The 478,804-nt window shown below is 43.5% G+C and overlaps 7 protein-coding genes and 5 long non-coding RNA genes across 31 annotated transcripts; 7 read left to right on the forward strand and 5 right to left on the reverse strand.

Annotated features, from left to right (window-relative positions):
• Positions 1–13,787: 13,787 nt before the first annotated feature.
• Positions 13,788–37,737, forward strand: LOC310687298 (overexpressed in colon carcinoma 1 protein). 2 transcript variants are annotated; one of them, XR_014516365.1, is made up of 5 exons: positions 13,788–13,998; positions 27,334–27,358; positions 28,762–28,870; positions 32,872–32,907; positions 35,404–35,498. XR_014516365.1 is itself a non-coding variant. In XM_083462257.1 (5 exons), the coding sequence occupies exons 1-5, from the start codon at positions 13,956–13,958 to the stop codon at positions 37,004–37,006; spliced, it is 237 nt and encodes a 78-aa protein (XP_083318383.1). In that variant the 5' UTR covers positions 13,788–13,955; the 3' UTR covers positions 37,007–37,737. The 2 variants fall into 2 exon arrangements, 1 of the variants encoding a protein (XP_083318383.1); XM_083462257.1 differs by lacking the exon at positions 28,762–28,870 and adding an exon at positions 36,954–37,737 and having other exon boundaries at positions 35,404–35,483.
• Positions 37,738–83,684: 45,947 nt separating this feature from the next.
• LOC310687310 lies at positions 83,685–458,415 on the reverse strand. The gene is made up of 2 exons (XR_014516379.1): positions 457,704–458,415; positions 83,685–83,735 (listed from the first exon to the last, which is right to left on the reverse strand). It is a non-coding gene; the product is annotated as an uncharacterized lncRNA (long non-coding RNA).
• Positions 139,889–146,225, forward strand: LOC310687303. Its single transcript, XR_014516370.1, has 3 exons — positions 139,889–140,473; positions 142,931–143,098; positions 144,643–146,225. It is a non-coding gene; the product is annotated as an uncharacterized lncRNA (long non-coding RNA).
• On the forward strand, positions 160,079–197,532 carry LOC310687299. Its single transcript, XR_014516366.1, has 7 exons — positions 160,079–160,111; positions 165,539–165,728; positions 182,568–182,694; positions 184,121–184,209; positions 190,672–192,052; positions 192,679–193,618; positions 196,966–197,532. It is a non-coding gene; the product is annotated as an uncharacterized lncRNA (long non-coding RNA).
• Positions 198,223–247,247, reverse strand: NUAK1 (NUAK family kinase 1). The gene is made up of 7 exons (XM_083462160.1): positions 246,156–247,247; positions 223,655–223,775; positions 211,886–212,037; positions 211,235–211,300; positions 206,282–206,401; positions 205,794–205,926; positions 198,223–202,583 (listed from the first exon to the last, which is right to left on the reverse strand). Exons 1-7 carry the CDS (start codon positions 246,555–246,557, stop codon positions 201,439–201,441), a joined length of 2,139 nt encoding a protein of 712 aa, XP_083318286.1. The 5' UTR covers positions 246,558–247,247; the 3' UTR covers positions 198,223–201,438.
• On the reverse strand, positions 264,986–273,927 carry CKAP4 (cytoskeleton associated protein 4). Its single transcript, XM_083462161.1, has 2 exons — positions 272,825–273,927; positions 264,986–267,797 (listed from the first exon to the last, which is right to left on the reverse strand). The coding sequence occupies exons 1-2, from the start codon at positions 273,611–273,613 to the stop codon at positions 266,472–266,474; spliced, it is 2,115 nt and encodes a 704-aa protein (XP_083318287.1). The 5' UTR covers positions 273,614–273,927; the 3' UTR covers positions 264,986–266,471.
• Positions 277,289–300,055, forward strand: TCP11L2 (t-complex 11 like 2). 12 transcript variants are annotated; one of them, XR_014516355.1, is made up of 14 exons: positions 277,730–277,808; positions 279,504–279,817; positions 281,870–281,972; positions 287,624–287,687; positions 288,478–288,651; positions 289,806–289,941; positions 290,766–290,886; positions 291,082–291,302; positions 292,500–292,636; positions 293,960–294,150; positions 295,399–295,580; positions 295,707–295,879; positions 297,494–299,238; positions 299,283–300,055. XR_014516355.1 is itself a non-coding variant. In XM_083462186.1 (12 exons), the coding sequence occupies exons 4-12, from the start codon at positions 288,513–288,515 to the stop codon at positions 297,730–297,732; spliced, it is 1,539 nt and encodes a 512-aa protein (XP_083318312.1). In that variant the 5' UTR covers positions 277,425–277,569; positions 281,870–281,972; positions 287,624–287,687; positions 288,478–288,512; the 3' UTR covers positions 297,733–300,055. The 12 variants fall into 12 exon arrangements, 6 of the variants coding, with proteins under 6 accessions (XP_083318312.1, XP_083318314.1, XP_083318311.1 ...); XR_014516351.1 differs by lacking the exons at positions 277,730–277,808; positions 279,504–279,817 and adding an exon at positions 277,289–277,569; XR_014516352.1 differs by lacking the exons at positions 277,730–277,808; positions 279,504–279,817 and adding an exon at positions 277,425–277,569 and having other exon boundaries at positions 287,624–287,683.
• POLR3B (RNA polymerase III subunit B) lies at positions 283,135–364,923 on the forward strand. 2 transcript variants are annotated; one of them, XM_083462152.1, is made up of 29 exons: positions 283,135–283,139; positions 301,798–301,874; positions 303,144–303,176; positions 303,535–303,591; positions 303,694–303,758; positions 304,539–304,614; positions 307,834–307,934; positions 308,099–308,190; positions 308,761–308,878; positions 310,028–310,136; positions 318,212–318,334; positions 319,613–319,729; positions 320,684–320,818; positions 325,549–325,710; positions 326,322–326,522; positions 327,201–327,363; positions 327,688–327,841; positions 329,565–329,639; positions 330,136–330,234; positions 331,280–331,407; positions 337,605–337,814; positions 340,081–340,239; positions 341,427–341,544; positions 342,232–342,374; positions 354,089–354,192; positions 355,094–355,260; positions 356,649–356,762; positions 357,983–358,156; positions 364,311–364,923. In XM_083462152.1, exons 2-29 carry the CDS (start codon positions 301,803–301,805, stop codon positions 364,438–364,440), a joined length of 3,399 nt encoding a protein of 1,132 aa, XP_083318278.1. In that variant the 5' UTR covers positions 283,135–283,139; positions 301,798–301,802; the 3' UTR covers positions 364,441–364,923. The 2 variants fall into 2 exon arrangements, with proteins under 2 accessions (XP_083318278.1, XP_083318277.1); XM_083462151.1 differs by lacking the exon at positions 283,135–283,139 and having other exon boundaries at positions 301,518–301,874.
• LOC310687300 lies at positions 290,671–301,618 on the reverse strand. The gene is made up of 2 exons (XR_014516367.1): positions 301,491–301,618; positions 290,671–290,865 (listed from the first exon to the last, which is right to left on the reverse strand). It is a non-coding gene; the product is annotated as an uncharacterized lncRNA (long non-coding RNA).
• LOC310687301 lies at positions 365,413–377,042 on the reverse strand. The gene is made up of 2 exons (XR_014516368.1): positions 376,111–377,042; positions 365,413–370,537 (listed from the first exon to the last, which is right to left on the reverse strand). It is a non-coding gene; the product is annotated as an uncharacterized lncRNA (long non-coding RNA).
• RFX4 (regulatory factor X4) lies at positions 374,272–438,412 on the forward strand. 4 transcript variants are annotated; one of them, XM_083462158.1, is made up of 18 exons: positions 374,272–374,907; positions 398,971–399,057; positions 402,758–402,818; positions 407,925–408,048; positions 412,150–412,211; positions 415,066–415,279; positions 416,870–416,947; positions 418,384–418,547; positions 419,854–419,954; positions 422,399–422,457; positions 423,953–424,097; positions 425,378–425,472; positions 426,432–426,549; positions 428,119–428,238; positions 429,769–429,930; positions 432,411–432,525; positions 433,970–434,108; positions 438,081–438,412. In XM_083462158.1, exons 1-18 carry the CDS (start codon positions 374,865–374,867, stop codon positions 438,351–438,353), a joined length of 2,160 nt encoding a protein of 719 aa, XP_083318284.1. In that variant the 5' UTR covers positions 374,272–374,864; the 3' UTR covers positions 438,354–438,412. The 4 variants fall into 4 exon arrangements, with proteins under 4 accessions (XP_083318284.1, XP_083318282.1, XP_083318285.1 ...); XM_083462156.1 differs by having other exon boundaries at positions 374,401–374,907; positions 432,363–432,525; XM_083462159.1 differs by lacking the exons at positions 374,272–374,907; positions 398,971–399,057 and adding an exon at positions 400,868–401,076.
• Positions 445,929–477,449, forward strand: RIC8B (RIC8 guanine nucleotide exchange factor B). 4 transcript variants are annotated; one of them, XR_014516347.1, is made up of 11 exons: positions 445,929–446,166; positions 448,608–448,655; positions 453,530–454,138; positions 455,495–455,589; positions 464,702–464,864; positions 466,381–466,476; positions 467,124–467,268; positions 467,975–468,119; positions 468,968–469,087; positions 476,221–476,983; positions 477,108–477,449. XR_014516347.1 is itself a non-coding variant. In XM_083462176.1 (10 exons), the coding sequence occupies exons 1-10, from the start codon at positions 446,086–446,088 to the stop codon at positions 476,330–476,332; spliced, it is 1,614 nt and encodes a 537-aa protein (XP_083318302.1). In that variant the 5' UTR covers positions 445,929–446,085; the 3' UTR covers positions 476,333–477,449. The 4 variants fall into 4 exon arrangements, 2 of the variants coding, with proteins under 2 accessions (XP_083318302.1, XP_083318303.1); XR_014516348.1 differs by having other exon boundaries at positions 445,980–446,166; positions 448,613–448,655; XM_083462176.1 differs by having other exon boundaries at positions 476,221–477,449.
• Positions 477,450–478,804: the final 1,355 nt, after the last annotated feature.

Below are 478,804 nucleotides of genomic sequence, written 5' to 3' on the forward strand. Positions count from 1 at the left end.
GGAAAACTGTTGAATCTCTTCCACATATAATGTTCAACTGCCCCCTACATAGCATAGCCAGGACTAAATTCCTAGGTCCTGCTCTACTGTGCTTGGTGGGCCGGCCTGTTGAGTCACACGCCGCACTACTTTTGCAGGATACAGATCCCTCGGTAACTCTGCAGGTGGCGAGATTCCTGAACGCGGTTATCTCACACACAAAAACAACTAAAAAACAACAACAACACCAAAACTAATCGGACAGTTACGATGAGAGTGCATGTCGGACCTCGTCTTCAGTTTCTTTTTCTGTGATCCGTCCCTTGGAGCTCTCTGGGCCCCAAGCTGTTATTTGGCTCTGCTCATTGACCCACCCTAGTACCGTGATGTTCACCCTTTGGTGTCGAATATATCGGTCCTTATGCCTCTGTGTTTTTATGTTTGTACATATTTTATGGGCTAATAGCCGTAAATAAATAAATAAATAAATAAAATAAAATAAATTTAAGGCTCCCAGAGAAATAAAATGAAACATAGCTGGCATGAAGGCCTATTTCAGAAAGAGCATCGTTTGATTCTGTTGTTAATATTGTTTAAGGCTTATCTGGCCTTGTAAAATCGTGTGTGATCAGTCTGATGACAGCCAAAGAGCTCGTAAAAAACTTAGGGCTGGCAGAAATAGATACATGGACCGATGAGAGAAATAGCGCAATATGAACTGGACCTGGTAGATAAAGCATGTCATGAATTAAAGCAATTTGTACTATGTATATGAAAGCAGAGGTTGGTTTTTTAAATGGTATTAATGATTTTGCTGATCAGTTCTAAAAGAAACTAGAATTCTAATGGCTGCTACGAAAACACTTTGCTAAACACCCAACAGGAGGTGGTTCAAAAGCTTGCAACCCTAAATCCATTCAGAAGGTACAAATAAAATATTCAGATTAAAATATTGGGGCGTTTAGGTGGAATGGAATGATCTAGGATGCAAGGATTGTAGGTTAGTGTTAGAGCACCTGTCTTGCATGCAGATGGGCCAGGTCTCCAGCATCCTGTCTGAAATCCTGGAGAGCTGCTGCCGTTCAGTGTGGCCAGCGCTGGGCTACATGGACTGGCTCAGCTTCCTTTGTTCCTATGATACCTGAGGGACCACCTCCTCTCATACGCTTAACCACTACAGTGGTACCTCGCGTTAAGTACCGTATTTTTCGCACCATAGGGCGCACCGGACCATAGGGCGCACCCAGTTTTTAGGGGGGGAATTCAAGAAAAAAAATCTCCCCCCCCCCGCAACCCCAAAGAGCAGCGTACAGGCTGCACACAACCTCTCCCTGCCGGAGGGGTTGCGTGCAGCTATGGAACAAGCCAAGGCAGCGAGCGGGATGGATCCCACTCACTGTTTTGGCTTCCCCTTTAGCCCCGTGCAGCCTCTCCTTGGCGGAGGGGTTGCGCGCAGCTATGGATCAAGCCAAGGCAGCGAGCGGGATGGATTCTGCTCGCTGTTTTGGCTTCCCCTTTAGCCCTGTGCAGCCTCTCCTTGGCGGAGGGGTTGCGCAGGCCTTTCCTGGCTTTACTGGGAGGTGGGGGGATTCCCCCACCTCCCGCAAAACCGGCAGAAGCCGCGCACACTTTAAAAGGGCTGCACGGCTTCTCCTGGCTTTCCTGGCAGGTGGGGGGGATTCCCCCACCTCCTGCAAAACCGGCAGAAGCCGCGCACACTTTAAAAGGGCTGCACGGCTTCTCCTGGCTTTCCTGGGAGGTGGGGGGATTCCCTCACCTCTCGCAAAAGCCCGCAGAAGCCGCGCAATCCCTTTAAAGAGATCGCGGCTTCTCCTGGCTTTTCTGGGAGGTGGGAGAAGGGACTGATGCCGCCAGTCAGTCCCTTCTCCCTCCTGTGGAAAAGCCCGCAAGAGCGCACGGAGCTTGTGTGCGGCTCTTGGGGGCTTTTCCCGCCTGCCTCCCCCCTGCATTCGTTCCATAGGACGCACACACATTTTCCCTTGCTTTTTAGGAGGGAAAAAGTGCGTCCTATGGTGCGAAAAATACGGTACTTAACTCGTTCCGGAGGTCCGTTCTTAACCTGAAACTGTTCTTAACCTGAAGCACCACTTTAGCTAATGGGGCCTCCTGCTGTTGCCGCACCGCCGCGGCGCGATTTCTGTTCTCATCCTGAAGCAAAGTTCTTAACCTGACGTACTATTTCTGGGTTAGCGGAGTCTGTAACCTGAAGCTTATGTAACCCGAGGTACCACTGTACATCACACTGGCTCTATCTCCCCCCCCCCTTTTTTTTAAATTCCAGGACACATGAAGTAGCAATAAAGTCAAATGGACAGGTTTAGAAAGCCTTGCCCACATTACTGAGTAAATACAGCAACTCTCACATGGATTTAGATACCTGGGCATCCAGATCAGAGGCAGGCTAGTGTCCCAGAGCCTCTCCATAGGAACTGAGTGATGTCTTAACCTCTTTGAACAGCCATGTTGTGACTGGCACCCTCAAAGCTGGCAGCTTCCTCATACAGCAACAGAAACTCAAAGCCTTCAGCAGCTGCTTGATGGACAGCTTTCTTGACAGACAGCTGCTTGATGGCAGCTTCTTCACTACAGAAACACAACAATGATTAAAACACCGGATGAATTTCGGCTTTCTGCGCAGCTCTTAAAGGTGCAGTGTCGGGGGGGGGGCAGTGGATGATGACAGGTGACAATCTTCTTTACCAAGGTGTTTTTAAATTGATTTTTGTCTCTCTTCATGAATGACTGTGGTAATATTCTAATCATTAATGATTACTGGGTGTGAGAATAATTGAAAATTCGAACTAATTAAAGTGATATGATACTGATCCAGGCAAGGATTCTGTATATTTTTATTGAGTATAATACATCTTCCAAACTTAGCTGCTTTCTCGCTGCTTTCATGATGGCTACTGCTTTGTTGCTGTTGCTAAAATCATGTATAGAATTTGTTTATAATAACAATAATCAGCAGCAGATTACCAGAGAAGAGAAAGACAGAAAAATGCAACGAGAAAGGATCAACATAAATGAGTTTGCCATTGAAAGGTAAAGAGTAAATTAAAGTGGAAGAGGAGAGAAGTATTGCAGCTGCTCTTAAGCAAAAAAAATTCTGCAGGTATTCTGGAGAATTAGATTTCTTCCACCAGTGTAGGCAGATTTGCTGCATCTAGTACAGTACTTTGTTATTCCATAATCAAATGTGTGCCATTACTCTATAAATGTGTTGTTTTCCCTCTCTGACTCTTACCGTATTTGTCAGCTTCATAATGTATGCTTTTGTAGTGAAAGCATACTGAGTGTGTGCCTGTAATAATAATAATAATAATAATAATAATAATAATAATAATAATAATAATAATAATAATAATTATTATTATTTATATCCCGCCCATCTGGCTGGGTTTCCCCAGCCACTCTGGACGACTCCCAACAGCATAATAAATATCACAGGGTGTGTCTGCCAGTTGCACTTACCTGCTGCTACAAATCTGGCTTTCCTATTCTAGAGCAAAGTATAACAGCTCAGGTAGCCAGATGCAAAGGAAGAGAAGCATACCTTCTGAAATCCCCCTTTCTGCATAACTAAGGTGCCCCTCCCCCTTTTTAATCTGGCCACTCTAACAGCAGTGTTGCTGTTAAACTCCAAATTGTGAAATAATGAAAATTCTGTTTCCTTTTAAGTAGGCTCTAAAGCATTTAAGAAATCAAATTGCTTTTAGCTAAAAAGGGTAAGTAAATGTTTCGACTTTTTTGAATTTTGCGTTCAGCTGCTTTTAGAACTTGTGTTAGGATGCTGCTCTGAAATGCTTTAGTCTGTGGTTTTTATACTTTAAATGTTTTTATTACTGAATTGTTTTTATAAAGATTTTATGTTGCCTTGGGAAATTGATAATTTGTAACAATTTATATTTATAGTCGGAAGGCAGCACATGAATCTTTGAAATGTGTTTTGAGCTGTTTCCCCCCTGAAATAAACAGGGAACACAAGTTTAGAAGTGGAAGCTCTTTTTTTTCATAAGCAGAGATGTGTGTGAGCTCAAGACTTACACACGTTATGCAAAACCATAGTTTAGTGTTATGTCAAAAAAGACCTGTCATTCGCCAGAACAACCCTGTGACTAATATGACGATCCTTTGCATACGTACTTTAAAGTATGATATTATTGAACTCCATGAGCCATTTCTGAGGAAATATGCAAAGGATGGGTGGATGAGTGAGGTGTGTTGCTATTACTATTATGGTTTAGCAGCTGAGGCTGGCAGGAGGTAAGATAATTACTTAAAGACTTCTCAAATTCAAATCTGTTTCCCAGCAGACTGGCATAAACTGCAGCATGTCATATTAAAATAAATAGGAACAAAGCTATTACAAAGAATATTCAGTAAAATCATGGGAAATAAAGTATAAAATATAGTGATATACAATACATCTAAAAATTAAAACTCAGTTAAAAATAAAAACATATCACCACTAGACATGTATTACTGTACTATTAGCATTATCAGACATTAGAGTGGATATATTTGGAACAATTTTGCAACTGCTCCAGCCTAAGTAGCAACTCCTAATGTAATTCTGCTGGATTTTGCCTTCCCAGAAGTAGAAAATATTTTGTCCAAAGCTGCCCACACAGAAGCTTTTATCTGCCCCTAAGGTACAACCCATGCAAATGTATCATGCTTAAAAAGGCTGAGGGATCACAAACTCCATTCCATGGACCCAAGGTTGTCTCTCAACTGGGATTTGAAGTTGGCCAGCAAACCTCAGTTGAAAGGAACTCTTGGTTCAAATCAACCATGGTTAACATCTGTGTTGATACACTGTAATGTGATGGTGGAGACTCTTGAGAGTCCTATGGACTGCAAGAAGATCAAACCTCTCCATTCTTAAGGAAATCAGCCCTGAGTGCTCACTGGAAGGACAGATCGTGAAGCTGAGGCTCCAATACTTTGGCCACCTCATGAGAAGAGAAGACTCCCTGGAAAAGACCCTGATGTTGGGAAAGATGGAGGGCACAAGGAGAAGGGGATGACAGAGGATGAGATGGTTGGACAGTGTCCTCAAAGCTACCAGCATGAGTTTGACCAGGCTGCGGGAGGAAGTGGAAGACAGGAGTGCCTGGCGTGCTCTGGTCCATGGGGTCACGAAGAGTCGGACACGACTAAACGACTAAACAACAACAATGTTTAACTGTGGCTGAGGCCAACGGGAGGAATGAGAGTGGGGAGTGCATGGTAGGGGAGAGGCCATGGAGAGAAAGAATGCATGTACAGATGCATTTAAGGAGCTAGGGGACCATAAATGATGAGACAGATCTTCAACACTTGAGCCATAGAGCTGGGAAAGCTAGTCAGGGATTGCTTGTTTGAAGTGAAGGTCACTAATTATAGCCAGTCCTTGGGGTTTACATAGCTTTGACATTGATAAATATTGCATATACAGTTTGGGATGTGACCCTTTAACCCAGTGTCCTAAGCCTAGCTTGGCATGAGTCTTCTCTGCCAGTGTGGTTCCTGTCCCTTGATTAAGACCCATAAACAGGATTATTGCCCTCTCTTTGCTTTGCCAGTGTGGTGTAGTGGTTAAGAGCGGTAGTCACGTAATCTGGGTAACCGGGTTCGCGTCTCCGCTCCTCCACATGCAGCTGCTGGGTGACCTTGGGCCAGTCACACTTCTCTGAAGTCTCTCAGCCCCACTCACCTCACAGAATATTTGTTGTGGGGGAGGAAGGGAAAGGAGATTGTTAGCCGCTTTGAGACTCCTGAAGGGGAGTGAAAGGCGGGATATCAAATCCAAACTCTTCTTCCTCTTCTTCTTCTTCTTGCCGGTCTGAACGAAAGAAAGTCGGCTAGTCTCCCACCAGACATCAGCTCTGACACTCAGTTTTAGTCGGTTGAAAACGACAACACTAAAATGGATTTTTAATGTTAGCAATTGCATTTTCCGAGCTGGGTTAGGAAAAGGCAAGGTTTCTGAGAAAGGAACAACTGAATCAACACTACATTTCTGAATATTGCCACCGTTGTGGTTGGTGGCAGTGGTGCAATGTGGTAATCGCACTCTAATTCATTAACAATCATGGCTTCCCCCAAAGAATTCTGGGAACTGTAGTTTATCCCTCGCAGAGGTACAATTCCCACCACCCTGTAGTTAACAAACTACAGTTCCCAGGATTCTTTGGAGGGAAGCCATGACTATGACATTAAAGACTTTAGACTTATGATGTGGATGCGAGGCTACATACTATGTTGAATGGTCTTACAGCTTGCTTGCTTGCTTGCATACACACACTAACCATAGATGGTAATGTTTATTACCTCACTTACATCAAAATGTGGTGAAGTGGCTCAGCTGCCTTTGGCCACTTCTGCTGAGTGGGGCCCTGGGCTTCTGCCTCAAAGCCCTGCCCTGATGGTACCACTTGCTGGTGGTGTCTGTGTTACAAAGTGAGTTTTTTTGGATCAAAGCCACGACCGCAGGAGGAGCCCACCTGAACTGACAGATTAGAGGCATGTGTACTCAGTGACCCTGTATTCACAACATGCACAGTGGTACATGTGCACAGCTGTTCACATGTCACAATAATTCTGCCTTACTAATTTGTGCACTACTTATATGCAGAAATGGCTTCTAGACATTTTACAACTGTAAAATCAATGCACAATAAAAATATACAATAACAGTTACATCGGGGCATTGAAACCACCTTAATTAAAATAGACAGCAAAGCGACCAGTTGAAAAGCAAAAGAATTTTATTATTATTATTATTATTATTATTATTATTATTATTATTATTATTATACCCCGCCATCTGGCTGAGTTTCCCCAGTCACTCTGGGCGGCTTCCAATCGTTAAAAACAACACAGCATTAAATATTAAAAACTACCCAAACACGTGAAACAATGAAATCAGAAATTCAATTCAGGGGAAAGCTATCTATTATTATTGTAGCGTGGTGGGTAGAGTCTGTGTCCCTGAATACACAATAGTTGTACAAACCAGCAAGTGTGCACTCCTTCACACAGACACTTCGGTTTCATGCGTACCATGCATTTAAAGCACATGACTTCCTTCAAAGAACTCTGGGAACTGTAGTTAGTTAAGAGTACTAGGAATTGTAGTTCAGTCAGTGAGCAGTCAGCTACAGTCTCCAGGATCCTTTGGGGGAAATCATGTGCTTTAAATCTATGGTGTGTACGCAGCCTAGCACACATGTAGCGACAGCCTGTGTTCAGTGCCAACGTGTGAACAAGGTTTTTAACTCCTATGATAGGGAGACTTCTAAGTTAACTCCCTTTTCTGGCCCCAGGATGAGTCTCTTAAGCTGAAAGATGCCCACTGCCAAGTAGGAAGGGGCAGTAGTTGGTGGAGTACATCAGAGGCAGCATTGCAGGGCATAATGCCTTCACTCATCCCTTTCAGCAGCAGTTTCAGAATTTGCATGCGCTGAAAGCGACAGGTACAATGAGCAGTTGCCACAGACCCCACCCTCACACACACAGCTGTCCCTGAAGCCAGTCATCTCATAGGTAGTTGACTAGCTCAGCATAGCAGTTGCCTGCTGCTGTTCCTCACAACAAAGAGGATTTCGATTCCACAGCACTTTGCAAACTAAGCCAACACCCATGAATTTCCTTTCTCAGCTTAAGAACTCCGCACTTGAGCTGCCTGAAAGGTCCTTGGAGAGAGAGGAAGGGAGGGAAAAAGAGAGAGGCATTGTTTAGTCTATGATTCAAGCCTGGGAGCCTATTATGCCAACTATAATCTATCCCGTGATTTTATTTGATCTGACTGGTTCTACTAGTTTTGGAGGAACTGCATTCAACACACTTTACCATTCCAATGGGAACTTAAAGGGAAATCAGGGTTGTTTCCTAGTCAGGCACAAAATCTATATTTTTAGCATGAAGACCAGTGAAAGAGGGAATGAGCTGTGTAAAAATTAAAAGAGGCAAATGTTTCATAGCTGGTATAGTATACAGTGGTACCTCAGGTTACATACGCTTCAGGTTACAGACTCCACTAACTCAGAAATAGCACCTCGGGTTAAGAACTTTGTTTCAGGATGAGAACAGAAAGCATGCTCTGGGGGCGCGGCAGCAGCGGGAGGCCCCATTAGCTAAAGTGGTGCTTCAAGTTAAGAACAGTTTCAGGTTAAGAACGGACCTCTGGAACGAATTAAGTACTTAGCCCGAGGTACCACTGTAGTAGCTGGGGACTGGCTCAGATGATGATCTAAACTAAATACACCTCAAAGTGGTCCACAAAAATAATAAAACAATAAAAGTATTGGTAAAAGCAGTTTTAAAAGCTGCTTGAAACATTTTTAAAAATTAAAATCACCAATGAACTAAAAGCAGATTAAACCACATACCAACATTCTACATAACTGGGTAGGTTGGTCTAAACAAAACTGTTTTTAAGCAGCACTGGAAACAGCTTAGTGCAGGCACCTGCCTGATGTTAATAAGCTGGGAGCTCCAAAGTTGATTTCTTACAAATGTGGAAGATATACTGTGTGGCACCTGAAACAGTGTTCAGGGTTCAGCTCCTTGCCCACAGTGCTTAGAATGTAACATTTCTGAGGAGGAGATGGAAGCACCTTAACTCCAGCACATATGCCAAGAAATAAATGTGCATGAACACTAAGGCATCATGTAGTGCACAGCTTATTAATCTACTTTTCCCCCTTATTGTTTACTTTGCTCTGGCTAGAAAATGCTCACACTTAACAATGATCAGTCAAACATTTACTCCTTTGCAGATGCTGAGATATACTTTATGGGGCACAGATTCACATATGCTAATTTATATGTATAGGTGCAATTTTTGAAGCAATTGCAATAATTTAAATAGAAATACAATGCACGTCACCATAATGGAAAAACAATGCCCTTGTGACTTGTGTCCTTGCTTGGTCTGCTGTTCAGGTGCTGATGTGCAACTTCAAGGCCTCTGCTTCTGTCCCTTCTTGCTGATTTTCTTTTACCCTTTAAACCAGATTTGGACCTGTTAGCCCTTCAAATAGAGGACTGTCGTCTGCAAAGTAGGACATCCAGGCAAAAGACGGGGCTGCCCATTGTGGGTTTAGGCCAGTGATGTGATAGCAGAGACTGCATACTATGAAAAGGTACACATTACATTCATTGCTCCACCATTCATTTTGCCTCTGACCTTGCCCATCTCTGGCATGTGGCCCCCTAAGAAGGGACTGTGGCCCTCAGGCTGAAGGAGTTTCCTCACCTCCACCAACACCCTTCCTGCACTTAGTGATGCCCTGAAATAATCACAGACACTCCCTGCTCCCTCTCTCAGGTGGCAGTGCATCCTCATTCAAATGTCAGCTCTGCTCTTAAGTCACCTGGGTATCTTAAGCTGCTGCTGAGGTACAGTCTCAGGTGGTTATTGTCTCCATCAGTCAACTCAGCTGAACAATCTGAGTGGCTCACCAGAAGCACAGATCACTGGGCAGCCACTTTTGAGGAGAATATTTGAAGGAGTCTCTTGGCTACTTAGACGTGTTTTGATTTTGGGGCAAGTTTCCCAACTTGTCTTTTATCTGCATTGGACACCGTCTCCCAGCTTAGAAGTGCAAATTTAAGCAAACAAGTACTGTGATTTGGTAAAATACATTAAAAAACCCCATATTCATAAATATTAATAAAAAACATATCTGTCCTTATGCCACAAGATTAGACTGTGATGAACATGTCTTCTCAGATTAGCTGAATGTGTAAACAAACCACTCACTCTTTTGGGGGTGCTTCATTGTGTTTTTGAATATCGTATTTTTATTTTTTTAAATTATGGCCAGGGGTCTCAAAAGCTGGAAGCGGCCCAGGTCTCTCTGGGCCATTGGGAGGGCCTGATGGGAGTGGTCCATATTTAGAGGGATGACCACCTGGGAATGACACATCTGCTGTTTTGGGTTCCATCATGATGAAAGAAATGTGGGATACAAATATATATATATAAATGAACAAATTCTCCCAATGCTGTTTTAAAAACAAATAATAACAACAGACTTGACTCTGGAAGCTGTGTGGCAAAGTGATCGGAAGGTCAGACTAGGACTAGGGAGACCAGGTTTCAAAGCCTCACTTAGCTGTGAAATTTCCTGGGCGGCCTTGGGCTAATCACTGTCCCTCAGCTTTGACCTACCTCACAGGGTTGTGGTGAGGATAACATGGGGGAGGGGGAAGTAAATAAACTTGCTAATTGTCAAATTGCATCACCTTGGGGGCTGGCGGTTGAAGCTGAGAGACTGTTCAGTTCAGACTCAAACAGCTGACACCCACCAGAAAAGGGGCTCCTTAAAAAATAAAAAAAGCCTTAGAAATAGGAGTAAATGGATTAAACAGAGGTAGGAATAAATTTATGGATCTTCTGGAGTACCAAGAAACTTTGATGTCTTCAAATGTAAACATCATCATATGGCACTTAGGAACGCACTTGCTTTGTGGGGGGGGGGACATAACATTAGATAAATAGCAATTTTCTTCAAGTGGTTTTTCTAAGAAACTTCTATTATGCAATAATGTGAACAGCACAACATTCTGTAAAAGAGTAAAATGACAGGCTTTTTGCTGTTCTGCCATTCCACAGTACAGCGCTCTCTCTCTCATATATATATATATATATATATATATATGAGATGTCATTTAAAAATTTTAAAATTCTAGGAAATGATTCTGAGTCAATAGATATGAGATGAACTTTGGCTTAGCATGCCTATGCATAGTTTCAATAAATCAAAGTAACTAGCTTTCTCCCCCCACCCTTTTTGAAAGTCAGGAAATACACATAGATTCATAGAATTACAGAGTTGGAAGTGATCTCAAGGATCATCTAGTCCAATCCCACTGCAGTGCAGGAAGTTAGATGCCATTGCACCAAGCAAATGTTTCCCAGTGCATTTTACCATCTTTCCTTATTGCAAAATGGTTGGGGTGGTGTGTCTTTTGGTTTTTTTGTAAGGTTGGGGCTCCAAATCTTTCATTGTGCAACCTGAATTTGCTGGTATGTGATTGAATCCCTCTGAAAAATAGCAACAGATTGGAGGCAACCTTAGTTTAATGGGACTTATTCCCAGGTAAGTGGGTATAGAATTGCAGCCTAATCCATTCACTTTGAGTATAATTTAGTTGCATGCTGAAATGCTGGTCCCCTTTATCATATCATTCTATGTCTCTTCGTACACAAAGAGAGATTTTCCTGTAATGGCTTAAACATGCTAATATGATGGTAAATAAATTGATCTTTGGGCACCAGCTCAATAAAGCAGTTAAAGCTGTGTAAATCAAAATCAATAGGGCTGAAATACCTGCCCGTGATTAAGAAAGTGATTAAGTAAAAGGTAAAGGTAAAGGGATCCCTAACCGTTAAGTCCAGTCGCGGACAACTCTGGGGTTGCAGTGCTCATCTCGCTTTACTGGCCGAGGGAGCCAGTGTTTGTCTGCTGACAGCTTCTAGGTCATGTGGCCAGCATGACTAAGCCGCTTCTGGCAAACCAGAGCAGCACACGGAAACACCATTTACCTTCCCACTGGAGTGGTACATATTTATCTACTTGCACTTTGACATGCTTTTGAACTGCTAGGTGGGCAGGAGCAGGGACTGAGCAATGGGAGCTCACCCCGTCATGGGGATTCAAACCGTGACCTTCTGATTGGCAAGTCCTAGGCTCTGTGGTTTAACCCACAGCGCCACCCGCATCCCGCAATTAAGTACCTTCCCCAATAGAAAAAGACTGCTGATTAAGGGTCTTGATAACATGCCAGTTTATTAACCTTGCTGCTGTTTGTTAAGTGAAAGTGGCAGAGGGTAGGGTTGTGGGGTTTTTTGACTTTTCATTTGCAGTATATAATTAAGTCAAAGAGAATCTTATCCTAACCAGAGGTTGTTAAATTCCAAGAGATTCCCAAGAAACCATAACAGCTGGCTGATGCCACTTTGAGCATCTTTAGATGCCTGTGACCAGAGCAGGGACGGGGAACCTATGTTTCCCCCCAGGTGTTATTGGACTACAGTTCCCATCATTCCTCACCATTTACCATACTGGCTAGTGCTGATAGGAGTTGGAAGTACAACAACATCTGGAGAGCCTCAGGTTCCCTAAAACAGAGGGACAGAGAAAGCAAGTAGACTGTGTTTCCTGTTATTGCTGCATGCAATAATAGGAGGCTTAGGTCTAATAGGGGCAGTTTCAATAAAGATAAAGAAATCAGCACAATAGCCCCTTTCCCACCCAGGATCACCAGCAACTGGTGTCCAAGGCATACTGGAGGTAGTATGTAGCCATCACATTGCTGGTGGCCATGAAAGTCCTTCTTCGCACCTCGACATGCAATAGCTATGGAATCTGCAGCTATAGTGGTGAGTGATGATGCAGCTACACTTGGCTGAAAGGGGTATTAGGTAAATTCATGGAGGAAAGGACCATTCATGGCCATTACACTCACCATACATTCAAAGCACATTTCTTCCCTCCAAAGAACCCGTGGGCACTGTAGTTTTATCCCCACCCCACCCCCACAAATGCACAGTTTGCTGAACCATTAGCAAACGACCATTCCCAGGATTCTTTGGGAGAAGTCGGTCACGTGCTTTAAAAGTGTGTTTTGCCAAGGAATACTAGATGGGGTGGGGCTTGGGTAAGAATAACAGGAGAAGCGGGAAGTTCATGGCCTGTTTCCCCCCAGGCATCTAGTTGCAAACAAGACCCTGGGTGGACTCTGGCGGGCCATTGGTCTGAGCCAACAGCAGGACCCTCCTGTGGTGGAATAGGTCAGTGTGCCTGGCTGTTAACCAGAAGGTTGGTGGTCCAGGGCCACTCAGGGATGTCTGTGGGCTATATATATTGTCTACCAACTTTTTTAAAAAAAAAACCTCTCACTTTAGAGCAGTTCCTTGAGAATTTGCTGGAGAACCTACAGGTAAATGACTGTAGGTCAAAGGCTTTACTGCATTTTCATTTGCTGCATGCAAAGATACAATAGAATTACTGTTTTATAAACTGTTCTTTCCATTACAATGTTGTATTTCATATTAGACTAAAGCAGTAATCAGGAGATTCCATCATCTAAAGCAGGGTAAACATTAATAAAGAGAAGGTCAGTTCCCATGTCCTAAAGAAGCAGAAATAAGGGAAACGTTATGGATTTGTGTTTCCATTTCCATGCTTGATTGAACCTGGACTGTGGGGTTTAAGCTTCACATAGGCATTCATAATTTAAGTTATTTATTTACAATGTTATATAGAGCTCCCTGGCCTGGGTAGAGATTCTCTTAAGATGCGATACAGAGAAAGGCTAGATTTTAGGGAGCAGGCAGGTCAGCATGGAAGATGACAGCCTTTTAGATGGTAGGAGAAGAAGTGTTTGTTACTCATGCATCTTCTGTCACTCCTTCAGACTATCTGAAGTGGCCAAGAAAAGCAAGAAAGCAAATGACAGCAAAAGAGACAATGGGTTGTCATTCCAATCTTGCAAGAGACTTCTGCTTCTCCAATGACACTTCGCCCTCCTCTCCTCTCCTGGCTGTGGGCAGAATTCCTACATTGCAGGGGCTCCTTCCAACTCTACACTTCTATGATTCTGTGCAATTCTTCGGATGTTCACGCACAGCCTTGAGGTGATGCTCAGCATCCTCATTCCTTCTCCGTTCGAAACACCGCTCGCCTCCGCTCAGGCCAATAGGAGGCGGCCGCTGGAGATGCAGGCGGCCGTGATTGGCTGCCGCTGTTGCCCGGGCGACGGAGGAGGAGGAGGCGGGGTCCCCTCGGCGTTGCTTTCGGTCCTCCTCCTGCTTCTCGTCCGCTGGCAGCAACGAGGGCGCCCTGGGAGGCGGCATCCTTTCCGGAGGCGGAGCGGCGAGACGGAGGGAGACAGGGGCTTGCCTCTCGGCTGCGCGACCCCCGCTCACTCCAGAGAGCCCCCAGCGCTGCAGGGAGATGGGCTGCGGCAACTCCACCGCCACCAGCGCCGGCAGCAGAGGTGAGGGGCAAAGAGAGAGGCTGGTGGGGCTGGAGGTGGGGGCTTGGCAGCAGCGCCAGGGAGGATGCCCTGAAGGGTCTTGCGGGGAAGGAGCCCCGAGGCAGGTAATGGGAGGGCTGGAGGGCAGCAAGGGAAAGAGGGCTGAGTTGTTGCAAGAGGAAAGTGCCTGGGAAAGGACAGAGCAGCGAGGAGGCAGAGGAGAAGGCACGGTCTGTTCTAGAAGAAAAGGAAGATTCCCTTTGTGTGACTGTGTGTCCGGCAGGCGTCGAGGAGAGGCAGCCGCACACTTCTAGAAGTGGCTAGAAACTTCATGCCGCGCTCAAGCAACGCTGTTCTCAGGCAAGGGATGCAATGCTTGATAGGGGCGTGCAGGCACAATTCACTCCTGCCTGCCTCTACCCACTACTACTACTACTACTACTACTTATTATTATTATTATTAATTGACGGAAATGAACCAAAAATGTGTGAGGTTCCCCCCACTCACTCCCTCAGTGGAAACAGCTGAAGCTGGGAAGGAAAAGGGGGACACACACACCAAGTCCGCTGCTGGAATGCCATTCCTGAAGCTGCTTTGCAAAAGCAGGCAAAGAAAAGGTGTCCTGCAAAGCGATGCAGCCTGATTTTTTGGTGTGACAAGTGCAGGGCTGGACTGCTGCGTGTCTATTTACTAGGCGTGTGAATAATGTTAGGAGTGCAAAGAGGCTGACTGGAAAGAGTTATGGTAGCTGTCTGCAGCTGACCTTTCAGCATGACTTATCCTTTATTTCAAGCTCTTTTTTGTACTTGGCGGCTGATATTCCCTTCCTGAAAGGATTTGTCCTCTCTCCCCCCCCCCCCGCCCCCCAATAATACAAAAGGCCTTTTCTTTTCATCCACTTAAAATGCACATAACTCAGGGCGGGAACAATTGCATTCATGCATTTGTTTGGGCACCACATCCTTGCCTCTCTGATGACGATGCTTCGGGTTTTCTGTCTGTGAATGGTTCTGCTTTAAATCCGTGGATGTTAAATCATGGGAAAGTTTTTTTCTGCGTCAACATTTGACAAAAATGTGACCAGCATTCACCCCTTAGACGTTTTTGCAGCCCAGTGTCGCTTGGAGTGGTTTCCAACAGTGGCATAGCGTGGGGGGTGCAGGGGGGGCCGGCCGCACCGGCCGCAACATCTGGGGTTAGGGTTAGGGGGCGCAAATCCACGGGTTAGGGGGCGCAAATCCACGGGTTAGGGGGCGCAAATTACTTGCCTTGCCCCGGGTGCTGACAACCCACGCTACGCCACTGGTTTCCAAGAGTTGTCATCTCATTGCAGCTTGCTGGATTACCAGTGACAAACTTCTTTTATGTTTCATGGCTGTAGAGCATTTTGTAGAGCAGCCCTATAATCAGTCCAGGAAGCACCACAAGAATGCAGAAAGTTATGCTGCCCTACGGACCCTAAGATTAGAGTACTGTTTCTTAGCCATTGGATGCTCATACTGCTTCTTCTCTGCATATAATTTTCATTAGGTTTTCTGTTTTACAATTTAAGATACTCATTTTACATCCCTAATATATCAACGACTTCCCTTCTTCTCTTTCTGTGGTTCATTTTACATATCATAAATCCCTGCATATTTTACAAAACCTATACCATTCAGTATTCCATTATTGCATCCATCAAAACTTGTTTACACTGTTGAATTTATCTTAACCCTGCCAGCATTTTCAGCTGTACACAATTATTTCCCATATATTCAATGTTTTCCAATCATCTTTAAATGTATGTTGTTCTTGTTTTCTTAGCTCATACCGCTTCTTAGTGGTCCCGAAAAACAATGCATTCAGGTGTAATTACATCATTACTACTTTCATTACATTATTATGTTTATTTCCATTGCTTTGCAAATGCTTGCAGCTGTCCAATGTTATGGATGTTTGCTAGTATCTAAGTTCCACTGAGGTCAGTGGAATTAGCTCTTAAATGCACTTCCAGTGTTGTAACACTAAGGCTGCAATCCTGCACACATTTCCTAGGAGTCTGCCACATTGAACTCAATGGAGCTTAACTTTTGTGTAGACACATTTAAGACTGTGCTCCTGGGGGAGTTGGGATGTGCCTTTGATAGTCTCTAGCCCTTAGCTTCTTGGATATACAGTGGTACCTCAGGTTAAGTACTTAATTCGTTCCGGAGGTCTGTTCTTAACCTGAAACTGTTCTTAATCTGAAGCACCACTTTAGCTAATGGGGCCTCCCGCTGCTGCCACGCCGCCGGAGCACAATTTCTGTTCTCATCCTGAAGCAAAGTTCTTAACCCGAGGTAATATTTCTGGGTTAGCGGAGTCTGCAACCTGAAGCGTATGTAACCTGAAGCGTATGTAACCCAAGGTACCACTGTACGATGTTTTCCAGTGGATAGCAATGCACATCCTAAGCACGAGTTCCAAGTAACTTCTGCCACTGTAAGATGGCCCTGGAACATAAGCATTAATAGCAAGCTGTTCTTATAAGAAGGGTTTTGCTTTGCATTCCTCAACAGTTTGAGGTGCATCCAAGAAATGTAATGTTGCAAGGTTATGAGTGAACTTATTTGAAGTTACGCAGACTGGTAGAGGACCACTGGTCTAGGTCAGCTTTTCCCAACCTGATGTCCTCCAGATGTTTTGGGCTCCAACTTCCATTGCCCCAGCCAGCATTGACCATGGAGCTGACAAGTGTATGTACTCAGACGTAGACCCATTGGTGCTGACTCCCATGCATAGAATTGGAAACAGGAAGGCTCTAGTACTATTCATACAGTAGGGTTTACTTTCAAGTCATTATGCATAGGCTTGCACTGAATGACTATATTCTCATGAGCAAAGGTGGAGATTCTTGTGTACTCCTGCAGGAAAGCATATTTAGAATCACGCTTCTTTAGTGTTCATGCCTGCCATATATACTCAACTCCCTTTATCCAGAAGAAAATGATTTTGTCTATTGAAAATATGTGAGAAGAAATTCTGAGAGTTCTCTCTTGCTTAGACTGCGTATCGCTTGTTGCTGTCTAAGCAAATATTTTTCCATATCCTCAGTGGAAAAAGTATTAAAAATCAGTTTGTTTTTCAAAAGGTATTTGCACCAGATGCCTAAGATTCACGCTACAGTTAGCTACTTTCACCTGAACACTCTATTCTGGGCTCACTCATTTTGTGATATCAGGTAGCATGGGCTTTGAAGTAAATAAAAATTAAAACTGAAATTAAAACTAACTGGTGCTGGGGGGCGGGTTGTAATTCCATATTTCTCTACTTGTCATCCCATTCAAGATTGCTTGTTCAGAGTACATCCACAACAATTTCATGGCAGCGCTTTTCATTTCAAATCCTTTCTGGAGAAGAGGTATGGAGTTGTGCCTCTTGAAGGATCAAATGGTGCAAGTCTTATCTCCAGCAAAGAGTCTTGTGGCATCTTCATAACTTAACAAATTTTCTAGGGCTGTATGATTCAGGGCCTGATCTGATACTTTGTAGCAGCCCCAATCTGACCCCAGGTAATCCAGAGCTGATCCAAACTGGATCCAGGTAGACCCAGAGCAATCCAGGGCAGCTTCAACCTGCTGTGGCCGCACGCACACTGGGCTGACCTGAATCATCCCGAGTTGGTTTGGGATTTGGCCAGAGCTAGAGCACAGCCCTAGGACTTGCTATGGCATAGTGACTCAAAGTCTACATCATGAGATGCATGAAGTGCAGTGGGACTGGGGAGTGTCGAGGAAGTGTGCCATTTGAGAGGCATTTTTGCAAAAGTCATATGACCTTCCCCTTCCAACAGGGCAACTATGGGAAGGAGTAAAGTGGTGGTGAGCCCCATTGGCACGATCTTTTGCATATTTTCATCTTGAAGTGATATACTTCAGCTTTGTAAAGAGGGTTGTCCAGAGCTGGAGGGCAGTAAAAGGGGGAGGGAAATAAGGAAGCCCAATTTCACTTTCAGACAAAATCCTGCTCTAATGCAAGCCCAAATACTTCTGAGGCTGGCTGAGCCAAAAACCTCCATATCCCAATCCAGATCTTAGATGACTCAAACTCTGCTTCTGGGTCCATTGATCCTACGAAGGACAGGCTGGAGTGTAAGCACCTTAGTTTTGATAAGTGTCTCCCCTACAATGACCTGGATGGTACATTGTTGATGGAACAATGTGACTCAGATCATCATCTACTTGGCTGAGTTGGCATTATGATCCTCATTTGGAGAGAGAGCAAGGAGCACCATTAGAACATGGACTCTGACCCCATTAGAAGAGTGACTGAAGCAGACGGAAGTACTTTTTGCAAATATAAACTTGCAGTTCATTGATGTTAAATAGAGATTTTTATATATATAAAAAAAATTACTTAGGTACACTGGCTGTTAAATGAGCCACAGTTCCAGGGAACATAAAGCATTATTAACCTTAGGAAAATGCTCATGAAGCTTGCAGGTTTGCATTTGCAAACATGTTATACAATTTGCACTAATTAGCTAACAGTTAGCAGCAAGATTGAATATTCTCATCTGGCACAAACACAAGAGGGTGGTGATTTTTGCTACAGTGATTTGTTTATTAAATCTCAGCTGGTTTATGTATATATCAGACAAAGTAAACCACTGTTAAATTAGTGGTGCAATGGAGAACATATTGAAATTCTCATGTAATTTGCTAGCCTTTCTCTCTCACAATCATATTTAACCAGCTAGTGGCCTGAAGAACAGGGACGCGGGTGGCTCTATGCTCTAAACCCCTGAGCCTAGGGCTTGCTGATCAGAAGGTTGGCAGTTCAAATCCCTGCGAGAGGGTGAGCTCCCATTGCTCAGTCCCAACTCCTGCCAACCTAGCAGTTCAAAAGCATGTCAAAGTGCAAGTAGATAAATATGTATCGCTTCAGTGGGAAGGTAAACGGTGTTTCCATGCGCTGCTCTGGTTCACCAGAAGCGGCTTATTCATGCTGGCCACATGACCCGGAAGCTGTCTGCGAACAAACACAGGCTCCCTCGGCCTATAGAGCAAGATGAGCGCGCAACCCCAGAGTCATCCACGACTGGACCTAACGGTCAGGGGTACCTTTACCTTTACTAGTGGCCTGAAGGCCAGATCTGACCCCTGAAGCAAATTAGCCTTATCCCCTGGCAGGCTTACAAAATTTTAATTAAGGTGTGTTAAAAGTTTGCCCAAGTTTCCTAAAGAAACATTTCTTTTCAAGCTGTAAAACAATAGAGATTTCCCACACTTTCCTATTACACTTCTGCTTAGATCCTTCACGTGTAATGTCCCACCTCTGCCTGAATGCTTGTGGTCCATATCACTGAAAGTCGTGTTTCTAGAGATGGAGTCATTCTTTGGTGAAAGCCCAACCATTTGTGAAGTAAGGGACATTTAACTTATAGAATAAGTTGACTCCCTGGGAAAAAGAAGTTGGCTACCCCTGCTTAAAAATCAGCTTATGCATTTTATTTTAAATGTGATTAATGGTGCAAATTCTCCAGAAGGCAATCATTCTGATTGCTTAAACTGGAATATTATAGGAAGCTTATATGATAAGTTTGACCAGACTCATCAGTGGCTGTCACTTGCAATTTTTCAGCTGCTTTAGATATGCTGCCCACATACAGAGCACCATGTGCCCATATATGAGGTAAATGGTTGAGATCATGCTGGAGAGTTTGAAATTCCTTGTCATTCTCCTCCTTTCTTTTTGATAGAAGGAGAAAGACAAAGAGGAGGGCTGAAATCCCCGTTCCTAGGATCCTGATGAGATGAAGCTGTTCCTCTTCCAGCTCCTGCTTTCTTCTGCAGGGTTTGGTAGGAAAGCAGAGATGTTTGCATCTGACTCTGCTTTGGAACTTTCTGCTTTTGGTACTGTAAACAAACAGTGGTGCAACTGAGTGCAATTCTCTGGCAATGGATGGAACATGTTGGAGCCTACACAGTGTGTGGTATCCAACTGAGTTTTAAGCAGAGTGGACCTCTTGACAGTAATGGTTGTAACTGAATCATGCTCATTAATTTCAATGTCTCTACTCTGAGCAAAACTTAGTTAAACCCACCCACTGATTCCTTCTTTAGGGTGGCCAACTCTGCTTTGCACACACGAAAAAAAAGGACAAAGGTATGCATAAAATTGCATATGGTAATTTAAATGTATTGTTTGGGAATTGTTAGCAAGGTTGCAGGTTCAATCCTAAAGGTAATGGTAAAGGGACCCCTGACCATTAGGTCCAGTCGTGGCCGACTCTGGGGTTGCGGCGCTCATCTCGCTTTATTGGCCGAGGGAGCCGGCGTACAGCTTCCAGGTCATGTGGCCAGCATGACTAAGCCGCTTCTGGCGAACTAGAGCAGCGCACGGAAACGCTGTTCACCTTCCCGCTGGAGCGGTACCTATTTATCTACTTGCACTTTGATGTGCTTTCAAACTGCTAGGTTGGCAGAAGCAGGGACTGAGCAACGGGAGCTCACCCCATCACGGGGATTCAAACCGCCGACCTTCTGAATGGCAAGTCCTAGGCTCTGTGGTTTAACCCACAGCGCCACCCGTGTCCCAGTTTAAATGTATTGTTTGGGAATTGTTAGCAAGGTTGCAGGTTCAATCATAGAAGACAGCTGCATATTCCTGCACTGTAGGGGGTTGGACTAGATGATCCTCAGGATCCCTTCCAATTCTATGATAACAACTCTCAGCACCCTTAACAAAAAACAGCTTCCAGAATTATTTGGGGAAAGCCGTGGCTGCTTAAAGTGGCATCATAGTGCTTTAAATGTATGGTGTGAATGTGGCTTTAGAAGAGGGATTAAAATAAAGGGCTTTCCTACTCATGACCACATCAATCCTTTTTAAAACAAGCTTCTTAAGGATTGCCACTTTTTTTCTTTTTCTTTGCTGGCTCATGTATCTTCCTAGAATGCAGCTTGAGCTCTAAACATTAGCAAGTGATAATGGTTATCTCCATAGAGGTATAAAGCTCCACCTGCTGATTTTTGCAGATAAAGTGCTGTTAAAGGCAGATGATTAGCTCTTTCTGTGAGTGCTTGCCTGCCTGATGTCATCATGAATTTTGCTTAGGAAAGAACTCTCTGCAATTTAAAGCATCTGCTTAGTAAGTGTAATAATAGCTCCTGCAGGTACTCTAGGTAAAATTGTGCTGCAAAGTGTTATCGATCTTCATGGATCAAGGGATAAACTATTACGCTTCCATCCCCACTAAAGCTTTGAGCAATATCCCAACTTTCAGCCTTGGTCTTCTGCTAGAAAAAGCAAACTGAACCTTGAAGATTAGGAGGACACAACAGACAGGGGAGGGAATTGTGTGTTTACACTTTGAGCTGAAGGTTACATGCTGGCACAATAAGAAACCCTTTTAGTTCCAAGAAAAAATGCATTATGTATTTACTTATTGCTGAAAACCTAAGCAGAGGAAGTTATCTAGCGAATAAAGTATGCCAATACAATTGCATTACCCTGTTATGCTTACCTCGCCTTGTAAATAAACAAGAACCACTATTACGAATAAACTAATTGAAACAAAACTAAATTCCACCAATGGGCCCTTTGGTTTCAAGTGTCATAAGCAGTGCTTTTTTTTTTCCATTAAAAATGTTTAGGGGTACTCTCATTTTGAATCAAGAAAATCATCATTTTATAGTTCAAATCGGGAAAAATAAATACAGTAGATGGACAAAAGTACAAAGATTCACAAAATGTTTAGGGGTATGCGTACCCCTGCGTTCCCCCAGGAAAAAAAAGCACAGGTCATAAGAATGTCCTATTATTTATTTATTTTATTTATAAAATTGATTACATTTGTATATCACATTTACCTTCCAAGGATCTCAAGGGGGGTATACATGTTTCTCCCCCTCCCCATTTCATCATCACAACAACCTTGTGACATTGGGTCAGGCTAAGAGATGGTCTGCAGGTATGTGGAGCAAAGAAACAGCAATTCACATGGAAAATCATAACACCCCCCAAAAAACATATTAAATAGAAATTTAAAATTCTAAATTATGCAAGTTGACTACATCTGCATATATTTACTGGAGACTTCATTCAGCTTGCAGCACTTATGGAGAAGGGATTGAAGGCAAGAAATGAGAAGAGTGAAACTCATGGGTGGTGCACGGACCAAGAGGAGGTTGGCAGTTGTTGTCATTACAAAATATGAGGCACATCAGGCTTATTTTGAGCTGAGTTGTGCTTCAGAAACCTGTTTTTAATGACAGGCTTTAGTTCTGGAACACAGGGCATATGCAGAGCTCATCCCTACCGAACAACTCTTCCCAGATCCCACATACAGTAATGTAGTGGCAAATTTGGAAGTGCCGGGTCCCAAGAGTCACACACAACGAGGGGCAAACAGCTGGTTGCGGAGCCTTGGGTGTAGAGAGCTTGTGAGTAAGTCTCCAGCTGGACGCTTCAAGCAGAGCATATAAGAGCAAGAATTGCAACCTTTCCCCAGAACAGCCCGTCTCCACCTTTCTGCATGAGTCATTGAGAGATGCCTCCTAAGAAGGCAGGTAATTCTGCTGTACCAGGAGCAATGGGATGGAGTGGACCACAGGAGGCAGAGTGAAAGAAGACAGGGGCAGAACGGTGAATCATGATGTAGAGATGCAGCTAGTAGCTACTCCAGTTGGTACAAACTTCCCCAGCCTGATGCCCTCTAGATGTTCTGGACTACAGCTCCCATCAGCCTCAGCCAGCATGGCACGGGTAACAGTGAAGCAGCTATTTAGGTTGCAGTCAAGCAAGGCAGTGGAAGTTGCAGAGCTCACATTTTTCATGGGAACCATTTTTGAGGGGGCAGTGGATGGGGCAGTGGCGTAGCGTGGGTTGTCAGCACCCGGGGCAAGGCAAGTAATTTGCGCCCCCTAACCCCCAGATGTTGCGCCCGGTGCGGCCGGCCCCCCCTGCACCCCCCACGCTACGCCACTGGGATGGGGTAGCCAATGCTATGCCTTTTAGGTGTTTCTGGACTTCAGCTCCCAGGGAGCATGGGCAATGATCAGGGATGATGGGAACTGCACTCCAGTAATAACCGGAGGGCGCCATGTTGGCTACCCTGGTCTTGGAGGACTCCCTATCCCAGCTGGTCTCTACTCTCACGCCTCTTTTATCTCTCTGAGTGTTTTTTCACCTGGCTAGAATATCTTTTCTTGGCTAGAGAGGGCTTTGTGTGCAGTAAGTTGCCTACTGCAGTATGGTAGAATTCACATTTGTTGCTCTGTCCACATTGGCCTCTGTTTTCACCCATTACTGACATGTGGCCCCTAGAAAGTTGCCCAAAGGGGGATGTGCCCCTCAGGCTGAAAAATATACTAGAATGTTGGTGTCAGTACACAAGGTCCCATAGCTCAGCAAACAAAGTTCAATTTAAATTGCAGATACCGTTTGCTTTCTCCTGGCTGGAGGTGGGGCAGGTATTTGTTGAAAAACTTGGCCTATCTCCTGGCAAACCACCGGACACCGAAATCCCTACTGATAAGGATTCATTAGGAGTGAGGGGGGAAGGCGCGTCTCAACTTTTGAACTCAGTTTTAATTTGGAATTTGGAAATGATTTGGACAACATGGGATGTGCCTGTTTCAATCCAGAGCTTTTGCTAGAAATTGTTCTTAGAGCTGATAGTTTCCTGCGAGCTGATGAAACCTACAGCTGACTCATATACTCCAAACTAAGATATAATCTGGTGTCAGAAGCATGGAAAACCATTCACTATTTTCCTGTGCAATTAGTCACTTCGATTTAAGCTGACCAAGCTTTATCTGAACCACCCAGAGTCTCTGTCTGCATGTTAGAATGGCTGTGTGTGTCCTATTTCTCCATAGGACAGGCCTCTCTTTAAAGGGCTGTCTGGTTCAGAACTGGTTCAGAGATAAACAGCTATATTGAGGGAGTGCAGAGACCTTGGGGTTGCCCATCAATGCAATTAGCACCTGGAGAGTAGACTGAACAGGCAGGGACACAGGTCACTTGATTTTCCTTGCTGTTTTGACATGTATTGCGTTTCTCTGTAAGTTATAGTAATTATTTCTAATTCTGCATCAATACATATAAATTAGCATGTGGAAATCTTAGGCAAATCTGTGAACCTTTTGTCCTCTGTTTTGGTAATGCGTTTCCTGTGTGATGGAGGGGGTGGTGATGGTGATGGTGATGTAAGATGGGCAGTCCAAAGGCCCTAGACTACAAGAAAATGGTGACCGACCCCTTATATTGCCTCCTCCTCTTCTTATTTCCCCTCTGTCCGCTTCTTCTGTACAATGAAGTGGTTGTTTCTAGCATCTGAAGCCAGTCAGGATGAGGAAACTGACCGAGAGCCCATCAAGGGGGGGGGGCAGATTTGTCTTGCTTTGCTTTCCAGGACCAGCCCTATCATTTGGAAGGGTGATAGAGCTGCTTCAGGTGGGGGGTTCAGTGTGGGTGGAAAGTGGCAGCTAGATGTTGGCACACAAAGCTGTGCGTGTCATGCAGCAGCACCCCACCCCTCAGCAAAACTATTGCCCTCTGGTGTAGCAGGTAATGCTTCCCCATTGACAATGCTGAGGTAAATTTGACCTGCTAGTTCAGTCAGCTGCTGTGCATGGAATGCAAGGGGGTTCCATTGTATCTTTTTGTCATCTAAGTAACCAAAGCCCAGGTCACAAATTCAAACCTAAGTTCTTACAAGATGAACTCAGTGCTGGTTATCTGTGGTTTCTGACTGTTTGGAATTGACCTGCTCTTGCTATCTTCTCCTTATTTATTTAATATTTTTTCCCTGTTTACCTCTGATATATTTTAAATCTGATGCCGCTTAGCTGCTGAATTCATTTCAACTCAAAGTGGGGACACTTTAATGAGCAGTGTAGGACAAATCTCTGGTTAATGCCACTTTAGAGTGGAATTTTTTTTTTTTGGTCTCTTTAGAATAGCTACCAACAATTCACGGGCAGCTTACCCTGCACAAAGCTGATTCATTTCAATGGAGCTAATGCAGGAGTTGTCATACTCCAGGTCAGACTCTTTGTCTATCTAATCTGTTTTTTTAAAAAAACAACAAAACACAACTCAAACAATTTAGTATCATCAGCAAACTTGCCTGTTCACTCCTAGCTCTACATAGTTTACAAACAAGTTAAAAAGCACAGGTCCCGATTCAGATCCCCAAATGACCCTGTACTCCACTTTCTACATCTCCCCATTTGGAGAACTGTCCATTTGTCCTTACTGCCTGCTTCCTGCTACTTAACCAAGTCCTAATCCGTCAGAGGACCTCTCCTCTTATTCCATGACTGCTAAACTTACTCAGGAGTCTTTGCCGAGGTGCCTTGTCAATAGTTTTTTGAAACTCCCAAGTATACTATGTCAATCGGATCACTTCTCTCTATTGTTGTTTATACTCTCAAAGAACTCAGACATGCTGTCTCTGCTTCAGCAAGGCTTGTACTCCTTAGGATGCTTCATATTTAAGAATATTTTCCACTAGTTTTGCCAGGAGAGATGTGAAGCTAGCTGGCTTGCAATTTCCATCATCCACCCTGGATTCCTTTTTATAAATTGGTGACTACTTTCCAGTCTTCAGGGAATCCCCAGGCATAGAATATCCCCCCCTCAACTTTTGTGCACTCCAGTTATTTTGAACTACAACTCCCATCATCCCTCACCATTGGCCATTTTGACTGGGGCTGATGGGAGTTGTAGTCTAAAATATCTGGAGGGCACCAGGCTGGGAACACATTATATGTAGGGCTGCCTCTGAAGAAAGTTCAGAAACTTCAGCTGGTGCAAAATTCGGTGACCGGGTTACTTACTGGGGAAGAAGGTTTGAGCATATTACATCAATCCGGGTCCGACTCCACTGGCTGCCAGTTAGTTTCTGGGCCCAGTTCAAAGTGCTGGTTTTGACCTATAAAGCCTTAAATGGATCAGGACCACAATACCTCAAGGACTGCCTCTTCCCATATAAACTGACCCAGACTTCATCATCTGAGGCCCTTCTTCGTGTGCCTCCCCTGTGAGAAGTCTGGACGGTGGGAACACAAGAATGGGTCTTTTCTGCAGTGGCTCCCCATTTGTGTGGAATGCTCTCCACAGGGAGGCTTGCCTGGCACCTTCATTATACACCTTTAGGTGCCACACAAAGACATTTCTCTTCAAACAGGCCTTTGGCTGATTGACATCCAATGCCCTTTTAAATGTGTTGTGGGAGGGGGGAAATTGTTGGTTTTGGGTTTTTTCTTATTTTTCTTATGTATTTTGCATTTTTTATACTGTAATTTTATGTTGTGAACCACCTACAGATGAAGGGTGATATACAATTAAATGATGATAGGTAGATAGATAGATAGATAGATAGATAGATAGATAGATAGATAGATGATACATAGCTACCAAAACATTCAAGTTCACATTAAGCCTTAAATTGTAAGGTTTAACATTATTTTAAAAAAGTGTCCAATGTCTAGCAGCACCATTCTACCCACGTCTACTCAGAAGTAAGCCCTACTGAAGTCAGTGGAGCTTACTGTCAAGTGAACAGGGTTAGGACTGCAGCAGAAGCTATCTGTGGGCTGCTTCCCTGCAGGCTTCATTGAATGACATTTCAGCAGCAATAAAACAGCCTTTCATAACAGGGGAGGAAGAAGGAGGTCATCCTTAATTGATTCCTGCCTTCTGTGCATTTAGTGGCTGAGTGAGTCATGAACAGGGAGCTGCTGATATGATGGGGAATAAAGTGTGGTGTTTGTTGTTGCCTTCCATTCTGCTTTTTTTGGATTTTTCGTATATTTTTATATGCCTGCCTTTCGAAGGGTGTATTAATAACAGATGTTTTCTAACTAATTGGCAATAAAAAATGTTACAATATTTAAAATGGTTCCAAGTTCAATCCTGGAGGGGATCGATGTCACTATGATAATCAACCTGATCTTTAAATGCAGTGGCTAAGAAAGATACGTCTTAGTGGAATAAGCTTGGAGATTCACATTTGGGTTAGGGCCTGCTGTTGCTGGCACCAGTTTAACAGCCCTGCTGTCACCCAGCTCTTTAGCACGCCTGACACCAATATCTTAGAAATGATGGAAGTGGAAATATAAGGGGTGCATTTCTGTTCATTAGTGGTCTCTTCATGATTTATGTGGATTCCCCCCCCCCCATTTGGTTGTGTACTTTTTGATGTTTTGTTTATGGTTTATGACTAGTTTTGTGACGTTTGTAGTTATGTAATTTTTTTATGTGTTGTAAGCCGCTTTGCACGTGGTTTGACCTTTGGAAAAGTGGCATACAAATAAATGACAGATTGAACAAGTGACACCAAATTTCTACACCCAACCTTCATTTTGCTCTTTCCATTCTAGAAACTGCAGGAACAGCAATAGATGTGTAAGTATATATCTTTTGCATTGTCTATAAAATATTTTGAATTATCCAATGATTACCAGAGCCAGTAACCATCTCATGATAGCTTCTAACCAGGGTTGACAGGTTTTAAGTAAAGCTTCCGTTGTAACCTTCTTACTTGGGAGCAGGCTCCATTGAATTCAAGAAATCTTGAAGTCTCTGGGCAGATGGGGATATGATAGGGCACAGCATTTGAACCAGGCTGTCATCAACCGTGGATTGTTGTGCAGCTGGTGAAAAAGTTGTCCATGCTTGGAGGTCCACAGGACCCCTCCCCACACAGGCTCACCACGATGCACTCCATAAGGGGGACATGACTGGCCCCCTTCCTGCACTGACCAAACAAGGATGCAGCTGTGGCATGCATCAGTTGTGGGGGTGGGGCTAGCCTCGGTGTGTGCCCCCCACCACAATTATTTCAGCATGTGGAAGGTGTGTGTTGAATAAACCTGCCTTCTGTTTTTCTGCTCCTGAAGAAAAACCCAGCCTGCCTTATTTTATTAATGCTAGCATTAAATCACCGAAGCAAATTTGTTCGTATCTGTTTGAAAGGCTTTTCTGTCTTGCTGGGCATGAGTAGAGTGCTTGCAAAAGAAATCACATTGCATTGGGCTGTGTTTCTGCTTTCGCCTGCCTGCTGCCTGAACCTCAGTATTCCTAGCTGGTGATTCAGGATTATTTGTTTGTTTGCTGCATTTATGTCCCATTTTTTCTGCAAAGAGCTTAAGGCGGCATGTATTTTTTGTGCCTCTCTTGTTTCATCCCCACAACGACTCTGCGAGGTAGGTTAGGCTGAGAGTGAGTGGCAGGCCCAAGGTCACTCAGTGAGTTTCATAGCTGAGGGGGGAGGGAATTTGAACCCTCCCAGTATGACACCCTACACTGCACTGGCTGCATCATTTTCATCACCTCTATCACCGCATACGCAACCACTTCGGAACCTGGAAATTATTCTCTGTGTGGGTGGCCAAGTGAGAAAGCAGAAGGGATCCTTGCGCCTTTCACAGTTGTCCACATAAGGGAATTTCAGTGGCTTGCATGTCCAGATACACCTGTTGAAATCTCATTTTCTACACAACCGTGAAATGTTCAGGTGCCAAATGCATAAACAACTCCTGCTGAAATTCCCTCTCTGCCTGCTGTGCTTTCTCTTGGGGCTCCTTAATTAATAGAGCAGATGTTAAGTGGATGATGAAAGCAGTGGGGTGGTTAAGGAGGAGCAGCTGGACTGCAATAAAACCACAAGTCCCGGGTAGCTAATTATAGCAGTAATGAACGTCCTATATCCATCATTCTAGGAGCTTTTTCTAAGAGTCAGTCACCAGGCAGGAAGGAACGATGAAGTATGTAGATGTATAAAATACTAGTTTGCCACCTTTTTGTAGACGGGAGCTTTCCATAGCTGCACAACAATAGGTGAAGCCTTTGCTGATGTGGAAATGCAGTGAAGGGAAGATGGCCTGCACCTGTTGAATTCTACCTGTTGTGTTAAAGGTACAGAGCCTCTTTTCTTTTTTCTGTTGAAGAAACAAAGCGTCAACGCCATTTAAAAAAAAATGCATTAAAGAAATTGTGTCAATAGTAGCTTTCCAGGTCCATCAACTTACTTACAAATACACTTACATTTAAGCATCATGGTAGCTGACAACCTTATAGATTTGGATGAGATCATTCAGATTTGCAACTTTGAGGGGTTTGAATGTATTGAGTTGTATCCTATGTAGCCTTACTGAGAATAGACCTATTGAAATCAATGGACATGATTAACTTTCGTCTATTGCATATGTAAGTACTTTAATATAAGACTTAATTTTAAAGTGTTTTAATAGACGATTGATTGATTGATTGATTGATTGATTTAGTACCCCACTCATCTCATTCTGTTGCCTCAACTACTTGGGATGGCTTCCAGCATGAAAACACAATAAAACATTAAACATTATAAACCTCCCTATACAGGAGTGCATTTAGATGTCTTCTGAAGGTTGCAAACTTATCTCCTTGACATCTGATGGGAGGGTGTTCCACAAGGCAGGTGCCACTACTGAGAAGGCCCTTTGCCTGGTTCTCTCTAACCTCACCTCTTGCAGTGAGGGAACTGCCAGAAGGTCCTCGGAGTTGAACTCTCAGTGTCCGGGCTGAACCATGTGGGTAGAGACGCTCCTTCAGGTATACTGGGCTGAGGCCGTTTAGGGCTTTAAAGGTCAGCATTAACACTTTGAACTGTGCTTGGAAACGTACTGGGAGCCAATGTAGGTCTTTCAGGACCGGTGTTATATGGTCCCAACAGAAGCTAGAGATCTTGGGGGTGGTACTGCAATCTCCCACATAGTTCCTTGCCATTGCATAATTTCCAGAAGCAACATAAATAATGGAGCATAAGCGAATATAAAAAAAATGCATGACCTATGCAGGTGTCAAAATTTACTACTGTGTGGTACAAAAACATTCATTGTACAGTGTATGCATAGCTCTCTTTCTGTGCTATGCTGTGCATACTAGATTATTAACGCTTGATGTTTAGCTGTGTTTTTATACTATGTTGGAAGACACCCAGAGTGGAGAAAACCTGTCAGATGTTGGGGTATAAATTATTATTATTATTATTAAATTTCCAAAAATGTTTGACAACCAAGGCACGACTTCGGATTGGCTGCAGGAGCTTCCTGCACTCAATCCACGTTGGACGTTCTGCTTCCAAAGAACATTTGCAGACTGGAACACTAACTTCCAGGTTTGCGGCGTTTGGAAACCAAAATGTTTGAGTTGCAAGGCGTTCAGGATCCAAGGTACGACTGTATTTGAAACTAAAAACAAGAAGCTTTAACACCACCATTGAATTGTTTCTATTTCTGAAGGGCTCTGGACTGAGAATTTTTGGACTGAATCAAAGAAAGGCACATTTGTGGAATGCACCAAGGGATATTTAATGACCTCATAAAGTAGATGGGACCTCAAAGCTTGCCAGAGACAACAGAGCTTGAAATATTAGAGGGAAAACAGAAAAGCCCTGATTGTTAACTTCTTCCTTCTCAGTGGAGACTGGCAGAGATGGCAGAGATGCCAACAGGTAGTGGAGCCAGAGCAGATGGCTGGTTGAACTAGAGCCAGCATGTCCAGTGGTTAGGGGTGATGGTTATTTTAGTCTAGCAACATTTTAAATTCCAGAAATAGCCTGTGACCAGAAATGGCAGTAATAAACTTTTGAGGAGGGGTGTCTTTCCCGATATAGAGATAGTGATGTGGGTGGCAGTTCTGCTTCCAGAAATGTTGTACATGGATATTGCATGTAAGCTAATGGAACTTTGAAAGTTAATAGCAGCCAACTTGTTTTTTGTAATTTTAATTTGCTTTAAGCTTCTTAAAATATTGTGTTTAATATTACTGTGTTTTAATTGTTGTAACACACCCTGGGACCTTAGGGGGAAGGGCAGATAATAAATTGTAGTAGTAGTAATTATTAATGTGTGTGGTGATGATAATAACAATAACAATAACAACTTTATTATTTGTACCCCACCCATCTGACTGCTTTGCCCCAGCCACTCCGGGCAGCTTCCAACAAATATAAAAGCATAATAAAACGTCAAACATTAAAAACTTCCCCATACAATGCTGCCTTGAGATGTCTTCTAAAAGTTGTATAGTTATTTATCTCTTTGACATCTGATGTGAGGGTGCTCCAATAGCCGCACATCATAGCAACCAGAGTTGTGATTTTGTTAAAGTAGTCTTTACAGTCGAGAGCTTTCAACTTTGCATTTAGGAATTCATGAGAATGCTTTGCCTTCTGCTGGGAACAAATAGATCAGCCCTGCCAGATGTTTTGGACGGCAACTCCCATTACCCCCAGCCCACACAAGCTATCAGTATTCGCTAAGGTATTTCTTGAGTGTTTAAAAGGTAAAGGTAAAGGTAAAGGTAAAGGTAAAGGTAAAGGTACCCCTGCCCGTACGGGCCAGTCTTGACAGACTCTAGGGTTGTGCGCTCATCTCACTCTAGAGGCCGGGAGCCAGCGCTGTCTGCAGACACTTCTGGGTCACGTGGCCAGGGTGACGAAGCTGCTCTGGCGAGCCAGAGCCACACACGGAAACGCTGTTTACCTTCCCGCTAGTAAGCGGTCCCTATTTATCTACTTGCACCCGGGGGTGCTTTCGAACTGCTAGGTTGGCAGGCGCTGGGACCGAGCAACGGGAGCGCATCCCGCCGCGGGGATTCAAACCGCCGACCATGCGATCGGCATTCCTAGGCGCTGAGGTTTTACCCACAGCGCCACCCGCATCCCATTTACATTCACAAAATCTTTAGACATTTCACAAAGTGTTTAGACATTCACAAAATCTGACTGGGATTGTTGACGGACGCATGTGAATACTGACCTTCCCCAAAGTTTGGAGATTGGCTGCCACAGTAATAATTCCTACAATATTTATCTCTGGAGAGGAGAATGCTATGCAGAAATGTTCCCCAAGGACTCATGTTCACAAACCTCCCCTTTTTGTCCTTCATTCAGTGCTTCTCTGCAGGCCTTGAGGCCCCTGGCAAAGTTATGGTGGGGTTCATGTGTCCTGTTTCACCATGGACAGTCCTCTATTTGAAGGGCTGCCTGAGAAAGCAAAGCAGGGGCACTGAAGTTACCCATCGAAAGTATAACCTCCACTGTATTGAAAAGTACTACATTTCTATTTAAATTACAGTCCTCATTTCTGGGGTACAAGCCTGGGCAGCGTGTGGAGATTCTGGGCCTCCCAGATGGACAAAACCCCCTTCTCGGTCTCACTGATGTGGTCCAAAGGAAAACAGAGCAGTACATTCAATGTCCTCTTGGCTGCAGGAGTTGCTGGAAGGAGGTTACAGTTCCCCTTTTTTGGCGAGGCATATGCGACACCCCCCTCATAAAGTGCCCTCTAGTGAGCTCCTTCCTCTGTTGGTAAACCCGCTTGGCTCGCTTCGCTGCAGCTGTAGTTGCACTCTGAGCAACACTCCCAAGGACTACCAGATGTTTGAGAGCCTCATTACGTTTCAACGTCCACAATAGTCCAGAGTCATACTGCATCAGGGGCCTTGTGGGAAATGCCTGGAGCTGCTTGGGGCAGCTATGACTTTTTCCTCTTTCTGTCAGCAGAAGGCTCAAGGAAGTAGGAGAATGAGTCATTGGCAAATACAGTCAAGCCTTGGTTGTCGAACGTAATCCGTTCTGGAAGACCGTTCGACTTCTGAAACGTTCGACAGCAGAGGCGCAGCTTCCGATTGGTTGGAAGAACTTCTTGCACATAAGCAAAAAAACCTGCGTCGGACATTCAGGTTTCGAGAAATGTTCAAAAACCGGAGCATTTACTTCCGGGTTTTCGGCATTTGGGAGCTGAAACGTACAATAATGGAGGTGCTCGGGAACCGAGGTTTGACTGTAGAAGTTTAGCTATCGACAGAAAGGGTTGGGTGGGGAATTTAAAACCGAGTTTCAACAATCTATTTTGTCATTTATGTCATTGCAGTACAGAAGAGTCAGTGTCAGAAGATGACAAGAGGAGGTATGTTGCTGTGGATTGGGGTGAAGTTGTACGATCCAAAATGGATTTCCGTTTCATGAGGAAAGAACACAGGGAAAGGGGTGGTTTTTAGGTTATTATCCCAAACCAACAACTGTATTTTGGTTTAGTTGCATGAGCAGAGATTCCTAGGAAGTTTAGCTGCACGCCCCCCCCCCCAATATATTGTTGTCATCTCAACCTCTACTTTACCCCCTGATGCTGGGAAACAGTCATAGCACAGAAGCAAATTAAGGACCTTTCTTAGAGTAAACTGATGCAAAGAAGGCCTGTGAGAGGCCACATTCTTTAAACAGAATGTTTGATGGAAAACTGCTGTAGGTTATTCAAAGAGACACTTAAGAGGGGAGGCTACAGGGTTAGAGCCCTTCCTCCAATTAGCTGAGCCTCCCTCCACATGTTGATCAGGCAAACAAGATGGCTGTGCTAGTGAACCGTCAATTGGTAATAGTCAATTGATCGGTTGGTGCAGTCCGTTTTCTATGACCACCTGCACAATCTGGCTTGCTATGCCTTGAGAGCTGAAGTCTGCTGTGGATGGAGAAACTGAGCTACTTTCTTGAGAGGGAGAGTTGAGGCTGAGAAGAAAGAGGCTGAGCCTTAAATAGTGAGCTTCTGCCATTCTGTATAACATTCAAGAACTGTGTCTTATCTGTGTTGTTGGGATCCATTTGAATAATAATAATAATAATAATAATATCTGTGTTGGCTTTTTGCAGTATGGCTTTTTGCAGTATGGTAGCGCTGCAGAGAGCTTGCTGGGGAGATCATGCATTAAAAAGAAGGGACTCAAAAATAACTTAAAGAAGGTTTTAATAAGAAAAACAAAAACTCCATTTACACTAAGTATATTAACAAACAAACATGACCCAACCACCAACCCATCCCCCAGGGTAATGGGAGAGCTAGGTGCTGCTCCTTATATACTCTACCCAAATGCTGACACGCCTTAATCAAATACAACTCAGCAGCACCTGCTATGTTTCACAGCTGTAAAGCTGGGTCTCGTTCTCTTGCTCTGGCCCCTTAAAGACATACACACGGAGTGGAACAATGATGAACCTTTACATTTAAAGAAACCATTCAACAGCAAATTAAGGACCTTTCTTAGAGTAAACTGATGCAAAGAAGGCCTGTGAGAGGCCACATTCTTTAAACAGAATGTTTGATGGAAAACTGCTGTAGGTTATTCAAAGAGACACTTAAGAGGGGAGGCTACAGGGTTAGAGCCCTTCCTCCAATTAGCTGAGCCTCCCTCCACATGTTGATCAGGCAAACAAGATGGCTGTGCTAGTGAACCGTCAATTGGTAATAGTCAATTGATCGGTTGGTGCAGTCCGTTTTCTATGACCACCTGCACAATCTGGCTTGCTATGCCTTGAGAGCTGAAGTCTGCTGTGGATGGAGAAACTGAGCTACTTTCTTGAGAGGGAGAGTTGAGGCTGAGAAGAAAGAGGCTGAGCCTTAAATAGTGAGCTTCTGCCATTCTGTATAACATTCAAGAACTGTGTCTTATCTGTGTTGTTGGGATCCATTTTGAATAATAATAATAATAATAATAATAATAATAATAATAATAATAATAATAATAATAATAGATCTTATTTATTTATACCTCGCCCATCTGGCTGGGTTCCCCCAGCCACTCTGGGCGGCTTCCAACCGAATATTAAAAACAATACAGTGTCAGACATTAAAAACTTCCCTAAACAGGGCCACCTTCAGTTGTCTTTTAGAAGTAAAATAGTTGTTTAATTTTTAATTTAATTTAATTTTTAATGCAATACTGGATCACCTTGAGCAAGGGGTTGATCCCAAACAGCCAAAACAGAGACTGGAGGAGGCAGATTGCTTAGAATCATAGAATCATGGAAATTGGAAGGGACCCCAGATATCAGCTAGTCCAACCCTCAGCTAAAGAATCCTTGGCAGATGGCCACCTAACCTCTGCTTACAAACCTCCAATGAAGGAGAATCCACCACCTTCTGAGGGAGTCTCTTCCACTTTCAAACAGCTCTTACCGCCAGAAAGTTCCTCCTAATGTTTAGTTGGAATCTTCTTGTAATTTGAATCCATTGGTTTGGGTCCTACCCTCCAGAGCAGGAGAAAACAAGCTTGCTCCGTCTTCCATGTTGCAGCCCTTCAGATACTTGAAGACTGCTATCATATCTCTTCCAAAAAGCTGCATGATCTAGCATATTGAATTTTACCTCTGCAATGAACACACAAGGTCACCTAAAGCAAGCTACTCCCTTCCACTCTCTGTCTCCCCCCTCTTACATGATGGATGGTAATAATGCTAACTTAGGTTATTGGGTTGTTGTGCCGATTGCAACCAGCTAACACGTGTGAAATGCTTTCAACACTTGAAAAGTCCTATACAAACGTTAAAGTATTTAATTTTGCTGCTATTAGTATTAGGTATACTCTCAGTTTAAGTTATGGTTTTCATGTCGGTGTTTTTCCATTCCATTAAGGAACTATGGAGGTGTTTATGTGGGTCTCCCAGCTGATGCGGCTACCAAGATTTCCACCCAGTCAAAGACGGCGTCTCAAGGTACTTCTTAAAAAGGTGTGTGCTTTTAGTGTTTCCAGTGTGCTAGCATCTCTAATTTATCATAGCGCTAAGATAGTTGTTTTGGTGTTTGAAACTGTTAACCAGTTAGAAGCCATTTGGTATATAACCAACCAACCAACAAACAAATAAGGCAGCTATGTTCACTGCTTAGATTGTATTAGATCAGTCTGGTGAAGGCTGTATTAGATGATCACTTTTGTTCAATGACTACCAAGCACTGTAGCATCTGCGAGGGTCCTTTCCAAAGCCTAGTTAGTGCTCTCCCAGCTTTCGGAAGGAGGGCTCTAGGATCCTGCCAGAGCCTCACACCTCCTTCCCAAAGCCCAGTGCCCACTTAGCCAGCTTTGAGAAAGCAGTGTGAGGGCTGGGGGAGGGCATCAAATTTTGGCCTCACTCCCCCCATCCCACATGACAAGGGTTCCACATCAAAGTATTCTCTGAAAAGTTGGGCCGCGCTAATATAGTTTTAACACCATTTGAGATGCTGGAGCAGGGGTGAGGAACCTCTTTCAGCCTGAGGGCTGCATTCCAACATGGACAACCTTTGGGGGGGGCACAGTGGGCAGGGCCAGAGGCAAGAGTGAGCAGAGCAACAGATGTGCCTTTTATCTTTGTGCAGTAGTCCACATTTGTTCTATGCAAAATTCAGAGATTTCTAAACACACACACATACATCCATTCTCCATCAAAGTCAGCAGGAGCCATTAATCACAGTTCAAGGACATATTCCAGCCAGGCAAAAACACTTGTGGACTAGCACAGAGTAGGGCTGGTGAGGTGTGTAGCCTGAGGAAAGTCCTGAGGGCTGGACAGAGATGCTTGAAGGGTCTGGGCCTGAGGTTTCCCATCTCTGCTCTTGAATGCCTATGACCTCATTGTAATTGCCCCATGTACAGTATATGCATGCTTCCTACATCACCACTGTGAGTCTTCAATCTGCTTTCTTTAATTTATATCTGGTTTAAGTTTTACATATGGGTGGCCGTGACAAATGGGGGTTGCGAAATTTCCCCTAGCAGAGTTTGCCAGCTGGAAAAGCATGATGTAAATAAAACAAATAAACTACTAAATGGGTTAGGGCTGTACAGTGGTACCTCGGTTTTCAAATGTCCTGGAAGCTGAACGTTTTGGTTTTTGAATGCCAAACACCCGGAAGTAAATGCTTCCATTTTCGAACGTGCCTCAGAAGTTGAATGGCTTCCGCTGCGTGGACATGTTATTTCCCCCCGTTTTCTGTAGACCGCCCTTTGCGACTCAGTTTTCAAACGTTTCGGAAGTTGAGCAGTCTTCCGGAAGGGTTTATGTTCAAAAACCAAGGTACCATTGTAACTGTATCAAATGTGAATCTTCAGGGCATTGCTACTTCAATCACAACTGGCCCACTTGAAAGTTCTTTCACCCCCTGGATTATGGTCCCTATTACTCATGCGACATTTCCCTCCCAATCAGTTATCTGCGTAGACCATTCTTCGCAATGGAATTCAGAGCTGCCTTTCGGCTGAAGATTTGCATAGCCAGAAGCATGAAGCCACCAAAAAGCTTCTTGGCAGTGAAAGTTACAACGGCAGATCAAGAAGCTGGATGCTCAAAATGGAACTGAAGCATAGGACTGTGATTTATGGATCTTTTTGATGTCCTCCGGTCAGCGTTAATTAACAGATGGGTATTTCTGCACAAAAAGCTGACGCTGTTGATCGCCAGCACTTTGGCCGTACTACAGAGTCTACGGATGACAATAGATCTGTTTTTTCATTTGGCTACTTTTGATAGCTTTTATATAACAAGACCAATACTGCTGTTCACACAAGTGTTCCTAGGCTAAGGTTAGTGCAAATGAACTATTGATTTACTCCAGAGTAATATATTTGAGTAATATATGCAGGCTACTGCTGTGGGAAATAGGAGTTAGGTACCAATAGGCATTGTCAGCTATTTCTAATTACAACCTACTTTTATACTGTTAACCTGCCACTGATGTTGACATGTCACTTTTTAGAAGTGTAGGAATTGTTCAGGAAAAATTATTTTGCCAGAAATATATTCAATGAGTTGCCAGTCTACTTACTACCTACTAACGAACTGTCATTTATTTCAGTGAGATGCTAACTTGCCTGCCTACCTTTCTTTATTTTGTTTTAGTGGCTGAAAATAACCTCTACTTTTACCAAACAATCATGTGCTGTGTCTTTCATTTTACATACAGATAATAATGATATATGTAAATTATTATTTATATACCATCCCGTTCAATGTTTTCAAACACAGTTAACTTCATACTGGTGATCTTTCAGTGTAGCACCACTCAGTGTTTCTGCATGGCTGAATATGATGCATTAAATTATTGAAGCATTTTTGCATAACTCTTGTGCTGTCCTTTCTGTTTTGAAGATGGTACCTGCCCCACCAACTCACTCCCATCGTACTCATGATGATTCTGAAATGATCTGATGGACTGCAGTGCTGTGGACCACTTAGTGAATCATGAGCACATACACAGGGCAGGAGTCTAAAGAGATTTAGCTGTAGGGCCACTGTATGATGCTAATAGGTGTTGCACATTATAGGCAACTGCCTTAAACCAAGCCATCTATTCCAGTGTTGTCTATTCTGACTGGCAACAGCTTTCCAGGCTCTCAGGGAATTAAGTCTTCCATGTGGCAGTTTATTGTGGACTCAGTTCTGCTCATGCATACAATTTTCCCCCATAGCATTCACACGACATCCTCATGAAAATGCCACCCCATATCCCTCCCCAGTCAGGAGCGATTGTTTCAACAGCCTGAGCCATTTGGATGTTCCAGAGGTCGGCCAGGGCTTTGACAGGAGCGCCAGTCATATTAACACCCTTAGCAAACCACAATTCCCAGGGTTATTTTGAGGAAGCCATGACTGTTTCAAGTGGCATGGCACTGTTTTAAATGTATTATACAGATGGGGCCTTATTAATTGTAAGTGCAGTCTGGTCATAAATTGCCAGGATGAAATAACTTTTGCTGTTTTGTGGAAAAGGCTGCTGTGGAATGTCAGGCGAAAGGAAGCCTTTAACCAGGGGCTTTTCTTTTAAAGGGGAGATTCTCTCACACCAGGGAGCAGAACATGCCAGTCATAAATCCTGCATTTCCAGTGTTGTGGAGAATTTGTCTTCTGCACTTTCCCATACATTTTTACTATCTAGATAACACTTGCTTTTAGGGAGACACCAAAGAAGATCTCAGTGTACAAAGAATATATGATTTACAGAAATACAGAAGCAATGTCATATTTTAAGTAGTAAAGTGCTTTACAAGGGAGGCCAAACTCTCTAAGGCAGACAGTCCTTTGTCTCCCAGTCATACTTTCTGTGGTGCAAAGAGGAAGTTTAATCCTAGTTATAGGTTCTGGAACAAGGATTATGTTAGAAATGCCAGAATATGCAATGTTCTTTGAAGGCTTATGGTCTAAAATGCCACCCCTAATGCAACTCTCTGTCTCTTGTTAACCACTGTTCACTTTCAATGTTGTCTTTGAATTTCTGTCAAATAAGGAATCCTTTTTTTCCTGCTCTTGAAGTCTCCATTACTGGTTTTCCTAATCTTGAAGATATGGATATTTTGAAGTTCAATTCTGGGGAAGAAGGGGGGCAGAGATGAGGGGAAATCATATTGCATGTAGAAATGGGTACTGTCTACATTCTCTGGATCAGTCTCAAACCCATCATGTCTCTACTTGCAGCCTTTTTCTGCTCCAGGCTCTGCTTCCTAGTCCTTGTGACAAACAGATCCTAGTAATGATAATGGTAAACATCAACAATTCTGGAAATGGAGTGTAGTGCCACATGTGCAGTCTCTTCCTGTCACGCCCACTTGCCCAGGAAGGATGCACACCTCATGCACAAAACCAATGGACATTAAATTTTTTATTTTTGGAACCATGCTCAACAGGGCAGCAGGAGAATCACTCACACAAAGCCAGTCATACCTGTTAAAAACTATGAAATTAGCAAGCCTAAATATGAAGCTACTGAACAAGAAACAATCATAAGAAGGGACCATTGGGTGACAGATATTAGCAGCCTGAATATATTAATTCAAATTTGGTGTGAACAACCCACCTTGCTTTGGAGGAGGGGTCCACCAGCCATGGTCTGTACACCTGATTCAAGTGGTCCATAGCATTTCCACATTGCATATTCCTATTGATTGTATTTTTATTGCTTCTTTTCTTTCTTATGCTGCATTTTATTGTATTGCAATTCGAAAATGAAATGCAGTAGAATAAAATATAATTTAAGAAATAAAAGAAGCAATAAAATTACAATTATAGATCATACAATGTCCAGCAACAGCAGATTATGATTGCTGCAGCAACAAACAGAAGAAAAAAAACCATCACCAATTTTCAAGTGGTCCATGGGAGCGGGGAGGGGGGTGAGTTTGGGAACCACTGCTGTAGATAACTTGTTCACATCTAGCAGGATTTGTGAAAATCTAGTACTGTAACTTCTGAAATGCATTATTTGCACTTTCCCAGCAGAGGGCGGAAGAGCTCCAGCAACAGCAGTAAAACTGGCTTCAGTTGGTCGCCAGGAACACACGCTGAGGTGTATGTGTGTCTGCTTTGGAAAACTTGACGGAATATGACTTTTGATTTATTCTAGGTGTGTTATTCCACCCCACCCTTCTCAAAATTATTTTAACCAGGGGCTCTACAGGATCATCAAGTGTGGGAAGCCTGTAGCCCTCCAGATGTTTTCTCCTGCTCCAGAGGGTGGGACTCGATCCAGTGGATTCAAATTAAAAGAAAGGCGATTCTGACTAAACACAAGGAAGAACTTTCTGACAGCAAGAGCTGCTTGACAGTGCAACGGACTCCATCGGGAGGCTGTGGACTCGCATTCAATGGAGGATTTGAAGCAGAGGTTGGATGGTCATCTGTCATGAGAGTCCTGCTTTGCAGGACATTGGACTCGATGACTCCTGGGGTCCCATCTAACTCTAAGATTCTGTGTTGTTGGCCTTTAACTTGCATCAGCCTCAGTGAGTGCAATGAATGGTCAGAGTTGAGGGGAGCTGTGGTCCAGCAACATCTGGAGGGCACCAGGTTCCACACCCTCTTTTGCCTTGGTCTTTAACTCAAAGCGGGGACGCGGGTGGTGCTGTGGGTTAAACCACAGAGCCTAGGACTTGCCGATCAGAAGGTTGGCAGTTTGAATCCCCGCGACGGGGTGAGCTCCCGTTGCTCGGTCCCTGCTCCTGCCAACCTAGCAGTTCAAAAGCACGTCAAAGTGCAAGTAGATAAATAGGTACCACTTCGGCGGGAAGGTAAACGGCGTTTCTGTGCACTGCTCTGGTTCGCCAGAAGCGGCTTAGTCATGCTGGCCACATGACCCGGAAGCTGTACGCTGGCTCCCTTGGCCAATAAAGCGAGATGAGCACCGCAACCCCAGAGTCGGCCACGACCGGACCTGATGGTCAGGGTTCCCTTTACTTTTACCTTTATAACTCAAAGCATGGGAAAAAGACAAACAAGCTCATCAGCAATCTTTTTATATTCATCTGTTCACAGGTCATGCTTATGAGCTATTTGTTAAATCTACACTTCAGTGACCCTAAACTCCAATTTTATTCCACAGAGCAATAAATGTTGCAAAGCACACATATTTTCCTGTATTAACTGAGTATGTATGGCTGGATTTGGTTGCATAATTTATCTCACACTCTCACCCCCTCCCTGCTTTTCCAGAATTTTGGGTGTTTTTCAGAGGCAGCCTGACTCCTTTCGTCACCTAAGGAGAAGCGATTCAGGCTTTTGGCATTCCAGATGTTGATGGACTACAACCCCCATTATCCCTGACCATTGGCCATGCTGGCAAGGGCTGCTGGGAGCTAAGAGTCCAACAACATCTGGAGGCTCACAGTTCAGTTGCCACATGGACCTTATCATGTTGAAAACCATATCCGTGTTGTGTCTGTTTAGCAGTACAGGTGCAATGCAGCAGCTATTGAGCATTAGCGGTGAAGTCCATTCGAATTTCACACTAAGCACAAATTCCTCTCAGGCAAGCCACATTCCCTCATCCTCAGTTCTTCATCAGTGATGAGGATGAGGATACTACACGATCCAAATGGGCTGTCATAGCATTACTAAGATAATGTATGAGTAGCAATAAATGAACTATAATAGGTTTTTCCCCCAGGCTTTACTTTCCAGTCATGACTCATGATTCTCCCTACCGCTGATGGGAGAGAGAGACAGAGGAGAGTGACAGAGAAGAGTGACACAGCTGGCCTCCAACCTCACACTGTGGGTTAGGTCTAATGGCTATCTGCTACATCATCCTGGGATGCCCTGCCTCTGGACAAGAAACAAGTGTGAAGATAATGTTACTTCGGTGCTGAACTGCTTCTCTCCGGCACTGCCAAAGTGGAAGGGGCCCACCATAGTTAAGGTGGAAGGGACAGCACAGTTTCAAATTACCTGATAAATGTCTCATGTACTGCAGATATTAATACTGCTCAGCTTGAAGTGACTGGATGCATAAAAACTGACTCCTTTTGGAATAAAATGTTGTCCAGATTCAAAGCTTTACATGCAGAACTTAAATCAAAACAGAACAAAAAATGGTAAATGATCCGTCCAAACAGCTCCATAAGATCATGTGCATGTCCAGCATAAGCTCAGCATCTTATATTATGTGTCAGGGGTTCAGGGACAGAGGCACAGGGGAGGCAGGAGATGGAGAGCGATGGGGATGAATCCCAGGACAGCGAGGAAGAGGATGACAGTGACTCAAGGGATTCCATGAGTCTTTCCAGCAAATCAGAGGATTCCCAGAAGGGGGCGCCAGTGGTCAGGGCCAGGGGAACCCCAGGGGGGACGTATCAGGAGCAGGGGCCCAGCGGGGGATCCCAAAGTGGCAGCTGGGCGTCAGGACCAGCCACCCCGCCAGAGCGCAGCGAAGGGGGTGGAGATTCCAGTGTATCAGGGGAAGCAGCTCCGGCAGCAGAGAAAGAAGGGAGGTCGGAGCAAGCCACCCTCCCGGAAGGGGAGGGGAGTAGTGAAGGGAGTAGTGTAACTGTCAAAAGGAAGGTTAGAGGTTGGGCGCGCGCGCCAAGTTCAAATGTGGAGGCGCGCGGAAGTACAGGGAGCCCGGAGGAGGAGCCAGGTCCCAAAGCCCACAGGAGGGGGGAAGAGCAGTCTGGGGATTCCGCGTCAGGCGAATCCAGGAGGGGCGAAACCCCAGCGGGCAGGAAGACCCTGCGGAAAAGGAAAGAAAGGAAGAGGTGGAGCAGCGTAAGCCTCTTAAACTGGTGCAGGGGAGGGACTGATTCAGAGGGGACTTCAACGGTCTAAGCGTAACAGACGTGGGGCTGCGCGCCTCGGTTGTGAAGCAAACAATGAACTGCAATAAACACCTTTGTATATAAGAAGAACTTGGCGTTGGTCTTTTGTGAGCTGAGACCTGAGGCAGCCCTGACATTATGTATTAGCCTTCATCCTGCCTAAGGCTATGTAGCTCCTGGAGAGCCGTTATCACATCTTACTGCCGCTCTGGCTGGGAACAAAAGGCCAGGGCAACTCCCTTCAAAATGGTGAGTTGCAATTCAGTAGCCTCGCATGTGATCTAAGGTTAAACACTCACATGTGATCTAGCAGAGAACAATAGTGCTTAGAGAGCTCTTCTTGAACTTCAATGGAATCTTCCATTTAAACCCTTTCTGCAACATAGGCATTCTCCATTTCAGTGTGAATTAAGCAATTATACATAACAACATGCCGGTTAATGCATTTTTATCCCACTCTTCCTCTACTCTTCCCTTAATAGTGTGCATACATGATTCTCTTTCCCCTTCCACTTTAACTTCATGACAGTCCTGTGAGGTGAGCTAGGTGACTGATGCAGAGGGAGTTTCATGGCTCAATTTGAATCGGCTCTTCCCAGCCCAGAACAATAACCATCTACTACACCAGGTTGGCTGTATTCATAGTCAAAGCAATCTGCAGTTTCAGTACTAGAGGCCATCATAGTCCAAAATTTGGGATAAGACCATGCACATTCTGGCATTTAAATTCAAAGTTGCATTTAGTAGAGTTTGCAGCTTACAAAGTCCACAAGTTGGTGGAGAAGCAAGACCACCCTGAATTTCAATAACAGCTTGCAATAAAATCTTGGCTTTTAAACAATGCCTTGGCTGCTCTTCAGCTTTATGGGTGTTTTTTTTTTTTTTTAAGTTAAAAAGAATACTTCCACTGTCTTTAAATCATAAAGCGTGCCCTGTATTTTATTTCTCTGCAAAGAAGTCTTTAAAATCTGAAATATGCTGAATAGGAGAGAGGCAGGGTCACAAAAGCATTTAGAATGAAAGAAAGCTGAGGAAATTAATATATTATTGTTCCAGTTGCGATTTGCGCTCTTAAACTATGCCGGGATTGCTGGTCTATGTACATGACTGTGTTTCCCCTAAGTATAATTCAAGCAGAGAGGGCAAGCATTGGAATCTCGAGAGTACAATAATGTAAGATCTCCCTCTTTTTTCTATCCAGCCCCCATTTTGTTCAATGTACACCTTCGCAGCCATTTTAGGGCCAAACTAGATGTGAGGAACCTTCTCCTTATGTGTGGGTTTGACTCAAACGTCAATAAAGTAGGGGGTGGGTGCATGGGGTGGTCTGCTGGATTCCCTCCACCTCCCACTCCCAGTTTATCCCCCTACAGGTCACTTTACCCTCAGCCAGAAGTGAACCTGGCCAGGAGGAAAATGTCTCATCATGAGAAAGTCTGTAGGAGGTCCAAATGGGCATGCAGAGGGCTCAGAATCCCATCACATGCCCTTTTTGCTCTTTAAATCAAGCTGCATCCCCTATCCCCCACATTATATGCATGTATACATTTCTTAAATGTGTTCCCCACCCTTCAGCTGGAGCACAGGTTGAGCTGCATTTACGAACGGGTGAATCTGTCCATTTCAGTTTCACATTTTCCACCACCTTAAGTTCAGTGCACTACATCAGCAAGTGGTTTTTCTTAAGTCCTTATAACAGCTGACCAGCATTTTAGGGTGGAATTCAACATCACACAGTGACAAACCCCCCTCCACTGTTTTGGGGGTTCTCCTGACCCTCCAGAGTGGATTTGGGGGAGGTGTGGGGAGCAGGGAGTTTGGGGGCAGGAGACACAGGGAGAAAGAATGCTCACTGTTGTGCTCATGGAAGTCCTTGCATTGGCTTTCACCAGCTCACCAGGATAGTGGATTCTGGCCTCTTGGTCAAATTCTCCAAATACATCCATATTTGCTTGCAAAGTTGCTCAATACACATATTTTTGCAAGGCAATTTCCCCTAATAAAAGGCATTTTTGTATGTTATTTTCATGAATATATGCATTCTCATGCACACTTTAGCATACACATTGCTGGGCAACTGCATTGCAAAATTCAGAGAAGTGCAGATTTTGAGGAATGGCTGGCTGCATTCGGTTTGCATGTTGTTTTGGAAAGAGTTAAGTAGGTAGTTTCATTCTGTATATGCAGACTGGATCACAATTCTCACCCATACCTAGTGACATGCAATTAAAACTAGATCATACAACACTTAAAACTACAGTAAAAGTTATTCATTTATTATTCCATATTTATAGCTGTTAAAGCCTGCAGCGGTTACACCCAGGCAATCCCAGCTCAAGACATTTTGCTACCTGAGGCAGATGAGTTCTGAGTCAAAGTGTGTGATAGTAGGGCAGAGTTATTTTGGCACCTGAAGCAGAAAATCCCACAAGCTCTTCTTCCCCTCCCCAGCAGTAATGAGCAAAACAACAACTTGGTGCCCTTTTATAATACCCAAAATTCAACTTCCTGAGGTGCCTGCATCTCACTCTGTCTAATGCAGGGGTCAGCAAACTTTTTTAGCAGGGGCTGGTCCACTGTCCCTCAGACCTTGTGAGGGGCTGGACTATATTTTGCAAAAAATAAATGAATGAATGAATTCCTATGCCCCACAAATAACCCAGAGATGCATTTTAAATAAAAGGACACATTCTACTCATGTAAAAACATGCTGATTCCCGGACCATCTGTGGGCCGGATTTAGAAGGCGATTGGGCCAGATCTGGCCCCCGGGCCTTAGTTTGTCTACCCATGGTCTAATGGTAGGGCTGGCCACCTTGTGGGGAGCTGGGCCTGTTGTACAGTAGAGGAAATCCTACCTCTGAATGGAAGCAACTCTAGAGATTCCTAATGCTAGGTGATTCCCATGTCAAAAAGGAAGAAGAAGAAGAAGAAGAAGAAGAAGAAGAAGAAGAAGAAGAAGAAGAAGAAGAAGAAGAAGAAGAAGAAGAAGGAGAGTAGTAGTAGTAGTAGTAGTAGTAGTAGTTTGGATTCAATATCCCGCTTTATCACTACCAGAAGGAGTCTCAAAGTGGCAAACATTCTCTTTTCCCTTCCTCCCCCACAAAAAACACTGTGAGTTGAGTGGGGCTGAGAGACTTCAGAGAAGTGTGACTGGCCCAAGGTCACCCAGCAGCTGCATGTGGAGGAGCGGAGACACGAACCCGGTTCACCAGATTACGAGTCTACCACTCTTAACCACTACACCACACTGGCTCTCTACATATCTCTGTGTTGCTTATTGAACCCTGAAGGTGGAATTCTGGCTCTGCAGAGGTTAAGAGGACCTATGCAGCCCCCTGCAAGAGTTTGAAACACAGGCCTGCAGCAAGGCTTCTCCCAGGCTGAGGAAAGAGCTAAAGGGTGCCGGGTGCTATGTTCTCCTTAACAGTTAGCCCACTCCACCTGGGTATAATACAGAGACCAGACTTTGAGAACCGCTGGTTTAAAGAGTTGATTCAAACCCCTGTGGAAATAGCTGGTGCCCAATTGGCTGCACCTCTTTCATTTCATTTCTTTTTGCATTTCCCCCCTTGTATTGTTCACTTCCATCTGAGAACAACTGCTATGTGTTTTGAACAACAGTCTGAGTAATTAGAGCCAGTCAACTTTGCTGTGCATAAATTGCCGGCCCGAATGTGCTGATGTCACCTGGGGTGTTTGTTTTCCCCGGGACTAATTAAGGGGCCTAATTTGATGGCGCACTGAAAACAGATCGGCCTTTTGTGCTCCAACATGAGTTATACGCGAGTCCCTCCCAAAGGTGTGTGCAATTGTAATCCTAATTAACTTTGCCACTCAGAGTACTTTTGGTATATGCAAATGCAAGGCATCTGGCTCCAGGCACAATTACATGTAAATTTGCCCTGCCTGCTGTTTCAATAAAAAAATTGAAAACTTAATCAGCCCATATGTTTTCTGCTAGATGTTTTGCGTGCAGCCTGTTGGTAAAAGAAAGGGGGGGGGATTCTTCCTGGCTCACCCAGGGGTGAAGCTCAGTAATTTTAGACATTGAACTTAATGTCCTTACGGAGAACCCTTTTTAGATGGCTAAGATTTAAAGCACGCAATTTACATCTCACCCCTCCCTGTCTCCATGCTTTACAACCCTGATACATTAAAACAAAAAACATTTCCCCCTCTTTTGTCTTTGGCATCTATAACAATTACGTAGGCCTATTTTGTGTGTGTGTGTGTGTGTGTTACTTGGTGTGTGTGACTTGGTGTGCAGAAACAGCCCATAGACTCCCGAGGGATGATCATATTTGACCTGAAACATGCAGGGAGGGGTTGGTAGGTTGATTCACCCGCTGCTAAATGGCATCACTTTTCAGAGTGCTGTGCTTGGCAATGAAATCTTTCGTGGCCTTTTTATAATCATATCTCACACTCCGAATTTTGGAGACCAAGGAACTGGCATAACTTCATGATCCATGCACACATTCAGGACTAGATGTCATGAACTGAAACTCAGCAGCTTCTGTTTAGTTTACCCTTTTCAGGATAGTGAGCTTGCATACCTTCCAACATTTCTCCCATGACAATAGGGATGTCCCCTTCCACAATGATGATTTTACTATTTATACCCCACACATTTTACTTGTTGGCCTAGCCACCCTGGGCAGCTTCCAACATGTGTAAAACCATAATAAAACATTAAACCTTTTAAAAATAAAAAACAACAATAACTTCTCTATACAGTGGTACCTCGGGTTACAGACTCCACTAACCCAGAAATAGTACCTCGGGTTAATAACTTTGCTTCAGGATGAGAACAGATATCATGCTCCGGCGGCACAGCAGCAGCGGGAGGCCCCATTAGCTAAAGTGGTGCTTCAGGTTAAGAACAGTTTCAGGTTAAGGATGGACCTCCGGAACGAATTAAGTTCTTAACCCGAGGTACCACTGTACAGGATTGCCTTCAGTTGGCTCGGCGGTCGGATAACTCCATACCCTCCAACATTTCTCCAATGAAAATAGGGACATCCTAAGGAAAAGTGGGACATTCTGAGATCAAATAAAAAATTGGGACGGCTTCTCTAAATCAGGGATGTCCCTGGAAAATAGGGACACATGGAGGGTCTGGGCTTGCCACGCCCTTTTAAAATAGGTTACCCCTGGCAACATAGGGAGTGTTAAAAATGGAACCTGGAGCACCTTAATACTGTGCAAAGCAATGCACTTTTGAATCAAAAACCGTATTTTTTAAAAAATGGGTGAGCAGCCATTGTTGTTTCTGTGTCTCAAACCCCCAGTAGCCTGGGAACTTGAAATACGTTTTGCACGTAGTACTGTCTAATCTAAGTTTATAAAACTGTTCCATTGTAAGACTGTTAGGGCTCTTCATAAAATAAAATAAAAAACCCCCTGCTACTGTGTCTTCTCCTGGGTGTCTCCACACTCAGTTCCTGGAATAGCTGAATGTGACTTCCAGCATTCTCCAGAGCAGACACGCCAACTCTAGGGGACTGAAGTGCCTTCAGCCCCCTCAATATTTGTTGGAAGGGGGCTGGGGCCTCTCAACATTGAGGGGGCCCAGCATGTGGCATGTGGCGTGACTGTGTGATGTCACACATGTGACATGTGTTGCGCATCACAGCTTCCCTGCGTGCTGTGCACCGGGGCCCCTCAATTTTGGGGGAAACTGGCGCCTCTGCTCCAGAGTGTGCCCTCAGGGCCCACGACCCCAGTTCCAGCGGGTATAAACTCTGCCTACAACCTTTGTGGGTCCAGCTGAAATTTTCCCCACGACTGGGAGCTCTTGATATTACAGAGTTGTCCCTTGTTGGGAGGTGAATGAGCGTAAACATTCAAACCATCTAGGACCTGCTGCCACCAACATTATTTAGATACCACAATATTGGAAACAGCCTTGTTACATACGCTGCAACTGTCCCATTTTAAGTAGGGCATCACAGAAGCAGAAGGGTGGGGGGGGATGTGTCCCCCCCAAAAAAAATCTTGCAGGATGTCCTGTTAGGTCATGTGAGGATATATATGGGAAAGTATTTTTCTATCAATTTACAAATGCATATATTTCTGCCTAAGTAATTCCCCCTCCCTGCAAGTATGTAGAAATCACTGTCTTCTTTTTGGGTTGCTGCAATTTCTCATCGAAACAGATAGACACTATTGAATTTGCTTTTAGAGGGGATTTCTCTGCCCCCTCCCCCATAACTTCAGGTAGCAGGAATCCTCTCCTTTCATTCACCAGGACAGATTGTGAATATTCATTGGATTCCAGATGACCTTGAAAACTTGGTCCAGCCCCTATACCTGGTAATAATAAGGTAAAGCTCGAGTTATTCTTACTAGCATCTTTTTATTGTGATAGTTGTTCAGTGAGTGCCAATGGTTCCCAGTTCTTTGATTAAGAATCTGATGCATTCTAGAGAGACATTCAGAGAAAACTAGCTGTCTTTATATCACACTGAAGCCAGTGGGACAAGTTAGTTGTGACTAATTTAAGCCCCATAGACTGCAACAGGACTTAAGCGTGACTAACATTCTCTGGAATGGTGCCATTTTGCTCAGACCAAACACAAGGGATGGAATTTGCTTTGTGAGTCTGGAGGGGGTATTCAAGCGACAGGCTATACCCAGGAGCTCCATGGTTGCTGAGTGCGAAAGAAAGAGGATATTATAAAGTAAATTCTTAAGCCATCTTTGGCACAGAGTTGGATTAAGTTGTAACTGGAATGCTTCTGAAGCTAGGTGTGGTCTTCAAGGTATGTGTATCTCCTTCTAATAACATATAAAACAAGATTTCAAGAAAACCATCTGTGAACACTTAAAGCAGGTAAAACAATGTGAGGAAATATGTCCAGAATGTTATCTTTTTCGTCTGCCAACTCTGTCTTCCAGATAAATGGCAAACGCCAGTTCCTTGTTGCAGGGAAGAAGCCGAGAAAATAAAGCAGTGGGTGTTTTTATTTTGCCTTTGGGAGAGAGGCTTAAATTCAAAAAACATTCTGATGATTATTCCATTTGACAACATGATGGAGGAGGGAAAAACAAAGTCAGGCCGTCGGAGGCGCAGTCAAAGAAAATAAAAATGGCTTATTATTAGCGTGGTTTTGTGTCCGGTGCCAGATTCTTTCAACTCAAGTAAATCAACTTGAGCTGTGTTGAATGCAGTGAGAATGGCATTACTTTAAAAATGGGACACTTGCTTCAATCTTTTAACACCTCTTCAATATATTAAAGGAGCCCACTCTACAAACCAAGCTGGACTGCACTAGGGTCACACTGACACCTCACACTTAAAGCCCTGTGATTCCACTTTAAACAGCCATGGCTTACCCCAAAGAATTCTGGGAGTGATTGACTGTTAAAACACTCTGAGAATTGCACTCCTGTGTGAAGAACAGTGGCCTCCTAACATCTCTCAACGCCTTAACAAAATGCAGCTCCCAGAATTCTTTTGGAGAAGATATACTGTTTAAAGTGGCACCATAGTGCTCTGAAAGCATGGTGTGAATGTGGCCAAGGCTACACGTCTTCATTAGCCCTCCATGCGCATGATAAACACTCGAAGTGGGTGGCAGGACAGTACTCACTGAACCCAGGCCTACCTCCATGCGTCTGTCACACCATTATCCACATACGATGAAATTATAACCAGACTACAGGAAGCCCCCCGCCCCCTAGACAGCGAAACTTCTTGAAACTAATAAATGCAAAGAGTTGGGGACACATACATTAAAAAGTTGTTAAGTATGACAGAGTTACATTACCTTATAATATCGCCTTGTCTCCTGGCAAGAGTGACTTCAGAAACATTTCTGTAAAGCAAGGAATCGAAGTCATTAGGTTCATAGGTAAGTGAATGCTCAGGGCAGCGAGAGGCTGTGATCTACACTGTTCACAAGATAAATAAAATCTGTCAAACCAGATTCAAAAGTGTCATGTTTCTTTTGTTCCCTGACTACTCTGAGTTAACATTTTTTTTTGGGGGGGGGAGTGACTTACCACACTTTATGATTCCACAGCTCTAAATCTACCCTGGCAAAGTCTTTCTATTGATGGGCAATTATTGACTGTAGTCACTGACAAGCGGCTGGTCAGTTCCTTCCATTTGCCAATATCCACATTTCAGCTGCATAGGCACTACTTCCATATAGTCTACTGAACACATAGTCATTTGTGGACAAGGCAAATGTGTGGAGTCCTCCTCATCTTTGCTAAATATACAAATAAACAATCTATGCTATATGTATGGAGGTGAAATGGCAGAAGAACAGTTATTTACATAACTGAAGTGACATAATGCATTCCATTGTCACTTGTGCTATGAGTGAATCAACAGGAGGTGACTTCTCATCTTAGGGTACTTCCCCACAACGTGTTTACTGAGTGTTCTGATTTGTTAGCAAGGAGATTAGATGATGTTGGCTATTTAATGAGCATTCATCCTGTTCGGTTTGCAAGGAGATTAGATGGTGTTAAATGTTTAATGGAAAGTCATCCTTTATTTGTTTGCAGAGATATTAGATGACGTTGCGTCAAAGAAAGTGTTAGTTCACACTTTCCGGTGTGATTCCCCATCACTTTCCTTATTGCAAAAAGCCCAATCTTTGGGGGAAGTCGGTTTATTGTACAATACCTCCCATTCAACTATAATTGGGTAACCCTCAATTTGCCAGTAGGTGATTGAACCCCCACTTGGAAACAACGGCAATCTGGAAGTGCCCTTACATTTTTAGAATATGGAGTAATACCTAACATGAATCATACTCAAAGAAAATACACTGATTTCAATGTGAGTATGAGTGGGGATGCTCGTGAAAGTTGCTTAGAATATGGTGAAATGCTTCCAAAGCACAGTCAACAAAGGGGAGGATGACTGGGGCATCTTTGACCTGGTTTTGTCCAGGGAGTCTTCCTAGCTAGTTCCAGTCTATACCAAGAATTACATAAGAGCTAAGCTCATGATTCTACATGGAGCAGCCTTGTCACATTTCATTACAGTTCCCACGAGAAGGAATTCTTCCCCTCCCCTTCATCTGCAGCTAGCTTTGCAACAGTCACTGACTTTAATTCTTCCTGAGACTGTAACCATTCAAGTCAAATTTAAGTCAGCTGGGCTGTTGTCTTAAAGGTTTACAAGGTTAACAACTGTTAGCTTGCTTTAGTGGTCAGTATGATTTTCATGCTCATCTGGATTTCCCCCATTTCACAGCTCCTGACTTGACAGTGCAATGCCCCCAGTGACACGAGAAGTCTGGATGTGCCTTGATTTCTCGCTTGGCTTCCTCTTCAAAATTGACTTTAAGGGAAAGCAAGCGCGAGCTGACAGCTTGGCCTCTTAGTGATCTTGCTTTTCAATTAAATAAGGTTTTTTTAAAAACACACACACACACAGAGAGAGAGAGAGACGACAGAGGTACACAGGCCAAGTCTACCAATTCTTGTTTCCACCACAAACTAATGCTACGAAAAAGTGAGTATCAAACGTTTAGAAAACGGGGCATGACAAGGATAAGACGAAAGCAACATTTCCCTCATAGCTCCCATGTTCAGTCCCTCAAAATGGACAAGATGTAACTAATTAGCAGGAAAGCAGTTTTTGAGAGAATTTAGAACAAGCCATTTATGGCTGTATCAGGTGGCTATTGACAATAAGGTTCATTTCCCAGGGGGAATTGTTTCAGTAGCCCTTGATTTAGCCAGGGATATTCATTTGTGGAAGCAGTACTCTCTTTCTCTGTGAGTGTGTGTGCACATGCATCCATAGCTGAATGAGGAACTTCATACAAAATAAATGTCGCATTTAAGGCCCTCATCAAAAATCACATTCAGTTACATTCGTTCTGGGGGTTGGATGAATCTTTGAATTTTGCTTCCTTTCAGCTTCTTATATTTCCCCATCTTAAATTCAGTTCCCCACATTTCTATGATGATGTGCGATCCTCATGAAAATTCACCAGCATTTTATTTTATTTAATTATTCAGAGCGTTTGTACCCTGCTCTTCAGCCAAAAAGCTCCCTTAGAGACTTAACTTAAAATAAATTAAAACAGGACAGCCCCACCTGCAGGCTTACATTTATTTTTTTTAAGAATGACACACAAAGGAGAATAAGGAGAAGGGACAGGGACCAATTCTTAAACAGTTGTTCTTGTTGTATAATATACATACATACATACATACATACATACATACATACAGGGCTTTTTTCATCTGGAACTTGACAGATTTGGAGTTGCCACTGTCTGAAATATGGCAACCCTACCCTTGCTAAATTCATGAATTTAGGAGTTTGCTCAAATTCCAACCCTACACTGAATGCAGAGAGGTGGGGAGTGGTGTCTGCTCACTACACTACATTTTACCATATCACTGGCAGCCTTAAAATGACGTATTACAGCGGAAAAGATGGCTTCCTCCAGAAGTACATCAGGGCAGCCATCTTCTTCTCAGTAAAGTTACTGTGATAGGAATTTTATGGTCTTAGATATATGGCAATGTTCATAACCGCACGTACATAGATTGGCACAGGAAGGCCAACCTGGAACCATTTTGATTCCTAAACTGAGCAAATGTTTCTCCGCATGGTCAAAGTGGAAAAGCCTCCCCATTTTCTTTTCCTTCACAAATCCTGTCTTAAGGGTGTTTGAATAAGTATTTATCACTCCAAAAGAATGGCCAGGCTCCTCAGGCAATCCAATCAAGTAACCTGCCAGACAGGAAATAAACAAGGATAAGAGAAAAACAATATTGAAATTTCTGTTTTAAGACCGCCTTTTCTGTGATGTATCTGAGGGGTGGTCTTAGGTTACACCCCTTCTGTGACGTATGTATCATGTTTCTGGGGGTGGTCTTGGTCTACAGGATGGGAATTTCAAAAGTCTTTATAAGCCCTTGGACAGCATTTTTGTGGGTCCTCCTCCTCTCCTGCGTGTGAGGGGAGCACCCTGTTGCAACAGATCAATAAAGATCAAGCTTACTAGCTGCTTTGCTTCCCAATATTCTCTGGTTGGCCTCTGTTATTTTCTCCTACCAATAGGGAACCTATGTAAGGACTCTATATGGGCTCTTGGATACCCCATAAGGGAAAAGGGCATATTTTTATTTACAACATTACCCAGCCACCATTAATGCATTGCTGTTTCTGGAGGCTTTTTACTGAAAAGCACAGAAATGGCCGTAATTTCTAGCTGCTATAGGCATCTGGAAACAGTTGTCTAAAAAGAATGAACAAACCAGGGAGGTCATTGGTCTTCCAAAACAATCTAAATTGGTTGGAAGTTTGTGGATTTTAGGATTTTGTTTTTTTAAAAAATTATTCTCATGGACTTGGGACAGAATGGGCTTGCTGGCCTACTCATGTGCAAGGGACATGGGCCACATCTGGACTGTTTCTTCTGTTCCTACCATGCTGTCAGTGTGACTTATGGTGCCCCCTTGCAGCACTGCTTTCAGCCTTCACTACAGAGTGCATGGCACTGTGGTCTAAACCACTGAGCCTCTTGGGCTTGCTGATCAGAAGGTGGGTGGCTTGAATCCCCGCGACAGGGTGAGCTCCCATTGTTCTGTCCCTGTTCCTGCCAACCTAGCAGTTCGAAAGCATGCCAGTGCAAGTAGATAAATACCGTATTTTTCGCTCTATAACACGCACCCGACCATAACACGCACGTAGTTTCTAGAGGAGGAAAATCCGTAGGCATGCCACCCGTAGGCATTCCCTCCATAACACGCACAGACATTTCCCCTTACTTTTTAGGAGGAAAAAAGTGAATGTTATGGTGCAAAAAATACAGTAGGTACTGCTGCGGCGGGAAGGTAAATGGCGTTTCTGTGCGCTCTGATTTCCGTCATGGTGTTCTGTTGTGCCAGAAGCAGTTTAGTCATGCTGTCCACATGACCAGAAAGCTGTCTGTGGACAAACGCCGGCTCCCTCGGCCTGAAAGTGAGATGAGCACCACAACCCCATAGTCGCCTTTGATTGGACTTAACCACCTAGGGGTCCTTTACCTTACCTTTTTACCTTACAATGTGTGTACCATAATGGTTCCCCCAGCACTGGCTTATTTGTTCTTAGCTGTTTCTGTCTGTGGACTTTAGCATTGCTACTGCTTTGGCGTGAAGGAGAAAATGTTCACTTCTGTTGACTGTCCTGCTGTAGAACAATATACATTCTGGTTTATGCCTTCCTGTTGTCTATGCATTTGGTATGGGGTGGCGGTGCGGAGGGCAGAAATCCCCTTTTCAGATTGCAGTTGTGTGCCACAGCTCTGGCAGGTTCAGATAATGCATTCTAAATACGTTGTACAAAAATCAGAGAAACTGATAGTATTGTAAGCTTTGTCACACTTGAAGGGGAAGAGTGGGCTTACAATGCTTACATTTACTTCAAGAACAATGCAGCAAGGAATGTCTTCAAAGACCCATTCCAGGAGTTTCTGGTTTTATCAGGGAATTTGGTCTCTCCAGTTCACTGCCTAGTAAAAATAGTTCAGATTTAATAAAGCACAGATGTTGACATACACACACACCTTCATCATTGCATGGATGCATTTCATACTAAATTTCACCTAAGGAATTTTAGACTTTCAAGATAATAATCAAAAACACTTCTTGCTTCCCATTGGGATTATTCCTTGTTTGAGATCACAGATGCCCCCAACAAGATCTTTTATGGAACATTTAATTCCAAAAAATAATCATCAATACATGCTACAATGCCTTACCTGCGGTTGTTTTAGCATCTCGCTTACTACTTCAGCTCTTAGGAAAGTATTATTTCATCAACATCTTTCTCTTATTTCTGCTATCAGCAAAAGTAGCCATGTATAATAAAATTAGGGTCCCATTTCAATATAATTAAATATAGTTCCTTGCTGACTACATTCCAGGAATTCTTTTGGGGGGGGGCATACTGCTCTTTTTAACAAAGGAAGGAGTCTGCTATGTTTAAATTTCAGCCAATGCAACACAGTTTCCCTGCTTTACTTGCAATTCCACATCAGAGTGGGGAATTTCTCATCCAGTTCAGCAAGACTTACATCTGAATCCTAAACACACTTAGGTAGAAGTAAGTATTCTTAGGACTGTATCTGCAAATGGCAAACCTAAGAATGCTTAGCAGAATGTCAGCTCCATCTCTGAACTCAGATTTTTAGGACTGGACTATGAAGGGCAGACTGCTGTACAGGAGAAAACCTTTTGCTTTCTCCCAGGTTCAGTCTCTGGCCTGGGGAGCTGGGGATTGAGGAATCTGTCAATTTCTGTTGGTTCTCCATGTTTCTGCAGCAATTTGCAACCTTTTTTTTTAAAAAAAAAATCCTTATAAAAACTGTCAGCATTTTAGTGATGATTTCTCCTAAAATACACGTTTTATATGCAGTTTTGACTAATAGGCACATTTTGTAAGCAATTCTCCCTAATATAATGCAGTTTTGCATCTCATATTCACTAGCATATGTATTTTAGTGAATACTTTTTACACCAATATATGCATTTTTGTTCATATTAGAGCAAATTCTGAAGGATATTGTTTTGGTAAATGCAAATTTGTCAAATCACTTTTAAATGCTGACTAATGTCTCCGCCATTCCTATCTCCAGATATGTTTGGGAATGTTCTGACTTGAAATCTTGGAGAACCGCTTCCAGTCACTATAGACAATATTAGGCTAGAAGAACCAACGGTCTGACAAAACACCTTGATATGTTAAGGACTCCATTTGTTAAATCAGAGAAACTGGTCTGGAAAGCTCCGGTAAACCATGCTTGCTCAAGAGTCAGAGACTTTTTCAGGGCAGAAGGCATTAAAGGTGTACAACATCAATTCCTATGACTGGTAATGGTGGCGGAGCTTCATGCTCCGGCACCGGGGGGGGGTCGGAGAGCAGGCGGGGGCGGGGCTGGTGTGTGCCCTGGGGGCGTGGTGCCCAGCTCAGGGGGGTCAGCCATGATGGCACTCCACCGGGATCATGCTGCGGGGGGCAGTGCGCTCCCCCCTCACTCCTCTTCCTCTGCCAGTGACTGGTAGGCAACAGGAAGCCTGTGGGTTGGCCTGCCTGGTATAGATCTTTGTACCAGAGATCTCCAGCTTCCAGTTCATTGGGACCCTAAATTGTGTGTTTAAAATACACGAGTGGACACCCTATTTGAATCAGTTCATGGGCAGAGGCTAAGACTGGTCTGAGACATTACCCCACTTGCATCAGGCTTCTGTACTACAGGCTCAGGCCGTAAGAACATGATACTTTTAAGATCTATAAAACCCTATTCAGGACTCATCTTTCCTGGAGAATGGTCCTGAAGAGGACTTGGGAGGTATTAGGCCAGGTTCCCATTATTGCTTCTAGCATCGCCTGCAGGAAAGCCCATTTGCGCCAACATCTCTCTAATGAAAATACAGATGCCCTATTCAATAATCATAATCATAATATATTTACAACCCACCCATCTGACTGGGTTGCCACAGCCATCCTGGGCAGCTTCCAACATATATAAAAACATAATAAAATATGAAACATTTTAAAACTTCCCTATACAGGGATGCCTTCAGATGTCTTCTAAAGGTTGTATAGTTGCTTATCTCCTTGGCTCAGGGACTGCATAACTCCATACCCTCCAACATTTCTCCGATGAAAATAGGGATGCCCTAAGGAAAAGTGGGACATTCCGGGATCAAATCAGAAACCAGGACAGCTTTGTGAATCTGAGACTGTCCCTGGAAAATAAGGACAATTGGAGGGTTTGAACATTCTGTTTGGCAGCTGGTCCTCAAAGGGGGAGAGGTATTTTGCGCAATGGCCATCAATTGCAGTGTAATAAACACTGTGTGAAATTCTTCTAAACTCAAAGTGAAACTGAAGCTAATAACGAGAAAGCAGTTTACAATGTGCTTTCCTTCTAAGAAAAATAAGAAGAGTTTTGTTTTTAAAAAGTCAGATCCCTTTGTTTTGCTCTCCAAGGAAAACCCCATCTCTCATCCCATAGTGGCCCCTGCTTTGGAACGAAGCTTGCGCTAGCTTCTCTTTGATCGTGCTCTATGTGTACAAGATGATCCCGCCAATCTGTCACTTGTGTCTTTAAAACACTGGGTGTAATAAATAAGTGCCATGCAAGCTGCCAGCCAAATGGCATGGGGGGTCACATTAAGATGATTAAGAGAAAGCGGGGTGTCAGTCCAACTATAATAAAGCCAGTATCAGTTCAGTCTGCTGTAATTTAAAACAGCTGCCTGCTGGCCATGGGTTGTGGTAGAGCAGGCCAAATTCTTGGACACTGAGTTATTCTTAGAAGAATGCACACAGGCATTGGCAAGCTTTGTTGAGCGCTGCCTGCTGCCAGCGCCCTGTCAAAAGCGTGTGCCAATGGATCTCAGAACTATTGTTCAAGTTTATGAAAAATATATAACTTTTTTTAATAAAAAATGTCAAATTACCCAAAGGCCACGGAGATGTAATAGCCAGCATGCTTGAAAATTGGCTTCGCGGCAGCAAATAGTAATGTTGACAATACTGCCATTTAATGAAGACAAAGGATGTCATTCACTTCATTCAACACTGCTTATACCATCACATTAAACACGGTGGGAAATTTCTCTAAGCAGACTAGGGTGTTGGCTAGATGGCTCAGTGTCAGGAGATGCTGGATCTGCATGCAACTCCCCATGTGGTAACAGAGATGGCTGAAGAAGTTTGGCGCCATATTGGATTGATCTAGCATAGAATACTCCTGTGGTTTACTTCCAATTGGACTTGTCAAACTCAAAGCAGGACGTTGAGGTTATAATGTAGGTGCTGTTCCAGAGACAAAGGACTTTTTAGTACAGGCTAAAGGCAGGCCTAACCTTACCATGAGTTGACCAGAAACCATTTGGTTTGGCCACAGGTTCCAGTGGGGCTTCATTTTCTAGCCTCCATTATCCTTCTCTGCATGTGATTAAAAATGAATCCTAGCCCAGAACAGGGAGGTGTTCTTTAGACATTTGGCTTCAGGTGTCAAAATGCCTAAGGCTTTTCCTCTCTTTTATTCACGTCTCATCATGTTTAGTGCACATATAATTATGTACTTTTCGAACTTTCAATAAAGATGTCTGGAGAGAAGGGGGGGAGATAATATTTGTGATTGGGTTTTGCAGTTCTATACAGCAGTCTAAGACTAGACTAAAGTGCTGGGATGGGCATGATAGAGATGTATAAAATTATGCATGGAGAAAGTAGATATGGAGAAGTTTTTCTCCTTACCTCATAATACTAGATCCTGGAGGGATCCAATGAAGTTGGACAGACAAAAGGAAGAACTCACACAGCACATAGCTAAAACGATGGACTAGGCTCCTACAAGATATAGTCACCAGCTTGGATATCTTAAAAAGAGGATTAAACCTATTCATGGAGGATAAATCCATCAATAGTCACAGGAGCTATGTTCTCCTTCCATTGCAGGTAGGGAGAGTGTTGTTGTCACATGTCCTGTTTGTGGACTTCACACAGGCATCTGTTAGGCCACTGTGAGAACAGGATGCTGAACTAGATGGGCCATTGGCCGGATCCAGCAGGGCTCTTCTTACGTTCTTGTAAGATGCAATTCAATGTTGGCCTGAGATGTGTGCAAAATAACCAAGAACCCTGTCATGCGTTTTTTGCATTCACTAGGCCTTCAGGCTGGCCAGTTGGTTAAAGCCCACAGACCCAAGGAACCCAGGTCCAACTCCTGAAGTAAACAGGATTGTATAGACTTTTCTTTTTAAACCTTGATGAATATGAAAAAGTAATTTTCATAGAAATTAAACTTTAGGGGGGAGAAATAGTCTGCCCTCTTACTTAAGCGGGTTCATTTTCATATGTTCCCGCTGTCACCTGTGGAAACCCAGCTGCTGCTCGTCATGCATTGCAACATCAGCTCTGGGTGTGAGCCCAGTCTGGCGAGGGATTTGGCTCCATCCCTCTCTCACCTGTGGTGGTGCTACTGACCATGCCCGGCAGCACTTAAACGCCTCAGTTAAGCCAATGCTAGCTTCGTGAGTGTTACTGTGTTTCTGCAATTACATCTGGCCGCCATATTTCCCCTCAGTCTTGTCATCTCTGAGCAATTCTAAACAACGCCGGTTACTACACTTTTCTTCTGTCACATCACAGTTTTTGTTAAATCGCTGGTTTCCCCTTAGATCTTTTTTCTCTCACACTTCCATCCCCTCCCAACGGTGTTTTCACTTGGTTCCTTTGGCTTTCGTTTTGCCTCTCTCAGCCTTCCCACCTCACAACTTTTGCTTTTCACCATGTTTCTTTAAAATAAAAACCACTGTTTTCTTAGCTGTTTTTAACAATAATATCAGTCCTCTTGGTCTTTTTAACTGCTTCTAGTAAAATCATAAAACATGTTGAACTCTTTATTTTCCCCTGTTTAATTTTTCTTTCAAAATGTTCTTTCTTTTATTTGCTAATTCCCCCCGCCCCCTTTTTCACCAAGGCCTGTAGTCTGGACCCTTAGCAACACTTTGTGCCACTTCTATAGCTCTTTCGTAGCTAGAAAGCTTTTCTTGATTTTAAATGTGTACTGATCTTCCTGCAGTTAAACTATAGCTCACCTCTAAAAATATTAGCTTGCAACAAAAAATCAATAGAAACATTGAATCATCACAACACAATGATAAAAACAAAGCACAACATGATCTTTTAGAAAAAGAAGCAACAGGGAAAATAAAACCAGCAAGCAATTTCCCCAAATATAATGCACTCTTGTATTCTACTTGCACTACTATATTCATATTTAGGCACGTATGAATTTTTGTTAACATTGAATGTTTGGAGAACATCACAATATTCAGAGAAGGGCGAGTTTAAAAGGCTAATAGTATTTTGGTTTGCATATTATTTAGGGAAGTGCAGATCTGGAAGTTTGGGCTTTAAATGGGAACTGAGTTGAATTACCCCTTATCCCTAGTCAGGGCAATTATGACTCCCATCCCCATCCCCTTGGCTAGATAGATACACAGTTGGGGAACACCCTGCTTTCATAGCTAGGACCCATAGGTGACTGTCGAGTGCTGAATCCTGAAAATATTAACAGTTAAATGAGACCAGGATATATATGAGACTTTAATCCCTTTAAACTAAAGGCTACATTTTATTCCTGCATTCTGTCCCGGCCTGATCTCTAGTCTCTGTGCAACCAATGAATTCATCTGTCAGATATAATCACGGTATCTGCCTGCCAAGTTTGCTTAGCAATCAGCTTTATTGAGTTGAGGGAAAACTGACTGCAAACCCACAGGAAAACTCTTTTTCCTGTCTCTCCAAGAGGTTAACTCCAATTGAGAGGGCAACACCCTTATCCTGACACAGCTAGGATCTTGGCCCCTGGTGACATGCGCCACTATTTAGTTTGCTAAGTGAAAACAGTTTGGAAAAAGCTGGGTTGAAACTGCGGTTCACCCACGCCAGTGAAAAGACTGACTCTGGACAGAGTCTTCCCTTAACTGTATCAGGTCGAGATACCATTTAGTGACGTTGTCAGCAGTTTTTCAACATGAACCTTTAATAAGCATGTTGGCGAACCAAGCTTTGTGCAGATATCTCAAGAGCCCCTTCACTGAACCTCTGGGGGGGGGGTATCAAGACTTAATCATGGTCTGTCTCCTGGATGCTTAAAGGTTGGTTGCAAATAAGCCATTTCCCCCTCCCTCTCACCCCTTTCCATCTGACTAAATGGACCAGAGAGAGATGTCAAGCAGTTTTCTTGAACAGAAGGCAAACTATTCATCAGCTTGTCATTAATAGTAACTGCCCAAGCCACTTTGGCGAGCATACATTTATTATACTCCATTACGTGTCTTTATGGCTGGCTAAACTTCGTGGCCAAGCAGTGGATATTTGAACTGTGAAAGGAAGCTCCTAAATCAACGAGAGCCTTCGTAAACTCCAGCTGCCCCCCTTCTCCAAGGCTTGCTATGTGCTGCTGTCACAAAGACCCTTTCTGAGCATGTGCTCAACTATTTATTTTCCTAGCCTATGCAGCTCATCTTTTTAACGAGTTCACATGGTAGAATACATGGTTTTTATATGTTATCAAGGGACTGAGTTAAATAAGCAATACTGAGCATGTTGACTCATAAGTAATTCCAGGGAACGCAGTGGCTCTGATATCCTAGTGCATATATTTAGGATTCCATTTTTAAGGATGCAAGCTTATGCCTGGCTACTGGGAAGCAAGCCCTATTGGTTTCAGTCAGACAATACTCCAGGGGTAATATATAGGATTGCTGCCCATGTCACTTCAATTTCAACAAGGGTACAGTCATACCTTGGGTTAAAGATGCTTCGGGTTAAATCTTTTCAGGTTGCGTCCCACGGCGACCTGGAAGTACCAGAAGGGGTTACTTCTGGGTTTCGCCGCTCGCGCATGTGCAGACGCTCAACATGACGTCACGTGCACATGCAGACACTCAGAGGCGGGTTGCATTCTGCTCATGTTGCGAATGGGGCTCCGGAATGGATCCTGTTCACAACCAGAGGTACCACTGTACTTTCCACTGGGTTTCATATTAAAATGTCATTAGATCTTTAACATACTCATATTGACCAGTTATGCATATGCATATGGTGTTCGCACAGAGCCCCCAGTTGTTCCACGGACTATTGACCCAGCACCAACCAGGTTTCCCTGGTGATGTATTCAGACTCAGTCAGGTTGTAATGTATTAACAAAGATTCCACTTTATTGTGAACGCAAACAAGTTTTAAAGACTTTGAAACACTGTAATCCGATTCACCCTCCCTGTTTCCCCTCTGTCTCTAACTCACTCTGACTCCTATGCCTCCCACCCACAAGATACCAACCAAACTAACTGCCAAAACCCCTGTGTTGAGCCTTAAACACAGTTAGGCTCCTCCCCTGGGCTTTCTTATTGGTCAGCCTATTAACCCTTTCTCTCTCTCCCCCAGTACAACATCTCCATAATGAGTGGGCAAATGCCACACAAGCCCTATTGACTTCAGTCGGACGGTACTCCAGGGGTGATATATAGGATTGCTGCCCATGTCACTTCGATTTCAACAAGAGTATTTTCCACTGGGTTTCATATTAAAACGTCATTAGATCTTTAACATACTCATACTGACCAGTTATGCATATGCTTTGAAACTGAATGGGCTAAAAATGGTCAATAAATAAATGCTAGGATAAGTTGCAATATATAAATATAAATAAAGTATGGGATGATATTGAAGTTAATGCAGGAGGCAGTAAAACATGCCTCGGGAAGCTTTTAATACCTGATATTTTGTTGTATTTTTACATTCTGTTAGAAGCCATCCAGAGTGGGTGGGTCAACCCAATCAAATGGGAGAGGTACAAATAAATTATTATTATTATTAAATCATTTGACAATGGCATTTCCTAGATTTTTGCAGTTCTGTTGACTTGCTTGGTTCTTATTGGCCTCGACTAAACGCTGAATGGCGGTGGGGGCTGGTGGGGGGAATCACCAAATACTTTCTTATTAACCTTCCTGCCTTGCCTTATATAAACAGCAGAAAGGAAAATGCCCTAGGTGCGAGGGGAGGGGGGCATCATAGTGATTAACTGTGGAATATCTTGTGAGTGTCCTTGAAAGCATACTAACTGGGGTTCTGTATGATTTTTGACAGCATTTATAAAGCAAACTATTTATTTGCTGAGGAAAGCCAGGCTCACTTTGTCCTTGACAAACAGTCTGCAAGGAGGTAAAAGATTGAGGAATGTTACACCAGCTGGCAAAAAAAGAGAGAGGAAAAAGATACATAAGGAGTAGTTTTTAGATGACTGGACCATAGTTGTGTGGACCACTTATCTTTTGATTTATTTGTTTATGTATCACATTTAAATCCTACCTTCTCCCCCCCCCCAGCCCCCAGGAACTCAAGGTGGTGTACATGGCTTCCTGTCCCTTCCCAGTGAATCTCCACAAGGTCAGCCAATGAGCTTCATGGGGATTTGAATCTCACACTCTGGCCACCACATCTCACTGTCTCTCTTCAAAATGTGCAGCATTAGAAGTAAAGGAGGCTGGACATTTACCTGTCGCTATTTGCCACTAATCAAACAGTCTGAGCATGACCAGCCTCTTTCAGGAGGTCTGTAGGAGCAGTAGGGGGTGGTCCATTGGGGTGAGTGGGGTACTGCCCCACCAACTTTCAGTGTGCCCTCAATCAGCTGCCACCTGCCTGCCATCTTCCTTACAAGTGGTCCAGGAGGTGGCAATGCTTGCCAGCTTCCTCCTTATAGAACGAAGCAGGGAAGAGGATGGGGACAGAACTGCCTGTCATTGGCTCTGGCTCCACCTACTGCTGCTCTCCCTAGCAGTCCCAAAGACCACCAGCTACCACTATACAGAAGAAACAACCAGCCTCCATGTGGCTTTGTTCTCACTGATGATCTACTGCAGGGACTGAACTTGCACTTTCAAATTTCAGTGATGTCCTGTGTGAGACCAAAATTTGGCACCTCTCAGCTTCCATTCTGCTCCATTCACTACATCATAGCTGCAACGACCTGTGGCGCCCCCTAGGCACAGCACCCAGTGTGGCGGAATTGCACCTCCTTTGCGCATCACATCATGGAGCTGCCATAATATTAAGATACCCTTCTACCACAGCGAAGTGGGTGGAGACTACAAAAACGGTCTTTTCAGTGGTGGCTTCCCATCTGTGGAACTTTCTCCCCAGATAATCTTACCTTACACCAACCCTTATGTAAATATCTTTTGCCGAATTATGGCACATACTACTGCATGTTTCCCTGATGTGTTGTTTTTGTTTGTGTGGAATACTACCGTATATTTTTTTTTTTAAAAAGCAGAAATAAACACAGACCAAAGGTGTAGTCCAGCAGTAGCCAATATGGTGCCTTCCTGATATTGTTGGACTACAGTCTTCATCATGCCTGAACATTGCCCATGATGGCTGGGGTTGATGGGTGTTGGAGTTCATCAACAACTGGAAGGGCACCATGTTGGCCAAAGTGGTAGAAATCTGGGTGCGAACACACTGAGTGATTGCCTTTCTGCAAAGTGCCTCTTTGAAAAATTGCTGTTCCACCCAACATTCTTTCCTTTCTCCAATACAATGTGGGATTACTACTGGACTCCAAATCCCATCAGCCTCAGCTCAGGTTCAGAGGGCATTGCCATCCTCATGTTATCAGCCTTGTTCTCCCAATGATTGCACCATGTTTTCTCCTGCCTCAGAAAATCTGCTGTAAACAAACAGAATGGAACAGGATCAGAAACTACACAGGTGTGAATGTTCCTTTTTTGGTATTTTCCCTTTCCTGTTTCTAAGGCCCCTGCTGCTGGTCTCTACCTGATTAATTGCTTCCTTTTTCCATCACTGCTAATCTGATTGGCCCCCTAATTCAAAAGTTCTCATTGCCTGGTGTGTGCGTTTAATTACTCTGGCTGCAAAGAGGGAAAGAACTGCAGTTTCTCAGGACGGGCAGAATGCTACCCTTTTTCCACACAAAGAATGCACAGTTAGAGGGAAAGCCACTCTTCATAAACTCCTTTGCTGTCTAATACTTGGAAAAGGTAACAACTTCCGGATACGATTAAGCAACAGTTGGGAGGAAATTGAGGTGATTCGTGCCCAAAGCATTAGCAGAAATCTCATTTTTTAAAGATCAGCCAATGTACCCTGGTGTATGTACCCAGTAGTGATGTGTGGAAGTGAGAGCTGGACCATAAAGAAGGCTGATCACTGAAGAATTGATGTTTTTGAATTATGGTGCTCTTGAGAGTCCCATCCCCTTCATGGATCACTGCCTTGCCGTGGCGAAGGGGCTTGAATAACTCAGGGAAGCTATGAGCTATGCCGTGCAGGGCCACCCAAGATGGACAGGTCATAGTGGAGAGTTTTGACCAAACGTGATCCACCTGGAGCAGGAACCGGCAAGCCACTCCAGTATCCCTGCCAAGAAAACTCCATGGACAAAGACAATAGGCATATGAAAGTTATGACGCTGGAAGATGAGCCCCTCAGGTCGGAAGGCGTCCAACATGCTACTGGGGAAGAGCGGAGGACAAGTACAAGTAGATCCAGAGCTGATGAAGCAGCTGGGCCAAAGCCGAAAGGACGCTCAGTTGCGGATATGCCTGGAAGCAAAAGGAAAGTCCAATGCTGTAAAGAAAAATATTGCATAGGAACCTGGAATGTAAGAACAATGAACCTGGGTAAGTTGGATGTGGTCAAAAGTGAGATGGCAAGAATAAATATTGACATCCTGGGCATCAGTGAACTAAAATGGACGGGAATGGGCGAATTCAGCTCGGATGACCATCACATCTACTACTGTGGGCAAGAATCCCGTAAAAGAAATGGAGTGGCCCTCATAGTCAACAAAAGAGTGTCAAAAGCTGTACTGGGATGCAATCTCAAAAATGATAGAATGATCTCGATACGAATCCAAGGCAGACCTTTTAACATCACAGTAATCCAAGTTCATGCACCAACTACTGGTGCTGAAGAAACTGAAATTGACCAATTCTATGAAGACTTACAACACCTTATAGAAATGACACCAAAGAAGGATGTTCTTCTCATTATAGGGGATTGGAATGCTAAAGTAGGGAGTCAAGAGATAAAAGGAACAACTGGCAAGTTTGGCCTTGGAGTTCAAAACGAAGCAGGGCAAAGGCTAATAGAGTTCTGCCAAGAGAACAAGCTGGTCATCACAAACACTATTTTCCAACAACACAAGAGACGACTCTACACATGGACATCACCAGATGGGCAGCATCGAAATCAGACTGATTATATTCTCTGCAGCCATAGATGGAGAAGCTCTATACAGTCAGCAAAAACAAGACCTGGAGCTGACTGTGGCTCAGATCACCAGCTTCTTATAGCAAAATTCAAGCTTAAACTGAAGAAAGTAGGAAAAACCACTGGGCCGGTAAGATACAATCTAAGTCAAATCCCTTATGAATACACAGTGGAAGTGAGGAACAGGTTTAAGGATTTAGATTTGGTGGACAGAGTGCCTGAATAACTATGGATGGAGGCTTGTAACATTATACAGGAGGCAGCAACTAAAACCATCCCAATGAAAAGGAAATGCAAGAAAGCAAAGTGGCTGTCCAACGAGGCCTTACAAATAGCGGGGGAGAGAAGGCAAGCAAAATGTGAGGGAGATAGTGAAAGATACAGGAAATTGAATGCAGATTTCCAAAAAATAGCAAGGAGAGACAAGAAGGCCTTCTTAAACGAGCAATGCAAAGAAATAGAGGAAAACAATAGAATGGGAAAAACCAGAGATCTGTTCAAGAAAATTGGAGATATGAAAGGAGCATTTCGTACAAAGTTTTCCATAATAAAAGACAAAAGTGGAAAGGACCTAACAGAAGCAGAAGACATCAAGAAGAGGTGGCAAAAATACACAGAGGAACTATACCAGAAAGAAATGGATGTCTCGTATACCCCAGGCAGTGTGGTTGCTGACCTTGAGCCAGACATCCTGGAGAGTGAAGTCAAATGGGCCTTAGAAAGCACTGCTAATAACAAGGCCAGTGGAAGTGATGGTATTCCAGCTGAACTATTTAAAATTTTAAAAGATGATGCTGTTAAAGTGCTACACTCAATATGCCAGCAAATTTGGAAAACTCAGCAGTGGCCAGAGGATTGGAGAAGATCAGTCTACATCCCAATCCCAAAGAAGGGAAGTGCCAAATAATGCTCCAACTACCGCACAATTGCACTCATTTCACACGCTAGCAAGGTTATGCTTAAAATTGTTTCCTGCTTGGCAGGGGGCTGGACTCGATGGCCCTTGTGGTCTCTTCCAACTCTATGATTCTATGATTCTAATTCTACAAGGCAGGCTTAAGCAGTGTGTGGACTGAGAACTCCCAGAAGTGCAAGCTGGATTTCGAAGGGGCAGAGGAACCAGAGACCAAATTGCAAACATGCGCTGGATTATGGAGAAAGCTAGAGAGTTCCAGAAAGACATCTACTTCTGCTTCATTGACTATGCAGAAGCCTTTGACTGTGTCAACCACAGCAAACTATGGCAAGTTCTTAAAGAAATGGGAGTGCCTGATCACCTCATCTGTCTCCTGAGAAATCTCTATGTGGGACAAGAAGCTACAGTTAGAACTGGATATGGAACAACTGATTGGTTCAAAATTGGGAAAGGAGTACGGCAGGGCTGTATATTGTCTCCCTGCTTATTTAACTTATATGCAGAATTCATCATGCGAAAGGCTGGGCTGGATGAATCCCAAGCCGGAATTAAGATTGCCGGAAGAAATATCACCAACCTCAGATATGCAGATGACACAACCTTGATGGCAGAAAGTGAGGAGGAATTAAAAAACCTTTTAATGAAGGTGAAAGAGGAGAGCGCAAAATATGGTCTGAAGCTCAACATCAAAAAAACGAAGATCATGGCCACTGGGCCCATTACCTCCTGGCAAATAGAAGGGGAAGAAATGGAGGCAGTGAGAGATTTTACTTTCTTGGGCTCCATGATCACTGCAGATGGTGACAGCAGTCACGAAATTAAAAGACGCCTGCTCCTTGGGAGAAAGGCGATGGCAAACCTAGACAACATCTTAAAAAGCAGAGACATCACCTTGCCAACAAAGGTCCATATAGTAAAAGCCATGGTTTTCCCAGTAGTGATGTATGGAAGTGAGAGCTGGACCATAAAGAAGGCTGATCGCCGAAGAATTGATGCTTTTGAATTGTGGTGCTGGAGGAGACTCTTGAGAGTCCCATGGACTGCAAGAAGATCAAACGTATCCATTCTTAAGGAAATCAGCCCTGAGTGCTCACTGGAAGGACAGGCTCACTGGCCACCTCATGAGAAGAGAAGACTCTCTGGAAAAGACCCTGATGTTGGGAAGGAGAAGGGGACGACAGAACAAGATGGTTAGACAGCGTTCTCGAAGCTACAAACATGAGTCTGACCAAACTGCGGGAGGCAGTGGAAGATAGGAGTGCCTGGCGTGTTCTGGTCCATGGGGTCACGAAGAGTCGGACACGACTAAACGACTAAACAACAATGAGAGTCCCATGGACTGCAAGAAGATCAAACCTCTCCATTCTGAAGGAAATCAGCCCTGAGTGCTCTGACAGCAACAATTAAAGAGCAATAAGAGCCTGCCATCTTGAAGCACCCATGTTGAAAGATTCAGCATTCACACATTCATTCCCCTTCGCAGGCACAACCCAGCAACAGATACCTGTCATGGTCCAGTTCACGGGTGATCAAAGTCCCGGCAGGGGAGGTCAGGACTGAGGGCAAGATGGCGGGGTGGGAGCAGGAACGGGGGTCCAGAAGCCAGGAGTCAGGAAGCCAAGAGTCTGAGGGTCAGAGAGCTGGGAGTCAAGAAGCCAAGGGTCCGAGGGTCAGGAAACAAGGAGTCACGAAGTCAAGGGTCCGAGGATCAAGAAGCAAGGAGTCACGAAGCCAGGGGTCCGAGGAGCAAGAAGCAAGGAGTCAAGAAGTCAAGGGTCTGAGGATCAAGAAGCCGAGGCTCAAATGCAGGAAGCATATTGCTCTGGCAAAGAGCCGAAGGGAAATGCTGACCTTATATTGCAGGAAGGCCCCCAGTCCTGCAAAGTCCTATTGGTCACAGGGCCTGGCTCCTGCATGCACACATGTCAATATCTCATAGGGGGCTCTATGATCTTCTGTTTTAGCTGTCAGCTAGAGGTCATCTCAATCAGATGATGAGAAATTTATTTAATTTCAGCATTGTGAGCCAAGCTCGGGAGCAGCAAGAACCCACGAAAAGTTTAGCCCGATGAGGCTGCAGTTTTGAACAAGTCTGCGACAACGCCCTCAAGTTCCCACATTACAACTGCAAACATATTTATCTCAGCTTTACTTCCTGAGACAATATGTGGACTGAAATACAGCTGTCTTTCGAATTCACACCTCTGAATTTTGCGGTGTGGAAAATGTGTACAGAAAAGGGCGTAAGTGTGATAAAATTGCATACATTAAGAAGACAATGCACAAATATGCAGCATATTGGGGGAAACTGTGTGCAAAACTATATTAGGCAAAACCACGTACAGAAATGTGTACATTAAGGAAAATGCACTGTTAATGGCTGGTGTTTTTCACACAGACTTTAAAAAAAAATCACATAAATGTGATGCAGATTGGAAAATGAAAAACCAAGAAAGACCAAAATGGACAAATTCATCCATCTGTAGTGGTATTTCAGTCAGTTCTGCCTTGCATATTATACAGCTCATGTGAGGGACCCCTCTGATGAGCTGGGGTTGCGAGGAGATAAAATAAGTGCCTGACTGCAGCATCATGTTGGAGTACATGTGTTATTTATGGAAAAAAGATCAACATTCTTTGCCTTTATCAGTAGTGCTAGTGAGTAGCAACAGTGTGAGGTAATGCTCAGCCCAATGGCTATGGTGTTACCAGATAGAGAAGTGTGCCTGGCAGCCTGACCTGTTATTGTTGTCGTTCTTGCAGTGCTGCGTCATGATCCTCATTCCAAAGCCAGCTATTTATAATCTTCCCGCACTGTGTAAATAAAGCTGCAGCTCTTTCCTCCTGATAGATGCGATGAAACCCAGCTCCATTTAAGAGGGGGGCGGGCGGGAAATGGGGCAGGAAATGGTTGCTAGTGTTTACTATTAGCCCTTCATAGTTTGTTATGCAAGAAAAACGGGGATTTCTAAAGGCCATTGTTTTTTAATCTGTGTGCATCCCTTTGTTCTTTCTCTGTATCCAGCTCCTCCTTCATCTGCCAAGTAGTTCCTTGGAACCTCCTCTCCTGTGGCTTGTAACTGCGCTCTCGGTTCTTGGCCTAAGCTGTGCAATGTTTCTGTACTTCAGTGAACCTGGGTTGCGGTTCAGCGATGCAAAGTATCCTTTCTCTTCCTCTCACTCCACTCCCATCTCCCTCCCTCCCTCTCTCTCTCTCTCTCTCTTTGTAGTTCTGGAAATGTGATTCCATTTTCTGGCCTCATGGGCCTTGAAATTAACTTCCAGATTTCTGTGAGAAGCTATCACTGAAGCATGGCTCATCTGCTGTGTGCATAAACAAAGTTTAAAGAGACACGGGCACAGCCACAATCTCGTCGGAACCCAGGCACCACCACCAACCCAGTGCGCACGTCGAGGGCTCCTTCTTGCAACATGCTCCATTGATTTCGATAGAGGGAGCCAATCCATGTGCATATAACTTTGCATGCATGGGTTAGATACTCTTCCGCTGAGATGAACAGGGGAGCTGGAGAAATAAAAGAGTGTTGTCTTTAAGAACACACAGGGTTCCCTGGACGAATGAGACTGGCTGAAACTCTGACATCCAGTGACACCAGTGGCAAGATTCCCCAGGATTTCAGCAGAGCTGAAGTTACACTCTGTTTGTAAGGTTTTGCATAGCTTCTTTTAATAAATCAAACTCATTGGCTGTGTACACACCATGAGCCAAATTCAGTTTAATGGTTGGACTAGCTGGAGCAAGCACAAGAAACCCTAATAGTGCAACAGGGATCCCTCTTGCACACACCCCAAATTGGGGGTTTTTTTGGGGGGGGTCAGGAGAAACTCCAGAGTAGGGCACAGCCTAGGGAAACCATTCCAACAGGCAAGCAGAAATGGCTTTTGCTGATTAAATTATCACCTTAGTCCAATGTTGAATTCCACCCCATACATTAAAAGTCAGCCCCCTCCCCAAAAATCTTGGGAACTGTAGTTTGTTAAAGGTGCTAGGAATGGTTCTGTGAATGGTAAACAACTGCAGTTCCCAGATCAGTTTTGAGGATGGGAATGTGCCTTAAATGTGCTTTAAATGTATGGTGTGTACTCAGCCATTGACCTTTAGGAGAAACTGGTTTTTAAGGCATTTTTTTTAAAAAGAAAGGTCATACAGTGGTGCCCCGCAAGACAAATGCCTTGCAAGACAAAAAACTCGCTAGACGAAAGGTTTTTTCATTCGCGATTTGCCTCGCAAGACGAATTCCCCTATGGGCTTGCTTCGCAAGACGAAAACGTCTTGCGACTTTGTTAAACCGTTTAAACCGTGCTTCGCAAGAAGAAAAATTCGTTAGACGGCAAAAATTGCGGAACGAATTAATTTCGTCTTGCGGGGCACCACTGTATTTGTCTTCAGTTTTCATGCTAGTTTGGGATTTCTCTCTGTGTGGTCTAGATGTTTTGCAATTTGGTTTTGTCTAATGCAGATTTCTCCCACTGTTGTACATTTAAATCATGCTGAATAATACACACTAGGCTACCCCGTTCTCTTATTCTAAACCTCTGTATTGTTTATAATTTACCAACTGAAATGATAGAAGACATTGGACCCCGTTTTGAATTCCTCTTCACTCTTTGGAGGTCTGATGATAGAATACAGTCTGGTCTTTTTGAATAAACCAGCTTCTCAAGAGGAAAAGAAAGGGGTTTTTTTGGGGGGGGGAGCAGAGGGAGAATGTGCAGATAATCATTCATAATGGTTGAACTTCGCAGCTGGGAAAACTATTACATTGCTTTGGAAAGTTTATATAAGAGCACTCGGAAAATGTGTTGTTTCTGTTCAAGGATCCCATTCATCTCTTCAAATCTTTTAGTCTGCATGCTATTTTACCTAATTCAAGCTAAAAAAATATATCCATCTTTGATACACAGTGGGTGGCTACAAAGGAACATTTTATCCCATGACTGGCTTCAAATGTGCTTTAGTTAGTGCACATGGAACTATGTAGGAAACCAATTGCTTACTGTTACACGACAAGGAGAATTTTGCAATGTCTGGTTTTCTACATTTTTCCATGTACTCTATCTCATGGATGGAGGTCATATAAGATGTGCAGGTAATCCCCTTATTATGATGAATGCATGCTAAGGCAAGAAGGCAAGTAACTATCACAGAGTTCGTGGTTATTTGCAGCTTCTCAAGAATCAGAGCAATGCAGCGTGTAAGTGAGAGGAGCTATCGTGACTTTTCATGTGATAGATTTTGCATTTATCTCTGGGCTGCCCTTCATTATCCCAATACAGGGTTAGCCAACATGATGTGCCCACCAGATGGATAACAGTTGCATGGAAGTTTTAATGGAGTGGATATTGGCCAATAAACTGAGGCTAAACCTTGAAACAGCAAAGGTATCAGTGCCCCAAGTTCTCACATCTGGGAGGTGAGGAAACAGCCTGTTTTCAAAGGAGCAGGTCTGCAGTCTGTGGGTACTCAACACTGTTGCTGGAGGTTCAGGTGGCTGGGAGTGCCTTTTTCCAGATCTGGCCTCATTTGGCTTGCCTCAGCCCTAACCACTATCAACCATAGCTTAAGTGGGCTTTGAAAGCTGTGTTCCCCACATCAAAAACCCTCCATTTTTGCTGTGGCCCCACAGTGGGTGCCATACAGCTTTTCAATACAGTCTTATTTATTTATTCGTTGATATCCCACAGTTTTCTCCACAGAGCTTAAGGTAGCATGCACGGTGCCCCCCATCTCTTCATTTAATATCCACAAGAACCCTGTGAGGTAAGTTAGGGTGAGAGGCCCAAGGTCACCCATGTGAGCTTCATGGCCATGTAAGGATTTGAACCCTGATCTCCCAGGTCCTAGTCTAACAGGCTAAACACTACACTACAATGGGTACCTCAGGTTACATACGCTTCAGGTTACAGACTCCGCTAACCCAGAAATAGTACCTCAGGTTAAGAACTTTGCTTCAGGATGAGAACAGGAACTGTGCTCCGGCGGCGCAGAAGCAGTGGGAGGCCCCATTAGCTAAAGTGGTGCTTCAGGTTAAGAACAGTTTCAGCTTAAGAACGGACCTACGGAACGAATTAAGTACTTAACCCGAGGTACCACTGTATACTGTAACAGAGGTGTGGAATCTGTGGCCTTCCAGACACTCCAACCCCCATCAGTCCCAGGCTGCCTGGTCAATGGACATGGATGATGGAAGTTGTAATTCAGCAATGCCGCATGTTCCACACCCTGGCCATACAACAATGTTTGAAAACCTTAGCTAGCAGTGAGTATATCAAAGCTTTTTAACACACAGCCATTTAAATTTCTGCCAGAATATGAAAGTGGACATTTCCTTCCAGCTACAGATGCTGCTGAAGAATACATCAAGGAAAACTATAAAAAAGGTCACAGCTGTCAACCTCACACCATTTATCTCCCCGCTTTTGGTTTATTTGCAGTTGGATATTTTATTTCCTTCTCTGTCATCCATTAGGTAGTTAAGCACTTTAGGATGCTCGCACACTGTTTACATAAAGCTCAGCCTAGCTGCAACTTAGGGTACTGTTAAAAAAACCTCCTCTGATTTAACACCCCTAACAAAGAAACCAGCTTTACATTTTTCGCCTCTGACTGAAACTGTTTAAAACAGAATAATGCTATATCATCCCTGGCAATGTGTGAATTTATTCAGCTGTCAAAATGCTCCCATAAAACTGTTGGTGAGTGAAAATCTTTTCTATTTTATATATCATGTAAGGCTAAATATTTCAGTAGAATGTCAGACAGATCTTCATTTTTTAAAGGTCCATTTTAAGCTTCAGGTCTTTTACATGATAATATACTTTTTGCTGATCACCCCAACTTTGTGGTCAGAGACATCACCAGAATATTTTCTTCTAATGCACAGAGGTTGTTAGGAAGTGTCCGAGGGGGAATTTGAGGTCCCAATCCTGATTGCCTGCATTGTACAATTTGTGCATTGTCTATGTACAAAACAGAACGCATACAGCAATCAAAAGAATCTCAAGCCAATATATAAAACAGAAATGAAATACAATACAATGGGTTGTATTCCAACTAAATCACTTTTGACTGTGGGATGGAACTTCCCTTCCCTTTTCTCTACAAATAAGTAGGTTCCTTCAGGGGGTGTGCAGACCACCTGAGAACAGGTTGTACATCTAATTCCTGGAACCACCTCCTATAGCATCTCCATCTTATCAGAATTCTGTACCCTGTACACATTACTTGGCAGGAGAATGGCATTGCAAAATTCAGAGAAATGGGAATTTTGAAGGATGGCTGGGTTTCAGACTGCATATTGTTTCTGCAGATTTGTTAGGTTTGCCTTTAGATGTGAACTGAATCAAATCACTCTCCCATCCCTACATAGAAAACCAGTAGATTAGGGAGAAAGCTAGGTGAGAACATTTCTCCCTGAAAGCTAATTGTCTTATTTGCTTTTATTCATAGTGGGGATCATTCTATGCAGCCATCAGAAGCCGTACAAGCCGTACAAATGTTAGGATGATGACCTGCTTGTCTAGAGAGCCTCTGAGATATCAATATTACAGATTCATCATGTTCACCATGTCACTGTCACTCTGTGGGCATAATTCTTCTTTGTACCATAATGTGCAACCAAGGGTGCTGTTGGGCTTCTGTCAGTGACTCCCGGCTGGTTGCCCAGGAATGTACAAAGACAAGGGAATGTTTCTTACCGTCCGCGTTTTAGTCAGTATTTACAGAGAGGGGCTATAGAACCCAGCTTGTCCTGAGTGAATCTCCACACACCCCATCTCCCCTACGGGTGCTGCTATGCACCCTCTGTCTTTGAGATCTTTGCTCTCCTACTTTCAAGGCTCACTGGGTTCTGGGTGGGTGGGGGTCTGGAATGCTTTCTAAAGACACTGTGCCCATCAGTTGTTGCCCCCTGGTGCTTCCTCCTCCTCTTCCCAATATTTCCCAACCTTCCCCCTCATCTGCCTGTGACCTCCCTCAAACCCCTGTTGTAAATCTAAACTGTCTTCCTCTTCCTCCTCCCTGGAAGGGTCAAGCTGGGAAAGTGGTCTCCACCATTCCTTCTCTGCCCAGTCCCTGACAGGTGCCATTCTCACCCTCAGGATTGTGGGTGCCTGTCACTGTAACGCAGATTTGCAACGTCCCACACACATGGCTGCATGTACATCGTACGCACGATGCACAACGTTGTGTTGCGTTTTTTTGGGGGGGGGCTCCACTGAGAGCCAGTGTGGTGTAGTGGTTAAGAGCGGTAGACTCATAATCTGGTGAACTGGGTTCGCGTCTCCGCTCCTCCACATGCAGCTGCTGGGTGACCTTGGGCCAGTCACAAGTCTTTGAAGTCTCTCAGCCCTACTCACCTCACAGAGTGTTTGTTGTGGGGGAGAAAGGGAAAGGAGAATGTTAGCCGCTTTGAGACTCCTTTGGGTAGTGATAAAGCGGGATATCAAATCCAAACTCCTCCTCCTCCACCCCTTCCTCTCTGCAGCCAGCAAGTCACCCTTTTCTGTGGGGAGGGGCTTGGACTCAGAGACAGAGAGATTCTGCCTCCACATCTGAGAGTGCCTCACTGGCTGGATGCCTCTCTCCAATTTTGCTCATTGACTTTGCGTGTGCCCGGTCCCCAAAATTATATTATTGTGCCAACCTAGCAGTTTGAAAGCACATCAAAGTGCAAGTAGATAAATAGGTACCACTCCGGCAGGAAGGTAAACGGCGTTTTCGTGCGCTGCTCTGGTTCGCCAGAAGCAGCTCAGTCATGCTGGCCACATGACCTGGAAGCTGTCTGCGGACAAACGCCGGCTCCCGGCCTATAAAGTGAGATGAGCGCCGCAACCCCAGAGTCGGTCACGACTGGACCTAATGGTCAGGGGCCCCTTTACCTTTACCTTTAAGCACCCACGGCCCCCTGGAGTTGGCTCCTATGTGTGCAACTGTATTAGATGTTTCCCCAGCACTTTGGATAGATGAGCTTGCGCAGGGTTTATTTTTCTGTAATTGATTCCATACGTGCGAGATGGGAATTGCATCTGTCATATTTATTCTAGTTCTTAATACATGTGTGTACTGTGACTAGCCAAAAGCCTCATATATTACAGTTTAGAGATTATTACATTTCCCCTGAGCCACCATCAAGAAGTGTAGCACTGCCTCATTTTCCTGTTTTGGTGTTTTTATTTGTCCAAGCACTGATCTCCTAAGCACGCACATGACTTTCCTTTCCCAAATCTAAAGCTAGGCATTTACTGTTTATGTATGATGCACGCAGACTTCATTCCTATTGTGACTTTAAAAAATCAAAAATCTCTGTGATGGGAAAGTCAGGATGAAACTTGATTCATAGAATGCAGAAATCATAATCCCCTGGATGATGTCAAGTCCTGCATATAAATGAGGCTTTGAGAAATTTTAAATGAGACTTACAGCTAGGTGCATCATAGTTCCAAATATATTTCTTTATGCAATTCTAAAGGAATATATAGGTGCATAGGAAACTGCCTTATACTGACTCTGTTGATGGCATGGAAAAAGTAGGTATAAAAAAAGAATTCCCTGGATGCCAAGATCCAGGTTTGGGGCAAGTAATCTTTGGTGAGTGAACCCACAAAATTTGCAGCAATGTGGAAATACAGGCTGCTAGACCTTTAAAATATGTACTTTTGAGTTCCAAAGTTCCCCTCTTCCCCTAGCATGGAAAAAGGCCACACATTTGGTAGGTTAAAAATGGTTTACTTACAAACTCTCCAAAGGTCAGGTTCATGTGGTTTTCCATAAAGCATAGTTATGCTTCTGTGCCAGGGAAAAACCTGTGTCCTCTTGCATGCAAACAGATGCTCCTCCACTGGGCTACAGTCTTTCTCCATAGAGTGGCAAAGCTTATGGTAGACTTCAAAGTTTGGTGAATGACACCATTTCAAGAACTAGGACTGGCAGTTGTGGTGTGATCAGCAGCAGAACAGCTTAGGGTTTCTCCCTTGTGCCCTATGGCTCATGCAGATGTGCAATTGGAGGCTTTTAAATGGCTGCATCTCCAACAGATGAGAGAAGTGTTGAAATACGTGACATCTGCTATATATTTCTTCTTTGTTTTTATTTTCTGGAGAAATTGATCTCTTGAAAATTGTCTTACGCAATCAATTGGTGTAGTTGGCTATTGGTTTTCATTTCAGACCAATATAAATGCAAGCGAATAACTGATAATGGAGAGTTCTTTATTTCATTCTCCAAAGGCATAAATGGTTCCAGTTAGTAGAAGGAAAAGTAATTAAAAAAGAAATTAACTTTTGAAACCAGTTATAAGGGTCTTTGGGGTGTGGGGGGGTAGGGATACTTTATTTAAGGGAACTTTGAAATAACCTCACAAATTCCTTTCTAAAAGATGTAGCACCATCAATTACTGGAGGAGAATCTCATGGCATGCCATTCAAGTTACAAAACAATTGCTGTTATTATTATTAATTACATTTTTATCCTTCCCCCCCTCCCAAATGAACCCAAACCAACATCTTTTGTGTGCCCAGTTTGCATCTTCTGCATCATAACTCTACAATTCTATGTTTCTATAATCTGCTGTACACTACTGTGGATAGCTCCAGGCATGGGCATAGCCAGGATTTTTGTTGGAAGGCCAGGCCTTTTGTTAGGGGGGCAGGCCCTTTGTTGGGGGGGCAGAACCTCAATTAGCTACGTATTTTTATTGATTTTTATTGATTTAGGAGGGCAGCTGCATCTCCCGCCCCCCTTGGCTTCTACCATGGTTCCAGGTCCATCATGCTCTTGGATGAGGGGTGGGGAATCTCAGACCTTGTAATGATCTCAGGCAGGCAAGAGAGCCCCGATAAGAATTATTTACAAATTACATCCAGAGCGCGGCTCCGAGCCTGCCACTCTTTTGCTATGAGTTGGTCACTCTTGAGTCTCTGCCCCTGTCGCAACACGTAGGGCGCCAAAGTCCAGTCCTTCCTCTCTTGCACTCCCGTAGCATCTTAACCCTTTCAGTCCTTCTGGTTTGGGGAGAAGGGGGTAAACTTCCACCCGCTTTCAAACGACACTTCCTCTGAACGCTGTCTCCCTCCTGGTTGCCTAGCAACCCCCTCAATGTCTTCTGTCTTCTCCCCTCCCTCTGCCTGTGAGCTCTCCAAGTCTGGGAACTCTTGATAAAGGGGATCAACACTCCTGTCCTGTCTGTGGCTGTGATCTCTTGCTTCCAGGGTCAGACTCTGGCTCTCGTTTTTCTGGCAATCCTTCATCTCCAGTCTTAGACTCTTCCCAGGCATTCGATTCAGTCACGTCCCCGACAGGCCTCCAGAACTCTCAATCTGGCCCTCAAAACTCTCCCCAGGCCACCACCCTCTCATCAGCCACACCTTTGCTGACCCTGTTCTGTCCACCCTTGCCTCCTCTGAGTGGTTTTGCCAGGCTGGACTCTGCCCTTGAACTGTGATAAAAGTGTTGCTGCCATTGCTCCACCCACTTTAGCTGCTGGCTACACCTAATCCTTCCTATGGAATTCTGGGAATTGTAGCTCCATGAGGCAAACAGGGGTCTCCTAACAACTCACAGCACCTTTAACAAACTATAGACCCCAGGATTCTTTGGAGGAAGCCAAGACTGCTGAAAGTGGTACGATACTGCTTTCGACATATAGCACAGATGGGGCCTTAGAATGTCATTTTTTTGCACACTTACCCAAAAGGGAGAAGGAGAACATTTCCAACCAACCTCTCTATAGTCAATGCCGCAGAGCCTCATCTTGTAAGAAAAAGGGGATGGGTGAGGAAGAGCAGAAAGCAAACATTCTAAAGAAAAATCCAGGCAGATGCCGCCATGACTGAACAGCTCCAAAACAGGCACAGGTGGAAGATAAGAAATAGTGTTTGTATTCTGGGCTCTTTGGTGAACAGATGCTAGGAAGTCACAAGACAAAAATGAGCTTGTATGAGTCATCCACCCTCCTGACTAGAAGCTGAAGCCAGAAGCAGCAGAGCAGATAAACTCCAGAATTTTTGCACCATGAGAAAATATACACTAGGGGAGAACTGAATTTTTAATTGAGTTTGGATTTCAGGTCTAACCATGGAATTTTGATGGAGAGATTGTTGTTCAAAACACGGAGTATGTTGCCAAAAATGTTCCAAATAGTTTTTTAAACTATGCCCCACTTCAGCTCAAGTTAGTTTTAATAAACATTTATTGGGAATGAGTTATGACTTCCTTAAGTTGGGGTGGAACCTTCTTTAAACTGTTGGTGGCTGTCTTGCCCTTCCCCTCAGTTTTATTCTTTGGAAGATGGGACACATACTTATAATAATATATTGGTATATATGTGTATATAATACATGACAGAATTTTTGTAATGGTGCTAGAACTAAGAATTGCAAGCATTACCATTAATATGGCAAAAGAAAAAGGATGGTAATGATTTCATGTAACTTTAAATACTGTTTTATAGGTTAGGTACACACTACTCATTTAAAACCGCATGGCTTCTGTGGCAATCACACAGGGTCCCCGGACGTTTCACCATCTATTGATCCCTGTGCCACCATTTTATTTCTCGCTGCCAACACCCAGGCCCTACCTGGGACAATACTGAGTCCAGTCAGGGTTAAATTGAAACAAACTTTTGTTTGTTTATTGCAGTTTAACAAGCGTGTGGTTTCATAAATGGTATCAGTCAATTACAATCATGGGGTGCCTATCCAGACCTATAACTTCCGCTACCTGCTCTCACTCACTAAACCACCTGTCAGATATTTACTTGTCTTCCTAGCTCCTAACTGTTCCTGACTCAGCTTATTTCACTACACTAACTCACCTTACCCACAGACTCTATCCCCATTCACTCCCACTCCAACCAACCACGAACTCCCAACGAACTCCTCCCTTTGCCCCTCCCAGAGCTGGTTTTATAGTCCCTCTGACTCCACCCCCCTGGGTCCTGATTGGGTAACCTGTTCAACTATTTCACCTCCAGCACTCTCATATGTCAACGTCACAGCTTGCCCCAAGGAATCCTGGACTGCAGCTGGTTCTGGAATAGCTCAGTTGGTTAGAGCATGGTACTGAAAACACCAAGATTGCAGGTTTGATCCTCATGAAGGACAGCTGCACATTCCTGCCTTGCAAGGAGTTATACTAGATGATCCTCAGGGTCCCTTCCCATTCTATGATTCTGATCAATTGATTCTTTTTTTAAAAAAAAATGTTTTCATTTTTAACTATTATCATCATACTTAAATCATAATCATTTTACAAACAGGATTCTCAGAATCCCAAGACTTCCCTCCACCTGTCCATGGCTTCTCTAAATATTCTTTTCAAACTGCATCATATCATATCCTCTACATTTTCTTAAAACTCAGTTGTAACCATAATTCTCGCTTCGTTGCAAGTGTTTTTTTTACAATCCTGCCAATGTTTTTAATTGTTTACAGTGTTCTTTCAAGTAACTTATAAAATTTCCCCATTCTTTATTAAATTTATTGTCCTCTTGATCTCTGATTTTCTCAGTCATTTTCGCCATTTCGGCATAGTCCATCACCTTTATCAACCATTCTTCTTCTGTAGGTAATTTATTCTCCTTCCATCTTTGGGCAAGTAGCATCCGCGCAAATGTTGTAGCATACATAAATAGTCTCTTCTGATCCTTTGGTATTTCTGGACCTAGAATTCCTAGTAAGAAAGCTTCAGGTTTTTTCACAAAAGTAATTTGAAACATTTTTTTCAACTTGTTATAGATCATTTCCCAATATACCTTTGTTTTCTTGTCTGTCCACCACATGTGGAAAAATGTGCCTTCTTTCTCCTCTGATGGATTGATTCAAGGGTTCTGGGATCTATAAAATGGTGAGGGAGAAGCTAAAGTCCCCAGGACTGTAGGGGATGGGGAAGCCATTTGCTGCGTTTTGGGTTGTGTATTGTTTCCGGGAGGGCGAATTAGGTAGGTTCACCATTCACTGGGAACTAGTGGTGCTGGCTTGGTCCCACGAATGTGGGTGCCCCAGGCCCTGCACCATCAACGGGGCACATGCGCACTGCATGGGGCATGCTTGCTACATCATCATGCCCCGCCCGGCATGTGCGTGCTACAATGCATATGATGATGGGACAATGAGCAAGTGGTGATCCTACAGCAGTGAAGGAACACCCAGTGATTGTTCCGGCACTAAACCATCAGCAAAATGCTAGCACAAACACCCTCCGAGACGTTTCTTTCAAGTCATTTGTATGACACACGCAGGCTGGTCTCTTACTGTCTTATTTATTTTTCGCTTTTATCAACGATGTTTGTTCTGTAACATCTGTTTTCTGCAGTAAATGAATGCTTGGAAGTTGCACAACACTCAGAGGCCAAACTCCCACCCTGTCCTTCAAGGCAAGATTTCATGCACCTGCTGGAGAAAGTTCAAACAAACAGAATCTTGTGGGAGGGCAGAAATCTCTAACTTTGAATGAATTCCACTGCCGATGAGTCAGGAGCAACAGACTTGCGATGCAGCCTCAAGGATCTTGTACTTTTCTTTGGCCATTAACTGAAGAGAGATAAGACACACAGCAAGAAGCTGATGTAAAATAACCATCATATGAAGGGGATTTTCTTCAAGCTGCAGCTGTAATTGCTTTTGCTAAGGGAGTGGCTGGTTATTTGTCAGAGAGAACACCCAGAATTTTCCTTCCTGGAATCATAGAAATGGAAGGAACCACAAAGATCATCCAGCCCAACTCCCTTGTCAGTGCAGGAAACCTACTACTACAGGATCTCTGATAAGTAGACTTCCAACCTCTGCTGATTTACCTGCAATGAAGGCGAGTCCATCACCTTGAGTTAGGCCCATCTGCATGACACATTTAAAGCTGTACCATTGTCAGCAGCTGGACTGAGGAGAAATGGTGGGAGCTGCCCCCACTTTCTTCTGAACCTTCCCAAGAACAGGAGGACAGTATAGATTTAGAACAGTGGTTTGCAGAAGGCCATAGTTCAGAGGCTGCAGAGCTGCAAAGCTGGAAAATATTGGGAAAGGAACAGCAGAAAGAAGAAACACCGGGGAGAGATAGCTGACAGACTCAGTGTCTTTGGAGAGCATTCCTGACCCTCCCTCTCCCAGGACCAGGCGAGCATTGAGGGTAATAGAACAGAAGGCTCAGAGGCAGAAAGCTCAGATTAGCTGACGCAAGGGTGATGTAGAATAGGAGAGATGGAGGGGGTTGGACTTTATTCGGAGCAACGCCATTATCTTAGGGAGGCTGCATTCCTTCGTCTCTCTCTTTGAACTATGGAATAAATTACTTGGTAAGAACTCCTCTTGTTTATCTGCTTATTGTCTGCCACCGTGGGAGGGATTCCCTGAAGCCTGGCAAACATACCACTCTGAACAACTATTGCTTCCCACAAAGAATCCTGAGAATTGTAGTTTGGGAAGGGTTCTGAAAGTTGTTCAGAGAGTTCCCTTCATAGACCAATAATTTCCAGAGTGGTTTAATACCTCCAACTAAGTGGCTGCATTTTAACCATTGATAAGCACTAATGGTTGCCCTGATCTGAGTGGACCCATAAGGGCAGGGGTCTTGAGGCTATCCATTGACAACTAGGAGCCAGACAACAGAATGATCCTGTTGCCAGGCCACCTGGTCACTGTCTTTGCCACTAAGGTGAAATGTATTGTCTTTCAAGATACAGCAATTATTTTGAAATGCAAATGGATATGTATAAATTAGCATGTGCAGATTTTGTGCAAATAGGTACCCTCTTTTGGATGGATGCATTTCACGGTTGTTGGTGAGATGCAAGTGGGCGGCCTACTGATCATTCATTATTATTATTTTTACAATAATTTTTAAAATTAATTTTCTATTACAATGATCCAATGGTAGGCTCATTATAACAATGCCAAATTAGAATACAATTACTAATCCCAATCATTCAGATGCCAAATTATATAATTTAGGTGGCCTCCTACATGCTAGACTTGATGGTTTTATGATTTACTTTGTTTCTGTGTTCCAAAATATTATTCATCTCAATTACAATCCAGTCAAAAGTACAATCCCTTATACAACAACTGCAATATTAATGACATCCATTCGTCTTGACACATTAAATGATTTATAAACCCATAGGTGAAGCATTCAAACTGCCGTATTTTTCGCTCCATAAGACACACCTGACCATAAGACGCTAGATCTAGTTTTTAGAGGAGGAAAACAAGAAAGAAAATATTTTGAATGAAACAGTGTATGATTTTTGTGGTTCATGCTGTGGCCACAGACATGATATGTGATTTGATGGTGAGTTTGGGGTAGCCCAATGCTAAAATCCTGAGAATCCATGTGGATCCGTGCTTTGTAACCACGTTTTTGCGCCATTGCGGCCCCATGAAACAATCGATGCATAATTTTTTGGTGCAGGCTGTAGCCATGGACATGCTATGTGATCTGATGGCGAATTTGGGGTGATCCAGTGCAAAAATCCTGAGGATCCATATGCTTTTAACTCCCCCCTCCCAGGCAGCCCCCTTTATCTCTAGAGTCCCTTATCTCCCTCCCGATCCCTTGCCGATCAGCTGCTCAGCAGCTTTGTTTCAACACCCCCTTCTCTCTTGTTTGCGTTAGTGTCTTTTCCTTAGCTGGAGCAGTTTTTTGCTTCTCCTTTTCTTCTAATTTCTCTCCTTGTTGCTTTAATCTTCCTGTCTCCTCTCCTTGCAAGTTCACTGTCTTTACCTCCCCCCTCCCAGGCAGCCTCCTTTATCGCTAGAGTCCCTTATTCTGATTGCTTGCTGATCAGCTGATCAGTGGCTTTGTTTCAATACCCCCTTCCCTCTTTCTAAAAAAAAAAAAAAAGCACGACCTGCTTTTTGGCCCTGGGCAATTCAGCTCCAGGGACCACGCATTCGCTCCATTAGACGCACAGACATTTCCCCTTACTTTTTAGGAAGAAAAAAATGCATCTTACGGTATATTGGTATATTGTTAATTCCTTCTGTGTGTTTACAGTATATTGTTAATCCTTCTGTGTGTGACAATTATTCTGTCCGTGGTGTTCCTTCCTGTCCCTACGGATCATTCATTTGTTCCTTTGACTCCTTGAACCACCCACCTGTATGCACACATTATTTATTATAATTATATTTATTATTCATTTATATTATTTATTAAATTTGTACGCCATCCTTCATCCAAAGATCACAGGGTGGTTCACAACATAAAATTACAAAATGAGAACACATCATAAAAATCGTAAAATGTATAGATATCGAAACATAAAACCAAAAAAATGGTTGGAGAGGAATACTGACAGCAAGATTTGAATTTCAGACATTTAGAAAACTGGAGAGTTAAAGATGAACAGTAAACATAGGAGTAAATCATCTGAAAAGGGTTAGTGCAAACATTCTCCAGTGCTGAGTAACAGCAATGCTGAACCCCAGCTCAGATTAAACACTTGATTGGAGGTAGCCCCCCCTCCCCTTCCTGCCCAACTCAATATGCTTTTATTTGACTGAAAGAAGCACAGTATGGCTGAGAGTTCAAGTTAAATTATTCCCTCATCTTCTTTCTTTCCATCGATAACACAATGATGGTAAAAAATTAATCCATCTTCCATCATGTCAAAGTCTCCTCCTCGTATTTGAGGAACCCATTGAGTTTCTGACACACTGATTTAATAATGTTAAAAGAATGAAACGAGACAAAGAGAAACCTGACTAATTGGCATTTCCAACAGATTTTCGCAATCAACCAGTGGGAATTCTTTAAGATATGAAGTATTTGCTTTCACGTCCTCGTCTCCCACATTCTCAGTCTAATGTTTGCTTGGTAAACCTGGTGGAATAAAGATCACATCTGCCTCATTGTGAGTTGTGTTCTTGGGAGGCAACTGCGTACGGTTTTTGTTAGGAGTTGTGTGTACGTAATTATATAGATATAATTAGATATATGTATCTGTGAGCATGCTATCCCAGTTTCTCCACTTCATTGATTGGAATGAATCCCACTCAGGATTGGTTTCCATTTTTAATGGACAGAAGGTCTCTCCCAAAGGGAAAAAGATGTCTGGCATTGCATTTAATAAAGTTTACTATGCAAGTTAAATCTCTGCAAGACAGGATTTGGGGGGGGGGGGAATAAGCAGTTCTTAAAATAATCCCACTGCTCTTCTGCGAAGCTTAATAGATATTACTCTCTGCAGGGACTGTAAAAGGCAGGCAATTAATCTCTATTTTGTAAATATGGAATGGTTACGTGATGGTTTAATGGAGCTTTGGTAAAATAATTATATAGCTTTAAAAGTTACTGATGCTGTCCCATTGCACTCAGTGCTAATGGAAGATTTTAGACAGATAAGTTCCCTACGGCAAGATGAAAATAAAATGTCACAATAATCTTTATTCCATTTCAGAGCTTAGGAGGCTACTGAAATACAACAGTGTGATCAAGAGTTCATCCCAAGAAATGTAAAGCATGACTAGTTTGTAGAATGGGGAATAGAACTAGGAAGTGGCTTTATAAGCCATTGGGTCCATCCATCAAACTGAGACAGAAGACCAACTTTATCCCATGAAGATAAAATATATACACTTAAAATGTGTTCAATCTGTTAATTGAGGACAGAGACCCCCCCCTCCCCATTTTATGCCAAATTCCTTTATTACTAGGTAAAATGCTGAAGTAATTTATTTGTTCACCGTGTGTGTGTGTGTGTGTGTGTGTGTGTGTGTGGTTTAGGCTTTGTTCAGAAACAACCATTAGCAGAAACTGAATTTTGCAGGCGAAAAAAAATAATAATAAAATTTGGATGGTTGTTATTTACTAAGGAACTAGCAATTAGATATCATAGGCAAAAACCTTTAATGGACAAAGCATTTCAGGTTCGATCCAAAGCTTCTATTCCATACCTCCCAAGTTTCCCAGAGAAAATAGGACATCCCATATTTTTTGCTTGAGACCTCGGCAGCCATTTTGGGAGCCACAATTGCTCACGCCTCGCTCTCTCCCTGAAGAAAGCGCTTTTGGGGGGGGGGCGAAAGTGAGGAGTGGATCACTCAGATGTGCATCCCAGATTGGGGCTTGACAACGTTGGGTGGTATGCTTATTCTTCCAGCAGAAAGTGCTTCCTCCAGTGTGTAGGGGTAAGGCCTTCCTACTGATACCAGGGTTTCTACAGCTAACCTGAACAGGCCTAGGTTGAGGTTGTGGCTGCACAGATGCACCAGCAGATGCCATCCAGCACTCCTGCTGGTGCACCCAGGTAAGTTCAACCTTGCCCCCAACGTTGCTGCCACCGTGCCCTGCCCCAACCCTCACCAGGTAAGAAGAGAGGAAGAGTTTGGATTTGATATCCTGCTTTATCACTACCTGAAGGAGTCTCAAAGCGGCTAACATTCTCCTTTCCCTTCCTCCCCCACAACAAACACTCTGTGAGGTGAGTGGGGCTGAGAGACTTCAGAGAAGTGTGACTGGCCCAAGGTCACCCAGCAGCTGCATGTGGAGGAGCGGAGACGCGAACCCGGTTCACCAGATTACGAGTCTACTGCTCTTAACCACTACACCACACTATTTCCAGCCCAAATGCCACATTTTTTTCTGGGCACATTTCCTACCTACAACAGGGACACATGCTAGGGCAGAAGCAGAAGTGTACAGAACAATGGATGCAATATTTTACCTTTGTATAATAGCTGTAGTTTCTACCGACATTCATAGAATGACAGAGTTGGAAGGGACCCTGAGTCCTGCAATGTAGGAATCTCAACTAAAGCACCCATGGCAGATGGCTCAAGTGAGAAAATAGGATGCGCCACCTCTAGTTGGACTCCAGCACCCATCAGTTGCAGCCAGCATTGCCAAGGAACAGTGATAATAATATTTATTTATACATGCATACATACATACCTACCCCACCCATCTGGCAGAATATTAAAACACAATCAAACATCAAACATTAAAAACGTCCCTAAACAGGACTGCCTTCAGATGTCTTCTAAAAGTTAGGTAGTTGTTTATTTCCTTGACATCCAAAGGGAGGGCATTCCACAGGGCGGGGGCCACTACTGAGAAGGCCCTCTGCCTGGTTCCCTGTCACTTCACTTCTCGCAGTGAGTGAACCACCAGAAGGCCATCGGCGCTGGACCTCAGTGTCTGGGCTGAATGATGGGGGTGGAGATGCTCCTTCAGGTATACAGGGCCAAGGCTGTTTAGGGCTTTAAAGGTCAGCATCAACACTTTGAATTGCGCTCAGAAACGTACTGGGAACCAATGTAGGTCTTTCAAGACCGGTGATATATGGTCTCAGCGGCCACTCCCAGTCACCAGTCTAGCTGCCGCATTCTGGATTAGATGTAGTTTCCGGGTCACCTTCAAAGGTAGCCCCACGTAGAGCGCATTGCAGTAGTCCAAGTGGGAGATAACCAGAGCTAGGGTGTGGGGGCAGAAGCAGAAGTGGACAGAACAATGGATGCAATTTTTACATTTGTATAATAGTTGTAGTTTCTACAGACATTCATAGAGTTGGAAGGGACCCTGAGTCCTGCACTGTAGGAATGTCAACTAAAGCATCTATGAGAGATGGCTCAAATGGCAAAATAGGATACACCACCCCCGGCTGGACTCCAGCACCCATCAGCCAGCCAAGGGGCAGGGATGATGCGAGTTGTCTCTCGAGAACAACTGGAGAGCCCCAGGTTCTCCATTCCTGTTGTGGAGACTTGAATATCTGCCTGTTGGGATGGAATCTCCATTAGCAAGGGATGGGCCCTCCATTAACTGCTTGAAATAACAGGCTTGTAAAGGGCTGCAGCAGATCTGCCAGCTAGGTATCATTCCCAGCTCAACTTTCCAGGTATGGCATGAACAAGGAGTTATAGATGGCCTCCAAAAAACAACACCACGGCGCACTCACAATGTTGTGCACTGGTAGTAGATAGGTAGCCGTGTTGGTCTGCCATAGTCAAAATAAAAAATTCCTTCCAGTAGCACCTTAAAGACCAACTAAGTTAGTTCTTGGTATGAGCTTTCGTGTGCATGCACACTTCTTCAGATACACTGAAATAGAAGTTGCCAGATCCTTCTATATAGTGAGAAGGTGGGGAGGGGTGTTACTCAGAAGGATGGTGGGAATGGGAGATAGGCAGATAGCTGGGAGAGCCTGTTGACGACTCTTAACGACTGTAATAGGTCTTACAGGAAAAGGCAAGGGGTGGGAAGGTGAGAAATGGTTTAGTTATGTATAGTGAGATAAGAATCCAATGTCTTTGTTAAGCCCAGGTCTTTTCATGGTTTTAAGTTTGGTAATGAGTTGTAATTCAGCAGCTTCTCTTTCCAGTCTATTTCTGAAATTCCTTTGTAGTAAAACAGCTACTTTGAGATCTTGTATAGAATGCCCTGGGAGATTGAAGTGTTCTCCTACTGGTTTCTCTGTTCTGTGATTCTTGATGTCAGATTTATGTCCGTTTATTCTTTGGCGTAAGGTTTGGCCTGTTTGTCCAATATAGAGAGCTGAAGGACACTGTTGGCATTTGATGGCATACACAATGTTAGACGATGAGCAATTAAATAGTCCCGAGATGGTATGTGTGATGTTGTTGGGGCCAGTAATGGTGTTGTCCGGGTGTATGTGGCAGCAAAGTTGGCATCTGGGTTTATTGCAGGCTCTGGTGCCAGTGTCTGTGTTAAGTCTGGTTGTAGTATTATTGTGGGTTAGGAGTTGTTTAAGATTGGGTGGCTGTCTGTAGGCAATGAAAGGTCTTCCTCCCAGAGCTTGAGAAAGAGAACTGTCATTGTCCAGGAGAGGTTGTAGATCTCTGATGATGCGTTGTACTGTTTTAACTTGGGAGCTGTATGTGATGACTAGAGGTGTTCTGTTATTTTCTTTTTTGGGTCTGTCTTGCAGCAAGTTCTCTCTGGGTATCAGTCTGGCTCTGTTGATCTGTTGTCTAACTTCATCTGCTGGGTATTTTAGTTCTGAGAAGGTTTGCTGTAGATCCCTTAGGTGAGAGTCTCTGTCTGTAGAATTGGAACAGATGCGGCTGTAACGTAGTGCCTGGCTATATACAATGGACTGTTTGGTATGTTTGGGATGGTAGCTAGAGGCATGTAGATATGTTTGTCGGTCAGTTGGTTTGCGGTATAAGGTGGTGTCTATGCGCCCATCCTGTATTTTTATAGTAGTGTCCAAAAAATGTATTTCTTGCATAGATTGATTCATTGTAAGGTTGATTGTGGGGTGAAAATCATTAAATTTCTGGTGAAAGGTGTCCAGGGTCTGTTGACCATGTGTCCAGATGATAAAAATATCATCAATGTATCACAGGTACAAGAGAGGTTTGAGTGGGTAGGAGTTCAGGAAACGTTGTTCTAAATCTGCCATGAAGATGTTGGCATACTGTGGGGCCATGCGGGTGCCCATTGCTGTGCCGCTGATCTGAAGAAACAGGTCATCACCGAATTTGAAGTTGTTGTGGGTAAGGACAAATTGGCAGAGTTTGGTGGCAAGGTCCGCTGTGGTTTTATCTGATATGGTGTTCCTTATGGCTTGTAAACCATCGTTGTGTGCAAAACCAATGTTGTGCACGTGAAAGCTTACCCATGGGCCTCTTGTCACTCCTTTGTGCTGTAGAACTCAGAGAAGCCTTTTGACACTCTATAAATGTAAGATCATAATAAAATAATAATAATAATAATTTAATAATAACAGCAGCATAGTCACTAAAATAGATGTTCGAACTTAAGATCCCTGCTCTTAAAAGGCGTTTACTAGTCTGGGCAGACAGTCAAAATAACTACAGTGTGCTGCGGATTTTCAAAAAGAGAAAATAACAGTGGAGCCCAAAAGTCTCGCTGCCTTAATGGCAAGATATTCCAAAATGCAACATGGTATGCGATAGGGACTCAAATATATATCTTAAGAAATGGCAATAATGCTTTAAATGGTTTTTAAAAATTGTTCTTGCCCTGGAAATGGCCCAAGGCTCTCATAACATGTCCACCCGGCAAACATCTACCTCTGAAGGATGCTGGCACCTAACAAATTATCCAATGGGGTTGTCAAACATCTTTTGTTGGAGAGAGAAAAATAAATGTGACAAATGTAAATATCTAAAGAGTAGGACCTGCACCATAAGGACTGGTGCAGTCAAACCTGATAAAGGCTGATTGTACATTCCTTTGCCCTTAGTCAGACAGCTGCTTTCTTTAATAGATCATGGCTTTTTGGACCAGTTGTTCATTCCTGGGCTATATAATCTTTCATTTCTACCTTTTAGGCATGCTGGGGGTGTAAGGTTCCCATTAGCTAATTACAACCAACTCTTCTTTTTTTTTTAATCCCTTGCTCCCCCTTTGGTGCTAGTTCACACAGGCTAAAGAACACATCAAAACAGGCCAAAAATTATTGTTCCACATAATAGGATGCAAATCTGATTCCTTTCTGTGCCCCCATTCGTACAAAAGAACCATCTGGTTCAGATGTTAGGGAACTGTGCTTTCAATTACAAACTCCTGGATGTGCAAGCTTTCCTTAGGCGTGACTGGAACAGAAAGTACATTTACAAGACGAGAAATCCTAAAAGTTGAGCTGCAACCCTTGAGTGGGAAATCAACCAACAAAAGTGATACCTGACTAACTGGTACAGGTCACTTATGCCTGTGAATTAAGTATACAGATTTTTATTGTTTAAGACCCATGGGCACATTTGCAAATCGAAGAAACACGCAGAGGGATAGTCAGCTAAGCGAGTAGACTCACTGAAACTGATGTACAGTACCTAACTTAGTAATGTTCATTCATTTCAGCAGGTCTGCTGTGAGTGAAATTTAGTTGAATACCACCCACATACTGCCACCCAACAGAATGCTTATTTCAAGTCTAATTTCAGAGTGCCTCTGAGGGTGCCAGGAGTCATGCTCAAAGAGCAATTGGGATCACAGAGAGAAGGATAAGAGAACAAACCAGGAGTCAGGAGCAAAGAGCAAAGAGAAATACAAGTAATTCTGGAGATCAGGTAAGCTCTGTTGTTCAAGCCTAAGGCAAAATACAAGGTGGCACCCCCCATATCACATGACTAGTTGACTTGAATGATTGCCTTATGCCATATGTGCCCTGGCAACCATTTCAGCCTGAGGAACTGTCACTTTTGCAACTGCCATATAATATTAGTTCCGCTCTTGTGAGGAATCAGTATTTTAGGGTGGCAGCCCCCGAACTCCCTGTCTGTTACTATCAGGCAGGCACCCTCTGTTTTTGACACCAGCTAAAATCGTTTTTTGTTTAGGCAAGCCTACCCAGACATATAATTATATCATGTATATTTCTTCTTGAGCTCTGTTGATTTTATCTATATTTTGATAATTTTATCATGTCTGCTTGTATTGAAGTATGCTGATCTTATCAGTATTTTCTTGGGTATATTTTATATTACTGTAGTTAGATATTTTATATAACACAATCCATAAATCTCATTGAATAACAATAAAATAAATCAGGGTTTCCGAACTTTTCAGAGCAACCGCCCTCATGGTTCCATAAACCCATCTACAGTGCCCCCTACCCTATGGTTTGCACAACTCACTAAGGAAGATAGTAATACAATAAAATTGAGAACACCCCCATCGTTCAGCTCAGACAGTGAGGTCCAGCACCAAGGGCCTTCTGGCAGTTCCCTCACCATGATAAGTGAGGTTACAGCGAACCAGGCAGAGGGCCTTTTGGGTGGTAGCGCCCGCCCTGTGGAACACCCTCCCATCAGATGCCAAGGAAATAAACAACTATCTGACTTTTAGATGACATTTGAAGGCAGCCCTGTTTAGGGAAGTTATAAACGTTTGAGTCTATTTTTAATATATCTGTTGGGAACTGCCCAGAGTGGCTGGGGAAACCCAGCCAGATGTGCAGTGTATAAATAAATTGTTGTTGTTGTTGTTGTTGTTGTTTGCACCTTTATTCAAAATCCAGTTAAAAAGATTTAGTTTAATTAATTCAACCAAGTTGATGAACTTGATCCAGTGATACTAGCTTTTCAAAGTCTGATAGCCATTTACTCCAGCACCCCTGTCTCTCCCCCCTTGCCTTTTAGCACCCCCAAGTAATCCCACTGCCAGGGGGCATGACCTCTCACTTTGGGGACCTGTGGGGCACACTGTGCACCAACATCGTTCCACCACCACTTTTCCAACAGTTTACTAGCACCCAAGAGCAGCTGTAAAACAAAGCAAAGTTTGGAGAAGCAAACAATGTTTTTTCAATAATCTCTGAGAGAGCTCATGGTTAACTTATGGTTTATTCAACCAACCATAGCTTAAACAAACCATGGTTAGGGTTAGGTGCAAACCAGGGCTAACAAGAGGGCCTTTTTTCTCCACCTTGCTGGTGTTTGACTCTAGGCTTGTTGGTTAGCACTATAATGAAAGCCAAATGTGAAACTTTCTGGTAAAAGCTGACAAACTCTAGTTGTTAATTGCACACACATATTCCAGAATTCATTCACCTTCAATTTAATTCTTTCTCCCCCATACTCATGTTTCTAATCTTAAATGATGTCAGTGTACTTGTTTCCCAGTGTACTGGGATGTTGCCAGAGTCAACCAAGGCTATTATGCTAACAGCATCCCTGGCATGGCTGAGATAGAAAACGCCATATCCTAAATTAGATCACTTGAAGTCGTTGACTTGATTAAGAGTGCTCTCCTGCAACACTGCACATTTCTGAGCTTTCTACAGCACTCTGACAGCTCAATCCATAACCAGGAGCTGAAGTATTAAATGCAGAGCATGTATAGCGACAGTGGAATGCAATAGAAATCAACCTTAAGCACAGATCTCACCTACAACCGTCTTTCCCAAACTGGTGCTCTTTGGGGCTGATGGGAGTTGTAGTTGAAAACAGATGGAGAGCACCAGGTTGGAGAAAGCTGACTTACAGGTTTCTTGGTCAAGTTTAAATGAAATAGAACTGAAATTGTATTTGCCAGTACATATATATCCTTCGGAATCTGAATAAAAAATATTCATACATGCCCTATTCATGTAAAAATGAGAGAGGTGGGGTTGATGTTCATGTCTTGAACAACAAGAGATGAACCTACACAGCCTCTTCCATTGAACAGGGAGATACATGAATAAATGCACATGACAGCTATTTCACATCTTCTCTGGCCCCTTCTGTGTGGATCAGAATGTGAATCTCAAATCAGAAAACTCTTCTGATTTTCAGTGTAGTCACTTTAGACTTGGATTGGTCTAATGGTGCAATTTTGCCTTTGAAGTTTCTGTCCACATACTTGGCAAGCAATGCCAATTTCTTGGGGAGTTTTTGTCTCCAGCATTTGAGATGAGCAATAGTCTAGCCTGTGCAGCAGGGAGGGGTTTACAAGCCAAAACCTCTTTGTTGTGGCCAAAGCACTTCCTTCAAGAGCACAGCGAAGCTCTCAATAGTGTCCCAAAATAGAGCAGCTTCAGAAACTTCAAGACTTTTGGACGTCCAAGAATATGCAAGGCCAGTTATTCTGGAGATGCTTAACTAAGGCTCATGTCACAACACGAGTTCTCAATTCCCAGAATGCCCAAGGATGCAATTAGATATTAAATCGCGTATTGTTTTGCGCTGCTCTTCGCCTGAGCAGGGGGGAAATGGCAGACTTGACAAAATAAGACCACAATTATATGCACACTTACTCTCAAGTAAGCCCCATTTAACTTAGTGGAAGTGACTTCTGAGATAGCATGCATAGGGTTGCACTGCACATTTCCTTGGGGGGGGAGAGTACTGAGATACACGAGACCTTTGTGATAATTTTCTAAACATTACAAATGTACAGTTTGAGCATGTGCACAGGTGGACATGGAATTGCCAGTTCTAAAGCAGCATTAGCAGCCTGGAATATAGAGCATCAGCCACACCTCTGGTCCAATCCAGAAACTCTGCCATATCAAACCAGCTCGATTCAGTTGTGGTTTCTCACCCTTTTTCCAGTGTTAAGTTTGGTTCACATTTCCACATCAATTTCTGATTTAGTTATTACTTAAAAGTCCTCAAGAAATAATCAGCATCTCAGCGTAGATTTCTCTTAATTGTGCAATTTTCTCCAATGCACACATTTTTGCAAAGCAATTTCCCCCCTAATTAATACATGTTTGTATGTTATTTTCATCAATATATGCATTTATGCCCAGACTTTACCCTAGTATATGCATTTTTGTACATGTTACTTGGCTGGAGAGCTGCACTACAAAATTCAGAGAAGTGCAAAGGCTGTGTTTTCAGTTTACAGATAGTTTGGGAAAGTGTGAAATAGGTTGAGCTTGCCTTTACATGTGAACTGAATAAAATTCCCCACCTCCACCCCTAAATGTGACGCAGGAAGGTATGGCAACTACCCACAAACTTCCATTACTGCCATTAAAAACCAGGCAATATTAAACCTTAAACAAAGAACCATCTGTTTCACTTTGCAAAACACAAAATATGACTAGCAGTATATTCGAAAAGTACCATAGCAGTATAACATCTAGAAGCTTGCTGCTCTTCAACTTTTCAGTGAAAGGATCCAAAGACTATGGATATATAAGATTGGGGGTTTAAATAGGAGAGGAGTAGTGGGTAAGTTGGTCAAAGGTGCTGGCCAGGTTCATCTGCATCAGGAGTGAAGAACCTTTGATTCTCCAGATGTTGTTAGCCTTCTATTTCCATTAATCCAAACATGGGTCTTAGAGGGCATCCCAGCAGATCTTGGGGTGTGTGTGTATGTTCTGCTGTGGCCCTGGAATTCCTGTTCAAGTGCTGTGTTGGAGAGTAACTGGCCACATGCCATCTTGATTTGCCCCAAGGCAAATAAAATGACAAGTGTCTGGGGTTCTGCTAGGTCTGTGTATTTGAAGGGCGGGAGGATACAGACTGCAGTTAGAATTTTCAGGAGAGGCAGAGAGATTGCCAACCTCAGGATTTTGGAATCTCCATGTCAGATGGCAGAGGTGGTTGCTCACGAGTAACCAGGCAGGAATCTGACCTGTCTTTTACAGGTTTCATTTAGGTGCAAAAACTATTTACGGTGCAGAACCCCAAAGTTCATGTCTGCCTCAATTGCTAGCAGAATCCGGGAGTGCTTGTTTCCTGGACCTCCCCCAACATAAAAGTCTCATTACGCCCAGCCTTTTCCTTCCCTCTTTGCGCTTTAGATTTCTGTGCAGGGTGGGCGACGGAGGGGGCATGCTTCCCTCCTGGCTGGCTGTGCCAGAAGTGGTGTTGAGGCTCCCACAGCAGCCTCTGGTCCTTTCACCTCTTCCCCACTGGAGGTGGGGATTCCTCATCACCGGAAGAGGAACTGCTTTGCAAGATTTTCGGAGGCTCCCTGTAACACAACTGCCCCTCTGTTTCCCGCCCCTGTTCTGATGGCAGTTCCCTGACACTCCATCTCACTCTAGATGATTGGAATCTATGCTACTGAAAATTTTAGCCTCGGTGTCATAAGAGACCAGCATGTTCTTCTGAAATCTGGGAGAGACTTGGGGAGCGTGGGTTGCCTTGGCACTCTGAGTAAACGATAAGATGTTTCAGTATTTTATCTCCTGTGCCTCAACCATGGATGTTGGACTTAGATGAGTGTTTTTGAAAAGCTGAGTTACCGGTGTATCTGTGGATGGGATGTCAGGCTGCCTTTAGCTCAAGAGGGAAGACGGAGCGTGAGGATGTATTGCGGCTGGGATTGAAAAATGAATGTCAAACGGATATTTGGAGTGCCTGCTTTGAAAGGCATTTACCGATGCTATATGTATGACTTAGGACTTGCTTGGCTCAGGTTGAATTTCTTTGAGCCCGCCTTGTAATTCTCAGAGGCTTGTTGAAATTAGAGCAAGAGGATAATACTAATTAGAGATCACTCCGTGATGTTTGGCATAGGAGGAGAAAGAAGAGGCTCAAGTGGTCAGATGCAAGCCTTGTAATGAAGGGCTTTCGTTTCCTCAGATATACTGATACCCTTTTGATCTCTATAAAACAGACATGGAGCAACGCTCATGTTTCATCTCTATTTTTAATCTCCTTGAAGCAGCAACCCTCTGCATAGAGTTCAAAGAAACAGGAAGCCAGAGAGAGAGAGAGAGAGAGAGAGAGAGAGATTTGCAGGTTCAGTAGCATTGCACAGAGAAAAAAGGGAACAGGGCAAGGAGCAGGGACCTATCTGGCTGGCCTGCAGTCTCTCAGACCAGTCCTTAGGATCCTTAATTGAAATGGGTGGATGCAGTTTGAACTGACGAACAATTTCCAGAAGGTTTCATCTGTTGTAGCAAAAACGATGATCATACTTGAATGTTGGGCCAAGCCATAGTTCAGCGTAATGAGGAGAAGTCAGAGCAAGCCTTGGGCTTCCACGTTCTTCCACCCTTCCTCTTCTCTTGCAGTGCAGCCACAAGGAGAAGTTTGGAAGCTTTCACTAGTTTCCTGTTAACCACAGATTGGCATTTATTCTGAATCCTACGTTATGCTTAATGTTAAAGTACGGTTTGTTTAAACAAGCCAGATTCATAACCCATAGTTTCAAGCTGGCTCATTTCAAACAAGCCATAGTTAACACTGGCCATGTTTGCATGTAATGCTACACCATCGTTTAACACTAGATGAACCTGAGTGAAGTATCTGACTTACATGCTCACTCCTACTCACGAGGAAGACATCAGCAGCGTCTTGTTTCACTTTCACACAATCCTGGCTTAGCATAATGGTAAAAAAACCTGGAATTCTGATTTAAAACAGTTTTCGGGAAAGTTTAATTTCCTAATTAATTTAATTAATTTCCAGCTTCAAACCGTGGTTTATGAATCTGGCTTGTTAAACCACCTGAAATCATGAAAGTGCTTAAACCCTCAAATGGAAACAACTGACACTGTTTATGCTCTCAAAGGAAGCATATTTGGATCTTAAACTATTTTTGAAAGTATTGTTTCCTCTGAAGCAAGCTAGGTCCCAGATGAATTTAAAAAGAGAGGGAGAGGAGATAAATCCGGTAAGATCTATTTAGAGAAACTTTGAAGGTGTTATTGTGAAAAGGGCTATTTTCTAAAACTGTTCCCCGCCCGCCCCGCCCCCCCGCCCCCCGAACAGGAACTACGCTGAATATGTGGAACTTCCAAAACCATTAAAGCATTCTTTGGAACTGTGCTCAGGGGCAAACACAGGTATGATTATCAGTGTTTGTCAAACAAGGGAGCCCTTTTAGTATTTTAGTGTTATCTCTTTTCCTTAGGCAATTATATCTTAGGCAATACTTAGGAATACTACGAAGTCAGGTTCTCAGTGCACTTGTGATGGAAGCTGTCCTGTCCCCATGCCCTCCAAAAGATGCCTTTAAATGGTTGCCTTAATTAAATATGGAGCTTTTCATCTTCTTTCTTAAACAGAAGGATCTGAGCAGTTCTCAGACCATTGTTAGAAATAATGAAAAGGAAGCTTTTTAATTCAGGAAACGTTCCAGCCGTGAACTCCCACCACCACCACCTTTGCTCCACTGCCCCTTTGCTTAGCTGGAGGGGGGGAAACTCCTCTCTAACTACTAATTATGTCCATTTTCAAAGGGCACAAACCCCATGCAATGCTGGCAGATTAATAGCCTGATATGAGCTGCAGAAAGAGGGCAATGTCTTCACTTGAAAAATATTTGTCAGCTTTTAAGAGAGAAAAAGGAATAGCCTACCCCGTGCATCACGCTAATCTGTTGTATTTCATTTATGGATCACTCCCCAAAACAATTAACAATGAAAACATAGAAACCAATACAGAAGCAGACTGGGACAAGAATCTCCCCTAAAAAGCTGGTTGAGGAAGGAAGGCCTTGTTAGGTATAATTGTTTAATGGCACACTGAAATGAAGAATGCCTGTATGTATATTACAGAATGGGTTTAACATTGGAAAATTCCATGGAAGCATATTGAAGGCCTCTCTGAGCTTCTAACTGAGTTGATAATTAACTGTTGAAGTTCTCTGCTGTTGACTTCCGAGGATTGATGCAAAGAGTGGGAAGAGCCCATGCTGGTTACTGTCAATGCTCTGTGGCAGTAGTATGGAAGTCCCCAAACATTTTGGTTCAAAGAAAGGCCATTCTTAACTTGTCATGTGAACTGCAACTATTATTTATAAATTTACCATATACCGATACTTCTGACATATGTGTGAAAGTGCCGTTGATTTATTAGGCCATTCGTTATGTTTGCGAGACGCTTTGGGGGCCTGGTCTGGGGCCAGAAAACGGCTTCTGTTTTTATAACTTTATTAATTAGTGATTTAATCAAAGCTTATGCACATCATAGCTTTTAGGTCAATGTATGCTACTTCTTCTAATCACTTCTGGGTAACAGCATAATGTGCTAAATATATTGCATTTATTATAGAAATGCTTTATTTGTGCTGGCAGTCCAAAAGGAAAGGAGAAGCTTGCAAATTCCATGTTTGCAGCCAGTTCAGCCTAAAAAAGATAAGGCATAATGTGCTGCATGCTGTCAGTGGATGAGAAATGAAGGCTGATAAATGTTGAAGTAATGGTTCAGTTTGTTATTTTTGGTTTATTACACTGACACAAATGTGCTATATGAAGAATGCTTGGCTCCCTGTTTCCTCTGACTTGCATAGCTAGAATAATTGTGTTCAATATACACTAGAGCTGTGTTCTTCAACCCTGGGTCCCCATATTATGTTGGACTACAACTCCCATCATCCACAGCCAGTTCACCCAGTGACCAAGGATGATGGATGTTGTAGTCCAGCATCATCTGGGGACCCAAGGTTGAAGAGCACTGTTCTAGAGTATTGGGTGCCCCAAACAGTGCTGAGCTGAAATGGTGCACATTTCTGCATGGCCACTACAAAATCCCAGAGTGCATGATATAGATTGTCCCTTTTGCTCAAAGTAGTCATTATTTCAAAATTGGCATTTCCCAGGATTAACCATTTCAGACTCTACATCAGTAAGACGGGTTTTGGTGATGTCACAACCAAGGACTGCCCAGTTAGCACTGACCCATGACATGGCTTTTTCAGCAGTGTTTCCCTGTTTGTAGAATGCCCTCCCTGGTCAGGTGTGTCTGTCTCAATCATTATTGACTTTCAGGGGGAATTTGAAAACATTCCCAATTACCCAAGCATTTGATAGCAGAAGGGCACTGTTGCCAGCGACCCTGAAATCACTGGACGAGAGAATGCTTTAAACAGTTTTTAGAATGTTTTATCTGTTTTATAGAATACTTAAAGAAAAATAAAATTATTTCATCCTGTAGTTGAAAGCTCTGCTTATAACTAGGCTCTATATTCCTTAAATTCATCTAGGAAAGCCAAGACACTGTGGCCTTGTCATTATAAACACAAAGACACACACACGCCTCTGTCTTTCAGATCAAGTTGCAGCAGGTGACAATGAAATCTGTGAAGCCGAGTCAAGCAGAATCACATATGAGTGCAAGGAAAGAAGCTTATTCCCCTTTGCCAAGGGAACATAATCCCCGGCAGACCAGAACAGCATGTCGGATGATCCCTCACGTGTGGTAAACACAAACAAGACAGTGGGTACACACTGTTCTGTTGCAGAAAATGCCTGGCTTGTACAAGAGGCAGCCCCAGAGAAGAGAAAAGGAGTGGATTGTGTATCTCATCGATGGCACTCGGCCTAGTTTGTTAAGTAAACTGCCTCCACTCAAGAGTCCATCTCCATTAACATAAAGAGAAAGAAAGCCGAAAACAGGGACTCTCTCTGCGTTTCTTTAGCTGTTGTTGCCTTTTCCTTGAGGCGCTGTCAGTTGCAGGCTGACAACTTTTCTGAACTGCCCAAAAGTTTCTCCCAGAATTAGGGTGGGGATTTGAACCCTGGCCTCCTGGGTCCCAGTCTGATGCTGTAACCACTATACCACACTGACTCCACACGTAAATTATAAATGCATTCCGATGTAAAAGCTGCATGATCATGAAACTAGCCAGAGGGCAGCCATGCTTCCTGCTTTCACACCAGAGGATACTGGGAAGAAAAGATGGTGTCTATTAGCCACTGAGAGTTGAAGGAGTGCTGTAATTGCTGCTGTCAGGTGGTGCTGTGGGGGTAGTGAGTTTGAGGGTGAGGGCAGATTCATGAACCTTCTTACCAGAACCCACCAAACCCTCCAAAAACATTCTTGGAAGAACTTTCAGGTCAGCTCTAGTAAATTATGCCACAATGAAACATCCCCAAGTATATCACAATCAATTTGTTCGTTCTTGGGGACAGGGAATGTAGTCTGTGGAGATAACCCTGGGCATGGGGAGTTGAGTTTTTGCCACACCTTAAAAACATGATAACCAAAGATGAGATTCATTACTATCACAATATTCCTGTCATGCAATACTCTCCGTTTTAACAAAAAAATTAACTTATCTTGTTCAGTCCCAGTAACAATGTCCCAGAAACTTCACATCAGGAAAGAATCTGCCCCTGACAGTCCTCAGCACCTCACCCCACATTGTCCAGGAGCCCTGCTCCCCTGACCCTCTGTAGAGCCTTTTGGGGGAGCACACAGGTGGCTGTAGGATGAAGGGATAGAAAACGTTCTTGTTAATTTATGTTAGGATCCAAACCAATATCTGCATGAGATCAACCTGAGTTGCTGCCAACTTCACATACTTAATAATATTGCTTGAGAAATGCTTTTATGTAATGTTCTAGCCAAGTCTCTTGCTGGTTTCACATCCCAAATACTGACTCTCCCCCCCCCTTTAATCTAGTATTGTTTTGTCCACTTCATAGGAATATTCAGATAGGCCATAACTCAGAGCTAGAGCATCAGCTTTGCATGCAGAAGGTTCCAAGTTCAGCCTCTGGAATTCCCAGGTAGGGCTGGGAAGGTCTGAAATCCTGGAGAGCTGCTTGTAGTCATTGGAGACTGATGGTCATTGGAGAAGACATGTGTATTCAACTGCTTAACAGTGCCTGTGTCATCCAGGAGACTGCAGCCTCAGAGATAAGAAAAGAAGAGTTGTTCCATTGTCTGGAGAGGTCACTTCCTGGTTTTCATATAGAAGCCATTTTCCAACGGAGGTCAGCAATGGAAGCATGCAGCTGTATCAGGGACCAGGTGTCAAAATTTTGTGCCCCTAACAATTTTGCACCTGGGGCAACCACCCCTGTGCCACGCTATCCGTCACTGGAAGCCAAATGCTTCTGAACACCAGTTACTGAGAATCACAAGTGGGGAGAGTGTTGTTGTACTCAGGTCCTGCTTGCAGGCTTCCCATAACCATCTGACTGGCCACTGTGAGAACAGGATGCTGGACGCGGTGGGCAGTTGGCCTGAGCCAGCAGAACTCTTATTTTGTTCTTAATTTTGTGATGAACGGGAGTCTTTGGAACATGTGCAATAATGAGGCCTAGAAGCCAGTTCAGAATCCCTCAGATTCCAGAATGTGAACCAGAAAATTCTGTGAGAGCCACACAAGAAAAGCAGCCCCAGCAAAATGGAACCCAGATATATTACAGGTCTCTGAAGTCAGTATTCAGCCTCATTCTCCTCTCCTCTCCTCTCCTCTCCTCTCCTCTCCTCTCCTCTCCTCTCCTCTCCTGCCCTGCAATTATCCTTCAGATTTTTTCCCTTAGCTTTAACAGCACAGCAGCCATTCAGTTGAATTGCTTCGATATTTTGCATCCGCCTTCTCTGCGGGTCACACATTCTTTCCACCCTTCAAAACAAGCACAAAAGTTTAGGAGATGGAAATCGCCTCATATGCTTCCTGTGGTTTCCAGTCAGTGTAGAGCATGCTTTTAACAACTGATAAGTAGTAGGTATATTCAAAAGTAAAGCTATATTAAGCTCCTTTGTTAACCATGGGCCGCAACTCTCTGAAAGAGCACAATGAAAAATGAGTGGGCATATCAGAACCACATGAAGAACAAATGTGGCAAGGTAAGCATGTGCCTTTGCTATACGGACAACCTCAGAAGCAGATTTCGACATAAGTGGTATCACATGGCAAATTTTAGTACTTGGGGGAAATCTACTAGTACCATTCGGTCTGCATTTTGTGGAATGAAATCCTTCATTCCAAGTGACCACAAAATACTTCATCTCTGTACCTGTCACAACTGAGATGGTTGATCATTCTGGAAGTTCACCTTTTTCTTAAAAAACCTCCACATACTGACATGTGCATCAAAAAACATTGAAAATTCCTCTTATAGAAATCCATCCATCATTGTTTGGTAAAGACAAGAGATGTGTTGTCAGGCTGAGTCCATAAAACTGGGTTGGTTTTCAGACTTCTATACAAAGTTAGTTGGCGTAGCTATCTGGCTGATAATATACCAGACAAAACATCCCAGTGGTAGCCACCTGCCTGCTCCTTGCTTCCTGTGCTGAGCATTGACCAGAAGGCCATTTTGCCAGGAAAGGACAGATAGCACAGTAGAACTGCCGAGCAACCACAGATGTACTTCCATTGTCTGTTTTCCAGACCTTGCAAAGCAGCCTATTGGAAATTACTGGTGTGCTGAGACCAATAGCTGATGATGCCGTGGGGTCGTACCACTCACCTGAGTTCCTGTTGCATACTGGGCTGGAGCAAGGCTGGCACGGTGCAAATGCACCAGCGGAGCCAATCTGGTATTCCTGCTGGCAAGTTTGCACCTCACTGATATGTTGCCCCTCCCCTTCTCCATCCCACTACGCAGCTGCAACTCAGCAGGAGGGAGGTTGGGTGACTGGTGTGATCCAATCATGCCATTGGCCACTGGGCAAATCCCTGAGGGTCAGAACTAGGGCTGGTTTAATTTGTCCATTTTAGTTTATCTCAGTTTCTCTTTTGTCCAATCTTCAGTTCAGTTCATCCCATTTCTATATTGGTTTATTTTAAAAGTCTAAAACAAAACCGGTATGCATTTTCATGTGTTTTTTTCCTAAAATACGCATTTGTGTACACAGTTGTGTCCAGCAATTTCCTCTAATATATATAAAGAAATGTATGTTATTTTCATCAATATATGCATTTTGTGTGGACTTTCCCCTAATGGGTGAATTTGAAGAACCGCATCGCAAAATTCAGAAAAGGATAGCTGCGTTCTAGTTCACACATTATTTCAAAAAGTGCACACCTTTGGTAGGTTCACATTGTGAACTGAACAATTTTCTCACCATCCTCAAAATCCTCAGGAAGGAGCCATTAGATAACACCAGACAATGACTATTGTTACCATGTGGTAGTTTATCTGTCTGTGATATCCATCACACAACCAAACAAAAATGAAATGTTCTTTATTCTCACCTAAATCACTGCATCAACAGTGTCAGCAAATCTAGTATAAGATATGCGCGTATCATATCTTTGACACCATTTTCAACTGAATGTGTGAACTGGTTACATCAACTGCAGAGAATGATCTTAACATGTTTCTGTTGAAGATTTCCTGTTGGTAATTTTACAGTAAGTGGTGGTGTTCAGATGTCTTGAGTTCAAGCTTTTGAATACCATTTAGGTCTTGTCATATATTTAGCTGTGCCAGGAAGTCCTAATTTTATGGCAGTGATGTCAGGGCTGATTATTACCAACATGATAAAGAATCCACTCGTTGAATATCCTAACCTAACTTGCCGGAGATAGTTCTGTGGTGTTTCCTTCTCTGGGCACAGAGGGAGGAGAATGTCTATTGTGCGAGATGACATTCTAACTTGCCGGTTCTATTCCAGAAAAGAGACACCAGCAAAACAACTCAGCAACTTGGGGGCTTTGCTAAGCAGATAGACTAACATACTCTGAACAGCCAGTTCTCATTGGATCACGTAGAGGAGGGGCAATCTAGACATTCCTCTTAAAGAGACAGATTATACAACATATGAGGAAATGATGACCTTGGCTAGAGAACAAATATTTGCCTGACAAACACATTTCTCTGATATCTAGGTAAACAAACATCAGTGACATGGGGCTGAAGATGAAACTTGAATGTTTCCTCTCATTGAAAATATGCATTTTTAAGGATAAGAAGTGTTTAGGGAGAAGTTCAGGAACAATTTAAACACAGTATCTAACATATAACATCCAGAAAAGAAGGAATTTCAGTCTACATGGTTTCATGTTATAATGTATAAAGCAACAAAAGAAAATGGGTACAGACTTCCTACTACACATGGGGAATTATGGAATTACACTTTCATATGATTTTTGGAAATATCTACAAGATACCAAATGTCTTTGAATTGGGACTGTGCCTGCGGTAGGGTGGAATTTCCATTTTTGTGTGTCTTCTTCATTGTCTAATCTGAAAATTCAAATACTTTTAAACACAAAATCCACTGATTGTATTAACTAGACCATTTAAAGAGTTCATGATACAATTAATATTGTTATATAATTGTGCATTATGGAATTAAATGGCGTGGTTTTGAGACATTTTATCGGAATGGGCCATGCACACCACTGGTTCAGATACTGCAAATACTTATTGCTGCCTTGTATATGAAAGGCTTTCTTTGAGCCTCCCATTTTCTTCTCGAGTATTCCCAAATTACTACATGCCTACAGACATCGGCCTCTGGTGAAAGAACGCTGCCCTTGTTTCAGTCCCCATCTCTGTACCCACATTTTCAATTATTTTTTTCAGAATGAAGTTGCACAAGACCTCTGAACTCCCATCAGTGATTCCAGCAGATAAAAAGCACATAAATCCAATCTTTTATGGAAATGCTGAAATGTCTTTGGGACCCTGCCTTTTGTATATAGGATATAGATATGTTTTTATGTAATTTCCTGTGTTTTATTGGTCCACAGATATTAAGGTCAATAGAGATAGCTGTTGTCATCCAGTGCAATAAGGCAGAAGTTTATCATTTAATTCTTGAAATAGAAGGGTGTTATGAATAGGTGAATACTAAAACGTTTTGGTCATAAATTACTCTTAACAGCAGGTCAACACATTTGTGAGTGGCAAAGATGACCTTTGAGTAACTCATCCCACATGGCTGGTTTAATGGGGAAACTGGCTTCATGAATCTCCTCTCATAGTTAGAATATGAGTCTGCCTTATACCGTGTAAGACTATTGGTTCATCTAGCCTAGTACTGTTAATTCTAATTGGTAGCCAATGATGGAAGGCAGGGTGGTAGTGGTGCTCACCTAACCTCTGGTTGCCTGCATTGCTGCTGCATACCGGGACAGAGAGGTAAGAAGCTGGCAAGGTTGGTGCAGTGCGAACGCATTAGCAGGAGTGCCAGATTAGTGGGCTGTCCTTGCCATGCTGACTTCACTGCCACGCCTCCTTTTTTCATCCCAGTATGCAGCAGCAATGCATGCAACTGGAGGTCAGGTGAGCTGATAGAAGTTGTAGTCCGAAACTTGGGGGAGGGGGCATCGGCTCAACAAAACTATTCTGGCATGTACAGTCTGATCACATGAAGTGCTAAACAGAAGGTGGTTGAATGCCACCATTGCCCAATGGTAGAACAGTTGAACATTGCAGGGGAAGATAAGCGTTGATAGGCATGCCATCATTAAGGGGGCTTGGCCAGCATTCCAACCTTCTCGTTAAACCCTCATGAGTTTCTGAGGAACCCCAAGTTTCCCCAGCATACATTCTGAAAGCCACTGGCTTATAGTAGTCAGGTGGAAACATTGAAAGATATGCACCGACGGCTACTATGGACTATATATATATTTATTATTACATTTATATCCCACCTTTTCTCTAAGGAGTTCAACGAGGTGTACACACCTCCCCTCTCCGTTTTAGCCTCACAACAACCCTGTGAGGTAGGTTAGGCTGAGACAGTGACTGGCCCAAGGTCACCCACTGAGCTTCACGGTTGAGTGTGGATTTGAACTATGGTCTCTTGGATCCTAGCCCAACACTCAAACCATGGCCCCAATATGCTGCTGCAACTGTGGTATTCTCTGCGCTGTTGTGCTCTCCCTATGGCTGAAACAGAACAATTACAGCAAGTAGTATCATTTCTAAATAATAATAATAATAATAATAATAATAATAATAATAATAATACTATCAGGGTGCTGGCTGATTGCCTGGGAAAGCAGGGAGACAGAGAAAACACAGGCGTTTTAGTCCTTTTTATTATTAGTCCGGATGCCAAGGCAAAGCAACCAAGCAACTTTCAGTATCTAACGTTGCTCTGAGTGAAGCTCCATGTCTTCCTTCTCCGTAGTTCCCTATTCATCAGACTCCTCTCCTCTCCTACGGTGGTTCTTAAGGGCCACTTGCCTTCAAGCCCTCTGCTCTCCTATTCTCAGTGAATGCCTGGTTTGGGGGGAGGAAACAGGTTCTGGGAGACTCTCCGGCAACAGTGGGTCAGTCAGCTGCTGCTTTGGCTTTGCGTGCTCAATGCTACCTGGCTCCTCATCTCCCATTATTTCCCAACTTCTTCTCTTTTCTTCTTCCTCTAGGGCAGCGGTTCTCAACCTGTGTGTCCCCAGAAGTTGTTGGACTACAACTCCCATCATCCCTGAGCTCTGGCCTTGCTAGCTAGGGATGATGGGAGTTGTGGTTCAACAACATCTGGGGACCCACAGGTTGAGAAAGGCTGCTCTAGGGTGTGCCCTGTGTTAAACCAGTCCTGTGGATCTATACTATCTGCCCCTTCCTCCTCTCTGGAAAGCTCCTGGGGAGGTGGTCTCCATCACTCCTCTTCATCTGCCCAGTCCCTGACAGGTACTCAGATTCCACGAATGCCTGTTGACTGACAATGCTGCGAATTATGCAGATGATTAGAGAACTCAGTAACCGTGTCTTCAAATACTTCACCTGGCTTCAATCTTTCCTAATAATTGCTGTTTGTAATGTCTTAAGTAAGAAAAGGGGGAGGCAGGCAGGAAGAGATCCCCTCACTTTAAATTTCAGGCTATATTTTCATAATGTCAAAACAGTCAACTTAAGCATTGCAAGGTGTTCAAATGCTCTGTTTTTATTGTCATGGGAAAGAAAGAAAAAACATAATGAATCCAGACACAGAATCCAGTTACATATGCTTGTTTTTAACATTTGCTGAAATTTTTCTGTTTTATATTGTTTTATGTACACTAGAGGTAGGTTTGATTGTTTTTGATTAAGCAGTTTATTCACTTTTCTAGATAAATAAATTGATGCTGTTTGACTCCAACTCTCATCAGCCCCAGGAAGCATGGCTCATGGTTAGAGACGTTGGAATCCAACACTCTCTGGAAGGCCACAGGTCTATCACCTTGTCCGTAATCTGCTGCGACTCCATCAACTGATATAATTTACTGAGTCACTGAGCTGATATTGCTTTCTCAGCTGATGTCTGAGGATGAAACAAAATGAATGGTTTGGGCCTCACTGCATTCATATTCCAGACCTTCCAAGCATCCCTATTTTTCCAGGAACAGCCCCAGATCTACAGAAGCCATCCTGGTTTCTGATTTGATCCCAGAATGTCCCACTTTTCCTTAGGACATCACTGTTTTCATAGGAGAAATGTTGGAGGGTATGGAGTTATGCAACCCCTGAGCTAAGGAAATAAATAATTATACAAACTTTAGAAGACACCTGAAGGCAGCCCTGTATAGGGAAGTTTTTATTAAAAACGTTTAATGTTTTATTATGTTTTATATATGTTGGAAGCCATGCAAAGTGGCTGGGGCAACCCTGTCAGATGGGCAGGTATAAATAATAAAATTTTCACCATTATTATTAGTTTTGAATAGGACACCCCTATTTTCACCAGAAAAATGTTGAAGGGTATGTTATTCAGGCAAAATAAAAAGAAGGGCAAAGGTGCTGTCTATGGACCTTTTTGTGGCACAAGATGCTGTGCTGGGAATGGTCACCCACTCTGAAAATTCAGACATTTTAAAGGCAACAGAAGCTGTGACGCTAATATAGTTTGAGGGTCTTTGTAACTCAAACTATGGACTTAAACCTTCTATTAAAAAACAAAATCTCCTATTGCCACTCTATAAACCCACACTGCACTTTAACTTAAATATCGAGCATAGTTCCAGCCTCTTTTCCCATTTTAAGAAAAAGCAACAAAATGCTTCCATATGAGAAAAGATAGACTAGAACTATGGCTTAGAGCTTAGAACTATGGCTTATGGCTTAGAGAAAGAGCTAATTTGGAAGAGTTAAGTTGGAATGATATACAGTTATAGCTAGTGTATACAAAATGATTTACAGCTCATCCCAAGCCACATGCAGGCTGATGCACGGAAAAGGCCAGTGTATCACTACAGAATTATGTATTGCAAGTATCTCATGTTAGCAAAAAAGAAAAAGTACCAGTGCACCTTGAAGAAACGGGCAACTTTCCTTACTTTTCCTTAAGAATCAGTTACTTACTTTACTATTTTATTTTATTTTTTATGAGAGCAAGGACATCATAGAGCATATGCAGTAGTTAAGCATAATTCAACTTTCATAATACTAAAACCCAGAGTCATTCAATGAAGCTGGACTTTGGAGAAGATTCAGGGCATACAAAAGGAAGCACTTCTTCACACCCTGGATGGATAAACTATGAAACCCAGTGCCACAGAGTGTAGTGGCACCAACTGCATGGCCACCAGCTTGGATGACTTGAAAAGGAGTTTACACAGGTGCCTCTGAATAGGCCTGGGGAGATGCTCTTGTGCTCAAGTCTTGCATGTGGCCTCTGAGAAAAGGATGCTAGGTGGGCCTTGGGTCTAATCCAACAAGACACTTCTTACGCTTTCAAGCCACTCCCATATTATCACCTGCAGGTGCCAAATTCTACAGCCAGCCTCATCAGCATCAGAAGGAGGACCTCCAGAGCAGAGAGGCCTGGGCCTTATTGACTGGGTTATTCAGCGGAGGCTGGTCCATTAGGGTAAATGGGGCACTGCCCCACCAACCTTACTCTGCTGTCAGCCAAGCCCCACCCACCTACCTTCTTACTTGTAACCGGTCCAGGGGGTGGCACTGATGGTGAGCATCATCTTCCTTAGTCTCAGTGTTGCCCTTGAAGATCTCAGCTGGGAGGAGTATAGGGACAAAGTTGAAATTAATTGATTCTGGCTCTGCCTACCATTGTATCCCCTGCCTTCCACCCGACCAGTCCTGGTGGGCACCGGTGTGGGAATGTTCAGGGATGCAGGAGAGGATATAATGTTTGATGATATCCTTTCCAACTTGTGTTAACAAGTTCCACAATTTAGCAGAGTAACATTTCCCTTTTAAAACTTACAGCGGATACGTTTGCTCAGGCTCACTAAAGCCTCTATAATACATTTTAAAGGTAATTCCCCTTTAGTCCCTCATAAAAAGATAAGACATGACACAGCCTTCTATAAAAGTATGAAAAGAGTTTACTCACTCACATTCTGTTCACAACTGGATCCCAGAAGGCAGGCTTAGCTTAGAAAAGTAATGTACACCTGGAAACTATCCCATAAGGAGACAGTCACTTTGTCCTCTCTTGGCTGTAGGCATCTTAGGCTAAGCAGATGTTGCTTCTTCGACAAAAGTAGTCAGAGAGAGAGAGATGGCTGACCAGTCCTGCTCTTTTGTTACCTGGGCAGGTGAGGTCACGCCCACCTCTAGTCACATGCAGAGGAAGTCTGTCCCAGACAGGAGAAACAGGAAGTTCCAACTGGCTGGTCCAGGCATCCCCTTTTATGTCCACTCTAGGGATGTTGTACTTGACAGCTTTTGTGTTTCACATCGCACAACTGGGCACTAGCCAGCACTGCTGCTAATTTGTCTGTAGGCTGCAGCTGCAAGTGAGCAAAGCACAGGTACCCAGTGCCAGTAAGAGGAGCCGCAAAGAGGCCATGCCTGCATTATCGCATCTCAGCTTGGTAAGTCCAAGAGGACCACAAGCTTTGGGCACTGGCACACAGCCACTTGGTTCCCCCTTCCTTTTTAAGGAAAAGACTAGGGATGAGGTGTTGGAAGGGGTGCTGTGCATTCCAACACTTCCACTAGTGTGTGCACACTGAGGAACACCCCCTGTCTTAGTCTACACCTCCTAGTAAGCGGCAGTGATGCACTTGCTGGGAAGCTTACACTGCGCTAACATTAATGTGAGAGAAATTCAGTTCAGTTCACATTTTAATACCAAATTCATGCTTCCAGAAGCAATTCATGACCTAAAACATAACCATGTTCAAGAATTGCAGTTCTCTGGATTTTGAGTTCCAGGTCTCCAACAGCAGCAACAACAAAGTATTCCAGAAATGCATATTTTAGAGGAAAGTATGCATAAAAATGTATTTATTGGTATAAAGAACACACAGAAATGCTTCATACCAGGGGAAATTGCTTGCAAAAATGTGTACGTTAGGACAAATGCATGCTAAAATGCTGGGGAATTTTCCTGAGGATCTTAAAAACATTGCAAACAAATGTGGAAATGTGGCAAACTGAACCTATGACTAGAAAAATGAGAAAAGGAGGGAAACCCAAATTGACAGATTCATCCATCCCTCGTAACCTCACAACCTGGTCCTGGGTATGCCTTTGGTCAGTCTGTTATTCTAATCCCTTGACAGCCAAAACCAGCAGACTCATCATTAATTTAATTGCCTGCCAACTTAATGATTTCTAAATGGAGGAAAACCATACGACAACAATTAAGTGCCAAATTGACTCTGTTCCTGTTACTGGTCTTAGAATCCATCTGCAACTGTGATCTTTGAAAAAATAATAATAATACTATTATTTTAAATAGATTTGAAGCATTACCTGAATAGGAAAGGAATCTTAGCAGTCATTAACTTACTATCAGAAAGACAGGAAACAAGGCGTTTGTGTAAAGATTAGAGACTTATCTTCCTGGTTTAAGGTGCACATACATGCATAATTTAACTCTCAAGAAATGTCCATTTGTTCCATCCCAGTCATGCGAGACACTGTGGAGAACTGTATACTTAGGAAATTGTCTAGTTAGGTGCTCATTCAGTTAGGCAGCTCTGTCAAGAAACAGAGACTGGTATGATGCTGGCAGTCAGAAGAAGGGCCAAGCAAAGCCTAGCAGAGCACTGAAAGCACAAGGAATTATTTATCTCTGGATAGTTCCACTCTGCCACTCTGCCTATAATTCAACATAACAAAACAAAATGTGGATGGTTACATATCTGCAGTGACTTAAACCCTTTTGTCAAATACCACTCCAAGAAGAAAAGAAAAGCAGGACCGTGTGGACTGGCTTCTTGCCTGAGCAAGTGTAGAAGTTGGTTTTGTGTTTCCAGAATTTTGCATCATGGTGGTCTCAGGTTTATTCAAGATAGCTGAGCTATTGGGGGGGCAATCGTTTTGGGGGGCGATTAGGGGGCAAATGAGGCAGAGTGTAATGCAGCTTCTGCAGCCAGCTCCTCCTTCTCCTGCTATGGAAGGAGGCCCAGGTTCTGTTGTGATATTGCGTTGTGATGTCATAACCATGCGTCACGTGTCACGTGATGTCACACACAGACATCGCACACAGCACCACCACCCCAATCTGTGGTGCAAGTTGGCCCCTCTGTATCAGGATGTGCACTTTTGTGTGAACTAGAAATTCTGTTTTATGGTTTGACACATTATGAATAAATACTGTTTAACACAGGCATAGGCAAACTCGGTCCTCCAGATGGTTTGGGACTACATTTCCCATCATCCCTGACCACTGGTCTTGTTAGCTAGGGATGATGGGAGTTGTAGTCCCAAAACATCTGGGGGGGGCGAGTTTGCTTATGCCTGGTGTAAAATCTTTCATTGAGAACAACGCTGTTTAGGCCCCATTCACTCCATACATTTAAAGCACAGTGAGGCCATTTTAAAAGTCATGGTTTCCCCCAAAGAATTCTGGGTGCTGTAGTTTGTTAAAAATTGCTGGGAGTTGTTAGGAGTCCCTGATTTCCCTTCCAGAGCGACAGTACCCAGAGCTCCCTGTGAAGAGGGATTGATTGTTAGTGCTCTGTGTTTTGTGGATCTGGGGGGGGGGGGAATCAGGGACTCCTAACAACCCTTCTTTGGGTGGTATTGTAGGGCTTTAAATGTAAGGTGTGAATATGCCCTTAGTGGCTGAAGGGCATGAAACAGGACTGAAAGTGTTTTGCTTTTACCCCTCCTGCTGTATGACTATCTCTCACCATGCATTACTGGTTATGTCATTAGATTGGGGCTTGCAAGAGTATAACACAAAGGATGGAATGTGAATGGGCCTAACAATGGGGAAGGAATTTGATTTAATTCACATTTAAAGGTGAACCCACCTAATTTGGATTTTTCAAAACAAAACTTGAAGGGAAAGGCAGCCAACCTTTGAAATTCACACTTCTCTGAATCTTGCAATTCTCCATCCAAATGCCAGGGTAGACTGTGCTTTAAAACAATATTTGTTTTAGTACAAATAATATACACATATGCATTATATTAGGGAAAATAGCTTTGCTTATGTATATTTTATGTATATTGGGCAAAATTTCAAGCAAAAAGGTGTATATTAGGATAAATTTGCTCAAAAATGCTGATGAATTTTCATGAATTGATATGATTATGTGGAGAACAGGGCCTAGGATTAGAAAAATAAGAAGCTGAGAGAAACCTAAATTAACAGATTTGCCCATCCCTAATGGGTGTGCAACCCTTTCTCCAATTCACACAGGAAGAACCTACTGTTCTGTAATAACCAAGGAAATATTTTTCTCTCCTGGTAATGACCATGTCTATGTTAATCTCTCTGATTCTGAATGTGCAATTTATACTGAAGAAGGAAAGGCAACCTGTCTCTGAAATACTTCAGGATTCCAACATAAATAGTTAACAAAGCAAAGTATTATCTCTGTCTTTGATTCAGAAACGCTAATCTAGAAAAGCACGTCAAATCTGTCAACATAATTATTTCTTAACTCAGCGAGATGCTCAGCGAGGCTGTAGCAAATTAATAATCGGGGAGTTTTCCATTCCTCCAGACTACCTCCAAATACTGAGATAAAGCCGGGTATCAGCTGGGCTAGCTGTTATCTAGCAACACATAGCATGACATGGCTCACTGCTTCATTGCCAATACATTCTTGTCACCATGGAGATAAAATGAATTTGGAGGACTTAGATTGGTCAGGAAACCAAAGGGATTCATTTAAAATGCATTTGAGATGCAACGTTTGCATTAGATCATATCTGCAGAGGGCAAAGCAATAGTAACTAGTGTTAAACAGCACTGTTTAAGGCAGGGGTCAGCAATCTTTTTCAGCAGGGGGCCGGTCCACTGTCCCTCAGATCTTGTTGAGGGCTGGACTATTGGGGGGGGGGGAATGAACAAATTCCTATGCCCCACAGATAACCCAGAGATGCATTTTAAATAAAAGGGCACATTCTACTAATGTAAAAACATGCTGATTCCTGGACCATCCGTGGGCCAGATTTAGAAGGCAATTGGGCCGGATCCAGCCCCTGGGCCTTAGTTTGCCTACCCATGGTTTAAGGGGAATCACAGATGGGGCTGTGTCGTGTTGATCATCTCTGAGGCCCTTCATCAGATAATCCTGTTGTGCATCCTGTTTCAGAACTTCAGCTATGTCTAGCATGCCAAGGGGACAGGGGTACAGAGATAAAGGAAGCAGGGGGGGGGATTCAATTTTGTTTGAAATTTAAGCTACCTACTTCACATGTTTCAAACTGATGTTAACCAAAACACAGTTAGCCTAGGAAATAATTTTATTTTATGATGCAGTTCTCCAGCCAAACAATATGCTTAAAAATGCATATATTAGGGGCAGTTTCCATAGAAATGCATACAGTAGTGAAAATCACAAACAAAAATGCCTTACAATGGGGAATTGTTTGCAAAAATGTGCATTTTGGTCAAAGCAACAGACAAAAATGTTTGTATTAGGCCAGATTTGCACCAAATTGCTGGTGATATTTCATGAGTTCTTTTTAAAGAAATGCAAATTGCTGAGGAAATGTGGACATCTGAATCTGCAAAATGAGAAACGGAGACGGGCAGATTCATCTGCCCCTAGTCATGAGACCTATGCATGCATCCTTTCTCCCGTATGGTCACCATTGCATGAGGGGATGATTACCATTGCCAAGTCTATGCCGTTGCTTTACTATCCCCACTCCTGCAGCTGTCCATATGATAGCGGCAGGCATTCTGCAGAAGGGGTGGCAGTGATGCAACAGAGGGGATGAGGCCGCTAACATGTCCTCATTCCCTTCCCTTCCATGACGATAATCATGGAAGGGGAACATCTGAAGAAGGCTATGGAGTCGCAGTCAAAACAGGAATTAGGTCCAACTAGATGGAGAGTAATGAGCAGTAATGAGTGTGAGCCAATGTGGTGTAGTGGTTAAGAGCAGTAGTCTTGTAATCTGGTGAAGTGGGTTCGCTTCCCCGTTCCTCCACATGCAGCTGCTGGGGTGACCTTGGGCTAGTCACACTTCTCTGAAGTCTCTCAGCCTCACTCACCTCACAGAGTGTTTGTTGTGGGGGAGGAAGGGAAAAGAGAATGTTAGCCACTTTGAGACTCCTTTGGGTAGTGATAAAGCGGGATATCAAATCCAAACTCTTCTTCTCTTCTTCAGTGCAAAACTTTCTCTCCAAGACCAGATACAGGATGGCACAAGTGGAGCAGGCACATCGTTGTGTCTCACCAGTAACCAAGGCAAGACTGTTTGGGACTTGGAAGAGAGTCTTTTCTGTGGCCATGCCTACACTCTGGAGTTTCCTGCCTGGGGAGGTGGGCATTGCCCCCTCTCTGTTGATCCTCAACTGCCTGCCAGAACTCTTTCTTTTCTGGCAGGATTTCAGCCAACTGAGATAAAAAATCCATGACCGAACCTCTGAAGAGTATTCTTTCTCATTCTGGTATGTCCTTTTTATTAGCTGTGCTTCTATTTAGCCTCCAGTTTTTGCTTTTAAAAAACACCTTTGTTGCTATATGGGGAGAGCCGATATATAGTATTTATAGTGTTCTGTGTTGATGTCTGAAGGTAGCACATAGCCATCATGACCAACCCTAACTCTCTCCTCCATTAACTCATCTCACCCCATTTTAAAGCCATCTAAGCAAGTGGACTGTTACTGTTTCTTTTGACAGTGAGTTCCACAGGTTAACTTTCCACTGTGTGGAGGAGTACTTCCTTTTAGCCATCTTTAATCTCCCACCAATCAGCTTCATCTGATGACCTGAGTTGTAGGGTTATGAGAGAAGAGAATATCTTCTCTCTGCTTACTTTCTCCACACCATGCATCAGTTTTTGTTTGCTTGCTCGAGTGATTGTCAAGTTCTTCACTTGGCTACCAGGCACTGCAACATCCCCCTCTCTGTGAAGAAAAATGCTGGCTACAGATTGCATGGGGAGAACCCATGTGCACACAGCAATTATGAGCATAGGAAAAGCCCAACAGCCCCCTTGACATCAGCATCACAAGGGTTAAAATCATGACTAAAACTAGATGAGTGCAAAGATGCATTCATGAATATTCTTGAGATTAAATCCTGCCAATTAGAAGGGACTCTTATGCATTTATTCATGCACACTTGAACGCTTCAGTTAATATTCGCGTTTGTTGCAGACTTTAGCAATATGATTCATATTGGCTATTTTTGAATACATCAATTATTCTCAATAATTAGCCCCATCCGGAATCCTCCGATGTCAAGAAACATGGGACAGGAGTGGGGATACTTTATCGGCGTGATGGATGCACTCCATGTGTTAAGAACTTCTAAATCCAGAATGGGGAAACCCATAGCCCTCCAAATGTTGTTGGACCCCAACTCCCATCAGCCACAGAATGAACTTAAGGACATATGCTGGATCAGGCCAATAGCCCATCAAGGCCACCATCCTGTTCTCACAGTGGTGAACCAGATGCCTGTGGCAAACCTGCACGCAGGATTCGAGCACCAGGGCACGCTCTCCTCCTGTGGTTTCCAGGATCTGGAAGCATTTCTGCCTCCACAGTGTAGCCATCATGGCTAATAGCCTTTGATAGCCCTTAAGTTACACATGGAATGATCTCTGCTGTTGCACGTCCAGCATCTACCACCTCAGGATTCTACCATGTCATTCATCCACATATGTAGACCATACCCAATTGGTATTCCTGTTGAGAAAGAAAACAGTGAGGCACTTTCTTGCTGAATAACTCCTGCAGAGGTACCTAACACAGGCACCTTTATTAATACGAAGCCAACACAAGTTGAATGGTCTCTAAGGATGTGACCCCAAACTTATAGAAGTCACAGTTTGCATCCATAGTGATTTCAACAGCCCTTTGATCAGGTTCCTAGTAATGATCCTTTCAAAATGAAATGTGTGAGCTGGAAAGTTAGCAGCCAGCAAGTGCTAACATAATATTGTTTTAAGCAATTATTTGATGCTTTAGATATATTCATGGGCATTTGGCAAAACGGCATGGAATGCCAGAGAAAACAAGGCAGAGTCACTGCATCACAATGGCAAAGCAGGGCCGAGAGTCATAACAGCATAAAATACAGACATTCCAAGCAGGGTAAATGAAAGGTGGGCGGGTATCAATGCCAAAATGGCAACCATGTTGTTTTCCAAGTCTGTTTTCCAGGGCTGTAAGCCAAATTTCCTTTGCCTGGCCACACCAACTGGAACGAAGTGCCATAGAAGGTTAAGTCACCTTGACATCACAGTGATGATGTGTCAAACACAGGAAATTTGAAAAGAGGGGGCTCACAAAAGACTTCGCACAGCTTGCCCACTTGTGACGATTTCCATGTTTTGTTTAGCTAGCGGCAAGACCTTTGTGCTTTTCTCTCCTTTTAACTCGTAGCACACTTCAGACTTTTGTTTCATGTCTCCCCCCTCTCTCCTTTTTCAAGTACAAAAATGGTTAAACACAAGCACAGCCATTAATATCCAGGGTGAACAGTAGATGGCTTTGAAAACACAGGCTAAAAATACCCTGTTTGTTTTGTTACATTTTTTATCCAAACCTTTCTCTAGGAGAGGGGTGGGCAATCAGGGGTTACTTGTGAGCCCCCAAGCATCTCTACATGGTCTCTGGGACTGTCCCCTGGTTATACCCATCCCTAGGCCATGTCCCTAAGTAGCCATGCTGCGATTACTCCTCCAGTGCTGTTCTGTGGCTGGATTGTGTCCTTGAACAGTGACGGTGTATCTTGGGGAATGGGCAAACGGTATTTTTAAGAAACTCACCTCTCAGCTCATACTCTTAAAATACACTGGTTATACTGCAAAACAATAATATTGAATACAATCATACTTCACAAGTCAAACATTTTGGCTCCCAAACGCCACAAACCCGAAAGTGAGTGTTCTGGTTTGCGAACGTCCTTTGGAACCCGAATGCCCAACACGGCTTCCATGGCTTCCAATTGGCTGCAGGAGCTTCCTGCAGCCAATCGGAAGCCGCACCTTGGTTTCCAAATGTTTTGGAAGTCGCGCTAGACTTCCGGAACGGATTCCGTTCAACTTTAGAGGTACGACTGTATATCCAAGAAGCAGGCCTTTAAATAGCAGAAAGAGAAGGGAGCAAAGTCACACCGTACATTTAAAGTGCTATGATACCACTTTAAACTCTCATTGCTTTCTCCAGAGTAGTTCAGAGAAGACCCCTATTCCCACCACAGAGCTACAGTTCTAAGAGGTCCCTGTGAAGAGGGACAGATTGTTAATCCACTCTGTCATTCGGTATTCTGAGCTAGATGGACTAGGGGTCTGACACATTGTAAGGCAAGCAACTTCTTCTGTTCCTTATTCCAGAAATTTACCACATCTGTAAAATGCCTCCATTTCTGAAATTACAACCTGGCAAACCGTAGGTAGGAAGGAACTATGTACTACTGAATTATTCTGGATTACTCCGTTTAAAAGCCTATCACTCCGTTCCTTTAATTACTGCAAATTATGTTGCATTTAAACAATTCTAAAGCACAGTCCATGTCTGGCCTTGTTGTTTCATGTGCCCTGAGGATGAACTTCAAATCTGGCATGAAACTTTTTGCTTGAGTTTACAATACAAATGGTTAGTGGAAATAAAGTGGCATTAGGAATGTTTTTGTTAACTGTGCCAGCTCAAACCCACATAACTCATGCACTGAATTGTTATGGTTTTGCAAAGAGCTATTTGTTTTATTTTATTTTTTTAATGCATTAATTAAATGGCAAATAAAGCTACTAACCTCATGTGCTGGAATGGGTGCCAAAATGGACATTATAAAAATGTTCGCTTTGGTATTAATTCTGTGTTTATGGGGTGTCTCATGTCTCTAAAACCTCCCCAGATCGCTATTCATCATAACCTATCAAGCACATTCATCACATTTCTTTTCCTGTTGCACTCCAAAGAGCCCCTTTATTAATTTAAGGGAAGAAAAATGGGGAAGGAAGCCCATTTGAGCTATTATCGTTTTCTTGAAGAGGAAGTGATAGTATTCAAACTGTCAATTCTTGGCTTCCTTCCATCCCCACCCCTCTCTCTGTGTGATCTGGGGGGGGGGAGTGGGGAGGGTTTCAGTCCAATTTGAACCAATCTCCATTTTACAAAGGTTGTGTCCAGTCAAAAGGCCAGCATAGCAGTTATGATGCAATGAATAACAGGGTTTCAGCAACCAAAGAGCCTTACAACAGGTAATAAAACCATATTAAACAATATTCCATTAGGGCCCCTGCAGATTGATGGGTTTTTGTGGGTCTATTCTGCAACAAGTCATTGATGAAATAATAGTGGATTTCTATTGGACCATCCAAGGGACGAGGGTGGTGCTGTGGGTTAAACCACAGAGCCTAGGACTTGCAGATCAGAAGGTCGGCGGTTCGAATCCCAGCGACGGGGTGAGCTTCCATTGCTCAGTCCCTGCTCCTGCCAACCTAGCAGTTTGAAAGCACCTCAAAGTGCAAGTAGATAAATAGGTACCACTCCCGCGGGAAGGTAAACGGTGTTTCCATGCACTTCTCTGGTTCGCCAGAAGCGGCTTAGTCATGCTGGCCACATGACCCAGAAGCTGTATGCAGGCTCCCTTGGCCAATAAAGTGAGATGAGCGCCGCAACCCCAGAGTCGGTCACGACTGGACCTAATGGTCAGGGGTCCCTTTACCTTTATTGGACCATCCACCCAACATTCCAGTTAATTGGCTGTTCTGTGATGCTTCCCTAATATTACTGCATTATATCCATCTCAAGGGGCACTTTTGCACTGCAGCACAACTAAAGTGGGACAAAAAAAACAGCCAAATCCCCAGATTATCTGTAATATGAAAAGTTACAGGATTTCAGCAGATAGCTGCACCACATGCAGAGACTGGAAACTTTCATCTACATAAATGGTACTAAAAGAGAGTTCATGTATACCTGCCAATGCTATGTATACCATGTTTTGGGAGAGAATGACTACCGTTGGGAGGGAAGGTGGTATATAATAATAATACATTTATTGCTAATGTACAACCTGTGTACAATGAAATTAACCGAGCCTGTCTCCCCCCCCCCCCACACACACACTCAGTCTCATTGCACTCTGTGTTCTTGTCGCACAAACATATAATTGCAAGAAATACATTAAACACTGCCAACTGTTCCCTAGTTTCTTTTGGTGGACCTTAATCCTGTTCAGACTTACCCCACCACCACCACAATCAAATCCTGGAAAAGCCACATGTTTGGAATTTCTCTGAGATTTTACTGTAGTCTCATTAAACTCAATAGAGATAACATATGCAAAGAAGAAGAAGAGGAGAGCAAGTCTAGAAGTGCAAATTCCATGAGTGTTGTTTCAGGCATTTTAATGAAGCCCAGCATTTTGTTTAAAGAAAAAAAAAACACTTACAGGCCACCTCTAACCAATAATTAGCAGCAAGGGTTTTTATCCAACCTCAAAAAGAATTGTTTGGGTGATACGCTATATGTGGTTTTATAGCTTTAAAATCCCTTGGGGCTATCTTTTCTGGGAAAGGGAAGATAAATCTTTGTTTTAAAGTAATTTAATGTGTTGAGTTCTTTCTGTTCATTCCCTACTGAACAGCAGTCCTCATCTCAAGAGCTAAACTATTATTCTAGTTTGTGACAGCTGCCTTCACCAGAATAAGAACTGGATTCTTATTTTTATCGTAAAAGTTTCCAGCAAAGAATGCTTGCAGGATAATATTTGCAGTAAAATGCCATTTGTCCATGGTCCAGTCCAGTATACAGTGTTATGATCTGTGAACAGTGGGTTTTTTTCCCTTGGAGGGCGAGGTTTTAAAGAAATGCGGTGCTAAGAAATATGGCTATCCCACATGATGTCGACGGGGTACTGAAGAGTGTGGGGGTTTTTAAATTATTTTATTTATTTATTACTAAAAACTTTTTAAAGCTTCATTTAAGTGTTTTCTTAAAGAAAAACAACCCCAAATTACTTTGCTTTAACCAATAAATAAATACATTCCAGAGCTCTTCAAAGGCAGCATTATTGACAGCCTCATGTTCTGTGGCCTATCAGAGGCCTATAATGGCCTCTTGGAGGGCACAAACAACCCCTGAAAAAGTTGTTGTGAAACGACAAAGTTTTGTGTTGTTGTTTTTTAAAGAAAAACACATGCAATGATATATACCACTTGGCCACCTCTTAATTTGTTTTAAGTTTTTTAAAAAAGCGCAAGAGACAACCTCTTATGCCCTCCATATGGAGGGAAATGAATCCCTTTCAACATGAATCCCTTTCAAACAACATATGCACTGATTTGGCGGACCAGTCGCCAAGACTGAAAGTCCCTGCCATCTAAATTCCCTCCCCTCCAGGGCTTTTTCTAAGCAATCAGAGACTGCGCCTGCATGCAGCCAATCTCTCCTCTGCCCTTGTCACAGCAGGACAGGGAGACACCTGAGACTCTTCACCAGCTGGACTCATCTCTGCCTCTTGACCTCCCTTCTCCCACTCTCCAACTTCTGATTCTGGACTCCAGTCTTTCACAGACTCTCCCAGTCTGCCACCCCTTCAGCTTCCGACACTTCCTCCTCTCAGTCTTCTCCCTCTATCTATTCATCGTTGTCCCACCACCACTCCCTGGGCTCCTCGCCTTCTTCTCTTGCTGGTTCCTCAGCCGGTTCCTCCCACAGTTCCTCTGAATCCAACCAGTCCGTAACAGACAATACTTAATTCTACATAAACACGCACAGAATTGCACTGTTAAGATTTCTTAAATGGGTTGATAGACCTAAATTTTATATACATTTTGAACTTTTAAAACCATATGTTCCCCATGTCTTTTGTTCATTCACATAGCCCCAGTGTTCCACCTGTGCCCCCTCGCAAGAAATTTGGTGCAGCTGGTGACTCTCCCATTTTGTCGAACAGATGTTTCTGAAAAGAATCAGGAATTAGTGAAGGCCAAATTCATTATGTCATTCAACTCGTATGATTTCTAAGTCTATATAAATTCAGCAAGAGTTTTTCAAGAGTGGCTTTCAAAATGAAAAGCTTTTGAGTTTTCTGGATGCCAGCATTATTCTCTGAATAAGATTCCTGTCATTAGAATTACTTTAAAGAACTGCAGGGCTCCTTCTCTCTCTCCCCATTCACTCTGTCTCTCTTTCTCTCCCCTTTTCAAATAAAATGTGGCAGATCCGACCTCAAATGTAATTTTGGACCCAGAACTGTTTATGGAACATTCAGACGAATGAGAAACATGGAATTTGTGAGCAGCTGTAAGATTCTGTTTCAAAGCAGAAAGCTGGAATTTCTTATTTTTGTTTTAGAAAATGCCAATATACTTTGCTGGCATGGTGATACAGCACATGAAAGACTTGCCGGGGAGAGGAGAGGAACATGGATCCCCTCCTTATTCCAAGGGGATATTGCTTCCTTTTATGCAATTTAAATTCCTTTGGCTGGAAGTTTTCTTCCAGATGATAGAGCGTCTGCAATCTGGAAGACCGAAAGCAAAGCTGGGTGGGAAGGAGGAAGTTGCAGCCTGTGAGGCAGAGAGCAGGTTGGTAATCTCTAAGAGGGAAGTGTGGGCTCCCATGATAATAATAATAATAATAATAATAATAATAATAATAATAATAATTTATACCCTGCCCATCTGTTTGAGTTTCCCCAGCCACTCTGGGAGGCTTCCAATTGAGTGTTAAAAAGGTTACATGTATAGGTGAGATTGTTTCTTTGTCTGTGAGCACAAGACCGAAACCCTCCACAGGTGCTACAGCGATGTATACAGTACATGCATAGGCCTTGTTTTCATCCTCATTGTGCTCCACAAACTGGAAAGCAACAATCTGAATCAGACAGGCTTTTACACTTCTATAATCTCCCTGCACTCTTTAGATCCCTGATTTCCCAGTCACTTTAAACTAATCTGTGGCAAAGCATCAGCACCACAGTTGCCAGTGTGGTGTAGTGGTTAAGGGCGGTAGACTCGTAATCTGGTGAACTGGGTTCGCGTCTCCACTCCTCCACATGCAGCTGCTGGGTGACCTTGGGCTAGTCACACTTCTTTGAAGTCTCTCAGCCTCACTCACCTCACAGAGTGTTTGTTGTGGGGGAAGAAGGGAAAGGAGAATGTTAGCTGCTTTGAGACTCCTTCGGGTAGTGATAAAGCGGGATAGCCAATCCAAACTCTTCTTCTTCTACGGGACCATCCCACCCACAATGGCTCAACTCTGAGGAAGGAGATGCGGTGGGCATTCCGGAGGACCCCACAGGAGCCTTGCAGGGCAGATCAGTGAGAGAAACAAGAGCAAGTCACCAGGGGCCCAGAAGCCAGCCAGGGAGATAGCAGCAATTACGGTGGTGTGCAGTCCTGTGGGTGGCCCACAATCCTCCATCATCCCAGTCCACTGTGACTCAGCATGGCTCATGGTAGGGCCAGCCCTGTTCTCCTTATATATTAGATCTATGCCTTATTACGGCCTCTGGATGCTGTTGGACTCCGACTCCCATCAGCCCCAGTCAGCATGACCAATGGTCATGGTTGATTGAAATTGTAGTCCCTGAGACTATCCCTGAGTCAAAGCATTCAGCAATATGAGAACAGATGAGAAAGCCACTCCTAATGTAGAAGTGTATTATTTTGCACATTGTATAAATTGGCTTCCGGATTAGATAGAAAACTCATATGTTTCAATATCAGTACGAAGAGGCACTTATGAAAATACCTTTACATACGCTGTTATGGAGAAATGCAAATCTAAGATGACAAGAACTTTAAAGAAGCCAGTTTAATTTACAATCTTTGGAGAAATTGGGATAAGTTTTTAAAAAAGAAAAGAAAAAAGATTAGTCCTGTCAAATTGCCAATAGTGTTGGTTATTCATGATCCAGACTTTAATGTTGAGAAATGCTACCATTTGATTTATGGAAGAAATATGAGGCCCCTAGATACGAATATATTGCAATAAATGAAAAAGTTTTATCATATGCTGAATTAAAAGATAAATAGAGTGGAATTAATTATCTTTTGCTAAAATGCTTACAGTTCAGATCTTTTGAAAGCATAATTAAGTTTGGGTTATGGAAAACAACAGAATTTGAAAGGGCAATAATAATGATTAATAAACATTTATTGCCCAAAATGTACAAGCTGCATTTACAGTCTGAATGTGAAATGGAACAGGTCAAGGAATTTATGACTCATTGGGGTCAAGAATTTGGCTAATATTAAAATGTCGGTTTAGTAATATCTATGGTCGCTAGGCTTTAACTTTTCCTTGACTATGAAAATTTAAAAGAATAGCTTTAAAATGATGACAAGATGTATTCATATCAAATAAGTATTGCTTGTTGCCTGAAGTGTAGAAAATGTAAAAATGAACAAGGAGATTCCTATAGTATCTGGCCAGGTTTTTCATTAAATAAAAGGGATGATACAGGAGGAAGATAAAAAAAATCAGTGGAAAAAATTCTAGGATGTTTGATTATGTCTGATCCTTTATATGTGTGTATTTTGTCATATAGATTAATATAAATATAGCATGGTGAATTTGCTAATTATATGGCAGTGACTGCTAGAGTCTTTTATGCAAAATATTGGTAGGCATACATTTTCAGAGGGGTGATCTGTCCTGCCTTTCTAGTCTCTGCTGGGTGATGCAACTTGGTAAGATCCCCGGGTTGTCTCTCTTGCAGTAGCATGAAGTGAAAAGGAAGGTGCCAATCTCTTTGGCTTATCTAGTCACCAATCCCCAAGCAGCCCTTCCAAATTAAATGATAAATATATTAAAGAGCAAAGTGGAAGGTGCAAAGACGCCAAGATGTAGCAGACAATAGCATGCAAGGGTCACCACTGTCATGCGCTGGAATGTGGTAGTGATTGGGAGAATCCTACATTTAAAGATTTCAAAAGACAAGAGGGAGGCTGAGAGGGAACCCAGCCACCATGTGGGTGTTGGGGAAGGAACTTCTAGCCAATATCCCATTGATGACTAAGTCACAAAGAGGTTGTCTTGACCCCTTCATGGGGAGCAAAAAGAAAAGTGTAGCTGAAAAGTGCCACCCATCTTCCTCCCAGGAAAAAAACAACACAAGTCCATGGCTGAGGGCAGCAGGTGGTGACATAGGAGCAAGCAAGAGTTGATGCAATGGAACCATTTTGACAGCTAAGTTGGAATCATTAGCTGCTGGACTAATGTTCTTCCTCAGCTCTGAGCTTCAGCTCTACAAACAGGAATGCTGTAGAGTCTCCAGCTCAGGAGACAGGCAAGGTTCAGGGCTCTCTGCCTGCTGCTGGAGATCTGGACACCACTGAGCCTGAAGGTGATGAACATGAACCTCCAGAAGAACCTCCCACATCTGTAGGGACAAAGCCCAGGCCCTCGCAAACACCTTCTCTTGAGCCCAAGGTATCAAATACCTCCCCCAGAACCTCACCGGTCCAGTGGCACAGGCAACGAAACCAAGTGAGAAGGGACATACCCATTCTCAGGCCAGAGTGTTGTCCCTTTAAGAATTGTAAGCGAGCAACAGAGTGGCTGAACCTGGGAGAAGTAGTCCAGGGGCAGAGGCTTCAAAAGGTTCAGTCTGCTCTCAGCTTTTATTGGAGCAAGTTGCTCACTGGGAGCTGTCTGTGGTCCTGCAACTCCTGACCCACCTTGCCCATGGGATCCAGCATCAGACCAGAACACGACCCTCTGGTGCCCAGCTTAATGGATGCTGGATGGCGATGGTCGTGCTGACACGCCCAGGCACCCACTGGGTGTGGTTTAATTCACTTAGCAAGAAAAGCCAGAGACTGCTCTAGGCCTGAACCCGCCAGCAATTTTGTGCCTTTCAGGGCAATGAATCAATCTGCAAGGTATTCCGTATCCCCATTTCCAGCCAATGACAGGAGATCCTCTTTGAAGCTACATAATAGCCCTTGTTCCTTTTCAGTTGTTCTTTCCTTAAGCCCTCGGTTTAATGATGTGTGAGAAGGAAGTGGCTTTTTGTCTTCCTCCCTCTTCCTCCCTAGCTGCAGATTTATACTCCTGTTCCAAGAACTACAATTTAATAATGACATTTCAATAAATTCACCTCTCTCTCTCCCCCCGCCCCTTTCATTCCCCGAGAATGGTATGTTTCTTTTCTTTTTTTTAATGCTCTCTATTCCTGGTGCAAGCAATAAAATATTAAAGTTATTCTTTGTAGTTGCCCTATTGGAGGAACGCCACCTCTCCATCTTTGACAGTGATTGAGGTACAGGAAACTTAAAATAAAATCACCACCCTTTTCCTCTTTCCTTTTGGCAACGGTTTCCAATCCATACAGAGACAAATACTAGGTTTGAAATATTGCCTCAGAAAAAAGGGAGCCACTCCCAGCCCTCTGGGGTTGCCTTCATCAAGCTAGATTCTGTTGCTGAGAGATATCCATATAGTACATAAGGGCTTTGTTCTGGGGCTGATTCAAACCAGCCACCCTCAAGAAAGGCCGTGAACCAAACCAGAACCTTTCATATCTGTAATTTCCTCCTTTGTGGACAATGTTTCCATCTAAAACTCCTGTTTCCCCCTTGCATATTTTCGCCTGATGCAGGGGGACAAGGGGCCGGCCCTATCATTAAGCAGAGGGAAGCACCCACCCTGAGACAACTGATTTTCCAAGTCATGAAAAAGCTGCAAAGTGTTAGTTATTTATTATCATTGTATTATTACAGACAGGGAGAGGTGCTTGTGGAATATTCTGCCTTGGGTGACAAAATAACTGGGCTGGTGTTAGATATCATGTCCCTGGACTTGGAATGGGGGAACCATTTGCCACTTGAGCACTGACAGCAAAATGTTTATCTGGCCAGCCCTGCAGGAGGAAATGTGACCTCTGTTTTGTTTTTACTGCTATACATCGCAAGCAGCGCCTGCCATAAGAAAAATCTGGGACAAGGAACATAGGAAGCTGCCTTAGACTGAGTTAGGCCACTGGTTCATCTAGCTCCGGATTGTGTGCTAAAACTGGCAGCAGCTTTCCAGGATTTCAGGTGGGATTCCCCCCCCCCCCCCGAGGCCGTCATACCTGGAGATGCCAGTGATTGAATCGGAGACCTTCTGCATGTAAAACCGATGCTCTGGTACTGAGCTACCCAAGGAAGTCTGGCACTGAATTCCCAAGGAAGTCAGTAGTCATGATCCCTGAAAGTTTTCCCTTCTGCTCACCCAGGCAAGCCTCTAGGACAGGCATCTCCAAACTCGGCCCTCCAGATGTTTTGGGACTACAACTCCCGTCATCCCTAGCTAACAGGACCAGTGGTCAGGGATGATGGGAATTGTAGTCCCAAAACATCCGGAGGGCCGAGTTTGGGGGTGCCTGCTCTAGGAAGTGGTGAATCTGTGAATCTCAGTTTCTCATTTCCCCAATCTTAAATTCACTTCTCCACATTTTCACAATGGTTTATGAAAAACAAGTCCTCATGAAAATCCATGCAAATTTCAGAGAGAGAGAGAGAGAGAGAGAGAGAGAGAGAGAGAGAGAGAGAGTAATTTTGCCTAGCAATACACATTTTTGCGAGTGAGTTTCCCCAGCTATAATACAGAAGTGCAAATTTCAAAGGATAGTCATTCCACTGTTTGCATATTGTGAGTGTGAATTTGGTCAATTCAGCTTTAAATGCAAACTCAGTCAAATTCCTTCTTCATCTATACAAGACTCCCTCTGCACAATCATACATGCCTGATCCTAGTGCTGGAATTAACAATGGGGCCAGAGTGGTGACTGACCCCCTTACATGTTGTAATGGCCTCCAATACTGTTTTACAGGGGCCATGATTTGGCTAAAATTCCTGGGGCTAGGACATGGGAATGGGGAATTCACTAAAAGCTCATCAGAACATTATCTGGTTCATCATGTTATAGCATGGGTAGGAAAACTAAGGCCCAGGGGCCGGATCTGGCCCAGTCGCCTTCTAAATCTGGCCCACGGATGGTCTGGGAATTAGCGTGTTTTTACATGAGTAGAATGTGTCCTTTTATTTAAAATGCATCTCTAGGTTATTTGTGGGACCTGCCTGGTGTTTTTTCCGTGAGTAGAATGTGTGTTTTTATTTAAAATGCATCTCTGGGTTATTTGTGGGGCATAGGAATTTGTTCATTCCCCCCTCACACAAAAAATATAGTCCGGCCCCCCACAAGGTCTGAGGGACAGTGGACCAGCCCCCTGCTGAAAAAGTTTGCTGAACCCTGTGTTATAGCATCTGCATTGTTATAGTGCAGATATAGGAAGTTTTTGTTCCTCCAACGCATGAAGAACCAGTGGTAACCTATGAACTGGGGCTATAACTTAGGTCATGGCAAACACAGAGAGCAAACAAGCCTCCTTATGTGCGCACAATTCCGCAAGAGACTCCACTGGTGGCATTAGCACTCCAGTGCATTGCAAGAAACAAGAGTCCTGGAATGTAAATGGCCTCACAAGCTTCATTTATGAGGCTCTGGGCAAGTGCAGGCATGATAACCTCTGAGAGGGCACCCCAGGATGTTCAGGGACGGTGCAGGCAAAGGTGCCAGAGAAATGTAACAGCAACAAGGTTTTGCAAGATAAGGTATTGGGCAGCGTGTTCTTCAACTCCATTTGCTTTGATATTGATTATCCGTATTGACACAGTCTGGTGCCTTTCCAGAGCTACATTAATCATTTGCTCTAGAGATGGGGTGGGATGATTAAGGAGGCAGTCATTTTCAGATGTGAGCAATAATATATGTATCATGTGAAAGAGCCACTGAAATGAAAAGCGTGATGTCCCATTTTATCCATTTTGTCTAGCCTGAGCTGCATCCCATTCTCATCTAGGCAACCTGTAAAACCATAGAGACAATACAAATTATATGCAATAATGTTTTATCAGAAAGTCATTTTACTAGTTGGCCAACTTTACGTTTCCGAGCACAATTCAAAGTGTTGGTGTTGACCTTTAAAGCCCTAAACAGCCTCGGTCCTATATACCTGAAGGAGCGTCTCCACCCCCATTGTTCAGCCCGGACACTGAGATCCACCGCCAAGGGCCTTCTGGCGGTTCCCTCACTGCGAGAAGTGAGGTTACAGGGAACCAGACAGAGGGCCTTCTCGGTAGTGGCGCCCGCCTTGTGGAACACCCTCCCTTCAGATGTCAAAGTGATAAACAACTACCTGACATTCAGAAGACATCTTCTGAAGGGAAGTTTTTAATGTGTGACATTTTAGTGTATTTTTGGTCTCTGGAAGCCGCCCAGAGTAGCTGGGGAAACCCAGCCAGATGGTTGGAGTACAAATAAACTATTATTATTATTATTATTATTATTATTATTATTATTATTATTATTATTATTATTATTATTATTATTATGTCCACCACTGTGCTCTTGTATGCTTCCATTCATTTTAGTAAAATATAATGTTTGTGGAGTGGGGAGGGGGAACCAGCAGTAGTGAATGCCACTCATATTAGTTCGAGTGATTTCTGTTCCTGACGCTGGACAAACATGCAGATTGTGGCAATTTCCACTCCCATTTCGGATGAAGTTCTCTGACATGGGAGAGAAATGAAAACCGTTGGAACTCAGCTCTGCTTCACAGATTGAACTTTGTCCCTTGGTAGCTGCACCATGGGATAACTAACATTTGCCTATAGACAGATGGCTTCAATTTATATTCTCAGGACTCTGGTCTTTCTTGGAAGCAAATAAGTGGTTTCTTTTGCAATGGCAGATATGTTGCCTGAATGACATCTTCGTTGCCATTATGAACCTTCCCCTGCAATGTATAGCCTCGCGGGATGAGGGTCAACATCAAGGCCTGACAGAACATTTGCTGTAGAAAATGTGTCAGAATCCTTTGCGAGGAGCTGACATTCTTATGAGGTGGCTCCTCATAAACCAATGTGGAGAGGCTTCCCAGAGAGTAGGAAGATTGGAAAAACACCACTCTGGACAGCAGCAGCAAGGCTAAAGACAGTGATTCAAAAGGATAAGTGACAAACAGGGATTGTCAGGGATAAGTAATAATCATCCAGGAGGTATCCGCCGTTTTCTTTTAGAGTAACCTGGGGGACATATGGCAGCTACCCAAGAGTAAAACAGATTTACCTTGTGATAAATGCTTTGTACCTATAATGTATTTCCCAGTCCTCAGACTCAAAGAGCTCTCCCCCCCCCCTTTCAGTCTGGTTGCACATTTAGAGAGTGTTTATTTTTGCAAAAAGCTATTATCAACCAGCTGCTCATAAACTCTCCTCTGCAATGCAAGAATCTTTGTGCTGCGTAAGTGCCTTGCCTCTCTAAGTGCATATTCCACTGGTTCGAATTAACTGCTAACTCTTCATGATTATGGCTATCATTCATCTCCAGCAATTTCAGTCAGGTTTAGACTTAGCCGTGGTGACATCATCCTGCTAAGAAAGAAGCCCGAAGGGGCTTACTGTCCTCAAGGCAAGGCTGGACCTGTGCTGGATCTGTCTTCCTGCTATCTTTCAAGGTATATGAGATGTGCAAAGTGGAGCACCTCCCCTGCCTTCCCGAAAGTCATTTTGCTTTTAAATTATGCATCCCATTCAGATCATGCGCCTTTTGGGGACTTGGGTGTTACATCTAACTAAGTAGTTGCCCCATTTGGAAATGTACTGAAATGGATTTACCATCTAACCCAATAAAATTTGCACAGGGCATTCTTTATGTCTAGAGATATCTCCCCTTTAACATCTGCGACCCATTAAGACGTGTTTCTCCTGGCTCTTGAATAAACAAAAGCCATATGAATGGTGTGTGTGTCCCTGCTGCCTCCCGCCACACTCTCTCTCTCTCTCTGGACCTACCTTATATTATCCTTGATGTACAGGTTTTGGGAACCACAACTATTTGAGAGTAAAAACAAACAAACACAAAACCACACAAATGGATTGCAGAAGAATGACTGAGTCGGGCAACAGCAAGTCATAGTAACACATTTATTGATCGAAGGAGTTGTAAGGGACATGGCCAGTGACCAGTCTTGTTGGGAATCTAAGGCGAGATACCCACACAGCAGAAGTTGCCCCAAGTTCCAGTCACCACACAAAGGCAGCTTAGGGTCCAAAATAGTTTACTGCTGTAGAAGATTAGGCTTCAGTAATGCAGTTCCAGATGTTCATATATGCACACAGTTTGTAGGCTTTGCAGCTACAGATATCTACAAAGCACAAAGCATTCCTGTTGCCCCAGCAATTCAAGATGTAACACAGACTGACTCACAGACAGACTCACTGACTGACCCCAATACACAGACACAGATCCCGGCATAATGAGCTAAAGTGTATTAAACACATATAGATGGCACTGGGCTGTTGCCGTAGCAACTGGCTTGGCTGACTTTGCACCTGTTGGCTTATCTCATACATACAGTGATTTGCGCTTATGAAGGAAATCAACCCCTTCTTCCATGTCCAGTTCCTCCAATAAGTTTCTGAAGTCTGAGATGGACCAGGGTGGGGATGCTTTAGACTTATGCCTTACTTATGAGCCCAGCAGTGTGTGTACAGTGGTACCTCAGGTTAAGTACTTAATTCGTTCCAGAGGTCCGTTCTTAACCTGAAACTGTTCTTAACCTGAAGCACCACTTTAGCTAATGGGGCCTCCTGCTGCCGTCGCGCCGCTGGAGCATGATTTTTGTTCTCCTCCTGAAGCAACGTTCTTAACCTGAAACTATTTCTGGGTTTGCGGAGTCTGTAACCTGAAGCGTATGTAACCTGAAGTGTATGTAACCTGAGGTACCACTGTAGTTCATTGCACAGGGACCTGAAGCAGGATCCCCCCCCCCAGGTCACTTCCAGACTGTTACTATTTGGTGGGAGGAATTCAGTTGCATACCAGCAAGCAGGTCTGTGCTAATAAAGTGTTCTGGTGCGCGGGTGAAAAAACACAACAACCAGCCTTTGGCAATAAGGAAAGTCATGTAACTTCCACATAAACAAATCAGGATGGATTGGCACTCCCAGACAGGGGTCCCAGACTCTCAGCTTTCATTTTTTTAAAAAAGGAAAAGAGACAGCCAAGGAAAAAAGTGTCATATATTAACATTAAAGATAATATCAATCCCAGAATTGCAATTATTTGAAACGGTTAAGAATAGGGGAAATATGTGCATGCTGCCTGTAATCTCTGGTGAGAATATAGAGGGAGCAAAAAAGTACTCAGAGAATGGGAGAATTCCACCAGCAAGAACTGAGGGAGGTCACTGTTAATGTAAGCGCTAAATTCCTTCTACTCATATTTAATGTTAAAATACATTTATTGCATTCTTATGTAATTTGCATTTTTGGAACATTTTAAAAGTGCCTTTCTGCATGCTTAAAGGCATGCAGTGCCCACCAGTGAAACTTTCTTTTAAAAAGCACGGTGGAGGTCGATGTATATGTGGTTCTTTGAAACTTTCCTTCTACTGTAGGGGTGGGAGACTGCCGGTCCTTGAGATGTTGTTGGATTCCAACTTCCATCAGCCCTAACCAGCATGGGAATGGTAGGAGCTTTAGTCCCCCACAACATCTGGAGGGCCACAGGTTCCTCACTCCTCTTCTTAGGCCTCTGCTCTGCCACCTGCTACCACTTTCCCCTTTCCTGAGGTAAGGCTTTTTTGCCTGCAGGCAAGGTAGAGAGACTAGCGTAGCAAGAAAGGCAGAGAGCAGCAGAGGAAGGAGGCAAACTCTGTTTGAGGAGGGGCACCTCTCCTCTGCTTCAAATAATCACCCCATACTGTGCATGCGAAGACAGGCTCTGAGCAGACCAGACCAATAGTGGCTCCAACAGTCAAGAAGGTGGTTTCTGCATGTGCTATAGCAGGAAGTGAGGGGCGGATGGGGCTCATCAACATGGGAAGGGAGCCCATCTAGGAGAAGGAAAACTCTGATCCTAAACCTCCACTGCTTTGCAGAATATCTTTGGGAGAAGAAAAGGCTAAGGAGTACACCCTAGACAAATCTGGAGTGGAGTCTCTAATACAGTTGAATGGTGCCTTGAACGCCTCCTTCCAGCAACTCCTGCAGCCAAGCTGGTGCCAAATGTATTGCTCTGCTTTCCTTTGGACCACATCAGTGAGGCCAAGAGGGGAGTTTTGTTGTCAGGGCAGTCCAGGACTTCCATACACACTGCCCAAGCTTGTGCCCTGGGAAGGTCACTTGAGTGCTGCTAACCCAGCGGTTTGACAGAGGCACACTCCATTGTCTCTCAAGACAGACGGATGCCAATAAACAGCCACTATCCCTCAGTCAAAACCGTTTCTCCAGACATACGCACAATACACAGCAGACTTCCTCTTCATACCTAAAGTTGCTCCAAGCAACCTTCGCCACATGAGGGGAAAAAGCCTTCGTAATCTCCTGCCCTATCTGAGAGAATAACAAGCTGCTGCAAGCAAAATGAACAGAGCGCAAGCTGTTTGCTGTCCTAGATGATGACTGCAGATTCCAAGGGTTTCCAGGCCCCTCCTGCTGTTCTTTCTTTCTTCTTCTTCTTCTTCTCTGGACTGGAATTTTAATGGTTCTGATAAGAGAGAAACGCCACCTTTCATCAGATGGTTTGTGATGTTTATTTTAGCTCTTTGCTTCCTTCCCTGCAATTGCTTCTGCACACAACCCTGCGCTATCAGTTGAAGACAGGCAACCTTTTCAGCCATCCTCACCAAAGCACTTGAACCATCCATTACCCCGAACCTGTTTGCGATAATAATAAATAAATGAATTATCAGCAGTGGTAGCCCCAGGGGGGAAATCTGGGCAGGGGCCACAGAAGGGGCAAAGAGAAATAACAGTGTGTGTTAGTTCAGAATTGGGGGGGAGGGGAAGAACAAACTCCTTCTCTTTTTGGGGGGGTGCCTGCCCCCCTGTCCCTCCTATGGTTATCAGCCGCACTTGCATGGGATGTCAGCAAAGGAAGTGAGGCTTCACCCATGCTTCGGTCTGGACTTGAAAAATGAAAAGAATGAAAGGTCAATTGAAAGATCAAATGACACAGCAATCCTGAGCAAGGAGAGCTATTATAGTTGGGGCACTGCAGGGGTTAAAGATATGGAAGACGAGGTTCCTGGTTCAAGTCTATCTTCAGCCACCAACTCACTCATTTCACTGGGGCTGACATCCCTGGTCACATAAGAAGAGGAATCCACATCACAGCTCCTCCTTGAACATCCTATTTTTCTGTTAGCTATTGACACAGCTAAAAGCAGTCTTCCCACCAGATACAAATTGGGAGAGTGCTGCTGCTTTCAGGCTCGGCTTGTGGGCTTTTGGGAGGGTTACAGTTTGGAGGGTCAATGTGGATGATACCCACCGATCCTTTCCAAACCTGTGGTCCTTATGTGTGTGAGGTTAGAATCTGTAAGAGGAAACCTGTTTAACCTGTTAGATGAGTTCCTCTGGCCAGTTCAGCACCACCATTTACATGTCCAAAGGGTGAGTCCTAGGTGGACCTTTTTGCTACCTTACCTGGCTGATTTCTACATCATCCTAGGAGTGAGAACAACAGGCCAAGTGGGGCTGTCTGTGTGCGAGTTTAGGCCAGAAGATGGAAGCACAGAGGCTTATTTTGCTCTATGCTGGATACAAACCTATGATTTGGGGGTCTCCCACAGAACCTAATGGGGAGGCAAGATCTGTGGAGTGTTAATGATGTGAGCCCTTCCTTCCTATGCTCAAGTTGTATGTACGTGTAAATAAAAGCACATATCCAGTCTCCATTGACCATCATTCCAAGGAAATGGAACCCTGGGTAAGTGCTGGAACCCCTGGAGTCTCTGACTTCTCAAAGACATGGAACAATATGAATAAACATATTGCTGATATTCAGGGTGGAAGATCTTTTCTCCCTCATACCTGCAATGCTGCTCCAGTAGGGTTCCAGGTGCAACAAGCCTTGGGAAATCTAATATTGCATGTGCTGTTGTTATCTCAAGCCGTACGGGGAATGTGCATAAAGAGGCATCAGCTTGCATCTTCAAACAACCTTTTCACTCCCCAGCAATGTATGATGTGTATTTCTTTTTCATGGCAGCAAATAAATCTTTGCTTTTACTATGTTGTGCCAGCAAACAATCTTCCCTCGTTGAATCATTTGCCTGCCTGCTGCTGTGCAAAGATGCAAACAGATGTCACGCACTTCAATGTTCAAAGAACAGCCCCAGCCATCCTTGATGGAGAGCCTACCTGGCCGAAGGTTACATGATACAGCACTAAAAGTTCTGGAATGCCAGTAGAGAAATCACGCTGGTTACAGAATCATTGGTGCTAAGAAAGAAAGAAAAAGCTTTCCTAATTGTTTTTCCTTGGCAAATCTTGCCCCTTGCTCTGGAAAAAGGATTTTGTTCATTTTAAGTAGTTTTCCAGAGTGGCTGTTGGATGTTTTTTAAAAATATATATATATGGTAGACTGGAAGTTTTTAACGATGGGCTATTTATGCCTTTCTGTAACCCTAGCAAAATTGGTCTTGTTTTGTTAGTAGGGGAAAACACGCTTCAGTCAGAGCACTTATGGTCAATGGTCCAAAAACTCTTCTAAGTTACTGCTGTTCTGGAGCCTTATTTACCTCATGGATCAACTGAGTGCAGTAGCAGCCGTGGGTTAAAGGCTCAGGGTCCCATGTCCTCCCTTCAGAAGCATGTGTGTGGCTTCTGTCGAAATCAATGGAAGCACTGTTTATGCATCCAAAAGCCAAATTTGGCTCCGGGTTTTTATAGTTTCCCCATAGAGCTCAAATTGATTCCAGCGTAATAGCTATTTCTTTACTATGCAGACTACTCCGTGCATCAAAAGGCTGGCTGGAGCCTTCACAACTTGATGGTAGCTTCAGGGACCTTGTGTATTCTGATGAGCTTTTCCAGTCCAGCATAATCCTCTTCAACTGCCTCCAACTTTCTCTTCTTGTTGTTCCTTTCACTGTTTATAGCGTTGAGAGCAGATTTCAGTGGAGGAGTGTATTTCCAGGGGCATATTTTCACCACAAACAGGTAATTCTCTTTCCCCAAGAAACCCTGGGAATGATAGCTCAGGGCAGGTGTGCCAATTCTATTGGGCTGAGATAACTTTGAACACTCATAGTATTTGTTGGCAGGGGGCTGGGCCTGAGGGGAGAAGGCGCTGCTACTGCCCCACACATACCGGCATCTCTCTTGCTACTGCTCAGCTGTCTCCGCCGGTACCTCCTCCTCAGAGAAGCCACCTTCCTTCCCTCCTCAGTCTGGGCATGGTCATGGAGGCCTCCTCCCAATGATGCAATGGTCGCATGTGTGACATCACACATGCGTGCTGATGGACAACTTGCTACTCTCTTTCTTAAGGTTAGAATAATAGAATCACAGAATTGTAGAGTCGGAAGGGACCACAAGGAACATCTAGTCCAATTCCCTGCAATGCAGAAATCTTTCACCCGACTTTGGGCTCGAACCTATGACCCTGTGATTAACAGTCTCATGCTCTACCAACTGAGCCAGTTGGAATCAAACCAGTTCTTTATCTTTAAACTGGATTTGGACCAGAAAGCCCTTAAAAGTGAAGAGCGTCCTCTGTACAATCAGTAACACCTGGTCAATATTCTACAATTGTCAAGGCAAGTTGTAGTACTCCCCTTAGTGAGCACTAAAAACGATCTTCTGGAAAATGCTCATTTTAAAACCCAAGTGAAATGAATTCTGATAAAGCTCCAAGGAGTATCCAATCAATTAAAGAGCCTCGAAAGAGAAATGGAAAACCGCATACTTCCAAAGCTTTTAGGGCTGTTTCCAATTCAAAACACTGGTTAGTTCTTGCTACATGGAAGTTTCACCTTAATTGCCTTTAGGGAATAATTGGACCAGATCAAGACAGAAGTTTGATGTTATGCATTCTTAAAATGCAAGGGAGCAAAAGATGAAAAGTAGCATGGCCATGGATTTCAGGACGTCTTGAGAAGATGCAAAGAAACTGTGGACTTTGCATAAACATTTGTCAAAATCCAAGAAAACCAAACCAAGATGGTAGATTAGCAGTGAAAAGCATTCAGCCATGAACTCACAGCCATTCAGTCCATCAGACCCTATGCCCAAGCTGCTTGGCCCATTATGCAGGCATGTCAGCCTCCCTGCTCTACAGTACACAAGGGAGATGGTTGCATAGTCCATGACTGGGATGAGTTTCCATTGATGGAGACCTAGTCCACACATAATACATGACTGCTGTACTTGATGTACTACTAGTCCACTGAAAACCATTGTGTTGAAGTGATGCTTGGGTCCCTTCACATATGCCAGGTTGCTGCAGCCATCAAATCATGCCCCCCAGTTGTTATGGGCCACAGCTATCATCACCCCTGACCATTGGCCATGATGGCTAGTGCTGCTCGGAGTGATGGTCCTAAACAGTTGGAGGGCACCAAGTTGGGAAAGGCTAGCATGGAGCTTTGTTGCTATGACTACCATAGGCCACAATATTTTGCGGGGACATCTAATGATGCTTTATGAATGTTTGCAAGATGCCTTTAGCTAAGAACGAGCAGTGTGCAGCTAAAGAAATCATAGAATCATAGAATCATAGAGTTGGAAGAGACCACAAGGGCCATCGAGTCCAACCCCCTGCCAAGCAGGAAACACCATCAGAGCACTCCTGACATATGGTTGTCAAGCCTCTGCTTAAAGACCTCCAAAGAAGGAGACTCCACCACACTCCTTGGCAGCAAATTCCACTGTCGAACAGCTCTTAGACATCAATAGTCTTAAACCATTGTTTTGGCTTATTTTTAAAATGTTTTAAAGATTTTGCCTTGTTGCTAGGCAACAGCTCCTGCTGAGGACCATGAGACAAAGGTGTAGAGCAGGAGTAACTGACATATTGTTCTTCAGATGTTGAACTCTCAACTCTCATCATCTCCAGCCCAAGTGCCCAAAGATTAGGAAAGACGGGAATTAGACTAGAATTTTTTTTAATCACCCCTTATATAGCCAGTTGATCACTGAGCTCTGCAGGTGAGAGACCTCTAGAAACCAGACCTTTAGTGTTGTGGCACCTACCCTTTGGGATAGGTGCCACAGGGAACTCTTGTTAAATATTAGACAGGCACCGTCTCTTGGTTCATCCATACTTCTGCATGCCAAGGAAGCACAGGTTGCAACAGCTTCCCACTTATTTTGCACTTTCTAGGCAAAGCTTTTGCCTTTGCACCACTGCTTCCCCCCAGAAAACCTGCTCTTTAGCACTAAACCAGAGTGGACAGTGATCTGCAGAATTGCCATTTGCTAAACCACAGCTTTTCTTGGAGGAAAGTGTTGGGGCAAGTGGAGGTGTGGCTAAGCCCCCGGTTGTCCTTTTGGTGCCAACTAAAGACCTTCCTCTTCCACCAAGCCTTTCAGATAGAGATCTTTCCTAGCATGCATGTTGTTTGGATTGTTTTCCACATGCTTTAAAGGCTTTTTGTGTTTGCTTTGCCACTTGTCCTTTGCCACCCTGGGCTCCTTTGGGAGAAAGGGCAGGGCATAAAGTAAAGAAAAGTGAACAAGGCCTAACTTGCTTTTTATAATAAAAATGTGCTCCTTTGTTTTAATGCCACCTGAGTGCTTCTGCACAAGTCCTTCTAGTTTGAATTCTGAAGGGGGAAATAAGAGGAGATTATTTTCTTGGAATTAGGGTGGAATCCTGGCTTGAGAGATGGCCTGGAAACTTTTGCCCATTTTTCGAACAGACCTAGGAATTCTGGTTTTCTGCTCGACTAGGCAGCCTCTTCCACGGCACCTCGTTTGTTCACTGAAAAACATTGCTCAAAAACCCAAATCTGACTCATATGTTTGCTGCTTGGCAGCGTGAGTATAATAACTCTCCACTGTGTGGAAGCCTCCTTTATGCCACAGGCAGTAAATAAATACAGGAGATGCAAACCATACTTACATAAACTAATACCACTTGTAAAAATATCAAGCGATTTCGCATACAAGCGATTTAGCATACAAAGTGCAACTGTTGAGAGGGAGGTCGAGATGAACAAGGCCATTGTAATAAGGCTGTGGCATGGAGTGCACCTTTTTCCTTTACCAGGGAAGATATTGCCACAACTTGCAGCACTCAGCAGAAAGTAGTAGCACATCCAAGTGCCAGCATGCTACTATACCAAAAGGACACCCTGCCTTCCAGACAGCAGAACTGTTCTAGGTAGAAGCAATTCTGCTGTACAAGGTGGGGTCTGGGGTTCTGAGGAGGTCCTCACATAGCCTCCAACATACCCACACAACATCACGGAGCCCAAAAGATGCATTTTTCTGGGGGCTGTGCTCGCAGGTTTGGGGGGAAGAGATCTTGGCATGAAATCACGCAAGATCACGACACTCAAAATGGCTGCTATGCTCTTGCAGGAGAAAATGGAATGTCCCGTTTTTCCCGGGACTCTTGTGGGGTATGCTACTGGATGGATCTATGTTATAGGTGGTCCTCCAGATGTTGCTGGACTACAGCTCCCATCAACAACAGCGAGCACAGCTGGTGGTCAAGGATGATGGGAGTTGCAGTCCAGCAACATCTGGAGAGACCAGGTTGACTATCTCTGTCCTGTGTTCTTCTAGAAAGTCAGCACAACTCTTTGCATGGCTTCCCTGCCATTTTGAGGGGAATTTCCTTGGCAAATGGCACAGCCAGAGGGTTTTCTCTTGCTCTCTAGGGGTTAGGATGCCTGTTTGTTTGCTTGCAGAATGAATGAATTAATTAATAGCATTTATATCCCACCTTTTTCTCCAAGGAGTTCAAGGTGGCATGTGTGGCTTCCCCCTTCCCCCATTCAATCCCCACAACAACCCTGTGAGGTAAGTTGGGCTGAGAGGCAGTGACTGTGAGCTTCATGGCCGATTAGGGCCATGGACCCTGGTCTCCCATGTCCTAGTCTGACGCTCTAAACAACCACGCCACCCTGGTGCTCGTTTCATTTCATTTATTATTCTTAAAGAAGTCAGAATTTAGGTTGAGAGAAAAAAATGAAGGGGTGTGCGGTGCGAGAAATCAAAACAGCAGCAGCCTTTCCCCATATTTGGTGCCGGCTCCAAGAGCCAGGTGGTTGACCTTGGCAGAAGGCACATGTGTGCACCTTGTGTTTCCTTTGCAGCCACTCCCACAGGTTCTGTTGAGTCAAGGCAGGTAGGATGGGTGGTGGCCGGCAACTTGGCAACTTGGCAACGGCATCCGTGAGAACTTCTTCAGCACCTGCCCTCCACTTCTCTGATATTTTACTGTGCAGGAGTGGAACAAGAAAGGGTTCCAGTCCTCCTGGAGTCTACCATCCCCTGACCACCTCTCTCTAGTCTCCCCGGGTACCAAGAGAGTAACCAACATTCCTCCAAAGCAACCTCTTTTGTTCCTCCTGGGTCATTGGCAGGCTACCAGTCAGACTCTGCCGTTGCTTGCCTATTCATGCTCCAGACTGCCTGTTTACTCCTTCCTTTCCTCCCTCCTCTCCCCTCCTTAGTTTCGCTACCTACGGTAACTTTGAGTCTACCAGCTTGCCTTCCCTTTGGCTTACCTGAATCATTGCTCCTGCTAACACCCCACCTTCAGATGGACTTCCCTCAGGAGCTGGTGATGGCCACCAACCTAGATGGCTTTAAAAGAGGATGAGACAAATTCATGGAGGTGAGGGCTATTGAAGACTACCAGCCATGATGGTTATGTGCTGCCTGCAGTGGCGTAGCGTGGGGGGTGCAAGGGGGGCCGGCCGCACCGGGCGCAACATCTGGGGCTTAGGGTTAGGGGGTGCAAATCCACGGGTTAGGGGGCGGAAATTACTTGCCTTGCCCCGGGTGCTGACAACCCACGCTACGCCACTGGCAACCTGCACAGTTGAGGCAGCAATGCTTCTGAACACCAGCTGCTGGAAACTACAGGAGGGGAGAGTGCTCTGGTGCCTGAGTCCCACTTGTGGGTTTACCACAGGGTCCTGGTTGGCCACGGCGAGAAGAGGATGACTAGACTAGATGGGCCAATGGGCTGATGCAGCAGGCTCTTCCTATGTTCTTAGGTTCTGAGCTCATAGCCTCGGCCCAGTATACCTGAAGGAGCGTCTCCACCTCCATCAATCTAACAATACACTGAGATCCAGCACTGAGGGCCCTCACTGCGAGAAGCCAAGTTACAGGGAACCAGGCAGAGGGCCTTCTCAGTAGTGGCTCCCATCAGATGTCAAAGAGATAAACAACTATCTGACGTTTAGAAGGCATCTGAAGGCAGCCCTGTTTAGGGAAGTTTTTAATGACTGATGTTTTAATGTATTTTTAATTTCTGTTGGAAGCCGCCCAAAGTAGCTGGGGAAACCCAGCCAGATGGGCGGGGTACAAATAAATTATTATTATTATTATTATTATTATTATTATTATTATTATTATTATATCACCTGACTTACCATTGCTTCTGCATCCAACTGTCCCTTCTATGGATGGGCTCCCAGTCTTACTTCCAATTTGGGTCCCCAAACTGATTCCTGGATGCTCCATTTCTTAGGGCCTTGGAAGCCGCAAGTTCCACAGTGTCACACTCATTGTCGAGGAGATGAAAAATCTCCCGCAGCAAAGACAATCTACATATCTCTCATGCAAGGCAAAAGCAGATGTTATGCTTTAGTTATATTTTTCTGCTGTTGAAGAACAGACTACATGGGGAAATAACATGCCCAGTTCCTGCACAAGAAGGGAATAACCATAGCCATATAAGCTTGGGCATCAGCAGCAAGGGCCAACTTCCCATGGTTCTGGTGGCATCCCTACGTCAACAATTAGGCATTTCCTTTGTGTGATTTTAGGATAAAACATTCATTTCGAAAGCTTTTGCTTTGCTAGGGAGAGGGAGGGAAAACCAAGGAAACCTATAAAATGAGCCATCTGAGGAACAAAGACAGCCAACATCCACTGCAATATCCTTAATGGCACTTCCATGTGCTTGTTGAGGGGAAATATGGAGCAGGAAGCAATGTAAATGAGAATTGACAGGAAAATGATTTGACATCAAGTTCACGTTAAGCTAATGGATTGTAGCATCTCATAAATCCTCGCAGTGGACCTGAACTGATTTATGATTTCTTGCTGAAACTGTGAAAGCATGGGATTCCACATGGCTAGAATCAAAGGCGAGGCTTTTCTCTGATACCTTTGCTTTGATCCCCAAAGATGTGCTTGCTAATATGCCCCATTTTCCTGCTTCAGAATTCTATGGAGATATGGATGGCATGGGTCCCCCTCTGTTCGAAAGGCCAACTGCAGCAGGTGAAAGATTATGCAGCCTTCAGAGGTGCATGCAGCTGGGACTGTGTGCAGTATGGTCTATGCCATTCCAACCTAAATTATGCTGCCGTAATAAAATGGTGCAAATAACTTCCGAGAGCTAGGTTTTCCCATTGTGCAAAGGAGAAAAATGAATCTCTCTGTAGGTAGGGCATGGCCTATTTGTTGGCAAGAGACAATGGACACTAATGACCCATTTGGCTGATCATGTTCTAAGACATTGTGGGACATGCTTTAGATCATACTAACTTTCCAGAGTGCAGGTGAAGTCAGTTTTATATGGCAAAGCTGATGAGCAGAAATGTTTCTTTTTCTTTTCTGAAGGAGACTGAAGACTGCTTGCTGGTCTGCTTCGCCTACTTAAACCAGACAGGCTATTACAAAGATGCCTTCTGTCTCTAGTGCTGCCTCATCATAAGTAAAACTTGAAAAGTGCTCCCCATTTTGTGGAAATGAAGGAAACTATAATTCTCCCTCTTTTGTCAAGGTGAAGGGGAGAATCAAAAGAGCTGGAACTATTATGATTGAAGGCCAACCTAGATATATCAGTTTGTGCTTTCTATCTTACAACATCCAGGGTCCCTCCAGGTGTCCTTTTAAATCATGTGTTCATTATGCTATGTGCTTAAGATGCTATCAGGGCAGCCACATGCAACCCTACTTTCAGTTCTGTTTGTCTCTGCAGAAGTTTTGAGGCTTCATACATCTTCCAGTTAATGCATATCTTGTAATTTCCTGCTGAAATCCCACAACTTTCCATACCACAATTGTTCAGGGATTTAATTTTTTTCTTTTGCCCTGTTTTGTTGTGCTATAGCCCTTCCGGACAGTAATAACATAGCAGCATTGGGGAAGCATCATGGAACAACCAGCAGAATAAACCCACAACTAATGCACTACAATGGTGTCAAGGTGACTAAAAGCAATTGAAATAGCAGTATCTCAAAGGTCTACTGGGTTCCCACTGCTTCTGCAGTTTTACAAGGTACTGGCAACCAATTTTCACGTGTTTTTCTCTGCAAGCGTGGGTACATCCAGTTTAATGGAAGGTGAAACTCACACAGCCCTTCACTTATGGGGAGAGGCAATCTAAGAATTGCATGCAGAAGATCCCATGCTTGGACCTTGGCATCCACAATTGATGGCATACAATAGGGTGCAAACAGGCCTGTTTAAAGCTGCTGTGAGTCAGAACAGACCATGCTGGGTGAGATGAGCCAATGGCCTGATTCAGCACAAAGTAGCATCCTATATTCATAATTCTTCACTGTGAAACGGGTGAAAGGAGAACTGAGCTTTCAGCTTTACCGTGAAGCAGCCGTGGAGTCAGGTCCGCAGGCAAAAGGCGCTACAGGCCAAATGCTTCCACACAGACAATCATTCTCTCAATTACATGCTTTCTTTTTTTATATTTGTTTTATGATGTTAGGAGATTTCAATCATGGCTGGGGAACCTGTGGCCCTCCAGATGCTGTTGGACTACAGCTCCCATCATCCCTGATCCTTGGCCATGCTGGCTGGGGCTGATGGGATTTGGAGTCCAACAGCATCTTGAGGGCTACATGTTCCTCACCCCCTGGCTCTAAATTGTAAATAGATTCAACATTTGTACTGCGCAACCAGAGATTAAATAGGGTTGAAAAGAAAAATGTAAAAGGATACTTTAAATGTTTTTATACAAGCTCACATGTAACTGCCATGGGTCCAGAGATCTAGATCAGAGATTGTGGTGCTTGTGATATCCATAACCACTTTGGGTCAGCTTCTAAAACGAAAACAGCTACCGCTGCAAATGCAGTCGACTGCTGCAGGATGTTTACTTCTTTACGCATTCTGCTACATCTTTCTTTAACCTTCTCTCTCTCTCTCTCTCTCTCTCTCTCTCTCTCTCTCTCTCTCTCTCTCTCTCTCTCTTATTTAAAGGACAGTAGCAAGATACAGGAAGATCTCTCTGGGGTTGTATAGCTGGCTGGAGTGGATGATATTTTAGCAGAAGAACCAGATGTTACTTTGGAGCTTTGTGGCTTAGCATGGATATTTCATTTTATAAGAAGAAGCTATTTTTGTCATACCAAGCAAATGTAATGGCCCTAAACTTGGGAGATGGAGGGGGCGGCGGGAAGGCGGCTTCAATTTCTTTTTAATTCTGTATGTCTTGGCCTGTTGCATCAGGCTTGAAATACTGGAGGATCCTCAGATTGTTCCTCTCTATTGGCCGCCTTTTATTCTTTTGATGCTTTTCAAAGGGCGCATCTGTTAAAATAGGAGCCTTGTCCTAACGCAGCAACAATGAATGTAAGGATTATGTAGACGATAGCATATTAGTTCCTGTCACTGGATGATTCGAATATCCAGGTGTTTCCCTAATCTTTCCAAGGTTAGTTTTAAGTACTATAAAGCTACTTGGGACCACACAGCTAATATCTGGATAAGCTGCTCATTTCAGGTCCAATTTATCAATGCACCAGCGTATACATTCTACATGTAGTAGGTTGCAGGAATAACTGAACTTAACTTTTCCCCTTGCAGCTCACTCTTAATGATATTTCGTGGAAACAAATGCCCATGTGCATTCATTTGCATTGGACCACCTACCCACAACCCACCCATCACGTGTGAGCATGAGATGGGAAAATGAGTCACTCAGGTTGGTTCCTGGCTTCTCCTACTGCATGTGGACACCAAGGAAAACAAAGGAGAAAGGAAGAACGAAGATAAAAGGAAGAGAGGAAAAGGGGAAAGGGGAAAGAGATAAAAGGACTTCTGATTTTCTGTCTGTCAGTTACATATTTTAAAACAATATTCAAAATAGGATGACACCCAGCTGTTCTACCTTCTGCTGCTAACCAATACTTTCTTCATTCTTCAGACTCGGATATCTGAAATTCAACCATTTCCCTCAGATTTCTCTCTTAAGAACTGCCCAGCTCCTTGGGCAAAATTGTTCCCCGTTATTATTCTAATAAGCCTACAGAGTCAGCCCTCCATCCAAATAAGCCCAATTAGAGGGTGTCACTCAGTGGCTGTCATGGAGCACCATGTTGCACCACAACATGCATCATAAAGAACAGGTCACTTCACAGTGTGCTCCTTAACCACTTCTAGGTACAGTGGTACCTCTGCTTAAGAATTTAATTCATTCCGGAGGTCCGTTCTTAACCTGAAACTGTTCTTAACCTGAGGTGCCACTTTCGCTAATGGGGCCTCCCGCTGCTGCCATGCCGCCCCCGTGCAATTTCTGTTCTCATCGTGAGGTAAAGTTCTTAACCTGAGGTACTACTTCCTGGTTAGCGGAGTCTGTAACCTGAAGCGCTTGTAATCCAAGGTACCACTGTATTAGCAAAAGAGAGAAGGGGACAAATGAGAACAGATGTACGCAGTCAAGCAGGGTGGGCTCCAGGTTTGGGCAGCCCTTGTGCAAAATCTCCTCATAGGGGTCCCCTCCACTAGCAAGCTCATCTCCTCCTCTACCTCAAGTCCCTCTCAGAGGAAAAGGTGGGGCAGAAATAAATATAATGATAAAAGCTTGCCCTCTCTCATCTTTGACCTTATCTACACAAACACGCAGAGAGGGAACAGGAACCATGTTGCTCCATCTCCTCACTCCTGTCTCTGCTTACATGCTCAGAGAGGACCGATGAACAGGCAGCAGCAGCAGCAAGGAGCAGCAGGGCCAGGAAGTCCTATGGGTTGGCAGAAGGCCCCTTGGTACGACCTCAGCAGGCACCCGAGGATGCTGACATCTGATACCACCTCTGCAGCCAAGACTTGTGGATAGGGACCGATGGCAGGCCAAATAAATGAGACGAGTATTACAATACACACAGCCAGTCTACAGCTAAACCATTGTCTTATATTTCCCTCATGCACTCATGATGAGTGACCTTGATATGGTGTTCTTATAGAAGATAATTTTAACGGTTCTGTTAATTGCTGCTGATAAATGGAAAGGATATGTCCCTTAGGAAACTTGTTTAATCTTCTGGGTTATTTGAAACATCTGGTTAAAAATGTGTTTCTGGACTCTTTATTGTAAGGATCCCCATTTCTAAAGAGTTTAAGGCTCTCTAAGGTTCAGATTATTGGGTTATTAAATAAATCCCCAGTGCAAAGAAGACTTTTCCACTGACTCCTGACATGGCTCCTCATATTTATATCTGACATTTCATGCAAGCAGCCACCCCCTAATTATATTTGGACAGCATCTAGCTGAACAAGGCCCAGAGTTTGTAGTCTTACAGGCACTACCACAGTATAAATGCTGACCATCCTCGTCACACAACTTTCCAGATTGTGCAACTTCCTACATAGGAAGGAGGATAATCCTTGATCCTGCACGCTATCATTTTCCTTTCAGGGGCTTTAGGAATAAGAACACCAGCAATTATCTTAGCAGCAAATACTATTAGTGGAAATGAAACTATGCAGTGCTTGGCTAAATCCAGCCACAGAGTTTGACTTGCTGACCTTCTGCTGCATCCAAATCTTGCGGATGATTTAAGTTAAGCCGCTTACACTAGCAGCTTCTTCCTATGGTTACAATTTTCTCTATTTCCAATGCATCATATGTGTCCGCTGTAGCCCAGTCTGTTGGAAATATTAAGAGAAATGAATGGTTGCTCCCTCAGCCACCACGGGTAACTAAAGACTGGGGAGAAATTAGATTCAGTTTGCTTTTAAAGGTGAACCTACCTAATTCAGCAGGGTATGGGGTGCTAGGGGAGGGCTAGTACCCCTGCTGGGGGACATGCTGTCCTCCTTCCGGGGTAGTTTGTCCACCTTTGGTCCCCATCCTGCACTCAGCTCTCACCTTTGGCTCCTAGAAGCTGTCAGCATGCAACAGCAGCCACACCCCAAGAAATAGCTACACCTGGCCAGCTAAACCAGGTGAGGGTAGCCGATGGGTCTCAAACCCTCCTGTAGCCAGGATTTATTGGGGGGCAGACTTTATGTTAGGAGTAGTAGAACCAAGTTATCTGTGACACAATAGGTCAGTTAGTTAAGTATTTATATGTATTTACTTGATTTAGGGGAGGCAACTGCACACCCCTCCCCACACTCCAATGGTAAGGACTCCCTCTGCATGTGAAGGCTCTGGCAGATGGAGTGGATGAGACCAATAGTGGGTCCAATGGTCAAGGAGGCAGTTTCTACACATGCTGTACAGGGAAGTGAGGGGCAGATGGGGTTCGTCAGCATGGGAAGGGAGCCCATCTAGGAGAAGGAAAACTCTGATCTGAAACCTCCACTGCCTTGCAAGATACCATCAGGCAAAGATAAGGCTAAGGAGTTAAACCCTACACAAATCCAGAGTGGAGTCCCTAGCATGGTTGGGTGGCACCTTGTACACCTCCTTCCACCAGCTCCTGCAGCCAAGTTAGTGCCAAATGTATTGCTCTGCTTTCCTTTGGACCACATCAGTGAGGCCAAGAGGAGAGTCCTGTCATCTGAACAGCCCAGGACCTCCATATAAGATGCCCAGTCTTGTACCCGTAAAGGTCACTTTGGTGCTGCTAATGTAGCAGTTTGACTTCATCCCTGGAGGTGCATTCCATTGTCTCCTGAGACAGATGGATGCCAACAAAATAATTCACATCTAAGAGGCCACTGGTTCCCCACCCTGCATGATAGATTGCCTTAGCTCGATTGTAAAGAAGCTACTTTGCTGGTGCTGGTTGCCCCATAGTTACGTACTATATCAATCTAATCCTGATTGATATATCCCCAGATTCCCAGCTCAAGTTCCACTATGTCCTGATAACTTTGCCATTACTTTAGAACCCAGGACATGATAACTGGGTGGAATCCGTGTCATTCTGCAGCATTGTGGACTCAGAATGACTGCAACTCAGATTAAGTTAGGTGCCAGTTGTGCTGATTCCAATGGAACTTGAATTAGGGGTGCCATATTATTGCAAAAAGTGAAAATCCAGACACAAAAGTTGTTGAGCTACACTACAAAATCTACATGCAGTTTACCAGCAGTATACCGGCTATGTCGTAGGACGTATGGCGACCCTAACTTGAATGCTTGTTTTACTTTTCCGGACCTGTTGAAATAAATGAGGCTCAGCACATCTAACTTGGTCCCCAGGGCTACTATACAGTTTCAAATCTTTTCCTCATTGGGTAAAGATACTTAACTAATGAACTATCCGAGACCAATGACTCATTGACTCAGTGAAAGGAAAGCAGAGGTGGGTCCTGAAACTGCACTATATGAAAATGGAGGGATGTGGAAGAAAATCAGACAGAAAGAGGGTGGTGAGGACAAGCATTCCAAAGGCTTCCCCCTTTCGTGAATGTGAAGCACAGCAGCGAACATGAAGGTCCATTAAACACTCAAAGAGGAAACAGATGGATTTGCCTCACCACAACCAGGCTGCCTTTATTTTTTACAAAGTATGAATGTCAAAAGGAACTGCCAGGAACATTTGCATTGGGTTATACATTTATGTGCACAACCTCACCTCCCCACACACCCACACCAGGATTCAAATAAAGATGTTAAAATCACGCTCAAGTAATGTTGGTAGTATAGCAACACACGAGTCTTTGGGGCTGATCTGCTTAGGGATTGGTACACTTAATCTTTTAGAAGATGCTGGTTTCTTTTTTTAATCCAATGTGGGCAGCACACCATGTATTTTCCTGAGAAACACATTATGGTCCCTGTTCTTTTCATTTCTGCAGTGCCTACTTACTCTCAATTATCTGTACATTTTTCTCCTTCATTTTTCCTGGGATAAAACTTACTAGTCTACATGTGGGAGCATTAATTGGCTGGTGCGCTCTGAACAGTTTCCATAGTTACAAGACCCACTGAGTCTTGATTGACAACCTAGGTGGATGAAATCATGGTTTATGTTTCCATATTTATCCGACGCCAGGAAGAGGCAATAGGAGATGGCCAACACCTCACCATCATGCCTTGTTTACATTTGTTCATTGCCTTTAGAGTGCACATTTCATCAAAAGAGCTCAGGGTAATAAATTAAAGTTGCTTCCCCCCCCCCTCCAATTTATTATTGAAATAATTCTATGCAGTTGGTTAGACTAGGAGATAATGACTGGCCCAAGGCCACCCAGTGAGGGTATTTGAACCTGCATTTCCACAGTTCTAGGCAAACACTCTGACCACTATACTATACTGGCATAGCTTCTAAAAGTATCAGATGTCTGGGGCTCACAACAAATGTGTTCCTGTCCAGTGTTCTGGCCAGCAAGCCTGTTATGCCTTCTTTCAGGATATTCCATTCCATTCTCCCTCCTGCTTCTATCTTTCCATTTCTCTCTCCCCCTCACCCACCTTCACCCAACACCCAATGAACATACTTGGCTCTTACTGGGCTATTTGGGAGCTTATTGTGCTCCTTGATGTTCCTTCCTATCCCTCTCCCCCGTATTTTTCTATTTTGGCAAATCCAGCAGAAATGTTCTACTTCTGCAAAAGCACAGTGCAGCTTCTGTTTCTAACTTTCATAAATACTTCTCTTGAGAGTGCATGACCTCCAGCAACCCACGCAGGCTTTTGGAGGGGCTATATCTGATTGTTGTTTTCCTTATTGTTTATCTGATTTCAATGCTTGTCACTTCTTTCCAATCACATAACAATCACCCATGAGAGATCTGTAAATGTTTGTCTCCTCTGCTATTCTTTTACTGTACTTCAATTTGCATTTTTTAAAAACCATCTGCAAATCTTGAGGTTCTTTCAAAGCCCGCCTGCATCTCAGTAGCCCTGTTTTAATTGCACCTGAGTTCATTATTAGTTTAGCATCATCACATAAGGTGCACACATTGTTCGCTCGCCTCCAGCAAAGGACATTCTTATGTTCTTGTTTTGTAAGACAGGCATCTAGTTGTTCTCAATTTAGTATTTCAAGTATTTCGGATTTCTAAAAGTGATTCTCCCACAACTATATCATGACCAATGGAGGAGTTGGTGACACATTAAAATTTGTGAATATCTCCATTAAAGAAAACCATGCTAATCTTGACCCCTCAAAACATTCTCTCGCACAAGCCTCTTTGAAATGAAGAGGAATTGTGCAAGATCATTTTTATTCTAGGACCAAGAAATGGCTCTGATGTGCAGAGGAAGAAATAGACCAGCTGTCTCTGCAGTTCAGACTGAAGCCAGATGCTAAGGATAAACAGAAAGGAAAGAGAGAAGCAGAAACCGTGTCCTCAAATGAGCTACACCAATTTTTCCTTTGGTGTTTTTCAACTAGCTTCCATTTAATTTCAGTGGAGAAACTCCCTGATGCGTGATGCCCATCAGCTAGGAGGAGGAATGGGGGAGAAAACGGATTCAGTTCAACTGAACAGCAAACTTACCCAATTTGCACCTTCTGAAACAATGTGGGAATCAAAACAAGGCATCCTCTGAAATCCACCTCTCTTTGAATTTTGCAGTGCAGTTCTGGGTGCATAAAAATCATACATTAGTGAAAACAACATGAAAATGTTCATATTAGGGGAAACTGAATATAAACATGTATATATTAAGGAGACATTTCAACCAAAATGCTGATGAATTTTCACCAGGACTTTAAAAAAAATGGCAAACTGATGTGGAAATGTGGAGAAGTTTGAGGAAAATGAGAAACTGGGAGAAACTGAAATTGACAGATCTGCCCATCCTTAGATGGAAGTTAGTGATATCAACAGGACATAGGGTTGATTTTTATGTTTTGTGCCATATTTGTATGCTGCTTTTTCCAACCACAAGGCTAAGCCCAGAATGCCTTACTACAATAACAAGGCAATAAACAACAAATTTCCACCAATATAATCATATCATTAAAACACAGTCGGTTGGTGGTGTAGGGGAGAGGCAAGGCACTCCTGATTGGTTAGAATCAACCACATGACCAGCTGAGGGCACGTAGACTCGGATAGACTTGCACAGTATCATCACTCTCACTACCAGGTTCCTGATCGGATAGGATTACCAGGGATGGGGCAAGACACTGCAACAGCAGCAGGAACCTTGCAAAATAATGGCTATGACCCAAATGGTAAAAACCAAGGGTTTGTCCCCTTTGGAAGGCGCAGCATTCACCCCCAAAGTTTCTGCTGCTGAATATTTCGTGCAGCTGTAACTGGGCCCATGATTTTTTGCTGCTACAGCATCTCACAGGATTTGCTTGTTTTGTAAAGAGTGGAGTTTATGACAACATTTACCAGAGATTAGGTATTTAGCTACCCCTTTTTAAACCAGCAGGGGTGTTGAAATGAAAGATATGTGTGTTAGAAATAGTCAGAATCCATATCTCTTTCTCGATTAATTAATCAGGAATGAAAGACTTCTGCCTTAAACCAACAACCTAGAGACTCATAACCGCCACCCTACCATTCCTCCCAAAAAGCTGCAGCTCAGCTTTGCCCCATTTTAATTATTGGCACAAGGAAAGATGAACTGTTGGATAATTAATTAATCACACCTGCATTCATGAGTAGAAATAAAGGTTTAGCATGAGTCACTCACAAACAGAGCTCAAAACAAGATGGTGAAGTGACTTGTTGGATCTAGTTGAGGACCCAGGAAGTTACTTCTGCTGTTCAGCTTTTGATCACACAGTCTGTTGAAGTAAATAAACATGAGGTAATGTATTTGTCATCAGGCTGGCAAAGCACTGGATCAAAATTGCATTGTAATCACATAGTCAAGGGCAGGCTCTTTCTCGGAATATCCATCATCCAAGAGAATCCCATATTTCCAGTCAGCCTTACCCTATGTTGATTACAAAGGTACGATCTGCAAGGGTCCACCTCAATGTGCATAATTACTGGAGGTGGGAAACACAATTGAAGAGAAAGTTCACAACATTATTTCATGAAACAACAAGGCCAAGCAGCCAGATTATTATCATGTGTCCTCGTTCTCATGTGTCTGCAATGACATGCGTACAGGAGATCCACACGCTCAGGTCTTTTAGCTGCAAGTAATGGCATGCCAAGTAGCAAGTGACACGTATATGAGGTGGGATTAGCAATAAAACAAGAGGCGAGAGCTTAGAATAAAGGAATATGCAGTATATAACCAAAAAGAAAGGGCAATGGATTACAAAGACAAGGTTCTGTATTGAACAAGAAATTACTGGGTTATGAAGGTACATTCTTTCACCTTTGGTGGACATGCCCAAGGATTAAGACATTCTGGGAGATGATTTATAACGAAATGAAAAAGGTATTCAAATATACCTTCCTGAAGAAACCAGAGGCCTTTCTCCTGGGCATGGTCGGCCAATTGGTGCCAAAGAAGGATAGAACTTTTTTTATGTATGCAACAACAGCAGCAAGAATACTCATCGCGAAGTATTGGAAGACACAAGATTTAGCCACCCGGGAAGAATGGCAGATGAAGTTGATGGACTATATGGAACTGGCGGAAATGACTGGCAGAATCCAAGACCAGGGAGAAGAGTCGGTGGAAGAAGACTGGAAAAAGTTTAAAGACTATTTACACAAATACTGTAAAATTAATGAATGTTAGAAGAATGTTGGAATGAAGGTATATGGCTTTAGTAGAAATGTTATAAGGAATTAAGTATAAATAGATTAATAGAATATTAAAAGAAAAAATAAGGTTAGGATGTGTTAAGATAATTATAGGATAGAAAACAGAGGAAGATGGAAAGGAATTGCTGAAACAATTAACAGAAGTGGAATACGAAAAGGGAGGTGTGAGGAGGTCATTGAAATAAGTGAATGAAAGATAAGATATTGAAATTGTTTGATGTGTTTTAAGCTGTTTTTGTTTGGTTATGTGTCAGTGTTATGTAGTGTTTTTGTATTGTATTGTTCTTTTTTTGTAGTGTTGTGTTTAAATTGTTGGAAAAGTAATAAATATTATTTTCCAAAAAAAAAGAAAAGAAATTACTGGGTTAAATCTAAGGGTAGGATAGAAAGGAGGACCCAGGTGCCAAACATGGAGAAGGCAAGTGTGGTGAAAAGTGGACAGACCTGTGAAGATCCTAAGGGGGATAGGAAGGAAATGACTAGAAGCCATACAGTATGGCTAATTCGCTTGGAAAGGAGAGACATGAAAAGGAAAGAGGAGATTAAAGCACAGTTATTCCTTCTTTCAAGTTGAGAGTGAACAAGGGTTCATTTTCCAAGGAATGCTGTTGACCACAAGGTTATTTCAGGCACCAGGATGCTGAGGTTGCTTAGGTTATCTCTTGGTGAATCAACAACAGGATCCTGAGGTAAGTGGAGCCCTTTTGGTGAGCAGAGTACAAACACAGGCACTGCTAGGCTCCGTGTGCCTCTGGATCCCTGACCTTTAAAATGCCTCCCCAACTTTGCCTCCCACAAACTTCGCAGCAAAGTTGGATGGGGCATCTTGGCTCAGCATTACCTAAGTGATGTATGCACTAGACCAAAAGAGTCAATGCTAAATGTTACTAATGTGCGCATGCACGCGCACACATGTATATAAAATAATTTCTTCTGCTTCCAAAAGCCAGGGAGGGACAAGAGAAGCAGGGGATTGCAAGGATGTGGGACTTGGAGATGGAAGAAGGATTTCATCCCGCCTTGTTCTTTGTCCTCAGAATTTTCAGGGTAACCCCAGAGTCCTTTGCAGCATTTTAATGGCTTTCCACTTGGCCAGCGCTTCACTGGCTCTCCATGGGCAGGCCACAAAGTTCCCTGCACTATATTTAATCATTTTATGGCCAGAAGCTGTTGACACTGGCCATGTTCACAAGTCATGCTCAGCCAAACCATGGCTCAGTGTGAATGGGTGAATGTACTGGCTCCCAAGATGGAGTCTGCAGCTATTCTCCAGACTTTTTAGGTCAGTGACAGATAAGCCAAGGTTTAGCTTAGCTTGCTGTCCCAACCTGGGATCTTGGTTAAGGTCCTTCCTCCTTAAGCACAATCTATAACGCTTGTCCTTTGGTTACAGGTAGTTGTGAAGGAGGCAAGCCTGGGCTCAGACATAACACCAAGCCAAAACTTAGCTGCAGTCTCGCACTAATCCAAAAAGCCAGGGAGGAACTATGTGAATGCAAACTTCTCTATGGGAACAAGCATATTTTTATGCAGCCATGGTAAACCATACTATAATAAGTTTACTGTGATGTGCAAACCAGGCCACTGTATGGTTTAGCGTCTGGTCCAGGACTCAGACTTCCCACTATCAGAAGAAGAGTTCCAGGAGTGCCAACCATGGGTGCCCGGGGCTGTGGGTGCCATGCAGCGTGCATGGCCCTGGTGCTTAAATTTGTGGGTGCCCAGCCCCTTCATGGGGAATTTTGTGGGTGCTCAGGTACCCAGGGCCCCAGGGAGCTGGCACTTTTGAAGAGTTCAGTGGCACAAAGGATAGGGAAGACTCAGCTCATGGGAAAGTTCCTGGAGGAACTGGTCCACCAAAATTTCCCATGAAAAGGGCAGGGTTAGTGATGCTTGCAACCTCTGTGTCGGAGGCAGTATTGGCTGCAGAATATTGCTGGAGAAACACTCTGCTTGTTGGTCTACCTCACACCTTTCCAACTTGACCACATATAACCAACTTCACAGCATCTGTGGTCCTTCTCACTCCTCAGCCTGTCTTGGACAGTTACTATGCCGGGCCAATTCTCCTTGCAGGCTTCAGGCTGGACAGAACAGCAAAAGATAAATGGAGCAAATATTATATGTATCAGATGTAATTCAATAACTAACAACAACAACGATTCTTGTAGCACCTGGTTAAGTGGAATCAGAGAACAATATGGTTGGACAGTGTTCTCGAAGCTACCAGCATGAGTCTGACCAAACTGTGGGAGGCAGTGGAAGACAGGAGAGCCTGGCATGCTCTGGTCCATGGGGTCACAAAGAGTCGGACATGACTAAACGACTAAACAACAAAATGTATGAAAGTTTATGTCATAATGATTGTGCTAAGACTTTAAGTTGCTGCAGAACAGGGGTCAGCAACCTTAGGCCCATGGGCCACAAGCGGCCCACGGGGGTCATTTAGCCAGCCTCTGAACTGCCCCCGAACTGAGCTGCCCACTTGGTGAGTCCCTGTGTGCTGTGCTAAAGCAGCGCAGTGTGGCGCGGGGACTCGCTTTCGCGGCGCCAGAAATTGCGTCTGCGCAGACACCGGAAATCGCAGGTGCGCGTGTGATCTGGCCACAAAGGGATCTCTGCTGGAGTGAACCGGCCAGGCAAGGTAAACCTTGCTGACCCCTGCTGCAAAATAACAGAACCTCAACCTCTGGAAACTGTGTTTTACAGCCTAACCTTTCTGGAGAACCAATGCCATTGCTAATTTACTTTCAGGCATATTTGCTCATCCATGTTGCTGCTGTATAGCAAAATGATAAACTGGGTGGAGGCAATTGCTTAATATTTGTACAGGGCAATCACCTGCACCCAGGTGTTACCCAAACATGATATTTCTGTATCTTGGCCAAAAGTATTTAGTAAGATAGCAGGGCACAAAATCAGCTCCAGGGTACCTTTGAATGGTGCTGAGTTGGCTGTATGGTGGCACCTCCTTGGGATTCGCTTGTTAAAGAAAAATAATTCTGTGCCTTCGGGGAGACCGTAATGTTGAAAAACAGATGATACCATAGGAAATCAAATAGAAACAAGCAACTAAGACTGCCATCTAATAACAGCTTTGGGGAAAACAAGGTTGTGCTCACGGCCCCAATCCAAAAAGCTGCAAGTCAAAACCCAAACTGTCAGTGATTCTGAGCATAGGTTATGTAACCCCTTTGGAGAACATTATGTAATTTCAGGTGTTTATCACTTTGTTGGATTCAGCCCAGGTGCCTTCAACAGAGGCTCAGACTTGCATTAAGAATGCTCTACTCAGTGTGGGACTAAACATTTTGTCTTCATCTGCTCAGCATTTGTTCAGTGTTGACACTAAAGAGCAGTTCCTCCCTACAAAGGTTCTAAGCGAATTGGCAGCTGCATTTAATAATAAATAAGTCATAACAAGGTGGGGGGGGATGGAAGACCAGTTGTGGATTTGCTGTGCATTGAGCCTGCCAAAGACATCTTGCTGCCTGAAGCAATAACAGGAAATGACAGACACAGACAAGTCAAGGTGCATAGCACTGTAGTGAAGTGTGTGAGACTTGTATGCGTACCCCTGCCACCATCCACACTTTCAGCATTTGTGTGTTTAGGCAAATGCTGAAGGCTATCGATGGCTACTAGCCACAAACACTGTGCTCTGCCCCCATGGCCAGAGGCAGTAATGCTTCTGAATACCAGTTGGTGGAAGTCACAAAAAGGAAAGGACCATTTGTGTTCACGACTTGCTTGTGGGTTTCCCACAGTTGGCCATTGTGAGAGCAGGATACTGGACTAAGTACCCACTGGCCTGATCCATCAGAGCTCTTCTTATGTTCTTACATGTCTTCTCTCACAGTCAAATTCCTCTCACAGTATTGCCATGAGAATAAAATGTGTTGGTAGCAAGTAAAAATATGTATATAAAGGAGAATTCCCTGGGTGCCAAAATCCAGGTTTGGGGCAAGTGCTCTTTGGTGAGAGAAACCCAGAAGAGATTTAAAATCACAAAACATGCAGCAAAGTACAGTGTGGAATATAGGCTGTTAGGCCTTTAAAATATGCCCTTGTGAGTTCTCCTCTGTAGCATAGAAAAACACCACACGTTTGGTAAGTTAAAAAAATGGTTTACTCGTGTGCTTTTCCATACATCAGTCAGAAAACACAGGCCATAAAACTTGGCTTAGTTACAGTTAGGTGACAGTTCCTAAATTGCTGGTATAGGAACTCAAGGGAGGCTTGTTAGAGCCATGTGGTCTGAGCTTGGAGCAACCAAGAACATCTTTACTCATTGAGCTTCTCTGGTAGACTGAACAAAGGCCTTGATTACCTTCCTCCCAAGATGAAGGAGAGCGACTTAGCTAAGCCTGGCAGGACAGCTGGCTCTGTGGCATTGACCCCTTCATGCATCAATTAGACTTGAGCATGTTGGTTATATGTGGTTGATTATCTCACAATACGGAGGGGAAACAATGTACTTGAGCTCTGTGGAGGAAAAGTGAAATAAAGATGAAATTAGTGCTGTTCTATTATTACTACTACTAAATTATTATTACGGTTTGTTGTTGTTGTTGTTCTTGTTGTAATATCCAGTGGAGGAATTTATGTATTTCCCCTTTCCATCTTTACACAAGAGGTGGCAAATAGAGGCGATGTAATTCACTTGGGCTTTCCCTGTCACCACTTCTGTATAACATGTGAGGCCAGGCTGAGCCTGAGGTAAGGAGCAACCCTCTTCAAAAGTGGATGGAGCCAAACTGAGAAGAGCCAGCTGGAGAAATTGAAAAGGGTTGGAGTCCAAGGTTGGGATGAAAGAGAGACAGAAATAGAGAGGGAGGATGGGCAACAGCAACGGTGCTGAAAGCCAGCAAGAACATTTTGTGGCCACCTCCTCCTTGGGAAGTTTGCTAAAGCAGTGGAGAGTGGTGAAACTGCCGGGATAAGATTACTGTAAAAGCCAGTCCAGAAAGCTGACTGTTGATTGGTGGCGATGCTGAGGAACTGAAATGGAGCAGCAGAATCAATGGCTGATGCTATGCCAGAGTAGAGGCTGGGATGAAGTCTGACCAGTGGCGCCATACCGCCTGCTGCAGCAGAGATTGTGCCAACACAGAGTGACCCTTCAGTCCTGGCTTTGTGTGTTTCTGAGGCAGTGTGTTGGTTCAGGACATTAGGAAACCGACAAGACTTCCTTAGTTACTGGTTTTGTAGGAGAACAATGAATCCTTCTAGGTCCAGTCCTGCCACTGAGGAAAATTTTCCACCACCAAGTGCTTTGACTGAGGACTATAGGATTAGAACGCTGGGCAAATTGAGCTTTCCTCAGGGGCTCAAACGTGGCAACAATTTCTAATAGTTTGTTTGGAGTGCAGAGCCGAGACAGACTAGTATAACCAGAGAATAGAGCTAGATCCACAGACTGCTTCTTTGTTTTTGTGCTGCAGCAAACCCTGTTCGAAAAATATGCATTAATTCCCACTACCATGTATCCTCTTGAGTAATGAAAAGTACAGGAAGTTATGGTTGGGTTTTAGAGTCGCTCTTTGTTAATTATGAATAAAGTAGAAATGCTGAGCTTGCAACAAGAATGTGAATGGTTTGTTATCTGTCTCTTTCTGCCTAATTTAGCCCTTGCATACCGTAGGTTAGGTGAAGATGTTTCCATAAGGCCACACAGAGTGGGCCATAGCCAATGCCATAGCTCCGCTAGTGCAACAGAGCTTCCTCTTCCTCTCTTGCCTCCTCCAGCCCTTTGCGTGTCCTCAAAAGCTGCTCCAGAGGGTTAGGGGACCCTTCAGAGTAGATTTTGCAGGTGTGTGAGGGGAGGGGAAGACCCGCTGCACCAACAGAACTTGTCCGGCACAGCATTGGATACAACCCAGTGTTTGCTCAGTTCCAATCTGGGCTGAAATGGTTCTGGGGATGGCAGATGAAAATGATGGACTACATGGAATTGGCGGAAATGACTGGCAGAATCCGAGACCAGGGAGAAGATTCGGTGGAAGAAGATTGGAAGAAATTTAAAGACTATTTACAGAAATATTGCAAAATTAATGAATGTTAGAACGATGTTTGATTGAAGTTAAGTGGTTTCTAGCTGTAATGGTATAAAAGAATATGGAAAAATTGGATTTTTAATAGGTAAAAATTTAATGCTACAATATATTAAGATTAAAGATCAGGATAATAAGGAGGGAAAGGAATTGCTGAACTAATAAATTGAACTGGAATACAAAAAAGGGAGGTATGAGGAGGTCCGGGAAACAAGTAAATGAAAGATAAGGTTGCAAGGAAGATCACCTTGTCTGAGAGTGCACAGCCAATTGAGAGAGAGGGCAATGCTTTCCGTATCATCATTGCCCTCACTCTGAAGAGACAGTCCCAGGGTGTGGTCTGAAGGTAGACAAGGCTGCCGCCTTGCTGAAGCTAAGCAGAGCTGGGTTGAGTCAATTACTGGATGGGTGACCTCTTGGGAACCACATCTATGCTACCTTGGGCTTCATGATGGAAGCAAGGCCAGAATAGAAGAGTAAGTTTAAAAAACAAATAAACAAACCATTTCCATATTATCTGCATTGACTGGTAGCATCTTTCCCTGGACACACCTGGGATTGACGTGGGCTCTTTGAACCCTTAACCTTCCAAGGACCCTCAAGTTTTGTTTGTTTGTTTGTTTGTTTGTTTGTTTGTTTGTGTGTTTACTCACTCAATTTGTACTTCACTTTTTGGTCTGGGCCAAACCCACAAGATGGCTTACAATAAAAGCAACATGCAGTTTTAAAAAATCACAATGGAAATACTAAAACAACTTTAAATTGCTGGGTTCCCCAGAAAGCCACTGTAGTAATCAGCTTGCAAACATTATAATCTTACTGCATGGAGGGCTTTCCTTTTTGTATTGACTCATGCAACACAACAGTTGGGGAAGATGACTTCAGCCCTAGATACTTCAGTGTTCAGGTAAAAATTTGTCATCCTTCTTTTTAAAGCATCTTAAATTGCACAGATCTGGCAGTTGAATGAATCATTCTTTTATCTCTTTTGATTTGGAGATTGGCAAATAGCCAATGTATTTCACATGTGAGTTGCTGCTGTTGGTGCTTTTAATCTAGAAACTATTCCCGGCTATTTGAAACCCGAGTATTTTTCTGATGCTAGACCCATTTGAAAGAAATGGTATCTGTACTGTACTTTATTATTATTTTATTCTTGGGTGAAGCTTTGCAGATGGAAAGCAAGTAACTGAACAGATTTGCCATCTGCAGAAGCTGATGAATTTTTCAGGCCAACTTGCTGTCAATTTCTTTTGATGTGCAAAACAGCTCCTTCACCACCCAGGGCAAACTAGGTAGGATAACTCACTAGCCATATGCTAATAATAAATAAATAAATAATACTATATTAATGCAGTGCAGACTTGTATGTCGAATCACCAGTCAGCCGCTCTGAGTTGAATGGGGCTTACTCCCAGGTAAGTGTGTATAGCGTTGCAACTGTAATTTCTTATACCTCAATGATTCATAATTTAGAGGTGTTGTCTCATCTTGGGTACAAGTTAAATTTGTTTGTATTTAGTTTGGGTAGTTATCACAAGAAAACTCACTCTCTTGTCCAGCTTCCCAGCCTGGGGATGGATACATAAACATACGTCTTGCGAATGGAATAGGAGGTATAATACCTCTTAGCCTTTAAGTAAATCTTAGTGCTTACATTGCTGGATTCTTGGAAGCATTCTGTAAAGAGAGCAAATCCCTGTTTTGACTTGGTCTCGTTAAATGTTAAACCTTGATGAAAATGTTACAAGAGAATGTGATAACAAATACACTGCTGCATACTGCTAGTGACCAGATAGCTCCATTGGTTAGAGCATGGAGCTGATAATACCAAGATCGCAGATTCAGTCCCCATATGAGACAGCTGCATATTCTTGCATTGCAAGAGGTTTGGACTAGATGGTCGTCGGGGTCTCTTCCAACTCTGCAATTCTATGATTCTAAAGGGGCTGTAAACTTGGGGCCCTCCTGATGTCTTGGACCACAACTCCCATGATCCTTGCCTATCTTTTTCTTTTTTGAAAAGTTTTATTGGAAAAATTTCATGATACAATAAAAAGAACGAACTAATCTACAAAGAATAATAACAAGAGAGAAACTAGAATAAAAGAAAAGAGATATGAAACTGCAAAATCCTCTCTCCCTGTCGTATCTTATCTTTTATCCCTTGCTATTGGCCGTGCTGTTTGGAGCTGATGGGCACCACATGCACCACAGGTTGATATTGAGCATTTAAACTTGCCACCTGTCAGGCGTCAGAGGATCCAACCCCCCCATGGTCGATTGCCAGGAATGGATAAGACAAGGGAAGTTCTTACCAATGTTGTTTATTCAATATTCACAGAGAGAGGCTTAGAAATGCAGCCTCTTGGATTAATTGTGTTGCTCTGAATAAATCTCCCCTCCCCTTCTCTCCCACTTCCTCATTTGTCATCCCTTCTATGGGTGGCGCTGAGGGCCCTTTGCTTCTGAGCACTTTGCTCTCCTACTTTTAAGGCTTGTTGGGTTCTGGGAGAAGGGGAGTCTGGAATGCTTTCTAGTGATAACGTGTCAGCCAGCTGTTCCGGCTCTGCCTCTTCCTCCTCTCCCATTAATTCCTACTTCTCCCTTCATCTCCCTCAAACCCCTGTTGTAATTCTGAACTGTCTTCTTCTCTGGAAGGGTCAGGCTGGAGAGGCAGTCTCCACCATTCCTCCTCTGCCCAGTCCCTGACACCACCAGAGCAATTGTCCCCTTCACCATTTCCTTGTAGTCTTGAGTTGTGCAAGTACAGAAGTAGCCACTGTGATGCCCTCTAGAGTTGTTTGGAGTTGTAGTCCACAACACCTGGAGAACACAAGGTTGAGTACCCTTGTCCTAGCTTATGCTGCCTGCTCAAAGTGCAAAGCTTCCAGTTAGGAGGTTCTGGGTGTGCTGCACAGCTTTAGGATGGAATATAATCTGTTCTTTATGACGATGAATGTTGTTGTTTAGTTGTTTAGTCGTGTCTGACTCTTTGTGACCCCATGGACCAGAGCACGCCAGGCACTCCTGTCTTCCACTGCCTCCCGCAGCTTGGTCAAACTCATGCTGGTAGCTTCGAGAACACTGTCCAACCATCTTGTCCTCTGTCGTCCCCTTCTCCTTGTGCCCTCCATCTTTCCCAACATCAGGGTCTTTTCCAGGGAGTCTTCTCTTCTCATGAGGTAGCCAAAGTATTAGAGCCTCGGCTTCATGATCTGTCCTTCCAGTGAGCACTCAGGGCTGATTTCCTTCAGAATGGATAGGTTTGATCTTCTTGCAGTCCATGGGACTCTCTCCTCCAGCACCATACTTCAAAAGCATCAATTCTTCGGCGATCAGCCTTCTTTATGGTCCAGCTCTCACTTCCATACATCACTACTGGGAAAACCATAGCTTTAACTATACAGACCTTTGTCGGCAAGGACTGTGGATTTTGGTTGTATTTCATCTTTAATTTTATTTTTACCACTCGGAGAGCTATTCTGTTGAAGCAGTTTAAGAACCTTCTCAATAAAAAATAAAAAATTTGGTTCCCAAAGATCAGACCAGTGGCACCCTCCAGACATTGTCTAACTCTAACTCCCATCAGCCACAGCCAACATGGCCAATGGCCATAGCATGGCGGGAGTAGTTGTCCCAGAACATCAGGAGGACACCTACCCCTGTATCGGACACTGGGGTGGAGTATGGAAAAGGCAAAATCCATGCTAGGGATCATAGAATTGTAGAGTTGGAAGGGACCACAGGGGACATCTAGTCCACCCCCCTGCAGTGCAGGAATCTTTTGCCCAATGTGAGGTTCGAACCCCTGACCTTGAGATTCATGCCCAACCAACTGGGCTATCCCACTATGGCTTTAGGGTTAAATATTCCCTCTGCAATCTCTCGCTCTTTAAGGCGTATCTACGGTGAGGTTTTTTTTTAGCTTGACTAATGGGCCCAGTAGTGTCAAGGCCTGCATGTCCATCATAATTTATTTATTTGCATTTCTCATGTTGGAAATACCTTGGCAATAAGTGCTATTTTTGCTACAGCGCCAAGTACCTCTTCTAGCTTCAGAGGCTGTTCAAAGCACCTCTTAAAATGATCCAAACATGTCACACTCTTTCCCTCTGCCCCTCCCTTTTTGTACAGGCTTATAAATTGTAAGCTTTGCTTGCAGGCATCAAAGCTGTCAGCAAGCAAGTGGCACGACTTTTTTTTTTCCTGTAGGGAAAGTATAGAGTCACCAAGAAGATGAGAAAATTGGAGCATATTAGATAATATTCTTTCCTCCCCAAGCTCCAAGGCTCCTTTTGAGAGTTAGTAAAGGTAAAGGGACCCCTGACCGTTAGGTCCAGTCGTGGACAACTCTAGAGTTCCAGGAGTGCCGGCTTGGCCCACAACCATGGGTGCCCGGGGCTGTGGGTGCCATGCAGCGTGCATGGCCCTGGTGCTGAAATTTCTGGGTGCTCAGCCCCTTCATGGGGAATTTTGTGGGTGCTCAGGTACCCAGGGCCCCAGGGAGCTGGCACCTTTGAAGAGTTCAGTGGCACAAAGGATAGGGAAGACTCAGCTCATGAGAGAGCTCCCGGAGGAACTGGTCCACCAAAATTTCCCATGAAAAGGACAGGGTTAGTGATGCTTGCAACCTGTGTGCCGGAGGCAGTATTGGCTCTAGAACATTGCTGGAGAAACACTCTGCTTGTTGGTCTACCTTAAAGGTAAAGGTAAAGATACCCGTGACCATTAGGTCCAGTCGTGACCGATTCTGGGGTTGCGGTGCTCATCTCGCTTTATTGGCCGAGGGAGCCGGCGTACAGCTTCCGGGTCATGTGGCCAGCATGACTAAGCTGCTTCTGGCGAACCAGAGCAGCACACGGAAACACCGTTTACCTTCCCGCGGGAGCGGTACCTATTTATCTACTTGCACTTTGACGTGCTTTCGAACTGCTAGGTGGGCAGGAGCTGGGACCGAGCAACGGGAGCTCACCCCGTCGCGGGGATTCAAACCGACGACCTTCTGATTGGCAAGCCCTAGGCTCTGTGGTTTAGACCACAGTGCCACCTGCATCCCTTTGAGAGTTAGTACATGTGTTTATATACCAACGAAGACTTGTGGAAGCAGCAGGGGGTACAAAAGCCTAAATGCCGCTTGGTCTTCAATGCGTTCCCCCTCGTATGTTCCTCCTCCTCCTCCTGTCAGGTTGACATTACATATATAGGCTCTGCTCCCATTCCCCTCCCCAGGGACCTAAGCCATCTTAGATGTATAATATGTATGTATTCATAGCTCGTTCTTCCATAATTTTATTTGTACGCCACTTTCCCCAAAAAGAATCATGCCAAAAGCAGCTTGCGACAGATAACAATAGGAATGCAACTCAAAACCAACCCACACAAGAACAATGGCCAAATTACATAATAGAACAACAATGTAAGAGCAAATATAGCAACATGTTTTTTTAAAAAACAAAAACCCAACTTTTCAGTAATATAAATGCCACAAGATTACATTAACAACATTACACTTCCTGGCAACAGCAAAAAATGATGAGGGAGCTTGACAGTTTCGGCTGGGTCCTAGGAGCTGTGATGTTGCAGCAGCTTCTTATAAGACTTCCATGGGTAAGGGATGGGGGAGCTGGAAACACCTCTCTCATGATAGAAGCAGAAGAGTTGGAAGGGACCCATTGTGTGTCACTTCTGGTGATGGAGACGGGCAAGGCGGCAGGGAGCTTGAAGTGGTGCGGGCATCATGTCAGGCGTGCCAATTGGCACTGCCACACTGCCTGCACAACAGCAGGCTCCCTGCTGCCTCACCCTTCTCCCTCTCAGTAAACACGCAGCCTTGGAAATCCAGGTCCGTAATATAGCCCTAGCCACAACTGGGTCCTTCTCATCATTTTCAAGTCAACAAATCCTTTTTAAAAAACTGGAGGTTGAACTAGCTGATCCCTCTATCTCCTAGTTTCGATGTGAAGGGGTAGGCAGGGAGATGGAAATTTAAAGTATGGAATAACATTGTCATATGAAGGGGGGGCCCTGCAGCAATCTGAAGTATAATAGCACCACCTCCTCAGTGGGAAAGAGACACTCTCAAAGGCTGAAGGATGAAGGAGACTGTAAATGGGGGGAGGGGAGTGCAGATAAATGTGAAGGGCTGGATTAGTATTATTACATTTACTGGTAAGTATTGGCTTGAAATAACCAGCCAAGTCTTTAGCTGTTGGAGGCCTGCCTGTATAATAAACTCCCTTAGCTGAGAGCATTTCTTATCAGGATGTCATTAGGGCTTGCCGGTGCCTAATCTGAAAAGTGACAGCTCTCATGCGCTACACCCTTCGGAGATCCTTTCCCCCTGTCAATCATTCTGCCAGCTGGGGAAGAATTACATAGGGTTTCTCTGATTAGTTTCCCTCCCTGATTAGCATTCAGTTGCACTTAGGGGATTAAGTTCTTTGTGCTATGGTTTTGCCACCTACACATATCATCCTAATGCGGCTCTTAGGATTTGTACTGATGCACATGGACTACTTTGTACTGACATCTGCATTGCTGAATCAAGAAGAAACAAGGCCAGGTTTACCCCTGATGTATTGATTCTGGTGACCTTCATCTCACGGAATAGGATTTCTGAAAGCTTCGACTATTAAGAGAACTAGGGTACCTCAATCATCAGAAGAACATATATAGATCCCTTCCAGGTGACCTGTTTCTTATGCGTTCATCCTGATTTATTTGCACAATGTTTTGGGGACGTTATATGACACCAGTCATTTCTTGAGCATTCATTTTTATTTGTTTTGTGGGAAGGTTATGCAATGTCACATTTTTTGCAATTGTTATCCCGTTCTTTCCAGTGTGCTTTCCTTACCACAAAGAGTCTCCTTTTAGAGGTGGGAGGAAACATGTTTGGTGCCCCAGAGTGTCAAGTACACATCTCCAGGGAGCCAGAAAAAGATGCATCGCCACAATTTTTAGACCCAAATCTGCTTCTCTTCAGCTTGCTCCTGGCCCTGTGTGCTTCAGACCATCCTCTGAGAAAGTAAGGTAAAGTAAAGGGACCCCTGATCATTAGGTCCAGTTGTAGCCGACTCTGGGGTTGCGGCGCTCATCTCGCTTTATTGGCCAAGGGAGCCGGCGTACAGCTTCTGGGTCATGTGCCCAGCATGACTAAGCCGCTTCTGGCGAACCAGAGCAGCGCATGGAAACGCCGTTTACCTTCCCGCCGGAGTGGTACCTATTTATCTACTTGCACTTTGACGTGCTTTCGAACTGCTAGGTTGGCAGGAGCTGGGACCAAACAATGGGAGCTCACCCCATAGCGGGGATTCGAACCGCTGACCTTCTGATCGGCAAGTCCTAGGCTCTGCAGTTTAGCCCACAGTACCACCCGCGTCCCTCCTCTGAGACAGAGAGCTCCTTAAATCATTGTGCCAAACTCTAATGCAAACAGAATACAGAAGGCTAAACAAAGTGACTCATGGATCTTACTAGCTCAAGGCTTTTCTGCAGATTAGCCTGAAAGACCCAAGGGACCAAATGTAATTTTCTTTGTTCTTCCTGCTCCCGCTAACCGTTTGCATTACATTCTGGCATTGGCTGCTTCAAGGCAATCTTGGCTGGGACGGTGGCAGGTGGCATTAAAAGGGTTCTGCACGGAGCAATATTGCCAAGATGGCTTGCTTTAAGTGGCTCGGATATCAAAGAGCTGCTCCTTCATTAGAGCACACATTTCGGTGATTAAATAATGGCCCAGTGCTTGATTAGCATGGTGCTGCTGCTCTATGTAACATCGTTCTAGCCTAAATGTAATTACTTTAAAAATAGCAGCAAGGGATCAGATCGTTATGGTGTTATAAATGAATAACACTGTGGCGGGAAGCCACCCAAACCACAGGCCCATGAAAAGGATGAGGGGGGGGAAGGGGGGAGCAGTAAAGGCAAGAGATGCTGCAAGATGCTTTTTATAGCTGGAGGCAGCAGCAAATTAGTCATGAACTGTCAATGGGATATTGAAGCAAAGACCAAAAGATACAAAAGGATAGAGTCACAGGGGAAGGTAAATGAAAGGAGGAGGGATGCTTCTGCTAGGGAGAGAAACATCATTCTTGCTTTTAGATTCCAAATAATCTAAAGCTCTTTTAACAAATGGACCCAGTGCTTGTTTAGTGGGCATTCAATGGAAGGGGCTGCCTCAAAGGTGTAAGGCAGAGGTTTGCAACTTTTTGGAGTCCACAGCTCCCTTGACCAACTACATTCTTTTTGCAGCTCCCCTGTGGGGAGCCCAGTTATGTCACCCCTTGCCTGCAGAGCCAGCAGCCCCTCACCCTTTTTCGAACACCCTCCCTTGCGGAGTGCTCCCCCAGCCTCCTCTCCTCCTCCCTCTCCTTGGGAGTCCCCCAGGCAGCCACCACCACTGCCCCTGGTCTCTGAGCCGCCCCGCCCCCTGCCCAAAGAGAGGTGCCTCCTCACACCACACCACCCTGGAAAGAGGATGCCTCCATCCTTAGTGGCCCAACAGAGACTGGCCAAAGGTGAACGTGAGGCCAGCATCTTACTCACCTTGGGAGGCAGCAGTGGCAGCAGCCACGCAAGCCTTTGGGAGGCAGAGGTGCAAGAGGGCATCAGAGGAGGGGGGGAAGGAAAGATGCCAGTGTTGCCTGACCATCATTCAAGGCACCCCAGGGTGTCACAGTGCTGAAAACCGCTGGTGTATGGGGTCTTCAGCAAGGGACCAGGCAGTGACAGCAACTCTCCACTAGGTGGACCAGGACATCCCTATCATTAGAGACACAAGGCCCCTTCAAACTGGGTTTTTATTTTCATGGGTTTATTCTGAGACATGCCATTGGTGCAATAATAGTACAGTGGTACCTCGGGTTAAGAACTTAAATTGTTCTGGAGGTCCGTTCTTAAACTGAAATTGTTCTTAACCTGAGGTACCACTTTAGCTAATGCAGCCTCCCACTGCCACCACCGCGCCGCCGCCATGCGAGTTCTGTTCTCATCCTGAAGCAAAGTTCTTAACCCGAGGTACTATTTCTGGGTTAGTTGAGTCTGTAACCTGAAGTGTCTGTGACCTCCAGTAAGTTCGCTCTTCCTGATCTACAGTTACAATAAAATTCTGGGCCATAATCCCAGTGGTTGTAAATCAGTGTAGCTGCTGAATCTGCAAGAGACCAAATAATCCCAGCCTGGCCCACGGTCCTGTCCCCACCACATCCAACACACAAGGCTGCTTCTGAGGTGCCGTATAGCTTCTGCTGTTAAGGCTGGAAGGCGCTCCACAAAAATGACTGGTAGACATCAACAATTGATGATTTCAGCCCATCGGAAAAGGAACATGAGACTTGGGAGTTACCAATGGCACACTGGGATTTGGGCATAGATAAGCCTCATGAAGTTTCAACTTTTACACATGCTCAGTTTGAGCGCTTCAATTGCACTCATATTAAGGCTTTGTTGACCACTTTAAAAATCAACCAGCAGTCTTTCAACTGATGAACAAACTAATGTTTGTGCCCCCTTCTCTGCATTTTTCTAGTTCAGAACATCCCCAATATGTTCCTGCATCAATTTAGTTCCCATGGCAGCATGTTACCAAGCTATCAACACTCTTTCATCAAGTACAGGTATTGCCTCAAGGCAACCCACACAGAGAGCCCTACACTCAAGAACCTGATAGGAAATGGATAATGTTTTCTCTTTTTTGCAGTTTCTACCACCAACCATAGCATGTAGGAATGTAAAAAAAAAAACCCTCATGGGCTTCAGGGTGCATGTTTCCTTGGCCCTTCTGCCAAGCAGGCAGGGGCAGCCTGCCAACTCTGCCCGAGACTGCTGTGGTTTAAAGGACAAAGTCAAACCCTGCATCTTGGGGTTACTCCAGACAACCTATGTAATCACAATTCACCCTGTTTTGTTGGCACAAAGCTTATGCAGAGGTTAGACTATGGACACTTCCAGATTACCTGGTTTCTGTTTGCAGGGAGATTAAACCATGATGGCTATTCAATGAGCATTCACTCTGATTTGTTCATGGGTTGCCTATGCAACAATATCCCCGTCACCTTCCTTATCTCAAAAAGTCCAATCTTTTGAGGAAGCTAGTTTGTTGTGCAAGACCTTCCCAGTCAACTATAACTGTGCAACCTGCATTTTCTGGCATGCGGCCGAATCCCACCAGAGAATAGCCACAGTCTGCGAGCGTCCTATACCTCGTCTTTGAAGATCATTCATCCTGCTTTGCTTGCAGAAAGCTGATGTGATGGTTAGACTATGTCTGGTCTATATTGAGCATTATTCTAATTCATTTGTGGGGAGGTTATTCAACAGGGAGTGTTCATCTTGATTTGCTGGTGTGGTGTTTAAACGTCTTCCTGTTAATCCTTCATCCACCCTACACTTTTCAGGGCTCCCCCCCATCACATTTCTAAGCACAAAAGGTCCATTCTGTTTTTTAACTACTGTAGATTTGATGCACCAAGGTAACCGAGTGCTTTGATACACTTTAACTGCACAAATCTAAAGTTCTGGAGTGAGCTTGAATCCCTGTTCTGTTACTTGCCACCTGCTATATCATTAGTCAAAAATCATCTGAATTGTGGCAAGTACAGCAGAGAGCACACAAGAGAGTGGCTCAGAATAATGTACCTGGGACCCTTTGCCAGAATCGGTTTCAGATGTCCACTGTCTTAACACCTTCCAACAATTGCAACTGAAAAACAGGTATTCCTTCGTTCATTTAATGGATCTCTCAGGCACGGAGTAAACTGGGCTTCATAATTTTCATCCTTTGCAAATAAGTAATGGCTAGCAGTTAATAATAACACAGTGGTGTGAAACATACCTTAGGAAACCCGAAACTGGCAAGAGCTTGACTCCAAAACTCAGCCCAGTTTTTTCCAAGAAGTTTATTATTATGGTCTGCAAACTGGAGCCAATTGTCGGCAAGGTCTCCAGCAAAATTGCTCTCAGAAAGGGCGGTGCCCTGCAGAGTCTGCTCATTTCTGGTGGAAAACATGGCAAGGAGAATGTTTTCAGTGGAGAGACTCCCATTTGAGCTTGAAACCCAATGTCAACTCAGGGAATTTGAACCCACAGAAAGCAAGCTCAGGAAACTGGCTCCACCATAATCCCCGCAAAAGAAAACTGCTGAGTGTCGCTCAGTTCCAGTTTGTCAAATGTCCTTGATTTCCATCTACCTTCCTAAGTAGTTATGAAACATAAACTTTAATTATAACTGACCAATTTGAATAAATAATGCCATGAACATTTTACTGTTTTTGAGGTGAAGGGCCTTGCTGGACCCTCACATACATTTATCTATTTATTTCTTGTTTGCATTTATATCCCACCTCTCTCCTCAAGGAGCTTAAGGTACATGGTTATGCTCCTCATCATTTAACTACCACAACAACCCTATGAGGTAGGTTAGGCTGAGAGTGACTGGCCTGCAAGGTCACCAAGAGAGCTTCATGGCTGATTTGAACCCTAGTCTCCCAGGCCCAAGTCCAACACACTAACCACTGTACCACACAGGCTGTCTGCAGCAATCTCAGCATCTTTCCTACTGTCCTGGAACTGAACATCAAATTATCCGCCAACCGTAGGGCAGGTCCAAATGTGAGGCCCTCTACTGGGTGAATGAGTCCCTCATTCTCGTGACGGGCACCTGCTACAAAGTTCCTAATGAGTTAAGAGAGCAAGAGTCATTTTTCTTTTCCTTTGTAAACCACCGTCTTTTCTTCGAAGGACAATATAGGGCTACGGCTGATTATGTTTCTTGAGGCGAACCGTATCTGCGCTTGTATGAAAGCAGCAGACAGGCCTGTGCATGCAGCGAAGCCATACGCCTGAGTGGCATCTTGGCCTTTCTGAGGAGACAAAGTTAGCACGTAGGCCCTCTGTTTGCCACACGTCAGACTTTGCATAGCATTGTGTGGCTTTTTTGTTGCTTTGACTAAGCTCTGACCTGCTGACGGCAGGCTTGCCAAACACGCTCTGGGGGACCAAGGCCGTCTTGGCAGGGTGGGATGTTTTGCTAATTCTGTGCATGCGCACAGACCGTTCCCCAAAGCGGGCATTCTTGCATAACAACACATTGCAAGCAGACTTGGTGCCAGCTCGCCCAGTTGGTTCTTCTAATAAAAGACCCAAAGGCTATATAAGAGCATAAGAAGAGTCCTGCTGGATCAGGCTAATGGTCCATCTAGTCCAGGAACCTGTACTCAAAGTGGCCAACCAGAGGCCCACGAGCAGGACCAGAATGCAACAGTACTTTCCTCACTTACGATTCCCAGCAACTGGTATCCAGAGGCATTAGGCCTTTGGCAGCAAAGGTAAAACAAATAAGATAAGGATCCCCGTTTTGAAATAACCAGGAAACAGCTTTAAACCCTCAGTCAGCCATGAAACTCACTGGGTGCCCTCAGGGAAGTCGTCTGCCTCAGTCTGACTGACCTCAGATTCTAGTGAGGCAGAAACTGTGCTCTGGGCTCCTCGGAGAAATGATAGAACAGATACATCCATAAATAGTCCTGTCATGAGGCAAGACCATCCAGCAGGCAAAACTACGAAGGGCAGAACCAATTTCAGACACACACACAAACCCAAAGGCAAATTCCCTATGAAGAAAACTGTGTGATTTCTTTGCAAACATGCCCCAGTTTTGGGACTTTTGCTCTCCCAATATGCAAAGAAATTTCTTATTCAGGGGGAAAGGAAGCGCTGGGCTGGAATGCTCCCACCCACCTCCATTCAGCATTTTTTGGAGTTAGTGGGTGGGCAGATGGGGATGAATTTCAAGCATAGGGGCAAAACTGATCAATGGTCCTCCTGGTGCCTTGTGGCCAACACACACACACACACACACACACACACACACGGGGGGGGGGCTGTTGCATTGTTCTGTGCATTCTGGGGAGAATTTTGTTCAAGGTAAATTATTTTGTTGCTTAACCACCATTTTAATGTCCTTGCCGTTATCTAACTATTTTGGAACTGTTTTTCAGTTTGGAAACTCATGGGGAAATGCATGGAAAAGTGTGGGACGAATGACTGATTAATGGGGAAGGCGTGTAAACACTCTATGAGCAAATTGGGATGAATGCTCATTGTTATATAACTGCCCCATAAACCAATAAGAACAAATGTTCAATATAAACAGGGCATAGTTTAACTCCTGCATAAACATTTTACAAGCAGATCAGGATGAATGTGCAATGAACAGGTCATCTGTAACTGCCCTGAGAAGTGGGCTAATATACAGAGAGATGTGTGTGTGTGTTTCTGTTTGTGTGTCAAATAAATATTCTAAACAAACAAATAACATATGCATTTGAAGTAGCATCATGAACTAATATGATATTAATGAAATCCTATGTAGAAATCTTTATTCTTTCTCCCAGCCACAAATGCTTATACTACCAGCTCATTATGGCTATGGTCTTTATTGAGATTTAATTCTGATTTGTGTCTGCAGAAGCATTCTTCCTGATTTGCTTGTGGGCTATTTGTTTGTCTTCCCATTCATTCCACACCTTTTGTTGTGTTTATTCATCACTTTCTTAACCGCAAAATTCTGTTGTTGGTTGTTGTTGGTTTGTTGTTGTAATTTAAAACGTTTTTTGTACTAGGGTGGCACAGCACTTTAATTGTGGAAACTTAAATTCCCTGAATCCCTCCTGGAAAACGTCGAGAGTCTGGAGGAGTCCCTTCAGTGCAGGAAGGGGCATCCAAGACCCCAGAGCTGAAAGCTGAATTAGAACATTCCTGCTGTCAAATTGTGGGCAACGATAAAGGGATCAAAAGTTCCACTGGTTGCGCACCGGGATAGGATGTATTAGACCATGGGTAGGCAAACTAAGGCCCAGGGGCCGGATCCAGCCCAATTGCCTTCTAAATCCGGCCCGCGGACCATCCGGGAATCAGCATGTTTTTACATGAGTAGAATGTGTCCTTTTATTTAAAATGCATCTCTGGGTTATTTGTGGGGCATAGGAATTCATTCAATTTTTTTCTTCAAAATGTAGTCTGGCCCCCCACAAGGTCTGAGGGGCAGTGGACCGGCCCCCTGCTGAAAAAGTTTGCTGACTCTTGTATTAGACAAACTGTAGACTGCAGATTCCTCACAGCAGTTTAAATGCGAAACAAGAAGAGTGGATGAAGGAACACTGGGGAGCTCAGGGGCAGCTGGAGACCACTCACTTGGGATCAGCAAACCCTCAAATATATCAAGACCCCATGCCAGGCTTTTCTGACTTCTTTTGAGCAAGTTGTGCCAGAGCCTCCAGGACAAATGGGCTCCACTCGCTTTTGTTGACGATTATTTTGATGTCAGTGATTGTGATATGAGCTTGTTGTGGTGCAGTGGTTAAGGTGCTGGACCAGGGTTGTAATCCCCACCATGCCATGAAGCTCACTGGGTAATCTAGGGACAATCAGAGTACCCTAACCTAACACACTCACAGCGTTGTCTTGAGGATAAAAAGAGGAGAGGCGAAACCACATCCCCTATGCTGAGCTCCTTGGACAAAATGTAGGGCATTATGGACCATTTTTATTCTCTGATCCTTGTTGGGGCTCTTTGAGTCATAACAGTGGAGTGAAAATGAGTGAAAGTGGAGTCATAACAGTGGAGTGAAAATACCTTGTGAAAGAAAGTGAAAGGCAAGGCAAATATAAGGATTTCTTTCTTGGGCTATAATGAGAGAAGTCAATAGTTATGATTAGACAAGAAATTAGATGGGGAAATTTTGTACCTCCCTGGGTTTTTTTAGGCTCTTCTGTAAGTTGGTTCATAAACTAGCCATTCTCAATGCCGTCTTCCTTTGCTGGATCTTTGGCAACATGGCTTTGGGTTTTGTTGGCGTTACATAATGGGCCTTTTAAACTTCTCTGAGTACACCAGCAAATATCTGCCAGTGTTAACCAAGAAAAATAAATGAAATAGCTACTCAAACTGAAGTATGCACAAGTTAGCTAATGCACAAAGTATTCTTCTTCTACGGACAAATGTGCCATTTAGCATCCAAAAAGGAGAAGATGGGGCATGGTCAGTAACTATATAGTCCTGGTGCAACTGCATAGTAATTTTGTGTTCCTCCAGAGTTAAACAGCTTGGTAATTATATTCGATGGTTCCCAAAATATCATTTAACACGTGTCCTGGTTTGTAAGCCTAAAATAATTAGGAGTTTGCTTGGTGATTACATGGTACTTACCACATATATGTTCTGCCAATGCATGATCGTTATATACCCTGTTATTAAATGATCACCAATTTCGCAGGTCATAGAAAGGATTTCTAAACATATCCCTCCTTCTCATATCTATTGAGGCTTCATTGGAAAACCAGCGCACTCCTTCTCAGGGTGATTTTTCTAAAGGGAAACTTTGGAGATTGCAAGTCCTTTAGGTGATCTCCAAGCAGGCTTGCTCTCCTGGAGACATCTTGGGCTTTGATTTGTAAAGGGAGAAAGGTTTCAAAGGGCTGCCCCAATTGCCAGCCTGTTTACTCTCAAGTAATCAAATTCTGTGGGGTTTATTTCCAAGAAAGAAGAGTACACTTACTAGGCAGTAAATTCTATGGAACTTAGAGGGAATTTGACCATTTCGTTTCTCATTTTTCCAGTTCAGTTCTCTACATTTCCTCAGCAATCTGAGATATATATAGCCAGGGATCCCTCTGCCGTCCACTGCATTCGCTCCATAAGACGCACAGACATTTCCCCTTACTTTTTAGGAGGAAAAAAGTGTGTCTTATAGAGCGAAAAATATGGTATTTCTAAATAGTCATATGCCATGATCTCAGTCATAGACATGTCCACCTCACCTGCAGACTTCCAAGGAGTATACATGTATGGAGGGCTGTAGCACCTGTGGCACATGCAAACGGTGCCCAGTTCAATCCCTGGCATTGCCAAGTAGGCCTGTGTAGTGAACAGTACTGAGTTAGATGGAACAATGGTCCGAATGGCCATAAAGCAGCTTCCCTGTAATTGCACATTCCTCTGAGTAGAGAATGCTGGAGATCCTGCAGCGTTACTCCTATGCAATGAGCTTTCAAAATAAGGGGAGAGTTTTGTTTTGCTTTTTTACAGAGAAATGGATGGCAATGTGGAGAGAATCTGATGCCACAGATGTTGGTCCTTCCTTTGCCCATCAGCTTATTTCCTACTCAGCAGGTGCATTTTTTGAATGGCTAGCTGGGGGGGGGGGCAGGGGCTCAACCACAGAAGATATGCCAAGCCACAACAGACAGACCACATGTTGTGGCTTGCATTCTTTCTGCAGTAATGATCATGATTGCCTTCTTTGAAAGCCGCATATTTTCATTAGTCCCGACTTTGAGGGAAACCACCTTTTTCCAGTTATTTCTCAGTTTGATAGATCGCTTTGGGCTCTTGCCTTTTTAGGGACATTAAGGAAGCCAATTAATCTTCCTTATTTATCCCATTAAGCCAGGCACAGGGGCTGCGTTAGCCATTATGCTGAGTAAGCGGCAGCTCAGGACTCCAGCCAAATTAAAATGCCTTTCGTGGCATTTTGTTCTCCAGACATTTTTCCAAATGGGAGAGCAGTTTTCCTCCTTTTCACCATGATTCTAAGCAGGCTTATTTAGAAGTAAAGGTTGCAGCCCACTGGGTGTTACTCAGAGTAGACCCACTGAAATTAATCAACCTACTCTGAGGAGGACTACTGTTGAATAGAAGCCTAAGTTTGGCTGAGCACCAGTGAGACTTAGGGTGGAACCCTGTATGTGTCTTATTTCAATGAGTTCTTACTCCCAGTTAGGAATGGAAGGACTAGTCAATTTCTGTTTTATCGATCTCTCATTTTTCCAATCTTAAATCCTGCTCTATACATTCCTGTATAGAGCTGGACCATAAAGAAAGCTGATCACCGAAGAATTGATGCTTTTGAATTATGGTGCTGGAGGAGACTCTTGAGAGTCCCATGGACTGCAAGAAGATCAAACCTCTCCATTCTGAAGGAAATCAGCCCTGAGTGCTCACTGGAAGAACAGATCATGAAGCTGAGGCTCCAATACTTTGGCCACCCCATGAGAAGAGAAGACTCTCTGGAAAAGACCCTGATGCTGGGAAAGAGGGAGGGCACAAGGAGAAGGGGACGACAGAGGACAAGATGGTTGGACAGTGTTCTCGAAGCTACCAGCATGAGTTTGACCAAACTGCGGGAGGCAGTGGAAGACAGGAGTGCCTGGCGTGCTCTGGTCCATGGGGTCACGAAGAGTCGGACACGACTAAATGACTAAACAACAACAACATACATTCCTGTAGGACAAGTGGTGCAGCGATAAAACAGTTAGCACATTTGCAAAGCTAAGCAGGGTCCTGCAAATATAGTTTGGTTGAAGAACTACATTGCAAAATTTGAATGAGAATGAATGGCTGTGTTTCAGTTGTCATAATTGTTTTGGAAAGTGCCGATTTGGGAGACTCTGTTTTAAATTAGCACTGAAACTAATTTCTCCCCCATCGCTGTTCCCAGGTACACGCAGGTAGAACTGTAGCCTTGACTGTGCTCAGGACTGTATCTCAAAATTCCCTAATGGAAAAAGTGTCTGAGCCTTTGACACTGACTAGTCAATGTACAGTGGTACCTCGGGTTACATACACTTCAGGTTACAGACTCTGCTAACCCAGAAATAGTGCTTCAGGTTAAGAACTTTGCTTCAAGGATAAGAACAGAAATCGGGCTCCGGCGGCACAGCAGCAACAGGAGGCCCCATTAGCTAAAGTGGTGCTTCAGGTTAAGAACAGTTTCAGGTTAAGTACGGACCTCCAGAACAAATTAAGTATTTAACCTGAGGTACCACTGTACACTTGAACCTCTCTCAGTTCTGTATCTTCCTGTTGGGGTATAGCATACCAGTTGAATTTCTGCCTGGCCTGCTGCTGCTATTCAGAGCAATATATTTTCTGTAACATTTGTGTGTGAGTGACCCAGGAGAAATCACCACAGAAGTTGCAACCTGAAGTGATTATTCCAACACCCAGCAACTTTGAACCACATCTGCATAGCAGATCACAGCTACAACAACATTTTTCTGGCTCCGTTCTGTACTGTGCTGCAGAGAGAACTCCCACTTAGTCAATTCCATAACCTCACTGGAAACTGGAGGTGTGACCAGACATCCCTTATGGTCCTCTGAGGAGGAGAAATGAAGACGGTTCAACATCTGCTCCTCAGCGGAGGAACCAGAATGGCTCAAGTGTACAATTCAGCCCATCTAGCTGACCCAGAAACAAAATTGCATGTCAGCATTTGCAATATTGTAAATCACAGTTAACAGCTTGAAATAGTGTAAGAGATACTAAACACAAAGATCGGTCTATAGCTAAGTGATCCTCAGGATACCTGTTGATACTCTGCTATTCATTTTTTCTGGCAGGGGCAGACGGCGGACAGCTTTTATCACCAAAAAGTAAACTTTCTGGAATACTGTTATCTCAGCATTTTTAAAATAACATGCATACACATGCCCACAGATGGATTTTTTAAAATAAAAAAACCCACCATTGTAAGTAGTCAGCCAAGCCTTTAATAAATGTGGCAATTGTAGATTTCCACAGGTGCACAGCAGACAACAGTGGCTGATGATCCCTCTATTCCTATTTCGAATTACTTGAGGTTAGTCCCCCTGCTCATTTAATCGCCAATCATAGAACTGTTGAATTGCAAGGGACCTTGTGGGTCATCTAGTCTAACCCTCTGCAATGCAGGAATCTCAACTAAAGTATCCATGACAGGTGATCCTGTGAGGTGGGTTTGGCTGAGAGGCAGTGACTGGCCCCAAGGTCACCCAGTGAGCTTCATGGTTGAGTTGGGATTTGAACCCTGGCCTCCCAATCCATACCCCTGCCCTCGCCCTGTCAACTGCCTGCTGCATAAAACTGCGATGCAGAACCTGTGGCCCTCTGTATGTAATTGGACACCAACTCCCATCAGCCAAACCGGCATGGTGAATAGTCAGGGATGATGGAAGTTGTAGTCTAACACGTGGAAGGCTATAGACTCCCCGCTCAGGCTGTAGGATATAAATGCAATCAATTGTCTTCTGAACCAAAGAACTGCAAAGGTTGGGGTCTTCTCTTCATGTGAATCACATATGTTAGATACTTAAGAAGAGGCTATAAGCCTTGCTCCACTGGAGGTGCCTTTGCTGAACCCAAAATTATTTTAGCACGCCTTTTGGGGAGCAGGGGCATTGCGTGTTCAGACCCAGAAACCTCCCCCCTAAATAATAATAATAATAATAATAATAATAATAATAATAATAATAATAATAATAATAATTTATTTATACCCCGCCCATCTGGCTGGGCCTCCCCAGCCACTCTGGGCGGCTTCCATAGAACCCAAAAATACAGTAAAATATCACACGTTAAAAACTTCCCTGAACAGGGCTGCCTTAAGATGTCTTCTGAATGTCAGGTAGTTGTTTATCGCTTTGACATCTGCTGGAAGGGCGTTCCACAGGGCGGGCGCCACTACCGAGAAGGCCCTCTGCCTGGTTCCCTGTAGCTTTGCTTCTCGCAATGAGGGAACCGCCAGAAGGCCCCTCGGCGCTGGACCTCAGCGTCCGGGCAGAATGATGGGGGTGGAGATGCTCCTTCAGGTATACTGGACCGAGGCCGTTTAGGGCTTTAAAGGTCAGCACCAACACTTTGAATTGTGCTCAGAAATGTACTGGGTGCCAATGTAGGTCTTTCAAGACCGTTAACAGTCTTGACTCAAGTTAACAGTCTTGACTCAAATCACACTTGACTCAAATTTTGGTTTGGCTTTTTTGGCAGAATTTAGGCCACAACTTTATTGATTACAGAAAGTGACTGGTTGCATGGGCTCTGGTTTGACTAGCTCCCTGCCATGCAGGTAGCACTGACCCAGGGCACCAGCATAGGTCAGCCAAGGGTGAACATCTGGATAAGCAGAAAGCCGGGAACTGGCTATCTCCACAACCCATGCCCCCCTGGACTCAGGCACAGGCACAACCCCCTCTCAGGGGTCGACCAAACCATCGAGTCCCTGGATTCCTTTAACGGAATACCCTTCACATAGGGATGGCGAGAGCGTTCTCCCATCCCTATCATCTGAACCAGAGCCTATCCGCAACCTTACAAGTTGTGCCGATTTGCTACGCAGCAGGCGAAACCCAAATGGCAACAGCAAATCAGTGAAGTGGGGAAAATTCCTGCTGTGCCCCTGTCCCAACGACAGATGACACATGACGGCATAGCAAGGTCAGGTGCAAAGCCCTAAAAGTAGGGAGAGGTGGGTGGGTGTTCCGAATGCACGAGCCGAAAGAGGAAGCTCTGGGTCATGTGCATGGGCATAAATGAACCGTTGAACCGTTTGGACTGTGTCCCATTGGCCAGATTGTACCCAACTTTGAGGGACCCACCAATTGGGTGTTGTGGCTGACCAATCATACCCACCCACAACACAGGGTGCCGGTTTTCCAGGTCTCACCACAATACATGCCCTCTTTAAGTGAGAACCCAATTTGCAAAAACTGGAGTGAGCATGTTAGAGAACAGCTAAGGATTCTCCCCCCACCCCACCCCACACACACACTCCCCCAGCAAAGCTGCATGCAGATTATGGTGTGTGTGTGAAAGCTGACAGCACAGTAATCTAGCTGGGAGGTCTCATTTGCATTTCTAATCATGTGTGCTGCTAAGTAGGTCCCAGGGGTGTTCAGGAGTTTCCCACACGGAAGTAGTCTTAGAATTACAGCCGCTCTTTCTCAAAGACTCACCTCTGGGTGGCTAGTGCTCTTTGTTCTGGTCTGTGCATGTACTATTGCTAGTGAACTAAACCACCCACATACCAGATCGGCTGCAACAGATAGCCCATTGGGGAGGGGACGACTTAATGACCCACCCATCCGCTCTCTCTCTGACGACACCTTTGGGGTCAGCAGAATCCTTTCTCTGGGTCTGAGGGCAGGTGCAAGAACACGGGGTGGTCTTTTTACCACCCCCTGGCCACACAGAGTTAATATAGCTAGATTACATTCAGGAGATAGCATAGGGGCCGGAGTAATGGGCTTGGCAGGAAGAGATCCATATTGAAATCTCTGCTTGATCATAATGAAGCTCAGTGGGTGGCCTTGGGCAAATCCATAAGGCTCTGCTTAAACCTGCCTGAGAGCTCCTATAGATTGTGAAACTAACACAGAGATTGTATCATTAGCTTGCATTACCATTATATGGAGATATATCAGGAGATGAGATTTGGGATTAATAAAACCAACACATGCTATCCCATAGAGCTGTTATTAATATCCTATCCAATGAGGGAGGCAACACTGTCTGTATCAATCAATTAATCAATCGCCACATTTTTAAGTATACTGCTATTGAAAAGTTGCAGTTAATGAACTTGCTGTTTGACTAGGAAAAACTCAGAGAAAGGGGCAGATCTTACACACACACACACCATTCCTGGAAACTCTAAGATAATATTCACGGTTCGATCACATACCAGGAAAGTCAGGTTACTCTGTTGTAGTTGATGGCGAGGGTCTTGCACAACGAGCCTGCTTCCCCAGATGATCAGACTTTTTGTGATAATGACAGCAAAAGTGAAAGGCAGTGGAAAGCATGGTGAAAGCACTTAGTGATGACACAGTCTAGCCTAACCTCCCAGCAAACAAATCAGAATAAATATGTTCATTATATAGCCAACATCACCCTACTTGTCCCACAGACAAATAAGGATGAATGCTCAATAAACAGGCCATCTTGAAGTGACCATAGTCTAACCTCCTTGTCATCTTAGTGCAAGCAAATCAGGATGAATGCAAAATATATCATGGAGTTGGAAGGGACCTCAACAGTCTGCTCAAAACGCCTGCTGATGCAGGGAATCCTCTCCTATGGTATCCATGATTAAGTGATCAAAAATCTCTAATGAAGGAGAGTCTACCACCTTCTGGAGCAGTCTGTCTTGACTGCTGAACAGCTCATACCCGCCATGTAATGGTAGGAATATACAGCATTAAGGTTTCTGAAGCTACAGTCCTATACACTCTTTCCTGGGTCAGATCCCATTAAATTCACTTAGACGCATAGGAAGAAATACATTCCTTTGTTTGATGTCAGCCTGCTTTCGATGGAGCTGCTTCTATTTCTAATGGCTCTGGCTGTGCGCAGCCACTGTTTGCTGTCCCAGGTGGAAGAAAACACCCAGATGTGTATTGTCCTGCTCTTTTGCTTGACCTTCCTGGATTACAATGCCCCAGGGCTAGTTCACAGCCAAGTCTTCCTAGAAGTATCCAGCCAAGTTTCTTGTTAACTGGTCTTGACTCATGGAGCTAGTGAAAGCAGCATCTCTCTTTTAAGCAAGCAGAGTGGGTTGGGAGTTCTAACCCAGAAACCATTGAGTCCTGCTATTTCTCTCCTGTAGCCTATAAACTGCTTGCTTCTTGGGTCACTCAGCAAGCGATCGTATTAGGTTACTTAATCCAGAAAAAAATACATGTGATTGTGGGATGTTACCACCAACCAGGGGCAGCCAACGCAGTGGTCTTCAGGTGTTGGATTAGAACTCCCTGACCATTGACCATGCTGGCTGGAGCTGATGTGTTCAACATCTGCAATCTGCTCCATTGGCTCTTCTTGCCAGAGGCATTCTGCAGACTGTGCAGTCAGGCCTGCATAGCACAGCACAGGCCATAGTTCTTACATGCATCTATAGATCATGTCATTGCTGTACAACGTATGGCTCACAGTTGAGTTTTGATCTACATCTGCATGTGGGTTACCACTGTGGGTTTTAACCTGTGATGGCTCATTCTTATGGGCAAGTCACCGCTTGAAGCTGTACTCCATGAGCAACAAATTTGCACATTTGACTCAGCCCCAAACATGAAATACACCTTGTGTGCACGTCTCTTGCACAATTCCCATTCATTTCAACAGTGCATGCACCAAAGAACCTCTCCATAGATTGTGTCCAGATTCATTTGTCCGAAGGGCAGCACAAGGCCTCCCAAGACATTTTGTTGCCTGAGGCAAAAGAAAAGATGGTGTAGCACCCACCAATCCCAGATACAGAAGCTGCTTGGACTGGCCATTGACTCTTACCTCAGTGCTGGTGCTGGAACAGTATCCTCTGCTGCGCCTGAGGAAGCAGGCTAGCTTAATAAAATAATAATAATAGTAATAATAATAATAATGCTGCAGTAATATTGCTGTTGTTGATGATAATACTTTTTTTATTCTTACAACTCTGTTAACCACACTGGGAACATAAATTTCTGTTGAAGGTGTGCGACATAAATTTTGTAAGTAAGCAATAAACAACACCTCAGCCGCAAGTCCATTCCACATTCTTGTGACAGTACAGTATGCGTCTCCTGAGGAAAAGTTACAAGGAGACGGGAGAGCATTGTGGCTCATTATGGTCCCTCATGTCTTTTGAACCTCTCCAAGTCCTGGCAAGTGGTATCAGAGACTGCCTCAGAGCTTTGTACTTTGTTCCAGGACAGCATTTATTCTTTTAAAAAAGGCGGGGGTCTAAGCATCCCAGAACATGAAAGGACTGAAAGAGAGGCGTGGGGTGTTTCTGCCAAGCTTTGAAAGCATTAATGCAGCAGGCCCCAAAAGCCACCTGAAAACCGCAGTGGGAGACTTGTATGGCTTTGCTGAGGAAACAGGATTTGTTTCTACAGAATTCATGAGCGTCTTACGTGGGCTGGAAGCAGAACATGCAGTTTCCATATCACCTGTGCACATATTTCTTGCACACATGTCCAGCTGTGGGGAACTCTATGGGAAGATTCTTGAGGGGAAATCAATGTGAGACCACACAAGTAGAGTTACCACTGAGTTGGGTTTTGTTTTTAATGCAGGATGCAACCATGAAGATAGCCATTCATCCAGCTGCACCGGAAGGAGAAATGAAAGAGCAAGGCCCCCTTCGTGGAATGAGCTGGCAGAAGGGGTGGGGCAGAAATTCAGCTCAGTTCCCGTTTAAAAGTATACTTACTTAATTCACACTTCATGAAACAATATGAAGACCAAAACACAGCCATTGTTTGGATTCTCCAAATTTTGAACTCCAGTCGAGGAATGTGTACAAAAAAATGCATTTATGAGGGTAGAACATGCATGCAAATCTATCTATTGGTGAAAATAACATCAAAAATGCATTCTATCAGAGAAAAATGCTTGCATAAAAATGCATATATTTTGAGAAATCCAAACTTAAACACGGTGAATTTTCATGAGGACTTAAAAACAAATCATGAACTGATGGGGTTGGAAAAATGAGACCCTGAGAGAAACTGAAATGGACAGTTTTGCCCATCGCTAGCTGAGACCAAACACACTTTGGCTTCTCCTCTCTCAGAACTGTCTCCTCAGGGATGATTCCACTTGGTAACAAATATGTAACATGATGTCAGGATGAATGGCACCCAAATTGGCAGATCTTCCTCTTCCTGAACACTTCCTTTTATGCCCTGTCTCTTCCATTGTAAGCCATTATTTTAACTTGTACACCACCTGCCCTAGACCTACATTCCTTCTAATAGGAGATCAACCCATCTGGGAACTGCAGTTTTCTTGTCATGGCAAAGTGAGAGATATTCCCAGCTGTGGCTCAACTCAGGGCACCCAGAGCTCGTCTCCGGTTTTCATAATCCACTTCCTGCTTCCATAACACTGTGAACAGCTTTCTTCCTTTATGGGAGATGGAAACAGGGGACCTTACATAACCTTGATGAGGGAAACAACTAGCCCTGTTCCCTTGCCATAGCAATTGTTTTCAAGTTGATAATCCAGGAAATACACGTCCTCTCTATTTACTCAGAAAAGAATTAATGGCCCTTGGTTTTTTTGATGGCATCCTCCCACACCTCACTGTTGCAACGGAAAGCAGACACAACCAGGCTGCTAGAGTACTTAGGCAGCGCTCTATGACTTAAGCACTGTGTGCCATGCGCGATAGTTGCTAATGAGACCTAATAATTCTCTCATTGTTATTCTAACACGGTGCAGCAGGACAAGTGAGCCTGTAAACAGAGATCCAACAAAAATAAAACCATTATAATCACAGCCTGGGTTGTAAATCACAGGCTAGGGTGTTCTGCTGTGGTTTGACTCCAAGCCAGGGAATAGTCAAATAATCAAACTGCAGATGGTACGGCAGCAAATCGACTTACATTTAAACAGTGGCAAGGCTCCAAACGACAGGCGGGAAAATGCTTTGCACGATACAGGAATTCTCCCACCTCCCCACTTCTTGTTAACTAGGTCTATAAAATAACCAGACATGTTAACCAATAATAGTGTTATTCCTTGCAAGTGCGTGTGCCAACCCAGGTTCAGGGGCTCGGCCGATCCTGTTACAAGCACCGCTAAAGAGCTGCCATACTAATAATAATTAACATTTCATTTCCAGGCAACTGAAAGGGTTTCTTCCCTCCACCCTCTGGAAAGATGAATTCCTGGTGTGAGGAACATCCAGGTGGTTTGGCAGTTTTACAAAAGGTAAAGGCAGAATTCTAGCTTTGCCATATTGTTTGTTTGTTTGTTTGTCTGTCTGTTTGTTTGTTTGTTTGTTTGTTTGTTATTGTATGTATATCCCACCCGTCCTAACGAAGGAGTCCAGGGTGGCAAACAGATGCATAATTTTAAAGCAAAGCAAAAACATTATAAAACACTTAAAACATTCTAAAAACAATTACAGTGAAAAACATCTAAAAGCAGTCAACAGTGATTTTGGGGTTGCCAGAAACAGTCACCAAATGTCTGGGTAGGCAGAGGGCTTTTTCCACATTTCTCTGGAAAGTTAATAATGATGGAGACAGGCGCATTCCACTAGGAAAGGCATCACAACTGGAGAGGTATCACTGAAAAGGCTCTGTGACAGGTGAATGCCAACCTGGAAAAATAATATTAGAATGCACAGTAGTTTTTTAAACCTCTAAAAGTTTAAAAATAGAAGCATTATTTAGATTTCCATGAATTACCCTATGGTTGCCAGGGCAACAAAGGAACTGACCCTCACAAAATGGGTGGTAGCTGAACTGGACCTAGGATTGCTTTAAAGACATTTTTCTTTAAGAGTCCTCTACCTTTGTAATAACAGTTTAGCATAATTTAGAGCCCTTCTCTGATTTGGAACACTAGTCAGCCTTCTTTCTTAGAAGCTGGTAATTTGTGGACCTGTCCAAAGGTCACGTACGGCTGTTGGAGTAGACCAGGGGTCACCAACCTTTGGAGGCTTCTGGGTACCTTTGCAAACTGGAGGAGCAACAACCATACACACTCACTCTCCTCTCCCCCTGCCTCCCACTAGAAATCGGGCTTGGGGAAAACCCTTCTGTTGTGATGAACCTAAAAGGAACAGCAGCAGGACCATGGCAAGGGCAAAGCTGTTCAGACACACCAGAAAGAGCTAACCTGGTGGTCCTACCAGTGCATATGTACAGCACCAATTTAACTGCCAAAATTCCCAGGTACTCTGCAGTAATGCTACCAACAAGAAGGCGATACCACCCAACCATGCTATGCTGCTCTTGCTCTCTGGTCCAGTGTTCGAAATTAGCCAGGCGCCAGGTCATTTTGCACTTGGCTTTCACCCACTTGTGGCCACGTGAAGATGCCTGGGTACCAGGATGGTACCTGACATCTTCCGCATCTGGGGATCCTTGGATCTGGCCTGTTTTCCCACACTAGCAACACACCCTGTAGAATTCTATTGGTTATATTTTATCTGCACAATCAGAACGAATTTGTGGAACCAAATGGCTTTATCTGTGCAGCTGGAACAGGAGCGAAAGCGGTCACCATTAAGAAAAAGAGGTCGGAACAGGACAATATATCTGTGGACTGTCCCTGGATCAAGTGATTTTTCCTTTTTAGGTTCTCAAAGCTCTTAACCTAGCTCAAGGTTGTCATCTGAACTAGCCAGATGTCTAATGGAGAATCAATCACAGCCATCATTTGAGAAAGAAGTCTTTAGAGTCATCTCGCCCCCAAAGGGCAACTAGATACAGTGGTACCTCGGGTTACAGACGCTTCAGGTTACAGACTCCGCTAACCCAGAAATAGTACCTCGGGTTAAGAACTTTGCTTCAGGATGAGAACAGAAATGGCGTGGCGGCAGTGGGAGGCCCCCTTGGCTAAAGTGGTACCTCAGTTTAAGAACAGTTTCAGGTTAAGAACGGATCTCCAGAACGAATTAAGTTCTTAACCTGAGGTACCACTGTATTCCATTTTGGAAAATGTAACCTTGGTTTAAAGAGCCATTTGGGGCCTAGCTTATCTATCTGAGTTTCTAACACTGCTCCAGTCATAGGCTAACACTCTAACCGCTACACCACATTGACACATGTTAAAAGTACTTGGACCTCTTGCATTGTACCTGAGACTAAATTCCTTCCTCTGGAGACTGAGAAGCTTACAGCCCTGAAACCATGGTTGAGGTCTAGAATCCCAGAAACTTAAGTTGGAGCTGTTCAGATAGATCCTGTATGGGGAAACAGCAGGTCTCACTTTAACAACAAAAGCAACCTTGCCGCCGTGCGTCAGATCCATGGGTTGGGAAAACCAGGCAGGATGTTGAATTGCACAGGGACCTTCTTAGGGATCAGTACAGATGTTCATCAAAGAATGCCAGTTTGGAATCTCAAAGAGAAAAGTTGGTGCTTGCTGCTTCTTTAGAATCAGGAACTATTTTGGTGTGTGTTTGGATATACCAGAAGCTTTTGCTGCTGCACATTGCAGACCCTCCAAGTGTCCCTATTTTCCAGGTACGTCCCTGATTTAGAGAAGCCGTCCTAGTTTCTGATTTGATCCTGGAATGTCCCACTTTTCCTTAGGATGTCCCTATTTTCATTGGAGAAATGCTGGAGGGTATGGAGTTATGCGACCCCCAAGCTGTGGGAAGAAAATCCTGTATAGGGAAGTTTGTTTAATGTTTTATTGTGTTTTTATATATGTTAGAAGCTGCTGAGAGTGACTGGGGCAACCCAGTAAGATACGTGAGGTATAAATAGTAAAATTATCATTATGGAATGGGACGTCCCTATTTTCATCAGAGAAATGTTGGAGGGTATGACATTGATGACATTAGTATGGATATTTCTCCTTCAGGGAAAAGAACATTTCTATTTATTTCTCTGCCAATCAAAGGTAAATGAAATGGATGGATTGCCTTGGCTCTGTTGAGCATGCCTCTCCAAACTGTCATGTAAGGTGATAGGGGAGTTGTGAAACACAGGGATCAAACACATACATGCTTAGAACTGCCACAAAGGAATCCCTTTAAGCATCTTATACCTTCACTCCCTTCCCCACCTCTCCCCAGCTCCCAGCAATATTTAGAGGCTTCCTGTCAGTCATTTTGTGGTTTAAAAGGAAGCAACCCCCCACCCCCAGTCATTCGGCAAGCAAACATCATGTAAACACTTTCCCTTAAAGCTTTAACTAGTAAAAGCCTAAGGACCATACCAGCAATTTCTTCATTTTGTTTAAAAGAGAGACAGAGAGAAACTTGTGTTTTTGATTTAGAGAAGCCAATGTAAAAAAAACCACACAAAAATACCAACTCCCAGATTGAGCTGCAAATTATAATTCTTGAAACAGGTTCTAAACAAAATAATCATTTTGCTAAGAAGCCAGGTTTTTGCTAAAATCCTGAAGAACTGATGTTAATTGTGTCACAACCTGTTTCTGGAAAGAGGAGCTGATAAAAGGAAGGAAGGAAGGAAGGAAGGAAGGAAGGAAGGAAGGAAGGAAGGAAGGAAGGAAGGAAGGAAGGAAGGAGAAAGAAAGAAAGAAAGAAAGAAAGAAAGAAAGAAAGAAAGAAAGAAAGAAAGAAAGAAAGAAAGAAAGAAAGAATCAGTCTATTTATTTACCCAGCCTTCACCAACACAGACACTGAGGTATAAATAAAAAGAAAGGAATTACACCACATTCAATTTTAGCAAGTAGAGGGGTATGGTGTCTACTGGCTCATCAGTTACAATTTGATCCATATGCTCACACTTAGTTGACCTTATGGGATTGTCCAGATTTGAATATGGGCAGGGTCAGAGTTTCCTGTGGAAGAAATTGGTGGGACATGGGATATATACATTAGATCGATGTTTACAGAAATGTGTACGTTAGAAGAAAGTGTGCATTAAAATGAATATATTAGTGAAAATAGCATGTAAAAAGTAAATTACATTGAGAAAATTTGCTTGCAAAAATGTGAGCAAAGGAATCTTCCTTGGATTTCACATCAGATGGAGAAGTAAGGTAAAAAGAAATAAAAAATCTTATCACTTGATAGTACCATACTGATACCTGAATTACCAATTGGTAATCAGAATATTAGCAGAGACATCACCTTGCCTTGCCAACAAAGGTCCATATAGTTAAAGCTATGGTTTTCCCAGTAGTGATGTATGGAAGTGAGAGCTGGACCATAAAGAAGGCTGATCGCTGAAGAATTGATGCTTTTGAATTATGGTGCTGGAGGAGACTCTTGAGAGTCCCATGGACTGCAAGAAGATCAAACCTCTCCATTCTTAAGGAAATCAGCCCTGAGTGCTCACTGGAAGGACAGATCCTGAGGCTCCAATACTTTGGCCACCTCATGAGAAGAGAAGACTCCCTGGAAAAGACCCTCATGTTGGGAAAGATTGAGGGCACAAGGAGAAGGGAACGACAGAGAACAAGATGGTTGGACAGTGTTCTTGAAGCTACGATGAGTTTAACCAAACTGCAGGAAGCAGTGGAAGACAGGAGTGCCTGGTGTGCTCTGGTCCACGGGTTCACGAAGAGTTCGACATGACTAAACGACTAAACAACAACAACAATCAGAATATTGTGGTAAATTACCACTAGGTAAATCCATTCTGCCAGAATCCACGGCCATCAGGGGTTTAGGGAAGCACTTCTGGTTCATTCACTGGACAGCCTTGATGCCTGGCATCTATTCCCCCCCGCCCATGAAGCACTGGGCACTCCTGCCCCAAGTGCGGAAGCTGCTGTCTGGACAAGTCCTTATTCCTGCTTCCTTTAAGAGGGACATTATGTTCCATACAAGATGGTAAACTCCCCGAGTTATTTAAAAACAAAAAAAAACCCTCTCCAATATAACATTAGACAGAAGCAAACTTTACACGGGAAAGCATCAATTCTGAATTATTACACTGGCTTGTAGACTTCCAGTATTTCCTCTCTGCTGGATTGAAACTGACACATGTTCTCCATACTTTTTTTTGTGTGTTTTTTTTTAAGAACACCATTCTTTCAGCCTTAGATTTACGGTAAATCAGTGTTGCTCAGAGGAAACTAGCAGAGAAACCTCTGTTTCCTTTGATGCATTCCTAAGTCTCTTACTTGGAGAACAAAACTGGTCTGGTATGTGATTCAAGCCAGCTTCCTCTGGTTGCCAGCCAAAAGATAAAAGCAGCACAACCTTGCATCGTGGAGATGTTGTGCTTTATGTTACAAGATGAAGGCCATTTTTCTTGCTGCCCTGTGTACAGTCATTAGATCAAAATTAATTGGAATCTCTTATCAGGCACAAAAATGAGGAAGAATCTCTGGCTTCCACATTTGTGTTCTGTGGTGCCAAATCAAAGAGTATCAATGAGCTGTTGGACCTGGAAGTCTTCGGGCCACTCTTTTTCTCTCAGCCTATCCTACTGTCAGGGGCGCAGGTGGCACTGTGGGTTAAACCATAGAGCCTAGGACTTGCCGATCAGAAGGTCTGCGGTTCGAATCCCCGCGACGGGGTGAGCTCCCGTTGCTCGGTCCCTGCTCCTGCCAACCTAACAGTTCGAAAGCACATCAAGTGCAAGTAGATAAATAGGTACCACTCTGGCGGGAAGGTAAACGGTGTTTCCGTGCGCTGCTGTGGTTCGCCAGAAGCAGCTTAGTCATGCTGGCCACATGACCCGGAAGCTGTATGCCGGCTCCCTCGGCCAATACAGCGAGATGAGCGCTGCAACCCCAGAGTCGGTCACGACTGGACCTAATGATCAGGGGTCCCTTTACCTTTTTTATCCTACTGTCAGAAGGAATCTGTGTGTAGGGCACACATGTGATGAACCACTGAACTGCAGGTGGCAGCCTTCTCAGTTGTTGCTGGTTTGTTTCCGGGCCCAATCCAGGTTTCCTTTTATTTATATCCCACATTTTTAATGACTGCAGTAGTAGCAAACAATACAAATTAGACCATGGCAATAAAATCTAAAACCATGCAATAAAACGTAAGTGGTTTGATCTCCAAAGCCAGTTTTGAAATATTAGGCTAAGCTGTCTGGTCTGGTCTGGTCTTGGAGCCCACTAGGCAAGGCTGGTCTTGTTCCAGCACCAAGGATAGCTCCTAGTGAGCCACTTGCTCTGACAAAGGTTGGAAGCGAACAGATGCCCTTTGAGCTTTTGTCCCCTCTCCTACATTCTGCCCCTTTTGGAGAACTAGTCTCTTAAAGTGTTGGCCTGAAGACAAGCATCATCAAGCATCCAAGACAGGGAAATCTAGACATAATTGCTGAGGATCCATCTTATTATTGCCATTTCCCTCAAATTGTTAAAATTGCATGGTTGATTTCAAACAAATGACTTCAGGGCTGTACCTAAGCAACTAGAAATTATGCCTTGGCCGCAGAACAAATGTCAGTAACCCAAACCTACAAGAGAATAGAAGCTGACTGGTTCTGTGTATTGACAACTTCCATATATAATGATGTGGGTTTGGCTTCTAAAACAAGTTAACCACTGCAACACGGTCTTCTGACAATACAAGAGATAGTTCGGAAAAAGTATATTTTAGGCACGTTCTTTAAGTAGATAGCAAAAAGAGGGAGGAGGGAGGCCTGCTGCATCAGACTTAACAGATTTATTGTGGCAAATGTTTCTGCGGCTTTCGTCCAGGAAGGTTGATGCCGCTATAAATCTGATAAATCTTTACAGTAACACAATATTTTTTTCCTGTGTTTGTTGTAATAGACTAACTCGGCTACATTTCTGGAATTCGTTGATTAAGTACATACTTACTCAGCAAGTGCAAGAAGCAAAGAATCCCAGTTATGGTGCCATGTCTTCTGTTTATCTCCCATCCGGAAGGCCTTCAATCTTCTGCTGTCATTGCAATTACAGATGAGTATGTTCTCTGAATATGATTTAGCTCCGTAACTTAGGCTGAAATGCCAACCCACATACCTGTGAGTAGACCTTGTTGAATTCAGTGGGGTTTGCTTCTAAGCAGACATGGTTAGGACTGCAGTCATATGCACATCCAAACATTCTCAGTCATTAGTGTGCTTCTCCTTAAGCCAGCAGACTTAAAGGAGGAACAACATTGCAGAGGCAGAGAAGGTGAAGTCATGTGGCATCTGCTGGCATGGCATTGCATCTTACCCATTACGTCTTATGATGAATGTACAGTGGTACCTTGGGTTACATACGCTTCAGGTTAAAGACTCCGCTAACCCAGAAATATTACCTCAGGTTAAGAACTTTGCTTCAGGATGAGAACAGAAATCGTGCTCCGGCAGCGCGGCTGCAGCAGGAGGCCCCATTAGCTAAAGTGGTGCTTCAGGTTAAGAATAGTTTCAGGTTAAGAACGGACTTCCGGAACGAAGTACTTAACCCGAGGTACCACTGTATACAGCATTATTTGAGTTTTCTCTTTTTTATTTTTTTTTAATTTTTATTGGTTTAAATATAAGCAAGAATAAACAGAAGTAGTTATCCCTTTCTGCCACATCCTTGTTAAGAAAAAGAAACATTTCTCCCAAGGTGGGCATGCATAGCTAGTGGATGCCAGTTCTCTGTGTCATCAGTAGAAAAGGATGTGAATGGATCCTAAATTTCAATAACATTGTCCGAGTCCTGGGTGTTATTTAGCACCTTCATGTGTTGAGTCAATTTCTCCATCAGGGCTGTCGTCCAGACCTTTTGCCTCCTCTGTGTGAGATGAAGATGGTCCAAACTTTTCCAGTTCTGTGGAGCTGTCTAGCCACTGCCAGTAGGAATGTTATGAGTCCTTTATGCTGTAAGTCAGGGGTAGGCAACCTAAGACCTGGGGGCCGGATGCGGCCCAATCGCCTTCTCAAACCGGCCCACGTACAGTCCGGGAATCAGCATGTTTTTACATGAGTAGAATGTATCCTTTTATTTAAAATCATCTCTGGGTTCTTTGTAGGGCCTGACTGGTGTTTTTACATGAGTAGAATGTGTGCTTTTATTTAAAATGCATCTCTGAGTTATTTGTGGGGCATAGGAATTCGTTCATTTTTTTAAAAAATTCAAAATATAGTCCGGCCCACCACATGGTCTGAGGGACAGTGGACCGGCCCAAGGCTGAAAAAGGTTGCTGACCCCTGCTGTAAATCATAGAATTTTAGAGTTGGAAGGGACCAAAGGGTCATCTAGTCCAACCCCCTGCAAGGCAGATATCTCAGCTAAAGCATCCATGACAGACGGCCATCTAACCTCTGCTTAAAAACCTCCAAGAAAGGAGAGTCCACAACCTCCTGAGGGAGACAGTTCCACTGTCAAACAGCTCTTACTGCCAGAAAGTTCTTCCATACGGTTAATCAGAATCTCCTTCTGGTCCTCACGGGAAATGTTCAACATATCTAACTGTGGTAAGCTTTGAACTGTTAGTTGTATGATAAGACTTATATTATATTCTAAATATTATATTCCAAAATTCCTCTATTCTATCCCAAGTCCACTACATATGATACATAGTACCCCCTCCAACAGAGAGGAGAGGCGGTTGAATTGATCCGGTTACATCCCAGAGATGTAAGGTGCCATTTTAGGCAACAAGTTAACGACACTTTCTTGATTTTTAATTGAGGAATCAATTTTTCTCAATCAAGTTAGTGGATGTAACCAGCAATTCTGAATGTGATATATATTTAATACTAAACTTCTAAAACTTAAAAGAAGAAAATGGTGTGTGACCATCCTTTTCTGGGTGCTGCATTCGTTTATGTATTTCAGATGCCCCACAGGCACAGGAAATGCCTGATGAGGAAGAGAAAACTCATCAGCACCAGCAGAGGAGCACCAGCAGCAAAGCAAACTACAAGAGGCCAGCCATGGATAACTGAATGAGAGCAGCGCCTCAGCTGCATTCACTGACAGGCATTGAAGGGAAGGAAGAGGTCACAAAGCTCAGCAGGGGGCAGATGGTGTGGCTGAGGGAATAGGAAATTTAGAAAAGTTTGCCAGAATCTAAAGGGTGAGGGGGCTAAGCAGTGAGATTTGGGAACCCCAGGTTTGGGGCAGGTGGAAGGGCACACATGCATATAAATACGTTTTTTGTTCAAGATACCAAAACACTAATGAGTGCCTCTACTCTAGGAAGACACATTTGAAAATGTTGTTTGATAACTGGTTAAAAATCCCCACCAAAAAAACTATACTCTGCCTGTCTTTGAAAGCACTGTCTGCAATAACATCTAAAAAAATAAGTGGGGCAGGGGGTGTTGGGTGGGTTTTTCTTCTTGCAATTCACCCCGCTGCAACTACCAAAGCAAACTGAGATGACCTTTAAACAATCGTTTGCTTTTGCTCCACTGGATCCAAACAAAAGCTTTCTATTTCATATGCAAGTCTATGCAGCTGTAGATATTTCTATGGGGAAAGGTTAAGACATTTAGTGACCTTTGCAATGGATGACCTAATTGAAGAACCACCACAGCCTCTTCCTTTCTTTCTCTTTTCTCTCTCTCTCTCTCTCTCTCTCTCTCTCTCTCTCTCTCTCTCTCTCTCTCTCTTTGGTTATTCCAGAGAAGGAACCAAAATGCTAGCTTTGTGGAAATTACTGGGATGCACTGAGCAGCTCTGGACTATTTAACTAACAAAATCTAGTCATTAATTAAAGTAATTGCACAATGTAAGCCTTGGGTGTGTTCATTGCAAAGCTGATCAACTTAAGGTAAGCACAATCTTGGTCAATCCATTTTTCTTTTTAGGGGATATTTGCCTTGGAAGAAACCAACAAGGTAATTTACAGGCACCCACCCTACCATTCTGCCTTCTGGGAATTGCGTCTCTGTGGGCAATGGCTTAGGAATCTCAGTGGCCTCCCACACAGAAACTACCCAGCTTCTTTGGGGTGTGGGATGAGAAAGGACACCATATTTCAAAAGGACTGTAGGTCTGTGGTAAAAGTGTAATACACACATGCACACTTACCCATTGGAAGCATAAGCTGTTCAGTTGCATGGATTTGTCACCAAGTTCACAATTCAGTTCTGTGTTCCTGATAATAATGTGGTAGATCTTCAGCTAGGCTCAGTGTCAGGGACTGGAATTGTTGGGTAGCTACCAAGGGTCTCCAGAAGAGCCAACAGCTGACCCCAGATGGTGGTCACATCTGTTTAGACCTGGAGTTGCTCTCAGTGCCACTGTTTGTCTTCTCCAAGCAATGGCAGCTGCCATTTTAATTTCCCCACAATGCAATTTAAGCCCAGACGGAGCATCATATTGGAGCAATGCTACATTGAAACTCTGAGACATTGTGACAAGATTAGCTGATGGGTACCTCTACCTGAAACCCAATGCTAGTCAGAATGGACAATATCAGGTGAGATGGACCCACAGTCTGACCCAGGGGTAGGCAACCTAAGGCCCGGGGGCCAGATGCGGCCCATCACCTTCTCAGTCAGGCCCGCGGACAGTCTGGGGAATCAGCGTGTTTTTACATTAGAATGTGCCCTTTTATTTAAAATGCATCTCTGGGTTATTTGTGGGGCATAGGAATTTGTTCATTCCCCCCCCAAAAAAAATATTCCGGCCCACCACATGGTCTGTGGGACAGTGGACCGGCCCACGGCTGAAAAAGGTTGCTGACCCCTCTGACCTGATACAGCAGCTTCCTAAGCTCCTCCCATCACACAGCTATCCTACCTTGGGTATATTTATTGCATTATAGAAAACCATTCCAAGAGTTAAATCAACCAATTGTGGTCCCCATTTTGGATCAAAGTTCTGCTCTTTTACTGTATAAAATGTGGATTGTGACGAGTGAAGTCTTCCATATATCCAGTATTTGTTGGCAGAAAGGACAGAAGTAGTGTAGTTAAAGGTAAAAAACTATTGCATGGGGAAGGACAGTAGTTCAGTGGTAGAGCAACTGCTTTCCAGGCAAAAGGTATCCCTGGTATCTCTAGATTGGGCTAGAGAGGTCAAGGCCTGGTGGGGAGGAGAGACTGGAAAAATTGGGGGGAAAGGTAAAGGACCCCTGATAGTTAAGTCCAGTTGTGAATGACTCTGGGGTGTGGCGCTCATCTCGCTTTACTGGCCGAGGGACCCGACGTTTGTCCGCAGTTTTTCCAGGTCATGTGGCCAGCATGACTAAGCCGCTTCTGGCGAAAGCAGAGCAGTGCGCAGAAACACCGTTTACCTTCCCGCTGGAGTGGTACCTACCTATTTATCTACTTGTACTTTGATGTGCTTACGAACTGCTAGGTTGGCAGTAGCTGGGACAGAGCAACTGGAGCTCACCCTGTTGTGGGGATTCGAACCATCAACCTTCCGATCGGCAAACCCTAGGCTCAGTGGTTTAGACCACAGCGCCACCCGCATCCCTAAAAAACAGGAGGGTTTTTTCCCATTTCCCCCTGCCCTTCACAACTCTCGGTAGGACTGGGAAAGAATTCTGTCTGACACTCTAGACAACCATTGCTAAGTCAGTGTAGCCAATACTGAGCTGCATGGATCAACAGTCTGACTTGGTATAACGAAGCTTCTTGTGTTGACACATCATTCTTAGATTTGTTGCTGTTTTCTTCAGTTTCTCGGGAAAATAAATATGTAAATGCTAGACTGGATTGAATGTAAGTTCAATTTAAAAATGGCTCACTTCTCATGCCTATACAGCATTAACAAATAATGCATGCCAAACAAAGAGACATTCTAAATCACACTTTTGTAAAATACGAAGTCTTCCCCCAGTTTAGCAGGCGGTGTGACAGTAGCTCCCTTCCTCCATTTTGCCCCAAGAGCTGATCCCCCCCCCCCCCCGAGCCCAAATTCATGGTCTTTTCAATAATTTGAGAGTAACTCACTCTTTCTTTGTACCAAGTTTTCTGCAATTGCTGTGAGCAGAGTGTTTCATTACTTTTTGCCTCCTGCCATTTGGAAAAGGAATGTATGTGTGTGGCAGGGAGATTCTATTTTTGCATGCAGGAGAACGAGGTTTCCGGATGCTCGTCCGCCTCTCTTGTCAGCATTTAGGCAGGCAGCAGAGTGAAGTCTTGTCTTCCTGCTGTGTTAATAAGCACTGTCCCCTCCCAGACATAGCTATGGGTTTGTAGAGGCTCAGAGTCCCTGCTGCGTTAATAAGCAGTATCCCATTCTGCACAAAATACACTGAGTGCATTTTTGAATGTACGTTCTGTAATTTTCTGTCGTCACCAGAGACTCACACGGATGTTGCATGCCTGCCTTAAGATGAGGGCAGTATGTGCTGCTAGAAAACACAATGGGCTGCCTTTAAAAAAAAAAAATATGGAGTGTGTTAGACCAAATGTGATTAAAAGTAGCTAAGCCTAAATTAAAAATGCGGAATGTGGCCAAAAAGAGACACAGGGCCTGTAAGGGAAAGGCTCATTGGTTTTACAAGGCTCCATGCAATTTAAAATGAATGTAATAGATGTCAGATGCAGCTTTCAGATGCCAGAGCTGTCTGAAGGCAGTGAAACCCACCTTAAGTGAAGAGGCGCCCATTTTGGATACTTCTTGTAAGTCACTTTTATGAGATGAAATCTGCAATCCTAAGCATTATTAGTGGCAAGTAATTTCACCAAAATTAAGAGAACACACTTAAGACCAGGATGCAAATGAGTCAGTGTAGCACAGCAGCCTGGGTGTTGAGGGAGCCACGTAGTATAAATTATAGTCCTTGGCTACATTATAGTTACTATGGCTCTGTCCAACTTACATGACCTGGTAGTTCCAAGGATCAAGTAAGATAAGCTTTGAGGTCAGTGGAGGGAATTATGGGAAGCAACTGAAAAGAGTTATTGCAGGCATAGGCAAACTCGGCCTTCTGGATGTTTTGGGACTACAACTCCCATCATCCCTGACCACTAGTCCTGTTAGCTAGGGATGATGGGACTTGTAGTCCCAAAACATCTGGAGCGCTGAGTTTGCCTATGCCTGGGTTACTGGCTCTAGGCTGCTCATTCACCCTTATCAGTGTAAGCTGTCACTTAATGCAGCCATAGCTGTGGAACTGCCTCCTTCATTATGCCCTATCACAAACTGCTTCTCCCACAGCTTTCCCTACAGCAGTTCTTTACTGCTGAATCGGAACAAACGGCAATCAGGTTTTCTGCGGCTTATCATTTGCTCCAATCCAGCGCTAAAGAGTGGGTTTCCCCAGGGGAAGCAGTGGAGCAAACAGAAGACCACTGGGACCCATGCTTTCTAGGCAAGGGACAAGCGGATGTGGGAACGAGTCATTTAAAGCCATTTTATAATCGCTTGTGGAACTTCAGTTGAATTATGTGTGATTTATTTCTGAGTAAACATCCATAGGATTGGACTGTAAACTCTCTGGAAATACTTTTGTGCAAACCCGGAGAATGGTATTAAAAATGTGTGGTCTATCTTACGTGAAGCCCAAGCTAGAAGCTTTTCCAGAAGCTCAGCCCATCCTGTTTGAATTGAAATTGTAGGGCAAGTGGGGGTTTATTTTAAATCACTGCATTTTACTTCTGTAGTTCCAGTTATTTAAGAAAAAATGTTACTGGCAAATCATTCTTTATAATACAGGGAAGAACCTAAACAAAGTACATTTTTGATGAAATTCTTCTATTTGGATTTTATATATGAACCAGCACAAAAAATAATGCTTGGCCTATCGAAGTAGACTGTGATTAATTTAATAAATTGGAGGTCCATGTATATTTTTGTCTTCTCCCAGGCAACCTATCTGCAAGCTAAAAGTAATATTCCTTAAATCACGACACATCTGATCACAGCAGATGGTGAACAGTCTTTTGCCTAATTAGCATCTGGATTCACATCCAGCTTTTTAAAAAGGAAAATACAAACTATCATTCCTTCTTTGCCTGTTCAGAGGATATTAGGATGTTCCCTGACTACAAAAGGGATAGATAAGGTTGCTCCTAAAATAATCAGTTTGGCTCTTGTTAGTAGCACTGCTTGCCTCCAAATGAGGAACTGAAAGTCTCTTAAGTTTTGTTTTTTTTAAGAATTCTAATTCTTATTTTACTCTGCTGGCGGTGGTTTAGAATTTCATTTTGCTAAGCTGCTTTGAACTGTTCACTGCAAAAAATGTGATATATATATCCCTTAAATAAAGATGAAAATATTGGATCTTTTAGTATGCCAAACTGCTCATAGCATTCAAGTTCCAACAATTACCCACATCATCTCCCAGTATAGAAGACAAAAGCTCTGACTCAATGCCATAGCACCTTTTGTAAAGAAGTGTTGCAATCCTGTTTAAAATAGTCATTAAATGGATGCCCCAAAGGATTCTTTAAAAGGATGGGGAAATCAACACCATTCACATTTTATTGACTTTTTATTTAATAAAAAAGACAGTATCAGATTAAAAATACAAACACTTTGGGTGATTATCCAGCTTTTTCCCCTGCCTCGTAGAGATAAAACCAAACAATGAGCAAAAGAAAAACAACAAATTATTATTTTTAAAGGTAACATTTTGGCCAGAGCTGTAAAATAATGCTGCACCAATTAAATTACACCAAAATATATTATTATACCTTTGAAATGGCTTTCAGACCAATAAATTAAAAGAGACAAATTCAAATAAAAAGTCAACTTTGAAATACAAAAAAAGTCCCAAATTAAATAAGAAAAAAAATACACAACGCTAATAATAATAACAATGTGCAGTCAAGTGTTCTGCTTCTTCTAGGAATGGTAACATGCCAGTAAGTCCCTACAGAACATTTTCCAGTTTGGCAGCAATCAGTCAATCATTCACATTTGTACACAAGACGGCAGGCCTGGGCAACAGCCTCGGGCAGACGTGAGGAACCCGGGGCCCTCTGAATGTTGGTGGACTCCAACTCCCATCAGCCCCAGACAGCATGGCCAATGGAAAGGGATGGTGTGAGTTGTAATACAGCAACATATGGAGGGCCACAGTTCTCCCTGTGGGCTAAGTAGAGCTCAGATGCACGGGTGATTCTTAGTTCCTCTCCAGGGCAGTTGAGTTCCCTTTTCTTCACTACATACATCAATTAAACATTTAATTCAGCCAGATGGGCAGGCATTGTAAGTCAGTATTGTTCCACTGAAATCAAACTCCATTAGGTCAACTGAGACCAGTCACAGCTGCCAAGGGAGCAAGGCTTACGCGCCCGGATTAAAACATGATCTTCATGCTAATACAAAGTTTTATCCAAATTACCGCAGTACTCTGTTTCAAAAAAAGGCACAGCAAATCTTTTAGACTTCTGCATCCTTCCAAGGCTGCAATTCTATGCTTAATTACTTGACTTTGTTTACTTCTTAGTAAACATGATTTAGGAGTGGGCTGCACATCACACATGGCATGAATATTAGAGTTGCAATTCCAAAGAAGGTATATTCCTTTGCTTCATACTGTGACATATATCAAACAGTAAACAGAGAATCCTAACTCAGCCACAGGGGATGGGTGGGTCAGGGGAAGAGATTCCATTCTCATGCCTAGAAGTCTGGGTATATGGATTTTATAAGGAATCGTTGTCATTTTGACCAAGACTGGTTAATTAATTTGGTTCATTGCCTTGTAGAGAGATACAGCTGTTCTGAAGAATTAGGAAACCTTTTCAGGAAACTGGAACTAAATAATTCACCCATCTGAATGTGAAGTGAAAGCGTTCTTACACAACATATAGGCAGTTCAGGCATACTTATGAGAAATATAAAACATTTCCCACCAGCTCAGGTATTTTCTTGTCTTTTACTCTGGAATCTCTTCAGTTTGGCACTAGTTCCCTGAAACATTTGGAGCCCCAAGGTAGAGTATGATAGTTTCTGCTTTCAGCTAAAGTCTTGAAGTTGGCACTGGTTAAGCGCAGGAAAAGAATCTTGGACTATTTCCTGTAGTTATGTGTGCATGTTGACTTTGTTTTAAAGCTGCAAACAATTTGGTGTTGTAAGCTAATACAGTAATGCAACTCTATTTGAACTAAGAGCTGCTTACTGGAATAACCGTGACCAGAAGTTATTCTGAATTGCCCAGGCCTGTCAAACACATAGTGCCTATTTAAAAAGAGGCTTACATTCACGTAATCCAGTAGACCCAAGTGGTACCTTTATGGGAGTTGAAGCCTTTAACTCAAGGGTGGCTAATCTGTGTCCCTCCATGATAACCCCCATCACCCTTGATTACTGACCATGCTGGCTGGGGCGGAGGGGAACTAGAGTCCAACAAAACCTGGAGAGCCACAGGTTAGCTACCCCCTGCTTATCTGCAATATTTAAATTAAACCCATTGGAAATAAATCTTTTGTCTTCTCTGATTTGACCCCACCGTCTATGAAACATCAACCCAAATACATACACATTCTTAAACTGAATCCCTCAAGTCTACTTTCCTATTACTTTCTTCCTACTCAGAAACCATTCCCCCATTGTATTACATACTGACAAGGGCTCTGGAATTCTGTAAAACTCTTTGAAGTTTATAACTACAAGACTCAACTAAAATTCTACCAGTTTATGGTATCATAAGTTTTGTTGATCTTTGTAGTTCACCTAAGTCTGCATAGATGCAAACATGTCCCCCACCCTTAGAATTCCTTATTCCTTTAGTAATGGGAGACTGTATTGTCTCATTTCCAGACCGCTGCTGAAAAATCTTCAATGAATTAAAGCTTGCCTGAATACTGTTTTATTCATTCTAGTTTCTCAGTAGCCATACATACATACACACAGGTATGTAGAGAGGCTACTGGCAAGTAGCTACTTCTCAGTGTGCTTGTCTGGTCTTTCCTTGGCATTTTAGGTAGCCTTACAGTGATTATGCAATTTCCAGAGCCCCTGATGGAATTTATTTCATATTATTCTTTTGCTTGGAAGAAGAAATCTTCCTCACTCCCAACACTTTATCCTTTTACTACATTGCTATCTCTTCCTAGACTAACTTTTCTATGAATTCAAATAACTTCCACTCAAATTACGAATCACATTTCAGCAGGCGACACTATCAAATGATAACTGGCAGTGTCAATCATTGGTAGGGCAACTATGCGTGCAGCTGGCAGCCCTCTTCTGCATGTGCATATTCCTTAGGGCATATAGATATTGACAAATCTACCAGCAAATGATTTCTTATACTTAACAGTTGACTTTCTTTTTTAAAAAAAATCTTTTGTTTTACTTTTAGCATTATAGCTTTTCCAGTGGTTAGTTACCTTCTCTAATATAAATATATGTACCCTTTTTCCAGTTTACATTTTGTCTAGCTTCAACTTACAGCCACTGCAATATGATCCTTTTCTGTCTGCCAGATTCCAGAGTTTCTGCTTCATACTTTATTGTAACTTCTTTGGATACTAGGTAGTATTTTGACTGAATGAGCTATAAGGTTGCATAATGAGCATGAGATGAATTTTTCCTCAACATAACTTAAGTATTTCTGCTCAGTCTGTCTGCTCAACATCACTTCAATAACGCTACCACTGTCAACAAATTGATACTGGGCCAACTCCATCATAAAGGTACCCAAAACCCTTTCCTTCCAGCCCTGCTATCTTCCCTCTGCTAGTTAAGTTTGTTACAGATCTCCAGAGCTTTCTTGTAGACCTGAGTGACATCATCCATGTCTGTAAGCAGAGAAAAACTGCTATCGCCTGTCCGATTCCGATAGCGCTTCAGATACTGTGGCCGTGAGCGATTTTGAAGTCCTTGGAAATCTTGGATCTGGAGGAAGTTTTCAGCAGACACACAGCTCCTTATCCTAAGCCTGTTCTCTTGCAAATCCACCAAGTCAAAAGAGTCACTGGACAGGATGCTGTCATCACTAATCACGCTGGAAGGGCGGCTATAACTTCGAGATAATCCATCTCCAGGCAGGATTGCTTCCTCCATGGCTTCCACCATCGGTGTGTCAGGGCTGATCAAAGCAGAATCTGTGCTACTGGTGGAATACTTGCTACTATGTTTTAAAATACCTTTGCGCCTGTAGGAATGACTGTGAGACTCTATCCTTAGTGTTTCAATAATGCTTGGAGACGTATCACTATTTCCTGCCTCCTCATTACGGTCCAAGAGTTCTGAAGATTCGCTCCGTTCTGGAGATGAGTAGTAGCCAGATTCTCTTTGCTGCGTCTTCTTAAGGATTCCTTTTTTTGGCATTAAGGAAGACTGCTTAGTGCTGTATTTACCCGTTACCTCCCCCTCCACAACGTTCTTACTGGACATCCCTGTCCTGCATAACTCCTGCTCCATTTTGAAAGTGGAGGGTAATACTGGATTGACTACTCCTTCTATATATCCTGCACTATGAGAGCGATGTTCACTGTTGCTCCTTTTCTTTAAGATGCCTTTTGGCCTCTTGGAGTTCGGCTTGCATGCATTTTCAACTCCTCCTTCCTGGATAGACTGTGCAATGTCATTTTCCTTCTTTGATTTTTTCAGGGATCTCTGTCTCTCTAGTGTGACTTCAGATCCTTTTGGTTTGGAAAGGCACTTCATTTTGGTGTCAGTCTCTGGCTGCAAGCCGCTAGAACGATGATGCCAATCTATGAACCGAGACAGCAGGGGGGACTCAGAGTCTTGCAGGGCATCACAGTCACAAACACTGCTCTTGTAGCCCCAGTTAACCCACCAGTGGTTGGCTATGTCTTCAATCGTTGCTCTGCGCTCAGGATTCACCATCAGCATCCACCTGATCAGGCCTCGAGCATCTACAGGAAAAGAAAACCAATTTCAACCATTCTACCATGACTTTTTTTTAACTTTAATTCTAAATTGGAAGCATGGCATAGAAACAAGTGCAACAAAGCACTGCAACAGGTTAGCGTTATAGCTCTTTTGACAGCTATCTGCCTTCAGATATCCCCTAGCTGAAGACTCATGATACAAGTTGCCACTGTGTTTTAGTAATCTGAGTAGCTTTCCATATTAGGGTTAGTCTTGTGAAATACACGGGCTATTGAACCACTATGGCCTAGTTCTCAATGAGATGATAAACCTTTGTCTGGACTGCACCACTTCAGCCTGCTGGCGGGAGCTCACATGAATGAATCCAGACAGCCAAACAAACAGACAAGCAACACGCAGAGAGAAAACTAGATGTCACAGAGAACGGTAAGCTATAAGCCTTCTCCTTGACGTTTAGTTTTCTATAGGGGGGATTGTTTTGTATGGAGAAACCCCCACCTGAAATCTGAAGTGGTATAATGTGCATGGCAGATTCTCAGCACACCCATGTTCACCTTCCTACAGATGGGACAGGAGGTTTTTCGTGTAACAGAAATGTTTACTATTATCCAAATGTTCTGGACAGGCAGAGCCTTCCTTATCTTCCTATTGCCATCTTCAGGCATATTGAAAACTTTATCCTGTGTGAGCCGTGGTCTGCCCATTCCTTCGAGCTACTACCAATGCAGAAACCATGCGAGTAGATGTCTTGTGCACCACTATGCCCATAATAAAGGTGTAAATGGTGAAGTAGGTCATGCAAACTGTCTAACCTTCATTTGTACAGGGTTTACACAAAACAAGATTTCCCTCCACATGGGGGGGGGGAGACTTGTCTCATGCTGCAATATTTATTTGTGTGCTTCCAAACTCCCAAAACACACAAAATATTACAGTGCTCAAACTGTCTTTTGCTAGAGGATATTAATATTATAGGAATTTTATTTCATGAGATATGCGGCCTCAACATTCTTCCTACAACCTTGCTTGAAGATTCGAGCCCAGAGTTCTCCTCCAATTATTCTAAAGTTCAAATTATTCTAAAGTTTATTGTAACAGAATTTAATTGTAACATCATAAATAATAAGTAATAAATAACAGAAAATGAACACCACATACAAAGAGTTCTCGTCCCTTCTCTATCTACCTCCCCTTTGTCTTTTATACTTTCCCCCTCTTCTAGACTGAGGTACCCCTTTCTGATTGCCTCTCCAAACTGCTATTGATAACCTTTTGCCCAGTATTTTGCTATTCCTGTCAGGCCTATAACCAGGCTTGCCCCCCTCCACACCACTACATTTTCTATGCCCCCGCCTAAATTTCCTACAAACAAAAAATGAAACCAACAGGAAAGCCTTTGTCCCCCCCTTCCTTTCTTAAAGGTCCTTTTGTCATGTTTTTTTCTCTCTGAGAGGCAAGGCAAGCCCCAAGGCACACAAAAAAAGCTGGTGGGTGAGGGGCTACACCAATCAGAACCATGCGTTCTTCGAGTGGCTGTTCGCTCTTTCAAGTCTGAATACTTCATCAGTATGTATGGAGGGGGGAGAGGAGGAGAGAGTGAGAGAGTCAATTTTATTTCATTTTTTCATCACAAGGCAAAGGACAGGACCCACAGGCTTCCCTTGAGCAAGGCATCTTGAGAACCTATTTTTCCCCATTTGGGATGGAGACTTGCAAGGAAAGGAAGAGAGAGTTCTGGAGGCTTCTGTTGAAATGCTTGGGAAATCCTTTGCAGCTGTAATGACTAGCAATCCAATACATTCTGGGTTGTGTTCAATCCTACTTAAAAGAAGACCCACTGAAATTAATTGGTTCTGAACTAATAGCCATGTCTATTAAGTCCAATGGGTCTGTTTTGAGTAGGACTAGCACTGAATACCACCCACTTATGCAGGAATACATGGGTATTGATAATGATAATGAAATGGGTGGGGAGGGGAGGGAGAATTTTGGAAGCTTTTGTTGAAATGCAATGAGTTATTGGAGAGAGGGAGCATATTTATTAAGCCCTTTTCTCTTGTTGGCCTCTCTAACTTCAACTTATTCAGAGGCAGACTGCCTCTAAACTGGAAGGTTCCATATAGCAATCAATTCTCAGATATAGTTCCTTTTCCAGGTTCAAAGGCCATCTTTCCTCTGAATATGAAGATGAGAAATAACAGAAAATAATTATTGTCCTCAAGCCCTACTTTGCTTGCACCCAATTACCACTCTGGGAAGCAGGAAGCTGTGCCTGATGCACCTTTGACATGATCCAGAATAGTTGATCTTATAATCAAAACGGTCCCTGCTCTCCTTTAAATAAAATATTTTCCTGTCTGGTTTCTTGAGTCCAGTTTATTCTTACTGTTGCTCACTTATGAACACAACTCATTGCTACAAGAACCTCAGCAAACTCCACCATTCTCAAGCTTGAAAATTTTTATTCTACAACCAGCAGAAAAATGAAGCAATTTACTCTTCTCTTCAGCCCAACTCTCAATTCAACCCATGATAAACACTGCAGATTATCAAGTCAAAGGCTACCACTGTGATCAGTCTAAAATTATTAAATTTGCCGCCGTGTCATCAGCCACCTCCTGTATACTACAAAGCTGGAGAACCTGTGGTACTCCAGATGTTTGACTAAGACTCCCATAAATCCCTGGCTGCACTAGCAGGGGCTCTTGGGAGTGGGAAGTTCAACATCTGGAGGAGCACAGGTTCCCCTTCTCTGGGATTCTAGAAGCCGCGCAATTATTGTTATTGATGGTAGACATGGGACCAAATTCTTGGGATAATGATTTGCTCCTCCAGGGCTATTCATCGTTTCCTTGGTATTTTTTTTTTATGTATACTGCTGTGCAAAGTTACCAGGACTGATATGAATCACTACTGTGTATCATTTTACAGCTTGTCCCACCAATTCCATTTGCAAAAATGAAAAAACTGTCTGCTGTCTTAGATGTAGCTGAAGAAAGGGGGCAAAGTTTCCTGAAAGCAATAAAATCTACTAACATAGAAATCCTCTACGTTTCCCAAACAGTCATTAAAAAAAAAAAATAGCTGAAATTAGGAAGTAATTTGAGAACCACCTGCCCTTTGTCATTTATCTTACCATTATCCTAAGACTTCCATAAACCTAGGACTAGAAAATAGGTAAAACTAATCATTATTATATCATTTTAATTCACTGTGCCAGATCTTTTTGATACCTGAGGGCTGTGTTGGCTCACGATATTCTCCGCTGCTGATCTGCCTGATTAGATTTTTGTGATCAAAGCCATCAAAGGGCATGGTTCCATAAACGAGGGTGTAAAGCAGTACACCGAGAGCCCAGCTGTCAACCTAAAGGAAAGAGACAAGAAACATAACAGACAGAAAAGTGGTCACCTGAAGTCTATGACATTCGAAGAAGCATTGAACATCCAGCAATGCTTAATATCCTACAGATATGACAGGATAGCTGCAAGATAATCTGGCATTGTACTTTGTACACAAAACTAATGAAAGCAATATTTTAACAGTTCCTCACGCTAAAGATAAAGAATCTATTTGATTTATCAAGGCCAAGGCTGTGATCATTTAATCAAATTCCAAGCAGTCATTGCCCCATACAGGTACCACATTGCAACGTTTTGTTGCAGGGTCTCATGTGCGATAATATTTTCATTTCACTTCCTTTCTTCCTCATTCTGCTTACCTCTGGGCCTCGGTAGGGTCTTCCATTGACAATTTCTGGAGATGCGTACAGTGGGCTTCCACAGAAAGTCTGAAGAAATTTGTCTTTCTGATAAAGATTTGAAAGTCCAAAGTCTGCAATCTGTGAAGACAAATGCAACCAAGTCCTGTAGTGTAACTTACCAAAATGTAAGATAGGGAGTGTGATTTATTGATCACACCAACCTGGGCATTGAGTACCAATCTGGGCCCCTGGCTAATTAATCACTTTTCACTTTGATAAAAGCTTTCTCCCGTTGTTCAGTGTGTTTGCTTTGCCATGTATTCCACTTATTCTAAATTCAGTTTTAACTAAGAGATTTTCTAAAATAAATTCCAAGTTTCCCACAGTTTTCAGTTCCTTCTGTTCACCTGCATCTTTTCCCAACTCTACATTACCAATCTGCACAAACATTGGAAAAAACAATGTTGATGTAACTGTGCATCCAATTGCATCAATATTATTCTTTTTTTTTTTTTTTTACTGATGTGCACATGTGGACCTGTGCATTGGTAAAACACAAAAGATTCTTGGCACGCCCATATGATCAGTCACATCAAGTTTGCTTTTCTGTGCTATTTATGAATGACTAAAATGAACACGAGTGTCGGTAAAAACCCCACCCCCCAAAAAGCCTGATGCAAACTTCGATACCACTTTAAATACAGTATTTCAACAATACATATGTGAACTTTGGTAGTAGTGGAAGAGAGACATGCAGCAAACTATGGATTCATGATGTACTGTACAAAATTCAGAAATAAAAAATCGGAATGCTGATGGCTATCTAATGCATCAGTTCTACTTCAAAAACACAAGCAAGTATATGGAAGTCCATATATGGGGAGAAAAATCAGGAAAGCAAAAACAGAATTTCAGAAGCATCCTTAGGTAAAAGAATATGAGAATTCACATGAGTTTATCTGCAAGATGTAAAGTTCTAGGCCTTAATCATTTAGAAAGGATTTATCTTTCCTTGTGGTCTTGGTCTTTTTTCCTTCTCTAGGTCATCAGAGGTTGGTACAGCCCAAGACTGGTTCCTGAATGAGGTGGACTTGTACTAAAGAACAGTTTTATTTTGTTTTATCTTGGGTAAGATTAGCACATGGCTTTTGTTCCATACCCAGGAGTCAGGATCCAAGTGATCCTTACATTTCGATGAGGAAGTAATTCTCTATCTTGTCAATTAGCCAATGACCCCAAGGAATGTTGCCTTTCTTCTGCAGCGTGTGGATGGACTGACTCATTTGCTAGAGTGGCTTGCATTTTTTATGAAATGATTCCCTGAACCTAGAAGGAATTTCTGGATAATCATTACCTGCCGTTGGCATGCTATTATCAGGGTATTACCTAATCTGGAGAGGGTGACTACTTGGTACTACTTTAGAGCAGAGAATTGCACTTGGTGGCCAGTGATACCCTTTTCATTGTTGTGGTTTATGACTCTTCATTGCCCTGTGCTCCATTATATGCAGTGTACATTACTGCCATTTTGACTTACATCACCTTTAAATACTATCTACTGTATGTAATCCAGTTATACATCTATGTACCAGTCACATCTATATTTGTGGTATATCTGTGGTGTATCATCTCAAGTTCATTTGCAACAGGACTTTAAAAACAAACCTGGTATCTCAACTCATTTTGTAGTAATCCCTTAGAGGCAAATGTAAGAGGAAAACTATGGGAAAACAGTGTTCTGTAAAACCTTCACTGGCCTAGAATCTCATTAGAAGAAGCTGGTGTACAATTGCAGTCTGCAAATGCATTCTTGAGGCTCAGGTTGCAGTTAATTGTCTTAAATAAATTCCACTTTCTTATCAAATCACTCTGATTGGCTGGCAGGGATTCAGTCTTGAGCTAAAGAACAGTGGTTTGGTCAATCTAAATTTAATCATTTCAGCATTAGAGATTGTGGAGTAGTCAGTGGAACTGACTTTACTTGGAGAGTATGCCACAGCTCGTGCTAATTCTGATACTGCATGGTACACTCTGCTTAGGACAATCTGTCCCCTAGCATAGTCTACAAAATGCATGAATATCTACATGCATATATAAATATATACCATTTAGGGGGGAAAGCCAGCTCCTAACAGGTATCCATGTTTTCAATTCAGTCATTCAGGAAACAGTGTTTCTATCACGGCCAACTCCCATAATCACAGACTGATGTTTATCAGCTTTTCCCATTAGAGCTGTCATTTTCCCTCCCCCCAATATGGGGAAAAAATCATAGTAGCCAAGATTCCTTCATGTTCCTGGCACTTAAATGGAGCCAAAGTATTAATTCAAAAAAGGTTTCCAAACAGGGAGGGGTTGCTGCAAAGCCAGACTTTGAATTCCCTTACCTTCGAGGAAATGACTGTTTCCACTACTTACAAAAAACATGATGAAATTTACTCATTCAGTATGAATCCTGCACTCCCTTCAAGTATTTGGGCTCAGTGTAAACTGACATTGCTCCTTTACTTCAGTTTGCACCAGCCAAGAAACTGGATCTTTTTCTATTGACTCACAGACTAGCAAACATAGTTGAATTATTGACAAGCGTGTACAATGTTCATGAAACCCAAGATTTGTCTATGGAGTGCACGGTTCTAAACAAATAAAACAATACTTATAAACACACACTCAGAGCCCTGTTGATTTCCTTACCAGGTTGATACATTTATCTTGCTTCCCCTTTTCATTTTCCAACATCCCACTGTTTTAATTAAATCTGCATTTTTGTCTTCTGTGGTTATTTAGGAGAGAGAGGCGGTAACTTGGTCAGTTGTTTAATTTAGGAAAAGATTATCATCCTTTGCCTTTGCATCCTTGGGCTTGCTAGCTTACTAAGTGCCCACTGTATGTTATAGTAAATAGCACTTTCAAGGTGCTGCGAGAACTTGTGGGAAACTGTTTAGAGCAAAAAAAGTGCAGCTTGCTGTGGTAAATTCTTGCTGACTTCAAGTTAATAAGAAGTGCATCATAACATAGGCAGCAGTCATTTTCCACTATTGAAATTGAGATTAGGAAGAGATTCATACCACAGGATTTTGCAAAGTTTAGGTATTTGTATTCCGGTTCCTGGTAATGTGGGGACTTCCCTTGCATGTAAGCTGGCACTTCCTACAATTATAGAAGAACAATGACATACCCTGATGTCATTGTGCAGTGTAGGAGTGTGTCTGCTAGTGAAAGCTCAACAGCAGCAGCAGCATAGGGCTATAAAACTTCATTTCCAGAGAAGGTGATAAGAGCCATGCTCTTTCCACCACTTCACAAAAGATAAACTGAAAACTAAATCCTTTGCACGGACCACTTGCAAGTTTGATTTTAAATATTTTCATTTGATTTTAAACATTTTCATTTGATACTAAATATTTTCATTTACGTATCTGCTTCAACTGATAGGTTCATTCTATCCTAAACATTTCTAATATGCTTTGAAAATCACTGGAAATCTTTTTTAAAAAGTGATCAGGGTTAAATCTTTTACAAAGACAAAAGCAGCGCTATTAACTTGCAAAACGGTGCACGTCTAGTCTCCTAGAAATGTACACTTGCAAATGTTTTCGGAAATGAGGTCTTCCAGATTTACTCAACTGCACATCAATAATTTACAATCCCAGATGTGTTTCCTTGCCAACAAATATTGTTTAGTGAAACAGCAGGGAGGGGAAAGTCCCTGCGATTAATACAGAAACCACAAAAGCAAGATCCAAGCCTACAGTATCAAGGCTGATAGTGGAAGCTTGTTTGATATCAAACGCAGCAGACATGCCTCAGCGGGATGAGAAGATGGAAAGAAGAAGAAAATGAAGCGTCATTTGAGAAAATCCAAATTCTGTCACTGTAATGGGCTCAGTATGACTTTTCAGAAGCAGTAAGTTCCAGTTCAGTGGTATGAACTTTCTTCTTCACCATCAGTTCTTTTATATATGTTTCACTGGCATTGCTGTGAGCCACTGATCTCACAGATGACAAACGAGCACATGCTTAGGACTGTGTTGTTAACTATAAATGCCCCAATTACGTTCTATGTCAGAAACAAAGAATACACCAGGTGTTCATAAACACGCATCAAGGCTAAAGCGTGTATGACATGTAAAGAGCAGAACTTTCAATTGTTGTTCTTTATTTATATCTCATCTTCTCTTCCGCAAAAGTCAAGGTGGTTTATGTGGGGTTTCCTGGTGGTCCCCCTATCTAGGCACCAACCAAACCCAGATCTGCTTTGTATCACTAAGGTCACTGCTTTTCAAACCATGCCATGGGAAATTTGGTACCAATATAAGAAATGCTTGTATCATATGATTAAGCACCATTTGAGTTTTAAATAGCTGAAGGTGAAATTTGGGAACAGCACTAATTTCCCAGAACAGCATCACACATCTTGTATTATAGCCATTTTTATTTTCCTGGCAGAAAGCATGAAAAGGTCATTCCCATGCTTTCGCTAAGGATTTTTGACATAGTTATGACATCACCGAAAGCAAATCTGAAAGCTATCATTGTGCCTGGAGTTCCAAGGCCATTTCCTAATGAAGGACATGTGCTTTGCTTGAGTTTATTTTGTTACAGGGTTTGCTTATTTGTTAAGATGTGATCAAAAGGATGTTCAGAGGGCTCTAGAGGATGCACTTGAACCTTGAAGACCAAGAACGTTTGTATATTCCCAGCAGCCAGCAAAAATACCACCTGTAAAGTCAATTGTATTCTATGGCGATTCTCCTGTTTCTCCTGTTAATTGCTGTTACTCATCTTGAAGTGAAAGAGACTGTTCCCTTAACTCCCATTAATACAAAAATGTAATGCTGAAGCAGTCAGGAAAAAAATAGTCTCTGGATCTCACTTTTGCAGACACTGAATGGGTTTAGAAGTAGCTCCTGTGATGATTTTTTAAAAAAAGTTTTCAGACAATACACAGAGAACAGAAATGACCTTTACCTTAATATTACAGTTGTCGTCAAGAAGAATATTTTCCAGTTTTAGATCCCTATGGACAACACCATTCTGAAACAAGAAAGTAAAGGAAAGAAGGTGAGGAGGGACAGAAAGGAGAATACTGGGTGGATTAAAAAAGCAGGCCACCAGGGTGGTCTTTGCATTTACACTTCAGTCATAACACTTGCAGTCTAGTAACTAGTGACAGGAGATGTATTAGTCACTTGCTGTGTGGTTAAGGGAAGAATGACTGGAATCTCTCCTGCCACAAAGCCTGTAAAGCAGCAGGGGAACTCTTTTCGGAACTCAATTCCAACCCCAGTTCTTCCCTCCTCATTCTTCTCAGGCACCAGAAAACAATATATCTCAATACTGTAAGTTAGTCCATACGGAAAATCTAGTTCTTCCAGCTTCTGGCTTTTAGACAGGCCAAGTTATATCCCTAAAAGTGTGCTCTGGCTTTCAAATATTAATGTCTCAATCTATTCCCACATCACAGTTTTTAAAGATTTGTTAAAGAACTCAGAAATCTGCTCTGGATTTTAAGTTGTCATGTGGAATTGCAAGAACCTCCCCACTTTAAAAACAAACTCAGTTAAGGTATTTAAAAGGGAATAAATGGAAATTTGCAAAATAAGTTAATCCTTTGCTCACCTTGTGGCAGTAATGCACAGCAGAAACAATTTGCCGGAAGAAGTGTCTTGTCTCCCGTTCATTCAGCCTTCGTCTCTCACTGATATAATCATACAATTCCCCTTTGCTTGCATACTCCATGATGATCACAATTTTATCTTTGTTCTCAAACACTAGAGATAAAAAACGACAGCTGCATTTTTAATTTTTTAGGTTTAAGCATTGAACACACAAAACACACATAATCAGCCTTGAAAAGGGAGGGAGCATTGCTCTTCTCTGCTCAATTCCCAGCTGCATCAGACCAGTTTCTTCCATGCTGCTACCCTGGAGTGCCTTTCACTGCCCTTTGAACCTGGGTTTGGCAATAAGGGTTGCTTTGCACTGATTTTGCTAGAAAAATAGTGCAGTATTGTGGCAGCTGGAACTTCTGCACATGCACTCTCCCTCGCACAAAGCACACACCCTTTCTTCAATCAATTATCCTTTTAGCTAGGAGAGAGGAAGCAAGGAAGCAATGTAGACCCAGTTACCAGGAAGACTGAAGAAACTGATTGTTATTTATCCAAGGCAACGATGCATTGGTTCCAGAAGGTTTAGAGGAATATAGTGAACTATCCGTATAATATTTAATGTACTTCCAGTGTTTGAACGTGGTCTGGTACAGTCAAGTACAGGGATTTCCAACTGAGAGCAGCAAATGAGTTATTTAACATAGGTCAACTACAAATTTAAACTACCCCATCTTTACTTGGTCATCCTGTTGCAACAGGGGAAAACCTAAGTATTACAAGCACAGGCATGTAGTCCATACATACAAGACATTGATTGATTGCTGATGCATTCCTAGAGCGGAAAAAGGCAAATTTCAAAATAATGGGTTTTTGTGGGTAACACTTGAAAGGTACTTTGTGGAAGATCACATAATAACTGAGGATAATTAAAGACATTTCTTGAAAAGAACCTTTCATTTCTGAGTTTTTACATACTGTTATAATCTGGCTTTTACTGTTTTCTGCAGCTCCCGTTTTATTTATATGTGGCTGATTATGGCGTTTCTTAGTTGGTTTACTGGCTTAAATTTATGTTAGCCACTCCAACAGACTTTTGTTGGAAGGGGGGGTATAAATTCCCCATATAAATAAGCAATTTCAGACAGTCTTACTCTGATCCATTTTGAATTGCTTTAGCTGCCATAGAATACTTTTTCTTCTCTGTTCTCAATTCATCGGGTACATGGGAAACATTGTTCCGTGGCATAAAGAAAAGACTGTTTACTTCTTCAAAGATTTATTATTGATTCATACAATATACAGAGACATCTCCTTGAACCAAGGTTGCATGGGCAGTTCTTCCATGCTACTTTAATAATCCTAAAGTGATAGAATTAGTGATACAACCAGTGCACAGCTTTATGACAACTGCAGGAAGGCTCAGCCAATGAACATTTAAAGAATGTGAAACAAAAAGTTCTCAACAATAAGCCTGTAGCTTCATGGGCTTTGGCATATGTCTCTTAACACTTGTAGAAGACAAGGATTGCAGTTTTTTTCTGCCCCATTACAATGTTCAGTAAAATTCTCTCTCTCTCTCTCTCTCTCTCTCTCTCTCTCTCTCTCTCTCTGTGTGTGTGTGTGTGTGTGTTAGGAAGCAGACAGATAAACACTGGCTGCTGACTAGAGGATTGTCTAACAGCTTGTGAAGCACTGATTCATTCCAGTGATTACATCCTCATTAACAATGAACTTTGGAAGCTATATGAGGTGACTGTGGACGGATTAGACTGCAGCATCAAAATTGATAGGCTAAAGTAATTTTATCACCCTACTCCAGTCCTTACCGACAAAAATGACTAAGGTACAGTTTTTAACAAAATTGTAAAAGCACAGAAAAAGTGTATCACCTTCTAGATCTGGAACACCACATTAGCCACAATCTAGTCACTATACAGGGGACGCGGGTGGCGCTGTGGGTTAAACCACAGAGCCTAGGACTTGCCGATCAGAAGGTCGGCGGTTCGAATCCCCACGACGGGGTGAGCTCCCATTGCTCGGTCCTTGCTCCTGCCAACCTAGCAGTTTGAAAGCAAGTCAAAGTGCAAGTAGATAAATAGGTACCGCTCCGGCAGGAAGGTAAACGGCGTTTTTTGTACGCTGCTCTGGTTCGCCAGAAGCGGCTTAGTCATGCTGGCCACATGACCCGGAAGCTGTACGCCGGCTCCCTCGGCCAATAAAGCGAGATGAGAACCGCAACCCCAGAGTCGGCCACGACTGGACCTAATGGTCAGGGGTCCCTTTACCTTTACTTTAGTCACTATACAGTACAGTAGTTCAGCTGTCATTAACAGAACATACTAAATGTATTGGGGCCACACGCTGAAATCTTTGTTGCCACTGAAGTTTACATTCTTTTTTATTTTACTGGAGTGAATTAATTATTCCAAGATGCAAATGCTGCAATACTATATAAGAATATACTAGGCACTGCACATATATGCAAATACTATCTACGCTGACTGACAACAGCATTCCAAGATTTCTGGCAAAGCTGGCCCTGCTACTTGAAATACTTTAATTAGTGCTACCCCTGATTTAACTTATTGTTTTCAACATGCAAAGCAAGTGTTGTGTCACACAGCTATGGTCTCTCCTCAACAGTACCTGGAGAAGGGCTTTCATCATGCTAAACATATGGTCCATAAAATTTGAGATATCACTGCAATGCTCATATAATGCCATACTGTAATTTATAACACTACACTGAGAGATGTTCTGGTATTCCCCTAACACTTACATGCATTTGTTTAGACACAGTATTATTTATTCCAAATAATTATGAGATAAATAAATGCTATGCCCTTTTAAGACCTAATATTTAAGCTGATGATAGACTAATTGCTTCAGTATAACTATTTGGAATGCTTATTTCCCTCTGTATTTTTACTACATTTGATTTATGACCTGCCATTCTAATGCAGGTAATTCGAAAGCTGGGACAGTTTCTAAAGTAGTTCTGCACAGTTGCTGCCACCACCTTACTCACAGAAACAAATTTAATGAGGAACGGCTGCTTGGCTTTCTCCCGCTTTTTCATTTGCTAAAATGGAAATGCCGGACAAAGAAAAACTACCCTGAACCATTCCAGAACTGGGAGTCAGCAATTATGATGCACAGCATGTTATTCAGAAAAGGTGCTATGAACCTGCTCACCTGAAAGAGTCTGATCACACTTTCCCCATAGGATCCTGTGAGTTCTGACTAAAATCTCTACGAGACCCCTAGAGACTACTTCTCCTCCAGGGGGTTCACTATTGGACAAGATTGCATAGGAAGGTGTGCTATTAGGTCATGTCTGGAACGTCTTCTCCCTAGAAATATGTTTTTTTTTCCACTGGGGCTTAAAGCAGGAACCTTCAGCTCTGTATGCAGTTTCCCCGCGGAGTGTGTATATGTACCTTTCAATGCCATGATGCTTCCCAGTAGAAAGTTAGGTCTTTATACAACTAGAAGAAAGTGTTTTATGTTTAAACAATCAATATATTAACTTCCTCCCCTTAATTCTAAGAATAAATGTGTTTTGTTTATTCTGATACTGGCATTTTTTTTATTTAAAAAAAAATCATGTTTGTGGCCAGGTGGTTTTGACTTGGGATTTTATTATAGGATAAAGAATGTAAAACTAGGGAAGAATTTCCATGCTCATTACCAAAGATGTGTCTGAACTGAAGTACATTTTGTAACCTCTCAATCCATTATTCTCCATCACATCTCCTTGTACTATCATAACTCCTGAATGCATTTTGTCAGCTATATTTAGAAGGCTTGAAATGATGAGTTCAGCTTCTATTCGGAGCTCCAAACTTCGAAGGAAACTTTGCTAGTACACAGACTTCTCTTCTTGTTCCGAACTTTGGAATTCCACTGCATCCAATGAGACATAATTTTCCTCTTAAAAACATACTTGCTCATGAAAAAGTAGAAACTCTTGTGAGGCAAGCTGAAAATAAGAGTTTATATGTGAAAAGGTAGAAACAGTATGTGTATACTGATGGGACAAGCACAAGCTAAGAAAAGCAAATAAAAAAGCTATACATTATTTTGGCTACATTTTTTATACACTGGCTAGGTTTTTTTTACAACTGTTTGTTTGTATATGTTTAAAATGGGAGTAAAACTATTCCCACGTCCCACTTTATTTCTGTTTCTGGAATCCTAAATTGAGAATAAAAGCTGTAGTTGTACGGTATTTTTCTAAACCGACATCCACCTTGAGGACTGAATGCTTTCCGTTTACATGTAACCCCAGGATAAGAATTTTAGTTTGTTGTTTTAAGAGAGGCAGCCAATCTCTTCACATTGGAACCATCTGAATTCTCCTCATGCCTTTGCTCTATATCAGAGCAATCTCCTAAATTAGTTCCAGTATGTTGACATTCCTTCCATCTGGTGTCTTTCCATAAAGTGGTATTTTTATTACCCTCCTTACAGCAGCAGACAGAAGTACCTTTGCAATGATACAAAGTGGTCTTTTATTAAAGGTCAGCCAAATCAGAGCAGCAAGTGAGTTGGTCTTTAATTTTAGGGACAGATGATAGAATAACCTTCTCATTCAATAAAATCATCTGAAAACTACTCAGTTTAAAGAATATTTTTTTAAAAAAAAAATACATCTGAATAATGGAAAACCATTCATAAGATCTAAAATCAGTTGTATGCCATCTACTCAGATCTAAGTGGAAAGCATTTCTAGGCCTTTGCTTTAAATTAAAGGTAAAGGGACGGTTAAGTCCAGTCGCGGACGACTCTGGGGTTGCGAGGCTCATCTCGCTTTACTGGCCACGGGAGCCGCTTCTGGTGAACCAGAGCGGTGTACGGAATCGCCGTTTACCTTCCCGCCGGAGTGGTACCTATTTATCTACTTGCACTTTGACATGCTTTCAAACTGCTAGGTTGGCAGGAGCTGGGACCCGTCGCGGGGATTTGAACCGTCAACCTTCTGATCAGCAAGCCCTAGGCTCTGTGGTTTAGACCACAGTGCCACCCACGTCCCTTTGCTTTAAATTACACTGATATAAAAAAACAACCAAAAAAAAACTTTGTTAAGTAAGTGATTAAATTGCAGGAGTCTTAAGTTAAAGACACACAGACAAATATTTTCCCTGTTAACACATACTATCCGAATCCAATAAAACATACTAAGTTTAAGCATAATTTTAGGGGAGAAATGAGAATGGTGCTATTTAGCCAACCAAATCAAGCACAACACACACACACACCTTTTTGTACTAGCATGATCTTTGCCAGTTTACCCAATCATATAATCCAGTTTACTGGATTTAAGCTGGAAGCTATTAAAATTGCATTGCATGTGAAGTCCACCCCACGAAATCTGAGTGTACTTGAGCTAAAGGTAAAGGTAAAGGTACCCCTTCCCGTACGGGCCAGTCTTGCCAGACTCTAGGGTTGTGCGCTCATCTCACTCTATAGGCCGGGAGCCAGCGCTGTCCGCAGACACTTCCGGGTCACGTGGCCAGCGTGACAAGCTGCATCTGGCGAGCCAGCGCAGCACACGGAACGCCGTTTACCTTCCCGCTGGTAAGCGGTCCCTATTTATCTACTTGCACCCGAGGGTGCTTTCGAACTGCAAGGTTGGCAGGCGCTGGGACCGAACTACGGGAGCGCACCCCGCCGCGGGGATTCGAACCGCCGACCATGCGATCGGCAAGTCCTAGGCGCTGAGGTTTTACCCACAGCGCCACCCGCGTCCCAAGCCACCCGCGTCCCTTGACTTGTCCCTTGTCCCTTGTACTTGAGCTACAGTGTGGCTATTCTAATCTTTAATTGTGGCCATAAAGGATATTCTCCTTACTTTGAGAATCAGAGACTGCCTCAACTAAATGCAGAATACTGTACTGGGTTGTATGGATTTTCCTGCCTCCCACCGCCCCCCAAAAAGGCAGTTGGGAATGTTCCAGTGATTAGTTTGGCTAGTGCTGCAAATATTTTGAATTAATAATTAATGATGGATCCCATCATTACACAGATCCTGTCTGGGTAATAGAAAAGATACCTTCCTGCATTCTGTTATACTGCTTATTTCAGAGATTCCTGAAGCAAGAGAAATATGTGAATGGGGCCTAGCTCTAGGAGGCCCATGCTGGGTCACAGTGTATAACATAAAAGTATATTTAGAAAAGAACACAAATTCTTTTGCGTTAGCTGTGTGTTGTGCTAGCTTTCCCCCCCCCCCACTTTCATAGCCTGGCCTCCTTACAACAAGCGAGTATTATTTAGGTGTTAAAGTATATTGAATGCAAGGAAGTCAAGGACTATGGAGCGTGAGACTCTGGAGGTTAGTTTAGTTTATATTACTTCAATTTCCAATCACTAGCCTCTAGGAAAATCTATATTATAATCTTGGGTGTTATCAAATGTAAACAATGGAAATAATATAGCTAAAGCCAAAGGCTGAAATAAAAAGGAAGTGGGTTAGATAACTGTAGTTAGATGGTGTTGCTAATGATAAAGTAACAAAATCAAACAATTGGCTTTCTGCATTGAATACACTGAGGACAATGTCAAAAGTTTCCACATCTTTGCTGTTTTTATATACACATTTTAGTCAGTTAGAGAAAGGACACTTCTGCATCAGACCATGGGCATTCAGAGAGGAATGGTATATGGTTTTTTCATTTTTTAAAATATAGAATGGCAATAGAAAGAATTACATTCAACATGCCATCCCCATATAAATTAATGAGCCTGGTACTTTATACATACATTCCATTTATGTGAAGTAGTCTTCAGTCTGTTAAATGATCTACATCTCAGCCCCACTGGGTACCTGGACAACAGTTTCCACAGAGCAGTACCATGTGACTTCTGCTTAGTTCCCTGGCAGTAATGCTGCAGGGTCCCACCATGTTGCCCCCATTGTTACTTGACATCTAAGCCACTGGGTATGGTAATCATAGAGTTTGGAGATCAGTGATATCAGTCACTGCACTCTATGGAGGGCTACCCTTAAAGATGGTAAAGAAACTGCAGCTAGTCCAGAATGCCACCCCAGGGTATGAAGGAGTCCTCCAGTGCAGAGCCATCTTACACTGGTTTTACATTATCTACACTGGCTGCCTATGTTACCATGCCCAATTTAAGTTGTTATTATTAACATGCCAAGCCCTGAAGAACTTAGGACCTAGGTATTTGATGGAGTGCCTCTCTCCATATCAACCTGCTCTGGTGGGAACGGGTGGGTGGGTGTGCTTCTTGCAGTCCCATTTGTTGCATGTTGCATGCTGTATTAGGACCAAAGACAGGACATTTTTAATTATCATGCCCAGACTCTAGAATGTGAACCCTGAGAATGAGTGGCAACACCATTGAGGGGCTTCCATTGCCTAATCAACACGTTTCTTTTCATTCAGCACTTTGGAGATTCTGGTTGGTTTGCTCTAGCGGTTGTAATCGCTTGCATTGCGATATTGCTATTTTATGGCTTTTAGTTGTATTTTGTTTTAATGGTTGGTGTTGTTGGTATCATCATTAGTATCCCAGCTTTCTCCAGTGTGGATCCTAAGACAATGTACATAGAGGCTCCTAGGCAGACATTGCTTATTCTTCTCCAGGCATTGATCTGAGCCAGACTAGCTTAACCTTAGCAAGGTTGCTGCACCAAATGGTTTCAGACCATGCTTTGAGACTTACAGATTACTTCCAGATTTGGTCTTTGCCAAATCTGGATTACACTCTTGCATTTACTCTTTTGCTCAAAGCATAAAAATTCAGATACAAAATTATGGGGGTATGCATTTCTGGCAATTTGGTTTTACATCTTCCTGTGACAGTAGCATACTGGATCTCGTATGGCTGATTACGGTGGTACCAAATCCAGCAAAGTGTGGTTTATTCATCATGTGAACGTAGGAGCAGTCTCACATTAACAGGAATATTTATCAATCCACTACAAGGCCAGGAATTTAGATTTGAATTCATTTCTGCTGTACCATTTAGCACATATTAGCTTCTTTAAACATTTATTTTTCACACAGCCATCATACAATGGAACTAAGAAGGACATTTCCAGGGCTGAAAGGATTCTAACTGCTAGTATGGCTGTGTAGGAATAAGGAACTTCAGGCTACATTTGTTTTCAGGTTTTAAACTGAAATAAAGTGCTGCCAGATGGGACATTATTCTGAGGTTAGCAAGTCCACAGAATAATGTTTCTTCTCAAAAAAAATTTAACTCTTGAACATAGGGATTTCAGGGGGTGAAAGGTAAAAAGAGCTTTGCTTTTTAAGTTAAAATTTATGTTCTGAAAATCAGAACACTTCTGGAAAAGTCAGCTTAATCTACTCAGTCCTTAAAAAATTACTTGAAAGCACTTCCCTTCCAGCTGCAGTCAAAAGGCTGCCAATTAGAGTCCTGTGGAGAGGATGGAATTTCTCCTGATTCCTAACTGTGGATCTGCCTCTTGCAGATAATCCAGGAGATAAATTCATTTTGATCAAGTTACAAAAGGAATTCTGAAACAAGAAAGCCTGTTTATATACATGTGGATTTTGGCCACCATTGAAAACGGGTGGTTTGTATTGACATTGAGTTGACAAATGCAGAGGTTAATCACCTTTCGCCAAACAAGGTCAAAAGGGTACCCAAACATGGATCCTGTTTAAGGAAAGCAAGTGTTTGGAATCTTGATATAAAAACCTTACAGCAAAAAATAGTGCTCACACCAGCAAGTCTCGATACATCCATTAACCAGTAGTCTTCAATGTTTCCAGATGCAGAACCATAGAATCATAGAGTTGGAAGAGACCACAAGGGCCATCGAGTCCAACCCCCTGCCAAGCAGGAAACACCATCAGAGCACTCCTGACATATGGTTGTCAAGCCTCTGCTTAAAGACCTCCAAAGTAGGAGACTCCACCACACTCCTTGGCAGCAAATTCCACTGTCGAACAGCTCTTACTGTCAGGAAGTTCTTCCTAATGTTTAGGTGGAATCTTCTTTCTTGTAGTTTGGATCCATTGCTCCGTGTCCGCTTCTCTGGAGCAGCAGAAAACAACCTTTCTCCCTCCTCTATGTGACATCCTTTTATATATTTGAACATGGCTATCATATCACCCCTTAACCTCCTCTTCTCCAGGCTAAACATGCCCAGCTCCCTTAGCCGTTCCTCATAAGGCATCGTTTCCAGGCCTTTGACCATTTTGGTTGCCCTCCTCTGGACACGTTCCAGTTTGTCAGTGTCCTTCTTGAACTGTGGTGCCCAGAACTGGACGCAGTACTCCAGGTGAGGTCTGACCAGAGCAGAATACAGTGGCACTATTACTTCCCTTGATCTAGATGCTATACTCCTATTGATGCAGCCAAGAATTGCATTGGCTTTTTTAGCTGCCGCGTCACACTGTTGGCTCATGTCAGGTTTGTGGTCAACCAAGACTCCTAGATCCTTTTCACATGTACTGCTCTCAAGCCAGGTGTCACCCATCTTGTATTTGTGCCTCTCATTTTTTTTTGCCCAAGTGCAATACTTTACATTTCTCCCTGTTAAAATTCATCTTGTTTGTTTTTGCCCAGTTCTCTAATCTGTCAAGGTTGTTTTGAAGTGTGATCCTGTCCTCTGGGATGTTAGCCACCCCTCCCAGTTTGGTGTCATCTGCAAATTTGATCAGGATGCCCTTGAGTCCATCATCCAAGACGTTGATAAAGATGTTGAATAAGACCGGGCCCAAGACAGAACCCTGTGGCACCCCACTAGTCACTCTTCTCCAGGATGAACCAACCTTCAACCTATCCCATGCTAGGAGCTAAAGTCCAGTAGTACTTGAAGGGCCATAGATTCTTCATCTCCACCCAATGCCTTCTAAAACAAGGATAGGGAACCTTTGGCCTTCCAGATGTTAATGGGTCCTGTCTCCCATCATCCCTGGCCACTGGTCATACTGTTTAGGACTGATGGGAGTGGGCGTCAAACAGCTGGAGGGTCAGTTTCTCCATTCCTGATGCAAAGGTTACATAAAAGCTTTCTCTAGGATACACTACTGGCTGATGAATCAATGCAAAAAGATTACTGTATTCCTTCAAATGTTTAAAGGAAAGAATGCTGCTTAAGAATTCAAGAGGGGCTGAGGCTGCTAAATTTTGAAAATAATGAAATACATGACAAAACTCATTCACTGTGTAAGAAGAAATCTGTACTTCTGTACAGCCGTACGACCATATTTTCTGCTCCTGGGCTAATAATTAAGGTGGTGAGGAAAGGGTTTCTTTGACATGTGTTCTTTTATTTTTGCTTATCTTTAAATGTACAGCCATTTCCTATGTTGTTATGCACACCACTGAAATCAGTAAGATTGGCCAAGCCCAACTCTGCATGGATTCAGACTGTTCAGTAGTTTAACTGCACGGGAGAGACACACAACTGCAGCGCTGTGTGTGTGTGTGTGTGTGTGTGTGTGTTTGGGTAGTTCCATTCTACATTCAGAAAAATGTGCTCCATTTGCAACCCTTGTGCTGGCGCAGAAGTCCTCCCTTTCCCTGTTTAGAAATTCTATTAAGATTTTATTTAATAAAAAAGTCAGATATTCATCTCCTTTCAACTAATGATACTGCAACATGATTCCAAGCAATTCCTTGTTTAAATCATTGGCATCAGCTGTCAGAATAGGGTTTCCATTAAGGCTGTATGAGTTTTAACTGATTTACGTAATAGGTGAAGCTTTAATTGCAGGTTAAAAGATGCCCCTTTCCCATTATTCATCAGTGTGGCTGAGTCACAAAAGTATACCTCCACTGAGGCCCAAAGACATGCCAATTCCCTCCTCAGTGCACCACATTTGATTAAAGAGAAACTTCATGGTGGCCTTTCTTCTCAATCTGTATCTAACGCTAGCAGATTATTTCACACTTAATGGTATTTCTGGTCAGCAATGAATGACAGTTTTTGTTTATTAAATACTAGCAACCGCAGACTTGCTCAAGTCTAAGACATCAAAAAACCCATGCAGTTCTGAAAAGTTCAGTCTGCTATCTTGATTCAAAAGGATGCTCAGCTGTACCCAGACTTAGATGAAAACTTGTTCTGTGATCTCAGGAACCATTAGGAAAATTTTGGTTACAATATCATCATCATCATCATCATCATCACCACCATCATATATTCATCATCATTTATGAAATTTATACACCACCCTTCAGATGAAGTTCACAAGGCAGTTTACAACATAAACAAAATAAAAACTCAAAATGCATAACAATAATCTAGAGTGAGATTTACTTATGGGACAGTGAATACGTAATCAGTGCCAGATTTTGCATCACAGTTCCTCTGCCAGCTATATAGTGACAAGATGCTTCCATGACAACTACCTATTACACTTTTGCCAGAGTAACCTGACAAAATGGAAATGCAACAGTAATGGAATGGAATGCTTTTGAATGGAACGTCCTGGTGGTGGAGCTGGGAAAAAGATCCTTTTAACCTAGCCCCCCACCTCCTCAGGTAGAGAAGCAAAATGAGCACTTGATTTTTTTCCTACAGGTTCCCAAACACCATAACGACTGGTATATATCAACCATATCAACACAGTGGAATGGAAAAGATTTTTTACTACATTAATATTTGTGTACAATGAACTTTTATGATATTAAACAAATAAGCACATTTTCTTACAAGTAGGTAGGAAAAAAATGTTATAGAGAACCCCTGATGTAAAAGGAAATAAGAAATTTAGAACTGAATGAGTAAATGGTACAGATGATGAAAAGAATACCAGTCACTAACCTTCATATATAGTGATGATATGAGGATGGCTGAGAGATGACATGATCTCAATCTCCCGTCTGATGTGAACCATATCTTGTTCATCCTTAATTTTGTCCTTACGGATGGATTTTATTGCAACCTATAAATTCAGGAAATTGAGTATTACTCTTGGAACAAAGCAGATGAAAGTAATCCATTAGGAGACCCCAGAAAATGAATACAGATGTTAGATGCTGGCAAAATATGGAATGAGCAAAATAAAGTTTACAATACATGCCCACAACCCTTTCCTTTTGTATCATGACAAATGCAACCCACGTTTTAAGAGCTAGTAGTACTGGATCTTTATTTGCATAGCCATTCATTTCTACATACTGCATTTTCAAAACACATGCAGAGTAAGTGTACTCATGGTCCAAATTAAGTTAGTGTTAGAAGATAATGGGGACAAATTTAGGCCAAGCTAACTCTTGATGTAAACTTATCAACCTAAGTGTGTTAGAAGTGCTAAGAGCACATTATGATTTGCAGTGTATTAACTCTAAATGATGATAAATGCAGAATAAAAAGTGAACATGAGACACTTTAAAATTAATTGTGCATTTTATCCAATGGGGAACTTTATTCTGTCTACAAGAGTGGGTGATTGCAATGCCATTTGTGAAAATGCCCTAAGTTGGCTCCCAGTATGTTTCTGAGCACAATTCAAAGTGTTGGTGTTGACCTTTAAAGCCCTAAACGGCCTTGGCCCAATATACCTGAAGAAGCGTCTCTACCCCCATTGTTCTGCCCGGATGCTGAGGTCCAGCGCCAAGGGCTTTCTGGCGGTTCCCTCACTGCAAGAAGCAAAGCTACAGGGAACCAGGCAAAGGGCCTTCTCGGTAGTGGCGCTGCCCTGTGAATGCCCTCCCATCAGATGTCAAAGAGATAAACAACTACCTGACATTCAGAAGACACCTGAAGGCAGCCCTGTTCAGGGAAGTTTTTAATGTGTGACATTTTAGTGTATTTTTGGTCTTTGTTGGAAGCCACCCAGAGTGGCTGGGGAAACCCAGCCAGATGGGTGGGGTATAAATAATAAATTGTTGTTGTTGTTGTTGTCAGAAATAATGTTTTATAGAACAGTTACAGCATTTGATGAAATTGTTTTATCACCTGTTTTGCTCCTAGGTTATTCAAAGCTATTGCCCTTTTCAAAACTGGCAATTAGTTTGCACAATACAGCTGAGTGGTAAGTGTTGGTCTGGAAAACCAACAAGATCTATTAAAGGAAGATGGGCATGTATATCTATTGTTGGCTATCTTTAGAAACTACAACTGGTGCAAGATATTGTGATCAGGGTGCCGACAACAACCCATATTTAGAGCAAACCACTACTTTATAACCCTTGGCTCTTGGTTTATCTTGGACCCAATTCAAAGTGCTGGTTAACATATTTAAAATCTCCAGTTCCCACATTCTCCAAAATGCTCTTCACCTTAATTTCTCTTTGGATTTCTGAATTTGATTTATCCAGTCGTATTACTGAAGTAGAACTGGTATATCAGGAATTATTCATAGTTTTGTTTATCACAAGAAAAATCTTGGTGCACATACCATTCAAATTGCTTTTTAAAAGTATGTAACAAGTACAAGAGAATAAGTGCTGTTGTGTACATTGATTAAATACCACAAACATTAATGTGATTGTACATACAGCTGTATTAATATTATTTTGTGATATTATTAACACATGTTCCTGCAATGAGCAGGGTGTTGGACCAGACAGCTGACATGTTCCCCTCCAGCCATATGGCTGCATCAGTAAAATACTGCATGAAAAGAAGATTAATGTAGTCTTGCATACAATCACATCAAAAATGTCCCGTCCCGTCCCGTCCCTCCACAATGCTTTATCCAAGTGTACAAGCACATCTGTAACACAGAATGGAGAAAAATGCAAGAGAACTAGAAGCTGGGGTAGACTTTGCATGCTCCAATTCCAAAATTAAGCTTGGACATTTCTCAAATTAAACCAGAATCAAGGAGGTGTGCCCCAGAGGGAGGAGTGAACTACAGGAACAACAAAGGATAGGAAGAGTCCTATATTCCTAATTACTGTACAATGAAGCATGGCTGCCTTGCAAATGCATGTGTATCTCTGGTTCTTACCCTGTCTCTATCATCACTCCCTCCCTCACTGCGAAAATTCAGACTGAAAGCTCCTTGTGGCAGGACCCTTATTTGCACAACATCTTGTACACTGATTATGCAGTGTAAGTAAAAATATCAGTAGCAATATGACCTACCAACTCAAGGTCAATTTCCATCATACTCTTCTTAACAAGCAACGCTCCCCCAAGCTAAAATAATTCTTTGCACTTACGATTCCAGAATGAACTAAGAAAAATTCTAGATGCCCTCATTGCTCTTTGAACCCTACATTTCATGTTCTCTGCATCACTTATGCAATCATTCAATAGCCATATCCTTCCTGCATCCTTCCTAAATCATGGGAGTAGATGTCTTTCCAAAAGGAACTGTGGGAACAGAGGAAACAATAGCCAAACTTGAATCACAAATTCACAGTCTAAAAGCCACATGGGACTGTGTGTTCCCAGTGAAAGACAAGCTACAGAGATCAAATCAGGCAACATGATGGAACATGAACCATCCACACAGAGTATGAATGCTAGCAGGCATCCATCCCTATATGAAGTCCTTGCGTGTCTGATTTGCTTTAAATTCTAAAACGTTAAAACACAAAGATGTAATCTTTTTAAGACTGAATGAAAAGACTTTGGAGAAGCCTCACTATATCTTACAAGTCCCGCCTTCTATTTTGTCATGGAAATCATCCTATTAGAAATATTTGTTTTATTTACTACATTTCTATACGGTTTAATCATTGGCACTCCTAAGCGGTGCACATAAAAGCCTCTGTTGCATAACTCGAACAGCAGGATTCGTTGTTGGGATATACTGATTTATTGAATCTATTTAAAAAGCAAGGCCAGATGTAGAACTTGGTTGCAAAAGACTCATGGGCACCTATTGCATAAGACGTATGTGCAATAATATGTTTTGTGATTTTTCAGTTTTATTTAAACTTCTTTTTTTTAAAAAAAGAAAAAACCTTTAGATGTTGAGTACTGGCCTACAACATCAATGAAGCTCAGAAATTCACTAATGTACTCCTTCCATGTTGTTTTATAAGTGGCAGATATTAACAAAGCTTGCTGCAATCCCCATCATATGGCAAGCCTTACTTTTTATAAGACTTTTTAAGGCTGTATCTCCCCCTCTTTAACACTAAAGTTGATCATCACATTTTTGAAAAGAAAGTGGCAAAGATTGAGTACTTTTATTTATTCCCAGCATACAGTTATCCATCTTTAGCAAGAATCCACGCCCCCCCCCCCTTGCTTCATGAGGAATTAATAGAAAGCGGCTAGTATTGCATTAGTACTAGAAGTGCTAAGAGGAAAGTTGGGGGAGGAGCTTTCATATGGAAAGGTCTAAAAGTTAAGCTATTTCTTTCTTTCTTAAAGCAAAGCTTTGGCTTAAAGGATCTGCTGAGCAGCCTTCTTTTTAGCAAGGCTGGATGCAATTTTAATCATGGTAAGAAGGAGGAACAAATGCTTAAGAAATTCCAAAGGGTTGGAAGGCAGTTTCAGCTGGCAAACAAAGCTTGGCTTTTCTTTCTCTCATTTTGTTCCTCGGGAGAGGCTGCAAGTGCATATATGCTCTGCATGAAAGAAGGATGTGGGTGGCTTTTGGACCAGCACATGCATTCCTGGGAAAAATAAATATAGACATTGATAAAAATATGCTTAGTATTAAACAGCCCTGCATTTGGCTCTCGAAAAGAATTTCAAATGGACCTTGTTGTCAAACACATAAGGGAGCAAATTCTTCACCATCTAGGGTCAGTGGGGGAATCATACCATCCAGTGAATGCAAAACAGTGCATTTGGGTCCAGGCCAAATAGGACCAGCTTATAGGAAAAAGATGCATAAACTGGCTACTCTACCAACACACATAGACACAAAAACCAACCCTCATTCTGAAAAGACATAATCAAAATGATATTCACATAACTGTTATTTTTACAAACCCTTCCTTTTTTAATGCAGTTGTGTTGTCGATGGTCCTGATTTTCATTAAGAGTAAGACTCATCCTTCAATAGAACCAAGGCAATACAGTACTTTAGTTTACATTTTCAATAAATAAAATAAAACGTATCTGTGACTGCTGAGGATTTGATCCAACTATTTAAAATCACTTTTATTGAGACATGTACGCATATTCACCTATAACTGTAAGGTCTGTAATGGCTTCAGCTACGCAAATAAAAATAATATTTGTAAGTGTAAGGGTGCCCTTCAGATTATTATGGTGCTTTTAATAGTCATACAGCACTACAAGATCCAAATGTGTTTTATTACAATATCAAAACATTAAGGAACTTTCTTGTAAGCACCATAAATACCACTAACAGAATTCTGTTTATGAATGAATTTTAACACAAATACTTTGAGAATAAAGAATCCTTTCAAAAGTATGTTTATACTTTAATACCAGAGATTTTGCAACCTTCATTTGTTGACATCTCAGTGATGGGATTGATGCCAGGAGCTATTCATAATGGATGTGTATCATGTAAACCTAAGTAGCTATTATTGTCTTTAAGGAAGACATCTTGTGAAAGTGTTTGTTCATCAAGCAGATTCTTTCTTAGAGAACAATTAATTTAGACTATTCATCACAACTTTTTAAAAAAAGATTGAAGTGGCAAAAAATTGCTTTTGTTAAGCCGCCCGTACTATCTACTCAAGCCTGTACAAGAAAAAGTGCTGTTCTGTAGCTGTAGGAAGCACAGAATATTGCTTACGTTTTTAATTTACCACTGCCACAAGAAATTCTGTCCTCTAGAAACTCAAACATTAATCAGAACAGAATCACTAATGCGAATACTTTTTGACTCAGTGAAGGGCAAGAGCTTACAAGGTTCTATATCCTCCTATGCACTGAACAGCAAAAAAAGGACCAATCATAAAGTGGGAACTAATAAAGTTATCTTTTTTTTTATACTTTGATTTGTTTTCATTTTCATTTGCGATATAGAGATAACTGGCTATATATCTGCACATTCTTAGAGCCGTTCTTGCATACTGTAGGATAACCCACTCACTCACACATACCACTGATCTCTAATGAAATCATGCAGTGAAGCTTTTTAAGAAGTTTGTGCTGTGACAGTAATAACCAAGAAACCTCAGGAACCATTTAATTACAGTCTCAAATTCATTTGTCTAGTCAAATAACAAAATTTCCATTTAGCCTCATCTGGGCATGGAATTTACTATTTTTGTGATTTCACTACTGGTAGGAGGATCTATTTATTTTTTAATTTTAAGAGCAAACAGCTCATGCTAAACCACATGGTGGCTTCGCTACAAACATCTTATGAGCACAGGACAGGGAGGAGCCTGCTACCGCAGTGCCATTGTCCCCTTTGTGCATGTTCATTTCACTGTGGCTCAAAGTCTGAAAGGGTTTTATGTCCCAACCTAACCTACATCACAATATTAGATGCTTTCAAGCATTTACTTGAACATGCTGGGTGAACAAGAGGCAGGGGTGTGAATGCAAGCCCCATCCCCAATGTACCTATGCAATATTCCTCTTGCTCAGTCCCCAACTTTCCCCAGTTTGGGTGGGGTAGGTTTGCAGGGGACTTGTACTCACAATTCCTTGAATGTGCACAATTCCTAGAACTGTGCACAATCAGGGACAATGGCCTGATAAAGGAGGGTCCCTGACTGTGCTCCACTCATGTTCGTGCAAGTGCAAGCCCCCACTCAACATGGGGAAGACTGGAGACAGCGCACACAGAGAGATGTTGGGAAGAAGGCAGGTTTAGGGTCTTGCCCACGGGTCTTTGGGGCCCCCACAACTATGGTGTAGAATGGAAGGCGAGAAGAGGGGATGCCAAATTTTGGCACCACGCCATTGAAATTTGAGACACCAAGGTCTGCCACTGAATAGGGCTTGCAAGCATGCCCCCTGCCTCCTGAACACAGATACAGCATTTGTGTGTATGACAACCCTAGGTCATATGATAACCCCATGGATATTGCCATGAAGAAAAATGGAATATAAACTGAAGCAACAATCACGACAGTGTTTACCTATCTGAGACGCTGTAGTAGTGGGTCTTTTGTCTCAGCAGTGATTTGACCAGATGACATCTTAATCTTCAATTCACTCCACAATTCTGACAAGTGAAGGCATACTGATGCAATGTCTCCATATCATTTTGAATTTTTGGACTGAATGATTTCAATAAATTAACTGAGATATTTATACTGTTTTTGTTTTGCTTGTTTGTTTTAGTTTATAAAATAAATGTTGGAAAATATGAATACATTTCACACAGCTACATTTTTGTTTATGGCTACAAATGGTTTGCAGAGTTATAAATATTTCATGGCTTGCTCAAGGCAGTTCCAAAAGTTTATGCGCATTTAGTGCTATTGCAGTAAGAAACATTCCTCTCCTTTTAGACTTTCCATCTTACGGGCCAGGAGTAAACAGAATTTAACCTTGAAGACACTACAGTGAAAAAGGAAATGGTTTAAACTTCCCTGCATTTCCCTAACACCCTACACAACTTCCCCTATGGAAGTTGTGGGTTTTAACCCGATTTGTCTTGTTGTTGAAAAAATAGCGGTGGGATCTAAAGGGAATTTCAACCTGTTTGTGCTGCAGTAAATTAGCCTAGAAGGGAGTGGGATGAGGAAATGTAAGAGGAAGAACATAATCCCTTTACGGAGGAAAGTATGCAACTGTCAGTGTGAAACATGTTAAAAATGCATCATACAAAGAGCTTTTAAAAAACCTGATTAGTCTCATAGCAGCTCCTTCACCATATATAGATATTACTACTTATATATGTATGTTTATTTATAATCCTCAATTCTCTCATTAATTTACACTGAAAAAGTACAGCCATCCTAGCACTGAATGCCAAGCTGTGTTGAACCAAAAGTCATACAGGGCTGCCATACATCCGGAATTTCCTGGACATATCTGCAATCTGTTCATCAAAAATAGTGTCCAGGCAGAATTTCTGAAAACTGGTAAAAATGTCTGGGGAAACCATGTATGTCAATGTCCTTAAAAAAACAACAACTCAAAAACTTCTTTTTTCTTTTTGGAGTTTGTCCAAAGTTCACTTTTTAAAATATGGCAACCCTACTTTAAGGCCAAGAAGATTTAAGGAGCTCTTTTTTACTAGTGAGAATAAAGATTTCAAGAGTTAAGGCCAGGATAGTTCGATCATTTAAAAATATTTACTGTTCAGACCATCTAAGCCAGATCATCTCCATGGCAATGCAACCTCAGCAAGAATCATGCAGCTAAAGTCAAATTAGTTATTTATAAGTGGCCCAATCCCATTGTTTAGAGTAATAATCAAGAAAGTTACTATACAGTGTTTCACACCAAGCTATCAGTGGGGCAATTTGTAACCAAAAAGATCCTGCTGATTTAAACCATGGGATCCTGTCTTTTAAAGACTTGCTGTTCCTTTCTTTTTCAAGTTACATACTGCATATTTGCTCTTTTTGTTACATTTGATATCTTTTGTCTGATGAGGCCTACAACACTGAAGGGAAAGCACAGATGAAACTGCAGAGGAAATTGTACAATTATTATGTTTTCAAAGTTTTAAAGTGTCTTTTTTGCTGTTGAAGAACTGCAGATACATTTTTGAGTGTTGGAGCTAGACTTACAGTGCAATGCTAACCATGTCTACTCAGAAGGAAGCTCTATTGAATACAGTAGTTCTTACTCTCAGGTATGCAGGGGTATGTTTGCAGCTTCCTAAGCTAGTTACATGGGACACGGGTGGTACTGTAGTGTAAACCACTGAGCCTAGGGCTTGCTGGTTGGAAGGTTCGAATCCCCGCGACAGGGTGAGCTCCCATTGTTTGGTCCCAGCTCCTGCCAACCTAGCAGTTTGAAAGCATGTCAAAGTGCAAGTAGATAAATAGGTACTGTTCCAGTGGGAAGGTAAATGGCGTTTCCATGCGCTACTCTGGCTTCTCCAGAAGCGGCTTAATCATACTGGCCACATGACCTGGAAAAACTGTCTGCAGACAAACGTTGGCTCCCTCGGCCAGTAAAGCGAGATGAGCGCCTCAACCCCAGAGGTAGTTTGTGACTGGACTGTCAGGGGTCCTTTACCTTTAAGCTAGTTACACACATACAACTGAAATCAGTGCAAAAAGCTAGTCTAGGTTATCTTAAACCCCACAATTTCAAAGTGAATTAAATACAACTAACTTAGTCTGTATCTCACCAAATAAATATAAATGAAACTGATGTTTCCAAAGATTGTTTGTAGCCCATGGCATCAACAAGCAATGAAAAACTAATATACGTACATGGGCCTGAGGAAAGTGATTCAGCCACCTTAGATTTTACTTGTATGCCAGGTGACTAGATACTGTATATTATCTTTCTTTTCTTTTCAAATCACTGCAGACAATACATAGACAAGAATCTGCTCCACAGTTTAGTTTCCCAGTACACCGTTTTTAAAAGATTGTTTCCTAAAATGAAAGCTAATTTACTGCTACTGTGAGACTGCTTGCAAAGGAACGCAAGCAAGCTGCCTTCTCAGACACCAAAAGGCCTGAATGCAGATGATAAATGTCAAATCAAAGTTTTATTTGCATTAACTGATACACTCTGAGCTTGTGCCGAGAACTAAGATACTTCTAAGTGTATGCATTTCACTTTTGCACTGCCAATTTCTCTGGCTGTAAGTAACATTATCCTATCAACAGTGGTGACTCAGCAACAGAAGAGGAATTAGTGAGTGAATAAGAGGGAGATTTTCCTCCCTGTTATACACAGATTCAAAAGCTATTCTGTGTAACTGAACCAGGCACTCGGAACAGAGGATTTATGCTGCACTCCCAAAGGTTGGGAGGTACATTTGTAACTCCCTTCCTACCCTCTGCCCTCACCCTTAGGTGGTAACAGGATTTGAGTACGTACTTCCTAAGCATTGCCCTGCTGCCAGAATTACATCCCCTCATTGTTTGGTACTTGCCATATTTTGCAGACAGGGCTTTTTTTTTTCAGAACACACCCTCTAGGGAAAGGTTTAACTCACAAAAAATATTAATTGCAAGTAATCCCAGAAAGCCAAGCTCTGCCTAAACAACTCCTAAGAAACAACTGTCTTTATTGCTTATTTAAGTAAAGTATCCAGTCCTTTAAAGATGGGAATGGCCAAAGTGTTTTCTGTGTATTGCCAGCCTTATGGCTTGAAAGAGAAGATATGATTCATTAGTTTTGAGTTGACATTATTAGTGGTGCTCCTCCAGGTGAGCTCAATCTGGAGTCATATTTATTGTGCTGTATGAGAAACATCGCCACTTCTTCCTGTATTACATCTGTGCTTTAGATAAATCAGAGGCACAAGTCAGTACAGCTCTCAAACTAGCATTATTTCAAAGAAATAATCTCAGGTTTATTTGAGGGAAAGGAAGTGGTAGTAACTGAAGAGTTGTCAGAACAGGGGGGTGCAGGATTGTCACCTAGAACCAGGTGACCCCTTTGCAGATGGAAGCAGGCCCATCTGCCCTGATGGAGTGTGCATGTTTGCAATCTCAACATTCCCAGAAGGCAAACCAGTACACACGTCATCTTTAAAGTCTTGGTGGGAGGGACAGGGTAACATGTTGGAACACCTTTGTAGCTTCTGCCCTGTTCCGAACATGCCCTGCTCCTGAACACTGATTCCTGAACACTTTGTCTGCTGCTGAGTCTGTACTGTTGCCTGCCTGAATAAGGTTCTCCTTTTTTTACTTACAAATAAGAGAATCTGCTTGTGCGTTTTGGGGTGGGAATCTGGACAGTGGCCATCATTACATCTTGTGGGAATGAATTCTACTAACACTTCCGTTCTGGCAGGAGGTCAGCAGATGGGTGGGAGAGGTGCTTAACTCATCAACAGAGAAAGGAAAAATTTCAGGGGGCAGTTAAGGGTAAAGAATAAGCAGCCTCTCATGCCAGTCAATTCTCCCAGCCTCCACCTTAGCACTGGGAGGGTTAGCACATGTTTAGGAACCCCACGTTTCCCTTGTAATATCCAGCTCTGCAACAATAATGTTCCTAACAAATGCTCTGTTTGGAACATAAACAGGTGTACTTCAGTCTTGCATAACCTGTGTTGCTGATTTTTTAATATAAGGCCCCATGGTCTACCAACGTATTTTAAATTTGCAAAGTAAGTACGCATGCTCAATATCTTTAACAGTTAAAGCTGATAGGCAATAGAGTTTGGGTCCTCTCAGGCATGGGCTCCAGCTTGAAGAAATGCCCCACCAACAGCACACACACACCCCCACCAAAAAAACCAATACCCCATTATGTGGCTGGCTGCATTGGTTCAGGTTTTGAAGAAATGTTTGAATACTCACCTCTTTTCTCTCGCTTTTAATTGAATCTTTTATTGTATACGGTGCTGGAGTTTTTATAGTATTTTCAAGTGTACTGTGCACAGCCTTGTTTCATTTTGTTTTATTTATTGGCTTATTTTTCTATATTAAGTTTTACATCTGCTGTACGCTGCCCCTCCTGATGTGGCAAAAGGGAGAAGGAGGTAGAGGTGTGATTTGAGCAGCAATTGCTTGATCCTAGTAAGCTATAGGCTGCTTAATTGTGGCTTAGCATTATGTGTGATCCAGGCCAATTTTATCAACATGAGGCATTTGGACCTTCCAGTTGCATCTTCATCTCTAGCCACATTGAACAAATGCAGGCTTCCTAGAATGTATACACACACCATACTTAGTTGATGGGTTTTGTTCATGCTTTGCATCAGGCTGTCACCTTCCCCAGGTTTCATTAGCCATTGGCCATAGCTTGCTTTTAATCTGCACCATGTGACAGTTTTATTTCCTTGCTTGAGTAAACTGTTATACAAGCTTTACACTATAATGCAACTGTCTTTTGCACAGTGTGGACTGATATGCAGGAAGGGTAATCCTGTTTTAAGGGGTTGGACATGATTTTATTGGTCCCTGCCAACCTTATTATTTATATGAATGGTAGAAGGTCACATTGATAGAATCCAGAGCTCCTTCTCTCTTCTAGTAGCTATTGGTGATGGGGTGGGGGCGTGCAGAGCTGCTGAAATTCTATGTACTTTGCTTAGTGCCAAGCTGGTAGGAGCACAAATTCAATATAAGTATGCTGGAAACTGCTGGTATACTTCCTAAGCCTGTAGCCAACAGGAAAGGGTTAGAAGACATTGTAATAATTTGAAAATATCTAATAGTTTATGCAGAGTCTTCTCTTCTGCTGTTACAAGACATCTCTGTCAGAACATCCAAAAATTGAACTACCATGTGTGATCCTGGGAGGAAGTCACCTGAAGCAAACAAAGTAGAGGTTCGGAGGAACTATGAATAGATTAAAAACCTTTCCGACAAATTACATCTTTCAAAGCAAATTCACATTTCAATGAATACAATTCCTTTCAAAAGGAGGTGGAATTCAAACTGGAATGGAATTGAAAACTGTTTCACAACTTTAACTATGAAGATGTAATTCTGACTTCAGCAAATGTTGACCAATACTGAGTACAAGATCTGCTGAAAGGACAAAAGCTTTAGTTATATTTAACTTCCTGCAAAATTGCCAAACAGATGTTTATGTTTGGCTTCCACACTCACTGGGGCCAAATGCAACATCAAACTAGGATTCCACAAAGTGTAGGTTCTTTCCATCCAAATAAGTTCTTAAGAAAGTAAAAGCAATGGCTGACATGTTTTATAACCTGGGTAGGGCTGGGAGATTGATCATGCCCACCCTGTTCTTTATGCCTCTTTTCATTATTTAAATACATTTCTGGTTACAAAATGATTGTTAATAATCAGCTTCCTAATACATCAGACATTTCTATTCTTTTTTAAAAAAAGAAATCCTTTCTAAGTTTCACAAAAATTAACACAAAAATTAAAATCTTGGCAAATCAGAGAAAAGAAAAGTGAAATAATTCAAAAGTCTCTGGAACAGTTTTGTTTTGCACAGTTGCAGCACACCTTCCTGCAAAAGTCAAAACATAATTTCCTGGGCAATTATATACTCTGACTTTTCACCCACCATATAACAATGAACGTAATGAAAAAAGAAAGAATAAGTAAAGAAGTAACTTTGTAGGATATATTGATAACTCAGTCTGGCCTATATATTCAGAAAAATGAGGTGGAAATGTGGCTTTTTTAGTAACAGCATTATGGAATGTCCTTTCAAGGGAGGAATGCTTAACACCAACTTTTCTGTCTTTTACATACCAGGAAAGAACCCTTCTAACTCACCCAAACTTTGAAAAGCAGTAACACTTTTAAAATTTCTGACTATCAATTGGCTTTTATCTGCTGCTCTTTTGTGTCTATTATTTACTCTTGTTTCGCATGTTTTAATTCTCATTAACTGTCTGGAGATGATGGATTAAAATGTTTCACATAGAAAAATAAATGAATAAAATGGTATCTTCCCCCTTCCTCTGACCTGCAGTCTGAAGTGGTAAACTGTACCACAGGGGTAGGGAACCCTGTGGTTCTCCAGAAGTTGTTATGGATTCCAACTCTCATTAGCCCCAGCCAATGACCAATGGTCAAGGACGATGAGGTGTAGTCAAGGGAGTTATAGCCAGCAACATCTAGGGGGCCACAGGTTCCCCATCCCAGACCTACCATGTCAGTGTTGTACCATCTTATTCTACTGTGTAGACCAGGCCACATCAGGGAAGCTGTATCTGCACACTGTGGATTTCTACTGTTTTTAGTTTTAAAAGATTACTTTCTAAGAAACATTCATATGTCTGGATCATCTATCATTTTGTTAAAGAAGAAATCAAAAGAACATTACAAGGGCCACCTTGAAAATACCGGAAGGAATGTATGACAGGAAGGGTACAGGGACAACCCACGCCTACCTTTTGCAATATATACCAAGGCCAAGCACAACTGGAGAAGGAGACTCAATATTCTGAGTCTTAAAATCTCTTTGCCAACCCCCCCCCCCACAAAAAAGTTAGGCAGAACAACAGCAGCAACTCAGGCTTCCCACTTCACCCTGCCAATGACCTTAACACAGACTTGGATGTACCACCTTCCCCTGAGTGCAGAACAATTCCCTGCTCCGGCTACTCCAGCCAGAATTTCATTTCAGCAAATACCACAAATCATGTCATACTGTGTAGAACTATTTAAAAGCAGGGTTGTGCAATGTGAACTGTTCACTGCATGGGAATGAACCGGAGTCTGCCTAAGCTAGCCTCTTTCACTTCTTTGTTTTTTATTTAAATTATCCTGAAGATGTGGCTGCACTGTTGTTCGGAACTTTAAACAATTTTTCCTCTAATTGGAGAGTCAGCCTAAACTGCAAAAGCAATTTAATGCTAAAATCAGCATCCTAACAAGAGAATAGTTTGGACATTTTTTCCACATGTATTATCAGCTGTTTCCTAGAAATAGCAAGCCCCTGGCTCAGCTAAAATGAAACCAAATCCGCTATGTGTAATGGAATTATAACACACTATACTAAGGAACTAACAGAACCTGGTAAAAACATATATTTTCATGCATTAACTTTTACATTCGTCTAACAAGCACATGGGATTAAGGCAAAAAAATAATATAGACCATTTCCAATATAATCTTATCACCTTGGGGTTTGGGGTAGGAGGGATTAATAACTGATTTATTTCTACAGTGTCTTCTCTAATGTACACACCCATTTAAAAGCATGCCATTATCTGAATTAGCTTATATAACAGGATATAAAATGTCATGGCAGGTTTTGTTGGAATGATAATGAGAAGAATTTGTGTGCTCAATGAAACAAAGATGCTCACGTCTGTGCCAAATATTCATTTGATGGCAATACTTCAAATAAATTATTCCTTATAGCAACTAGACTGTCATATCCTACAACCACATCCCGAGCAACCACCCAGCTGGGCTCAATAAAGCTATTTTCCAATGTGCTGTATGTATACACACACACACACACACACACACACACACACACACACTTCCCAGATGTTTTCTGTGTAAAACATTTGGTTTCAAATGCATAGCAAGTCTTTCCAAAAAGCCATTACATTTGTTTAATGGACTCATACAGTTCAGCTAAAATATCCTGGAGCAGACATCTGACTGCATTTCTGCTCTATGAGCCCCATCTGCAAAAAGCACAAAGAGCAAATGAGAATGTTTTACATGATTTATGCTGCCTTTATGATCAGCCAGTTCATAAAGCACAAGCTTTGTTCAACAGACAATAACACAGACTGCTTTCAAGTGTGTCATTAAGTGTTTTTTTGTGTTTTAAGAAATACTTTCCATTCAAACAACGGGCCTAATTCTAAAGCAGTGGGATCCGTGCAACTAGAATCAGAATTTTACTTACTGCACCACCGAAAAAGTAATTTCCTGTTTTCTCTCCTGAGGATATCCAAGACAGATAAATTCATAATATCTATGGTGGCACATTTTTATTTTCACCAGAGGAAAGCTGGAGGAAGGCAATTTATAAAATACATAAGGAATTATTAGTGTTAATCTCATTAATCCTCACAATAACCGTGAGGTAAAGTACTACTCTTATTTTAAAGCTGGGTTACTGAAATTTAAGGTTTATTCATTCCAGTGAACTTATGGATGAGTTTAATTTTAACTCTGCTCCCTGAACCATGTCTGACACCAGTCCCATGTTTAATTCTATATATATTTCACTGTAGATGGAAGACTATGTGAAGAAATTCAAGTCCTTAATTATAACATCTCCCCCTCAAAAGCTTGAAAGAGATTACTAAGCTAGTTCAGCTATCATGGCTAAACCATGGTTTACTGCAAAAGGAACCATAGTCAAATATTGGGCTTGTGTATTCCAGCACTTCCTTTCCAGTGCAGCCCCAAAGGAAGAGTTTGGAAATGTTCACTTCCATTTTGTAAATTAATACTAAATTATTTTATGAGACTTATATATCATCCTTCTTCACAAGACCAAGGGATGGCTATGAAAAACAAGTAACTTAAAACAGTCATCATCAAAATGCAAAATCAGTAAAATATAAAATAGCAACTTTTGCCAAGTTTCAGAGAAAAGCCACACCAAAGTTTCCTATCTAGCTTTTGTTATCATAAAAGATCTATCAAATATTTTCAGCATACTGGTATAGGTCCAAATGTCTTCCCTTACAAGTATCTTAAAATATTTTTGTGGTCAGGCAGCAATATTGTATTTTAGACGTATTTTATGACTGAACTATGAAGTAGCATTCAACTGTACTATACACAGATTTCTACAATGTTCTTCCCCGGTCACTTTTTCTTTTGACAAATATTTTCTGCTCTGAACAGTTAAACACAGAATTGTTAAAGTGATTATGAGATATTTCTGCTTTCCAAGAATTATGGAAATGCAAGCGGTGCCCGTTCTAAGAGAAATTCAAATGACAATTGCCAAACTATAGACATTAAGCTTTGAAATGCAGAAACTGCACAGCACTCTCTGATTCTAGATCTTCAGTGCTGGATTTTGAGCTATTCAGATTTACCCTCCAAATATTTCCTAAGCAGCACTCACATTTAAGGAATGCGTATGAGGTTGCAATATCCTATGAACTCGAGTGGGACTAAGTCTCATTGAACTAAATGGAGCTTTTTGAGTAGACATGCATAGAATTGCTCCATGAGTTACCTAAAGCTAGAGGAGGGATATATACCTTTGGAAAATATAAAATTGTGTTGAAAATTTAATCCAGCTAGTGACAGTAAATTAGCTCTGCACAAAAATATTTTGATCATATCTACAGCTGTGAAATTATGGAAGAAATTGCCTATTTTCTGCAAACTGATTCTATCTTCAGATGGCTTTCTAGCCCAATCTTGTGACATTCCAATCCCACCAAGAACTTATCCCACAGCTCCTTTTTTCAAATAAAAAGTAACCAATAAAAACCATATTTTATTCTTATCCTCCAAAAGTATTAGAACAAGACCTGAATTGTATCATATTTAGGGCTTGTACTCAATCCTGGACCAGTGAAAAATTTAAAAGCCAGACATCAAAGCCCATGTATGTGCTCATCCTCAGACAGCTGAGATATCACCAATATTAAATAACATTAACAAATGTAGAAGAGGTTCATTGGTACACATGCTGGTTTCTTTATGTACTTTACTACAATTTGAACATCAAATAGCTTCATACTTAACTAGCCACATGGAGGTATTTTCTCCCACTTAAGACTGTAACTAAAGGTTACTGCAGGGTCTTTATATGTATTAAACATCTGGAAGCTTTGGTATGGATCCAAGATATCTGATCAGCATGGGCAGCCACTATACTCCCATGGCATATCTCACCCAGCCCCCTAGTGTTCAGTGTCTAGGCTCTCCTAATTTATACAATGTACAGTGTTGTCTGTGCAGACATGGTGATAAATATGTGCTGCTTAAAAGCAGATCTTTCACAAACTATAACTTACAGATGCTCTGGGCTTTCATGTGGGCAAGACAAATGAGAATCCTATGCCTGACTGAAAAAGCAGAGTTCAGAAAAACAACTGCAAGAGAACACAAATGAAAACCTGGGTACATTTGAGGCTTAAATAAATTGGTCACCCAGTACTGCACAGATGCATTTATCTCACTTTGTAGTTCTTTCCACAGTAACTCAAGTATCTAGCAATAGGACAGGGCTGTTTTTTTAAAAAATGTCCTCCCAAATGGACACACAAAATGTCGACATCTGTTAAAAAAAGATGGTTAAAGTCAGCATTTGGTATATATAATGGATAATTACAAGGAATCTGTGAGAAGAATTCTATGAACACTAAACAATTTTTAGCAGGAACTGTTTGTTCCAAACAGCTTTATCCAACATGTATGATACCAAAACATAATTTTATATATGCTTTCAGATATAATTTCCTCCATATGTCATACATAATATCCTAATCTTGAATTTAATGATACAAAAAACCCACACACATGGCTCAACACAAAATGCTTTAATGTTACAAACTCCCTCTATTATGATTTTTCTCAAATGATGTTTTGAAGCTGTTAGTAATAACACATTACAATGCAATTATGCTTTTGGTTGAAAGCAACTTGGCAAACAATGAACTAAATTCCACTGCGAATTGTACTTCAGGCAGCCAAATATTAGCCAGAGTTCCTCACCCTAAAAGCCACAATTCAAAGACCAAAACTTACGTATCTGACCGCATCTGGCACCCACTATCCACAAACCCACCAGGCTCACCTTTCCTGTACACATACCACACTCAGCCACAAAGATTTCAGATATCCATATTCTTAGATCCACTACCCACCCACAGATACTCAGACACATACATCCCTCATCCTCAACCAAGCTTTCCAAAGCTTTGGGTTTCAATTCCCTTGGAACCTGCTACTGCCCATCCCATATTCCAACCTGTGCAAAGTATTGTTTTAATTAGGTGGCCAAAAAGGGCAACAACCCACCAAAAGCCACCAGTCTCCCCCTTAACTCCAGAGCTTGCACTCTCTCTCCTTCTCTTATGTTATTATCACTCACTCTCTGCCCATCATGGTGTCTGCACTGCTGTGACCTTATTTCAAGCAATTTCCCATAAAAGTTAGCATTCGGGCAGGACGACAAGACCCACCAATCCTCTAAGTAACCTTCTTTCCTTGAGAACAGAAACACCTAACCAATCAGGACAGAGTTATTTCTTGCAATTTGCATAAAGTCCAAACGTAAGCCCACAATCAATCTGTTGTAAACACTTCAAAATATTCCTTCTAGTCTTGATTGGTGTCCATTGACCAATCAAAATTTGTTCAGGATGCTTTCATATTATTGTTGCTGCAGTTCTGGTCCGATTAGCCACCACACCACTTTGGAGACTGGGCGAAAGCAGATGCAGAGAACTATGACAAGACTGCTGGCTTCCATCAGTAGGGGATAGTGGAGTGGGGTGGCAGCATTCACCTGACCTCCCAACAGCTGAGTCATTCCACATACCAGGAAGGAAAGGGGAAGGTCGTGGGAAGGTTGACTCAGCGCAAACGTACCAGCAGGAGTGCCAGATTGGCTCCATCTTTACATCTGCGCTGTGCCAACCATCCTGCTACCTTGCTCGTACCCCTCTCCTTCCCAGTAACAGTGGCAACCCACCATGCCATCCACTACTTCCTTTCTTGCAACACAGTGGAGAAAAGCTCTCTCCACCTGTTAACCTCACTTTTTCTGTCCAGTCCCTTGCCTTACTTTTTGTCCCCACCACCAATTAAAACTTCTGCCTAATGCAATCTTTTCTCCTAACACAACCTCCGCATGTCAGGGACTGGGCAGAGCAGTAATGGTGGAGACTGCCTCCCCAGCCTGATCCTTCCAGAGAAGAAGAAGAAGACAGTTCAGAATTACAACAGGGGCTTCAGGGAGGTCACAACTCAGAGGCAGACGAGGGGGAAAGCTGGGAAATAATGGGAGAGGAGGAGGAGGAAGAGGAAGCACCAGCAGCTGATGGACACAGTGTCTTTAGAAAGCATTCCAGACCTTCCCTCCCCCAGAACCTGGTGAGCCTTGAAAGTAGTAGAGCAAAGGGCTCAGAAGCAAAGGGCCCTCTGTGCCACCCATAGAGGAGATAATGACGATTGAGGAAGTGGGAGAAAAAGGGGGTGGAGAGTCACACGGAACAAGGCCATTATTCCAAGAAGCTGCATTCGAAGCCTCTCTCTGTAAATATTGAATAAAAAACAGATGCTAAGAACTTTCCTTTTCTTATCCGTTCCTAGCAACCTGAAGTTGCTTCCTTTGCTGCCTGACACCACCTGCTGCTAGCTGCTCTGGCCCTCACCCTACAGCCCCAGTGCGCAGCCATCAATGGTTTTAATAGAATTTATAATTGGGGACACACTTTTTATGGTGACCTTAGAATCATCCAACTCTGTCTCACCATGTATGAAATATAAATATATTTCTGCAGCGCTGGCTATCAGAACAGACCAGACAAGTAAGAAAAGCTCCCACTAACCTGGTAAAAAAACACAACACATTAATTAGGCTGTAACCCTTTATATGCTTACCTAGGAATAAGTCTCATTGGACTAAATTATGCTTACTTCTGAGTAAACTTGCATAGGATTGCACTGTAAAGTGATGAAGACCCGAGATACATGAGAGACTGTGAACATAACTTTGTGAGAAAAGGAGAGTTAGATCATGGAGTAACTCAGGACACACATGAAACACTATATATGATCAATGTGCTGTTCCTTTGTAACTGGAATGCTGCATCTATTTCCAAAACCAATATACAGTACAGTGGTACCTTTGGTTGCAAATGGGACCTGTTCCAGAGCCCCGTTCGCATCATGAGCAGAACGCAACCCGCGTCTGCGCGGGTCGCGATTTGCTGCTTCTACGCATGCATGTGACGTCATTGTGAGCGTCTGTGCATGCATGAGCAGTGAAACCCAGAAGTAACCTGTTCCGTTACTTCTGGGTTGCCGCGGGACGCAACCTGAAAAGACGTAACCTGAACCGAAAGTAAAAAGAGGTATGACTGTATAGACTACGCTTTGTTCCTACTATGTAACTTTGTTGTTATTACAGCACCTTCATTAGCCCACACCCCTTTTTGATTGTGATGACCAAGCATGTACATCTGTCTGTTTCCACAGGCAATAACACTTTCAAAATACACTCTACTTTGCAAACTTCTTCTGTCATCTCTTGATCCTAGTACTTACAGCCATTTGCATGTAACATCTCCCAACAAATGTTTGGAAAGTTGGCTGCCCTTGTACAGGGTGGGTGTGCTCTTATATTTCATGCAATACACAGCCCAGTCTCTAGCTGTTGTATTATTGAGTAAACATGTTTAAATAACAAGTTGTTGCCAACAACAAACTAAATATAACTAATCTATATTCCATCTAATAAGCTAAGGCTGGAAAAGTACTTCAGGTTTCTTAAAAAATAAAATAATTTTTTGGCAATAGCCCTTACAGAGTTGAAAAAAATATTTCAAACTCCAAGATACTACTAATACTTGTTTTTTTAAGAACTTGTACATTGTGGCATCTGGGATTTTCCCAAGTCTGATAAGTGTATATGTTGAGGAGGGGGAAAATAGAAGCTTCTAGGGCACGCAAGTTACAATGCTAGATTCAAAAACACTTCTTTGTAAGACAATGCAATTTAAAGCCCTGCGCTATGAAAATATAATGGAGAATGCGTCATTATGTAGGCTTCATATTAGCATAGCTTCATTGACACTGGTGGAAATCCTTCAGATTCATACCAGATTCAGATAACAATCCACCCTGCAGATTTCACAATATCTGCCCCAGAAGCCAAAGAAAATTCAATGCCTCACATTTTATATGTCGATATCTGACTAATCAGTCAAGAATGCCTAACAGCATGCGCTATACCTAAATCGCACTTGGTTAAAATATATACTCAAGGAAGGTATATATATAACTTTGAGAGAGCAGAGTACTAGAGTTGTTTCTAGGCTGCAAGCTGTTGCCATATGGTTCCAAATATTTACATGCTGCTGTGTAGGAAAAGGTTACCTAACCCAGTAATTTGACAGCAAGCAAATGACATAGGTGGGAGTGTGACCTGGGATTTCTAATACTTAGCTCCTCTTTATTTGACAATTTGCTGTGAAGTCATGATAGGAAATATGCCAGTCACTTTGCTTCAAGAACCCCCTCTGCTGGTCACAGTACAGAGTCTATTCAGAGCTTTTTAATGATGCCATAAATGCTGATGACTAAGGAGAACAGAAACAGAGCAAAGAAAGCAAAGGAAAAGCTAAATGAACTCCTGTGCCTCTGCTGGCCCAGACCTTTTCCACAACATTCTCCCCTAACGTATAAAGTGAAAAACTGAAGTTCTGCATTTTAAGAGCTTGGAGAAAAGGAAAAACTGTTCAAGAAGTCAATGTACATCTGGCATGGAGTCATAGCAACCAGTTATAATTCCTTGTAGTAGTAGACCCTACAGAAATATGTATGTGCTTTTAGAGGTGAGAAAGGAAAAGCACTTTCCCATATTTAATACAAGTAAACACTATCCTGAGCTAGTCAGTATGTTGGAACAATGTAAAATTAAGCGTAGCATTTTAATCTTAAAATAAATAGAGTTTATAAATAGCAATGCTGGTTTCCAATGAAGCTACAAAGTTACATCTCTGTTTCAAAGCAAATTTAAAAAGAATCAAAAGCATTCTTTTAAAAACAATAAATTTAGATGGATGATGTAAAAAATGTAAAAATGATGTAAAAAAATCTGTAAATTAACCTAGATGCATGTAATATGACTCAGTGCTTTAAAATATCATGCATTCAAAGTCAGCATTTGCATTCATCTCTGCTTTGTTTAGCTGTCCTCTTAACAATTTAACAAAATGAAAGAATAATACATAACACAAGCTTATCTGCGTATAAAATCATTTAAATATAATTTTCATACTGTATTGGAACTTTTTTTTCACTCACAAATCACACTGCTGAAAAGCTGCAGTCTGCCTGGAATGCTTCAGAAAAATATCTGTATAGGCATAGCTGACTCAAATACAGAACCAACCTACATGAGTTGGAACACAGGTCCACTAATAGATATTAAATGGCAATGCAGAAAATAGCAATGCTTCTAGCTTATTGCACAAGCATTTCCCATCTGCCCATGAGATCTCCTGTGACAGAAGAACAAAAAAGTTGGGCTGGAGTTACAGTACAATGCCACATCGGGACAGCTGTGTTTAAGCTGTTAGCCGGCAGACACAGATGAGCCAAGTGGACTCTAAAGCTCACTGAGGTAGAGGAGCAGCATCAATGTGTTTGTTTAAAGAGGTCAGTAAAGTTCAGGTCATAAAAACCAGCAATGAAGTGTTTTGGTTTAAAGGAACTCTAAGCTGAATAGCATTTTCTGTTTAGCTTACTAGAAAACACAATACATTCCAGGGAACTTTGTATGCCCACACTTTGAAAGAACAGTAAAAGGAATGATCAATTTGGAGGGGAGGGGAGTGCCCATTTACAAACAATACTAAAAAATTCCTAAATGATCTGCACCTGGCAGTTATGATTTAAGAGAGTTAGGATAAAGTTCTAGGTGCAAATACTTTGGGAGAAATCAGACTTCACAAACACACCCCGAATAACTCTTGAATCGCATAACGGCGTGGCGGGGAGATCTACATCAAGATACACACACACACACAGAAGTGGGAGCTCCAGAAAGAAAAAGTTAGAAAAAGTAGAAGGGCGGGGGGGGGGGAATTCAGGTCCCAAGTTGTGAGGCCGGACATGCCATGAAGGGAAAAGCTCAGGAATGAGTGCAATGCACAGCAGCTCCCCCCCGCCGCCGCCCCCATGACATCTCTCCATCCGGAGCATCTCCAGCAGCCCCCGCCTTCCGCAGCCCTTACCACTCTGCCGGAAAACCTCTCGATGGCCCTCTTGACTTTGCCGTAGGTGCCTTTGCCCAGCGTCTCCTGCAGCTCGTAGCGATGCTTCAGGTTGTGCTTGTGGTGGTGCCGCTTGACCCCTTGCTGCTGCTGCTTCTTCGGCTCCGGAGGGGCTGCTGCTACTGCGCGGGGGGCGAGGGCGCTGCCGGCCGAGGCAGCGGGGGCAGCGGCGGAGCCCTCCCCGGCGGGCTCTTCCACCATGGCTGCTGGTGGTGGCGGCGGCGGCGGCTGTGCACTTGCTGCTGCGGCTGCTTGGTCGCCGGCCGGCTCCCCGGGAGCCCCAGCATCCGCCTGGCAGCAGCCTTGCGGAGGAGGAGGAGGCACTTCTGCGCTGCTGCCGCCATCCAGCTCAGCCCCATCCATCTCCTGCTGGCGCGGCGTGTGCGCCGGGGAGGCACTTCTAGCCGCGCGGGAGGAGCCTCGGCGACCCTCCCTTCAGGCGGGGACCGCCAGGGCCAGCCCCACAACCATGGCCCTTTTCTTCTTTTCCCCCACCCCACCCCCACGAGGGGCGGGGAAGGGGAGAAGGCGGCGCCCCTCGGCTTCCCTCCTCACCCGCGGCGGCGACTAGAGCGCATGGAGGCGGGAATTTGGAGAGGGAGGAGGCGCCCCGCTTGGCGATAGCGGGCTGAGGAAGGGACCCGCTCCTAGGTCTTCTTCCCTTCCGCCGAGGTCGGAGAGAGGAGCCCGTGTCTCCCGCCGCTGCTCTGCCCGCGAAGCATGAGGCTCCCGAGGCCTTCCCCCCGCCCGCCTTTAGGTGTCCTCCTCCTGCTCCCGCTCAGGGCTACATTTGGCGGCCGGCGCTGGTGTGGCGGGAGCGGCCGAGCGGAGCCTCCTCTCCGTGCCCCCCCTGCCAGCGAGGCCGCGGCGGTTGGCTCGCCTCCACCTGGCTCGCCCCATGCCCTCCTCAGCCAGCCCCTCGGAGCTGGGGGTGTCTTCTCGCTGTGTTTGGGCTGGCAAGGGGCCGGGCTTGGCCCGGAGGAGGAGCCGCTCCCCGAGACTAGCGGATCTTCCTCCCGCCCGCCCGCCCGCTTTTCGCCTCAGAATTGGGCGGGATCTCTCAGGGCGGCAGCCGCCGACTGAATGGGGGGGGGGGGCGTCGGCTCGGGGGTTAGAGGTGCCAGATGGCCTTTATTGCGGCGCATTCCGCTTTATTCCACAGCGCGGCGGCTAATGGGCCTCGTTTCCTCCAGAGTAGGGAGCAGGCTGGACTCCCTTCGCGATCTAGGCCAACAGAAAAAGTTGTGCGTGCTTAGAGCACTCTCTCTCTCTCTCTGTGTCCTACGGTGTATTGCAGTGCTCACGATCTGTTATTTTTTAGGATGGATACAAATGCAAGCAGCAATTTGATGGTAGATTTAGGGGCAGCTTTTTAAAAAATAAATAAAATCACGAGAATCCCAACTTCTACCTTTTCTTGTTTTCCTTTTTTTTCCTTTTTCCTTTTTTTTTAAAAAAATGATATTTATTGAGAATTTAAAATTACAGAGAAAAAAAGGAAAAGGAAAAAAGAGACAAAAAAAGGAATTAAACAATACAAGTCAATAAAAACAAAAAAACAAAACACACAATACATCAAAAACAAAAGCAAACAAAAAATTTAAAAACAAGTCCAATGTTCCCAAATCTTTATCTTTCGTTAATTTGCTTCGTCAACCTCCTCACACCTCCCTTTTTGTATTCTAGTTATTAATTATCTCAGCAAATCCTTTCCATCTTTCACTATATTCTGTCATTAAATTGCCTTAATTTATTTTAACCTTATCTTACCATAAAAAGCCCTAAAGCTTAAAACTTATTTATACATAATTCCTTATAGCATTTCTACTAAAGCCAAATAGTTTCATTCCAACATTTTTTCTGACACTCATTAATTTTACAATAATTCTCTAAATGAATTTTTAAACTTTCTTCCAATCTTCATCCATCGTCTCTTCTTCCTGGTCTTGGGTTTTGTCAGTCCTTTCTATCCATTCCATCTAGTCCATCAACCTGGTGATCTCTATCCGAGGCTCTTAAGTCTTTTCCATGTCCCTTCTGCAGGTCTTCTTCATGTTTATACCTGCACTTTACTTTGTCTTCTGCTGATCTTATTCTTAATTTCCTTCCTTTCTCACTGAGGGGTAGATCTCGGGGAGACTCCAACCTGACAATATCTTTATCCCTTCTCGACAGGTCAGCCCATTCTCCATAGTCAGCACTGAAATCCAAAAGATATTTGAAGGCATGTTTCAAAGTCCCTCCAAAGTTAAGGGCCCCCACAATTCCAAACTCCCCCAGGCCCAAAACCAGATCCCAGAAATCAAAACATCCCTGCATAGGGGGATCTATCCAACTTCCCATCTCCAAACCAAACAGTACTCCATCTCTCCAAATCTGACTTTCTCCAGGTTCAGTCGTCAAAAACAACAGCTTATGTTCCTGCAAGGCCGCGGCTCTCTCCATTTCTATTACTTGAGGTTCAGCAACAACCTCCTCCTTTGTCTTCCGCACAACTTGCCCTATCAAAGCAGATTCCTGGGTTAGTTCCTGAGTGGTTTCTATATAGGTATTCACTGTTTGTCCAAAATTGCTAACTGCAACAGTCATCAAATCCATCTTCTCATGTAGCTTTTCCAGTAAAGCGCTTGTCTTGCAAAAAGCAAGCACTAAGGCTTCTTCTGGGCACATTCTTGTTCAAGGTCAATGTCTGGTTCTCACGATCTTTAATCTCTACAGCTGTAGAATTCCCCAGATCGACTCCAGCAATAGTTTCACAAGCTCCCTCTAGAGGAAACAATTTCTGTTTGTATCCGTCTTTTTGAAAGCAGATCCAGCAACAAAATTACTTTCGTTTTTCAAATATTTTGTTCCTTTTAAATGAAAAAGGAAACATTGGAATCAATATGTTTCTCTTTTTTAACTATCTGTCAAGAAACGTTTTATTCACAGTCAATGAACTTCCCCAAAGCGTCTGTCTCTGACACCCCGTTCCCAGGTTCAAGATGGTGGAAATTTATCTTTCTTTACTCTCTCTCCTGCAGGCTTAAACAATCTAAGATTTCCCCCCTCTTCTCCTGCTTCCAAGGGGGGTTTAGTAGTTTTAGCTGATGGAGATTTAGTCCTTTACAAACGACTTTCCAGACTTTAGCTTGCAATGTCTTTGCTTCAATCTATTTACAAAAGCGGAAGGCAGACTTCCTGTTTAGAACCTTCCCGCTTCGGTGCCAAATTAAGATGTTTCATAGTCCAATTTTCCGTTCTACTCACGGGTAGTTGTTTAAAGTCCAATTGTCCACAGGAAAAAGTCAGCGCTCTCCGGCAACAGCAATGCAGCTTCACTCCGTGAAAAGAGCAGTCGATTCGAAGCACCGCACCGCTCACCCCATGTTGCTCCGGATCCCCGAAACTGGGTTTCCCCGCGAGTAGGGGAGGCGCAAAAGGTGCCAGCCAAATCCCACGTCCACAGGCTTCTCCCGCCTGCAGTTTTTGGTGGGTCTCCGCCTCGCCGTGGCGGTCCAGACCCTAATTTCCACGAAGCGGATTCCTCCCGGTCAGAGGAAATCCGCCATTGCCGGAGGCGCTAACCCGGAAGTCCTACCTTTTCTTGTTTTCCTTGCCAGAAGAAAACATCAGGTCGCCATCTTTGGAATGGAGAAGCCATAAAGAGAGAATGTGCTACAAGTTGAAAAGGATCATGCCACGCTAGTGTACACAATGGTGCAGGCACATCCCCATCCACCTGTGTTCTGTTCTAGAGCAACAGATGGATACAGCAAGTCCTCAACTTAGGCAGGGGCTACATCCCGGGGTTGGCATCTAAAGCCAAAATTGCATATAGTCAAAACATTGGGTGCAGTGGCAGGTGGGAGTGCCAAAATCATTTTTTCCCAGAACCCCACCCCACCTCTGTCTCTCTCCCCCCCCCCTCTCTCTCTCTATATATATATTGCCAAGTGTGTAAAGCTTAATGGGGATCTGCTTCTGCTGTTTGATCTCTCTGTGGCTTTTTATGCCACTTACTATGAACCAGCTCTTTGGGGTGGGTATTGGAACCCTGTTGCACACTGGTTCCACTCCTACTCACATGTCATGTCCAAAGAGTAGTATCTGGAGACTATTTTGGTATCCTGCAGGTATGATTTTCTCCCCACTGCTTTTTAACATGAAGCCACTGGGTGCATTTGTTCAGAGGTTGGTGGTGGCAGAGTTGTGGTGTCATCAGTACACCAATGATAAACCACTCTACTTCTCCATGGCATCATAAGTCAAGAGAGATTGTGCATGGATAGAGATTGTGTATTATCCGGGTGTGATGGTGAAGTGGATGAGGTCCAGTAAGCTGAGCTTGAACCCTGGAAGACGGAGGCACTGTGGGGTTGTGGTTCCCATGTTCAGAAGATTGGCCAGTTACCAGTTCTGGATGAGGAACTGCCTCTGAAAAAATAGGTGCATAGTCTGGGTGCTCCAGGATCCATCTTTATTGCTGGAGGCGCAGGTAGCCTCAGTACGTAGGAGTGCCTTTCACCAGCTACAATTAGTACCAGCTATGGCCGCCGTTAGACAAGATAGTCTAGCTGTGGTGATTCATGCACTGGCTACCTCAAAACTTGATTATTGCAGTGTGTTGATGTGGCAGATGAAAGTGGTTCTACTGTTGCAGATACACAATGGCATTTCTCTCTGTGCTCCTCCCAGCGGTCATTCCTCCTTTGGTCACTGCTATGGATACGCAACATCTGTCTCCAGGCACTGCAGTCGTCTGCAAGGGATTCCCGCACAGCAGGGTTGATGTTGACAGCCTCCATGTCACATTTGCAGACCGAAGCATCCTTATTTTAAATAAAACTGTTTTAGAGTTTAGGGCAACCAGCCAAGAATTTACATGGTTATAAATGTTTAGTTTTAGTTTTTAATATCAATTTTTCCACAATAAAATTGTGCTTGTTTTCCAGTAAATGTGCTTAGCATCAGGTCAGCAGAAGCAAACTCCACTTTATTCCCATAGACATGATGGTGTTATGATTTTAAAATATAATAAGCCCTTATCAGTCAGGCCATAGGCATCCTCTGAGAAACCTGCGCTCTCCCTACTTGTGATTCCCAGCAATTGGCAGCACACAACCATCATGGTTAATAGCCATTGATAGCTATGATTTAAGTGAGATTTTAAAATGTGAAACTGCACATGGTCAGAGCATTTCTTTTTTTTAATTGAAGTTGGGAATGTATTGTTTCAACATATCAGGAATGTACAAGCATGGCAGGAGGAGAGAAACATTAATTGTGCGCCTCACACACAAAAACAAAACATGGGCTTCACAGCTGAAGTGATACACCTGGCCATCTAACTCCCGCCCTGCAAAAAGCCATTAAGTCCAGAGTATAAAATGACCTAGCTTCACCTCTGTCCATCAGGCAGTCACCCTCTGGGTCTGCCCCGAATCTCCCACCAATCAGCTTTGTTGAATGACCACGGGTTCTAGAGGAACACTTATCTCTATCCATTTTCTCTATATCATGAATAATTTTATACATTTATACATATGTTCCCACTTGTTTGTTCATTTTAGCTAAAAAGCCCGAAATGTAACCTTCCTTCTCAGGGGAGTTGCTCCATCTCAGTCCCTGAGTCTTATGAGTCAGACAGCAATGGCCTTTTGGGACCACTTAAAAAAATTTTTTTTTTAAATCTATATTGGTATGCTTATGAAATAGCTCACTTACCTCCTTCCCTTTGGTACTTCTTTTTATTTCCATTTATAGATGATTGTGATATTAAATACTGAATACAAGAAACAGAGTCCATGGGGATAATCAAGGCTTACAATTGTTTGTGTATGTGTGCGTGTGTGTGTGTGTGTGTGTGTGTGCGCGTTTCCTTGAATCTTATATATTTTTCACACCAACACATCATTAGCTATAAGCTGAAGTTACAGAGCTTCCAGGCCTCCTAATACAAACTAAAAAGTGTGGAAATATCCAGTACAGTTATTCAGCACCCCATTTGCATTCTACTCATCACTCTCCTGCTTTAATTGCTTTCCTGGAACAGCGAACAAATCTGCCCAGGTCCTGAACAAACACATTCTGTGGCATGCAGCAGAACACTTTTGCTTCTTGAGCCATCTTTTTATTTCACTAAACATATTCCTTGCCTGCAAGCATCTTTGCCAGGCAGGATGGGCTACGTTTGCCCCAGATATCTACATCTGGTGCAAACATCAATGAGATTAAAACTGTAGGAGGGCTGGGCATGGGCAATTCAACCTCAGCACAGGAAGTTGGATCAAGTGACTGTCCAAAGTATTTCTTGCTCTGTTAAGCCAGTTTAAGTCTGCAGTGTTGATACAGCCTAAGTATGGTCTATGTCTATGGTCCAGTTGCATATTCCTGCATTGTAGGAGGGTTGAACTAGATGATGCTCCGGGTTCCTTTCAACTCTACAATTCTGTAATTCCAGAAGTGTTTGCAGCCTAATGGCAAATTCCCTAATGGCTTATACCCAACTTAAGTGGGGTTTGGATTGCTGCTCTTTCCCCCAGTTCTAACCAGTAAAGTACACAATGGCACACAGGGTTGCGTTTTGTAAACTTGTCCAGTGTAATCACAAAAGATCACCCTTCTCCAACCTGGTACTTTCCAGATGTTTTAAACTACAACTCCTATCAGCCTCGGCTAGCAGCTGAGTCCCACTTTGTGTGTGGGTACCATTTTGGCTACATAAGCAATGTTACTCACAACCTGAGCACTGGAAACAGAAATGCTACAACATGATAAAAACAATGGAAACATTCTGTGCTGGGAGATTCATGCAGGTAAGAGATAGAAATAGGAGCAGCTAACATGCACATAAATCTTGGAAGTGGTGGCACTCTGGCAACAAGGTTGAAAATAGCTGAGTGGTAAATTTATCTTGTGCATTTTTACATGCAAACTTGAGATGCAAACTTTTGTTCAAATCTTTCTAAACACTCATTTTCCATGTTGCTTATGTAGCAAATGTACTATTTTAACTAATGGCTAAACTCTTGGCATTGGTGCTGGTCCAGAAAAAAGCACAAAGTGGATTCGGAACAGAACTATACTGTACTCTCTCTTTTTTGCAGTCCCAAGGGATTGGTTGCCTAAATAATGCATGGAGCAGAATCAATGCACAGGAGCAGAGAGGGTGCTTGGCTCCTAGCTGCTAGGGCCTAGCATCACCATATCTGCTGATTCTGCCCTGCAAATGTTTCTGAGACCTCTTCCCCCACCCCTCCTGATGGGCTTACGTCAAATCTTGTTTCAGGATGTAACCACAAGCATGCTTTTATAAAGAAACTCTAATGTGTAGTTCCGCTCTCAGACAACAATATTGTCTTCTCAGCCCCTCCTCCACCCCACTGTGCCAGCAAATAAGTACTTAAGTGGAAACATACTGCCCAGAATCCAAAGAACTTGGCCGGCTAGTTTTGCATCCCCCAGAAAGCTTTGAGCTTCAATTTTGTGATCAAGCAGACACCTTCTGCCACATGGAAAACTGCTCTTCAAACTGGGGAGGAGAAAGGGACTTCTAAAAGTAGCTTGTGCATAGGCGCCGACTCCATGGGGCTTGAGGGGGCCCGAGCCCCCTCAAAAATTCGTTTGGGGGGGCTCCGCCCCCCAATAATCTCTGGCGCCCCTCCAGCAGAGCGCCATCGCCGCCCCTCCCCCAGCCCAAAATGCACAGGGAGGGTCGGGCTGCATGCCTCCTGCCCTCCCTCCCGAGCAAAAGCTCCACCCAATTTCCTTTGGAGCTGATTAATAGGCGCAGCACGCTCTCCCCTATTCGCTCACGAGGAGGCGGCGCCACTTTATTTGCATATTCATGAGCTTATTTATTATTCATGAGCTTTCCCGGGCCCCCCCCCCCAATATTTTTTATAAGTCCGCGTCCCTGAGCTTGTGATACAGCGTGTGGGATATACTATCCTTTTTTTTAAGCCTGAAATCTCGCTGCATCATGTACTTTAAGCCAAGCTGTTTGCATCCCAGAAAGCTTCCAGACTTTTGTTTTTTGGAGGTGGGATTGAATCACACATGGGGAAATTCAGGCTGCACAGTTAAAGTTGATTAGTGGTCTTGCACAACAAACCTGCTTTCCCTACTCCAAAACAGAACTTACTGCGATAAGGAAGGCAATGGGGAAATGCAGTGGGAAGCGTAGCATAATGATTGCTAGATGCAATTCCCTGTAAACAAATCGGAATGAATTATTTGTAAAGAGCTGGTGTTGTCTAAGCTCCCTGCAAATCAGGTTGAATGCTCAATGAATAGTTCTGAAAGCAATTCCCGAAACTGGCTGTTGTTGCACTAGTGCAAAATCACATTGTTATGGTTTACATTGTCTCAGGTAGATGTACAGGTGCAAGTGTTTTGCATCCTGCTGCTATGGAAAGGCAGGCAGGTGAAGGAAGAATTATTTGTTGCTCATCAAACCGTAGTGGGGAAGGAAATGAACTCAACATGTTCCTTCCTCTAGCTCCACCAGGTGGTGGGAAACATTTTGTGCCAAGCAAAAATCACACCATTACAAATATTCTGACATTTTTGAGGGCCTTGCCCTTTCTCTTTATAAACTGGAAATTGTTTCACTCAACTCAGAAGAATTAGAATGTTTTTAAGGGAGAAGTGTGTCCATTATCATGGAATAAATAAGTAATACCAGATGCAATGCTGAAAAAAGTGAACAAAGGAAATTTGTAATAAATAGCCTTGCAGGAGAGATTTGAACTCCAGTTTAAGAATCGTAAGACGGGAGAGAAGCAGGGGCCTTGAAGTTTTCCATCCCCAGTTAGAACATGGACAGCAGACTAAGAAAAAAATGCTATATTAAAACAGTATAGCTGATAATGGACAAAGAGTTCATAGATCCATCTTTGGATTGTCATTTATTATAATAAGCAAAAACCTCTACATGTTTGTATCATTTCTCATAGCTAGATCTTGTAATTTAAAACCCCCAAAACTGATTTTTTTAAAAAACTGATGGAGATACAAATCTGGAAAAGAGAAAGTGTTTGGAAGATAGTTGATCCCCCCCCCAAGGAATAACAGAAGTGGGAATTCAATTTATTAAAGGAACAGGTATGTAATTTCCTTGAGCACACAGCTATGGCCTCATTATAGCTCTTAGCACATGTATGGAATCTGTGCTCAGTAAGGAAAAAGTAAGGCCCATTAGGTCATGTTAAACCAAACAAATGAAGTTCAGTAATGCCTCAAAATGGGGCAATATTTAACTAGAAGAAGAAAAGTTGCTCACCTGTGGGCATTACAAAACTCTGCCTAAGGCAGCCGTGAGGGAACTTTTCTCGTATGAGGGCCTCACGGCTTCACAGGAACCTTCCAGGGGCCACAATCCCCACTGGTGTGGAGGGTGAGAGCAACACATACCGGTACTTGCACTGCAGCTATGCAAAAATCAGATTCTACACGTGTCTCTCCATCCAGCAGGCAAGAGGCAATATCTTCAATGGCACATTCAAAGTGCTGGTTTTGACCTATAAAGCTTTTTACAGCTCAGGACCACAAGAACTTCTGGAAAACCTTTCCCGCATTCTACTGAAACCCATCTGCAGGTCCCCATGAAGCTCACTGAATGACTATCTCCTGGCCTAATGTAACTCACAGGGTTGTTGTGATGATAGAATTTGGGGGGGGGGGGAATCATGCGTGTGCCACCTTCAGCTAGGAAGAAAGGCCAGATAAAAAGGTAACAAATAAATAAAAATTGTGGTGGGTGTGTTACTAGTTCTCATTGTATTCCAAGATGAGAATGTAGAAACCCAGCAGCTTATGTTTTGGGTGGCCCCATTTTCTTTTCGGAAAGGATAAGCACCCAACCATTTGCTTTTGTTTTTTGAAGGAATGATAGCTGTATAAAGTTGGGGAAGAGGCTGCCTGCAAGGTAGCTGTGGCCAGTGAGGCATTTGAATTGGATAGACCTACCAAATTTGAATTAGACACAGTAGTAAATTTGCCCACAAGTTTTCTCAAACGTCTGTAGAGGCTAAGGGCACATTGTACAAGGAGGTGGCTTCAGACACCAGGCCCGCTGGCAGACCATCTCAGCATTACAAAAATGTCTGCAAGCAAGACATGAAGGCTGGCAGTATCAACCCCATTATGTGGGAATCCCCTGCAGACGACCGCAATGCCTGGAGGACAGACAGGTCATGAAGGAATGACCGCTGGGAGGAGTACAGAGAAAATAAATGCTGTGGTGCCTCTGCAGCAGCACAGCCAGACGCCTTCATCTGCCCCAGCAGCAACAAAACATGCCTCTCCCAAATCAGTTTCTATGGTCACAGCAGGCGCTGCAACTCTCCAATGGTTAGACTTCACCCCCAAAGGTGCACTCCTCCATTATCTGCCAAGACAGATGGACGCTAACAACTTTCTCAAATGGAAAATCAATTTGTGCCCCGGGGAGGTCATTGGTTTGACTTCACCCCCAGAGGCACACTCCATTGTCTCTCAAGGCAGACAGATGTCAACAAAAATTTGCTCACTGTTGCAGCTCCACAACAAACCCAAAGAATGTGTTCTCCCTTGTGTGGAATAAACCAATGCACAAATGGCATTATTTTTATGACATTATGGCCATGACCATGTCAATGCAGCTATTAATATCCATTCAGCAGCTCTGTTAGCAGGTTTGTGATAAGGAAAAATTCAAGAGGTACGGCTTTCTCCTGTCGCTACTTCAAGAAAGACAATGACAGTTGAATGTCTCCCTTGCTCCTGCCACTATTAAAAGTACACAGCCTGCTTCCAGGGAAATATGTTTTTTTTTAAAAAAAAAAAACGTCAACCTTATTAATAATATATATAAATTCTTTAAGCCACAGTGTGTATACATGATTCTTTAACAAAAATAATGAAGGGATGTAGAGCCGGGACAGAATGTTTACAGCAAAATGGCATCAAAAGTTCACTTTGAATTCACAAACGAATTCCAAGGAAATTGTTAATCACAGCATGCTTATGCTTTCTGCCCTGTCTCATAACTTTTAGGGTTTCATTCCACCGCAGACCATCGTGGCCAGGGTAAAAAAGAGTTCTCCACTGGAATTTTGTATATTTATGTCTAGCTTGCAGGAGAATTTTTTTCTAATGCTGACCTAGTTACAATAACCCACCCATTGTCATTATGGAGGAATGGAAGAGTGGGTGGGGATGACTAACACTTCAACCAGGCGACTCCCCTCCCCTGCCCTACAGTTCAGTCTGCTAAAATTGAAAGCTCTCCCTTTCATCTCCTCCGCAGCAAAGTCACAGAGGAACCGTCTTCCGAAACCAAATCTCCCCCTTCAACTTTGCCCACCTGAAAAGCCGGACACAAAATCTTGCATTCAGTGTTAGTAATACTCAGAGTAGACCCACTGAAATCATGGACATCACATGACTAAGTTTGGCCTATTAACTTCAGCTGGTGTCTTCCATGTAAGACTTGATTGCATAAAAAACCCTTGTATCAAAGCTGAGCATTGCTAAATCTATGGGTCTTCACCTGGTGTTGACCTTTACAATGATGGTTCCCTAGTTGCAGACTGACCTCCCTAGTGAGGTGCGCCTGTCTGCATCATTATTAACTTTTAGGAGGAATTTTAACACATTCCTGTTTACCCAGGCATTTAGTGCCTAAAGAATACTGTCCCTGGCAACCTTGAGATCATTGGATGGAAGTATGTTTTTAATTGCAATCACTTTGAGAATGTTTTTAACTGGAACTGCTTTTCAATGTTTTAGTTGTAATTGTTGTCAGATTGTTTTGATCCATTTTCAATTTTTTTCAATATCTTCCTGGACTCCCCTTTGGGAGAAAGGCGGGATATGAATGCAATTCAATAAATAAATATACATTATCTTGGACAAGTAGATCAGCAGGAAGTGCGGTCAGGGCTCCAGCAAGCCAGTGAGCCACTTGAAGGTCTCTATAACCACCATGTAACCACATCTGCCATGAAAATGAAAGTGGTGAAAGGAGGCTTAACTTCCTGTTTGGGTTACTGCCGCTTTACTCTGTGCCTTTAACAAGGGCACTGTAAGCAGGAAGTTGTACGGCTGTAAGAGAAGCCTCGCTTCACCAGACCAAAAGCCTATCTAGTCCAGCATCTTATTCTAACAGATGCCAACCAGATGCAGGAAGGAAGACCTGAACACAATAGTACAGTCCTCACCTGTGGTTCCCAACAACTGGTATGCAGAAGCATACTGTCTCTAATGCTGCAGGTAGAACATATACTAGTAGCCACAGATAGCCTTGTTCTCTATGAATATAATGTATCTAATTCAAAGTGTTGGTGCTGACCTTTAAAGCCCTAAACGGCCTCGGTCCTGTATACCTGGAGCGTCTCCACCCCCATCATCCAGCCCGGACTCTGAGGTCCAGCGCCAAGGGCCTTCTGGCGGTACCCTCGCTGCGAGAATTGAGGTTACAGGGAACCAGGCAGAGAGCCTTCTTGGTAGGTGCGCCTGCCCTGTGGAACGCCCTCCCAGCAGATGTCAAGGCAATAAACAATTATTTTACTTTTAAAAGATAACTGAAGGCTGTTTAGGGAAGTTTTTAATGTCTGATGCTGTATTGTTTTTAATATTCAGTTGGAAGCCGCCCAGAGTGGCTGGGGAAACCCAGCCAGATGGGCAGGGTATGAATAATAAATAATAATTCTTCTTCTCCTTCTTTTTAAAGCCATCCAGACTTGATGGCCATCACTACATCTTGTTTAAAAGGCAGGAGTTCAGCAAGGGGTAGCTTCAGCCACCCTAGAAGCCATTGGTGGAAAGGGTCACATAAAGTTAGTATAACTTTAAAATATAACCATTAGGAGAAGAAAAAGCAAGTGTCTTGTGGCACTTAAAAGACTTACGGCACAAACTTTAATGGAATACAGTTCACGTCATCAGATGCATTTTTTTCCTCGGGGATGCAGATGCTGTGGTCCTCCAGATGTTGTTGGTCTCAAACCTCCATCAGCCCCAGCCAGTATGACCAATGGCTAGGGGTGATGGGAGTTGTGGTCCAGCAACATCTGGAGGACCACAAATTCCCCACCTCTGAATTATCTTGTGGATTCTAGTCCAGACCACTAAAGCACATGCCGTAAGTGAATTTATTACTCTTTAGGGTGCCACAAAACACTTTTGCTTTTCTTCAACAGACTAGCACAGCTTCCCAATAGAAGTCAGCTTCAGAAAATTATGATGTTTTTCAGTTAGCTTACTATAGAGTCAACAAGTGCTTATGAAAACGGAAATGTAAGGAGGCTGAAGGGACATTCTTTCACCTCTGGTGGACCTGTCCAAAAGTGAAGGCCTTCTGGGAAATGATTTATAATGAGTTAAAAAAGGTATTTAAGTATACCTTTCCCAAGAAACCAGAGGCCTTCCTCCTGGGCATTGTCAGTCAGAAAGTGTTAAAGAAGGATAGAACTTTCTTTATGTACGCAACTACAGCAGCAAGAATTCTCATCGCAAAATACTGGAAGATACAAGATTTACCCACACTGGAAGAGTGGCAGACGCAATTGATGGACTATATGGAACTGGCTGAAATGACTGGCAGAATCCGAGATTTGGGAGAAGAAACAATGGAGGAGGATTGGAAAAAATTTAAGGATTATTTACAAAAATTTTATAAGTTATATGAATGTTAAGAATTTGCATGATTTGGAAAATTTAGCTTCAGCAACAAGATTTGGTGATATGGGAAACTAAGTTTATATTTATGAAAGGATTACAGTTTAAAGCAACATTATATTTATTTTAGGGTAAAAGTAAATTGATAATAAGTATTTTAAACCCAAAATATAATTATTTGAAAGGACAAAAGAATGCACGAAACAAGGTAATAATTTGCTGGTACTTTTATTGTAAAGAATGCAGGGTGTGGGAGATGTGGGGAAGTCCGGTTGGTTATGAAAAAATGTTTTGGAAAGATGGATTTCTTTTTCTTCTTCTTTTCTTTTTCTGTTATTTCTTTTATATATCTGACTTATTATCTGTATCTGGAAAAAAAGGAATAAAAATATTTTTTTAAAAAACAACAACAAGTGCTTATGAAAACTTTGGGTGTGTGTGGAGAACTCTACATTCTCTAAGTCCGTATGTGTTTTCACATATTTTTATATGGTTTTCTATTTTCCATGTTTTCCTGCAATCTTTGGATGAAAGATATTTTAGAAACATAATGAATACGCTTAGCAAAACCCAAGAATTCTATTTTAAAATGCTGTTACAAATATTGCCACTGGATGGCAGACTTCAACTGTTCAATTCTCAAGTTATTTCTAAGGGCGGCCAGCACAAAGTTTGGCAGACTTCAGACTTGCTGGATTCTTCTTGTTGTTGTCGTCTTCATCTTTTGAAGCTCACCAACTGGTGCCAAACAGTAGCTCAGGGAACAGACATAGCATTAAGGAGCAGGGAGCGCATGCTCCATTAAGGGATTTGTTATAGAAAAGGCCTTTGGTCCATCTAGTTCAGTCAGCTGACACTGACTGGTAGCATCTCTTCAGGGTTTCAGAGATGTCCGTCAGCCCTAACTGGAGATGCCAGGAATTTAACCTGGGACCGTCTGCATTCAAAGCAGATGCTCTACCACTTTGCTACAGCCCTTCCCCAAGTTTAGGCCTAGAACTGTTTAGTACAGTTGTACCTTGGGTTAATGGGTCGCGGGTGGCGCTGCGGGTTAAACAATGGAAACATTCTGTGCTGGGAGATTCATGCAGATAAGATATAGAAATAGGAGCAGCTAATGCACACACAAATCTTGGAAGTGGTGGCACTCTGGCAACAAGGTTGAAAATAGCTGAGTGGTGGGTGGCGCTGTGGGTTAAACCACAGAGCTCAGGACTTACCAATCAGAAGGTTGGCGGTTTGAATCCCTGCAACGGGGCGAGCTCCTGTTGCTTGGTCCCTGCTCCTGCCCACCTGGCAGTTCGAAAGCACATCAAAGTGCAAGTAGATAAATAGGTACCGCTCTGGCAGGAAGGTAAACTGTGTTTCCATGCGCTGCTCTGGTTCGCCAGCAGCGGCTTAGTCGTGCTGGCCACATTACCTGGAAGCTGTATGCCAGCTCCCTCGGCCAATAAAGCGAGATGAGCGCCGCAACCCCAGAGTCGGTCACGACTGGACCTAATGGTCAGGGGTCCCTTTACCTTTACCTTGGGTTAAGAACTTAATTCATTCTGAAGGTCCGTTCTTAACCTGAAACTGTTCTTAACCTGAGGTACCAATTTAGCTAATGGGGCCTCCTGCTGCCACCGCACCACTTCTGTTCTCATCCTGAAGTAAAGTTCTTAACCTGAGGTACTATTTCTAGGTTAGCGGAGTCTGTAACCTGAAGTGTCTATAACCCAAGGTACCACTGTACTAGAACTGAGCTCACAATACTTTTCCACAAATATCTACTCCTGGTTTTATTCTAGATATTGCTTGTTTCAAGAGTCTGTTTTAGTGGGGAGAGGAGGGAGGGGAAAGAATATTTTACAGTGATACCTTGGGTTAAGTACTTAATTCGTTCCGGAGGTCCATTCTTAACCTGAAACTGTTCTTAACCTGAAGCACCACTTTAGCTAATGGGGCCTCCTGCTGCCGCCGGGCCGCCAGAGCATGATTTCTGTTCTTATCCTGAAGCAAAGTTCTTAACCTGAAGCACTATTTCTGGGTTAGTGGAGTCTGTAACCTGAAGCATATGTAACCTGAAGCGTATATAACCCGAGGTACCACTGTATTATTGCTGCTGTTAAACAAAGGGAATTGGAAACCTTTAACTGCCACGACAGGAAATGCCATGCCTGGGGAAAGGGCAGATGTGGCCCTCCAGGACTCTGTATCTGGCCCTCAGGATTCTTTGTAGACCATACACCCTCCTGAGCCACACCCCTCACCAGTTATGCTTTGCACCGTCCTTGAGTGCTTTTGCTGGGCGGGGGGGGGGGGGACATACGGTATTAAACTCTTGGTTGCCTCAATGAAGAACTGACGTGTGTGAATGTGAAGAAACAAGCCTATTGTACAAAAGTAAATTCACATCTAGTTCTCCACCCACCACTGACATGAGGCCCACATAAAGGAACAAGGCCATTAATTTCCCCCCCACACACCCCACTCTACTGCACATCACCCAGAGATCTGACTTCTCCTCATCCCTGGCCTAACAGATTGAATTAACTGCAGTAACAAAAGAAGAGAAATCCTTGCCAGGTCCAGATTAGAAATTCAAACCTTTTCATTTAAACTTGTCATTTAAACTGCTAGCACTGAGAAGGCACCCCATCGAAGGAAGAAAGCATCCAGACTCTTTACTTGCTTAATTTTTTTCCTTGCGACTTCCTTGTAGAAATAGCTGGGCGTATGTCGGAAGGGATGAATTTCCTTCATGAGCATAAATCACCTAACGGGAGAGGTAATCACAAATGTAAGGTCAAATGAGCCAGTTGCTGTGGTAATGGCTAGTAGCTCTTGCTAGATCTGTGTAATTAATCAGCTACTGTAGGTATTAGCGTTGCGGTTGAAGCCTTGGAAGAGATTGTATCTGTATCTGAAAAGCCTGCAAGCTGGGACTTGTTTTTCCTCATATGATTTCATCCAGAGCTGTTTGCTGTGTGTCTATTCCTTCTCGCATTAAAATTTGGACCTTGCTGACTTTACTCCTGTGCGGTGACTTTTACTGCAAGCGCAACCTAGATCCACACTTCCCCTGCATGTGTGTCTTCTCTCAGATTCCCAATATTCCTTTTAAACTTTAAAAACTTCATTATCACTAATGGATATCTGGGAGCAGGTCTTCAATGCCTTCTATGTCCAGCTTCCTTTTCCCTCATCACTTGCAGAGCACCCTCCCTTTTTGACGCAATGCTGCTTCATGTTTACAGTGTATACAGGCTATGTACATTACTTCAAGGCTGTTGTTTTCTAAAATGTACTCCTGCTGTTTATCTTCACCAAGGCCAGCCCAAGACATTTTGCTGCCTGAGGCGAAGGATGATCCCTCCTCCTGCATTCCATCTGCAGAAGCTGATCAGCATGGCAGCTGAATCAGATTTCAGTACATGGGACAGGACAGTGTCCTCCCCAATGTCAGAGGGCAGCGGACTAGATTAGATGGTGTGGGGCAGGTGATAGGGCACACACAGATCTATGTCCTCCACAGAGGGGAATAGCCAGGGGTCTGTCACCCACAGCCCCTAACATTTTCTTCCTGAGGCAGCTGCCTAATGGTCGGGCCGGCCCTGATCTTGACAGCTTAAGATAGGTAAGGTTGCAGGGTGAACAGGATATATTCTCCCATTGCTTCTGTAGCAACCTTTCCATCAAAGTCTTGCTATGAGTCTAGTCTTACAATAGCATATGTATTGCGCTTTGACAGCCAGGCTGAGATTCCCACACAGCAGGGAAGCTTGCTGGGTGACACTACCCCAAATCAAGTCGTTTTCAGTTTATCCAACTTCTCAGAATTTGTGGGTTCACGTTCACCTGACTCAGCTCTTTGCACAGAGGTTGGGCTGAAATTAACAAATTGTTATAGGTACAGTGGTACCTCAGGTTACAGACGCTTCAGGTTACAGACTCTGCTAACCCAGAAATAGTACCTCGGGTTAAGAACTTTGCTTCAGGATCAGAACAGAAATCATGCTCCGGCGGTGTGGCGGCAGCAGCAGGCCCCATTAGCTAAAGTGGTGCTTCAGGTTAAGAACAGTTTCAGGTTAAGAATGGACCTCCAGATCGAATTAAGTTCTGAACCTGAGGTACCACTGTAAATAGCTGTCACAGCACAGACTAGAACCAAGGTTTGTATAACATGAAGCAGGGCAAAGATGTAAAGGAGGATTTTTTCCAGAAATCTGGCTTCTTCAATAGAGCTTACTCTAGAAAATATGTGCATTAAATTGCGTCCTCAATCAAGAAGTTATGCTTTTGAGCTTACCAAGACGAGCATCTAAAAGAAGAAAAACGTTAAACACAACTGTGATTCATTTGTATGCACACTTGCTGGGAGAGGGGATATAAAGATCTGGACCCTGAAACTGTGCAGTCTCACAGGTTGAGCTTCCAATTCGGAATCCACTTTCCCTTTTCAGATGTGTGCACAAATTTGATGAAAAGCCTTGAACAGCAGCCCCAAAAATGTTTTGAAAATTCCATTTCTGCTCTGGAATTCTTTCATGAGGGACATGGGGGCATTGAACATCCCGTCTTCCCCTTCAGGGCTAAATAATGACAGGAAAGAGATGAACTGATGTGATGAGGAGCAGGATGGGCTGGGGGAGGGAACTGAAAAACAAAGCACAGGCAAAATAGAAACATTTTCTATTGTGGTTATATAAACCACTTAGCTATTTCTGTTGACTATTGGAAACACTGGTAAGCAAAAGCTAGGCTGGAAGAATCTGAGCTGTGCCGATTCAGATGGAACTGGCCTGATCCACGGCTCTGGACTAATGGAACAGACCGGAACGTACAATGTTCAGAAAGCACAAAAACCAGTGAACTGCAGTTCGCAGTCCAAAGAAAGCATTATCAAAATACATTTAGAAGTGTGCCTTTGGAGAGGAAAATGCATTTAGGATGTGTATTTAAATGTGAATTTTCATGCAGCTTTGAAAAGTTAGCAAAAATACATAGGTCATACAAGGGATATGATTTATTGCTTGTTTTGGGTGTTCATCCAGCCCCCCTTCTCCCAGTGTACACGCGTCAGGGTCCTGCCAGTCCCTGACCAACTGCTATCCCCACCTTCCACAAATCTGCAGAAGCATCCCAAAAAATGTTCGCAATATACATTAACAGAAATTCCAACTGTTTATTAGGCATTACAGATACTGGGAAAAGTTAATTTCACAGTCAACTATACCATTGTTCAAGACTCACAAAAGGAAAAATCGGTGAAGAGCAGCTTAGGAAAGTAACAGCTGATCTCAATACCGCAGATCTTCCTTGGCTTTTAAGGCTTAGGGTCCCTTGGAAGCAGTTTCTGAATACACACATTGCTGACAACATCCGGATATGGCCAGACATCTTCTCTGTCTCCATCACCCCTGATGCTGTACTGTTTCCAAAAGTAAGTGCTAACCTCTTTGTACGCGAAGAGGTCTTTATGTGCAGAACGCTTCCAAAAAAACCAGAAAGCCTGTTCCTAAAAATAGGTACCTTTCTAAACATACAAATTTTTTAAAAAGTGAAAAACAAAAATGCAAACATTTTTTAACGGAAGTAAAACAAGGATCCGGTCCATGTTCAGTGGTTCTTAAAAATGAACAACAGTTTTTAATACTTCTCATTCTTTCAACATTTGCCCACACCCCAAGTTATTTTTTTATATATAAAAAAATCAGGCTGAGGTCGAATTCTATTTCATCCAAGTCAACAAAAAGATCAGGCACTTTGTGTGGATCTTAGTAATACATATTATACTTTGCTGCAGCACAGAGGACACGTTAAAAATGAATTGGGCTTTGTGTGTGTGTGTGGAAACAATTCTGTGTTCGCTACCCCCTCTCTTTGGCATGACAATCAAAATGGCACATTTTTATTTAGCTGGTTGGTTTCATCTCCCTGACTTGGTTCCTATAGCTCCCTGCAGAATGAATTAGGGCATCAAAACTGAAAATAAATCCAGCCTTGAATCCAGAAATGGTCCCAACAAGACTGGTTGATGGCTAAGTTCTATCCATTATTGCCATTTTTTATCCACCTTGGACAACTCAAAAGCACCAGAAGATGTCTGCTCTTTGGAACAGCAATACTGATACTAGGAGCTGCAAAGTAGCCTCAACCCAATTTTGGGGAGTCCACATCCTGAATTGGATCACACAATAACTTTTTTCTTCTTAAGATGGAGCAGAGCCCTGCACACACTCAGCTGTACACACAAGGCTCCTGCACACACCAGCTGCTTTATTTGATTGGATGAAGCAGATCTGAATGTGCAACGCCAAGCACACTCAAGTCTGCTTCCTTCATTCAAATAACAGAGCCCCCATGTTTGCCAATGGATCAAGGCAGCAGTTGTCATAATTTGGCTTCCTCCTCTTGTACTGTGGATTAAACAGCAGAAGCAAAACGATTTGTCCTAGCAACTGAAAGAAACAAAATCATGGGGGCCTAACTAGAACGTGTTATGATTCTTAAAACGGCACCAATGGATTTGAGTTTCAAACCCACCAATATTCCACTTCCCCCAACCACAACAGCAACGAAACTCTTTGGCCTATGAAAACTATTTTTGGTTTTGCAGTCCAATACTTACACATGCTCTACACTAGGTAGCTAAACCTTTTCATGTATCTTTTCTACTTTCACAAACAACCTGTCCAGGTCATTCTTTACATCCTCAAAGGAGCTCTTCAGCGACTGAACGTCATTCTCGTTGGTTTCTATTTTCACAGAGTAAGCAACCAGACTGTCAACTGCAGTCCTGAGCATTTTTAAGTCGGTTTCAGCCTGGCCGAGAGAAGATCGCAGCTCATCAACATAACCCATCACAGAAGAGAGTTCTCCTAGATTATCTCTGGACTGCCCTGCATCCATCTGAGGCTTTTCTTTATCCAGCAGAGCACGGACTTGTTTCTGGATGTTATCAAGTGCATCAGCGTTGTTTGGGAAGTCACTCACACTCCTCCTTAGCTCCTCAACATCACTGTACATGGAGAGCTGAGATTCACTAAGGCTCCTTACAGTATCTGTCACTGAACGCACCTCTTTCTCTAAATTACCCCAGATGGAGCCTAGCTCTTCCTCTAAAGCAGCTATCTTGCTGTCATACTTAGAGAGAAGAGATTCCATCCCTTCGGTGTCTTGTGCAGATGGTGACCTCAAAGCCTCAAGGCTCTCTTCTATAGACCTGAACCTGGATTCAAACCCTTCACTGTTCATTTGCAGAGTCGCTACGATGTCTCTGGAAAGAGCATCACCTTCTTGTGCATTGGCAGAAGTCTTGATGTGCACGAGATCTTCCCGGAGTCTCTCAAGCTCACCAGGGAGATGTCCAATAGCCTCTTCTGCTTTAAGAACTTTATCTTGTAGAGCTTGCAATGAAATGTGCTCTGCATCGGCCACCTCTTTGAACTTTTCGTGCTCCTGCTTGAGATTGACAAGTTCTTTGACTTCAGACAACACATCCGATTCCATCCAATCTATCATACTTTTCAAGGACTCTATAGTCTTCTCTTTTGCTTTCATGGATGTCTGCATCTCGTCAACGACGCCTTTCAAAGCCTGAAGTTCATGTTTGTACACCTCTGCTTCCCCTAGGGAAGCCACCTTCATTTTCACTTCATTGATTTCCTCTTGGCTCCGTTTCTGAACATCTGTGAATTCGGCAATATTGTCGTTTATCGACCTAGTTAACTCAGTTAGCCTGTCTTCCACGGTGTTCTCCAGCGACGTGAAATCTCGCTCTCTGGCGTCTTTTACAACGTGGATGCCGTCAGACAGGTCTTTCAGAATTTCATTTTGCAGTTTCTGAAGAACCTCACCAATGCGAGCGATTTCTCCCTCCCCTTGCCTAACAGCCTTCTCCGTGACTTCTTGCTTCTGCTGTGCGTTTTTCAGCGTCAATTCGAAACCTCCAAATGCAGACTGAAGAGACTGCACCTAAAAGAGAAAAGCACATATAGGTAAATCTAGACATGGAGCACGCATTGCAGGAAGTTCTACAAGGCTCACAGGAAGCCAGATAGGGGGAAATGAGCAGTGGAATGGAACTAAGTGAGCAGCGCTAGTGGACGAAAATTTATGTGAGTTCAAGTGCACTTATCTGCACAAACCTATGTTGATTCACCCATGATTCAATCATTTAGACTGAGTAAGTTTCCAATTCCAATAATCATAGAATTGTAGTGTTGGAAGAGCCTTGAGGACCATCTAGCCCAAATAGGGGGATAAAGCCTGCGACCTTGGCATTATCAGCACCATGCTCCAACCAACTGAGCTATCCAAACGTGTTTTGCCTGGGGTGCTTATCCTTTCTAATCTTATACTCTGCAGTGCTTAGTTGAGGAACCAGAATCTAGCCTCAGAAATCGGATGTAGAGCCATACGCCCATGTTAGAGCACATGATTTAAGTGCATAAAAGGCTTTAACTTCCTCCATTCAGCAATTCTGAATAATAGCAGAACAGGGACAGGAATCTTCTGCACTTAATGGCAAATCAGATCTATGGGGATGACTCTCCCCCTGCATCTGTCTCCCCACATAAATTGGGTGCTAATGTATCGATCCGCGGTTCTCAAAGGATTTAGCGCGCCACACTAGTGTGGCAAGAAAGGAAGTGTTCTGTTATAAATCAAGCACTTCTGGGAGCTATTTCTTTTCGTTTTCCAATGTATTTCTTATCGATAAAAAAATTGGTGTGGCACGAGCAAGTTTTTATTCTGAAAGTGTGGCCCAGAGAAAAAAGTTTGAGAACTGCTGGTCTAGATTCTATGCTGGAAAGCACATGAAATGCGCACATCAACTGGTCACAATGCTTCTAAAATAATATTGATGCACCAATGACAGTCAGGAATACAGTGGTACCTCAGGTTACAGACGCTTCGGGTTAGGGATGCTTCGGGTTACAAACTCTACTAACCAGGAAGTGATTGCTCCAGGTTAAGAACTTTGCCCCAGGATAAGAACGGAAATCGCGCGCCAGCAGCAGCAGGAGGCCCCATTAGTGAAAGAACGTTTCAGGTTAAGAATCGTTTCAGGTTAAGAATGGACCTCTGGAACGAATTAAGTTCTTAACCAGAGGTACCACTGTACTCCTCAGCACTAGAGAAGGTCAGCAAACATTTTAAGGAGGGGTCCGGTTACCGCCCTTCAGACCTTGTGGCGGGCCAGACTGCGAGCGCATGCGCACACGGCGGAGGGGGGCTTTTCTCTCTCTCTCTCCCCCAGCCCCTCCCCTTGCTTTCCTACCTCCTCCACCGCTCTGCCTGTGGTTGGGAGCCGCCAGCGGCGGCGCCGCCTCCTCTCATTTCCGAGTCAGCTTTCCCGGGCGTCAGGCACAGGGCCAGCAGGCATGCCAAGCTCCAGCCGAAGCCTCGTCATGATGCCCACAGCATGGCCATGGACGGAGAGGCCGATAGGCGGGTGGCGAGTTTGGGCCGTGCTTCAGCACGCAGGCGGCGAGGCTTCAGATTGGCTGGGACCAATCAAAGCCCAGCTCCCTTCCTCTGCAGGGAAGGGAGAAGCCAGGAGGCGGAAGAGAGGAGCTGCTGCCATGGTGTGGGGGGGAGGCAGCCGAGGGAAAAAATTGCAAAAAAATGGTGCAGCTCAACCGATCCAAGTGGCGATTTCACAACCGCCCATGGGCTGGATCCAGAGGGCAATTGGACCTGATCCGGCATGCGGACCTTAGTTTGCCAACCCAGGTACTAGAGGCCCAAGTGGCCTATGTGGCTAGAAGTGCCTTTCATCAGATCTGTCTGGTTCGCCAGCTATGGCTGTTCCTTGACAGGGACAGCCTGACTACTGTAGTCCATGCATTGGTACCCTCAAGTCTGGATTACTGCAATGAGCTCTGGATGGGGCTGCCCTTGGGCTGGGTTCCAACTAGTGCAGAATGCAGCAGCCAGACTGCTGGTGGGAACACACAGCCAACGACATGTGACACCATTGTTAAAACATCTCTACCAGCTGCCCATCTACCACCAGTAAAAACTTGAGTAGTAAAAAATAAAAAAAAATGTGATCCAAACAATTCCAAAATCCATGTTGGATTAAAATCTGCTGGGTTTCATATTTTCTCTGCAATTACGCACACTACTCACAAGAATCTGTGTGCACAGCAAGGGATCATGGTCCTTCCCTTAATAAGCAGCAATGCAACAGAATAATGGCCCCAGTGGGTGCCACTCCAGCAGAATGCAGATTTCCCTATCTTAATATTTAGAATGCCATACTGGCACAAAACCAGGCATTAATTTAGGAGCATTATGGATGTTATCAGCCTTAGAAATGCAAATTTCTTCAGCCGGCCTTACTTTGTAGGAAGTAGATGTGGAGGACATTTTTAAAAAAAACCAAAAACTAAACTATCCACTTTCACAGCCAGCATTTACTCCATGAGTTGGCAGAGTAAAGTCTCTGCCAAGGGCATGTCTAAATTCGTTCTTGGTAATAGTTAACTATAATGTAGAGTTAAATGGTTTCTATTGAACACTTTTAACTTTGCAGCTAAACACTCTTAGGAGCCTGACCCCAAGGACAACTGGAGCTACACCAACATAGGTATTCACACCATGAATTTAAAGCAACGTGATGCCACTTTTTTCAGCTGGAACTTGCCAGAACTGTTCCAGCACCTCTCAGGCGGGCACCCTTGCCATTATAAGAGAATAAGGGAGGTGTTCATGGTGAGTTCTGGCACCTCTTTTTCTAGAAAAACAGCCCTGTTAAGACAGCTGTTAAGAGACCCCATTCCTCTCAAAGAGCTACAATTCCCAGTATATCCTACGAAGAGGGATTGTTTCTTTGTTTAACTATAATTCAGTGAAGGGAACACCAGTATCCTAAAAACTCTCAGCTCCTGAAAGGAGTTAATATTATTAGAAATATGAATTTGGAGAACTGTTAAACAGGTGATATAATGAAATTCAGTTAGAGGGGACTTGAGGAAGTCAGTTATCAATGTAATGAAATTAGGGATTTGAAGTAATAATTTTTTTGTGGTTTTTGTGTGTGTTTTTTCTCTGTTCTGTGTTTTGTAATGTTTTTCTTTGTGATAAATGTGAAAATCAATTTTAAAAAAATGGGGGGGGAGCTCTCAGCTCCTTTAACGAACTACAGTTCCCGGAATTATTTCGGAAATGCCGCTTTATGTATGGTGCAAATGTGACTACGTGGTTAAAGCTCTATATAGCATATGAAGAACCTTATGTAGCATCCAACCATGTAGATTCTCTAGTGCAAGAATGTCTGCTTATGCAATGTAATTTCCCCCTGCAAAGGTGCTCAATTTAGGGGCACCCAGGGAGTGGGAAGGGAAGCTCCACTGCACCATCAGAAATCCTTGCCCTAGTGGATCTCCTTTGTTGGATACCACCCCTTAGGTTTCTTTTAACCAGCCTTTGCCCACTTGGTGCCTTCCAGATGCTTGGACTACAATTCCCAACAGCAAGTGCAGCCATAGCCCAAAACATCTGGTGGACACCAGATTGGCAAAGGCTTCCCTTACCTAAAATATCATCTCACCCATTGCAGATGCCTTCTCATCAGAAGGTCCAGTCTGTACAATGTATGAATCACCCCTTTAACAGGCTGACCCTTTGGAATTCCCTCCTGTGACGTCTCAGACAAATGCTGCCCCTGTCATGTACATGATCAGCACTTACAAAATACCTTTCCTTTTAAGTCAGGAGTGGGGAACCATTAACCATCCAGAGGTTACCAAACTACAATTGCCATCAGTCCCAGCAAGCTTGGCCCATGGACAGAGATGATGGGAGTTGTAGTTCAGCAACCTCTGGCGGTCCAAATGTTCCCCACACCCTGATTCTTAACCTGGTCTGCATCTATAAGGATTTTGTTTTTATTACAGTGGCACCTCTGGATACGAATGGGATCCGTTCCGGAGCCCCGTTTGCATCCAGAAGCAAACGTAACTAGTGACGGTGTATCTGCGTCCACGTCGCTTTTCGCCGCTTCTGCGCATGACGTCATTTTGAGCGTCTGCGCATGCACGAGTGGCGAAACCTGGAAGTAACACACTCCGTTACTTCTGGGTTGCCGCAGAGTGCAACTCGAACGCACTCAACATGAAGCATATTCAACCTGAGGTATGACTGTATTGGTGTTTTATTGTTAAGGGCTTACGGACGGTTCATGGAAAACAATTCGTAAGTTAATGAAATAAAAATTAAATAAAACAGGGGTGCAAGGCAAAACTGAAGGCGGGGCCTAGACGTGGTCTAAGAGTCATGCCAAGAATCTTGCACGAGGGGCCATAAGTGCAACAGTTAGGCAACACGGTGGAAAGGCGAGACTGCATTGGCTTGATACTCCGCGCATGAGGACAAGTTTTGGAAGATGCTAAACTGGATGACTGATTTAGGATGGGGATTTCCCAGGCCCGAAAGGAAACACGAAGCATGGTGCAAGCAGAATCCACAGGAAGATGGGAATTGGCTGCTGAGGCCTAAGTGCTTTCCCTCCCAGAATTTTCCTCACAAGGAATAAAAACACTCCCAGGCAAAAGCTGTTCACAATCCAAGCTATTCCCCTGATTCCATTCAAATGAACGTTTGGCACATCCAACTGGGGGGCCACAAGTGCCAGGCATTCTCCTGAACCAAGTAGCCCTTGCAAAGTTTGGAGGTCCTCGGCCAACTTTCTCCTCCTTGCTTACATCCCCACCCCATCGCATTCACCAGAGGCCTCCGAGGGGGCGGGGAGACCATTGCAAGGCCTTGCAAGACCCATAATTTGGGCTTTAATGGTCCTTTGGGGGAGAAGGAAGAGAACTCCAGGGGACGACGTCGATCACTCCACTTATTCCAAAATACAGAGCAAGGCCCTGGACTTCTGAGCCAAAGTCCCACCCCGACGGCACCCCTCATCCCCCTGCAACTTCGCAAAAAGTTTTAAGAAAATGCAGAGCCGGAGAATTGATATGGTGAGCCTCCTCCCCCAATACCTTTTGCACAGCCCCTTCCAAGGCGCGGGCCAACTCCTCCCGCTGGCTGCCGAAGCCTTCTTGCCGGACGCTGATCCGGTTCACTTCTTCGGAGAGGTGATGGACGAAGTAGCCCGAGAAAGCAGCCGCGGCTATGAGAGCGAGGGACAAGAGGAAGTTGAAGGCTTTGGCCAGGCTGCAGAAGGACGGCGACGACGAGGAGGCTTTGCCTCCTCCAGCAGCGGAGGCGCCTCCTTTGCTCCCCTTGGCGTGAGCCGGGTTTTGCTGCTGCTGCTGCTTCTTTGCCACGTCATCGGGGAGGTTTGAATGGGCTCCCTTGTCGGACGGCGCGGAGCTGCCGCCCTTGCCGCTCCTTTGTTTGGCCGAAGACATGCTGCGTTCGATGCTGAGGCTGGGCGCCGCGAGCCGCCGGACTTCGCCGATGATGATGGAGGCGGAACGTCGCTGCCTCTGGACGGCGCGGGCGAGAAAAGCAGGAGCGAGCGCAGCACAGCCGGCCTCGACGCTGCCTCCCTCATTCAATCCGAGGCACGAAGGAAGGAGGGAGGGAAGGAAGGAAGGAGGGAGGCAGGCAGGGGCTTCGAGCGCGCTTATTCCTGCCCGCCCCTCTCCCAGCACCGCCCCCGAATTCCCTAACGCGCCCGAGAGGGGGGCAGGCGTGGAGGCTGCCACGCACACCAGGAGGGGAAAGAAGTAGCCGCCCGAGGCTGGGTGGGGAGGCGGCCACGCCACGGGAGGCAGTTCTGCGGCTCGCTCTCTCTCTCCCCAGCGGGAGGTGGGCGTCGGCATGGGGAAAGGACTGCCATCCTAAGCAGGACCGCGGAGGAGGGCTGGGCTCGAAGGACAAGCTCGGCTCGGGTCTCTAACCATCGCAGGAACGCGTTTCCAGGCGTGCTTAGTGCTGCTGCTGCTCCCCACCCCCGTTTAGTTCCGCGGGACTTGACAAAATTGTAGAGTTGGAAGGGATCACGCCGAGGGTCATCTAGTCCAACTCGCTGCAACCAGTGCCGGGTTTACATACGGGCTGCAGCCCAGGGCCTCATAATCTAGCGGGCCTAGGCATTTTGCGGTAGGTAGGTAGGTAGGTAGGTAGGTAGATAGATATTAGAAACAGGCTGCTTTTACTATATAGGTCCAGTTGCTTAGTAACATTAAACACGTGACAAATGAGTTAATGGCTGTTCTGACTTTGTATATGATGCAATGCAGCTGCTCACAAACTTTTTTTATCTGGGCCACACTTTCAGAATAAACATTTACAGTGGTACCTCGGGTTAAGTACTTAATTCGTTCCGGAGTTCCGTTCTTAACCTGAAACTGTTCTTAACCTGAAGTACCACTTTAGCTAACAGGGCTTCCTGCTGCCGCCGTGCCACCAGGGCATGATTTCCGTTCTCATCCTGAAGCAAAGTTCTTAACCTGAAGCACTATTTCTGGGTTAGCGGAGTCTGTAACCTGAAGCGTATGTAACCTGAAGCATATGTAACCCGAAGTACCACTGTACTTGTGCCACACTGAATTTTTTGATGAAAAATAGATTGGAAAACACCCCCCAAAAAAACTCTGAGCAGCACATTATTTATAACATAAAACATGCTCTTATTTTGAAGAGATATCTATTCCCAAAAGTATATACTTAAAGAAGAAAACAGGTTGCCTGTATTTGCTGTAATAGCTGTACTGGGAGGAAAAGAGAAACATATGGTGCTTCTGTGATACTGGAGTGTGTTTGAAGTCTTGGGTAACTCTGATAACTTAGTTTGGCATCCTGTCTTCCAAGTAGGTGGAGTCATAAGCTCATGACTCAGTTGATTCTAACAAGGAGTAGGTTGGTCAAAACAACAAACACGTTGTTGATTGCATAATACAGTGTTTCCCAACCTTTTTTGGGCAAAGGCACACTTGTTTCATGAAAAAAATCTCGAGGCACACCACCATTAGAAAATGTTTAAAAAATTAACTCTGTGCCTATATTGACTATATATAAAGTAACTCTCTTTAATAGGAATCAAATAAACACAAAGAAAGTATTTTATAATAAAGTAAGTAAACAGAAATATGAAAAATTATAAAATACTTTATTCAGTGCGCAACCTGGGCCTGTTTGGCTGAACACAAAGCTGATATTCTGGCTGGAATCGAAGAAAGACACACACGTAGCTCTTCGTCAACAGCTCTCAGTCTCTCTCTGTATTTAGTTTTTATAGCAAATGAAGGAAGAGTAAGCAGGCTGGGGTGGGTTAAGTAAGGGCTGAAAGTGCCTAGATGAAGTGGGGGAAGCTAGAGAGGAGGTACATTCTGACGTTTGAGGATAGACTAGGTTCTTTATGTGAATGATAGGTGAGTTATTTGACAGATCGAACTGAGAGCAAGGTGTGGCTTGTGTAGCTGGGGTGGACATGAATGTTTGGGGTGCAAACCCCAGGCCAGCCAGGTCCGAGGGGGGGCAGGGAGAGACGGGCCTGCCTGCCTCTGCCTGCGCTGTGGTGTGTTTTGCCCCGACCGATGGACGGACCGACCTGCTAGCTGTCTCCGCAGTAGCAGCGCGGACTGGAGCTCCGTCATTCTCCCCGCCGGTGCCCGGGGAGGGGAGTGTGGGGCGGCTGCTGTGGAAGCGACGGCGTGCTCCTCCTCCTCCTCCTCCACTTGCCGGGCTAGAGCCAGCCGGCTAGCGCTCGCCCCTCCTTGCTCGAGCCGACCCCGCCGCCGGGGGCCTTCCCGTCCTCTCAGCGGCGCCGCCTCGCGTCCCTCGTCCGGGGGTTGGGAGGGGGCTGGGGGGGGAGGAAGGGGGCGAGGGGGAGCAGCCGCCGCCGCTCCTGAGGAGATTCTGAGGCGGTGGCGGGCGACGCGTGGCGGAAGAGGAGGGGTCCCGCCAGCCCCGCGTTTCTCTCTCTCTCTCCCTCACGGAAACCTTCCCCTCAGCTTCTGCCGCTTTTTCTCTTCTTTCCCTCTTCCTTTTTTTTTTTTTTTTAAAAATGAAAAATCTTTCCTTTCTCTCTTTTCCAGCCCCCCCTCCCCTCTTCACGGAATTTCACTGCACTCGGGCGCCGCGGCGCGCAGGCGCACTGCTCGCTCCTCTTTCCGCGCAGGCGCCTTCTCTCGCTCTTTCGCCTCCTTTTCTTTCTCTCTCGATGGTCCGCCTACAAAGGAGCGAGGGAGGCGCCCGCCATGTTTGGATTTGCATCCAGCAGGAGATGCCGCCGCCGCCCCGCCTCTCGCCGCCCGCCTCACCCGCCTCCCTCCCACGGCACACCAGGCAACGTCTCGCGGCACACTAGTGTGCCACGGAACACCGGTTGGGAAACACTGGCATAATATAGTCCCTGTGCACATTTTTTATTACACTAGGTTTTTTTAATAGTAGCAGAAACTATTCAAAACTTTCCACATGAAATGTCTTTCCCTGCAACATGGTGCTAAGTTTAAATTTAACTCTGCATTCCAGAAGCAGGACTTTTTCAAACTACATTTTGTTACCAAACAAATATTTCATCCTTGGATCACACAAAAACATTGACAGTTCCTCCTGCAATACTGAAATGCTTAGGGTGAGGAAACACATGAAGAAGTATTGTTGATCAATCAAACAAAAAAGTTCATTTCGTTTAGCATCCTGTGGGAGACTGATTTGGAAGCCCATGCACACTGCCTTGTCCTGCAGGATCAAATAAAGGCAGAATACAAAAATAAGATTGGGGGGGTTAGATCTATGTCAAATTCTTTTCCCTTCCAGCTGGTGTCCATCCCCAATAGGGCCGGCCCAAGACATTTAGGTGAACCACAAAATGGTGCCCCCCCCCAAGGAAGAAGGTGTGATAAGAGCTACATCAGATTCTGCTGTATCGGGATCTGCTGCCCCTGTGGATCCTGCCGCCAGAGGCAGTCACCTCGACCTGGTCTCATGAGTGGACCGGCCCTGATCCCCGGTCGAAAAACATGTTTTTATTTAAATAACTCCGAACCTGCTCACTGTTATTTTATGTAGAGAATCCGAAAGCCTTTTTGCCAAACTGGCGCCCTCCGCGGCTCCCGCGTCACTAAGCTGCCCTGGCTGGGGCTGACGGGAGTTATGGTCCAAAACGTTTGGCGGGCACCAGCTTGGCGAAGGCTGAGTGGAGATAAAAGCAATATTAAGTGAGCATCCACATAGGCAGCGGCTCCTTGCTTGGCGCCGGCTTGCAAGCAGCAAGGGCTCGCGATGTCCGGACGGAGCGCGGTATGGCGAAGAGGAGAGAGGTCTGCGTTGGCCACAATGCTGGCAGCAGCCCAAGACCCGCGGCGGGAGGCGGGCGGACTAGTAGGAAACCCACCATCCCAGCAGCCAAGGGAGAACTGAGGACACGGCTCTCCTTCCGTAAACACCGCTCAGTCCCCTCCCCTCTGCCGGGAAAGCAGCATTTCACCCTACGGGGGTGGAGAAAGAGCCCTGCTTTTTGGACCCACTTTCCTCGTTCCCCACGATTTGAGTTATGCACCTTGCTTGATAATAGCCTGAAACCCATTGTTTCCCCGCTTGTCTCTCTTTCGTGCCGACAGAGCTTTGCCGCATACGGGATTAAATCTCTTTCCTCCCCCCCCCTCTCCCCAGGGAAGTGGAAGCGTCCAGGCAGCTTGCTAATAGACACCCGAGGACTATGTATAACTAAGTGAAGCGGGGGGAGGTAGTTAAAGCCCCGGTGAGAACGGCTGAGTAGCAGCAGGAGCAAAGGGGGGTTAAGGCTGACCCTGCCTGAGACTCTCTTGGGGTGAGTAGATCGGGCGGTTTTTTTGAGGGGGGAGGCGGGAAGAAAGCAGGTCCCTTCCATCTCTTTCGCCTCTTTTCTCGCCTCCCCGGGGGAATTTCTCTATAATCCGGTTCAGCTCCGCATTCTCTCTCTCCCCCCTCCTCCCCGCACTTCAGTTCCCAGTGTGATGGAATCTTGGCTTGCAGAGGGATATTCCAGAGCTGGATTCAGCGCGGCTGGGAGGGGGGGGGGAGTTCAAGGTGACTTATTTTCTCTCTGTTTCAAGATTAGAACAAGCCCTGCCGCTCGATCCTATGACCGTCCTTTTGCAAGTGAGCCGTCCTGTTATTCAGTGCGCTTACACCTGAGTAATGGCGGTTAGGGCAGTAGGCTTTGCTCCGAGCGGTGGTGGTAAACAACCCCGCTGTCCTCTTGCAGAACCGGCGGCGGGGAGCGCTCGTGGTTTGCAAGCCTTATTGTGGTTGCGTGTCTTAAACAAAATAAAAATAGGCCCCTAAAGTTTCTCCTCTCGTCTCTCCCTTCCCCCCGATTTTCCTGGGGTGTATAATTAAGGAACCGGCAGATGCTTTTTTGTTTGTGTTTTTTAAAGAAAGGATTGTGTGTTTAACAAAGAAAACAAAACAGATGTTAGCAGAAGAGGCAACGGCGAAGGGGGTAGATTGGTGTGTGTGTGTGTGTGTGTGTGTGTGTGTGTGTGTGTGTGTTTAAATGCTTTCCTTGGAAACGCTGCTTTTGTTTTGGTCGGTCAATGCCAAAGCACTCGTACCTCCGAGTAACTGCCAAAAATACATCTGTGGGGAGGGAATAACTGAAACAGATGGAGGAAGAGGAGGAGCTTCGGGCAGCTCGCCTAAATGGGGGCCAGCGAGAGCCGCTGTTGCTCGCGCAGATCTTGCTCGACGGCTGAGCGCTGGCGATTTCGGGGAGCAAGGCAGAAGAAGGCTGCCAAATTGCGCAGTCTGATCCTATGCGTGTTTATTCTGAATTAAGCCTCCGCTCGGATGGCCGAGTTCAGCGTATGGCCTTTTTTCTTTTTACGTCCTGCATTTGCAGGCGTCTACAAACTTTCCTGCGCCTCAGCATTCATGAGGATGTCAAAAGATTAAGAATCGGGTTGACATAGGCTGGACTGATAGGAGGAGTGAAGATCCTGAATTGGGAGTGCGGGTAGCTACCCCAGATGAGTGGTTAGACCCAGGGTACACCACCCTGCCCCAGAAATGTGGTGGTGGTGGTGGTGTTAACATTTGTATACTGCCCTTTACCTGTAGACCTCAGGGCAGTTCACAACGTAAAAATACAACATAAAATACATAATTTCCGGATCAGAATTACTGTGTTCTGTTTAATAACACGAGAATGAACAACAGTGCTAGTTTGTGACTGCCATGATGATAGAATAATAATGGCTAAGCAGTTTACATAAAAGTAATAAAAGCACAATAACTTTCAGTGCAAATTCTTAAAAAGAAGATAAAAGCAATATATTCCTGTATGTCACAAATAAAGCTGAATACTGTACAAGAAAGAAATAATTTTTTGTCAAGAGTCTAAGAAGCTTAGGTTAAGTTTTTAAGAGGCATTTAAAAGTCATTACTGTCTCCAATCTTAGTATTGGAGAAGTATTTCTCCGTACTATATATGGGTAAAATAAAGTGATATAGGCAAAAAGCCCTTTGCGGTATGTCCTCCATGGCAGAACACTCAAAGGTCTCTTAAGCAGATTTGTGATTAGCTCAGCAAAGAGCAATGGGATGACGGGATGTGCTATTAGTGGATCTAAGCTGAATTAGCCAATGTGACAAACCCAAACTATGCTTACTGGGTCACAAGGCTAGTAGGAATGGCAGGAGATGGGATGAGGCAGGCCTGGTTATCTGAGGAAACATATATGGGTTAAAAAGATCAAAAAGCAAGTCAAATATCTCTAATAGTGAACTCAAGTGGTAACTGGTAACAGCAATGAAGCAAAACCACAGAGGAAAATGAAAGTAATAGGCTTCCTCATACCAAGTCAAACCACCTAGATGGTCCATCCAGCTCAGTATTGTCTACATCAGCTCACAGAATCTCTCCCCCAGTTTTGGCAGGGGTCTTTCCCAACCCTAGCCAGAGATTGAACCCATCACAGCACTACAACCCTTCAGGAGACCCCTGAAGAAGTACAAAACAACTTTATACTGGGGTGGGGAGAGAAACTGCCAAATCAGCCCAATTAAGATGGAGCATCCTCAGAAACTTGACAGTGGTGAGTATAATTTGGAAACATTAAATAGAAGACCATGGACGGCAGGGAGAGTGGAATACGTAGCTGTAAGGGAAAGGCTGGCTGGTTGGAATCCCGAGGGTTCTTCTCAGGAGGGGAGACCAGCAGCAAAATGTTGGCTGATGACAGCCAACAAAATCTTCTGCATTTTTATTTTTGCTTGGAAGCAAATCCCACTGGGTTCAATAGACTTTACTCCCATGTAAGCATGTTTTGCGAGTTGCTAACACCAGGAGAGAGAAATTCCAAACCGAAAATCTTCAACAAATGTTGCAACATTGCATTTACAGATTTTTCTTGCATGAGGTTTTTCTACTCTTACATTTGCAGAGAATTACAGCTATTTTGTTGAAAATAACATGTTTGTATTTTTTCTACTGGGGCCCCCAAGGCAGTGTTGGATAAACAATTTAGATGTAGAAAACAGTACTATGGGACAGGGAAGGAAGGGTTAAGCCTCCACTCCTCATGTACTGCTCAGTTCAAAATAGACACTGCTTTCGGGGGGGGGGGGGAGTGTCAGGCGATCCAGTTACTGATTACCCACACCTTGTCTGTTGCAGCGGTAAGAAAAACCAAGGAAAACCCCAGTAAGAACTTAAGCTTAGTAAACTGCATTAACTGGACAGAAGAACAAAGAATATAGGTTTAAAAATATACCAGAATCACCTGTCTAAAAAACCTTGTTAATATTATTCAGTGTAGAATAAGCCTTTTTGCCTGTACAGTCTTTTCCAAGGAGGCTAATTTGTTTGTCAAATGAAGTCTCCCGAGTGCCACCAACCATTAGTGTGTCCCATTTTTAGAAAGACCCTTTCTGATGTTTACACGAATGTAGATCACCAAATTGAGTAGTAGACGTTTGAAGTGAAAATTGCACTTAATTATCAGTAGCTGTGGAATTATTGCAATATGGGGTTAAGGTGCCAAGGGCTGCTGTGCAATTTCCATTCACTGGAGGGCCAGATTAGGTGTGATGGTGGCATGGCAATCACTTTAAATGTGGGTCAATTTAAAGTATGTATCACAAGTGTGTGTTGTGATGGTGGGGTATGATATAAAGAGTAAAAACAGTGTACAGGTGAGAACTGCAGAACCCTTCCATGCCTACTGCTTACTTCCCCCTAGTCTGTATCCCCTCGAGATGATCTGCCCCACTTTCCAGACCAGGCTCATTTGGTTTATATGTACTTGGAGCAGACCTTTCTGTTGGGTCCTTCATAGCCTTTGCACAGAGGCCCGATGGAAATGAATGGAGGCCACGCTGCAGTAGCTCTGTGGGTGGGTTTTGCTTGAAATTGATTGGTTTTTGTCTGCACCAAACATGAAAGCATGGAGCTCTGATTGTTAACGAAGTCATTGATTGAAGAGAGGGAAGAGTCGATTTGACTGGCAGTCCATTTACCCTAATGCCCATGATGAGCTGTTAATAACCAGGTCACACTAGAGGCACAGGTCCCAAGAGGAGAAAGATGAGGACTGATTGGAGTTCTGGGAGAATCCCCATGGGGAGGGCCAAGAGGCAGCCCAAAATCAGCAAAGGAGTAAGACATCTGATCTGGTCATTAAGTACCATGGAGAATTGGCAGGTCATGGGAAGAACCACAGCTCAAAAGTACAGCACCTGCTTTGACTGCAGAAGGTCCCAGATTTGATCCCCAGAATCTCTAGACAGGCTCCTGACTAAGACATGGGAGAGCCACTGCAAGTCTGTGTACTGAACTATAATGGACTAATGAGAGTTATGCAGAGCATTAGCTACCAACCTCCTGCTCCTTCCCAGTGCACCCAAAGTAACTGCTTGGAACTCGCTAGAGGCACAGGCTGCTATAGGAATAGATGGATGAATAGCATACAGAGGTACCCAAAACTGAATTGGTTCATGGAAATCTCAATGTTCGGGCTTAATGATCACAGAATCGGTCTCCTTATCTTCCTATGAAGACAAGGCAGCTCCTGCTCAGAAGGTGCATCACACAATTCAATTGCAGCCACTGATCATAAATCTCTTATTTTCTTTGTCTCCGTCTGTAGACCTGCTGGGCATCTGATTAATGTTCTCAAATGCACCAAGTGTCGAAAACATTGCCTCCAATGAACTGCATCGGATTCTGTTTGCGGAACAACTCTTGAGCAGGTAGAATGTACATGTAGAATGTAGAATCTAGCCCAAGTACATCTTCTACTGCAGACACACGCCGTAGATAAACATTATAACCTTACAGTTGTACCTCGGAAGTCGAACAGAATCTGTTCTGGATTTCCGTTCGACTTCCAAAATGTTTGACTTTCAAAGCGCAGCTTCTGATTGGCTGCAGGAAGGTCCTGCAGCCAATCGGAAGCCGTGGAAGACCCATCGGATGTTCAGCTTCCAAAAGAACGTTCCAAAACTGGAACAATCACTTCCTTTTTTTTGATTGTTTGGGAGCCGGAACGTTTGACTCCCAAGGTGTTTGGGAGGCGAGGTACGACTGTACTATGGTTATGTTTCTCTTTCTACATTAAAAGTGGCTTAATTTTTTAAGTGTCAACCAGGCTTGATTAGCATGGTCCAGATATTACCACTGGTGTAAAACATCTGCCTCCAAACAGATGTTGGTGATTGCAAAGTGGTTGGAGCATGTAGCACCAATATTGTACAAGTTGCACTGGTTGCTGGTACATTTCTGGGCACAGTTTAAAGGTAAAGGTACCCCTGCCCATCAGGGCCAGTCGTGACCGACTCTAGGGTTGCGCGCTCATCTCGCTCAAGAGGCTGGGAGCCAGCACTGTCCAAAGACACTTCCGGGTCACATGGCCAGCGTGACGAAGCTGCATCTGGCGAGCCAGCACCAGCGCCGCACATGGAAACGCCGTTTACCTTCCCACTAGAAAGCGGTCCCTATTTATCTACTTGCACTAAGGGGTGCTTTCGAACTGCTAAGTAGGCAGGAGCTGGGACCGAACGACGGGAGCTCACCCCACCGCAGGGATTCGAACCGCCGATCTTTTGATCGGCAGGTCCTAGGCTCTGTGGTTTAACCTATAGCGCCACCCGCCTCCCCTGGGCACAGTTTAAGGTGGTGCTATTTACTTATGTAGTTTGGGACCAGGTTACCTAAAGAAGCGCTTTCACATGTATGAATCTGCCCTTGCCTGAAAATCACCTTTGGAGGACCTTCACATACAACATAAGCATAAAGGATGGGGCCTTTTCAGCAGTGGAACCACAGCTGGGGGACATGTGGCCCCTTCACCACAGGCCTGTGAGCCTGTCATGACATATTTCAGGTTGCTTCCCCCTCAAACTCTAAGCTGGTTCTCTTGGTGTGAACTGTTGTTGAAATGACACTAGATGTTTTAACTGGTTTTATTCTTCCAGCTGTGGTTTCATATTTTTGATACCTCTATGTTCAATTTAAGTATATTGTTATTTTTCATGGAAGCTGCCATATGAGGACTTTGCTTTTAAGAGATGGCCTGAAACGATATTAAATAAATATATTGGAGAAACATGAGTGCTGATTGCTATTTCACTGTCCATTCGAAAGGAAGAACGTGATGATGGGCTAGTGAGGCTGTATTTAGGTTAAGAGCTTATCCAGTATATCTGATTTTTTTTTCTTTAGCGGAAGCTAAACCATATCCAGTATGTGTCTGTTAGGATGAATGAATGAAACTCTTGGAGCTCTTGATCTTATGCCCCTCCTTTCTCTTATTTTGGCCAGGAGTCTTGGGTCTATTTTTAGTCCCTCTCTAGGTCCCTGATATATCCTTGTGTCAAATTTGCACAGATTGCAAGTTTGCCCACTACAGTTTTCTGGCTGATGCTAGCCTTAGCAGTCAGCTGGTATCTGGTGTCCAAGATGCTGTACAGATTGTTCTGATAGATCTCTTTCAAAAAATCTTACTCAAATCTAAAGTGATGCCGATGGGAATCCAAAGAGTGCTTTGTCAATAAGAAATTGTTTTTATATATGAAATTGCTTCATATATATGTTTTTAATCGTAGGTGTTAAATTGCTTTGAGATGTTTCACAGGAAGTGATTGATTTATTTAAAGATCATTTGTTTATTTATCAAATTGGAGTTGGAAGAGACCAGGAGGGTCATCTAGTCAACCCCCTGTAGTGCAGGCATCTTTTACCCAATGTGGGGCTCAAACCCATGTGCCTGAGACTAAGATGCGTTCTTTCTGTTTCTCTGTACAGTGATTTGTAGCTTTTGGGGGAAAAAGGGTTTTGTGTGCTCTAGGGTAGATGTGTGAAAACACTGGACACCTGGGTTGTGGCTTTCTGCTCTGCATATTGCCCCATATATTTTAAAGGGAAGCTACATTCTGTGCATTCTGTAATGGTTTTTGTTTCAGAATATGGGATGTTCCATAAAAGTAAGGGACGCCTGGCAGATTTATTGACTGTAAACAAGACACCTAACGCTGGCACTTCATGCAAGTATAGGTCTGCTGGCTGGTTAGCTATGAAATAGCTTGAGTCATTTGCACCATGTGAAAATCTAAAATCCATTTGATTGTTTTTAATGGGATGACGACATATTTGCTTCCTGTCTTACACGGGTTGACTCAGCTGCATGCCTGGAAATCTTTTTCGTTGTTGAGCTACCTGAGCCACATTGAAAATGATTGCTGTTCCTTGGCACAGGAAGTGATTTCACCACATTAAATCCTGAGATGCAGAGGCTTCTCCCTACTATCTGTGTGAAGAGTTTGGAGGTGCTCTTTCCATCACTGGCTCCCCAAAAATGAGAGCAGGGTCCAAGTGAGCAGCTATGCTGGATAGTGGCTTGTTCAAATCTGTCCTTATTTTGAACTTAGGCCACATCCACAACATACAGTGGTGCCTCACAAGACGAAAAGAATCCGTTCTGTGATTCTCTTCGTCTAGCGGTTTTTTCGTCTTGCAAAGCAAGCCCATTGACGGATTAAAGGATTAGCGCTATTAGCGGCTTTTAGCGGCTTATCTGCTGATCGGATCAGCTGATAAGCGGCTTAGCGGCTTAGAAAAAGGGAGGGAGGGGGAAAAAACAGCAGGAACTCGCAAGAAATTGTCATCTGGCGAAGCAAGCCCATAGGAGATTCGTTTTGCGAAGCACCTCCAAAACGGAAAACTCTTTCGTCTAGCGAGTTCTCCGTCTTGCGAGGTGTTCGTCTTGCGGGGCACCACTGTACATTTAAAGTACTATGATACCATTTTATACAGTCATGCCCCCCATAAGAATTATGGGAGTTGCAGTATGTTGCAGAATTTTTAGGAGACCCCTATTCCCCTCACAAAGGTACGATTCCCCGGAAAGAGGGTTTGATTGTTAAACCGCTCTGGGAATTGTAGCTCTGTGAGAACAGGGATCTCCTAGCAATCCTCGGCACCCTCAACAAACTACAGTTCCCAGTATTCTTTGGGGAAGCCATGGCTGCTTAAATGTATAGTGCTTTAAATGTATAGTGTGAATGAGCCTTTAGTTAGGTGGTCTTTGAGTGGCCTGTCAATTAATTGACTGGTCTTTTGACTGCTTATTATTTGTGGTTAAACATTGTCAAATATTTCATGAAGCTGATAACATTGCTGTGTAGGTGGCAGCTTTAAAAAAATAAAAGATGCATTGTATTGTCATTTGCTAGCCAGAGTAGGAGTGAGAGCTATTTGCTTTCAGCACAGCAGCAGTGGGGGGGGGGGGGAGAGACAAAGCCTCTCCTACTGGCCACCTGCTCTGAGTGCCAACATCTGCAAAGAGAAAAAGGAACAGAAACATCTCTCTGTCATTTTAATCAATAAAAAGCCTCAAGGTAACTTGACAGGATAAAATACAAGACATAAAAGCAATGTCAGGAAACAATGCAAAAGGCTCATTCAGTAACATGTTTCATAACGGCAAGTCCTACCCACTAGTGTTTGAAATTCGCCAGGCACATTTTACACCTGGCTACCAGCCGCCTGTGACCTAGTGAAGATGCCCAGGTGCCAAAATGGCGCCTGACATCTCCGTCATCTGGAGGCGCATTCCTGGAGATCCTTGGATCTTGACTATTTTCACACACTAGCAACACAACCTGTAGAATTATATTAATGATATTTTATCTGCACAATCAGAATGAATTTCGGGAACCAAAAGGTTGTACAGTGGTACCTCGGGTTAAGTACTTAATTCGTTCCGGAGGTCCGTTCTTAACCTGAAACTGTTCTTAACCTGAAGCACCACTTTAGCTAAAGGGGCCTCCTGCTGCCGCCGCACCACCGAAGCACGATTTCTGTTCTCATCCTGAAGCAAAGTTCTTAACCCGAGGTACTATTTCTGGGTTAGCGGAGTCTGTAACCTGAAGCGTCTGTAACCTGAGGTACCACTGTATTGAAAAATATGACTTTTGAGCCGTCTGGCCCCAAAATGGCAACTAGGCATACCGTTTCAGTGACTGTAACCCTGGTTTAAGGAGCCATTTGGCACCTAGCTTATATATCTGAGTTTCTAACCCACAACACAACGTAGGAAAACCACCGTAGGAGGCAACATTAATTAGCCAAAGGCCTGAGTAAATAAAAAGGACTTGGCCTGGCGCCTAAAGACTGGCAGAGATGGTGTCAGACATGTCTCCCTAAGAAGAACATTCCATATGGAGTCAACCATGAAAGGTCCATTCTCATGTGGCCACCATTCACACCTCCTTTGAGTGGGGAACACGGAGAAGGGTGTCTGTTGAAGACTGCAGGGTTTGGGTTGGTTCATATGGAAAAAAAGTAGTCCCTAAGGTATTGTGGTCTTCAGCCCTATAACTTCCTAAACGTGAGTCTCCAGCTATTGTTGGACTACAATTCCCATCATCCCTAGCAGGATCAGTGGTCAGGGATGATGAGAACTGTAGTCTAAAAACAGCTGGAGACCCACATTTGGGAAACCCTGCTATAGGGCTTTAAAGGTCAAAGCCAACACTTTGAATTGAGCCCAGAAACAAATTGGTAACCAGTGCAGTCAGGCTGGAGTTGATGTAATCTATTCAGGTCTTCTGGTCCCAGTCACTAACCTATGACCAGCTAGCCATGGTTGCTGGAGGAGCCATGGACGCATAACCTGTGGCTTCCATATTTCATTGGACTAGAACGCCCATGATTCCTCACCATTGGCTATGCCAGCTGGGACAACGCTTGGAGGGCCACAGTTTCCCCATCCCCAGACTACCCTCTGCATATGATCTGAGCATAGGACTGCAGCATTAATGGGTTCCTGAACCTAGGAAGCTGACCTATACAGAGTCAGGCCATTGGCCCATGCAGCACTTCTTCTGCGCCATTGGTCTTCCAGTGGTGGGTTAGGACTTGCTGTTAGGTTGTAGCCTGATCTAAGGTGGGTTGCAGCAGCAGCATTACTACCATATAAATCTCCAGGATTTCAGGTAGGGGTCTTTCGTAGTCCTACCTGGAGATGCCAAGGGATGAAACTGGGACCCTCTGCGTGCCAAGGAGGTGCTCTGCTCCTTGACCACAGCCCTTCCCTGATGACTCTCTGATCTGTTAAATTCCTGGGAAGGGTTGAATTTGAGTTAACTCTCTGTCAAGTGCGACCATTATTTCACAACACACAAGCAGCCCAATGCCCAACCCTAACTTTGGCAAGCCATTGTGTTTGCCTTAGCCCTGCCTCTCTCGTCTGCAAAATAGATGGAAAATAGTGTGCTACTTAACAGTTTCGTTACAAGAATTGCAACAATAATGTATGGACCTTTGAATCCTTGTGTTACATAAATGTTCAGTATTTAATCTGGTAACTTCCAGGGGCGGTTCTGTTTTTTTTGTTTTGCAGGAGAACTGCATCTATCTCCGCACAATTGTGAAAGTCACATTCTGTGAGCTGCTGGCCTAAGTAGGTTAGTCTGATGTTTTACTCGGTGACAAAGAATTCCCCTCACACACACCTTCAAAGTCCTCATTTAAAGTCCCCCCCTCCCCCACTCCAAAGGACTAATTGCTTCTTATCAAACAAAATATATTGGTGGGGAGAAAAAGCTTTGCATGGTGAGCTATGACCTTGCCCCATGGAGACAGCTGTTTTGTGTGCTTTTGTTTAAGAGCTTTTTCTAAAACATCCAAGCTCTATACTGTATATGCTTGTTATGAAAACCAAAGGCCAAACAAGCTTAGTATGGCTTGATTCAGCTTCATACCAAAACTAAACTAAATTCTGTTTCAACAGGCAAGCATTGCTTGTTTTGTGAAATGACGTCTGTGCGTAGTGACTTAGGGCGCCACCCACTTGCTTGTGGAAGGACTTTAGATCCAGTGAATGCCCTCTGCTAATGGAAAAGAGGGGAAAGGGGCTTTGTTTGTGGCAGATTCCTCCTTCCTCTTCAGCCGCAGTACTTTTTTAAAAAGAAGATTGACTTCAGAGGTTTGGGAGACACCCTACAAACAGGGTGAAAGATGGCATGGGTGGCCTTGGAATGGGAAGCACATATTGGCAAAATCCTCATGCCTCTCCTTTGGGTCATGGCTTTGTCCATTGGATCAAAAGCACTTCTGTGAGTGGTGCAAGAGCACTAACCTGGATTCCACCTTCTAATAATAATAATTTAAAAAACTGAAGTGCGTTTTGTAAAAAAAAAAAAAAAAGTCCACCTGAACAGATCTAGATGATTTCAATATGTTCCCTCACCCCAGGTTCTGTGTACTGTATTGACAAAAGCGATCCCAAAATGCCTCTCAACGATGAGCAGAACGGTGACTGCGATTCTTCCCGGTTCTCCGAAAGCACAGCTTCTTCTTCCAGCGACTCCGAATATTCAAGGCAGAGTTTCACCAGTGACTCTTCAAGCAAGCCCGGCTCTCCAGCTTGTAAGCTAGCATGAGCTACTGGTGCATGTGGCAGGAAATTTGAGAAGCACTACCTTGTGTGCAAAATTGATGTTCACATTTGGTTTCCCCGCCACACACACACACACACACACACACACACACACACACACTTTCAAGGGTTTCATCTGCTGGCTTCACTGTACAAGAAATATCCAAGCTGTAGGCCAGTGTGGGGAAGCAGAGGCTGTCTGGGTGTTGCTAGCCTTTATCTTCCATGAAGTCCATATTCTCTTATCTTTTTTGGAGGCAGTGGGAAATCACAAGTGGGGAGAATGCTATTCCTCTCGGGAGCTGCTTGCAGGTTTCCCATAGGCAGTTGGATGGCTGTAATAACAGGATGCTGGACTAAATGGGCCACTGGCCTGATCCAGCAGGACTTTTCTTAGGTTCTTAACTCCCATCAGGTTCAGCTAGTTTGGCCAATAGTCAACAGGGATAGATGTTGTAGTCCTGCAACATCTAAGGTAAAGGGACCCCTGACCATTAGGTCCAGTCGTGACCAACTCTGGGGTTTTGGCACTCATCTCGCTTTACTAGCCGAGGGAGCCGGCGTACAGCTTCTGGGTCATGTGGCCAGCATGACTAAGCTGCTTCTGGTGAACCAGAGCAGCGCACGGAAACGCCGATTACCTTCCCGCTGGAGCGGTACCTATTTATCTACTTGCACTTTGACGTGCTTTCGAACTGCTAGGTTGGCAGGAACAGGGACCAAGCAATTGGAGCTCACCCCGTCGCGGGGAATTGAACCGCCGACCTTCTGATCGGCAAGCCCTAGGCTCTGTGGTTTAACCCACAGTGCCACCCGTGTCCCTTCTCCTGCAACATCTAGAGGGCCAGAAATCTAGATGTATGTTTTAGTTGAAATTCCTGCATTGGGTTGGACTAAATGACCCATGGCGTCCCTCCCTACTCTCCAGTTCTAAGACTCTACAAAATTCTCCACCTTTGCTCCAAGCAGTTAACTACTATTATGGAAAGAGGCTGAATGTTTATATAAATTGTGTTTATGTATATTATTGGGTTCACCCTTTATCATCTCCACTTACAAAGGACTCATTCAGAAATATTAAAGCTCTGAAGTGTTTTCATGTTAAGCTTTGACGCTAAACATGTTTTCCCTTCCTTTGTCCCAGCTACAAGCCCTCCCAAAGTGGTTACATTTGATGAAATGATGGCAGCAGCAAGAAACTTGTCAAACTTGACTCTGGCTCACGAAATTGCTGTAAATGAAAACTTTCATTTGGAGCGCACTGAACATCCACCAAACAGGTAAGCAAGAGGGCTTTAGTAATTTCACCGAAGGGGCTTTAGGGCCCCAGCCAAGTTTTTCACCATTTAGGGTTGGACAGGTAGACTGAGTTGTTTCACTTTGGCCAACACAACAGGTAGATTTGTGTTGGGCAAAATGCAGTAAAACAATAAATTGAGTTTTAAAGCAAGAAAAGACACTAGGGGCTCTTAAACTTAAAATGCATGAATCACTGCTGTTTGGCAGCTAAAAAAAAATTAAATCCACCAAGTGACTCCACACATTCTGATTTTCCTATGGGAATGGAAACATGATTGAGGGAGAGGTTTATATCCATGTTTAATTAAGAAGAAAACCTCAATATGCATAGAAACTTTCCAGTATTGCATATCCAATTCTTTCTAGGAACAATTTTCCCCTAGTTTTCTGTTCTAGCTGCAGTTGTTCTGGTGGCACCACTCCCACGACTTCAAATTATATAATCTGGCACAACACTCCTTGGCATCAACCCAAATGCCTCTCCCATAGGGATGTGAGGAGGCATCAGTTTTCATTCCAGCCTGTGTTTGTCACCTGCGGCGCTGTTTCCATCCTGCTGCAACTCAGTTGCTAACAAAAAACATTTATTTGTCTCTGTGTCTGCTGTGGTGGAATTTTATGTAATGACATCATTTGAAAATTGATTGCTTATTGCTGTTGTTTTGACTCTCATGGTTGTATCAACCACAGGAAAAAAATACATATATATATAGACTGATACAATGTGTGTTTTATTCAGCACCATTCATTTCAGTGCAAATGTTAACACTGTTAACTATTTACATTATTTTCCTGCCTGCCACAGCTTGACTAGAAGGGTGAAGCAAATTGTGCACCAAGCATTCTGGGATCGTTTGGAGGAAGACTTGAATGAAGATCCTCCCGAATATGAACATGCCATCAAGCTGTTTGAAGAAATTAAAGAGGTGAGTTAACCTTGGGTTTCTTTTTTTCTCTTTTTCTTTTGTCAGCTTAGGTCCAGCTATATAATTTTATCAGTACAGCAACACTTCTGTTCTAATCGTGCTCACACAAGACCTGCATTACCACGGTGAGCCAGTTTAACTACAGCTGCTGCACCTTACTTGATTCGTGTGTGTGTGTGTGTTTAAATATTTCAGATTCTTCTTTCTTTCCTGAACCCTGGGGCTAACAGGATGCGAAGCCAAATCTGTGAAGTTCTCGATGCCGACCTCATAAGGCAGCAGGCCAAGCACAATGCAGTTGACATCCAGGGTCTTGCAAACTATGTCATTAGCACCATGGGGAAGCTGTGTGCTCCAATAAGGGATCATGACGTCAACCAGTTAAAAGCTACTGGGAACATTGTTGTATTGTTCAGGTTGGTGTGTGGTTTTTCTTTTTAACATTGTTCTTTATCATTGTTCAAAGAATTGGCGGAAAGCTTGGATTTTTCAAATATAGTGATCTGGAGTGGGATCCAGGGTTTCCCAAACTTGGGCCTCCAGCTGTTTTTGGACTACATTTCCCATCATCACTGACCACTGGTCCTGCTAGCTAGGGATGCTGGGAGTTGTAGTCCAAAAGGGGGGGGGACCCAAATTCAGGGCTGCCGAGAGGGTGCACCTAGGCCAGCAACCTTGTTGCATTTTTCCTTCATGCTGCTTGTTTGTATTGATTCTAACATTTGTAGTTTTACGACTCAAACATGCTGCTCCATCTAGTAGCGCTTTCCATGAAGCAATCATTTCACAGAGGGATTGCCAATGTGGCACCCATGGACACCTTCCTCTGATGCCCACAAAGCCTCTGAGTGCCCCACTTGCTACCCACGTGGTCATGAGGTGGTGAAAGTGGTTGCCTTTTTCTCCTTTGAAAAGTAGAGCTGAAGGAGGATGTTGCAAGAGTGATGCTTGTTCCTCCCTTCAGCTCTCCATGCTCTTCAAGATCAAAATTAATTATACTGGATCCAGCTTCTACGCATATTCCTTGTGTGGGGCACACAAAAATACATCTGGGCCAAAGGGGTTTTGCAGGCACCTGCCAAGCCCTGCCCATTGTGCTTTGCAAGCACTGATCACCCGCTGTACCTCAAAGTGGGTCTGATTTTGTATTAAGATGTTTGCTATCTTCCTATGTCTATTGACATCCTATGTCTATGTCCATTGTGACATGGAAAATCAAGCAGTGATGTGAAGGGGAGTGCTTGGATCATTTTAGTGGGGTTTTGCTGGCTTAACTGCAAATACACTATTTTAAGTAGGTTGTAGACCAGAATATTTTAATCGCCCTGCTTGTGAGCATTTAGAAGCTGTGCATTATACTAACACAGAGATACTACAAATGCACAGAGTAAGTTCATGAATTGCCATGGCGGTGTCTAATAATAGTCTGACTGTGTTGCAATTTATCTTTCATGCTTCAGCAGTGGGGCGGTTGCCCTTTGCAAACTGGACTACTGGGGAACCGAGATAAGCCTGTGTCTCTGCATATGCTGCGTGGTGGGGAAAGGACAACGCAATCAAGTTTCCTATGATGACATGGCTGCAAACTATTTTTGTTTGTTGTATTCTTACAGGCAAATATTCCACGTCCTGGATCTCATGACAATGGATATGGCTAATTTTACTATTCGGAGCCTTCGACCTCATCTCCAGCGTAACTTGGTGGATTATGAAAGAGCAAAATTCCAAGATATACTTGAAGAAACGCCAAGTATGTCCTTTGTTTACATAGGCGGGTATATAGCCAATGGCCTGGCGATGCAGGCAGCTGCCTGGGGCCTCTATTTAAGAAGAGGTCCAAGGGGAGATTTACATTTTCCTTCCTCCTCAATGAACTAAAAGCTCCAGCAGGAAGAAATTTGATCTTTTAAGCCACCTTCTAAAACCTGTTCGTGGTGCTATACCAGAGAAGCAACCTTTAAACAATGCTTTTGGTCAGGAGTGTTAGCCAAGTCTCCTTATTCAGTATATGAGAGACCTGCAAGCTATACAGTATTTGTGCAAATCCTTGGACTCCAACCTACTGACACAACTGATGATGAGAATTAATAATAATAATAATAATAATTTTATTATTCATACCCCGCCCATCTCGCTGGGTTTCCCCAGCCACTCTGGGCGGCTCCCAACAAAATATTAAAATACAGTAATCTTTTAAACATTAAAAGCTTCCCTAAACAGCGCTGCTTTCAGATGTCTTCTAAAAGTCTGGTAGTTGTTGTTCTCTTTGACATCTGGTGGGAGGGCGTTCCACAGGGTGGGTGCCACTACCGAGAGGGCCCTCTGCCTGGTTCCCTGTAACTTCGCTTCTCGCAGTGAGGGAACTGCCAGAAGGCCCTCAGCGCTGGACTTCAGTGTCCGGGCTGGACGATGGAGGTGGAGACGCTCCTTCAGGTATACTGGACCGAGGCCGTTTAGGGCTTTAAAGGTCAGCACCAACAATTTGAATTGTGCTCAGAAATGTTACATTCAGGCAGTGTTTTCATCAGGGGACACTTTGAGTGCTGCACTGCTTTGTCAGGGATGGGGGGGGGAGCAGAGAAGTTGGGGGGTGTTGCTCCGTTTCTGGTTAAGAGCTAAAGCACATTCAAGGAACATGTCATGTGGAGACTCAAATATAGTTAGGGGAAAGTCATGAAAAAAGAATAAACTGTCATGCAGTTGCTCTTCCAGGAGAAGGCCTGCCTTCCTCCTGCACAGTCTGTTGTGATGCTGAATGTCTTGTTGCACAGGCGGAACTTGTGCTGACAGTGGCTATGGCACAAGAAGGGCAGCTTCCTTCTTGCAGTGAGTGCTACCTCCATTGCAATACACGCAGCGGCATTATAATACAATGCAGGCAGAATTGCAACTGGTCTGCTATGATGTGATCTCCATCAAAGAGCACTGTAGCTGTTCTGTGCCTTTCTGCAGTTCTCTACTTCTACCTCCTTTTTGCGAGCAAGGCCTTGGGGTTTGCCTTCCTCCGTAGAGTGCGCCTCCCCCAGCTGTGCAATAATAAAACAGTTTCTGTTTTCTGTCTTGCAATGTTTAGGTGCCCTGGACTTGACCACAGAATGGATAAGGGAATCTATACAAGATGAATTGTCTTCTCTTTCCTGTGAAACATCTTCGCATGCTGGTGCTAATGGGATGTCCAAAACAAATCTGAGCCCTACTTCGGTGCTAACAAACAGCTACTTGAAACTCTTGCAGTGGGATTACCAGAAAAAGCCTGTTCCTGAGGTAAAGCTCACTAAGACGGGGACAGGAAACCTGTGGGCCCTGCAGGTGTTGGGGGACTACAACTCCCATCATCCCTGACCACTGGCTATGTTTGCCGGGGCTGATGGGAGTCCAACAACATCTGAAGGGCACAGGATCCCCAGCCCTGATTTAAGAGCTTCCTACTCACCCACCATGACCAGTCCCAGAGCATAGTTTCCTATCTCCATGTGAAGAAAGTAGCCTTGCAGCAAGTTTGTGGGAAGGAAGGAAGGCTAAGTAGCCAAAGGAACTCTTATGTGCTGGAATGTGCAGTCTTACATTTAAAAATGAAGATGCAAAATAAACTTTTAAAAAGGCCAAAATGCACACAAGAAAAGTGGGAAGTTGTCACATGGATGGTTACTACAATTCACAGAGTGCTTTCAGCAATCAATCCATCTGACAAAGGGCACATTCACGCAATGCATTTAAAGCACCATGATGGCACTTCAAACAGTTATGCATCCCTCAAAGAATTCTGGGAGCTGCAGGTTGTTAAGGTTGCTGAGAGTTGTTAGGAGGCCCTTGTTCCCCTCACAGAGCTACAATTCCCAAAGAGGTCTAACAATCAGCCCCTCTTCCCAGGGAACTATGGACACTGTAGCTCTGGGAAGGGGGAATACCGGGTCTCCTAACAATTCTCAGGGGACGCAGGTGGCGCAGTGGGTTAAACCACAGAGTCTAGGACTTGCTGATCAGAAGGTTGGCGGGTCGAATCCCCGCGACGGGGTGAGCTCCCGTTGCTCGGTCCCAGCTCCTGCCCACCTAGCAGTTTGAAAGCACGTCAAAGTGCAAGTAGATAAATAGGTACCGCTCTGGCGGGAAGGTAAACGGCATTTCCGTGCGCTGCTCTGGTTCGCCAGAAGCGGCTTAGTCATGCTGGCCACATGACCCGGAAGCTGTACGTCGGCTCCCTTGGCCAATAAAGCGAGATGAGTGCCGCAACCCCAGAGTCGGTCACGACTGGACCTAACGGTCAGGGGTCCCTTTACCTTTAACAATTCTCAGAACCTGTAAAAATTTCAGATCCCAGGTTTATTTGGAGAATGTCATGACTGATTTTAAAGTGGGATAACTTAAATGTATGGTGTGAATGCAGTCTAAATGAACTCCTTTGACAATAAATTGAACTCCTGGTAAAATACATATCTTTATATTTGGTCTCATTTGGTCTCATTGGGGATTTGATTGTTTTGTTGACACTCTTTTCTAAACATCTTATTCCAGACATTAATGACAGATGAAGGTCGTCTTCAGGAGTTAACAGAGAAACTGAATCAGTTGAAGGTTATAGCGTGTGTGTCTCTCATAACAAGCAACATGTTGGCTGCAGTTATTGAGGGCATTCCTGATTTTGTAGACAAACAAAAGCGGATTTCATTTGTGCTACTTGAAGGAATGAATAAGAAGTAAGTATTTAGATTTGAGTGTTGGAACTTACTGAAAACCTATATGAAAAGTCAACATGGGGGCAGGAATCAAAGGCAGTATCTGATAGAATTAACATGGTTTTCTCCTCACCCCCCTTTTTGCAGGAGTTTTGATCTGAAAGAAGCTCTTAATGCAATAGGTATTCGTACGTGTAGTGAAATAAATGAGTCGGTGACTGAGAGAGGCTTCCCACCACTAAATAAGGAAGTGCAAACAAATTTAGTAGGGCAGCTCTGCAACATCGTTGAGGAAGACAATCCTATCAACTCCTTAATCGGTTAGTAACTTAACTCACTGGCTACAGGCATCTTAATGTTTTAAGTGTATTTGTCATTGTCGTGATTTCAAATAAAATTGTGATTTCCAGTCACTATTATCAAATACTGTGGCATGAAAAAGGCTGCCCCCATTGACCTGGTTCTCATGTAATGCTAAGCCATGGCTTAGTGTGAATGCTCAGGTTCCCAGAGAGATAGTGGCTGCTTTGTTTCTCCTCTGGTCTTGCTGCTACTGCAGTGCTGTGCGCTAAACCATGGTTAGACTTAGTGCATCATCTGAATCAGGACTCATGGTTTGTCTTGACAAGCCAGGAGCTGTAGCCAAAACGTTTGTTCTATGGCTTATGCCTTGTGGGTTTATCTGGCTTCGGATGACACACTAAGCCAAACTAGGGCTTAGCTTGCAGTGGCAGGACTGAAGCAGGAACACAATGGCTATGATATCCCGTCTAGGCTTAGGGCATTACATGTGAACTTAGCCGCTGTGTGCACTTCAAACTTTGTTTATAGTTCTTTGTATAACAGATAGCTTCAAATGGACTGAAGTCTGGAATCAGTGTATGTAAGCCCCTATCTCTGCAATTGGGGAGGACAACAGACTTTGTACCTCTCTCTACACACATTTGTTTATGCCTGAACAGAACTTCCACACACTGAGCTGTGTGTGCAGAGGGATCTGTCCATGTGTTTGGTTGAAGGGTTTCTGACTGTAGATCAGGGGTAACTAAATCTGTGTGGTGGGGTTTGCTACTATTACTCTTTGGCCTTGCCTGGTCATCTTACCCAGTTCTACAGAGGAAAAAGGCAGTGGTTATATAATAACTACAGGAGCTTAATCTCCCTAACTACTCCTTGGTTGATCTAGGCAACTGCACCCTAAACATTCTTGTTCTTCCCGCCCTCTAAAAAACCCCCCACCATACCTAAATGCCACCCCTCCTGACTGGGACAGAAATGCAAGGAGTATGTTCAAAAGAGCAGAGGAAACAGCTTGGCCTCCTGATTTCTGTCTCTGCCCCTTCAAGGCCTTGCTGTAAACATGCAAACCCATGCTTCAGTGCAGGAATTGAATGCAGATTTTAATTTATCTTCACAGGAAATGCAGAAACCTTCCAAAGGCTGCTGTACTTTAGCAAAACAAGTTGCAATCCCAACCTTAAAATTGTTGATGAGATGTCCACAGCACTATATGTGGGTGTCTTGAGATAGTGACACCTATGTATGTAGACCTCCTCAGCAACTTGATCATATGGGGTTTCAATTCCTGGGAAGTCTGTCCACATAGATGGACATGGGCCTCAGTTGTCCACTCTTAGCACATGGGTTTGGGGGTGGAGCCTGTGTTGCGGCTGTGCTGCTTCTTTCTATGTATGCATGGATGCTTTTCGTGCAGTTAAAACATGAAGGGGCCTACTTCAATCATATTTAGAACGTTATGCTGTCTGTCTTGAATGATACAAGCCAAAGTTCAGTTGCGCCCAGGTTCTGTTTGTGGGTGTCCCATGAGCCTTTAGTTGACCACTCTCAGAACAGGATGCTAGGCTAGATTCACTATTGGCCAATTCTTACTTTCTTAAATTCTAATTATGTGATGTGTTTTCCCCCCTCTCTAGATAAACGGATTCATTTGTACATGAGAAGCTTGCTTGCTTCTCCAGGCTTTCAAAAGTCCACACCTACAATTCCAGGAGGCCTTGCTGTGATTCAGACTGAGATAGAGACCATTGGATCACAGTATGCCAACATTGTTAACCTGAATAAACAGGTGTACGGACCATTCTATGCAAGTATTTTCCGAAAACTGCTCTTCAGTGAAGCAAGCAAAGCAGAGCCGGAACCTTCTACTAACTGAAATATTTGGGTCTCTTTTGTTCCTTCCTGGTCACAGTATTTATATTGTGATTTGTATTCTTCTCAACGTGCATGGCTTGCAAAGATGACTGTTACAGAGAGATAAATCTGTGTGTCTAAGTGGGATAGACCAGAGATACTATATATAAATAAAATGTCCCCTGAATATGCAATGTTACTAAAAAAAAATTTAAAGAAATAATTCTGTTTATAATGGCAGATTGTAACATTTATTGCACTTGCTTACTGTAAATGTATTCTCTTGCAAACAGTTGTGACATGTTGGAGAAATGCTTGCTGATGTTTTAGTAACATGCTTATTCCAATGCCTTCAGAGCAATAAAACTGAAGTTAGTGGTTCAGATTTGATCTGAATTAAAATATTAAGCTCTTAACCCCAACCCCACCGCTCTTTTTCCAAACTGGCTTGTTAACAAAACCCTATTTTCATTCCTCCATATTCCTCCTTTGGTTCTGTGCTGGCAACTGTGGGGTGGGGTGGAAGGGGATGGCTCTCATCAGATTGCTCCTGAACTGCTGCCTGCTTCATGAACATCTTCATAGCAGCCCAGTTCCAAACTGCTTAGAGGTATTAAAAAACAAACAACCCCCTGCATAGTCTAGCTGGCACATGGAAGGGTAATAAGGGCACATTTTTCAAGCAAGCCACAGGAATGTTTTGATGTAGTAGATTGCTCGAGAGCCTGCATTATTATATGCAAACTATATATTTATATATATTTGCATATCTCAAACTATTCAATATAGGAAAGCTTCATTACTTTAGTTATCTAATCATCCCTTTTATACCAGAAATGAATCATGACTTGAACAAAATTACTTCTAGGAAGTACAATTTATAATACTAATTCACTGTGATCTTTTTCAATAACAAACTTGTTAAGTATATAAACCTTATATTGGGAGTCTCTAAATATTCCCAATTGATATTTTATATCCCTAAAGTGTGTTTTTGGTAAGAATGAATTTTTATTCACTTTGGGAGTAAGGTTCAAAACCATTTGCCATACAATGTTTTTGATGTGTCTATCGCAGAGGACCTTGATATAAAAAGCATTGTAGTTTTTATTGGCAATTTTGATTTTTTAAATAAAAAAATGGAAATGTAGGATCTTCTTTTTAAAATCTCTACCAAGTGTATCTCAGCTATCTCAGACTAAGACTGACTTCCTGCCTGAGGGTGGGGAGAGGCAGAATTATTTCTTTCCTTCCTACAAGTTTTGATTTCCCTGTGGGATTAAGCAAAATGACAAAATGGCGAATGCGTATTCAGTTATTGTTCAGTTCAATGAATTCAGTGGTGCTAGTGATAGCCATATGTGACTCTACAGACTACTCTCTCAAACCACACAATCCTTTTCAAGATGCCTTTGGAAGAGAGTGTTCCTTGCCCTGCACTTGCCTTGCACTAAGATAGCCTTCCCCAGGCTGCTGCTCTCCTGATGTTGCAGGACTCCAGTTCCCTTAACCGCTGACCACTGGCTATGCTGCTAGGGCTGCTGTCAGTTGGAGCACAACTACATCTGGCAGGGCACCAGGCTGAGGAAGGCTGCTCTAAGATTTTATGTCCAATTACAAGGAATAGGAATTTAATATATATTTTTCACGTTTTAAAATTGTTAGGCTGACTTGGAGAAACTCTGCTTTGTGGGAGCTATTGCAATATTAAGCGTATGTTAACAATAAATAATAAGACTTGATGCCCAAACTATTTGTATCAAGAAGCCAATAGCACCCCAAATTCTGATAAGGGAACTCTATACTTTCTTAAATTTGAAAGGAAAATATATTAAATAGTCTAAACTAATACGTGTGACTTAGATATGGCTAGGTTATGTTATAAACATCCACAAGAAACCTTATTGTAATCATCTTATTGTGGTATATATCTTTTTCTGTTTTCTTAAGCACTCTGCAGGAGTCAAATGGAGCCACAGTCCCTCCACAAGATTCTAATTTACCTGGGAAACAATAATATTTATTAGAAAACACTCATGCAGAGGCCTAATAGAAAGCAAGCTTTGTTTTGTGATTTTATAAATGACTTTAAAGGGGCATTTTATATAGCATGGTATGTCCATTCAGCAATATTTGAATGTTTCCTAGCTAATGTTCACAGCCTTTTGGATGTTGAAATTAATCAGTTAACTTGTCCCTCCTGCATGTTGTTTGCTGAAATAATCCAAATATGTTTACTTTTGTTAGCTTAACGAAAGCAAGATAGTGTATGTAACTGGTTTGTGAGATGGGTTTTTCTGTGTGTTAATATTTCGTATTCATTAAAATTTGTTTGTGATTTAAAATGTTGTAGAGATTCCCTCTCATTTAAAGTAGTAAAACAAAAAAAGATGCAACTGCAGAGACCATTTATTATTGGCTATTTTGAATGTGGACGCTGCAGCCCAAGTTGGGAACAGGTCAACTGACGGCTAAATGAAGTTCAGCTCTGCACAGACCCATGAGAGGCCGCCATTGCTAACTAATTCAAAAATCCAGGGAGATTTAGAACCAGGGAGGGTCATAGCTCTGCAACAGAGCATCTGATTTGCATGCAGATGATAGCAGGTTCAATCCCTGGCATCTCAAGGTAGGGTTGTGAATGTCCCCTGTCTGAAATCCTAGGGATCTGCTCCAGTGTAAACAATATGGTAGATGGACCAATGGCAGCTTCTGATGTCCCTAATATGGATTGCCCACTGTGCTCCACTTTTGCCACTATTCACAATGGTGTGAACAGCTGTGGGCAGGGCATATCACATGAAGGAAATAGGTTGCCAATACAGTTCACAATCTCTCCTTTTGCCACTATTCACTATGGTGTGGGCAGGGCATATCAAGTTAAATAGCTGCATTTGTTTCCCTGTGAGCTATCCCTATGAGCTGTCTATTGGGCACACTTGGCATCTTCATGTAAAAGCAATACTACATTAGCCATGGAAGTGAGCGTTTGTTTTTAATTAAAAATTACTATTAACAATAAGCAAAAAGGGGCCACTACAAGCCATTAGTATGTACCTGTTGCCTTCATTGTTGTTGGGACTAAGGAATACTTAGCAGCAGAATGAAAACAAACTGCTGCCACCTAGACATATGCAATAGGTTGCAGTAGGTCCAAGCTGCCAGTTGGGTTGCCATCATATTGTTAGAAGCAGCATTAAACTGCTAACCCAACCATTGGTAGTGATCCAACATTTGAGGAAGGAGGAGACACCCAGAATCTGTCCTAGTGACTTTGTGGACCTGCTAGCTGCATATGATCACAGTGGCAGTGCCTAGGTTGAATCAGGTTAGTAGTTTATTTCTAAAGTCAGGTAGGTTCTGTTCTATGGATACCAACACTTTCTTTTCTTGTGTTCTATACAGTTCGGTCTGTGACATCTGCATGTCAGAAATCCAACAGGCAAAACTCTTCCTGGCTGAGATGCGGAAATGGGCAACTATACATACACCTATTGTACTTCTGCCTATCATATAACTCTCAAAACATATATAATCAATTAGGAAAGAAGTGGCATGAACATTAAGTATCTAATACTGTGGTGCAATCACAAAAGAAAGTTATATTTGTTGAATTTTACTCTTATTGTGATGAACGGGGATGATTAGCAGATTCCTTGATGGGGAATCTATACCAGCGGTTTGTGTTTCTATTGCTCCCATTCGAGCAATTTCACCAAAAAGCTTTATGTTGTATTCATCCATTTCGATGCTGATTGCCGCATTTACATTTACCTTTACCTTACACCGGAGCGTACTCGACGTGCCACAAATTCCTGTGGGTTAGGAAACGAGGGACAGGAAGAAGCTTCCTCAGTTCAGGGATCGGTTTTGAGGAAAGCTGAGCTGTAAAGACGAATTCCGGCGTTGAGATTAGGCGCGTTTCCACACTCGCTCCTGGCCAAGCAGCGCTTGAGGCAAAGACGGATCACTTCTGCGGCGGAACCTCTGCGCTGCGGGCCCAGTTGCATCTGGGGGCCGGTTTCACAGCCGTACTTGGTGCGCTCTGCACAGCGCAGGCCGGGCTTTCGTCGCTTTCCCCACCGGACTGCCATGGAGACGCTGGCGGCGGAGCTGGGAGCTTCAACTCCGGAGCAAGCGGCAGCTCCCGTAAACACGGTGGAGGTGAGAAGTTGGTAAAAGGAGAGCGAAGCAGGGAAGAGACGGGGGCGGCGCCTTGGCTGCCGAGGCGCCTCCTCGCTGTGGAAAACTAAGTACGACGCCTCGGTGCGGCTTCAGGGGGACGCGCGCTCCGGCTTCCCGCTCCGGCTCTTTCGGGCCTTTGTTTGGCCCCCGAGGCAGAGGGAGGGAGCGCATGCGCAGAGCTCCCCTTGCACTCACCTGATACACTCTTCCCCGTTTCAGGGACAAGGCTGGCGGGTCCCAGCGTAGTGATGGGATGGGGAACCTGTGGACCCCCAGGTGCTGCTTTTTTTTTTAAAGACTCCAACTCCCATCTTCCCTGCCCGTTTGCCATGCAGGGTGGGCTGATGGGAGTTGGAGTCCAATAGCCTTTGGATGGTCACATGGTCCATATCCCTTGTGTATCTGTGCATCAGATGAACTGGAGTTTCCCCATTCAATATAACTGTAATAGTGACGAGTAGGACTTAGACTTCCTTAATCTTCTTTAAGCTATCTTGGAGAACATGTTGGTGGGAGAGGGGGCATTGTCCTTGCTGCTAGGTAAAGGTAAAGGGACCGCTGACCATTAGGTCCAATCGTGGCAGACTCTGGGGTTGCGATGCTCACAGGTACAGCGTACAGCTTCCAGGTCATGTGACCAGCATGACTAAGCCACTTCTCGTGAACCAGAGCAGCGGACGGAAATGCCATTTACCTTCCCGCCGGAGCAGTACCTATTTATCTACTTGCACTTTTGACGTGCTTTCGAACTGCTAGGTTGGCAGGAGCAGGGACCGAGCAACGGGAGCTCACACCATCGTGGGGATTCGAACCGCCGACCTTCTGATCAGCAAGTCCTAGGCTCTGTGGTTTAACCCACAGCGCCCACCACATCTAATTACCTGTTAATCCGAATGGCATATGGCACTTCCACCCGCTCTTCTCACATGAGCTCAGCGCGCGCAGCCTTCAGCATGAAGGCAACTCTCCTCAAGCCGCGGGAGCCCAGCGCTGGGCTCCCGCACCTTGAGGAGAGCTGCGCGAAGCCTGGAGAGCGAGAGGGGTCGGTGCGCACCGACACCTCTCGCTCTCCAGGCTTCAGCGAAAGCCTGCATTCGCCCCATAGGACGCACACACATTTCCCCTTCATTTTTGGAGGGGGAAAAGTGCGTCCTGTGGGGCGAAAAATACGGTATATACCTGTTTAGCTTCTTGAAAATTGATTCCCTATCTTTTAAAAGTTGTTTTATGCTATACTTTTGTTTTCAGGAAAAATGGAGATTACTTCCAGCGTTTCTGAAGGTTAGTATATTTGTGCAGTTGCCATTGATGGCATTTACAGGTTTTAATAAATTGAAGTAAATTGAAAATGAACCTGAAATAATATCATTGTTTTCATTAATGATAAGTACTGCAAGCACTGTATATAACTGGTGTACATTTTCAGTCATGTAAGTGCCCTTCTTTTAGGAAGCATAAATTCATTCGAGTTGGTTGGAAAATTGGTTTTCATGAGTGATGTTTAAGATTTGGATGGTAAATTTTATTTTGAGTGCTAATTAAATTATGTCTCTTTATGCATTTGGATGTTTTGTTCTGGGCTTTTTTCTTTTTCTTTCTTTTTAATACCCCAGGTAATGTTCCTTTGTGATTATTTTAGGTGAAAGGTCTTGTAAAGCAACACATAGATTCATTCAATTATTTCATCAATGTAGAGGTAAGCTTTCTTTTTTTAAAAAGCAACATCAGAAAGATCAGCACGTGTAATAAATTGCATGCCCTTCAGCAATGTGTAGACTTAGACTTCTTTTATTTCCAGATTAAGAAAATAATGAAAGCCAATGAGAAAATTACAAGTGATGCTGACCCAATGTGGTACTTAAAGTAAGTTTGACTTTGATTTTGGTGGTGGTGACAGAGAATGTGGGTGGACAGCTGACATGAGCTTTGTGCTTGAATATCCTAATGTACTTTCTGTGTAGCCCGTAGTCCTTTGGTTAATCCATTTTAATTTAATAAAGCCCTTGAGGCAGTGGAAATCCTGTGTGAAGCAGCATAAATGTACAAAATGGTCTGTGGTGTCAGTGATCCATCGGAATAGGATTCAATTGCAATATGGTCCATTATGTCCTTTTCTGAAGTTTGATTTAGGTTACATTTAGCTTTAGGCTTCATTCCTACTTACAGGTAGGCTTCCCATTCTACTTCATGGACATGCACGCACCCCATCTTAAATGATACTCTTGCCTTACTGTTAACAGATGCAGGGAACCCTTGGCCCTCCAGATGTTGCCGAACTGTAGCTCCCGTCATCCCAGGCCATTGGCCCTACTTCCTGAGACTGATGAGAGTTGCAGTTCAGGGATATTTGGAGGGCCGTTAATCCCTCACATCTGCTGTTAAGAGGGTTCCCCCCCCCCCTTTTGGTTCTATACAAAGAAAGCTGTCAGCCCAGGAATCTTCCCATTCTTTGAGCAGAATCTGGTGAGCACTTGTATAGCTGAGGGGAAACTATCCCTTTATTTGCTCCCATTAAGATTATGGTTCTTCTTATATATTTCTCATTGGTTTTTAGTAAACCAAAGGTTTAACAAAATGGAATGTGAGTTGCATATTTGGGCAACTGGGTTCTATCCCATTTTTAAGTTGGGTTTTTCATTGCAGATATCTCAATATATATGTTGGTACTCCAGATGTTGAAGAAAGCTTTAATGTAACAAGACCTGTTTCTCCTCATGAGGTATTTGCATCTACTCAGCCTTTTTGTACCTTTGTGTGAACCAGCTAATTGAGTTTCTTGTTGTAATTGATGACTATGAAAGAACTAAAAAATTCCTTCCAGTAGCACCTTAAAGACCAACTAAGTTAGTTCTTGGTATGAGCTTTCGTGTGCATGCACACTTCTTCAGATACACTGAAACAGAAGTTGCCAGATCCTTCTATATAGTGAGAAGGTGGGGAGGGGTGTTACTCAGAAGGGTGGTGGGAATGGGTAATTGGCAGATAGCTGAGATGAGCCTGTTGACGACTCTTAACGACTGCAATAGGTCTTACAGGAAAAGGCAAGGGGTGAGAAGGTGAAAAATGGCTTTGTCATGTATAATGAGATAAGAATCCAATGTTTTTGTTCAGACCAGGTCTCTCCATGGTTTTAAGTTTGGTAATGAGTTGCAATTCAGCAGCTTCTCTTTCCAGTCTATTTCTGAAATTCCTTTGTAGTAAAACAGCTACTTTGAGATCTTGTATAGAATGTCCTGGGAGATTGAAGTGTTCTCCTACTGGTTTCTCTGTCTTGTGATTCTTGATGTCAGATTTGTGTCCGTTTATTCTTTGGCGTAAGGTTTGGCCCGTTTGTCCAATATAGAGAGCTGAAGGACACTGTTGGCATTTGATGGCATACACAATGTTAGACGATGAGCAATTAAACAGTCCCGAGATGGTATGTGTGATGTTGTTGGGGCCAGTAATGGTGTTGTCCAGGTGTATGTGGCAGCAAAGTTGGCATCTGGGTTTATTGCAGGCTCTGGTGCCAGTGTCCGTGTTAAGTCTGGTTGTAGTATTATTGTGGGTTAGGAGTTGTTTAAGATTGGGTGGCTGTCTGTAGGCAATGAAAGGTCTTCCTCCCAGAGCTTGAGAAAGAGAACTGTCATTGTCCAGAAGAGGTTGTAGATCTCTGATGATGCGTTGTACTGTTTTAACTTGGGAGCTGTATGTGATGACTAGAGGTGTTCTGTTATTTTCTTTTTTGGGTCTGTCTTGCAGCAAGTTCTCTCTGGGTATCAGTCTGGCTCTGTTGATCTGTTGTCTAACTTCATCTGCTGGGTATTTTAGTTCTAAAAAGGTTTGCTGTAGATCTCTTAGGTGAGAGTCTCTGTCTGTAGAATTGGAACAGATACAGCTGTAACGTAGTGCCTGGCTATATACAATGGACTGTTTGGTATGTTTGGGATGGTAGCTAGAGGCACGTAGATATGTTTGTCGGTCAGTTGGTTTATGGTATAAGGTGGAGTCTATGCGCCTATCCTGTATTTTTATAGTAGTGTCCAAAAAATGTATTTCTTGTATAGATTGATTCATTGTTAGGTTGATTGTGGGGTGAAAATCATTAAATTTCTGGTGGAAGGTGTCCAGGGTCTGTTGACCATGTGTCCAGATGATAAAAATATCATCAATGTATCGCAGGTACAAGAGAGGTTTGAGTGGGTAGGAGTTTAGGAAACGTTGTTCTAAATCTGTCATGAAGATGTTGGCATACTGTGGGGCCATGCGGGTGCCCATTGCTGTGCCGCTGATCTGAAGGAATAGGTCATCACCGAATTTGAAGTTGTTGTGGGTAAGGACAAATTGGCAGAGTTTGGTGGCAAGGTCCGCTGTGGTTTTATCTGAAATGGTGTTCCTTATAGCTTGTAAACCATCGTTGTGTGGGATGTTGGTATACAGAGATTCCACATCCATAGTAGCTAGTATAGTATTGTTGGGAAGATTATTTAAAGATTGTATTTTCCTCAGAAAATCTGTGGTGTCACGTACATAGCTGGGAGCACTGATGGCATATGGTTTCAGAACAGAGTCCATATAACCGGAGACACCCACTGTAATAGTGTACTACAACCAGTAGTACAGTGCTACAACCAGACTTAACACAGACACTGGCACCAGAACCTGCAATAAACCCAGATGCCAACTTTGCTGCCACATACACCCGGACAACACCATTACTGGCCCCAACAACATCACACATACCATCTCGGGACTGTTTAATTGCTCATCGTCTAACATTGTGTATGCCATCAAATGCCAACAGTGTCCTTCAGCTCTCTATATTGGACAAACGGGCCAAACCTTACGCCAAAGAATAAACGGACACAAATCTGACATCAAGAATCACAAGACAGAGAAACCAGTAGGAGAACACTTCAATCTCCCAGGACATTCTATACAAGATCTCAAAGTAGCTGTTTTACTACAAAGGAATTTCAGAAATAGACTGGAAAGAGAAGCTGCTGAATTGCAACTCATTACCAAACTTAAAACCATGGAGAGACCTGGTCTGAACAAAAACATTGGATTCTTATCTCACTATACATGACAAAGCCATTTTTCACCTTCTCACCCCTTGCCTTTTCCTGTAAGACCTATTGCAGTCGTTAAGAGTCGTCAACAGGCTCATCTCAGCTATCTGCCAATTACCCATTCCCACCACCTTCCTGAGTAATACCCCTCCCCACCTTCTCACTATATAGAAGGATCTGGCAACTTCTGTTTCAGTGTATCTGAAGAAGTGTGCATGCACACGAAAGCTCATACCAAGAACTAACTTAGTTGGTCTTTAAGGTGCTACTGGAAGGAATTTTTTTGTTTTGACTATGGCAGACCAACACGGCTACCTATCTGTATATGAAAGACCTGTGACTGATTTTTGGTCATGTTGTTTAGTCGTTTAGTCGTGTCCGACTCTCCATGACCCCATGGACCAGAGCATGCCAGGCACTTCTTGGTCATATTATGTTCCAAAGAGTATGCTACTGTTGCATGGTGCATTTTTCCAGTTACAGATAGGTAGCCGTGTTGGTCTGCCATAGTCAAAACAAAAAAATTCCTTCCAGTAGCACCTTAAAGACCATTTTTGTTACTCATATTTTGTCTTCAGTTGTTAATTGTATATTGATGTCTGATGCACCTGCAAGATTAGGTTAGACTTTTCACTGCTGAAAATAGTCAGATCTTTGGAGAAAGAAGCTACCATGTCTCATCTGAGGGAGGACTTGCATGTGCTGTGTGTGTTGCAATATATAGACTTGCTTCTTTGCAGTAACTTAAGAAAAAAAATCTAGCAAATAAATTTTAGTCTCTGGTATTTTTAATGATTAAGGATTGGAAAAAGAACAAATATGAGGACTGCAAAGGAGTGTTGTGTTCCACCTGAAAAATATTTAACCGTGTGGCTCTTCTCTTTAAGTGTCGCTTGAGAGATATGACGTATTCTGCCCCAATTACAGTAGACATTGAGTACACCCGAGGTAGCCAGAGGATTATTCGCAATGCATTACCTGTTGGCAGGTAAGATACCAATATAAAGATAAATACTATTTTTGTGTGTTGGTTACGTTCTGTGTTAATTGCTTTGATAAAATGTGAGAGACTTGTTTTGCTTTTAATCAAAGAGGACAATCCAGTCTGTACTCTGAGCCTGCAAGGTAATTTTTACTTTGGTGTTCTTGCAGGATGCCAGTAATGTTGCGCAGTTCCAATTGTGTTCTTACTGGAAAAACTCCAGCAGAATTTGCCAAGCTTAACGAATGCCCTTTAGATCCAGGTAACAACATTTTTTAATAGTGTTTGTTCCTTTTGAATGAGTTGCGATCCCTTTTACTATGTTACTCAATGGAGCCTTCTAACACGTGAGCCGCTACAGATTATGGAATGAGAGATTTTCAGACTGTAGAGGGGTCTTTGTGAAGCTTCTGCTTTGATTAGAGCAGTTTACTAAGGTTCCCACCCAGGGACAGGGAAGTACCATTGATAGCTGCAAGCCTTGTGATCTACTTGCTGTACAGATTTCCCAAGTATTCCTGGAATCTTTGAAGACTTTGTCTATGCCGCTTCTGGTTTCAGGGGGCCATGATAGCACAATGGAGAATTTCACTAGATAGCCATCTTAAGTTCATACTGAGGGAAGTAGGTCCATGCATTAAGGTTCCTTCTTCGGTTTACTGAAGGCATTGCATAGCAGTCTCTGCAATTACAAGTGGAATCAGAGATTTCCTCACTAAATACTGCAGGCCAGTGTAGTTGACAAAGCAAAAATGTACATTTCAGAGGTTTGCAAAGTCCATTAATGTTTAAAACTAATGTCAGTCGTGATTTTCCATTCTCCATTGGACAGGTGGCTACTTCATTGTCAAAGGTGTAGAGAAGGTAATTCTTATTCAAGAGCAGTTATCGAAAAACAGAATAATTGTGGAAGCTGACAGAAAAGGAACGGTTGGCGCATCAGTTACCAGGTAAAAGAACTCTTTAGTAACTGCAGGCCGGTTTCCTATGATACCGTGGCTGGGATAAAAATAATTACTTTAGGCACAGCCAAGAGTCTGGGAAGGCCTAGTATGATGAGGGTGCTATTTATGCCCTACTTTTCCTCCAAGGTGTCATACACAGCTTTCTCCCTTCTTCATTTATCCTCACAGTCCTCACAACAACTACGTGAGGAAAGTCAGGCTGAGAGAGCATGATTGGCCCAAGGTCACTCAGTGGCTGAGTGGGGATTGGAGCCTATACCTCCCTGGTCTTAGCCCAACACATTAACCACTGCACCACACAGATTCCCCACTTTTTTTCTTTGAGAAAAGTGGCATCCTGCTCAGTGCCATATAACAAACTGCTTTTGAAGATTACTTAACTGAAAAGCGGCTTTCTATAATTCATTGGGGTTGGTGGGGTGAGTTTGAGAAACATGAGTTCAAAGTTCCTCTGAGTGTACAGAACTAGTTGTACGCTCATACAAAGACCATAGAAAGAGCCTTGTGCTTGAATATGTATTTCATGCACATTTGGTAACCATTTGTTAAACGTAATTCCAAATGTTTGCAACTTGGTCCTTAAAAATAACAGAGCAGAAGCTCAACCGGAGCTTTGTGGGAGGGGGGGAACCATTTTGGTTAGTCTAAAATAAGTGGATCAGTAGAAAATGCAAAGTTTGCTGTATTTTAAGTGCTCTGAAAAATGCAACATGCCTGTGTTCTGAAAACAACAGCAGTTAGACAAAATGATTTATTTAGTCCCTGCAAGCCAAGAATTAAATATGGTACAAAAGACAGAATAGATAACCTCTTACAGTAGGGGTGGAGAACAGATGGCCCTCCAGATGTTATTGGGCTCCAGCCCCCTTCAGCCCCAGCCAGCATGGCCAGCAGCATCTGGAGGATGTCAGGTTCCCCTTCCCTGGCTTGCAGGTTTGCCATCCAAGAAGACATGAATTGGAAAGAGGTTGGCACAGTAATAAGATCCCAGGTTTTATGCACAAAAAAACTTTAGCAATCCTGTGTTCTGATGTACAAGATACTGGTTTTTAAAAGCCGTAATAAGTTTTCCCCCACACTGTCAGGGTTTGTAGAATTAATGAGGTCTTTCCTTTTCTTTTTACAAATGTGCAGTTCTACTCATGAGAAGAAGAGCAGAACTAATATAACTGTGAAGCAAGGAAGATTTTACCTTAAGCATAACACTCTGTCGGAAGATATTCCCATTGCAATAATCTTCAAGGTAATTTTTTTAAAGGAACATTCTCCATTATCAGTGCTTGGAGTACAATCCTGTACATGTCACTGAGTTCAGTGGGGCTTTCTCACAGGTAAGCCTGTATAAGATTACAGCTTTAGAACAGTTTATAGAAGAACTTCAAATACTTAGTATAAAGAGGGAAATAATAGAATCGTAGAATTTTAGAGTTGGAAGCAGCCACAAGGGTCATTTAGTCTAGCCCCTGCAATGCATAATTTTTTTTGCCCAACATGGACCTCAAACCCATAACCCTGAGGTTAAGAGTCTCAATATTTATTTTATTTTTGTTCTTTGTCTATGTGCAAGTTTCTTTTAGCTGTTTGCTCTACACCGTAGGAAACTTTTATTTGCTAGTCTTGAAGTGTTGGGTTATACCTTGACATAATGACATCTTTGGCACAATTGCCATTACATTTGCCTGGGTTTTTTTAAGCTAATAAAAATGGAAAAGGAGGAAAAGGCAGGGGTAAGGGAGATTGGGGGGGGGGAATAAAAGTGAGCTGCAGGCAGGGATGTTTGAGGATTTCAATCTGTGGATTGGAACCTAATTTTATCGGTGCTTTTGCACTTCCTGAAATTTCCTATATTTTTCTTGGTTCAAAAATAGTATCAAGATGCCTTGAGAGAATGCGTACCTTGAAAGAATGCAATTTTTCATGTGGATTTTTTTTTATTTTTAAGATTTGATTGGAATCTTTCCCAGTGAGAGCAACAGCTATTGGCCAGAATGTTGGCTTGGTCATATTGGTTCTATATTTAGTTCATTTCCTGTTTTATATAATGTATTCAGCTGCTAGAACAGGACTTTAGGGATTATGCCAAACAATACCCTAAAAAGATCGCAGAGCACTGCCAGAAGAGGGCAGCACTTGCTTGTAACTTAACTGTGTAAATAACACTGTGCGGATGTAACAGGGTGGGATTTGTGGATGGGGTTGCTACCTTATCTATTTTAAGGTAGAACATCTATAATGGTTTAGGGTCTGCTGCACGGGAGGCTAATTTGTGTCGCTCCCAATCACATTATACTTTAAAATAATTCCTCCCATTTATAAAAAATAATAATGATTAGGAATGTACTGCATAGGGAAGTAATGTCTAACCCTTCCTCCTATTGCAACTGTAACCACACATCTGGTGGTAGAAGTAGAATTATAAAAATGTTTCCATTGGCACCAAGTTGTGACTGCAAAAAAATTCTGCAAAAAGCAGGGCTGGCATTTGGTGCTGGATTTAAATCCAGTGCTGACAGCAAGCCCCACTCTTGACAGGGAATGGCTCTGATCAGGTGCTCTTCACAGGAGCCAATCCTGCGGAGCTCTTCTTGCAGGCATTGGCAGAATTTAAAGGACACAAAATGTTCCCCATGCCTGCTTTAGAATGTCTGTAAACCATGAGGCTTGTGGAAGTAACACCCCCCACAGTGTGATTTTATTTCTGCAACAACTATAGTTGACCACTGTGGGAGGAGTTAAGAATAAACATTTTATTATTTTCTTGTACTTTCTTTTTGTTTGATATGGTGAGCATCAGCTGGAGCCCTGAGTAAAAATCTAGGGCCAGTTGCCACCGTTTTACACAGACTTCATGTGCACTTCTCCAAGACTTACCAGTAACTAATGGAATAATCTCCAAAGCCTACGTGAGGCCGTTTCTCCCCTTACTTTAGAAAAAACCATGAGTGCCTTCTTGAGGATTCTGTAAGCAGGAATATATTATATCAGTGGCAATTAAAGTTTAATTTAAATTCTTTGGGGGATTTGTTCAATTGAGTTCACTTGGAAATGAATAAGTTTGTATCTAGTACAATTTGACTGATTAGTTGGGCTGCTGATTGGGTATACTGGGGAAATAAATGAATTAATGTTTATTTATAAATAAATTATCTTGTACAGCTTTTGAATGAATGAATTGATCAGTGGGCATACCAGGGAAATAAATAAATTTCTGTTTGTGAATAAATACATTTATATTTAATCTCTTTTGGAGATAACTACATGGGTTGTTGATTGGTGGGTACATTGGGGTAATAAGCCAGCACTCACGGGCAGCAAATGCTACTCAGAACAACAGACGGCCCCCAAAATTACTTCCCCAAAATGACCTAAGCCATTCTTATGGATGATGGAAGCCATCCAGAGTGGCTGTGGTAACCCAGTCAGATGGGTGGGGTATAAATAATAAAATCATCATCATTATTAGAAAAAAGCTGGCACCCCCTAAAAGAACAAGGCAACTCCCATCCACATAATTTATTCCAGTAAACCCCAGAAGTAATCCCCAATAATGCCAGGTGGCACTGTGGGTTAAACCACAGAGCCTAGGACTTGCCAATCAAAAGGTTGGCGGTTCGAATCCCTGTGACGGGGTGAGCTCCCGTTGCTCAGTCCCTGCTCCTGCCAACCTAGCAGTTCAAAAGCATGTCAAAGTGCAAGTAGATAAATAGGTACCACTCCAGCAGGAAGGTAAACGGCGTTTCCATGCGCTGCTCTGGTTTGCCAGAAGCAGCTTAGTCATGCTGGCCACATGACCCAGAAGCTGTACTCCGGCTCCCTCGGCCAATAAAGCGAGATGAGCGCCGCAACCCCAGAGTCGGTCACGACTAGACCTAATGGTCAGGGGTCCCTTTACCTTTTTAAGGAACCTGAATGCAATCAGTAATTAGGAGGCAGTGGTTCTGGAGATGCTGTTGTGAAGAGGGCAGCAGAGGAAGTCAGTCACACACTGGCCAGAGGAGAGTTACTCACAACCCCCTTGAGATAACTCCACAGCCTTCCAGGGGTCTGCAGCCCACTGACCTATGTCTAATACTGTTAGAAAGCTGTTATACTGGTGCATGTCTTCCAGTGTGGTGCTCAGCACATGCACTCCCACCCCATGAGTGGGGTTAATCTCATAGCCTATGTCATTCTCCCATTGTTTTTTGATTGCGTCTAGGGGGTTTGTGGGATTTTGGAGTAGTATTTTGTATATTGCAGATACCGTCCCTTTACTGTTTCCCTTTGTTGTTAGGAGGAGGTTTTCAAAGGTTGTCAGGGGCCTAGTTGCTGCTAATTTTACTGTTGGGTTGTTTAAGAGGGCATGTAGTTGGTGTTGTGTTAACCAGGGCATTTGGGTGTCTTCTAGTTTGTCTTGTATTTCTTGTGTTGACAAAGGTTTGTTATTTTTATAAAAGTCTATTAGGCGATATAAGCCTTTGGTTCGCCAGGTTTTTATCTGGAGGTTTTGTGCTGCATGGTGGAATAATGGGTGGTACGCCAGGGGGATTAGTGGGGATGGGGTTGGGGATAGTTTGCCTATTTGTGTTTTCCATGCTTTGAGCACGGTCTGTGTGTACCTAGTGAGTGTTGTGGGAATTTTCTTTAGTTTGTTTGGGAGGAGTGGGTATGTTGTGGTGCAGGTATTTTCAATTGTGTCCCTCTCTAGGTGTACCCATTGTTTTGTCTCATCTTCGAGTATATATGGGATTATATGGCGTATTTGGTTGGCAATGCAATATGCTTCTATGTAGGGGATTCCCCATCCTCCTTCTGAGGTGGGGAGGTGCAGGTATTTGGGGCTTATTCTTGGTTTTTTATGTGAGAAGATAAAAGAGTGTAGTTTTCTCTGCTAACTGTGGAGTTGGGTTGAGGGGATCCAGATTGGGAGGGTTTGGAATAGGTAGGCTAGTTTTGGGAGTGTGATCATTTTGATCATGGCTATTTTGTCTGAGAGAGTGAAATTCATGTTCTTCCATCTCTTTAGGTCTTTGTTAATTTGTCGCCACAGGGGCTTGTAGTTGTGGAGGTGCAATTTATTGAGATTTCTGGTTATTTGTACCCCTAGGTATCTGAACTTGGTGTGGCAAAGTTTTATTTTGGTGACCTTCGTGAGTTCTTTTTGGGTGTGAGGAGGGGTGTTGAAGCACATAGCTTCTGACTTTGTAAAATTTACCTGTAGGCCCGACACCATTGCAAATGTGTTGAGTTCTCTGATTAGGGAGGTTGCTGTGCTTATGGGGTCTGGTGTTGTGACCATTAGGTCATCTGCAAAGAGCCCTAATTTATAGGTTCTGCCTTTTATTTCCACTCCCTTGATGTCTGTGGCTGCTCGGATGCGGATTGCTAAGGGTTCCAGAGCCAGGATAAATAAGAAGGGAGACAGTGGGCATCCTTGTTTCGTGCCTCTTTGGATAGCTATAGTATTAGAATCCATATTGTTAGTTCTGCATTTTGCTGAGGCTTGGGAGTATATTTGTTTGAGGATTTGTAGGAAGTTGGGGCCAAATTTCATGTTAGTTAGTACTGCTAATATGTATTTCCACTCTAAGCAATCAAAGGCTTTGAGGATGTCTAGGGACATAATTGTCAATGGAAGTTTAGTTGCCTTGCTATGTTCTATCAGGTTCAGTAGTTTCCTGATGGGGTCTGTTATATTGCGGCCAGGGACAAAGCCAGTCTGGTCTGGGGCTATTAACTTGAGTAGGAAGATTTTTAGGCGGTTGGCCAAAATTGATGTGAGTATCTTGTAGTCTTGTAGTTTATTAATGAGATTGAGCGGTATGATTCTACTTTGAGGCTGTCTTTTAGTGATTTTGGGGAACTCCTGCAAGGCTCCCCACGCTGCGGATGTCTGCCCGGCACGGGGGGCGCTCTGCTTCAGGGCGCCCCTCGCGCTGGGCAGCAGGCTGCTATCCGCAGCGTGGGGAGCCTTGCGGGGAACTCCTGCAAGGCTCCCCACGCTGCGGGTGTCTGCCGAGAGCGGGGGGCGCTCTGCTTCAGGGCGCCCCTCGCGCTGGGCGGCAGGCTGCTATCCGCAGCCTAGACATCCCTGCGGGACCTCCCACAGGGCTGCCTAGGCTGCGGATGTGTTTCTGAAGCCTGGAGAGCGAGAGGGGTCGGTGCGCACCGACCCCTCTCGCTCTCCAAGGTTCAGCAAAAGCCTGCATTCGCTCCATAGGACGCACCCAGATTTCCCCTTCATTTTTGGAGGGGAAAAAGTGCGTCCTATAGGGCGAAAAATACGGTAGCTATTTCAGCAAATCCTTTCCATCTTACTCAATTTTTGTTCTATAATTTACCTTAACCCAATCTAACCTTAAGTTTTACACTTTGACCCATTAACAATCCATTTTTACTTAATTCTTTATAACATTTCTGCTAAAACCATGTAACTTCATTCCAGCATCCTTCTAACATTCATTAATTTTGCTATATTTTTGTAAATATACTTTCAATTTTTTCCAATCTTCTTCCACTGACTCTTCTCCCTGGTCTCGGATTCTGCCAGTCATTTCCGCCAGTTCCATGTAGTCCATCAGCTTCATCTGCCATTCTTCCCTGGTGGGTAGATCTTGTGTCTTCCAGCCTGCTCGTGTCTGTTATCTGGGGGAAGGAGTTGCAAGGGAGAGGGCAAAGCCATAGGCATTACTATTTAAAGTCCTTCGTTGACATGCTTGGCTTGAGCATTAGGGACAACTTCTTCTACCCTCAACTACTTGCTGCACGGCCAGGGGTGTTGTAGGTGGAGTTGTTAGCAGCAGTAAAATCAGCTGTTTAGAGCACCACCACTGTCACTTAGCTGTGTGGGGTCTGGAACATCTTCAGGGCACTGGGAGTATGTATTTCAGAGCACTGCCATGTGCTGCCTTCTGTAATGTGTAATTTCCTAAACAACATTTTGTAGGGGCCAATGGCTGCAGCAAATGCTTTCTAAAAGGAATAGGCCCAGTGATCACATTTAATTTAATTAGGTAGGAATTTAATGCAATTTAAAGAGAATGTGAGTTGGAGGTGCATTGTCTGTTTACAGTGAGCCCAAGAGTACACTGTGTGTTCGCTGGTGTATCTTTGTTATGCCTAGTTTAAAGATAAATATTAATGCAAGGCATAGCTTTTCACCCTTCCAACTTCTGAGAAGCATATTGTAGCTCTGCCAAAAAGAGGTGTTATTGACTTTATTCCCTGTTTCTTGATATGGCAGAACTCCAGACAAATATGTGAAAGGAGAAGCTTTAGCATTATCTAGAACGTACAAAGGCCTGCACTGCTGGCTGCTGCCTTGAAACACTTTATTCACAGAGAGATTGGGGAGATTTTCCTTTCTAAACCTGTTAAACATTTTCTTAATGTATTAAGCCTCTTTTACAATATCAGCTATAACCTGGTGCTTAAGGATCTGTGGGGAAAAAACAAGATAAAACGGCTTTCAAGACGGCTTTCTGTGTGAAATCCTTTTTCTTTGCCTTCCCTTTCCCTCTCCCCAACCCATGAGAGGCAACTTGTGAGGCAATTTACCAGTGCCTTCGATTGAGTGCACCTTCCTGGGGACGGAGCAGAGCTGCCTCCAGGTTTGGGGGTTCCTGGACAAAAGTGCCCTTTAGTGGGTCCCCTCCTGTGCCAGTTATCTCTGACAGGATTTTGTGACCTTGGCAAAAATTCTTTGGGCAGGCAGACATGTAGCCACTATTATGCCTTGCCGCCATTATACAGTGGTACCTCAGGATACATACGCTTCAGGTTACAGACTCCGCTAACCCAGAAATAGTGCTTCAGGTTAAGAACTTTGCTTCAGGATGAGAACAGAAATCGGGCTCTGACGGCGCAGCGGCAGCAGGAGGCCCCATTAGCTAAAGTGGTGCTTCAGGTTAAGAACAGTTTCAGGTTAAGAACTGACCTGCGGAACAAATTAAGTACTTAACCCGAGGTACCACTGTAATGCAATGCAGGGGGTTTGGCCCTTGGGGCTCCTTCCAACTCCATGATTCTATAATTTCCTACACTGTGTCATTGACACTGTGGGAAATTAAAACAATGGTTCCAGGTACCCTCACATGGGGCCCAGTGGAGCAGCATTGACTCTCGGCTTGAGGGAGCAGACCTCAGCGCAGTTATGGTGGGACCTGCCATGGTGTTGGGACCCCAGCAGCTGCCTGAAGATGTCGTGTGCTGACATTGAGCTTGGTTGGGGAAATCTTACCAAAATGCATTTTGAGGCAATGGAAGAAATGTGGGGGAGGTTAATTCAGCACAGTACAGATTCAAGGCTGCCAATTGGCTGGCAGCATCCACATGATGTTCATGAGTTTCATGCACCTGCACAGGGCATGCTGAAGGAGTGTCTCCACCCCCATCGTTCTACCCGGACTCTGAGGTCCAGCGCAGAGGGCCTTCTGGCGGTTCCCTCACTGCGAGAAGCCAAGTTACAGGGAACCAGGCAGAGGGCCTTCTTGGTAGTGGCACCTGCCCTGTGAAATGCCCTCCCACCAGATGTCAAAGAGAAAAACAACTACCAGACTTTTAGAAGACATCTGAAGGCAGCCCTGTTTAGGGAAGCTTTTAATGTTTGATGTATTACTGTATTTTGTTGGGAGCCGCCCAGAGTGGCTGGGGAAGCCCAGCCAGATGGGCAGGGTATAAATAATTATTATTATTAGTAGTAGTAGTAGTAGTAGTAGTAGTGGTAGTAGTAGTATTTATTTATTTATTATTAACACACACACCCCACTTTCTCTACTTCAGTAGCACCAACTCACCCCTCCTTCAGGCAGCAGTGTTCAGTGGCAAATGTTGGAAGCCTCCTGTGAACCACCTAACTGAGCAGCTACTGCTGAAAAAGGGAGCTAATCATCACCAGCTATGCACAAAATCGTTAGCAAGTTTGCATAACTTGAGAGAGAGGGTGTGTGTATAAAAAGATACCATTCATTCCTTTCCTGTAGCTCTTCAACAGGCTTCCTCTGTTGCATTTGTCCCATACAAATACTGCAGCAGAGCATTGCTTCTTATTAAACTATATGAGGTTTCTTCTGCAAATGAGCTGCCAATAGCATTACTCTGCTCCTTTCGTGTGTGTTTCCTGCTGCTGCTGCTGCTTTGGCTTATCAAGATTTCCATTTCATAGTTTGAGTATGTGCTGCTGCCAGTGCCAGATGGCCCTGTTTCTGAGAGAAGTCGCTTTGGGTTAGGAGTAATACTGACTACAATGGCAAAATTAGCATAAGCAAATGTCAGCAAGTTAGCACCAAGCCAACATTCTTTCTCTCCTTTTCTACCTTTTATTTTTCTTCCCTCTTCTAGGCTATGGGCGTTGAGAGTGACCAGGAGATTGTGCAGATGATTGGTACAGAGGAGCATGTGATGGCTGCATTTGGTCCCAGCTTGGAGGAGTGCCAAAAAGCTCAGATTTTCACACAGATGCAGGTGTGTGACATTTTGAGCATCCATCCATGAAGAAAATGGCTTCTTAGTTTTGCTTGTTGTGAGCTGATGGAACGGCTCAGAGAATGCACTGGCCACAGTCTTCTGACTGTCAAGCCCCTTTGCTTTCTGTAGATTGGATTTTCCAAGTAAGAAAGTCCATCTCTGAGAGCTGATCTGTGCATTACTCAGGCTGAGGTGGAAGAGTTTTGAGCATGGCTAAAAGTGGACATAGAATGAACAATACGGTGCAAAAGATGGGGAAATTGTTTTGGAGGACTGTGTAAGTAAGCAGCAAAATTAGCATGACCTCAAGAGATCATTTTATACATTTTGACTGTAGCTGTTCTTTCCTGTTTCAGTCCTTCTCAGAGTCCAGTTCTTTATTAACAAAATTCTACTTTGGCTTGCATGATTAGCAGAAATGTTGGGTATGCTTGAGCCTTTTCAGACAGGAGTTATTACAACAGTAGTCACTAGAGGACCACTGACCAGAACATGGGGTTTTTGTTCATGGAAGGTTAAAACCATACAGTGGTACCTCGGGTTACATACGCTTCAGGTTACATACACTTCAGGTTACAGACTCCGCTAACCCAGAAATAGTACCTCGAGTTAAGTACTTTGCTTCAGGATGAGAACAGAAATCGTGCTCCAGTGGCAGCAGGAGGCCCCATTAGCTAAAGTGGTGCTTCAGGTTAAGAACAGTTTCAGGTTAAGAACAGACCTCCGAAACAAATTAAATACTTAACCCGAGGTACCACTGTACTAGGAAATATAATTATTGTTAGTATTGTTAGTTGTGTACCTTTGGGCAGTATCCAAAGAGTAATTTCATTAGTGCAAGGACTTCTGGCTGTGCAACGGAACTTCCTCCTCACTCCTCTCCCTGCGTCCCTCCACATGCCCCCTAAACCAGATTGAGGGGTGACCCCAACCTTCTGGAGCAGATTTGGGGGGAGGTGCTGGGGAATTACTAGGAGCGAAGAGAGAGAGGAATATCCGTGGTGCAAACAGAAATCCTTGTGCTAACAGATCTTCTTCGATAGATACCAGTCCCAGATTGGCCTAGTCCATTTTCACTGGTCATCTTATTAAAGAAGCATCTTACGCTGCTGTCTTGTTTTACATTTTAAAAACTTAGGTTTTGGCATGCTGATTATTTTGTTAATACGCAGTCATCTGTTGTTAATATGCAATGTCATTCCCTGAAAGTGGAGACTTCCAAGAAGAGTGTTTAACTTGTACTATGCTAACTTGGATTTGGATTTCACTTTACAGGCTCTGAAGTATCTGGGAAATAAGGTCCGAAGGCAGAGAATGTGGGGAGGACCCAAAAAAACCAAGATGGAAGAAGCAAGAGAGCTGCTGGCAACAACCATTCTTGCCCATGTCCCTGTACGACTGTGAATCTTAGATTTTGGGGCAGGGCCCCGGGGTGTGTGGGCTGAAATAGGATTCTTACCATACAAGACCTGAGGGGGTTGAATGTCCTCTGGCAGAGCACCTTCACTAATCCATGGTGAACTTGTAAGGGTGACTGTATCTTCACCTGTTGTTCATCATCACAATCTTATTTAGGAAGGCACCTCAGGAAGAGCTGCTGCTTAGTTCTATCATTAGTTCTTTGTGTGTATTAGAGGAGAAGTCATATACTTCCTGCTCCTGATCTAATGCCTGTGTTGATTAGTATTCTGATTCAGTGTGGTGTAGTGGTTAAGAGCGGTAGTCTTGTAATCTGGGGAACCGGGTTCGCGTCTCCGCTCCTCCACATGCAGCTGCTGGGTGACCTTGGGCCAGTCACACTTCTTTGAAGTCTCTCAGCCCCACTCACCTCACAGAGTGTTTGTTTTGGGGGAGGAAGGGAAAGGAGATTGTTAGCCGCTTTGAGACTCCTTAAAGGGAGTGAAAGGCGGGATATCAAATCCAAACTCTTCTTCTTCATTATTTTTTGCATGCAGTAATAGGGTATGTGCAGCTCTGTATGTGATTCTCTGCACACTAACCTGTGATTACTGGTGTTGGGTTGAGGGAACACTATGTAAAATTCAGAAGCTGTGTGTGTGTGTGTGTGTGTCTGTGTCTGTGTGATCTAGTCATAAACTGACCTAGTGATCTTCTTAAGCAAGGTGCTGTTGCTTGACCTCTACTTTCTCTTCGAGAAATGAGAACTATTGTGAAGGCCTAATAGGGCTTTTGGAAGGATGAATGCAATGAGAAAATGTTGCCACACTGTTCTGAGTCTGGGGAATATTGCAGAACTGCGAAATGAGTTTAACCTAAGCTGCATTTTAGACAAACGACTAGCTGTTCCTTACTAGAAACTGTTTACTCCCCTTTTCTGTGTTCCAGGTAAAAGAGTTCAATTTCCGCTCAAAGTGCATTTATACAGCTGTGATGGTCCGCAGAGTGATTTTAGCTCAGGGGGACAACAAAGTGGATGACAGAGACTACTATGGAAACAAACGATTGGAGTTGGCAGGACAGGTATGTCCACCCTGAGGGTTTTTATACAACATGCAAACATTGATATGGAGTTGCCATTTTATTTGTTTGTTTGTTTGTTAAATTTCTTGGTTGCTTTACCTTGCCCAAGGCAACCCAAATGATGCCACAGATTAGGCTGCAGCACAACAGGTTCAGTGTGAAAAAATAATCGTGTGTGTTGTGGTCCCCAGATACTTCTGGTTCAGACACACTTTAAGCTTGTTGCAGTGAGTTCTGTTGATTAGTGATTCTGAAACGATAAAGGTTCATAAATACTGGCATATGCCTAATATGTTGAGAGTTGTGTAACGGTTTAAACTATTTAGTCTAGCTTCCTAAAAATACATCTGAAAGCAGACTTCCATCCCTTATGTGTGTGTTTTTCTATTGTTGACATTTGCTTGGCTGTATTTTGCAAATTGATAGAACACCTCACTTTAAGCCTATTGCTCAGTGTTTTCAGCTAGAGTTTCTTTCCAAATAGCCTATAACACACCACACACCCACACCCACCCCTGGTTGTGTTTCTGAGCTAAAAATCCTGTTGCTTAAAAATTTGAATGAAAAAGACTGTTCCTGTATGAGGAGGAAAAGCATAGCAGTCCACACAATGTGAAGACATAAAAGGCATTGTGTCTATAAAAATGTGTGAAAACAATAGCAGCTAATTTCACACCCCATGGGACAAGGGAGTACGAAATGTGCTTTAGCTTTAGATAACAGTTGTTTCCGCTAGCCAAGCTGGTTTACAGAGCTTTCTCTTAGTCTTTCTGCCCACTAGAGGCTTGGCAGGCCAGGTGCCAGCAGAGGTGTTAGCGAAACCTACCGATTCCAAGCTTAATCTTTTCACCTACCTTATTCTCTTTCCTTAATGTGTTCATTATTTGCCGAGCATTTCCCTCGTCTTTGTCCTCAGGGTTTGTTTGGCATTTTTTCCCCTTTCTTTCTTTCTAATTCAGCTTGCTTTGTATGGGCGAGATATGGAACAGCACCAAAATCCGGCACCCTGGAAAGGAAGGGATTTTTACCCTGTGACAAAAGAAAACCGCCTTGACTTCAGAGATTGACTAATCCCAGCTGTTCTGATAATATAATTAAGGCTGCCTAATGTCTTTAATTTTGCAACCAGTTTGTGTGAAAAGGAGAATTTGGCACTCTAAAGCCTTAAACACTAAATGGCAATCTCAAGGCGCCTAATTAGAATTCTCTGACATTAAGCTAATTGGTGAAACTGTATTTCAGCAGCTTAACTACTTTATTAATTTTTTTCCTCAGGATTTTCAATGGAAATCAATTGATGAGCTGTCAGTTCCTCTCCCTTATGTTTCGCCGCCACCACCCCTCAAATTTAATTTGCTCTTCAATGCTCCTGTCTGAAAGACCCTGGGTTCACTACAAAAATTAAATGAATATTATCACTGGCATTCCATCCCGTTCTCTCCTTAATCACTTACTCTTGACCTAAAAACGGGCTATTGTGAAACTTTGCTATGTTCTTAGAGAAAGCCTGTGGATGTACTGGAATTAGCCAAGGAATGCTTTAGACTAAAAAATGTCAAGAAGTTAGTGTATCCCCCTAACCTAACTTTATTATTTTGAACAGGAGGGGCCGGGAAATGGTGTTCAGTGGTGACTTCTTCTGAAGTCAGCGTTGAAATTTTTAGTTACGTATATACTAGTTATTTAATAATCTTTTATGCCATCAATGAAACAGCCCTTTTCCTAGTACAGTGGTACCGCGGGTTACATAAGCTTCAGGTTACATACGCTTCAGGTTACAGACTCCGTTAACCCAGAAATAGTACCTCAGGTTGAGAACTTTGCCTCATGATGAGAACCGAAATCGTGCTCTGGCAGCAGGAGGCCCCATTAGCTAAAGTGATGCTTCAGGTTAAGAACAGTTTCAGGTTAAGAACGGACCTCCGGAACGAATTAAGTACTTAACCCGAGGTACCACTGTACATGTTTAAAATATAGATAGAGAAAGATATGGGAAGGGCCATAACTCAGTGGTACTTTGCGCCGAAAGACCCCTATCTTGGTCAGTGTTGACAGTAGTGAGTTAGATGGATCATAAGGCAACTTCCGGTGGCTTACGTAGGCTCATCCAGGGAAGATTCATTCTGATAGCATTCACATGGGTACCCAAGCCCCAAAGTAACCAGAGATCTGCAAGTAATGTGTGAACGTCCAGGGCATGCCATATTGGCCTCTTCCCAAAGTGCACTTCAGAATCTGAGCATAAGAAGAGCCCTTCTGTATCAGACCAAAGGCTGACCTAACTCCAGGATCCTGTTCTCACAGTGACTAACAATATCGGAAGCCTACAGGCAGGAAATGACAAGTGTGTTAGCACTTCATTTATATTCCTGAGGCATGCTGCCTCTGAGACTGCAGGTAATACAGAGCCATAACGGCTAGCAGCCATTAAGAACCTTAACCTTGATGAATTTGCCTGAACCCCCTTTAAAGTCATCCAATTTGTGGGCTATTAGTGCATCCTGGGGTAGCTAATTCTCTACTTTTAACTGTGGGCTATACAAAGGATCGAGTATTTTTCTCTGTCCTGAATCTTCCAGTGTTCAACTTCATTGGATGACCTCATGTTCTAGTACAGTGGTACCTCGGCTAAGTATTTAATTCGTTCTGGAGGTCCGTTCTTAACCTGAAACTGTTCTTAACCTGAAGCACCACTTTAGCTAATGGGGGCCTCCTGCTGCCGCTGAGCCACCGCTGCACAATTTCTGTTCTTATCCTGAAGCAAAGTTCTTAACCTGAGGTAATATTTCTGGGTTAGCGGAGTCTGTAACCTGAAGCGTATGTAACCTGAAGCATATGTAACCCGAGATACCACTGTATTAGGGGAAGTGTTGTAGAGCATTTGCATTGCACACAGAGGTTCTGCAGATGAATTCACATTAGTAGATTAATCTACATGACCATTTACTTGCCACTGTGTGATCCTTTAGGAACTATCTCATGGGAAACTCAGTTTTGCGTGATGTCAGGAAAGATTGACCATCGTAGGGGGAAAGCTCTCGGTGCCCAGCATTGGTTTTGAGTAGTCATTGATATGTGCAATTGACACAGAATCCCATCTACCCTTGACCCATGATTGACCTCTGTGACAGTTCACAACTAGATCATTATAGCTGACCTAAATTCAAGTTACTATCCCACATACATGTCGACTTTAGTCATCAAATGAATTCTCACGATTATGTTATGCAATGGAAGGCAAAGAAAGGTCTGTGCTTTTTGCAAATCAGCAGGGACATGATGATGATGAAAAGATGGCAAATACAGTGAGTGGAAATGTTCATTGGGGGAGTAGATTCAGTTACTGGCCCATGGCCAATGGGGGGGCACAGTAGTGTTAATGCGTCTTCGAAAATGGAGACAGTTTTAAATTGGTTTAATTCCATGGAGGAATTAAATAATGCAATAGACTCCAGAATGTCTTAACAGGGCCCATTTGAATACCTAGTTTGTTTAGCAGTTAACAATGCTTTGTATACTGGGAACTTGTATTTTTGGCATTCGGTAGCTGCCGTATTTTTAGTCTTCCTGACAGAGCTTGCTGTAAAAACCAAGCGTTAGAATAGAATTGCCAAGTTCTAGAGCTTATACTTCTTCTTTAGGGGATGCAGGAAAGGCTTTTCTTTGGAGCAGGGGTGGGTGGGGAGTGGGCATTCAATCCATGTGTAGCTTGCAGTGCAAAATTTTAGATGGATTCAGTTCCCACTAAAGTTCATTAGTAGAAGTTGGGCGAAATGTGAATGGGTTAATTGGAGAGCAAACCAAAAGTCGAGTGTGATGTTAAAAAGGGAAAGAAATAGCTGGAAGGAAATAATTTAATAAAGAACAAATACAGATTTACAAAACTAGTAAGGACCATCCTTTCCCCATACTGATAATAAAAAAATTTCCTTCCAGTAGCACCTTAAAGACCAACTAAGTTAGTTCTTGGTATGAGCTTTCGTGTGCATGCACACTTCTTCAGATACACACGAAAGCTCATACCAAGAACTAACTTAGTTGGTCTTTAAGTTGCTACTGGAAGGAAATTTTTTTATTTTGACTATGGCAGACCAACACGGCTACCTATCTGTAACCCATACTGATAGTTATTCAAGGAGTTGCTCCCGGTTCAATTTTCATAACATATTTTGGCTCCTGAGACATTTACATATGTGTTAGCAATTCTATAACATTCTATATGTTAGCAATTCTGAAAATGAAAAATGTGTTAGGGTAGTTCTTCTACAGTAATGTGACATATCTATTTAAAAAGCTCTACATTTAAAATTTAAAAGATGTCATTTGGTGAGCCAGCAGATGAGCAGTTGGGTTTATAGGATCCAAGGTTTAAACAGGCCTATTCTGGTGTTTTGTATATCTGTTTGTTAGTTATTTTTACAGTACTTTTCAATAGAACTTCTCTGTGTCGTTTATATAACAGTTTAGCCGTTTTATTTCAAGTGTTCTTAAGAACAGGCTGAAAGAGTTCTGACTTTTGTCTTGTTGAAAATCAGATTACTACTTTACCCATAAACTAGAATCATTTGTTTATGTTGTAGTTGTTTGGACAGATCGTGAAAAGTGCCATTCTTATTTCAGGATGAGCAACGTAAAGAAATGGCCCTCCAATTAATGCATCTCCAGTGTGGCTTCCATCGCTAAATGCATTGCTTGCTTCCCGCTGTAAATCTCCCTTTTTTCTGTTGCAGCTTCTTTCCCTTCTGTTTGAAGACTTGTTCAAAAAATTTAACTCTGAATTGAAAAAGATCGCTGATCAAGTAATTCCCAAGCAGAGGGCAGCTCAGTTTGATGTGGTTAAGCACATGCGGCAAGATCAGATCACCAATGGCATGGTGAATGCCATCTCCACTGTAAGTGTTTCATTTACTGTGGAAGGGGTAGGAGAGCTGTGGGGAATCTCTGGCCCATGGGCCTGATTAGGCTGGACGGGGGTCCTCATTTGGCCCATGAGAACATTTCCCCCAAGCCATGCATGGTGTCAGGAGTGGGGCAGGTAAATACATGGATGCAAAGCATTCTTCAGGAGTGCTTCCACTTGCCCTTGACAATTAGGCTTTCATTTGGCACCTTTTAAAGCTTGTCACCAAATGCAAGCGCCACTGGGATTGGATCCCCTTGGTTGCTTCCAAGTGATGTCTATCCCTGCTGAAAGTGTAGCTTGGAGTCTTTGCCAACCAGCTGACTGGTGGTTGCTGCAAACTCCACTTCCTGTTCTTGCACAGTTTGATTTCAGAATAGCACTGGCTTGTATTCTTTCTGTTTATGCAAATATTCACCAGGCTTTTCTGCCCTAAAGTCTTGAGGACAGGCGGAAATCTGAAGCTATTTTACCACCGCAGTTAAGAATCATCCATGTTTTCAAATATGGATTGATCTGTTTTCATATACGATTTCACCACTTTTAAAAGTAGTTACAGTCTCTACTGCATTTTGACAGACTTGTGTCGTTCTTGACTTTTAGGGGAATTGGTCACTGAAGAGATTCAAGATGGATCGTCAGGGTGTGACTCAAGTATTGTCCCGCCTGTCCTATATTTCTGCTCTGGGGATGATGACAAGGATCTCTTCTCAGTTTGAAAAGACTAGAAAAGTGAGTGGTCCCCGATCTCTGCAGCCATCTCAGTGGGGTATGCTGTGCCCATCAGACACGCCTGAAGGAGAGGTAAGAACCATGAACTTGATTTATTTTTCCCTATCACAGTTGGATATGCTGAACCATTAGTTGAACTTGAACAGTTGCACTAGCGGCCAAAATAGTGGAAACCTTTTGCAAAATGTGTATTTCTGGGGTTTGATGGCTCATAACACCAGTCTTCTTTAGAATTATTCCATAACATAATACTGAAATATTGCATATCATTAGAAAGATTATTTGATGCAGAATATAATGCAATAAACTGTGTTGGATTATCTTTATCCTATCAAAAGTTATAGCCAAATAAAATCAGTTATAAACAGAAAACCACAATAAAGGATATTTCATAACTTCTCACCATTTCTGTCAGGACTTAGTGTAGAAACCTTTTGCCGCAATTACAGCCCTAAAAATGGCATCCTATGGAGTGAACCAAGGATTTTAGTTTGTCAGGTGTTATCATGTGAAACTAAGATTATATGATTGCTTCTATCAATTATTCTTTATTCCTTGGTTGCTTCTGACTAACAAGTTTCTTTAATCGGTTCCAGATTTTCTGTTGGATTAAGGTCAAGGCAATTACGTTATTTGGCTATAAATAAAATAATTTTATTTGTATTATTTGGTTATTTGTCTATAAATAAAATAATTTTATATAAATTAACTGTGTGTGTATTTTTTCATTATTATTTCTTTTCCTTTCAGGCCTGTGGCTTGGTTAAAAACCTAGCGCTCATGACTCACATTACGACTGATATGGAAGATGGTCCTATAATTAAATTAGCTGGTAACCTGGGAGTAGAAGATGTAAACCTTTTGTGTGGAGAAGAACTTTCCTATCCAAATGTGTTCCTTGTTTTCCTTAATGGTATGGCACTTCTGAAATTTTCTGGGTCGTTTAGCTTAGAAGTATAAGTGGAAGATTAAAATTTTATTTTGTTTGACAGAGTTTGTATGCCACTTCATTGCAAATAAAACTTCTATGTGGTTTACAAATGATAGCACTGCAGCTGTCAGAGCCATGAATTCTGAAGTCCTAGGAAAGAGTGGGTTTGAGCAGGATTGGCAGCAACATAGGCTATTCACAACCATGGAGAGCTACGGTTGGCCCCTTCTGTCTGAAAGGTGGCAGAGTTGTGCAATAGCGGGCAATGGAGATGAGAGTGCTTAACAGAATTGCTTTATTGAACAGGCAACATCCTCGGGGTCATCCGAGACCATCAGAAACTTGTCTACACATTTCGGCTAATGCGCAGAGCTGGTTATATCAACGAGTTTGTTTCAATCTCTACAAATCTTACCGACAGATGTGTGTATATTTCCTCCGATGGAGGACGATTGTGCCGGTAAGGAACTTGAAATACACTTTCCCTGAATGACTGCAATTGCAGTTTCATGTTCGTTCAGCTCATTCTCAGGAACAGGTTTCGTATAAACTCACTCGACAAGGTGACTGCTAAAGAACCCTTTTTTGTCCAGAAGGTCCAGCATGATGGATGCATGTTTCAGCAATAAAAGGCAGCACCAGTGTATTTGACGTTGGACCAGTTTGGATGATTGTTAAAGGCTTTAAGCCAGAAATGAACTTGTCTCCTGCCATCACATGCCAGCTTCATTTTGAAGATCTGAGCTTGGAATTATAGCAGAGTTCCTCATTCGGCCCAAACGAGAAAAATCTATTTTTAACGGCAGTTGTTAAACCAGTAAAATAAGCCAGCGTTAACAAAGTCAACCAGCTGACTGATATTAAGTCTAGTTCAGGCATAACAGGAAACACTGGCTTAATTTTAAGTCAAGATTTACAACCCTAAGCCAGCAGGTACTGGAAGGAGGAGAGAAGGAGGGCTGCTAAGTCCTAGTGCTCATTCCCAGCTTTGCAAACCATGTTTTATGAAGCCTTGAACAACTGTCTGAACTGGGGCACTGGGTGACTAATAAGTTTTGTCAGTTTTCCTGTAGCTTTTCCCAACTCCCTTGTAATCCTTTCGCAGTGGTTCCGATATCCACTTCAACATTTAAAAGTGCTAATTAGCCTCTGAACTATTAGCATGGACTCTTGGAGTGGAATTCCCAAGTATATTGCAGTTATTTACTGCACACTGCGAGAGCGTCTTGTCCAAACAGAAACAGCCCTTGACGTTTTGATTGTGCATGCCATTCTTTGTATCAGTGTTTCTGTGTGGTGGTTCTGGTAGAAGCCTTTCAGAAAAATCATTCCTGCTTGAAAGCTATGCTGCCAAATAGCAATTTTTTTTATACTTTTGTTCTCCAGCGTGGAGTTGGACTTAGGTAGGTGATAACAACGGAATGTTATATTCGCTGATCAATATATTATATATTATACTTCCTCCTATTCCCTTGCTAATGTTTCTTAGCTATTGCATTAGCTGCTGTATTACATACAGCAGCATTTGTTTTGGTGTTTAGGTCTCCTACGTGGTATAATAAACTTGACTCAGCTTGTCCTTTTATATACAGTGATAAGCGGGTGGCGCTGTGGGTTAAACCACAGAGCCTAGGACTTGCCGATCAGAAGGTCGGCGGTTCGAATCCCCGCAACGGGGTGAGATCCCGTTGCTCGGTCCCAGCTCCTGCCAACCTAGCAGTTCGAAAGCATGTCAAAGTGCAGGTAGATAAATAAGTACCGCTCCAGCGGGAAGGTAAAGGGCGTTTCCGTGAGCTGCTCTGGTTCGCCAGAAGCGGCTTAGTCATGCTGGCCACATGACCTGGAAGCTGTACGCTGGCTCCCTCGGCCAATAAAGCGAGATGAGCACTGCAACCCCAGAGTCAGTCACGACTGGACCTAATGGTCAGGGGTCCCTTTTCCTTTACCTAAGCTTAATAAATGTTGTGATACTGATTGGCAAGCTTAAATAATACTGTTCCATTAGAAGGAACACCGTACAAGGACTTGGTATGATGAACTGAAACCTTCATCTGAAATTAAAATATGGTCCCTGATTAAGGATTGAGAAAAGTGAAAACTGTTTGGATCTACAGCTTCTGAGGCTCCTGTTATCAACCAATATGCAACGTGTTGCTTAACTCTCTTCCTTTCCCCTAATGCAGGCCTTACATCATTGTAAAGAAGCAAAAACCTGCAGTTACAGGCAAGCACATGGAAGAACTTGCACAAGGTTACAGGTAAGGAATTGGGCAAAATGCAACATGCTTGTTTCCTTGTCTAGGAATAGCTATGCAGAAATTAGGATAAATCACATTAGGTGATCCTGTAGCAATTAAAAAAGAAGATGCTTCTATCAGTTTGGACCAGGGATGGGAAACCTGTCCCTCTAAATATTTTTCAGCTACTGCATCATCCCTGACCATTGGTCATGCTGGCTGAGGTTGATGGGACTTGGAGTCCAGTGACATGCGGAGGGCCACAGGCTTCCCCTCCCTGGTGTAGAAAATGCTGAGCTAGTGAGACCAATGATCTGACCCAGTATCAGGCAGCCTCAAACCCCACTTTCATTTCATGCTAGTATACGAGCCGGTTTTCAGAAGAATTTAGTTCACAGTAGTAGTAACAGTTCAGTTTCTACACAAATTGGCCATTCACTTTTTAAAATAGATGCGATAACACAGGCTTAATGTGGAATTTGTAAGTTATTTTTACACATTCATGCTCTGCCTTCAGGAATTTTGAAGACTTTTTACACGAAAGTCTGGTTGAATATTTGGATGTGAACGAGGAAAATGACTGCAACATTGCACTGTATGAACATACAATCACAAAGTAAGTGTTCTGCATTAAGAAATTTGTGTGGTAAAGCTGGTATTGGCATAGGAAGGAGTTCCTCGTTTTGTGTTGAGTGGCTTACAGGAGTGAGAGAGCAGGGAATGATGCATATGTAGATATCTGAGATAAAGTATGCTATATATTTATGAAAAATGCTCCTCAGGGATATTTATGTTGTCTTTCATTTGTATTTCTGATGGAACTATGAATGCACTCATGGGGTTCCTGAACAAGCATGCTTTCCCGTTTAGATCAGTCATATTATTGTTATTATTTATTTAATTTGTATGCAGTCCTTCATCCAAAGGTCCCAGGGCAGCATATCTCTTTACATTTTCCCACTATGGAAACTCTTGGAGTGGGTGGGGGATTTCTTGTACACCCTGGAGCTTCCAGCCTGTAAGGCATCACTAGATTACTGACTTGTAAAATGCAATAGAGGAACGTTTTGTGTGATTTAGAATGCAGGGTCACAGTCACACCATGATGATGCTGTTTTGTCACAGAGCTACAATTCCCAGGACACTTGACAAGCTGCTGTTCCCAGGATTCCCACGACCGCTAAGGTGGTATACTAGTGCTTCAGATGTATGGAGTGGATGCAGCCCTTATATTTGCCATTCTCTTCTTCGCTGTCTAACTGTGTGACTTTTCCATTATTTTCCTGGTTCATGAAAGCCCTGAAATACATATTTGAGCCTTCTTGTTTGTCAATACAGGCAAACTTGGTTGTCTAACGTAATCTGTTCCAGAAGACCGTTTGACTTCTGAAATGTTTGACAACCAAGGCGCAGCTTCCGATTGGTTGCAAGAGCTTCTTGCATTTAAGCGGAAGCTGTGTTGGAAATGCGGGTTCCGAAAAACGTTCAAAAACCGGAGCATTTACTTCCAGGTTTTTGGCATTCGGGAGCTGAAACGTACGATAACGGAGGCATTCGGAAACTGAGGTTTGACTGTATGTGGGCTGCAAGCTTTAAGAAATCTAACTACGTACTCATGAGCTTTTTGTTTCTCTCCCCTTCCTCCTACCCCCACTTAAAAGAGAGACAACACACCTGGAGATTGAACCTTTTACTCTTCTTGGCGTGTGTGCCGGCCTCATTCCTTACCCTCACCATAACCAGTCTCCAAGAAACACTTACCAGTGTGCTATGGGGAAGCAAGCTATGGGTAAGACCTGTGCCTCACATCTGAGTAGTTGCTTTTTTATGTAAGCTGTATAGTATTAAATTATTTTAAAACCATTGATGATAAGCTGATTTTTCTATAGTGGAATGTGAGATTCAAATTCGTTTTTAAACATGCTTAAAACAGCATTGCTAGCATGAAAGTTACTGTGCTTTTCAGTGTTACTGGAGAGCTAGCGAGTGTCTTTATGTCACCTTGCACTGCAGCATTCTGTGCTCTATATATTTTTCTAAAACAAAAATAATAACTGCACACAAAGACTGACAGAGAACATGGAGATTTCCTGTCAATCACTAATGTGTGTAACCTTTCAGTATTAATTGCTAGTTCTTTAACAACAAGATATAGATATGGAAATGTAGTTACAGTGAATTTTCCCTTTCTGGGAAAAGCTGGAATGCACTCGTTATCAGTGGCTTCTTAATGTGGTAACAAATAGTACGAGCGTTGAAATCTTAAGCACATTTACAGATTTGAGTTCAGTGAATGACACCTTTGAGTAAACACACATAATACCAAACTACGAAAAGCAGCAGATTCTCATATATGCTAAATTTCAAATAGTAATGCATTGCTATCCTATTTCATAAATGTTTTGCCATCTTTTGCTGGCTGGCTAAACCTTTCCCCATTAGTTATTTATTACAAGTACAGTACGTATAAGGTTCACAAAAACAAACAAACCCACCTGCCAGTAGTTCATATTAGAGTGTGCTAGTTATGCAGTTCATAAGTCAATGCAGGAATACAATATCGCCTTCCAAAAAAGTTATTTTGTCTCAATCTAGCAATCGCTATTAATTTGTTAAATGAGCATGGTAATTCCAGGGGTGCAAATCCACCTCCCCAGTCTGTAGAACCTGTGGACACAAAACTTGCTCTTTCCGTTGAAATGAATGGGGCAATGCATGGGTACATTGTGTGCATGTTGACCCCTGTATCATATGTTTGCTCATTTATGATAATGTCGTTTTAGAAAAAACACACACACACACACACACTTTCAAGTCTTCAGTAAAATAAACTTAGCACTTCCTGGGCTTACCAATTTGCATTGTATCATACAGCTTTAAACTGGGTCATTTACCCCCCCCCAAAAAATATATATATATATTTGTGAATAAATCTTTCCCATCGCATCCCCACTCTTGGACACTGTCCTTGAAAAATTTATCTGGAGCAGTTTTAGTTGCAAGCAGTGCCAGAGAGTTGTGTTCTTAATATCTCCTGTTCAGTTATTGAGACTTACTCTTGAAAACTTAACACCAAGTTGTGTTTAAAATATTTACTATTAATACTTTACTATTATGTATGTGTCATTTCTGGAAATTACATTTCCCTGAATAAATTTTAAAATTAAACCGTGTTCCTTTTCTGTCACTTTTTCTGGCAGAAATAAAATGTTGGAGGAAAAAACTTATATATATGCGTACTTTTTATTTTATTTTTGCCTCTTTTTTTACTGTGATTCCCCCCCCCCCCGGGGGGACTCTATTTTAGGACTATTAGCCTCAGAAGGTTTGGTTAGTTACCACACACAGTTAAGCAGGATCAGTGTGTACAGAAAGCCAATTCAGTATCTGTAGAGTTCTTTTGTAGTTTTCTGTGTGAAGGTCTTTTTTTCTCGTTTTGTTTTCAGTGTCATTTGCAATTCATTGTCTGTGTTTTCTGAGGTTGGTGTATTCAGCTGCTTTGACCCTGGGTCTTGCACATTTAGCTCCTTGGATACAATCCTCTGACGTTACTGCTGACGCTGGGAACACAAAAGCTGCTGAATATCTTTAGTAATATTTTTTTTTAAGGCTTTGTTTCTGTCTGCTATTGCAAAGCACCTGACTCTGAAGAAAGAGCAGGGAGACAAAACTGCATTTCTAAAGTTGGCATATTACAGATTTGTTTAAATTGAGTTTTTACATTGTGTGCGGAACGTTTGCGAAAAACCTATGGAATCTCCCCCCCCCCAACCAGGAAAAAACACACCCTATGTGGTCATAGTTGCAATTCTCTCCCAGTCCTCCTAGATTTGCTGGGATGTTTGCTAAGTAATATCAGCACTGAGGAAATTTTGTGCTGAGTCTCATAAACTGACTGTTTTGAGTCTGTCTGCGGTGATTCATCGCATCAGATACGTTTGCCCTTTTTAAAAAAAAAACCAGCCCTCTCTATAGTCGTCTTTGCCCACCCCCTGCTGCCACTAACTGTCTTTGTATTGTCCTGGAGGAGATCCATGTTCAAGTCCATTTAGTCACTTCCTGGGCTGTCAAGAGCTTGGGATTATTGAGATAGCATTTTAGCTTCCTGCTGAGAAGAAAGGACCCATTGCTCAGCCTTGCCCCATTCTGATCACTGAAATCCTTTCATTTCTTGCAAAAATTGCATCCTTGGGCTTAGCAGTCATTCAAGTGAGGGAAATGGGTGTGTCCCATAGGTGCTGTAGATGTATTTTGGAAAGTATGGGGGGCATACTCAATAGTGAAAAATATGGTTTTAGGTTATAGGCTTGGGTGAGCTGTTGCAAGACTATTTAAGCATTTTACTTATAATGCTTATATCCTGGTTTTCCTTCAAGAAGCTTAGAATGCAACTGATCTGAGGCTCCCAGGTGGTGTTGCGTCCAGGCACTGAGCAGGGTGACACCTAGCTAGGCTTCAACAGTGTAATAGTATCATATTCCTCCAAGCAGTCTCTGGATGAATGATGACAGGGACTCCTGAGTAGCTTCTATTTGTGCAGCAGAACTTTAGAGGTTGTGGAGAAGCTGCTCCAAATTCTGGAGGACCTTCAAGTCTCTTGTCTCATGCGGTGTGCGTTGTTTCAGTAGAACAGAATTGGAGGAAGCTTTAGTGCACATGTGGAAATGCTTGGATGTGCAAGGCTATTGGATCCCAGCTATAATATTAAAAGGAACTCAAAGAGATAAATTATCCATATAAATAATACATTCAGTAGCAGCAGCAGGGGGAGGAGTATATATTTATTTATTTATATCCCATCTTTTCCCCAGTCCAGGACTAAAGGTAGCTTACACAGATAAAACAGAATAAGCTAAAAACATAAGATGTCACAGCAAACTATGGTTTGTTGTTACAAGAACATGCTGCAGCCAGTGTTTGGAACTCACATGCCACCCTGCCCTTCCTCTCTGCTTTCCCACACAAAGAGAGGAAATGCTAACCTGCCATTTATGGTTTGTAACAAACTGCTGTTTCCTATTTTGTCTTATTACAGAAAACTAATTTGTGCAAACCATAGTTTATCAAAGCAGGATATCAGATGAGGATTCATAACTATGGTTTACACAAATCAGTGTTTCTTGAATTGTGTTAAAAACACAAACTGATACTTTACCATTCTTTCCTCTGTTTATGGAGGAGTGGGAAGAATACATACAGTGGTACCTTGGGTTAAGTACTTAATTCGTTCCGGAGATCCGTTCTTAACCTGAAACTGTTCTTAACCTGAAGCACCACTTTAACTAATGGGGCCTCCTGCTGCCACCACGCTGCCAGGGCACAAGTTCTGTTCTCACCCTGAAGCAAAGTTCTTAACCTGAAGCAGTCTTCGGGACGTTGAGTTGTGAGGAAACGCGGCGGTGGAGGAGGAAGCAGCCTGCCGCGTCGATAGGACTGGCGCCTGGTTGTGTGTTGGGCTCTTCTGTTGAAGCCCATCTCAGGACTAGGTGGGAAGGGGGCTTGTGTCGTCCATGCATGTGTATGGCGCACAACTACTTCTGCCTGTCTGCAAGGGCCACGACATTCGACTTCCCGTCCTTATCTTGCAACGCAAAATAAAGTGGTGCCTCGGGTTAAGTACTTAATTCGTTCCAGAGGTCTGTTCTTAACCTGAAACTGTTCTTAACCTGAAGCACCACTTTAACTAATGGGGTCTCCTGCTGCCACTGCGCCGCCGGAGCACAATTTCTGTTCTCATCCTGAAGCAAAGTTCTTAACCCGGGGTAATATTTCTGGGTTAGCGGAGTCTGTAACCTGAAGCATATGTAACGTGAGGTACCACTGTGCTTCCAAAAGCTCAAATGGAATAGGTACCTAGACTAGTTAACTAGCATATTAGCTTCTCATGCAGCTGTCAAATATGTTCATATTTAAGAAAGATACATGTTGCTATTTAAAATATTGGTGATGAATTGTTCTGCTTATTAAAAATATTTGAGGATTAGATCCAAACTTAGTCATGCTTAGAATAAACGTATTGAAATCAACGGGAATGTGTCTGGATCCAGCTCTCTGTGCCTTGTTCATTAGTAAAGTTCCAAACATACAGGAAAGGTTGGCCTTTTCAGGGAGCGATGTTCATACACTGATTGCTATCTAAAGGTTTTATGGAACCTCAGGAATGCACTCACCATTCATGTCTCTGAAAAGGGAAACTTTTACAGGCACAGCTCTGGATTGCAGCCATTATGCCTTGCCCCATGGCTAATCCACTGAAATAGCTGCTGTATTTCTAACTAGGTTGCTGCAAGCCCAGTTCTTGATAGAGAAATAGACTTTATAGTGGCTTTTGCAGCCTAGCTCTAGGGTGGGTAACACAAAGGCTGACAGGTGATACCTTGAGGTAAATAAATGTTGCCGAAAGTAGACTGATGTGCTCAGGCCTTTGGAGATACAGTGGTACCTCGGGTTACATATGCTTCAGGTTACATACGCTTCAGGTTACAGACTCCGCTAACACAGAAATAGTGCTTCAGGTTAAGAACTTTGCTTCAGGATGAGAACAGAAATCGTGCTCCAGCGATGCGGCGGCAGCAGGAGGCCCCATTAGCTAAAGTGGTGCTTCAGGTTAACAACAGTTTCAGGTTAAGTACGGACCTCCGGAACGAATTAAGTACTTACCCCGAGGTACCTCTGTACAGCCATGTTGTCGAAGCATTTCTTGATTTAGGTTTTGGTTTTTGTGATGCCACTGTTTTAAAAAGAGAGAAGAGGGAGAAAGAAAAGTCATGTATTGTAAAATTTCGTTTGGTTAGTGAGGCTGAAAGAAACACTGAGGCAATGGTGAACCCAGGGTGGTTGGGTTTTTTTTTTAAATATAAAGTTGTTTAGATGGATAATTTTATTATGTTGTTGTTGTTTAGTCGTGCCCGACTCTTCATGACCCCATGGACCAGAGCACACCAGGCACTCCTGTCTTCCACAGTTTTAATAATAACATTTGCTTAATGGCACTATGACTATGAGTTTTATTCAACTAAGTTCTACTCAGCATAGATCCATTAGGGATTAGACCCACTGTCTCCAATACTAGTCATACTTGAAGTGGGCCCAAACTGATATTAATGAACATGACTAATTTAAGTCCATTAATGCCCATGGGTCTACAAATATGAACGACGGTCCTTTTAAAACCATGTATATATATTGTTGTTCATTTGATATGTGTGCCACTTTGCTGCATTCTTCTATAAACGCTGCATACATAGACAGAGGAGGAGGACAGATGAGACTTAGCTGAAGGTAGATTGAAGAAGTGCTATATGGAGCACTCTTTAGAGTCTCTTATTTGAAAGCACTATCAGACAAATTATAAAGCCTGGGTACTTGCAGCTTTTTCTGATGACTTTTCCATACCACTTACTAGTAGTTGGTATTGTAAAAAACAGCGTTTTCAAGAATCATCCAAGCTATTTTGCTGATGATAATTGCCCAGCATGACTTGGGTCCAAGCTATCTGAAAGACTGTATTCCCTCATACGAGCCCATCTGGGTTTTGAGATCTTCAGGGGAGGCCTACCTCTTGGTCCCACCACCCTCACCAGAACGCTTGGTGGGGATGCAGGACAGAGCCTTCTTAGTGGCTCCTCCCAGACTCTGGAACTTCCTCCCTGGAGAAACTAGATTGGCTCCCTCCTTGCCCTTCCATTGGCAGTCGAAGCCCTTGTTCCAACAGGCTTTGGGGAAACTGTCTGCTTTTAGTGAAAGGGCTGGTGCTGTGCTGTTTTTATTGCATTTATTTGTATGTTTTCAACATATGTTCTGTACGTTTATGGTTTTAATTCTATCAGCGTTTGCTTTTACTATTGTTTGCTTTTATTATTGTTTTTTCAATGTTTTTAGCAATTCATGTTTTTATTTGTAGGCTACCTTGAGTCCTTACAGCAAAAAAGTCAGTGTATAAATAAAATGATGATGATGATAATTAATATCTTTTTAAAATTGCAGGTACCATTGGATATAATCAGAGAAACAGAATAGATACTCTTATGTATCTGTTGGCGTATCCCCAAAGACCAATGGTTAAAACAAAAACCATAGAACTCATAGATTTTGAGAAACTGCCAGCTGGACAGAATGCCACAGTTGCTGTGATGAGTTACAGTGGTTATGACATTGAAGATGCTCTTGTGTTAAACAAAGCTTCTTTAGACAGAGGTAAGAAGGACCTCATAATGCTCTGCCATTATCAGTGGATTGAGAGCTATGTTTCTTTCTTCAGCTCAATTCATTCAACCATGGTAAATTAATTTAACTGCAGTTCAGTGGAGAGGGTAGCCATCGTGGTATCCTTCAGCCATTTTGCTGAACTACAAATCCCATCATCTCTGACTATTGGCCATGCTGTCTGAGGCTGATGGGGGCTGGAGTCCAAAAAGTACCGGAGGGCAGAACATTGGCTACCCCAGATATAGGGTAATATTTCACTTAACAAGCCATGGTTTGGGACCTGTCATGTGTTTTTAAAGCTGTGGTTTGTAAAAGCTATGGTTTGGTGTGATTCCTGAACTAGAAAATCGTAGTTATGGCCATTGCTCTGATTTCAGAAGTGCCTGCAAGATAAAACTGGGAATGCTTAGCTGATTAAAAACAAAAGCAAGCAGGCATCTCTGAACCCAATTGGCCTGTACATTTGCAGCCTAAATTATGGTTTTGGGCTAAGCTATTACCATAGTTTAACTTCTTCCCATAACAATAAACCATCGTTTAGCATTACACCTAATTGCAGCCACTGTGTTACAGCAAACAAAATGGGGAAAGGCAGTATAAAATTGCCTAGCAAACCTCTATACTTAATCCTGAACCAGAGTACTTTTTGAAAAGGAAGCAAGCTCTCTAAACCAATGCTTTTTAATGCGTACAATTGCAGTGTCATATATCCTTTAGCAGAGCTGGCATCTGACCAAAAGGAACGTACTAAATTTTGCCGGAGGTTGGTGTGTGTGTGAATGTATCCTGCTGTCTTCACTTTGATGAAGCTTGTCTGGATGATCTGGTTTTAGTGTTGTGCTAACAATCATTTTCAAAGTGCCATCTCCCTTGAGAAATGCCTAACATTTATTTTGCGTGGCCACAAAACTTTCCTGCCAGCTTGTGCTGATACATCCTAGCACACTTTCCCCAGCCTTTGCACCCCTCCTTGCTAGTTGCCAGGCAGCCATACTCGTATTCCTAGACATGTATCTTTGGCATTAATGTCTGCACACTTAATTTATTCTTTTTTTCTAAAACAATGGCAGACATGATTTAAAGCAGAATGTTTTCCTTCTTGCAGACTGCTAACATTGGGGAGAAATCAAAGACTGTTCAGAATTACTTCGTATCACTGAATAATGTAGATACGTCAAGCATAACTTACAGCTATTTTTGGGTTTTCACTCCAAAGTTTATTCAAAGGCATTCTACTTGTGTTTAGAAATATGTATGCGTTTTAGTCAGTTAGGGCTAAGGAAGGAAACTCAGTGCATTTGTATGTTTAGCTCTAACTTTTAGTTCTTACAAGCAAAAGTTATCAGTATCATTGTCTGATATTTTTAGAAGGGCAAACTAGAGGTGATACTTCTTGTTTTAAAAAAATACTTTGAGGCCTTTATTAAAACTATGGAAAGTTTCTGGCCACTTTGAACTCACAGTTTTAACAAGAGTAGCCATATTAGTAATCTCTGACGCTTTAAAACTAACAATTTTATTGCGTCATAAGGCCCATTGCATTTTCATAGTACTTGTTAGAAACGTTTTTAATTGTTTTACAATGTTTTAAGTGTGTTATTTTCTTTTATTTTTAATTGTGTTGTTTTATCTTTGCTGCCCTTGGCTCTTCACGGAGAAAGAGGAGGATATAAATTTAATAAATAAATAAATGCCGGCTTTTGTAGCCTGCAGAGGTCCATGCCAAAATTGGTGCAGCCTGATCCTATACTTGCAATTACACATAGGATCTAGATAAGTGAAAGCTTGGGGGGGGGACCAGAAAAATTGGGCAGGAGACCTACTTCCCATGCCAATTTTTTCCATATATATTTTTTCAGGCCCTCTCTAGCAGGATCACAGCCCTACATTTTTAAAGGTGTCCAGGAAATATATTTTTAGTTGCATTATCTTATAAATCAGTGCTACTCAAAGTGGTGGTCCACGGACCAGTGCCAGTTCACAAGCCACCGACTGCCAAACCCCAGTGACTCCACCACAGCCCAGGTTGGGTGGGATTCTTCAGGGACTAAATAGGGTACCAGGCCCTGGCACCTTGGGATGGGAATTGCCGGTCTACCACATCAGATAGCTTGAGAAGCACTGTTATAAGTAACTTTTCAGAGGGCTCATTTCTGTACTGTAGAAGTAGATCGTGAACTTGCAACGTAATAGTCACTTAACTATCTTAACTCTCATGGTAGGAATTTTGATCAACTTGTTTGCTTTCTCTGAGGTTTTGGAAGGTGTCTCGTGTACAAGAATGCCAAGTGTACTCTGAAGCGTTACACAAATCAGACATTTGACAAGGTGATGGGACCCATGCTGGATGCAGCTACACACAAGCCAATCTGGCGCCATGAAATTCTAGATGCTGATGGTATTTGCTCTCCAGGTATACAGTGATGTTTTGTGTATTTTAAGAAACTATCATTTTGCGCAAGTGTGCTAGGTACAACACAGAACACGGCAGCCCCATGCCCTGTGGCATTCCATCAAAGTAACAGAGTAAATATGAAGGGCTGAGGGATTAATAATAGTGGGGAAGCATTCAATGTAACAGAGAGTAGATGAAATTATAATGCATGCTTTGTCGAAGTTGAGTTTTAAGATGGAGTATAGCTAAACAAAGTGAAAACTTTGTGCCAGGCAAATAAGTTCTTGTTTGCCCTGGCATTTGGTTCTTAATTGGTGGGGTTGGCCCACCTATGAGGCAAGGTGAGGTGACTGCCTCAGGCGGTTGGAGTCACAGGGGCAGAAGATCCTGATGACAATCTTTCTCCCCTCCCCGCCACCCTTGTTCCTGATGTAGATCTTCCTTCACCCTGTCTTCCCTGATGGGGAGGGGGCACCATTTTGGGGTCTGCCTCAGGTGCCAAAATGTTTTGGGCCAGCCCTATTAATTGGGATCAGATGATATGATGAAACCTTAGCCTGTATTGGTGTTCATCTTTTAGTATGATGGAGGAGGCACTGTCACTAAAATGATCACTTTTAGTAAATAATACTATGTGTTCATCCTTTAGTGGGACGGAGCATGATTGTCCTTTTGTAACATTGCAGGATCAGCACTTTTAGTCATTGATGGGGGTTTAATGTTATTTAAAATTTTGTATTTGATGTTCTTTTACAACTCTCTGTCTTTTTGAGACATTTTATGTAATATTAACAGATAAGTGCAATAAATAATAATAATAAGCTTATTGGTGGCTTTTTAAAACTGTCCACTTAGAATAATAAGACTCAGTAGTCTGTTCACTGCCAATTTTTTCTTTACTTGAAAACTTTTTTAAATACAGTGGTGCCTCGGGTTACATACGCTTCAGGTTACAGAATCCGCTAACTCAGAAATATTACGTGGGTTGAGGACTTTGCTTCAGAATGAGAACAGAAATTGCGCTGTGGCGGCGGGAAGCCCCATTAGCTAAAGTGGTGCTTCAGGTTAAGAACAGTTTCAGGTTAAGAATGGACCTCCGGAACGAATTAAGTACGTAACCAGAGGTACCACTGTACTTCATAATTTTGATCAACTTGATGCATTAAAAAAGCACAACCTGTTTTCTTCTTCCTACATCCTTACAGGTGAAAAGGTAGAAAACAAGCAGGTGCTTGTGAACAAGTCAATGCCAACTGTGACCCAGACGCCTCTGGAAGGCAGCAGCATCCCGCAGCAACCACAATATAAAGATGTGCCCGTAACGTATGTCACACCACCATACTTTATTTCTAAAAGCCAGAGGGGGAAAGGAAGAGTGGATAGTTCATGCTTAGTTCTGGAAAAGTGGGAAATAAGGCTGAGCAACAGAAGGCAGGGAGACCAGGTCAGGAACTTCATTGGATCATGGCCAGTGAACTTCGTTTTCCAGGTTGTGCAGTGTAGAATAACTGTAGGCTAAAGTACACATTGCATTAATCATGCTGTTAAAGTGCTTAAGCTGGCCACTTTTATTCTGAAAGAAAACTAGCTCCATTCTGGAACATGCTGTATACCTCAAATATATAGAATCACAGAATTGTAGAGCTGTATATTAATTGAAGAGAACATCCAAAACTCATGTAACAATAAATGCAGTAGTTGTTCAGGTAAACGTCATTTCTATTATAATTTTCACTTATCGTGGAAGGGCTGGGCTGCAACTTATTCTTTATTTATCTGTTAATGTTCTTTTTTAATATTCAAGCGCAGTGGTATCATTTTTAAATCAGGGACAGAAAGGTGTCTGTCATTCCTTTCCTTATAATTTAATTCCAAATGCGTTTTAGCAGTAGTTTTAGTATAAAAAAGTGCATTTGCTGTCTGAGCTTAAAACTTGCAACCTGATGTCCCACAAGCAATGTGGCTTTATTTCTGAGAAATGAAATACGTGTTTTCTCTCCTAATCGTTAGTTACAAAGGTGCAACTGATTCATACATTGAAAAAGTCATGATATCTTCAAATGCTGAGGATGCATTTTTGATCAAAATATTGCTGAGGCAAACGAGGCGGCCAGAAATTGGAGACAAATTTAGCAGTCGCCATGGGCAAAAAGGTATATACATTGTTATGTTTAAATTTTTTTATTTGCTGTCCTTGAAATAATGCAATATGCATTGCTTATTTTGTAGCATATTGGGGGTATCTGCATAAAATTGGTATATACATATATGCCGCTCTCAGCTATTCATAAGTACATATGCTCCTGTTACCAAAAATGTGTCAGTGGATGCAAATGACTGGGACCCTAATACTGTAAAATATAGAATATAACAATGCTAACAAAGAATGGAAATTGCTCTGTTTTGAAATAACAATTCTGCACACAATTGGCCAAAATATTCCAATCTCTCTGTCTTTGTACATGTGTGTGTGTGTGTGTGTGTGTGTGAGAGAGAGAGAGAGAGAGAGAGAGAGAGAGAGAGAGAGAGAGAGAATGCATATATCCAAGTGGAGATGGAATTGCAATCTTGTTTATCTTACTTATCACTGATCTGTTGAAACTTTAAAAGGGTTACTGGACTTTAAAGAACAACAGAGCTGAGTGCAGCCACCATTGTGCTGCCTTTTGGTTTACCTTATGGGTGCATGGCAAGCAGCAGTGGCAGGAGATTGAAGTAAAACAATTGACTATCCCTTCATGATGTTCACGATGCTTCTAGCCAGCTCTGCCTATGAGGATTAGGAGTGTTTCAGCACTTCCAATCTGCTGTCCAGACCTAAGATGGTACTTCATCCCACTCTGCTCACTGCAGGGCCACTTGGCTAAAAGATGGTACAACATGCAGAGTTCATTTGCAGTGACGGACTGATGCAAACTGAATTTGGACCCCTTACTTATAATTCTCAATTGTGTAAAACTCACTATATCTTTTAACTTTTTATTAAGGAATATTTAGCTGATGAAAAACCTGCCTTTCAACAGCTTGGGCAATTGAATAAATTCTAATATTTCCAAGACCTTGATGGGGTTGCCTTTTGGAGCATGCCTGGAATTTTTATAAGCAGAAGCTACCAGCTATCTTTTTTGAAAGATAATGCATCTTTAATGCTGCAGAGCTCAGTGGGTGTCCTTGGACCAGTCCCTATCTTTCCGCCTAACCTACCTCACAGAGCGATTGTGACAATAACGTCTTGGAAGGCAGTGACCAGTATCATGTGTGTCAACTTTAGCTTCAGGAAGGAATGGCAGGTTTTAAATGAAACAAACAAACAAACAAACAAACAAACAAGTTAGGAATATTGTCACATAAGTGCCTCATTTGCTTTCTTTTATCAGGCATCAATCACAGTGTGAAAATGAGCTTGTTACCTATAAACAAACCACTTGCTCAGATGCGTTGCTGATAAGGCCTCAGTGTCTACCTCTTCCCTTAGCAACTCTGCAGCAAAATTAAGGTAGCAGACCTGCTTTTCAGAGAATCTAGGGGGAAACCCCAGGTGAAGTTTCTTGATAAGGACATCTCCTGCATAAGGCATTCAGACTTATTAATTTCCCCAAGTGCTCTACAAAATATATGCATTGTTTTTAGTGCACTCGGAATGGTATGCTTGACTGCTTTGCATACCGTGCCTAATTATGTTAATCATAGGAAAACGTGGAGCTGGAGCTTGCTAGATGCCTGACCACTTTCCAAGCCGCAGTTCTGCTGTTGGAAACAACTCCCAACAAATGCCCGTCAAACCTTTCTTCCTCAAATGTTTCAGTGCAGGAGATGCAATCGCATCTCTTGGAACTTTATTCCATTGCTTAGTCTGCATGACTGTTCCCCTGAACCCACCCCGTAATGTCTAACCTAAAAAAGATATCTTCTTGCAAGAGAAGGGTACAGTTGTCCTTAGCGGATAGGCTCAGTATTGGTTCCTCTTTGTTTTATGACACCCTTTTGAAAACATACCACTCGCAATCTTCTCTTGCTCTGTGCAGCACGAGACAATATCGAGTACATTCAGAGCCTCAGTCAGTGCTCCCGGGAGCTGAGTGTATGCTGCAAGGTGCCCCAGAATCTCCTGCAGCACCCACATTTCTGCAGTTGACAAAACAGAGTGGAAATTGTATTTACTGAAAGGAGGAAGCTGGGGAAAATACTGCCCCAAAGTCATTTTTTTTAATAAAAAAAAAATGTTGCTTCAATAATATTTCAGAATTCTGTTTCTTCTGAAAGTTGTGGATAAGCAGATGTAAAACCACACTCTATTCAGTAATGATGCACTTTGTTGGTGCTTCTCATTTTTACCCTTCTGTAAAGGGTACAGTTTAGGGGATACTTGAAATTTTGCAAGGAACATCCTTGCATTCTTTTGGCGTGCCAAACAGAGAAACCTAAACCCATTTGAGGTAATATTCATGTTGTTATATCAGTAGCTTGACTTCCACCAGATATCTTTTGATTGAGCTCAAACAAGCAAAAGGAATGATTTAGCAGCCATGCTTATTTTTTTTTCAAATTCACAAAAACTGAAATCAGTTCTTGATCCACAGAGGGCTGGGAGAACACAGAAGTTCTGACTTCTATATTCACCAGATCATTATATTTCCAGATTTCCTCTTGCTTCTGTAAAAGTCCCAGTGAAGGGGGAAAGTTAGGCTCCTTTGATGTGAAAAAAGCAATATATCACTTCTCTGAAAGAAGGTTTTGCAGTCTCTCATGTGAAAAAGGATTAACACCTCCAACAATGGTCCTGCAGATCACAGAGCTAAGCAGCAATGCTGAGCAGTATTCCTGAAGTGGAAGAACTGTATTTAAGGAAGGAGGATTGAAATGGCAAACAGAAGCTGTTTTAATAGCTAAAGATCCCAGATAAAGGCTTAAACATTTCTTGAAGTATTTGCACTAAAATGCCTCTAAAGACAAGGAAATGACTTCAAATTCATAAATGCTATCTTTAGGAAAACAAAGTTCTGTGGCCCTTAGCATTGAGATAGTGCGTGTTCACTGTAGTGCAGAATAAAGATACATTATTCACAATATCCAATACCTCTTATAGCCTTTTTCTTCTCTGGTATTATTTAATTAGTGTGCACTATTAAAAGCACAGGTCTGACAAACTCAAACCCAGGATGGTAGACATATTCCTTTAAAAATATATGGTGGCCTGAGGACCACATGAAGTATCTTTCTTGGTCTATTTTTGTCCTGCTTTTCAGCCAGCAGGCTTCCAAAGCAGCTTACATCAGCCAATCCAATTAACTGAGGAATCCTATGTATGTCTGCTCAGAAGTAAGCCCCAGTGAATTCAATGGGACTTATTTCTAGGGAAGTATGTATAGGATTGCAGCCTAAAAGTGCAATAAAACTGCAATTAAAATGCTATTAAAGGCAGAACTCAAGTTAATCCATTGGAAGACAAATACATAATTCTAGTAGAAAGAATTAAGATCGTGCATGAAGCTCCAGTGAAGAGGCCTTGGACCGCTTTGGGGGGGACGGGACAAAACCCAGCAATGAGTTAATTGGGCAAATATACAGAAGGAAGTTTCGAGGGCTGCGGGGTGGGGTGGGCAGGAAGCATTGCTCATAGTTTCTAAGCATAAGTGAATTCATTGTTTTTCTTTTTCTATTCTTGTCACTTTTGCCACACACAAGCGTCTTGTATAACTCCATGCAGTTTTGGAGCTTTAAGATTCCTTGTGAAAATGGGAGTCAATCCATTAAGTACTAAATAATCTGGAGTAGTAGCAATATATTTTAGACCCGGGTAGCTCATCCAGATCCAGATGTTGGGCTTCCACTCATTAGCCCTGCCCAGCAGTCGGAGTGATGGGAGTTGCAGTGCGACAACTAGGGAGCACCATGTGGATTAGCTCTGCTTGAAGAGACACAGCCATTGATGCCTTAGTGGAACTCAGAGTTGGGGGACAGGTTGTTTTAACCATAACATCTGGTTCCATCTTGTTGGATCTCTTAACCAGTGGTGGCCAAACTTGGCCCTCCAGTTGTTTTGGGACTACAACTCCCACCATCCCTAGCTAACAGGACCAGTGGCCAGGGATGATGGGAGTTGTAGTCCAAAAACAGCTGGAGGGCCAAGTTTGGCCACCACTGTCTTAACCCATCTCATCCCTTGGATCACAGCACTGAAAGCATTACAAAATTGTATTGAATTAAAGCGAAGCACAGAATTATCCCCCTCCCCCTCCTTCCACTTGAAGCATGTCCATACAAGACTCCCAACTTTCGTAACTTTTTTTTTTTAAAACCACTGCTTAACTTGCTGTTCTGAGTGTCAAGTAAGCATTTTAACTCAAATAACAAACAGGTAACCTTCTGACCCTTTTCAGTAAATCTCTCCCCCCCCCCATTTCCCCCCTCTCCTCCCTTCTCCCAAATTACGGTAGTTTAGCATTTTATGGCACAGAATAAAAATCTCCCGATTCTGTTTCCAAATAGTATATATCCTAAACACATTTTTCTGAAGCTCTCGAGTCATTCAGCTATGTGTATTTTGTAAAGTTCCTATGGTTATTGTTTTACAATAGCTGCTTCCAGGAGCATTGTAGGGGTTTCAGTTAATCAGCTCTTTGTGTGCTTCAGACTATGCAAATTTATCACACCAGACCATTCAGCAGCTCATGGGAAACCAGTGTACAAGCTGCATTGTCTTCTAGCGCCTCCTCTAATTTAAAATGGTTTTAATAAAGAAGCTAATCAAGTTTGCTTATGTATTATTTATCTGTCAATTTTAATTCTGGCCATCTCGATGTCATATGAGAAGTACTAAGTGATAGGATAGATCCACAAATGATTCGGCAATGGAACAAAACTATAATTAATTGGTGCTGCTTTGCCCTTGCACATATTTAGGCAAATAGTGTCTGCTAACTAGAAGACCATGTAGCTTTGGCATTTGCAATAATTTATTTTGCTATATGATAAATTGAAACCCCAAATACTTCCATACAATTCTGAATTAACAGAGGGTTTTGGGGGACAGGGATGGGTTTAGATCACATTATCTGGGTCTCTTAATGCCAGGAATAGCATTGAATCGGTTCATTTATTTAAATCATCTTTATCCCACACCTTGAACATGTGGCTCATAGGTGAACTTTGAAAGCATACAGTTAAAAGCATTTTTGCACATTCTGAAATCTCTGCTTGAGCGGCATAGAACAGTAGAAGGTAAAATTCAAGACAAATTGTATTTATTTGCTTTGAATGGCCATCATAATGTCCTCTTTTTTGCTCTTTAAAATATGGCAGTCCTACCCAACAGAAACTAGTAGCACTGCAGCTGTTGCTTCTGACCCAAATGTGTCATAGTTTGCACTCTGTATACTATGGGCTGAATCAGACTTTAAGCATGATAGGATTATTTGCCTTATTTAGAACCTTAAGAGCTTTGTCATTATGAAAAGTATATTATGCTTATGATTTTACTCCTACTGACAGATTTTGTTGATAGCTGAGCAGTATGGGTTTATTATTATTATTATTATTATGAATGCAACATATTCTGCTATAAATGACATGGATCCTTGGATTTTGTACATGGAGGGAAAACACAAAACTGGTGCAGGATATATCTGAAAGCTTCAGGATATCTGCCTAAGACTTTGGGCTTGAAAACTGGAACCTAATAGATACACAGCCCCATTCAGTCTGGGCTCTGATATTTACGGGGCCCTTCACATGGACCCTGGACACATGGAAACTGTTTCTTCATGAGCTGCAGGATGCCATATCAGTGGATCAGGGCCCATGTGCCCAGCACTCCCCGTGTGATCAGATCTCTCAATAATAGCTAAGCTATGTGGGAGCATCAACAAAAGCAGCCAGGGTAAAATTCTAAGGTCTTTGTGTCTTTTAGAGCAAGATCTGAGTCCACTAACTCCGTGACCAGTAAAGCCCAAACAAAAGGCCCAAATACTATTGTAAATTATTCTAAAATATATGTGGTGCTTTTGATTTTGTTCTACTCCCCGCTGAAATATTTTGAATGAGGCAAAATTATCAACAGTTGTCTGATTATGTCTGGTGCCCAAATATATATATATATTTCTGCAAAGCATCTACGCTATCTTGCATGCTCCTTACAAAAAGTTACTTGATGTGTATTCCACAGAAAATGGGGCATATTGGTTATACTTTTTACTAAGCAGACGCTATAGAGAATACACAGATAAATGGTATCTGATCTATAATGAACGTATGTTGAAACATAAATTGGCAATGCCTTGCTAGTATCCATTTCTAATAACCTTGAGGCATGAGTGAAAATAATACCAAAATAGATTCTCAACTGCAGAATCCAATAATATAGCTATCATGGTGCTAAGTGTGAGAGCTCACAGCATTCAGGATCATTGTAAACTCCAGGAAGCTGCAATATACCTATTCAGCTCCGTAACTACACTGACTGGCAGGAGCTCTCTAGAATTTCAAAAGGGTCATTCTCAGTCCTATCTGAAATGGCCAGGGTTTGATCTAGAGACCTTCTGCATGCAAAGCAAATTCTCTACCACTAGGCTACAGCTCTTCTCTTCCGCACATACTCAACAACTCCACATAATCTGAGCATGTAGGTTTTCCCCCTTCATTCATTTGTAATCTGCCAGAGGACTTTTATTATTGGGCAGCATCTAAGTGGCATAAATAAATAACATTTTAATTGTACCCTAACCCAATACCCTTTTTGTGAAATTCAAAAGAAAAGAAAGGAAAGGAAAAGCAAACCCGCAACTCCATGTGATTGTATTTTGAACAGTACAGAATTGTTGGGTCCCTTACCATAGGAAGAAAGCATCTATCTAGCTTGTCTGTCTAATGTTCATTCATTTGAGGATCTGTGTTTGGGGATGGATCTAAGCACGTCCAAATCACACAGGTGAACTCCCATATGCCTGACTCCGCTTCCGATCACCCTGCTGGGATAATATGTGAATTGTCCACATTAATCTGATTTGGAACTATAATTTCTCTTCTAGAGGGGCTGCGTTAGGGGCTGCCTTGTACACAATCCACTGGGATTGCCTCTTGGAAAGGAATTAAAATTTTGATTTGTGCTCTTGCTCTTCTTCTCATGCAAGACTGGGGAACCACAGGCCTGGGAGACAAACACAGCCCTCCGTGCCTCTTTTGCAGCTGTCCCCACCCACCACCGACGAGTGACCCCTGGAGTTTGCCCAGATGACAGGGTGCCCCCCAAGTCCCCAAAAAAGTTCCTACCCCTGTCGTAATGGTTTTGGTAATTTGTGTGCAGGAGAACCACCTTTTGAGTTATGTCCTATGCTAATCTTTACACAATGAGATCACTCATCTGTTAAGATGATCAGGAAAGGATCTTCTTTGGGGTGGGGGTCTTTCTTCTCCCCCACCTCTAACGTGTACCTTGTTGTTGCATGGGAGCCACTTCCTTCTTGCGCAATCCTGTACAGGAGGAAACATGACATCTGTGGGGGGGAAGACCCAGCCAAAATTTGTGCATCATGGGACTGTACCCCAGGCAACTGTATCTTTGGACCGGAAATCTCAGATTGGTGTGGGGGGGGGGTTCTCATCTGTGGCTCCTTGTCTTGCAGAACTGCTTTGTTTGTTTTGCTAAATTCATACCCTGCTTTTCCTTGTAAAATGCCCAAACTGACACACGACAAAATGCAATTAAAATACATCGTCTTAAAAAGTGACCAATGATTATAACAATAAACATAATAAAGAATAACACAGTAAAAACAATGTGACAAGTAAGGGACATTAAAAAAAATAAGCAGAAAATGAGAGCTAGCTAAAAACATGTTAAACTTAAAAGACAGTGCAGCATGTATTAGAAGAAGTGAATATATATATATGTTTATGGAATCCTCTCTCCAAGAAGGCGCACCTGGCTCCATCACTGTTTGTTTATAAGCACCAGGCAAAAACATTCTTCCTCATCCAGCCCTTTGGAGCTTCATTTTTTGCTTATCTTCTAGTTAGGTGGGTTTGAGATGGATTGGGTATATATGTGTGTGTGTTTTATTTTAGGTTCTTTTACCCATGTTTTTAATGTGGTGTGGTTTTTTTTGGGGGGGGGTTACAAGTTGCCTTGAGTTTCACTTTGGGTGGGGGGGGAGTGAGAAGTGGCTAATAAATACAATTACAGTGGTACCTCGGGTTACATACGCTTCAGGTTACAGACTCCGCTAACCCAGAAATATTACCTCGGGTTAAAAACTTTGCTTCAGGATGAGAACAGAAATCGTGCTCCGGCGGCGCGGCAGCAGCAGGAAGCCCCATTAGCTAAAGTGGAGCTTCAGGTTAAGAACAGTTTCAGGTTAAGAAGGGACCTCCGGAACGAATTAAGTACTTAACCCGAGGTACCACTGTAATAGTAATAACATTATCCATTATTACTATTATCAACAGCTCCACAGGTGGTAAATAATTATAATCCTCTAAACCACCTACAGAGGATTGGTTATCTTAAGCGTGGCAAGGGTACAAATTATAAAGATACAGAGTAAGGGAAAGTAGGCAACTTACTGGTCATTTTATGGACAAGGGTAGCCTCTTTATAATATAGTTCGGCACCACAAAATGTAAGATAATGTTGAACCACACACATTGCCCAGGACATTGTACTTTTTTTTGTATATTTTATATACTGAGTTGTATCCAATGCTAGTTCTCGGACCAGACCCACTGAAATAATAGTCATGTCAAACTGTGGTCCATTCATTGCCGTAGTAAAACTTCATTTGAATAGAATTCATTTCACTTATCGTTTAACTGTATCCTTTGCTTTATATCTTTCTCACGTGGTTGTTTCTTATGTCTTCAGTTCTGTATGGTGTTTCCCCTTCCTAAACAAATAAGTAATTTTTAAATACGGTGCAGCAGAGCAAGACAAATTAGCTCAATGGGTCAAACACCTGTTTAAATACTAATTAAAAAAAGGTTTCTACTTGTCACTTGAAAAGAACCCGAAGGTTAAGCAGACCTTGCTCGATAGGGAATTCTGAAGTTTGTGCATACCTAGTGAGAAGATCTTCTCTCAGGTTCCTGCCAAATGCACATCAGATGGTGTCGGGTGGGACAGAAAAAAATGGGTGAAGTCCTTTCTGGACGACCTCATCACACGAGCAGGGCGCTGATCTGTGGAAAGTCCACTTCCACTCCAATGCTTAGGAAGCAATACAAGGCATTTTTATTAAAGTGTATATCTGGTGATCTTCCATAAGCAAGTTCTATATTTTAGTAAGGCCAGGCTACTTGATGCAAAAGTGGTATTTTGAAATAATTCTTAGTTTTGGATTGAGTCATTGTGCTGGATTTTTAAAGTTTAAGCATGGTGGTTGTTTTTTTACTGCTGGAGAGTTTTGTAAGCACTGTATATAACTAAATGGAATGTATCTTCAAATAAGGAGGACAATGTATTCCTATGCACATATATGCAAAATTTGGCTGTTGATTTCAGTAGGGTTTACTCCCAAGTAATGTGTGCAAAGGACAGCAGCCAAAAATAAAAAAGAAGTTTCATGGAGATGTTGTCCTGCAATCATCATAGCCCCTTTAGAAGACTGCTTTGCATTATTCTGTTTTACTCAAAATACTTATTGTGTGGCTCATGAAATGAACCTTAAAACAGGTGGCATGGCAAATGTGTCAACAGTTTCTGTTTCTTTCTAGAACTTGAGAAAGACAGAAAGCTTGTTTTAAAATAGCCATGAACATTAAATTTAAGGTAATATGTAGACTGGCATTATTTTATAAATAAATAAATAACTCACTCTATTAAAGAATATATATTTATATATATTAAATAGGCTGAAAATAATTTAAAATAACTTGCAGCATTCGCAGAAAAAAAAGAGTTTTTGCATATGTACAGTTGTACTTTGTCAGGTCTTCACAGACCGATGCTGCTTTAGTTAGTTAGGAAGCTAATTAGTTATATTTACAAACGAGAGTGCTAAAAGATTTTTTTCTTGGAATTAAGAACTTTTCACTTATTTTGGAAAGAAGAACTTTCAAAGTTGCCCGATGAGTTGGATGGGGTTCACTCCACTCGCCCCATCTTCCAAATCTGTCTAAATATTTTGTTTTAACGTCTAATCTCATTATGCTCTCTTTGTGTTTAACTTGTATTAAAATCTGTCAGCTATGACTGGTCTCATAAGCACAGTCAGCGGACCAGAATAAGTTAATTATTTACTTGTGTCACTAGTACTCTTCATCTAATGAAATGCACAGCTGTGTTAGATCTGCAGTTGGACGTCTCGATTCCATTGTTATACAAGTCAGCAAAGGGTAGAAGCTGCTATGATGGAGGGGCCTCGGTTCTTTCTGCTGTTCTGCCTTTCTGTGTCGATTTCATGGATCTTTTATCATTCACTTTCACACAAAACAAACAACACAGCGCCTGTCTGCTATGGGAACCGTCTTGGCATATAAAAGGGTTTCCAGCGCCTGAAGTAATTTTAAGTTAGTGCAGATTTAATTTTTGGCTTACAGGTGCCCTTTCCTCCTCATGCAACCAAACACAATTTCCTAGTTTGGAGGAGGGGGAGGGATGTATGTTTGGCCAAACCCACAATTTAAGTGGGTGTAAATTTTACGTCGTAATTCTTTTGCATATTTTTCACACATGAGAAAATTACTAAAATGATTTTTTTGTGGGTATGGTATTACCACCAAAAGATTGGTTTGGCGAGGATTTTTTATGGGGTAGGAACCAGTAATAATGGTAAAAATCATGTGTGTTTTTTAATTGAAAAACACAAAATAAACTATAGAAATGCTTGATCTGCTTCTTTCATTACACTGATCCTTCCACATACTGTTAACAGCTATCCCATGCACCTAGGCCCTGTTCTTATTTTGTTTTGTTTGTGTGTGTTTTTTTAATTGGGCAGTGGGTGTTGGTGTTTTCTGACCAAGCCCTAGTATCACAATCTCTTCTTGCCCTTCCCCGCAAGTGCCTGGTTGAGTAAGCCCTTGTTTAGCGTGTGTGTAAACATTGCTTAACCTTCCCTAGTCCAAAACTCTTTTCTCCAGTTATAAAATGTATTGCCCACTTCACTGTACAAATCTACAAACTCTAAAGTATTTTAAAACATTTTACTGTGCTGCTCAGCAAGTTTTTTGCCGACCTGTAATAAAGCCACCCTACACAGTGAGAAAATTTGGTTTGCATAGACTTGGGAAAGAATAGATGTTTTGTTCTAAATGTTTGTGGTTCGATTGTATGCATCCTTGTTTTTTTTATAAACATATACGGTTTTCAAGTTATTTAGACGCATGTAATCCAATATTGCTAATGTTTCCCCAACCTTCTGCAGGGCAGGGAGGGAAGTTCCTTTTACAAGCAGCAGTCCTTCCCTCTGACAGGTGGACCAAAGTTGTACCCCACTCAGTAAATAAAGACAAGGAACATTAGAGGATTCCCCCACTCTCAATTTCCTCAAAATTTAGTCAAAGCTTCTGTGTTGGGCCTGAGTTTAGAAGGAATACATGTTCTGGGGTCAGTATCTCAGATAAAAGCCTCTGCAAAATAGCTTGACTCTCACAAAGTACAGGGTAGTCTGGATTGCAGGATGCTAAGTGGTGGTGTCAATCACTGCAAAATGATTTTTTTAAAAGTTTACATCTTTCATTTATCCTAGTCAGTATTGTTAGCTATATTTCCATGAACACCTTTAGTAAGGGAATGTCTGTTTTTGAGTGAACTATTTTTAATTGCATAGGCTAAAATAGCATTTAACTCTTGCCCAGAAACATCATTTTGGCTCTGCAAAATGAATTGCTTGCTTTTGTCGTTTGAAAAACCTGTATATATTCTGTGTTTCAGGGGTTTGCGGCCTGATTATGCCTCAGGAGGACATGCCGTTTTGTGATTCAGGAATCTGTCCTGATATTATCATGAATCCCCACGGCTTCCCATCTCGCATGACGGTTTGTAACATTTTTACAGTCCTTGACCTTAATGCATTATTAAAAAGTGCTACTTACCCTTTTGGAATAAATATCTGTTTACTGTTAATAAAAGAAAAATGCAAGTTTTTACACTGTAAATTATTCTTCATAGGGCAGAAGGTGGAATAGGAAAGTTGTGTATCTTGACAGGTAGTGCTCTCCAGTGCTGACAGACATTGGTCTGCGTGAGAATAACATGAAGAGGTTCAGGAAAACTGCCTGGCCAAGTGCCAGTTCAGGGCTTTTTTCAGCCTGAGGCAGAGCAACAAATGCCCTCCCCCATTCCCACAACTCAGGGTGCATAGTACCCAAAGCCAACCTAGTGATTTTGGTACCTGATGCTGAAAATTTCACAACCTCTTCTCCCCTTCCTTGGCACAAATATATATATATATAGAGAGAGAGAGAGAGAGAGCGTGCATAACAACATGCTGCCTTTATAAAATATCCAAATTCAATCTACCTGAAACAGCTCACTTGTTCTACCTAACATTGGCCATGGTTACAGAATATAGGATCAACTTCAGGTTTCTGTCTGGGGTCTGAAAAGCTGCTTTAAGTATGCTCGTGGGTTTGGGCCCACCCAGTGGGACATATTAATTGACTGATTATTTGAACGGCAGCCTCCCCTTCCACCTCACAGGCTGCTTGCTGCTGAAAGTCCCTTCAGTTTGCCATGCAACAAGAGACACAAGCCCAATATCCCCTTGGATATGCGGGCCTAGGAGCCTGTCTTGTTTGGACTAGTATTTGCCCACAGGATTTTGTTTATCCTCGTCAGTTCCTTCTCTTTGCACCTTAGACAGATGAAGGGAGAAATCTCTACAATATTTGGAGACTTCTCGCCAAACTTAAAATATCTCTGCTTTCTGCTGCATAGGTGGGAAAACTAATTGAACTTCTGGCCGGAAAAGCTGGTGTCCTGGATGGCAGATTTCACTACGGAACTGCATTTGGCGGGAGTAAAGTGAAGGACGTGTGTGAAGATCTTGTGCGTCACGGGTATAACTACCTGGGGAAGGACTATGTAACATCTGGCATTACTGGGTAAGAACCTCCTGCAGGCGACTGCTATGCCGTGTACATGTTCCTGTTTCTAATATCTAATAGTGCCATGTGTGCATAACTTTAATGTGAATAGCTGCACATGGTTTTTTATTATTATTTAAAAAGAACCCTGCCACTAGAGCATCAAACAAAATTAAGAAGCCAGCTTATTCTTGCAGTGAAGGGGTTTTTTGTCACTTAAAATGCAAAAAGTTCTAAGCATTTTTGGCAGAGGTGCCGTGTGCTCTTGGAATATGATTAGCAGCCTTAAACCGAATGCAATAGCAAAATACGGCATTGAAGGCAGGTGCTTGTCCGTTGGGAGTTTTTGTGAGCGGTTTTTGCCGATTGTGGAGTCGGTATGGCATAGTTGGCTGGTCTGTTAACTTCCTGCTGTGTTGATCAGACTGTCTTCAGAGATGTGGAGTTCAAAGGAATATGAGAAGGGTTAGGAAGCAAGACACGGCCATATGGCCCAACGCGTCTGTGTTTTTAAAATGTATCTTAATCCTACCTTTCTATTTTCTACCACATCCTCCCCCCCCCACTCGTAACACCAACATAATCTGGTCCACTAACCTGTTCCATCTGTCAATTCTTCCTCTTTCATAAACTATATCTTTGCTTGTCCTAAATCTGGCTTGCTACTCCAGTTAAGGATAGGGGGAAATACATTTATTTATCTTAATGAACTGCAGGTGTTTTGTATGAATCTCTTAATGGTATGATGCATTTACATTTTAAAATGTGCTGTTAGTCACTTGGAGACCTTTCAGTTACAAGGCTAATAGATGAGGATGATCCTAGCTGAAAAACATGGGCAGTATGACTCCTTTAGAGAAATTATGCAGGGTGGAAAATGTTTTCTTTTGCCCCACAATGTGTTATTTGAAATCCTGTAATTTGTCTACATTTGCTTCGGGTGCCTAAAACTGCTTCCCTTCTCCCACACTATCATTTTCAGTTCCAATAATTTTCTTGAAGGCCATGTAACAGCAATGGATTGCAATTGTACCTACCAAGAATTCAGGAGCAGCTCCACATGCCAGCTTATAGACTGACTTAAGAGGATGACTTATGGAAACTCTCCCATGACCTCGAATCTTAATAGCTGGAGGAACTCTCTTGAAGTTATTTAACATTTTAGTTATTCTCGAAGGTATCCACAGAGGTATCATCCTCCTGAAGTTCTCCATGGGTTATTTCTGAAGGGGGTGCAGAGAATGTGGTCAAGCGGAAGCCTAGTGGTTGGCGATAGTGCGGGACTTGGGGGAACTGGGATTTATCCTACTTACTCTCACAGTCACTAATACCTGTTTTCCTTTTTGTAATCTTATAAACAATACTTTCTTAGCTTCTCTGAAAGAAATTTTCTTCTTCCTTCTCAGGGAGCCATTAGAAGCCTACATCTATTTTGGGCCAGTGTATTACCAGAAACTGAAGCACATGGTTTTGGATAAGATGCATGCAAGAGCTCGAGGGCCCAGAGCTGTCCTTACCAGGTATGGCAGAAACAGGATCACAAGCACAAATGCACAACACCAAAAGGCAGCCTTCAGGTCTGCTCCATTTCTCAACAGCTATACACGTGTAGAATCTTGCACAGAATGCAAAGGTTCTGCACTTCAACTATAGCTTGAAAAAATGTAAACGGGTCATTCTGAAGCCAGGGAGTGACGTGTTGGTGTTCTTTGGTTTCAAAAGGGGGGCGGCGGAATCTGGATGCTACTTAAAAAGAAAAATACACAATTCACATAGCAAGTGGAGAGACATTATTTAATAATAATAATAATAATAATAATAATAATAATAATAATAATTTATTTATTTCCCGCCCTCCCCAGCCGAAGCCGGACTCAGAGCGGCTAACAACAGCAAAATATACAACATTCTAAAATCATTTCATTATAAAATCAGCTCAAATCAGATTAATGGCAACCACTGGGCTAGAGTTCTGTGAGGATTGCCAAAGGAGGGGGTCAGGCTGTGTCCTGGCCAAAGGCCTGGTGGAACAGCTCTGTCTTGCAGGCCCTGTGGAAAGATGTCAAGTCCTGCAGGGCCCTAGTCTCTTGTGACAGAGCGTTCCACCAGATTGGAGCCACAGCCGAAAAAGCCCTGGCTCTGGTTGAGGCCAGCCTAACCTCCCTGTGGCCCAGAAACTCCAATATGTTTTTGTTTGAAGACCGTAAGGTCCTCTGTGGGACATACCAGGAGGGACGGTTAGAAGCAGTAAGTGGTCTTCTAGCTGAATTGAAGCCTCTTCCCTTTCTTCTACTTCTCCACACCCAGTCGCCCTTTATAAGCCGAATGAATGAGGACCAGGGAGCAATGCACGCCCCTTTTCTGCTGCATATGCCTCCTCTTAGGCCAGCCTCATTCCTTTTGGATCATTGGGCCTAACTACAGCCTTAAGTTAGACCATACGTATGAGCCTTACATAGACCGGGGATAGCCAGTGTCATGGCCTCCAGATGTTGCCGAACTACAACACCCATCATCCATGACTATTGACCGTGCTGGTTGGGGTTCATGGGAATCCATCGACATCTGGAGGGTCCCATGTTGGCTAATCCTGCCCTAGACTCCTGTAGTAGAGATAGACACTGTTTTGATGCTGAACATTTAGCAGCATTCTGATGTGGTTTATTTTTGGGGGTGGGGGTGGGATTACCTGTTTCAGTGGGACAACATTCTCAAAAGTCTCTACCTGTTTGATTGAAAGGCAACCGACGGAAGGCCGCTCGCGTGATGGAGGCTTACGGCTGGGAGAAATGGAACGGGATTGCCTGATAGGCTATGGAGCTAGCATGCTCCTGCTGGAAAGACTTATGATTTCGAGCGACGCATTTGAAGTGGATGTGTGTGGCCAATGTGGATTGTTAGGCTACTCTGGCTGGTAAGCAGACAACTGAATTTTTAATGTTTCAATGTGGTTTACCCAGAAGCTTGCTCATGTGTGTGGTCCCTGCTTTTACGTTAAGTGAGAGGTTTCCCTCGACAAATGAATGTAATGCGGTGCTTTGCACAAGTTGCATTTTGACCTGTGACACAGAGGATACTTGTAATGCCAAACTCGAAGGAAGGTAGCTCTTTACAAGACTTTTTTTTAAAAAATGCTAATAATTTATTCTTGGTATTAATGTGATGCCTGTGTTCTTCTTACAAAGCAAACCTCAAAGATTATTTAGTCCTTCTAGTCAGGGGTTTAGTGAAGTTTTTGTAGTGCCCGCAGAGCTTCTGGATTATGTCTTTACAGGACAAAAATCATTTAAAAGGGAATTGGGCTCTCCCTTGTGTTTTTGGCAGAAGAGTATCTACTTTTCTGGAGATACTCCAACCATATATATATATATAAAAAGAAAAGCTACCATCTAAACTTAGGCAAACAAAAAGGGCTGAGTGTAGGAATTGAGACAAAGATGTGATTGCATGTCTCACCCATGTTACAAATAGCTGACTTATCACAGTGCTTTCAGAAGAGAGGAGACCAGCTGTGTCAATGTCCTTTTCTCATCTAAGATCCAAATTAGACCACACCGAAAAGGCTGGCAAAATAACTTAGTGGGACTATACCTTTTGTTCAGTGGCTTGGACTCGTGCAGAGCAAAAGCAGAGGGAAGGGATGTAACAGAGATTGCGAGGGAGACTTTTTTTTCCTCCCTGCAAATTTTGCTTGTAAAATCAAGTCGCCCTCCCTTGCCTTACCTGTGTGCATGGGTTTTCCTGCTTAACCTAGAAAATTCTTGAAGCTTTTCTTCTTTCCCATGGCACAGATGGAAAAGGACTTATAGACTGTTATTTGCACAAGGCAAGACTCCTATTGGCTTGCACAGCCCTAAAAGCTTTATTCAGTTACTCTTCTTTTAATCTTTAAAAAAAAACAACCTGTCAATTACAAACCACTTGCTAACCACTGGATGAATTGCTGTAGTGTAATGGAACGTCATGAGAATTTTATCTATTTCGGGGGAAGGCACCTGCAATAGAACGTTGGTAAACACTGCTGCTTCTGTTAAGGATGTGAAAAGTCACTTTCTCTGGGAAGAAACCACTATACAAGGCCCAGAGGAAAGGAGTACAGAGGGAGTGGTACTAAGCTGAAAGATCAAAAGGGAGGTAGAGAGATTAGAAGCTCAGAAGTGACTGGATGGGGAACAGATTGCTACACAGTGTACTCAAAACACTTAAGACCTGATAAATGGAGGCAGACACCTGAAGTATTACTAAGGTAATGGAAAGGGGAAAGGCTATGGGTTTTATCCAGTGCTGTGCAAGCAGACTTCCACTCGAGCAACAGAACTTCTGCTTCCCCAGAAATCTGCTCTAAAGGGCCTCCCGACCTCCTGAAGCAGAGTTTTGAGGGTGTATGATGGGGGGGGGGTGGCTACAGGGTGAAGTCCCATTACATGAGCAGAAGTCTCCCCCCATTTGCACAACGGCAACATTGGCCAGAACCCAGCTACCTTTTCCTTTAGGCAGAAAACACATCAAACGATTGCCTTCCTTCAAGGACTGTATGCCACCACGCCCAGTTCCAACTCTGACAACCAGCTTTTCATGCCAAGACAAATTATACATATAAACCATCATCATGTGGCTTTTCAGACACCGGGCATTTTGAATGTCATTTAGCTCTTTTCATAAAGCTTAAAGGCTTTAATTTAGACTCTCATATATATATTTTCCTTTGGTATTTGGTGGATGTAGAAAACATAAATGCTAGCATTATACACAGCATATATTTATCTGCAAGTGCAGAAAGGGTTGGTTTTTTTCCTTGCAGCAAAGCAGAGAAGATTCCGCATCCTCAATATGCTTGCAGATGCTTTGCCAGGTGTAGTATAGCCTCAAAAGGAAGAAACAAGAACTAGAGGTTTTTAGAGGTCAGAGGAAAGCAATTGAAGACTATAAAAAAGATGTATGTAGCCATGGAAGGGTGTAGGAGCTTTGCTTCTTGAACATTTGAATTTGCAATCTTCAGACTACTTTTCATACTTTCATAAGGATTATAAACTAGATTTTTTTAAAAAAACAACAACTGAGGTTCACATGATTGTGTCCGTTGTTGGGTTCCATAAAAAAATAAAATGCTAAATATGCAGAAAATTACAATTCATAGCTATGGCCACTTACTACAGGAAAAGATTCCAGTTTTAAGGTAAATATGAAGAATGACATTTGCAATTTCATAAAACTTGTTCAAATGTTGTGATTTGCCCTATATAAACTCCGGAAAGGCATGCAATTCTGGTCTTCTAATGTATTTACTGGTTGAGGGAGCATAACCTGTAATTGGGTTTCTTATCCAGTTATTAGGTTCTTATTAGGTGGTGATGTGTTCTGTCTGTCAATAGTGGGAGCCAAGCAGCCCTGTAATGAGCAACACAATAGAAACTAGGCAATTACAGCAGCTCCAGACCTCTGAAATGGTCTTGGCCAGCTTTAGTGAGGAATTGGTATATAAACAAGCTTATTGCATGACAAGACTCTAAAAACTACATGGACTGAAAAGGAAGGTGGCTATTTGAGTTGGATGTATCACCAAGAACCGTCAACCAGATAGCATTTCTAGTGCAACTTAACAATGGACAATTTTGTTGGCGCTAGAACTGGGCTCCTTCAAGGAGGGGGACAGCAGAGTAAAAACAATGCTATCCAGAATGTTTTTACATTATGCAATCATCAGCTATGCATTGCCTTAGTCCAGAATTTCAAGCACTCAGCAAGGACGTTAACACCAGCCTTCCCCAACCTGGTGCCCCCAGACATTTTGGGCTGCAGTTCCCATCATCTCTGGTCACTGGTCAGGGTGGCAGGGGCTGATGGGAGTTGCAGTCTCAAACATCCAGAGGCCCCCAGGTTGTGGGAGGCTCCCTTGCCTTAAGCTGGAGTTTCTAAATGCTTATTTAGGAAAACCATTCTGAGAGGGTTGGAATTGGTGACTATATGAATGCAGCTGCCAAAGCAGAAAATCCAGTAGAATGATGATGTGTTGAGCTAAGCAGATTTTTTTTTATTTCACAGATCTGGAAGTATTTGGCTTTCTGGGAAGCCTTCAGCACAGCCTCTTGCTCCACATACCCTTTTGTAGGCAGGCCTAAGGGAAATAAGCCTTCATTCTTCACCTGCTGTCTTCCCTGTGTGGAATTATAGATTACAAGCCCCTTGGGGCAGAGACCTGTCTCATCATTTGTAAAGCATCATGCACATAGATGGCGCTATATAATTCACAGGGAAGTAGGAAAGGGAATTGGATAAACAGTGTGGGCCCAAAAAAGTGCACACGACCTCTTGGTCTTTCTTTCCAGTCGGTCGAAAGTGCATTCTTCTTGACTCTGCCATCTTCGCATGAAGAAGCCCTGCAGTAGGAGGCAGGGTACATAGAAAGGCAATCTTGGAGCCTGCTGTACCACTAGCAGACTTCTAGGAACACAGCAAGTTGCCTGATACCAGGTCAGACCATTGGTCCATCTAGCTCAGCATTGTCCACACTGACTGACAGCAGCTCTTTAGAGTCTGTCCCAGCCCTGCTTGGTCTTGCTGGGGATTGAATCTGGAACCGTCTGCATGCAAGTCAATTTCTCTACCGCCGAGCCGCGGCCCCTGCCCAAAGCAGTTAGGTCTGTGCATTATCCAGAAATGCAACCAAACTGTATACAAGAGATGGTTGCGGTTGATAAATTTTATTATTTATATTTGTCTTAGAATCACAGAATTGTAGAGTTGGAAGGGACCGTGAGGGTCATCTAGTCTGACCCCCTGCAATGCAGGAATCTTTTGCCCAACAGGGGTCTCGAACCCATGACCTTGAGATTAAGAGTCTCATGCTCCCAACTGGGCTACTATGCATTGAGCAAACAAGATCTGTGGTCTCAGATCTCCAAGCAATACTTTCTAGGATTAGTCTTCATGTTGCCATTTTCTCTTCCCAACATGCTGTGTAACCTTTTCTGGGTAGGCTCTAGGATGATGCTTATGGGCATTTCAAAGGCACAATAATGCCCAACTTAATGGTGTCCTTCGCTGCATCCCCAGCTACATATATGATCAACCCAGGAAAACTGACATCCTGGGAGCTCTTTGGAAATTTTTTCGCCCCCTTGCTCTTCTACCTGCGGTGGGGGAAACAGGACTCAGGCACAGACGCCTCCCCCCTCTATTGCCTCTGTTTCAATGTGATGCCAAATGACTTGTGGGAGGAAGATTTTAATCTCACTACACAGGTTGGGGAGTAAGATCCAAACAGCCCAAACCACCTTCTTTTTTCTTTTTTTTAATCATCCCTAAAAATGTATGTGCTTGGTCATAATGAAACCATGAGCAACTGAATTAGTGGGCTCCCTTTTGCTTTTGGACAGGCGTACTCGGGGAAACCTGTTAATTGTGGTGTGTGGGTGAACGTATTGTTGTCTTTCCTCTCAGCTCCAGCAAGTACAGGTCTGGCCATTCATTCAGCACACAAATTAGATTGAGGGGGCACCTCATTCTTCACCCCTAAATTGGAATACCACAATTAACATTTCTGTGCCTCTGACTGAAGGTTTCCTTGGTAATACGGGGCTGCAACAGAGGCTCGTACTGCAGTTAGGGGAGCACACCAGTTTACATTAAACATTTACAGCAGGTGGGCCAGTAGTGGAAGTAGGGTGGGAGAGGAAGGGAACTCGTACAGAATGACCCTTCTTTGTAGACTGGAATTAGCTCATTATAAGATAATGCTGACCTATTTCATACTTAAAATGTAATTTGCAAAGAGGTGTAAAATAATTACTCAAAAGCGGCACTTTCAAAGCCACCAGTCGCCAAAGTGATACTATAATCCAGTTCCAAAATTGCAACACACAAGTTCAGCATCAGCACCAGGTGTCATCAGGCAGCTGTTTGGGGTTCAGCACCCTGACAGGGAAGGGCTGTCCTGGACCCCCCTTTTTCTGGTGCTCAAGGGGAAGAGCGGAGTCACTGTTTAAAAATCCTACTATGTCCCTGAATGCTTCTATCATAGCAGTTCTCCCTGGGATTGTGGGAAAATTAAATAGAACTGCTGTTGAAGTGGGGGAAGAGTTGAGGTCTTAGTTAGGTAAGATGCTCCTTGGCTGCAAAGGCAGCCAGTCTGCCTTCTGTAGGGAAAGTAATTTAGTTTCCTTCTTCAGCTGTTCATCTACCATAGGAACAATTTGCCTGGCTTTATTTTACATTAGGTTCAGCTCTGTAGTGCCAGTACATAGAGTTTAGCTCATGGGTAGCCAACATGTTGCCCACCATAATTTTGTTGGACTACAACTCCCATCATCCCTGACCATTGGCCTTGGTAGCAGGAGCTGATGGGAGCTGTAGTCCAGCCACATCTGAAGGCACAACACTGGCTAACCCTGCCTTAGGTGACCACAACTGGATGACTTTGGGCAGAGTAGTAATTCTTCATAAATAGCAGTGATTAAGAGAGTATGAGTCTTACGATTTGCCACCTTCATTGGGGCAGCTACCCCAAGCTAAACATTTAAATAGCAGTTTCTACCTCATTTCTGAGCACAATTTGAAGTGTTGCTGTTGACTTTTTAAAGCCCTGTGTACCTTGGGATCCTCTGTACCTGGAGGAACACCTATTCCCATATAAACCTGCCTGTGTTTTGAGGTCACCAGCAGACTATCTCCTCCAAGTGCTTCACCATCGTAGGTGAAGCAGGTAGCAACCAGGGACAAAGCCATTTTGGCGGTGATGCAAATACTTTTTGTACTGTTTTATTGTTGTTAGCCGCCCTGAGCCCGGCTTCAGCTGGGGAGGGCGGGATATAAATAAAAGTTATTATTATTTATTATTATTATTACTCTCCCCTCTCTCCTAATTTAACATTTTGTAAATTAATCAATATATAGGCTGGTTGAATTTTAATTGTTTTTTCTGTATTTATTTTATTGCAATAAATTCTTAACCAACTTGGGAGGAATTTAGCCAAAAGATGGTGATAAAATACAATAAAGAAATGGATATATCTCTTTGTCTCTTTTACGTAAATATACAATGACCTTGGTGTTTCTTTCCTATCTTTCAGGTGCCATTACTGCAAGTCTTCCTGTCATGTGTCTTCCCTGCGCATACCATATGCCTGTAAACTGTTATTCCAAGAACTCCAGTCTATGAACATTATACCCAGATTAAAACTGGCCAAGTATAATGAATGAAAGTGTTGAGGAATGGAGGGACAAAATGGCACGCGGAAATATAATCGGAAAGAGCTTAAGTGGCTTCAGAAGTGCTAAAACCGAATTGGCCCCTAATTCCTTACTGTTTTTTTCTTCTCTCTTTGACTGCCGGACAATGCTGAAGAAGAGCAGTTGGAAGCTGTTAGCGCAAAGACTCAGGCGGTGTTTATCTGTGGCACTAAGCTAGGTGCCCCCTTCCACCAAGGCACTGGGACTATGCAAACTCAGTTTCCACTTCAAATGGATGGAAGCACTGCAGATCAGCCATGCTTAGTGGATTGCTTCCTTTGTCAACACAGTATTTAAATATGTGCATAAACTTAAGAGTGGGAACACAGTATTGAAATCAATAGGATTTCAAGGAACAGTTTTGCAGAGTCTTAACTGGTGCACAGTTTGGGGTTAGTGTAACTGTTTTTGCACAATGTTTGGGTTTTTTTAATGATTAAAAAAATTTCAGTTGCGTTTTTCAAGTGGTGCTTTTGTGGTGTAGCAATACTGAGATCCTATTAAGAGTGTCAGCCGTAGGTTCAAATCAGAGGGGGGATAGTTTTACAGAGCTCTCCAAATATAGTGCTTTAAGGAGGATATGTTGAAACAACATCACCTTGTGTTTTGTGATCTTATCATAGCTACTTGCTTGGAAATGCTGGACATTCAAGTCCTTCTGTGGCACATTCCCACACATTCCTACCTATCAATGGGTGTCTGTGACAGCCACTTCCCAGCACCCTGGATCCCGTGCTTCCAGGGAAAAGAAGATCTGGCCACAGCAGAATACGCACCCATGTCTTGCACCCTCCCTTTCCCCTTTTAATAACTTGCTGGGGGAAATTTTCTCTGCTAGTGTGCCCTTTCTCCACCAGCCTAAACTCTAGCCTTGGGTCTCCCTGAAGTCTCTCAAAGTAGCACAGTTTATGGTTTCCAGACATGAGTTTGTTTACAATAAGCTGAGGCTACACAGGTTTATGAAACAAGTCAACGGTATACTAAGATGGAAAAAAAATACAGAGTTTCAAGGAAATATGCAAATTCAGCAAATTCCCCAGTGGAGCAAAATAACAAAATAAAGTAGATTAAAGTACCAGCCACTTTCCCTGAACATAAACCATCCCTCACTTTACCAGACTCTCCTTTCTTCCAAGCTTACAGAGCATTTTCTTCTTATGCTAGAGCCACCTCCAGCCTGGCTCCCTTTTCTATGTCCTTTCTCTACCTGCTCCCTGCCAATCACATGCTCTGCCCCTTGAGCTGCAGGCTTCAGGAAATTAGTGGCTTTTAATTTTCCCCTCTTGGACAAGAGATCTCCCATTTCTCACATACACAATGAAGTTCTGCTGAGCCCCAAAGCAGATCAGGCTTCACACGTTAACTCTAAACTCAAATCAAGAAAGAGATGTAGCAGACAACAAAGATGCAAATTCCCATATGATTTGCATCAGTCCATCATACAAGGCCCATTCAAATAGTCCAGTAAGTTCCCATTCCTTTACAGGGCCAATTGAGCAGAACACCAGCTTGAAGTTCCCCACACATTTATCATTTACTCCCTTGTTATTGGCCCCATGCTTCTGAAAATGCTACTTTTCCAGAGACATCTGCATGATGTATGCCGTATTCGTAATTAACCACGGAGAGCAAAGCAAATTTATTAGTTTTCCTGTCCGCACAAACTGAACTTTAAAGGTGCCTGGACCCATTTGCCTATAATTTGGCAGGCTTTATCCAGTTTGTAGGGGCTACTATACCTGCAGATTGCACATACTTCTGTCTAAGGGGGGGGCAGCTGGGGAGAGTTGCAGCTATTTTTGATTCCCCATAATAGGGGGGGGAGGGATGCAACAGATTCAGGCCCTGAGCCTCCAAAGTGCTTTGTACCAGAGCAAGCTGCTTTCCAAAGTGCTGAACTGATCTGAATCTAGTCATGTAGCTACTGCATACCCTGACTATCTGTGCTAGTGACATTAGGAAATATCTCTCTAAGGTCCTGGAAAACAAGTATGGGTAAGAAGCTGACGCTGAGGACATTCTAAGATAGCATTTTCAGAAATGGTATCTGTTCTGTCCACTTTGTTGTTGCTTAGTCGTGTCCGACTCTTCGTGACCCCATGGACCAGAGCACGCCAGGCACTCCTGTCTTCCATTGCCTCCCGCAGTTTGGTCAAACTCATGCTGGTAGCTTCGAGAACACTGTCCAACCATCTTGTCCTCTGGCATCCCCTTCTCTTTGTGCCCTCAATCTTTCCCAACATTAGGGTCTTTTCCAGGGAGTCTTCTCTTCTCATGAGGTGGCCAAAGTATTGGAGCCTAAGCTTCACGATCTGTCCTTCCAGTGAGCACTCAGGGCTGATTTCCTTAAGAATGGATAGGTTTGATCTTCTTGCAGAGCCTGCTAAAACAGGTAGAGCGATGTAAATTAACTAGATAGGTGGTGTCAGGATGAAGAGTTCAGATCCGTAAGGCACTGCGGAGCATTTTGGGACCAGCTGGGTCTCTACAAAAGAGATGTGCTGCGGTGTAACTAGACTGTTGGCACTTAACTTCACAAAAGTCACTTGAAATGTTTTATATTTTTGTAAACCACTTCGAGGAGTGGGTTTTTTTTTATTTTAACAATGACGCAGTATGTAAATTTAGGTAAATAAATGTGAAAGAAGGATAGAACCAGAGTCAGAAAAGATCTTAAAGACCATCCAGTCTAAGTGTCTATTGATGCAAGAAAACCAGTACTATGGTATTGCTAATAGGTGGCTGCATTAAAACCTCTACCCAAGGAGAGCCTATCACTTTCTGCAGCAATTTGTTCCATTGTTGAGCAGCTTATACCATCAATAAGCCCCCCCCCCCCCGTGTTTAGTCTAAATCCTTTTTCTTTGTAATTTGAACCCACTGAGTAAGGGGCTACCCACTCTGGAGCAAAAGAAAACAAACTTGCTCCATTATCTATGTGGCAGCCCTTCCAAGTATTTGAAGACAACTATGCTATCGCCTCTTAATCATCTCTACTCCAAGCTAAATACACCAAACTCCTTCAACCTATTCTCATAAGAGCTGGACTTCAGATCCCTCCTCATTTGTTGACGTCACACTCCAGGCACAAAGATAAACCAGAGGAAGAGCTCCCTTAATAACACAAACATCATAACCAAATTATGGATTAATAAATGAATGAATGGTGAATTAATAAAATGTATATACAATACTGTAAAAGATTCAACCTAATATAAAAGAATGTAATGCAAATACATATAAATCCAAAACACACAACTAATTCTCAGCAAGGTACAACAGCCAGTATAAATTAGTAAAGTTAATATCCGTATATGAAACAAATTCCATGCATCAGTAGAGTTGAAATACAAATTTCATGCAGTAGTACAGTTAATATTGATGAAAACTCCAGAATGTATTTTTGTTTCAGTACTTCCTCGGAAACTACTGTAATAAATGGCAGCCAAGCTTGACTCTTCCCAAGATATCACTGAATACATAGCAATGTTAAAAAAAAAAAGATTAATTAACAAAAACCAGGAAGCTACCCTCCAGACACCTTCCAGTTTGTTGATATCCTCCTTAAACTCTGGCATCCAGATCTGAACTCCAGCTGAGCAGAACAGAGAAGTGCTATTACAACTGGCAAGCTGGAAATCCAAAATTGCATTAGCCTTTTTAGCTGCCACACCACACTGCTGGCTCACATTTCATTTGTGGTCTACTAAGAAAGTAGGAGGAGCTGGAGAGCATCTGATGCAGCTAAATTCATCCCCAGCCACTCTTGAGCAGCTTACAGCACATATAAGAAACAAAACATCAAACATTAAAAAGCTGAATATCCTATACAGGCAAAAACAAACCAATAAATCAATAGAAACCAATAATAATAATAAACAGTTTAAAGTTATACCCAAATTAAAATAACTGCCAACCCCAACTAAACATTTAACTAGCACCAGCCTGACAAAAACAAAACAGAGGAACCAAAATTAGAACTGTTTTAAACACTGTAAAACATTTTAGCCAGTTTCCCTGACCCAAGAGTTGTTCCAGCAATGTCCCAGTGGTCTCCCAGGAGCCTCTTTTGGCTTTTCAGGATGAGTCTGGGACCCGTCCCCTAGGCCAGGTAGAAATGGGCCTTGCAGCAGGGAGCAGTCTTCCTTCCAGCACTCACGGCAGCAGCAATGTGTAAATGTTTTAAATAATCAGGTTCAAGCTTAGAAACAATCATACAAAACAAATGACAACTCTTTAAAGAGAAGAGTTGAAGGGAAAATGTGAGTGCTTACTAATACAGTGGTACCTCGGGTTACATACGCTTCAGGTTACAGATTCCGCTAACCCAGAAATATTACCTCAGGTTAAGAACTTTGCTCCAGGATGAGAACAGAAATCGTGCTTCGGCAGCGCGGCAGCAGCAGGAGGCCCCATTAGCTAAAGTGGTGCTTCAGGTTAAGAACGAATTAAGTACTTAACCCAAGGTACCACCGTAGAATGTCAGAAACATGGTAAAACGCTGATGATTATTGAATGAGGATTAGAAGGCTAACATGAACCAACTGTTTAGTCAGGCTAAACCAACCTTTTACAGTACAACCTTATCGAATTTAATAAGGTTTACCTCTGAATAGGCATGTATAAGATCGCACTTGGCGAATTTGTCAGTTTCAGTTTCAGTTTCTCATTTTTTCAATCTTAAATACAGTACAGTTCTGTACTTTTCCAGCTTGGGGACTTTTTAAAGTCCTCATGAAAATCTATCAGCATTTTAGTTGCACATTTCACCTAATATACACATTTTTGCATGCATTTTTTCCTAATATGTATGTTTATGCAAAGCAGTCTTCCAAATAGAACACCTTTTTGTATGTTATTTTCGCTAATCAATGCACTTTTATGCACTCTTCCCCCTACTATATGGATTTTTGTAGACATTATGTGGCTGGAGGACTGCATTTCAAATTCAGAGAGGTTAAAATGTCAAAGGAAAGTCGTGTTACAGTTTGCGCAAAGTGTGAATCAGAGAGCTTCACCTATGACACTGAATGGAATCGCCTTTCTCCCCATTGCTCACTGTTAATTATTTCCACGGTGTGGTTGGATTTCTGTCCAGTGACTTTTCTCAGATAGTTGATGGAGATGGGATGGCCTGAAGAATGCTTCAGGATCTTGCGGTATCAACACAATGAGCTGTGGTAGGCAAAATGTTGGCCACCAGAGTTTTTGTTCCCAGTCCAGCTTCTTTATCACTTTGTATTCCAGTGTCCAGGCAAAGCTGTTTACCAGAAATGTTATTCAATGTGAAGGTCACTAGGATGTTAGTCCAGCTGAGATGCTGAATGCAGTTTGTGTCCTGTCCTAGCCAAATCCTCATTTTGCTGTTGGAAGTAATGACCACCTTTATAAATTATTTTCCAAAGTGGTGCCCTTAGTCTGCAAACAGACTTTTTTTACTAGCTTGAATTACTGCACTAGAATAAAGAGGCTGTTGGCATTCCTGAATTTAATGTACTATAAATGTTGAGGAATTAAATGAGTTTATATTTTTTAAAAAGAAAAAAGGGAGGGGTGGGCTTGACAGTAAAAGTCTGAAAAGTCCTAACTCACTGCATGCAGGAGCAGCAGATATTATTTCATAGGTGGGTTATTTTTATTAAATGCAGTATATCACAAGACTACGTCACAAATGAAACGTTGGTAAGGGGGGAAGCCATTAATGCAATGCTAATAATATATGCAAAAAATAGACAGAAGTTAAATATCATAAAAGCTATATTAAAAGCACCACACAAAAGGTTGTTATCAGGGGGAAAATATACAGTATAAAGCAAAAAAAAAAAACAGAATATAGAAAAAGCTTTTAAATAACTTGATCCAATAATGAAACCTAAACTGATTTAATTTTAGGAGCATAGAGGGCTGCCATGTAAGAAGTCAGATTTTTGGTCCATCTAGCTCAGTATTGCCTACACAGGATAGATTCAGACAGGTGTCTTTCACAGCCTTAAGAGATGCTGGAGACTGAACGTAGGACCTTTTGCATGCAGATCAGGTGCTCTGCCACTGAGCTATGGGCCTTCCCCTGTTGATAAAGGAAAGCAGTAACTAGAAATGACTACCTCCAATCACCCTATGTTACCTGCTCATCAAATTATCCATTGATATTATTAGGAGCACCTGATCTTCTGGGTGATTATGAAGATTACCTGCTTTCCCCCCAATGTTACACAGTCTGCAAAAGTGTCTTCGCTGAGCTTGGTGTGTAAGCCTTCCTCTACAGCAGCATTGTTTAGATGGGGTGTCCTGGCTTTCTCAAGAATGCAAGGTATTTGATGTGTGGGTGAGGTTGAGATGAAAATAACTTGTGGGCTCCCTTTGCTTCCCTGCGGCACTACAAGCCTGTCTGAACATATATCAGATGGCACAAGACCTGACAACTGACTTAGAGGCCTTTCCCCACACTTGAGGATGCAGAGTGGGTTCAGCTATGTTCTCATTTTATATTCACAACAGCTTTGCAGAATTTGGACAGGGTGGCCTGCCCATAGACACTGGGGACCCCGCTGGGAAATACTTTTCCCCAGTTGCCACTTCCATGTAGCTTTAGCAGCAATTCCTCACCCCACCAGCCATTCATAACAGAGGCTGTGAGTGACACTACTTCATTGCTGTATCATAGCGCAAAATGTATTGGCAGAAGATGCCAAGCTCAGTATTATAGTTGCCATTGCTGTTGTTGTTGTTTAGTCGTTTAGTCGTGTCTGACTCTTCGTGATCACATGGATCAAAGCACGCCAGGCACTCCTGTCTTCCACTGCCTCCCGCAGTTTGGTCAGTTGCCATAGATTGGGCAAATGCCCTCAGAAAAGCAGAACAAAATAAAGAATATCAAAAAATGCACTTGTGGGCTGTGTGTGCTACCATGTTGATTGAGAACTAAGACACACACACCCCTTCCAGAAGTTTTCCCCCCATGCATTTGCATGGAGAGAGGAATGTGACCCTTGTCCCCACCAGAGGTGGGTTTAGGGGGGTGCAACCTAAAATCCACATTGCACTGGGCATGGATCCACAGGGGCGCCGCAGGGGGCTCTGCAACTATTATGTAGAATGGAAGGTGAGAGGCAGGTGGTGCAGAATTTTGATGTTGCACAGGGCACTGCTGAAATTTGAGACCCCAAGGTCGTCCACCACACCCATATCCTTATTTACATTGCTTCTGCCCTCCAACGCACCCACTGGATGGAAGGTCTGAAGGGGATGTGTTCATGCAAGTTCATCTGAATATGCACAGGCTTCTTCCTGTGGTCCAGAACTCTGCCGGGTCAGGATGCCCAACCTTGTAAAAGAGCCTACGTGCGTTCAGACAAATGCATGTAGCCTCAGGTCCCTCTTTCAGTGGTCGGTTGAGATGTAGCCTGAGGTCCCTCTTTCAGTGGTCGGGTTGAGATCCTACCACTCAGTGTGCGAAGGCTGGAGCCACAGGGATGCCACACTGGGAGCCCCATGCTTTCAGTTCCAGTTCCAGTCAGTAACTATCCCTCCCGAAGAGCCAGTCAGTGCTTTGAAGCAGAGGAGGCTTGTCCATTAGGGTGAATGGGGTGCTGCACCACCTTCAGTCTACCCTCAGCCACTCCTCACCTGCCAGCTGCCTCATGTACAACCAATCAGAGGATTGCTCTGCCTCCTTTTGGTTCTGGCTTCCCCTATTGGCTGATCGCCCTGGCTTTTACCCCACCAATCCCAATGGGCACCAGCCACTGCTGTTCTGAAGGGCTGCAGAAGGAATTCCAGAACTGCACTGAGAGCTTCGGCGGAGACCATGGCTAGCTACCAGCCAAGGGTGCTGATTGGCAGGTCTGTTCTGTGCCACTCTGGTTCTGGTATCTGGTGCATGGACGACCACCCTGTTCCTCCTGGTCATCACCCAACACTCACTCTATCACATCACACTGGTTCTCCTAAAGCAGGAAGGTGGTGGCCTGCTTAGCCTGGTATGACTTCCTGTGCCTACAGCAGAAGTAGGCAACCTTTTGCCTGTTTGATGCATCTTGGCACTGGGTGGGCCCTGAGTTGGTGCTGAGCAGGGCCAAAGAAAACACACCCTCTTAAGTTTCTCAGGAAAGAAAGGGAGGAAAAAGAGTATGGGGTGGTGGTAATTCAAACTCCTTCCATCCTCCTTGTCATCTGCATGAAATCTGCTTGAGGGCCACGTGAGTCCCCAGGGGGCATGGGCTGCCAAGTCTTGGCGCACAATGTCCATTGAAAAAGATGACCAGTGTAAGGTTACATGAGATGTTTTGGGAACTTAGGAAAACTCCTCTGTAAAGCTATTTGGATATATTATCATTCATGAACGGCTCCCTATTGAGCCCTGGCTCCGGGTCATTTTCTGCCTGTCCTGCTGGGGCATTGCCCAGCAATGCAGACATGTGCCCACCTAGCCAGGGTTCGACAACAGAGGGCACCTTGGGTGCCTTCTCCACCTGCCAAGGCTGCTCCCTCCACCTCCACCAGCAGCTTCTCTTTCTTTCAAAGCATTAATCCAATAGGAGACCCCCGGAACAGTCTGACATTTATTTTTCTCCTTGATCGCTAGTGTTTTCTATCTCCTCCTCGTGATATCAGAGAGTTTGCTGCTGCTGCTTTTTCTGTTTTAAACCACCTCATTGGAATTTATGATCCAGACATCCCCTCTGGCTTTTTCTTCCATTCTGACTCCAGCTTCTCTATTTAACTTTGCCCCCCAGGACTTTGATCTGCAAATTTCCACCGGCCTTTCTTTCCTACCCCTCGTTAGTTTTGTTTTGTTTTGTTTTTTTTACTTTCAAAATATTGTAAAAGCATGTAGTGAATTTGCTCCAAACCGTTTTGAATCCCTCCAAAGGTTTCCATATGCTGCATTTGGGGCATGGGGTGTGATGGGGGAATATGGGCATGGTGTGTGTGTGTGTGTGTGTGTGTGTGTGTGTTTTCCTGCCTTAAAGAGAATATAGGGAGAGGAGGGGGAGGAGAGGGTGGCTTCCTCCCTCCCTTTTTTAAACCATGTTGGCTCTGTCCATGGTCAAAGTAATTCAGCCGTAATCCCCTTTTCTCTTCCTCTCCTAGCCTTCCATTCATATTCTAATCACAGCTTTCCCTTCTCTCGAAACCAGCCACTTTATCAGAGCTCCAGTTTTGCTACTCGCTTGAGCCCTTCCCAGCACACAGAGAGACGCCTTCAGAAGAAACGGGCAACTTTTCTCCCATCTTCCCCCACCAGCCTGCACGCATCTCTGCCTCCAAACAACCCTGCAAGAGGGGGGAAAGTCTCTGGGAAATCTTCAGACCTCCGGAGGGATGGGATCAGGCATATTTCAATCCACAGCATCTATCTCTTCCCCTCCCGGGAACACACGCACTAACTTCTTCCTTACTCTAATAACCGAAAGAGAAGAAAAGAAGCGCTTAGATTTATCCCAGTGATGATGGGGAGACGGGTTTGTTTCCTGCTCCTGCGTGCATTTTAGGGCCTCTTCACACGTTACACCCCAGCAATACTCTAGTCTGGAAGCCTATTTCTGTGATGTTTGAGAAAACAAATCTGTAGCGTTCACATTTCGATAGGTATCTTAAAAAAGATCCTACATGTGTGAACAGTTTACACCTAGCATGGACTCCTTAGTCCAGAAACAACCTGCGCTTCCCAGATGCTCTGAGCGATTCCCTAAGAAGAAGAGGTCTAACATAGTCTTTACATGCCCCCAAACAGTGCCCGAGAGAGAGAGATCTAAGCCAATTTTGATCTCAGCCTGCAAGGAGCCAAAAGCTGGGTGGTGGATGGGGGAGCAGTGGAAGAAGAGGGGGCGTCTCTCTCTCACTCTCTCTCTCTCTCTGGAACTTTAACCAAGACAAACGTTCCCTAATGGCAAGTGGGGAGGAGGGAGAGGCAGCCGAGGAGGGGGGGGGAGAGAAGTGTCGGGCTTGCGTAGATCTGAAGCCCCCCTCGCTGGGGGAGCGCTTTTCTTATTCAAAACAGTGGCACAATGGGGTTCACATTGAGCCTTGCCACATCCCCATCTGACTAGCAGCCATTCATCAGGCTGGCCGGCCTATCAATGACATTTCTCCCATCAGGGCTCCTATAAAATGACGCTTTTTCCCATGAAACATCCGCAAACATTTTGACGGCTCTGGCGTTGCCCTGTTGGATTTACTGAGGATCTCTCTCTCTCTCTCTCTCTCTTCTCCCCCCTTCCTTCTCTCTCTCTTTCTCTCCCCCCTCTCACCCCCTTTCTAACCTCCACCACCCCCCACACCAGCACACCTCCTTCTCCCTCTTTTCTTTCGCCGGCATCTCTGAGCAAAAACAGGGGAACTCCACAAAACTTCAGGACTTTGGGGGCTCCTGCACTGTCCATGGGAACAGCATGCATTGTGGGTTGCTGGAGGAACCTGACATGGATTCCACAGGTCAGTCCGAAGCCGTCGGGGCGGCAGGGAACAGACTCCGTCCGTCTTTTTTTTTTTTTGCGCTCAAAGTTTGGCAGGGATCAAGGCGAGAGAGGGATCCACAGGGAAGCGCGGCGCGCTGGCCTGGGGGCCATGGGATCCTCCTAGGTTAGCCGCTTCCGCTCGAGGGGATGCGCCTGGGTGTGGATCCCCGAGGGCTGGGGAAGGTTCACTGGTTGTCACTGGAAGGGAGAGGGGGGGCCCGATCCGAGGCACGTGGACTCGGAAGACTTGCTCTCCAGGGAGGGTGCCTCGGCTTGCAGAAGCCCCCCATCTCCCAAATCCAGATGGGCAGGATCGAGCTGGGCAGCCTCTCATTTGAAGGAATGCGAGCAGAATTGAAGGAGCAGAACTGAATTATTAATTTTTTTTAGGGATTGGCGAAGTGAAACTTTGGGGTGCTGGAATGCAGCTTGCGAAGTGGGAGGTTAGTTTGGAGGTGTTCGTCGCAGTTCAAACGTCTTGGGGCGCAGAGCTTTGAGATCAGCTGGAGGGGGGACTAGGAGGCTGTTTCATAACGGGGGACGATGAGGCCCGTTTTGATACTGAGCCCCTTCCCAAAGGGCTGAAATTCCGAGATTTTAGTCATCGCCTCCTGCCAAGTTCGGGGGCTATCGGCCTGGAACGGCTTTTTGGGATGGAAATTGTCCTAACTTTAATAATGATAACGTTGATATTATTATTATTAATTGTCATTACTATTTCTGGGTTGGATTTCAAGTTTCTAGGCCCTCTAAACTCCCACCATCATCTGCACATCCCAAACTCCCCTCTGTTTTCTCTTGGAAGGGAAAGCCTCTGTCCTTGCCGTGCATCTTCGTCCCAGGGGAATGTACTTAAAATTTCACCCTTAACCTCTCTCCCGGCCCCCTTTAATATCGACTGGTGGTTCCTATCCAGTTTGAATTCTGTTTACACGGTAGGTGGGGTGTGTGTGGAATCCTTCTGGGCTCCCCCTGCGCTGCTCACGATCCTGGCAGCAGAGGTGAGGATCCCGCGCTTCACATGTGGGGCGTCTCGCTGGAGAGACACCTGTGACTCGGCCGGGGCCTGTGCTGAGAGCGATGGGGGCTCCCTCGGGGCAGAGAGAGGGAAAGAGAAAGAGAGAGGTCCGAGGCTGCACTGTGACTTAACAGGCTGCAATCCTATGCAGTACATACTGACCTGGAAGCAGCAGGCTCCATGGCCCTCGATAGGGCTTACTTCCGAGTAAACCTCCCTAGGATCGCGCGGCCTCGTCCGAGGGCTGCGGAGCCCAAGAAGATCTGGAAACTGCAGGTGCCGCCTCGCCCAAGAGATGATGGGGCGGCCATCGCCCTCCCTCTTATCTTGAACTTTAAAAAAAGTTGCATCGAATGTGGCATTTTCCTACTGCGGTGTTGATTTTCGTAGTATTTTTATAGCATTTATTAGTAATTAATAAATTACTTATTCGTTACTACGAAATAAACATCACCGGCCGCTCTCCTTGGATTGCTGACTTTGGAGCGACTCCCTAGAAGTCACCACGGGACTGTCCTTCCACGAGGCCCTCGCAGTTTTGTTTTTAGGGTTTGTTTAAAAATATATATGATTTCTTTCCCTTTAAGCACTGAAGTTTAAAGTTGGGTCCAGCTGTGAACTTCTTTTTGGGCAGGAAAAGAGAGGTCAATCAAAACAAAACAAAAAGGCGCTTGAGCGACGGATTCTCTTAGAAAACGCGCCTGCTTGGAAGAAGCCGAGTAGGCCGGAGGGACTCGAGGAAAACTCGGGGGTCAGGCACATCTCTCTCCCCCTCTCCAAGCGCTACCGAGGCCAAGCCGGCAGCCAACGTGCTCCCCAGAGACACGGGGGAGAAAGAGTTTTAGGCCCCCAGAAGCCAGCCGGGAGAGTGCGCGTGAGGAGGGGAGAAGCGAGGCACCCGGAGGGGCTGCTTGGCGAGCCCGGCCTCGGCCCTCTTGTTTTAGGGGTGGCGTCCCTAACAGCTCGGCTCTCTAACTTTAAAGAAAAAAAGCAAAGAAGGGTATAAGGTACAGTTTTGTTTTAAAGCATTTCCTATATTAAAAAAAATATACTTTGAACGGACTGAGTGGGAGCGAAGGAAGAAAAGTGTCCCCACTTGGGGGTTCCCCGTTTCCATTTTAACGTCGGAACCGGAAAGCTAGACCCTGGTGTTCTTAGGACCCTTTCGCGCGCGTTAAGCAATGCACGCGACACTTGGAAGCAGCGAGACTTTCGGGGAAATGGGTGCGGAAAAGCGTGTTCCCCGACGGGGCGCGCAGTGGTGGTTTTCGGAGCCCTGAACTGAGCAGGGCTGAACTGCGCCTTTCGTGTAAGTCTCTCCAAAACCGACTGCTGGGCCGACTGCTCTAGTGTAAGGCAGCCTCAGGGCCGGGGGACTTGGCAGCGCTCCGGGCCTCGAGGTGGCGGCGGCGGCCTCGGCTGCGTGGCCTCGCTCGGTGTCGGGGGACGGCCGACCCCCAAGCGAAGGCCCGGCCGCCCGCTGGCCTTGAAAGGCGCGCCGGGCTGCGCCAACCTTCCCAGGCGGCGCGCCTGATGGAGGGCAGCGGGTTTGATTAAGATAATATTAATCAGAAACCACTTTCGCCTTGCTCAGCAGATGGCAGGGAAAGTGGAGCCTTTGGCGTTGCCCCATTCAGACACCTTCACCTCCTTTTCAGGGGACTTAATCCAATTAGGCTTTCCTCGGACTTTTCAGTTGTTATGTAAAGAATCCCCTTTTTGCGTTTGGGGAGAAATATGGCTTCATTGGAAGCGAAGGGGCGGCGGCGGCTGTGTGTCTTGGGAGGCTCGCGGGGGGGTGTAGTCTCGTTTTAATTTTTCCTCGCCATTCACCTCTTCTCCTTAATCGCTTAATGAGGAAATCAGCTGGAACGACGAACTGCCCAGCATTTCTTGGGTTGTGTAAAACTCTAGGAACCCGTTGCAAAAAAACCCCGTGTGTGTGATTGAAATCATAGACGACAATAATCTGTCTCTAGAAACGAAACCAGTTCTTCTGAAGCAACCCCTGCTCTAAGCAAACCCATTCTCTTTTCAAGAACATCTTCAGCAAGGTGCTAAGAAAGAGACAAATTTAACCCAAATTTAGGTACAAAGTTGAAATCCATTGGGGAGAACATGCAACAGGTTGGTACTTGAAAGGAAGTTTGCCCAACTTGAATGGATTTGTGGAAACACAGTGAAAAGCCTATGGCACTAAATAAAATGGGCATATCTTGCTTTTAATTTTTTTAAAAATAGGAATGTAGAATCATAGAATTGTACAGTTGGAAGGAACCACGATAGATGTACAAATTTGAAATAAGGAAGGCGGGGGATGGGGAGAGTCGATCCACATGCCCAAGTAAATCCCTAAATTAAATCTCTACCAAAGAAATTGTAGGGGGAGGGAGGGAGGGTCGTTTTCTGTTGAGCAGCGGGGAGCTGAAGACTAATTGAAATAGGCCAGTGGCGGGACTGAGCCCGGCAGTCCAACTGGTGGTCGTCCTCTACAATACTTCTGAAGCCTGTTCCCAGGATCCAGAAGCAAAAAAAGGGAAAGTGCCACCAAGTTAATTCCAGTTATATCTTCTTCTGGGACACTGATTAGCCTCAGAACCTATTTTTAACACTTAAGCTCTGCTCTGGAAATATTTGCAAACAAAGGCAAACACCTGTGTGCATGCCCAGAGTGTTCCCTAGTACCTGCCGTGTAACAAAATACTGACCTCAAACACCAGTGATTAAAAGTTAGGGCCTTTAGGAGGGGGTCACCTTATATGTCAGCACCCATCTTTTTAGAGCAGAATTGCTAAATATTTTTCTTTCTTTTTTTCAGTAGAGGGCCACATTGACCCTTGGCCAGCACTTTAAGGGTGACATGCCTGTGATGGGTGCAGCCACCCACACAACTCTTGTGCATGTGCGTGCACACTCATGTGCATGTCCATGCAGATCAGCCGAGGAGTGGGGTGCGCACCCCATCGGAGTACTTGGTGCTATCCACCCATCACTGTGCCTACCTCCTCCCCTTGTATTTTTTTACAGTTGCTAAAAATGGGGCAAAAGGAATACAGTGCTTGGAGGCTGGATCAGGCCCCAGAACTGGGGATAGCCACCTCTATTTTGAAAGCATTAGCCATTCCTGCCCGTGCTACATCGAGTGGGTATGATTCTGATGAGCTTGAGGATAGCAGTTTAGTCCTTTTTAGCTGGTCCCTTTTTCTTTACCCTGTTTTCACCCAAGCAGAATTTACAACACTAAGGAAGAGAGAAAGTCTGTGCAACAGGACAAACAGCCAGGTTGGTGGTGATCATTCACTTATTGACTTTCTAACTGGGGGTGAGATGAAGGCATTATACGCCATTCAAAGGGAGGCAGCCCTCCGATCCTCTTTGTTTTAATTCGACAATGAAACCAATGGAAAACGAAGGTTGTCTGTGTGTTTGTAGGGCAGGGGGTTGTTTATAGCCCTAATTAGTGAGCTGGTCCCCCTCCCCAAAGAGGGAGACATTCTCATTAAACAAAGATCTTAGTCAGTCAACCCACCAGATGTAGAAGGGCAAGGCACCTTTTTCTCAATCCGGTCCTCTTATCAACCCTTCAACCTGTCAGGTAAGGGCCTAGTCCAGTTTCCTCATAGGTTATACCCTACCCTTCTTTCAGGAAGGAGGGGAGGTGTAATTCCGTGTCCAAATGAGGAGATACAGTGCTAGCATTCTCCATCTTAGAAGATGCTGAAGTTGGTGCCTAGTTCCCAGTTACTTACTTGTTTCAAATTATTGCACAAATAAGTTGGTGAGAACCAAGTAGCCAACTTCAGCAGCATGTATAAAGGATGTTTTACAGTGTCTGCAAGGAAAGAGGGGGCAGCTGTGGCTACAGGGGGTCGGGTGTCCCAAAGCGGTTAGCCTTGGCTATTGTGACAGTCCCAGGAATGGCAAAGGAGGCCATGGGGAGCAGTGGCGTAGCGTGGGGGGTGCAGGGGGGGCCGGGCGCAACATCTGGGGGTTAGGGTTAGGGGGCACAAATCCACGGGTTAGGGGGCGCAAATTACTTGCCTTGCCCCGGGTGCTGACAACCCACGCTACGCCACTGATGGGGAGGCCTGTCCTTGTTTTAAAGCACAGGGATGTATCCTGTAACCTAGTACATCTCCTCACTTGCGACTGAAGAGGCATACTTTCATAGGAAACCCCCTCCAGACTGGTTTTGTTTGCAGTTGTTTTACGCAACGTGTAGTTGAAACAATCATAGTGAATTAGTGGTGGTTTCATAATAGTTTGTCCGCATGTCGTTCTGCATTGCTTCCCTCAGCTGCCAACATGAAATACAGTGGTACCTCAGGTTACATACACTTCAGGTTACAGACTCCGCTAACCCAAGAAATATTACCTCGGGTTAAGAGCTTTGCTTCAGGATGAGAACAGAAATCGTGCTCCGGCGGCAGCGGGAGGCCCCATTAGCTAAAGTGGTGCTTCAGGTTAAGAACAGTTTCGGGTTAAGAATGGACCTCCGGAACAAATTAAGTACTTAACCCGAGGTACCACTGTACCAATCAAGTTTCATTCGGCATTTAGTGGGTGACCTGTTTACTGAGCATTCTGACTGATTCGTTTGCAGGGAGGTTAGAAGTTGGCTAAAGCAAGTGTCGCCTTGCATTTTCGCAGCCCGATCCTGCAGGTGTGTTGCATAAGACCTCACAATCAGCTAGAATTGCACAACCTGGATTTACCCTTCTGTAGTTGAAAAATACCAAGAGTTTGGAAGCCCCCAGTGAGCCAAAATTGATTAAGAGGGAATTTTCTGAAACTGCTAGGCAAAACGCTCCCAATCAGCTTTGCCACCTACAGAATTTTGAGAGGTGATGAAGTCTACCAAGCTACCTTTCTGCAACCCGTTTCTTTTTAATGTAACCCCTGAGGAAGTGGGTGGGAGAGTTCTCTCTTTCATTGTGAAAATACATCTCTTTCAGACCAGTTCCTGTTAATCTGCAAAATTATATTTAAAATCAATATTCCTCCTCTCCCTCTCCCTCATCTTAGCCTGGAAAATTTGTCAGCAATTCATGTGGAAAAACGAGGGCCATTTCAAAAGTGTGAAATACTTGAATAATGAGATTTTTAAAAATTATATTTGAATATTTCAATGGTGTTTCTCCACTATTTTCCACCTGACAGACTATTAGTTGTAAATGAAAAGTATATGCTCTTCCTTAGCAATTCTGAATTCCTGTTTACAGAAAGTGCTATATTTTAAAGCTGTAAATAAAAAAGTTTGTGGTTGATGTTGTGGCCTTCTCATCTCAGATCAGTTATGAGTAGACTCGGGTCCATTTCCCCATTCCTTTCATTGCAAAGTTTAATAATTTAAGCTTCACAATGAGGGAAATGCTTGTCATTAAAGAAGTTGTAACTTCGCATTTTCTGATCAAACCTCAAGAGTCGGTCATTATTTCTGCACCCCCAGTGTCCCTGATTCCATCTTGGCTCATTTAGGATTTTCTGTCACGTGGTTTCACGTTAGTATTGTAGGGGTCACGTATGTGTGCAGAATGGCTAAATGGAGAAGAGCATTTCTGTCAAGGCAGATGACATTTTGTGTGTCCTTGAGGCCCGTATTCTGCTTTTTCACCAGTTTGACTGAGAACGGGGTCAGCACCTGTTCTGTGGACCCTCCTGATTTGGTCTGAATGTTTGCCATTCATTCTGCCATCCACAGTGGCGCCAGCGAGACTCCACTGCTGTGTGTGTCCTTGGAGGAGACGGCGGGATGTGAATGTTTGTCTGTGTTCTAAAAAGGAGTTGTGGGTGTATGAAGGAAAAGCACCGTCTCTTCTTTCTTTTCTTACCTTTTTCCACCTGCCAGGGCCTTAGGAGGGAAAAGTGAAAATCTGTGTTGCATAGATTTAGCAACAAGTGTCTTAGAAAAAAAAGTAGTGGAAGAAGCAAACAGGATATAATTGAGGGGGAAGATTTGGCTCTTAAATCATGGGCGATCCCTGCCACGTTTTGGAATATGCAGTGGGTTTGCCTCCCAAAGAGATCTGGAAACAGAGATGGACCCGATAGTCTGATGTTGTTACTGCAAGTGCTTTATGCCAAATTGCCAGTTCTGGGATTTGAAACCAGCCTATATGTTCTGCAGAATGAGGGACCCTCCAGAGTCCAAATGGGTGTCTTATTGCCGCTTTGAGAACCAGTTACGGGACAAGGTGGGCCATTTGCCTTATCCAGCAGGCTCTTCTTAGCACAACAAAAGCAAGTTTTGGACATTTGTGATATAGAAACTTAAGGGATTTCAGCAGGAAGATGCAGGATATGAATTGATTGGAAATGAAGCAGTCTGACTACCACAAAACTATTGCAGGCACAAGTTGCACTGAAAGCAGGATTATGTATTATTATTATTCATATTAATAAATGATTGCCTTCCCTGCTAGCATCATGAGCCCAAAACTTCTGAAGGAGCTGTGAGTACCCTGAGCTGGTAGAATTCTGCGTTTTACCAATTCAAACTTCAGAGGATGTGTTTGTGGTGTAGATGTGATACATTTTGAATGCTCCCTCACATGAAGAAGCTTTCTGTAAATTAAAACAGGGCTGGGCAAACTTCAGGCTTGTCAGATCGACTTTGTTTCTTGCTAGAAAACCTCCTCTCCCCAAGACCTACCAGTGTGAACCAGGTGCAAAAGGCATGCACTTGCAATTAAAGAACAGAGTTCTGAAGCCTTATACTTGCTTTCACTACCAGAACTGAACAGAATTGAACACATAGTTCTTTCACACAAAAGGCAACTCCTGGTTAGCTTTCTTTATCTCATCATCAGTCAAAACCCTTTGTGGAAGTCACCCAGAGATGTACCTGTAGATCCCAATCTACCTTCTGCCTTAAAACACTATGGGAAAAGGTTTAGCAAAACCTCCTTACTGATGTGACACGCAGGGAGGTTCTTTTTAATGTGGCAGAGCATTTTTAAAAATGACACCCACACCCACACACCTGTAGCTTCAAGTGGTGCCCTTCAGAATTCTACCCCTGCCTCCTGCATAATGTGTAGAAAGACTAATGCCAGAACTTATGCAACCTTTGACCTGGAAGCCATTCCCACTAATGGCGATTGTGTGGAAATTGTTACCATCACCAAGGACCACTTTTCACCTTATTGACAGGCAGCAATGGCATTTGCACCATGCTTCGAGCATCTATTTCTCTCTTTTGCACTTTCTGTGTAATGGGCACAATGGTGAAAGGAGTGAATTTCAGTTGGGTGGAGCTTACTCAATTCACCATGAGGATGATGTGCACATTCTTGCTTCAGTAATTAAATAAGAAGTGGAAAAGGAGGAAGTCGCTTGTCCTCTGTCATTGCTGGCTAGTGATGTATGAAACTGCAAAGGAAAATTGTTTTTGGTGGTAAACTCTTCATTAAAATAGGCTCCAAGTCTGAGGGCCCATCCGGACTTCAGCTTAATGTGAATTGTGAACCCCTTGTGTCTCCTTTCATTTCCCTTTGTACATGTGCGGTTCTCCTTCAACTCCTTCTGTTCTTTCTCCTCCCTAAGACCAGAGATTCCCTATGCTCTGAAAAATCCAAATCGGAGAGCTACATCAATTGCATAGGGAATATCGGGTTTTAGGGAGGACAAAGTGTGGGAACAACAGTAGTTGAAGGAGATCGCCATATGGATGAGGGAAAATTAAAGGAAACACAAGGACGAGCCCTGAGACTTGGTTCAGATTAAGCCCTGCTGTTCAGTTTCAGTGATGACCAGTCCACAAAACTGATCTCTTTCCTGCCAAGTGGTACAGAGTGGTTAATTCACATACCCATGAACATTTTGGCAGGTTGGTATCTGCAGTGGCGTCGCAAGGGGGGGCGGGGGGCAGTGCGCCCCGGGTGCCATGTCTGGAGGAGTGGCAAGAAGGCCCCCTGCGGGGTGCTCGCCCCGCCACCCCTGGGCGTGGCGGCGCGAGCAGCCATCGCGCCGCCGCAGCCACACGTGGAGGATCACACCACCGTATGTATGGCGCTCAGGCGGCATCGGCGGCAAACAGCTACATACAATGCATGTGTGGTGTCGCACGCATGCGCTGTATGTAGCAGCGCCACACATGCGTCGTACGTAGTGTGCAATGCATGCACAGCCGGCAGTTTGCCCCACCCTGGGTGTTGGTTAGCCTTCGTTCGCCCCTGGGTATCTGAACTTACCCGGGGTGTCAATATGTTCCTGATGACACAGTTCACTTGAGTTGTTCATCATCAAAATTCATTGAGCTCCTCGTGGGCTCATTGACACTTCAGATTGTGTTGGGCTTCCCCTTCCATCAGCCTCAGCCAGGACGATGTTGTGAGTTGTAGACCGAAAACATCTGGAGGGCAACAGGTTATCAATTCCTGATCTAGCAAAATATTGGCACAACTAACCAGCCTAGATTTGATTGAAACAAGGATCCAGTTCATGCAACCACTTTGGGCCATCTTCCATCTGGCAGGTTGTACAATTCCCAAAGTTCCCTGGGAAGAGGGATTGATTGTTAAGCCACTCTGGAAGCTGTAGCCCTGGAAGAGGAACAGGGGTCTCTTAACAACTCTCAACAAACTACAGTTCCCAAGATTCTCTGGGGGAAGTCATGACTGTTTAAAGTGGTATTTTACTGCTTTAAATGTATAGTGCAGATGGGGCCCAATATATGTTGGATCTTTCCCCCAAGACCTCTGTACAGCTAGATCTCAGAGGGCTTCAAAAATATTGACATGATAGGGGAGATAGAGAAGCACTATTCAAGTCTGATGTCCGTCCTTAGTCAGAGTGCTACCTATACCCTGACCAAGTGAGAAACGTTTGCAAGGAAGAGTAACTACTAGCAGGTTTTCATAGCCACAGACTTGCTCCTAGTAGTGACATCTCCATGGTGATTGCAGGGAGACGTGTTTTCGGAGTGAGGTAGAGGGGTGCCCAGGGAAATAGCTGCTTGTAATTGTGGGAGGAAAGAAAGCAAAATATTATGAGTTTGCAGTTGTGCTTTAAGCAGCGATTGGAAGCAGGGGGCACCCGAAGAGAGGCCATGAGCCCACAACAAAGGGGGAAGGAGGGAGGTGGAGAGCAGGGATCCAATGGAGCATGCGTTGCCCTCCTTCCTCGGACAATGAGGGAGCCCCTGCAGCTTGCTGTGAAATAAAAATCATCCAGAAGAGAAGGGAAAGGAAACCCCGCAGAACAGCTCCCAACAAATCATTCTTAATCACTCATTAACAGTCCTGTCCAAACAAACTTGGGAGGGGACCAGCAGCATCCCTCCGGCCACCTCAGAGAGAGAGAGAGCGCAATATTCACCCAGGCCAAATTATTACTGGTGTAGCTCATTTCTTTTCATTCATTCTCATGGCCCTGGTTTGATGTTCCAAAGCTCCTTTCATGGGAGCACATTGGTTGCTCTGAAACGCTTAATGGGGTTCCCTTTGATCAGGGTAGCACTGAAAGAAGCCCGAAAAGAAAGAGCAGTGTAAGGCGGAGGGACAACACACACACACACACACACACACACAGGCCCTCAGGCAGCAATCCTGTACACATGGACCTGAGAGCAAACCCTTTCGAGGTAGACACTCATAGGATGGGACTGCTACTTCTGCATTTAAAACAAGCCACACTCGTGACATTACTGGGACAAAGTTGGCCTTAATGGCGCCAGCGCTAAACGCTTCCTTTCAATACTATGTTTTGAAGTCAGTCAGGAACTCGGGAGGCAAAGAGAGCAGTGATCTTTTGCCCGTTTGTTGAGCTGTGTCCGGGCAGTGCCAAGGCCGTCCCATGTGCATCTGTAGTGACAATTGTTGGCCTCTCTGAATCAAAGGGACTTAGAACCTGGCTAGTGGAAAGCGAATCCTTGACCTCCTTAAAACTCTTTGTGGCACCCTGGATCCCCTTCAAATGTCACACGCTTCTTTCGGAGATGGTGCAAAGCAGCTGTTGGGTGGCAGAGTGCTGAACAGGGTCACATCCATACTGTGTGTTTAAAGTGCTCTTGTACCGCTTTAACAGGCATGGCTTTCACCCCCAGGAATTCTGGCAAGTTCACGAAGGGAGTTGAGAGACTCCTCACAGAGCTGCAATTCTCATTGCTGAAAATAAATGAAGCTTCTGCTGAAAATACTGGAGTTGGAAAGCAAACATTTTGGGGAGGAAGCATCATCGGATACTTTAATAGCCATTCTGATACTGGTGTTTACAAAGTTGAGAAATGAACAGGTGAATGATGTGTTGTAGTTTTTATTTATAGTTTAGCAAAGGGGACCAGAACTTAGTGATGGAGCATGTTTTGCATGTGAAAAGTCCCACTCTCTAGTATCTCTTGTAGCAGGTGATATGTAAGGCCAGTGCTGGAGACCTGTTGTCAGTCAGAGTAGACAATTCTGGGTTAGATGGATAATTTAAGCATCCGACGGGGCATAAGGCAGCTTCCCTACGTTGTCCTACCGATATAGTAAGCAAAACGTCTATTCCCATGTCGAGTGGAACAAATCCTCCTTAGAACACATGAGTGCACCATCTGCACCTGTACATTGAAAGAGGATCATACCACTTTGAAAAGTCATGGCTTCTCATGAAGAATTCTGGGAACTGTAGTTTTTTAATGGTTGTGAGCTGCCCATTCCTCTCACAGAGCAACAGGTCCCAGAGTTCTCTGGGAAGAGGGGTCGATTATTAAACCGTTCTGAGAATTGTAGGTCTGGAAGGCGAATAAGGGCCTCCTAGCAACTCTCAGCACCAAAGAACAAAGTACTGTATTTTTCGCTCTATAAGACACACTTTTCCCCTCCTAAAAAGTAAGGGGAAATGTGTGTGCGTCTTACGGAGTGAATTCAGGCGGGAGGCGCTGCTCAGCGCTCCCTTAAGAGCCATGTGGAGCATGGGGACTTTTCCCCAAGGAAGGGAAAGGGCTGCCCTTCTCCCTCCTAGGGGAAAAGCCCCCAAGAGCTGCACACACACTCCGCGCACTCTTTAAAGGGAGCGCGGCTCTTGGGGGGAGCCTTCCTCCTGCTGCCCGGGAGAGACTGCGCGCGGCTATCTCATAAGCCAGCTGTGCTGTGATCCCACTTGCTGTCCAGGAGAGGCTGTGCGCGGCTGTCCCATAAGCCAGAACAGCAAGAGGCTATCGCAGAAGCCAGATCCCTCTTGCTGTTCTGGCTTCTGGGATTCAGAATATTTCTTTTTCTTGTTTTCCTCCTCCAAAAACTAGGTGCATCTTATGGTCTGGTGCGTCTTACAGAGCGAAAAATACGGTACAATTCCCAGGATTCTCTGGGGGAAGCTATGACTGCTTAAAGTGGTTTGATGCTGCTTTAAATCTAGAGTGCAGATAGGTCTGAGGCCTACATTTTTGCGTAGCCAACCAGCCGTATCATAGCCTCCCATGTGCTTAGCAACACACACACACCCCGACTCTTTGCAGGCATTAAAAATGGGCAAGGAGGTTATAGTCTCTGATGGAGAAGTAGTATACTTGTTTGAGACGTTGTTGGGAATTGCTAGTGAGATGCTGAGGTCCTGTTGGCGGGTTTCCCACAGGCACCTTGGCCAACCTTGGTTGGCCACTGTGAGAACAGGATGGTGGACTAGATGGGCCATTGGCCTGATCCAGCAGGGCTTTCCTTATGGTTTTATGTCCATATTCCATACCTGATTAGTGACTGACTATCCTCAGCACTGTGGGTCATAAGTTGTGCAAGACTCCTTTAGAACCATTTAAGCGCAATATTCTTTTGAGACAGCAGTATCACCACAGCTTACCTGGACAGGACTAGGCTGGGACAGGACCACAACAAGGCTGGGGCCACACAGGTGTACCAGCACAGTCAAACTGGTGCTCCCACCAGTCTATCGACACAGCCCCAACCATGCTGCCATCCTACCCAGCACCAACCTTATCCAGGAAAGCTGCAGCAAAGCCAGTACTGGGAGGACAACTCTGCCCAAACGTGAAGTTTACAAGCTGGCTTTCAGTGTTTTGAAGGAACATAAGAAGCTGCCTTATACTAAGTCCAGACTATTTGTCCATCTAGTCCAACAATCGCTGTCCCGGTCAGCAGGAGGTCTCTAGGGTCTTGGGCGGAGAGGGATCTTTCTCATTAACTGCTACCTAATCATGTCCAATGGAAAGGCCTGGGACTGAGCCAAGGCTCTTCAGCATGCCCAGCATATGCTCTGCTGCTAAGCTATGGCCTCTCCCATTCACTCAACCACATATTTTCAATCTGAGTTGATTTTGTACCATGTCAGCCTTCCATGTCTTCACTGAGGGTCTTCTCTGTGGTGGCACCCCAGTTGTGGAATGCCCTTCCCTCTGAGGCCCACCTGGCCCTGATAATATCTTTGTTTCCAGTGTCAGGTTGAAACCAGGCTGTTGATTCAGGCTTTGGGGTAATGTTGATAATGTTGAACCTGAACTGTGATTTGCCTGATGTTTTAAGACTGCTGCTTTTTTAGGGGGGGGGGTGTACACCTGCAGACCATTGATTGAAGATAGATGGTGGGTTAGAAATAGATAGATAGACAGACCGAATATGAATAGTTCAAAGTATGTTCAGATCACAGGCCAACCTACCCTCAGAGCTTTTGCTTTAGGCCATGAATACGTTCAACTATTCAAAAGGTTGGGAGGAATGTTCAATATTATTTTATTTTGTGGACTGAATGTAAAAATAAGAGGCAACCCAGACAAGCTGAACCAATAAAAGGAAAAGAAGCTTGGTAGGGGAGGCTATTTGCTAATGAAATGATGTGCTTTATGATAACACTATTCACAAGGTAAATGTGCATGCAGTGAGTACACTTGGAGGAATGTTCCCAACCACATGTAATTATGTACAGTTCAGTTGGGTCATGTGTAGTGACTAGACAGAAAGTTAGAGGTTGGGGATGGGACTTGCTGACATATGCCCACATACTTGACTTTACAGGGCTTGTATGATTGCAATGATTACCTGCTTTTTTTTGTCTGAGGTTTATTTGTTTTCTGGTTCTGTGTGTGAGATAGGTGCATTGCTTGTTATTGGTTATGGGGTTCTAAGTATTGTCAGCTTTTCTTCTGTGAAATGGGTTTTTTTGTGGCGCCAACAGTTGCTTAGATTTCCACATGCACCCCCTGGAGAACTTCTTTATGTACCTGCTGCACACATTTAACACCATGTAGCCTCGACCTAGAGTACAATACCAGCACATAGCTGTCAACCTTCCCTTTTTTTGCGGGAAATTCCCTTATTCCAGTGCCGTTTCCTACTGCTTCCCGCTGCTATCCCGGATTGTTAGATATCCTGTAGACTGTCCCCGGGACAGGTGAGGCTGCTGATCCCTTATTTTCGAGGCTGCTGATCCCTTATTTTCAAATCTGAAAGTTGACAGCTATGTACCAGCATCGTATAGTTTTAGCGACTGATAGCCTTCTGAGTATTCCATCCTCAGAGCTCAATACCTTCCACCTTGGAAACAGCACAATTTTTTACTGCTGAAGGCAGAAGGCGAAATGTTTGCCATAAGAACTTAAATTTTCTATTTTGTTAATCACTGCAATACATTTATTTCTACAATTTGTAGAACGTTTTTCAACCAAAGTTCTCTAGGTGACTTACAGGGGTTAAAGCAACCAAAATTGCAGTGGGACGAACTAACCCACACAGCACCACAAATTAAGGAACAGAGGGAACTCGGCAGCAACAAACTTGAATGCAGAAGACTAAAAGCCACAGAGCTATAACTGTATGTAGCCATAATGTAATTTAAAAGGCCTGGGGAGATAACAAGGTTATATTGGGACTGGCCCAAGAAAAGATATTCAGTGCAGGTGCTAGAAGGGTCTTGCTGCGTGAGGTATTTCACTGCTGAAGGGGTGCCGACAAAAGGTCCTTTCAATATGTAGCTAAAATAGGCCATCCATACAAAAGAGGGGCATCCTCAATTTTGGGGGAAGCTCCAAAGTTTGCAGAAGTTGGAGGGGGGGGAGATTTAGAGAGGGGAAAGCCCCATGGATGAATTACCGTAACCCTTAGAGAAGGTCACCAGTGAGGACTGAGCATGCTCAGTGAGCACGGAATGCTTGTGGGTTGTTGAGAAGAAGGAAAATGGAAAACTGGGTATGATGGAGAATGGACCACCCTGAACAGGAAGATCCTTCCAAGTTCTTTAAAATTCCTTTCCCCCCTCCCCATCCCATATTACATAATCGCACCAGAACCAAAATAGCTTCTAAAAATAAGCAAGCGTAGCCTGAACTTGTTCTTTCTGACCCGGGTTGACCCCAGCCAGCTAACTAATCCATCCGTTCAAGCTGCATATCTTTAACTTGTGCTAAATTCAGCTAATTTCATATCCAGCGATGAAGGTCTTGATCCTCTGGATCACAATCTGCTTCCAGTAGGCACAAGCTGACTCGTAGTTTCAAAGCTGTCGCAATGCACCCTCGGGAGGAGCCCTATTAGTGAATATAGTAATATAGTACATTAAATTAAAAATCTTTCCCCCATCCGTGCAAACAGTGAAGTATTGTTAATTCTCTGACTGCTTCCCACTTGTCTTTCCATTCGTCTGTACCGAATTGTAACTGGAATGGAAGACACCATCAGCTTTGACACTGAAATCCGGAGCAGCTGAGTAAACTGCCTTTTAAAACGGTAGCTGGGATGAAAGCTGATATAATGGATGTTTTGTTATTTGATAGATAATAAGGGGTGGAGGCAGTGTAATTGGTGGTAATTACAGCAATTGAGATTTATGGACTGCTTTCCAATATATGTGTATGCAAGGATAGCCAGTGTTGCACTACAACTCCCATCATCCTTGACTGTCGGTCATGCAGGCTGGAGCTGATGGGAGTTGTAGTCTGGAGGGCTCCACCTCAGCTACCCCTTCTCTAATGTTTTGTGTGTGGATGCATAAGGGAGCATGAGCTTTCTGTTGTGGGAGATCTCACTAGTGTAAATCTGCCTGAATACCAATTGTTTCCCCCTTGGTAGAGAAGGAGAAAGGATTATGTAATGTGCTTCCAGAATGCTTTGCCAGCAAGGCAGTTAAAAACAAAGTTGTTTAATACATTGTGCAACTCAGCAGGCGGCACCTTGTTGGTGGTGCCTGGCTGGCACTGACCCACGACAGGGCCTTTTCAGTGGTGGTTCCCAGTTGTGGAATACTTTTTAACTGTAACTGGTTTTAGCCGTATTTAAGTGTAATTGTTCTTAGAATGGTTTGTGAGTGTTTTAGTATGAAACTGCTTTAGTTTTTGTTTTTAAATTGTGTATCTGTTTGCCTCCCTGGGGTACTTGGGGAGGATTGGTGCTGCCACACCAAAAGACTATCAGTTGTTCAGATGCAGGTCAGCACACAAGATGCAAAGTTCAGCAGCGTAGTTAATTCTTTATTCAAGAAAACGGCATACAGCTCAGCAATACCTCCTGACCAGACTTGCCCCTATTAAGCAGCTGCCAGGACTGACGGTTCCTGCTTTCCACTAGATCTTGGTCCCTGCAGGATGTTTCCCAAGCAGCCTCAAACTATGTCAGGGCTCCTGTAATCCCTGTGTGTCCTTGGAGTCAAGGCGGGAGTGGAGCTTGTCGCCACATGAGAGGCAGACTCCTGGGATCCTCCCTCAGCCTCTTGCCCCCACTCCTCTTCTTCAGCCTCTGAGTCTGAGCTGTTCCCTGTCACAGGCTCATCTTGCTCACTAGAGCCTGTTGCTTCTTCAGCATCCAACCATTTCTCCCACCCTTCTCCCGCTGACCTCTCCTCAGTGTCCCACCACCAATCCCCGGGCTCTGAGCCTTCCTCCTCGGGGGATTCCCTTGGGTGTTCCCCAGCTGGTACCTCCCACCAGTCCTCGTCATCTAGCCTGTCCCTGACAAGGACCAACTCCTTACAGATGCCAAATGGGCAGTGTGTGGCACTTGGATAAGCATAAGTTCTGCAGATCGAAAAGTCATAACCTGTCTGAGGCAAAGGACAAACCCACTCCCATCCCACCTAGAGAAGGCTGACCAGACTGGCAGCTGACTCTTGCTTCAACACTTGCGGCAGGAGGATCGTGATGTCCAAAACTGGCCAAAGGCATTTTGCCATCTGAGGTGAAGGACAATGTGGAGGCCCACCTTCCAGAAGCTCACCAGACTGGCTGTCAAATCTTATTCCAGCACTAGACAGTATCCTCCACCCCACCTGAGAGAAACAAGCTAGCTGTGTTGTACACTCAGCTCTGGCCTACAACACCTTGCTGCCACGCCCCACACATCTTGGCCCCTGCTGCCTGGGGTGGTTGCCTCACTCTTCCAAAGGTAGGGCCACTGCACTCAAGGGCTGCAGTCTATCTTAGGGATATGGGGATGCTTCATGGCACCCACAGCTCTGTCCTCCAACAGAGATGAGGGGCTGAGGGGTTCAAGAGTAGTAACTGAAAGAGCTTGCATGGCTGCTTTCCCCCACTGCCACATACATAGCAGCACTTGCTGCCTGAGGCAGCCACTTCACCTTGCCCAATGATAGGGTTGGTTCTGAACTCTGCTGGTGTCATCTCTAGGATTCATCTCTGTGCATGCTCGGAATTAATATTTATTTTGCAATGTGGATGAGAACCTTGCTCAAGCACTTTCTAATTTAAGAAACTCATCCATGTTGTTTGGGGCTTTTTTGGAGGGGGGTTGCTGTCGTTTACCAGCATCACCTCTTATAATATCCCCCCCACACACACACACACACTTTTCTGGGATGGCACATAGCTGTGCAAAACTGTTAGCTGTTATGTCCAGGTTTAAACTGGTAAAAAATAGGTAAAGCAACAAGGATTTTCCCCCTTTATGATTTGTTTACCTTCTTCCTTAATTGCTTCCACCTATTGCTCACACATGGATGAACAGCTTGCTTTTAGAAACAGTCTTTTGCATTAATGTAGAATAAAAGCTTTGCACGTTTTAAAAAGGAACAGGAGTTCTGTCAATGGAAAGTTTTGGCTGACAGTTGAATGTCCGGGTTTTGCAAACTCTTGTCTCAGCACTGCTGTCCTCGGACTGAGAGAGACAATAAGCAGGCATCTCATAATTTAAACCATATATATATATATATATATATATATATATATATATATATAAGAATGATGGTAAGGACAACAAAATGCTTTCAGTGCTGGGTGGCAATGTGGGGAACTGAATTTCAATCACATGGGTGGCCCAGTCTGCTCACCTCTCGCTTCTCTTTGTTGGATCATTTCCACTATGAGCCTTGGTACACAGACCATCTATTGAGCAACTTTGTATTCAGCGGCAAGTATTATTCAAGACTAGATGCTTGTTTTGTTGCATCTAAAGGAAAAGAGTAAGAAGACTCCCCCTCCCCCCTTTTATGTCCTCTAGGCTGTCTTCCACTTCCATCAGAGGAGAACTGAGCTCCACAGTTTTGAGACACGGTAGCGCAGAGCCTTTTCGGAGGGTGGGCCAAAGGACCGGGCTGGGGGGGGGGAGAGAAAATGAGAGATAGGAGGAGAGAGAAAGAGAAACGCGTCATTACTTTTGCACGAATCCTTTTGTATCTATTAGCAGGAAAACATTGGGGGTCCAGGTTTTTCTTTACAACCAAATAACCAGATTAAAAACTCTGCAAGTGTAGCAGAAGCAGAATGTTCCCTGGAATAATTTTTATAGCCCACCCTAAGTCATACAGCTGTAATGCTCTCGCCAGAACTCAGGGATATGTGATGAAGCTGAATTTTGGAAGAGTCAGACAAAAAAAGCACTTCTTCCCATAGCACATAATTAAACGGTGCCAGCATTAGCTCCCACAAGAGGCAGTGGTAGCCACCAACTGAGATGGCTTTAAAAGAGGATAAGACATATTCATGGAGGAGAAGGTTATCAGTGACTGCTAACCCTGATGGCTGTGTTCAGCCTCCCAAGGTCAGAGGCAGCAGGTTTCTCATTACTAGTTGCTGGAAACTGCAGGAGGAAATAGTGCTCTTATGAGAAAGCTCCTGCTTGTGAGTTTCCCATAGGCATCAGGTTGGCCACTGTGAGAATGGTGGGTGAGGGGAGCTGGATTAGATGGGCCATTGGCCCATCCTAATCCTGCAAGCTCTTCTTATCTTCTTATGAACAGCACCTATGTGGTTGGTGCTTCGTATCATGACCCTTTCGTGTGCAACGGCTCGTTGTGCACATTGACTACTGGAGTAGTGAACTTCTTGCTACCTCCAAGCCACTGCCAGGAATGTTTTGTGATGCTGCATGCTGAGAAGGCACATCAGGGTGCTGAATGCAGCCAGTTGCCTCAGGCAGCCTGAGCTGTACTGATTTCTGTAGAACAGGATGGAGGTTTTTTTCAGTCTGAGGGCCTCATTCCTTCTTGGGAAGCCGCCTGGGGGCTGCATACCAGTGACGAACAGGCCAGGGACAAAAACTGGGTGGTGAAATTTATGTGGCTCTTACCTTTGAATGGTAAGCAACATTTCAGCTACACAAAGGTCAAAGTCTTCTGCAGACATCCACACTGTACACACGTCTTTCCATCTTCCACCCAGGCAAGAAGCACCAGGAGGCTTTGGTGTAGTTTGGGGAAAGAGAGCATGTACTGGAACAGGGTGTGACATGGAGATTCAGCTCTTGGGCCTGAGGTTCCCCACTGCTGCTGCAGAATTTACAGGGACCTGCTAACTTCTTCTAGGACTCCTGAGAACTGTGGCTTGTTAAGGATGCTGAGAGACCCCTATTTCCCTCAGAGAATTACAGTTCCCAGAGTGGTACAGTGGATCCTCGGTTGTCAAACACTTCGGATGTCGAATGTTTTGGCTTTCGAATGCCAACAACCTGGAAGTGAATGCTTCTGTTTTTGAATGCATCTCAGAATTCGAATGGCTTCTGAGGCACATTTCTCCATTTTTTCAATGGATTTTACTGACTGGCAATTGCGCCTCGGTTGTTGAACGTTTTGAAAGTTTAACAGTCTTCCAGAGTTGATTACATTCAACAACCGAGGTTCCACTGTATAACAATTAATCCTTTTTCACAGGGAACTCTGGGAATTGTACCTCTCTGAGGAGAATAAGCGTCTCCTAACAATTCTCAGCACCCTAAACAAACCACAGCTCCCAGGATTCTTTGAGGGAAGACATCACTGTTTAAAGTGATATGATACTTCTTTAAATGGATGGTTTGAATGTGGCCTTTGTCTGAATTATGTCCCCATGCAACCATGGTGCCAGTTGGCTTTGTAACCAGGATCTGCGTAATGCGCACATCAGAGAAGAGAAAGACCACATGAACCTCTAGTGAACCCCTTGGCCTTGTTTACTGACAGTGACAAATAGTGTGTGCACCCAGCCCATTCACAATAACATTCTGGGACTGTTCCTGCTTCCTTAAAAGAGTTGATCTATTTTGCCTGTGGAGGAATCCTGTGCCTTTAACCAAATTTGGAGTGCTGCTCCGTAATGTAATGTAACGTAACATGGCAATGTACAGAAGAAGGTAACAGGTGGCAGTTAACCCTGTAGCCTTGGCAACCATGACAATAATTAGCAGGGGGTGGAAGAGTGAATAATGTGCTGGCTGGGGGGAAGGAAAGAAGAGGCAACAGAGCTAGAACCCAAGGAAGAATATGTTGGTTTCATATATGAGACTGAGACTTCCTATGTGACATTGTCACCATGCCCTGAGAGAAATTCATCAGGTGCAGTGCTTAAGCTCTGCAGCTGTCCATTCTGTCTTTACTGGGGCTCTTGTCCCAATACCATATTGGATATGGTACTGCTGCTCATCAATATTATAAAAAGGAGTTTTTGTAGTAGAGGGAGGGAACCTAAGCTATGAATTCTAGGGGAAATTGAACTTTTTGTAACTTCAATCCATGGCCTTTGGATGGAACCAGCTGATGAAGCCTTCCATCTTTTGGAGGATAGTATAGTTAGACCAGACATGGCAGAAATTTAGAGGTGGTCAAAAGCAAATGGACAGCCATGGCCTTCTAGGCTGTATACTTGGAAAGGGGGGAGATCTTCCATTTGATTGCCTAGGTGATAGACAAAGTAGTATACAATAAAAAAAAAGACAGACTTGCTCTGCTGATTCTCAGGTTGAGTTTTGCCCTTTGAAAATGGCTGTATTTTCAAAAATGATAAAGCATATTGTTCACGTCACTTCATCGGCAATTTACTATGGCTTGTAATAAAGCCAGAAAAGCAGTCTTCAGTTAGAATGGAGTGTTGTTCATATCTTTCCACCACCCAGGCTAGATAACTGCACCTTGATGTTGAATGACATGTGCGTACTTCTCTCGGCTAAATCCCACTGACATCACTAAGTATGCATAGGAATGGGGTACGTCCCATTCCAGGCTGGAGCCTGCAGAAGTGTACTAGCCAAGGACAGCAGAAGGTCACAGATGGTCAGGACCATAGACAGCTCACTGTGGAGCTGCTTATGGTTACAAGTCAGGCTAGATACAAACCAAAAGAAGCTAAGAACTTACTACTCCAGCGGCTGTTCAAAGTGGACCAGATCCAAGGGGAGCTCCATCCTACCTTGCCCCTGTCCAAAATGAGCTGCATCAGAGCCCAGAAGCATACCGGCGAAATGGTGGCAGCTTCAGATGCAGCTGCTTTGCCCAGTGCTTCTCTTCACAGTGCTGGCCACCTGAAAACATATTTTAAAAATTTAAAGGGATGTTGGTAACTGGCACCAGCCACCATCAGGCCCAGTGTCAGCATGCAGCACATTGAGACAAATGCTGGGGTCCACTGTGGCCCTGGCCATGGGAGTGCATGCCAGCTTTATTAGTGATCATCTGCTTTGTATCAAGGTGTTTTTGGTGTTGCTCCGGTTTCCTCCAAAATGGATCCATTAATTAGTCAGCCTGTATGTCCGTTTAGCCCAGTACCCTCTGCTCGAACAGGATCCCCCTTTCACCTGCTTCTACGGTACCTTTTAACTGGGGAGACTAGTGGTTGCAACCCTCCCCAGTCAAAGCTTGTGCTCTCCTACTGAGTGACAATCCCTCCCTTAAAAAGAAACTCCCTTATACTATTGTTGTACTAGGAACTATGGTTTCTCCAAATCCCTGGTATGGGCAGTTTGAAAGAGGATCAAACAAATTCTTGAAGAGAATAGACCTAGAGTAGCTGCTAGTCATGGTAGCTAAATAGGATTGCAGCCCCATAGCAGCAGTCCAGGACTGGAAGCAATGTACTCCTAAATGCCAGGTGCTGGGAGTAAATAACTGGGAATAGCCATTACTATCATGCCCTGCCTACAAACTGCCTAGAGGTATCTGATTGGCTGGAATGATGGACTCTTTAACCTTGGGCTGGTCTAGCAAAGCAGTGCTTATGTTCTAATGATGAAGGTGAACTGGCCCTTAGTTTTGCCTAGTCATGTAACTCTGTGTGTACGCACAAGTGTGTGTGTGTGTACATGCATGTACACAATCTTGTGAGATTGGTACATGCGTGAGTGAGCTATCTCCCCCCCCCCTTTTTTTAACTGGATGGTTTTAATGAGAATGCAACCCTCCTGCAACGAGGTGAGCGGAAGTAGACCGGATGTCATGCCTTTGTATTGAAGATAGTAATTTTTTCATTTACTCGTGTCTGTGTTTCTTGCTTCCTCCTGTCTGTTTTGGAAAGTTGCCCAGCCACTTTGCTATCTCCTGTCAGTGATGGATTGAGGCTGAAAATGGGTAAACAAAGCTTGCATTTTGCAAGCGTAGGCACGTGTTGGGAACTGCCTTAGGCTGAGTTAGACAACTGGGTCCATCAAGTTCAGTACTGCCCACACTGACTGCGGCAGCAGTTTTCTGGGACATTAAGCAGAGGACATTTCCAGTCCTGCCTGGGGCTACCAAGGATTGAACATGGAACTGTCTGCATGCAAAACATGTGCTTCCTGGCTGGCTGTTTGTGAGACATGCCACCCCCAATTTACCCATATAATCCTAATTAAAGATGGAGATGGGGGATGGAGTTTCCCACTGCCCAACATTTCATCCCATGCGTGTAGCTTGTTCCTTTTTCTGAGGTGGAACACAGGCTTCTGTTATGAGGTAAACCTGTAAGTGTCATGTCTGGAGTGTTAGATCCCATTTTCAGACTTTTATAATAATAAGGTGTCTTGATTCGAACCATGCGCCTGTCAGATTCTAACTTGCAGGCTAATATTGAAGCACTGTAACAATTTCCAGAGAGAAATATAGAAATTTTCTATTTTTAGACCCTTCTAGTAATGTTGGTTCATATATTACCAAGTGGAAACTTTTAAGTAACCTAACAGTTCTGACAACTCCCTGAGAAGGGTTAGTTGCAAGTGGTTGTATACCAATAATGGCATGTGCTGGAGTCTCTGTGTTTTAAAATATATACACCAAGTGAAATATACACCAGAGATTTTCCTTAAGAGAATTTGCATGGCACCCCTCTTGAACATCGGTATAATAGCATTTGGTATATCTCAAATAAGTAGAAAAGGTGATCCAGTAATATCAGGTTCTAAGAGGGCAAAAAATGATTAATCTTCTGCTGAGTGACAAGTATTTATTATCTGTACAAATAAACAGTGTCATTTCAAACTGTAAAAGTAGGGAATTTGTGACTCAAGATAGTTACATAGGTTACAAATGCTGGCACCTAGTCCTACAGTTTTGTTCAGTTCCTCATTGTAATCTGAGGAGGGACTTTTGGACTCCTCAGTTCATCTTTTGTGGCTCATATTGGAAAAGACAGGAAGAGCCAGGGCTTTTTTCCCCCACCAGAACTCACTGGAACTCAGTCCCGGCACCTCTCAGGTTGGCGCTATTGCCATTTTAAGGGAACATGGGAGGTGTTCATGGTGAGTTTTGGTACCACGAGTTTCTAGAAAAATGGCAAAGAATGGGAAGAGCAAACTATTGATACACATACACTTGTTTGGTTTGTAACTGATAACATTATTTATTGTATAATAATGAAAGAAAAGGTTTGTCATTCCTGGGAAACATCCTGTCTTTTTTACAAAACAAAAAACCTTCTTTGTTGTTTTGCAGAGAGTTGGATTGAAAGATGTCTCAGTGAAAGTGAAAACAAACGTTATTCCAGTCATACATCTCTGGGGAATGTTTCTAATGATGAAAGTAAGTATATGTCATTTTCAGTAGACTTGTATCTCCAGAAAGGACCCAAAAGCTATAGTGTCCAGTTGCGTCCATACATCTGATTGGGGCCATAGTTAGGATAAAATGACTGGTGTTGCTACCTAGAACACAGCATTATTTTATTTAAACGGTTTATAAGCCAGAGTTCTCCAGAAGACTTAAGTCATGTTTTACACCATTAATCTAATGTACTATAATGCCACTTTAAACAGTCAAAGCTTCCCCCTCCAAAAAATTTGGGAGTTGTAGTTTATTAAGGGTACTGATAATTGTTAGGAAACTCTTGTTCCCTACTCAGAACTACAGCGCCCAGAGTTCTCTGTGAAGAGGGATTGATTGTTAAACCACTCTGACAATTTTTGCCCTGAGGGGAATAAGGGTCACCTAACAATTCTTCGCACTCTTAACAAACAACAGCTTCCAGAATGCTTTGGGGGGAAACCCATGATTGTTTATAGTGGTATCATAGTGCTTTTCAATGTGAAGTGTGAATGTGGCCAACGATATATGCAACATGATGTGTGTGTCTTTTGTAACCGTTTTCTTTCCTGATACCACAGTTCAGTACTTATTTACTCCTAAGTAATTCCAACTGAATTCTGTAATGCTTACTCCCAAGTCATTGTACATAACATAATAGCTTTAGTGATGTGCGCATGAAGCTGAGATGAGGCAATATATTAAGAGAAAATGGACGGACCACAATTTATTTATTTATTTGTTTATTTATAAAAAGGGCAGGGTCTTGAATCTGCTTTTTGCAACTATCTCAAGATCCAGTTCACATCTGTATGTGCAACATTTGATGACTCACTGCAGAATGTGAACACTCCAGTAAGAAGGATGTGTAAGAACACTCCAGTCAGAAGGCAATTTGAAAGTGGATATGAGCATTTTGTATGTGGCACTGTCTCTGCAATGGCTCTTATTCACCATCTGTGATGGCTCATAGAAGACACATGTTTCTTACAGTCATTACGGGTAGGGGCAGATGAGACTTCCAGAATGGTCTCGGTAAAGTCTCTCTCAATGCAATCCTATGCATATCTGCTCAGAAGTAGACTGATTCCAGGGTGGCTTACTCCCTGGTATATGGCTATGTTACGTCTGATAAGGTTACCAGTGACTACTAGCTACGATGACTATGTACTAGGAGGCAGTATGCTACTTGCTGGGAATCATGGTGGAAAGAATGCTGTTACACTCAAGCCTTCCTTCCCATAGGCATCTGATTAGTAAGAATAGGAAGTTGGATTAGATGGGCCTTTGGCCTGATCCAGCAGAGCTCTTCTTGTGTTCTTCTGAAAGGATATATTAGATGGCTTTGAAAGTGGAGGATAGTTAATGGAGAATAAGACTCTCAGTTGCTACTAGCCACCATTATTATTATTATTATTATTTATTATTAGTCAACCTCCTTGCCCACAGACAGTGTACAAATGAATAGCAGCTGGGGAGCAACAGTGGAAAGAGGTCAATGGACTCCCCATCCTGCTTGTGTTTTAATACTTCTAGGTTTAATACTAGGTTTGTAGGTTTAGTACTTCTAGCATGTTGACGTGGCCAGATCTGACTTGCTGGACTTCTAAGGCAGATCATCCAAACCCTGTTGAGAAGCTCCCTTGAACCCATTCTTCTGCTTTGTTTGGCTGATGTCTAGCCATAGGCTGTTACGTGGCCACTGGGTGCAGCCTACTGGCCAGCTTGGATGATGTCAAGACCTCTGTGAGGTAGTTTGATACACTCTACCTCACGTTTGTTAAGCTGATGTCAACCCACTGTCCTTTGTGATATCATTGGCTCAGCAGTCTTAGCTCACTGAGCCCGATTTTAAGGTGCTGGCCTCTGTGAAGATTTTCAACCGGGTAATTCCAGTTTGATACGTGTTAATGACAAAGCCCCAGTCAAGTGAAACAGCCTTTCGCTCCTCGATGGCTGTAAATGGAAAAGGAAAGCTAGCCATGAGGGAAGGGGATCAGATGCACCAATCAGAACCAGGTAACACCACTGTTCTGCCTCTGTAGCTCCTCCTCTCTTGCCCCAGTACTTCTGTGAGGAAGGAAGGGGCCAGTGTTTGTTCATCAAACCCATCCTTAGGCTTCATAGGCCTCAGGAGGAGGCGACTGTTGCATCACAACCACCCCCTCAGCATCTGACCCACACACTCTTTGGGTGGGCTCACCTCACCCATATCTTAAATGGGAGAGGAATGGAACCCTCAGATTGCCTGCGAACGAAATAAAATACTATCTGAAGGGTAAAAAAATAACAGAAAATAACCTGATATTTTCTCAGGGTCCCATAGCCTTCTGACAAGGGGCTGAATCCATCGCAATGTCTGCCTAATACCAAATCAGACTGATTGCCCAGTTCACCCATTATTGTCTACTCTGACTGGCAGCTCCATCAGGATTTTTCTGGGGATCCCTATCTTTGAAATAAATTCCATAGTGCCTGTCACACCTTTACAAGCTCAGTTCTCAGAGAGAAGGTGATGGTATATTTCGCTTACAGCTGCTGTTACCATCATATTAATTGATTAATTTCTAAATATAGGCCATCTATCTCTCTACATTGTTCATTTCAAAGAACAGGCATGACAAAGCCCCTAGCTAAAGTGACTTACATTCCAAAATAAGAGGAAACAATGAAGGAAGGGGGAAATGGAGGAATAGGTAAGCAGGAGATGAGTATATTGAATACTTTTTCAGCTACAGTAAGGTGTAGGGAGTGACACTAAGCTCCAGGTCAGCCTTTGCTGGTACCCTCCAGATGTTTCAGACTGCAATTCCTTTGGTTAGCAAAGTCACACAAATAACACAAATAGAATCCAGAAAGAAAAATCTTGAAAGCACTATAACCTCCTAAAACAGTATAATTTTATACTCAACTAGAGCCAGGGCCTTCTCGGATGCGGCTCCAATCTGGTGGAATGCTCTGTCGCAAGAGACTAGGGCCCTGCGGGACCTGACATCTTTCCACAGGGCCTGCAAGACAGAGTTGTTCCACCAGGCCTTTGGTCAGGGCGCAGCCTGACTCCCTCCTCTGGCAACCTGCACAGAATTTTGCTTAATTGGTTGCCATCAATTTGATTTTAATTAATTTTTATAATGAAATATTTTTAGATTATGTGACTATTTGATTGTTTGATTATTTGATTGTTGTTAGCCGCCCTGAGCCCGGCTTCGGCTGGGGAGGGCGGGATATAAATAAAATTTATTATTATTATTATTAATTTTAGGAGAAGCAAATGGAGATGTTTTGTCTTTCTTACTTCAGGCCTTGTACATTGCAGGATGACATTCAACCAAATGCACAGAGGAGAATCCCTCAGAACTATGCAGCCAATCAGGGTACATGCTGCCTCAGTGCATCAAGGCAGAAACACTCAAAGAGGATGGAAAGCAGGGCTGGTGAAGGGATGTGGCCAGGGAGAGTTCCGAGGGCCAGATAAGAGAGCCCCAGGGGTGGCATTTGACTCCAGAACTGAGGCTCTGCAACCCTGTGTTAAACAAATGACATGCTGATTCACAGTGACTCCAGCTGTGCTATGCAACTTTCAGAGTTTATCCTGGGAAGCATGAGATTTTATGTACAGTGGTTAATCCTACACCCCCCTTGTTGGTGCTTTAGTGGTTTGACTGAAAGTCTCTTCTCTCGTATTGTTTTCTCGCAACAGATGAGGAGAAAGAGAATAACAGAGCATCCAAACCACATTCCACTCCAGCTACTCTGCAATGGTAAGATTTTTATTATTGTATTTAAAGGATAAGATGTGAGCCTTTTGTATTTTCAGGCTACCTACATCGAGACTCAGAAAAGCAAGTGCAACTGAAAGGATGATAAGAAAAGAAAGGATAAATGAGGATGGATGTAATTGAAATCTTAGAGGAGGTATGGGGAACCTTTGGTCCTCCAAATGTTGCTGAACTAGAACTCCCCTCATCCCTGACAATTGGCCATGCTTGCCGGTGCTGATGGGAGTTGTAGTTCAGCAACACCTGGAAGGCTAAAGAGTCCCCACACTTGGCTGGCAGTAAACACTAGTTAGAAAGCCAGACAGGAACTTTTTCTCTCTCTCCATCAAGAACAGAACAGGAAATTCCTTACTCCGCACAGATACAACTAATGCCATCTAACCCACATAAAAGCACTATCCACTATGTTCATGGCAGCCTTCCCCAATCTGGTGCCCTCCAGATGTTTCAGTTTTCAGCATCCACCAGCCCCAGCCAGTATAGCCATATTGGTTTGGGCTGATGGGAATTATAGTCAAAAACATCTGGTGATTGAGGAAGACTGGTCTGTGGTGAGCACAACTCCTGCCTCTCTCTAATAACCAGCAAAACCAACATAAGCCAGAAAACTCCTCATTTCTGAAGACCGGGGCACCCAGAAAAGGCCCTCCCCAAAAGAATTTTATAAGTGAGCAGGATTATATGGGCAAAAGTAGTCCTCTGAGACCCCACCCTCAAGCTGTGCTAACAGACTGCTAGCAGTGTCTATGAATTCAAACAGCACTTGTCTTTTTCCCCGTTTGTTTGTTTGTTAAATTTGACTTCCCCCACTGACTAGTGCTTCCAGTTATCCCACACCCATACAGGAAAAACAGGCCTTCTGCGTCAGTCTCTCCCGTAATTTGATGGAGTCTGGAGATAGCTTGTTAGCCTGGACATCACCCCTAATTAGATAATAGAGCTCTGTTCCCAAAAGAAAACAAGCAAATATTGGCAGCAGTATTATTTGAAGCATTTTGTTAGCATCCATAGTCTTGGAGGTTAGTGGCCAGTCCCTAAACCCCTGGGAACCTTGTCTCTGTCAAAATGCGCCCATTGTTTACTATTGCATCCCAGGTGTCTGAGAGGGGCAAAGCCTATATTATAGAATCCAGTTGACTCTCCTCACCAATGCAACAGCCTCTGGCTATTTCCTCTTTCCTGCGGTCCCTGTTCTGGCTTGTTGCCACCAAACTCTACAACCTTCGTTTAGGACCCATGTTGATATAGTTTGTTCCTAGTTGCTCCAATCTTAGTTGCTCAATCCTGAGAAGCCTGTTGTGTCGGGTTGATCACAAGTAGGGTTCTTGGGTTTGGCCCAGAACCTCTAGGCCTGAGGTGCCACCTTTGGGTTTTTGAGCCAGAGGTACAAAATATCTGGGCTGTAGGACCTGCTATGGAGGAAGGAGGGAAGGAAGGAAGGAAAGAAGGTGAAAGGGTACTACTACATACCACACCAACTCCTTTTCCCTTCCTAATTTGCCACCATAGCTCCATGAATTCCCTTTTATTCTTCCAGGCAAATTGAATGCTACAGTCTGCCTGGGAGCAGAGGATGTGTGGAACAGTGTGGAAGTTGCAACGGGAAGAGGAAAAGCAGAGTAGTGTCGCGATGGCAGCAGCAGTAGTGTGGCTGCTGCATTTGGGACCAGCTGACATATGTCAGCAGCAGCTTGGGTGCTCTACCTGCTACATATTTCAGGAAGGCCAATGAGCAGTGGCAACAGCAGTACTCTGGCCTGGCCTGCTGTGCCGCATTTCAGGTTGTTTGGCCAGTGCAGATGGGGCCCAGCTAACTAGATCAGTGGAAGTGGGAGCAGAGGACTGTGGGTGGTGATGGTGGAGGTGTTAAGGGGAAGGGAAGGGAATTGCGATTGTACATGTTTGCATGGATATAAGCACGAGAGAGGGATGTGATAACTATATATATTGTTGATTTGCTTATGCTTTGGCTTTGAATTGTCTTCATGGGTTGAGTGGATCTGAAGCATATGGTTTGGTTCGCTTCCTTGAGTGAAGTTCTGGGCATGGTATTTTGAACTGGCTGCCATGGATTATTAACTGGATCTGGAACTTTGTTCATTTTTTAAAATCTGCTTTGCAAATTTTTCTGCAAGGATTCATTGGTTGTTTTGCAGCAGGACTTGCTTGTCTGAGTCACCCAATTTTATATTTGGCTTTATGGTGTTTGAAACCGTTGGAATCCAGGATGTACTGAACTGATCTGGATTGGCTTGAATACAATAAATGTATATTGTGATGACAAAAGAAATAGCTGCATACGTTGGACTAACAGAGTGTTTCTCCTGGACACAAAGACCATTTGTGATTAAATTATGCAACTACTGTGAACACTTAAAATGATTGTGCAATATTTCTGCATCTTGGTGTATTCTTATATTCTCCTAAAGTCAGTGGCTTTTTTCTTTAGCACTTCATAGTAAAGATTTCCAAAGATAAGAGAAGGTGCAATAGAAATGTAAAACCAGTGAAGTAAGCCCCATTCCTCACTTTCATAATATGAGATGTCCGCTTGCCTTTTATGGTGGGCGGTGTTGTGGCCAGGCATCTGGGGCCCCAGAGTGATCCGGCAGCGGACAGAGATTGACGTCCTCCTCATGCTGTCCCGGCCACATCACCAGTGCTGGGCGGGGCGATGCCCAGAGGTGGTCCCGCCATCCAATCAGTGCTGGTAGGGGGCATGGCCATGGGAAATTTAAACCATGGCACAGCCAGGGGGGCCTCCTCTCTCACCCTTCCCCGGGCAAAGTAAAACCACTGTAAAACCAGTGAAGGAAGCCCCATTCTTCATCTTCATAATATGAGATATGCTGCAATGCTATGAGTAGCCTCAAAATCTTATTGTGAGAGCTCATATTGCTTTATAAGGACATTCCTCTACTACTTATAGGGATAACAGTCAAAGTTCATTATCTTTACACAATACTGTAGGCTAGAGCTGAATTCAACTTATGATGAAGGCTCCCTCCCCCTCTTTTTTTAAGCGGGGGCAAAAAATTGAAAGACATTCTGCAAGGTTGGATTTTTGATCATTAAAAAAGAGTTCAGGTATAATGGAACATTGTCCAGTGTCAAACTAATGACTCTCTGTGAAAGACAGAGGGGAGAGGGGAAAAGGAAGAAAAGAGAGGGGAAATTCATCAAATATATGATGAAGAGAAATAATTAACACGGCCTTTCTATCCTGTCTTGGTCAGAGAAACTGACATGCCAATTAGCAGTTATAGCATACAAGCAAAGTCTCTGCGCTTTGAAAAGAGGTTTTGTTGAGGTCCATGAATTTGGGGAAAGATGCAGAGATGATATTCCCATTGAAAGAAAGGAAGCATGGCTGCGGCGCCCTTATTGAGTCTATTCATACCACCAAATATCTTATCTTGAAGATAAGGAAGAAAATTCCTAAAACAAGCTAGCAGGACATAAATTAGTGTCTTCAAGATAGGTTGTTGCTTAGTAGGTTTGTGCTTAAACAGCTAACTTAGTGTTTAAAGAGAGGTGTTTATTTTCAAATCCAAGTCTGTTGAACTACTATCATTTTGTTATGAGTATGGGTAGCGGTTAGGGCGCATGCCTGGATCCCTTTCTAATTCCTGGAAGAGCCAGGCTAGCTTACTGTTGAGGTAATGGGCCTTTAAGGAAGGAAAGGGAGTGGCTCTATGCTAGATGGCAAATGAGTGGGCTCCCCACCCTTCAACTGGCTGGTAGTTAGACAAAGGCCAGAGGTGAAACTTGTGTGTGTTTGTAAGCTAGAAGTTGAAGCAAGAAGCAGACTGAAATCTGTGAGGGGAGGGAAAGATATGCTTGCTTTCTGCTCGCGTCCAAGGCTGTGGCTGTGGGTGAAGCGAGACCCTTTATTTGGGGTGCTAATGCTGTGAACCAGCGAACCAGATCCAGGTGTGTCCAGTCCTCCACAGGCCTCGTTGAGGGGTCAGCAGGGCTGTGATTCTTTTCCAGGCATCTGACGCCTTACATGATATCAGATGTGGGGAAAGTGGGCATGGCTCACCAAAAAACCAGCTTTGCGGGCCACCTTTCAAGGCCAGGCAGAGTACTGTTTTATGATTAGTGATGAACTAACACTGCCTAGTGTTTCTTGCCCCACTGACTAGTGCAAGAATACAAGGGGCAGAATCCAGCTCCCCACTTCTTCCTTAAACAGTTAATTGGTGCTGTCAGAACAGACAGTACCAACCTACTTGAGTTGAAGGTAGGTCAATTTAGTCAAGGCATGCAGAGCTTCCTGCATGCACACCTTGGTGCTGCTTTTAAATGATAAGAGATCAATATATGCATGTATACATATGTTTTGTTATTACCATGCAAACTGAAATATAACAAGGGCATTCTTGAGAGGCGACTGCGTTTTTTGTTTTCGCTGCAACAGACTCACAGTGCAATCCAGTGCATGCCTACTCAATGCTACAGAGTTCCGTGGCTCTTTCCCACAGGAAGTTATGTACAGGATAGCAGCCTAAGTCTTTTGGCACCTTAAAATACTAGCAGATTTGTTGTGGCATAAGCTTTTGTGCGAAGGTTACATACAGAGTATGGCAGAACAATCTTTTACTGCTTGGTTTAGTCTCTGGTTGCATTCCTTTCACTCAAGATACGGCATATCAGAAAATAGTTATAAAGTGCTGAAGGGCATTTTAATGTTTGACTGCCTTTAAATGTGTGAAAATGTTTTATTTCAGCCTTTGGATCCTTAATTATTTAGTATTCTGGTGATGTAAAACATTTTGACGTCAGAAGTCAGGAGTCTGACTTCAAGAATTTGTGGCACGTTGCAGCATCACCATTGATTTTCATTTATATTAGTATTATTTGTATATTAATAGAATTGGTGGTGGTGGTGGTGGTGGTGGTGTTGGTGTGCAAAGTATGCTGTATTTCAGTACAGAATAAATAGAACACATTTGGCTAATTTTTATGAATGAAAAAACAATGTCCTAGCATAGGAGCTGGCCCTTCAGTCTGCAGATTTGGAAGTTGAAATACAGAGCAGCCAACCTATTTGTAGTTTTCCATTGTTCGATCATTGTTTTTAAGGCTGGAGGAGAACTACGAAATCGCAGAAGGTGTCTGCATTCCTCGAAGCGCCCTTTATATGCACTATTTGGACTTCTGCGAGAAAAACGACACACAGCCAGTCAATGCTGCCAGCTTTGGAAAGGTGAGTGGCAACCAAACCTCACCTCAAGTGGGGTTTTGGGAATCTGAAATAATAATGGCCGTGAAATATACAATCTCCTACATGTGGACTGCAATCCAAAGCGGGAAACTGTCAGGAGAAAAAACAGTAGACGGAGGAGATTCCTTTTGAAGTTTTTGATTGGAGGCAGTGCCATGATTGGATTATTAGCAGCATCAGTTTTAAGAAACGTTTTGATGAGCGTGAGACTTAGAAGTCAAAAAGTAGCTGAGTGAATTTGACTAGTGTTAATGAATTGTGTCACCAGAAAGAGAGTGCATGTGATGGCCTTCTATTCCAGATACAGTCACCCTGAATGACAGTATTGGGTTCCATCTGCTCTATACACTTGAAACAGTACCATACCAGTCATGGCTTCCCCCAGAGAATCATGGGAACTGTACTTTGTTAAGGGTGCTGCAAGTTGTGAGGAGACCCCTGTTCCTCTCACAGAGCTACAATTCTTAACAGTCAATCCCTCTTCCCAGGGAACTTTGGGAATTGTACCTCTGTGAGGGATGACTGTTTTTGTGTTGTTTCGGAAAGTAAAAAAATATATGCCAAATTTGACTTTAAATGCAAACTGAATTGAATTTCTTCCCCATTCCTGCTCACAAAACACAATGGTTATTCCACTTAATGCACGCACGTCACACCCAGATTCGACCTTACATTTACACAAATCATAACATACCTGCTGCCCATACAGGCAGCCCTATTTAGGGAAGTTTTTAATGTCTGATACTTTAATGTATTTTTAATCTTTTGTTGGAAGCCACCCAGAGTGGCTGGGGAAACCCAGACAAATGGGCAGGGTATAAATATATTATTATTATTATTATTATTATTATTATTATTATTATTTATTATTATTATTTATTATTATTATTTTATTTATTCATTCATTCATTCATTCATTCATTCAATGTCACTCATCCCTTTCTATTCCCACACAACCCCCCCAATCCACCAGTACAGCCAATCACCACACAGTATCAGCACCTACTTTTTCCACCCCACAAAATATATTTCAAAAACATCTTCATAGCAGTGCCACCATTACACAAATCTTTTTTCTTTTTCCTTCCCGGTTCATAATGTGAGAAAAACACCCTATATATATATCGGTGCTGGGCTGTGGCTAGTGCAAGTGTAGCTTTAAGAGAGATCCAGGATTTAAAAAAAAAAATCATCTGGAAGGTCACCAAAGGTGCATTTTGGTACACAGATAATTTTTTTGCTAAAGCCCTCCTGATTTGCTGGTGTTTGCTGGAAGTGTAAAGGAACTTGTTGGGTTTTGTTTGTTTCTCATACTTCCGAAAGCGAGCTAAAGTGAGCTGGGATGTTTCATTTTCCTTTAGGTCTGTTGAGGTAATATTCTGCTTTGGGAGTACGTCCTGAATGACAACATGCACCCCTCCCCCCCCCCAAAAAAAAGCCCAGAAAATGCTTTTTTTCCCACAGCCCCTAGGAACCCCCATCCCCGTCTGCACAAACTGAAAGAGAGAGGGGTGGGATTAATGTGTAATTAAAGAGAATTTGGAAGGCTGAGATGTTGCGGAATGTTAGATCAGTAGCTGGAACAGCATGTGGTGTTCTTTAGGTAGGCTTCATTGAACCCGCACAAAAAAGAGAGGGAGAAAGAGAGGCAGCTTGCCTGTCTGCTCATTTATCAAATAGCTAGCCTGAACTTTCACAGCTCAACAAAAGTGTTTTTCTGTTTGCTGATTTTTTTCCTCTTCGCTCCAGAAAATAAACCAGAAAGGCTAGTGAAATCCACGCTTCTCTAACATGTGTGGACTATTCTGGATAAGACTCATGAACCAATGCCAGGGTGGTTTCCTGTTATGAGAGAAAAATAATAATAAGTAGTAAAATCAGAGGGAGGGTGGAAATTGTATGTAAATGGTGTTGTGTGGGGTTTTTTTTTCCATTTTTGCACAGCAGCTGTGATCCAAATGTACATCACAGAATTTGGGGTGTGAGCACTTTGCCGCCATGATGGCATTTGCAACAAGAAGGGTTAAAAGCCAATGGAGGCAACAGACTATTTTAATCAGTTGCACGGCTCTAAAATTAACAAAATGAACATAGTTTAGGAAGCATCTAAATTTATTTTTGTAATTTTAATTCCCTGTCTGAAACATGGGAGGGATTCTTTTTCATGCTTAACACATCTTGGCAAAATAATACTTTCCACTATTTGGTTTTTACCTCTTTATTGCTTGTGGGGCCCTTGCTTCAACTGCAGTCTTGCCACCCATGCTAGAACTTAATAGGGATAGATCTTCCTCCAGGTTGATGTTCTCAGTAAATTGACAAGTGTGTCCCATTTAAAATTCTGCTCCATTATTTTCAGTAAATATAGATGGGTTGTTGAGCACGGGGGAATTTCAGAATGTGGGAAACAGAATCATTGCAGGCAAAATAACACAACAGGTATCTCCTCTGTAAGAAGTATCTGCAGTCAAGCTAATTTGAATAATAACTACAGGCAATCTACATGATTTGCATATTATGAGAATGAAACTGGGATATATTAGAGGGTGTATATGGGTGTTTTGCCCAAGTTTAAAAGATTGGTACCAGTCCTTGAAAATTTTTGCTGTATGTACTTAATGTTTTTGCTCAGTGGTATCCATTTATCAAAACTATTGAAAAAGAATTAAGTCACATGAAATATTTAGCCCCCAACTAAATATTCCTCAAATGGGATTCTTTAAGTGCACCTTCCAAAGGTCTCATGCACTGTAAATAAACTTTTCCTTGTACGTCGCTGTCATGCCTGCTGCAAGATGAAATGAAAATTGACATTAAACGTGTTGGGTTCATTTGCCACACAGTTGTGTGAAATAATGTGTCAGATATTTTGAAGTTTGTAGCTTTAAATGATTCCACCCCCAGTAAAATTAGTTTCAAAAACCAAAATCATACAGGCTTCAGCCTTACAAATCTTTAGCAGTTATTTTATCTGTCACATTTTCAAACCTATTTTTGCAACCACCTGGGACTACAAAAAGCAAATAAACAAAAGGGACACTCAGGATTCTAAGGATGCTTTTTAGCCAGAAGTGTGACTAAGGGCTGCCCAGCAACCCATAAGATAAAGGGGCACAGTACGAATCTGCCTGCAGATAGTGACTGGTTCCTAGGTGGAACAGTGACTGCACGTGAAGCACCCTCCATACACCCCATGCAAGAAAATTTATATTTGAAGTACTTTTTGTTCAGCTCACCTATGTTGGCACTACAACGACAGGAGAAGCAACTGTCTGGATAGGCTCACCTTAACATGCTTCTGAATTTGCCTTAGATTTGAGATTTTCCTTGCAGCCCGTTCACACAATAAGCATTCTGGAGCTACACTGCTGGTATCCCATGTATATTTGTAGGGATGCACGAGGAAACTAATAATTGCCTTCCAGGATCAGACCAAAGGTCCATCACTCTGTCTTCCATACAACTAGCCATTGAGGTGCCCCCAAGTAGGCAAGGCTAGCATCAGCAGTTGGCATCCCTGGTTACCTGTTCAGGCCCGCGCTCCAGTGTGAGGCATTGGAGTCTCCTGGTCCTGTTTCTGCTCCTCCTCCTTGCTATTGCTGCCAGTTCAGCTGCCGTTTTTTCAGTAAAGGAACCTGCAGCAACTCTTAATAAATGGTGCATTCACTGCCCTACCATTGAGGCATGTGCTCTTATATACACTGCCCCACACTGGAAGCAAGGGACAGGTGCAACTATACAGCTACCAGGTGTGAAAGACCCACCTGCTAAGCATGTTGGAGTGGTTAGTTGCTGATGCTGTTGTTCTATCTGTTTTAATTATTGATGCATTGTTTTATTCAACCTTATTTGTTCTTTTAACTTTGTTGGTTATCCACCCTGGGTTTCTTTGGATGAAGCAGGGAGGATATAAATGTATTTACATAAATAAACAAAATCAAGATATTTGTATACTCTTGTTGCGGGTCTGAGCCAAAAACTGTGTTTTTAAGTTTCCAGCCTGTTTTACCTTTGCCCCCATTGCTAAATTCTGAGCAGAGGGCTTTGTTTTTTAACTTGTTAACTCGTGAATATTATTTGCAGATAATAAGGCAGCAATTTCCGCAGTTAACAACAAGAAGACTTGGAACCAGAGGCCAGTCAAAGTAAGCAATAATGTGTGTTTCATAATCACGGAAAGGCTAAGTATGGTCGTAGGTTATTCACTGGGAGCCTTTTTGTAATATGGCTTTTGGTGTGTGTTGGAGGGAGAAACACCAAACAAATCTGACCTTTCTTAGGTCCAGTAAAGGGCACTGGCTCTTTTGTTCGATATGCTTTGTTCTGTGGGATCAGCAGTGCTACTGAGAGTCTGATATACAACAGAGCGACAGAGCTCCTAAACTTCTAATAGTTGCATAGAAGAGATTGTTTTAGCAGCAACCAAAACTCTTTTCCTCTCCAAGGCTGTTGTTCAAGGTGTAGAAATACTGCCTTCTGCTGCAGTGGGTCACCTTGGACTCAGATTTGGGCGGAAAGAATGCCAGGGCTTTACAATTCGCAAAAGATAACAAGATGCTTGCTTTCTCTTCATCAGAAGAAGAGATCAGTGGCCATGTTGCCAGTTTGCGCATGGCTGTGTCTGGATGCTTCCAGATGGGGAGGGGCCTTAATCCTGTAAATAGGTTGTCCATATATAACAAACAGGTCGTTGGCAGCAGGTTCTTTAATTGGATTTTCCTGATTTTTCAGATTAAATTGGAGGGGGATATAGACTGGGATTTTTATGCCAACAACATTGTGTGGGTGGGAGAGAAGTTCAATTCAGTTTTATATTTAAAGGTAAACCTTATTCACACTTTCTGGAACACTGTGCAAACCAAAACACAGCCAGTCTTTGGAATTTGCATTTCTCCAAATTAGCAGTGCACTTTTCCACCCAAGTAATGTGTATAAAATGCATATACTAGGTTAAAGGGTCACATAAATATGCCTATATTTGTGAAAGTAGCATACAGAAATGTATTATATTAGGCAAAAGTTCCATACAAAAATGTGTGTAGTAGGAGGAATTTGCACTAAAATGCTGATGGCTTTTTAGGAGGATTAAAAAACAAACAAACCCACAAACTTTTGTGGAAATGTGGACTGAATTTAAGATGGGGGGGGGGCGGGAACTGGGAAAAATCCAAGTGGAGATGATGGTCCATCCCCTTGTACGGATGCTGTGAAAAATGTTAGCGCATGAGAAGCACCCATCTCACAAGTAGCATCTGTCTGGAAGCACCCCATGTCACAACCTGGATAACATATATGGGCTTTTAAATTCCCCCAAGGCAGCCGGAGGAAGGACAGCTGCAGCTTCTCCCTCTCCTGTAATCGACCCTCTCCCCTGCCTGCTGGTTGGTATAACTGGAGTCCTCCCAGCAGACAAGGGAGTGGGCAGCATATGACAGGTGAGAGGAGTAGCAGGTAAGAGAAGCTGTGGCTCTCCCTGTATTGAATATTTAAAGCCATATTTCATGTTTCATATTCTCTAGATTGTTATTAAACTGCCTTCCTTCCATCCAGCCAACCTCAGACATGGAAGGAAGGCTGTGGCTTTGCAGTTTTCGCTTTTATCAGCTGCCTGACATCCAGAGATAGAGGAGGTCAAGTTTTTTTTCTAACGCTTCTCTCTCCAGGCCAGCCTGATGCATTGGGGCTGTTCCACACATTGTGGCAAGGAAAACCTGGCTTTGCTGCCACAAGTAAGCTGAACAGGCAGCTGCAACTACGTACTCACAGGTCCCTGATTTCTGCCCCCACCTGTTTGTCACAACCACACATTTCATTTTAACATGTGCACCAGTAGGATTTGCGCAAATATTTGCTGGCAACTCGAAAAGGAGTGGGGACCCAGGGCCTTTCCTGGAGGGCATCAGGAAGAAGCTCCAGGTGCACAGTATTTCAGGACGATGCAAGTTGCAGGAGGTTGAACTAGATGACCCTCCCAACTCTACAGTTAATGGGACGCAGGTGGCGCTGTAGTCTAAACCACTGAGCCTCTTGGGCTTGCCAATCAGAAGGCGGGCGGTTCAAATCCCCATGACAGGGTGAGCTCCCATTGCTCTGTCCCAGCTCCTGCCAACCTAGCAGTTCAAAAGCACACCGGTGCAAGGAGATAAATAGGTACCGCTGCCGTGGGAAGGTAAAACGGCGTTTCCATGCACTCTGGTTTCCGTCATGGTGTTCTGTTGCGCCAGAAGCGGTTTAGTGATGCTGGCCGCATGACCCAGAAAGCTGTCTGTGGTCAAACACTGGCTCCCTCAGCCTGAAAAGCAAGATGAGCACCGCAACCCCATAATCGCCTTTGACTAGACTTAACTGTCCAGGGGTCCTTTACCTTTTAGTTTGATTCTATGATGTGGTGTGGACAAGGAGCACAAAAAGAAAAGAAACACTGGCCCTCTTTAATGCAGTGTCCTGCTGCCATAGGGAAGGGGTAGCCAATGTTTTGCTCTGCAGCTGTTGCTGGACTTACCTTCTATAATCCATGATTATTGGTCACATTGTCTGGGGCTAATGGGGGGTTTGAGTCTAACAACATCTGGAGGCCCCACTTTGGCTACCCCTGCCATAAGTGGCTTTGTGAGACGCTGCTAGAAGCCATTCTGTCATGGCTGTTCCTAAGTAACTGTATAGACCATTTACCAGGAACTAAAGGGAGGTCTGTACATCTGTGGCTTAGTTTGCACTCAGCACCTGGACAGTAGGCTTCCTCGGGCAGGAGGCAAAAGCACTGGGCTCTTCCACATTTGGCAGCCCTTAGGAGACTTCTCCAGCTGGACTGGGCAGTGAGCTGCTTTGAACATTGGAATTACATTCCGTTGCTGGATTTGCACTTGTGCATCAACTTGTAAATTGGCGTAAAATCTGCTTCGTTAGCGGTTTCCTTTTAAAAAATCATACTGAATGAACAACTCCTTTCTGAGGATCCCTACCCCCTCCCGCTAACAAATGTTTATTTCAACATTTCAGGTACCATTACTATGGGATTGCAGTAAAAGAAAGCTCCCAGTATTATGACGTGATGTATTCTAAGAAAGGAGCAGCCTGGGTCAATGAAACAGGAAAAAAAGAAGTCACCAAACAGACAGTGGCGTATTCACCACGATCCAAACTGGGGACGTTGCTGCCAGAGTTTCCAAATGTCAAAGATCTAAATCTGCCAGCCAGCTTGCCAGAGGAAAAGGTGACTCTAGTGAAATAGTCTCTGGCTTGCCTTCCCCCCACCCCCTTTTGCTCCTCTGTTGAGGAATGGTTGGTCAGTTATATGGTGGGGGTCACCCTTTGAAAAGAGTGAGTTTAAGGATGCTCTGACTTTATTTATGGGGAGGGGCCTTAACTGCTCGCTGCACCAGAAACAAGTATACCCCTCCTTTATCTTAAAGTGTTTGTCTTCCATTGTATATGTGGCGGGATGCTTGCCAATCTAGACATCATGTGGGAGATCTGTGGCTATGTCTTCCAACGTGACTTATTTGGGTTAAGAACCAACCACAGGGAGCGGAGGAGTATGTAGCTCAAGGCCAAAGGGCAGGGCGTTAATCCCCTCTGCCTATTCCATTTCCCTGACTTAAATTGCAACCCCATCACGTATCTTCCACATCATGTCTAGTTGGGCAAGTCGGTGGTTGTGAAAAATACATACAGTGGTGCCCCGCAAGACGAATGCCTCGCAAGACGGAAAACCCGCTAGACGAAAGGGTTTTCCGTTTTTGAGCTGCTTCGCAAGACGAATTTCCCTATGGGCTTGCTTCGCAAGACGAAAACGTCTTGCAAGTGTTCCAATTTTTTTCGCTCCCCCCTTTTTTTCTAAGCCGCTAAACCGCTAATAGCCTTTTAGCCGCTAAGCCTTTAATAGCCGCTAAACCGCTAATAGCGCTAAGCCGCTAATAGGGTTGCTTCGCAAGACGAAAAAACCGCTAGACGAAGAGACTCGCGGAACGGATTATTTTCATCTTGCGAGGCACCACTGTATATATGGTGTGATCCTTTTGATCATAAGGCTGGCTAGAGAGAGAGAGGGAGGGAGCAGATTGCCCATGATTTATTTATTTTTTATCTAGAGGAGAAAGAGCCCCTTATCGATATATTTCCAACACTCATCCTGTCTGCAAATGGAAGCCCATTGGGCCAAAACAGCAGAACCTCAGGCAGCTTCAAAGAGACCATTTGCTCTGATGAGGTCCAGAGCCCAGCCAGACCCTCTCAGGCTCTGCTCATGTGCTGGGGAACACAGAGTTTCGAATGGGCCGCTCTTGCAACCTGGACCCTAGCCTAGTTTTCTGTCACTTCTCCATTAGTTTCTCACTGGCTGTGTACCATATATTGGTCAGTATAATTGGGGGAAATCTAATACAAGAGTCTTAGGCTTAGAGTTGTTTAGCGAAAGGTTTCCAGTTCAAGGCGTTTCTCTCTGTGTGACTTGGGCCTTCCACAGTCTGCGCCCCCGGCCCTCCTGACTTAGCCAGACTCTCACTCTCTGTGTCACGGAGAAAGATCTTAGCTCAGTGGGAGAGCATCTACTTAGCATGCACAAGGGCCCAGAATCAATCCCTGGAATTTCCAGGTAGGGTTGGAAATGTCTCGTGTCTGAAAGAGAGACAGCAGCTGCCAGTCAGTGTGGACAATAATGAGTTAGATGGAGCAGCTCGGTATAAGGCAGCCACTTCCTGTTTTCCTAATGGCCAAGTCGTTGCCTGGAGTCATGGCCAGGATGATCTTAGATTATTGCTATAAAAAAAAATCTTTTAAAAATATTGTTTCCCTCCCTTGCCAGGTGTCCACTTTTATTATGATGTACAGAACACACTGTCAGAGGATACTCGACACTGTAATAAGAGCCAACTTTGACGAGGTTTGTAGGAAAACAATAATTAAAAGTTTCATGGGCAACAGAGTAGCCATCTGTATTGTACTTGTAGATAGTGGGGAAGCCTCTGGTATTTATTGTTGGCTGAGCTGCTGTGATGGTTTAGAATGCTGAATTTCAAACACGGACCTGGTTGCACATCATGGTAAGCCACAGTTTGTTTTGAGCCATGGTTTAATCATGAACATGCCTCCCACTGCCGCAAGGGCCTCCACACAGCTTCTCCCCCTCCCCATGTGGCTCCTACATGGTTCAAATAAGCCATGATATGGCTTATCATGTTGTCTGAAGCCATGCCGTCGCATGTTTGCTTCAAACAAAAGCACAAGTGGTAAGCCAGAAAAAACCAAGGAACGTTCACAATTAAGCAATGGTTTAAGATAAACAGTGGCTTACTGTGATGTGAGGATGAGGCCATTCTCAACTACAGAATCTTCTCCCTCCCAGTCAGCCCACCTAACCAGTATCTGTGCACCAGTATCAACACATTTTCCTAGAGTAGGCTCTGTTGTTTAAAGGTGTGAGAGATAGAGTTGTATGCACAGGTCTGATGCAAAGTCTTTAACACAGGAGTAGCCATTGTGGAGCCCTCCAGATGTTGTTGGGCTACACCTGTTGTCAACGCTGACCATTGCAATGCTGGCTGGAGCTAATGGGAATTGGAGTCCAACAACATCTGGAATCTATGTTGGCTACCTCTACCTAAACAGTTTGGGATCAGATTACATAAGGGATCACCTTGCCTCATACATAGAATCATAGAAATCAAATCATACATTTGACCACTTTGACCTGTGGAACTTACACTTTTACAAGCACCACATAATGTTCTGCATTTTAATGGTTGTTGTATGTATGTTTGGGGTTTTTTAAAAAAAAGTTTTTAAAGTTTTGTGGATTTTCGCTGCATTTTATCTACAGTTTTATTATGTACGCTGCTTAGAGAGCTCTTTGACTAAGCGGCTTCTGAGTCTTTCTAAATGAATGAAATGCAATAAAAAATAGTCTGCAGCTGACAGCTGCACATATGGGATAAGATAAACTGGGGGTGGGGGAGAATCTGATAGCTGTTTCTCTGTACCCTGAGTTCAACTACCTTCCTGCTGTGAAGTGATGTTATTGGTAGTGGTCGGTGGAGTAACAACACTTAACCTGACCTCCCATTGCTGATGTCATTGAGGAAGAAGGAGAGGTGCGAGGGGACCACAAGGTTGGTGCTGTGCAAACGCATTGGGGTGTGTGTGTCTGATCAGCTCCACTGGTGCATTTGCACTGCACTGACCTCTCTTGTCACCTTGCCCCTCTCCAAGTAAGGGCCACCACCCCGCCCTGCCGACCACTAGTGGATGTTGCTTGGTTATCTAGCCAATAAAAAAATATTACCAGTTCCATTTCTTCCTTATGTCTTGGCACATCTCTAGGTTCAAAGTTTTCTTCTGCACTTTTGGCAAGGGATGCCACCTCACATGCTTCCTGTATTGGGTTCTTCCACAGTAGTAAACATTGTTGGAGTTTGCGATTCAATATTGTACAAAGCTATTTCCGGAGTCTTGATGCCAACGGTGTTGCAGGCGTTACCTGATAGGTGAGTCTGTTCTGATAGGCCGGTCTGTATGTGCATCTGTGTTCATACACATGTATTTGAGTCAAAGAATGTTGCACTTGCACAATGTTTAATAAAGTGGCTTTCCAGAAGTGGCTCGTCCCGTGTGTCACAGCTGTAGGGTCATTGCTGCTTGACATTTTCCAGGAGGGGAAGGGGTGAGGTGGTAGGATGCTGGATTGATGGTGGGATACTGGATTTGCCCACACCGTGCTGACCTCCCAGCTGCATAGCTGCTCCGCTTTTTGGTAAGTGATGCCATTACTGGGAAGCTGGCCTTGCAGCTCCAGCCCACTGCGTAAGCAGCTTCCGGGGAAGTGTTGGTGCTGACCTTTAAAGCCCTAAACGGCCTTGGTCCAGTATACCTGAAGGAGCGTCTCCACCCCCATCATTCAGCCCGGACACTGAGGTCCAGCACTGAGGGCCTTCTGGCAGTTCCCTCGCTGCGAGAAGCCAAGTTACAGGGAACCAGACAGAGGGCCTTCTCAGTAGTGGCGCCTGCCCTGTGGAACGCCCTCCCACCAGATGTCAAAGAGAAAAATAACTACCAAACTTTTAGAAGACATCTAAAGGCAGCCCTGTTTAGGGAAGCTTTTAATGTTTAATAGGTTATTGTATTTTAGTGTTTTGCTGGAAGCCGCCCAGAGTGGCTGGGGGGACCCAGCCAGATGGGCGGGGTATAAATTATTATTATTGTTATTATTATTATTATTGAAACATATATTTATAAATAACATTAACATTATTATAAAGAGCCACCCAAATGTATCTGATACAGTATGTTGTTTCGGACTGAGTTCAAAGGGGAAGAAGGGGAAAGGGGAAGTTGCACATACAGGAACATAGGGCAGAATAGCCTGGAAGAAACAACAGCCTTTATATTCTGTGCAGATTTCACAAGCAAGATAGTTATATGTTTTAAATACTAAAGACCTGCATGTTTGAACTACCCCGTTTCTCTTTGACTATTCTGACACACTACTTGCCTTCCTTCCTTCAAGAATGAGTAGAGTTGGTCGATGTTTTGTGTGCACTTCAGATTGCTCTTGTTTTGCAACACATTCTGGGTACAAACCTATACACGCATATTCAGAAGGAGCAAGTCTCACTGAGTTCAGTGGGGCTCCCCCAACCCTGTTAATTGTGTATGGGACTGCAGCATCAATAACTTAAGAGGTCATTGGGGCAAAGGGTAGATTAGGTGAGCCATTAGTTTTTCACGGCTGCAGGCATGAATGCAGAGAAAGAGGTTCAGCATAGATTTCTGAAGTGGTACTTTCCTTTTTAGCTTGACACAGGTGATACGCAAGTTTGCCAAACAACTGGACGAGTGGCTAAAAGTAGCTCTTCATGACTTGCCGGAAAACCTACGAAATATCAAGTTTGAGCGTATGTATTGTATAATTTCTTACTTTGGTCAGGAAAACAACATGGTGTTACCCGTTATTGGTAACAAACATAGAAAATATTTCCCCCAAAAAAACATTCTATTCCTTTTGGCGGGAGTTCCTTGCTCATTCATCTTTACATCATTTCATTAGACCATATGCCATCCCACATCAGTACAAGTGCCCAAATACTTATTTATTTCCATTTATGAATCACTTCCTGGAAAATACCTTGAAGGGATTTAACAATTTAAAAAATCAACAATAAAAAAATATAAAAAGTTCATATATAAAACAATTTTAAACATTTCATTTGAAAAACCATTTCAAATTTGACACAGGCTGGGCTAAAAAAAAAAAAAATTCCACATAAAAGGCTTGTTGAAAAAGTAAAGTTTTCTGAAAGCACCAAAAATGCGATAGAGATGGTGGCTATCTGATATGAAACAGGAATTCCAAAGGGAAGGTTTTTCCATGCTAAGGGCCAAATTCCAGCATTGTATAGGATAGATTTGAAGGAGTTCCTTTCTTACAGAGCACAGTGATCACGAACCCTCCAACATTTCTCCAATGAAAATAGGGGCGTCCCATTCCATAATGATAATTTTACTCTTTATACCCCACAGATTTTACTGAGTTGCCCCAGCCACTCTGGGCAGCTTCCAACATATGCAAAAAACATAATAAAACCTTAAACCTTAAACAAACTTCCCTATATAGGATTGCCTTCGGACAGCACAAGGATTGGATAACTCCATACCCTCCAATGAAAATAGGGACATCCTAAGGAAAAGTGGGACATTCCGGGATCAAATCAGAAACCGGGATAGTTTCTCTAAATCAGGGATGTCCCTGGAAAATAGGGGCACTTGGAGGGTCTGTGATCAGTCGGGTATATAAGGGGTGTGATAATCTTTTAGGTATAACACTTGGCACAGCACTGAGTCAAAATTAACCGATAATTCCTTTTGGCTATGTGAGCCAAGCTGAACGTTCTCTTCTGTGATGGCCTGGATGTAGTTTTAGCGAATCCAAAACCATTAAGCAACTCTCCAGATTTTCGGCTGTTTGATTACAGCTTGAGGCCTTTGCTCAGAAAAGGTGGCAGAGTTAAAAATGGAGGCGATCAAATTACCCTATCTCCACGGGAAAGGGCACCGCACTCTTTTCAGGCATGCTTTGTAGATGCCTGCAGTGCACATCACCTATTGATAAAGTCTGCTTTATTTCATGGCTCTCAATTCTTCTCCTTTTATAAGTGCCAAATTCCACATCACAAAGTTAAAAAAGAGGGGGGGAAGAATGAGAAGGAGATGAAAGGGGAGGGAAAACTAATTTAGGAAAAGGATTAGGCATTGATTAGCATGAAAAATTAAAATAACCTTTTGTCGAGGAGACTTGGGATATAAACTTCTCAATAATATTTTTGTAATTTCATAATTTATTCAAATGTTACAGGGTTCAGTCCTTCTCTCAAAATTAATTGTGGTTTGCTATTAGCTTTACTAAAGCAGAACTGCATCCAGAGAGAATTATTTGGAACGTTTCCCCCCTGTCAGTACTAAGACTATGATGTATTCTACATTTGTTTTACAGATGAGATTTTTATTGTTGATCTTTTGTCATGCGCTACCATGATGATATATATATTTAATGTCGGTGGCATAGAAATTTTTGCAAGAAATAAATAAATAAATACATAACTTGCTACAGAAAAAAGTTTTTTGTGACTCTAGGTCTGTGCAATTTATAAGTTTTGTTGTTGACCTAATTAACCATTTAATTTTTTTTTGTACAACAATATTCAGTTGTAGATTACTGCAGTGATTCAGTATAAAAATACTCTTAACGTGTTTAGTTTATTCTGCAGAGCTTTGGATGCATCAACAAGTTCATAAACATCAACAAATACTTGTTTACATTTTTCTTAAAAGAAAATGAAAGACTAATCATGTAAATTACATTATTTGGATTTATTCCTGAAAATAAAGATGTAAATTTATATACCAGTAATAAGCAAACACACACCAGCAAATAATGTGGATTTTGCTTGCATAAATGGACCCAGATTTCAGGTGATAGGTGTCCTACAGTTACTAGCCCCAAATCAGTCCCACTTAAGTCCACTGAAATCAACAGGACAGGATGGTCACAGTGAATCCTGCAATCCTATACCTGGTTAACCCGAGGGTATGCCTCATTGTACTCAGCAGAACTTACTTCTGAGTAGATAGGATTGTGCTGTACCATGAATTTCAGTGGCAGATTGGCCTTGGTCCATAGAAAATTAATTGTGCTGATTTGGATGCCAAAAACAGGAATTTTAGTCAAAAGTCAAAAAGTACCATCCCAACTAAGATGCAAAAAAAAATTATACATTTTGTTTGTTTGGTAACGAAAATAACCAGTCTGGTTTATTATAATAAATATCTTCTTCATTGGCAGTATCCAGAAGGTTTTCTCAAATTCTTCGGAGACAGACATCCTTAAATCATCTTTGTCAGGTATTTTGTCTGTCTTTATTACAAGGTCACTTTATCTGTGGTTTATTGATCCTTTGCTTTGGCAGCTGTATAAACACCAGGGCCGAGTCAAATTTTCTCAGAAAACATTTTTCTGACATAATTTTCTTTTATGAGCTCCTCTCCTCTACTGGAGAAATTGAGACACCTCCAGGAGAATATTTGGTAGAATAGCCTCTCCAACGTTGCCTTCCATGGTCTCTGGACACAACTGTTTTAATATTGTTTAATACTCCGCGGGGCCTCTGGGGAGTCTGCCTTCCTCCTCCCACTCAACCGCCCTACAGCTGAGGGGGAGGCGGTGGGCGGACCATTTGGGGCAGCACAGACCATTTGGGGCAGCTCAGTAGTGACACCCGGGCGTCCCGCCCCCCCTTCCTCCACCCCTGCTCACATGATGATGGGCCATCCCAGTTCATTGCTAAAAAGAGAAGTGCCAGGAAACAAGCACTCTGCATTTTTCCATCCTCTTCCCTACAAGCCGCCCCCCTCCCTGGAGCATGAGAGCTAGTTATGGTCATACTAGTCACTATCATTAGTTCACATATGGGGGGGTGGGGCAGAGCTGCAAACGTGTTTGTGCTACTGTGCCTGCAGCCTCGGTTTCATGTGGAAGGTGTGTGATTTCAGGTGCCTCTTTGCATGGAACTGAAGTAGCAAATTCACAGTGTGAGGATTTTGCTTTCGATGTGGTATGAATTAGCCTTTGGTGTGTCTAAAGGGGTAAGCCTACCGGCAGGGCCCTTGCAGGCACAGTTCAAGGGCGGCGGTTCCGACTCCAGTGTGTGTTTGTTCTTCAACGGATGTGGAAAAAGAAACGGCATTTATTTGCAATTAAAAAACAACAACACTGCAGAGCAAACGACACTGTAGCACAAACAAATGGAGGTAATCTGTTTAGGTGAGTAGAGAAGGAGGGAAAATTCAATTCAGTTTGTATTTAAAGCCAAAGCTATCAAATTCTCACTTTTCAAAACAATTTGCAAGTCAAAACACAGCTATCCATCAAAAGACATACCCAAATTTTGTCATGCAATTCTTCAACCAACCATTGTTGGGGGAAGTGTGCAAGATGTTCATGAAAATAACATACAAAAATGCATTAAATTGGGGGAAATTGCTTGCAAAAATGTGCACATTGGCCCAAACTGCCTATAAACACGTGTTTATTAGGAGAAATACAGACTTAAATGCTGTTGAATTTTCATGCAGATTAAAAAAAAATGCAAACTGTTGCAATGTGGAGAGCTCAATTTAGGATTGTAAAAATGAGAAACTGATGGAACCGAAATGGACCGATCCTTCCATCCCTAGTAGTGAGTAGATAGATGCCTGTTGTGACCCACAATGCTTCTAGATTAGAATCCATGAGAAAATCAATTTAGTGAGACTTGCCAAGGAAGCGTGTAAGGGGATAAAAGTCTATTTTTCAAGCTAATAAACCATGAGCTAATGAGTTGCTTGAACTGGATTATAGGCCTCAAGAACCGTGATCCACAGTGCGGACATCACATTCCAAATGCTGGAAGACTGGAGGAATGTGGACCTTAACAGCATTACCAAACAAACGCTATACACCATGGAAGACTCGCGGGAGGAGCACAGGAAACTTATAATACAATGTAAGGATATGAAAACCCTCAACTCTGATGAGAGAGGGCAGCTCTGGGCCTCATGGCAAATACAGAGTGTGCCAAAGTAGTTGCTCTTTGACATCAGCAAGGCTCCTCCGTGCATCCTAATCTGTTGATTAAAAGCGCAAAAGACAACAAGTGGCTGGCAGTAGGAAGATCCTTGGGGAAAGAGCAGCTGCTTAACCCTTTCCCTCCCTGCCGTTTGTCCATTCAAATTTCCTCCCTACTCTCAGCAGCTCTCCCACCTGCAGGGCAGAAAGAGAAGAGGAAGTGAGTCAATTACATAGGAGAGTCTAAAATGCTTTTATTCCTCCTGCCTCTTCTAATGCACTTGTTAAAATTTATGTAAACTAAGTACAGGACCCAGATACGAGATAGTGTCTTGGAAATGGCACCAAATGCAAAATGGTGACTCAGGAGGTGGAGTTTAAGTTTTCTGGAAAACCATATTAAGCAAGTTCAGAGTAAGAATACGATGCAGTAATTCCCACTCTGTGCAATGGGGCCTACTCCCAGGCTGGTGTATTTAGAATTGCAGCTTTAATCACATTTTATTTTCCTGCTGTGTTTTAAATGGAATGTTGCTCTTCTTGGTTTTGAGCCACTTCGATCCATTGCGAAAAGCAGCCTGAAACTTTTCATAAGCAAAGCCATTGCAAATACATATCTTTAAAGTTTACCTCCCTGTGGCAAATCTGAAAGAGGGCATTCGTCGTGTAGATAATATGCATTTGTCTCTTTGAAGTCATTAAATATGACAGTTTTGTAGGTTTTGATAGGAAATAGCTTGCCTTTTAGCTATGGCAAATAAATAAATGTTGTTAGCATCAGTTACGTATTTGTGGAGCATTTGCTGATGGGAAGGCCGTCAGCCGCTCTTGGGTTCCAATAGCATCTTGATGCATTTCTAAATCAATTTCATGCATGACCTTCTGTATCAAAAGGGTCAGAGCCTAGCTTTCGCTCTTGGAAGAAAGACGATCATTGCTGTGTCTCTAATTTACTTATAGGCAGGCACCGCTGGAAAAATGGGGGGGGGGGGAGAGAGAGAGAGAGAGAGAAAGAGTGAGGGAGATCAAACGCAGCAAATGTTTTTTGCTTTTCCATGTTTTTAAAGAAAGAACAGCACATGTTTTGATAAAGTGAAGAAACTGTCAAAAAATGGTGCGGAAAACAAGGAGAATGTTACCGATTTCCCCCTCCCCATTTTCCTTCAGTAAGAGGGCAACAGGAATTTATGATTTGAATTTGGGTTTTCTTTCTGCTAGTATATCAAGAGTTTGATCACCTTCTGGAAGAGCAGTCGCCCATTGAATCCTACGTGGAATGGCTGGATTCCATGGTGGACAGATGCGTCGTAAAGGTCAGTAGGAAAAAAGAATGAACACTCAGAGTGTGGAGCTCTGTGTCCAGCCATTTCCTTTCTAAAAACAAAGCTGCCGCACATGGTTAGCTAGGAGAACGCTTAACCATGTATCCTTGTTCAGACGACATGCTCAGCCAGGCCTTAGCTTACGTTGGTGCAGCAGTGAAAATGACCAGGGAGATGCAAAGCAGCTGTGAGCTCCTCTGTGACAGCTTGCATATGCATGCTCACTAAGCCATAGTTTGGCTTATCTTGTTGTTCATATCAGGTCTCTTACTATGTCGCATTGTACTGGTGGGCCAGAAAAGTAGCTCATGGGGGTGGCCTTGACTCTGAAAAGGCTAACGATAAAAAGTGATTACTAGTTGCCGGCTGTCAAGTATTGATTTTTAGTTATTCTGCTAGCAGAAAGCCCACCAAACAGCTGGAATGTAGCTAGGGCTGTTGCATATATCTCTGCACACATGCTAATTTTTGACCCTTTGCTTCCAGGCCTGGTAAATATGGCAGATTCCCCTTTCCTTGATGCAAGGTGTCCTGGTTGTTTGGCATGCAAATAGGTCTGAGATGAGCATGACCATTGGTGTAATGATTGTTGGTGTCATGGTGGCACTTCTGATACCCCCAATGCAGGGGAAAGCAGAGGGAAGGGGCACTTGCGGTGCTCTCCTCCCCTGGATGAAAGATTGGAGGTCCCCCAAAGACAGGTTCTCTGTTCCCTCTCTGCTTTGTGTTAGCATCTCTCCCAATAATTCAAAAGGAGAAGGTAGACTTGCAGACTTTTATTTTTTAAAAAAAAAATCTTCTTTATAACTATTTATATGAAATTGCAATTGGACGTAGCTATCTAAGAAAGAAGATAGAAGAACACATGCAATGTTGTCCTTGGCTGGCCGTAAGTAAGTACAGTGAAGACGCATCTGATCTGAATCACATCCATTTCTTTTTATTGGCAGGTAGCTGCTAAGAGACAAGGCTGTTTGAAGAAAGTTGCTCAGCAATTCCTCTTGATGTGGTCTTGTTTTGGCACCAGGGTTATTCGGGACATGACGTTGCACAGTGCTCCCAGCTTCGGTACTTTCTCTTCCTATCCACAGTAAAAATATTTTTAGAGAACAATTTAAAAATAATAAGAAAAACAGGAAGTGGAATTAAGATTTTCAAAATATGCAATCTAGCTGTTTTGTTTTCCAGAGCAAAAGGCTATTTTTTTCACCTTCATAAGGATCACCAATTACCAAAATTTGGTCTGCTATCAAAACTGCTGCCGCTCAAATGGCTACCTGATTTGCTCATAGAACCCTAAGATTTAGACTACCATTGAATAGTGTCCCATACCCAATTTCTTTCTGCATTGCCACACACAGCCTGACGAGTCAGCAAGCTTCAAACCACTGCCCATTCAGTTCTACTCGAAAGAAGAGACAGAGGACGAAAATGGCAATAAATGTCTAGTTCCTAGAGTTTCCATCTTTTTCCGCACCCTTTCTTTTTCTGGTACAGTGGTACCCCGCAAGACGAACGCCTCGCAAGACGGAAAACCCGCTAGACGAAAGGGTTTTCCGTTTTGGAGGCGCTTCGCAAGACGAATTTCCCTATGGGCTTGCTTCGCAAGACGACAGCCCATAGGGAAATCTCCGGGACAGCGGGGAAGCGCAGCGCGTCTTCCCCACTGTCCTCAGACCTCCCGCCGCGCGGCATCGGAACGAAGCTCCGATGCCGGGCGGGGGGGGAACGCCTCCTCCCGCCGCGCGGCATCGGAACGAAGCTCCGATGCCGGGCAGGGGGGGGAACGCCTCCTCCCGCCGCCCGGCATCGGAACGAAGCTCCGATGCCGGGGGGGGGGAACGCCTCCTCCCGCCGCGCGGCATCGGAACAAAGCTCCGATGCCGGGCGGCGCCGCCCAGCTTCGGATGGCTTTCCTGAAGACTTGGGGTGGGAGGAGGGTTTTCCTTCGCACCGCCAACATTCAGAATGCTGTTCTGAATGTTGGCGGTGGGGAGGAAAATCCCTCCTCCCACGCAAGCCCCGGGAACAGAGGGAAAGCGCTGCGCGCCTTCCCCTCTGTTCCCGTACCTGTCCTGAAGGCTTGCGGTGGGGAGAAAAGCCCTTCTCTGCACCGCCAGCCTGGCAAGCAGTTTCCCTAGGAACGCATTAATTGATTTTCAATGCATTCCTATGGGAAACCGTGCTTCGCAAGACGAAAAACTCGCAAGAAGAAAAAACTTGCGGAACCAATTAATTTCGTCTTGCGAGGCACCACTGTAGTTGGTTGCAAAAAATGGCTTAGTGAGGCTAAAAGTAGATGTTTAACTGCTGTCAAAAGAACACAAGATGAGACCTGCTGGATCAAGCCAGTGTCCTCTTCTCACAGAAGGAACATAACACTCTGCAAATCTGGAGAGGTAGCTCTCTAGTAGCAACTATAGTTACCCTTGCAGTTCAACTGAGTGGGGAAGGAAGCAGATGGGAGAAACCAAAGCAAAGCAAAACAAAATTCCACTTCCTCTAGTCTGATCCCGATTATGTTTGGGCTTCCCTTTCATAAAGTGACCAGTAGAAAGGACTACATAGGACCAATGAGTTTCTAAATGCCACGAGGATTCCATTAACTGTTTTATGCTCATGCTGTTTTGTCATCAGGATCTTTTCACCTTATTCACCTGATGTTTGATGACTACGTATTGTACCTGTTAGAATCACTCCATTGCCAGGAAAGAGCCAATGAGCTCATGAGGGCAATGAAAGGAGAAGGAGGAACAGGTAAGCTTCTTCATTTGCGCTTAAGAACATAAGAGGAACCTGCTGAATGCTGCTGCCATTGGCCCCTCTAGTTCTGTATCCTGTTCTCCCAGTAGCTAACCAGATTCCTGTGGGAAGCCTGCAAGCAGGGCACTCTGCACACCTGCAGTTACCCGCAACCGTTATTCAGAGGCATGCTGCCTCTGATGGAGGAGGTAAAGAAAAGTCATCAAGGCTAGTAGCCATTGAAAGCCTTGTCCTCCATGAATTTGTCCAGTCTTTTTTTTAAGCCACCCAAATTGGTGGCCATCCCTGCCTCCTGTGGGAGTGTGTTCCATAGTTTATGCGCTGCATGAAGAAGTACTTCCTTTTATCTGTCCTGGATCCTCCATTATTCAACTTTGTTGGCTGTCTACAAGTTCTAGAGTTAGGAGAGAGGGAGAGAAACTTTTCCCTTTCCACTATCTCCATGCCAAGCATAATTTTCTTTAACCTAAAAAGTCCCAAATTCTCAACCTTTACTCACAAGTGAGTCGCTCCATCTCCTTTAACCTTTTAGGCTGCCCTATTCTGAACCTTCTCCAAATCTACTATGCCCTTTTTGATGTGGGGCGACTTGCATCACTATTAAGCACAAAGATAAACTAAGTAGTCCATTGGGGAAGGGCCGTAAGTCATTGGCAGAACATGTGTTTTGAATGTAGAAGGTCTCGGGTCCATCTCATGGTAGGGCTGGGAGTGTCTCCAGCCTGAAACTCAGGGGGCGGAGGCTGTTACCAGTCAGTGTCCACAATCCTGAGTGGGACAAATGATCTGACTCGGTAGAAGGAAAGCTTTCTATGTTCCTAAATGCATCTCCTCACCACTATTCTGATGGGACGAGGGAAGCCACAACTAGGAAACCTACTTTCATTTCTGATGCACATGCCCCAGAGTTATTCTTCATTCATACCACCTACTTATTTTTAAAAATTGCAGTGTTGTAGTAGAAAAACTACAATAGTAGTCATTGGTGTCAGATCTTACAATATACAGTATTCAGTGCTTGGCAAGGTGGGCCATACCTTTGAACCCAACAATAGTGGATCCTGAGTAAATCCCTATTATTAGTAGTACAAGTAGTAGTAGTAGTAGTAGTAGTAGTGGTGGTACAATGTAGTACTAGTAGTAGTACAATTGAATTTTGAAGTCCATTGTCAAGGTACTCAGAGCTTTAGATTTTCCCTCTGTAAAGAGAAGCGCTGAGCCAGGCAGCTGTTCGGGAAGGCCATAATCCTAAATGTACGTGGACAGGCCATGCTTGGTCTGTGATCAGACACTCCACATGGGCTTTGAGGAAATTTTCTTTTATTATGACTTCACAGGTTCTTGGGCTGATCTCTGGGGCAAACTAAGGGTCTTCTTCTTTAGAATCCGCTGGAAGAAGAATAGTAATCTAGACATTGTTATTGAAGTTTAACATCCTTTTTACAGAAAGGAAATAAAAAAGGAAAGGCGGTGTGGTATTTTAGCATCTGTTTCTCCCCCCCCCCCACCCCCACTTCTTTGCAGTGGAAGTACGAGAAGAGATAATACTGGCAGAACCAGTTCCTCCAAGTCCTTCCCCAGTGCCTTTCTCTCCAGCTAAATCTGCCACCTCAGTGGACGTCCCATCTGCACCCTCGCCTGTAAGCAACCAGTCTCCGGAGTATCTTGGCATAGCAACGACAACAGGTTGGTAAGGCTGAAGGTGTCTGATTGGTAGTTCACTTTTCAGGGGGGGAAAAGTAACCTTCAAAACCTGAAAAAGCGTGGTTGTGTGTTTGCTGCTCATTCACAGCAAATGAAGAAGATGGATCTTTCTTAGGAGGTCCAATCAGGACAGGGCAATGCTCAAATTACAGGAGGGACAGGGGGAACTACATTATTTGGGGGGTACCCTTAGCTACTGTCTTTGAAGGCCATGCGATGGGGGCATGATTTTGACTCAAGTCTCCCCCTTCATCATTTGAGTTTTGGAATCCCATCAGAGGGGGAGCGTGTCTGGGAGGCTAGCTGAAAGGGAAAAATGGCAGGCAAGGAAAGCATTAAGCACCCCTTCTCCACACCACTTCTTTGGTCCCCCCCACAACTTGCTTTTTATTTGAAAAGCAGCTGCAGGAGTTCTGTTGCTGCACCTTTGAAATCTTCTCTTTCTGACCTTCAGCCCTTTATCTGTGCAATAGATCAATAATATAGAACAACTTTGCAGGGCTGTTGTACCTCTTGTAGGGAAGGCCCACATCTCGGTGGTGGAGCATGTGCTTTGTGTTTCATAAAGTCCCATATGCAATCACTCCTGGCATCACCACTTAATGGGTAGCAGCACTGAGAAAGTCTTCTGCCCAGAGCAGGCTTCCTCAGCCTCGGCCCTCCAGATGTTTTGGGACTACAATTTCCACCATCCCTGACCACTGGTCCTGCCGGCTAGGGATCATGGGAGTTGTAGACCAAAAACATCTGGAGGGCCGAGGTTGAAGAAGCCTAGCCCAGAGATTTGCCAATGCCGATTAGTTGGACCATTGATCTGACTGAGTCTGAGAGAGCTTCATCATGGAAAAGAAATGGGCTGCATAACACCATACATTTCAAGCACATGACTTCTTCAAAGAATTCTGTAATTAGCCCCTCATAGAGCTGCAATTTTCAGTATCTGTAACAAACTTAAAATCCCCAGGATTCTTTAGGGGAAGACATGTGGTTTAATTGTTTGACATATACACAGCCTTGCTGAAAGAACATATATGAATCACTCTAAATGCATGCGAGTATTATATAACTGTCAGCGTTATTAAGATTGGTTCCGGTAAATTTAAAACTGAATACCTTTGTATAACTCGGAAGCTAATCAGATTTTATTCCTAACAGATTGCTATTCCCTTCTTTCAGCTTTCATTAAGACACTGCTGCTTATTGGTAGCATTAACTATACATGTTAACTCTAAAGCCCAGCAAAGTACAATTTCTGTAGACAATCAGTGACGCACACAAAAAGGCAATTAAATCCTCGAGTTTTACATGACAGCAAACTCCCTAAAGGCAAGCCATCGCCAAATTGCTCCGTTGTAAAACATCTGGCAAGACCCAGCAACCTTTTCCCCTAAATCTTTTTGTTGAACTTCTGCATTCTGAAAAGGGACAATTAGGCCTTAATTCTTTTTTAAATTACAAAGCCTCGATTAATGATTGCTCAGACAACATCAATTCTGGAACAAAAGCAATGGCTATATGGTGTTCTCTCGCCCTGCTTTCTAAAGTCCTGGGATTACTCATTTGCCAGGTTCATTGTCCTCTGATGGGCCTGAACCCCTTTATAGAAATCATAAAACTTCACCAATGGATAACTAATAATTTTGCTGCCTACTTATCAGTGTGTCTTCTTGTAGTAGGCAGAATTGGGCTCAATATACATTACAGGTTGTGATCCTAGAAGCACACCTGGAAGTAAGTTCTACTAAAATCATTTCTAGATAAAGGTCATTTCTTATAAAGGTGCTTAAGATTTGTATGTCAGTCACGAAGTGAAATCACTCCTCAAAAGGCATAGGGGGAGATGTTCAATTCAGTCCATATTTTAAATGCAAATCTACCTATTTTGCACTTTCTGAAACAATGCATGAACCAAAACCTTCCACCTTTCGAAATCTGCACCTTTCTGAATTTTGAAGTGCAGTTATCCAGCCAAGTAATGTGTACAAAAATGCATATACCAGCACAAACTGTGCATATTAGTGAAAATTATATACACAAGCGCATTCCATTAGGGAAAATTGCTTTGCACGAATGTCCACACTATGGGAAATGGCAAACAAAACAAAGAAGTGTGATTAAGATAAATTCACACTAAAATGCTGATGAATCTTCAAAATTAGAAAAATGCGCAACTGGGAGAAACAGGAATTTGTATATTCAGCCATCCCTACTCATGAGGGGCAACAGGTAATTGGCTCCATCTCCTAAGGCACTGTTTCGTGTCTGGTTGCATATCCCAAAATACTGGCTTGCACCAAGATCCCAGTTAGTTGACCCCACACACCTGGCATCTGCCACATCTGTAGTGCTTGCATATTTTAGTGGAGGTTCACAAAATAACATGAATGCTAACTGGATCTTTCTATTTTACGCAGGGGCCATGCAGTCTTATACATGGTCTCTCACATACACTGTAACAACAGCTGCTGGGTCACCTGCTGAAAACTCTCAACAACTGCCTTGTATGAGAAACCCTCATGTGCCTCCTTCATCCGTTACGCACAGAATACCTGTTTATCCACACAGAGAAGAACACGGGTAGGTTGCTTAGCATCATGTTCATCCGCTGCATTTTTCAGCATAGCCAGTGAATAGAGTAATTGAACAGCCATGCTTGAATTCCCAGGTTACAAATATGTATGGGGGGGGGCAGAGAGAAAGCTATCTCTTTTGAAAACAGTAATATCTGTATTATCAGATATACCGAATGCTCACCCTAAATTAGACTGTATGTCTAAAGGGACAGATTTGTTGCATGTCTGTGTGTATTGTGGAGGGCCTCATCATCATCATTATTATTATTATTATCATCAGTGATCACTTTCTGATATGTCATTGCTCATGTCAAAGTTCCATCTATTCCAGTATCTTGTTTTCTACAGTAGCCAAATACCTACATGAAGCCTATAAGCAGGAGATGAAGGCAATAGCCCCTTCCTGCTGTTGATACCTTGCAAATAGTATGCAAGCACAGAAGAACTTGCTGGTGGATTGTGCCCCTTTTCCATTAGTAGATGGGGTAGAGATTTGGAACTTTCCACCTAAGATACGACTGGGACCTCCAGTTGTGGCTGGACTACAGTCGCCATCATCTCTGACCATTGGCTGTGCTGCTGGTGAGGCGCCTGATGAGAGTTCAAATCCAACAACATATTGAGGGCCAAAGGTTCCTCAGCCTTAACCTAAGGAATAAAAATGTCCTAAGGGCATTTGCTTCCAGGTTTCAGCCATGTTGTAAGGAGTACCATGAGTATTTGCAGGGCCAGGCCCTGAGCGCAGTGAGGAGTTGCAGAGCCAGGCCCTTGCTGTGTTTGTCTTGGGGGAGTCGGGTATGGCCTGGCAGGTGTGGCCAGATCAGGAGATGTGCAGTATCTGGAGATGTGCAGTATCTTTCCCCTGGTTCTTTGCCACAGCAACGTGGTTTATACCCTGCTGTTGCCAGTTCCTGCTTTCGCTCCTGATCTGCTCCAGTTCCTGATCCTGCTTAAACTTCCTCCAGTTCCTTCTCCTTTTCCAGTTTCTTTTCCTGCGTTCCAGCCTCATCGAGTTTCTGTCCTCCATTGAACTGCTGCTATTGTTACCATCCGTACCTTGGTCCCAGCATGTCATATCTGGACTGCTGCCACCTAACAACCCGGACTGTGACACATGTGGTGCTGGCAAAAGCCCTAGTCCTAGTGGAGTAAAAGTGATAGTAATGGATATGTTTTGAACATGGAGAAGAAAAATATAAAAGATGGTTAAGAGAAAAGGAAGGGAGGAAATACCTCAAACACAAAACAACTATAAGGCTACACTATGCTCTGGTGTGAAAATGCAGTGCAGGTATCTTGCAGCCAACCCTAACCATGTCTATTCATGGCAGTAAGAACTACTAAATTCAATAAGACTTACTTCCAGGTCAGTGTGGTTAGGATTACAGCCTTTGTAGCACATGAGGCTTTTTTAAATATAATGCTAAGGATCTTCTGTTTCTTTTTAGGTACACAGGGAGCTATAACTACGGCAGCTATGGAAACCAGCACCCCCACCCAATGCAGAGCCAGTATCCATCCCTTCCCCACGACACCACTATTTCCGCACCCCTCCATTACTCTGCTTATCACAGAAGCTCTTCGCAGGTCAGTTCCTTGGTCCGAGTGCTGATCCTTTCATTATTGCTTAGGATATCACAAACAACTCAAATAAACCGAGATTCAATATGACGGCTTTTATTTTTTTACAGGGGAGACAGTAAAGAATTCCCCATTTTTATTTATTTGAGCTTTTCTATCCCGCTATCAAAAGCAGGAATTCCCAAGACAGCTTACGACTTTAGCGTTTCTACATTTCCCAATCAGTTACAGTGGTGCCCCGCAAGACGAATGCCTCGCAAGATGGAAAACCCGCTAGACAAAAGGGTTTTCCGTTTTTGAGCTGCTTCGCAAGATGAATTTCCCTATGGGCTTGCTTTGCAAGACGAAAACGTCTTGCGAGTGTTCCGATTTTTTTTCGCTCCCCCCCCCCTTTTTCTAAGCCGCTAAGCGCCTTTTAGCCGCTAATCCGCTAAGCCTTTAATAGCCACTAAACCGCAAATAGCGCTAATCCGCTAAGCCGCTAATAGGGTTGCTTCGCAAGACGAAAAAACCGCTAGACGAAGAGACTCACGCAACGGATTATTTTCGTCTTGCGAGGCACCACTGTACTCTCTTTTTGTTGAGATGAAACATCACGTTCAGTTCAATAGGGCATGCGCAAGAGATCCTTCCCTCAGATTGTGTACCCTTCATCCTTTGCTCCCATCTGTAGTTAGGTATGGAGGAGAATTTTGTCTATTTTGCCTGCATTTTTAGGAATGTAAGTAAACCCCTGCTAGATCCCCTGCCAAAGGTCCATCTAGTCCTTCATCCTGTTCTCAAGGTGCCAATTGGAAGCATTTGGGCAAGAACTGAGCACAGCAGTGCTCTTTCCACTTGTGATTCCCAGCACTTGATATTCAGAAGCATCACTACCCCCATCAGTGGAGGGAGAATTTTTAAGTGAACCAATCTAATTCATACCACCTGGACTCATAAGCAAGCAAGCAAAGGAGGTTGGGCATGACAACATCAGGGCCTGCTCCACACAGATTATGTCTTCCTCACCAAAGGGCCAACCTTGTTTTATTTTAGTACTTTAATGTTGTAAAATGCCTTGGGAGAAAGGCAGTATATAAATGCAACAAATACGTCTTGTTAAGGCTGCTGTTAAATGCACCCAGGAGGAGATCCAGGTAGTGGTACTGACACACAGGACAAAAAGATCTGGTGAAGCTGAAAAGGCTGTACTATATGTAACCCACATACACATCAATCCATAAGGATAGAAAAGAGGAAGGAGGCTAAACATTGAGATCCTGGGCAATGAGAGAGACCATCTCTCCTGTGAATCCTAAAAGACCCACTGCTCACGATGCTGAGAAACTATGGTGAAGGAGTTTTTGTTGGGGATCTAGATTTAATTTTGCAGGTGTTTAATTTTTGCACTTACTGATATTATGTTTTTTATCTTTATTGCTAGGCCTAATGATGAATTATGTGGGGTTGTGTAATCTTATTGCGTATTGATATGTTTCATGTATTGTTTATGGCTGCTTAAATTTTGTATTTTTGTAAGTCTTCGGATGTTGTAAACTGCCTTAAACATGGCTTAACTATCTAAAGATAGCAAACATCATCATGATCCAACATCACCTTGAGGTTACCAGCAGAGTTTTCATTGATTTTGATGGATGTGGGTTAGAGTCTATACTACTTTAAAAGCACTTTGAACGCTTTTCAGTGGTTCCATGAAGGGACGGAGAAGCAATAGAGACAGAAATATGTTTATATGCATCCATTCATTTAAGATTTATCCTAAGTCTGTCCTGATTTTGCAGACCAATTTTAAATGTAGTTAAATTTTGAATGTACCTTTATTCTGAAGGTGGCTGGATGCACGTTATAGCACCACAACAAGACCAAGATGTTGAGAGTACATGTTGATGTACATTACAAGGGCAATAGCACGCTTTCCAAAGTATGAGTAAAATCAGCATAAAGTTAGAGCCGCATTCAGAAGGAAAATATTTTGCTGTTTGAACAGAGACACCTTTCACCTCTTTGCATAATCAGCCGGCAAGCTGAAGGACAAGAATAAAGGGATTATTATTCAGCCTGAAACTGAAGGAACTCAGGCTTCATTGGGTGGAGGAGACACTTAAAATAGTATTTTCTGAAATAATAACGGAAAGAAACAGAGCTAATTTTAATTTGGGGCGTAGGGGGAGAAAGAGCCTTAACAATAATCGGCTTAAAGTCACCCCAACTTAAAGGGGTTAGTGTTTCTTGTCAGGTCTCAACAGCGTGGTGGTGGCAAGAGAGTTGACCCAGAAAATGGTAATTTCCTGTGAAGGGCTCTCCAACAAATGTCGCCTTTATATCTGGCAAAGATCACTAGGCCCCAGTGTTTTGAGATCAGCATGCTTAAGCACTCTTCATTAAACCGGATGCAAAGTGTGAAAGGTGATTCAGGCAGCATGGGCCGGCATCCGCGCAGATGGCGAAGCTTTGGACACTCCAACAAGGCTGAATAGATGCTTCATTGGTTGAGCTAATAGTCAGGCAGGGGCCAAGGCGGACTTTAAAAATATTGTCTCTCAATGGTCTCTTCACTGCAAGGAAAAAGAAGTCACTGACTCATTTGCAATTAGTTGACCCACCATTACAAATCTTTCCATGTTGGGGATTCAGCCGTCACAGATTTTATTGTAAAAATAGTCGATATTTGGGAGTCCGTATTATTTTTGAGCAATTATTCTTTTTTATATTCATGACACATTCATAAACACAGCTGCATCTGGGGGTATTTGGCCACACAGAGAAGCAACACACTGTATTCCTGTCGTCGCCCCCCCCCCCTGTTTTTGCAGTCATTTATTAGCCCTTCCTTTCTGGTCAGGCATGCTCACATTGGAATGTTAATGAAAAGTGGAAAGGCAGATCAGCACGGCACACCAACAACACATTAGGAAGTCTGTTCTTCTCTGTGCCAAATGGCACTGCCAACGAGACGAATGAAATGTGGCCCATGGCTAGCCTAGGGCTTCATAGACTTAGGCTGCAGTCCTAACCATATCTGCTCAGGAGTAAGTCCTATGGAACTCAGTGGGACTACTCCCGGGTAAGTGAGTTTAGGATTGCACTGAACTTGATGGGTCTTATGGGTAAATGGGGTTAGAACTGCATCTTAGACTGGAGCCATGTCTGAAACTATGGTGCCAGGTGTCCTGCCTGCCAGAGGGCTGAGCACACGCCTATCTGATGAGCTCAGGAGTAGATTTGTGGTTCTTGCCTATGAGCATCTCTATAGATGTCTTGCCTTCGATGCTTTACAACCAGACCCAGACTCTTCCCTATTCCGTGGTTCCCCCTCGTGCAATTCCAGTTGTGTGATCACAGAGAGTGTGGGCATGCGCCTTGCCTTTATTCCTGTAGCCTTTCATGTGTTCAAACTGAATTCCTTCAGAGGGGAGGCTGACCTGCTCATTCTGGCTTCCTGTGCAATTTGAAACCCTGTACCATCGGGGGTTCTAAATCGCATGGGGAGCCAGCACAGGTTAAGTAGAGATTTACTGTATATTAATCTATTATTATTAGTTAAAAATGCATTAGGCTAGCTTTGTTGTACCTGATTTTTGTTAGTGCAGGGGCTGTTGGTTGACAATAATCAGCTACACTACAGCTAAACATCAGGAAGAACTTTCTGACCGTAAAAGCTGTTTGACAGTGGAATGGTCTCCCTCAGGAGGTGGTGAACTCTCCTTTCTTGGAGGTTTTGAAGCAGAGGCTGGATGGCCATCTGTCGTGGATGCTTTAGCTGAGATTCCTGCATTGCAGGGAGGTTGGACTAGATGACCCTCGTAGTCCCTTCCAACTCTACAATTCTATTATGCTACTATGAACTACATGAAAATGGACACTGTGCTGACAAAATCTGTGAATCCCTCTTTGAGGCTTGTCATTAAAAGGGCTTGCATTTTCTTTTCCTCCAAAAAGTGTGCGTGCCTAACATTTTTACAATGTCATTTCATCTAGTACCCCTTCAACAGCCCGTCGTCCCGGATGGAGCCGTGCTTGATGGGCAGCACCCCAAGACTGCATCCAACCCCAGTGACTGCTCGCTGGCCAGAAGTGCCCTCCGCAAATGCTTGCTACACAAGCCCACCCATGCACTCCACGAGATACGGAAATTCCAGTGACATCTACACGCCGTTGACCACACGGAGGAATTCCGAATATGAGCACATGCAACACTTTCCTGGCTTTGCCTATATCAATGGGGAAGCCACCACAGGATGGGCAAAATGAAAATGACTTGGTAAATAGTATCAGCCTTACATATTTAATAAAGACAGACACACAAAAACTTTTCAATGCCTGGCTTGTAGGTTAACAGAACTCCTACATGGGCCTTTTTAATGGCTATGAAGATTGAAAAGATCCTGGACACGAAAGTATAAGTAAAGTAGAAAGGTAAAGGACCCCCTGGATTGTTAAGTCCAGTCAAATTCAACTATGAGGTGCGGCGCTCATCTCCGCTTTCAGGCCGAGGAAGCCAACGTTTGTCCACAGAGAGCTTTCCAGGTCATGTGGCCAGCATGACTAAACCGCTTCTGGTGCACGGAAACGCTGTTTACCTTCCCACCGCAGTGGTACCTATTTATCTACTCATGCTAGTATGCTTTCTGTTATGTACTAAGCTTGGATCCTAGAACAATAGGCAGGTAGGGGTTCCTGGTTCTGGCTCTTGTTCCGGGGCTGCTGGCTATTCCGGGGCTGTTGGGTCGGGCGCTGCTGATCCACTCGGTCGTGGCTCTGGTTCCTGTGGCTGCTTGGCCTCGGGGGTCACCTCTGGACTTCCTAGTTCTGCCTCCCTTACCTGCTCCTTCTGTTCTATAGGCTTCACCCCTCTGCTGTCCCCTTGGGATTCCTCTGTCCAGCCCTCTTCGCGGTTTCCCCCCAGGAATCGTCGCCGTAGTTTATCACAGTGGTGGCGCCAGGCTTGCCCCCCACCGTCGTCGCCAGTGAAATATACTCTGAGTCCTACAGTGATTTCATGCTCTTTATTGCAGCTTGTAAAACAGTGATTGAATTTCCCCCAAAACCTCAGGCTTTTATGTACAGTACATTATTTACACAATGAGACCCAACTGATTGGCTTACAGGAGAAGACCCAATCAGGCTCCAGGAGGAAGTTAATCAGCCTATTAGGCTGGTAGGATCGTAGAATGCAACAACTGATTGGCCTGCAGGAAAAGACCAATCAGGCTCCAGGAGGGAAGCAGAATCAGCCAATCAGACAGGACTCATTGTGCAAATAATGTACATAAAAGCCTGAGGTTTTGGGGGAAATTCAATCACTGTTTTACAAGCTGCAATAAAGAGCATGAAATCACTGCAGGACTCTGAATATATTTCATTTTCGAACTGCTAAGTTGGCAGGAGCTGGGACAAAGCAATGGGTGCTCACACTGTCGTGCAGATTCGAACTGCCGATCTTCCAATCAGCAAGCCCAAGAGGCTCAGTGGTTTAGATCACAGCATCACCCGCATCCCTCTATGGAATACAAATGGGGTAGTATGGTGGGTTACTCCAACCAAGCAAGATTTTACTGCTGCTATAAAGCATGGTTATTTTGGTGTTTTCTACAGGTGTCATGCAATTGGCCTAAATTATACAGCCTCACTAACCATTGAAAGTTGCTGTATCTGAACTGAGTTCCTGCTCCGTAAACATAGCTGTTGCAATTTGCCAGCTTCACAAGAGCCAAAGCTCCTCAGAGAACACCAGAGGTGTAACGGACTTGAAAACGATCCAATCTAACTCTCAGAAATAAATCTACAAACTCCTCCGCTCATTAACCCACATCTGCCCCAAATTACGATAAATCTTCCTCCCATTTTCCTGCTTGTGAGCCCCAATTTATAGTCGCAGCTGTATGGAGTCTGCATTTCTATAATCTCACCACAGGAGTTCAGAAATGGATATTGAGTGGAGAAATAGGTATCCTGGGAAAAATTCATTGATTGTAAAAAGAAGTTTCTAGCCTTTGAGAAATGGGCAGGCCTGGGAGTGTTGGAGAAATTACAGTGAGATCTCAGAGGTAGGAGAAGTGGATTTCCCAAGGCCAGAAATGAACACTTCAATGCCTTGTACACTAGGTGTGTCAGCTGGGTAGTTGCAACTAGGGACACTAGGAGTGTCAGCTGGGTAGTTGCAACCTGGCCTCAGCTATTAATTCACTAAGGTGCACGGTAGGCTTGACTGCAGCAAGCCCATGCCTTAGTACTGAGTCATTGCCAATTTACCGCAAACCCAGAGTCGGCCACGACTGGACCTAATGGTGAGGGGTCCCTTTAGGCATGTCCAAAGTCGTTTCAGGGGCCCAATGCAGCCCGCTGGTCGGTTTAATCCGACCCCAGTTTATTTCCTGGGTGGAAATCCTAAAAAAAGCTCAACAACTTTTCAAGTCTAGGAAAAGGTCAACAACTTTGGTTGGCCCTTTGGGCGGCCCTCATGCATGTTCACTTAATCAAATCTGGCCCTCTTTGAAAAAAGTTTGGACACTCCTGCGAGAGAGGTAGTTGAGGAATTAAATGCAGCATAGGTGTGTGGGAGAGGGGTGTTTATATTCTGCTCCCACCCATCGTTCCCCACCTACCCTGCAAAACTCTTCCCTGTTGTTTTCCTTCCAGGGAGTGCTAAGGCTGGAAATAAGCCCCATTAGGAGGAAAACATCTGTGGAGAAGTCCAGGATGTTGCACAGATGACAGAAAGGTGCAGCATGTCCTTCCTGCCTATGCTGTGCTTTAAGCCCCCTTCCTTGGCTTTATAGGTCTTCGGCTGTGCCTGGTACTAGGCCACCCACTCTCTCTCCACCAGCCTATCTCAGACAGCGGTGATATTAGCCTGCCTTTCCAAGCCTTGTAAGGACTACGGATAATATGGGAAGTGCCTGAGCGCTTGATGTACAATATATACTTGCTAAATATTAGTAGCCTCAGAACAAATTATGCAAATTGAGAAACTATATGCAAATACAATTAATTTGCATAAGGGACTCAGATTGAACAGTGTTTTGTTTTCTTTGCACAGGTTTTGGTATTATTATTATTGTTGTTATTATTAGTGCAGCATACACACAGCCCTAATTATTGTGCCCTCCAAGCAGAGTGCAAGTACAGAAAGCAAGATGTGTGCTACAGGGGGGTCCTGGTATGTTCAAAGAACGAAGCAAACCAAATAGAGCCAAGCTGTGACGTGAAGGGGAATGCAAGCCATGCCAATGTGACCTGGTTCGTTCAAACACCTCAAAGCAGCTTTCTGAGCAGCAAGGAGATATCCCACTTAAGCACTCTTTTGAGGCAGTCTTTTGATTTAGTCGCGTCCTAAGTGTGCCATGTTTTAGTCCACCATTCTAATCTTATTCACAAATTTTACATGGTCTTTAAAGAAATGTGCTGGGGTGAGAAATCCAGTCCATACTTTTAACTAATGGCAGATGGATCCAAATTATTGCCTCCATTCTTTAACTTACCGGTATAGCTCCTTAAAGATGCTTTGTTGGGCTTCTTCTGTTGTCCTCGGATTCCTCTTTGAGTAAAATGGCATGTGGCAGTGCTCCAGTTTACCTGTAACTTTGTATCCATGACACATCTTTCTATTGATCAAATAAATGTTAGTTTGCAAAGTGGAAGACATAGAGTACTGGGTGAATTGCTGACTTGTCGGCCGTGTTTCTGTGCTGTGTTGTCACCATAAAGGTAATGGGCCCATAATGACAAGGAACGCCTTGCCACCTTGCGTGTGTCAAGAGCTCATTGGTACCAACATACCTTCCCCCCAGTTGTCAGTTCCACAATTCCAGTAGGCAAGTAGCATTAGCCAAGCGGCTCACTCCAAGGTGAGGTCCTTTCACACATTCACATCCTTGGGAATATCCCAGAGATTGAGCTTCTCTAAGTCCCCACACACATCTCTATTCCTGCCTTCCGTAGGAGTTGTCTGTGAACCGGTCCAGAGGTCTAGGGGAGAGTAAGATGCTGGAACTTTGGAAGGGTCTCATGGACTGAACACCTTGGTCTAGATGCACCCAGCAGGGTAGCAGCTGGGAAGAGGGAAAGCCTATACAAGCTCCTTTGGGGCACACTTCTCTGTGTGGGGGGACAAGTATTTTTGCAGCCAGCCTAATGACACACAGGAAACCTCATGATCAGTATTGTCAAACTGCACAAATGTGTGTGAGTTGCAATGCAACACATACACACCTAAACAAATCCTCTACTTACCTACAGCTTAAAATGAACTTCATTCCCAGCTTTCTTGCCAGGACAATTCCATACACTTGTACAGAACTTAAAGTTGTGCCTTTGAACCTATGCTGTGTTATGTATGTGTGTGCGGGAAATTATTGTATTTTGGGGGGGGGGGGTTTCCCGTTGGTATTTTTTGTCAGATTCATAGCTCTTTGTCAAAAAAATTTTGTTTGTAGAAAATTATTAACATAGGGGTTTTTTGCTTCTGTATTATATATATAAAAAAGAAAAAGCAGCAAGCAATTATGGTGGACTTATTACCCTATGGGTAAGATATAATTACATGGAAATATGACATCAGGCATTTTAATAATTGTTTTGTAAATAAAATATTTGATAGCACTCGACAGTGGTGATAACCGTGTTTATGGTTAAAATGGAAATGTGTTATTTGTTACCCAAGGTATATGAAGGATTTTCACACTTAAATAATAAAAACAATCCCCCCAAAATGAAATCAAGGTTCTTAGCTTGATTAATAGGAGAAAGTTTGAGTTGCAAGCTGGTGAGGTGTGAGGTGGTTTCCACAATGTAGACCAATTCCCAAATCGTGTTCCAGGGGACAGCAGGTAAACTGATTTGCAAAAATTGCCCTAAATTAGGCTTGGATCTTAGAAAATTTAAGGACTTGAGATTTAAATGGTGGTATCCAACTAAGATGTATCATTAGTGCAAAGATTAATGCCCAAAGGAACTTTCCCCTGCACTCTCACTAATTATGAAGAGTTGAGGTGACCCCCCAGGAACAGATTTAGGGGACACATGGATAGGGAAAAGAGAGAGGGAAGTTTCACTGCACAAGTGTAAATCCTTGAGATGACTCATGCTATGTTAGATACAACCCATTGTTCCCCATTCTCCTTTCACCTCAAGCTCTCTCTGTGCCTCATCCCACCCCTCGTCTCCAGGGTTCCCCCCCAAGCAATCAGAGACTGAGTCTGCACATTGACACCAATCTCTCCTCCGTCCTTTTCATGCTTCTGAAACAAGGGGGGAGGGGAGCTTTTTGCAGTCGGAGGAGGAGACACCCATGACTTTTCAGCAGCCTGACTCATACCTGCCTCTTGGCCTCCCTCCTCACTTGCTTCATCCTCTGTCTCTGATTCTGGACTTCTCTGGCACAGGCTCTCCCAGCTCACTATGCCCTGTTACCCCCCCCTTCAGTTTCTGACACCTCCTCTTCCCCATCTTCTCCCTGTGACCACTTATCATTGTCCCACCACTGCTCTGAGCCTTCTTTCCTTGGTGGTTCCCCAGCTGGTTCCTTCCACCATTCCTCTATATCCAACCAGTCCCTCAAAGAACTGTGATAAGATGCCCCTACTGTTTACTCCCATTCCCACTTGCATCAGGTCTCCAGGCTCTGGAGCATTTGTGGGTGGGTGGTGGGGACAGGCTACCTCTGGCTTTGAAGTTATTCTCCTTTGACCAAAATGACCCCTGACTTTCCCCAGTTCAGCAATTCCATTATGAACCCCCCCCCCCCCAAAAAAAAAACTGCTTTCAGAAGCTGAGCTAAAGCTAACTGCTTTTATTTATTTATTGTACAAATTTATAAACTGCTTCACAGCTTGAGGGCATCAAAGCAGTGTTTGCTAAGGGTTGTTGGGAATTGAGACTGTGTTTCAAAATGTGCTTTAAAGCTATAGCCTGTACACAGCTGAATAAGGCTTAGTTCAGCTCAGCACAGCAGCAAAAAGATGGGAGGCTCTAAATTCCACTTTGGGAGCCTGCATGCCATGGTTTTGGCTTAGCGAGATGTGTGAACCAGGCCACTGAATCAAAGGACTAATACCCAAAAAAGTTTATTTGAGGACTTACTTGGATTACTTTTGGGAATTCTGTGAATTGTTTTCCTTCTATCAAATTAGGAGGATTGAGTGGCAAGATTTCCCATGGTCATTCAGAAAGTAAAGTGAATATTTTTCAGTATTCAAATTGTAGATTGTAAGCCCATACATTAGCCAGTAGGCTCTTTTATGTTTGATTTTTAAAAATATTGGTATGAGGGGTTATGCTATAAATTAAATTTACTGAGGGACTGTATTGTAGTTAAGGGCAAATGTTGTTTTGATGGCTGTGCTCTACCTCTGCAGCCGCAGGCAGCAATGTTTCCATATATCAGTTGCTGGAAACCACGTGAGGGAAGACCGCTCTTGTGCTGGGAACCTGCTTGCTGGTTTCCTATAGGCATCTGGTTGGCCACTGTGAGAGCAGGCTGCTGGACGAGATGGGGCATTGGCCTGATCGAACAAGGCTCTTGGGTGCTTATGATAAGGCCAGTCCAAATCTCACTGAAAGCGGCTAGGAAGGTGCAATATGGGTGCAAAGGTGTGCAACTAGGCGGAGGCACTGCCCGCTGCAAAACACTTCTTACGTAGCCTGCAATCCGACATACACTTGCCAGTGTGTAGGTGATATTGAAGTCAATGAGGGTTTCCCTCCTTTCTTCTGAAGACACATACAGTGGTACCTCAGATTAAGTACTTAATTCGTTCCCGAGGTCTGTTCTTAACCTGAAACTGTTCTTAACCTGAAGCACCACTTTAGCTAATGGGGCCTCCTGCTGCTGCCACGCTGCCGGAGCACGATTTCTGTTCTCATCCTGAAGCACAGTTCTTAACCTGAGGTAATATTTCTGGGTTAACGGAGGCTGTAACTTGAAGCGTATGTAACCTGAAGCATATGTAACCCGAGGTACCACTGCACAGAACTGCACTAAAGCAATGACAAACCTAGACAGCATCTTAAAAAGCAGAGACATCACCTTGCCAACAAAGGTCCGTATAGTAAAAGCTATGGTTTTCCTAGTAGTGATGTATGGAAGTGAGAGCTGGAACATAAAGAAGGCTGATCGCCGAAGAATTGATGCTTTTGAATTATGGTACTGGAGGAGACTCTTGAGAGTCCCATGGACTGCAAGAAGATCAAACCTCTGCATTCTGAAGGAAATCAGCCCTGAGTGCTCACTGGAAGGACAGATCGTGAAGCTGAGGCTCCAATACTTTGGCCACCTCATGAGAAGAGAAGACTCCCTGGAAAACACCCTGATGCTGGGAAAGATGGAGGGCACAAGGAGAAGGGGACGACAGAGGACGAGATGGTTGGACAGTGTTCTCGAAACTACAAACATGAGTTTGACCAAACTACGGGAGGAAGTGGAAGACAGAAGTGCCTGGCGTGCGCTGGTCCATGGGGTCACGAAGAGTCGGACACGACTAAACAACAAGAGTTTAAACTGGTCCGCCAACCCTAGAACAACAACGTCACTCAACCAGACAAGCCTCCCGTAAGAGATTCTTTTGTCAAAGATGACCGCGCCCTAATCAGTAGCTAGCCAAGGAGCCCCACCATGCACTGCGCTCCGCCGGAGGGTTTGCAAAGCTCCTCGGGAAATGTAGTCTTCTCTAAAGAGCCGCCTCGGCGAAGCGCTCCCCGAGGTAAACAGAATCCAGCCAATAGCAAGTGAGCCGCCCGCCCACTCGGCCCTCTGCCAGCCAATCGAGGAGCTAACACTGCTCTCCGCGGGGCGGGGCTTGCTGCTGCTGCTGCTTCTCCCACTGCGCGTGGCGTAATCTGAGGTGAAAGGTAGAAGGGTCAGGGGAGGCGGCCACGGAGGCTGTTGCCATTGAAGCTGCCGCGCGCCGGCGAGGGAGGAGGGGGAGGAGGCGGCAGCGGAGCAGAAGAGGCGGGAGGGGCTGCCTGGCCGCGCCCTGCTTCAGGGATGGCGTTGGAAGCGGCGCTGGCGGCGGTCGGTGGGCGCGGCGGCGGGGCCGAGAGGGACCTGAGTCGCTTCAATGAGCAGGTAACGACGAGGCAGCCGGCTGGGCTCGGAGCGCCTTTCCTTGCTCATGGCCCCTCAGGAGAACGCCCACCCTTCTCTCGGCGGGGGCCCCTCGGAGCGGCGCCGCGCCGGGTGGTCCGTTGGAATGCGGAGGGAGGGGGCGGGACCCTCGTCCTCGCGCTGCTTTTTCCCGGTGGGCTGCTACTGGCGGAGCACCGGGAGGCCCCGTTCTTGGGTCTCCGAAGCGATTCAGAACCTTCCCCCCACTAACAGCTCTTCTCTGGCCATAGGGCATTTAGGCTGCATTTGGCACTCGCTTCCCAGAAGAATTAGGTCCTCGGTGCCCCCTTCGTGGCTGTGAGCAGATCTTTGCCAAATCTATCCAATCTGAAACAAAACAAAATTAAATAAATATTTGATTTTGTTTTGTTTTTGAAAATCAATAGAAAGCATTTACAAAAACCACAACAAAGCTATCCAATCTGATCAACCCAGATTAATTCTTGTAGCATTTACCCCAGTATCTTAATATTTTGCTGGAAGCCGCCCAGAGTGTCTGGGGAAACCCAGCCAGATGGGTAGGGTATTACTAATATACTATATTATTATTATTATTATTATTATTATTATTATTATTATTATTATTAGCAGCAGCAGCAGCAGCAGCTCTGTGCAGTGTTAGCATTTCTTTCCCTGTGGGAAGCATTATTTGTCTAATCTACTGTGTTTCGTATTGTAGGTAATCCTAATTATACTTGCCCTCCTTCCCCTGTCACCACCCTGCAGTTTCTCTTATATTTATTTAAATAGGTTCTTTTTATGTTTTCCAATCATCTTCAAATCTGATAATGACACCAACAGAATGCACACCTTCCTAATAGATGTTATTATTTCTTTTCTTTAGTATAATGGTTTCTTCCCTTTCTTAAATGGTTGCATATTAATGCAAAGATCTGTAACAAGTTCAAAGAGTGTGTTGTAGCAAATATTGTGGCCATAGCTATGCACATCTCTGGGTAGACTAAAGGGCACGTATTATAGCATGAGGAGGTTTGGAAACAAGGAATGCTTAAAAAAACACACACCAAGGTGCATTAAAATAATGGCTATCTTCCTACAGTGTTGTGGCTACTAGAAGCTCCCTCCCCCAAATTTGTAGTATTTCCTGTTAGTTAGATTCTTATTATGTAGTATTTCCTGTTAGCTAGATTAGACAGCTGTCATAGTCCCCCGTCCCCCCCCCCTTGTGCTGTGGATTGATCCATTAAGCATCCATGCTGCTTTGAGTTGAATGCTCTAAGCAAGGTTACCTTTGAAGCTTCAGTTGGCCCACCAAGCTGGTTGCTTAGTTACTGGAGTGCCAGCTATAGCAACATTGTTCCACTGATCTACATTGCATTCTAGTGTATTGCAAAGGTAATTAAAATGTCTGATCTAAAGCCGACTGGTTGAAATATTTATTTCTTGATAGGTGTGTATTATATTCAAAGTGTATTATATCTGGGTTCAGATTTCAGGTTGCAGCCCATACCAGGAGATAAAGATACGTGTTTAGTAGTTTTACATTTCTATATGGAGGTCAAATTGTCAGGCTCCTTATGCACCATGTTTAAAGGCCCTCTCTCTTGTTCTGGTCCAGATGTGCATTCATCCTGAGCAGGGCAGTAAAGGGCCTCTCCTTCGGATCTCCGGGAGCAAGCAGGATAGGAGGAAGTGATCCTTAAAATATCCTTCTAAGCCAGGGGCCTCCAGTCTTTTAAGACCAGGGGCCACATTTGGAATTTTGGGAGGTTGGGGTGGGTATATGTCACAAAAATTAACTGCCGAAGGGGTGTGGTATAATGGTTTCAACATAGGAGAAGCTGAGCCAGTGCAAACAGGAACTGAGCAGGACACGCAAACCGTCTCTCATAAATTTCCCAGAAAATTTCCCAGGGACTTTTTGTTTTTCTTTTCTTTCTTTAATAAATTTCAATACCACCCTTCATCCAAGGATCACAGAGGAGGTGGGGGTTTACAATATAAAAACATAAAAAATAATTATTCCCACACAGTTGAAAAGGTCATACATAGATTGTTTAATTAGCCAAAAGCCTGGCAGAAGAACTGGTGCCCCCTGTCCTAAGCCATTTAGGGCTTTAAAGATAATAGCTGGATCGGTGTAATGTGATTAAAGGCCATCTTAGCAAGTAGTATACCTATAGTCTTGGCAAGCATCACTTTGCTAATAAATTGAGTATCTGATAATAATACTATTAGAGTCCAAACCTAAACGCAAATACTAGGGAGTAAGCCCCACTGAGCTCAGTGGAACTAACTTCTGAGTAAATGTGCTTAGAGTTTCACTGTTGACATCCTAAGGTTAGCCTCTGAGGGGATGATAAAGCATTTTCTGGCAAAATCAGAAAGCTTGTATGAGGACTATTAAAACATTTTGAAGAATGGATTTTTGTTTTTTTCAGAATAGGTCAACCTTCAAATTTGAAACAACAGATGAAGAGAAAAGAAAGGTAAGAAACACAGAAACAGGCGTGCGGGGGTGTTTCTTCAGGGTACTCTGAGTTATAGGGTTCCTACAGGCTATAGGTAGTCTGCTTTCCTCTCCCTGCTTTGCGTCTGTTATAACAATGCCAGGATTTGTTGGTGACCATTATACTTAGGGTTGTTTCTGTTGTGTATATTTGAGGTTTGTTGAATTTAATAACTTAAAATCAAACTTGGGCCTGGGCCTGTTGTTGTTCAACATCTTTATAAATGACTTGGATGAAGGTATTGAGGGAATGCTCATCAAATTTGCAGGCGACACCAAGCTAGGAGGGGTAGCCAATGCTGTTGAAGACAGAATCTGGTTTCAATATGACCTTAACAGATTAGAGAACTTGGTCTAAACTAAAAAGAAAGAAAGAAAGGAAAAGGATTTCTATAGCTGCAAATGTAGGCAGGAAAAACCAGCTTCACAGATATAAGGTGGGGAACACCTGTATTGACAGTAGTACATGTGAAAAGGATCTAGGGATCTTAGTAGACCACAAGCTTAGCCTGAGCCAAAAGTGTGATACAGAAGCGGAAGCAGCTAGTGCTACAGTGGCATTGTACCATCAGCAGGCGTTCTGTTCCCTTAGATTAGAAGATGTCGGTGTGGAATCAGCCCCCCTTTTTTGTTTGTGTATATATAGGTTTCACCTTTTTTTGCTATCATAATTTGTAAACACGAAGTTGCTGAAATTCAGAACAATATTCATTGATGGACATTAGTAATTTTGGGCTTTTTAAAAGTCACACCTTCCAAATTGCAATGAATCCAGAAAATAAGCATTAATATGTATAGAAGGGCTTATTTTTGCATGTGAAATTATACAGATAACTATATTATCATGTTTTATATACTCTGATTGCACTAGTAGTAAATTTGTTCCTTCCAATCAACAATATAACAATTGAAAGCTGTGGGGAAATGGGCAAGAAGGTAAAATCTTTTCCTTCTTAAAATAGAAAGGGACATAGTTGCCACATCTTTAAAGAATTAACATTTCATATCAGTTGTCCCAATGCATACATCTGTTGTTAATGTGAATTGATCATTTTATTTTACTTTAGAAGATGTATTTGTACAACTATATTTGGATTTAAGAGATGATGAGTTATGTTTGTGACAGTACACTTTCTTTGGGGGGAAAAAGGCTTTATGGGTCATGATAGTGACTCTGCCTTTTCACCTTATTTGTGGTGAAGTTTAACAATTATATAGACAAGTAGCTTTCTAATTTGTTACAATGGTAATTTGCTAGTTCATGGAGATGTCCGTATCCACTCTTTGACCGCCAAGGATTTTCTAAATTTTGCCTTGGGTTGCCTGTTCACCATAGTCTCTCTTTAGGGCAGGGATGTGAAAATCTGTGGTCCCCAGATTATTATTATTATTATTATTATTATTATTATTATTATTATTATTAATATTATTAATATTATTATTTTATACCCCGCCCATCTGGCTGGGTTACCCCAGATGTTGCTGGTCTAGAACGCCCAACATGGCCACTTGTCAGGGATGATGGGTGCAACTGGAGGGCAACTGGTTTTTCATCTCTACTTCAGCACATCTAGATTATGGGTCACATGGGGAGACACCATAGTATACCTAAAGTCAGTGGAAGATGCAGGTGAATGAGGGAATAATATTCACCTGCAAATTTCACATAAGCGCTAGTACTGTTGGTTGATAGAGGAGCCTTTTTGGCACTGCTAGTGTATGTATAATTACTGCCTAATGCATTAGAGACCTTTTTGTTGTTCCTCAGAGTCTGCTCTTCTCCCTTCTCTCTCCCCACCCCCCTCGCCACAGTAGATGAGTCATCAGTTGCAATGCAATCAGGGGTTTCTCTGGAGAACATGTTTTTAAAAAAACCCCACATATTACAAGCTGTCTTCTAACTGTAATAAGTACATATCAGATTCTTAAAAGATAGGTGAACGCTGATTGTCTAGGCCTGATTGCTTTTGCCTTAAGGTGGGGAAATGAAAGTAATTGGGAAAATAAACACTAAAAACAAGAACTGAGTGTAAAGAGATGACTTATGGCTCCCTGAGAATGCTGGCAGTCTGGAACAATATGGAGGCAAGGCATATAATTCACTGACTCACTAAATGAACTTAATCTGCAACTTAATAGGGGTGGTTCAAATTCTGTTCTTTTAAATCCTTAATTGCTGGCTGTTCTAGTCACTAAGTTATTCAGCATAATTCATTTTCTCCATGACTAAAACATTTGTCCTTGTTGTCTTCACCAGTATCATACTATGCTGACAAAAGAACCCCTAAACAATGCAGATAAGAAAAAAGTGTTAATATTTTTCCCCCAACCCAAAATTGTGTTTTGCTAACCATAGGTAAGCAGGAACAAATTATCCGTGTAGGGCTCCGCACGATGTGATGTGCCTTCTTACTGTGTCATGTTCCATTCTCATGCTCTGAATACTCCCCCCGCCTCTCCAATTTAGCCACCCCAGGAGCACAGCATGCAAAAATATTTGACAGTGAACTCTATTATTAGATTCTAAATCACTAGCATGCAGCTTAAATTAAGGTGCCGTGGTTTCAGTGGCACCAGTGGTCAACAAAACCCACCTTTCCTGTTTGTCGTAGTAGATTAATGAATTTCTCTCTCTTTAATATATCTTAGACCAGTGTTAGCTAGGTGTTGGCTGTTATTTTAGATCACAATTTCCCACCATCCCTGGTCATTCACCATGTTGTCTGTGGTTGATGGGAATTGGAGGTCACCATGTTGGATACCCTCTGCACACCTGCCTTGGCAGCAGCTGCTATCCATATTGTGTGTAGCTGGGCAATTCCAGAAATATCTAGAATCCTCCTGCATCATAGAGACTTACATGTTTTGTGGTATAAACTTTCACTTTGTCAGATATATTAGGTGATGTTTGTGTAGGTGTGGCTTGTTATGGACAATTGCCAGCTACAGTTTGCATGGCACAACAACTTGCTGGTCTGTGTTTGGCAGAATAGGATGTTTTGCCTCCCTTCCCCACCCTCCCAGGCCAACTTGGGTTCAACTTGAATAGCACTTGCTATTCTCAGGGGCTATTTTCAGGTCAGATTTTAACTAGCCTCTTTATCCTGCATAGGCAACAGTAGGAATGCTATTAGCCCATACAAGAGTGGTGTGAGAATTATAGAGTAACTAGATTCCAGCTTATTTATGGACTACTTTATTCCCAGAGTTCTCATTGACTTGATTATAGTCATTCTGACCAATGAAAGGCTTCAGAACTCAATTGAATTCAATAAATTAAGAACATGCCTATCTCATGAGCCCCCTAGGGAGGGCTTAATTAAAATCAACTGAGAATTTAAAATTGAGAAGACCCTGGGTCAAAAGACATAATGAACTGCAAAATCTTAAGGCCAGGCCAGGAGAAGGAAGCATGACATGATGCCAATTATTATTTGTTCGGGAGGCTAGGAACATCATGTACTTTAGTAAATAATGCCCAAGGAGACTAAAATACTAGGGGCTGCCAGTGGCCCTGTTTAGTGTGGTACGTGACACTTTTTTCTGGCTGGGCAATTTTGTAGGGTGTTTTTTTCTTTTGCTTCCCTGCTCTTTGTGCTTCCCAAGTGTTTCTAGAGCAAAAAACACCCCACCATGTAGAATTTTCAGTGGAAGCTTCCACAAAACAGTCCTTTTTGTATTCTTTGGTCTCTACATCAATGAAAACAAAATGGCTGCAAGGTTCAGTAAGACCTTTGCAATTCCAGAATGGCTAGATGAAGTATTTTACTTTGCTATATGTGGGAAACTGCATTTGGACAACCCCATGGGGGTTCTGCATTCCTGCATGCCTTTATCTGATCTGTTTACGGTAATGGATTTGGAGTTGATAGCAGAATGCTCTCTGGCCAACATAGTACTCACTGGTTTTAGAGTGATACTTGTTGCTTTATTTCTAATCTCTTATTAAGCATTTATGAACCTAACACAAATCAATGTCTGAGTTAGTGCACCAAGCAAATAAAAGAAAGTTCAGCTGCGTAGGTGATAAACGTTGAAGAGAGAATTTTCTCATGTCTCAGAAATTATCTTTGTTGTACAGAGTACACACTATGCTTACATTTGTTAGCAACCTGGCACTGTTACTTGAAAATGACACAAGCCACTATACAGCTTTGTAGAGCTTTAATATGGTCATCAGCCCTTGAACTTGGCCATGATTTGTACATAAATGCGGTAGGTTTGTGCCATATACTTGCAAGTTTGTGAGAGCTGTATCCTAAGAGGCAGTCTAAAAATAGTAATTAAAAAAAAAACTTCTTGATTTGATAACCACTTTATAATGTGGTGGTACATATATTTTGTTAAATAAATAAAATATTTTGTTTGTTTTTTTAACCTAAGTTAAAGGATGCATCAATAGTAGTAGTAGAGTAGTTACTGTAGTCCAAAGTGCCTACAGCTATATGCATGGGTGCAACTTGCTTTTTACTTAAAAAACTGAGTTCCTGTGATTATATCATCCTATTCAGGAGCATCCTATACTTTCTGTGGCACAACTGAAGACATTCCTGTATTTTGATGCTTTAGATCAGAGCCAGCAATTGATATGCTAGAGAAAAGCCAAGTTGTACTATTCTTATTTGAATCCATTTGTTGACCAAATCAGACACAATCTAGTTCTGATTGATGCAGCCTTCCTTTTGATATAATTTCACAAACTGTGAGCCACACAGCATACGATAAGCTGAAGCTAAAATATTTTTAATACCATTGATACTCTATGACAAATCAGAGGTGTGGGGATGGGTTATGGGTGTGTTACATTGCAGGGCAGAATGGTAAAATCTCATTCCTTTTTTCCTGTATGTTCAGCAACTATGTGAAGGAATATTGCTTTTACTGGACAAAGATATAAAAACATCCTGTAAAGTCATTTGCCTGGAGGCTCTCCGCATACTCTCAAGAGACAAAAAAGTATTGGTTCCTGTAACAACAAAGAAAAATATGCAGATCTTGATGAAGCTGGCAAAGCTGGACACTATGGAGGATTCTTTGGAAGATGTGACAGATTTCCCTGTCATAGTGGAAGCTTTAAAATGCCTTTGCAACATTGTTTTTAATAGTCCGGCCGCACAGAAACTCAGTCTGGAACTGAACCTGGCAGCTATGCTTTGCAATCTCCTGAAAAAATGCAAGGATCAACAATTTGTCGAAGACATTAAATGCTTTGATTTGCGTCTCCTCTTCCTCCTCTCCCTTCTGCACACAGATATCAGGTCACAGTTGCGTTATGATCTCCAGGGATTGCCACTGTTGACTCAGGCCTTGGAAAGTGCATTTAGCATAAGATGGACAGATAAATACATCACAGCTGAAGACCAGGAAATGTCACCGTTGTCACTGCAAGAGACAGATTGTGCCGTCGAAGCACTGAAAGCTCTCTTTAATGTAACTCTTGACAGCTGGAATGTACACAGTGAGGTAAGATTTGAGTCTGACATATCTTGCCCAGGGTTATTTCTCTGCCAGAGGATTGCAGCTGAAACTACAGTTTTACATCCTTGTCATTGCAACAGTTGATTGGGAGTAGCATCCCAAACACAATGCAGGATGCAGCATAAATTTCAAAAGCAGAGTCATCTGTTTATCTGAAATTGAATTTTCCAGTTTCTGGAGTCCAAGCTCAAGTGTCAGGACAATAGGACCTATGATTTAACTAAGTGTTGCATAATGGTGCCCTCATTATATGGCACAGACTATTCTGTCCATATTACTTGATCTATTGTTTGGATGCAGTTTGGCTGACTAGAAAGGCCCCACCACCACCAAGCAGAAAAGTAATTCTTCTTGGTAGATGTGAACACACCAGAAGAAATAGAAGTAACTTAATCTCCAATGTGCTGGCCTGCAAACAGTGCCAAAGAGAAGTACTACTCCTGTTTGAGTGTGAAAGAAAACACACCATGTGTAACTTTTAACTGCCAAGTTTTAATTGTAAGTGGACATTTCCAAAAGATATTCAGCATGGCTCATTATGAAAGAAACCTTGTCTTACATTTCTAATAATCTAAAAGTACTGTAAATGGTACACTAACTACAAAATTGCAAGGTGTTGCAGATATAGAATATTTTTCGGCCCATAGGGCGCACCGGCCCATAGGGCGCACCTAGTTTTGGGGGGAAATAAAAAAAAATTCGGGATGCAGGCAGCTCCGCTGTGCGCCCCGGGTTTCGGGATGCAGGCTGCTATCCGCAAGCCTAGGGTGCCCGGCGGGAACTCCCGCGGGCTCCCAAGGCTTGCAGATAGCTTCCTGAAGCCTGGAGCGCGAGAGGGGTCGGTGCGCAAATTAATGAAAGTAACATACTATTTCTTCCCATGGGCACAGTATTGCTTCTTGCATGTTCTGCCCCATCTTGTTTTGGCCCTTAGTAAGGAGAAGAGCAAAGGAAGCTATGGGGAAGGGCAAGACTGAACCGTGGATGATCCGACTATGTATGTAAGAAGGCAGTGTTGATGCGGTGGGGGAAATGTTTGTTTTAACACCAGATTTGAAGAACTGTCAAGAAGAGCCTATTAGAGTTGTGGAGAAAATAATACCTGTCAAGAATGGCATGATTTTGCTTGAATAATAATTGAAGCCTTACTTCTATTACTTATTTTGAAGACTGAGAAAACACGTGAACATATGAAGCAAAGTTCACACACCCATATGGGTTTTGTACTGTGCCAGCCCTTTTATTTTAATTTAATCCCTGTTCTAATTAGGACTCTTAGAAGTCCCCATTTGCAGCCTTGATAATTAATTATGTTTCTCTTCATAATTTGTATGTCCACAGAACGATTCTCATGAATTTCGTTACATGACTGCCATTCTTCGTCACTGCTTATTAACTCTGGGTCCTACTGAAGACAAAACTGAAGAGTTGCACAGGTTAGTGAAATTGCAGGTCCATTTATTTTAGAGATAAATGCTTCTTGTTTGGCTAGGTCAGGGTTAGGGAACCGGTGGCCCAGGCATCTAGCAAAATCTGGAAGGCCGCAAGTTCCCCATCCTTGGGGTAAGTGCTTGTCTGCTTGCAGCACTCTGTTAACCTTTGGGTTGTTTTTTTAAAGTGAAATCAAATGCATGTAAAATCTTTTTCTTTTTCTTTGAATAAGTAAAACATAAGGGTTGGTGCGGAATTATTGGAATAAGACTTTTGCCAGTTGCCTCAAAAGCAGTACTGTTCGATGGCAGTAGTTTGCTGAGCACTTGGACATGTTGCCAATCAAACGACTTACCTAACAAGTGTGTACATGTGTGCAGAGAAGTGAAGTGGATTACCTCTGCTGGAGCAAGGATGTATACCGAAAGCCCAGAAAGGCTGATGATTTGTTTTTTTGGCACTGGATACATATTGTCTAAGCCAGGATTAATTTCCATCCTTCCTGAAGCACTCACGGTGGTGAATCTAAGTAAAAGTGTGGATCTTAAGATACAACATTGTGTTGGAGGATATTTGAAAGCTTTTTCCTCTGTTGTATATATTAAATGGAAGATTAAATTTTGATTCAAAAACTCTGGAAATATAAGACTGTGTTGTGTGGCCCTGTACCTGCCATTGCAGATTTCCTTTGTACACCAGACCAGCACATGGCTTCCAATGGTGGACTCTCCTTCATTAGAGGTTTTTAAGCAGAGGCTGGATAGCCACCTGTCATGGATGCTTTAGTTGAGATTCCTGCATTGCAGGGGGCTGGACTAGATGACCCTCTGCGTCCTTTCCAATTCTGTGATTCTGCAGCCTTGACAAAATGGTGGAAGGGCTCACCTGAGTGAATTGGCCTTAAGGATAGATAGGTTTGTGTGGGGGGGGCTGCTGCTTAAGGCAGAGTCTGGTAAGAATTCTAGTTCTGGGGTCAACAACCATAGACAGCACAGTCAAGTCTTTTGTGTATGGGCACACAAACATGCCCCTTAATACTTTGGTCCTCAAGCTCTGAGCCTCCATATGTATGTATGGTACTTCAAGTAAAAGTCAGAATCTGCTGTAAATAAGAACATAAGAGCCTGCTGGACCAGGCCAGTGGCCCACCTAGTCCAACATCCTGTTCTCTAAGTGGCCAACCAGGTGACTGTAGGAAACCCACAAGCAGGATTTGAGCACACAAGCACTTTCCCCCCCCCCCCCACTTCCCACCCCAACCCCATGGTTTCCAGCAGCTGATATAAATAAACAGTGGCCTTCTGTACCAGGTACCATTGAGATACCTAGAACCTCATTAATTGCTCACTTGTTTCCCTTCTTCCCTGCCAATATCTCAAAACATTTGTGGGTTGGCCTTGGCATTAAGAGCATAACCTGAAGCAAAGCCTGCCAAAGGTGAGTTTCTTTTATCTTGCTAACGCCTAGCTCTGCCTGATCCCTTATGTTAGGCATTTAACAGCTGCAGCCCCACTACTGTGTTAGTAGCGCTCTGTGAACAACCCTGCTCCGTTATTTCTGACTTCAGACCCAGTTCTGCAGTCTTCCCTGGCTCATCATAACCTAGTCTTTCTACCCTGCACTCTGTAGTTAACAATTCCGTTCCTTGTTCTCAATAGCCTTATTCAGGCATTCTTAATGTCGCTTAAATGAATACATGAGGAGCATAGAGCATGCATGAATGTGCATAACTGTTCTCCCTCTGCATATTCAAGGGCAACTGTCAGCAGTAGGAAGGCTTCCCTTCTGCAAACAGTTGCCATTCAACACATGGAGATAGGAATGATGGAGCAGAGCTAACAAACTTGTGCACTCTTTCCTTCTCACCTGTTCATTTAAGCCCCATTTACATACACCTGAATAGGGCTAATATGTTGTTGTTTTGTGCTGTTCCCTTACCTGCTCATATCTACCTTAAGAACTGTTCAGGCATTACTTTGCTCTTCCCCTACATGGTGAGTTCAGGGACAGTCCTCAAACTCATGCACTGCATCTCTGCTCCGTGTTCCTGTGCATAAAGAGGGTGATGCCCAAACCATCATTTGAACACTTGGTCTCTCTTGACCTGGATATCTAACACAGTGTTTCCCAACCTTTTTTGGGCAAAGGCACACTTGTTTCATGAAAAAAATCTCGAGGCACACCACCATTACAGCCCCGTGACGTCAGCGCGCAGCGTCACGCCGGGAGGGACATGAATTGCTAGCAAATTACATAATCACCTCCTTGAGGGCTGGCTCATCTTCTCCGAAGGCAGAACCCCATTAATTAACAGCACAGACTCACACCATAGCCAAGACGAGGGGGGAAAACCTCAGTCATGCACAGTCATGCACATGTGGGGGCTAAATGAGGACGAAGACCGGGCAGAGAGCAGGGTTCAAATCACCCCACCTGGCCAGGACAATCCCTGGGTGCTCCCTTGGGCCACTCGCCTGACCCACCTCGCAGGGCTGTTGTTGCGAGGATAACACGGGGAGAACCACGCGCGCCCCCGGGAGCTCCTTGGAGAAGAAAGCGGGCGATGAATGCAATGCACGAAATATATGAGAGGCGACCAGGTTTTGCAGGTGAGGGGCCCCCGCCAGCCTCCGCTTCCAACACCCGGCGCAACGACGCCGAAGTTTCCCCCCGGGCTCGGCTCGGGGAGCAGCGCTGCTCCCCCCCCGGCTCCCCTTCGCCCTCCCGGCTCTCTCTGCCGCCCACTGGGGACCCCCCTCACCTGCCAAGTCCGGAGCGCCGGTGGAAGTTGCATGCATGCATGCAGGGCGCCGCGTTGCCATTGCATTGCACTGCACTCCATGCAACGCATGCACGCATGCATTGCCTTGCACGCCCGCCAAGGGGTCTCCCCGCGGTCCGATGCGTCCCCTCCGGCACGGATGCAGCATTGCAAAAATTAACCCCCCCCGACGCAGCCCTACCTGGGGGGCAGCCTCCGCCGCTCCGCCTCCGCGGGGATCCCCGGGCTCCATCCTGCAGCCCGATCTCCGCGGGGGCGCAGGCAGGCTGCGCGGGGTCTGCGCGGAAGAGCCCCTGCCCGGCCGCCGCCGCTGCGCTCATTCCATGGCCGGGAGAAGAGCGCTTCAAACAAAACGCCCGGCCCGCCAGGCCACGCTGGGAAACGTAGTTTGCGCACCCCGCGCGTGCGCGGAGCCCAAGGGCGAGGGGACTACGGATCCCGGCAACCCCGCGCCGGGGACAGAGGGGGAGAGGCCGGGTGCAGGGATGGAGGGACGGGTGGGTGAGCGAGTGAGTGAGTGGCAGCTGCCAAGCCTTGGCCGAGAGCCAGGAAGGGCCTCCCCGGAGGAGGAGGAGGAGGGAGGCGCAGAGCGGGAGGGAGGGAGGGAACCCCAGGGGTCATCTAGTGACGGCGCCCCAATCGAAAATTTGACTTTTTTTTAAAAAAAAAACTTTCGAATTTTTTAATTTTTCCCGCGGCACACCAGGCAACATCTCGCGGCACACTAGTGTGCCGCGGAACAGTGGTTGGGAAACACTGATCTAACATACACACACACACACACACACCCTTCTGACAGTGAATGGGGAACAGAGAATGAACACAACCTCAAGGTTCATCTTGCTTGAAGGTGAGGACGGGGGAGTAACATCTGAACAGGCTGTGGGATAAGAAACCCTTTAGGATTCTCTCCTGTTTGGTACTATCCAGTGGTTGGTGCTGTAGTAGTAGTAGTGTGTAGCCGTTTTAATATTTATATTTGGCTCTCACATGACTTGATATTTCTTCATTTGGACCTTCTTTGGCTAAAAAGGCCAGGCGTTTCTCTGCTTGTTCTGTTATGTCCCTGTTCTATATCATCCTGAAACATGTAGACCTGTTAATATATCCTGGAGGAGGCAATTTTCTTTCTTTTTGCTAATGCTCGCTTTCTTTTTGGTCAAAATCACTGTGCTTCATGCTCGCTAAGCTCAAGCTGTCAGGAAGGCTCATGACTGTAGAAGACCTAGACAACTACATGTCCTACCATGTGTTTCCATGAGATTTGGTGAGGGAATGCTCCTTGCTCTTTGAAAATTTAATTGCAGAAATAACATTAAGCCTAGTTCTGATGTGATGACACACCTGCCTTTTTTATTTAGGAAGTATAAGTAGTACTTACTGCACATTTTTGTTCAAGAGCAACTGTCTGAACTGAAGTTTTATGCTTGCTTCTGATGTATTTTTGAATGATATGTTAATTGTTAGTATTGGAGTACATAATCATAAAAAGTTACTATGACTCTATTACAGACTTCTTATTTTAGTAAACTGCTTTGAGCACAAAAATGGTTTGTACTTTAGTATTTTTATTTTGCTTTTTATGTATTCCTTTGAAGGCCAATAAGGTGGAAAAGCAATATAAAAACCTAAAAATATTTTGCGGTGGGTTTCTTTGTAACCATAGAGGATTGCAAACTTTATAATGAACACACAGATACTTGAGTCATTGTGGTTAGCATGCAAATGATCAGCCTTGTCAACCCAATGAATTATATAAGATGGATGGAGGCTTATTGGTGGTATAGTCCTGTGCTCGAACAAAAAATGTTAATGTGCGCAGAGGGGTGAGAGAGCACAGAACTGCTTCACTCTCTTTGCATGGAAGATTTAGGTCTCTTAACAGAAGGTGTATCAAAGTCGTCAAAGAGAAGGGTTGGTTTTATCAAAGAAATTTATTGGTGGTTATAACAATTTAATTTTTTGTTTACAAATGTTGCCCCCTATTCACCGACCCCAAATTGCTCCAGAGGATTGGGGATCATATAGGAGGAGAACAGGGAAGTTCTCTTTCACTCACAAACTGTATTCCACATACACCAGGGGTCAGCAACCTTTTTCAGCTGTGGGCTGGTCCACCGTCCCTCAGACCATGTAGTGGGCCGGACAATATTTTTTTGGAAAAAATGAATGCGTTCCTATGCCCCACAAATAACCCAGAGATGCATTTGAAATAAAAGCACACATTCTACTCATGTAAAAACACGTATCCGCAGGCCGGATGGAGAAGGCGATTGGGCCGCATCTGGCCCCCGGGCCTTAGGTTGCCTACCCCGGATATACACAATTATTTACTCAGATACAACCAGAACATTTTCATTGTCCAATAACACAATCCACACCCTTGGTTATGCAGCCCTCAACTGCTTATGAGTGCAATTGTGAAATTAAAAATTTATACCCATGTAAGAAACACGCGGGTGGTGCTGTGGTCTAAACCACAGAGCCTAGGACTTGCTGATCAGAAGATTGGCGGTTTGAATCCCCACAACAGGTTGAGCTCCCGTTGCTCGGTCCCAGCTCCTGCCAACCTAGCAGTTCAAAAGCATGTCAAAGTGCAAGTAGATCAATAGGTACCACTCCGGCAGGAAGGTAAACGGCGTTTCCGTGCGCTGCTCTGGTTTGCCAGAAGTGGCTTAGTCATCCTGGCCACATGACTTGGAAGCTGTACACCGGCTCCCTCGGCCAGTAAAGCGAGATGAGCGCCGCAACCCCAGAGTCGTCCATGACTGGACCTAATGGTCAGGGGTCCCTTTACCTTTACCCTTTACCTTTAAGAAACTAAAGAGCCGCTTGAAGTAGAATTTTCTATATGCGAAAACTGGTATTTATTTCAGAATAGTGTGCCTGCATGACATAGAAAACAAATAGCCATTCTATTGGCCTAGCCTGAAAATTTAACATTTTCAAATAGAAGGACAATACAGTCATACCTCGGGTTAAAGTCGCTTCAGGTTGAGCGTTTTCAGGTTGCGCTCCATGGTGATCCGGAAATAACGGAACGTGTTACTTTCGGGTTTCGCCGCTCGCGCATGCGCAGACGCTCAAAATGATGTCATGCCCAGAAGCAGCAAATTGTGGCACACGCAGGCGCGGGTTGCGTTCTGCTTTGGATGCGAATGGGGCTCCAGAACGGATCCCATTCGCATCCAGAGGTACCACTGTACATGCCATTTTATCATAAGTTGAATTCTTGACCTTTAAAAGTAGCAGGGGATGGAGAAGTCTACCTGAGACCCCAGAGAGCTTCTTAGGCGTATACTTTTTGCTTTATTCATTCTTCTACATTGAAAAGCAAGCTCTAATTCTGTGTGCTTGTTATATGGACATGGATTTAGTTTTAATAGACCGTGAATAGAAACCTAAATATATATTTTTGGAAACTTGGATATATATGTTTAAATTACATTTACATTTAGAAATCATTTTAAGGGGAAAAAATAAGGGACAAATGACTTTTAAAAACACTTATATAAATTGGTTGCCTTTAAATTATAGAATACTTTTTATTCCTCCCTGTTTCTAACAGGATGCATATGAAAAGCTTATATATCTTATAGTGCTATCCATCATGTCGCTTAAAATATTTGAAGGTACTCTTTAAATTATTGTATGCATTAAAGTAAATGCCATGTTTGCCAACTAACAAGATTTTAATCAAGGCTTTCAGTGGTGCTAAACAGTTGTTTGCTTTCACATTTGCATATCAGGAGGGGGCTGAGAGCGTGAGTAGGTGGGTGTCATGTCCCAGTGATTAATGATCTCTAAGAAGCTGAGAGAGGGGATAATATACACAGCATTTCTACCCCCTGGAGGAAGAATGCAAACACCATTGTGCAGATCTGTGCACAGTCACTGACTTCCTGGTAGCTGGAGAATTTCATACACTTCTTGGCCACAAATAAAACTGTCAGGCGGAGTGACAAAGATCAGAAAGCCAAGCTTTGGTTATTGAAAAGAATAGCTCGAGCACAGTGATCCAGAAAATTAATTTTGTAGGTGTTTGGGAACACCATTCTTATTAAGAAACCAGTAAAAAGGGGCCTTCTGTGGAAACTATCCAAGCTGCCCGTCCCCACCCCTGATTCGATTTTGCTGTTTCTTGCCAATTCAGTTTTACTGAAAGCAAGTTACCTTGCAAAATGTGAGGTGGCTGCAGCAAAACCCAGCCTCCCATCTTGTGTTCTGCATCTCACTTTCTCTTGATGCTGCTTCCAGAAAGTAAAAAAGGAGAATGAGCTATACAGTACTGTGGTCACAGGCATGGTGAAAGATGTTGTGCAAAAAAGAACTTCTGGTAACTACTTCTAAGTAAAATGTTTGCACAAAGTGAGATAAGAGACAAGAATTAGTGACTGAAGCCATTTGCTGACATAGATACACTAGAAATCAGTGGAACTTGCCTGTATGGTCTGTATGAATCAGAATAAAAGTGAATGTATGTTTGCTCTTTGCCTGTGCTAATGTTGTGGCTTAAATGCCTTCTAGGTGCATAATGCAAGCAGTTTGTGAACTTCTAAATTTAATACCAAGAAGAGATGTCTAGCCTACAGTGTTATCTTTCAGCCATCAAAATTGCTAACAACTTCCCAGAATGGAAATAAACCACAAAACAAGGAATACAAATGAGCTAGACTAGATAAGCCTAAATTGCAGTTCCCACTACATGATATCTTAGTGGTGTGTATTAGAATAACAATGCAATTTTCTCCTAAAACCCTTCTCTAGGTTGAATCTTGCTATTCTAGAACATTATTTTTTCAGCATGGGAACTTTTAATTTGCTTAATACATAGAAACCATAAAGTGCTGGGTCATAAAATTTATATACAACAGGAAAAGGAATGCAAATTATACACAAACAGAACAAAAACACTTATCAAAGTGCAATATAAATCCTAACACAACTGCCAGGGCTGAGTAAGCATTGTAAAGGTTTTTCTTCTTTTGCAAAAAACAAACCCAGAACAGACAAATTGGTATAAATTGCTATTCCCAGTGCATTTCAAGAAGCATCTCTTATCTAGGGAACTGAAGCCTGCTAACAATCTTGACGCTGCTGTTTACCAAAGCAGCTATTTCCTTTGTCTCCAAGCTATTGCTGTATAATAACGTGGGATGACTCCTGCTGAAGCAGGTCAAAGGCCCATCTAATCAACATCCTGTTCTCACAGTGGCCAACCAGAAGCCTGAATGGGTGGTAGGGTTATATGTATAACATCACTGGTGCACAAATTCTAATGCAGACTGCTCACTTGTGTTCTTTTCCCCAGACTTCGCCTTACTACTTTCCCATAAGACTTTTCTCTCTACTGCCAGTTGCCTGTAGGATTGCCAGTTCTTGAAGTAAAAAATTATGGAACTTAGGCAGGGCCCACCTAGGGGAGTGTGATCCTTTTGTGGCTTCACAACAGTCCTTGCTGCCCTAGGGCTTGTTTGAGAGAAATGGCGAGATCTGGATTTATTATTATTTTTTTATCACATAATCTCAGGAAAGCCTCTATTTCATTTGAGTCCCTGCCCACCAAGTAGTACTATCTGTGCATGCCGTTGGGCCCCTGCACAGACCACAACACAATCCAGGCTATATATGTGGCACAATGAGAAGGCAAAACATACTCACAGAATATATGCTTCAAATGGGCCAAACCCCAGACTACATGCGACATCATGTGTTCGTTACATGGCCAAAGACTTCGGTGTGTGTGAAAGAAACAAAACAGAGGCTTTGTGTGTGTGTGCCCATTCATGGGAAGCTCTCACACCAGGGAGTAGCTTGGTCTCTTCAAACAAGCCTTTAAAGTAGAGATCTTTCCCAGTCTGCATCTGTATTGGAATTATTTGTAGACATGTTATTCTTTGGGCGTTTGCCACTCTTGGGCTCCTTTGAGAGGAAGTGTGGCATATAAATCTAATAAACAAATTTCAAAAAGGCTAAGAACTTGCTGCTGCTTAAAAATGCTAAGAATTTTAGGAAGATGAATTCCGTACCTTCTTCTACACTTCATGCTTCCATTCCATTGAAGTATACCTGCAATCCTGTTGTTATTTAAACTTTGGAATTTACCTTTTCCTTTATCTGATAATCTCCCCAAAGTCTACCAACTCCCTGAAAATTCTTTGGAATCTAAGATGAAATCTTCGAATGGGGTGTACAGGTACAGCATTATAATCTGCTGTTATGCTAGAACATACAGGTTCTTCAACACAAATGCTTGGCATTCAGATGTGGTGTTTGCTGACACGGTATGAAGAAAATAGTGTCATGAATGAGAATGTTTTTAAAATCTGTTTCAGCAACGCAATCAACCTTTTAAGCAATGTTCCAGTTTCTTGTCTGGATGTCCTTATCAGTCCATCGACACAAGAGGATCCCGAGGACACAGATATCAAATACAATGGCATGAATATGGATGCAATTCAGGTGCTATTGAAGTTCATGGAGAAGAGAATTGACAAGGTTAGATTGTTTTATATAAGAGCTAAAATCATTGTTTTTATACGTTAATTAGATGTTCGTTGTCTTGTGACAAATGCCATCTTTTAAAACAGCTGTGCGTGGAAAAGCCACCTCTGGAAAGACTTTGGTTTGGAGAAAAGCATTAAGCATCCCCCTCACCTCCTGGTCACTTCACCAATCACATTCACGGCCTTTTGTCACTTGAATAAAAGCACACATTGTTGTGAAGCTGTTATATGGTTTGCAGTATAATGTCTTGTTGGGCCTTAAAAGCTGACACAAGTTTTCTCTTAATAACAAAAATGGGCCTGAATTTTTACCTATTCTGAACCATCTAATATTTTCAAGGTTGGAAGATGGCCTTGGGGAAATGCAAAATCAGGTAGTTGGGTCTACCTAGGTTTTTTATTTTAACAAATTGTGTTACATATTCAGTGTTTGCCTGCAAACCAAATCACATACAAGTGTGTAGAAAGATGAGTGTGATTGATATCAATATTTTGATTAGATACTAGGGGGGCATAAAAACAAATATTTATGCCATATTTGAAGGATCCTCTGTACAGAGCAAACAAAACAGCACGTGTGCACACAAACATACAGCTATTTCTCACTGAAGCACTGCTTTTAATATCAAACCCACAAATGAAACATAGACTGATTAGTTGTATTAAAGTAAAAGCTATTTGTTGCTTCTTACAATCAGCGGAAGTCCTTGTGTGTGTGTCTGCGAATGTACACACACACACACCCCAACATATCATCACATAGCCATTAAAATAATACAGTACAGATGAAACACATCATTCATCCAAAATCAGAAAATATCATTTCCTAGACAAGAATGAACACCAAACAACTATTGAAAGGCAGACCGCTAGTGCTGTCTAATACATGGAAGGCAGTGTTGGGACCAAGTGAGCTTCCTTGTGCAAGGTGTTCCATAATTGGGGGGCTACCACAGAAAAGGCCTGTTATCTTGTTGCTACCCTACAAGTATCTCTTGGTGGAGACACACAGGATGTCTTCAGATGATGATCTCAGTGTTTAGATAGGCCTATACAGGGGAAAGGAGGCCTTAAGGTATTGGTGTCTTGAAGCATGGAGGTCAAAGGCAGCACTTCAGATTGGCAGCCAATGTAGTTTTGACTGCGTAGTCCCAGTTCATGTTTTGGCTGCTACATTCTGCAGTAGCTTTGATTTCGAACCTTTTTCAGAGATAGCCCAATGTACAATGCATACATCATGATCAGGAATATTTGAAAATCATCCGCATGTCTGAAAACATGTCATAAACACGCCTGGGAACATTAGCCAATCACAGCTCTGGAGGCATTCATTTGTGAATTTTCAGGTGTGGAAATGCTCTTTAAATGGTATGGGAAAGACACGAGGGACCTGCTGTGGAAACTTGGTGACCTGTTTTGAGAAACACTAGAGCAGGAATATGGAGTATGACAGAAAATCCCAGTGTTCTTGGAAGAAAAATGATGTGTCTTGTGATTTCTTATTCTAGGGGAGCAGCTATCGGGAAGGTCTCACTCCAGTTCTCAGTTTGCTAACAAGATGCTGCCGATCTCACCGGAACATAAGGAAGTTTATTAAAGCTCAGGTGAGATACCACAGAGATAAAGGTAACAAAGGAATGCAAACACTTGACAGGAAGGCTATTTTAAATATTAAGGGATCTTGTTTATATTTTCACAAGGTATGTAATACCTTTATCTTGCTTTATAGCCCTGGGAAGCCCTTAGAGTTGCTTGCAAAATTATTGCTTGCAAAAAACTCACATTCAAATGGGGGAACCTTTGGCCCTTGAGATGGAGTTGGAATCTAGCAACCATTGTCCCTGCCCATTGGCCAGGCTGACTGAGACTGACAGGAATTAAACACCAGCAGCTTCCGGGGCGGGGGGCAGGTTTCCCATCCCTGGAGTACAGGAAGGGAAGCTGCATGATGCCCATATGGAACCAAGATTATTCAGGCAGCATTTCTTGCTCTTATCCTTTTCCCTTGGTCTCCTACCTGGCACTGTCTCCCACTGATGACCTCTGAGGCAAGCGAGTGGGTCTGAGCAGCTGGGTCTCTTCCCTCTTACTAGTAGTTGCTCAGCAGCAACAAAGGAATGGGGCTAAGACCTCATTGTAGAGCTAGGCAGAGTGTTAAAGCAGAATTTTTACAAATACTTTTGAATAAGAAAGTGTGGTGAACACTTTCCACTGGAGATTAATTGCTCATATTACTTGTTTTTGTCTTTAGGTGTTGCCTCCCTTGAGAGATGTATCTAATCGCCCTGAAGTTGGCACAACACTGAGAAACAAACTAGTGCGACTCATGACTCACGTTGACCTAGGAGTGAAGCAAATCGCTGCAGAATTCCTTTTTGTTCTTTGTAAGGAGAGAGGTACAGGCTGGTTCTTATAATGAATGTGGGTGGTTATTCCAGACTTCTGAACAATTGCTTGCCTGGTTATCTCTTGACAAATAGAATATGCTTCTGAACAATCACAAATGAAAGTTTTTTAAACTGGTAGAGTTTATTGAAGTTGTAATATGTAACAAATGCCTACTTGAATATGGGCAGGTGGGACAATAAACCTAGTGGGTTTATTTTGCATGTCTGAATTAGAGGCAACGCTTTGACTCCCCCCCCCCACACACACACACATTAACAGTGTTGTCATTTCACCAGTATGGACAGTTGTACTGTATAGTTATATATAAACATCTTGCATTTTATGTAAGAAATTGGAAATACAAGTATTTAGTTGCCACAAGAAGTGTAAAATTCTAAAATCAAGGTTTAAATTTGATTATTTTAGGTGACAATATTTTCCTTAAGCCATGCATGCTGCTTTTCTTAGTTGAAGAACTTTTTTCTTTTTTCTTTTTCTCAACTCTTAAGTTCTGTAGAAAAGCAGAAGACATGCCAACTTCACTGGCATCTTAAAAAGAGAACTGTTCCATGCCACATCAGACAGGGCGCATTCAGACAATCTGAAGACTTCATTTATGTTTGAATGTGACTTAAATTTAACAAACTTGTAGAACTTAAATCCATAGCTTAAAGATGTTCCCAAGGCAGCTCTTGTCTCTCTCTCACTTTTCAGTTGACAGCTTACTGAAGTACACTGGCTATGGCAATGCAGCTGGGCTACTGGCAGCAAGGGGCCTATTAGCAGGAGGAAGAGGGGAAACCTGGTACTCAGATGACGAAGATACAGACACTGAAGAATACAAATCTGCAAAGCCAAAGTATGGTACTGCTTGGGTCTCTCACCTCAACCCCCCCTCCCCTCCAGTGTGGTAGCCAGCTTTGTATCCTCCAGATGTTTGGAGTACAACTCATATGACCTTTGCTGATGAAAGTTGTAGTCTACAACCTCTGGAGGAGTACCATGTTGGCCACCCCTGGTCTCGTCTCTAACGTTGTCTAAGATATGTTCTCTATCACAAAGGGCTGAATTATGGACTAAAACTTTGATTACCGTATTTTTCGCTCTATAAGATGCACCCGACCATAAGACACACCTAGTTTTTAGAGGAGGAGAACAAGAAAAAAATATATTCTGAATCAAATGTTGTTGAAGAGGCTTTGCACAGCTATCCCTGAAGCCAGAACAGCAAGAGGGATTGCTGCGTAGCTCTCCCTCTTGCTGTTCTGGCTTCAGCGATAGTTGCGCAGCCTGCATTTGCTCCATAAGACGCACACACATTTCCCCTTACTTTTTAGGAGGGAAAAGGTGTGTCTTATAGAGTGAAAAATACAGTAGCTTCAAGTGACCTTGATTGCAATGGGTGCCCAAGGTACTCCTAGAATTGCCTGCCTGGTGAGCTTATTACTAAGAGTTCTTTGGTAGATAAGCCAAACTAGATAAGCCAATGTAGATTTGAAAGTTGAGGCTACTCACAGGTTTTGGTGCCATTAAGCATTTAGGTATGTTCATGTGTCTTAGATGTCAGCTATCAAGTCAATAAAGAATAAGCTTTGTGAAGGATTATTGGTTATATTTGGTTTTTTTTAAGCTGCCTCATGGAAAAAAATCTTATTTTTTCTTATATTCTCTTTCCCCCTCCCTCCCTCCCTGCCCCTGACCACAAAGCATTAACCTTATTACAGGTCATTTAGAAGAACCAATGCCCAACCCAATGGACGAAATGACTGAAGAACAAAAAGAATATGAAGCAATGAAACTTGTCAATATGTTTGATAAGCTTTCTAGGTAATGTAACTAAGTTGCTTTTCATTTCTGAGGGAGAAATTCTTTGGCTCTATAGATAGGGCTTGAGACTAAAATGGCCTGGGTAGCCCTGACAGATGATTTCTGAGATAGATGGCGTCTCTTATTAATTTTCCTGGACCTGTCAGTGGTTTTTAGTACAGTGGTGCCTCGCAAGACGAAAAGAATCCGTTCTGTGATTCTCTTCGTCTAGCGGTTTTTTCGTCTTGCGAAGCAAGCCCATTGACGGATTAGCGCTATTAGCGGCTTTTAGCGGCTTATCGGATCAGCTGATAAGCGGCTTAGAAAAAGGGGGGGAACCCGCAGGAACTCGCAAGACATTTTCGTCTTTCGAAGCAAGCCCATAGGAGATTCGTTTTGCGAAGCACCTCCAAAACGGAAAACTCTTTCGTCTAGCGAGTTTTCCATCTTGCGAGGCATTCATCTTGTGGGGCACCACTGTACCATCAGTCATAGTATTTTACTGGACACACTTGGTGGGTTGGAAGCAGAAGGCACAGTTTTGCAGTGGTTCTGCAAACCAGGCCAGTTCCAGAGGATAGCATTGAGAGGCTTCTGTTTGACCCTGTGGAAGTTAATCCATGGGTTTCCTGAGGGTTCCATTCCATCTCCAGTGCTGTTTGACATCTGTATGAAGCTGCTTGATGAGGTTACCTGGAGCTTTGGAGGCTAGTTGGCATCCTTCTATTTCGAGAGACAATGGAGGAGTGTGCCTTTGGGGGTGAGATCAAGCTGTTGGAAGGTTGTAGCGCCTGCTGTGGCTGTAGAGACTGATATGGGAAAGATATGTTTTGTTGCAGCTGGGGCAGATGAAGACATCCAGCTGTGCTGCTGCAAATGCACAAACCCAAATATTCCTCAATAGCCATATATGAGCATGGAGCTTTCCAAATAATTGGATAAATGTTTTGTATTCTTTTGTGCCTAGACACATTTTCTTCATAATTTAGATGTTATGAAGAACATCAAGGTTGTTTGACTTGGAGAGTCTTAGTAGGATTCCTTTTAAATGATGAATCATGTAAATACTCAAAGAGTAGCAGTAGAAGGCTTTGCACAGTATTCCAGAAGAGTGCTAGATATCTAATGTTTAAGAAACTGTTTTTCCTAATCTGTCAGACACTGGCATTCCCAAAACTACCCTCTGTTTTATAAAATGTAAAATATAGCTAAACAACTAGTCTGCAATTCTTTGTGTTTGTACATCATGCATGCCTGGATGTTTTCCGTATTAATTAAAATGCTTATTAAATACTTTTTCCTGCAGTTATAAATTGGTGGCACAGTTATGAATTAATAGTCTGAATTAAAACGACAGAGTGCTTTTTCCAAGCCAATGTTGTATTAATAGCAGGAATGCTTTTGCTGATGAAACAGTCCCAATTACCATAGTTTGGGTTTTGTTGTACATTGACACGAAGTCAACAAAACAAGTATGCCACAGAACTGGCCTAAGTAGCAGCCTTACTCATTAAAAATACAGAATTAATCATGGCAGTGACTGAAGAAAGCAACGCTTCCATAGGTTTTTCCTCGCCTTTTCTAATTGTGGAACAAAATATTGTACATAAAAGGATCGGCACTATTATGTAGCACTCAATTATAGGGAGGTGAATAGGTCCCCAATACACTATTTTATCAAAGGAACAGGCCAGTGTTTGCAATCTGATTGTTTCATTACAGAGAACCGCCATTAGTTCCATGTGTTAACACTGACCTGTTGTGCACAGGGCAGGCAAGAAAGAAAGACCCTTGAAAACAAGGGAATGGTTTTGGAGTCGTTATCAAGCTAAATGGCAAGCAAGAGGCAGAAGCAAAGATTGTGTAGGTGAATCTGAAGGGATTAATGGGGTATCTGCTAACAGAGAAGGAAAATGCATCATGTTAAGGTTTTCATTATGGCATGTTTTCTAAGAATTGTCGAATATAATCCTTTTTTATTTATAAAAAATCCTCCAAACTTATTTGGCAGTTCTTAATCAAGGGTCAGTCAAACATGTTCATAAAATATATTAATACATGTGTCTCTGTTTGGAAAAAAATTATGAAAAGTGCCCCAGAAGTCATAATTCTGCCTTGTAAAATGTTTGGTTCTGATGGTTTCCCCTTTGCTTCATTTAGAAGATTAAAAGATTCTGAGTGTGAAATAGTTTTCTTAGAGTGATGGATTATGGGCCGTACTTCATATTTTAGAGGACAGAGCTAAAATTTCTACCCTGTGGTGGTCAGGTTTTTGGAATGTGGCAAGTAGTTCTGTATTACGGAATTATTGCATAGGAATGAAGTCCACTATTCTCTTAATTTTCCTGTAATCTTCCTGCACCTGCATTACTCAAAACATGTGTTGCTGCGCTATTGGGTTTATGGCTATATTTTATAATAAATTGCTACTCCGTTATATATGTTTAATTGGAAATAAGCTCCATTAAGCTCAATGGAACTTACAGCCAGGTAAGTATAGGGGTCGCAGCCTTAATTGGTGGAAGTTGTTTGGCTCAAAGTACCCTATTTCATGTCTCTCTCATAATCTTGGTGATTTCATTCTTTGTATAACCAATTTTGACACTGTGATGGGCCTCTCCTAAACCAGTTTTGAAACACCTGCGAGACACCTGTGAAGAGTGATGTACAGTGGTACCCCGCAAGACGAACGCCTCGCGAGACGAAAAACTCGCAAAACGAAAGGTTTTTTCGTTTTCGAGTTGCCTCGCAAGACGAAGTTCCCTATGGGCTTGCTTCGCAAAACGAAGCTTGCCCCGGGGACAGCGGGTCTTCTCTTTTGAAGCAAGGGGCGGCGGGGAGATCGCTTCTCCCCACCGCCCCTTGCTTCAAAAGAGGTCCGGGGGCAGCGCTTCCCGCTGCCCCCGGACCTCTTTTGAAGCAAGCGGCTGCGGAGAGAAGCGATCTCCCTGCAGCCGCTTGCTTCAAAAGCTGCCCCCGATCTCTTTTGAAGCAAGCGGCTGCGGAGAGAAGCGGGGTGGCTGGGGCAGGTGTTCCCGTCCCCCGCCCGGCTTCGCAGCACCGCTCCGAAGCTCGGCGGTGGGGGCAGGTGTTCCCGCCCCCCCACCCTGCTTCGGGGCAGCGTTCCGAAGCGGGGTGGCTGGGGCAGGTGTTCCTGCCCCCCGCCCGGCTTCGCAGCACCGCTCCGAAGCTCGGCGGTGGGGGCAGGTGTTCCCTCCCCCCCACCCTGCTTCGGGGCAGCGTTCCGAAGCGGGGTGGCTGGGGCAGGTGTTCCTGCCCCCCGCCCGGCTTCGCAGCACCGCTCCGAAGCTCGGCGGTGGGGGCAGGTGTTCCCGCCCCCCCACCCCGCTTCGGAGAAGCGATCTCCCGGACATCTTTTGAAGCAAGCGGCTGCAGGGAGATCGCTTCTCCCCGCAGCCGCTTGCTTCAAAAGAGGTCCGGGGGCAGCGGGAAGCGCTTTCCGCTGCCCCGACCTCTTTTGAAGCAAGCTGCTGCGCTTCTCCCCGCAGCGATCTCCTTGCAGCTGCTTGCTTCAAAACAGGTCCGCGACCTCTTTTGAAGCAAGCGGCTGCGGGGAGAAGCGATCTCCCTGCAGCCGCTTGCTTCAAAACAGGTCCGGGACCTCTTTTGAAGCAAGCGGCTGCGGAGAGAAGCGATCTCCCTGCAGCCGCTTGCTTCAAAAGCTTTTGAAGCAAGCGGCTGCAGGGAGATCGCTTCTCTCCGCAGCCGCTTGCTTCAAAAGAGGTCCCGGTTACACCTGCCCCCACCGCCGAGCTTCGGAGCGGTGCTGCGAAGCCGGGCGGGGGGCAGGAACACCTGCCCCAGCCACCCCGCTTCGGAACGCTGCCCCGAAGCAGGGTGGGGGAACACCTGCCCCCACCGCCGAGCTTCGGAGCGGTGCTGCGAAGCCGGGCGGGGGGCAGGAACACCTGCCCCAGCCACCCCGCTTCGGAACGCTGCCCCGAAGCAGGGTGGGGGGGAGGGAACACCTGCCCCCACCGCCGAGCTTCGGAGCGGTGCTGCGAAGCCGGGCGGGGGGCAGGAACACCTGCCCCAGCCACCCCGCTTCGGAACGCTGCCCCGAAGCAGGGTGGGGGGGAGGGAACACCTGCCCCCACCGCCGAGCTTCGGAGCGGTGCTGCGAAGCCGGGCGGGGGGCAGGAACACCTGCCCCAGCCACCCCGCTTCGGAACGCTGCCCCGAAGCAGGGTGGGGGGGCGGGAACACCTGCCCCCACCGCCGAGCTTCGGAGCGGTGCTGCGAAGCCGGGCGGGGGGCAGGAACACCTGCCCCAGCCACCCCGCTTCGGAACGCTGCCCCGAAGCAGGGTGGGGGGGAGGGAACACCTGCCCCCACCGCCGAGCTTCGGAGCGGTGCTGCGAAGCCGGGCGGGGGGCAGGAACACCTGCCCCAGCCACCCCGCTTCGGAACGCTGCCCCGAAGCAGGGTGGGGGGGAGGGAACACCTGCCCCCACCGCCGAGCTTCGGAGCGGTGCTGCGAAGCCGGGCGGGGGGCAGGAACACCTGCCCCAGCCACCCCGCTTCGGAACGCTGCCCCGAAGCAGGGTGGGGGGGAGGGAACACCTGCCCCCACCGCCGAGCTTCGGAGCGGTGCTGCGAAGCCGGGCGGGGGGCAGGAACACCTGCCCCAGCCACCCCGCTTCGGAACGCTGCCCCGAAGCAGGGTGGGGGGGCGGGAACACCTGCCCCCACCGCCGAGCTTCGGAGCGGTGCTGCGAAGCCGGGCGGGGGGGCAGGAACACCTGCCCCAGCCACCCCGCTTCGGAACGCTGCCCCGAAGCAGGGTGGGGGGGCGGGAACACCTGCCCCCACCGCCGAGCTTCGGAGCGGTGCTGCGAAGCCGGGCGGGGGGGCAGGAACACCTGCCCCAGCCACCCCGCTTCGGAACGCTGCCCCGAAGCAGGGTGGGGGGGGGGACACCTTCTGAAGGCGGGCGGGGGGGCGAAAGTCTTTGTCCCCCCTGCCTGCCTTCCCAGGGGCTTTTAAATCGCCCCAGACAGCGGAGGAGTCCTCCGCTGTCCCGGGGCGATTTTAAAATGCCGCCCGCCAGCATTTTAAGATCGCCCGGACAGCGGAGAAGTCCTCCGCTGTCCCGGGGTTTTTTAAAATGCTGGGGGTGGGAAGAAAAGCCCTTGTCCCCCCCCCCCCCAGCCTTCAGAAGAGGTCCGGGGACAGACTGTCCCCGGACCTGGTCTGAAGGCGGTTTCCCTAGGAACGCATTAATTGATTTTCAATGTATTCCTATGGGAAACCGTGCATCGCAAGACGAAAAAACCGCAAGACGAAGAGAATTGCGGAACGAATTAATTTCGTCTTGCGAGGCACCACTGTATACTTAAAAAAATAATCTCTGAAAATATGGTGTGGGGATGATGGGGTGGGGGGGGGGGTTGTGTGTGTGTATATGTGTGTGTGTTTGGAGGATCAAAATGTTGCCCTCCTTGGCCTTACAGCTTTTTCCATAATCCACATATAATAAACGAGATTATAATCAGATGTGAGGCAATGAAAGGCTTAAATAAATCTTTGCTAATACTGTTTGATTGGCTTAATCAATAATTAATCATCTTTACATGAGGCTGTAGCTTGTGGAGTAGATATAATTGGATTAGCTGTGAGAGGCCTTCAGAGCTTTGAAGAGATTAAAATGGCTGTCAATCCTGTAATTAAACAGCTGCAAACAAAAGCAACAGTTTAAAAAAGAAAAAGGAGGGGCGGCAGAGAGAGAGAGAAAGCTGACTGAATCTAAATGAATCCACAAGTCCTTAAGCACCACTAGAGGCTGGCTGTGTAGCCCAGATCTCATTTCCTGACTGACTACTTTCCCTCAGTGAAATGAATATGTATGCAGTTGTGGTTTTAAGCAGGAGGGGTAGCTGCTCCCCACATGACAGGTGGGATATCGACAGCCATGTTAGCAGGATTTAAGAATTAACAAAGGCAGTTTCTTTATTTCCCTATTTTTACTTAAACAGAGAACCTGTTCTTTGTCCTTAGCCCATTAGTGGTTGACTTCTCTTTTTTTCATATTGGTCTTAATTGGCTCCATGAATGTGGCCTGCCTGAATTAGGTCTTTATTAGTGTTGTGCTCCTGTTTCCCCCACCAATCAATTTTGTATGAAGCTCTGTTCACTCTTTCATAGTAAGGATTTGAGCTCCCTCAAAAATGAGAATGACTTAATATCTGGATTTTTTTTTCCAATTAGTGTTGGCTTTTTCATTTAGATAATTATTCTTTATCTAATGAAAACATACAGTTCAGTATATACATAATTGGTCTATTTGCTAATGCTTTTATATACTTCTAAATATACATATTAAAATTATGACAAATTGTCAATAAATATAAAACATGTTATTACCTAATTATGCTTCAGAGCAAGAGAGGGTACTTCTTTTCATTCCTTTCCTTCTTTTAAATAAACAAATGATCTACTCCTTGAGATTTTTAATCCTTTTTTGTACATTGTGTTACTAAATTCAAACTCCTTATAATTTCTAAACATTTTTCTGTTTTGAGTCATTTGTTCCCAGAGTTTCCTTACTAAATCCATTCTATTTTTCCAGGGTTTTTACCAGTTATAATATACAGTGCTTGCTTCTGATGGTTTGGGTTTATTTGATTTGATTTTACTTACAGAATTCAACAAAAACCAGAGGGGATTCTATGAGATTTCACAGCAATATATATATATATATATATATATATATATATATATATATATATATATATATATATGAGAGTGTTGGTGACCATGGACCAGAAAAATATGCATCAGAAGACATTTTGAATTCTCTTTTTAATAAGGTCTGCTTTTTCAAAAGCTACCTAGTGGGGAAATGAGGAGAAGAGATGGCAAATGTTGGCACTGTGGTAGAGATAAAAGTGATTTCATCCACCTATGGCGGAAGTTTGGGAAACCTATAGTTTTGTTGAAGGCCTACAATTAATCTGACGCACAGAGCTACTGAAGTGATCTTGAATTATGAGAACAGAAAAATCACACTTGAGTAGCTGAGCATTACACGTACAAGTATGTTGTGGAGGAACGTTGCCCGTGAGGTGACTAGGCTAGTTCTCTCTGATCTTATTTTTAATTTAAAAAAAATTATATACTTTTCTTTTTTGCAGGGACAAGGTTATAACACCAATGGGAGTGCGACCAGATGGCACAATGACGCCTTTGGAAGAAGTAGTCTGTCAGTATCAGACCAACGAGCAAGAGAGTTCAGACTCTGACTAGAATATCAGCTGCTTTTCTTTCTCACCCACCTTCCCTTCACCCACACCATCTTTTATTATCTAAATATTAGACCCTTCAGTGTTGCAGCAAATGTTTTATCCATCAAAATGGATTGAATTATAAATTTTGTGGTGTAACTATACTAGCATTTCTAAGGCCTCGATTTATATAGCAATGAAAACACCCCATTTATTAACTTAAAAGCTAATTGTATTTCAGTGGGATGAAAAGTGTAGTGTGAAGTTTAAAAATAAATAAATGTTAATGTTTATCTGATACACCCCCCCTTTTTTTTAGATGCCTTACATCAGCCCTCTGTCAAAAGGCAGGAAATAGATTGCCTAATTAGATGGATAAATGTTAAATACATGTTAGGGGAAATGTTAAATAAAAGTTGACACAGTAAAATTGTCACTGTAGTGGAACAAGCTACCCAAACGGCGCATCTTTTTAAATCTCCGGTCTGTGTGTGTGTGTGTGCGCGCGCGCCTGGCTGTCATAATTAAACAGTCTCTGAAGGATGGCCAAGTCTTATTAAAGCATTCAGATTTAGATCAACTGAATATCTATTTTGTTAGAACACTTTCATTTGTCCCCAGATCCAGATGAGATAATGGGCTTGAATCCTGTGGCTGCAGAGGGGCTCTCTACGTGGCCTAGGTCAGGCATGGCCAAACCTGGCCCTCCAGCTCTTTTGGGACTACAATTCCCATCATCCCTGACCACTGGGACTGTTAGCTGGGGATGATGGGAGTTGTAGTCCCAAAACAGCTAGAGGTCCAAGTTTGGCCGTGCCTGCTTATGTGAATAATTCTATTTAAAAAACCACACACACCCTGGTCTTGGGACAGTGGCTGGCCTGAAAACATGGGTTGACAAGGCTTTATAGAGGCTTAAACTAAAGAGTTGGGAAAATGCCGTGTTAAACATTCCTTTTTTGCTGCTCGGATGTCTTTATAAAGAATTATGTATGAAAATAGTCTCTAATGTATGAAGCAATGGAAAGGGAGGGCAGATTGTGTTGAATTATGTTGCTTATGTGGAAAGAACCTAACTATAATAAATGCTCAGTGGAGGACGTGTTGCATTCTATCAATAAAACTTTATATAAATTAAATATGTAGCATTGTGAATTTTTAGAACTGAAATTCCCATGTCATTTCGCCACTCCTCCTTTCCTCCTTAATCAACAAGAAGTGTTTGCTAACTTCAATGGGGTTTCCACTGTAGAACTTCCTAGTAGATTGTGTCCTTCCTCAATTCATTTCCCTGTCTGTAATAAGTTTGGGTTCAATACATTGAGGCAAGACATTATTATTATTATTATTATTATTATTATTATTATTATTATTATTTATACCCCACCCTCCCCAGCCAAGACTGGGCTCAGGGCGGCTAACAACCAATAATAAAAACAAGTTGATTAAAATACAACTTAAAAAACAAGATTAAAATACAACATTAAAACATTAAGATGCAGCCTCTTCACAGGAGGTGAAAGAAAAAAAGAAAGAGGGGGAGGGAATCAAATTGATTCTAAGCCAAAGGCCAGGCGGAACAACTCTGTCTTACAGGCCCTGCGGAAAGAAATCAGATCCCACAGGGCCCTGGTCTCATGAGACAGAGCGTTCCACCAGGCCGGAGCCAGAGTTGAAAAGGCCCTGGCTCTGGTTGAGGCTAATCTAACTTCCTTAGGGCCCGGGACCACTAGGGTGTTGCTAACACAGTGAATTTCATGAATTTGCAGCCACAACTAGTTTTATGCTGGAGCCCCTTCAGCCAAACAGGCTTCATTCACCCCATCACACTGTTCTCCAGAGATCATCTTGACACTCCCATCCCAATGTTTCTTTTAAAGAAATGTCTTTAAATTACTACAATCACGACTGTCTAAATTGCTTGATGGGATAATTCATGGTTCCAGTCATTGGACTGTACCCAAAACTAGTTCTACAGACCCATGGAAGTTCATGGACTTAGGTCTATTAAGGTCAGTGGATCTGCTGTGAATTGAACTTTGATGGATACAACCCATTGTGTTTGTTCTTCACCCAACCACATATAGTATTGTTTGCATCTTTATTTAGGAATAAGTTGGCAAAAATTTTAAGTTGATGAAGTGATTGCTGTCCAGTAGCTGTTGCTTTGCATGGTTTGAGCACCAATAAATCATTATTCTATGGGCTGGTTTTATACCAAGTAGCCACCCTGCAGTCATCACTAGGAGTATGCAGCCTGCTATGGCAGTCGTGTGCAGTTGTCATTTGTGTGGATCGGGTCCACGTTGTGGGGAGTTTACATGGCGTTTAAGGACCTGGGATAGTTCAGTCATGGGACTTTTAATCTCAGGTTTGTGAGTTTGAACCCCTCACTGGGCAAAAGATTCTGGTATTGCAAGGGTTTGGACTAGATGACTCTCATGGTTTTTTGCAGCTATGATTCTACGCTTAGCCATGATTTCAAGGGCAGACT

This window comes from Podarcis liolepis (genome assembly GCF_965112155.1).
Source record: "Podarcis liolepis genome assembly, chromosome: 10".
Classification (NCBI taxonomy): Eukaryota; Metazoa; Chordata; class Lepidosauria; order Squamata; family Lacertidae; genus Podarcis; species Podarcis liolepis.

What these genes read in the sequence shown, in the direction of transcription:
- LOC310687298 (XM_083462257.1), top strand. Translation starts at nt 13,956, where the DNA reads ATGGGCTGCGGCAACTCCACCGCCACCAGCGCCGGCAGCAGAG. An exon ending in CACCAGCGCCGGCAGCAGAG is followed by an intron (nt 13,999 to 27,333) that starts GTGAGGGGCAAA and finishes TTTCCATTCTAG; the next exon opens with AAACTGCAGGAACAGCAATA. An exon ending in GTCAAAGACGGCGTCTCAAG is followed by an intron (nt 35,484 to 36,953) that starts GTACTTCTTAAA and finishes CCTCCCAATCAG; the next exon opens with TTATCTGCGTAGACCATTCT.
- NUAK1 (XM_083462160.1), bottom strand. Translation starts at nt 246,557, where the DNA reads ATGGATGGGGCTGAGCTGGATGGCGGCAGCAGCGCAGAAGTGCCTCCT. An exon ending in ACGACAACTGTAATATTAAG is followed by an intron (nt 206,402 to 211,234) that starts GTAAAGGTCATT and finishes TTGTCTTCACAG; the next exon opens with ATTGCAGACTTTGGACTTTC. An exon ending in GACCCTACCGAGGCCCAGAG is followed by an intron (nt 205,927 to 206,281) that starts GTAAGCAGAATG and finishes TCTTTCCTTTAG; the next exon opens with GTTGACAGCTGGGCTCTCGG.
- CKAP4 (XM_083462161.1), bottom strand. Translation starts at nt 273,613, where the DNA reads ATGCCGACGCCCACCTCCCGCTGGGGAGAGAGAGAGCGAGCCGCAGAA. An exon ending in TGGAAGGGGCTGTGCAAAAG is followed by an intron (nt 267,798 to 272,824) that starts GTATTGGGGGAG and finishes TTTCTCTTTTAG; the next exon opens with GTGCAGTCTCTTCAGTCTGC.
- TCP11L2 (XM_083462186.1), top strand. Translation starts at nt 288,513, where the DNA reads ATGCCTCTCAACGATGAGCAGAACGGTGACTGCGATTCTTCCCGGTTC. An exon ending in CAAGCCCGGCTCTCCAGCTT is followed by an intron (nt 288,652 to 289,805) that starts GTAAGCTAGCAT and finishes CCTTTGTCCCAG; the next exon opens with CTACAAGCCCTCCCAAAGTG. An exon ending in TCCTATCAACTCCTTAATCG is followed by an intron (nt 295,880 to 297,493) that starts GTTAGTAACTTA and finishes CCCCCTCTCTAG; the next exon opens with ATAAACGGATTCATTTGTAC.
- POLR3B (XM_083462152.1), top strand. Translation starts at nt 301,803, where the DNA reads ATGGAGACGCTGGCGGCGGAGCTGGGAGCTTCAACTCCGGAGCAAGCG. An exon ending in TACTTCCAGCGTTTCTGAAG is followed by an intron (nt 303,177 to 303,534) that starts GTTAGTATATTT and finishes TGATTATTTTAG; the next exon opens with GTGAAAGGTCTTGTAAAGCA. An exon ending in TATGAACATACAATCACAAA is followed by an intron (nt 330,235 to 331,279) that starts GTAAGTGTTCTG and finishes CCCACTTAAAAG; the next exon opens with AGAGACAACACACCTGGAGA.
- RFX4 (XM_083462156.1), top strand. Translation starts at nt 374,865, where the DNA reads ATGCATTGTGGGTTGCTGGAGGAACCTGACATGGATTCCACAG. An exon ending in ACTCCAGCTACTCTGCAATG is followed by an intron (nt 402,819 to 407,924) that starts GTAAGATTTTTA and finishes ATTGTTTTTAAG; the next exon opens with GCTGGAGGAGAACTACGAAA. An exon ending in CCAGCTTGCCAGAGGAAAAG is followed by an intron (nt 415,280 to 416,869) that starts GTGACTCTAGTG and finishes CTCCCTTGCCAG; the next exon opens with GTGTCCACTTTTATTATGAT.
- RIC8B (XM_083462176.1), top strand. Translation starts at nt 446,086, where the DNA reads ATGGCGTTGGAAGCGGCGCTGGCGGCGGTCGGTGGGCGCGGCGGCGGG. An exon ending in TGTTCTTTGTAAGGAGAGAG is followed by an intron (nt 467,269 to 467,974) that starts GTACAGGCTGGT and finishes CTCACTTTTCAG; the next exon opens with TTGACAGCTTACTGAAGTAC. An exon ending in TACAAATCTGCAAAGCCAAA is followed by an intron (nt 468,120 to 468,967) that starts GTATGGTACTGC and finishes CTGACCACAAAG; the next exon opens with CATTAACCTTATTACAGGTC.